The sequence below is a fragment of the Balaenoptera ricei genome, chromosome 1 (genome assembly GCF_028023285.1).
Source record: "Balaenoptera ricei isolate mBalRic1 chromosome 1, mBalRic1.hap2, whole genome shotgun sequence".
Lineage (NCBI taxonomy): Eukaryota > Metazoa > Chordata > Mammalia > Artiodactyla > Balaenopteridae > Balaenoptera > Balaenoptera ricei.
The window spans coordinates 41,985,437-42,562,152 of NC_082639.1; the positions used below are offsets into that span (position 1 = coordinate 41,985,437).

The following is a 576,716-nucleotide window of genomic DNA, read 5'->3' on the forward strand; positions in this document are numbered from 1 at the left end:
CCTTTAGAAATTAATTTGAGGGAGATTATACATCTTCACAATAAGGTATTTTTCCATCTAGGACCCAGAATGACTTTCACTTATTCACAACTTTTATGTCTCTTTGTAAATTTTGTCGTTTTGTTCCTATAGTTCTGTTCCTTAAGCATTCCTTGGCATTTCATGTGGCTATTGTGAATGGAATCTTTTCACTCATTACAATGTCTAACTGGTTATGACAGGAGCAGAAGAAAGTTATGGATTACAGTAGACTTATCTTGAAACCGGCCTCCTTTCTGACCCCTCCCCCTTTTAAATTAGTTCTCACAGTTTCCTGGAGCTGAGTTTGGAAGGACCTGGAATTGACCAGGCCGAGGAAGGGAGGGAGAGAGGCGCGATTCTGCCCAGACAAAACGGTGCAAAGGCCCAAGTGATTTGCAGGTCCTCCTGGGACTTTGGGGACGGTGTGTACACGCAGGGTGCTCTTCTTTGGACCTTCCTTCTCCTGACCTCCATCTCCCAAGAGGGCCTTTGGAAACTGCGATTCCGGGAATCAGCCCTGGGGCCGACCCGCCAACCAGACTCCCCGCCATCCAGACTCGAGACTCGGGAGCCACCGCTGCTGTGACCCGCTCTGGGCTTGCCTCCCGGCCACACTGGAATCAGACTGCCTGGAGGATGGCAGTGGCCAGGCTACCGCATTTGGGGGGAAGAAAATGCGAAGAGGAAGGGCATTAGGGCTCGGCTCTCGGGCCGAATCAGCCGGGTTTGAGTCCTGACCCCGCTTCAGAAGTGGAGGGACCATCTGTCAGCAGCCGCATGCTCCCAGCCTGTAATCCCCAGGTCACTGACCAAAATGGAGACATGAGAGAGGGGTGTGGCTTGGAGGGAGAGACCTAATCCATCCTCGCTGGCAGCCCCAGACTCCCCCCGCCCCCCGGGCCTATCTCCCTCAGATAAAAGAGCTCTCCTACTCTGACTTCCACCACCACTGCCCCACCTCCTATTCCCTCCACCCCTTCTTTTGCTCTGGGACCGCCCAGTCTTCTTCCATACTGTGTATGGTGGGTGAGTTCCAAGCTGCATGACTGGCTCAGGACCGGATACTGGTTGGCCTGGAGCCCAACATGTTCACTCTCTTTCCTGGCCAGGGCGGTGGCAGGGTTGGGGTCGGGAAGCTGGCTCACAAGTAGGCCCTTTTGCCCCAGTGGGTGGTTCAGACTCCAGGCTTGGGGTGGCAACGCGGTACAGACGCCCTCTCCAGGTTCCCAGGCCCAGGCCAGTCAGTTACCTGGGAAACTTCTACTGGCTCTTTAGCACCCAGCCCCTTGGTTGCCCCCTGTACTTGTCAGAGGCACAGGCTGACCCTGCAAGCTCTCCGAGTGCCTCTGCGTTGCCCCCTCTCCCAAGCCACGCAGTCACCCATCTTCATCTCCAATTCATACCGGAGGAAACTGAGAGAGGAAGTGACTTTCCCAGGGTCACACAGCTGGGGCAGGTGGGGGGGCACGAGAACTGTTCTTTGCATCTACAGAAGAGACTGGTTGGAGACTTGGAGGTGGAGTTGAGGCCACTTCCTTCACACCCATTTCTCTGAACTGATCCCCTGGGGATGGGTAGAGGAGGGGTGGAGGAAGGTGTTTGGAGCCTCTTTTCTTGGGGGTTTCTTCACTCCCTTCTGTGCACCTAGAACCCCCCTTCGCCCCTCAGGACTGACCACACTGTGCCCTCACTGCCGGGCAAGAGTCTGGCACCACCCTTCATGCATCCCCAGTACCTCTGGTCACAGGGCCTGGCTGAGCAGGGCTGCCAGTGTGGAAACAGACCTGGGCTGGAGTCCTACATTTGTCACATTTCCTCCTACCTAAGATGGGAGTAAAAACAATGCTTTCATGGGATCATTGTGAGGCTTCAGTAACACAATTGATGTAAAGTCCTCAGTGTCTGACACGTAGCAAACACTCAGGAATACTGGGTATTATTATTTGTTAGCAGTTGTTGTTTGAATGATTTCCTCTTTTTGCCTGCAGAGAGGAAAACCGTTCCTTTCTCGGTACCTTTTTGCCTCCATTAGAAGGAAGACTGGGGAGCTGGGAGCTGGTGACAGGAAATGCCTCTGCACTTGAACCATAATCTGAAAACTCCCTCCAAAATCAGAATTCTGATGGATTTGCATGGCTCAGAGATCTTCTGGCGGGCCCAGGGTATCTCCCTCCCTCCCCACTCCATCCACCACCTTCTCCAGGGGCTCCATTAACCAGAACATGTTTGTCACAAAGCACAAAGCACAAACTGTTACTGTGTCAGTAAGAAAGGAGCAGCCCAGCCCTGGGCCCACCCCCAGCCTCTGGAAGCATCCCCCACCCATCTCTTCTCCTCCACTATTTGGAACACACCCTGGCAACTGCTGGTTCTTAGTGGGGCTCCCCAAAGGCATGGGCTGGGCTCTGTGCCCCCGTGTCGCAGTACCACTTTTATTCCAGAGAACCTGTTCTTCTCTCTGTGTTCACGACCTCCCATAGCATATAAAAAACTTGTAAAATGCACCCCTTTTTTATATGAAGAAACTGAGGCATGTAGGCAACAGCTGTGCAAGCCAGTTCCCCACTGATGCTTGGTGTAGTTGAAGGCATGCCAGAAGGGAGGCCTTGGCCAAGTCACTTCACTGCTCTGGTCCTCCATTTCTTCATCTGTAGAATGAGAAAAGGTAGACCTGCTGGATTTGGAAATGCTCTGAAATGAGAAAAGGACTATGCAGACCCAGCTAGGAAGAAGACGATTCCCATGTGGGATGCTCCATCCAGCTGAGGCCTTGGCATCCACCTCTGGAAATAGAGCAAAGTTCCTGGCCTCCACACCTGGTTTCCCTTGCATGTGCTTCCACCCAACTCCCAAAACACAGAAAAATTTCAGTAAGACTCTCTTTGTTGCCAACTCCTCAGGAAAGTCCTATGCAAATGTTACCAGTGTGTGCTCAAGTAAGGCAATAACATTTCCAGGGGCCTGGAGACCCGAGCCCAGAGGGGCAGGCTCCAGTCTGATCTTGTAGGCTGCTTACCTTCTCTAACTCTGGGATCTGACTGTTGGGCTTGGGTGGCCCCATTCATTACAGAGCAGACTCTGGCCAGAGCTCCTAGATGGGCTTCACCCCTCCCCAGAAGCCCTCTGACTGACCAGACTAGGGGTCTCCTCTGGGTTCCCACAGCTCCTGGAACTCCTCTAGCATTGACCACACTGCCTTGAAGTTGGTGGACCCACCCCAGCCTGGGAGTTCTGGGCCAAGGGTAGAGGCTGAGAATCAATGTTTAACAAAAAGCCTAAATGATGAATGGATGGATGAGTCAAAACTGACCCAATCTCCATACGGAAAAGGGAACTTAAAAGTACTTAAATTAAATGCTGGTCTGATGAAAATGCATGGTGGAAAAAACATTTACCTTGGAGTTAGACAGGGTATGTTATATAGTAGCTATGAGATTTGGGGCAAGTGATTTAACCTCTCTAAGCCTCAGTTTATTAATGTAAGAGACAGGGATCGTATGTTCCACCTCAGAGGGCAGTTCTGTAGTTCGTTCATTCGTATAACATTTACTGTCTGTGCCCTGTGTCAGGCCCAGTGGGGACAGACCTGTCATGGTCTCCAGGGGAGACTTCTGTGCATATAATCACAGTAATGTCATAAGTGCTCTACTAGGGGTAAACACGGGGATTAGAAGGGGCCCTAACTTGTCCTGGGGATTCCATGAGGCTTCCTGGAGGAGAAGTAGTGGGGTGGAGTGATAACTGCCTGAATTCTGGAGCCAAACTGCCTGTGTTTGAATCTGCCCTCTTGGTTTACTAGCTGTATGACCTCTCTTGTGCCTCAGTTTGCTCACCAATAAAGCAGGGAGAGTAATAGTTCCTACTTCATGGGATTGTTGTGAGGAATAAATGAGTTCAGTAGACATGATATAGATGTTCACGCTCTTACCAACAGCCATTTATCAAGCACCTACACAGTGCCAGGCCCATGCTGAGGGATAAAACAAAAAATCAGGTTGACATGGACTCTACCCTCATGGAGTTTATACTTTAGGTAAAATCTGAATTGAGTATCAAAGTACAAATTGCCTCTTATCTAAGGAAAGTTTGGAAGAGCAGAGAGCAGAGGAAGGAACTCAGGGGCTGCTGACATTTCACAGGCAAGCAGAACAGGAAAACAACAGAGGGGACAGAGGGGGAACTTTCAGAGAGGTGGGAGGAAAACTAGCGAAGTGTGGCATCCTGGAAGGCAGAGGGGAGTGTGTGGGAATGTTTATTATACTCTATCATCTGTGGGCTAGAAGTTATAGCTACTGAAGCAGCTCAGGGAGGGAGCCTCACTGATGAGGGGAGACAGAGCCGGCATGAGGGTTGGGCTCAGATCCAGACTGGAAGGTCAGCTTCTCTCCCTACCTATCTCTGGGACAGTGACATAATTTCTCTGAGCCTCCGTTTTGCTAACTGTAAAATGAGGACATTAGCAGTAGTGACCTCACAGTGGTTCTGAGGCAGCTGTGGGAGAACAGGGCATAAAGCCCCCAGCACAGTGCAGGGCGTACCTGGGTGCTCAACACCAATTCCCTTACTCTTTGTCTCTCCTCACCAGCTCCAGCTGGTTTTGCTCCAGCTCCAAGTAATTAATTGCTTCAGTAACTACTGGGTGCACGACTGCTACGTGCCAGACCCTGGGCTGGCTAGGGGAATAAACAGATGACTACGACCTGGCTCTGCCCTCACAATGTTCCCAGGTAGGCTGGATGTTAGAGATGGAAGTGACCACCTTATTAGTACATGACCATCATTATTTCTTTGTTTGAATTCAGTTAATAGGCACAAATGTACTCTGTGCTTACTATGTACTAGTCATTTCACTAGGCCTTAAAGATATGAAGTGACTCAGACTCTTTGGGGAGCTCACAGTCTGGGGGTGGGGGAGGGAGGACATGTGAGCTGAGAGTTATAGTTCAGAGCGATCCAGTGCTTCAAGAAAGTCAATAGAGGGCTGAAGACTCACAGCACAGGCACCTAACCTGGAGAGTGTGCAGAGGGTGTGGCAATGGTCGGGGAAGCCATCTTGGAGGAAGTGAAGTCTGAACTGAAAGTGAAGGCTGGATGGATGGTGGTAGGAGTCTAATGGTGATGGAAGAGCACTCAGGGCAGAGGGAATAACGTGCAAGGACAGAGGTGATAGAAAGCTGATGCCTTCAGGAAACTGCAAGGTAGTTCGGTATGTGTGTTGAGGGCATGGCTGGAAATACAGACGGGGAGGGAGGTAGGGAACAGATGACAGGAGTTTTAAATCCAAGCCGAGTTTGGATTTTATTTGGAGGGCAATGGGAAGCCTTTGGGGGCATCGAAGCAGGGGTGTAGCGTGGTGAGGCAGGTGCTTCAGAAAGCTGTTTCTGACAGCTAGGTGGAGACTGGTCTAGAAGACAAGGGACTGGAGAAAGGGAGATCGGTTAGGATGTGGTTTTATAACCCAGGTGAGAAATGATAAAGGTCTGGAGGGAAGAAATGTCAGTGGGACAAAGGGTGAAGGAGTAGGGAGTGGAGTTTGGAGATGTCAGAGGCAGAAGCTATGGGAACCTTCTTAAATCACTGCATGTACTTAAAAATAAAAGGCATTGCTTAAATTCTGGCTCTTGACACACTGGGGAATGAGTCATTTTTGGAAAGCTGAGTTTTTTATAAAACTGACTTTTTATCCCTTTTAGCATCCTCCAACATTTAAAAGATGTTGTTATTGTAATTACTATTTGAAATGCCTTAGTTATGTCATAATTTCCTTGGAGGTAGCACTGCATCGTCATAAACACAGCAGGAGCTTTGGAGTCAAAGGTCTGGGTCCCAGACTCTGCTCTGCTCGTTACTAGCTGTGGAACTTGGGCAAGTCACTTCACCTCTTTGAGCCTGTTGCCTCTTCAAAATGGGGTCAAAAAAAAAAAAATGGGGTCAAGATCACCCACCCAGCAGGCTGTTGCGGGGTTACAGGAGGTAACATATGTAATGCTCTGAGCACAGTACAGGGCTTATCCTGAGTGCTCAGCAAGTTAGTCCTCCGCCCCCTTCCTCCTTCCCATGATGCCCCGGGCTGATCCTTACGGACACCAGTAACGCAGTGACACTTTGTGCAGGGCTCTTTGACCTTCCCTGAAGGGCCCTAGAGCAGTGCTCCTGGACTTCTTGTAACCGCTTTTCATGTTTTCTGTGTCCTCCCCCATAAACTTCCACTTCTCACTGCTGCCATCACCCATTCTCTTTTCCTTTTGTAATCCCATGAGTTTGCAGACCAGATAGTAGTTGTTCTAACTGCTTTACATGTTAGCTAACAGTTAAGTGTTAATTCAATGAATCGGCTACAACTTTATCAACCAGGTACTCTTATTATCCATTTTATAGCTAAAAAGTTGAGGCACAGGAAGGTGAGGTGACTTCCCAAGGGCACACTAGTAAGTGGAGGAGTGTCTTGAACCCAGGCAATAAGGCCCCAGAGGCTATTCTCTTAACCACACATTATGTCACCTCTCAAAACCGAGAACCACAACTAATAGTGTGCAAACTAAGAGTTAATGGACTGAAGACTGGAGAGCAAGTCTCTTTTTTGGTGTTTCCTTTCAGAGCACACTTTCAAAATGCAAGAGCTATATGGCCAGTTGGGCTTGTTAAGGGTTATCTTCCAAAGCAGATTATGTGAGACAAGGGAGAAGCACTAAATGTAGAGAGAGGTTCAAGGCAAGAAAGCCTAGTTGTTGCAACTCATCCTCTTTGTGGCTTTTAGACCAAAAAAAATGGCTTGATGAGAAGAAGAATGGACAAATTCAACTTCCCAAATGGTCTGATGTTGTTTGCATAATGTAAGTGGTGGCTATTAAATTTTGGCGGGTCAATTGAACCCACTGAGAATCTGAGAAATACAGACTCCCCTCCTAGAAAAGTACACATCTAACTTTTTGTATATAATTGTAGGGGATTCTAAGATCCATTCTTGGACATGAAACTTAGAGGTTCTTTATAGAATAGTTGTGGCCCTGAAAGTCAGAGCCTGGGGCTTGAGTTCTGATTCTTCTACTGACATTGTGTGACTTCAGGCAAGTACCTACCCTCTGAGTCTCATGTGCACATATGGAGTGATCATGCCTGCCCTGCTTCCCTCACTGCAGTGGACTGTGATGATGGGTGTGGAAGGTGTGGTAAACTGCAAGTGCTGTGTGAATGTTATCAGGACACTGAGGTTCAGAGAGGTTACTCACCTTAAGGTCACACAGCTATTAAGTGGCAGAACCAAGTTTCAAACTGAAAGACACTGAGGTCTCTGGAATATGTGTGTGTGTGTGTGTGTGTGTGTATGTGTGTGTGTTTGTGTGTGTAGATCTGCCTCCAAGAATTTAGAAGAGGATCAAATGGGCTAATGCACGTGGAAGGGTTACCTGGACTATAAAGTGCAATGCCCATGTGAGTTACTCCTAGACTGAATTCAGGATTCCATGTTCCATCTGCCTGTGGGGTCCAGGACTGGTTGGATGAAGGGCTGAGAGGGATGGTGGAAGTGTGCCAATCAGAGATGCTTGCTTATGACAATTAAGACCCCTTCTCACATCCAAATGAACAAATTTTATGCTTTTGGGGAAATCTGCCAGAGCTCTGCAACCTCTTTAAAACGCATCTCATTGACCAGCACACTCAACTCAGCATGTCTAGCTTTGGGAGTAGCAATTTTAATGCAACTGCAAACTTATTTTATGTTTTTAATGTCACCAATAAAATCCATAAAAGCCTGATTCCTATTCTCCTACACTGAAAAGGAAAGATTTCATAAAAGAACTCAGACTTCAGATGCTTGCAATTCAAAGACGAACACCTGTATGTCCCATAAAACTAGTGGTGCCAGAGCATGACAACATAGCAGACCAGAAAACTCCCCCAAACTGCACCTTCTGAGAGGTAGTGGGAAATTGGCAATACTTCCTTAAACCTTCAAACTGATGCTCCAAACATACAAGTGATAATCCAAGAAACACAGAGGAGTGAACTGGAATGGGGCAGGGATGACAGCAGCCCTGGAACTTCATTCCAGACAGCTGGGCATAAGAACACAGAGCACATATTCTGATTGACACACTTCTGTGTCTGGAGGCTGGGATGTAAAGCCCAAGGAAGTGTAAGGGTAGGAGGAAGAATTACAAAGGACTTTGCTATTTTTGTGGTGATAGTAAGTCACTTAATGCCTTTCTTGGATCCTAACTTTAGATAAGTCATTTTAATGTTGTATTTGTAAGAAAGGGCATAAAATTGCTCTGGCCTCCTGTTCTGGAGCTCAGTAGAACAGAATGGCATGAGTGAACAGTGATAATTAGCTGAGGCCTTTCCTAGCAAAGGGGCCCATAGGATAGGATTTCATGGGACTGAGCAAGAAGAACCTTCCAAGGCAGGGTTGAAAAAGGGTGTGTAAACTTCATACACATTCAAGTAGCATTTAATAACTTTTATGAAATTGGTTTCAGAGTAAAGTCTATATTATTGGAATGCAGAAGTGAAGATGATGGGGGGAACAATATGATGAAGTCAAACCCAAATTAGATGGAACAGGTTAAACATGAAAGTGAATTCAGAGTCACGTCCCTCCAATCCCCACCCACACATTGCTGCTGTTCCTGAGCATGGCCTGAGTTCAGGGTTGTGGCTTCTCCACGGCAGCTACAGAACACGGTCTCCCTGGAAAAAGAAAAGCTGGTGCCCTAGTGCATCTGTAGCATTGGAAATGACTGTCTCGTGGGGCCATGAGTTTAGGAAGGTGGGAGTGGAGCTGGACTGGAAGTGCTCAGGTTGAACTCCCCCACTTTGGCTCTCTTTTCCTTTCAGCCTCCCTGGAGAGACCCCTGGGGCCAGAGGAGGCCTGCGCCCAGGCAGGTGTAGCACTAGTCTGTTAGGAACACATTCTTTGAAGAGAGTGTTCAGGGGAGGTCCCTGGTTGTAGTGTCAGAGAGAAAACACAAGGTGGAATTTTCCTGGCCAAACCCACTTCTGGGCAGATGGAAAATGACCAGGCATATCTCAGGCTGTGGTTAGAGTCTTCTGAGAACCCCTTGGCTTGGGCCAGGGGGAAAAAACCCAGCGCTCAGACTCTTTTGGACAAGTACAAAATGTCAAATCAGGATCCCAAACCCTAGGATAGAGACCACAGGGGACACAAAAACAGATACGGAGCAACATTTCAAGACTGAAAAGAAGTCATTGGTGGTGAAGGTATAAACAGTGCTTCCACGAACTAAACTCCAAACCCCAAATCCATACATTAACAAGAATCCACATTTACTAAATCACCCCAAATTCTTATATGCAAGTTCAGGCAACACGTGTCTTCTGAGCTAAGCCCCTAAGTTTGCTCTCTTAAATATATGAAGTCAGAATTTTCAGCCGTAGAATGAGATCCCTTTCATTTGAGATGGGAGTCTACCATCTAATACAGAAACCTTAAAAGGATGAAATAGTGGAGCCGGTTCCTTATGACAGCTGGGCTCAGAGTCCATGGGGTGGCTGATCAGATTTTGGTGACAGTCCAGGTGCTTAAAGCACCAAGTGACAAGGTCCAAATGCGTGATGGAATAGAGGGAGCAGAGAGCAGGAGAGAGCTGTGTTCGCTGTACACGGATGGACCAGCAACCTGGGAGCTGGTATCCATGAGGTTCTAACTGCCCAAATGCAAATCTAACCGCAGCTTCCTGCAGCTGGGCCAGATACTGAAGTCCTGGTACTGGTCCTCTTCACACTATCTCAACATTCACATCACAAAGTTTAAACAGTTTCTTACACTGTAATGGAACAGCAAATACCTCCTGGATGGAACCTGGGGACCCAAGGCAGGAGCAGTAAATGAATATGTTGCATATATGTCAAATGCAGTCCTCAAACACAACCTTACGTCTTAGTAAAGAAGTCAGGAAGTACCAACAAAAATGATATGTTTTTTTCCTACAACAATGTTTAATCTCCATGCCAAGAAGTCCCATTTGACTTTTTCCCCCTGCCTCTTGAAATTAGGTGACAAAGTAGAAATTCAGTCATGAGAAGAAAAAGGCAGAGGTGTATGAGCCCTGGCTCAATGAGACACATCAAATACAGAGCAGCTTGGTGTCACAGGTCAGACAGAACTGTCCCAGACACTGTGGGGAAGATGGGCACTGGAGAGGTAAAAATCCTACTTCATGATCACTCACACTTCAACAGCGCATTAGTCACTGAAAGAGGGCGAGGTGAAGGGGGCAAGAGAGGCAGAGCTATATTTCTCTACAATGAGGGTTGGGAACATATACTCGTGGATGGGAAATGTTAAGTAGCTATGTTTATTATTACTTTTTTCCAGCAATCTTGCAAGAGGCAGAAGTGTGACACTGAACTGAGTGAGACGAGCGTGTAGGTGGGTTGGCGAGGAGCCCTTCTCTTGATGCAGGCCTCTGGCTTGTCAAGGAACGGCTGGTTCCACTGCTGGGCCATGTTTACTCTTTTGCTTCAAGGAAAAGGGTTTCTTGAGGGAACAACTTTACCTCCAATAATGATTTATTTGGGTCCAGCTGGGTTACCTAAAAAGAAAGAAAACACATACTCAAAAGACTGGAAGAAGCACTATTTTCTCTCATGGCATTCAGATCCTATCCTGCACATTGATTTTGAGCCTACTTTGCACAGGCACGAGCATTTTCACATCTATCTCATTTGATCCTCAAAATAACCTGTGAGGTAGGTGTTGTTACTCCCATTTTTTAGAAAAATCTTAATTTACATTTTTTTACTGCTTTTTTTTAAATAAGCTTTTAAATTTTTAATTAATTAATTAATTTATTTATGGCTGTGTTGGGTCTTCGTTGCTGCACGCCGGCTTTCTCTAGTTGTGGCAAGCGGGGGCTACTCTTTGTTGCAGGGTGCGGGCTTCTCATTGTGGTGGCTTCTCTTGTTGTGGAGCACGGGCTCTAGGTGTGCGGGCTTCAGTAGTTGTGGCATGCGGGCTCAGTAGTTGTGGCTCACGGGCTCTAGAGGACGGGCTCAGTAGTTGTGGCGCACGGGCTTAGTTGCTCCGCGGCACGTGGGGTCTTCTTGGACCAGGGCTTGAACCCGTGTCCCCTGCATTGGCAGGCGGATTCTTAACCACTGCGCCACCAGGGAAGTCCTGTTACTCTCATTTTATAACCGAGGAAACCAGTGCTCAGAGAGGTCAAGTCTCATAGTTTAGTGGAAGAACTAGCATTTGACCTCAGGGCAGGTGGAGGCCCACTGCTTCCTGCACAGCTCAGCTTGGCCAGCAGAACAGGAGGGCCTTAGGAAAGGGTACTGGTTTCCAAACAACTCACTGGCATTGCTGGGGACCCGTGCTTGGTTAACTCCTGACAGCGGAAAGGGCCTTTTCTGCTCGGTGGGAAAGAGCTAAGCTTTGGGGGCTGATCTTCATGCTAAACATACCTGTAGTAAACTAGAGAGTGCCCATCCCGCCGTGCCCAAAGATGAGTATCTCCCCTGCTGAGGAGAGGCTCCCTAGGGAGGCATATCACAGTCTCCTTGTTGGTGGTGGTGAAGATATTTAGTTCCAAAAAATGAGTCAAGGTCATAATATGACTTTATATTTTAGAAATAAAAAAATGATTATTTTATAATATGAACTATAGAGAATAAAGCTAGACAAAATCTTCTTGGCTCAGTTGGGATATGTTAATCATATAGGAACCCTACATTAGGTTTATGGCCTCCTAGGTCAGGGGCAAGGATGTGATGTGGAGGTTTTCTGAATCCGAGAGTGAGAGAAAAAAACCCAAAAATTTCCTAAAGGGAACATAAATTTTAAAAAGCTGAGAAATACTAGGACAATGGGCTTTGGAACCAGAAAGAGTCTGGTTTAAATCACAGCTGTGTTGGCTATTAGCTTTGTGGCTTTGGAGTTGGTATCAACCCTGTAGGACTGATGTGAGGATTAAGCGAGAAAAAATAAATAATTAGCACAGGGTCTGGCACAGAGCAGGTGTGCAATGAGGGCTGCCGTGTATGTGAGCAACTGTAAGGATGGACAACAGACACACAGATAAATGGACAGCTCCAAGTGTGCATGATGGGAGGCCGGGCAGTCTGCTCTGTCAGACACGTACAGGAGCTCTGGGCCCCTGGGCAGAGACTCTAGCACCTGAGACGGACAATCTTGTCCTCTGCTCAACTCAAGCCACACCTGATGAGATGGCTGCGCTGTCTTCTCCAGGCCGATGGGGAGGGGATGCCCTAGGGGCCTGAGTGTCACAGGCAGGCCGGCGAGCTGAAGGAGGAACACTATCTTTGACTGTATCCAGATGGAAACCTGGTATGCCCAGGAGGGTCATTAAGGAGATACATCTGCCTCCAGAAACCTCTGTGCTTATAAGGAACCCATAGCAAGGCTGCTCTACTGGTATCTCTTGGGCTCTGGGCAGATGGGCAGGCAAGGTGGTGGGGAGGGCCTAGCCTGCTGTCTGTCTTCCAATGCATCCGGGGGCAAGCTGTTGGCAAATGTTTACCCACTTCCCCAATTAACATACAACACTCTGCTGGCTTCTGTCAACAAACAGAGCTACCCTGCCTCTGCTTCTGACTCATTGGCATTTTCTGCCCAGCTGCTTCTGCTATTGTTCTTAATTAACATGCCAGAGCTCTTCCGGCATCTTCTACTTTGTTATTTGTGGTTCGTAAATATGATGTTTGCTGGGAGAAGCCAAAATCATAATACTTCCAGAGCTGTGCATACTGGCAAAAAGATATGCTAGGAAGCAAAAGAGGTTGGGAGGTTGGAGCCTTGGTGCCATGTTGTCAATATGCAAGGTTAGATGTTCAGAAAACACATCCAGTTTTCACTGTGTCTGAGAAAAGTTAAGTGATTTTCCCCAGTCACTTCAAGTGGGAGAGTTGGGACTTGAGAAGGAGAAAACTAGAATTTCTTGAACACCTATTACATGCCAGGCACTTTAAATATGTTATTTCATTTAATCCCTAAACAACCATGCAAGGTTGACAAAATTGAGGCTCAGCATGTTTGCCACTTGTTTAAGGTCACATAGTTAGTGAGGGTCTGTCTATACAGTATAATATTGATAGTAAAAAAGAGTGAAGCAACTAAGATTTAAACTCTAGCTCTGTTACTTACTACCTATATGACCTTGATGATGTAATACAACCTGAGAGCCTCAGTTTTCCCACCTGTAAGATGGGAATAATGAGTTTCTCTTTTATAGGTTGTGCTAGTTAAATGGAATGATGTTGATGAAGGCTCTGGTACAGAGACTGAACCAGTAAGTGCTCAGCTGGTAGCAGCCATTACTGGCTGGAGCGTTGACTTGGGTAGGGCCCTAGTCTGTCTAACTTCAGCTGGAGCTCTTTCCCCAAAGTCTCCGGGAGCCCAGGCCTGCACTAGGCTGTCTCTCTTATTTCCATCTTGCTCCTCAGCAGAAGGGCTCCCTTTTCCCTGATAGGGTAATGTCTCAGTATCTGGAGACCCCCTTCTATAGCTTCAGTGGGGCTGTGCCATCAATGGACTGCTTCACATTAAAGATGGTTTTGTTGGGGCTGTTCCCTCTGGTGCCCCATATCACAAGCAATTTTTTTCTTTGAAGGTCATTTCAGACAGAAATTTAAAGTTAACAAGGACAAATCTGTTTCCATTCTCATCTGCCTGGAGTGGACAGAGAGACTGTAGGGAACCTAGGGAGATGCAGGACACTATATTGTGAGTGGCCATATTGTGAAACGATCCTGCAGTGTTCTGGGCCCCATTCAGGAAGGATGGGGAGTGTGCCAGGAGGGACCTCCTGTTGGAGAGAAGCCTAAAAACCATGTTTTCTAAGACACATCTGAAAAATGGGATATGTCTTCCTGAGAGAGGGCACTGCTGCTATAGGGGCAGGGAGAGGGCTGTGTCAGCCCTCTTTGAATGTCTGAAGGGCTGGCAAGTAGGACAGGTAGACAGAGCAGATGTGTCCTCTGCAGTTCCAGTGGGTAGAGCTGAGACTGGTGAGGTAAAATTGTAGGGGAGCAGAACTCAGCTGGTCAGAAAAAACTTTTTCACAGAGCAGCAGCTGCTGGTTTGGCTATGACTTCTCTTTCTTTTACCTTTCTTCCTTCCCCTCCTGTCTTGTATTTTCTTTTTGTTCTTCATCATCATCATCATCATGGTAGCAACCATCAATTACAGTTGACCCATGAACAACCTGGGGGTTAGGGGCACCACCCCTCCAAGCAGTTGAAAATCACATATAACTTATAGTCAGCCCTCCATATATGCAGTTCCTCCATATTGGTGGTTCCTCTGTAGGCGGGGTTCCACATCCAAGATTCAACCAACTACGAATGGTGTAGTACTGTAGTATTTATTACTGAAAAAAATCCACATGTAAGCGGAGCTGCATAGTTCAAATCCATGTTGTTCAAGGGCCAGTCGTATTAGTGCCTCCCGTGTAGCTGGAACCATGCTAAGTACTTTATATAAAATACCTTAACTAGTCCTCAAAACAGCCAAACAAAGTATGTATTATTGCCATTTTAAAGTTGAAGATACCATGGGTTATCTTGCTCAAGGTTGCAGATAGAATAAGGTTTAAAACTCAAGTCCATCTGACTCCAAAGCTCATGATAACCAGAATGCTTCTGGCCTACATGTTGACAGGCTACCTTGGGAAAATAAAGGGGTAGGGAGGGGAGAGGTGAGGGCACTCTCTGCTGTCCCTAGAAGCATTCAAATAGGGGCTTATTTGTGGAAGAAGATCATGATGATAAAGCTAACATTTATTGAGCATTTAATTTGTACCAGGCATATTCCAAGCATTTAACATTTATAAAAGAATTTAATTTTCATAATAACCCTCTGACGTAGGTATAATTATTATTCCCATTTTATAGATGAGGAAACTGAGCCATGGAACAAATTAAAAACTTGCTCAAGGTCTCAAAGTTGTTAAGGGCAGAGACAGAATGTGAATCATAGCAATCTAGCTTTGGAATCCATATGTTTAACTACTGGACTATTTTGCCAGAGGTGCTGCTAAGAGTAGAGTCCACACAGAGAAAGAAGTTGGATGAAATGACCCTGAGGTTGTTTTCTAACCAAGCTTCTAGGACATAAGATCTTCACTTTAAGAATGGCAAAAGGTCAAGGGTCAAGGAAAAAATCCTGAAATGTTTATAACATACGAATACAGAAACGCAATCTGAGCTTATGTTCTGCCATTTACTTGGGATTTTTACTGAATTATTGACTTTCTAAATCAACAGAGAAACCCACCCTTTGGGACTCCCTGGGGGAAGAGGGGCATTCTCAGATAAGAGGTATGGCCTAACTTTGTCTATGTTAGAAAAGGAAAGTCAACCTTCTTGACATTTTATTCATTATACAATACTTAGGAAACCTAAGTATTTTAGCAAATTGGCTTTGTGAAACTTGTCTATGTTAACAAAAATGGGACATGTTCTTTGCCAAAGAGAGTTATTCTTTTCTAGGTCCCTTTTCTCAGCAGTTCGAACTTTTCATGTACATCGTACTTCTATTATTTCCCTGGGCTTCAGTTTTTTGTCTTTTGTTTTTTTCCCTGAAAAAGTATAACATTGCTGCTGAGAAAAATGTTAATCAATGTGACAGATTCTCATCCTTAGGCCACTCACTCTGAGTGAGTCCCAGAATGTTAGGGTGGGAAAGCTCCTTGAATCCCATATAGTCCAACCCCTTCATTTCACAAGTGGGCAACCTGAGGCTCAGAGAGGTCAAGTGACTTGGCCCTGATCACACAGTTGATAAGTTCAGTATTCTACCCATTTCTGACTTCTGTTTTGGGGTTCTTTCTAGTCACACTATTCTGCTTCTCACTTAAAAAAAAATACCTGAGCATAAATATAACACTACTACTAGGCTGGGAGCTACTTGAGGGCAGGAGCTGAGTAATACTAAAAATAACAGTAGCAGCAATATATGTATAGTACTTTATACTTTGTAAGATATTTACACAAACATTAAATCACAATCTTGTAGGGTCAGCATTATTATCAATCCTTTTTATTTTATTTAATTTTGCTAAGGTAAGCTTTTATTTTGAAATTGAATAAAGGAAAGTCTAGATCTAATATTTTCACATTTAGAAAAAATGCTAGGTTCAACAACTGATTTTGGAATTGAACATCTGCATGCAAAAAAATGAATCTAGATGTGCAGACCTTACAGCCTTCACAAAAATTAACTCGAAATGGATTGTAGACTTAAATGTAAAACACAAATCTATAAAATTTCTAGAAGATAACATAGGAGAAAATCTAGATGACCTTGGGTAAGGTGTTGGCTTTTTGGATACAACACCAAAGGCACAATTCATGAAAGAAATAATTGATAAGCTAAACTTCATTAAAATTAAAAACTTTGCCAAAGAAACTGTCAGGAGAGTGAGAAGACAAGACACAGACCAGGGGAAAATACTTGCAAAAGACACACCTGATAAAGAGCTATTATCCAAAATATACAAAGGGACTTCCCTGGTGGCGCACTGGATAAGAATCCGCCTGCCAATGCAGGGGACACGGGTTTGATCCCTGGTCCGGGAAGACCCCACATGCCTCGGAGCAACTAAGCCCGTGCGCCACCACTACTGAGCCTATGCTCTAGAGCTCGCGTGCCACAACTACTGAAGCCCGCACACCTAGAGCCCGTGCTCCACAACGAGAAGCTACTACAATGAGAAGCCTGCGCACCGCAACGAAGAGTAGTCCCTGCTCGCCACAACTAGAGAAAGCCTGCGTGCAGCAACGAAGACCCAACACAGCCAAAAATAAATAAATAAATAAATTTATTTTTAAAAAAGGAAAAAATATATATACATATACACAAAGAACTCTTAAAATTCAACAATAAGAAAATGAACAACCCAATTAAAAAATGGGCTGAAGACCTTAAAGACACCTCATTAAAGAGGATCTACAGATGGCAAATAAACATATGAAAAGATGCTCCTCCACATCATATGCCATCAGGGAAATGCAAATTAAAACAACAATGAGATACCACCACACACCTATTAGAATGGCCAAAATCCAGAACACTGACAACACCAAATGCTGACACTCATATATTGCTAGTGGGAATGCAAAATGGCATAGCCACTTTGGAAGACAGTTTGGTGGTTTCTTACCAAATTAACCATATTTTTACTACATAATTCAGTAATCGCACTCCTTGGTATTCACCCAAAGAAGCTGAAAACCTAAGGTCCACAACAAAACCTGCACACAGATGTTTAATAAGCACCTTTATACACAACTGCCAAAACTTGGAAGCAACCAAGATGTCCTGCAGTAGGTGAATGGATAAGTAAACTGGAACATCCAGACAACGAAATATTATTCAGTGCTAACAAGCTTTCAAGGTACTCTCACATATATTAGCTAAACCTTAGAGCTATCCTAAGAGATTGGACTAATTTATCCTCATTTCTGCAGATGAGAACACCAAAACTCAAATAGGGACATTACTTACACGTGGTCATACAGCTAGAAATTGGTGGAGCTCAGGTCTTCTCACTCAAATCCTGAGCTCCTTCTACTCTATGAGGCAGCACAAAGGCTGCATATGTAAATTCCCATATTATAGTAAAGCTGAATATATCTGCCCTTGGTTTTGTTCAAAATTAGCATTTACTTTAAACTTGGGAGAACAACTAATTTTTTGGTAAGCTATGAGTAACATATTTTGTTAGTTATTTTGTTATAAAACATGCATATTAAATATTACAAGTTTAAAAAATAATTGTTAATGTCATCAGTACCAAAAAAGTTACCATTTGTTTGGCATTTTATAAGTGCCAGGAACTATACTAGTTGTTCTATATATTACCTAATTAAATGGTCACAACAATCCTATGAGATAAGTACTGCTATTATTCTCATTTTATAGATGAATTCTCTGAGGTCAAAAATGGTTAAGGGACTTGCCCGAGTAGGTAGGTAGGAAAGATAATGCTGGAATTTGCACCCAGGTTTGTGAGCGTTTAGCCTGTATCTGATGCACTGCCCTTCACTGCCTCTTAACCTCTGATCCTACTTCTAAACAGGGGACAGTTAATGTGACTAAAGGCTTTCCCTTGGCCATAAAGAAAGCAGGCATTCTGCAGCTGTCCTGGCTCATGTCCCTGTTGTGGCACAAGCTTTGCTGTTCCCCACGGGAACATAGGCTATCTTTCGTTACTGTCAACTTGGTTCTAATAGCTAATTGTCCATTTTCTTTAAACACCTTTTGATGAGCTGGGAATCCTTAAAGAGGGCAGTTACACCTACAAAGTATCAGAGGGAGAACTTAAGAGCCAACCTGCTGGTCATGTGCTGATCAGGGTGTGAAAAGGCTTTGGTAACTGTAAAGTCTTTTGCGAACATAAGGGATTGATCATCATCATCCACAACACCAGTTGTAGCTCCTACTAACTTCTCCTCTACATTTGCTGCAGGTGGTAATGCAACCCCAAAAAGAACTTCCAATCTGGAAGGGTCCCATTATGGGATTACACTCTGGCTTATTTACATCCCAGCTTCTGGTGTAGTTTCTGGACCGATCTGCCTCATTGGATCACAGACAAGCAGTGGCACTGGGGTGAGGGTTTCCAGGAAACAGTGTCACATGCTATTCTTTCCATTATTAAAGTGCAGTAGAACAGCTAGGGTGCTAGAAAGTGAGGCTGGGTGGGTCTTCTGTGGCTGCAAAGCACAGGATGCCTCTACGACATTTTCTTTCCTTGACTTTTAATTTTTTTTAAATTTTTAAATTAATTTTATTAATTTTATTAATTAATTAATTTATTTATTGGCTGTGTTTGGTCTTCATTGCTGCACATAGGCTTTCTCTAGTTGTGGCGAGCGGGGGCTACTCTGCGGTGCGTGGGGTGTTTCTCATGGCGGTGGCTTCTCGTTGCGGAGCACAGGCTCTAGGTGCACGGGCTTCAGTAGTGTGGCTCTCAGGCTCTAGGGCGCAGGCTCAGTAGCTGTGGTGCATGGGCTTAGTTGCTCTGCGGCATGTGGGATCTTCCCGGACCAGGGATCGAACCCGTGTCCCCTGCATTGGCAGGAGGATTCTTAACCACTGCGCCACCAGGAAAATCCCTTTCCTTGACTTTTTTAGTTGGGAAGAAGGGAGAATGAAAGAAAAGTTAAAGGAAGAACAAAGGGAGAGAAAACTAAGGCATAGGCTGCCCTATCTGTTCCTTGTTTTATCATATTATAATAATGATAACAACAGTTAACATTTACTGGGGGGACTTCCCTGGTGGTCCAGTGGTAAAGAATCCGCCTTCCAATGCAGGGGACGTGGGTTTGATCCCTGGTCAGGGAAGTAAGATCCCACATGTCGCGGGGCAACTAAGCCTGTGGGCCACAACCACTGAGCTCGCATGCCTCAATGAGAGAGCCTGCGTGCTGCAAACTACAGAGCCCACGCGCCCTGGAGCCCATGAGCCACAACTAGAGAGAAGCCCATGTGCCACAACGAAGAGCCCGCATGCCTCAATGAAGATCCCGCGTGCCGCAACTAAGACCCTACGCAGCCAAAAAAATAAAGAAAAAAAAATTGTTACTTAAAAACAAAACAAAACCGGACTTCCCTGGTGGTGCAGTGGTTAAGAATCCGCCTGCCAATGCAGAGGACACGGGTTCAAGCCCTGGTCCGGGAAGATCCCACATGCCACGGAGCAACTAAGCCTGTGTGCCACAACTACTGAGCCTGTGCTCTAGAGCCCGCGAGCCACAACTACTGAGCCCACGTGCCACAACTACTGAAGTGCGCATACCTAGAGCCTGTGCTCCACAACAAGAGAAGCCACAGCAATGAGAAGCCTGAGCATCACAATGAAGAGTAGCCCCCGCTCCCACAACTACAGAAAGACCACGCGCAGCAACAAAGACCCAACTCAGCCAAAAATAAATAAATTAAAAAAAAAAAACCAAAACATTTATTAGGAGCTTTCTAGGTGCTAACTGTTCCAAGTATTTTATAAGTACTACACAACCCTATGAGGGAGGTACTATTACCTCCACTTTAAAAATGAGGAATAGAAGCTCAGAGAGATTATATAACCTGCCTAAGATTGCACAGGCAGGAAGTGACAGAGCAAGGATTTAAAACTAGGTCTGGCTCCAAAGTCTGTTTTCTTAACCACCACACTAGATACTTTTAGTACTGTAGTCATACACTAGACTATTTATTCTAAGTCTCTTGCTTGGAAAGACTATCCCTTCATGTAACTGAAGCATATACCTCCCCACAACAAAGTATATTACTACCTCGGGCATCTGGGGAAATTTCACTCATCTAGCTCCTCAGTTATCACAGACCTAGTGATTGTTAGAGCTGGAGGGGTCTTTAGAGGTCATCTCTGTAACAGATGCGGAAAGAAAAGCCCAGTGAGTGGAAAGAACTTACCCAATGTTTCTCAGCACTCATGGCAGATCTGGGACCAAATCTGGAGTCTTCATTCCCAGCCTGTGCCTTTAGATGGGCTGTTAAATGAGGATACCAATTCTAAAGTGTTGCTAATGTCACAATGGCCTCAAACTTGGCACATTGTCAGGGAGATCCTAGGCACCAAACAAAAAATGTGACGCTTTCCTTGCACTGGTATACCTGATGGTGGTTTTGGTCACTATACGAGTTTTTTTAAAAAGTGAAAGCAGGTTTATTGAGAGAGATACATATTCCAACGGCAGAATGCAGTCCACCTCATAAGGCAAGAGCAGCCTGGTCACTATACTATTAAACAATGTTAGTGGGGGAAGGCCCAGAGGGAACAGAGGGACTTCTATCAAGAAGGGTAGGGTGGGGCGGAAAGCCTCTTCAGTCTAGAAACACAAGAAGATCGAAGTCCTGTCCCTCTTGGGCTCTGGAAGACACAATTTCAAGTAACTAAGAGGAAGTCCTGCTTTACAGAGTGGTTTGCAAGCTCACTGTTTCTGAAAGCTTTATAAACAGGGTATAGGCAAATCATGAATGAGGATTCTGGAGTGTGGCAACAGAAATCTAGTGCAGATCAGCCCTAGTGGTGTGCCAGTTACAGGTGTACCACGATACTGGTCTCATCCCTCAAAGCAGCCAGAATCCTCAGGGCTGAGTTGCCTTTGACCCTGAGTAACCTGGTATGATTACCCCAATGACGCACACAAACATTTTCAGTGTGTGTGATGATCTGACACAGGCTGGGAAGCAATGATCGAGGGGACATGCCTCACTTTCAGAGGCTGGTATCATGGAAGGTAGCGGGCTCTTGTATAAAAGGCTCCGAGGACGCCTCTGTTAAAAGATTGGTCCACAACACTAACCACTGTGTTTGGAACAGGACACTAAGAGACAAATGAAAGGAGAGAAACCTGTTAACCGGTCAGGTTAGAACTGCTACTTCAGCCTAAAAACCCTCTGAGAAACCCTGATTATTGTTTGCCCCAGATCACCAGTAGACATGGATTAAATGCTAATTAGGGAGCCAGTAAGAAAAAGTTCTGGTGGATTTTGAATCTTGGCTCTGCAAGAATACTCCTGAGCAAGTGACTTAACCTCCAGAAGACCCAAATTTCTCATCTGTAATGACAACATCATTCAACACCCAATAAGCTCTAATACATCATTTCTCTCTGGGTCTCTCCTGCCACTTGAGAGAGAGTTGAACAAAGTATCTGAGCCTGCCTCTATCCTACTTAAAACTCTTACATGATTCCTTGCTACAACAGGATAATTCCTTTTTGCTTTGACCTCATTTCCCCCAATTTGTGAATGGGTGGTGTTTCTGGCTAGGCTCATAACACATCTGTAGTGGAAGACATGGCCAGAAAGACAGTTTGGAGATAGATTGTGAAGGGCTAAAATGCCTTATTATGTTTAGTTTAAACTTCTGGAAAAAACCTTTCTCCCTGGCTTCAGAGAGATCTGGAGTGGCATACTAGATGTACTCTTCAGGCAGAGTAGCTGGGGAGAAAGTAAGCATTTTGAATGCATTTTAATACTCAAGCAGGGCCATGCGAGCTGGTGCGTGCGTAACTCTGAACGCAAACACCGCTCAAGAGCTGGAGCTTTGAACAGGAGTTAAAAGAGTTGAGTCCCTAACGACATACAAAAGACTTGCTGGTGTGATTTATTCTGATGTATTTACTTATCCAATTACCAAAACAGCAGGAGATCATTAAATTTTCTAGTTACCAGATGCAGCACGTTCAATATCTTAAATGTTACCAAGGCTCTATCTGAGCTATTTTGATATTACATTTCACCCACCCAAAGCTTATGAAACTGGAAGGCAGGAATCATGAACAGAGCAGGTGTTTTCTTTGAAGGTTGGTCCAGTGGGCGCCTGTACTATGCCAAACTTATACCAGCTCCCAAACTCGTGGATTTAAGGAAAAGTACCGTGATGAGAAACAAAAGGATTTAGGAGAGAAGATGTTAAGAAAGTGGTACTTGAGGGTGGCTGGAGATATGCATTTTACCTGGCCAGAAATTTCTTCATGCTTGTTTCCTATCAGTTCAGTCCTGATGTCCACAGAAGGTCAGGCCTCAGAGTAGAGGAGGAGAGAAGGGAATAAGCACCCTCTGAGTGACCACACACCTGGCTCCTAACCCTAGGTCAGCATACTATTTCTGACCAACTGTGTGATCACGAAAAAGTCACCTTTCCTCCTCTGAGTTTCCTTGTTTGTTAAACAAGGATGTTGACATCTGATGCACCACCTTATGGGCCTGCAATGAGCATCACCACAGCCTGTCATCATGCAAACATCTCCTGGATAAGACTGAATAGCTTAAAGGCAGGACTGTTTCCTGTATCCCCAACATCCAGCAAAGAATCTGGTGCATTATATGCTCTCATAAGTGCTTGCTGAAAAAATGATCAAACCAGAGAATGTACATCATGGAACATCGAAAAATACAGAGCAAGCCTTTATTAACATTTTAGGAGTAAGTCACAAAATAGACATTTATTCTATTTTCTTTTGAAAAAAAAATCAAATAAGTAAAATCTGGGCCTAAACTTTTTGAAAGGGTGGTGGTGGCTTGGCCCCAACATTCTTTACTATTTTGATCTCTAAATACTATCTCCTCAAAGACCTTATGCTCCAGTTGACCAGAGCAGTTTGCTATTCCCCATTTATGTCTCGTGCTTCTCTTCTCTGAACCTTTGCTTATGTTGTTTCCACCATTGGACTGTCCTTTCCGCCCAGTCCTACCTGTTGAAAACTTACACATCCTTCAAAGCTCAGCTCAACTGCTACTTCTCCCGTGAAACCAGGCCTAAGTGACAGAGCATCTTCTCCGATTCACTGGGCCATGGCTCCTGTGACAAAGGGGCCGTACATGTTCACTGTGGTCTCTCCATCATATTCCTATTCCACTGCCCCGCATGTGGCCAATTCATATTTGCTTAACTAATACCTTTGCTTCCCCTTACGCTTCTCAGACAAGGTGGCTTAAAGGTCTGCTGGCAGACTCAAGGTCAGTGTTTAAACTGGAAAACAGGCACAGGCAATGCCAACCTTGTCCTTTGTTAAAATAGTACTCCTATACTTTGACCAGGCAAGGCAACCCATTTCTGGGGACCTACCCCAAAGGATCAGCTACAGTCTCATACTGAGCTATCTGTCTGTTCTGTCTCTCACGTTATTTTGCAATTGTCTATGAGTCTGTCTCTCCAGTTACATTGAATTCCGAGGGCATAAATGAGGTCTTACTGGCTATCTATCCCCAGGGCCTACTATACTGCTGGAAACAGTACGAATTCAACAAATGTTTGCTGAAAGACTGACTTACTGAATGACTGAATGAAGGCTCCCCACTCCTCCCTAAAGCCTCCACCGACCCAAAGTCAAAAGAAGCCATAGCCCCAGACCTCTTCCCGTAGCCTCACTCCTATGGCAGGCAGAGCCTGCCAGTGATACCATCAACAGGTCACCCAGGCAAGTCCTCTAGCTCTGGACTCTCTCTGGCCCTTACCTCAGTCAGCCCTGCTGCACCGACATAGGGACTGAAAATAAGTTTGCATCAGTTGCCCTTTCAGAAGGGACAGATTTTTCCCTGTCTATTTAAACTGCTGTTGGAATTGGATAATTAGAAGGATTTAAAAAATCTTTAATACTCTAAACAGAGAAAACTGGTTCTGAATTATTAAGCAACATTTTCAATGCATCTGAATAACCTTAAGTGACTTAACTGCCACCTGATCCTAAGCTCTGGCTCAGATAAATAAATGTGAAATATTGTCAAAGCCCCAGCTTATAGGAGCTGCCAGCTACAGTAAATAAAAGCTTAAGTCCCCATAAACTGCTTGGGACAGAGACATTCTCATATAAAAGGAGTGAAAGAAGATGATCTTAAATAAAGCCAGTAGGACGGGGAAGCCAATGGTTTTGTTTTAGTTTTCAGAAGAGAGTTGTCAATGGAGCAGGTATTATCTATATCCAGGTCATTTAATTATAGAATCACATAGTATCAGAGCTGACAGAAGATTAAGAAAGCACTTATCTTAATCTCTTCATATTTCAGATGAGGAAAACAGGACCCAGAGAAGTATGTACCTTCCTTGAGATCACACAACAAATGGATGGAAGAGTGAAAATTCTGTCCTAGGTTGCCTGGCTCCCAGCTTAGTCCCCTCTCCACTACATTCTTCTGAGAATGTCCTGCTGGAGATGTCAAAATAAGAGGCTGACAACTGGCTGTTAAGAAACACCTGAAATATCTTTTCCCATCCCCTCACTTTCAATCTATGTGCGTCCTTTGCCCTAAAGTGGGTCTCTTGTAGGCAGCATATTGTATGCTTTTGTTGGAGGTTCCTTAAAAAGCTAAAAATAGAGTTACCATATGACCCAGCAATCCCACTCCTGAGCATATACCTGGAAAAGACGAAAACTCTAATTCGAAAAGATACATGCACCCTAATGTTCATATAGCAGCACTATTTACAATAGCAAGACATGGAAGCAACCTAAGTGTCCACTGACAGATGAATGGATAAAGAAGGTGTGGTATACATATACAACGGACTATTAGTCATAAAAAAAGAATGAAATATTGCCATTTGCAGCAACATAGATGGACCTAGAGATTATCACACTAGGTGAAGTAAGATAGAGAGACAGTCACATATCATATGATATCACTTATCTGTGGAATCTAAAAAAATGATAAAAATGAACTTATTTACAAAACAGAAATAGACTCACAGACATAGAAAACAATCTTATTGTTACCAAAGGGGAAAGGGGGGCGGGAAGGACAAATCAGGAGTTTGGGACTAACAGATACATACTACTATATATAAAGTAGATAAACAAGAAGGACCTACTGTATAGCACAGGGAATTACATTCAATATCTTGTAATAATCTATAGTGGAAAAGAATCTGAAAAAGAATATATATATATTTATATAGATATATGGATGCCTTCCTCAACCATCAGGATACCATAAATTATATATGAGTTTCTGCCTGGTGAGATGAGAAATACCAAAACAGTAGATGCATGAATGGGTAGGAATATTTTATTTCTTCTCATTTATTTACTAGACAAATATTTCCTGAGTGTTTACTACAATATCAGAAACTGTGCTGGGTACTGGGATATAATAGTGAACACGGCACTATCTCTGCCCTCAAGGAGTGTAGAGTCTAGAGCAGGACGCGCAAGAAATTGGCCCACAGCAATTCAGAACAGTAAAGGGCTACGATATGGAAGAGGGCAGCAGGGGAGCACAAGGAAGGCAAACACCTAACTCGCCCTAGTGTGTCAATCAACTACATATTGCTCTTTCCTCCTTGTCTCATTCTAATATGCACAACTGTTTCCTACAATCTAATTAACCATTTTACTGACATACTTTCATATACAATAAACCAGTATTAGTCGCTTAGTTATGTGCCAGGCACTGTACTAGGGAACATTCAGATGAATTAGACATAATCCCAATTAACTTCAGACTTCATGTGAACAATTCTTTTTTTTGTTTAAAAAAATGTGTATCTTACCCTCATTTTGTGACTATGTAAACTTGGGTCAACCATTTCTGCTTTTGGTGCCTTCGGTTTTTCTATGCCTTGATCAAGTTACTTTCTTTCTCTGCATCTTGGCTTTCTCATCTATAAAATAAGGGTCTTTTCTAGTTCTCACAGTCTAAAATGCATGCATGGGGAAGGCCTGTTCACACAAGGCTCTTATAACCAGAGGACGGAAAGTGAAATAAATTTGGAAATATCAAAAGAATCTTCAGGTTTGGGATTCAGCCAAAGACATTAAACCTGAATCCTTGAGGTCCTGGTTCTGGGTGAAGAGCAGGGTGTGGTCTGGGTGAAGTAGGCAGGGGCTGGAGCTGGAGCTGGAACTGGCATTGCAGTGAGGCCTGGGGGATCTGGCATCATGATGCACATGCTACTGCACTGGAACTCCAGCACTGGCTTTGAAAATTACAAGGAGTGTCTAGAAAAGGTTAATCTGTGCATATACACATTTGCAGTTGTTTGTATTTAGAATGGGGTTATTATACAGACTTTAAGTGAGCAACACGTGTCTGCAGAAGCACCTGGAATACTGAGCACAGAACTAATGATTTTTTATTTATGGCCAGATGGAGCCAGATTGGATTGTATGTATACCCTTAAAAAGTTTATTTGATTTCTGATAGAGCAATTTCAAATGATATAGTGCTTTATAAGCACCTTATAAAATTAAGTTCTGGCGTAAAGTAAGTAATTTGGAAGGTTTAAATACATCAACATACCTATACACAATCCTAATAGTCACTCCATTTTATTTTCAGCATGGTGTAGGGAAAGAACCTGGGTTTTAGGAATCAAATACTGGTATTGATATTTATTGTGCAACCTTGAAAATTTAAGCTCTCTAAGCTTGTGTGTCCTCATCTGTAAAATGGGGGTGATATGCATCTTTCAGAAAACTAATATACTTGATTGTGCATATAATAGGAATAAAATAAATGACTTTAGTCATTGTTATAACCTCCCACTGTTCCAAGTACTTTGTAAATGAGTTAAAAAGGGGCAAAGGTAGATTTTATTAAGGCTCTGAATTCCACTCAGCTTCCATGAAATGCCTGCAATCACCTCAAACATATTTTAAAAACTCCTTTGTGTATTCCTTTGATCTGGTCAGGGGCATACAATGATGGGTTTTCTTATATAATATCACTGGTTCTCTCAATACCTTTGTGGGTTAGCAAGATCCTTTCCTCTCCTTACCATCAACTTCATCACGACGGCTTAGATATACCGAGCATTTACTGTATACTAGTGCTTTACAAGTATCACTTCATTTTTACAGCAGCCCTGTGAAGTAGGTACTATCATTATCCTTTTCTTATAGATGAGGAAATTGAGCTACATAGAGGCTAAGTAATTTGCCCAAGATTAAAAAGCTAGGAAATGCAGAGTTGAGGTTCAGCCTGGGACTCCAGAACTCAAGTCTTTTAACTACTGTCCTGTACTGTCTCTCTGTCCCTCATCTCCTTCAAATGTTCCTCATCTCCTTCAAATCTACTCGTTACTGCCAGGGGTCTTTTTTTGGTATAAAACTAGTCTCACAGTTTAAATCTCTTTATCCTCTTTAGAAAGCACCACCTAGACTTTCTCCTGGCACCTCAGACTTAACAAATCCAAAAGTGAACCTGCGTCTTCATCTGTCTTCTTGGATTTCTGCACATGGTAACTAGCATGTTCCTAGTAATTCAGGCTGGGAACCTCTAAGCACCTTTGACAACTCCTTCTTCCTACCCTACCCAGCACCCGGACATAGCTAGACAACCACCAGATCTCACTGATTCTTTCTTCTTCCTGATTCTGTGCCTCCTCTTCATCCTCATTGCTGTCATCTCAGTTCTGACTCCCATAAACCTGTTGTCTGGTCGACTTCAAGTCCTATCTGGTTTCCCTTTCCCAGGCTCTACTACTCTAATCCTTTCTGATAAAAATAATCAACAGGTTTGAGAAAAAAACAGAAATGTGGCATCAAAAGACCTAGCTGGAGCTATTGCTCTGCAACTTATTAGCTACCCAATTTGTTAGACATTTGACAGCTCTAAGTCTAAATTCCTTATCTTTAATACAAGGCTCAACATCTACCTTAACTAGTTCAAATTTCCACTAGAATTGGTTTTGTGAGGGCAAAAACTTTGTTTAGCCTATTCACTACTGTATCCCCAATGTCTTATGCATAAGCGGTACTCAAATATTCTTTGGATTAATGCAAAGAAAACTCTCCACTATTTTTCATCTCCTATCTCATTTTCCTCCATGCCCAACTTTATATCCTAAATTCAGTCATAGCAAACTGTGTGCAATCCCCAGTCAGTGGCCCCTAAGCATAGTGCTGAAGTGCTACCTAGTGTTCCTAAGTGTAAGAAGGCTGTGATGTGCCTTATGGAGACTGTGTGTGTGTTAGATAAGCTTCATTTAGGCATGAGTTGTAGTACTGTTGGCCATGAGTTCAATATTAATTAATCAACATTATATATTAAATAAACCGTCTTTAAACAGAAACACACATAAAACAAGGTTATGCATTGATTGATGAAAATGGAGGCTCATAGTAATTTAACCCTATATTTCCCCTGAGGCAATGATTATTTACTAATTTAGTGTTTGTGACACTTTCTACAACATAACTACTGCAAATCATAAAAACTGACTGTAACACTCAGTTCTAAAACCAATAGCTCCCCACAGCCTTCAGAATAAAATTGTAATTTCTTAGCTTCAGGTACATTGCTCACTACAATCTGCACCCCTGACACAGACGTTTTTGTTCAGCCAAATCTGTGTATGCTTCATGTTGTGCCTTGTTTGGTGATATGTGCCGCTTGCCTGGTAGGATGATCTCCTGCCTTATTTCCCCTACCAGACTTGGCCTTGTAGACCAAGGCCATGTTATAATTATCATCACATCCTCCACAGTGTGTGCCATCCACCCATCCTCCATCCACCCACAATTCAGGGAGCCCCTACTCTGTGATAGGCCTGTGTGTGCCCTGTGTCAGAAACAGGGGGTGCAAAGGCAAATAAGACAGTATAGCTACTGCCCTAACTGAGTTTACAAAGAGCAGGTCCTGGAGGACCCTGACATAAATGAAGTAAGTCTCCATGAGGAAATAAGCCTGTCTTTGACCCTAGGGAAAATATCATGAACTAATTCAGGAATGTTTCCAACTATGAAAGAAATCTGCTGTCTTGGTAAAACAGAATGCAGATATTAGACTCTAGATATTTCTACCTGAACACCCTCTCAACCTTTTGTTATTGGGCATGTAAGGTAGACTGATATCCTTCCTGGAAAAGCTGGTAGTTTCCAAACAGTTAACAGTGGATAAAGATTCCTTGTCTTCTTGAAACCAAAACACGAAAGAAAAAATAAGGATAGGAAAGATGGAGTGGGAGTGAAGAGAGAAATAATCACCATTACCATCATACCAATTACCATTATTAGATTCTTACTCTGTGTTAAATGCTATATATATTAAACATTTCACATTTATTCTTTCAGTTAATGCTCACAACAACCCTTTAAAGTAGATACTGTTACTCTCATTTTACCAAGAGATTAAGTAATCCCTCTAAGATCACTCAGTGAAAAGTGGATCTAGAATTCAAGGCCAGGTCCATTTGACTCCAGGCTCGTGTATGCTCTTGTTTCAGACTACAATGCCTCTGAAATGTGATTGAAAAGAAGAGGTACTGTTAAATAAATCATCCTTACAGTGTTGATTTATACTTGCTTATAAGACAAGCAAGGAAAAATAAATACCAACAACTCCCCCTTTATTTTAAGTAGCCAGTTTGTATAAAGTATTATATCTCTGTGGTGAGGGAAAGTAGCTGCAGCTTCAAGAACAACTGCAGGAGCCCTGAGCAGACCACTACAGATTTTGGGGCAAGTTTACATTGAATATGTTGGCACCCTAGAAAGTAGGAGATGGCCATCTCCAGGGACTGAGTTTCCCTCGGGTTCTCTTGAAAGTCTCCTCTGAAAATACAGGATTAACTGATGCCTGTTAGTATCCTGAAGCTACTTTTACCCTTCACTACAGGACTAAGTTCTGCTACAAGTGAAGATGAGAGGCAAAGTCAAATGCTTAGAAGCTTCCCAGTTTACAGAGTTCCACCTCCATATCCAGTAGTAAACCCCAGAAGTGAATCTGAGATGTGTCTATCATAAAAAATAAAACTATATGTGCACAGAAGAGGCCTGATGACTATTCTTTTGAAAGGCTTGCTTACAAGGCTGGCATCTGGGAACCTGGTTTTCAGGAGGATTTGCACTATTCCCAGAACTGATAATAGTGGTTCACTGTGCCTAAACTGCTTGTGCAAACAACATAGTTTATGCTGAACACCTGCTTTTTTTCTGGGACTCTGAGATTTTGGTACATACCAGGCAGAGGGTACCTACGTGATCAGCCCCCAATGAAACCCCTGGGCACTGAAGTCCCTAATAAGCTTCCTTGCTTGGCAACATTTCACATGTTGTCTCAAATCATTGCTGGGGGAATTAAGTTCATCCTGTGTAATTCCACTGGGAGAGGACCCTTCGAAGCTTTGCCTGGTTTCTCCTAGACAACCCATGTGCCTTTTCTCTTTGCTGATTTTGCTTTGTATCCTTTTGCTGTAATAAATCACAGCTGTGAGTATGACTACATGCTGAGTTTTGCTATGGAATCATGGAACTCTGGAGTGGTCTTGGGACCCCTGCCCCACAGATGGTGTCAGAAGTGGGATTCAAAAGTCTAACCCGGCTCATTGAAATATGGTGGAAGCACTGTTTTTTGGGGAGAAAAAAGGATGAAGAAGCAGGGAATGATGAACCTTTGGTGCCTGGGTGGATATAGAGTCATTTGTCCATGGTATGAAACAGCAGCTCAGCTGATGGTCTGTTGTAATAGGTAAAATTTACCTCATGGAATTTTAAAATGATAGATCCAATTCCAGGAGAGTTGGTTTATTGGCTCCCCTTACTGCTTTTGGTTGTACTGGCTGACGTGAGGGGAAAAAGGTGCAGCCTTGTAATGCCTTTGGTTTTTTTTCTCTTTTCCAGGTGGCAAGAGATTGGATGGGTCAAAAATGTTAAAAGTTTGTACTGTTCTCTCCTTTAAGTGGGAGGGAAAAAAATGTTAAATCAGTTCCCTGGACTGGAGCACAATTTTAGATAAACGAGCGGGAAAATTAAGGGAGAAAAATACTTCAGCCATTTCTTCAGTTGGCTGCTGTTACCCTTGCTGCAGCAGCCTAGTATGGCTCCCTTCCTGACTTCCCTTGCATTCCAGGAGGGATCTTCCCCCAGCAACTTTAATATCATCCTTGTAAATGCTAAATTTACTGTTGGAAGGTTAAGTAAATTTGCAATGAGGAAAAAAAGCGGGGATTAAAAAAATAATCGTTTTGTGGCTACTACATTTGGGTATATGGTAAAAATTGATATAAAACATTATATAGCACTAATTAATTTCATAAATGCTAAAGGAATCAGCTCAATTAGGGAAAGCCGCAAAGAAAGAGTGTTAGTAGAACACGATTGCCTTGCTTTTTGCTGCTGGTGAATGGGTTAGAATTTAAACTCTTTGAATAACAGAACAAGTCTCCAGAACTAATGATTTTTGCTTATTGGAGGCTCTGAAAAAAGGGAGACAACACAGACAAGAGAGGCAATCTCCAGATAGAGATACATGTAGGGAGTTTTAAAAAGCAGTTTTTAGTTTGATAATGGTACTTATAAAATCAGATGTCTGATCTTTAGAGGCTAATGATTTTCCAGCATACTGTGCATATTTTTGAGTAGGTAAATTTGGACAAGACCAAAACGGCTTAGGAAAGCCTGCTTGTCACTTGAACTTGTAACACAGCTGTCTGTCCCTATAGCATCTTGGCTTTGCTGCTGCTGAAGAAAAGATGTTGACTTCTATTGGAATCCTAACTCCACAAATCCTAATTGTCCAGACCTGACTCTAAACTAAAACCTGATATTGCCTGCTGTGAGTGGCTTCAGCATCAGAATGTACTGTGCTGAACTGCAATCAAGCATAGGCTCAATGAACAGGACTTTGACTCTGGGACCACTGTAGATTTAGGATACCTCTGGGTGGGGCCTGAAATTGTGAAAACATCATGGATGCTGTCTGTATCATCTGGGTCACATACAAATGCCAACAGGAAAGAGCTTGTTTTTTGATGGGACCATCTAAAATCAAGCTGCTGGGCTTCCCTGTTGGCACAGTGGTTAAGAATCTGCCTGCCAATGCAAAGGACATGGGTTCGAGCCCTGGTCCGGGAAGATCCCACATGCCGTGGAGCAACAAAGCCCGTGCGCCACAACTACTGAGCCTGAGCTCTAGAGCCCGCAAGCCACAACTACTGAGCCCACGTGCCACAACTACTGAAGCCTGCGCGCCTAGAGCCCGTGCAACAAGAGAAGCCACGACAATGAGAAGCCCGCGCACCGCAACGAAGAGTAGCCCCCTCTCGCCGCAACCAGAGAAAGCCCGCACACAGCAATGAAGACCCAACACAGCCAAAAATAAATAAATAAATAAATAAATTTTTAAAAATAAATAAATAAATAAATTTACTTTTAAAAATAAATAAATAAAATCAAGCCGCTGACGGGTTTATATTTGATGCAGAGACTGAATGCATTCCTGCAAGCTGGGGGAGGGCATATCACAAGGAGTGTGACCTCCTTGCCCACTCCTGACAGAATGGACTTTCGACTTCCTTTGGGGGATGTCTCACTGCTGATGACTTGTGTTCAACTTCCCAGAATAGTTGCAGGCAGTTTGCAACAGTGGACTAATAAATAGCTTGACTCTACTTCTTTCACCTTTCTCTGGGAGCACACACCTTAGAAAGACAGTCTGATTATTAAATACAACTGTTCTCAAAAAGGGATTGATCTTTTCTAGGCTGCTCACTGGATAAATGAACAGGACAAAAAGGGTGGGAGGTTATATAAAGTTGTTTTGAAAATTTTTCATAATTAAGGATTTTGTACTAACCAATTCCTAAACATGATGTGCCTTTCTGGTTAAGCTGTATAAAAATGATTTTCTATAAAAATCTTTGGCCCTGTTGCATATACAGTCCTTCCTGAGGAAAGGTCTGGATGAAAGTAGGGGATAATTATAAAAAAAAAAAAAAGTAAAATTATGACTGCTGAGACACAACGATTTTGTAACAAAGAAGAAAAAGCAAAACAAATCAAAACCCTGGCACCTGGTGGGGGAGGGGGGTGCAAGGGAGGAAGAAAGTGTTAAAATCTTCGCTTTTCAAAACTGTTCCTGGAAACGTTCCCCTCTTCCTGAAGGAAAACTCCCCATGCTGCCTTTCCAAGCTGCTTCAAGTGCTTTGAATTCAAACTGACTGCTGAGTCTACAATCACACATGACAGTGGTGACTATGAGACAGCAGGAGGTGGCCTCAGCTCCTTAACTTCCAAGCAGAACGCCTCCAGATGCCGTCTACATTCATGAGGTGAATGAACTGGTGTCATGGATAAGCAAAACTGAGACTGCCTTAGGCAGTCCCTCTGAAACCAAGGGCTGAACTAAATTGCTGACTGAGAACCCAATGGTGGGAGGTATCACAGTGGCCCTGACTAATGTATGTCCTGCTTGGGGTGCTCTAACACTTGTAAACTTTGTTTCCAGGGGTACCACGAATGCCCTCTGTAATTGTACTTCTGGTGTGTACCCTGATATCATGACACTGCCTCAGTATTGGAAGGCGGTCAGGTCAGCTTCACCTTGGCTAGAATTGTGCTGTACCTGAACCGATGCCTTGGGCAAAGTGAGAAAAAGGATTAATACAGAAACTCAAAGAGGAAGCCATCTGGCTTTCTAAGACAGACTTTAATGGTTAACGGAATTTGTTTTAACTGGCTGAGTCCAGGATCCCTAAAAAGCATAAATAACTGAGATCAATACTACAGGTTTTTCTCTCTCTGTGTGTAGCTTCCTACTGATCGTAATTTTTCTGTAAAGATGCCTCGGTCAAGAGCAAAAGGCATGATCTCTGCAGAAAAGAGTTAACATATAGCAGGCCTGACTGCTATTCTTTGAAAGGCTTGCTTACAAGATCAGCCTTTGGCTGGTGTCTGGGAACTTGGCTTTTAGGAGGGTTCCCACTATTCCTAGAACCGATAAGAGTAGCTCACTAACCTTAAATCGTTTGTGCAAACAATACAGTTATGCTGAACACCTGCTTTCCTTCTCGGATTCTGGAATTTGGTATGTACCAGGCAGAGGGTACTTATATAATCAGCCCCCAACTAAGCCCCTGGGCATTAAGTCCCTAAAAAGCTTCCTTGCTTGACAACATTTCACATGTGTTGTCCCAAACCACTGCTGGGGGAATTAAGCTCATCCTGTGTGACTCCACTAGGAGAGGACCCTCGGAAGCTTTGCCTGGTTTTCCCTAGACTTGGCCCTGTGTGCCTTTTCTCTTTGCTGATTTTGCTTTGTATTCTTTTGCTGTAATAAATCACAGCTGTGAATATGACTATGCTCAGTCCTGTGAGTCCTCCTAGAATATCACGGAACCTGGAGGTGGGTCTTGGGGACCCCCCGACACATTATATGAACAAGTTTCCCATTTAGGATAAACAGTATAGGCTCTGGAGGTTTAAATCACAATTACGTCAGTTACTATGTACGTGACCCTGGAAATGGTACTTACTGTCTCTTAGCCTCAGTTATCTTATTTGTAAAATGGGGCTACTATCTATGCTTTAGGGTTTGTATAAAGATTGGGAGAATATTTTCTAAAGTGTCTGGCACAGAGGGGCACGTTAATAATTATTATTATCCTTGTCTCACTGAAAGCTGGAAAAGGCTGTGAGAAGCAAAGAGATCACCAAATCAGGCAAAAAAATTTCAAAGAAAACTTTCACATCAGCAATCCACTCACTTTTGGAAGGCTTAGACCCAACTTGTCTTGAAACTAAGCAAAAAATTGTAGCAACACATTTTACTGAAAACCTCTGTGGTGTTTAGTCACATTTCCATCCAATCCCAACTAAGAGGATTCTGCTTTATGGAAACAGTGATGTGGAAGGAGGAGGAGAGAATACACTTCCTCACAGGGAAGTCTGACTGAAAGTGGGATGGTGTGGTTTCACCCTACACACAGTGCCCTGCCCAGGGGCATGAGCATGGTGAGCTGTGTTATTCCTTCCCAGCACAAGGTCTACACGTCTTAAAGCCTCACATATCCTGAGTACCTACTACGTGTCATATCCTCGCTCTCAAATCACCTCACTTAATTCTTACAACCACCCCATAGGTGGCTATTATTATCTGCCTTTTTACAGGTGAAGGAACCATTTTATAGAGACTATGTGACGCATCCAAGGTCCACCTGATAACTCGTTCTTTATACTATAGCATCATGCTCTCTCCCCCATCATGAATGCCAATGCTCAGAACACATTTTTCCTGCACTAAAGGAACTACAATAAATAGTGGACTTTCTTCCAAGGAAGGGTGTTTTATAATCCAAGTGACAAAGTGCAGGTCACCTCACATTAAGAATGAGGAATGTGTCTAAAAACTTATTTTTTAAAGGCAAGAGACAGGTCAAAAGCAGTGACTTCCTGGAGATGGATCAAAGAAACTCAGCATTACCAAATCAAATGGCATGGCCCTCTGCCATTTACCAAGTGTTTTCATTATCACTTTTGATCTTATCATCGTAATATATCTGTGAGGATGCTTGATATTATCCTCACTTGAAAGATGAAGTAATTGTAATATAGAAAATAGAAATCATTTACTCAGTGTAACTCAGAAAATGGATAGAAGTGCCAGCATTAGAATGAAGATTCATCTGACTCCAAGTATAGGGAGGGCAGGAAAAGCTATGGAACCATTTATCACAATACTTAGTCCAGGCGTTAGAGTTTACATACAACCATCTCCCTAATCTTCCCCTGCTTGGCTGCATTTTTATCAGTCTTATTTTAAGTACTGCAACATCCCCTGACTATTCTGGCTTCAGTCTTTTTCCATGTCAATTCATCTTTCCAAACTGCCAGTGAGATAGAACAGAAAAAGAATCAGCACCTTCATATTTAATTTCCAGCTCTGCCACTTCCTGGCTAGGTGACCTTGGTCAAAACACTTAGAGTTTCACTTTCTGTATCTTTAAAATGGAGATAATATTTGCTTGGTATAATAGATTCTTGACCTGGGTTTTAAATCTGGTTTTTTGTGCCTTTAATTTTTTCAATTATGGAGTAAGGATAATACCAATCTCATAGGATTGTTGTAAGGATTCAAGTAAATGATACCTGTCTAGTGCATAGCATAGCTGCCCAACACACAGTGGGAACTCACACAGTGGTAGGCAGCATTATTATTACTTCACAGGTTGTTTGTCTGCTTCATTCATTCATTCAACAGATATTTACTGATCATCGATTAAGTTCCAGGTACAGTTCTAGGTGCCAGCTATATAGCAGTGAATAAGTAAAGTTCCCACCTTCAAAAAGCTTTTATTCTAGTAGGGTGTAGATAATAAACAAGTAAAAATCTATTATTACCTATGTCAGATGGTGATCAGTTCAGTGGAGGAAAATAAAGCAGGGTAAGAGGCATACGGATTGCCAGTCTGGCAGGGTAGGGAAGGTGGCAACAGAGAAGAGGGAAGGAGGACTGTTCTTTTATATAGGTTGGTTAGAAAAGGCCTCAGTGGAAAGGCAATATTTGAGCAGAGACCTAAAGGAAGTAATGGCATGAGCAATATGGATATCTAGAGGAAGACAGTACAAGTACAAGGAGCCAAAGTGGGAAAACATTTCATGGTTTTTCATAAACAACAAGGATGCCAGGGTGACTGAAAAAGATTGAGCTGGGTCAGAGAAATGCCAGGGCGTCACATCAGGGAGGGCCTTTCAAAAACTCACAACTAGGTGGGGAGCCATTACAGGGTTTTGAGAAGAGAAATGACACGATCTGCTTTATATTAAAAAAAACACAAAACTATTGTTTTGTTTTGTTTTTTTAGAAAAAAAGACTGAAAGGGGGAGGGTGTGCAGGTGGAGGGAGGACACCATTACAATAATCTAGACAAGAAACCGTAGTGGCTTGGACTAGGGTTTAGTTGTGCAGGCAGTGAGAAGTAGATTCTGGATATACATTTTGAAGGTAAAACCAACAGAATTTGCTTATGAGCTGGATAGAAAAAGAGAGAAAGAGGAGTCAAGGATAAATCCAAGGATTCTGGCCTGAACAACAAGAATGAAGCTGTCATTTAACGAGGTGAGGATGACTACGAGAGGAGCAGATTTGGGGGAGGGTAGAAATCAGGAGTTCAGTTTTGACTATGTTTAATTTGAGATGCCAATCAGACATAAAATGGAGATGTTGAGTATGTATAAATGTCTGGAGTTCAGGAGAAAGCTTGGGCTGGAGATATACACTTCAGAGCTGCAACTGTATATATGGTAATTGAAGCCACAAGATGAATGAGATCCCCTAGATATTGAGGGTAGAAAGAGATCAGAGAATTGACATTTACTGAGCACCTACTATGTGCCAGGCAATGTGAATTTGTACATTATGGAGTAGTGTAGGGCTAACTGTTCTTATGTTGAAGATAACCATGATGACCATGTCATTCCCTTCCTCAACAAACTACATGGAATAAAGCCAAGCTCCCTTTCCTGGTATTCTAGGTTTTATACAATCCCCATTCAGCCTTTTCTCAGAACTTTATGATACAAACTCCATATTTCAATCAATCTGGTCTATGCCCCATTGTCTAGCCATGCCTTGAACTTTCCAACATTAGATTCTTTCTTCAAGCTGGCCCAAGGGCTGGAGAATGTTCTCCCCCATCAGCCCACCAGCAATCCTATCATCTCAAAATTTTGTTCATCTGCTACCTCCTTTACAAAGCTTTTCTTGGTCACCCAGGCCAGCTCTGACTTCTTTTGCCCTTTTGGTCTGACTACTCTTAGGACCCACTGCATGACCTGCACTATGAGGATTATTTATATGAGAGGCCAGAGTATTCTCAAAGGAAGGACTGTGCCTCATTCCTTAGTACTTAGCACAGTGCCTGGATAAACAGAGTATGAAATACAACCAAGTGTATACTTTACCTACATCTGGCTGTGACTTAGGAATAAAAATTACAAAGACAGTATAAAGAAATCAGAGATAATGCAATCTTTCCAAATGTATAGAACTGAGCTTCATTTACACATTGAAAGTATTTTTCTAGATGATAAACTACCTCACTAATTTATTCTTTACCTGGCTCAGGAGCGTGATGGCATAGGGATTAAGAGCACAGACTCCAGAGTCACACACACACAGGTTTGTATCTGGTTCTGATATATACTAGGACATTGGGCAAGTTTTGTGCCTGAGTTTCCCCCTCTCAGTGCGTACAGTATGAATACTGACCTTTAGAATAGTTTTTAGGATTAAATGAGATAATGCATACAGGACATAGTAAGCCCTCAATAAATACTATTAAAAATTTTTTTTTATCCTGCACACTTGGCTATTGGAGAATCATCATGATCATCATTACTCTTCATATTTGGACAGTATCTCACAGTTTACAAAGCACTCATATACACTGCCTTATTTGAGCCATGCTATGGTCCTGGGAGAAGCAGAATTTATTGCTTCTGTTTTATAGAGAAGAAAACTGGGATACAGAGAGAGGGTGCACCTTGTTGAAGGTTGCACAGCTAATAATCATGTGATTCCCAGTCCAAAGTTCCTTCCTCTATACCATTGTTTTCTCTCTATTCCCCTCTCTTCAATCATTCCAACGATAAAGTAGAGGCCCCAAAAAGCTATGAATTTTCAGATTGATTCTGCATGTAAGGCATTATTAAGGCACAGGATGCTTCATCTCATTACTTAAAAAAATGAAACTTACAATTTAGAATATAATAGATTTCTTTAAAAAAAATGAATAACCTGAAGAAATATAAACCACCCTTGCTAGAAACAATATTTTTTTCCTTTAATTAGACTGCTGTTACCCCAGATTAGAGTTTCATATATAGACTTATTTAAGAAGCAGCTATATTATTCTTTTAAATCCCTTGCTATTTCGTTTCTTTTGTAAATATTATGTAAACAGTTTACCAAATGACTTCAACCTACAAACTCAAGTGTCCTGTGGTCAAAATACTCCAGGACCATTTTTCCTCACAAAGTTACTTTTGGAAATAAAGCAATTGAGAAGCCTGGGCTGCAGTCCTGAGTGGTCATTAACTGAATGTGTGCTCTCAAGCAAGTCATTTCACCTCAGGCCCGCATATCTGTTGAATGGCACGACTACCACCTATCTTGCTACTTCCCAAAGCTGACAAGAAGAGGAGTGCGATAACTGTGAATGTATCTGCATCTTAGTAAGATCTCTTGGTTTCTTTCAGTCAAGAAGTTTATTGTGGCTAAATGGTGGGATGCATGTGGTAGAAAAGTAATGGAGGGAGTGAGAAGAACTGAGGGGTTGGGGATGGGGGAGGAGATGGTATGAGATTATGAAGGCTTTTGTATGCTTTGGTAAGTAGTTTACAGTTTTTTCCTGTAGGGCATTAGAACCACTAGAGGCTTTTAAGCAGGAGAGAGATGAGATATCATCAAACCTATGTTTCAGAAAAATAACTTGAGAGACAGTAGGAAGGACTGACAGGAGGTGGGGTAGGCAAGGTTGGAGTCAGCGAGATGAATTAGGATGCTGTAAGGTTTAATCTGGGCCATGAAGACTTGGGCAGTGGTGTGGGGGCAAGGAGAAGAAAAAAACAGATTTGAGAGAAGTTTAGAGTCAGAATTAATATTGTGACCAACTAGATACTAATTGCATTCCATTCCACAATCATAGTTCTTATTCTCTGAATCTCGACTATTTAGGGATACTGGAAAATCTCAAATAATTAGATATGGTGATATAGAATATCTGTGGGGAATGGAACAAGCTCAGCAGTAGTAACTTTAACATGTATTTCATTGATTACATGCTTCATCTTGCTTTATCTTGAAATCAAAGCTTTTAAGGTATAGGTAGTTCAATGGCATTAAAGTTTTTCCTTCTGGTTCTTCTTTTTTTTTTTTTAAATCAAACTCAGTCTAACATAAATTGGAAATCAGTTCCACTGCAATATTAGAGAAATTAACGTATGAAAGTCACTGAAGTACAGAATATTTTAAAATATTGGTGCTTGGAGCTGCAATTTATTGCATTTACTAGGTGGTCTCTAATGTTGATTTTTTAAGTTCTATTGTTCTTTGGCTCTAATTTTAAGGTGGAACTCTATAATCTATTAACAGAGTTTTAAAAGGAGCCAATGATCTTAAACAGTAACGGCCATAAGAAAACTTGGGTTTCAGGGTCAGCTCTGCTATTATAATTGACCATGTGACTTAAGGAAAGTGTATAATTTTACCATGCTTTGATTCTACCATCTGTAAAGTGACAGTTGGCTTTGATATCTCTGAGATTCTTTTCAAACATGAGATATTATGATTCCAAAGATACATTCTTTTGTCTGGTTTAGAGCATTTGGATATTTTAAATGGAAATATCCATCATTGCTCTTGTGGAAGAATTCACCGCTATCATGCTTTCTTTAGCTGTAAGCCTGTCCCACCTCTTCTGCCTCTCTCCACTTAGGACAATTATAGCAGATACTGTTTATTACATGGCAGGGACATAGTAGTTTACATTCACTTATTTAACTTTTATCACAACTCTCTGAGCTAGATATTATTCTCTTTTAAAGGTGAAGAAATAAAAGTTCAGCAGGGCCAAGTAAGTTGCCCAATGTCGTAAAACAAGTATGTGATGAGGTGAGATTCAGATACAGCTCTAAGTACCACTGAAACTTTTACTTTTAACTAAGCTATTCCGTTTCCATTCACCCAACAGCTCTCTGTGAAAGGCTCAGGTCAAATTCATTTCCTTTATAATGTCTTATCACTGCAGGCTGAAATTACCTATCCTTCCAACTGTTGGTATGATCTGTAATGCAATTTGCTTTACATGTGTGTTTTTACTAGAATGTGAACCCTTCAAGGTCAGTAACAATTCCTTTTATTTCTATATCATCAGTGTCTGGTATGGATGTGGGCCAAGCGGTTGCTCAGCAAATGTTTTACTCTATGAAAGAATGAATACAAGCATGACATGCAGATTAACCTATTTCTATTTCCTTATGGTGGCAAATAGGATATCCTTGTATTACCAATGAAGTCAAATTTTTTCCAGCAGTAGCTTCTGGATACAGACTGTAAGTTCGACAAGGGTAATAACTATGTCATTGTTTTTCAACACTGTGTTCCCAGTGCTGAGCTTAGTGCTTAGCTTGGTGCTTAGTGTAGCAAAGGTGGATGGGTGACTGAGGAAGGAATCTGTGTACCCTAAATTTGTAAGGCTTTCCTCCCAGTTCATTCAAAGAAACCTTTACTGAAGGTGTACTTTGTAAAAAACCCTGTTAGGAGTTTGTTTATACTCACTCTCCTGTTCCTCTTTGTTCTAGAATATAAAATTTCTGATAATGTATTTCTGCATGCATGTTTGTCTGTTTTGGGGGTTCACAGCTATAGATCTGGAGGAAGAGATGTTCTTGGGGCAAGAATGGGGGCTGTGTGATTATGTAAGTGACAAGGCACACAGGCCACCAGTCCTGAAGCTCACTGCCATCACCATCCATGTTTCCCAGTAGGCTGCACTCCTTTGATAAATAGAAAGACCTCACGTTCCAGTTGCAGGTGCAGCTTCTCTGAGTGAGGTGGATATGAGTATGGAAAAGAAGGAAAAGAGAGGAGGCAGGAAGGAGAAGAGTTGTGGGATTAAACAAACAAAGAAAAAAAAGGAGGGAAGAGTGGAAAGAAGGGGGAGAGGGTTAAAAGGGTGAAACAGAATTGGAAAGAAGATGGAGCGGTGGGAAAGAAAGGAGGAAAGAAAAGGGAAGAGGAAGGCTGGGAGATATTGACAACTTCACACTGAGTGGCGCCAGACAGTTGCAGGTCCAGAGGGCAATTTGGGGCTGGAGGGGCCCCTTACTCTGACTCCAAGAAAGGGTGAGTAGTAAGGGGGGGTCAGCTTTTAGACTCAATTACCTCACTGCCAGGGCAATGCCCAAGTAAGGCAAATGGGCCAATGATGTTCACATGGCTCTAATATACCCACCAGGTAGGGCTTAATGACGGCAGCTCTGAAATGAATACTACTTCCTCTCTTAGTAACTGTTATTAGCAAAATGGAAACCAACATAACAAAACTAACAAATAACACAGTGTTCTCAGTATCTTGACAATCAGCTTCTCCCAGGAAGGCCTGTGTCTGCTGCTATTTTGGTTGTCCCACAGCGCTCAGTTCAGTGGTATACCCAGCAGACATTTAGTAAATAGTTGGACAGTTGGGAAATCTTAACATGAAGTATTGTTTTGATTTGGGGGTGGGGACGCAGAAGAAAGTTTAACAGGTCCTTTGGTGAGAAACTAGTCTCTGCTTTGTGGAAAAAAGGCTAAAGACACAGTAAGACTCCTAGAGTTAAGTCTTATGTTATTTGTTATTAAAAAGGCAAGGTCTTAAGATGTGCTTTTTAACAGTCTTTAGTTTGGCTGTAATTTAAGATGACTTTTACAAATTAGATCCCTAATCCTTGCAGACACAGATGGCTGTCACAGAATAGCCTTGCAAAAACACTAGTCATTAGACTTGAAAGAGCATTCAGAGAAGGATGAAGGGCCATTAACTCTCATCCCACCCCTAGGTGTAGGAGGTCTAATGAGTCCTGGGTGGGCTCTCTGGGTTTAGGTCTGGGTCTGGAATCTGGGTGGGCCTATGGCACCGGTTCTCATTTGGAACAGCCTCTCTAGTTCACTCTGGAATCAGGGATTTAGGATCAGACGTGAGGTCTTTAACACTTGACAACAGTAACTTGAATACTTATGTGTGAGGCACCATGCTGGGAACTTCCGGGGAGATAGACATGAACATGATATGGACAGTCTCTGTAAATGATTACAGAACAATAGGACAAGTCCTATGAGAGAGGAATGTATAAACTGCAATGGGTACATAGGTGAGGAGCTTGGGAGATGGGGAGGGCTTCCCAAAGGAGATGACATTTGACTGGGCATTAAAAGACAAGCTCAGGAGATTGGTTCAAGATGGTGGTGTAGAAGGACATGCACTCACTCCTTCTTGCGAGAGCAGTGGAATCACAACTAACTGCTGAACAATCATCAACAGGAAGACACTGGAACTCACCAAAAAAGTTACCCCACATCCAAAGACAAAGGAGAAGCCCCAGTGAGATGGTAGGAGGGGTGCAATCACAATAAAATCAAATCCCATAACCGCTGTGTGGCGGACTCACAAACTGGAGAACACTTATACCACAGAAGTCCACCCACTAGTGTGAAGGTTCTGAGCCCCACGTCAGGCTTCCCAACCTGGGGGTCTGGCAACGGGAGGAGGAATTCCCAGAGAATCAGACTTTGAAGGCTAGCGGGATTTGATTGCATAACTTCGACAGGACTGGGGGAAACAGAGACTCCACTCTTGGAGGGCACACACAAAGTAGTGTGTGCACCAGGACCCAGAGGAAGGAGTAGTGACTCCACAGGAGACTGAACCGCACCTACCTGTTAGTGTTGGAGGGTCCCCTGCAGAGGCGGGGGTTGCCTGTGGTTCACCGCGGGGACAAGGACACTGGCAGCAGAAGTTCTGGGAAGTACTCCTTGGCGTGAGCCCTCCTGGAGTCCACCATTAGCCCCACCGAAGAGCTGGTAGACTCCAGTGCTGGGTCGCCTCAGGCCAAACAACCAACAGGGAGGGAACTCAGCCCCACCCATCAGCAGACAAGCGGATTAAAGTTTTACTGAGCTCTGCCCAACAGAGCAACACCCAGCTCTACCCACCACCAGTCCCTTCCATCAGGAAGCTTGCATAAGCCTCTTAGATAGCCTCATCCACCAGAGGGTAGACAGCAGAAGCAAGAACTATAATCCTCCAGCTTATGGAATGAAAACCAAATTCACAGAAAGATAGACAACATGAAAAGGCAGAGGACTATGTACCAAATGAAGAAACAAGATAAAACCCCAGAAAAGCAACTAAATGAAGTCGAGATAGGCAATCATCCAGAAAAAGAATTCAGAATAATGATAGTGAGGATGATCCAGAACCTCAGAAAAAGAATGGAGGCAAAGATAGAGAAGATGCAAGAAATGGGTAACAAAGACCTAGAAGAATTAAAGAAAAAACACCTAGAAGAATTAAAGAACAAACAAACAGAGATGAACAATACAATAACTGAAATGAAAAATACACTAGAAGGAATCAATAGCAGAATAACTGAGGCATAAGAACGGATAAGTGACCTGAAGACAGAATGGTGGAATTCACTGCCATGGAACAGAATAAAGAAAAAAGAATGAAAAGAAATGAAGACAGCCTACGAGACTTCTAGGACAACATTAAACGCACCAACATTCGCATCACAGGGGTCCCAGAAGGAGAAGAGAGAGAGAAAGGACCCGAGAAAATATGTGAAGAGATTATAGTCAAAAACTTCCCTAAGATGGGAAAGGAAATAGCCACCCAAGACCAGGAAGCACAGAGAATCCCAGGCAGGATAAACTCAAGGAGAAACATGCTGAGACACACAGTAATCAAACTGACAAAAATTAAAGACAGAAAAATCATTAAAAGTAACAAGGGAAAAATGACAAATAACATACAAGGGAAATCCCATAAAGTTAACAGCTGATTTCTCAGCAGAAACTCTACAAGCCAGAAGGGAGAGGCATGATGTATTTAAAGTGATGAAAGGGAAGAACCTACAACCAAGGTTACTCTACCCTGCAAGGATCTCATTTAGATTCGATGGAGAAATCAAAAACTTTACAGACAAGCAAAAGCTAAGAGAATTCAGCACCACCAAACCAGCTCTACAACAAATGCTAAAGGAACTTCTTTAAGTGGGAAGCACAAGAGAAGAAAAGGACCTACAAAAACAAACCCAAAACAATTAAGAAAATGGTAATAGGAACATACATATCTATAATTACCTTAAATGTGAATGGATTAAATGCTCCAACCAAAAGACACAGGCTCGCTGAATGGATACAAAAACAAGACCCGTATATATGCTGTCTACAAGAGACCCACTTCAGACCTAAGGGCACATACAGACTGAAAGTGAGGGGATGGAAAAAGATATTCCATATAAATGAAAATCGAAAGAAAGCTGGAGTAGCAATACTCATATCAGATAAAATAGACTTTAAAATAAAGAATGTTACAAGAGACAAGGAAGGACACTACATAATGATCAAGGGATCAACCCAAGAAGAAGATATAACAATTATAAATATATATGCACCCAACATATAAGCACCTCAATACATAAGGCAAATGTTAACAGCTCTAAAAGAGGAAATCGACAGTAATACAACAATAGTTGGGGACTTAAACACCTCACTTACACCAATGGACAGATCATCCAGACAGAAAATTAACAAGGAAACACAAGCTTTGAATGACACAACAGACCAGATAGATTTAATTGATATTTATAGGACATTCCATCCGAAAACAGATTACACTTTCTTCTCAAGTGCACACGGAACATTCTCCAGGATAGATCACATCTTGGGTCACAAATCAAGCCTTGCTAAATTTAAGAAAATTGAAATCACATCAAGTAGCTTTTTCGACCACAATGCTATGAGATTAGAAATAAATTACAGGGAAAAAAAATGTAAAAAACACAAACACATGGTGGCTAAACATAACATTACTAAATAACCAAGAGATTACTGAAGAAATCAAAGAGGAAATCAAAAAATACCTAGAGACAAATGACAATGAAAACACGACGATCCAAAACCTATGGGATGCAGCAAAAGCAGTTCTAAGAGGGAAGTTTATAGAGATACAATCCTACCTCAAGAAACAAGAAAAACCTCAAATAAACAATTTAACCTTACACCTAAAGGAACTAGAGAAAGAAGAACAAACAAAACCCAAAGTTGGTAGAAGGAAAGAAATCATAAAGATCAGAGCAGAAACAAATGAAATAGAAACAAAGAAAACAATACCAAAGATCAATCAAACTAAAAGCTGGTTCCTTGAGAAGACAAACAAAACTGAAAAACCTTTAGCCAGACTCATCAGGAAAAAGAGGGAGAGGACTCAAATCAATAAAATTAGAAATGAAAAAGGAGAAGTTACAACGGACACCACAGAAATACAAAGCATCATAAGAGACTACTACAAGCAACTCTATGCCAATAAAATGGACAACCTGGAAGAAATGGACAAATTCTTAGAGAGGTATATAACCTTCCAAGACTGAACCAGGAAGAAATAGAACATGTAAACTGACCAATCACAAGTAATGAAATTGAAACTGTGATTAAAAATCTTCCCACAAACGAAAGTCCAGGACCAGATGGCTTCACAGATGAATTCTACCAAACATTTAAAGAAGAGCTAACAAACATCTTTCTCAAACTCTTCCAAAAAAATTGCAGAGGAAGGAACACTCCCAAACTCATTCTATTAGGCCACTATCACCCTGATACCAAAACCAGACAAAGATACAACAAAAAAAGAAAATTACAGACCAGTATCACTGATGAATGTAGATGCAGAAATCCTCAACAAAATACTAGCAAACAGAATCCAACAACACATTAAAAGGATCATACACTATGATCAAGTGGGATTCATCCCAGGGATGCAAGGATTCTTTAATATACGCAAATCAATCAATGTGATACACCATATTAACAAATTGAAGAATAAAAGCCATAAGATCATCTGAATAGATGCAGAAAAAGCTTCTGACAAAATTCAACACCATTTATGATAAAAACTCTTGGGCTTCCCTGGTGGCGCAGTGGTTGAGAATCTGCCTGCCAATGCAGGGCACATGGGTTTGAGCCCTGGTCTGGGAAGATCCCACATGCCACGGAGCAACTGGACCCGTGAGCCACAATTACTGAGCCTGCGTGTCTGGAGCCTGTGCTCCGCAACAAGAGAGGCCGCGATGGTGAGAGGCCCGCGCACCGCGATGAAGAGTGGTCCCCACTTGCCGCAACTAGAGAAAGCCCTCGCACAGAAACGAAGACTCAACACAGTCATAAATAAATAAATAAATAAAAGAACGTGAATTTCAAAAAAAAAAAAAAAGAAGTGGTTACTTAAGAACCATTCCATTTAAAAAAAAAAAAAAAAAAAAAAAAAACTTTCCAGAAAGTGGGCACAGAAGGAAACTACCTCAACATAATAAAGGCCTTATACAACAAACCCACAGCAAACATCATTCTCAAGGGTGAAAAACTGGAAGCATTTCCTCGAAGATCAGGAACAAGACCAGGATATCCACTCTTGCCACTATTATTCAACATAGTCTTGGAAGTCCTAGCCACAGCATCAGAAGAAAAAGAAATAAAAGGAATGCAAATTGGAAAAGAAGAAGTAAAATTGTTTGCACATGACATGATACTATACATAGAGATAATCCTAAAGATGCCACCAGAAAACTACTAGAGCTAATCAATAAATTTGGTAAAGTTGCAGGATACAAAATTAATGCACAGAAATCTCTTGCATTCCTATACACTAACAATGAAAAATTAGAAAGAGAAATTAAGGAAACAATCCCATTTACCATTGCTAGAAAAAGAATAAAATACCTAGGAATAAACCTACCTAAGGAGGTAAAATAACTCTACTCAGAAAAGTATAAGACACTGATGAAAGAAATCAAAGATGACACAAACAGATGGAGAGATATACCATGTTCTTGGATTGGAAGAGTCAATACTGTGAAAATGACTATACTACCCAAAGCAATCTACAGATTCAATGCAATCCCTATCAAATTATGAATGGCATTTTTTACAGAAATGATTTTTTATGAACAAAAAAATCTTAAAATTTGTATGGAGACACAAAAGACCCTGAATAGCCAAAGCAAACTTGAGGGAAAACAACAGAGCTGGAGGAATCAGACTCCCTGACTTCAGACTGTATTACAAAGCTATAGTCATCGAGACAATATGGTACTGGCATGAAAACAGAAATACAGATCAATGGAACAGGATAGAAAGCCCAGAGATAAACCCACGCACCTATGGTCAACTAATCTATGACAAAGGAGGCAAGGATATACAATGGAGAAAAGACAGTCTCTTCAATAAGTATTGCTGGGAAAAGTGGACAGCTACATGTAAAGGAATGAAATTAGAACACTCCCTAACACCATACACAAAAATAAACTCAAAATGGATTAAAGACCTAAATGTAAGACTGGACACTATAAAACTCTTAGAGGGGGGTTTCTCTGGTGGTGCAGTGGTTAAGAATCCGCCCGCCAATGCAGGAGACACGGGTTCGAGCCCTGGTACAGGAAGATCCCACATGCCGTGGAGCAACTAAGCCCCTGCGGCACAACTACTGAAGCCCACGTGCCTAGAGCCAGTGCTCCCAACAAGAGAAGCCACCACAATGAGAAGCCTGCACACCACAACGAAGAGTAGCCCCTGCTCGCCGCAACCAGAGAATAGCCCACGTGCAGCAACGAAGACCCAATGCAGCCAAAAATAAAATAAGAAAAAAAACCAACAACAAAATACTCTTAGAGGAAAACATAGGAAGAACACACTTTGACATAATTCACAGCAAGATATTTTTTGACCCACCTCTTAGAGTAATGAAAATAAAAACAAAAATAAACAAATGGGACCTAATGAAACTTAAAAGCTTCTGCACAGCAAAGAAACCCATAAACAAGATGAAAAGACAACCCTCAGAATGGGCAAAAATATTTGCAAACGAAGCAACCAACAAGGGATTAATCTCCAAAATATACAAACAGCTCATGAAGCTCAATATCAAAAAATCAAACAGCACAATAAAAAAAATGGGCAGAAGACCTAAACAGACATTTCTCCAAAGAAGACATACAGATGGCCAAGAGGCACGTGAAAAGATGCTCAACATCACTAATTATTAGAGAAATGCAGATCAAAACTACAATGAAGTATCACCTCACACTGGTCAGAATGGCCATCATCAAAAAATCTACAGACAGGCTTCCCTGGTGGCGCGGTAGTTGAGAATCTGCCTGCTAATGCGGGGGACACGGGTTTGAGCCCCGGGCTGGGAAGATCCCACATGCCGCGGAGCAACTAGGCCCATGACCCACAACTACTGAGCCTGCGCGTCTGGAGCCTGTGCTCTGCAACAAGAGAGGCCACGATAGTGAGAGGCCCGTGCACCGCGATGAAGAGTGGCCCCCGCTTGCCACAACTAGAGAAAGCCCTCGCACAGAAACGAAGACCCAACACAGCCAAAAATAAATAAATAAATAAAATAAAAATTAAAAAAAAAATCTACAGACAATAAATGCTGGAGAGGGTGGGGAGAAAGGGAACCCTCTTGCACTGTTGGTAGGAATGTAAATTGATACAGCCTCTAGGGAGAACAGTATGGAGGGTCCTTAAAAAACTAAAAACAGAAGTACCATATGACCTAGCAATCCCACTACTGGGCATATACCCTGAGAAAACCATAATTCAAAAAGACACATGCACCCCAATGTTCACTGCAGCACTATTTACAATAGCCAGGACATGGAAGCAACCTAAGTGTTCATTGACAGAGGAATGGATAAAGAAGATGTGGTACATATATACAATGGAATACTACTCAGACATAAAAGGGAACGAAATTGAGTTATTTGTAGTGAGGTGGATGGACCTAGAGTCTGTCATACAGAGTAAAGTAAGTCAGAAAGAGAAAAACAAGTATCGTATATTAACGCATGCATGTGGAATCTAGAAAAACGGCATCGATGAACCTATTTGCAGGGCAGGAATAAAGACACAGATGTAGGGAACGGACGCTGGACACAGGGCGGGCGGGGGGGATGAACTGGGAGATTGGGATTGACATATGTGAACTGCCCTGTGTACAACAGGTAGCTAGTGGGAACCTGCTATACAGCACAGGGAGCCTGCTCGGTGCTTTGTGGTGACCTAGATGGATGGGGTGGGGATGGGGGCGGGAGGGAGGGAATACGTGTATACATGTAGCCCATTCACTTCATTGTACAACAGAAACTAACACAACATTGTAAAGCAACTATATACCCCAAATAAAAAAAAATAAAATGTATCTTAGAGATAAGCTAGTCTAAGCCCCTTTTCATATAAAGTAGGAACATAGAAAGTAGGAACTCCAGGAACGACTCCTTCTCCCTATTTATCCATTATTATAAAAAAAGTGATAATTCAGTAGTGCTTCGTTATCTCCAAAAATAGAAAAATCACTGTCTCACAACACAAAATATTCTTTTCTTAGAAAGTGGCCTTCTTACATTGGGCCAAATTTGCCTCCCAATAACTTTCAACTTAACTGGTCCCACTTTATCATTGAAGCTGCACAAAATCAGATCCCTGTTTTTCACGGCAGGCTTTCAAGTAGCTGAAGACAACAATCACATCTCCCATGGCTGTGCCTTCTCTAGAGGAAAATATTTCCCCAAATGATATGATTTCCACTTCCCTTCCCTTCCTACCAGCCCTGTCCTAGATAAGCTCCTGTTGCTTTTTTTTTTTGGCCACGCCATGCGGCATGCGGGATCTTAGTTCCCCAGCCAGGGATCGACCCTGTGCACCCTGAATTGGGAGCGTGGAGTCTTAACCACTGGACTGCCAGGGAACTCCCAAGCTCCTGTTTCTTCAGGCGACAGCACAGAGTTTCAGCATGGAGTCTAAGGACTACTCAGGGGTAGTTTACCTTCGTAAACAGTTGACTACGACTTGTTATTCTCTTGTTAGGATTATACCTCTAAAAATGCAGCTGGCTTTTTGTTGGGAGTCACAACAGATTATTAATGTATATTCAGCTTAATTCAACCACCATAACCTCTACTAAAGCATGATTCTTTCATCCCAAACTTGAGCAATTGGTTTTCTAAGCCTATGCAGGCATCTCTTTCTATGTCTATATATTTCTGTAAAATTTTTCTAGGTTCATTTTTGCCTATTATTTCACTATTTTAAGGCTTTCTTGAATCTTATTTTTCATAATCCATAAACCTGATAACGTCTTCATTTAAGTTGCCAATAAGTGTGATGAGTAATAAAGAATTAAATATAGAGCCTCTTGTTTCCCTCCAGGAAGAGGGCAGTCTCTTAGTCAACAGTTTCTGGACACATCCATTTAATCAGCAATGAATCTACCTGTCGATTTACATCTCTCTATTTTTCCCCAGAATACTATGAGAGACTATCAAAAGCCTTGCTGAAATACAGATACACAGTGAATATAGGTCACCCTCCCTGACTTCCCAGGCTAGTAAGAACTGTCAAATCACAAAATACTCTTGGTTTAGCATGACTTGTTCACGAACCTATAATCATTGACCCTGATCTGACTGTTAAGCTGTTAAGCACATAATTCTCAGATCTACCCTAAGGTATACAAAGATGAAACCTTGGGAAAGCCTGTATGAGTGCTGGAATAGGGGAAACAACTAGGAAGGAAAACCTAGTACCTAATTTCTTACCTAGGCTACTACGCACATGTCTGCTGGCCTGGGAAGCCATACCTTCTCCAAAGGCTGAGGAGAGAAAGGTGTGCAGAACAAAGAAGGACTCCCGAGTGTGTGGTCTTGTGGTAAGTTGTGCCATGGCACTTTTCTTGGACTACTTTGTCCAGCCCTAATGATGGGCTATCTCCCATCTGGACACACTTCCTGAGATAGGCATGGGAACTTACATCTCTCCTAGGAAAGGTACTCAGTAACTTGAATTCATCCCATGGAAATCCTTTGGAAGCTACAAAATCAAAGACGATCTGGAGCTTATTGCTGGCCAGGAAACGCCGCTCGAGGAACTCGCCACTGGGTGTCCGGATCCGCAGTTTGCTCACAGGCTCAGCATTTTCTTCCTTTGGCTCTGGAGGCAGGGCCTGCTCTAAGGAGAGTCTGATGGCCTAAAGAGGGCAAAAATCAGGTGTTAAACTGTTGATGGATGGAACTGTGGGGGGGTGGGGGAGGGAGAGACAAGAAAAAACCTGCTGCTTTCTAGAAACTCATCAAAAAGCTATTGCCCATTTATTAACTAAGCCTAATGCTTGGACAACAGAATTATGTGTTTTTCATTTTCTTAATATTAGCCCAATAAGCAATTAATTAAAATAAATCCCACCTTGATGACACATTAAATTGATAGGTAACTACACAGAAAAGAAAGGTAATTTATTTTTTACTGAAGGGCTCAGGTATTTGTGATTCCTTTCTAGGGTATGAATTAAGGCTGTGAGAAGCATTTGCAAAAGACGCATGCGCACGCGAACACACACACACACACACACACACACACAGATAGGGGGTGGAGAGAGAAAGAGAGAGGGAGAGAGAGATGGGGAGTGGGGAAAAGAGAGAGAGGGAGAGAGAGCGCGAGCGCGCGCGCGCAGAAGAGAGAGAGAACATACATTTCCCAAGTAGAAATGACTGAAGATTTTGTAGAATTCTGGATAATATATTAATAACAAAATGGAGGAAAGACTCTGTTTGGGGTGATGAAAATGTTTGGAAATAATGGTCGTAGTTGCAAGACTGTGAATGTAATTCATGCCACTTAACTGTACTTAAGAATGGTTAAAAAGGCAAATTTTTGTTACATATATTTTGCTACAATAAAAAAATGGAATGGAAAGAAATTAAAATATCAGGCTTATTGGGGGCAGGAGACTATGGTCCTAGTTCCAGCTTTGCCACTAAACTGCTGTGAGATTTGGCCAAGTCCACATTTCTGGACCTAGATGTTGCACAGACTCAAACAGGTGGGGTAAACTGTTGGGAGATCTCATGGCTAGAGTTGGGCTCTAGTTCTCAATCTAGTATTACGCTGTTTCACATTCAAGATATTCCAGTGGAAGGAGTTTAAAGATCTCTGATGTCCCTGCCTGTGGCAGAAATTCACTAAAACCTTTTTGTTCCTAGAACTGTGGCAGGTTCCTTAGACAAGTAAGCCTGGTATTAGCATGCTCAGCTTCACAGTTATATTGTGTTCCTGGTTACTTTCACATTTCTATGTTCCCAATTTTCATCAATAGGAAAAACAAAAATTTCCCCCAATTAACATGAGTGAGAGAAATTGGGATATATGTTCTCTAAAATCTCAACACAATTTTCAAAGTTGGTGTCACTCCCTTTGGAGAAAAAACAACAACAACAAAAACCCTATTAAACAACTCTTAGGTAAAAGGGGAAATATAATGAAAACTACAGAATATCTAGAAAACAATGACTGTTGAAATTTCATATTCATATTGGAATCTCTGGGATTCATTTAAAGCAGTGCTCAGAGGAAATTCATAGCCCTAAAATTCTTATATCATTCAAAACGAAAGAATAAAAATAAGTTAATTGGGTCTTCCCTGGTGGCGCAGTGGTTAAGAATCCGCCTGCCAATGAAGGAGACACGGGTTTGAGCCCTGGTCCGGGAAGATCCCACATGCCGCGAAGCAACTAAGCCCCTGCACCACAACTACTGAGCCTGCGCTCTAAAGCCCGAGCCACAACTACTGAGCCCGTGTGCCATAACTACTGAAGCCCGTGCACCTAGAGCTTGTGCTCCACAAGAGAAGCCACAGCAATGAGAAGCCTGTGCGCAGCAATGAAGACCCAGCGCAGCCAAAAATAAATAAATAAATAAATAAAAAATAAAAGTTAATTAAGAATTAGACTTAAAAAACTAGCAGAACAAAAAATACCAATAAAACAAATGGAAAGCAAGCTGAGAAGAAAATAATAAAACTAAAAGCATAAAGTAATGCATTAGAAAAAAAAAGAAAAACATAACCAGCTAACCAATAAATAGGCTGCTTCTCTGGAGAAAAATCAATAAACTTACAAACAAATAAAAAGAAACACAAAAATGGTAACTTACAGGGGGTGGGGGAAACAGGGTGGAAGAAGTGACGGCGTTTTCTGAATATGCTTTTTTATGTTTTTTACTTCTGATTCATGTAAATGTATTACCTGTTACGACTTCCCTGGTGGCGCAGTGGTTAAGAATCCGCCTGCCAATGCAGGGGACATGGGTTCGAGCCCTGGTCCAGGAAGATCCCACATGCTGCAGAGCAACTAAGCCTGTGCGCCACAACTACTGAGCCTGCGCTCTAGAGCCCATGTGCCACAACTACTGAAGCCTGCATGCCTAGAGACTGTGCTCCGCAACAAGAGAAGCCACCGCAGTGAGAAGCCCGCGCACCACAACTAGAGAAAGCCCGCGCACAGCAACGAAGACCCAACGCAGCCAAAAATAACTAAATAAAATATATTACCTGTTAAAATATATTTAAAACAACCAATAGCAGAACAAAGTTTGCTCAGACTCCATTATGTATGAGAAATTACTTTCTGTGTTATTCAGGATAATCTGGTTGGTTCTAGAGTACTGAAGTATTTTCAAAAGAGCATTAAAAATTTCTGCAGTGTACAGAGAAAGCTAGTCTTTTCTATGATACCGAGGTCATTTTCCTTCTGGAGGCACTGGATAATATCACCTACTTCATAGAGGATTATAAACATGGGAATTACATACACAATATATGTAAAGTTCCCAGTGTGGTATCTGAGACATAACAGGCTTTGGTTAATGGTTGCTTGGGGTTACACTGGCTAAACAGTCTTACACTCTCATTTTTTATATGGGGAAATTGATACCCAGAAATGGAGACAAAAAATATAGTTAAAAAATCAGAAGAACAGAAAGTTAAACCAGTTACTTTTATCTTTCTTTTGGATACTATGAGTGGAAGTTTATCTAATATTAGTGTTCTGGGTCAGCAATGAGTTTCAGCTAAATATTTTCAAATATTAAACTATTTTAGTAACACTGTCATACATTAATAACCCAATGAAGAGATGAACCTGTGTATATCAAAATTAAGTTCCAATTATGTCTATTATAGCGTTCACTATACTGTATTACTTATTTGTTTAATGTCTGGCTTTCCCACTAGCCTGCAAGCTCTGTAAGGATGTGGAAATATGTCTTAGTTTTAATTCCAAGTATAGGGAATAGTACAAAATAGATGCTCAATGTATATATTTGATAAGAAGAGGAGTAAACTAACATGTTAACTGAAATACTGCATGTAAAAGTGCTTAGTATGGTGATAAGCACATAGTAAGTGATCAGTAAATGCTAAAAGAATCTGAATATCACGGCTTCTATTTCTAGGAACCAAGAACTGAACATCCTGAGTTTCCTTTCTCTGAGGTTGACTCCCTCCAGCATCAACCGTTCAGATTAACTTTCCACATTATGTGTCCTGTAAGGGCTAGCTAACCAAGAATTGTTTGTAGGATAAACTACCTCTATGGATTAGTTACATACATTTTCTAAACTATTAATGGAATCATTTGACTATTTCTCTCTAACACTGGTGGTTCTTTAAAACCGTCTCTTTGAGATTAAACATTTTTCCTGATTATAAAAGTAATATATATTTATCACAAAAACCAGATTAAATAAGAAAACATTACAATTAATTTCTAGATTCACCACCAAGAGATAGCCACTGCCATCATTTGAGTGTTACACTCATTAATTTTTCTAACCATTTTTAAGTGAACAATTCAGTGGGATTAAGTACATTCACAATGTGTGTTACCATCACCACTATCTATTTCTAAAACTCTTCATCACCTCAGACTCTCTCCATTAATTTTCATGCATATTTTCATATAAATATATATTTTAAACTTTAAAAAAATTCTTCTGAATCAGCGATATACACAGCTTCATCTTTTGTCCAAAGTCATGTATTTTGTCGTTTTAAAGTTTTTACTGAAATATCCATGTAAAAGTGCACATCTTAAGTGTACAACTTGATAAATTTTCAGTAAGTGAACATACCTGTATAACTAGCACCCTGATCAAGCCTCTCAGGGCCCTTTTGCCCCCTTCTTGAGAATTACCTTGCTCAAAGTTAATCACTATCCTGACTTCTAACACTGCAGTTTAAAAAACTTTAATCTTTACATTAAATCTAATATATGGTTAGGAAACAGGCTTTGGGTATGACAGCCAGAGGTTCAAATCCTGGCCATTAGGCATATGACAGTCTTTATGAACTTCAGGTTCCTTATTTAACAGGGCTGATAATATCTTCCTTTGTATAAAATGCAGTCATGTATATAAAACACTTAGCAAGTGCTGACACATGGTCAGCACTACAATCAGTGAGAAGTGCCCAGCATTGAACTTCATGCTGTAACACTGTACTCAACAGATGACAGTCATTGTTGGTGTTGTTATCATTATCATTATTCCCTTTGCACCTACTTTAAATCAGAACTTAAGGTGATATTTCCTGGTTTCTCCTCCTGTTCTTCCTTTAATCCACCTATCTGCTTGCTTTCTATTTTGACATTTCCCTGCACAGTATAATAACAGATGCTACATTATTGTCTGAAATCAACCAATTGTACTATAGACAAATAAACAACAGTAGCTCATTACCCCATTCATTGTGCAGACAATGTCTGCTGCTCAGTGCACCCAGTCTCCAGGGCTTTTCCCCAGAAGGAAAACAGACCTTAGACATCCCTCACCAATGATACAATGTGGAAAACAATGAAGAGATATTAGGTAAGTCAGCAACCTTGGGATCTGAATACCCAAGTTTTACTGGTAAAAAAGAATAAAAATACATCAGTAGCTCAGTTTCAACTGGCTAAAACAAAGGCCTCATGTAAGTAAATACTGTGGTAAAACAATGACATAAATAACACCTACTCTTGAATAGCAGTCATAGTAAACACCATTGTTAAACTTCAATTTGGTTAGCTCAACAAATAGTTTTTTATTTCCATTATTTTAGGTTTGTAACAAAACAAGAAAACCTAGTATAAGTTGGAAATATGAACTGATCTTGGGCCTTTTTGTTTCACTAAAGCCAAATGAATAGTCAAGGCATTCACATCTCAGGGGTGAGAAATAAGGACTTTCGAAGTGAAATTAGGCAGTGAAGATAGATACCCAATTATATTTTTTAAACAGGAAGGATAAGATATACTTACACCAATCTTTTACAATAAGAATCAAAGACTGGTTTAATTTACACCCACACACGCATACATAAATACATGCACACGCACACTATCTTCTAGGCAGTTATGAGTACCCACCAAATAACAGTTTATAGCTGGCTGAAGCAGAGTGTGAAATAGGCTAAAGCCAACATTCATTAATTCCATGAATTCTTACTGAGCACCTCCTATGTGTCAGGCATTGTTCTAGATAATGGGAAAATAACAGTGAACAAAATAGATAAAATATTCTGCTTACGTGAGGCCTATATTTTAGTAGGGTGGGAGAAAAACGACAAATATACACACAGGAAAATACATAGTTTGTCACATAGTGATGAGCAGTATGGAGAAAAGTGGAGGGAGTATTGGTAGAGGGAGGGAGGGGTACAACTTTAAATACTGTAAACCTCAATACAAATACCGTAGGCCTCAGTGAGTAAGAGGCCTAAAGGAGAGAAGGAGTCACATTTACATCTGAGAGAAGTATTATAGGCAGAAGTCACAGTAAATGCTAAGCCCTGGTGTCTGGCTAGACGGAAGAATAGCAAGGCAGCCAATGTGGCTGGAACAGAATGATCGGGGGAAAGGGGTAGGAGTTGAAGTCAGAGAGGAAGCAAAGGAGAGGAGTGATTAGATCATATATGCCTTGAGTAGTCCACTTAATGGTTTTTTTCCCGTTTTAAAATTTAGGCATAATTTATATACAGTAAAACTCATCCTTTTAAATGTATAATTCTGTGATTTTGATAAATGCATACATTTGTCTAACCATCATCACCAGCCAAGACAAAGAACAGTTCTATCACCCCCCCCCCCCCAAATTCCCCTATCCCCAGGCAACCTCTGTTTTCTGTCCCTGGTTTTGCCTTTTCCAGAATGTTATATAAATTTAATTATAAATGTCATATAAATGGCTTCCTTCATTTAGTGTAATGCATTTGAGACTCATCCATGTTGTTGAATGTATATATATCAGTAGTTCACCCCTATTTATTGCTGATTGGTATTCCATTTTATACATATACTACAGTTTGATTACTCATCCTCCAGTTGAGGGACATTTGAGTTGTTTCCAGTTTGGGGTAACTACAAATAAAGCCACTATGAACATCTGAGTACAGACTTTTGTGTGAAAATACATTTCACTGTTACTTTCATTTCACTTGTATAAGAACCTCGGTGGACTGCTGGGTCATATGGTATGTGTATGTTTAACTTTTTAAGAAAGTTCCAAAGTGAATGTGCTATATCATTAATGATTCCCACCATTAATATATGAGAGTTCCAGTTGCTCTTCATCTTGGTCAGTACTTGGTATTGTCCATTTTTCTTTTAAAAAGCTACTCTAATTGGTGTGTATCTATTGTGGTTTTAATTTGCATTTCCCTAATGACTAATAATGTTGAACATCTTTTCATGTGCTTACTTGCCCCTGTGTATATCTTCTTTGGTGAAGTGTCTGTTCAAATATTTCACCCATTTTTAAACTAGGGTTGTTTTTTTATTATAGAGTTTTGAGAGTTCATTATATATTCTGGACATTAGATAGGTGATTTTCTCTCAGTCTGTGGCTTGTCTTTTCAATTTCTTAACAGTGTCTTTTGAACAGTAGAAGTTCTTAATTTTGATGAAGTCTAATTTAGATATTTGTTATTTTATGACTTGTGCTTTCGGTGTCAGAACTAAGAAATCTTTGCTTAACTCAAAACCATGAAGATTTTCTCCTATGTTTTCTTCTAGAACTTTAATAGTTTTAGATTTCACATTTAAGTTTATGACCCATTTTGAGTTAATTTTTGCACGTGATGCAAGATATGGATTGGAAGTGTTTTCACTGTTTTGTTTTCAATTTTGTTTTGCATACGGATATCCATTAGTTTGCAGCATCATTTGTTGAAAAGGCCATCCTTTCTCCATTGAATTGTCTTTGCACTTTTGTCAAAAATCAATTGACCATATATGTGTGGGTCTATTTCTGGACTCTTTGTTCTGTTTCATTGATATATAGGACAGTCCTTTTGGCAAATCCCATACTGTCTTGATAATATTGTCTTGAACTCTAGTAGTGTAAATACTCCAACTTTGTTCCTTTTATTTTCAAAATTGTTTTTTGGCTATTCCAGTTCTATTGCCTTTTCACATAAATTTTAGAATCAGTTTGTCAAGTTCTAAAAAAAAGAAAAAAAAAATCCTGCAAAGATTTTGATTTTCCTGCCAAGGAATCACTGTAAAGATTTTAGCTTTTATTTTATTCTTTTAAAAATATTTATTTATTTATTATTTTTGGCTGCCTTGGGTCTTAGTTGTGGCATGCGAGATCCTTCGTTGCAGCGTGTGGGCTCTTCAAATGTATAGACAGTATTTAAAGTCACGATAATAAATGAGATGATCAAAGGAGTATAATGGATCTTATATGGGAACAGTTGGTCTGACCCAATCCTGCAGCCATTCTTTGCTCCTGGCAACCAATCATCCATCTAGAGGGCAAGAATAGCTTACTAAAAATACAGCCTCACTGCTGGATTAAGTAAATCAAGGCAAATTATCATATTTTGTGAACTAAAATTCAGATATATGATTTTTGGGCTGCTTCTGGATATGAAGAACAGGCTGTAGGTAGTGATTTGGGTACTATGAAACTGAAATTTCTAGTCTATTTTAATGGTTCATGAGGCTAGCAGCAGAATACTCCAAGTTGGAACTACCTAAGAAACTGTGGATATATGCTCTCTATAATTATAATAAGGTGTATTTATATATTGGCACCTACCTTATTAAGTTGTTGCAGAGATTCAATAAGATAATGTCTGTAAAGTGCTCAGCACAGAGTTTAGGACCTATTAATTGCTCAACAGATAGTGACATGCTGATAGCAAAGATGATTATCATTATGGCCCAGCGTAGTGGTGTTATCGACGTGATAAGAAGCAACTTACATAAGATGAAAACACAGATTATAAAAAGCAGTTTTAGTTTAATAACCTATACATGGTACTGCCTTTATTCTTCCTGTGTGGGCTAATAGGTAGAAAGAATACTGGATAGGAGCTCTGGTTCTGCTTTTACCAGACAAATGTTAGGTAAGGATTTAAAAATAGGCTTTTTAATCCTGCTATGATCTTACTTTCTTCATCTGTAAGATGGTAATGATACTATCTCCCTTACCCATTTGTAGTATGGTTATGAAGATTAAATCAGAGACCTGAAGAGAAGTGCCAATGTTTCTAATTCCATGCTCTTCTGTTCTCTCATTTAATGGTCTTTAATATCACTCAGGATTTTCTACTTGAAGAGGCATCAAGATGTGAAAGGAACCAACTCTGGATAGATGGGCAAAAATGTAACTTTTAAGTTTTCTGTTTGAGGAAACCAGCAGCAAAAGGGAATAGTTTTGTGCCCATTCTCTCCTACCCATGATTCTTCAAAGTTTGGCCCTTTAGCCTTAGCTCTAATTATTAAGACTGTGTTCTAAATTTGTCCATTTACTGTTCCGAGGAAGCCCTGTGTCTTTCTCCCTTTGTTCATGATTACCTGGCCCATACCTTTCGCCATCCGTCCGGCCACCCATCTATTTATCGACCCATCCAAAATCTCTTCTACTTCATCTTTAACCACCAATGTCTTATCAATCCTCCAAAGCTTCCTCCCTCTGTGAAGCCTTCCTTGTTGCCTTCCTAGTCAGAAGTCATCTTCTTCCTCCAAACCCACTAGTTAATGGTTTTTACAATGTATGGTATCTTTTCCTATAGTTATTTTGTATCATCTACCACGGTGTATTGAACAGTGAGCTCCTTGAGGGCAGAGGCCGTCTCACACTAATTGTATAGTAGCCGCAGGACCCGATTTATTGATGTTTACATAGGCGATTAATAAATATTTGCTGAATATTGACTGATTAAAAGACTTGGGAGTCAAAAATCTTTGCTGAAACCTTCTCTACTTACCCCAAACTCAGTGGCAAAAAACAACATTCAGGAAGGATTTCTTAAAGGAATGTTCATACATTTCTTCAGTTGCTATAAAGTCCGTCCTTCAAACTGGACTATCAGAAAATTGTATTGCTTGGGCCTTTGGAGAGATGCTTTCACTAAATTGTGTTCTGGCCTTATGACTTTAAATTACAGAAAGTTGTAAGAAGCTGTTATACATGACTTGCTATTTCTATTACAGCTACTGGATATAGCTGAGGATAGTATTCACCATACTGTGCAGCTTCCTCTTGAAGGGGAACCACAGGAAACATCGCTCTAAGGTCTTTGCGCTTGAAAACTCTGGACACCTTTTGAGAGACTGTAACATCAGCTTTTATCTGATGTTACAGAGTCAAACTTGTAAACAATCATATTTTCCTTTGTTTTAGCTCAAGAGAGGCATATAACAAATTCTGTGGCAAATGTACAGAACCCAGTCACATGCATTTGGTGCCTGTGCTGGATTTGGTGCCTGTGCTGTCAACATACTAATCTTACCCTTGGCTTTATCTTCCTTTATTTGACCCTGTCCTGATTTCTATATCTTTTCTTTTGTTTCTTAATCCATTTGAATTGCATGTATTTATGTAAGTTACTTGAAACTCATTTTGGAAAAAATAAGTAGATACATAAATTTGCAAAATAGCAGAAATTTTTGTTGTCATTTCTTTGTTTTTCCTTCAGAATAGTCTTACAGACTTTCACCTTATCATGGCCAAGGACCAGATCAAAACACATTCCCAGATTTTACTGATTTTACTCCAATACTTACCACACAGCAAAAGGAAGGAATTTTCCTATAACCAAGGTGATTTAACTATTCAATATTTCATTTTTCTAAAGGATTTGAAATACTAGAGATAATAAAAATAATAAAACCACTCTTGTTTCTCAATGCAATTACATGGGTTAGGATTTCTGGTTAGAACGGGAGGCGGTGTTACTGTGAAAAGTCAGGTGACCTGGCTTCTAGTCCAGATTATATGTCCAACCAGTTTGGTGACCACAGGCAAACTGTATAATCTCTCTGGGTCTCAGTTTCTTCAGAGGTTGCACAATACCAGCTTTTCCCAAAGAGTCGTTTGTTATACACTAGTGTGCTGAAATATGTTAATTGGTGCTCCATGATAAAAAAGGACAAAAAAGTCTGGATAGGACTGAATTAAATTAAGATAAACAGAAGATAAATAGTTTCTCAGTGGTGGGATTTACAAGAGCATTTAATGTGACTCTCTGGGGGAGAGGACAGAGCACATAGCATGTGTTTCTGGGAGCACATCAATGGACAAATGCAAATAATGACTAGCTGCAAAGTATGACTTGTCCTTTCTCCCCCTGCCTTCCATCCTCGCACATGTTTACAGCTGGAACATACACACTGAGGTATGCTAAAAGATATTTATGGGGTTTTCTATGAGAGGACAAGTTTTATCTACATTTGGAAAGAGGGAAAATTTTAACCCAGGGTAAATAAGGTAAATCATCAGAAGAAAGTACATATGTTACCAAGCTCTAGATCCAGAACATGCAGTTATTTGTATACACTTGACATTTAGCAAGTATATGTTGAAGATATACTATTAAGAGAAAGAGAGAGAACATTTGTGAAATAGAGCATGAGAGAGTGAAAGTCCTAATTTTTAAAAATATATTTCTTGAAACAGCTTAAAAGTATAGTGACAAATCTCTCATCTAAACTTTTGTGAAACTCTGCATACATGATTCCTATAGTCACATACAATGGTATATGGCCTTGTTTGGGGATGGAATAAGCAAAAGAGCATGAGCTTGGTATGTAGGCATAAAGACCTAGGTGAGGATTTCAGCTGTTCCCATTTTTATGTGTGACTTCTCAATGAGCTTCAGTTTTCTCACTTGTAAAGAGAAATCCCTGGACTTCCCTGGTGGCACAATGGTTAAGAATCTGCCTGCCAATGCAGGGGACACAGGTTCGAGCACTGGTCCAGGAAGATCCCACATGCCACGGAGCAACTAAGCCCGTGCGCCACAACTACTGAGCCTGCGCTCTATAGCCCATGAGCCACAACTACTGAGCCTGCACACCTAGAGCCTGTGCTCCACAACAAGAGAAGCCACTGCAATGAGAAGCCCGCGCACTGCAATGAAGAGTAGCCCCTGCCTGCCGCAACTAGAGAAAGCCCATGCACAGCAACGAAGACCCAACACAGCCAAAAATAACTAAATAAAAATAATTAAAAAAAAAAAAGAGAAATCTCTTCCCTTGTAGCTTGTTTTAATGGTCAATGAGTAAGCATAGCTAAAGCAGGTAGCAGAGTAGTTGATACACAGAAGATGTTCAACAAAATATTTTCTACCTTCCATTACTGAGAGTCCTCAGCATGGACAGATACTAGAGTTTGTCAGGCATAGTATTTTGTACTTGTGTGATAGGCACTTGATAAGTGTTTGAACATGAATAAACTCTGATTTCCAAACAGTGTCTTGCACATCTGTCAAGACATCTCTCAAGACCTGGCTCAAATATCAGTTACTGCTGAGAAGGAAATGTGACAGATGTACTTTCTGGAAGAGAGATTTGAGAAGAGAAGGCATATTAAGAGCAGGCAAATGACACTGACAGGTCTTTTCCTGAAATGCTCTTCACCTCCACTGCCTTCAAATCCTGCTAGAAATCCTGGTGATCTGTGATTTGGTCATACTACTTACTAACTGCATTTTTAGAAGTATTAGTCAATTAAAAATTTCACAGGTTTAAGAATTTCATGGTGATGTTACCATATTTATAGAAATGAATGCTCATTGGGAATTCTTATTTTTTAGTGTCAGAATTGATTAGAAAAATGCATTTATTGTATTAATATCACTGATTAAGCTTCCAGTAACTATTATCTTCGATTTCTAGGTAACCCCAAATGTACTTGGTCATTGAAATGCAAAAAATAGGTATTTAAAACTAGGCAGACAGTAGATTAATATGATGTAAATGACATATATTTAATATAGTTTATAATTTATTTGTATTAAATAATAAATACAAGATGTTATATTAAATGCAGTTTTACACATCTCTCAAGACCTGGTTCAAATATCAGTTCTTCTGTAGTGTTGACTGATTCCAAAAGCTGTGAAAGGTTTTTATTTTGCCCCTGAACTCTAATTATTTTGCTTTTATTTCTCTTATGTTATTTAGCATGTTTTTCCTTGATTTGCTGTTACTTGTAGACATGTTGTATCTTCCCTACAAGATGTAATCTCTCCTTGCAGGCAGAAAATGTCTTACTATCCTTTGTTTCTCTTTCAGTGCTTAGCATAGTTCTTGCTCAAAAATCATTTGCTGATGCTGGAGAGGGTGTAGAGAAAAGGGAACTCTCCTACACTGTTGGTGGAAATGTAAATTGGTGCAGCCATTATGGAGAACAGTATGGAGGTTTCTTAAAAAACTAAAACTAGAACTACCATATGATCCAGCAATCCTACTCCTGGGCATATATCTGGAAAAGACGAAAACTCTAATTTGAAAAGATACATGCACCCCAATGCTCATAGCAGCACTATTTACAACAGCCAAGTCACGGAAGCTACCTAAGTGTCCATCAATAGATGAATGGATAAAAAATATGTGCTATATATATACAATGGAATATTACTCAGCCATAAAAAAGAATGAAATATTGCCATTTGCAGCAACATGGATAGACCTAAAGATGATCATACTAAGTGAAGTAAGTCAGACCAAGAAAGACAAATATTATGGTTACCAAAGGGGGTTAGAGGTGGGGAGGGATAAATTAGGAGTATGGGATTAACAGATATACCCTACTATGTATAAAATAAACAACAAGGATTTACTGTATAGCACAGGGAAGTATATTCGATGCCTTGTGAATACCTATAATGGAATAGAATTTGAAAAAGAATATCTATATATCTATATCTATATATCTATATCTATATCTTTATCTATATATATATATCTGAATCACTTTGCTGTACACCTAAAACTAGCACAACATTGTAAACCAACTATACTTTAATTAAAAAAATTTGTTGAATAAGTTACGAGGTGGCATCCTCTGACCAAGAGTGATGACTAATGGAGTTTTCATCAGCCCAAGTTAGGGCCCTCCAGGTCTTTCTATCACTTGTTAGATGGCTTCCTCTTTTTATAAGTGAATCTTGCCATTAATCCCATGTCTAGAAGAAAGTTCTAAAAGCCCTTTTTTGTGAGTCATCCTAGGAAGTCATTTGACACCCCTTCTCTTTTTTCCCACTGCACTTTAGGTAAATCTCTATAATAACTTTTACATATAGTATGTAATTCTGTTTTTACAAGACTATGAACTCCTGGAGTAGAGGACCCACATCTGTATCCCTACTTCCTAACAGATTTTGGGCACACACTAAGTAGTCAAAAAAATATTTGCCAAATGAGTGAATGAAAAAATTCTCTATATTGTCACAGACATGACGTGAACTCAGGGCGGAAAAAAATCAGCCAAGCTAAATGGATTTCTCACATATAGGGGCCCAGTGCAAGATGTTGCAGAAGTAACTCCCAGTGTCTTTTGGTGGGTAAAGTAAAGCCTGGGAAAAGGGGAGAAAATACAGTCTTTGTGTTTTTTGGGTGAGACAATATTTAGGAAGGATGGGAGTATTTGTCAGGCAAGGAAGGGGAGAGGAATTGAAAAGAATAGAAAACCATGAATCTAGTACAAGGTCAAATTTTCTAAGAGTTCAACACAACAGATCGGGAATGATTCTTCTAAAGAAAATTAGTCTTCCATACTAAAATGAATCTGGGAAAAGTGGAAAGAAGTAAGTTGTAGGAAATATTAACATCCTTAGAATCAAATGCAATGGAAATAGACCTAGCATTTGAACAACTTTTCTAAAAATTATGCTCTACCTCACGTTCCTCTTCTTGTTCTTTGCGAATCTGTTCCAAACGAAACTGTTCTGCCATCTCTCTCTCATGAGCTTCCCTCTGTTGATAAAAGAGAAAGGAATCCAACACAATAAACACTGGCCTCCTTTTTTAAAAAAAGAAAAGAAATAAAAAGAGAAAGAAAAAGAAAAGAAGAAAAGTTCATTTTCAGCATGGCCCAGAGGTACACTGTGGTAATGAAAGTGTTTCTCTCTGGAACAAAGATGGAAATAAAAGCAACAACAAAGCATATCTCTACGATCATGGTGGGTTCCTATTCAAACATTTAGGTAGCTCTGGGTAGTGTAGCATTCAAGATCCTTCAGACCTTTCTCTGGTCTTCCTTTCTGGTCTTTTCTGCCACCTCCCCTGTACCCAAATATCAAACTCTATTCACATCAGCCTCTATCTTGAACCCATGCTTTCTGGCCCCTTGCTGCTAGCATACATTATTTCCTCTCCTACCCCCCTTTCTCTATCCAGTTCAAATATACAGTCTCTTCTATGAAACCCTCCCTAGTACATTCCCATTTCTTGGCTCTCCAAAAAAGCTGGAAAAAACTTTCCACTGAAAATCCTGTTCATTGAACTCTCACAGAACTCAGTGCTTCCCTTACAACATTTAGGATCCTTGCCTAAGTGCTCCAGCTATCTGTGCTCTTGACTGAATCTACTCTGCAGCACAATGTGAGCCTTCTTTTGAAGGCAGAAAGAGTGGCTTATTCATTTTCCTTTCCTTCAGTGCCCAGTACAGGAGCAGGTGCTCAAGAAGCATTAAATAAGTCAGTGGTTCTCAACCCTGACTGCACATTAAAATCACCTGAAGAGCTTTTTAAACATTGCTAGATTTTACCATAGACTGATTAAAAACAAATGAAGTAAACATTAGGCCCATTTTTGCTTTCACTTTTCATGATTCTTAAAAAAATTTATCTTGTCAAAATGAACCATGCTTTAAGAACCAGAGATAGAATTATATTCTTTCTGTTAATTGAAACTAGCTTTCTCCACTGCAAACCCAACTCTCTTAGGTTTCAAAATGATTAAAGGGCTGGCATTTAAATAATGAAAGACTATTTAGGATTGAGTTCTTTATCCCAGAAGTCCCCTGACCAAACCTACCTTTGCTCTGTCAGCCTCAAGTGAAAGGCGATAGGCCTCGTCTTGTTCTCTCTTCACATTTTCTCTGGCTTCTCGTTCATCCTTAAAAGAAAGGAAAATATTCAAATGCATTTTACCACATTACTGTTTTTAAAGAAAAAAATAATAATCCCCTTGTCTTACTCCTGTGTAAATTTATTATAATTAAACAAGGCACTTTTAAAGTGTACAGTGTAAATAAGCTAACAAATAATTAAGTTGAGTAGCACAGTAGATAGTGAAAATAAGAATGTTTGAAGCCTAGGCTACCACTTACAAATTGTGTGACCTTGGGCAAGTTATTTAATCTCTTTAGGCCTCAGTTTCCTCAACTGTAAAAAAGAAATAACATTTGTCTCATAGGGTTGTGAGAATTCAACACAATGATATATAAACTATCTAGCAAAGTACCTGACATTTAGTTCATTTTCACTGATTAGTTCCCTTCTCCTTTACTCCTGATTTTTCTAAGATAAACTTGGAGATTATCAGCATTGGGACTAAGGGCTGGGAGAGAGTAAAGGACTAGGAAGTAATCTGGTCAGCACAGAAAGAGGTTGAAAGCAAAATACCCTGCTTAACTTTAGTCCACATCACACCACTAAAGCTTGGTTATCAAATAAGTATTTCCCCACAACATTCACACTCATGAAGTGTGGATAAAGTAAAAGTTATCTAAGTTGAAGATCTTTTAGAATATTTTTAGTGTCTGAAGTGATTATGCCATCTGCCTACATTTAAATTGTGACTTCATATAAAATTAAAAGTTAATTCAATAACCAGAATTTCTTATTTGTTAAATTCTGGAGTATAGCCAATATACATGTCCTTAAATTTAATAAATATCCACACCTGTTGACATTAGAGTATAGGTTCCTTTTCCGGTCATTTTGCACAATAGGCTGAATCATACATAAGTTACCGATATTTGACTGGTTTTGACCTATAAAAATGGAAATTTCATATGGTTTAACTTAATTCTTTCTTTTTGTCTCCTCAGTTCAATATATGCTTGCTCAGGCTGAGTATATACTCAGCACTGTCTTAGGTACTCCCTCTGATATCTATTCAAGCTGGCCTTCTCCCTGAAGCCTCATACTCCTTTTGGTTTCAATGATTCCATTAAGTCCACAATCTCTGGTATAAATAGTAGCATTTCATTGATTCCTAATCTTTCAAATAAAAAATTAGGAAAAATTACATGTTGCTGGCCTGAAGCTAACTGCTATACCATCTGTGATAAAAGAGTATGCCAGAGAAATTATATGTTGGGACAAAATATCAGGAACAATGTTTAACCTGAGAGACCACTTAGGCTGCAAAGTAGTCAGGACAATTTACGTGTCATGTAATATTACACATGACTAAAAACAGGTTTTAAAAACTCCTACTTGGAGACGTACTTAGCCATTAGTATTTTTATTTTAAAGAAACAGAAGCATATTCCTTTAAAAATATTTTCACTGATTCCAACTGGGTATTTCCTACTTTGGTCTATATACTACAGTTTTACTATAACCAGGTACAATCAGCCTAATAGGACATATTCTGTATGTTTTTGTTTATATTTGCATTTGCATTTACTATGTAAACACCTTAGCCCACTCAATATACAAGCTTGTACAGACTGGACACTTGATAGTTCATTTGGCCATGGCTGATCTATAGTTGATGTATAATGTCTTCATTATTTTATGTCACCAAGGAGAGGTAATGAGGACATTAGAAGACCTGTGTTCAACTCCTAGCCCTGCTAGTAGCAAGCTGTGTGTTCTTGGGTAAACACTGTCTCCCTTTTCAGTCATTTATTAAATTAAAGAATTGAATTTCTAAGGAATCTGTGCCTCTCTGAACAACCCTATCTTTCCAAATTTAGATATTCCTAATATTATCAGCAACCTATGGGAGTAATCTTATCTTTTTACATTTCAAGTAGGGAAATATTTAAGATGTTTAGGGTTTTAACTGTAACATACTTTCCTGACTCCACCTTTTCAAATTAGTTTGGATTTCTCTTGTAACATTCTGTCCTTTCCCTTTAAAACATTTATCACAGTTGTATCAATTATCATATGATTATTTATTTAATGTGAGAGTCCCCCATGACACTGTAAGCACCATAAAGGCAAGGACCTTGTCTATATTACATACCTCTGTATTCCAAGTGTTTCACACAATGCTTAGCTTTTGGGAGGTATTTACTAAGCATCTGTTGAATAAATGAACCATCTTTCCAGGCATAAAACATTTATTGTCTAGAGTAAAAATTAAGGAGGAAAATGATATAGCTCATTCATAAAGTGGCCCCATCTGAGTCAATGAAATTGACTGGTTAGGCAGAAATGACCCGTTATGACACTATGTACACACACAAAGGGACCTTCTAAAAGCTACCACAGCTGGAAGCCCTCTCTAAGCACAAATACAGTTTGTAATAAAAGCATTCTAAGTAAACAGCTCTGTTTTAAAACAGACTGTTGCAGATACGAAAGGCCATTAAATACAGGGATCCCTGCCACAAAATGTGGCACCTGTTGTGAGAGGACTTCTTGAACCAGCTAACTTCCTTCCTTCCCTCCCCACGTCTCTCTCTTTTATTTCTCTTCCCTCCTTTCCTTCTCACAAATATTCATTAAGCACCAATTTTACTTTAGGCATCACACTAGTAGTGGGGTTATAGAGGCAGGGCACAGTTTACTCGAGTAAGACATAGATAATCATGCTTGGACCACCTTCATCATTATTTTATGGAGTCTACTGATTTTATTGTGAAGAATTCAGTATTCAAGTTTTGCGTTACTTTCCTTTTGTTCCTTAAATAATGTCGCTGTCTCCATCTGGAAAACTTCTTGTTCTAATGGCTCTATCACTCAAAATCCTACCAGCTTTTCATATACTTTTATTTTTTAAAAATTTATTTATTTATTTATTTATTTTTGGCTGTGTTGGGTCTTCGTTTCTGTGCAAGGGCTTTCTCTAGTTGTGGCAAGCGGGGGCCACTCTTCATCGCGGAGCGCGGGCCTCTCACTATCGCGGCCTCTCTTGTTGCGGAGCACAGGCTCCAGACGCGCAGGCTCAGTAGTTGTGGGTCATGGGCCTAGTTGCTCCGCGGCATGTGGGATCTTCCCAGACCAGGGCTCGAACCCGTGTCCCCTGCATTGGCAGGCAGATTCTCAACCACTGCGCCACCAGGGAAGCCCTTCATATACTTTTAGAAATATAAGAGATCAACATGTCCAACAAAGCCAGTATACAAATGGAGAAACTGAAATCATATGAGGGTAAATAATTTACAAAAGACCATTAAGTCAGTGGCAGAACTGAGATGTGAATCCAGATCTCCGACATTTTCCTCTCCTCTCTCCTGGCAATCTAATTGCTCTTTCCCTTATCCACAGCTCTCCCTGACCGTCACAGACAGAAGTGTGGCTCAGGATGAATTTTCCTAAACTCATCATGGTCATAGCTTCTTGCGTGTTTGGTAGTTGCTTGTGAATGGCTATTATTTCTTCTTTTCTGTCTTGTAGTTTTTATAACTGCCTCTCCAACTGTCCTATTCACAGTCATTTCTAATTTGGGGATTTAGAGAACTTTGCTTAGCCTTTCCCTCATATTATTCTGTATAATTAGACTTTTAAGAAAATTCCAGGTGCTGTGGTTAACAGTGCATGTATAAATTTGTTCTCATAAACTGTAGATGTGCCTCTTGGAACTTCTCCTGTGTCCTACAAATACTGTCCTTGCAGAGGTTCCCCCTGCTGCATCTTAGAGGACACATCAAAGTGATTAGAAATACTTTGTTGATTGTGTGGAGGTAGAACAGCTGGATGATCAGGTTCAGGAATAGTTTTCAGGTGCTGCCTGGGCTATGGCTTGGGCTACTTGGTATGAAAACACTCCTTGTTATAGTACAGTGAGAAGCTGGATTGCTCAGAACGAAGTGATAACCTCCACTGGAGCCTTTCATCTGTAGCATACTTGTTACTGCTCCCATGCTGCTTTACGCTACACTCATCTGTATACTTGTCTCACTACTCCCTACCAGAGCTGTAAGTTCCCAAAGGGAAAGGACTCTATATTTCTTATAGCATCTAGGCCACCATCTTACATATGGTAAGCACTCAATACATATTCGGTAAATGAATGAGTGGAATTATCAGTGCTCAAGTTTTATACCTGAAGTTCTGGAACCCCTAAGTATCCTTCAGACTAATAATTTTTTATTTAAGTGCATTTTTCCTATTCTGAATAGTATAATGACTTGTTAAGAAGTGCTGGAATTAGTATTCAAACCTAGTCTTTCTCTCCCGAAAGCCTGTGCTTCTTTTCCACTGTGGCACTCTGGGTTGCTCAGTATAGTTTTACATCTCTGAAACAATGGCCATTGAATTAGATTTCTCTACAACCCATTAAAAATAATGTCCATTAAAAATAATGAAAACATCTTATGAGCTATCAAATGGTTCCTAAATGAGGAATTTAACCAGAAATGGGATTTAAGTGTAACTTGTTACTCCTCAGTAGCATTTAAAATGAGTAATCATCAGTTAATTCTCAAAGGGCTAATGCAAAGTTTCACATTATCAAATTGAAGCAAACTATAGTGGTTAGGCTTGTTTCAAATAATAACCAATTGCATACACAAATATACACATACATATATACATATGGTATTTTTTGTTCTTCTGAATGCCTGGGTTAGAATGCACACACTGTTCTTTGCCTTAATAAGCAGGACCTTGAAAACAGGGAAATGGTCCTGGTCTGTCGCTAAGGAGATATGGACCAAGATAATGTGAAATTCTTTCAATATAAATACTTAGATATCTCTAGATAAAATATAGCAAAAATGTTAAAAAGTATTACTCAGCATGTGAGAAAGAAAGAACAAAGAAAAATTCCTAGGTAACAGAAATAAAGAGGAAATTAAAAATCAGCACTGTAAATGGTGAGGTAATATGGAACCTGACAGGCAGATTATCCATCTTGGTAACCTAGAAGCCCAGTTGGAACCAGAAGATTTCATTTTGGATGCAAGCAAGGTAGGAAGCTGGAAAAGTTATCTGTGGGATAACTTTTGGCAACCTAATGTAAGTATAATTGGAGTCTGGAAATAGAGCGCAGGGAAGAGTGGGAGAAAAATTATTTTAAGAAATAATGGCTGGGGCTTTCCTGGTGGCGCAGTGGTTGAGAATCTGCCTGCCAATGCAGGGGACACGGGTTCAAGCCCTGGTCTGGGAAGATCCCACATGCCGCGGAGCAACTAGGCCCGTGAGCCACAACTACTGAGCCTGCGCGTCTGGAGCCTGTGCTCCGCAACGAGAGAGGCCACAACAGTGAGAGGCTCCCGCTCGCCACAACTAGAGAAAGCCCTCACACAGAAACGAAGACCCAACACAGCCAAAAATAAATAAATAAATTAATTAAAAAAAAAAAAAGAAAAGAAAAAATACAGCCATTTGCTTATGACTTAAAAAAAAAAAAAAAAGAAATAATGGCCAACAATTTTTTGAATTTGATGAAAGCTATAAAGCCACAGACCCAAGAATGTAAATGAACATCAGGCAAAATACACATGAAGAAAGCTACACCAAGGCACATCATAACCAAATTGCATAAAATTAATATTAAAATGAAAAATGTTAAAATCAATCAGACAAAAGAGAAGACATAATAGGTACAGGGAAACAAAATGAGAATGCAATCAGACTTCTCATCCAAAACAGTGCAAATGAGAAAGACAGTGGAGCAACCTCTTTAAAGCACTGAAAGAAAAAGCAAAAACAAAAAAAACAAAAAAACTTGTGAACTTAGAATTCTTTCTATACCCAGTAAAAATATCTTCAAAATTGAAGATGAAATAAAGACTTTTTCAAATATACAAAAGCTGAATTAACTACCAGCATGTGTACTACAGTAAAAGTTAAAGGAAGTCCTTTAAGGAGAAGGAAAATAATACCAGTCAGAAATCTGGATCTACCCAAAGGAATGAGGAGAACTGAAAATGGGAACTTCGTGGGTAAATTAATAGACATTTTTCCCCTTACTATTTAAATCTCTTTAAGAAACAATTGAGTGTATCTCAATGGCATTTTTTATAGAAATAAAAAATCCATTCTAAATTCATGGAAACTCAGGGACCATAAATAGTAAAAAAAAATCTTGAAAAAGGAGAACAAAGTTGGAGGACTCACATTTTCAAAACTTACTACAAAGTTACAGTAATCAAAACATTGTGGCACTGGCATAAGGATATATACCTAAACCAGTGCAATAGAACAGAGAGCCCAGAAATAAACTCTCATATATACAGTAAATTTATTTTCAACAAGGGTGCCAAGACCATTCAGTGGAGAAAGGGGAGTTTTTTCAACAAATGGTGCTGGGAAAGCTGGATATCCAGATGGAAAAGAACGAGGTTGGATCCTCACTTTACACCATATACAAAAACAGCAACTGAAAATGAATAAAAGATCTAAAATTAAAAAGTTAAAACTATAAAACTCTTAGAAGAAAACATAGGTAAAAATCTTCATGACTTTGGATTAGGCAATGATTTCTTTAGTATGATACAAAGCACAGGCATTAAAAAGTAAAAATAGATAAGTTAGGTTTCATCAAAATTAAAAAATTTTGTGTATCAAAGGACATAACCAAGAGAGTGAAAAGACAATCCACAGAATGGAAAATATTTGCAAAATCATATACTTGGTAAGAGTTTAATATCCAGAATTTCTACAACTCAACAACAACATAAAGAAAAAACAATCCAATCCAAAAATGAGAAAAGGCCTTGAATAGATGCTTCTCTAAAGAAGATATATAAATGGTCAATAAATACATGTTCATAGCAGCATTAATCACAATAGCCACAAGGTGGAAACAAGCCAAATACTCATCAATGGACGAACAGATAAACAAAATGTGGTATATACATACAATGGAATCCAGCCATAAGAAGGAACAAAGTTCTGATACATACTATAACACAGGTAAGCCTTAAAAGATATTATGCTAAGTAAAGAAGTCAGACACAAAAAGACAAATATTATATGTTTCCACTTACATGAGGTAGCCAGAATAGGCAGATTCAGAGAGACAGAAGGTACCTTAGAGGGGAGGGGGGAATGGAGACTTATTGCTTATTAGACCGGCTAGAATCTCCAGTCAGGTTCCGTGTTACTTCACCATTTACAGGGCTGATTTTTAATTTCCTCTTTATTTCTGGTACCTAGGAATTCTTCTTTGTTCTTTCTTTCTCACATGCTGAGTAATACTTTTAACATTTTTGCTATATTTTATCTACTATCTCTAAGTATTTATATTGAAAGAATTTCACATTATCTGGAATAGAAGTGATGTGAACAGGCATCCCTGCCTCTTTCCTGATCTTAGTAGGAAAACATTCAGTCTTTCACCAGTAAGCAAAATATTGGCTTGTAGGTTTTTAAATAGATGCCCTTTATCATGTTGTACTCTATTCCTATTTTACTGAAAGTTTCTATCAGGAATGGATTAACTTTTGTTTAATGATTTTTCTGCATCCATTGAGATGACTGAATGGTGAATCACAATGACTGATTTTCAAATCTAAGGCAAGAAAAAGAAATAAAAGACATCAAGAATGAAAAGGAAGAAGAAAAACTCTCTTTACTCAGATAAAATGATTAGGGATCTGGAAAATCCTATGGATTCTACCAAAAAACTATTAGAACTAATAGGTGATTTTGGTAAGGTTGCAGGATATAAAATTGATATACAATAAGCAACTGTATTTCTATACACTAACAAATAATCAGAACTTATAATTATTTTTAAATTTATTTATTTATTCATTTAATTTTGGCTGTGTTGGGTCTTCGTCTCTGCGCGAGGGGTTTCCCTAGTTGCGGCGAGCGGGGGCCACTCTTCATCGCGGTGCGCGGGCCTCTCACTATCGCGGCCTCTCTTGTTGCGGAGCACAGGCTTCAGACGCGCAGGCTCAGTAGTTGTGGCTCACGGGCCCAGCCGCTCCGTGGCATGTGGGATTCTCCCAGACCACGGCTCGAACCCATGTCCCCTGCATTGGCAGGCAGACTCCCAACCACCGCGCCACCAGGGAAGCCCTATAATTATTTTTAAAAGCTATTATTTACTTATTTGTTTATTTATTTATTGGCTGCGTCTGGTTGCAGCACGTGGGATCTTTGTGGAGGCATGTGGGATCTTTCATTGCAGCGCGGGCTCTCCATTGTGGTGCACGGGCTTCTCTCTAGTTGTGGTGTGTGTTTTCTCTTCTCTAGCTGTGGCACGCAGGCTCCAGGGCATGTGGGCTCTGTAGTTGTGGTGTGTGGGTTCCAGAGTGCGTGGGCTCTGTAGTTTGTGGCACGCAGGCTCTCTAGTTGAGGCGCATGAGCTCTGTAGTTGTGGTGTGTGGGCTTAGTTGCCCTGCAGCATGTGGGATCTTAGGTCCCTGACCAGGGATTGAACCAGCGTCCCCTGCACTGGAAGGCGGATTCTTTACCACTGGACCACCAGGGAAGTCCCAGAACTTATAATTTTTAAGATGCCAGTTATAATATAGCATAAAATATATGAAATACTTGGGAGTAAATTTGAAAAAAGATGTACACTGAAAATTTCTAAAACATTACCGAGAGAAATTAAAGACGACCTGAGAGAAATTAAAGAAGACCTAAATAAACATGACATATATCCTTTTCATAGATTAAAAGAGTCAATTTTTATATGTCGATTTTCTCTAAATTAGATTCAATGCAATTCTAATAAAAATACCAGCAGTATTATTTTTCTTAGAAATTCACAAACTGATTATAAAATTCACATGGAAATGGACAGGACCTAGAATAGCCAAAACAACTATGAAAAGAAGAACTTCAGAGGACTTACACTACTTGATCTCAAGATTCATTATAAAGCTAAAGTAATTGTATGTGGTATTAGTGTAAGACACAGAAAAGAACAATGGAATAGAATGAAGTCTAGATATATACCTACGCATATACAATCAGCTGATTTTTGACAAAGATGCAAAAGCAATTCAGCAAATAGTGCTGGAACTACTGAATATCCGTTATCTCCCTTTACCTCCCGGAAAAAAAACAAAACAAAACAAACCAAAAATACCTTCAATCCTACTTTATACTATACATAAAATTTAACTCAAATGGATCATAGACCTAAGCATAATATCTAAAGGTATAATGCTTTTAGAAGAAACATAGGAGAAAACAGTGACCTTGGGTTAGGTCAATATTTCTTAGATATGATGCAAAAACATAAAAAAGGAAAAAAATCTAACTTGGACTTCATCAAAATTAAATTCTTCTGCACTACTAAAGACAGCTGAAAATGATAATGAAAATTAAGTCAAAAACTGGACGAAAAATCTTTGCAAATTACTTATCAAATAAAGGATTTGTATCTAGACCGTATTAAAAAACTCTTAGATATAAAAACAATAGAGAACTCAATTTTAAAAATGGGCAAAAGATTTGAAAACACTTCATCAAAAAAGATATGGTGGGACTTCCCTGGTGGTCCAGTGGGTAAGACTCTGCACTCCCAATACAGGGGGCCTGGGTTTGATCCCTGGTGGGGGAACTAGATCCCACATGCATGCTGCAACTAAGAAGTCCGTAGACGGAACTAAGAAGTCTGCATGCCGCAACTAAGAGTCCGCATGCCGCAACTAGGACCAGGCGCAGCCAAAATAAATGAATAATAAATAAATAAATAAATATTTAAAATAAAAGATATGGATAGTAAGCACATGAAAAGATGCTTTATCTCATTAGTTATTAGGAAAATGCAAACTAAAACCACAATGAGGCACCACTATAAACCTATTAGAATGTCTAAAATTAAAAAAGACTAACCATACCAAGTGTTGACATACAAAGTGGAGCCACTGGCAGTCTTACACACTGCTGGTGGAAAAGTAAAATGGTACAACCACTTTGGAAAACATTTAGGCAGTTTCTTAAAAAATTAAGCATATACCTACCATATGATCCAGTCATTCCAGTCCTAGGTAGTTACCCAAGACACATGAGAGCATATGCCTATATAAAAACTTGTATATGAATGTTCATAGAAGCTTTATTTGTAATAGCCCCAAACTAGGAAATATTCTAATTATGTTCATGAATAAGTGAACAGATTTTTCAAAACGTGAAAAAATACAAACACTATTGAAAGCAGCAGTAGGGGCTTTGTCAAACCATTCCTTGTTCATAGCATAATATAACAATTCCCCTTCATAGGATTTCAGAGAATGAGCGTAGTAAGCCATTTACCAGGGACTTTTATGTAAATTTTAAGGTAATGATTAGTAGGTTTGGAGACCTGAGTTCTCTAATGAAGACCAAATCTCAGAGACTCAAAAGAAGAGGTATGCTCAGAAGTGAGTGATTTAGGTTCAGTTACTGAAGGCAACCAATACAAAGTGGGCTCCTCTCAAGACCCAAGACAGCACTGAAATAAATGCAGGGTTAAATGAGACCACCCAGCTTCACTCTCAAAACAGGGAAGACAGAGGAGATAAAGAGAAGATACAGTTTGGTGAGAACTGAAACTACCCATTCTTAGCTTTATCTGCTTCATTTTACTAAATGAAAATGATGATGATGGTGGTGGTCACACACAGGGCTGCATCAAAGTGCAGACTGACAATCTTTCCACTGAGGACTAGGGGGCACATCAGTATTTAGAATGAATCAAGTAAAATTTGCAGTATTCGTTTCAGTGACTGATGAGTACTAAGCTGAGGCAGTTCCCTTGCATGCACAAATTTTATAGTCATCATATTGCACAATGGATTGGAGACTAGACTTGTTCTATATGTTGGCATCCTGTTTTAGGATCCAGGATAGCTAACAATGAATGAAGCATTGGGGTCAGTTGGAATATTGCATTTCAGTATAGTGGAATATTCAAGCATTCTTGTGTGTGTGTGTGTATGCATGTGTGTGTGTGTGTGAGAGAGAGAGAGATAGAGATGAGCTAATCTGAAAGAACAATATTGAGTAATTTGAGCTATCTGCTGTATTTTCTTTAATTTGCTTTTAAAAAGGCACTTACGCAAAAAATTGTAATGCAAATGTTAAATTATTCTTAAAGGTAGCATTGCTAACATTGCTAGATGCTGGCTGCACAACATTGTGAATACACAGAATGTCACCGAATAATGCACATTGTAATAATTAACTGTATGCTATGTGAATTCTGCTTCTATTAAAAAAATATTACTAGAATCAAAAAAAATTTGCAAAATTGCTGTATGTCCACACAACAGAGTACTACTCAGCAATTAACAGGAATGAATTATTGATACATGCAACAGCATGGATTAACCTCAAAATAATTATGCTGAGTGAAAGAAGTCAGACTAAAGAGTATATACTGTATGATTCAATTTTTCATAAAACTTGAGAAAATGCAAATAAATCTGTAGTGACAGAAAGATCAGTGGGTGCATGGGACTTGAATGGTTGGGAGGTAGAGGCAGAAGGAAGGGATTACAAGGTTCATGAGGAAACTTTTGAGAGTGATGGATATGTTCACTATTCTGATTGTGGTAAAGATTTTATTAGTGTATATGTATGTCAAAACTGTTTAAAATTGGACAGTTTATATAGGTACAGTTTATACAATTATACTTCAACATAGCTTTAGAAAATAAGTGATTAATAATACTGAAAAAATTAATGCATGGATTAAACAGCAGCTTGGACACAGGTGAAGAGAGAATTAATAAAGTGGAAGTAATCTGAAGAAATTACTTAAACTGCAACATGGAGAGACACAGAGAAATAAGATATGATAGAGAAGTTAAGAGGACATAGAGGATATAATCAGAGTGCCTAATATGCATCTGCTAGGAACCCTGGAAGGGCATATAAAGAATGGGGCAATACTCAAAGAGATAATGTTTTCAAATTTTCCAGTATGGATGAAAGATAAGAATAAGCAGCCAAGGACCACTTCAAATGGTAACCTCTAGTTCTATAGAAACTACCAAACTGAATAAACAAATAAATTGTCTGAAGTCATCATAGTCAAACACAGCTTTGAATGCCACGTCACCTGAAGAAGACCAGCTCTTGATTCTGTGGATCCAGTGGTAAGACCTTGGATGACTGGGTTGTAATAACAGAAATAGTACTTAGAACCTTGCTAACAAAAGTGTGGTCCAAGAACAAGCAACACTGAAATCAACTGGAAGCTTGACATACATGTAGAATCTTAGGCTCCACCCGAGACTGACTGAATCAGAATATGTAGTTTAATAAATTCTCCAGGTGATTCCTATGCACATTTAATTTAGAAAAGCACTGCTTAAGAAGCTTTGCTTAGGGCTTCCCTGGTGGCACAGCGGTTGAGAATCTGCCTGCTAATGCAGGAGACACGGGTTTGAGCCCTGGTCTGGGAAGATCCCACATGCCGCCGAGCAGCTAGGCCCGTGAGCCACAATTGCTGAGCCTGCGCGTCTGGAGCCTGTGCTCCACAAGAGAGGCTGCGAGTGAGAGAGGCCCGCGCACCGCGATGAAGAGTGGCCCCGCTTGCCACAACTAGAGAAAGCCCTCGCACAGAAACGAAGACCCAACACAGCCATAAATAAAAAAAAAAAAAAAAAAAAAAAAAAGATAGCATCATGTAATGGCAATTCTATGAATCTGGGTTTAAAAAAAAAAAAAGAAGCTTTGCTTAAAAGTAATGTATATTGCTTAAGTGACAAGTGGTTGGGATGTTATTTTTGCCTGCAGGAAAGCCATAAATGGGGAAAGTTCATCCACTCTGCTGCAGAAAAATAGTTAAATACTAGGACCAGGACCTATCTTTTTACATGGAAAGTCAAGCTAAATGCTCTGGAGATTTTTTTGGTGTGTGTGTGTGTGTGTGTGTGTGTGTGTGTACGAATCCAACAGAGATGATGTAATGGTCTTTGATAAAATCTAAATACTACATTCTGTAGCCACTTCTCCAGTCAGGGTTCCTTCCTGAAGAGAGACAGATAAGACAGGAGGAGGCGGCTTACTTTCAATCACAGGTCAGCAAACTGTGGTCTTTGGGCCAAAGCTGGCCTGTAGCCTATTTTTGTAAATAAAGTCTTACCGGAATATAGCCATGCCTATTTGTTCATGAATTATCTATGGCTACTTCTGTGCTACAATGACATAGTTGAATAGTTGTGACAGAGAGTATATGGCTTCCAAAGTCGAAAATATTTACTATCTGACACTTCACAGAAAATGTCTGCTGACCCTTCAAAATTATTATAAATGTTGGTTTCAGCCTTTTTAATTTTTACCTTTTAGTAAGTAGAGAATAAAACCCCAATGAGATTTTAAAGTTCATAAGTCTAGGGGGAGCTTCAGTAAAAGGTCAGATGGAAAGAGTAACTGATTTGTTTATTACATACAAAAAAATCAGAAGCCATAAACTAGCTCTGACATCAGTATGAAAGGTTTAAAGTCAAAGGTCTCATGGCAGCATATTTCAAATTTTGCATGGGCTAACAATAAGAGGTCTTGAAAGGGAGTTCATATCATAGATAAAAATAATTTGATTAAATGTAAGAATGCAAGAGAATTACATACTTGGACAGGTTTCCAGGTATCTAGGAAATGTGGAGGAATGATTTCTAACTCTAGACACATGTGAACAAATCATCTGTCTTAGAGGCTTAGGTATAGAACTTTTTGTTCTGCACCACTTGGTGCCTTGGCTTAGTTTTAGGCAATGACTCTGTTGAACATCTACTATGAGTAATCACTGGGCCAGGTATTGTAGGAAAGACATATGTTAAACTAGTCCTACTTTAAAAAGTGTTTTAAATTTCATCTAAAAGAAAGGGACAAATGATTTGGGTGGGGCTATTTTTATGGAGATTTTGTAGTTATATCCTGCTGTTATCAAATTTCTATTGTTAAAAGCATAGTGTCAGGGCTTCCCTGGTGGCGCAGTGGTTGAGAATCTGCCTGCTAATGCAGGGGACACGGGTTCGAGCCCTGGTCTGGGAAGATCCCACATGCCGCGGAGCAACTGGGCCCGTGAGCCACAACTACTGAGCCTGCGCGTCTGGAGCCTGTGCTCCGCAACGGAGAGGCTGCGACAGTGAGAGGCCCGCGCACCGCGATGAAGAGTGGCCCCTGCTCGCCACAACTGGAGAAAGCCCTTGCACAGAAACGAAGACCCAACACAGCCAAAAATAAATAAATAAATAAATTTATTAAAAAAAAAAAAAAAAAAGCATAGTGTCAGACTTATTACCTTTCTAAAGTGAAAATCACATCATAACACTCCTCTTTCCTAACCTTCAATGATTTCCCCACACCTTCAGGATAAAGTCTAAATTTCCTAGCACAGGTGCCCTCAATTACTTTATCACCTTCATTACCCACGTCCCCCTTCCATATACGCTATGCTCTAGCCATACAAGCCCTCTCACAGCTCCCTGAACAGACCAGGCTTTGCATGCTTCTATGCCTTTGCATATCCTTTATCCTTTGCCTGGGAAATTCTTCATCACTCCTCTTTCGGCAAAATCACACTCATCTTTCAGGCTCAACTTAAGTGTCTAGGCATTCACAGGTACCTCACTCTGGGCTGAATGGCTTCACTTCTGTGTTCAATTCACACTGTATTATTTAATCATATATTTACATATTTCTCTCTCAGAGTAGACTGAGCACTGAGGGCAGGAATACTGTTCTATTAATTTCTGAATTTCCAGCATAAGTTAACACTACCAAGTTGGCACTTGATAGATAATAATAGCAGTTAACATTCAGTGAATGTTTCCTATATGCCAGGCATTCTTCTAATTACATTATTATCTTATATAATCCTCAGATATATTGAGGGAAGGAGGAAAGAAAAGAGGTGACTATACATAAAAGAAGAAAGAAAGGGAAAGGGAGCTAAGGTATCTGCTCCAGGAACTGTCATGGACCTCAAAAAAGGCCAAAAGCCTTTGCAAGCTAAATGCTCTTGTTTTACTTCCCTCTTGCTACCATTACCCTAATTTGGGTTCTGAGATTTATAACATAGCTAGAAGCCTTGAAAGAAATAATAATAGGCAGGACGGGAATAAGAAAATAGTTCTACTGAGGAAAATTATCCTCTTGTGTAGGGTGCTAGATTATTCCAGGACTATCTTCTTTCTGTAACATAATCTGCAAGGGTGACAAATTTCTTTTCAGGGGACTCTTCATGTGATGACTGGGCACAGTGCCTGGCACATAGTAGGTATTCTACAAATGTGGACTGAATTGAACGGGGAGGACAATTAACTGACTCTTCCTGAGTCACTAAAACAGATAAACCAATCCCTAGCAATTTTGTAGATTCAGTGATGTCAAAAAGAAAAAAGTAAAATAATTCAATTATTTGATCATTTAAAGCCAAGTTTTCAAAGCCTGCCTCTAAAGCTAAAATGATCATTTTATTTTCTAAGTGAATACCTGGTTGGTGTGAGAACAGAGGAAGCAGAGATTTTAGTTATTAAATTATTCTTAAGGGGCTAATTCATTAGGCACCAAAAAGATGTAAGACTGCCTCAATTTCTTCTTTAGTATTTGGGAGGCAAAAAGCATCCCCCCCCTTTTTTTTAAACCTCCACCTTATGGTCTAATTGGAACAGAATTGTAGTTCAGATATTTAAGATCTTATTTTTGAAAATTCTCAGGCCATAGGATATTCTGATAATCTTGTTTACAAAACATTTAAATAGTATCTCATATTTTAAAGTATCAGAATTAGACATTTCTCCAAAGAAGATACACAAATGGCCAACAAGCACACGAAAAGATGCTCAACAACATTAGTCATTATTAGGGAAATGTAAATCAAAACCACAAGGAAATACCACCTTATCCACTACGATGGCTATCATTTTTAAAAAGAGAGAAAAAATGAGTGTTGGCGAGGATGTGGAGAATCCTTGTAACCTGCAGGTTGGAATGTAAATGGTACAGACGCTGTGAAAACTGTTCGGTGGTTCCTCAGAAAGTTAAACAGAATTACCACATGACCCAGTGATTCACTTCTAGTTATATACCCAAAAGAACTGAAAACAGGGACTCAAAAAGATACCTGTACACAAATGTTCATTCCATCATTATTCACAACAGCCAAAAAGTGGAAACAGTCCAAATGCCCATTAACAGACAAATGGATAAACGAAATGTGATATATCCATACAATGGAATATTACTTAGTCATAAAAAGAATGAAGTAATGATATATGCTACAATGTGGAGGAACCTAAGTGAAAAAACCAGACACAAAAGTCACATATTGTATGACTGCATTTGTATGAAATATTGAGAATAGGCAAATCCACAGAGACAGAAAGCACAGTGGTTGCTAGAGGCTGGTGGGGGGACAGAGGGGGTTGGGGGAGTGACTGCTTAATGGGTTTGGGGGTGAAAAAAATATTTTGGAACTAGATAGAGGTAGTAGTTGCACAACACTGTGAATGTACAAAACACCACGGAATTGTAAAATGGTTCATTTTATGTTACCTGGATTTCGCCTAAAAATAAACCAAGTATCAAATTACAGAGCCAAGAACTAAATAAAAACAAAGCACTCTACAGTGTAAGAAGGGAGAAGAATACTTATACTTGAAGTATAAACGATGAGGGCACTGCTTGAAAAAATGTGTTAAATTGGCCTTCAAAAGAAGTACTGCCTGGTAGCATTGGCTCCATGGTGTACTGTGGCCAGGACATTCATCTTCCAGCCAAACAGCTTGGATTCTAGTCATTGTTCCATCCTGATGGCAAACCAGTACAGGGAAAAAGTACAGCTTCAAACACAAACAACTCAACTTGGTCTGAATTCTAGGTCTGCCGATTAATTTCTGTGCCCTTGGGCAACTTCCTTGAACTCTTTCAACACTGAACAATTTTATCTCCAAAACAGGAAAAATACCTCCTTGTTGGATTACTGGAAGGATGAAACGAAATGATGAATACGTATCACCTAGCACAATGGGCATTTGATAAACGTTACCCTAATAATCATCACCATCATCATCATCCTAGTAATGTTAATCCTCTTCCTTGTAATAACTAGATGTGTAACCTCAGGCCAAACAGTTTAACTTCTCTGAATTTCTTCCAAGGACTGCCTGGGGAGGGCCTGGGGCAAATCATCCCTCATTAACAGCATCATTTTTTGATAGGTAAATTGGCAGTGGTAGAGGAGGGTAAACAGGGGAAGGTTCAAGAATAATTATATGGACACGAGTCTCAGGTCTCTGAAGCATCTTCCCATTGTTCCATAGCTGACTGCTGTACCCTATCAAGTCTATGTACCAGGGTTCTGACAGATGTCCCAGGGCCCAAAAAGAACATTAGAGGTCCTAAGCAGAGATTATGCACCATATGTAATTTAGAAGAAAAGCAATATTAAAGTGTATTCAGAAGTCTGATAAAATTCTAATTTTTCTTAAGACTACTTTGATTTTTCTGAAATATTAAATTTCATAAAGGTATCTCTCTGTCTACATATATTTTTCCTATTTATTTGGTGAACCTACTTTGCTTATTTTATAAATGTTTGGTCTGCCTTTACGTAATCACATTCTAAGTTGCAGAGGAGGGAGGCTTTTTGGTATGAGGGCCCAGGACAAACCCTTAAGTTTGCTCTATTTTCGAGACACCTGGGCTGTGAGAATTAAATAGAAGAACACACGGTGGGATAGTGCTCTGAAATGGACTAAGGTTCCAGACTGAAAGGAATGATCATTTTGTTAATAGAATCAGGAATGACTTAGAAGGCCTCATCTTACTCTGTGGTAAGAAAGAATTCCTTGGCCTTAGGCCTAATTTATCACTGTGGTTTCCATGGCGTTAAAAGTTCTCACTTCTTTGTTAATTAAAGCTACCACTGGGCTTCCCTGGTGGCGCAGTGGTTAAGGATCTGCCTGCCAATGCAGGGGACGTGGGTTCGAGCCCTGGTCCCGGAAGATCCCACATGCCACGGAGCAACTAAGCCTGTGCGCCACAACTACTGAGCCTGAGCTCTAGAGACCGCGTGCCACAACTACTGAGCCTGCGCTCTAGAGCCCATGAGCCACAACTACTGAGCCTGCACACCTAGAGCCTGTGCTCCACAACAAGAGAAGCCACCGCAATGAGAAGCCTGCGCACCGCAACAAAGAGTAGCCCCCACTCGCCGCAACTAGAGAAATCTCGTGATCAGCAACGAAGACCCAACGTAGCCAAAAATAAATAAAGAAAAAATAAAGAAAAGAAAAATAAATTTTTAAAAAAGCTACCATTAACCAAGTATTTGCAAGAAAATGTAGTAAGTATTAATGAATATCCTCCAGCCTATATCTTTATCTAAGACTTTTAATCCTTTAAAGAATTATATTTCCAAGTTTACAAAGCACTTTCACACGTGATACTCACAATAATGAGGTTGGCCAGGAAGAGACTTTGATCCCCATTTAGAGATGAGGAAATTGCGACTGAGAAACTTCAAGTGATTTTTCCAGGGTCACTCAGCTTGTTAAAATGTAGGCCACCTGTTACCTCATTTAGAGCTCTTTCTGCCATTTCACCTTTCTTCAACCTATACACTTATTGTGTTTCTCCCTCTCTAAATTTTCTTCCTTCCAAACACTGCAAATATAGTCCTTAAATCAGTGTAGGGAATAGTTATGGAATGATTTTCTTGGGACTAAACTGTTTTCACCTGCTGAATAAACTGAATAGGAAAAACAGATACAGGTTTAGTTTATTTCATTACCAACGGACTCTCCACCTAGAAGAGCAAGATGGTATAGAACGAATAGGTACCTCCAGCTTTGTATTATCCTGTAGAGTTGTCATCATCTATTTACATGCCTATTTCTCTCTTCAGACCCTGAGCAAATTGAAGAGACTTTTCCTTGTTTATCTCTGTATCCCTAGTTCCAATCCCAAGCAGTGCCTGGTACTTCCTAGATCCTTAAAAACGGAACAATGAATGAGCATTTTGACTCCACCAGACATCTGCATTATAAGTTTATATTTGTTTAACTGATTTGCCTGTAAAATCATTAATGACCTGCTAGTGTTCAAAAATGGTGAAATAAGGATTATGGCAAACCTGGCACTTGATATTCTTTCAGGTTATATACCTGAAAGAATAGGTTTGATACCTGTTATATCAAGGACAGAGCCTAAATGTTAGACTAACTGGTTATTTTTAAAAATCTAGTTATCAAAAGTTTTAAACAGAGTAATTTCAAGGTATTTGTATCTTGTTATCTATCACAGTCCTACTGCAGGACTATGAAAACAGAGAGATGAATTCACATGTAGCAAGTAACTTCCAAGTCCTAACTAAGACTGTCTTGCTTTGCTAGAATGTAAGTCTCTGGAATTTCCGGTGGAGATGTTTAGAAAAGATTCTTTTTCATCTGGATAGAAGTGGTATGTGGGAGTGAGTTGAAAAGCTGGATTTAAGACTGGTTTGCTAATTTCTTTAGTGGCAGGATTTCAAATGATGAACTGTCGTCTCAGTGTCTGCTTTAGAGGGAGTGGGCCAACTTGTGAGAGAGTTTATGTTAAGCTAAACCTATCCAGAGAGAATCTACCTATCTGCCTGGTAACGTAGGAGGAAATCTGAACGTGTTTCAAGCATGATGTCTCAGTTCAGACCCTGGTCATCTCTTGCTTAGACAATGGCATTGGCCTTTTAGTAGGTCTCCTAACTTCCAGTCCCTTCCTATAAAATTCATTCATCCATTCATTCACTTACACATTTATAAAACATTTATGCTCACCTACTATATACGTTAAGCTTTATGTTAGGGAATGGAAACAATGATTAAGAGGTTTTGATGATGGCCATTCTGACTGGTGTGAGGTGACACCTCACTGTGGTTTTGATTTGCATTTCTCTAATGATTAGTGATGTTGAGCATCCTTTCATGTGTTTGTTGGCAATCTGTGTATCTTCTTTGGAGAAATGTCTATTTAGGTCTTCTGCCCATTTTTGGATTGGTTTGTTTGTTTTTTTGATATAGAGCTGCATGAGCTGTTTGTATATTTTGGAGATTAATCCTTTGTCAGTTGCTTCATCTGCAAATATTTTCTCCCATTCTGAGGGTTGTCTTTTTGTCTTGTTTATGGTTTCCTTTGCTGTGCAAAAGCTTTTAAGTTTCATTAGGTCCCATTTGTTTATTTTTGTTTTTATTTCCATTTCTCTAGGAGGTGGGTCAAAAAGGATCTTGCTGTGATTTATGTCATAGAGTATTCTGCCTATGTTTTCCACAACAAATGCTGGAGAGGGTGTGGAGAAAAGGGAACCCCCTCTTGCACTGTTGGTGGGAATGTAAATTAATATAGCCACTATGGAGAACAGTATGGAGGTTCCTTAAAAAACTAAAATTAGAACTACCATATGACCCAGCAATCCCACCACTGGGCATATACCCTGAGAAAACCGTAATTCAAAAAGATACATGGACTACAATGTTCACTGCAGCACTATTTACAATAGCCAGGACACAGAAGCAACCTAAGTGTCCGTCAATAGATGAATGGATAAAGAAGACGTGGTACATATATACAATGCATTATTACTCAGCCATAAAAAGAAAAGAAATTGAGTTATTTGTAGTGAGGTGGACGGACCTAGAGTCGGTCATACAGAGTGAAGTAAGTCAGAAAGAGAAAAACAAACACCGTATGCTAACACATATATATAGAATCTAAAAAAAAAAAAAAAAAAGGTTCTGATGAACCTAGGGGCAGAACAGGAATAAAGACACAGACGTAGAGAATGGACTTGAGGACAAGGGGAGGGGGAAGGGTAAGCTGGGATGAAGTGAGAGAGTAGCATTGACATATATACACTACCAAATGTAAAATAGATAGCTAGTGGGAAGCAGCTGCATAGCACAGGGAGATCAGCTCGGTGCTTTGTGACCACCTGGAGGGGGGTGGATAGGGAGGGTGGGAGGGAGGTGCAAGAGGGAGGAGATATGGGGATATATGTATGTGTATAGCTGATTCACTTTGTTATACAGCAGAAACTAACACAACATTGTAAAGCAATTATACTCCAATAAAGATGTTAAAAAAAAAAGATAAGTAAGATGTGGTTTCCTTCTCTCACTAGTTGTAGGAGATCGATGTATAAAATTGGAAAGGACGGCAATATGTATGAGGGCCTATTATGGGTTAGTTATTTTACAAGATGCTGTTTCTTTTCATCCTCACAAACTGCAATTATTACTTCCACTTCACTACGGGGAAACTGAGACTCGGACTGGCTACATAATTTGTCCATAGTGTGTAGCCTGTATGGGCCTGAATCAGCTTTTATACTTAGGTCTATCTGTTTCTAAAGCTTGTGTTCTTTCCACTAAACCAGTGGTTCTCAGACTTTAAGATACAAAGGAGTCACTTGTTAGATAGGAGACTTGTGAAGACACAGATTCTCTGGCCCAACTGCAGAGATTCTGATTCAGTAGGTCTAGCAATGGAAGCTCAAAAGTCTGTACTTTTAACAAATGTGTGCTCAATGGACCACACTTTGAAAAGCACTGTACCTCAAAAAGAAAAAATAACAGATAATTATAACATCAAAATAAGTACTATCATAAAGATATGAACAAAGTGATGAGCAAATAGCATAACCATCATAATTAGTTTCCTAAATTACAAATCTAATTATGTCAACTTCTTACTTAAAAGATGTGATGAATACTCACTGCCCACAGTCTAAAGTGCAAATTCTATAGCATAGCATAAAAGTACGGTGTGACCCTAATGCACATTTTTAGCCTTTTCTCTCCTCCTTTTCTTCTACCAATACCTCTTTCTTGCCTTGCTGAATTACTTCTCATTTCCCACATGTCCCAAGCCATTTCACATCTCCAAGCTTATCACACTTCCACTTTTTTTCAATGAACTTCTTCCTTAATCCAAATGATTATTTCCTACTCATTCTTCCAAACTCAGTTTATATGTTATTATTATAGAAAATATTTCGAAAGTACTTACTAGATGCCAAGTACCAATCTAAGCACTTTACATGTATCAACTGATTTAATCCTATCTGTAACTACTAATTGAGGAAACTGAGGCACAAAGAGATTAAGAGAGTTTTCTCAAGGTTATAGAGTTGTTAAGTGGCAGAGGTAGGGTTTGAATTCAGGCTATATGGCACCTTGAGCTCTTAACCACTAACTTATAGTTGCCTCTTATGAGACAGTGAGCTATTCTCAAGCAAGGACTCTCTTCCAGATAACCAGGGCCTAACTCAAACCATATTTCTCTTCATGTTCCTCTAGCCCACTCTCAGTTAATCTTCTGAACTAACTTCCTTCCATTCCACTTGTGTGAACTATCTCTCCCTAGTTTGAACCTAATTTTTCTCTAATTGCTTCACGTACTGAGGTTTCATTTTTAGAGATTAAGTGGCAAGCTCTCTGAGGGCAGAAACTGTCACCCAGTGTAGCTTGGCACATACATGTCAGGCACTGAAAGAATTATTGTTGGACTGAAAAGCAGAGCAAGCATTTTACCAGCTAAACTGTGGTCACTGGTTAAAGAGAAAGCACGTGAATGGGGAATGGGTAATTCCTCCAGAGTGGAATGAGGGAGTGAGTGGGCAGGTATTTCTTAGTTCCTTTCTTGACAGAAGAAAGTATACTTGCTTTGAGAAAGTATACTTGCTTTGAGAAGCAAGTATAAAAGGGCTCTTAAGCATATAAGGGATTGTTATCCATGGCTGGCTGGTCCTGACTTTCAAAGTGAAATTCTGGAGTTCGGACTCCTAGTAAATAGTAGTTAGATAGCTATAGCTATGCATTTAAATTGTTATTTGGATTTAAAAGCCTTATAGAAGCTATCACTTCCTTCCCAGATAAGAGATGTTCACAAATACTTTGGGTTGGTTGCAAAGCTGAATCTTTCTACTGCTTTGCATGAATAAACTAGTTCAGGACTATAAAGTGTATGTTCTTTGTCTTAGTCACACCTGCAATACATGCTGTGAATAAATTCCATAGGCTGTATTCTTTCACTATACACACACACACAACAAAATATTATTTAGCCATTAAAAATAAGAAAATCCCATCATTTGCAACAACATGAATGGAACTTGAGGGCATTATGCTAATGAAATAAGTCAGAAAGAGAAAGACAAATACTGTATGATCTCACTTATATACAGACTCTAGAACAACAAACAAACTCCAAGCTCATAGATACAGAGAACAGACTGTTGGTTGCTAGAGGCAGGGGGTGGGGAGTGCACAAACTGAGTGAGTAGAGTCAAAAGACATAAACTTCCAGTTGTAGAATAAATAGGTCATGGAGATACAATGTACAGCATGGCAACTAATAATGTAGTACATATGTGAAACTTGCTAAGAGAGTAAATCTTAAACATTCTCATCAGAAGAAAAAAAATTCTGCAACTATATATAATGATGGACGTTAACCAGACTTACTGCGGGGATCATTTTGTAATATATACAAACACTGAATAATTATATTGTATACCTGAAACTAATATAATATTGTATGTCAATTACACCTCAATGAAAAAAACAAAAAGGAAAATGTTATTTAAAAACAAAAAGCGAGAATTCACAATCATTTGAAAATACTTCCTCCCAACCCCCCCACACCTACTGGAGGTGCCATTACAAGGGAAATACTTAGTTTCAATTAAGAGAAAATAACAGTAAAAGGAGAAACAACAACAACAAAAGGTCTGACTCAAAAGTAATCTTGGGCAAATAACTTATATAGCTCTCAGTTTCCTCAACTGCAGAATGAAGTTAAGATGAAATATTCTCTAAAATTTCTTTCAGCTCAGCCTAGAGGAAAAGTAACAATAGATGATACTTATCTATATACTGCTTACTGAATACCGGGCACTAGTGCATGCTTTATATGTATTATCTTATTTAACCTTCAAAACATGCATATCAAGGGAATTCCCTGGCGGTCCAGTGGTTAAGACTCCGAGCTTCCACTGCAGGGAACACGGATTTGAACCCTGGTCAGGGAACTAAGATCCTGCAGGCCACGTGGCATGGCCAAAAACAAACAAACAAAACCACCACCAACAAAAACATGCATTTCAAGTAGGTACTATTATTACCCCCATTTTATACAAGAGGAAACTGGAAACTGTCTCAATACATCAGAGGCCCTGGAACATACATTTTAAACAAGCTACCCAGGTGAACTGTGATGCAAATAGCCACTGCATCACATTTTTGAGTACTGATACTCCAAAGGTTGCATTCCATATTGGTAAAGTTAGTGCAATCCCAACTGCTGTGTATAAAATAAGATTTTTTTTTCCCCAATTAGTATCTGACTTGGGAAAGTCATTTAATGCTCTGCCTTTGCCCGTAAAATGGGTATAATAACACCTGTCTTGAAGAATTTACAGTAGAAATGTAAATGGCCCAGTCCTATGCCAAAGAGCAGGGATTCAATACATGTTAGCTACTATCACAGGCATCCAAAAAAAGTTAATACAACTAAAAGACCAACAAAATTTCATTAAAGCCCATTTTATTTTTTTAAATTAAAAAAATTTTTTTTAATTGAAAATATAGTTGATTTACAATGTTGTGTAAATAAAGCCCATTTTAAAGTCAATTCTACAGACTGTTGATTTTCCTAGCTTTTAATCTTATTTTTTAATGTGAATATAAAGTAAAACGGATTATTTTTGATGTACATTTCTTTTTTTTTTTTTTTTTTTTTTTTTTGATAGGTAAGAAGTGGATTTATTTAGAGAGAAACACATTCCACAGACAGAGTGTGGGCCATCTCAGAAGGTGAGAAAGGCACCAGGGTATGGGGTTGTCAGTTTTTATAGGAGTGGGTAATTTCATAGGCTAATGAGTGGGAGGAGAATTATAGCTATTTTAGGAAGGGGTGGGGATTTCCAGGAATTGGGCCACTGCCCACTTTTATTTATTTATTTATTTATTTATGGCTGTGTTGGGTCTTCATTTCTGTGCGAGGGCTTTCTCCAGTTGCAGTAAGCGGGGGCCACTCTTCATCGCGGTGCGCGGGCCTCTCACTGTCGCGGCCTCTCTTGTTGCGGAGCACAGGCTCCAGACGCGCAGGCTCAGTAGTTGTGGCTCACGGGCCTAGCCGCTCCGCGGCATGTGGGATCTTCCCAGACCAGGGCTCGAACCCATGTCCCCTGCATTGGCAGGCGGATTCTTAACCACTGCGCCACCAGGGAAGCCCTGATGTACATTTCTATATCTTTAACACATGTATAGATTCATGTAACCACCACCAAAATAGGATACAGAACAGTTTCATCATCTCTAAAATATCCCTGATGCTATCACTTTGTTGTCATCCTCTCCTGAATCCTAACTCTCAGCAACAACTGATTGTTTCCCTGTCCCTAGTTTTATCTTTGCAAAAATATAAAATGGAACTATATAGTACATAACCTTTAGAAACTGACTTTTTTTTTAAACCAAGCGTAATGCCTTTGTAATTTATCCAAGTTGCTGTACATATCAATAATTTCTTACTTTTTGATGTCTGAGGATGTAACATGTATTTATTATATTTATTTATTTATAAAATAAATATATATTTATTTTATATTTATATATATTTAGTATATTTATTTATTCACTCACTGAAGGTGAAGTGAAGAACAATGAAGGATATTTTTGTTCCAGCTTTGGCAATTATGAATAGAGCTTTTAGGAACGTTCATGTACAGTTTTGGTGTTAACATAAATTTTCATTTTTCTAGATTTAATAAATACCTAGGAAAAAGATTGCTGGGTCATGTGTTAAGTGTATGTTTAACTTCCTAAGGAACTGTCAAAACTATTTTTCTGAATGGCTGAACCATTTTGTATTCCCAGGAGCAATGAATGAGAGTTACAGTTGTTCTTCATCAGACACCTTAGCGTTCTCTCTTCTAACTCACGGGTAATGAGCATCCCTAGTCCAAGTCCCCAAAGCTATGCAAAGCTGTGACGAGTATTTTAGCACACAAGCAGTAAATTGCTTCAATAAAACAATGTGCACAGGTGAGAATTCCAAAAGCAAATCCTCTATTAACATAGTTTTCGCGGGACTTCCTTGGTGGCCCAGTGGGTAAAAATCCACCTGCCAATGCAGGGGACATGCATACGAGCCCTGGTCCAGGAAGATCCCACATGCCGTGGAGAAACTAAGCCTGCAAACCACAACTACTGAGCCAGCGTGCCACAACTACCGAAGCCCCTGTGCCTAGAGCCCGTGCTCCGCAACAGAGAAGCCACCGCAATGAGAAGCCCATGCACCGCAACGAAGAGTAGCCCCCGCACAGCAACGAAGACCCAATGCAGCCAAAAATAAAAAAATAAATAAATTTATTAAAAGAATAAAAAAATAATAAAAATAGTTTCCGCTAATCTGAAATTTCTTTTTAACAGATTTATTTATTTTATTTTTGGCTGCGTCGGGTCTTTGTTGCTGCGCGTGGGCTTTTCTCTGGTTGTGGTGAGCGGGGGCTACTCTTCGCTGCAGTGTGTGGGCTCCTCATTGCGGTGGCTTCTCTTGTGAAGCATGGGCTCTAGGCACGTGGGCTTCAGTAGTTGTGGCACAGGGCTCAGTAGTTGTGGCTCACAGGCTCTAGAGTGCAGGCTCAGGAGTTGTGGCGCACGGGCTTAACTGTTCCGCGGGATGTGGGATCTTCCTGGACCAGGGCTCGAACCCGTGTCCCCCGCATTGGCAGGCGGATTCTTAACCACTGCACCACCAGGGAAGCCCAGAAATTTTTTTTTTAGGATATTTTCCTGTATATGTCCAGACATTAAAACACACACACGGATAGCCTCATCCACCAGAGGGCAGACAGCAAAAGCAAGAAGAACGACAATCCTCCAGCCTGTGGAACAAAAACCACATGCACAGAAAGATAAACAAGAGGAAAAGGCACAGGGCTATGTACCAGATGGAGGAACAAGATAAAACCCCAGAAAAACAACCAAATGAAGTGGAGATAGGCAACCTTCCAGAAAAAGAATTCAGAATAATGATAGTGAAGATGATCCAGGATCTCGGAAAAAGAACGGAGGCAAAGATCGAGAAGATGCAAGAAATGTTTAACAAAGACCTAGAAGAATTAAAGAAAAACAGAGATGAACAATACAATAACTGAAATGAAAACTACACTAGAAGGAATCAATAGCAGAATAACGCAGGCAGAAGAACGGATAAGTGACCTGGAAGACAGAATGATGGAATTCACTGCTGTGCAACAGAATAAAGAAAAAAGAATGAAAAGAAATGAAGACAGCCTAAGAGACCGCTGGGACAACATTAAACGTAACAACATTCGCATTATAGGGGTCCTAGAAGGAGAAGAGAGAGAGAAAGGACCTGAGAAAATATTTGAAGAGATTATAGTCGAAAACTTCCCTAACATGGGAAAGGAAAGAGCCACCCAACTCGAGGAAGCGCAGAGAGTCCCATACAGGATAAACCCAAGGAAAAACACGCAGAGACACATAGTAATCAAATTGGCAAAAATTAAAGATGAAGAAAAATTACTGAAAGCAGCAAGGGAAAAATGATAAATAACATACAAGGGAACTCCCATAAGGTTAACAGCAGATTTCTCAGCAGAAACTCTACAAGCCAGAAGGGAGTGGCATGCCATATTTAAAGTGATGAAAGGGAAGAACCTACAACCAAGATTACTCTACCCTGCAAGGATCTCACTCAGATTCGATGGAGAAATCAAAAGCTTTACAGACAAGCAAAAGTTAAGAGAATTCAGCACCACCAAACCAGCTCTACAACAAATGCTAAAGGAACTTCTCTAAATGGGAAACACAAGAAAGAAAAGGACCTACAAAACCAAACCCAAAACAATTAAGAAAATGGTCATAGGAACATACATATCGATAATTACCTTAAATGTCAATGGATTAAATGCTCCAACCAAAAGACACAGGCTCGCTGAATGGATACAAAAGCAAGACCCATATATATGCTGTCTACAAGAGACCCACTTCAGAGCTAGGGACACATACAGACTGAAAGTGAGGGGATGGAAAAAGATATTCCATGCAAATGGAAATCAAAAGAAAGCTGGAGTGGCAATACTCATATCAAATAAAATAGACTTTAAAATAAAGAATGTTACAAGAGACAAGGAAGGACACTACATACTGATCAAGGGATCAATTCACGAAGAAGATATAACAATTTTAAATATATATGCTCGCAACATAGGAGCACCTCAATACATAAGGCAACTGCTAACAGCTATAAAAGAGGAAATCAACAGTAACACAATAATAGTGGGGGACTTTAACACCTCACTTAGACCAATGGACAGATCATCCAGACAGAAAATTAACAAGGAAACACAAGCTTTAAATGACACAACAGACCAGATAGATTTAATTGATATTTATAGGACATTCCATCCAAAAACAGCAGATTACACTTTCTTCTCAAGTGCACATGGAACATTCTCCAGGATAGATTGCATCTTGGGTCAGAAATCAAGCCTCAGTAAAATTAAGAAAATTGAAAGCATATCAAGCATCTTTTCTGACCACAATGCTATGAAATTAGAAATCAACTACAGGGAAAAATCGTAAAAAAGACAAACACATGGAGGCTAAACAATATGTTACTGAATAACCAAGAGATCACTGAAGAAATCAAAGAGGAAATCAAAAAATACCTAGAGACAAATGACAATGAAAACACAATGATCCAAAACCTATGGGATGCAGCAAAAGCCGTTCTAAGAGGGAAGTTTATAGCAATACAAGCCTACCTCAAGAACCAAGAAAAATCTCAAATAAACAATCTAACCTTACACCTAAAGGAACTAGAGAAAGAAGAACAAACAAAACCCAAAGTTAGTAGAAGCAAAGAAATCATAAAGATCAGAGCAGAAATAAATGAAATAGAAACAAAGAAAACAATAGCAAAGATCAATAAAACCAAAAGCTGGTTCTTTGAGAAGATAAACCATTAGTCAGACTCATCAAGAAAAAGAGGGAGAGGACTCAAATCAATAAAATTAGAAATGAAAAAGGAGAAGTTACAACAGACAGTGCAGAAGTACAAAGCACCCTAAGAGACTACTACAAGCAACTCTATGCCAATTAAATGGACAACCTGGAGGAAATGGACAAATTTTTAGAAAGGTATAACCTTCCAAGGCTGAACCAGGAAGAAACAGAAAATATGAACAGACCAATCACAAGTAATGAAATTACTTGAATAATTTGAATAAAAATGAATAAAAATCTTCCAACAAACAAAAGTCCAGGACCAGATGGCTTCACAGGTGAATTCTATCAAACATTTAGAGAAGAGCTAACACCCATCCTTCTCAAACTCTTCCAAAAAAATTGCAGAGGAAGGAACACTCCCAAACCCATTCTATGAGGCCACCATCACCCTGATACCAAAACCAGACAAAGATACTACAAAAAAGGAAAATTACAGACCAATATCACTGATGAATATAGATGCAAGCATCCTCAACAAAATAGTAGCAAACAGAATCCAACAACACATTAAAAGGATCATACACCATGATCAAGTGGGATTTATCCCAGGGATGCAAGGATTCTTCAATATATGCAAGTCAATCAATGTGATACATCATATTAACAAAGTGAAGAAGAAAAACCATATGATCATCTCAATAGATGCAGAAAAAGTTTTTGACAAAATTCAACATCTATTTATGATAAAAACTCTCCAGAAAGTGGGCATAGAGGGAACCTACCTCAACATAATAAAGGCCTTATATGACAAACCCACAGTAAACATCATTCTCCATGGTGAAAAACTGAAAGTATTTCCTCTAAGATCAGGAACGAGACAAGGATGTCCACTCTCACCACTATTATTCAACATAGTTTTGGAAGTCCTAGCCATGGCAATCAGAGAAGAAAAAGAAATGAAAGGAATACAAATTGGAAAAGAAGAAGTAAAACTGTCACTGCTTGCAGATGACATGATACTATACATAGAGAATCCTAAAACTGCCCCCAGAAGACTACTAGAGCTAATCAATGAATTTGGTAAAGTTGCAGGATACAAAATTAATGCACAGAAATGTCTTACATTCCTATACACTAATGATGAAAAATCTGAAAGAGAAATTAAGGAAACACTCCCATTTACCACTGCAACAAAAAGAGTAAAATACCTAGGAATAAACCTACCTAGGGAGACAAAAGATCTGTATGCAGAAAACTGTAAGACACTGATGAAATAAATTAAAGATACCACCAGATGGAGAGATATACCATGTTTTTGGATTGGAAGAATCAACATTGTGAAAATGACTCTACTACCCCAAGCAATGTACAGATTCAATGCAATCGCTATGAAATTATCAATGCCATTTTTTACAGAACTAGAACAAAAAATCTTGAAATTTGTATGGAGACACAAAAGACCCCAAGTAGCCAAAACAGTGCAGAGGGAAAAAAATGGAGCTAGAGGAATCAGACACCCTGACTTCAGACTATACTACAAAGCTACAGTAATCAAGACAATATGGTGGTGGCACAAAAACAGAAATATAGATCAATGGAACAGGATAGAAAGCCCAAAGATAAACCCACATACGTATGGTCAACTAATCTATGACAAAGGAGGCAAGGATATACAATGGAGACAAGGCAGTCTCTTCAATAAGTAGTGCTGGGGAAACTGGACAGCTACATGTAAAAGAATGAAATTAGAACACTCCCTAACACCATACACAAAAATAAACTCAAAATGGATTAAAGACCTAAATGTAAGACCGGACACTATAAAACTCTTAGAGGAAAACATAGGAAGAACCCTCTTTGACATAAATCACAGCAAGATCTTTTTTGATCCACCTCCTACAGTAATGGAAATAAAAACAAAAATAAACAAATGGGACCTAATGAAACTTAAAAGCTTCTGCAAAGCAAAGGAAACTACAAACAAGACAAAAAGACAACCCTCAGGATGGGAGAAAATATTTGCAATGAATCAACGGACAAAGGATTAATCTCCAAAATATATAAACAGCTCATGAAGCTCAATATCAAAAAAACAAAAAACCCAATCCAAAAATGGGCAGAAGACCTAAGTAGACATTTCTCCAAAGAAGATATAAGATGGCCAAGAAGCACATGAGAAGCTGCTCAACATCACTAATTATTAGAGAAATGCAAGTCAAAACAACAATGAGGTATCACCTCACACCAGTTAGAATGTGCATCATCAGAAAATCTATAAACAACAAATGCTGAGAGTGTGTGGAGAAAAGGGAACCCTCTTGCACTGTTGGTGGGAATGTAAATTGATACAGCCACTATGGAGAACAGTATGGAGCATCCTTAAAAATCGAAAAATAGAATTACCATATGACCCAACAATCCCACTATTGGGCATATACCCAGAGAAAACCACAATTCAAAAAGACACATGCACCCCAATGTTCACTGCAGCACTATTTACAATAGTCAGGTCATGGAAACAACCTAAATGCCCATCGACAGACGAATGGATAAAGAAGATGTGGTACGTACATACAATGGAATATCACTCAGCCATAGAAAGGGACGAAATTGGGTCATTTGTAGAGACGTGGATGAATCTAGAGTCTGTCATACAGAGTGAAATAAGTCAGAAAGAGAACAACAAATATCGTATATTAACGCATGTATGTGGAACCTAGAAAAATGGTACAGATGAACCGGTTTGCAGGGCAGAAATTGAGACACAGATGTAGAGAACAAATGTATGGACACCAAGGGGGGAAAGCGGCAGGGGGGTGGTGGTGGTGCTGTGGTGAATTGGGAGATTGGGATTGACATGTATACAGTAATATGTATAAAATGGATTACTAATAGGAACCTGTTGTATAAAAAAATAAAATTCAAAACTCATACACACACACACACACACACACACACATACACAACCTCTAACAACAACAAAAATTTACAAGTGTGGAGTGTGGAGAATCATTTCTTCTTTGACTTGACTACCTTTAGTGTTCTTTATGGTAAAAATGGTCTGCAAAGAGGTAGATGAGTATAATAGGATACGGGAGGTATATATGGCTATCACTGAAGTGAAATATCTAATCTGCAATTAGAATCTTTCTGCCCAATTAACCAAGTAGTCCTCATTTAATTATAATGTGTGTCTCTTCTGGCTGATGATGTAGTCTTCCAAACTAGCCATCTATTAGAAAGTACCTTTTTTTCTTCTGGAAGACACTTCCCTACAAGTCTACCTGCTACAATGTTGCTTTTTAGAAAAGTTTCAACTTAAAAGAAATTTCCCTGATAGACAGATTTAACACCCTACATCTATCTCCATCTTGGAATTATATCATTATACTGAGATCCTTTTGTCTGCATGTCACTGAACATCTAAAGGACTGTGTCATCCTTCTACCTACTAGTGCTTAGCAGAAATGAGGGCATATAGCAGGTCCTTAATAAAAATGTGTTGATTTAGGGGCCAAAGAAATGAATTAATGGTGGTTTACTTGGTGAACATCTACATATCATGTTTTAATATTCAAATGTTTCCACCTCTAAGAATTCTTTGTGTCACCGCTGTACTTTGTACTTATGCCATTGCTGTGTTTTCATATTATATTGCAATTACTGTTTGGTGGCATGATAAGTAACTGAATAGGGTAACTGGAGTTAAGGTAAATTTGTAGCTGTAAGAATGGTGCCAAAGGATTCTCACGATCCCCCATGAGAGGCACAAAAATCAGAGAAAAGTAACTTCGAAAGGCAAAGGTGACTTGTTAAAAATTCTAATGATAGGCAATTTAATTTCGCTTCCTTCTATTCTTTCTATACAAACTCTCTGTTTTATCTAAACTGGACCAACATGACTTCAACTTTTTTACACTATTCCTTTGGTCATACTTTCTCCACATTGTAATGCTCTCTCCTCTTACCTCTGCACATGCAAACTCTTCTGTCCTTTCCAGTACCAGATCCAATCTTACCTCTTCAGAAAAGTCTCTTCTGACTATACAAAATCCACTCCTGAATTCTTCTAGGTCATATAACAAACTTCTATTTTTGTAAGGATGTGCTTTAGCTTTCAAACTATAGATTAAGTTCCTTAAAGAAAAATACTGTCCCTCACACTTTTCTTTTTTTTAAATCTCTCCAAAAACAACCAGAGGTAGGCCCTCAATCTGGTAGCATAAAAGTTCAAGGTAAAGGTAGAATGCACATGTACTTCCAGCTCCCAAATTCCTTCTCACTAACATAGCCATACATTTCTCAGTGGGAAAGAAAAATTCATCAAGAACATGACTGTCTCCAAAGATAGGGATTTAGGTAGCATTTAAGACATGAACAGTTTGTTCTGAATCTTTTTAAAGGATCTGCCTTAACAGAGTTTCAGTTAACATTTTCTTTAGGTGCCTGTCAGGTTATGACATTGGGAAAGTCTCAATAGCCACTTAAGAAGACTTTAGAAGTAGTAGAAGGCTTTAATTTTTATTTGGAGAACACTAAGATAGCTACTTTTAAAACAATGGTACATAAAAGAAAATACAACTAGATATACTTCCCCCAAAGCTAGCTAAGATTGTATAACTAGAAAAATAAACATACTTTGTTAGACTCTACTGCTACTAAAAACAAAAAGTGGACAGGTTGGGCCAGCTGTTTAAAAATGAGTGCCTTTACAGTAATAAATGTTGACAGCCCAAATAAAAAAAGAATGCATTACTGAGATATCATCAACTGTGGGCTGTCAGTACAAGGCAGCTCCACCCAGTCTAAGCTTGTCAAAAAGTGTTACTGTAATCCATGAAGAAGTCCCCACCTCGGGCAAAGGAAGGAAAAATGTGAAGGGCTGGCTCTGAACAGGTGTGTTGAATTGTAATGCCAATGTTGAGTCATAAATCTCTTTACATTAGCTTCACAAATGACAAATTATTAACTTCTACTCTGAGGTGTCAAGCATGAATGAACAGATCCATCAGCAGGTACTTTAAGAGCAACAAATGTAAATAAACAGGGTGTGGATATAATTTTTTAACAGTGAGCATTATTCCATGCTCAAGAGTAGACAGTTATGACAACCTTTTTTACTCTACTCAAGTGAATATGATATTTGGGAATCTGTGAGTGTCTGACCTACTCTTCAGGTCAGTCCACTGACTCTACCTAATCTTGATAAGAGCACTACTTCAGTTTATCCCATGAATCTTTAATGTAAATGTAACTCAGCTTTACAAGGGATGATGATGTATGAAAAGCACGTAAGTATGTATTCTGGTTTTGACACAGCTGTGTGACTTTGGGCAAATTATTTAACTTCTATAAGCCTCACTTTCCTCAATAAAACGGGGATAATAAGTATCCCATAAGATTACCATGAAAGCTAAAAGAGAGTATTTAGAGAAAGTAACTAGCATAGCGCTTGGCACTAGCAGACACTCAAACACATGCTTGTTCCGTTCTTTAAGGTACTTCAACTGACATCCTTGCTTTCCTAAGAGGTAGAAGTTTGGAATTTAATACAGAGTGATAAACTGCTCAGGATTAAAGCTCACGAAGGCAGAGCTGGAATCTTTTCCACTCTACGTCAGTCCCCAGTAGTGTCCATCAAGTTCTGAGCTCAAGAATAAACAAGATTGCCGGCCCACAGCAATCTCTCCATTCCCTGAACTCAAAAGTACCAAACATCCATGTGTATTGTGTTGTCCTTTAAAAAAAATTAGGATAGTAAGATATGCGTAGTATACAATTTACTATTTTAACTATACAACTTAGTGGCATTAATTACATTCACAATGTTGTGCAAACCATCCCCACTATCTATTTCCATAACTTTCTCATCACCCTAAACAGAAACTCTATTCCCATTAAGCAATAACTCCCCAACCCACTCCATACCTCCAGTCCCTGGGCTCTAATCTACTTTCTGTTCTTATGAATTTGCCTATTCAAGACATATTAGTGGAATCATACAATTTGGCCTTTTGTGTCTGGCAGTCTTCATTTCAAGGTCTACAAGGTTCATCCATGCTGCAGCATATATTAAATCTTTATTATGACTGAATAATAATCCATTGCATGCATATACCACCTTTTGTTCATCCATTCATCTGTTATTAGACATTTGCATTATTTCCACCTTTAGGCTATTGTGAATAATGCTGCAATGAACATTCGTGTACAAGTTCTGAGTCCCTGTTTTTGATTCCTAGAAATGGATTTCTGGGTAATGTGATAATTCTGTTTAACTTTCTGAAGAACTGCCAAACTGTTTCCCATGTACCATTTTACATTCTAACCAGCAATGTACAAGGGTTCTAATTTCTCCACATCCTTGTCAACACATGTTATTTTCCATTCTTTTAGATTACAGCCATCCTAGTGGATGTGAGATGGTATCTTATTGTGGTTTTGATTTGCATTTCTCTAATGATTAATGATGTTGAGCATCTTTTCTTGTGCTTGCTGGCCATTTGTGTATCGTCTTTGGAGAAATGTCTATTCAAGTCCTTTGCCCATTTTGAATTGTGCTGTTTGGCTTTTTGTTGTTGAGTTGTGGGAATTCTTTATATATTCTGGATATTAAACCCTATTATATATGATTTATAAGTATTTTCTTCTATTACATAGGTTGTCTTTTCACTCTCTTGATAGTGTTCTTTGATGCACAAAAGTTTTAAATTTTTATGAACTCCAAACTTATCTATTTTTTCTTTTGTTTTCTGTGCTTTTCATGTCATATTCAAGAAACCATTACCAAATCCAAAGTCATGGTGATTTCCCTCTATGTTTTATTCTAAGAGTTTTATAGTTTTAGCTCTTAAATTTAGGTCTTTGATCCATTTTGAGCTAATTTTTGTATATGCTGTTAGGTAAGGGTTCAACTTCATTCTTTTGCATTTAGGTATCCAGCTTTCCCAGAACCACTTGTTGAAGAGACTGTTCCTTCCCTATTCAATGGTCTTGGTGCCCTTGGTAAAAAACTTTTGACCATACATATGAGGGAATATTTCTGGGTTCTCTTTTCTATTCTGTTGGTCCATATATCTATCCTGATGCTAGTGCCACACTGTTCTGATACTGTAGGTTTGTAGTGAGTTTTGAAATCAAGATTGTTTCAGTGATTTGGGGTTTCCTGAAATTCTGTATGAATTTTAGAATGGGTTTTTCTATTTCTGCAAAAATCGCCTTTGGGATTTTGATAAGGATTGCACTGTATCTGTAGATCACTTTGGAAAGTGTTGTTAACTAAACAACATTAAGTCTTCCAATTCCATGATCAGGGGAGGTATTTCCATTTATCTAGGCCTTCTTAATTTCCTCCAGCGATATTTTTAGTTTTCAGAATACAGGGCATGGGCCTCTTTGGTTAAGTTTATTTCTAAGTATTTCATTATTCTTAATGTTATCGTAAATGGAATTCTTTTCTAAATTTCCTTTTCAGATTCTTCATTGTTAGTATAAATACAACTGATTTTTAATTTTATACCCTGCAACTTTGTCAGATTTGTTTATTAAATCTAACAGGGTGTGTGTGGAATCTTTAGGGTTTTCTGCATATAAGATCATGTCATCTGTGAACAGAGATAATATTACTTCTTTCCAATTTGAATGCCTCCTATTTATTTTTCTTGCCTAACTGCTCTATATAGAACTTCCACTACTGAATAGCAGTGGTGAAAGTAAACATAGTTGTTTTGTTCCTGATCTTAGGGGAAAAGCTTTCCAGTGTTTAACAATTGAGTATGAATATCAGCTGTGGTTTCTCAAATATGGCCTTTATTATGTTGAGGAAGTTCCCTTCTGTAACTATTTTTTTGTTTTTATCATGAAATGGTGTTCGATTTTGTCAAATACTTTTCCCTCATCAAATCAGTCTCATTAATACCAGATTTACAGATTATGTTGTATAATAGTATGAACACACAATATTTGTGGGCATATTCCCAGTTCAGTCTTCATGTTAATTTGTATACCTCATAATTCACTGGCAAAGAAACAGACTTTAATTCCTTTAAAATACTGAACTTAATGATACTGGCCCATGTGTAAACCAACAATTTTAGGGAAATTTCTAAGATCATAATTTTTAGATAACAAAAATAAACCATAATATTTAATTAATACTAGTAATAGTTTATTATCAGTTAAAAGGTAATTGATATTGTTTGCAATATTTCACCAAAGTTATTTATATCCAGTTTGATGACTCCTAGTTTCAGCTGTAGGGTAGCTTTCATATCCCATTTCTTTTCTTTATTTCTAATAACTTAGAAGATTCCAATTAGAGATTATTAAGAATATAATCTAATGCTTCTTGGCTTTTTCAGTTATATCTGAATATTTGGATCAAATAAGGACTCAAATTATAAAGACACTTCTCATACAGGGCTACTTTTTTTTTTTTTTGGCCACACAGAGCGACATGTGGGGTCTTAGTTCCTCAACCAGAGATCGAACCCACGCTCCCCTGCAGTGGAAGTGCAGAGTCTTAACCACTGGACCACCAGGAAAGTCCTCATACAGGGCTACTTTAAGCTATATCAGACTTAAGTCAATGAGTTTATCACACTCAAGAGACAAAGAGTTGACTGTTTAACCTTGGGAGACAGTGGTAAGTAGATTCCTAATTCATTTTTTGGGTGCTCTTACTCTAAAAAGTATTCCTTAAGGGATTGGAAACATCCTCTATTATATATAATCAATTTCTTTTACTGAGGAATGAAGAAGATTATCAAGTTTTTGGAAAGACTCAAACTCTTGATAATTAAAACCATGTGTACCACAGTTCATTTTTTCCTAAGAAATCTTGAAATTTTATTCTCAAAATTAAAAACTATGGTATTTTAGCCCCAAAAAACAGGTTTAGGATGCTCAAGAATATATTACTGAGATATAAAATTTGAACAAGGCCCTTGCATTTTTACCTTTATTATTAGAGTCATAAAAAGTTTTTATCACATGCCTCATTACAAAAACTTATGCTCATACCTTTCCCTTAGGGCAGAGGATTGCAAACTTTATTGTGCAGCAGAATCAACTGGGGGGCTTGTTAAAACAGATTACTGGGTCCCACCCTCATAATTCTGATTCAGCAGGTCTGGGGCTGGGGCCTGAAAAATTGCATTTCTAACAAGTTCCCAGGTGACACTCTGAGATCTGACTTAGATAACCAGTATACTTGTTTGAGAAGGAACGTCTTAGACTCCTTTTGCATTATTTAAACGGTTTACCAGAAAGATGTCTACTTGAAGCTGCCTAAGATATTAGCAATTTTCATTATTTTCTTCAATACCATATCAAGTTTGAGGGGAATATTAGTAATTACTAGCTATTCATTTCACTAAAGCAGTGTTTAGATTGACATTCAGGTGCAATCCTTTTCATCTGAATAGTCATAATCTTTCTTGCTGAACTTATAGTTTGTTTTTTTTTTTAAACCAGCTTGATTGAGATATAATTCATTCATATCACACAATGCACACGTTTAAGGTGTACAAGTCAATCAATGGTTTAAAGTGTACATGTCATAGATACATGCAACCATCACCATAGTCAAATTTAGAACATATTCATCACCTCAAAAAGGAACCACATAAACCTTTGGCTATCACCCTCCTATCTTCCAAAACCAGTTACTCCCCACACCCAACTGTAAGCAAGCACAATTCTACTTTCTGTTTCTATAGAGTTTCCTATTCTGGACTTATTATATGAGTCCAAAACCATATAATATGTGGTCTTCTGTGATGAGCTCATTCACTTAGCATAATGTTTTCAAAATTTATCTGATATTGTAGCATGTATCAGAATTTCATTCCTTTTTATGGCTGAATAATATTCCATTGTATGTATATACCATATTTTGCTAACTCATTCATCCCTTGGTGAATATTTGGGTTGTTTCTATTTTTTGGCTACAGTAATGCTGTTATAAACATTCATGTACAAATTTTTATATGGACATATCTTTTCACTCCTCTTAGGTATATAACTAGAAGTGAAACTGCTGGATCATATGGTAACTATGTTTAATCAATTGAGGAAGTGCCAGACTATTTTCCAAAGCAGTTTCACCATCTTATATTCCCACCAGCAGTCTATGAGGGTTCAAATTTCTCCATATCCTCACCAACATTTGTTATCTAACTTTTTGATTCTAGCCACTGTAGTTGGTGTGAAGTGGTATCTCACTGTGGTTTTGATTTGCATTTGCCTGATTACCAATGATATGGAACATCTTTTCATGTGCTTATTGGTCATTTGCTTATTTTCCTTGGAGAAATGTCTATTCAGATCCTTTGCACAATTTTTAATGGGAGTAATTTACCTTTTTATTATTGAGTTGTAAGCGGTCTTTATATATTCTAGATACAAGTCCCTTATCAAATATGTGATTTGCAAAGATTTTCTCCCAATCTGTGGGTTGTTTTTTCACTTTCTGGATGGTGTTCTTTGAAGTAATTTTGTCATCAATACTGATTCTACCTTATCTTTTAAAATCTAACTCAGAACTTGCAAAATAATCATTAAGTTAAAACTTCTCTGGTAATATACATTTCTCATTGATGAACAGAATGAAGAGATGATTCTACCTCATATATATATATATGTATAACAATATGCCAAGAACCGATTCTCACTTTGCACACAATAGTGGTTTTATCTAACTGAAAAGCAAGATAGTGAGCACAGTGTGGTCACTGCTCTTCCACAGACCATCCTATTGCCATTGCATGCCATCCAACAGTGCCATTTGATGAAGTACTTCCCTAGGAACTTATTCTCCTGTCTTGTTTGAGCTTTTTTTTTTTTATTGTTAACTTTGTAGTAGCTGGATTTACAAGTTTCTTGTCAGGAGTAATATCTGAATCCATTTTTACCTCAAAGAGTCCAATTTGTAAGCAATTTCTCCTGGTTTGGTTACTTCTCTGACTTAAGCAGTAAGATTAAAAAATTTTTTTAAACGGTAAGTATTTTCTCTTGTTCTGAAAAAATCTATTGATTTAACAGAGAGGTAGGTCATTGGGCTTTACTTACAAATGAAACAAAAACTTTGAAGACCTCATGCTTTTATGAAAAATTTTATAACAGAAACAGTGGCACTAAGGGTAAATAGATTGCTTTTACTATATAATCAATTTTCATATATTTAATTCTCAGTCAAAATTTTCTTTTATAGAAGCTAGTGTGACATCATCAAAATCAGAGTCAGCTGCCTTGGCATTTACTATACTAGCACTATAGTTCTCTGAATTATGTTTACACTGATGTTGAAGTAGTTCCAACTATCTGTACTGATTTACAGTATTTATTATAGTATTTTCATTACCATTTTTATGCTTCAATGAACCACATGTAAGCCACGATCAATTCTGGTGAACTAAGAATATAATATAACTAATTTAGCAAGGAAAAATGAATGTAAACTTAAGAGTAACACATGAATGACATGAAAGTTCAGAAGCCAAAACCAACTGCCCCAGTTAAATGAGTATTTGTCAAGACTAAACAACCAATGCAATCCTGTTGTACATGAGGAGTCTAATAAATTGTAAAAGTATGGTGAATGAAATAGGATTTGGAGGGATACCATAATTTATTTTACATTTCAAAATATGAAATAAACGTGAACAAAACTGATTATGTTGCTTGTTCATACTTAACTGCCTGGAATCCTTGATAGACAGCTGAGTACACCAGTAGTCTAGGAAACACACTGAAAAACACTGCCTTAGAGATTAGAACTATACCTGATATGTAGGAGGAACTTGAAGAATGACTACAATTATCTTATTTCTTACCTGTACTACCTGCCTCATAGCTTGCACTGGCAGAATGCAAGAGCCCTTCTGTGTTCCATGTCAAATTGCTTATATCACCCTAGCTGGGTGCTCCTGGGGCTTCATCAACTTGGAACTGCTGGGTTGTAAGCCCAAGGACCCTGTCTGTCTTGCTCACAGCTGTGTTACTGGTGCCCTACATCCGGTGCATAGAAAAAGACCAATAAATATTTATGAAATGAATATATACAAGCAAGATGAGTGAAAACATCATCTTCTGTGATCTGGGCCTAACTATGGAGAAAAATCATTGGATGAAGAACCCTTTTAAAACATTTAGGGACTTCCCTGGTGGTCCAGTGGGTAAGACTCCACGCTCCCAATGCAGGGGGCCCAGGTTCCATCCCTGGTTGGGGAGCTAGATCCCACATGCATGCCGCAACTAAGAGTCCGCATGCCACAACTAAACATGCCACAATGAAGAGCCCACGTGCCCCAAGTAAGACCCAGAGCAGCCAAAATAAATAAACGAATGAATGAACGAATAAATATTTTTTAGAAATTAAAAAAAACAATTTATGCACCCAACATAGGAGCATCTAAATATATAAAATGAATATTAACAGACCTAAAGGAAGAAATAGATAGCAACACAATAATAGTGAGGACTTTAATACACCCCTTTCATAATGGATGGATCATCTGGACAAGAAACCAATAAGGAAACACTGGAGTTAAACAACATGTTAGACAAGATGGAGCTAACAGACATATATAGAACACTCCATCCAAAAGCAACAGAATACACATTCATCCTAAGTGCACATGAAATGTTCTCCAGGATGGATTATATATTAGGCCACAAAACAAGTCTTAACAAATTTAAGAAGAATTAAATCATTTCAAGCATCTTTTCCAACCAAAGTAATGAAACTAGAAATCAACTACAAGGAGAAAACTGGAAAATTCACAAATATGTGAAGATTAAACAACATGCTAATGAACAACAAATGGGTCAAAGAAGAAATCAAAAGAGGAATCAAAAAAATACCTTGAGATAAATGAAAACAAATACAACATAACAAAACTTATGGGATGCAGCAAAAGCAGTTCTAAGAGGGAATTTCATAGCGACAAATGCCTACATCAAGAAAAAAGAAAGGTTGTTGGAGAACAACCTAACTATATCTCAGGGAACTAGAAAAAGAAGAACAAACAAGACCTAAAGTTAGTAGAGGGAAGAAAAATAACAAAAATCAGAGTGGAAAGAAATGAAAGAGAATAAAAAGACCACAGAAAAGATCAATGAAATAAGAACTGGTTTTTTGAAAAGATAAACAAAATTGACAAACCTTTAGACAGACTCACCAAGAAAAAAAGAGAGGAGTCAAAATCAGAGAGTATACATTACAACTGATACCACTGAAATACAAAGGATCATAAGAGACTACTATGAACAATTATACACCAACATATTAGATCACCTAGAAGAAATGGATAAATGTATAGACACATACATAATGTATAGACTAAATCATGAAGAAACAGGAAATCTGAACAGATCAATTTAAGGAGATTAAATTAGTAATCAAAAAATCTCTCAACAAACAAAAGTCCAGGACCAGATGGCTTCACAGGTGAATTCTACCAACATTTAAAGAATTATTATTTCCAATTCTTCTCAAACTCCTCCAAAATATAGAAGAGTAGGAAACACTGCCAAACTCATTTTATAAGGCCAGCATTACTCTGATACCAAAACTGGACAAGGGCACCACAGGAAAGGAAAATTACAGGCCAATATTCCTGATGAACATAGATGCAAAAATTCTCAACAAAATGTTTCCAAACTGAGTTCAATGACACATTAAAAGGATATTACATCATGATCAAGTGGGATTTATTCCAGGGATGCAAGAATGGATTAACATACGCAAATAACTCAATGTGATATATACCACATTAACAAAACAAAGGATAAAAAACATATGATCATCTCAATAGATGCAGAAAAAGCACCTGACAAAACTCAACATCCATTTGTGATAAAAACTCTCAACAAAGTGGGTATTGAGGGAATGTACCTCAACAAATTAAAGGCCATTTATGACAAGCTTACAGCTATCATCATACTCAACTCTGAAAAGCTAAAAGCTTTTCCTCTAAGATCAGGGACAAGACAAGGGTGTTCCTTTCTTTTCATTTTTATTCAATGTAGTATCAGAAGTCCTAGCCAGAGCAATCAGGCAAGAAAAAAAAAATAAAAGCCATCAAAATTAGAAAGGAAGAAGTAAAACTGTCACTATTTGCAGATGTCATATTATATACAGAAAACCCTAAAGGTGCCACCAAAAAACCGTTTTAGAACTAATAAATAAATTCAGTTAAGTTGCAGGATACAATATCAACATACAAAAATCTGTTATGTTTCTACATGTTAACAACAAACTATCAGAAAGAGAAATTAAGAAAACAATCCAATGTACGACTGCATCAAAAAGAATAAAATACCTAGGGATAAAAATGTTCGTACTACCCAAAGTAATCTACAGATTCAATGCAATCTCTATCAAAATTCCGAGGACATTTTTCACAAAAATAGAACAAAGAATCCTAAAATTTGTATAAAACCATAAAAGATTCTGAAGAGCCAAGCAATCTTAAGAAGAAGAAAAAAAAAAAGCCAACAACAAAGATGGAGGCATCAGCATCATGCTTCCTTGATTTCAAACTATATTACAAGGCTATAGTAGTCAAAACAGTATGGTATTGGCATAAAAACAGACACATAGATCAATGGAACAGAATAGAAAGGCCAGAAATAAATCCATGTATATATTGTCAATTATTTTACAACAAAGGAGCCATGAATATACAAGGGGGAAAGAACAGTCTCTTCCAAAAATGGTGTTGGGAAAACTGTACAGCCACATGCAAAAGAAAGAAACTTGGCCACTATCTTACACCATACACAAAAATTAGCTAAAATTGGATTCAAGACTTGAATTAAGATCTGAAAGCATAAAACTCCTAGAAGAAAACATAGGTAGTAAGCTCCTTATCATCAGTCTTGGCAACAATTTTTTGGATCTGACACCAAAAGCAAAGGCAGCAAAAGCAAAAATACATACAGAAGAGTACATCAAGTTAAAAGGCTTTTGCACAGCAAAGGGAACCATCAACAAAATGAAAAGGCAAGCTACCGAATGGGAGAAAATATTTGCAAATCATATATCTGATAAGGGATTAATATTCAATATATAAATAACTCATACAACTCAATAGCAAAAGAAACAATCTGATTAAAAAATGGGCAGGGGTTCTGAACAGACATTTTCCCAAAGAACACATACAGGTGGCCAACAGGTACATGGAAAGGTACTCAACATTACTAATTACTAATTACTAATCAGGAAAATGCAAATTAAAACCATGAGATATCACCTGACACCTGTTAGAATGGCTATTATCAAGAAGACAAAAAATAACAAGTGCTGACGAGGATGTGGAGAAAAGGGAACCTTTCTGCACTGTTGGTAGAAATGTAAATTGGTGCAGCCACTATGGAAAACAGTATAGAGCTTCTTCAGAAAAATTAAAAATAGAACTACCATATGATCCAGAAATTCCACTTCTGGGTACTTATCTGAAGGAAACAGAAACACTAACTTGAAAAGATATATGCACCTCCATGTTCACTGCAGTATGACTTATAACATCTCATACATATAAGCAACCTAAATGTCCATCAATGAATAAACGGATAAAGAAAATGTGGTGTGTGTGTGTGTGTATAATGGAATCTTATTCATTCATAGAAAAGAAGAAAGTCTTGCCATTTCTGACAACATGATGGACCGTTGAGAACATTATGCTAAGTGAAATAGTCAGAGAAAAATACCATATAATCTTACTTATATGTGGAATCTAAAAAAAAAAAAAATCAAGCTCATAGATAACAGAGAACAGATTGATGGTTGGCAGAGATCAGAGTGAGGGGGTTGGAGCGGCTGGTTGAGAGGCGGGTAAAATGGATGAAGTTAGTTGAAAGGTACAGACTTCCTGTTATAAAATAGTTAAGTCATGGGGGTGTAATGTACAGCATGGTGACTGCAGTTAATAATACTGTTTTGTATATTTGAAAGTTGCTAAGAGTAGATCTTAAAAATTCTCTTCACAAGAAAAAATTATAACTATGTGTGGTGATGGATGTTAACCAGACTTATTGTGGTGATCATTTTGTAATATATACAAATATCAGATCATTAATGTTGTACACCTGGAACTAATACAATGTTATATGTCAATGATATCTCAAAAAAAACCAGAACAACCACCCTTTTATGAGCAGAAAGCAACCACCTACAGAAAGCCGTCTATGGTATACTCAGCTATCCATTTAGTGCTCGAATCATTAACAGTTAACTCAATTAGCTCTTCTTCCTTAAAGTTACTTCTGGGTATTAGATCTTCTCTGACTTTTACACTTTCAGTGAAATTCTGATGTTTAAAAATACTGACTTTTGTTTTTGTTTTTAATCTCACATATAGATTTATATATAGCTATATCAGGGAAAACTCTCCTAACAAAACTATTGATACTATTCTTGCTAGCTTCAGGAAGTAGTCCAGATATATTTTTAAAGAAGCCTAATAGTGAAAGGTCCTTTTAAAGGTTGGTCTGTTGTATATGTTTTGCTTTAATTTTTGCAGAAAGATACTGTTTTTATTCTCTATCTTGTGATGACTTACTCCTGTTTTAAAGAAAACATCAACAGAAGCCAGAATCTGTATCCTGTTTATCACTGTTAGTTCCGGAAAGAGAATGGGTATGACAATGGTGAGATTTTAAACAGATGAAAGGAAAAGGAGTGCAGTGCTTCAAACAGTAAGATAAAGACAAAACTTAGGACAAAAAAGTTACACATTCCATGGGGCAAACACAAAAAGCCAACAATTTCCTTTGGCAACACAAAAAGCTGCCTTGAGCCAATAAACCTACCCTCCCTGTGCTGTGGCAGTACTGTTTTTAAGTCTCAAATCAGAATCCTTAAAGGGTAAGCCTAAAAAGGCCCCTCTGGCATACGTTGGCCATGTTCCACTAGTATATTCTTAGAATTACCAAAGAAATGAGAATGCTGTTCCTGACCTTGAAATCTGCCCTGATCTCCAACATTTGGGTTTTGACAATTACAGAGATATTGCTTAGATACAAATTATTAATCAGAGTGATTAAGCTGGAAAGGGGTAATTCTTGCACCTATGACAGAGGATTCTAAGTAAATTAGTGTTGAATGGATGAACGAACAAATGAATGAAACAACAAATAGATCAAGAGCTAAGTATAATAAACTCTTGATAATCAGAGGTTTTAAGATTATTCACGGCTAAAAAAACTAGTGCATATGAAAAAAACTGACTTCATTTACATGTTAGAAAGCATCTATTGTTTGGAACCAAGCTGTAATCAAAAACAGATGCTAAAATGTGGCCACTGTCATACAGTGATATTTGCTTTTCTCCTCATCCCTTCTTTGCCAATAGCCCCTCACTAGAGCAAAGCACCTCTCTGTCCCCAGGACCTAGCCCAGTGCTATATTCTTCATAGATGCTCAGTAAACACTTACAAAACCAAACTAATACCATTAATAAAAATGTCTATGAATAAATCTATATGGAGATAGTTCTGTCAAAACAGAGGCTCATACATAATTTATACTTCCTGGTTAGAGACAGAACAATTAGCGATATAAAGGTTAGTCCATTCTGAGACATTGAAGAATGACTCAGAGTATGAATATGCTTTGGGCTTGGTTTTATTTAATAAAAGCTTTATGTAATATAGGCATCTCTGGTTGCACTAATACAATGGTATCATTGAAGTGATGGACGTAACTGAACCAAAGATAAGTTTAAATAAATTCAGGCCTAGGAAGCCATCCTTCAAACGTGTTCACAATTTAATTTTAACTGTATGCTTAAGTCTTATTTGAAATTTTTTAAAAAGTAAAGCCAAATTCACAATTACAAGGGACAGTGTTTTCTTATCACTTACTCAGCAGACACCAAATCATGATCTATGCATAGTCTAAAAGAAGTTTTTAAACTTAGAAAAGCTTTCCTTAGGAACTCTACTTATGACCTGAAAGATAATTTTCATAAGACACTCTAAAAACAAAAACAAAGAGAAATCTTTTATCTCTTGCAGTTAAATTTCAATAAAAAATTTCAATTATACGGAGTCTTAGATTTTTCCTGTAACCCTCATATTAAATTTTGTGCTCAGTATTAAACGAATTAAAGTCAATTTCCTTACCAATGAATTATGAGGAACACAAATTAAAATGAAAGAATGAACTGGGAATATGCATGCAAATATTGTGCATTCATATTATTATACAGCATAATCTGTAAATCTAGTACTAATGAGACTCAAGATTTAAATGGCTGAAGAATGTGTTTAGTGAATTATTGTCAATCAACGCCTCTATTCCAGGATAAATGTAATCTTGTATTACAAATTCCTAACTAAGTACAGTACTTAGTTAGTACTTATAAAGTAACAGATAAACATCATTCTACCATATACCCGATTACCTTTCCCTCAGAGTAAATGAAACACTACTAAGAAAAATTACAAACAACATTTTTACAGCAATAAAAGGAACCTACTGAGTATTAAAACTCTAGGTATAGTGCTCAGAATTTTCATATTTGTTAATGTGGATACATCAGGTTTTATATCATTGTAATCAAGTATTATTTTTTGAAGTCACATTATTTCATGTAAATTCTTTCAAGTATTCATTTATTCAATCACTTAAACATTTTTTGAGTGCCTACGTTGTCCTAGGTACACTGTTAGAAGACAGAGTTACAAACATGAATACGATATAACCCTTGCTCTTAAACTCATAGTCTAGTAGAAGACAGAGACAAGTAAATAAAGTTAAATACAATAGTACAAGGTTAAATGGAAATTGTTTACGTGTTTCCCATTTGTAATAGCTAAACAGTATTATATTGAAAACACTCATTGTACGCGTAAACTTTTCATCATTGCTCAGAAATCAAACTCTCCTTTATTTGTTCTATGTAAATCTTTCTTTAAAAATTAAAAACAAAGAGAAAATTAAAAAGAATAATTTGATGGATATATGAACTTAGCATCTCAAATTAACAAATGATAAGATTTGTTTCATATTTTATCTTGAGACTGTTTTCCAAATCCAGAAATTTCTTCACTGATAAAGCACTAATAATTACTTGAGATTATTATAGATCCTACTAGCTGGGTGAACCTTGGGTATATTAACTTAAACTTTTTGATCCTCAGTTTTCTCATCTGAAAAGTAGAGATGACAATACCAATCTGTGTTGGATTATGTTCCATTTGCCCTCAGTATCCATGCTCTACCTAGTTTTTTGCCCAGGGAGGTTCTCTTGCCTGCCTTTCAGTTTCTAGTTGGGTTAGGTCAATAGGAGGTACTAGCAGGAGATCAGAGTATAAAAGGAAAGGTAAGCTATTCCTTAGTTTCTTCCTTAGCAGGTCACCAAGGGTTGGCTATATCTCTCTAAAAGAAGCAATCCTCTTCATATATCACCCTCTCCTAGGCCTTTAGGCCTAAGGGTAGTAATGGCTTCCTTTAGCCCTAGAATGTACTATCCATTGCTGACTCCCATAAACTCTGACCATATCTTTATAAATAGTTCCCTTATTAAACTCTTCTCAAATAACCCAGTTTGAAAGTGTCATCTGTTTCCAGCCAGAACTCTGACTCATATGCAACCTCAAGGGATTGTTCTGAGGATCACATGAGATGATAAATGTAAAGTGCTTTGCATAGTGCCTAGTACATTACAGATATTCAGTAAGTGTTGACTACTATTGTCATTATGAATATTGCTGTTATTATTATTCTATTTGAGGTTCCATGCTCATCTCATCTATACCATCTAAATATGTTCGGGAGACTGCTAAATTCAGAATTCTGGTGGTCTTTTTACTAATTCTCACAGTGCCTCAAAAATATGTTCAAGTGTAAAATGTGTTTATTGCTAATCAATCTCAATACTTAAAAAGAGTAAGAGGACCTTAAAAGTGAGTGAAAAACCCATATAGTAGATAGGATTTCCTGAACTGTAGTTTCTTCTGTAAACATGCTTCAGAATTTGTTTCCTGTAAATTGACCTCCTGCCATCAAATCTAGCAAAGTATAAATGTCCATAAAGTTAAACAAATTGTTGGGTCTTGGGTCATGAAAAGAATGGACTGAAAGGTAAATTCAGTGGCATAAAAATCCTTTGTTCATGTGGAAACACATCTTCATCAATGCTTTATTTATCCATCATGACATAGGCAAGCATCACCATTTGACAAATTATCTCATCAAAATCCTATTAAAGGTCTACTTAACCTTTCACCTTACCTCATCCTTTATATCTTCCTGTTGTTGGGCCGTGAAGATCTCCATTGCAGCCATGAGTCTCATCATTAACTCATCCACTGTTGTGTTACCTAGCAACACATGGAGATAGCCAAACTTCACATTAAGATCATTATAAAATGGAAAGTCATTCTAGAATTAATCAGTAAGGAGTAACTACAGTCTAAAAAAATTACAGACTGGCATGCTAATAAAAACTTTCATGTTTTCACTGAAAAGTTTCATATTTTCAGAAAGAGAGCAAAGCAGTATACTGGCAATTGAAATTTCACAATACTTAGATTTGAGGGAACAGTCTCTTACTTAATAAGAAGGACTTTCAGCACTACAAGAAGAATATCCAAGTCATGAGGCTCAAAGTATCTTCCAAGTTAGGAAAACATATCTACTTAATAATGCTAGCAACAACTACCATTTGTTTATATGCCAAACAAATTACATTAAGTGATTAGGTTTATAGATATAAAATCACATTTAATCTGTACAACAATTCTATGAAGGTGTTATTATGATTTTGATTGTAAAGAGAAGGAAAATGAGGCTTAGAGAGCTCAAGTAACCTGACTAACCAACGTCAAGTTGGTTAAGTTATAGGGCCAGGATTTGAAACCATATGAGTCTGACTCAGAAGCCTCTCTCTGTTGCCACCTTAGCATACTGTTTACTTAGAATTATCTCCTATCACTAAAAATTCTTTGGTGAAACAAGCAGTAATTCAATTTCTGAAAAAAAAAAAAAAATTTTTTTTTTTTTTTTTGCCCAATTGATATTTTTCCCTTTCAGCTGCTTTCAAATGACTATGCTATAATCTTTATGGAGAAGGTATTGTAATGTTTGATTTTCTTGAATGCTATTTTATTCCCTGTCCAAGTCTGTAACAAACATATAGCACATATATGCCATTTCCTGCATGCATTAAGTTCTGTTATGTACTTTGGATGCATCTACAAGAGAGAAGGAAACTCATGAAGATACATAAAGATATAGCAATTTTTCTCTTCTTTCAAACCTACAGGCAAAAGAACCTGTCTTCTCCAGGGCCTGAGAAGGTGTCTTCTTGTCCCATTAATGGAATGGCCACCAACGAGACAACAAATAGTAAGCATCCTTGCTTGTACTCTCCCAGAGTAGGGTTTGACTAACATAATCTTTCAATGGTCCTTTCCCAGTTTCCCTTATGACCACTGGCAACATGCGGTTAGGGAGCAGCTGTGGTCCTTAGCCAAAGAAATAACCTAATTTGGTCACATAAGCACTACTCTCTCAATAAATGAGCTAGAGAACAAGTATTATCTTGGTGTGATGTCATGTTACCAAGAAAGCAGAACTGGTTTTATAGTCAGAGTTCTAACCCTAGTCCTGCTACTTATAACTACATGATCTGGTACCTAGAAATTGCCTAGCACATGACAAGGGCTTAATAAATATTCACTTAGTAAACAAATGAATAAGAGAAGAGGGAGTGACTTTAGCTCTCTAACGATCAATTTCCTTATCTGCAAAATGAAGATAACACTACCTCTGTAGGGTTCTTAGAAGGATCAGAGATAATGTAAAGTGCCTGGTACATAGCACACACACAATCACTGATAGTTATTATTAACAGATATAACAAATGGCAAAAAGTTTAATAAGAGAACCTTTAACGTAGATTTTGTTACCAGGCAAATCTTTGGGTTTCCATTTCTTATTTGTAAACTGTAGTGACTAAGAGAGTATGGGGCATGAATACTTTGTGGAGGGTACTAGAATCATCAATGGGGAAATACTATAATTTTACAGGTGACTACACACTGGTCATTAATTTTCAGGCTTAAAGCCACCGCTTATCAACTATGCTTCAGCCCTAACTATACGGGCTCGCTGCCAAACTGTACTTGAAGGTATTTTATACCTAAGCCCTTAATGATCCAAGATGGAGAAAGGTTCCAGTTAATGCAGTGCAGAGAAAATTTATTTTGTATAGCCTATTGCAACAGAACCTCTTTATACTCTTAAAAACTACTGAGATCCCTGAAGAATTTTTATGTGGGTTATGGTTACCAACATTTACTGTGTTAGAAATTAAAACTGAAATTTCTAAAACATATTTATCAATTCATTTAAAAGTAACAATAATAAACCCATAATTTGTTAATATAAATATCACATTTATGAAAAATGACTACATGTTCCAAAAGAAAAAGTTCAGTGAGAAGAATGTAATTTTTTTTAACATTTTTGCAAATTTCTTTAATGTCTGGTTTAATAGAATGCAACTGGATTCTCATATCTATATCTACATTAAACCAGATATAATGTGTTGTCTTGGTTGAAATTTATCAAGCAATTATGGCCTCATACAGATATATAGTTGGAAAAAGGAGGAGTATTTTAATAGATAATTGTAGATATTTTTCTTTAATACACCCAAACTGACAAGTGGAATTTTTTTCAAGGTTAGGTATGTGAGGAATTTGAAACCGTTATCAATGAACTTATTGTACTTTGTTATATTAAAATCCACTGGTCTATTTTGCCCTTTGAATGGATCTTTCACTCATGCATGAGTTTATAACATTATGCATTGGTCATCTGGAAAATATTGGTTCACGGAGTCATGCATTTCTTCTGAATGTTGACACACCTAATTTTATGATATCAAAAAAATCACATTTATTATCATCACCATTGACGTCACCAGAAAAGTATTTAAGCTGTCAATCTTAAATGGAGGATATAACTTTTTGCTTAAAAACTCAAATTTTATCATTGGCAACAAATGTTGTTAGTTCTTTTTCTTGAAGTAACAGACTCACTTTGTTCATCCTGGAGAAATGTCCGCCCATTGCGTCACACAAACTATAAAAACGGTTAAAAATTAATAAAATAATAATTTAAAAAAATGCACATACATGGAGGTGAAAAATATGACTACCAGTACAGTTGTGTCATGGCCTTGCTTTGTGCTAAGATGCCAGCAGTTTTACACAGCACTGATTTTGTGCCACTTAGTACAAATGTCAACACAGTAAAAAAAAAAAGCAAAAAAAGAGTCTATCAAAAATAGACCTCGTATATATACACTACCAAATGTAAAATAGATAGCTAGTGGGAAGCAGCCGCATAGCACAGGGAGATCAGCTCGGTGCTTTGTGACCACCTAGAGGGGTGGGATGGGGAGGGTGGGAGGGAGGGAGATGCAAGAGGGAAGAGATATGGGAACATATTGTATATGTATAACTGATTCACTTTGTTATAAAGCAGAAGCTAACACACCATTGTAAGGCAATTATACTTCAATAAAGATGTTTAAAAAATAAATAAATAAAATAAAATAAAATAAAATAAAATTCACGAGGTAAAAAAAAAAAAAAAAAATAGACCTCGCAGATTCCCTGAAAGGATCTAGGGGACCTCCAGGGTCCATGGACCATGCTTTGAGAACCAATACCGACTGTAATATTGCTGGAAATATCACAGAAAACAGGAATGAAATATTATCTTAATTAATATGAAAACAGGAATGAAATATTATCTTCATTATCTATTTACTCTATGCATTTTGTTCCCGCAGGTCTTCTTTAACATTGTTTGTGAAAGTGAATGCTCTAGCTATAGAGTAAACATAAAATACCAGAGGTTTTGTTTTATTTGAGTTTTAAAGGCACTTGAATTTATACCCCTTCCTCCATTACATTATCTGCTACAGAACTTGTGACTTAAATAGGGGCAGAAATTAAGTATCTCAGACACAAGCTTTAGCTTGGAGCATTTGAAACATCCTTTTCCCTGTGGCATAGAAAAGGTACTGTTTTCAATTTAAGCTTTGCCATGAATAAAGGAATTTTTTATACTAATCCTTAGGATACATTAGTAACATAAAAAATATCACTCATTTTTTTGGTAAAGAATGTGTGCACTGTGATTAAATTGACAGGCATCCTATAGCTTCACACCTCAGGGTTGCATTCTAGACATGGATTCACACAAATGAGGAGAAACGACTGCCACTGTGAACTATTCAATTCACAATATCCAGTCACTGGTTTTTCCAGATAACTAAAGATAAGGATTTCCTTCAACCAATCAACATTACAGCAAGAAATATATGTGTGTGTGTGTGTGTGTGTGTATGAATGAAATATATTTGATGACTGATTATGGCTTAATTTCTAGTTTAGTAAATTCAGTGATTCTGAATATTTAACATGATTATCCTATGTCCCAAAGGCTGTGCAGTTTTATTAAGATGTTTCTGTTGGGTTTTCATGCAGCATATTTCATACTTCATAGCACCTATACTTTTTGAAGATATTCTTCTCCTGGGTGTTCTATATTTTAAAATGCAAAGACATTCACCAATACAGAGAATTACTTTCAGCTTTGATGGTAAATATTATAAGGTTATCACATACATAAGGAGACACTCTACTCCCCTTGTGACATGTACTTTACCTTGTATCACATTTAACACTTCATTAGATGATCGCTTTCCCATAATAATCAGAAAAAGTGGAAACTGATCTGTTTTTTGAGTCCGAATGGTTTGTGCAACAACGCTGCCAAAGTGTCTATTGCACATTGTCAGAAATCTAAAATGAGACAAAATCCAAAGTTAGTTTCATTTCAGAGTTTAATAAATTTACCACTATGCTAAGAAAAAATTTATTAAGTGTTTTATTAGTTATATTAAAATTAGACAGTCTGATATTAATATGTAAAATTTTACTGTATTAAGTTTTCAACTACATCATAAATGGTATAGAAATGATTATCCTATAGAAAAGCAGGCCACACACCCTATATTACCCTAAACTATGAGAAAAACAAACAAAATGAATTTTAAGAGGAAAGAATTTCTTAAAGAGGACAAATACCGTGGTAAAAGTTAAATTAACCGGCATCATCCTAGTCTAAACAGGATTTAGCAACATTTTCACAAGTCCTTAGAATCAAGAATTGTACTTTAGAATTGTGTTTTCTCCAGTAGTAGGAGGTCTTCTAGTTTCATACTTGGTATGGGATAAAAATAATAATTCTAAGCTTTTGACCAAAAAAAATGCTCAGAGATATTAGCATACTGAAGTCTAGCATTAGTATTCTTAACACGATCTGGAATAAATGAAAAAACTGATAAAGCTTTTCTCTTCTATTAGAGGACTGTTTGAAATTAGCATTTCTTTCAAGAGAAAAGGGTAGCTTATGATATGTTTTCAGATCTGATGGTAAAAAGTAAATGTCATAATAATAATGAATTATGAAAGACCAAATGCAAATATAGAATGCTTTAATAAGATCCAATTTAATAAAGTCTGTAAAAATAATGGACTTTTAATAACACAGGTCACAAAAGGCAAAACAGTGGAAATTCTGGGGACTAGCCACTGGTACTGGCTTATTAATTCTTAATTATGTTCATGAAAGGCAACTTAAATCGTGTGTTTTCTTATGCCTTATGATAATATTTTAGGTAACAACTCCTCTGAAATGTATGTTCTAGCTGATGAGCAAAGTCTTGTCATCACATGCATTAGAAGGTAAATCTATTTGAAAAGACAAATGGCATTAAAATGTCATGTGCTCAGATTCATTTGATATCCATATTCAAAACAGAATCAAACCTCTTAATTTTTAAAGCCAGTATATTTCTTGTCCATAGAAATTCATCCCAGAAGTTTAGGCTGAATCCTCCACAAAACCTGTGCAGTGACTACACACAGGGCCACTAGAACTGTTGGCAAGAGTGTCAAGACAAGTTAGCACCACTGCAATAAGTTCATTGGGAGGCAGGTTCATATATACACATTTAGAGCAGCAATAACCGGACTCCATGGCAATCTGAAATGACAAGGCCTTTAAAAAACCAATTGCTGGCCATGAAATATCAGTGCCCCCATGAAAATTCAGATCTTCACATTCTACAACTATTATGGATAAAAGGTGCTCAAGCAGCCTAAGTCTCCATACCAAATTTCACACCCATATAGCTTTAATTCATCAATGGAGACGTGTAGATCAGGAGACTAGAAAGTCAGGATCTCATTTTTCTTTCTGCTTCTTACTAAAATATTTGAAGTCAGTCTTGACCCTGATCTGATCATTGGCAACCTCTAAAATTAAAGATGTCAAAAAACAGTTGGAATGCCATTTCCTACAAAAGGGAGAAAATAAGTCCTTGTTGCTTTCACATCAATGGATTAAGTGGATATCACATAGTAGATGGCCATCACAGCACTAGCTTCACAAGTGATATTAAATACTAGCTAAACAGGAGACCCCCAAAAAAAGGAAGGAAGGAAAGAAGTCAGGAAGGAAGGAAGAAAAGAAGGGAGGCAAGCAGGCAGGTTGGCTTAGTGGTTTTAAGAATTTAATTTCAAGACAATTTTGTCTGGCAACTGTGTACATCCCAAATCCCCTTTTTGTGAAAACGAGCTAGAAGAGAAAATAATTATGAAAATGTAGGTATCTTATTTGGTTTAAATTAATATAAAACATAAATTTCAAAACTACATGAAACATATTCAAGGGAGGTACAGCTTTCAATATCACATTAACCATTAAGCCATTCAATTACTATAAAAAACACAGTGATCAGTTTTCTATCAGGTATTAGCAAATCATTCTAATATTTTAGAAGCAGTTGAGAAATATAAAGGGATCACACAGCCGGTTGATGTTTTCTAGTGGCCTTAACTAACAATCTGTTCTAATCGAAGAGAGACTTTTTAAAAAGTTTAATTAATCTGATTAATCTCCTATGATCATGTTTACTTTGAGATTTTCAAATTGCAATCATGGAGAGCCTGTAGGGCCAATGGACAGCCCCAAATTTAAAAATTCCTACTTGTCAGTTCCTCCCATTATAATTTACAAGAACTTCACAACACAAATATCAAATCTTTCTCATGGCTGGGAGGTTCTGCTTCTTCCTCTCAAGATCATTCACAACACAAAGTTACCATTCACAGCACACTACCAGCAGCAAAAATCCAGTTCAAAACATTAGAGCAAAATCAAACATGGGAAAAACAAGTTGTTTTAAGAGAACAAATGTGGTTCTCATATTTGTGGTATTTCTTCCTTTTGAAGATATAAAAGTGTGCCAGTGCATCTAGTGGCAGCATCAAACTTGTCAATCTAACTGCATATGGTGTTCATCAGAGTCAGGCGTCATGAAGGGAGAAATGGTTTCCACAGCAATTGCATTCCTGCAACTCAAAACCAAAGAGGGAAGCAATGGCAACCATTCTGTGGCAAGAAGAAATGGCTTTGTTTTTTTTATTATAAAAGATTTTAATAAATCAAACAACCTACTCATCATAGACCTACTTGAGAAGGGGGAATAACAAATTGCAAAATCAACCCCCAAAGCTAAAGCCTAAAGTAACAAATTTGAAAAGACAAAGAACAAATGCTCTCATTAAGGGGGTAAAATGAGGGAGGGAGGGGAAGAAGAAGGAAGGGTTGAGAAAATGAAGTAAAATGGTTAATCACAAGTCAGATATAATAAAGCAACTCACTGGTTCCTGGAGGGGTGGGTGGGTAGGTCGTGGTGGAGGTGGTGGGGATAGGGAACGGGAAGCCTCACACTCTGGCCTTGGTAAAGAAACAAAATATAGGGAATTCCCTGGAGGTACAATGGTTAGGATGCTGTGTTTCCACTGAAGGGGGTGTGGGTTCAATCCCTGGTAGGGGAACTAAGATTCTGCATGCCATGCGGCATGCCCAAAAGAAACGAAAAGAAAAAACATAATTAGTAGCTTATATTCACCAATTCTTGCTATTAGAAGGCTAAAATTGGAAAGATAAGATAAAGTGGTTTTAATCTAAAGTTTGGGGAGAAAAATAAACAGAACATCTGATGGCTAGCGTATATTAATCATTAGTAAAATTTTCAGTCTCTGAAGCAGAGATCATTTCTATCTTGCTAATGGAAACCAGGATTACTAATAAATCAGATATACGAAAAAGTAATCTCATTTTAATTCAAAACAGGATATAGTTTAGTTCTTTCAATCAAACTCATAATTACATAAGTCATTGACTTTTACTAAACTGTACTTCAACATAAAATACATACTAAAAGAAACACAGCAATTTAGGGGGAGGGTGATGAAATTCCACAAATACTTACTGCCTACCTACTGTATACCAGGTAATGTAAAGAGGCACGTTTGATAAAAAATGGAGGCTACAAAACTGCTAAGCCTCTGTGTGAGGCTTCCTGATTATGCATTTCAATGTGACTTCCGTAAGTTTAAAGGAGCCTCATATATAAAGTGGAAATAACACATCTTTAAAATACTTATATTCTTGTAAGTTACAAAAGTACTCAGAATTGTGCTTAGAATATGGTAGGCCCTTAAAATTGGTAGCTATTTAATCATTATTAAATGCATAATGATATTTAACATTTTTATCATAATTATTTTCAGGATTAAAATGGTAACTCATACCTATGGGCCAACACTGAAAGATTTTTTTTGCATAGTAAGACATAGCATGGAAGAATTGTTGACTAGACAAATACAGTCATTGGTTTTATTTTCATTCAGAGAATGAAAGGGCAGGTATTGATATTTGGGAAATAAGTAAGTACAATTACAAATGCTGCAATTTATGTTTAGTAATGTTAACTAATTTAAAACCAAGAATCAGTAGCACAATTCCTGGCTGCTTACCCTTGAATCATTAAACACATTAAATCGCTTTCTGATAATGTGTGAACCATTTCTCCAAAACGAAAGGTCATTGAGCAGAAGAAATTCACATTCAGCAGTACTATAGGACTTTTTCACATTCAGCAGTACTATAGGACTTTTCCAATATGGGTTGCCAAGTGTTTTTTGGTTGTTGTTGTTTGGTTTTTATACTACTTCTTTTGAAGTCACTTTGATTTAAGGAGGCTCTTCTCTTTAAAGAAAACCAAACTTGCAGTTTTTGCTATAGTAATAAGCCTCATTACTTATACATATTCATTCATGTGTTCAGGGTTTGTTAAAAAACATTTATGTACAACAGTAGAATAACCAGAACACAAAATAGAGAAAGGACCTTAGAGATCACACCTATCTAGCTAACACACAATTCTCCTTTCTTCTTCTCTTCCTTTTAATAGGGAAGTTAAAGCCAAGGTCCTTTAACGTGTGAAGTAAGATTTATCAAGGTGCTAGCATTGTCAAGCATACCAAAACCAGACAACGACTTTTGTCTCCTTCCACAACATCATTTCCACAAGTCTGCATGCCTATCCATTGTTCAGCTCATTCCCTGAGACAATCTTCAGCACCACTGGCATATGTGCCTTTGTCCTTTAAGGGTGGCTTTGATTTTTTGAAATAGTCCTAAGTCTTTGGTTCAAAATGAGTTAGGTAAACAAGCTGGAAGACACTGACTATAAAGGCAGTGATTTGCAAGCTTTAATGGCCTAGGAATCACCTATGGAGTTTATTCAAAAGGCAAGTTCCTCAGCCCCATCCCCTAGAGATTCTGATTCAACAGATGTGGGGTAAGGTCCAGGAAACTGCCTTTAAGCAGTTTCCTAATAAGCCTAATAAGCTCCCAACCCCATCCAAGGTGATTCTGATATAAGTGGTTAATGGAACACACTTTGAGAAATACTGCTTTTAGGATGCAGGACTGCTTTCCTTGAAAGGCTTTAAGCTCTCTCTGAAGGCAGCTTTTAAAGAAGTTGTCCCCTAAATGTTTTGGGCAATGGCATATTCACTGGACCAAGTGTCTAGTCTCCTGAGGTGATGACCACACTGGATAATTCTCACTTGCTTCATTTGTATAGGTGAGCTGCAATTCGATGTGAGACAAAATTACAGTCTGTGAGCTCCAGGTGATGGAGGAAAAACAAGGCGGGGAGGGCGGGCGGTTTGCAATATTAAATAGAGAAGTCAGGTCTCACTGAGAAGTTGATATTTGATCAAGGATTCAAAAGAGGTGAAGGAGGAAGTGGAACACATATCTCTAGGAAGAGAATTCCAGACAGAGAGAACAGCAAACACAAAGACCTTAAAGTTGGAGAGTATCTAGCATATTTGAAAGGTGACAAGAAGGTTAGTATAGCCGAAGCAGAGTAAAGCATAAAAGACAAAATTGATAATTTCGACTATTTTCACATGGTAACAAACACCATAACTAGGCCAAAAGATAAATGATGAACAGGGGAAAAAATTCTGAATTTCAAACCACAGAAAAAGAGCTAATTTCCCTAATATATAAAGAACTCTTAACAAACAATTAGGAAAAGATCCACAAATAATATATAAAGACAGCTTCAAGAAATGGAAACAGTAATGGCTCATAAACATGTGAAAAAATACTCAAAATAGCTCATAATGAGTAACTCCTAATTAAAGGTACACTAAGAAACCATTTTTCATCTGTCAGATTAGTAACGACAAAAAAATTTTGGTAACACCTTGCACTGGCAAGGTTACAGGGAAACAGGCACTACTGTACACTGTTAGTAGGAGTGAAATTGGTACCAACTCCTTTGTGGGCCATTTGCCAGTGTCTATTAAAATTAAATATGCACAAATTCTTAATCTAGCACTCCTACAACTGGGAATTTAGTCTATAGATATATTTTCAGATGGAAACATATGTGCATAGTTATTTACTGTAAGCTTGTAATAGCAGAATATTGGGCATAACCCAAATGTCAACCACTAGGATCTAGTTAAATAAATTATAGTACCTTATAGAATTCAAAGGAATACTATGTAGCCATAAAATAGAAAGGGTTCTTTATGAACTGATATGAACTATCTTTTAAGATATAATATTAGTGGGAAAAGCAGGGTGTTAAATAGTGTTTATCATTTGTGTAAAACTGGGGAAAAATAATTATATATTTGTTTGCTTACATATAAAATAATCTCTGGATGGACAAATAAGAAACTTAAAACATTACTTCTAGAAAAGGTAACTTAGAAACAAGGATAAGTAGGAGACTTTTCATTACATACCTTTCTAGAACTTTTGAGTTTTGATTAAAGTGAATGTATTGCCCAATAAATAAAGAAACAATTTGAAAGTAAGATAGTAACTCTCTTGTAAAAATAAAGAAAAATTGCATGCAATCCCAAACCTTTAACACAATGTTAATCACATTTGTCTATTTCTTATCAGTCTTTTGCTCAAATATATCTTTTCCTTTTTGTGGTAATCAGTGTTTAGTTGGATACAGTTTTTTAGCCTTCTATACGATAGTAATGAACCAGCATGTTAAATGGTTGAATAATATTCCATTGTGTAGATGTATACGCTGTTATATTCATAGCTATTCACCTACAGCTAGATTTTTCTTTCTAGTTTTTTTTATCATTATAAATAATACTTAGATAAATTCTTAAAGTATTTCCTTAGGGAAAAAAGCCTGTCTGTGAAGTGGAATTATAGGGTAAAAAGGTATAGAATCATTTAATGATTAGTGGTACATATTGCCAAATTGTTTTCTAAAAGGATAGTATAATGCCTCTCCGTGCAAATGCAAACATTGTATGCATGTTAGAGAACACAGCCAAACTAAAGGCAAATTTAAGAAAACACAGGATGAGACTTTGGGAAGATTTAATCTGAAAAGCATCTCTCACCTGTCTGTGGCTTAACACTACCCAGTAACAGTAAACTGCTAAATTGTCTTAATAGACTAGTAGTCAGAGTTAAAAAAAAAACCCACAAATATCTGCTTGTTGTCATCTATAAATCACTCAAGTGGAAAGGCTTTAAGGCAATGACAGTTTAATGACAGGGCTGTAACTAATCTATAGGGACTGATTTATACTAATGTTTTTGGAGGGACAATAATCATAAATAAATAGATAATTGGCTGCCTTCTCACCAAGAGTAAGAACATAAACATGTAAGTACCCCATTTTATTTTAAGTTGGGAGAGATAACAGAGAACATTGAACCCAATGTCTTATCAAATGGCAGAAATTCTTTCTCTAGCAATGTAAAGAGAAGATTCATTTTCCAGGGGCTATACAAGAGAGCAAATTTATGTTAAATGCCAGATAATATTTCTTCTGTGTTCTGCCTTTTACCAACTGATCAGTATTTATGAGGGCCTATGAAATATACAACAAGGTAAGACATGGTATGTGTCCTTAAGACACTAAGAATATTTAGGGTTATAGCCTCAAACAGGAAACATAATCTGATATATAACTGGGGGCTAGATTTAGTAGTTCAGATTAAGTGCTGGAAAAAATCAGAGAACGGAATGGGAGTTTAGAAATCAGGGAGAACTTTCTGTTCCAAGATAGCGCTCCTGGACTGCTATTAGGAGAATTATCTCTTATTCACCTCTGCATTCCTAGCACCTACTGCCAAACAGCATGTATTTGTTACATGAATGGGCCAGTTCATGCTTTAGTAACCTTTATCTCCACCATGACAACGTTGACCATACAACCTTCCTTTTCCTCTTCCAACTACTTTGCTGAAATCAGTTTAACTAGGACAGTTGGTGTGAATTATCATGGTCTCCCAGGCCTCTTTCACTATGCTTCTACCTTGATAGGTCACTTGGTCCCATTTCAAAATAGCAGGTATTGTCCACAAGTTCATACTCTAAGCTTCCCTCCTGACTTTTTAGCATACTGAAGTTTTTACATAATTTCATCTTGTCACCACTCACTGACTGAAAATGTGACTTAGAAGAGGTGTAAAGTATCCAAATATTAACATATTAGAGAAAGTAGGAATTACTGCAAGCAGCATAATATTGTGGGAAGAACAAAGACTTTGGAGTCAAATAAACCTGCTTTTGTCACTTACTAGTTGTTTCTTTGGATAACTTAATCTTTCCGAGCCTTAGTTTTCTCACATATAAAGTGAAGGTAATGATAACTACTTTTGGAATTGGTCTGCGGATTAATCAATACCTCTTCTTCCTTCCTTTTATATGCTTCAGAGTCAAAATTGGCTTTTCCTTTCTCTTCCCTTCCCCCCAAATTATGGGTATGGCAAAATGTTTCCTAAAATAAGTTTTAACAGCAAATCTCAGACTCTTATCACTGAACAAATGTATTATATTGCTGTATAACTTCTACAGAATCATCATAAGATTATTCCCTACTCTAAGGTAGAGATTGAAGATATATACATATATTTTCATGCTATGTTCTCTGATTGTTTTCCTCCTGCAAAATTTGGAGACTTTGTGATTTTATTATTATATAAAAATTGTTCGGCATTATCATACAAAAATTTTTCAGAGTTGGTTGGTTTCTCTTGAAACCCTGACATTTATACACAATTTCCTTATGTATTTGGAAAGAACTATTATTCTAATGGATAAAAGAAATGTGGGAGAGCATTAGTAGAAATCTTATACATAGGAGAAAAGTCTTTAAAAGATAAATGACCAACAGCACAGAGTATTAGCACTTCAGTCCCTCATCAAAGCTTTCAAGCAAGAATCGATTACAACCCAGCTCTTGACAAAGGCTCATCTGAGACAGCTGATGTCTGACAGAAAGAGCTGAATGAACAAGTTTACTATGTAGGCTTTTTCTCTAAGCTCTATACCTGTTATGAGTTAGATCATGAAAAAAAGGAATATCTAAGGGCCACATCACCTAAAGAACTACCTTTACTGAAAAACGATTTAACACGGAGCTCTCTGTTTTTACAGGGGAGTGATATAAGAAACATCTATTTAAAGTAATCTATTTTACACAAAACAACAGTAGAAAATAACTGTTTATTATATTTCCTAATGATTCTCAAATAAAAAATCATGCAATTAAATTCTTCCTTGAATTCAGTGCCAGGAAATTTTGAGATGAACTATTAGGCTTCCTTTTATCAGACAATGAGAATTTTAAATGGTAATCTGTAAACTCTAAGGCATAGTACCTGGCGCATAATAGAAACTCAATAAATATACATTGTATGGATAGATGAATGAATGAGGATATGCCTATCACATTTCCTTTTTCTCCTTTAGCTGCCAGAATTACAGAGTTGAATTCAGTGTTTATATACAAAACTTAGCTCGTGTTTATTGTTTTTTTAAATCAGGTGGAGTGATCATCTCCAGCAATGTTCAACTGCAAGGCACAGGCATAAGGAAGGTGAATAGTTGGGTTTAACAAATTGAGTGCAATGGAGGAAGACAGAGATGAGAGAGTTTAAAGTATTACAAGGAAGTGATAATGATGGACCTTGAAATTTAATTAGGACAAGGAAGGAAAGGAAGATTGGACACAGGAAAGGGTGGATGGAGTGAAGTGGTAGGGGTCAATAGATTGAAGGGCATGATAAGACAAAAAAAATTTCAGCACTGGTGACACTTGAGCAAGTGAGTGGAAAAGGAAGTGCTGGTCAGAGACAGATGTTTGAAATCCAAATATATAAGGTGATACAGTTTCTATTTATGACCACATCTAAGTGTGGTGAATAAAGAGAAGAAAAAAGTTTCTCTGGAGTTGGACAAGTCTGGGAACTGACAGAAGTATCAAGAATGATAACAGGAGTAGAGATGATAAGAAGTTCAGTTATTGTTTATGAGTGATAAAATTTGGGAGAGTTAATAGAATCCAAACTTCAAAAAATCTTGTCAATCAATTGCATTAGTAGAGAATGGCAGAGATCTGGTTTAATAACAACTCAGACCCAGCCCATTCTGGACCACCCCATACCTGAAATACTGCTAGGGGATTTTAGTTGACTCCTTCAGTTCAATAGGAGCCAATAATAAAATTACAGACTAGAATTGAGCATAGCACCAGACAAATTTCCCCTGAAGCATTATGCTCGATTCTGGGCCCCTTTAGAATGGACTAGGTCTAGACACCCTATCATACGAGGATCAATGGAAGAAATAAATATATCTTGGTTGGAAAGGCAAGAAAATTAAGGTAGACAAGATAGCTGTGGTTAAACTGATAAAGGACTATAATGAAGAAGAGAAGTTAGGCTTATTCCAGGTAATTCCAAGACCAGAACTAGAACCAAAAGGGAGAAAGTTGCAGAAACTCTCTATGGGAAGAAGCACTATAGCAAAAACCTTTCCCGGCTTTTAGAGCAGCTCAAAAATACACTATCTTTTGAAGCTTTCATTCCTCTGTCTCTAGCAGTATTCAGGTAGAGACTGTAGTAATATCAGACATAATACAGGGAAAAATGCCTGCATAGTTGCAAATTGGATGTTAACTAAGAATGCTTCTAACCCACAACTCTAAGATATGGTGAATTCCATGTTTATTTGTTACCTGAGCAAAAGATCCAAGTCTTATACTTCTCTTATATCTCCCACAGGGCTATTCACAGTTATTTAGTACAACTTTGTTGGTAATAATCCAGCTTGACAAGGTCATGGGACAAGAAGCATTATGTAGCAGAAAAGCACAGGTAGATCTGGGATTTATATCTGGCACAATCATTTGCAGGACCTTGGGTAAGTTACAGAACTTCTCTGAGCCAAAAATAGTTTCCTCACATGTGAAACTGGACTTTGCCATTTACCTTGCAGAACTGTGGTTAAATGGGGTAATGTATATAGAGTGAGGATTAAATGAGCTCATATATATATATATATATATATATATATATATATATATATATATAGTGTCTTGACACATAGCTGGGGCTTAATTAATGATTGCAGTTATGTGTGTGTTTTTTTAAAGCAGTAGTGGTAATCTTGATCTTAGCTATTGACACTCTAGAAGCTCCCATCACAAATAGCAAGAGCTTGAAGGACAGTTCTAAGGGTAAGGAAGATGCCTTTATTGGTGAAAGAGATGGAAAATGACTGTGGCTTCCTTAGCTATAGCCCACTAAGGTCACTCTGACTAGATCACAAGCTGGTAAGGGCAGTACGCTACAATCTACTTACAAACTTTACTAACATGCACTTTTAATCTTGCTTATATTGAAAACTATGTGTTCAAGTCATCAGAAAGTCACAGAATTTTAGAGATAAAAGTTCAAATAGGGTCACCCCTCCCTCATTTTCATAGAAGAAAAAAAAATCTAGATATGTTATACCACTTGCCTAATAACTCTTTGTTCTTCATAATCCCAGACTGACTCTTACCTCTTAACTGCCCTACATTTTATGACTGACATATGACTGTCTGCATATAAACAGTGAAGAAACAGTTGTATTGAAAATCACAATCTTTTAAGAATAGCAACTGACATGTTTAAATGTGAATAGGTATTGCTTTAGGAACTAATAAATAATACTTACATAGCTTTCGTAATGTCCAAATAATAAATTTTTGTTGCTGTGGTTGTTAATTAAGTAACTTATTTGGGAGCAGCTCAGAACCTCCAGTACCTTATTTGAAACTGGGACTGGGAAACATAATTTCTCATATTGAGATATAATAGTCATAGCATCTTTATTGTTCTTATAAACTTGCCTCATCCCTTCCTTAGTTGAGATCTGTAGAGAAGTATGTTAAAGAGGACTTTCCTGGTGCTGATCACATATCGAGGAAAGGAAAGATACACAGAAGGCAACAATTAAGGAGGATTTAAAAAATTGTTGCTGTGGCTACATACTGAGTCAGCCAACAGCAGATAAATTAACGGATGGATGGCTGTTTAAAAATCCCTATAGTTAACTCTTTATTTGTAAATAATATAAAACCGTCACTTTATTACTAGAATGCAATCAAATACAAAGATACAAACATATGCTGAAGGAAAGGATACAAAACCTATTCCCTAACAAATTACCCAAACATGTAAGAAATAGGATTTCACCTCACTCTCCAATTCCAGACTAACAGTTATTTCCTCTTTCAATTTTTGGTGGTGTATTTGGCAGACTCAATCATTAAGATTATTGGGCACTAAAACCTTTTTGCGCATCTATGTACACTAACAGGCAAATACTGGAAAAATGTCAGAGGAACCAGTTTCCATAGGTGGTTTTACATGACTGAACTAACATGTTTCTTTTACAGTTTTTCTCAGTATTTATGAAGGAGAGAAATGTGCTACCAATTTAAATGGCATAGGTGACATGATTAGTAAAAATTCTTCAGAAACAACCATGAATATAAAAATTATCAACACTGACAAAGCAATTAAGAAAACAAATAAATCTCTTTAGATCTTATCAATTTCAGATAAGAAGAAAAGCAAAAGACATGATGGGGTATATTACTTTAAAAAATATTTTATTTTGGAAATGTCTTATTTTTAGAATTTGTTTCATTAGATAACTCATGTTTTGTAATCTATATATATAAACTGGATCGAGTACCTCTGGCAGTCATATTCATTTGAATCTGTATACCCTAAAATACGAGAATAACTAGCTACTGGAAGTGAGTATTTGCACATAACTATACATGAGTACATTGCAGGGAGTCACAGAACAGGTAAGGGTTTGGCAACACAGCACAAAGGGGAGAAGTCTTGGTGTGAAGCTCAAACTTTATATATCTGGAAAAGGCAACGATTCTTTTAATTCTATCACTCTCAAAATCAAGATCCCTAGAATACTCAAAAGCACAGAGTGTTTAGGAGAAAGGCCAAGAAGAACGCCAAGAGAGTAACAAGAAAAGTCTAGTGCATGAGGAAAATCGGATTTGATAAAAACTTAAATGTTCTTTTGGACTATCTTGTCAACAGTATCACCTTGTATTGTTCTTTCCTAACAACGGTTTTCACGTAGACTGTGAAAACAGACAACTGCATCTGAGTTAAATATATATTTCCCGAATAGCATTAATTCGATTAATGTCAAGGAAATAAATTTTTTTTACACAAATACTTGATTCAGATACAATGCATGCACCACCAGGCAGTTATGATTGTAGTATTAGGTAGTAGTGTGGGAAGTATCCAAATCAGAGTTAAAAAAGCTTGTAAACTGGTAATTTAGAGTTATCTCAAAGAACACTTTTAAAAGGATAATTGTCTATTTTAAAAAGAGTAAAGAATGTATTATAAACAGTTTAGCCATCATCTATATACAGACTGGCTTCTTCTCAATTGTAAGAGGCCATCACCTTTTATCCTTTCCCTCTTTTCCTTCCTTTCAGTACTATTAGGAAACTATTCACAAGTGCACCCTTGGACAATGCTGAGCAGTAATTATGACTTGCTGACAAAGAGATATGAACAATTACTGAGCCCATTTTGAAACCCTACACTAATAAAGTCATTAGATGCCGCCCTTGCCATGATCCTTCTAAAAGCTTCTGAAGTTACAAGAACACACGGCATTGTTTGCAGGGACAATTGCTGCTGGCAGAACGCAAACCTTGAGTTAAACCATGCTGCAAATTGATCTTGACATTCTGTTAAGACCGCCACTAAAAATCAAAAGCAGAGGAGAAAAGGAGAAAATGAGTGGGTAGGATGTAATCATGGAACAGGAGGGGTTCCTCCTCACCTTCTCTCCTCCCTCTTCACAAAACAAACCAGGGAGAAAATGACAAACTCTCCTGGTGTTTTAGAACCTTTATTTTAAAGCATTAATTAAGCCTTGACCTGGGATGTTTAGGATGGCAATACATTTCCTTTACAAGTATGGGAAGGAAAACATGTCACAAAGGAAATAAAGAAGTTTGGGGAAAATTATATGGAAATCTGGCACGAAGGCTCTCTGGAAGTCTTAGTACTCTGACCACAACATGTCCATCTGTTTTATCAGCTACTTTTGCAGAATCCATATCTGCTCCTAAGGTAGCAGCTGGATATTAACACTCCTTGTGTCTCCCATGCAGACCCCACACCTGGGCTATATTTGCTGGATCAAATGGAAGTGTAGGGTTAGAGTAACATGGTCAGCTAGCTTCAGCCAGGCATGAACCAGTGAGTAGTTTGGAATTAAGGGTAAGCCACCGTGATGGAAAGTGCAGGCAAAGACAACCTACCGATAATAAGAGATTTAAGCCAATTAACTCTTGCCAAAGATTAAGTAATGTGGAAAACTATCACTTGGATATTAAGGCTAACAAGTACCTGTCAGCATAGCAGCAGAAGTCTACAGTGACCCGACAGACTGCACCCAAGTGCATTAAATTCAAAAGCTAATATTGATAGGCAATAGAATTCTGTCTGTGAACATTGGTACTAACTGTGTATGCAAAATTTAATACAAAGCTATGTATGTTACATGCAACCTGTGTAACTCAGGCACTGTCAGCAATTCCTAGGGAACACTGCTTAGAAATAGTGTGCAATGCCTGATTTAACACTGTGTAGCACGTACACTGATGTGCCACACACTTTCAACTCAGGAACTTACATATAAGCAACTCATTTTTCAGCGCTCATAGCCGGCTAATTACCCAGTTGGCACTATCCTAGTCAAATTCAATGTTTAAATTTTCTAGAATTAGATAATCTAAAACAATACCTATATTGGATGTACTAAGTAAGACATTTGCCATGTGGGCCTGTTCAGAACAAGTGATACCCATTAACCCACTTATTACTGGTTAGTATTGGTGGTTTATTGTGCTACATATGTTATATGGCTTTCCTTCATGAAGCAACTTCAGTCAAGAACCTGCAGTTCAGCACCAAGGGCACTCATGTGCCAATGTTCCCATTACCCAGTCCCAAACAGCTCTAATAGAGGTAAGCAAATCAATACTTATTGTGCTAGTGTTTTATATCGTTCTCTCTCTATTTAATTCTGATGGTGCCCAAATGGACCTTTGCCTACCTTCTTGGCACAGCTCATCATGAAGCCAGTCCAGTATTCCTATATATCCTATGGGCATATTTACTTTAATCAATGTCACCACCAGTGCAGAAGGCTCAGACTACCATCCCAAATGGCCCCATTTGAGAGGCCAATTACTTTAGAGATATCATAGAGACTTGGTGAGTCTGGGGAAGAAACTTTGGAACCAATGGATAAACTCATCTTGGTTGGAATTCAATCCTCTTTCCAGATGGTGGGTGCCTGGGGCACATGAGCATAGGCCACGATAGCCTGGGGTGCTATAGTGCCAGCAGAAGACGAGGTACCCAGTCTGGACATTTTTAGTTCATTCTGCAAGGAGAAGGCTTTTGAAGGCTTTTGCTTTATTATTCCTATTAATGGCTGTGGGGGGAAAATCGCCCAATTAGAGGGATATGGTAGCATTTCCAATGCTCTTTCTACTACCCAAGCTGGTCTCTCTTATCCATTATGTTTCAATAAGCCTATTAGAGATTATTGGTTTATTTATCAATATAACACTTATTTTTTAAAAGGCACTTTAATGCATTGAGATTATAGACATAGGTCCCTTGGGGAGCTGACAACCTAGCAGGGAGATAGACGATAAACATTCAGTATAATGAGTGCCATCAATACAAGTTAGTACAGTGATACTATGGGAGCATATAGAATGTGCATTTTTACCCGGACTGAGGCAAGGGAAGAATGGGAAGATGCAAGGCTTCCTACAAGTGATATGTGTTCTGAATTTTAAGAAATTATTCTTTCATAGACCAAGCATTCATTCACTACATTGTGCTAAAAATATTTTTCTGCTCCACTGTCTGCCTATAAGCATATGCCAGTACCAGGATGAATCATTAACAAAACAACTTCTTGGAATCGGTTCCATCCCCGTTGGTTGGCCTTAATCCTCAATTTGGTTCAGACCACACAGGATTACATTTTTTCTCTCTTCCACAATTCAGATAGCTAATTATGAGGTTTAAAATACCAATATCCTTTTATAAGAATAGCAAATACCTGCAACCCAACAAACTAGGAATGTTGCTAATATTAAAAATCTCTGAATAGAAAGAGTGAAATTCTACTATCACCTTCTTGTGTCATCTCTTTCAAGTCCTTCCCTGGCTCACTCAGGTAGAGTGACTCAGTATGAAGTTCATCTATACTCCCAAAGCACCTTGTACATATTTCATGTTACATATTAGCTCTTATGTCTGTCTTGCTTACTAGACCATGAGTGTTTTCAGCATTAGCACTGTGTCTTTTTCAACTTTTCATCCTCAGCGCATAGCACCAATCCTGGTTCATATTAAACATTCAGTAAATGTTTATTCAATGAATAAACATGGAGGAATATATACCTTTCTTAAGATATTTTAGCCACTTCCAGAAGTGATATGCAAGATCTCTTTGTTTACCATTATCTATCTGTTTTTAGCTTTTTCTTTACCGGCATATCCTACTGTTTCTATCAGGATCGTTGTTCAACTGGATATTTGGGAAATTATACCCTCTAGCACCTCTCAAGACTAACAAGGGCTTTCTGCCTACTGCTTTAAGAAAGAATGGCTCTGAAATGCAACTACACATGGCAGCCAGTAAGACTATAGAGAGTTTTCCAAGAAAGAAACCTTATTTAGATATACAATACTGAAATTATAAGCAACATTCTTAAGTGGAATTAGAAGAATACATTCATTTGCCAAATTTTTATTGTTTCTTTCTCCCAGAATTTTGTAAAGTGCCTTGTTTAATGAGACAAATAGAATAAGTCCTTCCAGAAGATCACAATTTAGTGATGGAGAAAACAGGCAAGTAATCACTACTGCTAAAGTTTGATGTCTCAGTTCACATTTGGAATGTTCCAAGATCAATCTAGAAGTTATTCTAATCCATTATACAGATATAGGTTGGTTAACTTAAGTACTCAACTTAGAAAGTTACTAGAATCATTTTGAAAGTGGGAAACCCAAATCATCAACACCACAGGGGTGTATACCAGTGACATTCTATAGTTCTTTTATATTCTAGTTTGTTAGTGAAATCAGGTATTCTGGTTTGTTAGCAAAATCAGGAAATTTGACTTATAACAGCAATTCACATTCATATTCTAGTAACTTTACCAAAGCATTCACTTAGTTCAATATCCTTCACTTGTCTTCTAGAAACAGGAGAGATTCACAGTAAATTATGGAGGACTAATGTTTCTGGAGGCTTAATCCAAGTATTTCTTAAGCAAAAATAAATTTGCTTGGCAAGTCCCTTCCTGTCTTGGGCATCAGTGTCTCCAGCTATCATACCAGAGGATAGTCTCAGAAAACCACTAAGGAAGCATCCAGGCTAAATAGCTTATAGGCTTAGGACTCTTGAAACTTATATGATTAGCCCGAACTAGGATAACTAGATATGGGACCAGACAAGAAATACACCAGGAATTTATTTCTAAACTTTAACATTTGTCATAAAGAAATCACAGTTGAAAGGAAACCCACAGCAACAACCTTATTTGTGATGTCTAGACATCTCTTCTGTTTTTCCACATATTAATTTGTCCCATTTTAACTACCTGGTAATAGCAAATGATGGCACAAAAACTTTTGTTATATAGACCACTGACCAATAAACATTAGTACAGCAGACTTCTATTGAATTGAGAGGGAAAGTTTTAGGTTTTGTTACTCATTGTTAATCACATCAAATGGATGATGCAATCAATTTTCATGGCAAACACTTTTGAATAAATGTGATAAAGATCCAAGAAACATCACAGAGATGGAAACTCAAATAATTGTATTTAGATTAATCTATGGTAGATGGTAAGAAAATTGTGGCTAAAGCTAAACTCTGGGGGGCAAGAAATCAGCCTAACTTATAATTTCGTATATCAAAAGGTAATCTACTTTGACTCTCTCTTAGGAATATGCCATTCCAGTGAATTTTCATCTTGTGTTTGTAAAATGTGAATTTTACCATAGGCCTTAACTGTAATAATGAGGAGGTGTACATGAACAGTAGCTACATAATTTTATTTATTACTTTATAGAGAGAAATGTAATACCTTAACTTTAAATATCAATAGTTTTTAATTTGTAATATGAATAGAACTTGACTTTGAATAAGGACGTCAAGTATCTTAAATCCCAGAAATTATGTTCTCTTTCTCCCCACTGCCCTGTTTCTTGTTGCTATAAATGTTTATTAAATTCCTAGATGTTTCTATTTTGCTTTTAATATCATTTCTTTTTGTTTTCATAACAGTAACCTAATAATGGGATGCCACATTTTTTAAAATGTAGATTGAAATATCCTATCATACTTCACAGTTGGTCTTGCAATTCACTGGGAAATAGCTCTAAAGCCTTAAACAAGGCCTTTATTTTGTGTTTTAAAAAAGTGTCATAAGGAGTTAATAGGACACAGCTGTACTGGTTCTTTCTAATAAGCAGCTTCTGTCGCTTTGGTCACCACAGGTGTCTCTATAACCTGCAAACTCTTATTACTAGTGTATCAAAGTTGTGCTACTTAACAGACTTCTTTAGTAAAACATAACAAAGCAATTACATGGCTGTTGATTGCCAGTCATAAAAAAAAACCCCTCAAACACTACTTTTCAAAAGAAACTACACTGCAATTTTTTGTCATTGTAAAATAAAAGGAACTAAGGAATTAAATGGAGGATAGAACAAAATAACAGCAGGTAGCCCGCTGAACTTAGCCACTACAGATGGTTTAGAAATAGTGTTTCCTTCTCCATCAAGTTGTGGATAAAAGGAAAGGAGGAGATTCCTTACTGCCAGTGAATGGCAAAAGATTTAGCCAAGTCTCCAGTCTATGTATTTTGCCTCATGAAAGCCCTTCGATGCTGCATTTTTATCTGTTTTTGGCACTGCTTTTCATCACCTTTAACTGAGTGTGAATAATAACCTGATTTAATTTAAACAAATACAGGTGCTAAAGGTTCTTTATTTATGTATAACAGGGAACATTTCCAAGGCAGAACGAAGTCATCCTATGAAATTTCCTAACCATTTACTTAAAGAAATGAAGTATTAGATGAAGAAATTGCTTCAACATTCTTTTGCTTCACATTTAAGAGAAGAATCATCTTTCTTTTCAGATTCAGATTACATAAAACAAAGTCTGAATGATGAGCAAAAATTCAGTGAGCCATAAAATAATAAAAAGACAAATCAGATGATTTCTAATTGTTCTACAGTCATTTAAATTAGGTAACTACAATAGGATTGCCTTGAAATGAATGAATTTAATCTCCCTGTTCATAAACCAGCAGTCTGTGATGATGATTGTGTTAACACACCCAAAGTAGCATCACAGGATGTTATGGCCACGTGTGTAATTAAACACGATGAAATATACTTCAGATGGCAAACTCAAATAGGCAAAATATGAATAATTATTCGTCACTTACAGATATTATGATTAACAAACTAAGTAAATTTATCCTGACAGCTAGGAAAGGGATTTTTTTTTTTCCCATTGAGAATATGGATGTAATGCTGGCTGTGTGCAAAAGAATGTGTGCAACAAAGCGATTACATCAATTAGCATATGCTAGAGTTAAGCTATTACCAACTCCACTGGACTGGTCCAGAATGTCCTGCCTTCATCACTGGAATTATTAAAAACTAAACTTACTAGTAGGATTATATATTAGATTTTCCTTGTCTTTTCTGAATATTATTAGAAACAGATTTGAATATTCAACAACATTATTAGAACATAAGAACATACAGTACATAGGAAGGTACTATATTATTATTATTGCAAAAAGACAAGAACAATGTATTTTGGTTTTGGTATTCAGGTTATTCTTGAATTTAAGAAATCTTTTATTAGTTAAGGTATTTTTTCACAATTGAAAATAACTGCATGTTAACTACAACAAATAGCTTTTATCTAATTAAATGTAATAACAGAAAATTTAATGCTGAGGATGAAAATGTTTATGATGATAAGAAACCAAATACAATGATGACTTTTAACAATAAAAAAGCCCAACTTATAACTTGTGAACAACAGTATTACCTTGCTCTGTTGGCATCCTTTGTCAGGTCCCAAGCCCAGGTTATAAAATTTTGACTCAGATAAGAGACGATAGATTCAGCACAAAGCATTTGTGAGCAGAACACGTTGGTTAATACACTTTCATCGTGGTGGAGGTAGACAGCAAGAAGCTTTCTCTGAAAAGGGGAGAAAAGACTGATGAATTAAAATATGCACTAATGCAAGATTTCTTGAATTCTGGAAAGGCACAGTCAGTCAATATAAACAACGATAAAAATTAAATGCTATTCCCTAAAAGAGTACCTGACACCTGGAGCTCCTAAAGCATCTACTAATGTGAATACATTTTGCTTCCTTACACTCTAAAAAGGCTAGGCTGATGATATTGTTTTACAGACTGCTGTCGCAGATTCCTGTTAACATGTGCAAGCCTATCTCAAGCACGAATTGCAATAGAATGGCATTTTCTTTAAATAAAATGGAATTACCATTCTTTGTATTTAACACATACTTTATATGTAAAGGGAAAATTAATTTTGAACTATTCAACTATACAGAGAAAAAAATACTGATTAAGATTGGATGCCAAAATCTCTCTTACACATTTTTTTGTTTTTAATCTGAGCACTAAATAGTCTCTTCTACTTGAAAGAAAAAGGTCTGAAATAAACTTGTTTTAGTTCCACAGGTAATTTCAAAGCCCTTAATGTGTTCCCGTGTCAAAGTCCTTACTTAAGAGCATGTGACATCTAATTGCCATTTGAAAGGATGATAGAAAAATGTTCACTTCACATGAATTCTTTCTAGTTTATATTTCAGAAAATGTCCAGTGGAGATTTTCATATGGAAAATTATTCTTTCCCTTTTGCCTGATAAAACTTGCTTTCAAGAAATGACATCTGCTCTCTTAAAAGTATCCTCTGTAATAGTTGGATAATCAATAAAATAACTGAAACTAAAAACTGAAATTGAGCAACATAATTTGCAAATGTCAGCTTTAACCACAACAATGATGATTAAAGAACCTAAATTGTCCTTAACTTTTTGGTGCTACCTTGTAGAAGAGCTGAGTTAAAGAACAGTCAGTTACCAGGACGTGGAAAGATAAAATTGTATGGTAAGGACAATATACACATCTAATCTGTGAAATTCTGGTGAAGGAAAATTTCAAGGAAGCTGTAAGAATGTGATGATGAAGAAATTTGCTGTGTGTAATTCTAAACAAAAGAAGGACATTTACAGAAAAAGGGCTCATGTTGATGAAAGTCTGATGCTTAGAATTATCCTGATAAATAATCCAAATAATAATCTTAATAATCCTAATCTTAATAATAATAATTAAAATATTTTCTTCAAAGAGGAATTTTGTACTAGATGAGGTAGCCACAGGTACTTTAATCCCCAGAATAAACCTGTAAAATAGTATTCTTAACTTCATTAGCCTATGAGGAAATTGAGCTTTAGAAACCTGACTTATCCTAAATTCTACAACTAGTAAGTAAGTAGTACATCTGGGATTGGAACCCAGATTGACTGACTCCAAGCCTAGTGTTCTTTCTTTGGATACTGTAGCAGGGAACCTAACTGCACTATAGCGAAGACCTGGAGAGCTTGTAGAATATTAAGGCACCAGATGCTCATATATCAGTGCTTCCGGGGGCCTCAGAGACAGCATGTAATGGGAATAAGGACAAAATGCTTCCATGTGTCCATTCATTCATTCATTCATTCAACAAGTATTGGTTAAAATAGTCTTCGTGTCAGGCCCAGCAGGAAGCAGTGGTGATTAAATGCTGAACAAGAAAGATTTAGGGTTTTTTCATCTATGTTGATATATGCAGATACCAGTAGCTGGTATCTAGGAAGTTTGTAATCAGATACATTGTTGGAGAGATACTTATCTAGAAAATTCCTACTCATCCATTAAGGCTCAAAGCAAATGCTTCTGGGAAGCCTTCCCTGATTAAGAGCTTCCTTTTCTGGGCCCCTATCTCTTCTATTTTAGTATTACAATTGTTTACCAGTTTCCCCTCTAGACAAAGTTTCTCAAGGGTGAGGACCGGGTCTCTTTCAGTCTTCTTTGTATCCCTAAGTTAGCACAGGTCTCAGCATGTTTGAGGAAAGAAACATGAATGCTGATATCAACCACAGCCCTCTGGCAAAAAACACACCAAATGGTAGCAGCAATGCCAAATCACTCTTAGTAAACAAATCTAGAAATCTGCTGCTTTAGGGAAAGGAACATGAACCTGGCAGCACTAACAAATTCAGAGCTCCTCTTCTTAGAAGCTCTCTGGCCCAACAGACAGGGGGATGTCAACCTCTAATTCTGCTTGATCGTATCTCAGCAACTACCTTTAATGAGACACTGGGAACAAGAGAGCTGTCCACTTTTGAATCAGCATATTTCTAACCAAACAATAGCAATGGCTAAATCTTTAAAATGCCTATTTCTCTCAAGAACACTGCAATGGAATATTTAGACTTTGGGAAAGAGATTAGCGATTTACATTGCTATCTCACTGATTTAATTTAAATGCTCTTCCAAACCAAACACACATGTGCTGAAGAGGCTACTAGGAAACCCAACATGGAGAGTTCCCTATACGTGCAGCTGACAGTGTTGACTGAAACTAAACTTGGAAATCCAGGGCACTAATGCACAATATCAAGCAATAAAACAGCATCTCTTTGGCAATATTTAATTTAAAAAAGAAGAAAGAGGCAGGCGAAGATCAGGCACTGTTTTGGAGGATCAACCATTCTGCATTTCAAAGCATTGGTCCCTGCAATATCCAGGTTACTGTGCTAGAATCTCGACTATTATATCGCAGTTGTGAGAGGGAGGGCAAAGATGTGTTTACTCAGTGATTAGGCCCTTAGAATAAGCCTCTAGCTCCTAGAGAGACCGCTCACCACTTATTCATTTGGGCCAATTCACAAAGCCTAGGAAGATTAAACATCCATGCTGAGAAGACAAGCGAATGCAGACGGTGAAAAAGAAATAAAAATTCTTTAAAAACTCTGAGATGACTTCATTATTTTTCCACAAGGAAACTTTAGGAAAGTGTTTAGTTAGAGAAAAACCCACATTGACCTCTCTCTAAACCCTTAATCTTTCCTTTGTGGTGGCATTGCTTTGTGGTAAGCGACTGGCTCGCCTCACCCCTCTTTTCACTAGAAGCTGAGAGAAAAAAGGCTCTGGAGAAACAGTTTTCGTTCTAGGGACACAAACCCCTGACACTGTTAAAACATGAGATGCCAGGAAAACACACTTAAAAAAAAATTCTCACTTTAAGCTCTAAACTGTGAGAAAGGAGATGATACAAAGAGTATCAGAAAAGGATCTTCAGGTTGGGGGTACTCCCAGAGTAGCTTTCAAAAGAGAAACTGAATAATCTTAAAATAATCTTTTCTCTCAAACACAATAAGCTTTCAACAAAAATTTTTCTTCTGCTATTATGACAGTAAAAATAAGCCAAATATAAAGCCTCAATAATATGCAAATGCTACTAAATTTGGGCAACATAAATCTCTGATTAAATTATAGGCACACCTAAATGAACCCCGGACTCAGATTTCTGATTACTTTATTGAGCTCAACTAAACACAGTCCAAAACAGTGAGAACTGGGTTCAGCATATCAGAAAACTGCTTTTGCGAAGAAAGGGCATCTAGTACATAGAAAAAGCATAGGAAAATGTTTTGTTTTCCATTACTATAACCATTTTTCCCTTTGGCCCATGAATAATTTACTTCAATAACATTTACAGAGTGCCTATGTGTTAGGCATCGAGAATACAAAGATGAATAAAACAAAGTTCCCTTGCTCTCTAAGAGCTGGGGGTGGGGAGGGGGTGGCATATGGAGAAAGCAAAGAGTTAATAGCAGTATCATATGAGAAGCAATAAGATTGGGGCATTAAAAAACCCTACATTTTATTTGTCCTTCCTAATTTGGCAGAGAGGTGTAAGTCTAGCTGACGACAAAGGCAAGCAGCCCAGCTATACTCTCCTCAGACTCCCTCTTTGTGATCTAGGTTTTGGTTAACAGTTAAAGGAAAGTCTCCAAGCATTAACGTAACAGAAAGCTCTGTGCTAAACCCAGTTTTGCCACTCACCAGCTGTGTGACTGTGGGGGTTAGATGGGTGTTGTAACAATTCTGGATAAAGTAGGTAAAGTGCCTATTTACAATGCCTGGGCCATAGTAGGTGCCAAGTAAAATGCAGCTATTAGGATCAAGATTCTGGAACTATCCATGCAAAATAAAGGATCTGAAAGCCATTTCAAGAGAAATGATAGCCATGAAAACGTATGAAAGATTATACAGCTCCTTCATTTCTCCTACTGGCCATAGTGTTTGGGATGCGTCATTGTGTCTGTGCCTTCAGGGCCTCACTAATCTTCACATTCAAACCCAGGAGCTAAGGTACTAAGTTGATGCTTAGGAAGTGCCAAGCTGACAGCAACCAGTGTGACTTGGCCTTGAGCTACAGTAGCTATTGTATTTAGACACTTAGCATCACAGAACCACAGAACATTAGAGCTGGAAGAAATGAGCTGGCTATGTCTCAAAATAAGCCAGGCACAGAGCAGACACTTAGAAAATATTTGCTGATGGACTGAAAAGGAAGTTGTCTAGTTTCATTTTAAGTACGAGAACATCCATAATCTGTGTGTTCAATGATTTTGAAGTTGATATGACAAACGATTTCTAGAAATGGTATTTCATAGTTTTTTCAGTATAAGAATTAAAATAAATTAAAAATAATTTCCTTTGTATAAATTGGGAGCTGATTTTATTTCTCCTCTTTCAGTTTCTCTTCTCCTTTTCTATCATCAATATCATCACCATAATAATCAGGATTATCGCTGTTCTTTTCTTTTAAGTTTGGGGGTGGTTTACTGATGCAAACAACTGATACACTGATACAACAATAAACACTCTTTTATATTTTACCTAGATTTATCAATTATTAACGTTTTGCCATATTTGCTCTATCATTCTTTTTATGCTTCTTTCCCTGAAACATTTAAAGTTGCAGATATCATGACACCTCCACCCTACTTTAGTGTTTGTCTCCTAAGAAATAAGAACATTCCCTTACATAACCATAATTTCTTTAATCACACCTAAGACATTTAATATTGTTCACAATATTTACAATTTAATGTTGCTACAATCATCTAATACAGAGTCCATATTCAAATTTCCCCAGTACCTCAAAATGTCCTTTGTAGCTGTCTTATTTATTGTTTTAAATCCAGGCTCTAAATAGGATCATCCTAGTACACTGCCCATTTCCACAATCCTGTTCCTGTATATGGATATTCATAGGTCCAGCCCAGCACCCAACCATGATGCAAGATAAGCACACCGTAAGAATACAGGCAGGGCAGCATGAAGCTACATTGTCTGGATTCAAATTCCTGCTTTGCCACCGCCCAGCTGTGCAACCTTGGGAAAGCTACTTCTCTTTTCTGTGCCTTGGGTGACACAGTTCTGGAAGTCCAACACTCTGTCTAGATGGGAGTGATGACATGACTGCTATAATACAGGTGGTCCTAGGGTCTAGGCATGAACAACAGATTGGCTGCTTCTTTATGAAGGTGATACTTGAGCTGAATTCTAAATTTAGGTGATAGTGAGGAAAAGAAGAGTGAAAAAGAGGAAAAGCAAAGAGAAAAGGTTGGGAAAGGCCCTGTGCTGTCAATGGCCTGATGTGTTCAAAGAACTCTAAGCTAGTAATTTTTGAAGAGTGAAGAACCAGAGTGCAGACGGATTTTGGAAAGAATTGTGACACTTTGCCTTTTTTGTCTCCCAAAGCTGAGTTTAGGGACCAACAGGTAGCAACCAACTAGAGAGGTTCCAAAAGGAAACAGCCAGCTACTGAAGATGAGGAGATGCCAGGATGGTATCTTCTTCTTCTCACTTCCTGAAGCAGATGTTGGAATGGCACTCTTGAGGACACAGATGTACTTGAGTCTCACAAAGGGAGAACTCTCATATGAAAGTCACAGGTTAAACAAGCAAACAAACCAAAAAGCCTAAAGCAAAATCAAATGCTCGTCATAAAATAAGCTGACAAATGTTCATTGGGTACAGAGCTTTATCAGTTTTCATTGTTCAAATGGTAATACTCAGGTTATAAAATACCTTTGAAGAAGATAAACATGTGTCTAAAGTTTCTATGAATAAGGAAATTGGAAGCTCAAGTGATTGGCTGTTATAGCAAACTGTTTTTACTTTCCTTTTCTGTGAAATATTTACTTATCCTGCTTGCCCATATTGGGTTGTTGTCTTCTTTTTATTGATTTTTAGAGTTCTTCATAAATGTATATGCTAGAGAAATTAAGTTTCCAATATCTCTAATAAAGATACTAGGCACTACTTAACATCAGAAATACTTCGATTTTCTTAATACAGTTATTTATAAACGATTGTAAATGACAAGGCAAATATAAAACCAATAGATTGTACTGAAATGCTTCACAGAGGAAAGAAAGGTCAGAACACATTACTGTAGGTCTATGACAAAAACAGTATTATTCTCTGTTTTGTTAGGTACTCCAAGAAGGGTGTGGGAGAAACAGGATACTAGAAGATACACATGTATAAAAAGGTATACAAAAGCTAACAGGCTGTGAAATGTAGGAGCCAAAAAGTCTGTAAACTACACTGTGTTATTATCATACTATGATTTTCTAATCATCACCTGACACTCCACAATTACATATACAGACGCACACAGTTGCTCAGTCTCTGCCACCAATTTCTCCCCTCCCAACCATCCTACAAACTGCCACCACACTACTTATTCCTCTGACAGTGTCACTCTCTTCTTCAGAACTTTCAAAAGCTAACCACTACCTAACAATAACAAAAGTCTTTAGCTGGCATTCAGGGACTTCCATGATGAAATCCCAATCTATTTCTCTATTTTAGCCCAATTTCCTGCTGCTCCTTTACATGCACCAATTATGCAGGCCCACTCATCTTCTCTAACATGTGCATCTGAATAACTTGGTTACTGTTAAGGTAAGGAGTCATTATTCCAAGGTGGGTTAATTGCCAAGATATTTTAATCTCCATTTCAGAGAAAATAAAAAGGAGGCTTACATAGCTAGTCAGTATCAGGGTCCAGTTTCAAATCCAAATCTGCCTGATTTATTCAATGTCCATCTACTATAAGCAAACAATCTTAAAGATGTTTCACATACATTTTGAAGACATCTTACTTATATTAATTGTTTGTTAACCCTGTGAGGTAGGTACTACAATACAAATTTTTTAAATGATGCTCAGAGGGATTGAGTAACCTAGTTTTAATAGCACACAGCAAGTAAATGGGGACTCAGAATTGAAATATAAGAATTCCAATTATTTCTCTTTCTACCATACCTTTTATCTTTAAGTGAAAATGTTTAAGATTAGATATGGAACAAACTTCTTGAATTTACAGATGGAATACTTAAGAGATCCAATTTAGCTTTTTATCCTTTAAAAATAGGTAATATGAATAACAAATACTTTCTAGGGACAGGGAGGGCTCTTTGAGAGAAATGATACAAATATGAATAAAGTCTACTAAAAAAAAACCAGCCTTGCTTTTGATATTTTAATAAATTTTACCTATATTGCTTTTCGAATATGGCTCTATGGTTCTCAAAAAACTGGCGAATAGCAGTAAATTGAGAAGAATGTTTTACACAGCAGCATATCTTAAAACTAACTTAATTATTAACTAATTAAAAAATAATTTTATTATAAACACTAAAGATTTTTACAATTTTAATTAGGTAGATCTGATTACTCAGTTGGAGAATTAGAGGCAAATTCTAAATATGATGCTAACTATATACTGTTTAGTGGAAATATCTAATTACAGAACAGTATATTTGGTACGGTTGCACTTATATAAAACTTAGCAACTTTTTTACTGATATTTATGTTTGGAGACTTTTTCAAAAAATCACATTTAAAAGTAAAAACATTTAATAGTGGTTATTTTCAGGTTTGGGATTATGAGGCAACACATTTTCTACTTTAAATGCATCTGTATTCTTTTCTTTTCAACAAGCATTTTATTTGTATAATGAAAACACATTTCAAAACATTATATTAGAGTCATAGTTCTTATCTCACACATGTGCAGGATGCCGTTCTAGCTGTCATAAAAAATTACTCTAAAGACACTGTCTGCCTTTAAGGAATTTAAATTGAAAAGACAACAAAGACAAGATGAACAGACTGGGCATATTTTCCAAAGCACAAATAGGTTTGTTTGCCTGATTTTTCTGGATGATGGAGTGCTAGAAACTCACCAACTGCAGTTGTGGCTTCCGATTTGTATAGAACTTATTATGCCTAACAAATATTGACCAGTGATGGTTATTTAGGTTTCTTTTAACCTGAGGAAGTAGAAATAGCACTACTTTAAAATGGGCTGATTTTTAAAAATGAATGTAATAAAACTTGATAATGAACAAGCACTGTTAAAAGCAAAGCATTCATCTTAGTGCTATAAATGCTCAAATGGGTTCTCAAAATTCCTTTGTGGAACTGTTCTTAGAGCTAGTTCATGAATAATCAGTTTTGTTATTTTATGAACATTTCTCAAATTTGTCCAAAACTGTTTAAGAAGCACCTTAGCCATGATGCTGGGTGCATTTATGAATAGATCTCATTTAATCCTCAAAACAACCACATAAAGTAGATATGTATTATCATCTTTTTTTTCCCTAGATTAGAAACAGGCTCATTACTTGTTTGGGAACAGAGTTACTAAGTGGGAAATCAAGACGTGAAGCACTGGTTTCCTTAATTTATGTGTAATATTTGGAAACAGCACTGGGTGTGAAGTGAAGATCTAAGGAGGTGTAACAGGATTACGGATATCAAAGCCCAGTCTTCCAAAGGGCTGCTGGGAAAGGAACAATCCTTCCCATGGCACATAAACCCTGGCACTGGGATTTTTATTGCTGTTGATTTTCAGTTACTACAAATGTCTAATCATTCTCTAGCGTACTTTTTGTTGTGAAGAGAACTCAGGGACAGCAGAACTGAGAGGTGGGGAGGCTCTAAGGAGAAAAAGAAACTTCTTTAAGGAAGTCCCAGGGAATCATGGTGTGGCCAGTGGTAACTCTTCTGCACAGAATTAAGGAAGCTAACCACTGGCTCTCACTTATCTGAAGATAAAATAAAAGCTTCATTCAACAAATATTTTTAAATGCCAGGTAATGCCAGGGCATCACAGTCCCCTCCATGCTCCTGTTGATGTTCCCAGCCTCATCATACCATGCAATCCAACTCTCTGTCTTGCACTTTTTTGCTCTCTGTCTTAATTTTTTTGGTTTTAATTCCCTCAATTGTAATCTTCTGGACTTTGCTTTTGACCTTCCTTCTGTTTAGAATTCTGTTATTTGCCTAAGTTTCATTTATCTTCTAAGATTCAGGTCAGAGATACCTCCTCAAGAAATCTCCCTGAATTCTAAGGCAGATGAAGAACCTTTCCTCTTTGCTTCTATAGCATGTTACACTATATGGATCTATTTATATTGTCTTATCTTCCCTATTAGACTGTGGACATGTCAAGGGCAGGAAACCTCTACATCCTAGGTCCTTAATAGGCATATGATACATATTCATGGCCTTCAACTCAGTGAACATCCCTAATAGTTAAGGGCAAGGGAGAAGATCATAAAACTGATCAACCCACTGTCAGAAGTCGAAACTATGTCACAATATACTTAAACACAAGAACTTAGAATACCTGTTTCACTGAAGTTGGAGCTCTGCTTTGAACAGTATTGTAAATTCCTCATGAAAAAGGCACAAAAGACTATGAGTACTCTCACCAAGTGCTCTCAAATGAAATCAGTCTGAAGCAGTTTTCATTAAGATGGATTGAATGTGGCATCGTGAGAAACACTTTATCAAATGTAGTGTTTTACTTAGTGATTAACTATATACCAGTTGATGAAGCTCCCCAAATCCTTTGTAATCCCACCACTCCAATAAACATTTAATGAGTATATAAGTTCAAAAAGCCTAGCAGAGGATTTAAACCTTCAATCTTGTTTTTATTTACTCTTGGAACTCAATTTCTCACTTCAAGTGAAGAATGCTGGTGCTCAAGGCTCATCTGTTGCCCTGGTAAAATTAATGTGCCTTCCACAGTTTAAATTAAACATGCGATGTTTAAGACGAAAGAAATTTAGTAACAATGGCAGAGTATCGGTCATTCTTGCCTTAAAATATGTGAACATCAGCAAACTGTTTTCTTCAAAATGATTCATTCAGAAGTTTTAAAAAAAATATTGAAAACGATTTGTTTTCGCTCTCAAATGTACAGTCTGAAAAGGAGAGATGAAGTTTGAGGATTGAATCCTGTAGTATAGCAGTTAGCACTGAAAAGCTTCTGGAAGTAAGGTGGTATAGTGTAAAACACACTTACATGTGTTGGAACACCTGCACTCTCATTTGGCCTCCACTACTTACCCTTGATTTGTCTTTGGTTAAGTCATGTAGCTTTTCTGAGCTTCCTCATCTCTACAATGAGAATATTGATATTATATATCCCCATCTCACCGGTTTGTTGTGGGGTTCAAATGAGATATGCATAGGAAGGAGCTTCATAAACCACAGAGCACAATATAAATCTAAAGTAGCAGTGCTATTTCTATACTTTCTATACAATCATCTCTAATTTTGAAAGGAGATGTATATAATTTGGTTGGTGACTATAATAAATGCCCCTGCTTAGATCTAATTTTGAATAATTTACCCACTCTGTGGATGAATTTTACTTAAGTTTAGGGCAATGTAATAAATGATACATAAACTGTTGTTGATCTTTAACTTGGAAAAGAGAAAAAAGGAAAGATAAAAGCCCTGGACAAGGGGAAAAAGATAAAGACAGTTTAGGAGTCCAAAGAGGTCAGTGGATTTGGGTATCAATCTAATATGAAACAAAACACATGAACCAATGATTTCCAGTTGTTAAAATATCAATACACTCATCAAAAGCAAACAATCAATTGTTTCATTAGAAATACCCAGAAGTTAATAAGAAAGAGTTTACGCTCCTCTGGGAACCATCAGTCTGAATAAGTCCAAATGCCAATTTACTATACAAAGACACTCAATAAAAAGTTCTTTCGTCTATTATATACTGTATATTTAAATAATGTATCATCACAAAGTTATAATGTTTATAGTAGCTTTTTAAATGTAATTTAAAAGATGTCTATGCTTATTTGGGAGCTATATTTAGGTTATAAAAGGCCCTCACATTTTCTGGTTACTTCTACTGCTTAGCAATCTTACTGGAAAAACAGAGACAAATTAACCCCAAATACATTCTTATCCAGGAATGAACTGAAAAATAGATTATTTTAAAGCTATAATTACTCTTTCAAACATATTTATGTTCAACAATAAGTGATTGTTTAAATATAATAACATTGCTGTACAATGAGAGACTTAATAACCATTAGAAATCCTGTTATAATAAAGTATTCAGCATTACTTACAAAGCATTCTTGCAACAACAACAACAAAAACAAAAAAAAATTGACCTGAATCTAACAAAGCTTTTAGACTTAATAGCCATTTCTCAGGAAATACAGAGATAGAGGAACAAGTTAAATCATATCACAAGGAAACAATCACACAAATCCAGAATCTGGAACAATCTGTAAGTCATCTAGCATGATTTCTTCACAAAGCAAATGTCATAAAAAGGGGTGGGTGGGGGAAAAAAGCAGGTGTCTGCTTAAAAGGGTTTAAGAAATCTAACAACCAAATGTAATTTGTGATCCTTGAGTGGATCACGATTTCCAAAAAAAGAGTCAACTGGTGAACTTTGAATATGCACTGGATACTAGATGACATTAGGAAATTATTGTTAGTATGTTACATGTGACAATGGTATTGTGATTCTGTAGGGGAATGTCATTATTTTTGGAAAGTGCATGCAGATGTTTTTAGGGGTAAAATATGATGTCTGTGATTCACTTTGAAATGGCTTAGCAAAAAATAATGAATATATAAGAGTATCCTAAGTGTTTTATGTAGTCTAATAATTTCAAAAGTTTAATTGCTAAAGCTCCATTAAAACTTCGGGATGCCCTGTATATAGAAGAAGCAAATATGGCAAAATTTTAGTAATTGTTAAATCTAGGTATAGGGGATTTAAGTGTTTATTGTACTACTCCTTTACTTTTTCTGTATTAAAAATTGTTTTAATAAAAGTTAAAATATTATAAAATATAATTAAGTAAATGATTATATAATATTAAAAGGTGAAGATAAGCTGTTTTAACAGGATTATAACATGATCAATTTTATATTAAATATGCATGTGTGCTCAACGGAATAAATAATAAATATATGGAAAGAACATATAATCTGTGTTAGAATATATTTTTTTAGCTTTTCAGTATCTTCCATAAACCTGTACTTATGGAAACTATAAACCTGTATTACCATAAATATATATTTCGTCAAAAATAAAATCCATTTAATATAGATTTAATAGTTAAAAAATAGATGTTTAAAATTGCCTTTACAATGGGCTATTCCACTATTCTTAGGGTAGAGAACAGTTTATGTTTCTTAATCTACTTCATTGAACTGTCAGTGATAGATCTAAGCTTGATCGCTAATTATTGTCTTGGAATTAAATTTTTAAAAACTGTTTAAAATGAATTTTTCTTTAGGTCAGAGTTTAACGTAAGTAGAAACTAGAAATTTCAGAGGCATCCTTGCACTCTATTCTCAAAATTCTTTGTCCTCTTTAATTCCAATAGCTTTCCCTCTAACTCCATCTACACCTTATTCCTTCCTTCCTCTCTCTTTCTTCCTTCATTCATTAAACATACAGAGTATTTACTATGTGTAGGGATGTAAGGTACACCGTCACTGCCAAAAAGAAAATCAAATCTCTTGAGAAGACATATATATAAAAGAGAGAGAATGGATAATTAAAAGCAATGTGTTATCATTGCAAAGTACTAAAGGGTGGGTGTGGAAGAGTAGGAGTCAACCAGGTAAAGAGCACGATGAAAGGCATTCCTGACAGTGGGGCAGCATGAAAAAAGAGTAAGATTATGGGGAAGTCCAAACGGTACACTACTGCTAGATTTATTAAGTGTAAGGCAGGAAATGGGAAGAGCTGAAGTTGTACAGATAGGCAGGAGCCAGATAACTGGGGTCTCGACTACAGTGTCAACATATAAATAGAGCAACCACACAGAATCTTCGTGCTCAAAATGTAACTTCTGATTTCTTATTACATACTTGGATCTACTTGATTTCAAGATCACAAGACCCTTTTCTATATTTAAGGAAAAATCTTTTTGTTGTCTAAAATGACCCTTAGGAAAAAATACTACAGTTGTAAGATATATACTATTAGATGGAATAATCATTTGGGGAAAAGACTGAAGGACAAATCATTTAGCAAGAAACTGTCAATCACATAACTGAAAAGAATACGAACACGTAGCCTGGTCCCTTCTAAGCATGTCCACCCCTTTCTCCCCCTAAAAAAAAAAACCCGTTTCAGAGCTTGACAAAGACTTCTGCAAAAGCCAGCAGTACCCTATCATACTACTGCCCCTCTGAAATGGGCATCTTGGTGATGATTAGGTTGGTAGATGAACCAGAAACAAAATCAAGTCTTCAATCTGAAAAAAACAGAAAACATCAAGCATTGCCTCAGGCCTGGTGGTAAACCTACGGGATATACTTTTTAATCAGAAAAGGTAAGATTCCACTTACATCTCGGGCTTTCACATAGAAGGCCTCTTGAAAAGCTGCTTCTAATGAGCCAATAAAAAATACAGGATGGCAGTCACCATATCTATAGGAAAAATTGTGTCTATTAATTAAAATACATTTCAAATTTACTTCAAATTTCACAAGTCTAACCAATGAGTTTTAAGTAAATGTTGGGGCTAATGTCTCTTAAGTATAGACAAAACATTAAAACATTTCTTTAAAGGCTTAGGAATGGGCTTCATTACTTTTTTGAACTCTTCTTGGCCTATACCGACATATCAGAAGACTGGAATTTTAAGTACATCTAGCAAATGGACTTAATGAGTGCTATGAAACCATGCCATTTACAAGTAGCAATTCCTGGTTACCCACTTCCCTAAGATTTTCCTAGTTACAATAGCCTTAACTTTCCATTTTAGTTCATTTATTCTGTAACACAGAGGGAAAAAATGGTTCCTTGCTAAGTTTCCAAATTACATTACATCAGAAAATAGAACTAAAGAGAAATACTGTTTACATGAAAATTTACGTTTAAATATTTAAATCTTTTCAAACACCTCTAGGCGAATCTCAAATGCATAGAAAATTTTATATTACACTATTAAAAGAAGAAATGCTAAATGATTCCAAAACAAAAATTAAAAGAAAAAATTCACTTATATCTAAAATTTTTAAATTATTTTTTTATTCAATATTACTTTTAAAAGATTTTGTTTGTCCTAGGATATACTAAAACTTAGTATCCTATAACCTAGTCCTTTTGGAAATATAGTCAAGATATTAAATTAGTAATCCATTTATTATGCTTCTATAAAGATATAGAGATAAGATAAATACATCTCTGAAGCGGCATAGTTTACTAGTTATCTGATTTGAATATACTGTATTCACTATTAGGACTATATATATTGATAAATGTATCCTTTGAATACTTTAAGGAGAAACTGAAAATAATCTCTGATTAAAGTTGCTTCAGAAAAATCACAGTAGCATTAAAAGAACATCAATTTTATATAGTTAATGTCCTAACCCTACCTTGAAGAAAACTCTGCTGTAAATTGTAATAAGGCATCTCCTTCATTTTCTGCGTTTTCTGGCACTAAAAAACAAACAAAAGAAAAAACAAAAACAAAAAACCAAAACAAATAGACACAAAAAACAAACCACATAACATCTAATCCCACATATAAGAAATATATTTAATCAATAAAGAGGAATTAAATTTTAGTTTCTGTGATACATCTGAGGAGACATTTTAACTCGACATACATTAGAAGATTTCATCAAACCTTAAAAAAGAACCTCAAAAAAATTTCAAGCTCATAAATTTCTGAAAATCAACTGATACAATCCTGCTAGGTGCTGAAAATATGTGCCAGTCATCAATTATGCTTGAAATGACATCTTGTGATTAAATTATATAAAAAGGTTCTCAAATTATTCTAAAGACCTTATTAATCAGGAAAATAGTCATTTTATGTAAATATCGCATCTATTTCTGCCCATGAATGTCCCCTAATTTCACAGAGTAAATGAGCCATTTATGGGCTTATTTTAATAGTCATTTTGTATAGCACCACTTATGATCCTATACTATGCATCTTGTCAGGTGCAAGTGAGGGAGATGGCACATTTAGTTTACTTCTTTCCTTCCAAAGATGGGTACCAGTGAATGGAAAAGTAATATAACTACTGATAAAACTGATATCTCCAATAAGATGTGTGGTGACAAGTACAGTCACAAAAAGTACAGCTATTTTGTTTATCAATTTCTGGGTTTAAAGTAAAGAGATAAACTCATAACTAATTATACATGTGAAACAAAAGTTACATTCCCTTGAGTTTTTAATGAATTTTACTAAAGTATTGGGAATGGTTGGGCTTAAGATCAAAATTCAAGAGGCTCTAGTTCTTATGAATAATGTCTACTTCTATATTTTCTCTCTCCAAACCTGAAAGTCAGTAAGAGATTTTGAAGTTCATTGTTCCTCATAAGTTTCTGCACTAGGAGGGAGAATTACAATGCTGGACCCAAAGAGCTATTAATACTCACTCATTGGAGATTTTCTCAAGGCAGATGACGCCATGCCGAATACTTCTCCATCATCCACCCCAAATTCGGAAGCATCTTCAAAGTCATCTCCATCACTATCACTAACCATATGAACATCGGTGCTTTGCTATTTAAGGAAAGTCCTATGATTAGTTTCATACTAACTTTAGGAAATCAAATTCCAAAATATAAATTATGTAATTACAATAGGACATTAGCATTATAAAAGTTTTATTAAATAAGAAGTTATTTGCTAGAGTGAAGCTTAATATTTCTCATTTTAAGGCTTACATATAATTTCTAATCTTGCTGTGATACCCCTAGACTAAAGGCTGGAGCCTGAGTGAAAAAGAAGAATGCTTACAAACTCAATGAAGACTGGGATTTTTATCTGTTTGACCCCCAGCCTATGGTATACAATTAGGTGCTCAATAAATATTCGTTCAATAAATGAAGAAACAGGTACAATCTAAGAGGTCAGAGATAAATAAGCTATACGAGTCTTTCAAAAAGCTCATGGTAATCTAAACTTTTGGGCAGAAGTCATGGTAGCATTTAAAAATTTGCCTCTTCCCTACTGCAATGGTTCTCAAATTTCTCATTAGTGAAATATGGTACACTATCCCCATGTGTTATTGGAAGATAACGTGAAATACACTATATACGAAAGCTCTTTGTAAACTGAAGGCCATTAAATATGAGATGTAATAATGATGCTTCAATTCAATAAACATTTACTGAGAATTTACTACATGCTGGGCACTAATAAATATGCTCTGTTTATTTTGTTTTCAGCAACGTCCGTTGAGATATAAGGTAGTACAATGAAAAACATCAGTTTCAAAATATGAACTTGGCTCCTGATCTCTAAGTTAGAATGGGATTTCAAAAATACTGAGATTTCAAACATTTGAACTGAGTTGTGAATACTGACAAATATTAATGTCTTGGATAAGAAGGGGGTCCCAGCAAGGTATCTGGCTAAGTGCCTATCTGTACCATGTTTAATAAATAAAGTCTACAAAGACCATTTAATAAATGAAATTTCTATCTTTCAAAATATGGTGCTATGTACCTAAATTATGAAAATGCATTAAAAGAAACTCAGAATCAAAGACTCATGAAACTTGGCTAGAGGGGATGTTAGAGTTCAGTCAGTCATAGAATCATAGATTTTAAAGCTGGAAGGGATTTTAAAGATCTCTCACTAACGGTTTTCAAATTTCTTTTCACAGAGTTACCTCCCTCCCCTAGCCCCAAGCAAAATATTATGTAAAATTATAGTGAATACATTAGATAAAAGTAAGGCCACTCTGGCTGATGCAGGGAGAGGGCAACAAAGAGCCTAATGCTCCTGGCCTTGGCCTTTTTTTCTTCACATCCCTTTCATAGCTGGGTTACCTCTGAAGGCTCTCAGGACACTACGGAACATTTTTTTTTTAAATTATTTATTTATTTATTTATTTATTTTTTTATTTATGGCTGTGTTGGGTCTCCGTTTCTGTGCGAGGGCTTTCTCTAGTTGCGGCAAGCGGGGGCCACTCTTCATCGCGGTGCGCGGGCCTCTCACTATCGCGGCCTCTCTTGTTGTGGAGCACAAGCTCCAGACGCGCAGGCTCAGCAATTGTGGTTCACGGGCCTAGTCGCTCTGCGGCATGTGGGATCTCCCCAGACCAGGGCTCGAACCCGTGTCCCCTGCATTGGCAGGCAGATTCTCAACCACTGTGCCACCAGGGAAGCCCCCAGAACAATTTTTAAAACTACTAATCTAGTGAGTCTAACAGCTCCAAATAAGGAAGGCAAGATATTTACTCCATATGACTCAGCAGGCTTAGCATTTCCTCCTTGGGCATAACCAAGCATTAATGCCCATAATTGTTAACATTTTCCCTCTTACCTTAAAGACAGTTTACCTAATGGTTTGAATAGAGAAGGAAATGTACATATACTTACTGGATGAATAAGAACGGTCCTTGCCCTAAGCATCTACCTGCTATTCTGACTATACCACTATTTCTCATAGAAGCCTTGGTTCTACTTGTACTCCTAATGCTACTTTAGTGTTTTGCTTTGTAGAGCCAAGACCACCTCTTGATTTCAGCAATTCAACAGCATAAAAATTCAAAACCCTTTCTCATTTCAAAACAGTGAAGGAGCTTCCCCTTCAAAATAACACATTTACTAGGACTGTAACTGTACTTGAATTCCATCTGTTTCAGGTAGGCAAATATCTGGAGCATGAACTTCCCTTGAATTCTTAAATGTGTAAAGGCTCAGGATCTAAAAGGCACACTACACATTCCTTTAGGGTACTTAGCCAGGTTTGCAGGCAAGTGGAAAGAAACAAAAGTCCAGTATGATAAACTTTCTCACATCTTCTGTCAGCTAGGCTATCATCTCAGCCTTCACTTCGTCTTGCCTAGTACTCACCCTCCCTTAAAGAGGCGTTAGGTTAAGAAGGAGGTTTGGAGGACACAGGGATGAAAAAGAAAGGAACTGTTCTATATATCATCTTTTTTTTCTTACTGCTTTTACCTTACTCCCCCACATCTATCCTCTTTCTTCTAATCCAGCTTTCAGTCAAATAATAGCCCCTTTCCATAATAAGAGGACTAGGACAGTGATTTTAATTTTGTGCCTATGCAACACATTATTTTGTCTTCACAAAGTACAGAATTCCCAACTCTCTTAAGATCCCAGAAAACAAAATCCTACAACAACAACATCTTCAAAGGGAGGTATCTAAAAAGCCGATTTTGTTGAAAAAAGTATATTTTGAATATGAATTATTGAAGTATCTGCAAGAATGAGCTACTTAATTATGTATAAGGAACTCCCAATCTCTTTCTTATCAGCCATCTAACAGGTTAGGAAAATCTTTTTCTAAAAAATGAGATAAACAATCTTTTTTCATTAAAGTTTGCTGATGAGAATAGATAATCTCTTGGTTCAGTCATGGTTGCTCTAAAGTTCTTTGAAACCAGAGAAGCTATTTATTCAAAATTTTTTAAAAAGGTAAAAAAAATTAGTGATTCTATTTTGGCTCTTTAATGCATTCATTTATTCCCTTTATCATTTACCATACATTCATAAACCCTACTAAATGCTACATTGCCTGGACTTGAGTGAAAGATATACAGTGTATGTTCTCTCAAGGAATACAATATAATATATATATAGATAATTATAATACCTAACAATAAGTGTTATGATAGGTAAGTTCAGAGGAGAGTACCTAAATTATTGGGAGTGGGAGGAATCAGGGCAAACTTCTTAGAAAAGATGATCACCGAACTGCTTGAGACAAAAATTTAGAACTCATACATGAATAAGACAAGCTTATAATTGAAGCTGATATTTCTTTCACCAACTACTTACTATGTCAAAGAACCAGGTTAAAAGCTTGGGATACAGAGAGAAAACATGGTTCCAAATTTCAAGAAATTCCCATTTTAAAGGAAGCTATATTTAGTTGCAAATATGTCTTTTCCAGTGTGTTAAGAGATACAATAAAAGTATAAGCAAAGACTATTGGAGAATAAAGGAAAGAGTGATTAGTTACTTTAGAAGACTGTGCAAGGCCCGATGCAAGTGCTAATATTTAACCCATATCTTTAAAAAAGATATCAATGTTGTGGAGTGTATGTAATGGAAGATTGGTGGGGAGGGAGTTGTACTCTAGGCAGAGAAAAAACACAAGCAAGAAACTGGACATTTAAAAAATCAATAAAGAATTCCAAAAAACAAACTGAATCATCAGCTCTATGTATGGAAGAGGAATGTGGACTGGCTATAAGGCCAGAAAGTTTTCATGAAACTAGATTGTAGTAGTCCTTAAATTGGTACACTAAGGTATTTGGACTTTACTCTGATGGCAATAGGGAAATCACTAAAGGTTTTTAGGCGGAGGACTGTTCAAGGGAACAATTCTGATGGGTGTGTGTGTGTGTGTGTGTGTGTGTGTGTATCTGCGTGTGCACGTGCATGCATGCGCGTGTGTTTGCGGTGGTTTGGCAGCATATGGCAGATTAGACTTGAAGACATGAGAAGGGATACTTATTTCAATGTTCCAAGCGAAAGGATTTGAGAGCCTATACTTTAGTAGTAGTGGGAATTCAATGAAGGGGACAGACTTAAAATATACTTCAGTAGAACTAATAGGAATTGTTGACCAATTAGATTTGAGGATGAAAAAAATGAAAGAGGCATATGAAACAAAAATTTCTAGTTTGGGTGACTGAGTGGTAGGGAAGGTCAGGTTTGGTGAGGAAGAATATTGAGGCCAGTTCTCAGATAGAATACATTTGAGGAAGCTGTAGGGCATCCAGGTAAAAACATCTAGTAGGCAACTGGAAAAAAAAAATCTTTTTAGGAGCTCAAGGAAGAGATCCAGAAAAGATTTAGATTTTGAAATAATCAGCAGATAAATAATAGTAGAGGCTACAGAAATGAATAAGATCATTCAGTTAAAAAATAAAGGAAGAACAGTGATAAGGATAAAAGTTAACAGAATATATATTTCAACTGGTGAAGAAAAAGAAACAGTAAAAGAGATGGAAAGATAACTGTCAAAGATTAGAAAGGCAATTAAGAGAAAGAATCTGAGAAGTAAGGTGTGAGAAAATCTCAGTGGAGACAAGCAATGTAAACAGATTCAGCAGGATGAGAATTAAGAAAGAGACAGTTATGGCACTGTGACAAAAAAACAAAACAAACACAACACAACAAAGAAACCTGGATTTATAATCAAAAGACCTAGTGTTGAATACTTTGCCATTTTCTGTATGACTTTGGGCAAGCATCATTGCATCACCACTGTAGAAGGTGACTTATATTGACCCACAGAGTTGGCTGTGAAAGTGAAAAAAGGTGGCATAGCATGGTATTTTATAAAAACTATTTTTTCCTGTCCCATACTTCTTTTTACTGAAGTATAGCTGATGTACAATATTATATGTTACAGGTGTACAACATAGTGGTTCACAACTTTTAAAGGTTATATTCTATTTATAGTTATTATAAAATATTGCCTATATTCCCTGTGTTGTATAATATATCCTTGTAGCTTATTTTATACATAGCAGTTTGTACCTCTTAATCCCCTACCTCTGTCTTGGCCCTCCCTTCCCCCTCCCCACTGGTAACCCCTAGCTTGTTCTCCATATCTGTGAGTCTGCTTCTTTTTTGCTATATTCACTAGTTTGTTGTATTTTTTAGATTCCACACATAAGTGATATCATATAGTATTTGTCTTTCTCTGTCTTATTCCATTTAGCATAATACCTTCCAAGGCTATCCATGCTACTGCAAATGGTAAAATTTCATTCCTTTTTATGGCTGAGTAGTATTCCATTGTGTGTGTGTGCGCGTGTGTGTGCGAGCGCGCGCGTGCGCGTGTGTGTATACACACACACACACACACCAGGGCCCCTGGGCTGGAGAGCTCATCGTGGGGCTCAGAACTTACTCCTATGGGAGAACCTCTGCAATGTAATTATTCTCCAGTTTGTGAGTCACCCACCTGGGACTATGGGACTTGACTATATCATGAGTCTGCCCCTCCTACCCATCTCATTGTAGTTTCTTCTTTATGTCTTTAGTTGGAGGAGATCTTTTCTGGTAGGTTCCAGTCTTCTTCATCGATGGTTATTCTGCAAATAGTTGTGATTCTGTTGTGCTTGTGAGAGGAGGTGAGCTCAGGGTCTTTCTACCCCGCCATCTTAGCCGATCTCCCAAAAACTATTATCTGCCACTAATAGTTAAATTCAATTTTAGTCACTCCGTAGAAAGAAGCCACGTTGTAGTGAGTTAAGTAAATAGACAATGAAGAAATAGAGTCAGCCAGTACAGATTACTCTAAGAAGCTTGGCTGTGAAAAAAAGAACAGATGAGCTAACGCTTGAAGGGGAGCTAAGTTTGAAGGAATATATATATATTTTTAGGATGAGAAGATCTGAACATATTCTTAAGATGAAGAGAAGGAACCAATAGAGAGGGAGAGGATAAAAATGCAAGAGAGAGTTCTTACCCCTCCCATGTTGTGGGAGAGGCTAGTGGGGGTAGGATCAAGATAATGCGCAGAACATAAACTCTAATAGCAAACACCTCAACTAACAAATTAGGGTAAAAAATTTGATGCTGACATAAAAATATCCTAATTTGAACAGTCAAAAAGGAAAGGATCATAAAAATCTTGATATATCAGATCAGTTGGGACAGTTTCAAAGAATAGCAGGTCCCTCTATGACTGGAATAAACAGTTTTTGTCTTGGGTTGACAATGAGCATTAATAAGGGTGAGGAGATGGGTTTTGGGGGAGACATGGTAAGTTCAGTTTTATACAGAGCTAATTATCCTTATCTCCTCCCTCTTTCTTCTCCCACAGATCCTATCAGTCACCAATCCTACTGATTTTCCCTCCAAAATATATCCTGAATCCATTTCCTTCTCTCTTTTTTTAACTAGTGATGTTCTAGTTGAAGGTCTCATTATCTTCTGCCTGTACTAGCACAATAGATTCATATCTGATTTCTCTGTCTCCAGTCTTGCTTCCTTTACATCTAGCCTCTGCACAGAAAAGTGCTTTTCTCTAAAATGTCCATTATGGAAAATAAAAAAATCATTCCCCACTTAAAAGCCTTCTGTGCCTGCCCAGAGTTCAAGTTCCCAACTTGACATATAAGACCTATTCATCATTGTCTCATCTTTTATCTTTCTTTGTCTCGCACTTTATTTTTTATTTTTTTTACAAAGTTCTTTTTTTTTTAAAGTTTTTATTGAATTTGTTGCAATATTGCTTCTGTTTTTTTTTTAATGTTTTGGTTTTTTGGCCCAAGGCATGTGGGATCTTAACTCCCTGACCAGGGACTGAACCTGCACCCCCTGCATTGGAAGGCGAAGTCTTAACCACTGGATCGCCAGGGAAGTCCCCTCCCACTTTATTTTGCATGAACAAACTGCACTCATGTCACCCCATATACTACATTATATCATGCTATTTCCTCTGAATGGAATACTATTTCCATGTTTCTTCATTTGTCTGACTGTGACTCATTCTTTTAATTCGATTTGGATGTCAACTGCTGTAGTTCCCTCCTCCCCCAGCTCCTTCTTCTTTTTAAAAAATATTCATTCACAGATATTTATTCTGTGGCTGGTATGTACCAGACACTTTATTTTATTTTATTTTGCTTTTTATAAATTTATTTCATTTATTTTATTTTTGGCTACATTGGGTCTTCGTTGCTGCATGCGGACTTTCTCTAGTCGTGGCGAGCGGGGGCTACTCTTCGTTGCGGTGCATGGGCTTCTCATTGTGGTGGCTTCTCTTGTTGTAGAGCATGGGCTCTAGGCATGTGGGCTTCAGTAGTTGTGGCTCGCAGGCTCTAGAGCACAGGCTCAGTAGTTGTGGCGCACGGGCTTAGTTGCTCCATGGCATGTGGGATCTTCCCGGGCCAGGGCTCGAACCCGTGTCCCCTGCATTGGCAGGCGGATTCTTAAACACTGCGCCACCAGGGAAGCCCCTCAGGCACTTTACTAGGTGTTAGGGCTACAGAGGTAGATGAGGCAGACAAGCCTTTTGCCTAAAAACATTCTTGAAGGTTATAGCACCCTTCCCCCATACATGTGCTCCCCTAGTATCTTATGCTTATCTCACTTTTCTCATTAGTTATATAATATGAAATTTTCAGTTTAGATTCATTTGACTAGCACATAGTAAGTATTCAACAGACATCCCTGTAACCAAAAATATAAATCAATAGTTTTAACATTAACTATATTTTAAATTCTTTTTTTGTTATTCTTGGAATACCCCTCCTGCTCCTCCACTATCTACTGAAGATTGGAAAACTCCTAAGGAACCTGGGTCCAGGGGGTCCCTATACTGTCCCACTCAAGCATCCGTGATGAGGCGAGATAGGTACCTAGCTAGGTACCCAGAAATATGGGAAGGTCATTGAAAGGGGGCTCAGGAGCAAGGGGAGGATGGGAAGAAAAGAGAAAATATTAAATTATCATAAGGAAAATGTATTTGCAGGGCTAGAAGGAGGATGTAAGAAACAAAATTCCCCCAGTTAAAGAACACATAACTACAATGCATAAAATTCAAAACCTGAATTTAACTGCTGGTCTCAAGTATCTTCTTCCTAACTCAAGGCTGAAGACAGTCAATAGCAAAATGGTAATTATCTTGAAAAACACAAAGTCATACAAGAGAAGGGTTAAAACCAGAAGAAAGAAGCAGAACCACTGGGTGGAAGCTACAAGGTCACAGCTTCCAATTTAATATAAGGTTGATATCAACAGACAGAGATGCTCAACAGTGGAACTGGTTGCCTCATGAGGACAGAACCCTGCCACTGGAGATAAAACACAGATACATTTTGAGTGAGCTCCTTTAGCACACAGACTGTGATCCTAATGTTTGGCATGTAGAAGACATTAAAAAAATGTTTAAATGAATGAGGGATGAATGGATGGGAGAGTGTAAATCAAATTAAAAAAATCCCTTCCAGTTTTATAATTCTATGACAACATAAAAACCAAGTCACAGCTTCTTTCCCATTTCTCACCAGTCCTCTGGAAGAAGTGGTATTTACAGTTAGCCAGGGAAGGAAAAATAATGGACTCATCCGAGATAATCAGATTTAAAGATATTCCCAAGGGTGGCTGTTTTAGTTTTGTAAAGCTCCCTAACCTTATTCTACCTTCTTCCGTAATTAACCTAAAGTGTATGCCAGCCTCAAAAACGCTAGTCCTCAATATATGGCATTGACTTCTTTCCACTGAAGGGATTGCCCATATAACACATATAATGGTGAGGGTGAAAAAAGGAAATAAAATGAAGTGAAACAGTTAACTGTCATCTCTCAGAGCATAGAATAATTAAGAATTTTGGGTGGAGCTAGTTGGCTCCCTTTTAATGTTAGCAGATTTATCCATTAAATAGTTGACGCATAACGTACTTTAGTCATTAAAAATATACTCAAGCACTAGAAGGAAATATTTCAATAAATTATTTCTGGCAACTTCTGCCAAGCAATGAAACCCTATCATTTTTCCTTTCATGAGGAATTAGTGAGATAAAGAGCTGGAAAAAACGGTGTGGGCTCTTTAAAGGAAGTTAACATTTTTAGAGTCTCAAGGAAACAGTACAGTAGTATTTGTAGTAGGGAGAAAACCTCCCTTCTTTGTGGATTTCCAAAAACCGAGTAGCAAACTATCATTTTCACAGGATGATCATAGACTAGAACTTCACTTATGCAGTCCTTTTTCTCTTTCACATATTTAAGCGATATAAGTACACATTCAGAGGATGGCTGCAGAAGTCCTGTGGCAGCTTCCATAATGAATGTCTAAAATATATAAGTTTAAGTAAATATTTTGCAACCATATTTTGCATAGAATGTTAAGTGGGAAAAAGTTTTACTGGACTAGCTCAAGCTTTTGAATACTTGGATCAGGTACTAGCCTAAAAAACACTGGTATAAATAAAGTTTTTTGTACTATTTATTTATGACCTCTGTTGCATGCACTTTTTAAGTCATGGTGATGATTTTTCCTAGTACAAAATAGCAGCTTAATAAATACTTTTAAAACAGATAAACTGTAATGTCCAGGCTCTCTTTCCCATTCCCTTGTAACCAAAGTCATGGTCGGACACAGTGCTATTGTAGCCAAGGAAAAGATACTGTCTTTTAATATAGTTCAGACCCACAAAGACACATGCAGGCACATCACATACACAAACATGTTCACTCTCCTTTTGCCCCTCTTTGTTTTTACAGCACCCTGTATGCACTGCCATCACTGCATTTATTACATTATGTCATTATTATTGGTTTACTAACCTATCACCTTTGACTGAGCACCTTGGTATAGGTACATTGTTATTCATCTTTGTTACCTAGTATTGAGGACAATGCCTGGCTCATAGAAGGTGCTCCAACTCAATGAGTTAAAGGACCTTCAGGATGAATCCTAATAAATGTACTCAACTATATGGTCAGCAGCAAAGAAAATTCCTTTGTTAACCTGACGGTTCTAAGTAAAAATTATGTCAACCAATCCACCCAAAATCTGTCTGTTTGGAACATGAAACTTACAGAACAAGAAGGAGCACATTAGCAATAATCTTGCATGGAAAGTTTCTGCCTTTAAGAATTTACTGAGACTTTATTCACGCTACATTAACTTTATCTATTCACTGCTGTGGCAGATAAAAAAGAACAGGAAGTGGGCATGTGAGTGGAGGATAGGCCTTCTGTTCAATGAAAAGCAAGCAAACAGGCTTACCTCTTCGGATTGCTCCCGGGTCTGTGCAGGTGAAGATCTTCTTCCCACTGTAAGTCGATGGCACGGATAAGAGAGCCCTGATTCAGCAAGACACATCTGCAAAAAGTAGAATCCATCATTTGTAAACAAAATGAACTCATATTTCACAAAAAGTTTTACTTTTCAGGTATTTTCTATTATTTCTGAAGCAAGATTAGAAAGTTCACTCTAGTAGCCTAGGCATTACATTCAAAGGAAGGCTTTGAAAATTTGTCCATATATGGATGTTACAACAGCAAGGCTATTTTTCAGTAGACAATAGACTGGAGCTCCAGGAAACTGTAACAAGCCTAAATAAAGCTAATCATATACACCTCCCCACCCCAGCATGTCTGTTACTTTTCTGATTAGTAGAATAACACCTCCATTTCCCAATTCCCAGGGCAGTACTTTATAAATCTATTTTGAAGGGTACTTGGAAGAGTGTTTGCAGAAGGCATTTAAAAAAAACAACACATTTCTATACATGGTAACATAAATGTCATTTATGCTCTAATCAATATTAATCCACAATTTCAGATCATTACAGCTGGTGAGTCTATAATATATGTAAAGCACCTAGCACAGTACCTGGCACACAGACATTGTTTTATTACCATTATGATCTAAAACACTAACCAAATTTAGCCAAAACAATGAAAGTAATATATATTTATTTCTACTGAATTTTATTTTGGGTCTGATATTAAATAACTATTTTGAGTTTTAAATTAAATTTAGGAAAATATGAATGCATGTCACTTTTGTCTGCATAAAAGAATTAAAACAATATTAATAGCCAAAAGACGGTATTTTTCTTTGGTGTTAGTAAAATGACACACATTTGATGTAATGATGATATACAGTGAAGTTCCTTTTATTATTATTAGAAATAAAATAGGGTATCCACTAGCACACTGAAAGCATTCCTTGTAACTTTGGGGGAGGTGTGAATTAAATTGATATATGAGGAAACCCAAATATCTGTAAATTCATAGGGACCAGACACAGTAGTGGGTCAGTCCTAACTACAATTCAAACGTGTTATAATTAGGCTAATTATCTGAAGACAAATACTGGAATGGAAAATGCAAATGTCACCTAAATATCCAGGTATTTTCAATCATGTGTGGTGTGTGCTGTCATATAGATTATACAGATAAAAATCGTGTGTTTTTTTATTGTTACCTTTCCTTTAGTCTCAGAGGTTTTTGTTTGTTTGCTTTTGCACCTAGATATTTTGGCATTGTACTTTACAAATGGTAGAAGGCCTGATTAATAAAATAAATAAATAAAAGCAAAACTGCAATGACTGTCATTTCTATTCAATCATATCCATCAAAATTATTGTCACAATTAGCTCAATTTATTTCCTTTCAGTACAAATAAAAGCAAAGCTAAGCTGGATAAGAAGCATAGGCAAAATTTCAAGACACGCTGCCTTCATTTTTTCATTTGAAAAAAGTTCTCCTCCCTCACTCTGAAATCCTCTGGTAATGAAATAGTAATGATGGTAAATGTCACTGACAATCAGAAGCCGTGTAGTGTAATGGAAAGAGAACTGGAAGAGCCAGAAAAACTCAATTTAAGTACCGCCTAGCTTTCTGATCTTGGAAAAGTCATTTCTCTGTTCTAAGCTAGAGTTCCGTCTTCTATTAATTGAGGTGAGTAATCCCTGCCCTAACTACCTCAATGGACTTTTGAAAGGGTTAAAAAGAATAAGATAAGAAAAGATGGCTTTGAAACTATACTGAAATAGGCAGAAGAGCTGTTATCACTCCAATGGTCATTATTTTTAGGACCTGGCGAAGAGGAATGGTGATTAACTTCCACTGTGACTACCTTTGCATACAGCCCAATCGTAAATTAAAAGAGGACATATTTTAGGAGGAGCTGGAGGAAGGCGCTCACTAAAAGTACATGGTACTACAAATGGGCTGTCTCTTTAATGGGCTTGTCTCCACAGTTATCAATATTAACCTTTCCCATAGCTACTAAAATTCCTGAAGATAAGAGGACAGTGGCCAGCACTTTCTCCTTAGTCTATAGCTGAACAAGTAGGCCTCACTCTACACTGAGGAAATTAAAGGGTCAAGAATTTCTATGTGCCCAGCATTGATTAAATATAAGGCATAGTGTCTGTTTTAAGGGAACAGATATACCAGTCGGGGAGACAAGAGATACACATAGGAACAGAGACAGAAAAAGGAATACAAATGAGTCAAGCTGGGATTATATCACAGTCTCAGTAGAGCTGGGGACCCCTTGGAAGGGACAATAGTTACTTAGAGAGTGATTTCAAGAAGTTAGAGCTACAGTAAAGGTTTGCTGGGACTCATGACCAAAGCTATAACAGATGTGAAGTCAGAAGGCGGATGTTCCAGGCTGGCTAAAGCACTCAACGACAATGGGCAAAATCGCTTAGAATTTCTGTACTTCAGTTTTCTTACTTAGAAAATGGTGTAATACAATTGATCTACTTCTCTCACAGAGCTGGTATGAAGATCCAGTAAGATAATGTATGTGAAATCAAATTGTTATGTAACTGTAAATAACCAATATTATTATCATTGTAGTATTTATTTTGCTAGAAATTAGAAAAAGAAATTTCTAGGTTTGTTTGACTAGAAATTTGCAGGTTTGTTTGACTTTATAGTTGAAAATTTACATTTAGATGTACATACATGATATTAGTTAATTAACCTCTATATAATGGTAATCTTTCAATCATAAGATTGCTTTAACCTACTTGCTCACCAACCTCTCCTAATCCTTAAGTATCCAGAAGATTATACCCCCAGGTGTGTGGCAAGTATGTAGAATTAAACAGTAAAATAAAGGAATCTTGACTTTATCCTATATTGAATTTTTGAACCCATTTTGAATCTCTGCATCTGCCATGATGGGAAGTCAAAGAATTAAGTCTAATACAGCCAGAAAAAAACTGAATAAAGAGTTGAAATAGATTTTGAAATGAGTCACAGTCCTTCACTGTACTAGGTTAAAGCAGTTTTTCCCTGGAAAGTAACACTTATACTCTTTCATTACCTACTTGAACTTGCATACTTAAACACATTGGTGGGGTGGAAAAATTTGTAAACTGGTAATCTCTAGGAACAGAAATACTCAATAAAGGCTTTCTATATAAAGAACAATGATCCCCATTTGAGCAAATACCATAAATTTAAGCTTGAAATTATACTGGAAATAAACACAGGTCTTGGCTATGTAATGAATAAGAATACAGATAGTATTTGTAACTGAAAAGTGGAGAGGACAAAAAAAACCCTGTAACTCTAGCGTAACACTGTAGAAGGTTCTATGAGGGCAAGAATGGGGCCTGTCTAGTTCTCGCCTAAGCTTATCATTAAGAAAATTGTTAACAATTCCTACAGTTGAGTGAAAAAAGAAAAATATCTCTGAGATTAAAATAAATGGCTCTAATGCACATGGAAATCAGATATGAGTATTATGAAACCTAAAAAATATAAATTGTAGGAGAGACACAGAATCAAAGAAATTCCATAAGACACTTATATACCTAAAATACCAAAATATAAGATTAGGTCTTATCTAAAATTCTTTCTCTGAAAAGTTTGCCTTATATTTGTGTTTACAAAGGTTCTCATATTACAGAGTGCTCCCTCAAATACTTTAATTTTAACTACAATAGACTGTTTGGGAAAAACAAATTAGCTTGAAATAACCCTTTCCCTCTCCTGTCAATGATGCTTCAGGTGCTTACAGAGCTCATCGGTCAGAATTGGTTAATAAAGGAGACAAGGATATTTAACACCAATTTCACGATTATTCTTAGAGGTATAATCTCACAACTGCAAGTGTTGGAAGTCCTTATAAATAAGCCTTTAAAAGATATTTTGAATAATGTCTTGGGAAGATGATGAATATACACCTATAAGACAGATGAAACTAAACAAATAAAAAACAAAAAAGCCATAGCTGCCCTAATGATACATAACAGAGATAGTATTAGACTAGTACTTCCTCACAGGGTTGGGATAAGCCTGAGCTAGTATGTGTAAAGCATTAAGAACAATGCCTAGCCCACAGTAGATGCTCCACGAACGCTCTTTTTGTTATTCTGTGAATGAGTACTTGTGGCTTGGGATAAAATGACCAGTGAGAACATAACACTGATTCAAAATAATGCTAAATTAATGAATTAATTTGACAAGTATATATTCTACTACATTAACACAAAAAGCTTATATATTTTAAACTGTTCAACAAACTCCTCTTTACAAAAATAAGAGATTTTACGGTATTTACATTTTAAAAATAAGACCACATTTTTAAGCATGATAGCCACAGTAGGCAAGAATTCAAGCTGATTCTTCTTGTCAGCTGATGACTGAAAGTGTAACAGGGAAGAACAAATGTGACTCCATATTGGATCTGTTTCTTTTACTTTAACCTCTGTATTCTAACTGCTTTTTCTACAAGTTAGGAATGTTGCCTATAGCCTGAAAATATACATGATAGCCCATTCTCAAGGCTCTGACCTTCAAAGGTATAAAACTTTTCCATTCATATACAGATAAAAAGCTGCAGAACAGAAAATAACATTTGTCTTGTTGGAGGTTTACAGGAACACTGTGACTGGACCTATCTATGTGGACAGCTGCAAGAACAAAGGATTCCGGCACTAAGAAGCTTGCAACAATCAACAACACCCCTCCCCTTTTAGTATAAAAGAAGCCTGGATTCTAACTCAGGTGAGATGGTTCTTTGGGACACTAGTACACCATCTTCTCGGTCTGCTGGCTTTCCAAATAAAGTCACTATTCCTTGCCTCAACAACTCGATTTATTGGCCTGTCATGTGGTGAGCAGTATGAGCTTGGACTCAGTACCATAAGGATGTAAAATTTGTTTTTAAATTAGACTTGAAGAGGGCTTCCCTGGTGGTGCAGTTGTTAAGAATCCGCCTGCCAATTCAGGGGACAGGGGTTCGAGCCCTGGCCTGGGAAGATCCCACATGCCGCAGAGCAACTAAGCCCATGCGCCACAACTACTGAGCCTGAGCTCTAGAGCCCGCAAGCCACAACTACTGAGCCCACATGCCACAACTACTGAAGCCTGCGTGCCTAGAGCCCGTGCTCCGCAACAAGAGAAGCCACCACAGTGAGAAGCCTGCGCACTCCAACAAAGAGTACCCTCCACTCGCCGCAACTAGAGAAAGCCTGCATGCAGCAACGAAGACCCAATGCAACCAAAAATAAATAAATAAATAGATAAATTTATTAAAAAAAAAAATTAAACTTGAAGAAAAATGACCAAAATCAAGTAAATCTGCAGTGTTAATAAATAACCTGAGGAAAATGCAGGCACTTAAAAAATTCTTGTGGATTGTTAAAAGCAACTCTTTCTATTTAATAACAGGAGACAGGTGAATGTAGCATGGACCTTTTGAATTAATAATACACATTTAAAGTTGATCTATATCTTTCCATGAATTGAGAGCTCATTTCTTTTTAGTGGGGAATAATATCCCGTTGTCTGGATGTACCAGTTTATTTCTCCACTCACCTACTGAAGGACATCTAGGTTGCTTCCAGGTTATGGCAATCATGAATAAAGCTTCTATAAACATCTGTGTATAGGTTTTTGTGTGGACATAAGTTTTCGACTCCCTTGGGTAAATACCAAGGAGCACAATTGCTAGATCATATGGTAAGAGTATATTTATTTTTGTAAGAAACTGCCAAACTGTCTTCTAAGTGGCTGTACCATTTTGCATTCTCACCAGCAACAAATGAGAATTCCTGTTGCTCTACATCCTCACCAGCATTTGGTGTTGTCAGTGTGCTGGATTTTGGCCATTCTAATAAGTGTGTAGTGGTATCTCATTGTTATTTTAATTTGCATTTCCTGATGACATGTGATGTAGCATCTTTTCCTATGGTTTTTTGTCATTTGTATATATTCTCTGGTGAGGTGTCTCCTAAGGTCTTTGGCCCATTTTTTAAACTGAGTTGTTTGCTTTCTTGATGAGTTTTAAGAGTCTTTTGTATATTTTGGATAACAGTCCCTTATCAAATGTATCTTTTGTAGATGTTTTCCCCCAGTTTGTGGCTTGTCTTCTAATTCTCTTGAAAGCAAGGACTTTTAAAGTCAGAGTGTCCTGAGTTCAAATTCACTTCTGCTAGTCACTGTTCTACTATTTACTCCAATCAATACTTTATATCTCAAAGCTCAGTTTCTTCATCTATAAAAATGGATAATATTACCTCTCCTAACAGGCTTTCTGTGAGAATGGCGTAAAGAATACATTTGCCACACAGTAGATATTCCAACAGTTAGTGAATACTCTTTTTTTTTTTTTAATTAATTAATTTATTTATTTATTTTTGGCTTTGTTGGGTCCTCGTTTCTGTGCGAGGGCTTTCTCCAGTTGCGGCGGCCGGGGGCCACTCTTCATCGCGGTGCGTGGGCTTCTCACCGCCGCGGCCTCTCCCGTTGCGGAGCACAGGCTCCAGACGCGCAGGCTCAGTAGTTGTGGCTCACGGGCTTAGTTGCTCCGTGGCACGTGGGATCCTCCCAGACCAGGGCTCGAACCTATGTCCCCCGCATTGTCAGGCAGACTCCCAACCACTGCGCCACCAGGGAAGCCCCAGTGAATACTCTTAAAATCTACCTGAAGTTTTTTTCTTTTCTTCTTATAGAAAGTATTTAGTATTTTCTTAGGAAGACATGAACTATGCCAATGATTCTCAAAGTGTGTTCTATAAACACAAGGTTCTTAAGAACCTTTTAGGGGTTCCACAAAGTCAAAATAATTTTCTAAATAAATACTTATATAGTATTTGACTTTTTCACTATTTTTTTACACTGATGGTAAAAAAGCAATGGTGGGCAAAACTGCTGGTGCCTTAGCACAAGCCGAAGTAGTGACACTATATTGTGTCAAAGTCTCCCGTGCCATTTACTCACTGTAAAAATGCCAATTTCACTTAAGAATGTCGCTGTTGAATGGGCAAAAATTATTACTTTTAATTAAACTTGACTCTTGAGAACATGCTTTTTAATATTCTATGTGACAACTGGGAAGTATGCATAAAGCACTCACACTGCACAGCAGAGAATTAAGGTTGTGCTGAGGGAAAAGCACTTGTATAATTGAGTTGTGTTCTGAATCAGCTACTTTTTCCATGGAACACTATTATTACTTAAATGACTGGCAGATGAACTATGGTTATTCAGATTTAGGTATGTGACAGGATTCTCCTCCAAAATGAATGAAGCAAGCTTGTTATTTCAAGGCACAAGTCTGAAAGTATTAATTGCCAATGACAAAATTTGAGTTTTCAAAATTAAAAATTAAAATTTTGGAAAACCATCAGCCACCATGGACTCAATAGCTCCCTAATGCTTAAAGACTTTTCTAATGAGATCGGTGGTGATATTAGCAGAAGTGATTTTTTGATATTATATAATGAAATCTTTCAACATTAGAAAATCTGTATAACTCAGAGGACCAATACTCTCCAAATAACAATGAATGCATGACCTTGTAAAATCAGGCATGGATAAAGGATCTACTCAAACTGCAAGACAGACCAAGGGATACTGCTGTAACAAAGTACAAAAAGTACATTGATATGGCTCCAGATTCCACATTGAAACCAGCCTTTAGAAAACTATCACTTGTCAGTTTAGTATCAAAGAAGAATATTCACAATTATCTGAAAAGACTATTAAAATACTCCTCCCTTTTCCAACTACAGATCTGTGTGAGGACAGAGTTTCTTCATATACGTCAACAAAAACAACATATCAGAACAGGCTGAATTCAGAAGATATGAGAATCCAACTGTCTTCAATTAAGCCGGACGTTAAGGAGATATGTAAAAGTGTAAAACATCACTCTACTCACTAATTTTATTTTTTGGAAAATACAATTACTTTCCATAAAAAAATGCTATTTATCTTAACATATATTTAATTTATTATTGTTATCTTAAACGTTTAATTTTTCTCAATATTAATTTTGAATATGACAAATGTCAGTAGATATAATCCACATAAACCAAAGCTCTTTGGCGTCTTGATGACTTTAAGAGTACAAAAGGATCCTGAGACCAAAAAGTTGTGAACTGCTGGAGTATGCAATGTGTACAGATGAAACCAATTTTCATAAATAATAATGGCAATTATTTGAAATAATTGAGAAGCCTCCAAAGCACATTCTTCTATGAAGTTTGAGAATCTTCTCAATGTTTCCTCTTACATAATTTCCTTATAAACAAATTAAAAGGAAATACCAAAACAATGTGCAAAAGACAACTCCTGTAAACCATCATAATTGATCACTGGCTATCTCTGACAAGTATTATTATTATTTTAGGCTTGGTCCTCAGGGTGTTTATTAGGCCTTTCTCAGTAATGCTTTCTCTAAACATATGGATTAGTTCTTAAAAGTATTTTTATTTTGTAGCCAAATTTTAGCCTTTTCCCAAATACACACTTGTAGCCTGTCTTTATTCCTCACTGTTAATGACACATTAAGACATTTAAAAAGTATTGAACAAGAATTTAGGAGACCAGGTTATGGGACCTTGAGCCAGTCATCAGGAGAATTAACATTGTCTTTTGTAAAATATGGGAGCAACCCACATGAATGACCTCTGAGATTCCTTCCAACTCTAATGGACTGTGATCTTAATAACTCACTAAGAAAATTCAGTTCAGTCCCCTGCAGGATCCTCACCCTGCATGTGACACACTTAGTAACACAAACTCACAGTTCTGAAAGTATAGCTTTACTATATGTATCTTTAAAAAATCAGTTTGTAAAATACAATTCCCTTGTGTTTCAAAAAGAACATTAATAAAAGAAAGTTTTTTTACAACCATGTTTTCAAGCTTGTCATCATCCTGACACCAGCATAATTAATTCCATCCAGGTTTGGGAATGCTACTGGGCACCAGCATTGAATACAATCAACACAGTATGAAGAATACATAGGGGCTTCCCTGGTGGCGCAGTGGTTAAGAATCTGCCTGCCAGTGCAGGGGACACGGGTTCGATCCCTGGTGTGCGAAGATCCCACATGCCGCGGAGCAACTAAGCCTGCGTGCCACAACTACTGAAGCCCGTGTGCTTAGAGCCCCTGCTCCACAACAAGAGAAGACACTGCAATGAAAAGCTCCCGCACTGCAACGAAGAGCAGCCCCCGCTCGCCACAACTAGAGAAAGCCTGCGCACAGCAACAAAGACCCAATGCAGCCAATAAATAAATAAATAAATAAATAGTAAAAAAAGAAATAATGTTTAAAAAAAAAGAATATATATATACATACCACATATACACACACACAATCACTAAGTATTGCTTTATTGAGGTATAACTGATCTACAATAACTAAACATATTTTGAAGAGTATCATTTGATAAGTTTTGAAATACGTATATTTACCGATGAAACCACTCAGTAGTTTTAAAAATATTTTTTAACTAATTGCTATTATTGAGAGTTTAATATGTATTGTTATTGTGCAAATTGCTTTATATGCATTACTCCACTTAGTTCTCACAATAACCCTGCCAGATAGGTATTATTATAATCCCCTTTTTAAAGATGAGGATACTAAGCCTTACATAGATTAAGAAGCTTGCCCAAGGTCATACAGGTACTCAGTAGGAAACCAAAATTAAACTTAGGCAGTCTTATCTCAGAGCCATTTAAAAAGAATTCAATCAAACAACTATTAAGGCCCTACTATATGTTGTCTTATGGTCTGATAAACAATAATTAGTTTCTTTGGCTTAATTAAAACAGCTACTCCTAGATACAATCAATTTGCCAGGTACTATATATTAAGTGCTTAACATATGTCTACCCTACATGATGATCCTACAAATTAAAGACAATCATGATTGTATAAATCATAAAACAGCCTTAGAGAGGTAGAATAATTTATGTAAGATCAAACAACCACTAAGTGGCAAAGCAGATTTTACTCCAAAGGCCATGGAGTTTTCAACTACATCATGTTTCTGAGCAACACAAAACCTTTTTACGGAGCCCCGAAGATGACTGCTGGATCACCCCTTTAAAATTTTCAGAAGCTCACTGCTTAGCTAGACAGGTTATTAAGGTAGTTTTAAGCAAAACTGAATCACGAGGCTGAAGTTTCATTTACTGCCAACCAGAGTGCAAATCAAAAAAGCTTATTTATTCACAATGCAAGCTTTTTTTTTTTTTTTTTTAAATCACTTATGTGCTAGAAAAGTCACAGAGCTTTTAATTTGTGGCAGGTTGAAGCAAGCTTATTAAGAATGTTAGTTACCAAGTGCACCTCCACTTGTCTGGACTAGCCCACTGTCACATTCTTGTAGCAGGGTTAAATAGCAGTTTAGTCACCTCATAAAAAAACACACTGTTAAAAAGGAAGTGACTAATAATAATCTGGAACCAATAGAATATCATAAGAGATGTATAAGTCAAGATCAATTATCTACAAAACTCCTGTGTAAATAGCTAAAAAACTGTGTCCTCTGTCTGGCCTTGCTGTGTTATAGTGCCCAATTGATTTGGCAAGTTGGTAAGGTTTAATGAAATAAACCAACAGTAACACATTCTGAGGGTTTTTGGTATGTACATAAACATGAATGTTATCATACAAGAAAGCAGAGTTGGAAGAAACAAGGACGGCTTCCTACAGATGGCTTCATTTTAGACTCGTAAGATACTAGAGTCAGAAGGGTCCTTAGAATTCATCAATTGTTGGCATCCCAGGTAGGAGACCACAGATCTTGAAGCCTTAACTGAGTTAAGCGCTGCTGCCATACCCTCCCTGTAAGCTTCCCCAGCTCCATTCCAAGCTAGCATTGAGAATCTCCAGAGGGAAATGTATCAGCAGCCTATTCTTAAAACTTATTCTATCAGGAGTCCTCAACAGATTCCAAATGAAAGGCAGTTTCTTCTCACAACATCTAGTCTAATGCTCGCATTTAACAGGGAGAGAAACTGAGATGTAGAGAGGTAAAATTGTTTGCCCCAAGTCACATATCTGCATAATGATAGCATAAACATATTCTCTTGACTCGTATCCTACATCTTTCTACTAAATAATGTTAACTGTGTTCTTCAGATGTTACAGTTAGTTGTAAAATAATAACTATCTTGATTTAATTACCTCAAATTTCTAAAAAAATTTTAGGAAATATATATGAAAATAATCAAAAATGCTTCTGACTTGTTCTTTGTTTCTTTCTTTTAATCTGCTGGGGAGCTTCAGAACAAGGAGAATCACCTGATGCTACTTTTCCACATTATGATTGCCCACCTTCATGCTTCTCTGCACTTGGTCCAACATTACCTTGAGTTCTTTCTACGAAAAAAAAAGGATGCTCAACACAAAAGTTTTTAAAAAAATCTTCTATTGCATCCTAGCCCTTAAAACCAGATTACACCACAGGGAGATAAAAAGTTGCCAATGCAACAGAATTAGATGTATTTTTATAAACAGATGTATTTTTATAAACTAAATATATAGATAATAACAGCATCCTTGAATCCTACTATTTATTGATTCTAATGAGTACACCTAGAAGAGCATCTGAAATACTTCAGAATACTAGAATACTACTGAAGAGCATTAAATTATGCAAGAAATACTGCCCTATTAGACCAGCCTGATGCTGCCTAGTGGCATAGTCTTTCCCACACCTATTTAGCAAAAATGGTCAGGTTTACTTGCATAAAGATAGTAGCACAGGCAAGCAGACAAGTTGTTATTTGCAAGGCAACTTTAAACTGAAGAAGCTATTTCAACTGAATCAAGAGTTCTGTTTTAAAGTCAACCATTTTGCACAGAGGCCAATTATCCATGTTGCGAATTAAAATGGTACTGGTTTCTCAATTTCTGTCTCTACTGCTTTATGTTATTTAATTGCTTATGAGCACCCTCTGGTGGAGGGCAGAAGAGAGAAAATAAGATATTAAATATATTGCTTCTAACCCACAAGACTGGTGAGGGGGAGAAAGTAATCTGAAACACGTGCAGATTTCTCTTGACTTTGCCCTTCTTCTCTATAATTACTTCATAATTTAAAGCTATTTGCTGAATAAGCTATACTAACCATATCGTTACTCAGAGTCTATAACTTAGTCATTCAATAAACATTTATTAAGTTTCTATTATATGCCAGGTACTTGGATGCAGATAACCTGGCCTAGGATCCTAGTTTTGATATTTAATGTCATTTCCCAGGTAAGTCGCTTGACCTCGTAAGATTTCGTCATATGAGAAATAAGAATAATATCTTGGTTGACAACATTAAAAGATGATAAATAAAAAGGTGCCTAGAATAGTGGACTTAGTTAATTTTGCAATTTGAAACACACACACACACACACACAACTTAATATTTGGCTCTTTGACAGAAGGAAGGACTATCATATAGGTGTTTCCAGATGCAATGCACAATTATTTGTCTTTTAAGAAATTTAAGCCTACTCACAGATATAGGGAACAAGCTAGTGGTTACCAATGGGGAGGGGGAGGGGTGATTTAGGGGTAGGGAAGTGAGAGATACAACCTATTGGGTGTAAGATAGGCTCAAGGATGTACTGTACAATGCATGGAATATAGCCACTATTTTGTTTTGTAATAACTGTGAATGGAAAGTAACCTTTAAAATTGTATAAAAATTAAAAAAAAATTTTTTTAAAGAATTTAAGCCTAGATGCCAATATTGGTATTGGTTAAGTGTTTATTGGTATAAGTTAAGTGTTTTATACCTTATGTTTTATACCTTATTGGTATAAGTTAAGTGTTTTACACCTTATGTCAACTACATTTAACTTAGTTAAATATGTATTCTGAAACATACACAGAGCAACCAAATACATTACTTAATCTTTTCCACACCAAAGACATCCAGATGTTGACCAATATTCAGTAAAATATTTTTTTCCTAGGTGAACAAAGTTTATTTAGATGTTTCTCATCTCTTCTCAAGAGCTTATTTGACATTCTTGTAAGTGTCACCCAGTGGAGAGTATGTTTATTTAGATATATTTTGGCTCTCAGTTTGTCTAAGAGCTCATCTCTGACATTCACTCTCTGCTTACGACTGGGATTTTTAAAAGTATATCTTATAAGTGATGTCCAAAAGTGGAACTTTCTACAAGTTTGCCATTTAACTCCTATGAGGTGAACTTAACCGAGACTGAGAGATAGGAAAACAGATTATTGGGGGTACAGAAAAGTCACTGCTGCAGTGATTTTAGGAGACCAGTTAAGCCTACTGAGAACTTTCAGCTTAAATACACTTAACAAGCCTATAAGCTACTTCTCTTCTGTCACCACCATTAGAGCAAAGCAAGTATTGTTCTTTTATGTCTTAAGGCTGCACGGTGCCTTTTTATGACTTTCTCCCATCAATGCTGCCTGTGATATGATTCCACGTGTTTAAAAATATTTGTGGCTAATATATGGAAAGAGCACTGTACATAGATAAAAGGATCTGGGTAAAAATCCTAAATCTGCCTCTTACTAAAGTGATTTCTGGACTTCCCTGGTGACAGAGTGGTTAAGAATCCGCCTGCCAATGCAGGGCACATGGGTTCGATCCCTGGTCTGGGAAGATCCCACATGCCACGGAGCAACTAAGCCCGTGCACCACAACTACTGAGACTGCACTCTAGAGCCCACAAGCCACAACTACTGAAGCCCGCGCGCCTACAGCCTGTGATCCGCGACGAGAGAAGCCACTGCAATGAGAAGCCCGCGCACCACAACGAAAAATAGCCCCTGCTCACCACAACTAGAGAAAACCCGCGCACAGCAACAAAGACCCAATGCAGCCAAAAATAAGTAAATTAAAAAAAATAAAGTGATCTCCAAATTCTTTTCTCTCACTCTGAACCAACTTTTCAAGGCTGTAACATGGCCTACCTTTCCAGCTGTTATCCTTCACTAATTTTTATACTGTATACAGGTTTGTTTGCTCATTGATCCAAAAATATGCCTTGCACTTGTCTACTCCCGGGCTTTTGCTCATGCCACTACTCTCGCCTGGGTTCCTCTCCCCATTCTTCTCCACCTGTCCACTTCCTAGGTTTGTTAGGATTATTTGAGAAAAGTAAGTAAAAGCACTTCTTTAAAACTCAGCTCAATCTCCTCATGAAAACCTTCTATAACCTCCCCAACCTCTAAATAGCTTCTGTTCTCTAAAACACCCAGTGTCTTTTGGTAGTCAGTCATACCTCGTGACACTTTGACAAATCTTCCACAAACAAACATCTTTCAGTCAGCTTGTTACTTGAGGAGTGTACCAGAATCACAGTGGGAGCTGGGTAAAAGGAGACAGTGGAGATTTTAGAGACAGAGGTCTTACACGGGTAGGTCAGGGCCTGGGTTGAAGGCACTGAAGCCTGGTTCAGGAATTGGACTCAACCGAGTGGAAAAGCCAAATATCTAGGGATCAAAACTCTGCCACTCTACATCGGTGGAAGTCTGCCCAGGGCACAGCCCTGTGTGATATTTCTGTCACTGGGGAAGAGGCAGTCCCAAGAAAGGCAGTGACACTGCTTCAGTGGGTATAATAGATCAGGAACCTGCTGTTCTAGAAGGTGAGGGAGTAAGGGAATATCCTACTGAATAAGGAAGGACTCTCATCCCCAAAACGTACCCTATGTCTCCTGAATCATTTGTACAGGTGACAAGGAAATTTCTAGAAAAAAGTGTGTCACTGTAAGGCAAATTCTTTGGTAATCAGGTGTCACTATATTTGCTTGGAGAGGTATATAAGCAGAGTGATTATGAACTTGACTCCAAAGCTACACGGCCAGTGTTTGAAATCCTAGCTCTGTATGACTCTGGATAACTCTCCTATCTTCTCAGTGCCTCAATTCCCTCCTCTGTAAAGTTTCTACGTCAAAATACTGTTGTGAGACAAACTAGTGAACATAACAAAAAAAGTAGACTCACAGATACAGAGAACCAGTGGTCACTCGTTGTGGGGGGTAGGGGGAGGAACAAACTATCAGGTGTAAGATGGGCTCAAGAATGTACTGTACAACATGGGGAATATAACCAGTATTTTGTAATAACTGTAAACGGAAAGAAACCATAACAAATTGTATAAAAATTAAAAAAAAACATTTTAAAAAGTTGTGAGGATTATCGTTTATATGTATATATTACATATATGTAGATAGATATAGGTAAAGATATATATAGATATTTGGTTGATGGTAAGGATTTTGCTATATAATTCTGAGGAAAAGACAAACAGATGGTACTAAATTTGTTTTAAGTAAAGTGCAAAATATACTATTCATTCGCTTAAATAATCGTTTCCGAGCATCTACTATGTGTCAAGAACTCAGCTGAGCGCCAAGGACACTGCCAACAGTGAACAGAGTTTCTACTTTGATGAAGTTAATAGCTTTCTAGGCTACAGGTTTGTGAATGAATTGAAGACCATGTTAGCTCTATTTTATTCTGCTATACCTAATCCTTGTTATCCCCTAAATGAGAATGCACTTGGCCTAGTTTGCTACAGTCCCATTATACAGAAAAGAAAAATGAAGCTCATATTTTCACACAAGATCTCAGAGCTAATAAACACAGCAGAGTCACGACTAACATATGTTGACTCCTAGCTTTTTTAAAAAATGACATCACCTCCACTTTAAATGTGAGCCAACCTGGCGATCTCGTTAAGCCTCTGATACATTGGGTGGAGGATAATGGTAAAGGTGAATTATGAAAAAATTTTAAAAGTCTCTAGATGTCATTAGGTCACCTGAAATCATAACTCTAGAAAGGCAATGAAAGAAAGACAGCAACTTACGCTGCAAAATCTCATCTGTTTCTTTGCACAGTTAGCTTCTATAGACTGGAAATTTATAAAGAAAAATCATACTATAACTTTTCTATAGCTTCTATAGACTGGATATTTATAAAGAAAAATCATACTATAACTTTCCTATACTTTTTTTTTTTAAGGACATTGTGATTTATTAGCACACCCATGATGGGGTACAGGAGTGGTAATACATGTGCCACAGATTTACCATCTCTGTTTTCTGGAAGAAGTTCTTTCAAACCAACCTCACAAATTTCAAGAGACACTTTCTTAATAAAACCCTCTGTGCAAAAGTTCTTAGAAACCCATTCTTCTGTCACCGTCAAGTATTACATTATATTTTATATATAGTAACTTTTATACACTTCTCTTTCATTTTTCAGTCCAACAAATTTTAGATGTGAATAAAACCTACAGAGAAAATCATTAATTGAAATCCAAAGAAACATCATTATGGAATATATAAGTTAGAAACAAGAAAGACTAAACAGGACCGGGAATCAAACTGGCAGGAGGAAAGCTTAAAACAATCATGGTTTAAAAAAAGAAGAAAGAAGATATGAAAGCAATCAAATAATAGTTATGACAAAGAAAATTATCCAGCATAATTTTCCAACTTCTGTTGCAAAGTCTCATCTGTTTCTCTGCACAGTTAGCTTCTGTAGACTGGAAATTTATAAAGAAAAATCACACTATAACTTTTCTATACTTCTTAGGTTAGGTAAACACAGTCATTATGTCATTTGAATTATTTTTTAAGTAAACTAAAGTCTACTTTAAAAATACCACTGTCAAAGAAAATGACAATGGATGGTGCTTGAAGAACAGATTGAAAAAGATTTATCAAATCTTCCCTGGGTCCTACTCCACTCAACAAGTATAGTGCTGATATACCTCTCCAAGTAAGCATATGCAGCAGTGTTGATATGATGACTTGCATTTCATTCAGCTCATTCATATATATTATTCTGTTTTATATGGGCAAGTCCAATATACTGAACACCTCTCAAAGTATATGAAAACCAAACTTTCAAGCTTTTTTTGTGCTAATTGTGAAAGTATCCTTTCCCAGAAGATAATTTTCTATAGACAATTTGAGATTTCACACCATAATGGCTTACCAAAACAGGAAGCATGAAAAAATAAGGTTGTTACCAAAACTACCACTAAAAAAAAAAAACCAAAAAGAAACCACGTGCTAACCTAAAAAACAAATGCATGTCTTCCAGAAATTTATATTTCATGATAATAATTATTGTTATTGTTTAATTAGGCTCCATGAAAATACCTCTTGAAAGGTATTCAGCAGTTTATGTTCAATGGGTGAAAAATCTATCTTGGGTCCAGTGTGTTCAGGTTATAAAAGCACCAGTGCTTATTTTATCTCCCCACAAAGTGTTGCTGAGATAATTACTGCTGACAGCTTTATTCAAGGTTCATTTCACTTTTTCTGCTATTTTTCTCTGGTTAGAAGTTCAACAGAGCCCATGGGAAGCCACACCCCTCACACCTGTTAGGCTTCTTCATGTTACAGAGGGCCAGTATGGACATGTCACTTCAAATTAGCATTGTACCAGGGCGCTAACTGTGACAATTACTTATCACAGGTTTAACTAAAAAAAAAAAAAAAAAAGTTTCTAATTCAACCACAAAAACAGTGTCACAGAATGTAATTTAAACCTGTAAAAGCAGGTTGCATAAAAAACATTCAGAGAGCAGCAGCAAAGGTTCCCAGGGTCGAGCTTTGTGCTATATCTGAATTATGCAGGAATGCTCTGCAACTGAACATTTCCTTTAAAACAAAACCAAACCAAAAAGGTAAACAAGGAAAAGCCAGCAATTATACTTTAACAGCAAGCAATGGTGATGAGTGGGCCTCTCTAAGTTTTCTTCATGTTTCTCTCCCAAGCCTGAATATTTTATTCATTTTGCTAATTCTTTTGTGTCACGTAACTAAATCAATATTGAAATTTCCAGCTAAAGCAAAGCAGCTACTTCTAGATTTACCAAAGGAAAGACAAAGCTCTAGAACTTGGCAGGAAAGAACACTCTCTCCAAATATTTGTTTTTTTTCCACTTGCAAACCAGAAAATTATCATTAGAGAGGGCAGACGTTAACTCAAAAAGAAAAAGGAAAAACCTCACACTTCTTAAATGTGTTTCAAGCTGGTTATTATAAGTCTCTCTGTTTCAAGTGCAAAACAATCTCAGAATTAGGCCACCTCTAAAAGACCTGGGATGGCTGGAGGTGGTTAACACGGACTGCTGTGAGGCTAATTGTGGATCCTGAGTTAATTACTCTCTCCTGACAGGGGATTTTAAAAATAAATAAAATGGTCATTTACTCAGTTTTTACTTCAATTTGGACTTAAGGAAACACCACATGATGATGGCTAAGCTCTGGACACTTCATTATTTTTTGCTGTTATTTAGATGAAGCAAATCTGGGAAATAAGTATGTCCACATCATAATCAATGCTAACGTGTGCTAACAAAACAACAGCGAATGGCTCTGTACTTGCCACAGCGCGTGCACGATTTGATTCACAAATGCCCGGTGTCTGTTACCTGGGCAGAGTTAAAAGGGATTCAGTGTTGCTTCTCACACACATACACGCACCCACACACGCATGCATGCACGCATATAAACATCAACAACCTGGCTGGAGAATGCAAGCCAAAGCTCGTGGAGACTTCTTTGAAAAAGAATCTGGAAGCATTAAACACTCATGAAAAGCAAAGGACAAAATAACGATGCTGAGCAGGAATTCAACAGAAGAAATCAGTTGTTAATTTTTAGGAAATCACATCTATTGGTGAATCCATAGTAATTTTGGTATGGCAACATAATTTCAATATCTTAACAGTTCCAGAAATTTAAAAACCATCATATACATGAATGATGCAGTAGAAGTACTGAATTTTTCTCAATCCGAAATACAGAAGGGGTATCTTATGCAGAAAAAAAAAAAAACACAAAAAACTCATATTTTTCTTCATTTTTCTAACATTTGGAAAGTCATTTATTAACAAAAGCATATGAAGTCAATGTAGGAAATATTGATCATAAGAACCCAAGATCTTATAAAAACAAGCCCTTTGCCTTATTCTATAATCACAACATATTCACAGAGAATCAAGACAAAATCTTTGGTTAGAAAGGTGTTTTTTACCTCAAGCTGGGTGCTCATTTTAAGTCTGATGAAGAGGTACTGTTAGTGGAAAAACCTCATTATTTCAGAGAGCTACTGTATTAATCAATGGTGGCTTCAGCTCATCATAATCACAGAACCTTCAAATCTACAAGGATACATCTCAAGCCTGTTTTGTACGTGTAAAGAGTACCAACCAGCCATTTGGCACATATCTAGTCAATAGTGGGATGCCATTTACCCCACAACACTGTGGAACTCTTTGGACAGCAAACATAGGAGCTCTGAATATTTTTCCAGCAGCATCTAATTCCTTGGCAAACTCAGGCAGTTATGCTAACAGCTTTGGTCTCGGCACATGGACATAATGCTGCTGGGCATCTTGGCATGGGTTTTCCTCCTGGGAAAAATAGAGTCTGAATTAACTACACAAAGTTAGGCACAGCAGCATAAGTGGGTGCTATCTAGAAACTAGAAAGAACTTCACCTTTCTAGTTAATCCATGCCTGGCCCATCCAAGCCACGTGATTTTTCTCCTTCTGTTCAACTCCTATACCCTTATTGTGAACCTCTAGAATTCTTGGTTTGTGGTCCTTTTAACTTTGCTTGTGTCTGTGTTTAGGTCCTAAAGTCCTTCAGGACACAGCTTGGATCTTATATTCTCATTTTTAGCTCCCACAGGGCTTAGTAGGTTGCTTTGATGGGCCAGCCACATAATAAATGTTTACTGCTTTAATTTAAATGGGTACTTTCCTAGACAAAATAAAATACAAAAGATACTTGTAATTTTCTAGAGGAATACATAATCTACCTGGGGAGGGGGTTGTGCCTGGAAATTATTCCAAAGTGAGGTAAGAAATACTAAAAACTATCATCAGAGTACTATTTTATTGACCTCTGGGTTTGAGTGAAAAGTATAAGGCTCAAAAGGATTCTGACATAAGATAGGTTAAATTTAATTCAGTAGTCACTGGTGACTTGAAACAACTAGTCAAAATAAGTAAAATACAGACCACTCAAATTCAACATCAATATAATTTGAACTTACACATTTTCATTTTTTGAAAGGCACATTAGTTTCATTTCATATTTAATGTTTCTCTATAATTATCTTTCCATTCTAATATATTTCATCTCTGTGTACTACACAAGAATTAGGGTAATTCAAATGTCATTTAAACTCTACTTTGTAAGACATGATGGCTCTCAAATTTATGAGGATGCATAATATAGCTAATAAAAATGTTTTCAGATTGGTAGAGAAACTATCCAGTAATGTATACTATACATCAAAATACTCTAACACATTTTAAATAATGTCTCATATAAAAATAATAGTATACCAGCATTATTTTACTATTATATTTTTTAGGACTCACACTCAGATAAATACAAGAACCAATAAGTAATCCCTCTATTATACATGTGTATATGTTTACTTACTGGTTCACTGGTTCTTGTACACAAACAAGCTGACACACACACACACCAAGAATAATATTTTGTATTAAAAAAAATAGGAAAATCCTCAAATTCAATAATCTTTCAAAAAATATTTGACACATGATAAAATAATGCTCCTTTCCTGAGTCAAGCATGTCTTCTGTGCGCAGATTCATACCTGTAGCACTTATTTATGTCAATGCCAAAAAAATTATTGTAAAATGAAACTGTGCTAAAGTGTTAATTCTCCAAAACAGGCAGTAATCATTTTTGTGTGCTAATTATAAGTCCTAATTTTCAAAAAACTAATCAACATGTAACTTTGAGCTAAATAAATTTACTGAAAAGCACTATAGTTAAAAAAAAAAAGAACCTTTAATGTGAGTATAACAAAACTAAAAAGTAAACATTTTTCTCCAGAGGCTAGGAATAAATCATTTTATACAAATTATTTTGAGCAACATATAGTAAAAATGTTAGAAATACTCCCTGAAAAACCAAACAAAACAAAATCTCTAGAGATTGCTCAGCAAAATGAAAGCAAGAAATGATCTGAGAATTAAGGAAAGTTTTATTTTTTAAAGAACACTAGTAAGGTTGTCATTCAGGAGTTTTTTATTATTTGAAATTTACCTACTTTTAGTTGATCCATTTCATTTGTTGAAGATTTATGTATTAGAATTGTATACAGTATTGGAAAAGTTTAGAGTTAAGGGAAACCTTGGAGTCGAGGGTAGGGAAGATGATGGAAAGGGAAAGGATTCCAATATTTACTGAGCAACTAGTATGCACTAGACACTTTAAATTCATCTCCCCACTCCCCATTAACATAAGGGCTCTATGAGGTAGGTATTATTAGCCCCGTCTATGAGGTAGGTATTATTAGCCCCTTCTTAGAAACAGAAGTCCTAAGAGGCTATATGCTCCTGATAGGGTTGAGATTTAATTTTAATTAAAGATGTTCTGATTCTAGAATCTATATCTGTTCACTCATATGAAAGAAACTAACTTTTATTCAGCAAAGCAATCCATATTCATGAACTCATTTAATCCTAAAACTGTTAATATTGCCACATGACAGATGAGGAAAACACAGGCTTAGCAAAATTAGTAAATATGTCTAAAGCTACTTTACGATCTATTATACATGGTCACATGCATATTTTCTAATATAACTCATTTGTCTGCTAAGAAAACCAACATTCAGAGGATTTATATGACTTTTCCAAAGTCAAAAAGGGGGCAAGTTACAGAGGGAAGACTATGAGGGAGGTCTACCGGTTTCTATACACCACGCTTTTTCCATTCTTTGTCATTCAAGATACACATTTCACCAAAACTTAATCCAAGAGCCTCCTAAATGATGTCATATAAACTCTTCTCCAGCAAAAAAGACATTCAAAGCTATGTGACAAGACCAAAATAATGTTACCCAAACTTGACCTTCTCCAATTTCCTAACACTAAAACCTTTACCCAGTTATGGCCTGGGAGAAAATAATACCATGCTGTAGCCAGTCTTTGGTGAAGTCTGCTAGGAAAGAAGGATAATGAAAGTATCTCCTTGCTTTGCTAACTCAGGAGGCATTCACCAAGGTTGGTTTCTTGGATCTTAATAATGAGTAGGCTGCCACTTTGGACACATACAGGAAGCTAAGGAACAAGTGGCAGTGATCAACTCTCTACTAGAGTTGGATATCTTTGGGGATACCATGAGGAGAGGGGAATTTGGCTCCCCTGGGGAGCCTTTGATAGTATCGCTGTGTATGTCTGGGAGCAGCGGTAGTCACAATTGGGCAAAACTGGGAGGTAGCCTACAGCTTCTTCTACACTCTATCCCTGTTCCCCAAATCCTCTTCTAGGATCTGGTTCTCTCCTTCATCATCCTCGACTTGGTAACTCCATACTGTACCCTAGGCTCCATACCCTAGGCTCATTAATATTATCTTCTCCTATACCATGACCCTGTTGCTCTTACCATCTCCCAACTGTACTGAATCTTGTCTGTGTTGAGTTTCATCTCCTCAGTGCCTCAAGTATCAACTAACTCAATAGAGGCACCAAGCTTGAACCAGCCCATATCAAGTAAAGAGCACTTGAAAACTTGGCTAGATTTATATTCATTCATTTTAACTGTGTCATTTGAGGGACAATGTTCCACTTTGAATGTCATTTGGAAACTTTCAGAATTTTTGGCTCAGGTTAAAAAATTTCTTACAGATCAAAGCACAAATGGCATTGCACTGGTATAGCCAACCAGAAAGGCCAGGTGGCTCCATGGTAGGCATTCTGGTAGACACGGCAGTCTAGTCCAGACTCCATGACTTTCTAACTTTCTAGTGTTCTTGCCAAAGTCCTTTACCTCTCTGACCCTCAGTTTCTTTACTTGTAAGAGAAAACAATAACCCTTCTGCCTGATTAAAAAGATTATGAAAGAACAATGAGTTAGTTCATGTGAAATGACTTTAAAAACTGAAAAACAGATGATTGATTTTATTCCTTCAACATTTGCTAGGCTCACCCTATGTACTATATAACATGAGCATTAGCATATCTTAAACTTTTTGTATGTGTTCACCTTGGTTACCTTATAAGACCTCAAAGTAAAACTCAAATGTCATATAGTAAGCAGATGTGCAATAAAAACATCAAACTGTTAAGTTGATCTTGATGACACAATAAGAACCCTAATGAGCTAAAGTCAAATGCACTGTAACTCCCCCCTCTATATAGCACCAGGATCCTGCAGCTGACCTCAGTCTTAATAACAATAATAGACGGAATCCACTATACAACATGAATTTGACCCTACGCATCTTCCCATACTTTAAAATCTGACCATTCCTCATTTCTCTTGGTCACTCTTCTCCTCTAATCACCCTGTCAGTAAATCTCAAGTATCTGCTATATGTCTATGGATAGAGAGATTAAAAAGAATAGTGTCCCTGCCTTTGAAGGGTTCACAATAAGTAGTGAAATGTATTTGCACATAAGAAGTGTAAATAACTAATTTTACCAATGTGGTTAAGTCCCTTAATATGTGCTTTGGGAAGAAATGTCTAACTTTGCCTGAGGACTTCAAGAGAAAATGTCACAAAGGCGTACCAGCTGAATCTTAAAAGGATGATATGATTAAGGAGTAGACCAAGAGGAGTACAAGCACCTTAGAAGAGAAGGAATATGATATCAGCAATGGCAAAATGGCAAGAAAGAAGGTAACACATCTAATAAACAAGTAGTTTAGTGTTGCTGGAGGGCAGGTAAGGTGGAAAAGGGTGAGGGAGACAGGTAGAAGGGAAAGCATAGGTCAGATCATGCAGAGTCATATATGCCCCATTAATGAGCTTAGATATCATCCTGTAAGCAATGGGAAACCATAGAGTGATTTGAACTAAGGGAGTAATATGATGCAAATGCATTTAATAAAGATAACTATACTGAAGAAGGGAGGATGGACTAAGGGAAGCAAGAGAGGAAGGTCTGGAACAGGGAAACCAAGAGAAAATGATGAGAGTCTGAACTATGGCAGGAATGATGGAATGACTGTGGAACCAGATCAACAAACCAAAAGAACGAGAACTGAAGCCACAATAATTTTTGCCATTTGTTTGCATAATCTTAGTATCACAGCAAAATTTAGTAATTTTAATCTTCAGTAGCAAGAATCTATCTGCTTGGGTATAGTAATACCAGTTCCTTACATTTCTTTAGTGAGCTGTATTTTAGGGTGTATTTCCACATATGTTATCTTATTTGAACCTTACAACAATGTTGAATAGCTGTAAGAATTGGAAACCAACGCTCAGAAAGGTTTATTCATTCAACGAATATTTACTGAGCACCTTCTATCAGAAAGCATTAGTTATGCGAAGGTGAACAAAAATAGACATCTGTCCTTATGGAACTTAAGTTTATGTGGTAAATAATTACTTAAATAAAATATAAAATCACAACTGTGTTAAACACGATGAAAAAACGGCTTCCACGGAGAAGTGACTGAGTTGGAAGAATGAGTAAGAAATATACAGAAGAGACTGGAGGGAAGATGACTGTTCCAGGTAGCGACAACAGCATTTGCAAAGGCCCAATGATGGGAATTAGGAGAACTGACAGAAGATCAGTGTAGCTAAAGAAAAACAAGCAGTGTAATATAAACAAACACTAAAGAAGTAAGCAGGAATCAGACTATACAGTGCCTGGTAGGTTATGTTAAGAATCTTGGTCCTTACTTGGGAAGATTTAAACAGGGACATTACTTGAGTAAATAGATATTTTTTAAAAAAAGGATTATCCTGATGTAGTATGAAGAGTGGATTGAAGGGGAGTGAGAGTGGATATGGGAGCCCAGTTTGGAGTCTCTTGCAACAGTCCAGATTCAAAAAGTTGTTAGCTTATATTAGGGTGATGGCAGTGGGGATGGACAGCAGACAATGAATGAGAGATATATAAGAGCTAATATTGACAGGAATTGATGATTTGGATACAGTCAGCAAGGGAGAGAGAGGTATCAAGAGTAGCTCCTATCTTGGCCTGTGGACTGGATAGGTGATGATGCTACTCATGGAATTAGGGAACTTCGGAAGCAAAGGTATGGCCAGGGAAGAACATGAATTCAACTTTGGATATGTTGAATTTAAGGTCCTTTGGGACCTCTAAGTGGAGAGGATAAGGCTCTTCTGGAGCTGACATGTCATGACTGGGTTAGAAATACAAATTTGTTAGTCACCATCACATGGGTGATAATTTAAACTGCAGGTGTGATGAGAATGCCAAGGAAGAATATACGAAGTAAGACAAAACGAGTAAATGGGGTTGAGCCCTAAGGAACTCCAATATTTAGTGACGGGGTAGAGAAGGATGAGCTTCCAAAGGAGACAGAAAAGGAAGGAGCACCACAAGGGAAGGGGAAAAACCAGGACAGTGTGGTATCCTGGGAGCCAAGGGAAGAGCATTTCAGGGAGGAGTTTTCAAGAGGGTCCAATGCTGCTGAAACGTATTTAAAATAGCCCAGCAGTAGAAACTACCCAAAGGCCCCATCAACAGTAGAAGAGATGAATAATGTGGAATATCCACATAAAGAAATGAGAATGAATGAACTATAACTACATATAAGAATATGGATCAATCACATAAACATAAGGTTGAAAAAAAAGGAAGGAAGGAGGGAAGAAAGGAAATAAGGAAAGAACTAGACAAAGAATATATACTATATGGTTCCATTTATGTTTGGAACATACTATATGTTCCATTTATGGTTTCATATGTTTAAAACAAGGCAAAACTAATCTTTGGTCTTATCTCCTAGATAAAGGGGACATGAGAGGGTTTCTGGATGCTGGAAATGTTCTCCTTCTTAGTCTGGATGCTGGTTACCCTAAGGGTATTTACTTTATGAGAATTCATCAAGTTGTACATTTATGATTTGTACACTTTTATGAGTAAATGTATTTCGATAGAAAGGTTTTTTTTTAATGCTGCTAAGAGGCCAAGTACAATGAGGTTTAGCAGTCATTGGTAACTGAAGAAAAGCTATTCTGGTGGAGAAACGGATTGAAGGCCAGAGTGGTGTGAGCTGAGGAATTAGTGGAAGAGAAAAAATAAAGATAGTAACTATAGATAACTCTTTTTAAATTTTGGCTGCAAAGAGGAAGACAAAGTAGCAGCTAAAGTCAGAGAAGATTTCTGTCTTTGTTTTTATTGCATGTATGTGTGTGTTTCTTTTAAGGTAAGAGGCTTTTCATGTTTAAATGTGGATAGAATATCTAGTTATTTTGAGATTAGTAAAAATACTAAAGAAGAGATTATTGATGATGATAATTGATAATTATTAATAGTTCTGAGAATACAGAAGGGGATGGGGTACAGAGCATAGGTAGAGGAATGATCTTACTCAGCTTAGACTAGAAACAAGGTTTTCTGACCCTCAAATCCAGTGCTCTTTTTCTACACACAGTTATCTGATTTGAAAGTGTGGGTTTGGGCTAGTGGCAATATCCTAATGTTCAGTGTAAAGGAGTTTCTAATTTTTAATCCTGTCTCTGTGGCCTTGGACAAGGTTTTAAATAACTAGCCACAGTATTTTCCATGTTTAAAATGAGGATAACATTTAATATCACTTCTGGAGTTTTATGATCAATTAGTAAACTGTCAGCTAATATTGCTTTAGAGATGAAAAAGACTGGAATGATGATACCTTCTTCTTCATGGATGTTAAAAGCTTATGAGTAATTAAACAACTGTCTCCAGACCAATGAAACTAAAAGAAAAATAAAGAGAATTGGCAGGCATGGTGCCTACTGTGGTTATGCTTCACAGTAAATTGTAGAAAGATCCAGTTTCCATTTCATGTTTCATGAAAGTAGAATTATGGCCACAATGAATGTGGCATGTTCATCCTTGAGTTGCTCCACAGTGAACATTACAGCATGGTGAAGAACAAAGATGATGGATAGGCTTTCACAGATGTCCTGTCACTGATCTTCCTCTGCTATTATGAGAGGCATAGGGTAAGGCCATGAACTCTATTCTACTTGGGTTCAAATACCATTGCCACATTATGAGGTCATATAAATATGCCTCAGGTTGCTCATGTGTAAAATGAGCAAACAAAAACCCTTACCTCATGGGGTTGTTAGGCAGATTAAGTGAGTTATACTATCAAACATATATTGCTAAGACTAGTGCCTTGTATATGATAAGTATTTTTTAAGCACCATCTAATTTTATCATTATTTGCAGAGACACAGGTCTAAGATGAGCTTAAGGCAAAGGGACCAATCTTATGGGGATAAGACAGATTAAGGAAAATATCTGAATGTTCATAATAGGTAAAACTGGGGAACTATGCTAGGGAAGAAAAAATAAGAACCTGGAGCTTAAGGTCCATAAGGAAATCCCTATGGTACAGTGCAAAGAGGTAGCCTTTAAAGTAAAACCTGGGACAGGATCCCCTTCCCACACTTGTTATCTGCGTGTTGTTGGGCAAGTTACTAAACCACCCTAAGCTTGAGTTCCTTCACGTGCAAATATGGGGATAATAACATCTACCTTTCAGGACTGATTAATGGGAAGACTAGAGATAAAACATATCAAGGTCCAACAGAGTGCCTAAAAGAAAGCAGATAAACACATATTATTCCTGTTATTCCTGTTGTTATTAAAACAACCAAAATAATAATTATAGAAGTAAAGAGAAATGGTTAAATTTCATCTAGATTTTATTTTTAATTCATAGGGTCAAGCCACAGAAGTATTTCATATTGTGATGTCACATTGCAAAAGGCTAATTTTCATTAAATTATTTTGACTTTACAGTTATCTGAAAATAGATATACATCAAAGGCAAAAACTATGATGAAATTTTTGAGTTTCTGAATTCAGAGGATAGGTTGTCGTGTTAGTAAAAAGGACCAATCCCCTTAATATAATAACCATTTTATAGCATGGCGTCGCCACAGTTTTTGAGAGACTACATGCCTTTTTCCTCTATCCTATAGGTTTCATTACTTTGGTTTGTTTGCTTGCTTGTTTTGTGTTTTGTTTTAGTAAAATTTATAAACTGATATTTATGAGTTCTAAAATACTGTGGGAATGATATGGTCTTAAAGACCTTCTCAGTGGATGACTAAATTTTGAGAGAGACTCCTAAGTGTATAACCACAGCACAGAAAAGCACACGATATAATAATACAACTCTTACAAATTTCTCCATATCAAAACAAATGACTGATGATTAAGTTAAACCATAAGAAGTAAGGAATGCAATGAACATCACAGGGTAACACAGTGTTAGTAAAGGTCTACTAAATATCATTTGAAAATGTCATATTTGTTTGTCACTAGTCTGAAGGTTTGTCTGACTACAAATATTTGAATTTTATGAGAGTGAGTTTACATCTGCTTGAAATGAGCCTAAAAGGTTAGGAAGTAACAAAAAGTAGATCTCCCGCTTTTCAATTGCACAGCTAATCCAAGATAACCAATTAGATTTTTTAGGCCATATTTCTCTTCTGAGCCCTCATTCATGTGCTATCCATATGCTCGTTCATCTAGCATGGTTCACCAGCAATTCTGAAACAAGGGAACACATCCATTCTTTTTCATCTCTTCTGAATCTCAAGTTACTTCTCTATTCAGCTAGTTCTACTTGCTTCCTGTTTAACTGCAAATTACATTTAAATTTTAGGGGTAAGATATTTAAGTGCTTCATAACTCCCTTCAGATTTGCATGGTTTAATTTGGGTTAGTGTTCCTCTTCTTCATGGTGTTCTTTTTTGGCGTCTTTTCAATAATATCAACTACGCAGACAGTGGTTTCTTGCTCTCAAACTTTCCTATAATTACCCATTGTCACTGGAGTTCTCCTTCTTGCAGAATAACGACTATTAACTCTCCTAGCTTTAAGAGTCTATGGGAAAAACATGGCTTCTTAAGACATTTATATTTTTTCCAGGTAAGATTCCATTTTCTCCAGTTGTTTCTTGAAATGTACCTCCCCCAATCCACCATGCTCCATCATAGTGTTTTCTTCAGAATTTGAGGTACTTTATACAAGCTATTTATAAAATACTCATTTTTAATTATTCCACTGCTGAGAATACTAAAAAGAAATTATAATAACCCTGACTAAGAATGCTTCCTAATAAAGCTACCTGCCTCTAAACAACAAAATGTTAAAGCAATAGTTTCAAATGAGAAAATGATATATAGAAATGAAAGATAACTTCTAAACTTTGAGATGGAACAGCTAGCATGGTTCACCAAGCAATTTAGAAGTCAGGTGCATTTACTTATTGAGCAAGTGACTAACTACATCATCACAATAGCTTAAAATGTCCAAATTAATTTGTTACGTATGGTTATGAAACATGCATTGGCTCTTTAAAGTTTTATTTGTAGTATCAGTCCTGTATTTTCTAACCCGTCATAATTAATTCACTCCCCTTGCACTTTGAAATCTCCACAATAATAAGAACTTTATCAGGCTGGTGTTGGTATGAAGTGGCACAGCAAACCGAAATCCCACCGGGAGCAGTCCACAGACTTCTCTTCTAAGCAGCAAAAAGCTGTTATCATTTTCTGAATTACAGGAACTATAAAAGGACACTCTACTCAAGCTGCTGCTGAATGTCACCTGAAAAGCAATCACAAAAGGGCTCTGTCTTGGCTTATCTCTGAGCTCTGTCACTACGGCAACCAGCAGGGAATAAGTATCTGTGGGTCTATGAATTTCAGAATCCCATAAAAGCCAGGGCTAAAAAGGCATGTGCAGCCTCTCAGAGATTGACTGCATTAATACATTAGCAAATACTGTGAAACACTGGATAAATGTCAGCAATTATGGAAAAAGCATCTAATAACGATATTCGTTGCCTGTCAAACCCCCGTGAGGTTTGATATGTAACTGCCACTCAAAGTTGTCTGTAATTTTATCTCTTTTATACATCTGAATCCACAGCATTCAAATTTGTACTTTGAAAGTAATAAACTGTAAAGCAGTTCATTCCATGTTGATCACAACTGTCAACAAACATACAATGAAAGAACAAAAAAGACTTTCTTTGGCTGTGGGAACAATCAGTACCAACAATCTCTTGTGGATGTTTATCAAAAAAACACCCTTATATATTCTACATGTAGAATATTAAACAAAGTCATGATGTGGGGGCAGCAATTGATTTGACTATTGATTAAGTCACCTGGAGCTCAAAAGGCTACTTATCATGCGTACATTTTCATTTTAAGCCTTCTCTTTGGGTTAGAAAATTCATAAGAATTTAGCCAATTAGACACAGTTGCAAACATCCCTTTTATTTGTACATCAAAAAATGCCATGGAATTTTTGTTAGCCAAAACAGGCTATCATGCTATCTTTACTACCTTTCTCAAATACAGAATTATGGGCAATTGATTATATCAAAAAATCCAAGGATCTAAAGCACAACTTAACAAGCTGGGAATACTACTCTTCATATTCATATTTCAGTTGCTCAAGAAAATGACTTATTAAGAAATCTTATCACATATGTTACAGCTGTTCAAATGCAATAGACAGCATGTTAACTTGAAAACACAAATGCCAGAGATTAAGCACTGCACATATGTATTATAAACAACCTTCCATTTCTCAGTTATAGAATAGGGTCGGGTACAAGAGTTCCAATAAGACCTTTCTCAGTTAACAGAGGAAAAGAGCTTGGTTTCTTGAAAAAGAGCAGGGGTGTCTCTGAAGAAAGCAATGATAGGTATTGCAATACTAGGCTAGCAGTTATTTATAGCAATTTAGTGCCAATCACTTGACTTTTTAGTGTTAAGTTTAATATAAATGCAAGAAACATATACTGAGTGTTTATTTTGTGCTGGGGCTATGCTAGGCACTTGAGACACAAAAATGAGTAAGACATGCTTACTACCCTCAAGGAGTTCATAGTCTCATAGAGGAAAGTGTATGTAAACAAGTTACCACAAGTACTCTTTCTAAGAGGTAGCTATTAGAAAAATGTGGTTTGAAGAAACTCTGAGGAAAATTTACAATAACAGATAGTAACTGTATTCCACTGTATACTATTTCTATCAAAAATTATTTATTTATAATCTATTACTTGGCTCAAATGAGATCATGTATATGAAATATGCTTTGTAAACTACAAATCACTATATGTCTCTTAATATACTCACCTACCACTATGTTAAGTAACTATGGGTACCAAAATAGAGTATTGCTGCTCATTCCCTGCCACCTTAATAATATGGCTACTATTCAAGAACACACACGCATATAGGCAAAAGTGCTACAGTAAAAATTTTAAATTCATTTATATTCAAAGACTCCTAAGTGCCAACTTAATAAAGGAAAATAAAGGCAAGGTTTGTTTCTCTGTTTCTGCCTCTTACTGAACAAGTAAAACTTCAAACCAGTATGAGTACCATTCTGGAAAAAATTAGACTGGATATTTTAAAATTGGAACTACCTTAAGCAACATGGAATACATAAGGACTAGCATGGCACAAGACATTGGCATCAGGGAGGGGGGCAGATTGAGAGCTGAATACTGGTTCTGCATTTCACCTTCTCATTTACCAGTTATGGTTTCAGATCAACATATTCATCCTAAACCGCTAGTTAAAATTAATTGAGGTCCAGTTACCTATAATAAAATGCACCCATTTTAAGTGTGCAGTTCAAGGAGTTTTGACATACACACACACACACACACACTCTTTTAACTACCACCACCACAATCAAAATTTCAAAAAGTTCTATCACTCCCCCAAATTCCCTTGTGTTATTATTTAGTTGTAAGACTTCTTTATATAACCTGGATAGAGGCCCTTTGTCAAATATATGTTTTGCAGATGTTTTCTCCTAGTCTATGGCTTGCTCCCTCCCTTTTTTTCTAAATGGAGTCTTCTGAAGAGCAAAAGTTGCAAATTGTGACGAAGTCCGATTTATCAGGTTTTTTTTTTTGCCTTTTATGGCAAGGCCTGTTAGTATCCTCTCTAAGAAATTTTTCATACTCTAAGGTTGTAGAAGATTTTCTCCTGTATTTTCTCCTACCAGTTTTACATCTGTAGCTTTTGCATTTAGGTCTATGATCCATTTTGAGATAATTTTTGTGTGTGGCATAAGGTAAAGGTTGAAGTTGTCCTTATTGATATCGAGTTGATTCATCACCATTTGTTTAAAAAAAAAAGACCATTCTCTCTCTCTGTTGCATTACTTTGGTATCTTGCACAAAATCAATTGACAACATGCATATAAATCTATATTTGAACGCTTTGTTTTATCCATTGATCTATATGTCTATCTTTGCACAAATACCACACTATCATGAATAATGCATTATATTTTGAAATCAGGCAGTGTAAGTCTTCCAACTTTGTTCTTTTTCAACATTGTTCTGGGAATTCTAGGTCCCTTACACTTCCATATAAATTTTAGAATTAACCTGTCAATTTCTACCCCAAAAGGGCTTACTAATTTTTTATTGGGATTGCAGTGTGAGAAGAACTACCACCTTAAAAATACTGTGTTCCAATCCATGACCATGATCTATTTCTCCATTTTTAAGGACTTTATTTTTTCATCAATTATTAGTAGTTTTCCAAAATGAAAAGCCAACCCACAGAATGGGAGAAAATACTTGCAAACGAAGCAACCAACAGATTAATTTCCAAAATATACAAACAGCTCATGCAGCTCAATATCAAAAAAACAAACAACCCAATCAAACAATCCAGTGGGTGGAAGATCTAAATAGACATTTCTCCAAAGAAGACATATGGATGTCCAAAAAGCACATGAAAAGATGTTCAACATCACTAATTATTAGAGAAATGCAAATCAAAACTACAATGAGGTATCACCTCACATTGGTCAGAATGGCCATCATCAAAAAATCTACCACAATAAATGTTGGAGAGGGTATGGAGAAAAGGGAACGCTCCTACACTGTTGGTAGGAATGAAAATTGGTACAGTCACTATGGAGAACTGTACAGAGGATCCTTAAAAGGCTAAAAATAGAGCTCCCATATGATCCTGCAATCCCACTCCTAGGCATATATCCAGAGAAAACCATAATTCAAAATGATACATGTACCCCAATGTTCATTGCAGCACTATTTACAACAGCCAGGATGTGGAAGCAACCTAACTGTCCATCAACAGAGGAATGGATAAAGAAGATGTGGTACATATATACAACTCAGCCATAAAAAAGAACGAAATAATGCCATTTGCAGCAACATGGACGGACCTAGAGATTGTCATATTGAGTGAAGTAAGCCAGACAGAGAAAAACAAATATCATATGCTATCGCTTATATGTGGAATCTAAAAAAAATGATACAAATGAACTTATTTACAGAACAGAAATAGAGTCAGATGTAGAAAACAAACTTATGGTTACCAAGGGGGAAAAGAAAGGAGGAGGGATAAATTGGGAGATGGGGATTGACATATACACACTACAATATATAAAATAAATAACTAATAAGGACCTACTGTATAGCACAGGTAACTCTTCTCAATACTCTGCAATGACCTATATGGGAAAATAATCTAAAAAAGAGTGGATATATGTATATGTATACCTGTTTCACTTTGCTGTACAGCAGAAACTAACACAACATTGTAAATCAACTATATTCCAATAAAAATTTAAAAAATAAAATCACTTTCCGCAAAAAAAAAAGTAGTTTTCAGTGTACAGATCTTACACATATTTTGTTAGATTTATCCTTAAATATTTCATGTTTTTGGATGGAATCATGAATGGTACAATTTTTAAACATTCCATTTTCAAATGTTCTTTGGTGCTATATAGTAACACCCCCCCCTTTTTTTTGTATGGCAATCTTGTAACCTGTGACCTTGGTAACTTCACTTGTCACTTTTAGTAGCTTTTTGTTGATTACATTGGATATAAAAAGAAACAAACTACTAAACATTTTTTATAAAAATAAAGGTAACTTATGTAAATTACAAAAAATTATAAAATATGTAATTTAATTTTGTTTTGGTCAGAGAGAATACTCTTAATTTCAATCCTCTTAAAATTTACTGAGACTTTATGGTCCAGGCTATGGTCTACCTTGGGGAATGTACCATATGCACTTGAAAAGAATGTGTATTCTGCCATTGTTGAATAAAGTGTCTATAAACTTCAAATAGGTCAAGTTGGTTAAGAGTGTTGCTCAAATCTATATACTTATCTGTCATTTTCCTGTAAATTGCTGAGACAGGAATGTGAAACCTTTATAATTGTGGATTTGTTTATTCTTTTGGTCCTGTCAGGTTTACTTCACATATTTTGAAACTGTTATTGGGTACATACACATTTAAGGTCGTTATGTCTTCTTGAGGAGCTGTCCTAAAATTCTTTTTTTTATAATTTTATTTATTTATCTATCTATCTATCTATCTATTTATTTATTTATTTATTATTTTTGGCTGCGTTGGGTCTTCGTTGCTGTGCGCGGGCTTTCTCTAGTTGCAGCGAGTGGGGGCTACTCTTCCTTGCGGTGCATGGGCTTCTCATTGCGGTGCATGGGCTCTAGGCGCACAGGCTTCAGTAGCTGTGGCATGTGGACTCAGTCGTTGTGGCTTGCGGGCTCTAGAGCACAGGCTCAGTAGTTGTGGCACAAGGGCTTAGTTGTTTCGCGGCATGTAGGATCTTCCCGGACCAGGGCTCAAACCCATGTCCGCTGCATTGGCAGGTGGATTCTTAACCACTGCGCCACCAGGGAAGCTCCTGTCCTAAATTTAATTATTATGAAATGTTTCTTTTTAGTCCTGGTAATATTCCTTGTTCTGTATTTTGTCTGATGTTAATATAGTTGTTACAGCTTCCTTACTTTTAGTGTTTGCCTGGTAAATTTTTCCCACTCATTATGTCTAACTTACCATTGTCATTATATTTAAAGTATATTTCTTATAGGCAGCATATAGTTGAGTCCTGCTGTTTAAAATTCATTTTGACAGTCTCTGCCCTTTAATGTGTAGACCATTTATATTTACTGTAATTATCAAAATGGTTGGATTTAAACCTACCACCTTGCTATTTGCTTTGTACATATTTCACCTTTTCATTGTTCCTTTTTTCATTTTTCCCTGCCTGATTTTTGAATATTTTTTTAGTATTCCATTACATCTCTTTTAATGGCTTATTATCTACACATTTTTGCGTGTTTTTTTTTTTAGTGGTTTCTCTAAGGTTTACAGTTTGCATTTTTAATATAATAGACTACCTTAAATTAATATGATACCATTTCATGTATAGGATAAGAACCCTACAACAGTATAATTCCATTCTGTCTTTTGTGCTATTGTCATGTATTTTAATTCTATATATGTTCAAAACTCCAGATTACTTGTTATTTTATCTTTAAACAGCTATCTTGTAAAGAAATTAAAAACATAAGGAAAAATGTCTTTTATATTTAACCACATTTTTACCATAACTAGCACTCTTCATTCTTCTGTATAGAGCCAAGTTTATTCTGATATCATTTTCCCTCTGCCTAAAGAACTTCAATATTTCTTGTAGTGCATATTTGCTGGGCCCAAATTCTCTCAGTTTTTGTTTGTCTGAAAAAGTCTTTATTTTTCCTTCAGTCTTGAAAGATTATTTTCACCTGATATAGAAGTCTAAGTTGTCATTTTCAAAAACCTTTCAGTAGTTTTAAAATGTCATTCTACTGTTTTTTGGCTTGCATTATTTCTGATGAGAAATCTAAAGAGTTTATGTTACTTCCCTTGTGTAATGTATATTTTTTTACTCTCTCTGCTTTGAAATTTTTCTTTTTATCACTTGTTTTCAGCAATTATGATACTCCTTAGTGTGGAATTTTTCTTTGTGCTTCCCCTTCATGGCATTCATTGAGCTTCCTGGATCTATAAGTTTTATAGTTTTCATCACATATGGACAAATTTCAGAAATTATTTTTTCAATTTTTTTGGTCTTTGACCTCCTTCCCCCCATCCTTTCTCTCCTTCTAAGACTCCAATTGCATGTTAGACTGCTTGATTTTGTCCCAGAGGTCACTGATATTTTTTTAATTTGTTCTTTTTTTTTCCTCTGTGCTTCAGTTTTGATAGTTTCTATTGCTATATCTTCAAGCTCACCGTTTTTGTTTTTGTTTTTGCAGTTTCTAATCTGCTGTTAAGTTCATCAGTAAAATGATCATTTCAGATATTATATTGTTTATCTATCTATCTTCTTTTATACATTCCATTCTCTCCTCATTAAGTTCATGTTTTCCTTTAAATTCTTGAGTCTATTCATAACATTTATAATAGCTTTAGTCCTTATCTGTCAATTTCATTATTTATGTAACTTCTATGTCTATTTCTTTTGACTGATTTCTCTCCTGGTTAGGGGTTAGATTTCCCTGCTTGTTTGTATATAAAGTAACTTTTAACTGGATGCTGGACTCTGTTCTTAGAGGCGGTTACCTATTAATCAGCTTATTCCTTTTGAAAGTTGTTTTTAAACTTGTGGAAGGGCAGTCCTAGAGTAGCCTTCACTCTAAGTCTTGTTTATCCACTCCACTAAGGCGTGACTCTCCTGTGGGTATCTCCTGAATGCTCCATGTATTCACTGAGGTGTCTCTACTATGGCTTGTGAGAACTCAAACTATTCCCAGTTCTGTGTGAGCTCTGAGAATTGTTTGCCTTACAGCTCCCAGTTAATTATTCTTTTTCCTGGCAGTAGTTCTTTGCCCAATATCCTGGAATTTCACTCTATGAATGCACAGATTGGTATTCAGCTAAAGACCAGGAGAACCCAGAAGTAGATTGGTATTCAGCTAAAGACCAGGAGAACCTTATATAGACTTCTGGAGCTTTTTCTCTGCTAGTACTCTGCCTTGCAAAGTCTAGCTGCCTTGACCTCCCTAAACTCTACTCTCTGTCTCTTCAAACACAATAAAATCACCAGATTCTGTTTTGGTTTCCTCTCCCTGCCCCGGGACCCAGAAACTGCCTCCAGGCAGGGCTCATTTGCTTCCTTCTTCACAGTCCTGAACTACCTGTTGTCTAATATCTGAAAACAGTTGTTTCACATATTTTATCCAGTCTTCTAGTTGTTTCCAGAGGGAAGAAAATTCCCATAGAAGTTACCCCTTCATGGGCAGAAGCAGTAGTCTTCATGTTTTGGATTTTAATAAACTGAAATCAAGATTAACAACATCAGATCTTAATGCTTGCAAATTTTCTGTTGAGGGCTCACTTTCATGTGTTCTCCCTCATATTTACCGAGTAAATATGTCCCTTGACTGCTTCATCCACCCTCTCGAACTTCTCATTCTCACTGTTCAGGGTATAGCCCATTTCACAACTTTCCATTCCTTTTAAACTTAAACTTTCTTCTACTGCATTCAAAGCTGTTCTTTCTGTCTGTTTAGTCTTTGCCTGTGTTATTTGTAAAAGACTCTATATGTTGACAAGGGCAGTGAACCCTCTGAAGCTACTGAGTCTCACCACCATTAGAAGAAGCAACATTATCCATGACCTTGCCAAATAAAGAAAAAGCCAGTGAAAATGTCCAAAGGTTGCCTGAATCTGTCTGACCTAGGACAGGCTAAGAAAGTAATTTAAATAGCATAAGATGACCCTGAAGCTACTCAAAGAATGCTTCTGATTCTGCATGCGTATGTGATATAAAGAAGGTGCTTGCTTACTCAAGGGAAAAGGAGCCAATGTTTGTTGAATGCCTACTAAATGCCAGATACTACACCAGGGGTTAGCAAACTTTTTCTGTTAAGGGCCAAATAGTAGATATTTTAGGCTTTGTGGGCCATGTGGTTTCGTTGCAACTAAACATCCCTGCCATTATAGTTATAGTGTAAAAGCAGCTGTATATAATACATAAGCAAATGGTGTGACTGTGCTCCAATAAAACATTATTTACAACCGTCTTGGTGCTGAATTTTTGGATCTGACTCTAAAAGCAAAAATAAACATGTGGGGCTATATCAAACTAAGAAGCTTCTGCTTAACAAAGGAAACCATCAACAAAATGAAAAGGCAACCTACTGAATGGGAGAAAATATTTGCAAATCATATATCCTATAAGGGACTTAACATCAAAAATATAGTAAGAACTCAAACAACTCAATAGCAAAAAAACAATCTGACTAAAAAAATGGGCAGAGGGTCCAAATAGACATTTTTCTAAAGAAGACCTACAGATGGCCAACAGGCACATGAAAAGCTGTTCAACATCATTAATCATCAGGGAAATGCAATTTAAAACTACAATGAGATATCACCTTAGATCCTGTTACAATGGCGATTATCAAAAAGGCAAGAAATAACAAGTGTTGGTAAGGATGTGGAGAAAAGGGAACCCTTGTGCACTGTTGATGGGGATGTACATTGGTACAGCCACTACAGAAAACAGTATGGAGGTTCTGCAAAAAATTAAAAACAGAACTACCATATGATCCAGCTATTCCACTTCTGGGTATTTATCCAAAGAAAACAAAAACACTATTCAAAAAAGACATAAGCATCCCTACATTCACTGCGGCATTATTTACAATAGCCAAAATATGGAAACAACCTAACTGCCCATAGATGGATGACTGGATAAAGAAGATGTGTGCGTGCGTGTGTGTGTGTGTGTGTGTGTGTGTGTGTCTAATACTACTAAGCCATAAAAAAGAAGGAAATCTTGCCATTTGTGACAATAGGAATGGACCTTAAGGGTATTATGCTAAGTGAAATAAATCAGATAGAGAAAGACAAATACTGTATGATTTCAGTTATATGTGGAATCTAAAAAAACAAGTGAACAAGCAAAACAAAACACATAGTTACAGAGAACAGACTGGTGGTTACCTGAGGGAAAGGAGTTTGGAGGGTGGGTGAAATGGGTGAAGGGGGTCAACTGTATGATAATGGATGGTAACTAGACTTATTGTGGTGATCACTTTGCAGTGTATACAAATATCAAATCATTATGTTGTACATCTGAACTAATATAATGTTATATACCAATGTTACCTCTATTAAAAAAAGTTTTACAGGACTTCCCTGATGGCCAATGGTTAAGAATCTGCCTTCCAACGCAGGGGATGTGAGTTCAAGCTCTGCTCGGGAAACTAAGATCCCACATGCCGTGGGGCAACTAAGCCTGCACACTCTAGAGCCTGCGCACCACAACTGGAGAGCCCGCACGCCACAACTACTGAGCCCGCGCACTCTGGAGTCCAAAACCCACAACTAGAGAGCCCGGGTGCCGCATCTACTGAGCCTGCGTGCCACAACTAGAGAGAAGCCCACACACTGCAAAGAAGAGCCAGCATACTGCAACTAAAGATGCGATGTGGCCAAATAAATAAATAATTTAAAAAAAAATTTTAAAAATATTTACAAAAACAGATGGAGAGTAGGGTTTGGGCTGAATTGCCAAACCCTGCATTATGTTATGTGCTTTACAAATTAGGTAAAACCATGTGGAAATGCTAATATTCAACCACTTTATCCTTTAAAAATAGAAATTTCATATGGTTCAAACTATTATGTTAATTCATTTAATCTTCACAATAGACTTTCAAGGGTATTAACATCATCTTCATTTTGCAGATGAGGAAAATGAAATTCATATGATAAGTAACTTATCCAAATGACAGCAATACTGGGATTTAATGAACTTGGATTGTCTGCTTGCTTGTTTCTCTCATACACACACACAATTAAACATATGCTGATACAAATTCGCTCAGTGTAGTGGCTCCCCCACTCCTAAATTTGTTATTCTACTTACCAATAAAGAAATATCGAGTTTTGATAATTTTTATTAGAAAGAAAATAAACCTGATTCTCAAATGAGTCACTCTCTTCTTTATCAAGTCACTAGAATCATACCAATTCATCATTTAGTTGTTTATTGTCATAGATGTCAACTTAATGGAGCTCTGAACAACTCAGATGAGTGAATGTATAAAACACTATGTTTAAAAAAAAAATACTACATTTGATCCTGCAGAGCATACAAAAATGAGGAAGAGACTTCTTACTCCCAATTTTTAGAATTTACAAAAGGGAGGAACACAAGTATACAAATTAAAATATAATTAGGTTTGTTTAATTTGTTTAACTTAAGGGACATTTGGTTCCTTTCTCTGGGAAGCCATTTTTTCTCCACCCCATCTGTTAGAGAAATTGGTTGTTTCCTCTTCTATGATCCCACTGCGTTTACATAAACTTCAATTGCCACTGTTTATATAACTGTCTCACACTATACTTTGCAAAAAACCTGAGGAATAGGACCTTATGCTTGCAACTTTAAGGGCCAGTGTGGTTACTGGCCTATAAGAGTTGTTACACAAATGTCAAGTGAATGAATAGACGGATGAAAGAAACAGTAATAGCCAAAGGTCAGCCATATATTAGACATCATCTAGTACAGACTACTTCAATCTTCAAAATAAATGTAGGAGTAACTATATTTGTAACTACTGACTCTTAGTTTTCACGAAATTCTGGGAGTATTATTTGTGTTTTATGGTTATAGAGACTGAGACCCAAAGGGTTTAATCAAGTTATTTGTGGTTAGTCAGGTAAGTAATGGAGCCAGGTGAGAGGAATAAGGAAGCAAAGAACAAAAATACGGAAAAATAAAAATAATTTAAATAGAAAAACAAATAGAAACTAATTTCTAAGATGGTTGAAGAAGGTGTCATGGGAAGAGGGATACAGGCAAAGTTTCCTAAGGAAAGGTCTTGAAGAAAAGAGATAATTGCTATAGGTATTCTAGGTAGAAGGAACAGTATGATTAAATAACAGAGTGGAGCACGAAGTATGTCTGAAGAACAGCAAAAGGAATATTTTGCTACAGTGGAGATACATGTGGTATCATACTCAATCATTTATTCAAGAAATATTTATTGAGAAATTACTCTGGGCCTGTATGGGAAAATAAACCTAGAGGGGAAGTTTCAGACTCAAGAATGAAGGTTTTAAATGACAGCATAAAAATCTGTACAGACATAACCACATATTGGGTTGCCATTGAAGATAAGGGAGGCTGAATGTGACTTGTTCTGCACTTTAGAAATATTAACCTTGCAGCAATGGATGGAATGACTATAGTGGAGGTTATGAGTTTACTTAGTAGGTAGGTAACTATAGTGTGGTAGGTATGTGGTAACAGGGAGAGTCTGTACTGGGACAGCAGCTCCTATAAAGTGGAGGGTGGGGATCTAGTATCAGGGGAATGTTTATAATTTGACACCTGCCAAACACAAATCGTCAGGGAGAAGTTACAGGAGAAAATGGTCTCCATCAGAAGGATCAAAGTAGATGACATTCCCTCATTCACGAATTCTTTTTAATTAAAAAAAAAAAGGAATAAGTCATGTGTATGATTTTTTATTTTTATTTCATAGAAAAGCCACTGTATAATGATTCTGTTTATAAATGATCTCATTTTCAATGTGAAAGTATTTAATATTTAGTAAGTAGCTTTCTGACTCCTAACACATGTCTAAAGACCTCTGGTCCTAAAATTCCTAATTTCTCAAATTCTGAATGAACATTCCTTAGCCAGTGATGGAACCACAGAAGACCATTAGTAATCTCAAAAGAAAAAAAGGGGGTGGGGCACAACAAAAAAGTATTAAAAACCGAAGGATTTTTCTTCCATTGTATAAGTATTATTAAAACCTGGAGTTTTAAAAACTACATATATTCAAATTGTCTGCATTATAATAAAGTGCCTTGACATAATTCACAGTGTTAAAATTATTTCTACTCTCTGGAAACCAAGAGTGTCCTTGTTAAAGTGTAAAAAGATTTCGTCTACCCGCAACTCCTTGTTCTCACAGCTGAACTGTCACAGCATGAAAACATTCCCCTACTGGTCAAGCTTTAGATACCTATTTCTCTGGTGAAAGAGTGCAAAAGGAACTGAAAGAGTTATTGACAATTCATACAGTATGCCACATCACATTAGAGTACAACTACAAGCAAAGAAAATATTTTAACTCTGAAGACAGATGGGGCAACAATGTTTTAAATGATTGTTAACTTCACTGATAGTACTGAAAATGTCAAGATTGTAGTCTATCAGGTCTGAAAGAGACTCAAGATTATACAAGAATCTACTTATAAGAAGTCTATTTCTTTGTCCTGTTTGCTAAGTCAAAGGTTAATGAGAAGTACATTGAAGAAAACACCTCCTGTGTTACTGCAAAGTATTTCTCATGCAACATAAAAACGTAAATGAACAAATATTTTAATCTAGTTCTTCATTAACTTCCTTTAAAATACAGCTTTATTGATGTATAATTTACATGCTATAAAATTTACTCTTTTTTGTGTGTATTCAATTCAATGATTTTTAGCAAATTTACAGAGTTGTGCAACCATCACTACAATCTAATTTTAGAACATTTCCACCATCCCAAACTATTAACTTTTTTTTTTTGCTTGCTCTTTTTATTTTTTAACATCTTTATTGGAATATAATTGCTTTACAATGTGGTGTTAGTTTCTGCTGTATAACAAAGTGAATCAGCTGTATGTATACAGATTTCCCCATATCCCCTCCCTCTTGCATCTCCCTCTCGCCCTCCCTATCCCACCCCTCTAGGTGGTCACAAAGCACTGAGCTGATCTCCCTGTGCTATGCGGCTGCTTCCCACTAGCTATCTATTTTACATTTGGTAGTGTATATATGTCCATGCCACTCTCTCACTTCGTCCCAGCTTACCCTTCCCCCCACCCCCGTGTCCTTAAGTCCATTCTCTGCGTCTGCATCTTTATTCCTGTCCTGCCCCTAGGTTCCTCAGAACCTTTTTTTTTTAAAAATTAGATTCCATATATATGTGTTAGCATACGGTATTTGTTTTTCTCTTTCTGACTGACTTCACTCTGTATGACAGACTCTAGGTCCATCCACCTCACTACAAATAACTCAATTTTGTTTCTTTTTATGGCTGAGTAATATTCCATTGTACATATGTGCCACACCTTCATCCATTCATCTGTCAATGGACACTTAGGTTGCTTCCATGTCCTGGTTATTGTAAATAGTGCTGCAATGAACATCGTGGTACATGACTCTTTTTGAATTATGGTTTTCTCAGGGTATATGCCCAGTAGTGGGATTGCTGGGTCATACGGTAGTTCTAATTTTAGTTTTTCAAGGAACCTTCATACTGTTCTCCACAGTGGCTGTATCATTTACATTCCCACCAACAGTGCAAGAGGGTTCCCTTTTCTCCACACCCTCTCCAGCATTCACTGCTTGCAGATTTTTTGATGATGGCAATTCTGACGGGTGTGAGGTGATACCTCATTGTAGTTTTGATTTGCATTTCTCTAACGATTAGTGATGTTGAGCATCCTTTCATGTGTCTGTTGGCAATCTGTACATCCTCTTTGGAGAAATGTCTATTTAGGTCTTCTGCCCATTTTTGCATTAGGTTGTTTTTTTTGATATTGAGCTGCATGAGCTGCTTGTATATTTTGGAGATTAATCCTTCGTCAGTTGCTTCGTTTGCAAATATTTTCTCCCATTCTGAGGGCTGTCTTTTCATCTTGTTTATGGTTTCCTTTGCTGTGCAAAAGCTTTTAAGTTTCATTAGGTCCCATTTGTTTATTTTTGTTTTTATTTCCATTTCTCTAGGAAGTGGGTCAAAAAGGATCTTGCTATGATTTATTTCAGTGTTCTGCCTATGTTTTCCTCTAAGAGTTTTATAGTGTCTGGCCTTACATTTAGGTCTTTAATCCAACTTGAGTTTATTTTTGTCTATGGTGTTAGGGAATGTTCTAATTTCATTCTTTTACATGGAGCTGTCCAGTTTTCCCAGCGCCACTTATTGTAACTTCTTGATCTAAGATATTTCTATCAATTTATGGAAGCCACTGGTATCTAAAGCTACTATATGTTCAAAGCCACACAAATTTCTGCAACTGAGCAGGGAAAGTACAAACTAACCTCACTTTTAATGACCTTTATAATCAATCCTCTACACTGGCACTGGGAAGAAAATGTTCAGGTGCTTTCTCTGAAAGTTAAACCATCCTAAATATTCAGTTATGGCACATAGTCTTGGAAAGAAATTAATTATATTTTTGTTGGTAACACATTTCAGGCTGTTTACACAGCTGACATTTCTCAGCTGTACCCAATTCATACCCTAAGCTGTGAGGACGCTCTTATTTTGTAGCAGATGCCTCCACTTGAGTGATTTAAATAAGTATAAAAACACCATCATTGCCTGCAACAATATAGATTACAAGCACCAGCTTTATGAGTTGTTATAGTCCTAATGAAAGAAAGGTTTCATGACATTTCTTTGGCTAGAAGCTCCTTAGAAGACTACAGTTATAAGCAATTTTTGCCAAAACTCAAGCACTGGAGTTAGTGGATCTGCTATGGCACCGATTAAAAGCAGCTTGGCCCTAAACATCTTTGTTGTATCAATCATGAAGCTCAAGGCAACATCCTGCCAATATGGCAACATATGCTCTGGGGAGGTATAGGCAGGCATCACTTGACAGGTTCTGGGACAAGGTGGAAATATGAAAAATGAGGCAGTAAGAATCAAGTTTCTTAATGGAGATTCCCTCTTGTGTCTGCTGTGACTTATAGTACCAGGTAGCATCACAGACTTCCATATGGTAAGTTTTAGATGCTTTCCATATTTTCCCATAGTAATAAAATTGCATAGAACTCTTTGGTAAAAAATTAAATAAAGATCATTAAAATGTGAGATCATTAAAATGTGAGACAGTGCCAACTCAAGTCAATGATTTAACAACTAAAATGTGTAAGGTACTATGTTACAGAAGAATTTATTGTATTTCACTGATTTTGCCTATCACTCTTGGAACTCGCTTCTGATAAGCCTATTTCAGCCTGGTTTCTACAGGTGTGGAGCCCAAGAGCAGCTGGCATTTCCAACCCTATTAAGACCCACATCTCTGGACCTTATTACCTTAAACCAGACAATTATTTTTGCTTCAAACTTTTTAACATAGAAATTTTCAAACATACCTAAAACTTGAGAGAATAGTATACAAAAATCAAATATACACGTTACCCACCTTCAACAATGATCAATAGACAGCTAATTTGGATTTATCTATATCCCCACTCACTCCCCCAACCCCAGAGGTTATTTTGAAGCAAATCTCAGGTACCGTTTCATTTACGTAAACCAGTCAATTCCTGCCTGTGATCTCTTTCTGAGTTATGTTAATATTAATTATAATACTGACTCTCATTTACTGAGTGTCTACTATGAGGCAAGTACTGTATATATATATTATCGTTAATCCTCATCACAATTCTTCAGATCAGTGAGGTAACTGAAACTCAGAGAATTTAAGTAACATGCTCAATCTTAATTATTTTCTTCTATTAAAGTTATTATTTATTGTAGCAGGTTATTAGACAATGCTAAGAACATTTCTGGTTTCCTCACGTCTTCTCGGGTAAACAGAAAGCTATCATTTATGTATGTTACTCTCTTAATTTTATAAAAATAAATGTATCACATTTTCTATCAGTCTAATGGGGAAAAAACAAACTAAAAACAACAACCACATCCTTACTAACTTAGCCATGGACAACCAACCAATAACTCTAATGATATACTATAATGTCAATATTAAAATCAGTTGTTTATAAATAAATGTAAATGCCTACACACAAGTAATTTTTTTCTGAAGTGTTCACTTAAAAAACAAATTTTGCTATCTTCTGATTATTTTTAAAGTTTCATAATCCATAAAACATTTTCCAAAGGCACAGTGTTTAGATTGTGGAATAATTAGACTCAAGTGGCATCTACATAAACAGATTGTTCAAAAATGTTTCTGTCTTCCACAAAGAATTCCTTTAGATTAAAGTATATGATGGTAGTGCTGAGAGAGGGGTAGTAATTATTATCCAGATAGAAATGTAATATTTACTAGAAAATAAGAAATGGTAATTAAACTCTTAGCAATAATCATTATTTGGGTATTTATTGTTAGAAGATGTTTACAGAGTCTTAACATCTTTTTAGCCCTATTTACTTTAAAAATAAGGCTTACTTCAAAATTCTTGAAACATTCTAATTTTTTACTTTAAAAGAAAAATGGGTATCTGGTTAGAACAACCAAGATTATGATAAAAGTAGCCAAAATGGCCTCCTCAGATGATAAAATTTACTCTCTTGGAAAAGAATAATCACTGGAAACAGGACAGAGATAGGAAACATTTCAAAATTTACAACAGGAAAATTATTATGAGTAGACATAATAATAGTTAAAAATTACAGACTAGGTCTTTTCTTCGAGTTTTTTATGGTAGTGAAAATTATGAGTGTGTTTAAGAATACAGTGCTATTAATATTAACTATAAAAAGTAACTTTTTAAAGTGCAGGTCTAACTATTGGAGATGCAGTTTTAAAATTAAATAAAATGATTAGATTGATTTTGAAGTATCTGTAATTTAGGGAAAAAATTTTTGTGTTTGGGACATTTCATTAGTAATATCTGAATATCTGTATTTTTTTAATCAAGGAAAAATTTAAGTCAAATCAAGCAGCATCAAGTTCCTGATATTGATGTTGTAACATTACCAAGAGAATGCTGATATACTTGGCTTATTGACACCAGTTCTGCAAGTGAACTCAAATTATTACAATTCGTCTTATCCTCAACATTATTTGATTTATAAAATTCTTCCAATGGATTCCAAACATTTGATTCTGCTTAATATCACTGCCAATTAGACTGAAAGTGGCAAAAGAGAGAGGAGGATATAAAACTGCCAACTCAGCTGTCACTTACGGAGTCATCTGTGGCAGAAGATGGCCAGCCCTCCCATAACTGATGGCGAACAGGGATACTCGTAAGGTCATACACATTTCTCTTTACCTATAAAAAGAAAGAGAATAATTAAAATAGGGTTTCCACATGACTTATGTTAGTTGCCAGTCAATTTACGTGATACACTGTGTTTCCTCTGTTTTCGAGACTCAAAACAAGAATTTGAAACTAGGAAAACACAAATCATAAAAATTTTATTAAAAAATCTAAACCAATTTTAAACCAAGGTTAGATGAAATAATAGTTCAAGCAACAACCCCCCACCCCACCCCACTGATTATTTTTATATTCCTGGATGGCTTCAAGTTTCTTTTCAGTCAAGAAACTTCAAGTACACAGTTCACGTAGGACAGACTACATGACCTAATTTATAATTATACATTTTAATAATCTATTTAATTTTAACAATGACTCAAGATATGCAATGGTTCAAATAAAAGATACATCCCTAGTTTCTAAGTGGGACAGAAAAGGGTGTTAGTTTTTTTTCCAAGGGGGTGGAAGGAAAAACCTGAAGTTTCCTTCATTGTTTTATGTACATTTCAAGGATATAACAACTTATTAATAAAGCAGCACAGGGTTATTTCTTTGAAATCATTCCAAATTAGAAACTATTTCAACAGAATATTTATTAGCTGAGAGCCATCCATTAATATGCTATTTAGGCCCTTCCCCAAAAGAAAATATAGTAATGATAGTTTTTATTTTAAATACTGGTAAAGTTAAAAAACTGTTTCTCTCAAAAGTAACATTATACCTTTTAACTTTATTTGTTTGTTTGTTTATTTTTGGCCACACCCACGCGGCTGGTGGGATCTTAGTTCCCCAACTAGGGATGGAGCCTGCGCCCACAGCAATGAAAGTGCGGAGTCTTAACCACTGGACTGCCAGGGAATTCCCAATACCTTTTAACTTTAAAAGGAGAAGAGGTAAGTGATTTATCAGAATAAAGTGTTGGAAGGTTAAACTCTTTATCCAGTAATTATCATATCTTTCTTTAGATTTTTTTTCTAAATAGATTACAAAAATTCTCTTTCATTCCATATTTACAAACAAAATAAATTATCAAATCGTAAGAATGAAGAGCTCATCCACCTTAGCTAACTCTTCAGGTTAGTTCTGGGGCTACCCTGCTGTAACAATGAAGCTAATTTTGAAATGCTGCACATAATAAGTTCTATAATGACTTCAATGTGGAAAACAAGCAGCATTCATTCACGTTTTTAAAATGCAGAAGCCTGAAGTATCGCGTTGTCCAATTACAGCATTTTGTATCACATTACTGTTTACTATACATAAACACATCTAAGTTACCATTCCAGTGAAAGAGAGAAATATATTCACTGGGGAAAGAAAGAAACAAAACAAAACCCAGAACTTAATCTATTTTTATCTCTAATGTACACCTGCGAAAAAAGACTTAGCAAATGAGAACTGAGGCGCTTGGGGGCATGGTTTGATCCCCACTCAATTCAAACAAACAGCTTTTTTTCACAGATTCTTAGCAATGGCCAGTCTACCATGCAGTATTTTGTTTATGGTCAGTCACATCAAGTTTGGAAATTTTCATTAGTCATTATCAACCCAACAATTTAACCAAATGCAATCTAACCTCTTACCACTTCCACTAGCTAGGACTATTCTGTCACGCTTAAACATTGGTGCTCTTGGGGGAAAGGTGTTCCATAAACACAAAGTATTATTATTATTGTTTATTAATAAAAGAAAGTGAGAGGACAAAAGAAGGGAGTATGAGGAAATTTTAGGTCTCAAGGCAAAAAATTCCTTTCTTAAAGTTAGTTTTAATTATGTTGTCTAGATAAGCCAAGGGTCAGCAGCTATTTTGAAGGTGGAGGGGAAGGCAGGACAAATATTTACATCTGTTGGAAAGGTGGCAAGGCTACCCTTGCACTGGAGAATATACACAAATACTATGAGTTGAGTATATAAACAAATAACTCTGCAGTGGGATTCTTTAAATTCCACCTTAATTCCAAAACACAACAACATGGTATTATGAAATAAACAGTATTTTTCTTCTTTCATTAACTCATCTGTAACTGCACTGAATGAATAACATTCCTTTGCTATTCTAAGCCTGAAAAGCATGTTCTGGCTATAGTGTTATGTTGGTATAAAGCACAACGCCAGACTGATGTGCTGAACAAAAGTGATCAAAGTTAGAGTAATGTTAGCCATTGCACAAGTATTTGGCTTCATTGTTCTCCCCAGAATGACATCTGTTAAGCAACTTGTCATAGAATAAACTGGTTAATGCAGAAAGAACTTGGCTGAGAGGGTACAACGTAAACCATATATGGCTAATGTTTGATTGTTCCAATGGAAAAGCTAAATTCACAGTGTTTCTGAAAGTAAGCCAAAAGAACCTCGTGTTAAACCATAATCACTAAACAACAACATAAGTGAAAACAAATAAGTTTTTCAAAAATAATTCCATGTTTATCAGTGCTGAAGCCATAGGCAGATTTTACCATTATATGGAAGAAAGACAAGTGATAAGACAGCAAAAGTACATAATGAATGATGGTCTTATTAATAGAGATTAAAAAATTCTACTGTCTTTATTGATGATCTTATTTAATTAAAATTTCAAGTGACAATTCTGTAGGGAAGAAAAAAATCAGAAATGTACACAAAGCAAAAGTAAAAATGATTCTTTTAAAAAATTAGTATTCTAGGAAAGCTGAATGACAAAATATAGCTAAGTATAAAATGAAGCAGATGAATTTATGGTCATCATGAATCAAATGAAGGACACAGTTTTCTCAGAGAGAGAAGGATGGAGGAACAGAGGAGGGAGAGAGGAAGGACTAAAGAAAGGGAAGGGGAGAAAAGGGGGGCCAGGCGAGGGGGAAGGTTGAGAGACTGATTGATTTGAGAGATTTAAGAGCACTTGAGAGAGGCAGAAAGAACACACATACAGGCTAGGATGCTGTAGCTGGCATGCCCAGCTGCAATTACTGTGCTACTTCTGATGGAGTTTCATCTTTAGAGATTTGTGTTAAATTCCAGTTAAGGACAAGTGGCACTTCACAGGGTAACATTTCCTAAGGGCCTTTTTGTCTTACATACTTTCTTTGATCAGCATTGGCTCAAGATTATGCTGAATCTTCATAATCTTTTCAATTCTTGTTATGCATTAAGCTCTAAATCTATGAGATTTTAGGCTGCTAAACTATGCAAATGTTTCAATTAGTTCTGAAAAAATTTAATAAATGCTTTGATTACCAGCTGAACATTAAAATTATGTTACAAACTATACTGTATATGGATTAAGTGTTCTAGATTGACAATAGATTTTCCAGAGCTTATTTTCCAGATTTTCTAAAAGGACAGTTTCACTTCTCCCCCATTGCTTCATATGAGACAGTTGTTTGTGACTAAGAAAAAAATATTTGAATCAGATTACCTTGAAATAGTACAGAATTAATGCAGTATTGATATATTTCCTTATATTTGTTTTCACTGTTAATAAAACAATGTAAGCAATGATCTCCACTTCAAACTTCATATTTCCTCATTGTGGAAATTTCAATGATAAACACAGCACTGGGAAAAAGATCATTTTTTTATGACCTGCTCAAAATAAAATTATGTAAGACATTCATCTCCCACAAAATTTTGAGTTCCATAAATTTTCAAACAGTTTTATATTTCAGTTAAATTTTATCAGAATTTCTTAGAAAAAAAATTCTTAGGAAGTTACTCTGCTAAAGGCCGAATTTTGAGGCTCAGATTAGCCTTAAATGAGCTGTCTGTAGCTATTCAAACTGAAAAATATAAAACGTGGTAGATAACTTTGTCAGCTGTATTTTATAGCTAAATGTTGTGAGCTAAATGTTGGTCACACTATTGAAAAACATTTTAGGGAATTTTAAATTTCATTCAGGTATTATCCAAGTGAAAGCAGATTCTGATTATTAGAAAAGCCACAAAGTTTGAGGTATTGTGGCATAATGAGAAGCAGAGAACTAGATTTCTAGTCCTAATTCTGCTGTTACTGCGGTGCAAGTTGGTGGAACCTGAGACCTAGTTTATTCAATATTCGAAAAGAATAAAACAAGATCACTACTGATTTTCAAAGCTCTAAAATTCTATGATTTTTTGAAAATATTGGCGTTAATCCCAGATACAGGAAAAGAAGAGCTAAGTATATTTAAGATAAACAAGTAAAGAGGGAAAGTTTAAAACCATTAAGACTAGAAAATGAAAGAAAAATAGTAAAGAGTGATTAATACAAGACATCAAAAAGGAAAATTGCAAATAATTTTGGTTAAGAAATACAGATATTATTACATTTATAAACATTTTAAGTGAATTTTTCTTCTTGGATAAAGAAAAGTCTTAGTTTTTGCTTTTAATTGCACTGAAAAGTCTAGATTTTGTTTTTTTTTTTAAAGAAAAGACTAAATAATACTCTTCTCCCAGGAGATCTCATTTAAAAATAAAACCTGTCATACTGGTTTTCCAAATAACTATTTCATCAACCAAACAGGCTATGGTTTTGCCAGAATACTACAAGCTAAGTGATACAGTTGTAAAGTTCTATTAATTTATTTCAACATCTTTAAAATTTTGAAATCTGGCCTATGACTTTTCACATATCAAATATTTTAATATGGCAAAAAATAGAAACCAAATATTTAATTGCCGTGGGCTTAGAACAGTTATCAATTTGTTAGCACTCTAGTTTCTTGATTTTCTGAATTAAGAATACTATGACAGATTACAACCCTTACAAAAAAGCACCCTGAAACTACATATATGTATCTCATTCTCTTATCAGTCTTAGAAGAAAGAGGCCTTTGGTCATATTAGAACCAGAGCTTATCCAAGTTTTAGAGTATCAAAATTTGAACTCCAAGTAATTCACAACATCAAATGATGCTCCAGTTAAGAGTTTGCTAAATAATAACTGCACTGAATAAATAAGTATTTGTGTGTGTGTGCGTTTTAAGTAAGACATACAGACTAGGCTTAGTTCCAGTTTCTTAGCAATCACTGGTGCTCTGAAAGGCTTATAATAGTTAAGAAACCAATCACTTCTGATACAGACTGGGTTTTGAACACATACTTCATATCTAAGGACTTTTCTTTTTCTTCTTTTTTAACATATTGTATACTCGTTGCAATTGCACATGGATTTGTTTTACTATGATGCAAGTTAAAACCCTCCTAAAAATCCTTCTTGAACAAAAACACTTGAAACCGGATGGTGCAAGGGGAATGAGAAGGTGGCATCAGTAATCAAATGTTAATTAGCAAGCTTTTTTTCCCCCCTTCCCTCAGGGCTGGCCTGTGTTGGAGAATTCAAATCAGAAATCAATGCTTCAAGTGTTTAACTATTACTTCTTCTCATTAACCATTTAAGAGACTGAGCAATTCTCTCCTCATAAAAACAGTAACTCGAGACATTTCTTTTTCTCAAATACCATCTTTGCAGAAAACAATGAGGATGTTGTTTGAAGAAAACTGTAAAATTGAAGTTGCTTTCAACCTGGCTTTAGGCTGCGTTCTGTTCTATTAAAACATTTTTTGGCTCTAACTGAATTCTTCATTCCAACAACTGTAACTAAGTTTTACTTTGTACCATACTTTAAAAACTTATTTCACCTCTTACTTGTCTGCAAAGAAATCTGACAACCGGCATCTTAAGAGATTACCAGGAATGATGCCAATAAAGTTAAGCAAATATGGAAAGTAGTTTGAATGCATATAGTTAGAAATGGATTTTAGCCATCCTGAGAAACTATCAAGGATAAGATTTAACACTTTCATTAGAAACATGGTTATATTCAGAATTTCCTATCCTAAAAGTTTGGTGTGGGTGAAAATGATATAAAAATTGCAATGTTAGATCATAAAGTAACTGAACTAATGGCCATAAATTTATTAAAATTAATTCATATCTTTAGTTAAAGGTTAAGCCTGGATTTTAAAAGAGAACTCTTAAAGAGTGAAGGAAACGTTTATAAATGAGCAAGGCTGAGTATGTTTCACAAATGGGAACAATTATTTTTTCTGCATCTGTGGTTCTCAAAGTGTGGTGCCTGGACAAGCAGTATTAGTATCACCTGGAAACTATTAGAAATGAAAATTCAGGGTACCCGTCCCAGGCCTAGTGCACTGGAAACGCTGGGACCCCACAGTATGTGTTCTAACAAGCTCTCTAGGTAATTCTTACCAAGTCAGTTTAAGAAGCATTGTGTGAGTTATAGGCTCTCCCAGATAGCCATGTCTTTCTAACTTACTGATTCAAAAGTTCTTTGAACTCTTGCCTAAGGTAGCTAGTCCTTTTGAGAATGAACATGATTAATAATGATTTGTTAGGGAAATTCTAGAAGTGCTGTAATTTTTTCGATGATAAAGTGATTATTTTTAGTCTAAGAAAGTAATGAAAGATAGCACTACTTCACTACAGATTCCATAGCACTGAAATAATTGATAAATAATAATCTTCATCATTGAAAATCTGTGTTAATCTTCAGTTTTTCTGCCTTAAGTTTAAGTGTGATTGCTTTCTGGCTATAATATATATTTGGTATTGCAGTAAAACTGCAAATCCACAATAAATCATCTATTGTCACACTAAATAAACTTGGAAGACACCTGTACCTATCAGCTGAATTGAGGAAATGTCCCTAAAGACCAGAGAACTGTTTGAAGCAAAGGAAAGACTAAACAGTTTTTGGTTTGTTTTTTTGGTCTCTCTCATAGGCTAGCTGAAACAAGACCCAAAGGAAAAACAGTGGGAGGTTAACCACTGTTAATCAATCAGTCAAGACCTTATCCTAGAAGGCAATATTTCCTCTCTATACTTTATGGAAACAGTGTAAGAGCAAAGTTTTTCCAACAATGGCCTAATAGATACCATAGAAGTGAATGTTTTTTATTGTCCACAATGAATCAAACATCAGTCACTCATTAAATGCTCTTAAAACTTCCCCTTTTAGAATCAGGTAAATTAATTTATAAGTCCTTCCACAAAGGAAAACACTAAGTCAAAAGTCGATCCTAGGGACTTCCCTGGTGGTACAGTGGTTAGGATTCTGTGTTCCCAATGCAGGGGGCCTGGGTTCAATCCCTGGTCAGGGAACCAGATCCTACATGCATGCCACAACTAAGACTTTGCATGCCACAACTAAGGAGCCCGTGAGCCACAACTAAGAAGCCCACCTGCCGCAACTAAGACCCAGAGCAACCAAATAAATATTTTTTAAAAAAGTAAAAAAAGTAAATCCTAGAAATAACTGGAACAATTATAAGAACATTTTTAAGGAGTTTTACTTTAAACTTAAACCATTTTATAAAGTTCAATTTTATGTACAACTTTAAAGATTGGTCACATAAACCAAGAAATACTTGTATACCAGAAGTACTTTGATTTTTAAGTCTGAATTTTAGTAGACAAACCATTTGTTATAATGTCAGAAGCGATATACAAGTTAATCTTAAGGACATAATCGTACATGTAAGCCAAATATTTAGCTACAAAGATATTCACTGCAGTCTTGTTTATTATCACACACACACACACACACACACACACAATTGGCACAAATTTAATATCCAGTAATAGGCTAAATCCAGTCTGCTGTCTGTTTCTGTAAATGAAGTTGTATTGGAACACCACTACCTCCATTTGTTTACATACTGTCTGTGGATGCTTTTGTACTACCAAGAGGGCACACTTGAATAGATGCAACAGAGATCACATGCCCTGCAATACCTAAAATATTTATTATCTAGCCCTTTGCAGAAGAAGTTTGCTGACCCCAATGGAGAAGAATATTTAATAACGTAAAAAGTTGTTAAATATTAAAGAAAAATCAAGTTACAAAATTATGCCCATTTCTGTTTATTAAGTTATACATATACATATATGTATATGTACATATGTATGTACACTATATATATGCACAGAAAAAAGATATAGAACAAATATTAAAATTTGTTCCCTCTGCATCATGGGATTATGAGTCACTTTTATTTTCTGTGTATCTATCTTTTCTAAGTGTCTATTACTTCTGCAATAAGAAAATTTTTAAAAAAGTTTTGTTTTCATTCAAAGTAAAGACATGTACTTGGAGCCAGAACAACCTGGTGTTCACTTCAGCTGTGCCACTAACTATCTGAGTGACCCTGAGTAAAGGAAAGGGAAAGGAAAGAGAAAGGCAACTGAACATTTATTGAGCATCTTCTATAGACCAGGAACTAGGTTTTATGTTAATATATCCTCACAATAAACTTTTACATGTATTATTATCTTCATTTTACAAATAAGGAAACTGAGGCTCAGAGACAATAAATAATTTGCCTAAGGTTACTCCAGTTAGTAAATGGTGAGATTTGGATTTAATTGAGTTCTACAAGACTCTAAAGTCTAGATTCTTTTATGACTATGACATATCTTCTCCGAGCCTGAATTTCCTCTTCTATAAAATAAAGGGTTATTATCCTTAAAATTTTTTTTCACCTGACACTTTTATAATTGTAATGGGTAAGAATTTTCCATAAGACTCATTATGCTTACTCTGAACGGTGAGCATTAACTGGTAACAAGTAAGAGTACGAGTGACCAACTATGGGTGAACCCTCTGTCAAGAGAGTAACTGAGCCTCTTCATACCTGTTGTGCTGTAACAGGCAATGAAGAGCAGTTACAGGCTGTCAGTTTTGTACTTTAAGTGCTGTAGAGGAAGGACAACTGCAAGAATAAATAGCAACTTGTTATTGTTTCAATGACTGAATGCTGCCTTCACAGTAAGAGGGTTCCTGGTGTCACACACAGCTGGGAAAGAAATAGTAAGATAAAAAATTTTCAAGGAAAATAAATCAAGGTAAAAGGAGAAGAATAGTTAAAACAGTAAATAAACTTTATCGTGTGAGGGTTAGCAAAGGCTCTTCCTTGTATAAACTTTTGCCCAATGCCGTCTGAGTCTCTACACAACACTAATGATAAGAGTTTTGTCTGGAATAAAAATATAGGAAGACATTCACACTATGGGCCTGCTGCTTCTACTTTGCCAATATACAGTAAATCAATTTGCCCCATCTTGTTATTCCAGCTTTCCCTCTCTCAACGGTTGGGCACTGTTGCCAACCCCTCTTCTGTGCTTTTGATTTGAACAAGTGAAACTCTGATCAGATATCTGTCTTATTTGCAACCTCTTTAAGTTCTAAAATAAAATTGCATCTATAAGGAAGACGATGTAGGGCAATGCCATTAATCTACTCTGCTAATTTGTTTTTCACAGAACTGTTATTTTCTTTTAAATTTTACACACACACACACAGACAAATTAAACTACTTGCCTTGCAAATGTCATTCACTTAGTTAATGCGTAAGTCAGGATAATAATGCAGATTTTAAAAATTCTTAATCCATTTCTTCTTTCCTCTTAAGAATTTTTTTCTTTCCCTTAAAGGACCATTGCTTCTATAGAAACTTCAAAATTTTTCAGATGCTGGCAGTCTTACTGTTTTTGGTGAAGACCCATCTTTATATTTTGATGAAGACTGTGTGTATCCTTCCCCACTCTGGTAGCACCACAATGATGCTCAGACATAATGTTTATGTTTGCTTTGCTGCTGTCTGTTGCCCATCCAGGCTTTTGCCTTTCTCTGAGATGCTGAAAAAAGTGGTGGGAACCATCAGCAATGGAACCTCAGTCTATAATCAGGTCTCTAATAATTTTATCTTTTCTTGTTAACAAAAAAATGCAAAAAACAAAGACAACAAAGGGACTTAGTGTGGGGGTCTGCCATGAATACTAAAGTGCCTGGGGGTGTGGCTCATCAAGTGAAAATAAACCATTCAAGTCACCCACATCAAGGAGAAAGTTTGGGAACAACTAGGCCAGTGTTTGCATTTGGGGCCCTGGAGTCAGGAGAGTTACATTTCCCTTCCCTCTGCTTAACCAAGGCACCAAAGACAACCTACTTAACCTCTCCTTTTGGAAATATTAAGTAGTCTCCAAAGAAGAGCCCTGAGAGATATTTAAAAGTGTGTCTGGTCAGGTTTTCTGCTTTTAACTTGCTACTTTCCAAGATCAGCTTAATTTTAGCATTACTCTCTCTGAGATGATAAATGTGGGTAGAAAGGCAGGAAGGATATCTTAAGAAAAGTAGCTGCCTTGGCCAAGAGCAAAGTTGTAATAAGAGGATAACCACCAAAATTACATACCTAGTTAATTTTAGGTGAATGAGGTAGAGCTGGAGACTGGTTCCAAATGACAATTTAATTAAACCTTTCAAAGTGAATTGACACCATGAACGAAAGTCTAATACTGTACACTCAACCCTAACTAAGGGCTGATCATGCCAATGCTCAGAAGCTCCACACAACTGGCTTTTAATTGAGGCAGTTAAAATCACACCCCAAAGGTTTCACTATTAGGACTGGCTCTGAAATGAAAATACAGCTGATTTATAAAGAAAATAACAGGAATACCTTAGTATCACCTCTTAATGTATTATTAAGATCAGAAAAAATTTTAATCACATGATTTATCAAATAAGCAGGCATTCTAAATAAACAGCCTGAAGTCTCCTGTTAAAAAAAATTACTCCTATTTATTCATTAACAAAGCTATTCCTTAGCTCATCCCTGCCATAACCTACTCTATTCAAAACCATATGGGAAAGGACATTAAAAAACCGCCACAAACCATGGACTTCTGGTATTAGTGCTACACACTGCATACCCCTATTCATTATTCTACCTCCCTTGTTTAATCTATCATTAAGATTCAGTGACCCTACACTAAATTTAAAGCAGATCCTTCCTTCCTCCCATGCCTAAATTCACATACTTTTCTAGTTGGGGATGCCCTCAAGTATTAACAACTCTACGGGGATTCTCTAATCTCAGCTCTGAACTATGTCATGCTATAGAACCAAGAAATTGCTGTTTTACATCTCTAACTATGAAGGCTTCCATAAAAAAGGTCCATATAATTTACTTAATAAGATAAAGGGGGGAAAAATCAGCATTTAATAAGTATTTTTTTCATTGTATATGGTAAAAAAGGCACATGGAGACATTATCATATGTTGTGTTGTCTTAAAAGTGAATAATACCTAAAGGCATTACTTCAACTGTATTCATCACAGAATTTAGAGTCTTAAATAATGATGAAAATGGCAGGTGTTGACTATCTTAATACATGGAAAATAGAAACATATTGTTTTAAATACATAGTTGATAAAACAACCATTCTGGGGAAAAGAGATTTCAAGAAGTTAAGCAAGGTAGTATTTCTAAGACATATTAAACTTCATTTTCAAATTACAAACAAAAAAATCTAATGTAAATGTGGCAAAATAAGGGATAAGGAATTGTGTATATGAGGCCTACCAGCTGCTAAAAGAACTTTCTGTGATGACAGAAATGTTCTATATCTGTGCTGTCCAATAGGGTGGCCACTAGTCCCATGTGGCTACTGAGTAATTAAAACACAGCTAGTGTGACTAAGAAAAATGATTTCAAACTTTATTTCACTTTAATCAATTTAAATTCAAATTGCCACATGTGGCTAGTAACCACCCTACTGGATAGTGGATTAAAATGAAGAAAGTAAAGAATATAGAGCAACACAAAAATATACCACTGATGTTTACTATACTATATATACATGCTATATATACTATGTATACTATATATACATACTATATACTTAAACATGCTTCAACTCATTCTTATTTCTTTATAGTCCTTGAGACACAAAGAAGAAATATTGTGCTAAATTAATTTTTCATACTTATTCTTTTATTGTTTTTAATAGGAACTATATGCATTAATTCCACATAATTAAAGGAATAATGATAGAATACACGTAATGATACCTTACTTGAAAAAAAAGAAAAAGAGCAATAATGAACTATAATATATTATAATAATTAAATATCCAAGACAGTAGAATATTCTTTAGTTAAAAATGTAAGCTTATAACTTACATAGCTGCCACATTATATGGGTCTAATTATTCATCAATTCATGCATTCATATATAAAATGGTTACCTGGGAATGACTACAATGATTTAGATGTTACTATAATAAATCATGTTTCCTGTACACCTGGCAGTTTTTTTTTTATTTAAGTGAGTGATGATTGAAAATTAATTCCTTCTTTTGGGCCAAGATCCCTAAAACATTCATAGAAGCAGAGCTGGAAAGACAGGTGTAAGGGATGCTACAGCCACTACCAGTCTCATACTCAGTCCCTTATTGATTCAATAAGTTCTTACTGAGCATCTATTACTCAAGTGACTACAATACAGCAAAGAAAGTTGTGAGTAGACAAAATACAGATTTCTACACTCCCTTAAGGAACCAAATCTAGTTGGGAAGAAAATGTGTGAATTGTTATTTACAACACACATACACTTGTTATAGGACTTTTATTTTAAAGGTAATGTAAAATTTTTATTTTAAAGGTAAAATGACTGAATAAATGAATGAAAAAATTACAGATAGGACTGAGTTAAGAATTAAATATAAAACTTTTGCCTCCTTACAAAAGCCATTTCATCTCTTTATTAGTGCTAAAAATTAGGGTGACAGTAAAATATATTTTAAAAGAAATACATAATGTACTGCTAACAAAGTGCTAGGAGAATTTCTCACTGGACTTATCAATATAAGCAGCTAATAAACCTGGTCTAAGTTTAACAAGTACATTCACTGAGTGTTAATAATTCATGAGCATTCATTCAGCTGTCCAGCCAGTCAACAAACATTTATTGAGTGTGTCTACTAGAGGAAGGCACTATTTCGTAGTAGTGACTAAAAAGACAAAGTCTCTGTCTTCATGGAGCTTACGTTCATTCTACATAGTAGGTGTATGGTGGGGGGAGGGGTGCGAAAAGAGACAAAAAAGAAATATGAATATATAAACAAGATAATTCAGAATTAGGTTAAGTTCTACTCCTCCCAGTCATTCTCTACTTTGGATGGGTTGAATCCTGAATGAGAAGGTACAAATCCCAGAAAGTGTGTTCCAGGCAAAGAAAACATGAAATGCAAAGGTTCTGTCAGATGCTTTACATACACGTATATATTCTTTAATTCTTATTACCAACTTCAATGCAGTTTTTATTCTTTATAGAAAATGCAACTGAGGGTCCAAATTCTCCAAGTATGTAGCAGAAGCAGGATTCAAAAAGAAACCTATGGGACCCTGAGGCACTTTCTCTTTTTTACTGTTTATGATACTTCCCCCCAAAACTAAAACTAGTTTTCCAGTAGACCATTACCCACCCCCAATCCTTACCAAAGAAATGTTACCCATACTTTTCACTTACTTGGCTAACCCCTCCTTCACAGACATGCATCAGTTCAACTAGACTAAATAATCATAAATACCAAATTACTGTCAGGTACAAATTAATAAAGTTTATTATACTAAGAGCTAACTCAAAGGAATATTTCAGAGTTCTGATCAAAGATACCTTGTCTTCAAACACAGTTGGGTGTTGTTTGTATGTTTTGCTTAAGTGAAAAGATATTGTCATGCATTCCAAAATAAATGGCAAGTGCATTTGATCGTATTTTATTTTTTTAAAATAAATTTATTTATCTTTTTATTTTTGGCTGTGTTGGGTCTTCGTTGCTGCGCAGGCTTTCTGTAGTTGTGGTGAGCGGGGGCTGTTCTTTGTTGCGGTGCGCAGGCTTCTCATTGCAGTGGCTTCTCTTGTTGCGGAGCACAGGCTCTAGGCGTGTGGGCTTCAGTAGCTGTGGCACGTGGGCTCAGTAGTGTGGCTCGCGGGCTCTAGAGCCCAGGCTCAGTAGTTGTGACGCACGGGCTTAGCTGCTCTGCGGCATGTGGGATCTTCCTGGACCTGGGCTCGAACCCGTGTCCCCTGCATTGGCAGGCGGATGGGATTCTTACCCACTGTGACAACAGGGAAGTCCCCATATTTTATTTTTTGTCATGTTTCACTGCATTATACTAGTAGTGAATAAATTTGAGGGTGTCTATTCTTGAAAATGTGGCAGCCTAGTAATCACATCCAATGAAAGCCAGTTATTTCAGAGCATCATTCTCTGACCACCCCCCAGCATAACCATTCCTTCCTCATGCTGTATATTGAAAAAGATGATGGGAATAGCTGTTGCTAAACTACAGCTAGACCCCTATCACCTTGGACACTTTAAAGTAAATCTGGTAAACCTTCTATACGTGCATGTTTATGGTTCATTCATTCATTCACTCATTCAACAAACATTTGTTGAGTACTTCCTAAGTTCCAAACCCTGTCACTAGAGCAAGCTTTCTCAGATGCAAGTGTCTAGAGCAGCCAGACAGGAAACATAAACGAGTGAAATGTGATGGGCAAACGGCATTCAGCCTTAGTTTTAAGGAGGCAATATTGGGGTGTTGGGGACTATGGCAAACCAGACAGCATGCCTCTCGAAGGAGGCAGCTGCTACTCCAGAACAGCTGATTGCTGCTATGGGGTTCAGTATTGCTAGAATTTTCTGATTCTTTGAGAAAAGCCAGAAGCCAGGAATCCTGCATTGTTTTGTTTTGTCTTGAAATGTGAAGCTTTTAAACATCTAAATGTTGGCAACCAATTCAAATTTAAAACACTCTGGGACAAAAACTCGTAGCCAGACAAAACAGTCTTGTAGTTGTCAGTGTGCAACCTCTGCAGGAGAGATACAAAGATAGATAGAGATAATATTCTTGCCTTCAAGAAAGTCGCAGCCCAGTGAGGGTCACACCCAGAAACAAATATTCGTGGTACAATGTGATAATTATAAGGATAAAGATATCAATAAAGTATTAGGAGGGTAGAGAAGAGACAATTATAACAGCTGCAACTACCATTTATTGAATGCCAGGGCACTGATCTACCCACTTTACATGTGTTACTACATTTCATACTCACATCAACCCTGTGTATACAGAAATGACTTTATTAAAGTGGCAGACCTGGATTTGAACTCTATCCTTTCCAACTTTAACAATCTGTGTTTTTTCTACCGTATCACACCAGTACCCACTGCACTAAACAAAAGTCTTCGTTTCTAAAGATCAACCATACGAACATGTGAAAATGAAACAAACTACTTTTTTACCCATTCCACCTCATTCCAGAAAAAAGGAGAAAAATTTCTTCTTTTCAATTTAATAATCACACTGGAAGATACTTATAAAACACATATTTAAGATGTGATTTTTAGACATTGACACTTGAGTTGTAATATATCTTTGCATCATGAAGTTTTGTTGAAAACACTGGGATCCTAGTGGTTAAAGAATTATATGTACTAAATGTGCAGTAAAATTTATGAATTTAATTAATTTATTTAGCAGACATTCAAATACACTTACAGGTACTAATCTAAGCACTTTGTAGATATTAACTATTTTCACAATTTTTCTTTTTTTTAAGATTTATTGATTATTTATTTATTTATTTTATTTATTTTTGGCTGCATCAGGTCTTAGTTGCAGCATGTGGGATCTTCATTGAGGCATGCGGGATCTTTCGTTGTGGCGCACAGGCTCCTCTCTAGTTGTGGCATGTGGGTTTTCTCTTCTCTAGTTGTGGCACGCAGGCTGGGTGGGTCGGCTCTGTAGTTGTGGTGCGCGGGCCCCAGGGCACATGGGCTCTGTAGTTCGCGGCACGCAGGCTCTCTAGTTGAGGTGCATGGGCTCAGTAGTTGTGGCATGTAGGCTTTAGTTCCCCCATGGCATGTGGAATCTCAGTTCCCTGACCAGGGATCGAACCCGCGTCCCCTGTATTGCAAGGCGGACTCTTTACCACTGGACCACCAGGGAAGTCCCCACAATTTTTCTTTTTTAAACCACTTTATTGAGGTATGATTAAAATATAAAAAGCTATACATATTTAATGTGTACAATTTGATGAGCTGAACCCATGAAACTATCACTACAATTTATGCCATAAATCCATCCATCACCTCCAAAAGTTTCCTCCTATCCTCTTCATTTATTATCATTACTATTACTTTTATTTTGTGATAAGAACACTTAACATAAGATTCACCCTCTTAGCAAATTTTTAAGTATACAATACAGTACTGTTAACTATAGACACTGTGTTTTACAGTAGATCTCTAGGAATTATTCATCTTGTATTACAAAAACTTTGTGCCCTTTCACTAATACCTTCCCATTTCCTTCTTCCCCCAACATCTGGCAACCACCATCCTACTTTCTGCTTCTATAAATCTGATTATCTTAGATTCCTCATATAAGCGGTATCTTGGAGTATTGTCCTTCTGCGTCCGTCTATTTCACTTAGCACAATGTCTTCCAGGTTCATCCATGTTGCTGCTAACGGCAGGATTTCCTTCTTTTTTAAGGATGAATAATATTCCATTATATTTATAAATCATATTTTCTTTATCCATTCATCCAGAGATAAGGCATCTGAGGCACAGAGAGGATATGTAACTTAACCACCATCAAATAACAATAAGTTCTGGAAGTAGTATTCTGATCCAGGCAGTCTGGCTCAGTAGTCCATACTTTTAACCACTATGCTATTCTGCCTCTCTATATTTTATTCCAATTATGATATACTAAAAAGAGCAATAAATTACACACTACAATATACAGTTGGTCTACAGTAAAACTAACAATGTGAATCAAGTGTGTCGGTGTCATTATAATTTAACTGTTACTATATGCATGTTAACTAATCATTTTTTAATTCAATAAATACTAAAATAATCTGGTTTGGAAACTACTATAATATCACTAAGCTAATGATACAGAAAAAAATGTTTAATTTCGAGTAATTAAGGAAATGCATATTAAAACAAAATACCATTTATACCTTTCAATTAGGAAACAACTAAAAATATTGACAATCTATTGTTTGGTAAGAATACAATGTAACATGCATGCTTAATACTGCTGGTGGGTGAAGAAGTAGGTAAAGATTTTTGAGGGGGGAATTTGGCAATATCTATCAAAATAAGTGAATGTAACCTTTAACCCAGACATTTCATTTCTAAGTAGCTATCTCAGAGAAATCCACCCAATTCACAAAGTAGGACGGTCATGTTTTATTTTTTAGACTCCTGAGTTCCTGAGTCATTTACCATGAAAGTATTATTCATGTACTTTTTTGAGTAATTAAAAAAAAAAACTATGATGGAAAAATTGTTGTTATACTTTTCAATGTCAACCTGAGTGTATGGGATACTTTCTTCACTTTATTTTACATTAATAAATTTTAAAAAGTATGAATTGTGAAGCAAATCTAGGCCACATATGTAAACTACAAAAGAAAAATAATTAATTTGTATTTTTTGGATAACTTAAGACTATTTGAGATAGCCACTATCCATTCAAAATTAACACTTGGCATCAGGCCCTTCCCCTGCTATAAGCAGCTTTAACCAACCCGTAACCCCCCACCTCACCCTTTAAGATATCTCAAAATACAGAATCTAAAAACTGCACAAAAATGGAATTTCTCCAATCTCTCATAAATCCAAATAGCATTAGCCTCATAGACAAGTGTATAGAGACTGAGTAACCAGGCAACTGTACACTATTAAAACCGCAATGTCATTTTTATTTAACTCATGGGTCAGGCAATGTCAAGCATATATCTAAGGGCAAGTTCATTAGTGTTTGACCACGGTACTAAAGGGAAACCTTTTTAACTCTAGCCTACACATTTCACAGAACTGACCGATTTTTATAAGTAAAACAGAAGGAAGAGGGCAAGAACTAGACAACCTGATAAAGTAAAATTAGTTGCTCTTTAAAAAACATTTTCCTATGCCAGAATCTTTATCTACCAAATACAATGAATGAACACAGGGTACATTGTTTTGTAGTTGCTAAATGTGGAAACAAAATTACATAGGGAAGCCAGTTCCAATTTTTTAAAAGGTGTAGTTATTAGGTTTTTAAATATCAACTTCATTCATTTATTCCTTTCATTCAACTAGCTATTAAATGCCACATGCTTTATACATTACCACATCCCTCAGTATCCCTATTAAATATATGGCATTATTTCCACTTTAAAGATGAGAAAAGGACTTGCCCAACTGATACACCTGCTTCTCCACACAGACATTTAATAGACAATGAAAATGTAACAGCCAAAACTAAATTATCATCACATTCAGTCCTCCCTATTTCAATAAATGACACTACCATTCACTCAGTTACTCAAGTCAAGATTTCAGGAATCATCTTTCATTTCCCCCTTAATCTCACCATCCATTCCCTCTTAATCCATAACCAAAACAAGACTATCATAATCTCTCAGCTGGACTATAACGAGAACCACCTCACTAGTCTAGGTGCTTTCACTTTTGCCTTCTGCAATCCACTCTACACACAGAGCAAAAAGAGCATTTTTAAAAAACAAAAACTAGGTCATATAATTTCTCTATTTAAAACCTCCAAAAGCATCCCACTGTTCTTAGAATGATTTGGCCACCACCTACTTCTCTAAATTAATAATTTATTATTATCCTATGACCCACCAAGTTATATGTTTAAAGATGAATATATGACCCAAGCTGAGTCATTTAAATCAGCAGCAAGAATTCTGCTGTAACCATGAGAAAGGCAAATTTCACTTAAGTTACTATACTGGCAGAATAAACTCAGAGCTTTATGTAGTAGCCACTATATCACTACTTGGGAAGCTACTGACTAAGAATAAAGATACTTCAGAAGAAAGTAGAAGCAAGAGATGGACATAGAGAACAGGTTATGCTGACTTGTAGTAGACTCATATCACTTCGTTTATTATTCAAACATTAACAACTTTCTATCTGTCAAGCACTATGCTGGGTAGACCCTGACAGGATCTGAAGATAAAAGAAACCTTTTTTTCTATGTATATCAAAAAAATAACGTTTCCTTAAAACACGGTTACTTTCATGCCTCCATGCTTTTTCCTCTTGTCCCTTGGAAAATTCTTACTCATTTTTTTTTTAACATCTTTATTGCAGTATAATTGCTTTACAATAGTGTGTTAGTTTCTGCTTTATAACAAAGTGAATCAGTTATACATATACATATGTCCCCATATCTCTTCCCTCTTGCATCTCCCTCCCTCCCACCCTCCCTATCCCACCCCTCTTGGTGGTCACAAAGCACCGAGCTGATCTCCCTGTGCTATGCGGCTGCTTCCCACTAGCTATCTGTTTTACATTTGGTAGCGTATACGTGTCCATGCCACTCTCTCACTTCGTCCCAGCTTACCCTTCCCCCTCCCCATGTCCTCAGCTCAATTCTCTATGTCTGCATCTTTATTCCTGCCGTGCCCCTAGGTTCATCAGAACCATTTTTTTTTTAGATTCCATATATATGTGTTAGCATACGGTATTTGTTTTTCTCTTTCTGACTTACTTCACTCTGTATGACAGTCTCTAGGTCCATCCACCTCACTACAAATAACTCAATTTCATTTCTTTTTATGGCTGAGTAATATTCCATTGTATATATGTGCCACATCTTCTCTATCCATTCATCTGTCGATGGACACTTAGATTGCTTCCATGTCCTGGCTATTGTAAATAGAGCTGCAATGAACATTGTGGTACATGACTCTTTTTGAATTATGGTTTTCTCAGGGTATATGCCCAGTAGTGGGATCGCTGGGTCGTATGGTAGTTCTATTTTTAGTTTTTTAAGGAACCTCCATACTGTTCTCCATAGTGGCTGTATCAATTTACATTCCCACCAACGGTGCAAATGGGTTTCCTTTTCTCCACACCCTCTCCAGCATTTACTGTTTGTAGATTTTTTGATGATGGCCATTCTGACCAGTGTGAGATGATATCTCATTGTAGTTTTGATTTGCATTTCTCTAATGATTAGTGATGTTGAACATCCTTTCATGTGTTTGCTGGCAATCTGTATATGTTCTTTGGAGAAATGTCTATTTAGGTCTTCTGCCCATTTTTGGATTGGGTTGTTTGTTTTTTTTTGATATTGAGCTACATGAGCTGCCTGTAAATTTTGGAGATTAATCCTTTGTCAGTTGCTTCACTTGCAAATATTTTCTCCCATTCTGAGGGCTGTCTTTTGGTCTTGTTTATGGTTTCCTTTGCTGTGCAAAAGCTTTTAAGTTTGATTAGGTCTCATTTGTTTATTTTTGTTTTTATTTCCATTTCTCTTGGAGGTGGGTAAAAAACGATCTTGCTGTGATTTTTGTCATAGAGTGTTCTGCCTATGTTTTCCTCTAAGAGTTTTATAGTGTCTGGCTTTACATTTAGATCTTTAATCCATCTTGAGTTTATTTTTGTGTATGGAGTTAGGGAGTGTTTTAATTTCATTCTTTTACATGTGGCTGTCCAGTTTTCCCAGCACCACTTATTGAAGAGGCTGTCTTTTCTCCACTGTATATTCTTGCCTCCTTTATCAAAGATAAGGTGACCATATGTGCATGCATTTATCTCTAGGCTTTCTATCCTGTTCCACTGATCTACATTTTTGTTTTTGTGCCAGTACCATACTGTCTTCATTACTGTAGCTTTGCAGTATAGTCTGAAGTCAGGGAGCCTGACTCCTCAAGCTCCGTTTTTCTTTCTCAAGATTGCTTTGGGTATTCGGGGTCTTTTGTGTTTCCATACAAATTGTGAAATTTTTTGTTCTAGTTTAGTGCAAAATGCCAGTGGTAGTTTGATAGGTATTGCATTGAATCTGTAGATTGCTTTGGGTAGTAGAGTCATTTTCACAATGTTGATTCTTCCAATCCAAAAACATGGTATATCTCTCCATCCGTTTGTATCATCTTTAATTTCTTTCATTAGTGTCTTATAATTTTCTGCATACAGGTCTTTTGTCTCCTTAGGTAGGTTTATTCCTAGATGTTTTATTCTTTTTGTTGCAATGGTAAATGGGAGTGTTTTCTTAATTTCTCTTTCAGATTTTTCATCATTAGTGTATAGGAATGCAAGAGATTTCTGTGCATTAATTTTGTATCCTGCTACTCTACCAAATTCATTGATTAGCTCTAGTAGTTTTCCGGTAGCATCTTTAGGATTCTCTATGTATAGTATCATGTCATCTGTAAACAGTGACAGCTTTACTTCTTCTTTTCCGATTTGGATTCCTTTTATTTCTTTTTCTTCTCTGAGTGTTGTGGCTAAAACTTCCAAAACTATGTTGAAAAATAGTGGTGAGTGGGCAACCTTGTCTTGTTCCTTATCTTAGTGGAAATGGTTTCAGTGTTTCACCATTGAGGACGATGTTGGCTGTGGGTTTGTCATATATGGCCTTTATTATGTTGAGGGTAAGTTCCTTCTATGCCTACTTTCTAGAGGATTTTTATCATAAATGGGTGTTGAATTTTGTTGAAAGCTTTCTCTGCATCTATTGAGATGATCATATGGTTTTTCTCATTCAATTTGTTAATATGGTGTATCACATTGATTAATTTGCCTATATTGAAGAATCCTTGCATTCCTGGAATAAACCCCACTTGATCATGGTGTATGATCCTTTTAATGTGCTGTTGGATTCTGTGTGCTAGTATTTTGTTGAGGATTTTTGCATCTATGTTCATCAGTGATATTGGCCTGTAGTTTTCTTTCTTTGTGACATCTTTGTCTAGTTTTGGTATCAGGGAGATGGTGGCCTCATAGAATGAGTTTGGGAGTGTTTCTCTCTCTGCTATATTTTGGAAGAGTTTGAGAAGGATAAGTGTTAGCTCTTCTCTAAATGTTTGATAGAATTCACCTGTGAAGCCACCTGTTCCTGGGCTTTTCTTTGTTGGAAGATTTTTAATCACAGTTTCAATTTCAGTGCTTGTGATTGGTCTGTTCATATTTTCTATTTCTTCCTGGTTCAGTCTTGGAAGGTTGTGCATTTCTAAGAATTTGTCCATTTCTTCCAGGTTGTCCATTTTATTGGCATAGAGTTGCTTGTAGTAATCTCTCATGATCCTTTGTATTTCTGCAGTGTCAGTGGTTACTTCTCCTTTTTCATTTCAAATTCTATTGATTTGAGTCTTCTCCCTTTTTTTCTTGATGAGTCTGCCTAATGGTTTTTCAATTTTGTTTATCTTCTCAAAGAACCAGCTTTTAGTTTTATTGATCTTTGCTATCGTTTCCTTCATTTCTTTTTCATTTATTTCCGATCTAATCTTTATGATTTCTTTCCTTCTGCTAACTCTGGGTTTTTTTTCTTCTTCTCTCTCTAATTGCTTTAGGTGTAACGTTAGGTTGTTTATTTGAGATGTTTCTTGTTTCTTAAGGTAGGACTGTATTGCTATAAACTTCCCTCTTAGAACTGCTTTTGCTGCATCCCATAGGTTTTGGGTTGTTGTGTTTTCATTGTCATTTGTTTCTAGGTATTTTTTGATTTCTTCTGTGATGTCTTTGTTATTAAGTAGTGTATTGTTTAGCCTCCATTTGTTTGTATTTTTTACAGATTTCTTCCTGTAATTGATATCTAGTCTCATAGCGTTGTGGTCGGAAAAGATACTTGATACGATTTCCATTTTCTTAAATTTCCCAAGGCTTGATTTGTGACCCAATATATGATCTATCCTGAAGAATGTTCCATGAGCACTTGAGAAGAAAGTGTATTCTGTTGTTTTTGGATGGAATGTTCTACAAATATCAGTTAAGTCCATCTTGTTTAATGTATCATTTAAAGCTTGTGTTTCCTTATTTATTTTCATTTTGGATTATCTGTCCATTGGTGAAAGTGGAGTGTTAAAGTCCCCTACTATGATTGTGTTACTCTCGATTTCCCCTTTTATGGCTGTTAGTATTTGCCTTATGTATTGAGGTGCTCCTATGTTCAGTGCATAAATTTAACAATTGTTATATCTTACTCATTTTTAAAAGTCCACCTCAGATACTGCTTCCTGAGAAGGCTTTCTTCAACCCTGTAGGTAAAGCTAATCCCAGTCTCTACAATCCTTCAACAGACTTCTGTTACAGCACTTATTAAATCATCTTTAATATGTATGGGTTTACCTTAGAAAGTCCACATGGAAATTATCCTTGTGTTATAGGCTGTTAGAATGGTGCTTAGCACATAGTTGGAGCACCAGGAATATTTGTTGAATATAAGAGTATACATAGGGACTTCCCTGGTGGTCCAGTGGGTAAGACTCCACGCTCCCAATGCAGGGGGCCTGGGTTCGATCCCTGGTCAGGGAACTAGATCCCACATGCATGCCACAACTAAGAATCTGCATGCCGCAAGTAAGAGTCCACATGCCACAACAAAGAAGCTTGCGTGCCGCAAGTAAAAAGATCCTGCGTGCCGCAACTAAGACCTGGCATAACCTAAATAAATACATTAATTAATTAATTAATTTTAAAAAATGTTTAAAAAATAAAATCAATGGCTATTAAAAAAGAGTACATATATATATACACATACATATGTATATTTGTGTGTGTGTGTGTGTGTATATATATATATATATATACACACACACACATATTTCTTTTTTTCTTTTTTTTTTTTTTTTTTTTTTTCTTTTTTTTTTTTTTTCTTTTTTTTTAGGTTCATTCCTAGGTATTTTATTCTTTTTGTTGCAATGGTAAATGGGAGTGTTTCCATAATTTCTCTTTCAGATTTTTCATCATTAGTGTATAGGAATGCAAGAGATTTCTGTGCATTAATTTTGTATCCTGCAACTTTACCATATTCATTAATTAGCTCTAGCAGTTTTCTGGTGGCAGTTTTAGGATTCTCTATGTATAGTATCATGTCATCCGCAAACAGTGACAGTTTTACTTCTTCTTTTCCAATTTGTATTCCTTTTATTTCTTTTTCTTCTCTGATTGCCGTGGCTAGGACTTCCAAAACTATGTTGAATAATAGTGGTGAGAGTGGACATCCTTGTCTCGTTCCTGATCTTAGAGGAAATGCTTTCAGTTTTTCACCATTGAGAATGATGTTTGCTGGGGGTTTGTCATATATGGCCTTTATTATGTTGAGGTAGGTTCCCTCTATGCCCACTTTCTGGAGAGTTTTTATCAGAAATGGGTGTTGAATTTTGTCAAAAGCTTTTTCTGCATCTATTGAGATGATCATATGGTTTTTATTCTTCAATTTGTTAATATGGTGTATCACATTGATTGATTTGCGTATATTGAAGAATCCTTGCATCCCTGGGATAAATCCCACTTGATCGTGGTGTATGATCCTTTTAATGTGTTGTTGGATTCTGTTTGCTAGTATTTTGTTGAGGATTTTTGCATCTATATTCATCAGTGATATTGGTCTGTAATTTTCTTTTTTTGTAGTGTCTTTGTCTGGTTTTGGTATCAGGGTGATGGTGGCCTCATAGAATGAGTTTGGGAGTGTTCCTTCCTCTGCAATTTTTTGGAAGAGTTTGAGAAGGATGGGTGTTAGCTCTTCTCTAAATGTTTGATAGAATTCACCTGTGAAGCCATCTGGTCCTGGACTTTTGTTTGTTGGAAGATTTTTAATCACAGTTTCAATTTCATTACTTGTGATTGGTCTGTTCATATTTTCTATTTCTTCCTGGTTCAGTCTTGGAAGGTTATACCTTTCTAAGAATTTGTCCATTTCTTCCAGGTTGTCCATTTTATTGGCATAAAGTTGCTTGTAGTAGTCTCTTAGGATGCTTTGTATTTCTGCAGTGTCTGTTGTAACTTCTCCTTTTTCATTTCTGATTTTATTGATTTGAGTCCTCTCCCTCTTTTTCTTGATGAGTCTGGCTAATGGTTTATCAATTTTGTTTATCTTCTCAAAGAACCAACTTTTAGTTTTATTGATCTTTGCTATTGTTTTCTTTGTTTCTATTTCATTTATTTCTGCTCTGATCTTTATGATTTCTTTCCTTCTGCTAACTTTGGGTTTTGTTTGTTCTTCTTTCTCTAGTTTCTTTAAGTGTAAGGTTAGATTGTTTACTTGAGCTTTTTCTTGTTTCTTTAGGTAGGCTTGTATAGCTATAAACTTCCCTCTTAGAACTGCTTTTGCTGCATCCCATAGGTTTTGGGTCGTCATGTTTTCATTGTCATTTGTCTCTAGGTATTTTTTGATTTCCTCTTTGATTTCTTCAGTGATCTCTTGGTTATTTAGTAACGTATTGTTTAGCCTCCATGTGTTTGTCCTTTTTACGTTTTTTTCCCTGTAATTCATTTCTAATCTCATAGCGTTGTGGTCAGAAAAGATGCTTGATATGATTTCAATTTTCTTAAATTTACTGAGGCTTGATTTGTGACCCAAGATGTGATCTATCTTGGAGAATGTTCCGTGCGCACTTGAGAAGAACGTGTAATCTGCTGTTTTTGGATGGAATGTCCGATATATATCAATTAAATCTATCTGGTCTATTGTGTCATTTAAAGCTTCTGTTTCCTTATTTATTTTCATTTTGGATGATCTGTCCATTGGTGTAAGTGAGGTGTTAAAGTCCCCCACTATTATTGTGTTACTGTCAATTTCCTCTTTTATAGCTGTTAGCAGTTGCCTTATGTATTGAGGTGCTCCTATGTTGGGTGCATATATATTTATAATTGTTATATCTTCTTCTTGGATTGATCCCTGGATCATTATGTAGTGTCCTTCCTTGTCTCTTGTAACATTCTTTAATTTAAAGTCTATTTTATCTGATATGAGTATAGCTACTCCAGCTTTCTTTTGATTTCCATTTGCATGGAATATCTTTTTCCATCCCCTCACTTTCAGTCTGTATGTGTCCCTAGGTCTAAAGTGGGTCTCTTGTAGACAGCATATATATGGGTCTTGTTTTTGTATCCATTCAGCCAGTCTATGTCTTTTGGTTGGGGCATTTAATCCATTCACGTTTAAGGTAATTATCGATATGTATGTTCCTATGACCATTTTCTTAATTGTTTTGGGTTTGTTTTTGTAGGTCCTTTTCTTCTCTTGTGTTTCCCACTTAGAGAAGTTCCTTTAGCATTTGTTGTAGAGCTGGTTTGGTGGTGCTGAATTCTCTTAGCTTTTGCTTGTCTGTAAAGCTTTTGATTTCTCCATCAAATCTAAATGAGATCCTTGCCGGGTAGAGTAATCTTGGTTGTAGGTTCTTCCCTTTCATCACTTTAAGTATATCATGCCACTCCCTTCTGGCTTGCAGAGTTTCTGCTGAGAAATCAGCTGTTAACCTTATGGGAGTTCCCTTGTATGTTATTTGTCGTTTTTCCCTTGCTGCTTTCAATAATTTTTCTTTGTCTTTAATTTTTGCCACTTTGATTACTATGTGTCTCGGCGTGTTTCTCCTTGGGTTTATCCTGTATGGGACTCTCTGCGCTTCCTGGACTTGGGTGGCTATTTCCTTTCCCATGTTAGGGAAGTTTTCGACTATAATCTCTTCAAATATTTTCTCTGGTCCTTTCTCTCTCTCTTCTCCTTCTGGGACCCCTATAATGCGAATGTTGTTGCGTTTAATGTTGTCCCAGAGGTCTCTTAGGCTGTCTTCATTTCTTTTCATTCTTTTTTCTTTAGTCTGTTCCGCAGCAGTGAATTCCATCATTCTGTCTTCCAGGTCACTTATCCGTTCTTCTGCCTCAGTTATTCTGCTATTGATTCCTTCTAGTGTAGTTTTCATTTCAGTTATTGTATTGGTCATCTCTGTTTGTTTGTTCTTTAATTCTTCTAGGTCTTTGTTAATCATTTCTTGCATCTTCTCAATCTTTGCCTCCATTCTTATTCCAAGGTCCTGGATCATCTTCACTATCATTATTCTGAATTCTTTTTCTGGAAGGTTGCCTATCTCCGCTTCATTTAGTTGTTTTTCTGGGGTTTTTTCTTGTTCCTTCATCTGGTACATAGCCCTCTGCCTTTTCATCTTCTCTATCTTTCTGTAACTGTGGTTTTTGGTCCACAGGCTGCAGGATTATAGTTTTTCTTGCTTCTGTTGTCTGCCCTCTGGTGGTTGAGGCTATCTAAGAGGCTTGATGGGAGGCTCTCCACACATATTTCTTTTACAAAGGTAGATCTTTATACAAATATCCCAAATTTAAGATACTACGTTATTAAGTATCAAAAGAAAGTCATTCTATCCCTATGAAAGATTAGTAAATGTATTACGGAGGTGGTACTTTTGAGCATGGACCTTAAAAACTTTCTAGATATGGACATGGAATGTAAAAGCAGTCAGAGCCGAAATAGTATGAATAAACAAAGGTACAAGAAGTTGCAGGAGTGTGTGTCTAAAGAATGCAGAGCAGCCCTGAGTGGTTAGAGCTTCTGGTGAACAAGGGAGAATAAAGGTGAAATTGTTTTTAGCTCATACGAACACTCAGACATGAAGAGACCAATTATTATTACACTGTAGATATTTAGGGGATAGAATCAAGCATCAAATTGGTGTTGAATTAGACTTCAACTTGCTACAGAACATTGTACTAGATAACAGTAGTATAGACAAATAAGTAAGATACACCCACTATCCTCCTGAAGCTTACAATGAAAAGAGAGTAATGGACACAACAATAAAAGAATTTCACACAATCCAGGCAATAATACACCTTAAAATAATGTAAAAGCATGTACTGAGGCTTATTATGTTTTAGTATTGTTAAGAGATTTAGATACACTAATATCTTTGTAACAAACCCCCGAGATATGTCATCATTTCAGAGATGAGGAAACTGAGGCAGGAAGAGGTTAAATAACTCTCAAGGTCAGAGAGTTTGTAAGTGGAGGATCTAGTACAAAGTTCTATATCAGTATAGGAGAGGAAGAGAGTGACTTTGACTGGGAATGTTTCTTAAAGGCAGTAAAATTGTGTTGTAGATATTGAACTAGGTGCTTGGGTTATGCCAGGGAATGGAACGACATGGTTTTACTCCCATGAAGCCTACAGTCTAAGAGAAAAGACAAGTAAGCAAATATATAGTTACAACTTATGATCGGTATATGAGAGAAGTAAACTAGGTTTAATAATGGAAACTAACAAAGCAGTGGAGACCTACTTAAATTGGGGGGACGGTGGCAGAGAAGGTCAGACGATATTTAAACCAAGACCTGAAGAATGAAGAGCCAATCATGCAAAGAGACAGAAGGGTAAGAGGCAGGCAAGATCCTTATGTGTTTAAGTAAAGGAGGCAATGTGATAATTCTCAGTAAATTATATTTTATTTCTATCAGTTGTATTTCAATTTAGTATTGCTGAAAACACATTTTTACTGATTAATAAAATCAAAACTCTATGCAATTAAAGTGTAAAGCACAGAGTAGGTAAACAGAAAATAAAAATCTTCCCACATGCATTTGCATGTCACAGATATTCTAAATGCAAACACCAAAAAACAGGTTTTGTCCATGCATTTAAGTAGAGTCTGAACCATACATCTTGGCAGTTAATACATCTAATAACAATATCACACAGACCAACAAATATATTCCATTTCTGATATACGACCTAAACAGGAATAAGTTCTAGAGCCTGGAACTTATACCTTTGCTTCAAAATAAGTAATATTTTGCCTTGAGATAATATCTAGCTAAAAAAAGGAAAATCATTTTCACTGTGATATATCTAGCACATTTAGTAGGTGCTCAAGAAATCAGTTTTGTTTCATACAGAATTAATTATGTTACAGAATTAGGGGGTCTTAAAAGATTAAAATAATGTTTTCCAAGTTGAGGAAATGTTAAGCTCTGATAGTGTATGACAGACTGGTAACAGCAATATCTAATTAATGCTTTGTAGAACTAGTGTTCAAGTGTTACTGACAGTTAGCTTTACCATTTTAATTATAATTTTTTAGTTTGTTCCCTGCTATACATTATTTAGATAAGATGCATTTTATCAAAAGGATACCTTTGAAGCAAAAGTTATAATGCTCTATCATATTATTAAGAAAACACTTTGAAAATCCAATACAGATTCTAAGAACTTTAAAGCTAAAAGTGACCTATGGGATCATCTAGTCAAGACAACTACTCAGTGCAGTGGTCTCCATAACAAAATTCTCTCACAAGTGATCAGAATTTTGAGAGAATTTCTATCCCTCTCCAAGATACTCAGATCAACTTAAAATACTTCTAATTTTCCCTATTTGCAAACGAAGCAACTGACAAAGGATTAATCTCCAAAATATACAGGCAGCTCATGCAGCTCAATATCAAAAAAACAAACAACCCAATCCAAAAATGGGCAGAAGACCTAAATAGACATTTCTCTAAAGAACATATACAGATTGCCAACAAACATATGAAAGGATGCTCAACATCACTAATCATTAGAGAAATGCAAATCAAAATTACAATGAGATATCATCTCACACTGGTCAGAATGGCCATCATCAAAAAATCTACAAACAATAAATGCTGGAGAGAGTGTGGAGAAAAGGAAACCCTTTTGCACTGTTGGTGGGAATGTAAATTGATACAGCCACTATGGAGAACAGTATGGAGGTTCCTTAAAAAACTAAAAATAGAACTACCATACGACCCAGCGATCCCACTACTGGGCATATACCCTGAGAAAACCATAATTCATAAAGAGTCATGTACCACAATGTTCACTGCAGCACTATTTACAATAGCCAGGGCATGGAAGCAATCTAAGTGTCCATCGACAGATGAATAGATAGAGAAGATATGGCACATATATACAATGGAATATTACTCAGCCATAAAAAGAAATGAAATTGAGTTATTTGTAGTGAGGTGGATGGACCTAGAGACTGTCATACAGAGTGAAGTTAAGTCAGAAAGAGAAAAACAAATACCGTATGCTAACACATATATATGGAATCTAAAAAAAAAAAAATGGTTCTGATGAACCTAGGGGCTCGGCAGGAATAAAGACGCAGACATAGAGAATGGACCTGAGGACATGGGGAGGGGGAAGGGTAAGCTGGGATGAAGTGAGAGAGTGGCATGGACATATATACACTACCAAATGTAAAACAGATAGCTAGTGGGAAGCAGCCACATAGCACAGGGAGATCAGCTCGGTGCTTTGTGTACACCTAGAGAGGTGGGATAGGGAGGGTGGGAGGGAGATGCAAGAGGGAGGAGATATGGGGATATATGTTTATGTATAGCTGATTCACTTTGTTATAAAGCAGAAACTAACACACCATTGTAAAGCAATTATATCCCAATAAAGATGTTAAAAAAAATAAAATACTTCTTATTTTCCCATTCTTATAGTTAGAACACTTAAGCACAGAATTTAAGCAAACTAATTATATGCAGAGTCTACAGAAAGCTATTCTGTAATCTGAACAGTTGCTTCTACAGATATAAATTGACCATATACTGCAGATCACAGACACTACATTAAGAATTCTAATTATTTTAACGAAATGCCTTTAAAAAGAAAACTCTTAGTTATATGCTTAATTTGTGGTGACCTTGACTTTGTCAGAAAGAAAGTAGTTAATTTTTTATGTTTTGATTCATTATAAATTTTAAATGTTTATTAGTCTCTGGATGTTTCAATAATATTCTCATATTCTCTCACTTGAAAAGAAATTCTAACACAGTATAAATTTTTAACCCAAACAAGAATCTCCCGTTTTTCTGAATAGCTTCTCTTAACTATTCCATAAAAATAGGTAAGGTTTTATTAAAATGTCATCACTCCATTATTATTATCTTTGAATCAAACATCTTTAGTATCTGTGGTACATTAATTCCATACAGCACAAAATTTCAATGTGCAACTGAGTAGCTGATGCTGAAAGATGTACCTCCAGAGATTGAGTGCACTTGCACCTAATTAGAACTGTTTGAAATTTTTCGCACTTTCAATAAAACCAACAAATATGCATGTTGTCTAATGTCATTTTCTGTCTGTCTCGATTTTAAACAACAAAATATTTAACCTATTGTGTAAAGTGAGAGCAGAACTTGAAAAATAAAAAATTATGTTGGTAAGTGATTAGCCTATTTACCTCCTTGATTACAAGAGTGAATCTGCTACATATTTAATACATACTGCTACCCTCATCAGCCCTTTTAAAAGCCAATTAAAGCACTATAAGTCACATAAAATATGGTGTATAGAACATGAAACTTACTGAGATCTTCAGAGAGTAAGTTGGTATATTTCTATTCTTTTAATAATTAGTGTTGAGATCTGAACATAGTGTTTATTTTCTTCAAATTTTAAAATAAATTAAAAATGGTTTCAAGTTTAGATGGTAATAGATAGCACATGGAATGGTCAGAAAGCTAGCATTATTTTTAAAAAACTTATATGCATCATCATTATGGAGGATGTTTTAGAAAAAATTAAAAAGTCAAATGACTGTTAACATCTTTAAATTTCATTTTATATGTTACGTTGATAAAATCAACAGGAAAATTAATAGAAAGAACAGTACAAGTTGTTTTAATATAGTAATTTTTAAAGTAATATTAAAGTCCTAAGACATTATATTTTCATTTGTTGGTATTTGTAACATCCATGACAAGAGAGAATTAATTGGTTAGTTACCTCTTATAATGTGAAAGAAAATCTTTCAGCTAATTTGAGATGGTTCACACTATTGGCTTCCAACTTGGAAATTAAAAGGTAAGTCAGTCAGTTAAGCAATAGATGCCAAAAACTTAGTAGGCAGCAAAGTCATAGCAGGAGTAGCTTAACAAGGTGATAATGGACAGAAATGCCATCCTTACTGTGCTATTGAAACATGTGTGTTTAATAGCCTTATTTTCCAACAGACACTTTTTTTGGTTCAAACTATGAAGCAGAAAGAAAACTGCAGTCCATGACAATGGGTCATTTCAGAACTTGGTCTCAAAAAATACATTAGATTCTAAAATTTAGTTTCTGGCAGCAGAAGTCAGACAGTAGAGGAATAAGGCAGTTGATATATTCAATCATTTATTTATTCATTAATTCAGCAAAGAGCTTTCCTACCACAGGCCAGGCACTGAGGCAATAGATGAATCTGAAGAGTTCACCATATACTGGGGGTAGAGACACACAACCAGTAGTGTGTTAATAAATTGGCTCTCCAAACAAAAACCTGTGATTTGAAATGTTTGCTGATTTCCATGGTGTAAATACTCTCACTGTGGCTGATTTCAAGCTAGCAACAGTTTATCAGGTTCACAAAATTCCTGAATAACTCAGTTAATTTCAACAAATGCCTTTTCTTCTTCTATTCTGAAATCATTCTGTTCGGTTCTATAGAGAGAGAATATAAAGATCAGAAGATGTAGTACAATCCCTCTCTTCTCAAAGAGCATATAGGCTGGACAATGGGCTAAGACAACTACACGTAGAGTGTATGAGGCACATATAACACTTTCTGGCATATGAGGACAAAATCAAGAGATAAGGACAGGTTACATTTATAATAGGACAGAGGATTTTAGGTTTCCTGGAGGATGTATCAGCTAAGTATGGTCTTCCTGAAACATACAGGGGTCTTTGAACGGCGTGAAGAGCAGGGGTCAAGCAGAAGGAAGAGAGTTAAAGGAACCTTTTTAAAAATGGTGGGGCGTGTTCAGAGACAAATAAGTAATATCATTTAGTAAAATCTAAGGTATGTGGAAAGAAGTGAGAATAACTCCTATAAAAAGTATTTTAGAGCTAATAAAGTTATATTCACCTATTTGTCTCACTTTCATTCTCACAATTAAATACCTGTCAGGCAAGTAATATGACCACTATGCTAACTTTAAAGATGAGGAAAGAGTCTATGTAGAGAGAAAAGGAGGGTGAAGTAGGTTACTCCTCAATATAGACCTCGTTAATGGATTAAAGATTTAGGAAATGGAATCACTGAAGGCACTACAAATCATACAATGGGAAAAAGCAATGATTTTATTGGGGACTCTTGGAGACCACTTACCTACAATCTGCATCAGTACTTCTATTTATATAGCAGGAAGAGTTACCATCAAGTCCCACATTCACATGCTCATCAAGACCACAGCTTTCAGGAGGTGCCATTTTCAACCTGCATAGCCATATGCAGCAGGCCTGACACTAGTACAGCTTATAAGAATCAAATGAACTAAGGCAGGGGGAGGGGAATTGAAAAGTATAAAACACTAACCCAGTGTGAAGCTTCCTCCTCTTTCCCCTCAATGAAGCTATCAACAACTTTAAGGTTAATAGCCAGAATATCACTGACTAGAAAAGTCTCTGTAGAAATTCATCCAAGAATTTGAAAAAGAACAGATACATGAATATGTATAACTGAATCACTTTGCTGTACACCTGAAACTAACAGAACATTGTTAATCAACTCTACTAAGAGTTAATCAACTCTCCAATATAAAATAAAAATTAAAACTAATTACACTACTGAAAAAAAGAAAAGAAATAAACACACAAATAAGTCCAAATAAAACTGGGGAAATCTGAATTGGAAAAAAAAAAAGAAATTCATCCAAATTACTGTGAAATAAAAACCATTCCAGTTTTTAATGAGCCTCTACTAGATTATAGATGATAGATAATAATTTCCCACAGAGAATATGTTTTTTAACAGACTAATAATTAATATCTTTATTCTTCATACAAAGTATTCATTCCATGCTCAAATATGCTTCAACAACAATACTGATGAAGAAGCACTATGCAAAATTAAATCACAGAAACTCGTATGATGATGTCATCAGTACCGTTTAATAGTACCTCTGTTCATGTCACCATCAAAAAAAAAAAAAAAAAAAAAATGGTATTAATCCACTTGGGATATTATTCCAGTCATGCAATAGACTTGCCATCAAGTAAAAACAAAGTAAGAATCTGTCCCCTTTTAAATATTTAACAGAAATGCTTATGAATTGTGATTCCATAAAACTCTCCAATGCTTAATAATATCAAACTCAAGAAAAATTCTCTCCAACATAACCAAGTCCGTTTTCTCTTGGTTTAACTTCAATAGAAAGGGGGGAAATCTAGTTACTTGTCTCAAAAAGAGTTCTTTAAATTCTTGGCAAACATTGGTAAATTGAAACTTGGTGTTCTTATATACTTTATCCTAGTGGCATCATCCCCAGTTCTTTAATCTTCCTTTTTGGTACAATTTTTCTATTTGTAGGTATAGCACTCTCATAAGCTCTCAGTTCTCCATATCCATTTTTTTGTTTGTTTGTTTAGCTTACATTTTTACTACTTTTAAGTGTACAATTCAGTGATTTTCAATATGTTCACAAACTTGTACAACCATCATCACTAATGAATTCCAGAATATTTTCATCATTCCAAAGGAAACTCCCCCCAAATGGATAAAGGATTTATATGGATATTTCTCCAAATAAAGATACACAATGGCCGATAAGCACATGAAATGATGCCTGCTCAGTATCACTAGCCATTAGGAAAATGAAAACCAAAACCAAAATAAAATACCATTTCACATTTACTAGGATGGCTATTATTAAAAAGACAGGAAATAACAAGTGTTGGTGAGGATCCTGGAATAACCTTGTGCATTGCTGGTAGGAATGTAAAATAGTGCAGCCACTGTGGAAAACAGTATGATAGTTTCTCAAAAATTTAACACAGAATTACCATATGATCCAAAAATTTCACTTGTGGGTAAATATCCAAGAGAACTGAAAGCCGGGGCTTGAATATTTGTCCACCCATGTTCACAGCAGCATTATTCATTATAGCTAAAAGGTGGAAACAACCCAAATGTCTCATCAGTGGATGAATGGATAAAACAAAATGTGGTACAAAAATATAATGGAATATCTTTCAACCTTAAAAAATTCTGACACATGCTATAACATAAATGAACCTTGAAGACATTATGGCTAAGTGAAATAAGCCAGTCACAAAAGGGCAAAGAGTATATAATTCCATTTATATGAGGTACCTAGAGTAGACAAATTCATAGAAACAGAAAGTAAATGGCGGCTGCCAGGGGCTACAGGGGAGAGAGGTACAGGGAGTTATTTTTAATGGGTATGGGATTTCAATTTGGGAAGATGAAAAAATTTCTGGAGATGGATAGTGGTGATGGTTGCACAACAATGTGAATGTACTTGATTCCACTGAATTATTTGCTCAAAAATGGTTAAAATGATAAATTTTATGTTTTGTAAATTTTACTAAAACCATGGAAAAATCATATATATGGCAAATTCAGATATTTTTTAGAAAGCCAAAAATATTTTAGAACTTGCTTAAGTAGTGAGAGATACGCACACAAAAACAAATGTGTACACAAATAAACATGAAGATTTAAACTGACTTTCCTAATTTATTAAACATTCTATGGGTACCCATATGAAGAGCACTGTGCTGCATTTAAATTACATTATATTTCTCATTATGAAAACTGCTGCATGTAAATAAATACACAATTATTTAAATATATCTAGTATTTTTAATGTATTGTGTTGCATACCTAGTGGTTTATTATTAATGAAATGTAAAAAACAAAAACAAACAACAAGACAAAGGAAAACAACAACCAAAAAAACTATACTCATTAGCAGCCATGACCCATTCCCCTTTACTACTCAGCCAGGTGCCCCTGGCAACCATGAATCTACTTAAAAAAATTTTTTTTAATAGGCTTTATTTTTTAGAGAAGCTTTAGGTTCACAACAAAATTGAGCAGAAGGTAGAGAGTTCCCATATACCCCTTGCCTCCACATAGCCTTCCCCATTATCAACATACTCTACCAGAGTAGTATATTTATTACAACTGATGAGCCTACACTGACATGTCATTATCACCCAAAGACCATATTTTACATTAGGGTTCTCTCTTGGTGCTGTACATTCTATGCGTTTGGACAAATTTATAATGACATGTATCCACCATTATAGTATTATACAGAGTAGTTTCAGCCCTACTAATCTACTTTTTGCCTCTATACATTTGCCTATTTGGGCATTTCATATAAATGTAATCACACAATATGAGGCCTTCCTTGTGTCTGGCTCTTTCATTTAGCAAAATTTTCTCAAGATTCGTCTATTTTTTAGCATGTGTTGGTACTTCATTCCTTTTTATGACTGAATAATATTCCATTTACGATGTACCATATTTTGTGTATCCATTCAACAGTTGATGGATATTTGGATTGTTACCATGTTTTGACTATTAAGAATAATACTGGTATACACAGGGAGATCAGCTCAGTGCTTCGTGACCACCTAGAGGGGTGGGACAGGGAGGGTGGGAGGGAGACGCAAGAGGGAGGGGATATGGGGATATACGTATACATATAGCTGATTCACTTTGTTATACAGCAGAAACTAACTCAACATTGTAAAGCAATTATACTTCAATAAAGATATTAAAAAAAAGAATAATACTGCTATAAATATTCATGTGTACATTTTTGTGTGGACATATGTTTTCAATTCTCTTGGTGTGTGTGTGTGTATCTATCTATCTATATATCTATCTATCTATCTATCTATCTAGGAGTGGAATTGCTAGGTCATATAGTATACTCAATGTTTAACTTTTTGAGGAACTGCCAAACTGTTTTCCAAAGCTACTGTATTATTTTACATACCCGCTTGTCTGAGGCTTCCAATTTCTCAACATCCTTGCCAACACTGTTATTGTCATCTTTTTTACTCTAGCCATCCTAGTGGTATGAAGTGGTATCTCATTTTGGTTTGGGTTTACAATTCCCTAATGACTAAAGATGTTGCGCAACTTTTCATGTGTTTAGTGACTGCATATCTTCTCTTGAGAAATGTCTATTCAAATCTTTTCCTCATTTTAATATTAGTTTATTTTTCTTTTTGAGTTGTAAGAATTCTTTATATATTCCAAATACAAGTCTCTTAACCAATATATGACTTGGAAATATTTTCTTCCATTCTGTGAGTTGTCTTTTCACTTTATTGATGTTGCTCTTTGAGGTACGAAAGTTTTTCATTTTGATGAAGTCCAATTTACCTACTTTTCCTTTTGTTATGTTTTGGTGTCATATCTAAGCAACCACTGCCTAACCCAAGGTCACAAATTTATTCCTATGTTTTCTTCTGAAAGTTTTATAGTTCTAGCTTTTACACTGAGGTCTTTGATCCAATTGAGTTAATTTTTATATATGATGTAAAGGAATAAGCCAATTTCCTTCTTCTGCATGTAGATATCCAGTTGTCCCAGAACCGTATTTTTAAAAGACTATTCTTTCCATGTTGAGTTGTCTTGGCAATCCTGCTGAAAGTCAATTGACCTTGAGGGTAAGGAGTTTATTTCTGGACTTCTAATTCTATTCTACTGATCTATATGTCTATCCTTATGGCAGTACCATAGCCTTGATATTCACATAGAATTTTAATTCACTTACCACAAGTGAAGTTGATGACATCAAATTAATAACACTTACTTTTACTGTATCTCAATATTTTAAAACTCTTCTTATATATTAGAAAGACTTGCTATGTTTGCACAATTCACTTTTAAAGTCCTGTTGCATCATATGTTTTTAAAAAGGTAAAAGTCTACTTTAAGATAAAAATAAAACTATTCAGAAAAAAATCTTAATTATAGAAGTTCAAACATCATGGCAACAGAGGCCTCTATTTCAACCTTAAACCTCTTAAATAACACCTTAATGAATAAAGGGATATTTACATTCCACAGTGACAAATATGCATATTTACATACACAGTTATTGCCTACTGACCAGTTTTCTCCTTTGCTCCCTCCCCCTCCCATACACAAGGTTGACTTGAAGCACATATGAAATTTTTAAATTCACACGTAATCACCAAATTTTAGAACCAGAAAAATTCTTGGAAATCATTTCCTATTTTTCATAGATGACCCAGACCCAGAGTAGTTAAATGAACTGCCCAAACTCATATAGGTAGAGAGCACAATATCAGATAATAGAATCTAGGTTTCCAAACTTCCTTTCAACCACTGGATGCTGACTCATGTAAATATTTGCTCATTCAACAATCATTTAAAAGGTGCTAGCCACTAGGCTTAGTGCTGTAAATATGAAGATTAAATGACTGAGATCCTGCCCTCAAGGAGCCTACCATGATAAGGAAAACAAACACAAAGCAAATAAAAGGACAGAAGTGCTGCAACAGACGTGCCTAATAGGTTCAATGGGACACAGGGACTTTATGCATATTTTAAGCTTCTAAGACACTTTATATTTTCACTAGCAAAAACTGAGCTTCTGCAGTTCTACACCTTGAAAAAGCCAAACAAATGAAAAAGAAATATCAGGCCACTCAAGGCTAGACAATCATATAGCTTGTTAGTGGCAGGGGGTTAGAACTCAGATTCCCTATACCATAGTGCAATAATCTTTCCACTACCACAAGCTAACTAATTGCCAATTGAGAAGTACTGTTAGTTTGATTAAAATCTGTAACACTGCCGCCCTAGATTCAGAAAACATTTTTTAAAAATCAGTTTTTACTGATTTAAAAAAAAATTTTTAAATCAATTTTTACAATCTCATTTAGAAGGGAAACTACAAAGAAGTTACCTGGCAGACACTACAAATTAAGGAAAACATAAATTTACCTTAAAGTAGGAGTTTTATTTTTTACTGTTGTGCAAACTACCTATTCTCAGCCTCATTTTTAACAAATGAGAATTTATGAAGCCAAATCAGAGAGATCCTCTCATAATAATCCCCTTGAGAAAGTACATATTCATGTCAACATTAATACTTGAAATGCTTGAAATATTCAGACATACTTGGATAACTTCACTTTTACAAATGCCTCTAAATTACAAATAATCTCACTGATTTATAGATTCTTCTTTTTTAGTTCAGTCATTCATTAAGCACACCTACTCTGTGACAAATTCAATGAAAGGCCTAGAAACAAAGAGATAAATTCAATACTTTTCCTATTCTTAAGGTGCTCTTAGTCTAACAGGAGAAATAAATCAGTAAACAGATAATTGCAAATGAGTGTGGTAAATGCTTTGACAGATACATGTTCACAGGGAGAGGAGGAGCTCAGCAAAGAGACACCTAACCTGAATAACCACAAATTTGACCACTCAGATTAAATAACCACCTGGCTCACAACTTTTGGCTTCAGATTACTTATGGCAGTTTCAACAAATCAGTTTCCCCTCTTCACAGGACAAAGACAGGCCATAAGTGAGGTTATTCCACAAAACAAAACAGAACCAAAAAACCCCACATCATAGTCTCTAGAGCCAGTTCCTGGAAATTCAGAGTAACTGTTGAGCAACAGAGGGTATGTGTATCAACAACAGAAATGACTGATTTGAAGGAGCAACATTCATTTAAATTTATGACATGTATTCATGTCAATATATCAATCACATTTACTTTAGAGTGATACTTCATACATTGCTCCATTCATTACATACAAAAATGGGTTACAATATTTGAAATTACAATTACCAGTAGAAACTAGGACTCCTAAGACATTTTACTGTATTTCTGAAATTTCTAATTCCAAGCAAAGTGATCCATGTGTATACCTGTTATCATCACAAAAATTTTTACCTGTAAGAAAACAGCAGCCTTTAAAAAACACCTTAAAGATTCTCTTGTTTACAATGTGAAGTATAAGGGAAACATCTCCTAATTCAACAGAAATGAACTGATATTTCACTGATATTCTATTATTATTAGATATTACAAGTATACCTCTTAGGTGAAAATATTTCACATTTTCAGCAGGCAAAGGCAGGGGTGTAAATGTAAAGTGCTTTTGATAACAGAACACCAAAAGGACTAGAAACAAATGGCAACCCGCATATTTTGAATTTTACATACATAATCTATAACTCTAATATTTGTTTTTGAAATGGAATTTTTATAAAATTATTAACAAGAGAATCAGGAATCTTACTAATTATCTCACAAGTTATTTAAATATAATGTTGATGAATTGTTTTCCCTTCATAATGATTATTGGATCTCTTCTATATTTACTTCAGTAACTATCATAATGTGATAACAATACAACCTACAAAAAAATTATGACAAGTATTAAATAAAATAGAAAAAAAAAGTCAGCAAGACAGAGGGAAAGAGGCTAAGAAAGTCAGTGTGTAAAACAAGATTTCAACTCATCTGAAATAAACTTGACATATAGAACTTTAACTTTCCTAAATACTTTAAGAGTTCCCATCACTGTACTAACACTGAGAACAGGCTTATCTCTATCAGAGAACAAAAAGAGATTTACATAAATGGATACAGACTGTAAATGTGACATATTCAGGAGGTACAGCAGGTATGTAAAAATTCAAGAGCTGCTTATCTTTAAAATCTACAAAATGGAAGGTTCAGTCCCTTTTATAATACGGTTTCTCTATTAGCTACCTGCTTTTCTTTTTTTTTTTTAAAAAAAATCCCTGCTCACAAAGCAAGGAAAATTTTATCAGTATCATTAAATATTCTCCTCATAGACAACTTGAAAGCAATTCAGATTATTTCAGTCAAATAGGAAGTCATGGTTCCTTGATCTCTAACAATGAAAGAGAAATTACACGTACAAGAGTCTTATTTAGAACATTTTCTTGTCCTCTCACTCCATAGTTTAATCTTGGACTTCATGTGGAGTATAACTTATGCTGCCCTCCCAAGATACATAAATAAAGTTTGTACTTTCTCAAATAGAGGTTATTTAATCCTAAATATCCCCTCACAAATATAAGTAAGCTTCATCTCCCTTTGTATGGTCTTTGTCTTGGAGAGAGAGAGAAAATATTCTCTTGGATGCCTACAGTCATTTCTATTCATTCCTAGGAGTTAACTAGGAGGTTCCTCTCTCACCTTCTTCTGAAATTGTTCCAATCACATTTATTTCTTCACTGTTTTTTTTCCCCCAAAGTCTCTAAATCAACCCCAACCAACATCTGGCTTTTATTCTTACGCCTTCAATTACTTCTAATTTGTGGGCATCTGACTTTTCTAGCATAAATTTCTAGCAAATTACTCCATAATCAATGTGTGTAATAGCTGTAGCTAAAAAGGAAAAGATTTCTTCCTTGTATTCATCCTCATGGATACCATACCTCTAGACACTGAAGACTACAACTCTGCTGGCACTTAAAAATTCTATTTTGCACTCTATGTGCAAATCTAATTTGTTTTCCACTGTCACTCATAGGACTTTCCCGGCATTATTCTTTTCCAAAGTACCTTCTTCCCTCTTGTTTCCTTCATCCTTTTCCATCTAGTGTCCATGTTCAGTATTATTTCTCCCCCTGCTCTCCCTCCACCCCCATGCATTAGCTGTAAAATAGATGTAAAGCTTGGTGTAAGTCCAAAAATTTTATGATCAAAATACATACTTAGCAAATTGTTTGGCTAAATCTTTCATGTATGATGAAAGATTATTACCACAATTCATTAGCAAATTATAGACTTTGAAATGCAGGCAGACAAATATTTGGCCCTGTATCAATCAATTTGGACCAGCTGGGTAGAAATTCACACAATCCTAGGAAACCCAGAAAGTGAGGTGCTCTTTCATTTTTCATTCACTTGAAACATTAAAGAAAAATTACCATTCTACAAAAATGTCCACTTTTCGAGATTTTAGCAGCAGCATTTTAGATTGAGTTTTATTTTCAGTCAATTACTACTTTAGTGACCAATAAACTGATCATTTTTCTTGCAACTGACTGCAGAAGAATAGTGCCTAATGTACACACAGGAACCTTGCTATCTGACCATTATACTCCAGTTTAAAAGCTAAATATTTAATAATGGTTCTATTGCCCTAAAAAGCAGGCAGGGGGCTACTTCTACATACACTAAATCAGCCTGGAAACTAATTTTGCAGTTATTCATGATAAATAATATCATTAACATTCTTCCTCTGAGCCTCTCTTGCCTAGTGAGGTGACCCTGTACAAAGATTCTGATTGATCCTATGTCTGTCTGTTTTGGTTAAGCTATCAGGCTGTATATGGGAACAGCTGCACTTTGGGAGCAACTTAAAACAAATTTCATCTTAGTGGCATCTAATCCAGTCCTTGGTACAAGACACATGGAAAAGTCAGTGTCAAAATTAAACAATGCCGGCTTTGCAATGAGCAGATGCTTTTGCCTTGCAGCTGTAAAAACCTTAAAACAATCCAGTACTCTACTGTCTGGTCACGCAATGACCACAAAGCAAGGAATACATTTTGTCATTTAGAGAAAATGTTTACTATAAGCTTTTAGTCTTTTTTCTTTAAAAAAAAAAATGTTTAAGAAAATAAGAAGAAGAATACATTGAGGGTAATAATAAGGTAATACAGCCCTAAATTGAGCAATAAAAAAATTTTAAGCATATTTGCCAAAATAAATATGTTTGAAAAAGAATAACTACTTGACTAAATAGTATTAGGCCATACACAAAACACATTAGACAACAGAAAAATTACCATACACATGTTTTAAGAGGTTATAGACAAATAATCTTTGGTATATAAGGATAAACATGTAAATATTTTCTATATGCAGGCCTTATCTTAATATACCTAGTCTTAGTCTAGTTTATGTTTATGAGCATTTTATATTCATTTACCTACCCATCCTTTGATTTACCTCCTTCTTTGTTTTTGCTTATGTTTTTGCTGGGGGAGGGTGGGGTGGGGAGAAAAATGGGGAGGTTATATAATTCTTATTTTATGGCTAGAGGATAGTTAAATGCTAAAACATTTCTCAGCTTAAGTAATGTGGTACTTATCAAGGTCTATAAAGAAACGGCAGCCTTTTCCAACCTTTGCCCTATAGAAGAGAACCTTGTCTCTGACATTCAGGAATCTAGGGGTTAATATTTTAATACTGAAATAAACTCTTCATGAGGAGAAACACTCCAACTACTGTGTGTGGGAAACCAAAGAACTAGCCCCACCTAAATAAATGACTGCATGGTCATGATCAATCCACTTCTGCTAATTGAGGTTCTGGCTTTAAAGATAGTTTTTTATGGTACCTACAAGAAAGAGAATCTAGTAGTCTTATCTTTATTTTAAATAGTCTACTGCAAAAAAATTTTTTCAGTAAGTTTTTCCTAATCAGATTTTTTTCTTGAAATCCCTTTTTCCCAGAGGATATCAATTCATTAACACCTCATTGCTTATAAATTTCATTGGATATTTTGTTAGTTGAAGGTCTGGGGATTCCCCTTATGTTCCGCCCCCCCCCCCCACCCCACAATGAATATTTCAATGAACAAGTCCCAAAGTAATGACCACATTAATAGGAAGTTAATTAAATTTAATTTAAATATCAAAGAAGGCATGTTATCCTATCCTCTTCATTAAAAGTCTTTGAGAAGTAAAACTTTAAATATTTTTGTGGTTGTCTTTGTATTTCTATATTTTATTTTCTAAAAATGTAATTAAAACATGTTGACATATAAAGCATATTGATGCATTATGCCAAAAATACAAATCTAGACATTCATTTTTTGTAAACTGTTTACAATTATCCTTAAGTCATATAATACTATTGGTATGATTTTGTTGTATTCTTTGTTAATGGTTATAATTGAAATAAAGTTGAATTACAGTGTCAATAATACGTGTCATCAAACAAAAGTAAACCATGGAACAAAAATATATCACAAGAGAGTTATACTTGAAAGTATAAAAACATACAAAATAACTGACATGTACTCCTAGATATGATCCCTTGTATTTTAACCCACATAAGCTTAGAATAAGAATTAATCATTTTACATAAGCTAAAAATAAGAATTAATCATTTCACAGTGTCAGTGTTCCAAATTATATACAAATGGCTTTAAGGATAAGAAATAATTATAAATTTACACAAACTGGATTTGCTTATACTTTCTTGTTATTTTTATAATAACTTTGGTTAATAATCAGAATTATGCTAACAAGAACTGTGCAAAAACATTTTGTTTGGAAGTGCATTTGAACTTGTTATTAATTACGCAATTCCAATTTACATTTAATGGACTTTAATACATTACATATTTTTATGGGAACATGTGGAGATCTGGAAAAATGGTTGGCTCGAATAAGTGGTTCTCTTTTAAGTTCATTTTATCCCTTTGGGTTCACTCAATAACAGCAATATATTTTTAAAGTATATATTTTACTGAAAAAATACATAAGTAAGTCACAAACCAAAAGCTAACAGATGTGTGACTTCTAATTAGTTATAATAATCTCTGCTTCGATGCCATTTAGAATGAGCCTTTCTTTTCTTTTGAAAACTAAAAAAGCTTTCCTTTGAATTTTAAACTGTCAGGGTGCTTCAAAGTCAGTGTACAAAATCTGCTTTGATTAAAATTTTAGACATCTACAGTGATAACTTTATGAAAGGAAAATATTAAATTATAATTATCCTAAACAGACACAGTCTTGTGAAACTAACCCTACATTCATGTTAAAACACAAAGAGTTGAATATAATGAATTTGATTCATCCTCGAACACAAAGCTTCACCACAGTAAACTCAGTCAACTGTTGCTCTTGCGCCTATATTCATGGTGCTTAAATAGCGCACTTTAAAACAAAAAAAACTCCAATTGGCTTTTCATATATCCACCCTCCCCAAAAATAACGCACTTGAAAAACTCAAATGATATGAAAGGCTTCAAGGCCTCTTTTCTCCCTTTCATACCCCTTTTTTTTATTTCTGTTTGCAGTAATCTGCCTTTCTCTTTCTCTTTCTCATTGCTACAGAGCAAGCGAGGAGGCTCAGAGCTTTGAAAAGGGGGCTCAATGTGTAATGGGTCTACTAGAATTAATTTACTTGCACCAAATCCATTGAGCACAGAGGTTTTTTTTTCCCCCTCTCTCTCTCTCCCTCTCACTCCTCAAATCATTTGGAGTCGAACGCAGCCCCCAGCCTTTGTAATTCTAGTAAAGCACTTAAAGTGCACAGTAGGTGTTCATGAGGACCATCTGGTCAAAAGCAAAACAAGCTGCTGATTTTGCCTTTGAATAGAATGAAGCAAGTGTGAATTAGTCTCTTCAATTAGCACTATTACAACCTGTCAAGTGCATATTGTAAAACAGGATTATTACAGTATTGGTCACCAGTGCAATTATTTACTCTCTGCCTTTTCTTGCATATAAAAATGTCTTATGTTTATTAGTTTCTGATAACTGAACATAATATCTCTTAACCCAGGCATTTTAAAACTACCGACACACAAATCACAGATTATGAAATACAGTCCGCCAAGAAGCTGTTAGGATACACATATCTTAAGTAACAAAGGTCTAAAGCACCGTCGACTCTTAACAAAATTTCATTGGTTCTACCTTCTTGAAATGTAGGTGAAGAAATACTTACAAGGCTAAAAAAAAAATGTCCAATAGAGATTATTCTAAAATACTTTCAGAGGGAAAGAAAGACTCGTCAGTTCCAAATAGCTGCATTGTAAATATTACTTAAATTTATTTCCTAAGGGGATAATTTATTAAGAATCACAGAAAACCCCAAAGTATATAAAATGATCATTACTGATTTATTCATTTGAAGTGGTATAACTTCAACAGATCTCAGTAACAAAGTGCAACTTGAAACATCATATACATGCAAAAGAAACTCATAGTCTCCTTTTCTGAAAGCTGAAAAAAGGCTCAAATTCATTGCCCAGTTGCTTAAGAAATTATCTCTCTTTCATTCTTCCTAAGATGTCATATGTGATTTCAAATTTTTAAAAATCAAACTATGATACACGCTAATTAAAATGGGTTCATTCTAATTGAGCTTATATATGCCATTCATCTTACAGTAAAAATACACCACATAAACTTTTAATTAAATAAGCACACAATTTAATTTACCCCATTGCATATGCACATTCTTATCTCTCTACTCTTCAGGTTCTGTGCCAGCAGCCCCCACCCTCTCCATACTGGAAAACAAACAAACCAAAAAATAAACAAACTATATGTAAAACATATACAGAAAGGGCATGTTAGTTAAGAAGTTTTAGTCAACCCATTACTAGAAAATTGCTCTTTAGTATAATCTGTAAAAGACTACAAATGTACTGTTAACAACGTCCAGCATTAAAGGAGAAGAGTTTGAAATATGTATTAGTCAAGCAAGTTGAGAAAGTAGCAAGAGAAAAATAGACACAAAAAACCCAACAGGAGTTTCAAATTTGCAGAATCAGAATTAGTCTCATGATTTCACAATTATTTAGCCAACATTATTTTTAAGGACCGGTATGATTTATTTAGTTCACTTCTTGTTGCTAATTCAAAACTAGTGCCTTCCCACTTAACAAATGCTAGTATTAGTAGTGAAATGTTTTACTATTTCATGCAAGATATATCTTTATAGGTTGTCGATTTTTCCCTTTAATTCCCATTGAGAACTAAATAAACATTAATAAGAACAGTGAGAATTCTAGGGTAAAGTGAAACTCAGAAAAGGATTTAAATAATTCCAATAGTGTTTCTTCATAGTGTTTCTCACTGTAAGAGATAAGGAATACTCCATGATTCCGTACCAAAAATACTTTGGTTTTTTATCAGTGTTATTCTGGGTCATGTGTGTATTCCTTAAGTTTGTATGACATCTATAAAGAAAAGTGGACATTTTGTCTAATAGGAGCTTTTGCAATAGTAAGATGGACAACAAAGAATGTTTCCAAGAAAAGTTGGCTTGATTTCAGGGACTTTATTTCCTTTTCCACACCTGGGTTTAGGATCTGAAGTAGGCAAATCAATCTTTTTTCCCCCTAATTTAACCAATCCCAAGTGCATTTGTAGCCACAGATCTTTAAAAATCAGAATTACTGAAATCTGTACAATTAACTGTTTAAAAATCTAAATTCTCAGTGTAGAAAATTCATTAAAATAAGGTAAGCTTGTTTAAATTTTCAGGGAAATTCACTAATTTAAAGTGTGTCAACTAGCTAATTAAGGATCCAAAAAGGTAGAAAGACAGATGTCACAAAGTTATTGTTACATTATTTGATAATTTTTATAAACTATTTTGTCATAATGGATAAAGGGAAAGGATTTTTATTCTTATGACTACTTGCAACCCTCCATTCTGACCTTTTTATACTATCATTGCCTTTTCCTCAAGTAGGAGGATAATGTAAGTGGAAGGATTTGTAAAGAGCTTAAAAAAAAATAACCTCAATATCTAACTAGCTTAAATTAAAGTCTAGAGCACCCAAAGGATATAAGTCATGCATTGTGAGGCAAGAGACCACAGAGACAGAATGAACAAACACTTGTACAACTATCGGTTTATCACCACTAACTTGCATGAACATATGGTCACTGAAGAGTTATTTAAAATTCAAACTGCAGCTAAGTTCTATTTTCTAAGTCAGTATTTTTAAAAATGTATTTTGTTAATTAAAAGTTGAAATTATAGTGCCTTTGTCAATCCTATTTCATTTAATAGAACTTTCCCTCTGGGGGAAAATATTACAAGAGCTTTCCTTTAAAAATGCAAGGCTTTCAAAAATTAAAAATACCAGAAAATGGTATTTTTTTTCCCACCTACAACAAAAATAATATACAACTACACTGGAAAATAAAATCAGTTTTTTTTTTTTTTAAATTTCTTCCTTTTCTCTTATATGTTGGTCGGAATTCATTCTTGAACCTATTAAACAACACTGTAAAAAGATTTCTGAAACTGGTGACAAAAATTAATTTACAAGTTAGGATATATGGTATCATTAAGCTTCCAAATTAATAGCAAAAATTCTAGCATTTATAAAATAACACTGCAAAATCATTTCAAGATTATATTTTTATTGTGTTGCAACCTGACTTTCAATCATGCAACAAAAAAATACATGTACTTAAGTGTCACTGTGGGTTGCATGGCTGTAGCATAAGAGCATCTTGTCCTACTTGAACCCCATTCCAGGTATTCCACAAGTTGAAGGAGAAAAGTCTTAGAATTAGGCCTACAAAGTGTGACCCCAAGCTTAGAGAGTATAATACACATTCCTTTTCTAAACTGTACAGAATAAAAGAGCTTATGTCTACCTGTCTGCCTACAGAAAAGCAACAGATATTAGAAACAACTGCATTTATTTTTTTCCTGGCAACTAGCATTTCAAAATATTATTTTAAATCAACTTTTAAAAGATAAAAAAAGGAAAAAAGAAGAAACCAAACTCTTGTTGAGAAATACATAAGAATATTTGTCTGCAAAAATATTTTCAGGACTCTTTTCATTTAGAAATGGTATAAAAAGATTTACTGTTTTCAAGTCCTTGAAGCTTAAAATATATTTGGTAATCTAAATAGCAGGACGCAGAGAACAGTTTCAGCCAACTGTGGCACACAATGGCACATTTACAGAATTTTAAATATTTCTTTTAATAATTGATGTAGTCATTTTGAATCATTCTGCATAGGATATCAGGTGTGAGCAGATTGCATTAACGCTGCTTAAACATTTCAACTTGTCAGTATGGCCAACTCGATTTCGGAAATATTTGCAGTATTTTCCCATCGAAACAGTAATAAAGGCAAAATAAATATATGCCACTACTTTATAATCACCGAACATTAATGAATATTTTATGTCTTTTTAAATCTCCCTGTTTAATTTAAAAGGGTGAAATTAAGTCTCCTCCCTGCAATATGCCAATTATCTGTAAATCAAACAATAACTTGGCTATTATGCTCCTTTTTGTTAATATAAGAGAAGCTAATTTAAAAACACTGAATGGCATTTTTAGACTATCAGTTTAATAGTCCTCTCTGCCCTCTTGTGGGAGAAAGTTGAAACACACTCAAACTATAGAATCTGGAAATGTTAGAACAAAAACGCAAAAAAACAAAAAAAGGTAAAATTCTGGCTATAATATTTCAATCAGAAAAAAAAAATAAGGCAGTCTATATGTACCCTTCATGCGATATACTAGTCTTCAACTTAAAAAAGGAAATCAACCACAGAATGAAATTTACCTATTATCTTTGCTGTTCTTGATTAAACTGGGGTTATTTATTTTGAAACTGAATTTCTTATTTAATTTTATTCAATATATAATTTAAATTTCATAATCATGAGGTTCCCAGAATAACTCTGCGATAGGACCAGAGTTAAACATTATTTTCAATATAAAAACGACAATGATTCTTCAAGGAATTAAAATTTTAAATTTAGAGAACAGAACATCCATTATAGAGATTAAAAATGAAATGGCAATTAATATATTTAAAATCCTGAAAAAAATCAAATAATTTAAACCTATGATTCAAATTAGGCGCCAAGAAAAATCTTAAAGATCTTAGTTACTAGTCAACAAACTATTCAAGTGATAAACAGAGAAAATCAACTTCAAGTAATGAGTTATTTACGCCAAATTCAGAAGTTGAAATTTATTGATAAAACATGAAAAAAGAAAAACCATTAACAGTTCAGCCATTACTGAAACAATTCATATACTTCCGGAAAATGATTAGGGTGAAAACAACTTGTTCTTTCAATATGACATTAGTAATTAGTTGAAGCAATGTAGTCCAAGAAAAAATTTATGAAATAATCTAAGATTAAACAAGATTAATTTTCTTTATAAAAACATGAGTGGACAATGACTGTTGTCTTCATAACTTACAAGGGGGTAATGTGACATAGTCATCATTTCACTGTCTCTAAACACAAGTCTTGCCATAGCCTTACACATTTCCCCCCCCAAAGGAGATAAATTACTAGCTTTTAGGTGGGTGGGGCCACAGACAAGAAGTTACCTCTTCTCTCTTGGGGGAGGTTCTTTTTGAAACAGTGGCCCTGGTTGGTCACATTGATGAAAATATTGACACTATAAATAGATTCTTCATAGATACTCTGAGCTAAATGACTGGGTTCCCTACAGCATCTCAGGAATACTGCCCAAGGCTGGAATTCAACTGCTTAAGAAAAGCCTCCTCAATTCCTTTTGGAAATAGGCAGGATACACTCTATAAATAATATATTTGAGAGCAACCTTTCAAATAAAGTATACGCATGTTTGAAAATGCATGCTGTCGATAATCTCCAAATTAATATTCTGAATAATTACTATAAAACTATGAAATATATAACAATGTGCTATTTTAAGCAGGGTTTTAAAAGTTGACTATTTTAAGAATTATCAAGAGCTTTCATTTACAACATCTTTCTAGGTCAAGTCATTTAATGTATCTACAGTAATCACTGATGCTCAAGTTAATTAAAATTAAAAACCCAATAATGAAACATAAAGAGAGTTTCCAACCAGAACACATAAGCCCTCTCTTTAACAGGGTCAACATTAGCTATAATGAGCTACCTTTATTCCTTAGCTGTGAGACATAACTCACCTCTTGAATGGTACTGCTTCCTGAGAAGTTCAGGTTGTACTCCCGCTGGACTTCTCGGTGGGTGATGATCAGCATGAAGTTTTGATTTAATGACTCCTGCAGGGCACTGAAAGGGCTGAAAGAAAAACAAGGAACTCTGAGATGAACAAGTTCTAGCTTGCTTTACGGTTAGCTGCAAAAACCCCAGGAGTACCATAACCTCCACACAGGCATGTCCAGGCCCAATGTTATCATCTTTTCAGCTCCTAAAGGCAAGAGAGCAAGCTGAGAACAACCAAGGGGAGCTAACCTGTTAACTCCTTCTCTACCAAGGTGTTTTTAAACTTCAGTTATAGATACTTTGCATACATAAGAATTTCGACAAGTCATGTGCTACTGTCTGCATATGTATTTTCTCCAAGAGAGGCAAATTTGTCAATTATATTAAATTCCAAATATGCTACTAAAATGTATAATCAAAAACTGTGGTTCAATTCCAAATGAAACAGCAGTTCTGGAAGAACAGAAATTTGAAACTATTGTTTATACTCATGAGTGTCATATAGGTATAGAAATACAGTTTCAGTAAAAATTGAGAAAATATTGAAATCTACAGAACTTTAATTGCTATACCGAAATTCCTTCAAAATAATTGTGCTTTCACTTACAAGTCAGAAATACCGAGAATTCAGAAATAGGAGAATTCAGAGCAATATTAAACTCTGTGCCAAAGTTCTAAAATGTAAGAAATGTGTCAGAAACATGAAGAATAAATGAATTTAGCCACATCAATTAAGAAAAATAAGCCATGGTTCTATTTGTTTATAACAATATTAAAAAGCACCATCGGCAATGAAAATAAAAATCTGTCACCATTATGTATGAACAATCTGTATTGCTAGTCTCAAGTGCAGTGCTAATCTCTCTTCCATGCTATGCTTTAGAAGCAAAAAAAACATACGGTTCTGGCCTTCATCACTCCTCCTTTGCCAATATGTAACTATGTGATAAATATACATTCAACATAAGATTAGAATTACGCAGTTAATCTGTGTGTCCCAGTGTCGCCCATCGAGTTCACAGGTAAATTACAGATTCAAAATACCTAGGAAACACCTATATACAGCATGAAATATTATTGATCAAAATCAAGGGAAATAATACCCCACTAAAGTAGAGTTTCTTTAGGCAGGGACCTTTGTCTTTGATCCTTACCACTTAAGCATAATGCCTGGCACACTGCAGATAAATATTTATTTAATAATGAATAAACTGTAAATTTTCAGAAGGCAAGAGTCTTACTCATCTTTGTATTTTACACAGCAATGTTGCCTTCTGGAAAACTACCATGGGAATTAAGATTTTGATTTTGATTCACTTATTTATCTACATTAACTGAATGCCTCGCATTATTCCAGATGCTAAGGAAACCAACCCAAATAATACACAGTTCCTGTCCATGAAAACCTTCACAATCTAATGAGGGTAGACAGACACGTAGAAAGCCATAGTATAATGTAATAGATACAACTGAGAAATTGAAAAAAAATACAATGAAAACCAAGAAGGAAGTGTTTAACTTTGCCTCAGTGAGAGGGGGAAAGGGTTAAGGGAAAGCTTCAGAGGAGAATAAAAATATAAATTGAAATATAAAGGATAAGTAGGACCTTAGAGTTTATTAATTGGAAGGGACTAAATTTTTGTTTTATTTGGGGAAGGGAGATGGGTGGCACTTTTTAGACTAGGAAATAATACATGGAAGAACACAGCATGTTCATTCACTCAGTTAACATATATTTGTTGAGCACATACCTATGTTTATGACACCGTCCCAGTTGCTAGGGACACAGTTATGAACAACAAAAAAAATGGTCCCTGCTTTCATGAAACTTATATTCTAGTAAAGGAAACAATACTCAAGTAAATGAATAAGTAACTTTAGAGAATGTTAAGTGCTATGAAGAAAATAAACAGGATTATAAAAGGTAGCAGAGGGGTGGGGGGGGAAGGAAATTATTTTCAACATAATAGTTGGGGAAGACATCTCTGAGGAAATGACATTTAAGTTGAGGCTAGTATAAGAAAGAGATAGCAGGAATCTGATCATGTAGGTCCTTGTAGACCACAGTAAAGAACTTGGTATTTATAGTAATTGCAAAGGAAAGCCATTGGAAGGTTTTACACTGGGAAATGGTTAAGATCTGACTTACACGTACATTTATACAACATTATTCTGTTTGCTCTGGCTACAGTGCGAAAAGAGTCAAGGCAGGGCTAGTCCCAGCAAGAAGTGATGGTGGCTTACGCTAACTATAGAGGCAGAGAGTGAAGGGTTGTCAGGTTCAGATGTATTTTAGAGGTAGAAGCCAGACAACTTACTGATGGAATGTGAGAGAAAAATATAACTCCAAGGTGGTCGGAGCAAATGGAGAGATGGAATTGCATTTAACAAGGAAACCTGGGTTAAGAACAGGTTAGGTAGAAAATTTGAGAGTGAAGTTATGTATATATCAAAGTTTAAGGTGCCTATTAGAGATCCAAAAAGAGATATCATGTACAGCTGTGTATAAGAGTTGAGGGTCAAGTAAGAGAGCTCGGATCAGGAGAGTCGACAGCACATACAGGAGCCTGCCCCGCCCCCCCCCCCCCCCCCCCGCTTATCTTCAGTTTCCGTTTCTGCAATTTCAGTTACCTGCAGTTAACCAAGGTCTGAAAACATTAAATGGAAAATTACAAAAATAAACAATTCATAAGTTTTAAATTGCAGGCTGTTCTGAGTAGAGTGATGAAATCTCACGCCCTCCTGATCCATCCTACCTGGGCCATGAATCATCCCTATGTCCAGAATACCCTGCCCCTTAGTCACTTAGCAGTTATCTTGGTTATCAGATAGACTATCATAGTGCTTGTATTCAAGCAACCCTTATTTTACTTAATGGCCCCAAAGCACAAGAGTAGTGACACTGGCAATTCGGATCTGCCAAAGAGGAGCCATAAAGTACTTCCTTTAAGTGAAAAGGTGAAAGTTAAAAAAAAATTGTATGCTGAGGTTGCTAAGATCAACTGTAAGAATGAATCTTCTACCAATGAAATTGTGAAGAAGGAAAAAGAAGTCTGTGCTAGTTTTGCTGTCTCACCTCTACATGCAAAAGTTATGGCTACAGTGCGTGATAAGTGCTTAAGATGGAAAAGGCATCATATTTGTCCAATAAGATATTTTGAGAGAAAGTCTGCATTCACATAACTTTTACTATAGCACATTGTCATAATTTTTCTATTATTAGTGATTGTTGTTCATCTCTTACTGTGCCTGTTATAAATTAAACTTTATCATAGGTATGTATGTACAGGCATACCTCATTATATTGCACTCTGCTTTATTTCGCTTCACAGACTGTGTGTTTTTTACAAGTTGAAGGTTTGTGGCAACCCCGCACTGAGCAAGACTATTGGCATCATTTTTCCAACAGCATTATTTTTTAATTAAGGTATGTACATTGTTTTTTTTTAGACATAATGCTATTGAACACTTAATAGGCTACAGTATAGTGCAAACGTAAGTTTACATGCACTGGGAAACCAAAAATTCATGTGACTCACTTTATTACAATATTTGCTTTATCACAGCGGTCTGGAATTGAATCCACGATATCTCTGGGGTGTGTGCCTGTATAGGGAAAAACATACTATACGTAGAATATGGTACTCTCTGTGGTTTCAGGCTTCCACTGGGGGCCTTGAAATGTATTCCCCATGGATAGGGGGACTATTACAGATAGTATATAGATTTTGTAGCCAAAAGAAATCACCTAGGCAAACAGGGCTCTCCTCCCAAATACTGCACAGCTTTCAGACTACCTCATGTCCTACCATTAGTATTATTATAGACTGTCTCTTCTCTGAATTCATGTATCATATCCCTTATTTAATACTTATTTATAGTGTTTTGTATGGTTTGCTTTGTTTCACGTGTGGAAGTCCTGAATTCAAGACTACAAGCCTTTTGAGAGTAAGTATCTTTATTATTCATCTGTATTTCCCTCGACACTTAGCATACTAAAAGGTGATTCAAGGCAATCCTATAAACACTTAAGGAATAGTTCTGCATATTTGGAACTCCATATAAAGAATTATTAATTCTCATTTTTTAAGCCTACCTTTGAAGTGCCACTTTACTCACAAAATTGTAGTTCAGAAAGGTTAAGTAATTTCCCAAGGTTATGCAGCTATAAAAAGATGGAACCCAGTTTTTAAACTATATTTGATTCTATGTTCTTCAGCATCCTATCTCCCAAATGGCTAGGCTGCTTTAGGGATACAAAGATGAGTAAGACCCTGCCTGCTAGGAGTTCACAATTCATTCATTCTTTCTATAATTATTTGATTCTTATTCGTAATAATACAGGAATCAAAGACATAATCATTGACCTCAAGACAGACTACTCTGAGAGTTAAAACAGATGTGAGGATTGTGGAGAAGAAAAAGAGTACTTTGAAGTACTATGAAGAAGAATGGATAGTAAGGGAGGGTGGGAGGGAGGGAGACGCAAGAGGGGAGAGATATGGGAACATATGTATATGTATAACTGATTCACTTTGCTATAAAGCAGAAACTAACACACCATTGTAAAGCAATTACACTCCAGTAAAGATGTTAAAAAAAATAAAAAATAAAAAAGAATGTATAGTAATTTGACAAGTATATAATAGAGGTGATTTCAGACATAGACTAGTTTGAACAGAGATGAGATTGGAGAATACAGGGAAGGGTGGAGAAAGCAATGAGGAAGAAGTATAAGGGGATGTAAAGAAGGGTTTCTGAAACAGGAAACTTGAAAAACGGTAAAGACCAACATTATGGGGGCTTCAAATGCTGGGCTAAGAAGCTCAGAATTCCAGAAGTCTTGATTATTATATAGATAGATCCTCCTTTATCTTTACATATGAATCTATACAAACGCTTAATACCTTTAGTGCTTGCCTTTATGCAGTTCCTTATATATGTTTCTTGATGTTGACTGGCAGACTTGTGCAATAAGTTTGTAGAAAGGTTTGCCAGGACCAGCAGTGACTGCCAAACTACGTTAGAAGAACACCAATTTAATCTAGTTCTGCAATTTCCCAGGAGCCCTGGGGAAAGGTAACTTTGGCAAGAAAAAATATTTATGGCTTTAAACTGCTTGGGAGTCACAGAGTCAGATTTGAACTCCTGCTCCACTCCCCACTAGTTGTTTGGCCTTTGTCTCCCACCCCCACAATAATAATTCTTTCAATACTATTTATTTTGTGTCTACCATATACAGGCCCTTATTTTAGGCACTTAACTACTCCGAAAATTCTGTTTCCTCTTCAGAAAAAAGAAAATAATCTTTACCTGATAAAACTCTGAATATTATATTTTACAAAGCCAAGTGGGAATTTTTATTACATGTAAGTTTTAAGGTGGTCTATTATTAAAAATAGAATACTTTAGAGGGGTACCCATACTACAAAATCTTACAATGACAGTAAAACATTAACCAAAGTGTCTATGGTGGTTTTGTGGCAGTTATTTTTCATGTTTTAGTTTCATTTCTCTGTAGGAGTTGATAGAGGGTAAAATCTTTTTATTTATTTATTTTATATTGGAGTATATTGATTAGCAATGTTGTGTTAGTTTCAGATGTACAGCAAAGTGATTCAGTTATACATAGACATGTATCTATTCTTTTTCAAATTTTCCCATTTAGGTTGTTACAGTAGGTCCTCGTTGGTTATCTATTTTAAATATAGCGGTGTGTACATGTCAATCCCAAACTCCCAATCTATCCCCCCTTCCCCTCCTGGTAACCAAAAGTTTGTTCTTTAAGTCTGTGAGTCTGTTTCTGTTTTGTAAATAAGTTCATTTGTATCATTCTTTTTTAGCTTCCACATATAAGCGATATCATATGATATTTGTCTTTCTCTGACTAATTTCACTTAGTATGATAATCTCCAGATAAAACCGTTCCTGATGCATGGAACATAACTGTACATTATGCCTAATGTTATCCAAGCTCACAGGGTTCTTTTTAACACAGATCTTGCTTGGGGTTGATATACCACATTCATGTTCCTTGTGAGAATGGTTTTTATTACCTGCAACCTCAGAATCCAGCCTGATTCATTCACTTAGCCATTAATAATAATGGCTAGCCTTTAATGAGTGTTACTATGCATCAGGCATTAAGGGCTTTGGGTCAACTTTATGAAGTTTATTATTATCATTTTCTTGTTACAGATGAGGAAACTGATGTTAAGTAACTTGCTTAATGTCACACACAAAATAAGTAGTGGTAACTCTTCTAAGGTCTAACTCTTATGATTTGTCCTCCAGATACTGGGGAAGAGGACCCAGTAAGATCTTATTTCTGCCTTCATTGAGTTTATAGAGGAATGCACAGACAAGCAAACCTACAATCCACATATGGTACCATTTGCTAAGAGCTCTAATACCACTTTTGCTAAGGTGGTATGGAAATACAGAGGAAGAATACCTAAATTAGACCAAGGAGGAGGCAAAGGCTGTAAAGGAATTTACTATGGTGATTTGCATAACTTTCAAAGATTTTATTGCTAAAATATTATCTATAGAAATTGATTCTAGCTGCTGCTTAGCAGAGTATGTTGAGCCCTTAGTTGCTGCATCTAGGAGCAATTTTCTCCACAGTAGTGTCTTCTAATAGTTGGTTAGGATAGTTAGCCACAGTTAATCCACCTTAAAGCAGTCTCTCTTTTACCTTCAAAATGCAAAGTCATTCATGCTACATCAACTTTGACCTTCAGAATAGCTGAGGGTAATTACCAAAGTAGGTGGATGAGAAATAATACAGAACAGTTTTTTGTTTCCCTTAATTGCATGTTTTCTCTTCAATAAGAGGGAGAAGGAAAGGTGTAAGCAAATGTAGAAATTTTTTAAAAGCAGTTGAATTTTAACTCAATGCAAGAAATGGTTTTAATAGAACATCTATTCTCTCCTTACCGGTTTTTAATTTTTCATTCTCTATTATGATTTTACTTTCAGTTTGAATATTTGTATTTACCAACAACGAGATGGTTGTTTCTACAAATAGACAACAGTCATTAAAACTTACCGTTGCTGTACCCTCAGATATAAACTGAAATTAATGTTTGAAATGTAATGAAAATCATATACATTGTCCCCAAGCTTTGAACTGGTGGTTATTTGCAAAAAACACAACACAGTGAATGTTAACATTTTAAAGCAATTAGTGGCAAAGTGCTAGACATTTTCACATATACCATCTCATAATTCTCCTAGCCAGTTTCTTAATTTTCAAGTTGGGGGAGGGACAGTGGGAGGCATGTGAGAGGGAACTACAAAAAGATAGATAGATAGATAGATAAACAGATAAATAGATAATCTACCTCCTTAAAAATTTCAGTAGTATAACTGAGCATTAATATCTAAGCCACCAACAAAATTCTAGAAATAGTTTCAGCAGAACATCCCTTCTCTACTTTCTTTTCTGTCCACAAGTCTTGGACATTCATTCTGCTAATGAATGTCCACCTATGCCTGGGGGGATCCCATTCCAATTTAACTATGAGCAATTATCAGGAACAGAGAAGTCATCTGTAAAATGTCTGTCTTCTAGTGAGTAACAACTTCATTTTAATTCACTGACTTAGTTTAATACATTTTATATTGCCATCCAGTTTTTTTTGGGGGGGGGGAAGGACAGTATGGGGAAAATTAGTGTACAGCAAATTTTAACACAGGCCCCAATAAATAAACCTGAAGTTACAGACATTTCTTTATACCTGAGAACATAAAAAGCCATAAATTATTGGCCTCCATATGTCAAGTACTGATGAAAGCAACACATTAATATATATAACAGCCTTTACTGTCTTGACTGCTTATTTCACATTGAGAGAGCACTTTAGTGATCCACTTACGCAGAAAGCACATGGATATTTTAATATGTATGACACAGTGATTTTTCAAGGTTAATTTAAGATTGCATTATGGTAGTGAAACGAACATTTGATCATCATGTAGCTATATACCTGTCATTAATTCCTGATTAAGAAGAGGAATGGCTTCCTCCTGACAAATAGCAGCAGGCCCTTAGGGTAGAACAGTAGAAGGCCGGGTGTCTTGCATCAAGGATAATAACAGTAATTTTAAGGATTTCTTCTTCAGCAATTCCTTGAATCAAGAATTCCCTCTTAAATCTTCAGTGGGCAGAAGATTTGGCCAGGCTAAATCAGAGCCTTCCTATTAAAACAGTAACAGTTCTAGGGGAAGCATTCATTGTTATAAAGTATAAATCCATCAAGATTAAACAACTAGACTAGGAAAAACAACACATTCAGACTTGGGTTTCAGGGCTGTTATGGACTGAATGTTTGTGTATCCTCTCAAATTCACATGCTGAAAGCCTAACCCTCAATGTGATGATATTTGGAGGTCGGGCCTTTGGAAGATGATTATGCTTATATGAAGTCATGAGGATGGGGCTCCCATGATGGGATTACTGTTCTTATAAGAAGAAGAGAGAACAGAGCTTGGGCTCTCCCTCTGTCAAGTGAGGACACTGTGAGAAGGCAGCCATCTGCAAGCCAGGAAAAGGGCTCTCACTAGGAACCAAATCTGTCAGCATCTTGATCTTGGACTTTATAGCCTCAAGAACTGTAAGAAATAAATGTCTGTTGTTCAAGCCACCCAGTCAAGGGTATTTTGTTATAGCAGCCTGAGCTGACTAACATAAGGGCTTTTAAGAGTTCTGAATTCACAGCACTCAAGTAAACAGATACCATCAATTCTGCACAGGCTTCTACTAAATGGCTATCTGTTTGTTAAATGGTATATACACATCCAAATTAAAATTCCACTCATTAAAATCCATTGTAGAAAACAGTAAGTGTTTGTCAAAACTCATATAACTGGGGAATACTTAAGAACCCATTTATTATATGTAAATTATATCTCCACAAAAAAATTATAAGCCATAAAAAGTATCTGAACAATTGGATAACTACTATTTTGGCAATTAAATGGGTCCCATATTTTCTTTTTTTAAATGTTAATTCTCCTAAGTTATTTACTTTTTTTTTTTAAATTTTATTTATTTATTTATTTATTTTTGGCCTGTTGGGTCTTCGTTTCTGTGCGAGGGCTTTCTCCAGTTGCGGCAAGCAGGGGCCACTCTTCATCGCGGTGCGCGGGCCTCTCACTACCGCGGCCTCTCTTGTTGCAGAGCACAGGCTCCAGATGCGCAGGCTCAGTAGTTGTGGCTCACGGGCCTAGTTGCTCCGCGGCATGTGGGATCTTCCCAAACCAGGGCTCGAACCCGTGTCCCCTGCATTGGCAGGCAGATTCTCAACCACTGCGCCACCAGGGAAGCCCGGGTCCCATATTTTTAACTTCAAAAATACAACACACTTTTTATCAATGTAAATGGAAACCATGGATATTTTGCCATTGCTACTTAATAATACTATATGACCACTGACATATACGGCTGTTGTCCGTGAAATTAAATTTCTCAAATCAATGTTGTATACGTAGTTGAGTAAAATATTAACATCAATACAGAGATAAAAAAAATCTCCTGTTTCATTCTTGCTCTGTGTGTGTGCTTTTTCTTTTCTTGCACTGGATATTTTAAACAAATATCAATGTAAAATAACACGTTTAGAAGGTTCATTTCCAATAATTTTATTTTTTAAATATGACCTGATATTGAAGCCAAAAAAGTAATTTTTTCAAATTATTGTGACTTTTTCTTATAAAAATATAAATAATAATCTTAGAATGTGCTATTGAATTTTTCATTAATAATTTACAATTTATATCTTTCTAAAAGGCCCTACAAAATTTTCTCTCCTTTGTCTCTTTGGGAATATTTTATTATCTACAATGATCTTTTTATCCTTTCAGATATATCAAGCTTTTAAATTAAAAAGCATGACACATGGCAATTTAAATTTCCATTCTAAACTTACAGAGTCATATGAGCTCTTGTCAACAAAAGACCAAATTTACTATAATTATGGATTATTTACACTAAAACAAAATAAGAAATCAATATGTAAATGTAATGTTTGTAGTAGCTAATGCAGCCAGCAATGACAGATTAGGTTCAAACAGCAATCAGTTTGAAAATCTGGCACATATGTAAATGAGCTAGGGACTTGATGTTTACATTTGACTGTATTTCATTCAGGATTTTTAAATTGTCTCAGGAACAGCACAAAAATAAAATGTTAATCTTTCCACTACAAATATAACTTGAGCCCTCATCATAACTGAAATTAGGTTTTGCTCCTGTCCAGCTAAACTAACATATGATACTAATAATTCTGAGCTGCAGATTACATCATTCTTAATTAACACTCTGCTACAGTTGTTAACATCCTCCAAGACACCATGTTATCATCACCACAAGTTCTGTAACAATCTTAAAACCACGTTTAACAAAGGTTGTCCTCTTACTCTGCAGCTACTTTTAATTGCTTTCTTTGCTGGCAATTAAATATGTCTAGATAAACAAACATTCGGTTTCACATAATTCTTAACAACATTTTCATGAAGATTTCAAAGTTCAGGTGTCCTTATGTCTATAATTACTGTTTATCAATATAGAGATCTACTGGATTCAGCAAAATGTACTAACCAAAGTATATAAAATTAATCAAAATGTGGTAATTAGCGGTGATAGTGATATATTGTGATCCATCAAGTAGTTCATAGTAAAACTGTCAAAACATAATTCTACTCATCCAGACAAACCACGAAGAAAAAAAATTTACAGATACAATGATTTTTGTTTCATGAATTAAGATACAATGATTTTTGTTTCATGAATTAGTGACCAAGTTTCCGACTGTCCATTAAATCAACCATAGAGAATACCTGCAGTTCTTTTTCGAAGTGTGATGTTAACAAGCTAATCTCAGTACTCACTGACCTATCAATAGGCAGTAAACTATATAAATGGGTTTGCTACATCAATCCAATTAGATGTGTTGTGATCTCCACCAATGCTTTAATTGGGGACAAGTTTCTTTCATCCAGAATGCATAACTATAGGGAAATGTCCTCTTCTTAAAAAAAGCCACTTTTCAAGTAGCCCCTTATTAAGAAACACTTACCAATCCAATACTTCCTAATTTTACTTTTACAAAATCTAATAATAATGCTCACAAGAATTAAAGTTGAATAGTAATCACAATAATGTACTTGAAACACTGATTATATTTATTCTTAAGAAATGATGAGTGATTTTAAGAATGATACATCGAATTGTTATCAAATACTGTACTACTTACAACACTGGTAAAACATTTTCACAGATGAATATCCTTTGTGAAAACAAACAAAAAAGAAGTTGTTTTGTAAAGCATTTTGGAAGAAAAAATTAACCAATCCTTTCAGAACATTTACTTGCATGTATAAAGTTTCCCCTTTCTGTACCTCAGTTCCCCTAGTCATAAAATGGGACTAGATTAGATGATTGCTTTAAATCCTTCCAAAGACGATACCCTAGAGCTTTCTTCTAAGTCAGAGCTCTCATGGATATGACTCTTGCATTAAGGGAGAACACCAAAAATTGAAATAGCAGGATATAGACTAAAATAAAAAGTGAAAAATATTATAAGGATTAACATCTGTGCAGAGATTGTGAGGTGCTGAGGAAATAGAAGTAGGATGAGAGCTATCTGAAAGCAACCTTAGAATGTCCTTGTAATAAGTGAACCCCACAACAGTTCCATGATACTGTTCAGTTACCTTTTTATTTGGGATAATGGGGGGTGAAGAAGTATCTTGAATGGCCTCAGTACAGGGTAGGAGAGATGGGAAAAAGAAAACAAAAAAGAAAAAAATAAACTGTTTGTATGAGTATCAATACACATACCACCCAGAGGGTGTCACCTCTTAGCTAAGACCGAGACTAGAAGCACAGCTGGATACCTATTACCACAGCTAGTTATAAGAAGCAGAGACAGAAGAGGAATAGTTCAGTTTTTCCCTTAATTATAGCAGGCTTAATGGATTTAGTGAAGTGCACATCCAACGTAGAAGGTTAGAAGAGACCTCAAGGATCATGAGAACAATGTTTCATTTGCTTTTCTTCAAGCTTCTGCCTCTGCTTACAGGGTGAATACTATTTCTGCCCATGCTGCTTCTCCTCACAAAGGAAGTGTTTTAACATTTGTAGCATTTTCTCCCCATTCTAAACCTGCTTCCTCCAGAGAAAAGAAGAGACTATTATAATTATTCACAAGGTCACCTTGTACTAGGTTAGGTTTCACAGAAGGCAGGGACGAGATCAGCAGCTTCCTCTTCCATTTCCTATGCCCTAATGCACTAAATTCCCTTCCACTTTTTATCCTCTGTGGTAAATACCCCTGGACAAGGTTTGCCATGAGCTCTCTAAGCTATGTTTCCTGCTGTGACCAGGTTGGTGAGGCAGGTCTACTGCATCAGTCCTTAAGGCTCTGAAGACCCAGTCATAACTCTTTTTATGGGTCACTTGAGCATGTGGGCCCTAAGATTTGGATCTGGAGTGAAAGGTAAAAGACCTCACTTAGGACTCAAGTCTAAGCCACATGATCCATTTGGTGCTTGTCTGGCTACTAAAGCAGTTTCTTTTTCCAGTCATGGAGCCTCTTTATTTTCTGGTAGCATCTAAGGCCCGGAGCAGAGGAGTGACCTGCCCAAAGTCAAACAGTGATTCTGTGGGAGAGCTGGGGCTAGAACTCAGATAGGGCTAGGACTCAGATATCTTGACTCACTACTCCTCAATTTCCTTCCACAGTATCCATCAGAAAATATAATACCCTACTCTCACCTAATTCAAGGCTACTGTCACCTGCTTTCCCACCAACGGTTTTCCAAGGACAAAAAAAAGGCCACATATTTTAACACCAGTGGTTTACTTAACTATCACAGGACTCCCAATTAGCACCCTGAATTTACTAATGCTTGCACAAATAGCAACTAATTCAAAGTCAGAATTAAAAGCAACTTCACAACTCAGAGGCCACACAAGAGGACCATATGCTAGACTGCATGACCAGAGCTCAACAATACCCTCACAGAACTCATCGAAATATTAATGGGAACCATCCTCCCAGTATAAAAAGGTCAAAGTTCAAAAGCAAGACTCAGGGCTTCCCTGGTGGCGCAGTGGTTGAGAATCTGCCTGCCAATGCAGGGGACACGGGTTCGAGCCCTGGCCTGGGAAGATCCCACATGCCGCGGAGCAACTAGGCCCGTGAGCCACAACTACTGAGCCTGCGCCGTCTGGAGCCTGTGCTCCGCAACAAGAGAGGCCGCGATAGTGAGAGGCCCGCGCACCGCGATGAAGAGTGGCCCCCGCTTGCAGCAACTAGAGAAAGCCCTCGCACGAAACGAAGACCCAACACAGCCAAAAATAAATAAATAAATAAATAATAATTAAAAAAAAAAAAAAGCAAGACTCAATTACTACTTGTAAAAGGGACAGCTACACATAAGGGATACCTTATTTTCTGTCACCCTGCCATAAAAATGAAGACAATCTATATAATTAAAATGGAGCTGGACATTTTTAGCACTTATTAGAATAAGACCAAAGCAAGCTGAAAAGACTGTCTTTTATTACCAAGACACCCATTCAGTCCTTTTCTAGCAAGGTGATCATTAGTAACACCAAATCCAAAAATACTAACTAAGCCTTCTCCATTTATATTTATACATGGCCTGAGGGCTTTGGCACTAGTTATTTCCCTTGCCTAGAATACTATTCATTCTGCTCTTCACTTTAATGGTTCCTCAATCATTCATGTCTCAGTTGAAACAGTACCTCTTCTGAGAGGCCTTTCCTGACCTTACAACTTACAGTAGTCACCCAATTACTTCTTATCATGTCACTCTATTTCAGTTTTCTGCAAAGCACTTGTTATCATCTGATAATTTTTCTGGTTTATCTTATTTGTAGTTTGTTGCCTGTCCCTCCACCCTACCCACATGTCTACACATATTATATTGTAAACTCCATGAAACCAGGTACCTTGTTGTCTCGTTTCTCATTGTATCCCTAACACCTAGAACAAGGACCTAACACATTGTAAGATGGTACTCAATCTATATCTAGTAAATGAGTGAATAACTGACATCCTGCATGAATAAATGAGATGGACTCTCCATTTATCTGAAAAACACTTTATGATGAGTTTGACAAATAGCAAAACAGCCAGTGGAGAGACTACACATGCATGGATAAAGAATTAAATCCCTCAATTTGTCATGAAGCTTTTCATATTCATCACAACAAATGTTTATTAAGGGCTCTACACAGATGGCGCTCTCATGAACTGAGGGAGATGCTCAGTAAGAGTGCTCTTGCTCTTCACAGCTCAGGATCTGGCTGGAGAGAGGACAGCCATATAAGAAATAATACGAGGGAAACTAAGACTCAGAGAAGAAAGATGCTGCCTGAGGCCACAAAACCAGGGTAGGACAGTTATAGGATAAACAGTGTCTCACTATAAAGCCAGAGCTCCTTCCGTTACTCCATACTTTGATGAGAAAAATGAAAAGGAACACTGGACAAAAAGGCTAAACTCAGGTCAAGGAGTGGAGTTGCCTAGTTCATTACATTTATGGGACACCTGTAAGATCTTTGGCTCCCCAAGTATCTTATATCTGTTCCGCATGATGCTTGATATCCCTACATTAGAACTTTACTTCTTACATTTGGTCTCTCTTAGGAGGCAAACATCCTTAGGCATGTAGCACTTCACAGTATTCATTCCACAAATAGTTCTAAGTACCTACTATGTTTCAGGCCCTCTTTTAGCTGCTGAGGATATAACAGTGAACAAAAAAAAAAGTCGCTGATTTCTTACAGCTTTACATTGTGATGAGGGACACAGACAACAAATATGAATATATTACTAATATTACTAATATAATGCATTGTTGTGATAATGTAAGATAAAGGGAGAATGTATAACAGAGGGGCTTTTTTAGCCAGGGGAATCAAGAAAAGCCTATCTGAGGATGTAACATTTGAGTAGAGGCCTGAATAAAGTAAAGGAGTAAGCCAAGTTGATAAGTGGTAGATCATTTCAGGCAGGGGAATAGCAAAGTGCAAATGTCCTGAAGTTGAAGCACACTTAGAATGTTTAAAGAAGAGCAGGGAGGCCAGTGTGGCTGGCAAGATACAAGCCAGAGATGAGAATGATAAAAGATGAAGTTAGAGAAAAAGTCAGGAACAAGATTATGTAAGTCCTATATATCTTAGTAAGGAACCTGGATTTTTATTCTAAGTGCAAAAATGCAAATGGAGGGGTTTGAGCAGGGGAGAGACATAATCAAGTTATGGTTTTTGGTTCATTTACATCTTAGACCATTTGAATGCTGGGAGAGGTGCCACTTGAAGGTAGTGGAATAAGGACAGGGGAAAGAAGAGGTCATTAAATGGTAAGGCTGAGAGAAGGCAAAGAAAAGTTTACCTACTCATTTTTATTATCTGTGGTTATAAGTGAGATTTACACACAGTTTTTTCTTACATTATCTTTTTCTAGTTTTGGTAACAAGATTACATGAACATTATAAAATAAGATAGTTAGCAGTCTCACTGGGAAGAGTTTGTGTAAACTTTCTTTATGGAAATCCTCTGGGGTGGGGGAGGGGGAAGAAGTGGCATGTGAAATTTTTGACTACAAATTCAATTTCTTTGATGGCTATCACTTTTTTCAGGTTACCTATTTCTTGTATTCATTTAGGTACTTGATAGTTTATGCAAAAGTCTCCATTTCAACTAAATTTCAGATTTTAATAAGCCATAAAGATATGCTTATTTTATTACTATTCATGCACATTTTTGTTTTAAAACAATTTATTAATTTCTTATGATTTGTATTAACTTATTTAATAATTATTTTATTAATCAAATAATCTCTTCTGAATCTGTAGTTAAGTCCCCTTTTTCATACCTAATATTTTTGTGCTTACCCTCGTTTTTTCTTGGCTTGATTTTTCAAGCAGTTATTACTTGTTGATTACTTCTATCATTAATTACTGCTTTTAAACCTTTCTTTCCTTCTATTTTCTTCAGACTTACTCTATTGTTATTTCTCTGTTTTCTTAAGTTGAACATACAATGCAATTGTTTTCTATCTTTCTTATCTTCTAATTAGTGGACTTAATATTACAAATTTCCCTCTAAGTACCACTTTTGCTATATTCAAAGTTTTAGTATATAGCACTCTTATTTATGTTCACTTCTGAACAGCTAGTGGTTGCTATTATGATTTCATTTTTACCCATAAATTTTTTTTTTTTTTTTTTTTTTTTTACCCATTAAGTTATTTTGAAGTAAATTATTTGTAGTATCCAATGTATGGAGAATCTCAGAGATACCTTTTTATTATTACTTCACTTCTAATTTTATTGCATAATGGCCAGAGAATGGGTCAGCATGATAGTGATTCTTTGATACTGGCTTTGTGTTCTAATATGTGGTCAATTTTCATAAGTATTCTATATGTGCTTAATTTGGTTATTCAAATAATATATAGCCTACAAAGATTTACTGCTTAATTCATTAGTTTCCATAAGACATCTGTATATAATTGTGGTTGAACTATTTTTCCTTGTAATTTTGTCAATTTTTGCTGATTTGTGCACACAAGTTTACAATTGTCATGTCTTCTTGGTAAACTGTCCCTCAATATTATTTGCCTTAAATTCAATTTTATGTGCTATTAATATTGCCACACTACATTTAAAAAATTAATATTTGGCTTAAATATCATTTCTTATACCCTTTCTCTTTTCTGTGTCATTTCTTTAAGAGATATTTCTCTGATAAACAACATATAGCTGACTATTCCTTTTTCTTCTAGAAGCATGCAGGTTATTTTTCTTCAGTGTTTATCCCCTTAAGTTATAACATTTATACCTAGGTTTATATTTTTCTAATATAGACTAATTTAATCAGTAGCTCTAGCTTTCTTCAAATAAGAACCTAAACAAGCTCTCAATAACTACTCTCTCTCTCTGCCATCACCTAACCACTACCCCTAATTCAGTTTACCCATCTGCAAAATGTGACAAAGAACACCCATCTATGATTTATTGTGAGGATTTAATCAGATAATATATATAAAGGGCTTGGCAAAAAGCCTGTCTTCATAAATGATAACTGTTGTGTCACTATCACTTACCAAATACTTTAACTTCATATTTAACATCCTTATTCTTGTAACTATTACCTATCTTCTACTGCAGTATTATCTATAATTTACACTTTTCAACAACTATTACTTAACAGCACTGAAATCCAGAATCCAGAAATGTTCTCCATTTGCTCCAATCTTCTATTCTTCTACCTTTTCTGTCTCTAAACCTGCCAGCTAACTTCAACACTTAACCCCTGGACTCCACCCTGCCTCCCTGCTATAGACTGAACTGCATCCCCCAACCCTAGAAAGCCTATATTGAAGCCCTAACCCCCAATATGGCTGTTTGCAAACAGTCTTTAGGAAGTAATTAAGATTAAATGAAGTCATAAGGGTGGGGCCCTAATCCAATAGGATTGGTGTCTTTATAAGAAGAGGAAGAGAGACAAGAGGACTCCAGTACTTGCTTGCTCCCTGCCTCCTCTACTTCCCTTCCCCAACTTCCTTTCCCTCCCTCCTTCCCCCCTACCCCCAACCCCCCATATGAGGACACAGTGAGAAGGCAGCTGTCTGCAAGCCAGGAAGAGAGCTCTCACTAGAAACCAAATCTCACAGGAACCCTGATTGGGCTTTTCAGCCTCAACAACTGTGAGAAATAAATGTCTATTGTTTGTCACCTAGTCTATGGTATTTTGTCATTGCAGCTTAAGTTAAGATACTCCCATACTCTTTTTGTCCACCAGCCCTTTTTGGTTTCACTTTTTCAATTTTTTCCTATTTGCTGTCTCTTCCTCCTCATAATTCTAATAATTCTTTAGTCTCTTGACCCTACTCCTCCCTCAACTTCTCTCTCCCTTCAGAGTTGAATTTTCTGAAAATAACAGTAACTCTAATCCCTCATTTCTCACTTATCCATTAAAATCTACTACAACCTGGTTCTTATTCTCATCTTCCTACCAAAAATGATCTTAATAAATGCATTAATTACTTATATACCAAACTGATGACCTTTTAAATAATTACCATACTACTTGGAATACACTGCAATATTTTGTACCATTGTACATTTGAGACAAAAAATATAGGCAGTAGTACATATTTTTCATGATTGTCTCAGTTCTAGACATGTGACTGAATTACATATGGGACACACACCAGTGAAAAGCTCCATTGGCAAGTAGGAAACAGGTGTTTATAAATAGAGACTTGTCATCTACATATGTTTTTGGAAATTGAAGTATTGAGAGAAGACGTCAGGGAGAATGTACAGTAAGAGGGACTGCTGAAAACAGAATTCTGGGAAACACCAACTTTTAGAGCAGATGAAGAAAAGAGGTGTCTACTGGATGAATCAACCTGAGTGGCACACAGAACACCAAAACAGTGTTGGAAATTTTCTTTAAAGAGATGAATTAAGGGGACTTCCCTGGTGGCACAGTGGTTAAGAATCCGCCTGCCAATGCAGGGGACACGGGTTCAAGCCCTGGTCCAGGAAGATCCCACATGCCATGGAGAAACTAAGCCCATGAGCCACAACTACTGAGCCTGCGTGCTTAGAGCCTGTGCTCCACAGCAAGAGAAGCCACCGCAATGAGAAGCCTGTGCGCCGCAACGAAGAGTAGCCCCTGCTCACTGCAACTAGAGAAAGCCTGCACCAGGAACAAAGACCCAGCACAGCCAAAAATAAATAAATAAATAAATTTTATATATATATATATATATATAAGCTTATATATACCTTAATAAATAGGTTATAAGCTCCCACAGGACAGAGCTTGTTTTCATCTAGTAGGTAATCAATAAATCTTTGATAGATTGAATCTTTCCTATAATAATATGAAACAGGTATAATTAACAGTCCCCATCCCTTCTGATTTTACTATGATTTACAGTATAATCTGAAGTTGTGCCATAGGGGTACTGCATCACCTTTGAATTAATTAGTGAAATCTGATTTATTTAAAAAGTTTTTAAATGCTTTTCAACTGTTATAAAGATTACGATTAAAGAGTTTGCTCTTAAATTCTCAAAAAGCCTGAAATTCTGTTTTCTGAAAAACATTACTTACTTTAAAATAATTCTAAATATAATTCAGTTATAGACACTTATATGGTAATTTTGCTGCTCTTAGCTTTTAAAAAAAAAATGTAAATACAAAATAAGACTCAATTAACAGGCACCCCCTAGTGGCAGTAAAATCAAGTTAAGAAAAAAAAATTTTATAAGACATGGTTTAAGATATAGCTCTCACCAAACCTTGAGAATAATATTGTTTGTCAGTAAACAATTTAAAAGCATGTTATTTTATATCTACATTTTACTAAATGACTAATAGTGTACGGTAACTAAAAGTTCATTCACACACCGAAATTTCATTAATATTCTTGAGAACTACAGTAAGTGAAATAATGTATATAAATGCCCTTCAACAAGTATATAATGACAAATTACAAGATATTTTTTAAAAAATCTCAGCTTCCAAAAAAGAAGGCATCTTTGGAATAAAGCTTTATATATTTCTGTCAAGAAACTGGAAGCTATAGTAGATGGAGGGTCATATGGAGATTTCAGTATCAGAAGTATTCACTGATGACCTTGAACAATCCACAAAACTCTTCTAAACACCACAATTTGCTAATTGATAAATTAGAGATATCAAAATCAGCCTGTAATCTTGTAGAGTTGTTATAAAAATCAAGTGAGGGTTGAATGAAAAAGATTACTATTGGTATTTACTAGCATAAATAATTGTAATAATCATGCTTTGTAATTTGTGATTTCACATATAATGTACCTCTCCTGCTTAATGAATTTTTACAACCACCCTGGCAACTAAAATCAATGCTTCCTATTTTATATATGAAAAATCTAAGACCCTAACCAAGCTGGGAGTGTAATCCAGGATTTTTCTCTCTAGGTCTTGTTATCTTTTATATGATGAGATAGATTATAATCATATTACTTTTCTGATTTGGTCATAATAAATTTTGTTTAGGAGTGATACTGTAATACCAGTGTTGTCTATAATACCAGTGTTGTCTAGTCCATTGAGAGAAGACTGATACTCTATAAAGAAAGAACCTAATATTTGCCATTGCATTGGAATTGGAATGGTGGAATCCAGCGACAGGACCTCGTCATAGTTCTGCACTGCAATTAACAGGCAGTTTATTATGCAGTTCCCCTTAGTCTTCCAACATCCACTGACTTGTGTCAGAGAAATAAAAGAATAAAACCAATTAAATATCAAACCAACCACCTAAATAAAATATACCTTTAAAAAAAATCCCAAATCTGAGGTGAAGAGAAGACAATTCAGGGAACAGGTCTAGGGTAGAAATATAAATTAGAGATATAAAATTAACAGTGCACACAGACGACACTTAAAAGCCATGACACTGAATTTAGTAATGTGGTCAGCAGCGACAATGGCAAGTCCACTAGCAGGTCCCTACTTAGACTGGGCTCAAGAGAAACGGGAGGAAAGGAATTCGAGACAACAAATATAGACAACTCTTTGGGGGAAGTTTTGTTATCAAAGGGACTAGAGAAGTGGAGTTACTGCTGGAAGGGGAGGTGGGATCAAGAGAAAAATGGAAGAAATAACATCACGTTTGAATGTTAATGGTAACACTCTACTAGAGGGAAAAACTGATGATGCAGGGAAGAATTAAAGTGAAGGAAGTCCTTGATTTAGGCCAGAGGGGATACAGAATGTAATCCAAAGCAAACATGGAGGTTTGGCGTTAGATAGGAGATTGGACATGCCATCTAGAGTAACAGGAGAAAAAGAAGAGTATGTGTATAAGACACAGGTAAGTAAACAGAGACCAAGTTGGAAGCTTGTGGAAATTCTCTTGTGATTGCCTTCATTTAATCAGTGAAACAAAATAGGAAATGAAGTCATCAGCTGAGGGTGAGAACAGGGGAGAGGTGTTTTAAAGGTCTGAGGAAAAGATAAGTGTAAAATAGCCATTTAGGAGAGTGTGGATAAACCAGGTAAATACGCTATCACTGCCTAGCAACATTGGGGGCTCTCTAAAGAATATGGTCGTGAATTTAAAGATACACCAATCAGCATGATTTTGTTTGTCTCTAGTCACATTTAGCTGTGAGGCACAGAATAGACAGAGTTGTATTTACCCAAGGTAAGAATTTTTGTCAAGCAAGATCCATGAAGCAAGAATTGAGGCTACATGCAAGAAAGTGATTATAATGAATGACCATGGGATATTGCCCACTCTAAGGAAGAAAGAGAGGACATGAAAGAGGTAATGATCACGAAAAGATGGCAGAAACAATGGATTGGAGGCCTGAATAAGGCTGAAGGATTGTTAGGGTTAGGATACTAAAGGAAGTGGGCTAGAAAGATGAGAGATGATTAGCAGAAAATGGAAGCTTGAAATTAGTATTTAAGAATTGTTTTAATTAAATGACAAGACCACAGGAAGATATGGCTGACGTAGGATGGGAAAAAAGATCATTGTAGAAAATAAGTTCAAGGAACTAAGAGGCCAAGGTGTTAGAAGAATCCTTCCTATTTTTCTCTACCAATTTCAGATCTCTTCTATTCATTTGCCAATTCTCAAATATAATACTAAGAATCAGAATTACCTTTTATTTTCTCCCTTTTAGATTATAAATTAGGTTGCAAATTACAATAAGATTTGTATGAATCCACCAATTATAACAAAATTTTACAAAAACAAATCAATTTGATTCATTATGGAGTTTAGTGCAGAGAATTTTTATGTCTCCCATATTTGATAATATGATGTGCTTTATAACTCAATACTAAATTACTTTTGGACTCTATTATATAGTTAAGATGTCAAAAATTATTTTTATTTGATAAAACACAAAATGAAAATCAGAAGTTAAAAATAATTATTACCATTAGCTTTTAAAATTCTGTATGGATTTTGTTTTTTTAAATTGTCTCTCATGAAATCAGAATTTAAGATATACATCACACACAAAAAAAGAAAAATAATCTCTAGTTTTATAGAAAGATATATTAACACACCTAAAAGAAACACACCTTGACTTTTTAGTTAGATTTTAATAAAATGTGCCCTAATATAACTTTTTCATCAGCAGGAAAGCTCTAATGCCCCTCCTCTCACAGCCAGATACACTGTGCTTTGTGTCTTTTATTTGGCTTTGAATTTATGTCTTTCTTGTTGTTCCAACACGAAAAAGCATTACTGTAAAACTTGCTAAAAATCCATAAAGCCAACTAGGGAAGACTACTTTAGTGCTATATAAAGTACTCATGTTCCAATAAACACTGTATTTCGGAAGCACTGTAGGCCCCTGCCTGCCTAGGGACTGAGGAAGTGGCAATCAAACTAAGGTCAGCCACATGGCAATGAAGAACATTTCCATTAGCCCAGGAAGACATTTTGATACATCTATTTAATCATGTTACTGGAAAGCAATAGATTATAACCAATGATGTCTCTTACCTACTTGTAATTATGTGGATTATATATTGGATGACAGTGATTACACTCTGTTAACTAACCTAAAAAATAATATCCTACATGACTAGATACAGAACCCATACCCATAATCTCATCTGGTATTTATATCAACATTACTATAAACACGAGGACTACAAGTACTGTTTGGCTGTTTGTAATAGTATGCAAATACAACTTTCCATTAATATATGATCTGAACATAGAAGATAAAGAGCAACCCAAGAAATCTTTAAATTCTTAGCCTAAAACAAACCTTTAACAGACTATCAGATACAATTATATTAGATTTAACTTTTTTTCGTTCAGTGATTTCTACTTTGGTAAAGTGAAATTTAATTTTCTTTTTGCTACTATCCACCTGTGATGGTATGATCTATAAGATATATACATTTGGTTTTCTTCCCCACTTAGAGCTCCTAAAATCTTTGGAAATTTTTAAGTGATAAGAGTGATAAAGGTGAAAAAAGAGAGGGCTCTTTTGTTATTCATAATGAGCCCCTTTCAACCACACCTGGGTTTGCTAAACAGATGATGTTTGGAAAACCCCTCTAGAGAGAAGCTGGTTGCCAGGGGAGCCAAGCTCATGATTAGAGGACTGGACCTTTTAGCCTGCACCCCCGCCTCCAGGAAGGAGAGAGGAGCTGGAGGTTGGGTTAATTACTAATAGCCAATGACTCAATTAATCATACGTCTGTGGTGAGCCTCCATAAAAAATCCTAGCTGGGGCTTCCCTGGTGGCGCAGTGGTTGAGAGTCTGCCTGCCGATGCAGGGGATGCGGGTTCGAGCCCTGGTCTGGGAGGATCCCACGTGCCACGGAGCAACTAGGCCCGTGAGCCACAGCTACTGAGCCTGAGCGTCTGGAGCCTGTGCTCCGCAACAAGAGAGGCCACGATAGTGAGAGGCCTGCGCACTGCGATGAAGAGTGGCCCCCGCTTGCCACAACTGGAGAAAGCCCTCGCACAGAAACGAAGACCCAACACAGCCAAGAATGAATAAATAAATAAATAAATAATAATTAAAAAAAAAAAAAATTCCTAGCTGAAGAGCTGTGGAGAGCTTCCAAGTTGGTAAACAAGAATGCATTCATGTCCTGGGAGGGTGGCACACCCCAAACATTACAGGCACTCATGTGCTCGAGACCATTCCAGATCTTATCCTATGTATCTCTTCATCTGGCTGTTCATTTATACTCTTTAAAATATGTTTTATAATAAATTGGTAATAGCCAGTAGAGCATTTTTCTGAGTTCTGTGAGCCATTCTCTCACAAATTACCGAACTCAGAAGGGAGGGGTGGGAACCTCCAATCTATAGCCAGTTGGTCAGAAGCACAGGTGACAACACAGACTTGCAACTGGGTCTGATATGGGGGCAGTCTTGTGGGACTGAGCCCTGAACCTGTGAGATCTAATGTTATCTCCAGGTAGGTAGTATCAGAATTTAGTTAAATTGTAGAACATCCAGCTGGGAATGAAGAACTGCCTCGTGGTGGTGGTGGTGGTGGGGACCCACACATCTGGTGGCCAGAGGTGTTCTGTGGGTAGGGTACTAAAGAAAAACAGAACTTTTTTCCTTCTACTACATTAATAATAAAGGTATTTGGTAGGTGGTGGGGAAAAATTGGACAATATTCGAAGTTTAGGAACACCAAGTTGCATTAAATAAAAAGAGAAAATGTGCAAAAAATGGTGAAAATCTAAGAACAACTTAAACATAGTTCTGGAAGGATACTGTACTCATAAAAATTATTACTCTATCAATACCTTAATCATTCACTTTCGATCAGGTTGCTTCATCAGGCAATAATGTAACATACAATTAAACATTAAAATCATCTGATCATTCTATAAATGTACTGAGTTTCACTGTGAATACTGAAAAAAGAATGAGACCCTCTATTCCAGATAGAGAGAAAATCTTAATAAAAATTTTATATCCGTGTTTTTCAAGCTGTATTCTGCAGAGCCCAAGAATCTTCCTCAAAGCTTTGCTTCTTTAGCCATGGGAGACACTGGAGTTCCAGTTACTCAATCTCTTCCCTCCAACTCCAGTTCTTCCCCTTCAAACAGAGAAGTGCCATTTTTGACTCTTTTTTACATAATAGAGTTTTGCTAAAGCTTTTCTTTGTAAAAAGATTCCATCACTAAAATCAAACAAATAAACTACCCAAACCAAACAGTTTGAAACTTTATATAGTTAATAGCTGTTGGTAAGTTAAAGCTTCAACAAGATTTTGATTTCATTTGATTTGATTTTGATATTTATATACAGTAAAGCAACTTAACAATCAAACTTTTTGTTTCAGATTCCCAGGAAAAGTAAACACCTTACCCAGCATGACTAGATGATGAAGGTGGTGGCAAATCTGGTGTAAGAACATAAAGACTGTTGTTTTTTGGCAAGTGTAGTGATTTTAAGACCGTCTGAAAAACAAAAAATAAAAACAAATAAAAAATAACTATTGATTGTGCATTTTTAATCTTTTCCTATAATTCTTAGAAAATTATCACTATTGTAGTTTGACTTTGCATCTTTTGACAATTTGACAATAGGATAATACAGAAGAACTATTGAATCCCAAAAAATCTGTCTCTCATAAATATCATAAGTTAGCATAAATATGAATATTAAAATAAAATACAAATTCTTTAGCTCATGAAACGATACAAATATATAAGAACACAGTTGAGAATCATTAATTTCTTCATTGAAGAAGCATATCCTTGCAACTAATATCCACTTCATTGAGGATCATTATAGCAAAAATTAGCAATGTAGGTGTTCAGAGATCATTAGACCTAGAAAAGATCATAGAGAGTACCTCAACCCAAAGACTTTATATATGAGGAGCTGCAGCCTAAGAGGTGAAATGACTTGGATGAGGTCTCTTGTAAGTGTTACCCAGGTCACTTAACTGTTAGGCCAGATATTTTTTTTTTGTTAAAGCACTTTGTCTGGGGTGAATAAACTACTCTTGGGCTACCTCTGACCTACTATCTTGATGACCACACAAAATTTCACCAAATTTATTTGCCAGAGAACTCCTACATACCTTTCAAACTCCCAACTTGATGGTAAATACCTGCTAATTCAAACTTTTTTGGACAGCAAGACACATTAAGAAACACATTTTACATCTTTACATCATAACCCAGGACAAAAATATTTACTCAACAGATATTTATTGAGCCACCAATTCTGTGCCAGGAATATTCTAAACACTGAAGATATAGCAGTGAACATGATAGTCTAAAACCCCTGATCTTCTGGAGCTTACATTTTAGTAGGAATAAACAAAGTAATCCATATAGTTGACTACTAGAAAGCGATAGTTATCTTGACTAAACATAAAGCAGAAAAGGGAGGGTGAAGAATATGAGGTTGGGGAATTATGTAATTTTAAACTTGGTTATCAGGGTGGTTCTCACTTGGAGAATGTGACATTTGAGTAAAAACTTGAAAGTGGTGAGGAAAGAAACCATGAACATGTATAGAAAAAGAATATGGCTGGCAAAGGCAATAGCCAGTGCAAAATGCTTACTGAACAACAAGGAGTCCAATGTAGCTGAAGCCAAATGAGTTCTGGTAGGAAATAGGTCAGAGAGGTTAACAGTGATGCTAGGAGATAGGTGAGAGGAAATGTGTTGAGACATTTAAGCTAATGTAAGGGCTTTGACTTTTTCTCTGAATGAGATCAGAAGCTATTGGAGTGACATTATCGGATTCATATTTTAAAAGGATCTCTTTGTCAGCTGTGTTGAAAATGGATGGGAAAAGGTTGACAAAGGAGGGCAGAAGCACAGAGGAGAGTAATAAAATATACTAAGATAAGGATGATAATGGCTTATGTCAGTGTGATTGTAATAGAAGTGATGCAAAATAGGTGAATTCTGGATATATTTTGAAGATCACACCAAAAGGATATCCTGACAGACTGGATATGAGTCAATAATGATCCTAAAGCTTTTAGACAACAAATGGAAGGATAAAGTTGCCATCAACTGAAATGGGAAGACTGCAAATGAAGACCTCCACTTTGGGCATGTAAGTTTGAAATGTGTATTAAACATTCAAGTGGAGAAGACAAGAAAGCAGTCAGATATATCCATCTGGAATTCAGGGAACAGGTCTAGGGTAGAAATATAAATTAGAGATATAAAATTGACAGTGCACACAGACGACACTTAAAAGCCATGACACTGAATTTAGTAATGTGGTCAGCAGCGACAATGGCAAGTCCACTAGCAGGTCCCTACTTAGACTGGGCTCAAGAGAAACGGGAGGAAAGGAATTCGAGACAACAAATATAGACAACTCTTTGGGGGAAGTTTTGTTATCAAAGGGACTAGAGAAGTGGAGTTACTGCTGGAAGGGGAGGTGGGATCAAGAGAAAAATGGAAGAAATAACATCACGTTTGAATGTTAATGGTAACACTCTACTAGAGGGAAAAACTGATGATGCAGGGAAGAATTAAAGTGAAGGAAGTCCTTGATTTAGGCCAGAGGGAATACAGAATGTAATCCAAAGCAAACATGGAGGTTTGGCGTTAGATAGGAGATTGGACATGCCATCTAGAGTAACAGGAGAAAAAGAAGAGTATGTGTATAAGACACAGGTAAGTAAACAGAGACCAAGTTGGAAGCTTGTGGAAATTCTCTTGTGATTGCCTTCATTTAATCAGTGAAACAAAATAGGAAATGAAGTCATCAGCTGAGGGTGAGAATAGGGGAGAGGTGTTTTAAAGGTCTGAGGAAAAGATAAGTGTAAAATAGCCATTTAGGAGAGTGTGGATAAACCAGGTAAATACGCTATCACTGCCTAGCAACATTAGGGGGCTCTCTAAAGAATATGGTCGTGAATTTAAAGATACACCAATCAGCATGATTTTGTTTGTCTCTAGTCACATTTAGCTGTGAGGCACAGAATAGACAGAGTTGTATTTACCCAAGGTAAGGATTTTTGTCAAGCAAGATCCATGAAGCAAGAATTGAGGCTGCATGCAAGAAAGTGATTATAATGAATGACCATGGGATATTGCCCACTCTAAGGAAGAAAGAGAGGACATGAAAGAGGTAATGATCACGAAAAGATGGCAGAAACAATGGATTGGAGGCCTGAATAAGGCTGAAGGATTGTTAGGGTTAGGATACTAAAGGAAGTGGGCCAGAAAGATGAGAGATGATTAGCAGAAAATGGAAGCTTGAAATTAGTATTTAAGAATTGTTTTAATTAAATGACAAGACCACAGGAAGATATGGCTGACATAGGACGGGAAAAGAAGTTCACTGTAGAAAATAAGTTCAAAGAACTAAGAGGCCAAGATGTTAGAAGAATCATTTACAAGGCTATATTACTAAGAATTAACACAGAGAGCACTTATAAACCAGAAACTAAAAATCATCAGAAAGTGAGGAAAGATGACTTCAATAAGTAGGTGATACAACTTTTTTTTACATGAAAGTCAAAGCTGAAGGTTTTTTAGAGAGGAAGGACTGGAAATGGAAATGAGGAACAATGAGAACACACGTTTTACCAGTTAGTCCAGTGGTATGATGGCTACTGGAGAAAAGCAATTAACACTGAGAAGCCTACAGAAAAACAATGTGATCAGAAAGGCAGATTTCCGTCAGAGGTAGATGGTGAAGAGAATGTGCAGGGAAGAGGTTGACAATAAGAGGAATTTGGTTAATGATGAATAGTTCCACAGGGCATAGCAAAAAGGTTTCAAGCACTGTAAAGGAAAAAGAATAGAGACAGATATGGGCTGTGCAGAGACTATGGAGGTTTGAGTGAGGAGTGAAGTGGGAATCTGAGACTCCTTGCAGTGACTTGCATAAACAGGAGGAAAAGGCATAATGAAATTGGTTCTGGTTGAATCAAAGCAAATAATAATGTCAGGGCTGAAAGTGTTGGAAAGAAAGGTGGAGTTGATATCTAGGAACCCCTTTTAACCCTGCAGATGGAAGTAGGGGCACCTGGGAAGGGCTGATCTTACCCAAGCATAGAACATAATGAACTCATTCTTGACCCCTCCATGAGAGGGCCCATCTTACTAAGGGCACAGGCTTCCTTCACAGGCTTTGGGACTTACTCTTGACTCATATTAGTTATTTCTTAAATAAAAAGAAATACTCGTTATTTGCAATACACTCTGACATCTTTTATCCTATTTCTTTATTTCTTTTAATACTGGCTATAACCCACTCAGTTAACTTCAAAACTCACTAATGGTTTGTGACCCATGGTTTGAAAATAAGACACTGTAGTAGGTAATTAATCATAACTTCACAATCATCCAGGAAGACCTGAAGTTCTGAATCTTTTTGTAAAATATACGCAAGTCCTTTTGAAATTGATCTATGTTACCTTTCAAGAGTTAACGTGCAAACAAAAAAAAAAACCACATGCATATACACACAGGAAAGTTATTTTTACCATTTTTCATCCTTCATTATTTTACTTTGAGGACTACTGATAACTGCTTGGTCTTACCACTTGACTATTATTGTCAGTTTGCCATGCCATCATCCAAAGATTTTCCGCTAAACCTTCCTTCTCAAACCACATATGGTATGATGAAATAAATGGATGCTTTCTTTAAGTCATTCAGTCATTCCACAAACATTTATTTGATGCCTGTTATACCAGGCATTGGATATCTAATGGTGAAAGCAACAGACATGGTCCCTCTACTTATGGTGTTGTGATGGGAAATGCTGGGATGGGAGCCATTTTATACAGAGGTCTGTTACAGAAAGTAACATTTTAAGCTGAGACTTGAAAGATGAAAAAGAGCCACCCATGTGAAGAATTGGGGGTAAAGCATTCCAGGCAGTTAAACAGCATCTGTCAGGTAAAGTTATAGAGAGCTTGAGCCTATTAGAAGAATTAAAAGGAGGTTTCTATGGCTGCAGCATGGAAAGAGAGGGTATGAAAGGCTGAAGATGAGGCTGTAGACATGAATAGAGGGTAAATAATACAATACCTTTTAAACCATGGTGAGTAGCTTGAATTTTATTCAAAGTGCAATAAAAAGTTATGTTTTACCAGGAGAGTGATATAATTTGATTTATATTTTTAAAAGCTCATTCTGGCTCCTGTGTTGAGAATGCATTGGGAGAACCCAAGAAAAAAAGCTGGAAAAACAATAATGAAGCTATTACATTGTTCCAGGCAAGATATGCTAATAGCCTGGGTTAGGCAGTGCAATAAAAATACTGAAAAGTGGCCACAGTTGAGATATATTTTGGAGATAGATGCTATAGGACTTACCAAAGGATTAGGTGCTTTTGAAATTTTTTAAAAATTTATTTTATTGCGGAATTCCCTGGCAGTCCAGTGGTTAGGAATCAGCTCTTTCACTGCCATGGCCCAGGTTCAATCCCTGGTCGGGGAACTAAGATCCCGCAAGCTGCACAGCACGGTCAATAAATTAATAAATTAATTAATATTTATTTTATTGAAGTATAATTGATTTACAATGTTGTGTTAGTTTCTGAGGATTAGGTGTTTTCCAAATGGGAAAAGATTAATGCCCACATTTTTGGATTTAGCAGTGGTGATATAGTTCTGCCATTTATAGGGGGAAGACTGGTGGAGAAATGGCATGGGAAGGAAAATCAAGAGTTCCATTTTAAACATGTTAAGTTAAAGATGCCAATAAGGTATGCAAGCATAAAAGTGAACTACCAATTTGGATATGTGAATTCATAGAAGTATAACCTGGAAATATAAATTTGGAAGCAATCAGAAAATTAATGGCATGGAAATAGCAGAAATCACCTAGGGAGAAGAGTACATAGAAATAAGTAACTGAAAATATTATTGATAACAAAGACTAAGTTCAAATACAGTCAGCCCTCCATATCCATGGGTTCCACACACAAGGATGGAAAATACTCGGAAAAAGAAAAATTCCAAAAGTTCCAAGAAGCAAAACTTGAATTTGATGCACATCAGCAACTATTTACATAGCACTTACATTGTATTAGGTATTATAAGTAATTTAGAGATGACTTAAAGTATACAGAGGACGTGTAGGTTATATGCAAGTAAAATGCCATTTTATGTAAGAGGCTTGAGCATTCATGGATTTTGGTATGGGGCGTGGTCCTGGAACCAATCTCCTATGGCTACTGAGAGACAGCTGTATTAGAACACACAGCTTTAAGAACATTTTCAACATGATTGCCTTTCTCTTCACAAACTACCGAAAATGCCATGTAAGGCTGATTCACATCCACAGGTCTCTCAATAAATGAACGCATAAATGATATAGCTATGTAAACTAATACATTTTGGTGTTTTACTTCTGCCAAAGTTGTTGATTTACTCAGTCAACACTTATTTTTATTTTTTAATCCACGTTTCAGTTAGAGCAGCCATAAAGCAGCAAGGATCAGTCAACTATGGCCTGTGTGACAAATTCGGCCTATTGCCTGCTTTTGGATGGCCTGTGAGTTGAGCATGGTTTTTACATTTTTAAATGTTTGAAAACAAATCAAAAGAAGAGTATTTCATGATATGTGAAATTATATAAAATGCAAATTTCTGTGTCCACAAATATTGATTTATTGGAACAGTCATGCTCACTCTTACACATATGGTCTGTAGTTATTTTCAGGCTATGACAGCAGAATTGAGTAGTTGCAACAGAGACTGTATGGCCTAAAAAGTCTAAAACATTAACTACCTGGCTCTGTACAGAAAAAGTTTGCTGACCCCTAATATAGCACATCACTAATTTGTACCTAATTTATAAATAACTTGCCAACCTGAAATTTCTATAAATAACTTACTGAAGTACTCAGAACATCTCCATATATCAAATAAACTCACATATAAGTATTTATAAGCACAATGTCTACCAGAAGCAATTGACAAAGAATTGAACCAAAAGATAAAGATTCTAAGTTTCTGCTGGGTACTGACGTATCAACTCAGTAACTACTGTGAAAAGATTTGATAATTATTTCTACCTCAAACACCTAAAACTCTGGAGTTAACTCATTTCTTTCCATCACTCCCTACTCTCTCTGTCAGAAAAAGAGTAAGTGTGTGAAATATTTTATGCCTAAGGCTGCTACTGGGTCCTTGAGAATAGCAACTACTACCTTAAAATTGCAACACTTTGTACAAATTCTTAAAATATAACTCATTCCATGCACCTGACCCTATCCAAGTAAACAAAGAAATATTCTTACCATTTAAATTTTCCAAGTTAAAAAGGTTTCTTATTATCTTCTTTGTTCCATAAACACTACTGGACATAAATGTATATACTGTGTATTACTTCTTTCAGGCCAATAAGTAATTGTTCAATAAATTATTATTCCAGGCTTTCCCGCTTAAGGTGGAAAATGAGCTGCCAACTGGAGCGGTGAGCAGCCTTGCTGAGCGTCAGAAGAGTGACCTACTAGAGCCAATCTGCAAGGACTGGAAAGGAAGGGCCAGATACAGCAACTTTTTCATGGCTATAAAAGGGAGAGCTTGACATGCCCACACCACTGGACCTCTAGAAACTTTCCTGAGCCGTGTGGCTGACAGGGTCTTCGTGCTCCGGCCAGGTGTCAGGCCTGAGCCTCTGAGGTGGGAGAGCTGGGTTCAGGACATTGGATCACCAGAGACCTCCCAAACCCACATAATATCAATCGGTGAGAGCTCTCCCAGAGGTCTCCATCTCAACGCTAAGACCAGGCTCCATTCAATGACCAGAAAGGTCCAGCGCTGGACACCCCATGCCAAACAACTAGCAAGACAGAAACATAACCCCACCCATTAGCAGAGAGCCTGCCTAAAAATAGTAATAAGTTCACAGACACCCCAAAACATACCACCGGACGTGGTCCTGTCCACCATAAAGACAAGACCCACCTCATCCACCAAACACAGGCACCAGTCCCCTCACCGAGGAAGCCTACACAAGCCACTGAACCAACTTACCCACTGGGGACAGACACCAAAAACAACGGGAACTATGAACCTGCAGCCTGCGAAAAGGAGACCCCAAACACAGTCAGTTAAGCAAAATGAGAAGACAGAGAAATACGCAGTAGATGAAGAAGCAAGGTAAAAACCCACCAGACCAAACAAATGAAGAGGAAATAGGCAGTCTACCTGAAATAGAAGTAAGAGTAATGATAGTAAAGATGATCCAAAATCTTGGAAATAGAACGCAGAAAATACAAGAAACGTTTAACATGGACCTAGAAGAACTAAAGAGCAAACAAACAATGATGAAGAGCACAATAAATGAAATTAAAAATTCTCTAAAAGGAATCAATAGCAGAATAACTGAGGCAGAAGAACAGATAAGTGACCTGGAAGATGAAATAGTGGGAATAACTACGACAGAGCAGAATAAAGAAAAAAGAATGAAAAGAATTGAGGACGGTCTCAGAGACCTCTGGGAAAACATTAAATGCACCAACATTCAAATTATAGGGGTCCCATAAAAAGAAGACAAAAAGAAAGGGGCTGAGAAAATATTTGAAGAGATTACAGTTGAAAACTTCCCTAATATGGGAAAGGAAATAGTCAATCAAGTGCAGGAAGCACAGAGGTTCCCACACAGGATAAATCCGAGGAGAAACACTCCAAGACATATATGAATAAAACTATCAAATATTAAATACAAAGAAAAAATATTAAAAGCAGCAGGGGAAAAGCAACAAATAACATATAAGGCAATCCCCATAAGGTTAACAGCTGATCTTTCAGCAGAAACTCTGCAAGCCAGAAGGGAGTGGCAGGACATATTTAAAGTAATGAAAGGGAAAAACCTGCAACCAAGATTGCTCCACCCAGCAAGGATCTCATTCAGATTTGATGGAGAAATTAAAACCTTTACAGACAAGTAAAAGCTAAGAGAATTCAACACCACCAAACCAGCTTTACAACAAATGCTAGAGGAACTTCTCTAGGCAGGAAACACAAGAGAAGGGAAAAACCTACAATAACAAACCCAAAACAGTTAAGAAAGTGGTGACAGGAACATACATACCGATAATTACCTTAAATGTAAATGGACTAAATGCTCCAACCAAAAGACACAGACTGGCTGAATGGATACAAACACAAGACCGTATATATGCTGTCTACAAGAGACCCACTTCAGACCTAGGGACACATACAGACTGAAAGTGAGGGGATACAAAAAGATATTCCATGCAAATGGAAATCAAAAGAAAGCTGGAGTAGCAATCCTAATATCAGACAAAATAGACTAGTCATTAAAAATAAAGACTATTACAAGAGACAAAGAAGAACACTACATAATGATCAAGGGCTCAATCCAAGAAGAAGATATAACAATTGTAAATACTTATGCACCCAACATAGGAGCACCTCAATACATAAGGCAAATGCTAACAGCCATAAAAGGGGAAATCAACAGAAACACAATCATAGTAGGGGACTTTAACAACCCACTTTCACCAATGAACAGATCATCCAAAATGAAAATAAATAAGGAAACACAAGCTTTAAACAAGATGGACTTAATTGATATTTATAGGACATTCCATCCAAAAACAACAGAATACACTTTCTTCTCAAGTGCTCATGGAACATTTTCCAGGATAGATCATATCTTGGGTCACAAATGAAGCCTTGGTAAATTTAAGAAAATTGAAATCATGTCAAGTATCTTTTCCAACCACAACGCTATGAGACTAGATATCAATTACAGGAAAACGACTGTAAAATACAAACACATGGAGGCTAAACAATATGCTACTAAATAATCAAGAGACCACTGAAAAAATCAAAGAGTAAATCAAAAAATACCTAGAAACAAATGACAATCAAAACATGACGATCCAAAACCTATGGGATGCAGCAAAAGCAGTTCTAAGAGGGAAGTTTATAGCAATACAATCCTACCTCAAGAAACAAGAAAAATCTCAAAATAAACAACCTAACCTTACACCTAAAGCAATTAGAGAAAGAAGAACAAAAAAAACCCCAAAGTTAGCAAAAGGAAAAAAATCATAAAGATCAGATCAGAAATAAATGAAAAAGAAATGAAGGAAACTATAGCAAAGATCAATAAAACTAAAAGTTGGTTCTTTGAGAAGATAAACAAAATTGATGAACCATTAGGCAGACTCATCAAGAAAAAAAGGGAAAAAGACTCAAATCAATAGAATTAGAAATGAAAAAGGAGAAGTAACAACTGACACTGCAGAAATACAAAGGATCATGAGAGATTACTACAAGCAACTCTATGCCCATAAAATGGAAAAGCTGGAAGAAATGGACAAATTCTTAGAAAAGCACAACCTTCCAAGACTGAACCAGGAAGAAACAGAAAATATAAACAGACCAATCACAAGCACTGAAATTGAAATTGTGATTAAAAACCTTCCAACAAACAAAAGCCCAGGCCCAGATGGCTTCACAGGCAAATTCTATCAAACATTTACAAAAGAGCTAACACTTATCTTTCTCAAACTCTTCCAAAATATAGCATAGGGAGGAACACTCCTAAACACATTCTACGAGGCCCCCACCACCCTGATACCAAAACCAGACAAAGATGTCACAAGAAAACTACAGACCAATATCACTGATGAACATAGATGCAAACATCCTCAACAAAATACTAGCAAACAGAATCGAACAGCACATTAAAAGGATCATACACCATGATCAAGTGGGGTTTATCCCAGGGATGTAAGTATTCTTCAATATATGTAAATCAATCAGTGTGACACACCATATTAACAAGTTGAAGGATGAAAACCATATGATCATCTCAATAGATGCAGAAAAAGCTTTTGACAAAATTCAACACCCAGTTATGGTAAAAAACCTCCAGAAAGCAGGCATAGAGGGAACTTAGCTCAACATAATAAAGGCCATATATGACAAACCCACAGCCAACACTGTCTTCAATGGTGAAAAACTGAAACCACTTCCACTAAGATCAGGAACAAGACAAGGTTGTCCACTCTTACCACTATTATTCAACATAGTTTTGGAAGTTTAAGCCACAGCAATCAGAGAAGATAAAGAAATAAAAGGAATCCAAATCGGAAAAAAAGAAGTAAAACTGTCACTGTTTGCAGATGACATGATACTATAGATAGAGAATCCTAATGATGCTACCAGAAACTACTAGAGCTAATCAATGAATTTGGTAAAGCAGCAGGATACAAAATTAATTCAAAGAAATCCCTTGCATTCCTATACACTAACGATGAAAATTCTGAAAGAGAAATTAAGGAAACACTCCCATTTACCAATGCAACAAAAAGAATAAAATACCTAGGAATAAACCTACCTAAGGAGACAAAAGACCTGTATTCAGAAGACTATAAGACACTGATGAAAGAAATTAAAGATGATACAAGCAGATGGAGAGATATACCATGTTCTTGGATTGGAAGAATCAACATTGTGAAAATGACTGTACTACCCAAAGCAATCTACAGATTCAATGCAATCCCTATCAAGCTACCAATGGCATTTTTCAGAGAACCAGAACAAAAAATTTCACAATTTGTATGGAAACACAGAAGACCCCGAACAGCCAAAGCAATCTTGAGAAAGAAAAATGGAGCTGGAGGAATCAGGCTCCTTTCCTTCAGACCAACTGCAAAGCTACAGTCATCAACACAGTATGGTACTGGCACAAGAACAGAAATATAGATCAATGGAACAGGATAGAAAGCCTAGAGATAGACCCACGCACATATGGTCACCTTATCTTTGATAGAGGAGGCAAGAATATACAATGGAGAAAAGACAGACTCTTCAATGAGTGGTGCTGGGAAAACTGGACAGCTACATGTAAAGGAATGAAATTAGAATACTCCCTAACACCGTATACAAAAATAAACTCAAAATGGATTGAAGACCTAAATGTAAGGCCGGACACTATAAAACTCTTAGAGGAAAACATAGGCAGAACACTCTATGACATAAATCACAGCAAGATCCTTTTTGACCCACCTCCTAGAGAAATGGAAATAAAAACAAAAATAAATAAATGGGACCTAATGAAACTTAAAAGCTTTTGCACAACAAAGGAAACCATAAACAAGACCAAAAGACAACCCTCAGAATGGGAGAAAATATTTCCAAATGAAGCAATTGACAAAGGATTAATCTCCAAAATTTACAAGCAGCTCAAAATCAAAAAAACAAACAACCCAATCCAAAAATGGGTAGAAGACTTAAATAGACATTTCTCCAAAGAAGATATACAGATTGCCAACAAACACATGAAAGGATGCTCAACATCACTAACAGTTAGAGAAATGCAAATCAAAACTACAATGAGGTATCACCTCACACCAATCAGAATGGTCATCATCAAAAAATCTACAAACAATAAATACTGGAGAGGGTGTGGAGAAAAGGGAACCCTCTTGCACTGTTGGTGGGAATGTAAATTGATACAGCCACTATGGAGAACAGTATGGAGGTTCCTTAAAAAACTAAAAATAGAACTACCATATGACCCAGCAATCCCACTACTGGGCATATATCCTGAGAAAATCATAATTCAAAAAGAGTCATGTACCACAATGTTCATTGCAGCACTATTTACAACAGCCTGGACATGGAAGCAACCTAAGTGTCCATTGACAGAGGAATGAATAAAGAATACATGGCACAGATATACAATGGAATATTACTCAGCCATAAAAAGAAATGAAATTGAGTTAGGTGGATGGACCTAGAGTCTGTCATACAGAGTGAAGTAAGTAAGTCAGAAAGAGAAAAACAAATACTGTATGCTAACACATATATACGGAATCAAAAAAAAAAAAAAAGTTCTAAAGAACCTAGGGGCAGGATGGGAATAAAGACGCAGACGTAGAGAATGGACTTGAGGATACAGGGAGGGGGAAGGGTAAGCTGGGACGAAGTGAGAGAGTGACGTAGATATATATACACTACCAAATGTAAAATAGATAGCTAGTGGGAAGCAGCTGCATAGCACAGGGAGATCAGCTCGGTTCTTTGTGAACACCTGGAGGGGTGGGAGAGGGAGGGTGGGAGGGAGACTCAAGAGAGAGGGGAAATGGGGATATATGTATATGTATAGCTGACTCACTTTGTTATACAGCAGATACTAATACACCATTGTAAAGCAATTATACTCTAATAAAGATGTTAAGAAAAAAATTATTATTCCAAGGCACTTACTGATATCATATGAGGTTTGAGAAAAAGGTAAAAGCTCTCAAAAAAGAATGTCAAATTAACCCCTATAAAATAGTTAGAAGTAGGAAAAACACGCCACTTACGTATCTAACTCACTTAAAACTGTTGTTGGTTTACTATGAAAATGTTTTAGCTTGCAAAAAACATTGTTTGCTGATACCTTAAACTCAGCTACTGTTACCAAACCTACATCTGTCATATGTAACATTAATAAAAAACAATTTTATACATCATTTAGTCAATAGCATAACTTAATTTTCTTTTATTTTTAGGCAGTTACTAAACTCACACTGTCTTCCACATCTCCAGTCTTCCAGCCTTTTAACAGCATTTTAGACACAGGTATCTGAAGTTCATTTTCTAGAATCTGTTTAATTTCTCCTGTACGAAAAAGAGGAGACCAGATATTACTAACAAAATAATGCAATACATATTTGTTCATATCCAGAGCTAGCATTAATATTAGGCATATGGTCCATAGTCAATGACATTTGTCTGATGAATGCATATGAAAAATTTCAGTAGTCCAAACTTCAAATCTTGATCATACAACATGCTGTCCCTTCACCATTATGATAAAAGATTATACAATTACTTAAGTACCTTTTTAAAAAGAAACAGATATCAGTGATTGGGGGTTTGAAAAGAAATAATCTATTTTAAACCAACTGATAATACCTATATGTGCTCAGCATATGGTAGGAGTAGTTGGTAAAGTACAAAACTTGAGGCATTATAGTATAGGGAAAGCAAATTGTGGAATGAAGACTAGGGCTGAAGTCTTATCTTGAAGAAATCAAACAACTTGCCTTTTTTTTTTTTTTTGCATCTATAAAATGGGGAATAATACTGCCTATCTTATCTACCTCTAGGGTTCAAGGGTGAAAGGAGATAACATCCATGAATGTAGCTGGAAAAAAAAATAAAGTCAATGTATATAATGTAGAAGACAATGTAAACTGTGTTAAAGAGAAAAGCAGCAGAATTTCAGAAAAGAAAAAAAATTATGTTGGATCAAATAGTCAGAGAAAGTTTTGTGAGACAGATGAGACTTAAATCCAGCTTGAAATACAGCTGGGTTTAAACCAAGCTTGAAGTATAGCCAGGTTGTGAAGGAGAGCCAAATCAAAGGCCAGGATATTCTATTCAGTGAAGACAAAGACCAAAAGGTAAAAAGGAAAAAATGAAAATGATGCTAATGAGAAACAGTGAGGAATCACAATTTTCCCAGTACTCCACAAATTACTTTTCAGGAATCGAGTCTACTTATAAATTAACCAGCTAATTTCTGGTACTACAGTATAATAAACAGATCATTAAATCAGAATGTACAAATATTTCATATATATGCTTTTATTAGGTTGGTTAGTCTATAATTATAGATTAACACATAATTCAATTTCATTTATAGTAAGTGATTGAACACTGCAGAAAATGATTATACTATACATTAAAAGTAATTCCATGCTGATAAAGGAACAGATGGTGGGTGAAGCTTACACTACACAAGTTCTATGGAAGCACAGCTGCCTAAGCAAGCAATGCTACAATCAAACCCTTCACAGCCTTAGTGGCATATTTTTACTTTCCTAAGGAAAATTCCTATCTAGGCACTTTGGATAGCGATTAAACATCATAAAACAGAATTCTGATTCAACCTTATATTTTAGAAGCACAAAATTTATCAACTTTGACCTTCAAAAATATCACTGCTGACAAAGGATTGTTCTGTTCATGGAAATGAGAGAAAGGTGAGCCATACTTCTTTTACCAAATACATATAAACACTGCCTTTTCATTTGTGACTAAGGTTGCTATTTCTAAAGCTGTACCTATCTGGAACTGGGCTTATGCGCTTACAAGCCTGCCCAGTGCTTTCCGCTTAGAAACCTATCTACACCTGACACTTCCTGCTTAAACTCTTGGAGACACCCTTAGCATTCATAACCTAAAGGAAAGGAAAAACTAAAAGAGATTTTAAGTTAAAGTCCCAGTTAGTCTTTGCAGCAAGCTTGGGTAACATATAAAACAAAAAGTCTTTTGTTCCACAGGTAGAAAAGAATAGAAAACAAACCCAGAGCCGTGACAGCAACCTGAGTTCCTCATATTCAAAAAATTCTTCTCTGTTGGTCTCAATTTCTTCTTCTCTAAAGTAGGAATAATAACTATAGTACCAATACTTCATTGGGTTGCTGTATTAAATGACATACGGAATGGAAAATACTTTGTGTTACTATGTGTCCAACACATAAAAGGGACTCAAAAAAGGTTGTCAGTTTTAAGTCATATTAATTAAGGTAATACACCCATAAGTGTCTAGCATAGTATCTGGCCAGTATAGGTTCTCAATAAATAGTTGTTGTTTCAAGAATATCCAAAATATTTTAGGGCAGTGAAGTGCTAGAATGCAGCAGGTTTCAGAGCCAGTTTTTATATCCAGGTCTGCCTGACTCCAAAGATCTTAACACAAGATGGCACTCCTGTATGTTACTTCGAAAACTGAGAAGATATGCAGATGTCATCAAGGAACAGTCCACTGACTGCAAACCATATATCTGATAAGGGTTTAATACCCAAAATATGTAAAGAACTCATATAATTCAGTAGCCCAAAAAACCCCAAATACTCCAATTAAAAATGGGCAAAGGACTTGATTAGACATCTTTCCAAAGAAGATATAAAAATGGCCAATAGGTACATGAAAAGATGCTCAACATCACTAGTCACTAGGGAAACGTAAACCAAAAAACCATAATGAGGTATCATCTCATACCTGTTAGAATGGCTACCGTCAAAAAGTAAGAGATAAATGGCAGCAAGGATATAGAGAAAAGAGAACCCTCGTGGGATTGTTTCCTTCTATTCTTACTTCGCTGCGAGTTTAATTATTTAAAAACAAAAAACACGAAATTTTAAATATTGTTGTTAAATACTGTCAAATGCTTTTTCCTCCATCTATTAAAATGATCAAATGAATTTTTTCACTCATTGTACTAATATGGTGAACTACAATAATGGATTATATACAAATTGTTAAACAAGCCTTATATTCCTGGGTAAAGCCCACCTGATCATGAGTTATATTATATATATATGTATATATTTTATTATATTTAATGAATTCAATTTACAAATATTTGTAAAGGATTTCTACCTCTCTGGTTGTAAGAAATAGTCTGTAATAGTTTCCTTTTCCTGTAATGTCTTTGTCTGGTTTTAGTATCAGGGTTAATGCTGGTTTCATAAAATGAATTAGACAATATTTCATCTTTCTCTATTTGTGAATGACTGCTAACATTTCTTCCTTAAATATTAGACAAACTTTACCAGTGAAGCCATCTGGGCTTGGGTTTTCTTGGGGAAAGGTTTTGATTGTCAACTATCAATAACTTTATATATTAGATGTAGAGTTATTCAGATTTTAAATTTTTGCTTCTGTCAGCTGTAGTAACTTACACCTTTAAAAAGAGTTTTTCTACCTTTTTAATGTTTCATGTAACCTTTAAATTTACTGGCCTAAATTTGCTCTTAATGTTGTCTTATAATCCATTCAATGTCTGTAGGTACCTTTCATTTTCAATATGATTAACTTGTGTTTTCTCTCTTGTTCTTATTCACATTAGCAAGAGAACTATCAATTTTATTGATCTCAAAAAACAGCTTTAGGTTTTGTTCATTTTGTTCATTTTCTCTACTGTTTATCCATTTTCTGCTTTATTGATTTCTGTGTGCATGTATGATTTTTTTCCTTCCATACTTACTTAGGGTTTGATTTGTTCTTTTCAAAAAAATTTCTTAACAGCTTTATTATGATTGATACAAAATACTGCACATATTTAAAATCTACAATTTGTAAGTTTTGACAAATATACCAGTGAAACCACCATCATAATCAAGATTATGAATTTATTCATCACCCCCTAAAACTTTTCTTATGCCCCTTGTTAATTCCTCCACACATCCCCTACCATATCCTCAGGGAACCAGTGATTTGATTTGTGACTATGAATTAGCTTGAATTATATAGAATTTTAGATAAAAGGAATTTCAGAATGTTCTTTTAAAATCTGGCTTCTTTCACTCAACATAGTCTGAGGTTCTTCCACATTGTTACACGTAATGATAATCCCTTTCTTATTACTAAGTAGTATTCCATTGTATAGATATACAACAATTTGTTTATCCATCTACTGGTTTATGGACATGTTGTGTTTTCCACAGTTTGAGGCTATTACAAATAAGCTGCAATGAACAGTAACATACATGTCTTTGATGGACATATGATTTCATTTCTCTTGGGTAAATACCTAAGAGAGGGATGGCCAGTGTATTTTTAACTTTGTAGGAAACAGCCAAACTCTTTTCCAAACTGGTTTCTACTGTGATGTCTTCAAGTTCACTAATCTTTTCTTCTTGAATATCTAATCTTCTGTTAATCCCATCTCAGACATCATGGTCTTAACCTCTAGACATTTGATTTGGGTTATTCTTACTTTTTCAATTACTTATGATTTTAAATCTTTCCTCTCTCTTTTTGAACATAAGTAATATAGCTATAATAACTGTTTTAATGTCCTTAATCTGTTAATTCCAACATCTATGTCAATTCTGGGTTGTTTTTGGTTAATTGATTTCTCTTCTCATTATGGGCCGGCTTTTCTCCTTGGTATGCTTGGCAATTTTTTACTGGATACGAGACATTGTGAATTTTACCTTGATGGGTGCTGAATGTTTTTTATTCCTATAAATATACTGAGCTTTGTTCTGGGAGGCAGTTAAGTTACCTGGAAACAGTTCAGAGCTTTTGGGTCTCTGCTTTTAAGATGTTGGTACCACCTGTGCAGTATTTAGTCTACAGCTAATCTTGACACTACTGAGGCAAGAGCCTTCTGAGTACAGTTGATCCTTGAACAACACAGGTTTGAACTGTGGGGGTCCACTTATACATAGATTTTTTTCAATAGTAAATACTACAGTACTATACAATTCACAGTTGGTTGAATCAGTGAATGAAGAACTGCAGGTACAGAGGAATGGAGTACATGGAGGGCTGACTATAAGTTATATGTGGATTTTAAGCTGTGCAAAAGGTTGGTGCCTCTAACCCCAGTGTTGTTCATGGTCAACTGTATTCTATCCAAAGAATGAGTTCAACGGTCAACTGTACTCTATCCTCTATGAATTATGAGGTTTTCCAACCTAGCTAGTGAAGGTAAATCTGGTTCCTGCAAGCAGAAGGGTGGGCTGGGGTGGGGTAGGGACACTTTTCCTATTTCTTAGCTGGAAGCTTTGATCATTGCCTTTGGAACTACCTTCTTTTGTAATTAAGCATGTGAACCATAAACTTCCGTCTCAATACCACTTTGTCAGCATCAAACAAACATTGATACACCACGTTTCCATCACAATTCAGTTCAAAATATTTTCTAATTTCCTTTGTGATTTCTTCTTTGACTATGGTTTACTTAGAAATATGTTGTTTAATTTCCAAATATATCAGGATTTTCCAGATTCCTTTGATTTCTATTTTAATTCCACTGTTGTCAGAGAATATACCTCACGTGATTTTTAAGTCACTTTAAGTCACTTTCTGTGACTTGTTTAATGGTTGAGCATATTTTCTACCTTAATGAATGTTGCAAGTGCATGAGAAAAGAATATGTATTTTCCAATGGTTATGAGAAGCATTTTATACATTTCAAGTACGTCGAACTGGTTGATATTCTGTTCATATTTTCTGTCTGTTGTTCTGAACATTACTATAAGAAAGGAGTGTTATCTCCAATTATAATTGTGGATTTGTTCTTTTCTCATTGCAGTTCTATTGATTAGTTTTGTTTCACATACTTTCAAGCTTTTGTTATTATATACACACACATTTAGGATACTTATGTCTTTGTGATTAATTGACATTTTCATCATTATGAAATGTCCCCATTTATCCCTCATAATATTCTTTGTCCAGAAGTTTACTTCATTTAATATTAGCATGATAACATAATGTTGTTAATATAACATATATGTTGATTACTATTTTCTTATATGTATATTTGAATCTTATGCTTTATACTTAAAGTGGGTTTCTTGTACATATATAATTGGTTGTCCTTTGTTATCCAGTCTCACAATCTCTACCTTTCTCATAAGGATGTGAGATTATTTATATTTATTGTAATTATCTATAGTCTTATTTGTTTCCTATTTGTCCTATCTGATTTTTTTTCTTTTATCATCTTTTTCTACCTTCATTTGCATTTATTGAATAGTTTTAGGTATTCCACTTCATTTCAAACCTTGACTTAATAACCATTATGTGTGTTTCATTTTTTTAGTGATTACTCTAGGGTTTAGAATATGCATACTTAACTTCACAGAGTCCACCTTCAAGTAACACAGGACTTGTCTTACAACAGCATACTTCCTTTCCCCTTTCCTATTCTTTACGTTGTTTTCATACATTTATCTCTACATAATTTATAAAACCCACAATACACTGCTCTTACTTTTACTTTATAATGTCATTTATCTCTTAAAGAAATTAAAAAGAAAGAAACAATTTTGTATTTACCCAAATTTTTACCATTTCTGGTACTTCTCATTTCTTTGTGTTAATCTAATTTCCCATCTGGTATAATTTTCTTTCAGCCTGAGGAACTTCCTTTAATATTCCTTGTAGTTTTTGTTTGTGTGAAAAAAAATCTTTATTTAGTCTTCATTTCTGAAAGATATTTTTGTTGGATATAGCATTCCAGGTTGACATTTTATTCCTTCGGCACTTAGAAGTATCACCAAATTGTTTCCTGGCTTGCATTGCTTCTGATAAGAAGTCTGTAGTCATTATTTTTAAATCTTTTTTTCCCTATATGGAATGTGTCTTTGTCTCTTCACCTCTGGCTACTTTAAATTTTCTTCTACTACTGATTTTCAGCAGTTTTAATATGATGTGGTTTCCTTTGAGTTACTCCTACTTGGAGTTACTAAGCTTCTTAGATCTGTAAGTTTACAGTTTTCATCAAATTGGGGTTGTTTTCTCTTATTATTTCTCTAAAATTTCCCCCTTTCTATTAGCCCCTCTGTTTGGGGGATGCTAATCACGCATATATTAGGCTGCTTTTTATTTCATGACAGGTTACTTAAGCTCCATCCTTTGCCCTCTCTCCTGTATTTTTGCTGTGTGTACTTCACTTTACACTGTTTTTATTGCCATGTCTTGAAATTCATTGATCTTTTCTTTAATAGCATCTACCTGTTAAATCCTTCAGGGTAAATATTTTATTGCAGATCTTAAATTTTAGCTCTAGAATTTTCCTTTGTTTTTTTTCAATTCTTTCTTCAAGTTCTTGATTTCTTTTAAATCCTTAAGCATATTTATAACAGCTGTTTTAAAATTCTCCTAATTCCATTATTTTTGCCATTTATGAATATGTTTTTATTTTCTAATTTTTCTTCAGGCTATGGGTCACATTTTGCTACTTCTCATGTCTACTAGTTTTTGACTGAATGCCAGACATTATGAAAATTACATTAATGAGTGTCTGCATTTAATGGTTTGCCCCTAAGGAGTGTAGAAGTTTATTTTGACAGGTCCTTACATTTCATGCATATAGGTTGATCCTTTTGAGACATCTTTATGACATTACTTTGGTGCATCTAAAGCAGTGATTCTCAAAAGTATAGTTCAGAAATTTGGGGGATTCCTTGAGACTGTACAAAAGTAATGATCACTAGGTTCAAACGCATTATCCCAATTCTATCACTAAGTGACTATTAATTACTGAGCCAGTTTATAGGCCCTCTCTGGGCCTTAAATTCCACATTAATTTTTTTTTAAAAGCTAAGAATACATTTCATATTAATGCCGCTTTGTTCCCTTTTTTTTTTTTAATGAAAAAATATCAACACAACGTGGCACCAAAAAGTAAGAACTGCCCCCAAAGAAAAATGAGACTCAGTCTACCAGTAGACACAAGAAAATCAAACCTGTCACCTAGAAAAAACAAAATGAGAAATAATATATCACGTGGATTTTTCTCAAGCACAATTCTCAAAAGCGAATTTCTTCCTCCTTTGTTCAAATCACATTTTCTGTAATGTCAGAAATCTTGTACTGCCTCCATTCATTTCCTTATTTTAAACATTATAAGCCACCAACCCCTACAAACACTTGTTTCAACTGTGAAACTATTCTTTTGAGAAAAATCAGATTAAGATTCTATAGCAGAAGCAACAACATTAGACTTTCAGGGCTAGAAAGGACCCAGCTCAGAGGCTGTTTAAAATCATTCTGGGATATGACTTACCCAAGAACAAGTAGTAAGTTAATGGCAAAGACTACAAGGCAATGTTCCATTGCTTTTCCCTCTATACCTTTCCATCTCAGATGTTCAAAGATGCAGCCCTTGTATATCTTGCTGCTTAAACATATAAATTTAAACAAAAAGATCATTTCCGTAACACCTATAATTATCAACAAGAATCATAAATATGTGCATATGTAGGCAGTCTGAGACAAAAGGATTCCAGAAAATGCTACTCATTTTTAGGTTATTTACAGTGTGTCAATGGGTCCTACAGGATTTGAGATTATACCCAACAATGCATACAAAACACTCTATCAGATTGCTATAAAGGCTGATGTTTAATTGTGCCTGTAAGAGTAAAAGACAGAAGTCTTTTTTTCCTAAATATTAATGTTCCCCTTAACACAGAAAGAAACCTAATGATTATAACTAACATATAAGGGAAGTATTTAAAATAATTTTACAAGGAGCAAAAGTTCCAGTCATTTATGAAGCATAATGATCAGTAAAGATTATCAAACACTTTTCATTAGAAACTTTGTTTTCTGTTTACCTCTTTGCTTCTTGTATTGTACCTTTACCCAAATAAAGACACTCTGTGCTCACTATCCATATAGCAGAATTGTTTTAGTTCAGTGGATAACAGACTGGGCTAAAAGTCAAAAGACAGTGACTGGCTGTTCTGGAGTCTGCTACTAACTACCATGGCAGGGCAGCCTCCCTGAGTTTTAAGTTTACATACCTGTAAAATAAAGCATTCAGACTAAATGTCCTCTAAGGGCTCTTGCAATTCTAAAACCTCACGTTCACATTGTACCCAATATGTGTACGGCACTAAATTAAGCACTTTGGAAAATACAGAAACTGAATAATATGTCAGAATGGGAAGGGCTTCCTAACCACAAGCATAGAAAGAAAAACTGTGAAGGAAAAGTCCAATACTGTAAAAATAATAAAACTTCCGTATCTCGAAAAGCACAATAAAATGAAAATGTAAATGGGGAAAATATTTGCTAAACAAGTAATGGATGAAAGGATAATCTCATTAATGTACAAAAAATTCTTATAAATTTAAAAAAATTTTAAAAGAAAGTCACAATAGAAACATATAAACTTACATACAAAAGAGCCAATATACCTAGTGTATTAACTGAGTAGTAAAAGAAAACTGAACTGAAAACATAAGATACCATTTATTTCTAAACTGACAAAGCTTTTCTTTCTTTTCTTTTTTATTGTAACAAAAGATACATACCATAAAAATGTGCCACTTTAAAGTGTACGGTGCAGTGACACTAAGTACATTCCACATTGTGCAACCACCACCATTATCCATCTACAGAACTTTTCATCAGCCCACAGTGCAACTCTGTATCCATTAAATAACTCCCCATTCCCACCTCCCCCCCAGCCCCTGGTAACCACTATATACTTGCTGGAATCTGACTATTATAGGTATCTCTTATAAGAGGAATAATACATATTTGTCCTTGTTGCATCTGGCTTATGAAACATTTAGCATAGTGTCTTCAACATTCATCCATGTTGTAGTATATAGCAGAATTCCATTCCTTTTTAAAGCTGAACAATATTCTACTGTATGTACATACCACATTTTGCTTATCCATTCAACAGTCGATGGTCACTTGGGTTGCTTCTACTTTTTGTTCTGTTTTTCTGTAGAAGTTCCTGCTTTCAATTATTTGGGGTATATACTCAAAAGTGAAATTGATGGATTATATGGTGATTCTATGTTTAATTTTTTAAAGAACTGCCATACTCCTTCCCCAGCAGCTGCACCATTTTACATTCCTACCAGCAATGCACAAGGGTTCCAATTTCTTCATATCCTTGCCAACACTTGTTACTTTTTGTTTGGTTGGTTGTTTTTTAGAACAGTCATGCTAAGGGGTATGAAGTGGTATCTCATTGTGGTTTTGATTTGCATTTTGCTGACGATTCATGTTGTTCAGCATCTTTCCATGTGTTTACTGGTCACCTGTATATCTTCTCTGGAGAAGTAACTATTCAAGTCCTTTGCCCATTTAAAAAAATCTTTTTATTAAGATATCATTAACATATAACCATTGTGTAAGTTTAATGTATACATGTGTTGATTTGATAAATTTATATATTGAAATATGATTACCACTGTAGCATTAGCTAACACCTCTATCATATCACATTATTATCATTTCTTTTTTGTAGCGGGAACAATTTTAATTGGGTTGTTTTTTGTTGTTGTTGAATTGTATGAGTTCTTTATATATTCCGGATATTAGTCCCTTATCAGATATATGATTCAAAAATATTTTCTACCATTCTGTAGGTTGCTTTTTCATTCTATGGATAGCGTCCTGTGATGCACAACTTTTGAATTCTGATGAGGCCTGATTCACTTACTTTTTCTTTTGTTCCTGTATTTTGGTGTCATATACAATAAATCACTGCCAAACCCAATGTCATGAAGCTTTGCCCTTATATTTTCTTCTAAGAGTTTTATAGTCTGAGCTCTTATGTTGAGGTCTTTGTTGGTTTTGTTTTTTTAATATCACAAACTACTGGCAAGACTATAAATTAGTATACTGTTGATGGCAATTTAAAATAAGACTTCTCTAAAGAGTAATTTGGTAGAATATATCTAAAACTTTTAAAATGTGCATCCCCTCTCATGAAGAATTGCACCTCTAGGCATCTCTATGTAGAAAAATAATCACTGAGGTTCAACAAACTTCACTGCAGTATGCTATAGTGAGAGATCAGGAATGGAGGGGAGCTCAAAATAACCAGCAAAAGGAAAATGGTACAATAAATCATAGTACAGGCTTTAAAAACTGTGTGCTTCAAGAGTATTTTAAAATATGGAAAATGATGATGATATAATACTACAAGTAAAAAAAAGCAGATTCTAAAGCATCAAATATAGTCTATCTCAATTTTGTAAAACATAGATTTATATAACAGACATAGAATGAAACTGGAAGTAAATGCAGCAAAACGTTAACTGCAGTTAAAAGTAGAATTACTGGTAATTTTTACTTTTTTCACACTTTTGTCCGTTTCATGAATTTTCTACAACAAACAATGGAGCAGGAATGTGGTTGGAAATGAATTATTCAAAAACAGAGGAAGGCAATTTCTATCCTAGGACTCAAGAAAGAAAGAGTGAACAAAGCAACTAATACCTGTTGAAAGTCTTTCTTCTAAGTGCCAGATTTCAACCATATATATTGAGGAACTTGTTACTCATTGATTTTAAGCAAGAAAATCTAGCAGTAGAGCGAAGAATTGAATGGGAAACAGAAAAGAGGAAACCTATTAGCAGAGGGTATTAAAACAGCAAGATAAGAAAAAGTGAAGGAAGGTATAAACTGCTTATGTTGAAAATGGAAAAGGTGATGCACAAGACAGTAATCTGTGAAAAAGACTCTTCAGCAATGTTTCTTAAGACATAGTTCTTCAATTTCATCAGAATCACCTGTACTATTTGTTTTCAAAAATGCAGATTTGTGGGCTCTACCCCATTACAGAATTCGAATCTAAATCTATAGGATTTGGCCCAGGACTTATACATTTAATCAACTCCCCATTCCCTCCCCAAGGTGATTTTTATGCATATAAAATTAGAAACACTCCTATGGAGTTTAATAAATGGTAGAACCTGAGGATGAGAGGGATGGAGGAATAGAAGAAATGGCTTAGCTATCAAGCATGTTGGTACCAGCTAGATGTTGCTGTGGACTCTCCATAATCCACAGCTTTGCCACAGAACTACTGCTTCATACTAGTTTACCTTAATAATCACTTCTGCCTAAAGGTGGTGGCTTTCTGTCATACTACCCAACTGCTTAATTTGTCCTTTGGGGACTGTATTTTTTTAACCCCTGAAGCTGCTTACCGTAAGAGCTTAACAAACATTTTAATGTCAAGCCTATCCTTAAACGACTAGAAGAGCATCTGGCACATAGTAGGCATACAGTGAAATCAGAATTAGGTACTTACAAGGGAAGGAAAGCAGTAGGGCTAAAAAGGTAGGATAAGACCAGATAAGAAAGGGTATATGTGCTAGGGTAATGCACTTGAACTTATCCTAAAAGAGGCAGTTTGATGAGATGGTATCTGACAAATGTATACTCCTGTAAAACCACCACCACAATCAAAATAACACTACCATCTCCACGAAATATTCCCCCATGTTCCCCTTTGCGGTTAATCCTCTCCCCTATCCCTAACTCCTGATCTGATTTCTTTCACTAGTTTTGCCTTTCCAGAAAGTTATATAAATGGAATCATAAAGATTCCTTTTTGTGTCTGGCTTCTTTTACTTAGCATAATATTTGAGACTTATCCATGTTGTTACCTGCCATCAGTAGTTTATTCCTCTTTATTGCTAAGTAGTATTCCATTGCATGGTTGTACCACCAGTTGTTTACTCATCAGCTGATGGACAATTGAGGTGTTTCCTGTTTGGGGCCATTATGAATAAAGCTGCAATGAACATTTCATGTACAAATCTTTGTGGGGAAATATTTTCATTTCCCTTGAGTAACTACCTAAAAATATAATCACTTGGTCATTCGGTAAGTACGTGTTTTAATTTAAAAGATTCTACCAAACTTTAAAACATTTGAAAAACTAAGTACCCTTGCGCACTCTTACCAGCAATACATGAAAGTTCCAGTTGCTGTGCATCCATGCCACCCCCTGGCATTCAGTCTTTTCAATTTTAGCCATTCTAATAGGTGTGTGGTTGTTTCTCATTATGATTTTAGTTTGCATTTTCCTAATAATGGTACTGGAAATTTTTTCTCAAGAATATTTTCTACCTCTCCAATAAAAATTTTTAAAACAAGATTATTTTCTACCTGTTTTCTTTGATAAAATGTCTGTTAGAATTCTTTGCCCATTTTTCATTTGGTTGTCTTCTTAGGATTGAGTTTTGAGAGTTCTTTAGATATTCTGGGTATAAACCCTTTATAAGGTATGTGTTTTGCAAATATTTTCTCCCAAACTTCAGCTCGTCTTTTCAATTTTTTAAGAATGTCTTTCAAAGATCAGAGTGTAAAATTTTGATGAAGTTCAATATTTCAATTTTTCTTTTAGGTTTGTGCTTTTTGTGTCCTGTGTGGTGGTGGGGGGGGGGGCTGCGGGGGGACTTTGCCTAGCCCAAAGTCACAGTGATCTTCTTTTATAAATTTTACAGTTTGAGCTCTTACGTTTAGGTTTGTGCACTATTTGGGGTTAATTTTTGTATGTGGTAAAAGGGTAAGGTGGTGGTGGTGCTACTGCTGCTGCTCTTTTTTGGCATCTGGATGTCCAAATAGCACCAGCTCCATTTGCTGAAAAGACTGTCTTGTCTCACTAAATTGAATTAACTGGTAAAGTTGTAAAAAACTGATTAACCAGGTATATGTGGGTCTATTTGTCTATCTTTGTTGCCAATACTATGTCGTCATGATTACTGTCTTAAAATGAGTCTCAAAATTAGGTGGTATAAAGTCATACAAGTTTGTTCTTTTTCAAAAATTGTTTTGACTATTCTATACCATTTGCATTTCAATATAAATATTAGAATCAACTTGTCAATATCTATTTTTCTAAAGCTGGAGTTTTTATTGGAATTCCACTGATTCTATAGATCAATGTGAGGAAAAATGACATTTTAACAATACCGAGTCTTCCAATTCATGAATGCAACATATCTCTTGATTTAGTTAGGTTTTTAATTTCTCAGGAATGTTTTGTAGTTTTCAGTGTAAGGCCTTGCATATATTTTGCTATATTTATCCCTAAGCCTTTTTAAAAATAATATTGTAAACAGGCTTTTTTTAAATGTTAGTTTCCAACTGTTTGTTGCTAGTATAAAGAAATACAATTGATCTTTTATATACTGACTTCGTATTTTGTGACCATGCTAAATTCAATTATTAGTTCTAGTAACTTTTTTGTAGATTATTTAGGGCTGTTTACATAGATTATTATGTCATTTTTGGATAAAGATAGTTTTAATTCTTCCTTTTCAATCAGTATTTTATTTCTTTTTCTTTCTTGCCTTCTTGCATTACCTAGGACTTCCAGTAGAATGTTAAATAGAAGTGGTAGGAGTGAACTTCCTTGCCTTGTTCTTATTCTTAGGGTGAAAGCATTCAATCTTTTATCGTTAAGTATTATGCTAAGTATAGGATTTTATAAATGCCCCTTATAAGGCTGAAGAGTCTACTTTTTATTCCTAATTTTGAAGAGTCTCTTTCAAATGGATATTGAATTTTGTTAAATGCTTTTTCTGTATCTGTTAAGATGATCATATGGTTTTTCTTTTTTAGTCTGTTGATAAGGTACATGAAATTTTTTTCAATCACAAGAATGACATGATTTTCTTTGTATTCTTGATAGATCACTTTTCATAGGTTGCAATATATTTTTAATGTATTGGTTATGTCTATATCCTTTACTAAGTTCTATGAAGACAAATATCATGCCTGTTTTCTTCTCCATCCTATATCTAGGATCAAATATGATACCTAGATCACAGTAGAAAATACATATTGAGTAAATAAACAAATGTGTAAAAATGCAAGGAAAACAGCCATTGCTATTAAGAATCAGCTAGAATGGAGAAAGACCAGAGGTAGAGAAAATAACGAGACTATATGAATGAGGATTGGTATTTCCACAACACAACAGTTCAAGGGCAAAGTATCTAACCTGATTAGGAAAAACAAAAAAACAGACAAACAAAAATTTCAAAGTGTCTACATGCCCAAGAAATCTGGAGAAATTTAGGCTGATATCAGCAGTCTACATCAGGGTTTGAATTATTATGACCAAGGTAGGAAATGAAGGCCAGGCAATTTGTTCTATGTCTCCTGGGTTATCACATACACTTGAATTAACCTAAATTTTTATATTTTTATGTTTCCTTAGTCCTCTCCAAACTAGAATCTATTTCCCAAGCTTATAAAGGAGTTTCCAAACCAAATCTTTTTGTGGAACAGTCTAATATCCTGTAATAGCATAAATGCCTAAAAGGGGAGAGACGGTGGGGAGAGGTATGAAGAAGAGAGGATAAGCTCAAAAGTAGAACAATCCTAAAATATCAAGATGCACTAAATTTTGTTTGTTTGTTTGTTTTTATTGACGTATATTTGATTTACAATGTTGTGTTAGTTTCTGGTGTACAGCAAAGTGATTCAGTTATATATATACATATTCTTTTTTATATTCTTCTCCATTATGGTTTATTACAGGATATTGAATGTAGTTCTCTGTGCTATACAGTAGGACCTTGCTGTTTATCTATTTTATATATAGTAGTTTGTATCTGCTAATCCCAAACTCGTAATTTATCCCTCCCCCACCCCCTTTCCCCTTTGGTAGCCATAAGTTTGTTTTCTATGTCTGTGAGTCTGTTTCTGCTTCGTAAATAAGTTCATTTGTGTCATATTTTAGATTCCACATATAAGTGATATCATATCTGTCTTTGACTTACTTCACTCAGTATGATAATCTCTAGGTCCATCCATATTGCTGCACATGGCATTATTTCTTTTTTTTTATGGTGAGTAGTATTCCATTGTGTATATATACCACATCTTCTTTATCCATTCAAGTTACACTAAGTTTTTACAAGAGACTGTTGGGTTGATAGAAGAGGTAATAACTGTCAACGCCATACATTAAGGGCATCTTCCTGTTGCTTTCTCTTCTCCAGACTTTAGCAGACTAAGATGGCAAACAAGCTGGCCTTAGAAAGGTGAGTAGAATGGTCTGAACTAATCAGAAATTCAAGCTGTATAGGAATTGGAGCTGTAGGAAAGGAAGTCCTCATCAAGAAAACATCACAAACTAAAAGAAAAGGAAAGGGGACAGGAGAAGATACCATAGGAGAAGATACCATTTAACCCTAAAAGTTTAAGTATTAGATCAGTGTTCATCCCATTATCCAATAAATGCACTCAACAAATATTTAATTAACACCTACTATTACCAAGCACCAAGCACAATAAAGATAAGAAGAAATTATGTCCATCTTTAAGGAGCTCACGGTCTAACAGAAAGATAACTTGTTAAGAAACTACAGAACAACTGCTATACAAAGATATATAAAGGATAGAAAGAGAGCACAGGCAAGAACCAATCACAATCTCTCTGTGAGACGCTGAAACATCATGAAAAGGTGGTTCCAAAAAATAATTAGGTTACGCTACTAGAAATGACATACCTCAATCAAGGAAGAGGTCAGATCAACTGTGCTCTCTCTCTCAACCCAAGGTGTACACAAATATGAGTATCACATTGTATATGTAGCACTGGCATCCTAAAATGAATCATGGCTCTAAAGTGTGAAAATATCTGAAAGTGATGCCTCAGAAGAAATGACTGTAACAACAACTAGCATCTATAGAATGTACTTTTTCCAGTTATTTTGAAATATAATTGTTATATAACATTATATTGGTTCCAAGGTATACAACATAATGATTTGGTATATGTATGAATTGCAAAATGATTACTACAATAAGCTTAGTTAACAAGCACCTCCTTACAATTCTTTCCTTGCTATGAGAACTTTTAAGATCTACTCTCTTAGCAAGTTTAAAATACACAATACAAAGTTGCTAACTATAGTCACAATGCTATACATTATATCCCCATAAAGTATGCATTTTAATTTCAACACAGCTCTGTGCAATGGCTGAATAACTGAAGATGTTTAGCCTGAAGAAATGGGGAAAAACGGAACTGTCTTTTAATATCTGGATAATTGTCAAGAGAGAAAATATATTACTTTGTATATTCTGTCTCTGAAAGTAGAGTGAGGTCAAAAGAATGGAATTCACAGGTGGCAACTCAAAACAAGAAAAAATTAATACATTTAACGATACCTCTGTTTTGCATGTGGTTGAGGTACAGTGTTTTTATTTATAAAATTTTAGTCAGAGTTGCTGAACAATGGAATTACTGCCTTAAAATTAATGAGCATCCCACTGCTAAAAGAATTTAAGCACACACTAGATAACCCTAAGACAAAAATGTGGAAAAGACTGCTTACTTCGTGGTCAGCTCGATTAGTTTTTACAGCTCCCTCCATATCGATTAATCTCCATGAACCAATGAACTCACTTACTTACTCTCTTATCTCAGTTCTCACATCTATAATATAGGGATACAGGTTCTGGCTATGTCAAGGTAATGTGAAAATAAGTAAGTCAATGAGTATAAAAGAGCAGAGGCAGGGACTGCGGTAGGCTCAGGAGAGGGAACTGTAGCATGAATCTGTCACTGATATAGAAAAGGAGAAGTTCTACTGAAGTGGACTTTCCAGCTAACTGAAGACCACAACCCGAACTTTATGCTCATGACTGCATATTCCTCCAGACACACCATTATGATTCCTTCCTCTGTGCTTTTCCTTGCCTAGAATAAACTTCCCCACACTTTGTCTACATGACATACTTTAACTCGTATTTCATAGCCTGGTCCCTCTCTGAAATCTTTCCTCACCAACCTCACAACTGAATTTATTCCCTTCCCATACTCCCAAGTCACCAACTAAAATTGAATTGCTTCCTTTTCAATATTCTCATAGCACTCTGCATGTATTTTCATAATAGACGTTATTTTATTGGAAAGATCATGAATTCTAGATTCATTTAAGACTGAATTTGTGGTTCAGGAATTCTCTGAGCCTCTGTTTATTCATCTTCGAAAGGCGGATAATAACAGCTGCCTCACAGTGTTGTGGTAAGCGTCGTACGGAACGAAGGAGAGTGAGCATAGTGGCTGGTGTATGGGAGGTAATGTGTATTATATGTATGTGTGTGTGTGAATGAATGAATGAATAAGTGTCCGTTATTTCCATGTCTTCTTCCTCCCTCTATCTAGATAGACCACGGAGTCTTCTGGGATAAGGAATGTCTTATTTACACATAGCCCAAGAACTTAGCATAATATTAAGCCCAAAGTAATCAAAAAACATCTATAATAAAATGACCTATTCTGATTGCACAAAAGTCTTTTGGAATTTACTTCCTAATTTTCAGCAGTAATTGCTAAATATGTGACCTTGGGAAAGTACAGTGTTATTTACTATTACAGGCCTACCTCATTTTATTGCACTTTGTAGATATTGCATTTCTTACAAATTGAAGATTTGTGGCAACCAGAAAGTCTACTGGAGCCATTTTTCCAATAACATTTCCTAATTTCATTCCTCTGTGCCACATTTTGGTAAGTCTCACAAAATTTCAATCTCCATTATTATTACAGCTGTTATGGTGATCCGTGATCAAGTGATTTTTGATGTTACTATTGCAATTGTTTGGGGGCACCATGAACATTGCCCATATAAGACAAGAAACTTGATGTTGTGTGTACTGTGACTGCTCCACCATCTGTCCATTCCCCTGTCTCTCCCTTTCCTTAGGCCTCCCTAATCCCTGAGACACAACAGTATGGAAATTAGGACAATTAATAACCTTACAATGGCCTCTAAGTGTTCAAGTGAAAGGAAGAGTCATGTCTCTCACTTTAAAATCAAAAGCTGAAAATGATTAAGCATAGTGCGGAAAGCATGTCAAACGCCAAGACAGGCCAAAAGCTAGGCCTCTCGCACCAAACATTATCCAAGTTGTGAATGCAAAGGAAAAGTTCTCGAAGAAAATTAAAAGTGCTACTCCGGTGAATACCCAAATGATAAGACAGTGGCCATTTGGTGACACGTAGTAAGTTTTAGAGCTCTGCAGAGATCAAACTAACCACAGCATTCCCTTAAGCCAAAGCCTAATTCAGAGCAAGGTCCTACCTCAATTCTATGAAGGCTGAGAGAAGTGAGGAAGCTACAAAAGTATGCAGCTAAGGAAAGAAGCCGTCTCCACGACAAAAAAATGCAAGGTGAAGCAGCAAGTGCTGAGGTAGAAGCTATGGGAAGTCAGCCAGAAGATCTAGTTAAGATAATTAATGAAGGTAAATACAGTATACAACAGATTCTCATATAGATAAAATAGCCTTATATTAGAAGAAGATGCCATCTAGGATTTTCATAGTTAGAGAGGAGACGTCAATGCCTGACTACAAAGCTTCAAAGGACAGGCTGACTCTCTTGTTAGGGGCTAATGCAGCTAGCAAGTTTAAGCTGAAGCCAATATTCATTTACCATTCTGAAAATCCTAGGGCCCTTAAGAATTACAGTAAATCTACTCTGCCTGTGCTCTATAAATGGAACAACAAAGCCTGGATGACAGCACATCTGACAACAACATGATTTGCTGAATATTTTAAGCCCACTGTTGAAACCTACTGCTCAGAAAAAAAAGATTCCTTCCAAACTACTACTGCTCACTGACACTGCACCTGGTCATCCAAGAGCTCTGATGGAGATGTACAAAGAGATTCATGTTGTTTTAATGCCTGCTAACACAACATCTATCTGCAGCCCATGGATCAAGGAGTCACTTCAACTTTCAAGTCTTATTATTTAAGAAATACATTTCATATGGCTATAGCTGCCATAGATAGTGATTCCTCTGATGGATCTGAGCAAAGTAAATTGAAAGCTTCTGGAAAGGATTCACTATTCTATATGCCATTAAGAAAAGTCATGATTCATGGGAAGAGGTCAAAATACCAACGTTAACAAAAGTCTGAAGTGGATTCCAACCCTCATGGATGACTTTGAGGAGTTCAAGACTTCAGTGGAGGAAGTAACTGCCGATGTGGTGCCAACAGCAAGAGAACTAGAATCAGAAGTAGAGCCTGAAGATGTGAATGAATTGCTGTGATCTCACAATTAAACTTGAACAGATGAGGAGTTGCTTCTAATGGATGAGCAAAGAGAGTGGTTTCTTGGGATAAAATCTGCTACTAGTAAAGATGCTGTGAAGATTGCTGAAATGACAACAAAGGATTTAGAATATTACATAAACTTAGTTGATAAAGCAGTGGCAGGGTTTGAGAGGATTGACTCCAATTTTGAAAGAAGCTGACTGTGGGTAAAATGCTATCAAACAGCATCACCCACTACAGAGAGCTCATGTGTGAAAGGAAGAGTCAACTGATGTGACAAACCATTGTCTTATTTTAAGAAACTGCCGCAGGCACCCCAGCCCTCAGCAACCACCACCCTCCTAATCAGTCAAGCAGTCATCAACACTGAGGCAAGATCCTCAACCAGCAAAAAGATTATGACTCGTTGAAGGCTCAGATGATGGTTAGCATTTTTTAGCAATAAAATATTTTTTAATTAAGGCATTTGCATTATTTTCTTAGACATAATGCCACTGCACATTTAATATAGCTGCACATTTTAAAAGTTGTATAGTGTAAACAACTTTTGTACACACCGGGAAACCGAAAAATTCATGTAACTTGCTTTATTGTAATAGTCACTTTATCGCAGTGGACTTGGAACCGAACCCACAGTATCTCCAAGGTATGCTTGTGTGTGTATGTCCAAGCCATTACTATGTATGTTTATTCCTTTAAAAAGGAAAAAAGCTATTTTATAATCTTTCAAAGGAAGATGGTGGGGTATTATCAGAGGAAGAGGAGACTGAAAGATGAATGGAAGAAACTAAAGGTGTTAGAAAACATAAGTCTATGCTTCTGATAGTCGTTGCCTTGCTTTGCAGACAACAAAAGTGACATAAGGAATAAAAGTAATCAAGTGAACATTACTTTTAAATAAAGTAAAGACATTTTATAAAATGGCAACCTTAAACCACATACCAAACTGACAATAGCAGGAAGTTAAGAATCAGAGAAAGGGAAGGTACTCATTTTGTTCCTTATATACGTCTCCATTTGAAAAATGTTTACTGAAAGTGCAGTACTTAAAAATGTGAAACTAAATCAAAAAAAAACATTGCTAATGCATATATAAAAATAAACCATGCACAGTAAGACCACACAGTCTGAGATGATGCTTATTTATATTTTAAAATGACTTTATATGATGTATGTAAGTCAAATCATTATACTGCACACTTAAACTTATACAGTGCTCTACATCAATTATATCTCAACAAAACTTGAAAAAATGATTTTATAAATAATTTGGGGAGTACATAATTGTTGGCATGGTGACAACAGATATTAGTTCGCAGACGGACCAAAGAATAATGCTACTAATGCACAACATTTGCTACCTTTTCTCCCCAAAGTACAAGCTATGATCAGTTCTCTTGTTATTTCATGCTAACACCATCTATGTGAGGCAAATAAGATTGCTACTCTTTTTTTCTTTAATACGCACTAACAATAGCCAAAACCAGAAAACACTTACATAGTGCTTATTATTCATAAAGGGTGGCTAAGGCATAGAGGAATTAAGGCCTGTGCTAAAAATTACATTCTTTATCTGAGTTGCAGAGTCAAGTCCGGAATCCAAGTTTATATATTCAAGACAAAAACTGGTTGTAAATACCCCAAATTATTTTTTCAGCCTCAAAATGCACTTGCTAAATGTTTTCACTCTTTTGATACTCAATCGGATTCTCTTAAACTAAAATGGTATCCACCATAATAAAAGTAGCTTTAAGAAAGTAGATTAAAAACAACAACATATATACAATGGAATATTACTCAGCCATAAAAAGGAACGAAATTGGGTCATTTGTAGAGACGTGGATGGTCTAGAGACTGTCATACAGAGTGAAGTAAGTCAGAAAGAGAAAAACAAATATCGTATATTAACGCATATATGTGGAACCTAGAAAAATGGTACAGATGAACCAGTTTGCAGGGCAGAAATAGAGACACAGATGTAGAGAACAAACGTATGGACACCAAGGGGGGAAAGTGGCGGGGGTGGTGGTGGTAGTGGTGTGATGAACTGGGAGATTGGGATTGACATGTATACACTGATGTGTATAAAATGGATAACTAATAAGAACCTGCTGTATAAAAAAATAAAATAAAATAAAAATAAAAACAACAACAAAAAAAGGCAAATGGTTTAACTAACAACGGACCTACTTTTCTGCTACATTCTAGAAATGGAACTAAGGCTATGCTGAACAGGCTCAGCAAAAGTAGGTTTGCTGACAGCACTGATTCAACAAACTTTATTGAACAAATACCTGTATGTTAGGTTAAATCCATTGCTAGATCTTAAACATAATAATACACAATAATTCCTACCCTAACGATGACACTACTTCACACTAGATAGTATTTTATAGAAGAACTTATGCTTTAAAATAATTCCCTAGGGGCTTGCCTGGTGGCGCAGTGGTTAAGAATCCACCTGCTAATGCAGGGAACATGGGCTTAAGCCCTGGTCCGGGAAGATCCCACATGCCGCAGAGCAACTAAGCCCATGCGCCACAGCTACTGAGCCTGCACTCTAGAGACCACGAGCCACAACTACTGAGCCCATGCGCCACATCTACTGAAGCCCATGCACCCTAGAGCCCATGCTCCACAATAAGAGAAGCCACCGCAATGAGAAGCCCGTGCACGGCAACCAAGAGTAGCCCCCACTCGCCACAACTAGAGAAAGCCAGCGCGCAGCAATGAAGACCAACACAACCAAAAATAAATAAATAAAAGAAATAAATTTATTTTAAAAATAAATAAATGAATAATAAAATAATTCTCTAAATTTATTTAAGATAAGAAAATCCAGAAGGATTTTGTAATAAAATGAAACTGCAGTAATAAATAGGACACTAAAAACATTAACAGACCAATACAATTACTACTATGTGTCACTCTGATATAAACTTCTTGGCTGCTCCTAGGCTTACTTTTATACTATGTTGAGTCTCCCTGGTAATAGCATGGGAAGTGGCATTATCTTATTTAGCATCTCTTTGCCTTTTAATATTTATATGTATACAGAAAAATTAGTATTTATCCAATTCCTTAATAAGTAACAGAATATAAAAAATAAGGAACCAATGAAGGATATGAGGAAATTTATATTCTAGAAAGATCACTATAGGGAAACTATGTAAAACTAGAGGAAGAAAGAAACTGAAAAATGGAAATAGAGGGAGGAATTATTTTAATAACTTATGAAAGAAATTCATTCTTGAACTGTAATGGAGGGGATCCAAATAAAGGAGGAATTCAAGTGATACTGTGATAAAACTAACAGAACTTAATCAAAAGCAGTGAAAGAAATGAAAGAAGAAAAAACTTCCAACAATCCCAAATATCCCTGAGTATGCCTTCCACAGTGATGCATATCAACAAACCAACAATGAACAAAGAAAAGGTGCATGATGTGATGTGTGACTAGCACATAATTCATAATAAGAGAACAACTATAAACCAGAACAAATAAAAAATTGGAACAGTTTAGAGAAGCAGGAGAAAGATACATATCATACAATAATATCTGGTTTACAATTCATTTGGAATCAAATTTTATTTACAAAACGTATGTAACTATTTAAATTGTATTTGTTTTCAAACAGAATAACACAAATGCTTCTACTCTACCATACTTAGGCACAAGTCTGCTTTTACAGTGAATTAAAAGGCCAAGAGTTTACAAAATGTGATCCCTAGAAATTCTATCATGTATTTCTATAACAAAGCTTTGAAATAGTTCATATTCTCCAAACTAAGACAGACTTAAAGTGTAATATTAAGATGTATAATCCAGAAGCCAGCATTTTGATCACCATCTTTGAAATGAGCAGCGGATTTCACTCCAACTGAGTGAACCAATGAAAAAGTGGTTCAAGTGATTAAAATATCCATGAACTTTCACTATATGCCAAATATTCCATCAACAAAAAGAATCAATTTGAAAGAGACACTGTTATCTACTCAGTCACATGCTATACAATAGCAGTTAAATTTTATTTAATATAGGACTGCCTTCTAGTTTTCTTAAAACAGATAAAAATCTGAAATAATACTATATAGCATGGGGAATTATACCTAATATCTTGTAATAACCTATAATGGAATATAATCTGCAAAAATACTGAATCACTATGCTGTACACCTGGAATTAACACAATACTGTAAATCAACTATAATTCAATTTTTTTAAAAACTCAGAAAAAAGAGCTACGAGAGAGAAAGATATTATATAATGACAAAAGAGTCAACTCACCAGGAAGATGTACCAATTATAAGCATATATGTACCCAACAACAAAGAACCCAATATGTAAAGCAAACAGCGGAAGAACAGAGGGGAGAAATATACAACAACACAATAATAGTAGGGGATTTCAATACCGGATAAAACTTCCACAGAGAATATCAATAAGGACTTGAACAACACTGTAGACGAAATGGAACTAACAGACATGTACAAAACATAACACCCAACAGCACCAGAATACACATTCTTCTCAAGCACACATGGAACATGCTCCAGGACAGATAATAAATTTAAGAAGAAAAGGGTAAAGGAAAAGTGCTATTGATTTTTAGTTTCATTATATTGTGGCTGGAAAACATACTTGGTATGATTTCAATCTTCTTAAATCTGTTGTTTGTAACCTAAAATGTAATCTATCCTGGAAAATTCACAAATATATAGAAATCAAACAACTTTTGCTTGAACAACCAATGGGCCAAAGAAAAAATCAAAAGAGAATTAGAAAATATCATGAGACAAATGAAAATAAAACACAAAATACCAAAACTTATGGGATGCAGGGAAAGCAGTGCTAAGAGGAAAGTTTATAGCAGTAGAGGCCTACATTAAAAAAGTAGAAAGATCTCAAATAAACAACTTAACTTTACACTTCAAGTAACTAGAAAAAGAGGAACAAACTAAGCCCAAAGTTAGTAGAAGTGAGGAAGTTAGTCTTCAATAAAGACTAGAGCAGAAATAAATGAAAAGAGAATAGGAAAACAACAGACAAAATCAATCTAAGAGCTGATGTTTGAAACAATCAACAAAACTGATGAATTTTCAGCCTAAGCCAAGAAAAAATGAGAGAAGACTCAAATAAAATCAGAAATGAAAAAGGAGATATTACAACTGATGCCACAAAAATATAAAAAGAATCACAAGACTACTATAAACAGTTATATGCCAACAAATGGGATAACTTAGAAGAAATGGGTAAATTCCTAGAAACATATAATCTACCAAGACTGAATCATAAAGAAAAAGAAAATCTGAACACACTTATAACTAAGTAAGGAGACTGAATCAATAATCAAAAACCTCCCAATAAAAAAAGACCAGCACCAGATGGCTTCATTGGAGAATTCTACCAAACATTTAAAGAAAAGTTAGCATCAATCTTTCTCGAAATCTTCCCAAATTTGAAGGTGTAGAACACTTCCATACTCATTTTATGAGGCCAACATTACCCTGTTGCCAAAGCCAGGAAAAAAACACTATAAGAAGAAGAACAACAACAACAAAAACCAACAGGCTAATATTCCTGATGAATATAGATACAAAAATCCTCAGCAAAATACTTAAAAACTGAATTTGACAGCACATTAAAAGGATCATACACCAAGTGGAATTTATCCATGGGATGCAAGCATGGTTCAACATATGCAAATCAATCAATGTGATATACCATATTAACAGAATGAAGGGGAAAATATCACATGGTCATCTCAATAGATACAGAAAAAACATCTGACAAAATACCATTTCATGACAAAAACACTCAACTAGGAACAAAAGGAAATTACCTTAATACAATAAAGGCCATATATGAAAAGATCACAGCTAACATCTTACTCAATAGTGAAAACGAAAAACTTTTCCTCTAAAGATTGTGAACAATACAAGGATGCCCACTCTTGCCAATTCTTTTCAGCACAGTATTGGAAATCCTAGCCAGAGCAATTCGGCAACAAAAACAAATGAAAGGCATCCAAATCAGGAAAAAAGAAGTAAAATTATCTCTCTTTGCAGATATGTCTTATATGTAGAGAACCCTGAAGATTACACACACACACACACACACACACACACACACACACAAACCGTATTAGAACTAATAAATGAATTCAGCAAAGTTGCAGAATACAAAATAGTTATGTTTCTATATAGTAACAACAAATAATCCAAAAGGGAAACTAAGAAAACAATCCCATTTATAACAGCATCAGAAGAATAAAATACATAGGAATAAACTTAACCAAGAAGGCAAAAGACCTGTTCAATGAAAACTATAAAACACTGCTGAAAGACATTAACAGATGACACAAATAAATGTAAAGACATCACATGTTCATGGATTGAGAGACTTAATATTGTTAAAATGTCCATACTACCCAAAGAGACATACAGATTCAGTGTGATCCCTATCAAAATCCCAATGGCATTTTTTGTAGAAGTAGAAAAAACAATACCAAAATTCATATGGAACCCAAAGGACGCTGAATAGCTAAAATAATCTTGAGAAAGAAGAATGAAGCTCGAGGCCTCACACTTACTGACTTCAAAACATTTTACAAAGTAATCAAAACAGTATGGTACTGGTGTAAAGATGGAAATATAGACCAATGGAACAGAACAGAGAGCCCAGAAATAAACCCACACATATAGGTCAAATGATCTTTGACAAGGGTGCCAAGTCTACATGATGGAGAAAGGTAGACAAATGGTACGGTAGCAAATGGTACAGGCATAACTGGATATACACATGCAAAAGAATGAAATTAGACTTTTATCTTACATCATACCCAAAAACTAACTCAAAATGGATTACAGATCTCAAACTATAAATCTCCTAGAAGAAACATACAGAAAAACCTCCATAACATTTATCTTGGTAGTGGTTTCTTGGATATGACACCAGAAACATAGACAACAAATGTAAAAATAGACTAGTGGGACTACATTAAACTAAAAAGCTTTTGTGCAGCAAAAGAAACAACAGAGTGAAAAGGCAACCTACAGAATGGGAGAAAATATTTGCACACCACATATCTGTTAAGGGGTTATATGCAAAACAAATAAAGAAATTCACAATTCAATAGCAAAAAGTTAAATAACCCAATTTTAAAATGGGCAAAGGACTTGATTAGACATTTCTCCAAAGAAGACATACAAATGACCAAAAGGTATATGAAAAGATGCTCAGTATCACCAATCATCATGAAATGCAAACCAAAACCACGAGATATCAACTCATACATGTTAAGATGGCCATTATAAAAACAAAAACAAAATAACAGAAAATAACAAGTGTTGGTAAGGATGTGAAAAAATTGGAACCCTTGTACACTATTGCTGGAAATGTAAAATGTGCAGCTACTATGAAAAAGAGTACGGAAGCTCCTCAAAAATTAAAAATAGAGCTAACATATGATCGAGCAATCTCACTTTTGGGTATTAATCCAAAAGAACTGACCTAAATGTCCATCAACAGAGGAATGGATAAAGCTGTGGTACCTATATACAAGGGAATATTACTCAGCCATAAAAAAGAATGAAATAATGCCAGTTGCAGAACATGGTTGGACCTAGGGATTATTATACTAAGTGAAGTAAGTCAGAGAAAGAAAGGCAAATATCATATGATATCATTCATATGTGGAATCTAATTTAAAAAAAGAAAGAAAAGAAACAAATGAACTTATTTTCAAAACAGAAATGGACTTACAGATATCGAAAACAAACTTATGGTTACCAAAGGGGAAGCACAGGGGGTTGGGAGGGATAAATCAGAAGCCTGGGATGAACACACACATACACTACTATATATAAGATAGATAACCAACAAGGACCTACTGTATAGCACAGGGAACTCTATTCAATATTCTGTGATAACCTATATGAGACAAGAATCTAAAAAAGCATGAATATATGTACATGTATAACTGAATCACTTTGCTGTACACCTGAAACTTACACAACATTGTAAATCAACTATACTGCAATAAAATAAAATAAAACAAAGCAACAAAACAACACACACACACACACACACACACACACACACACCAAAAATAAGAATTGAAAGCAGTGTCTCAAGAGATATTTGCAATCCCATGTTCACTGCAGCATTATTCACAATAGCCAAGAGGTGGAAACAACCTAAATGTCCATCAACAGATGAACGGATAAAGAAAATGTGGTATATACATACAATGGAATATTATTCAGCTTTTAAAAAGAAAGGAAATCCTGTAATATGCTACAACATGGATGAGCCTTTCACTCATCATATGAAGTGAAATAAGCCAGAAAGACAAATGTTGCATGATTCCACTTATATAAGGTATTTAAAGTAGTCAAACTCATAGACGCAGAAAGCAGAATAATGACTGCCAGGGGGCTTGCGGGAGGGGAAAATGGGAAGTTGCTGTTCAGTGGATATAGAATTTCACTTAAGATGAGAAAGTTCTAGAGATCTGCTGTACAACAATGTACCCATAGTTAATAAAACTATACTGTATATATCTCATTTTTAAAATAAAAAGGAATGTATAGGAGAATATTTGGGGGCATGGGGATGGGCACAGGGAGAAGGGACTAGACTAGGGGAGGAATCCAGGCAAAAAAAGAAACAAGTACAAAGGCCCTGAGCTAATAACCTATTCAAGGAACTGAAAGAGGTCCGTTACAACTCAGGCATGGTGAGTAAGAAGGTAATGGATGAAAACTAGAAATGCAGTAGGGTCTGGTCGAGCAGGACTTACAGGTCATGTTAAAAGATTTGAATTTTATCCCCAAAACAATGGAAAGTTTCTAAATGGTTTTAAGTAAGGGAATAACAATCTGATTCATGTTTGGGAATGATCACTCTTTTAACAGACTTGCTTTTCTCTGTAATGCAGCGGTCCCCAACCTTTTGGGCACCAGGGACTGGTTTCGTGGAAGACAGTTTTTCCACGGACCGGGGCGGGTGGATGGTTTCAGGATGATTCAAGCGCATTACATTTATTGTGCACTTTATTCCTATTATTATTACACTGTAATATATAATGAAATAATTACACAACTCACCATAATGCAGAATCAGTGGGAGCCCTGAGCTTGTTTTCCTGCAACTAGATGGTCCCATCTGGGGGTGACGGGAGACAGTGACACCCGAAGTGTGTTGCTTATGTCCAGTCTACTCCGTAATCTCATTTTGGTTGCGGTCACTGCAGAAAACCCTGCTTCACAAAGATAGGATGTTGGAAATGGAAGCAGCCTTTTCAGTGCTTTTGTGGCAATCTCAGGATATTCCGCCTTGACTTTCATCCAGAACGTATGGAGATTTGAGGTTGTCTCAAACATATTTTTAAGGCCACCGTCATTTGCGATCTCAAGCAGTTGATCCTCTTCTAGCACGGACAAATTCGATTCACCTGGCTTATTCACAGATGGGTCACAGATCCATTCCTTCCCAGTTCAGTCTTCTGTGGTTGGGAAGTAATGCTCAAACTCTTTTGAAAGCTGAGATAGCTGATCACGCACCAGCTGGGAGAAAGACGGCCCTGGCTCAGTCTCTTTCAAAATCTCTGCTAATGTTTGAAACGTGTCAAAAATCCCAATGTTCACTTGTTGCCCCCATAATTCCAGTTTGGCTTTGAATGCAGCCACTTTATCTGCCGACTTGAACACAGTTGTCGTTCTCCCCTGAAGTGACAGATTGAGTTCGTTGAGCAGGCTGAATATGTCACACAAGTAAGCAAGTTTTGTGACCCATTCTGTGGCACTGAAATGTGCTGTCAGTGGTGACCATCTTTCTAAAAGAAATCTCTGGAGTGGTTCTCATAACTCAAAAACTCTGGCCAGTGATCTACCTTTAGAAAGCCATCTCACTTCCGTGTATAAGAGAAGACGTGTGTACTCTGCATCCTCCTCCTCACAGAGCTGCGTGAACAGATGTAAGTTTAAGGGCATGTACTTTAATGTGGTTGATAATTTTAATCACATCCTGCAAAACACTGTTAAGTTCAGGTGACATTTTTCAGCTAGCCAGCATTTCTCTACGGATGATACAGTGCGTAGACTTACATTTGAGAAACGACCTCTTTGACCCGAGTTGAGAAACCAGAAAGCCGCCCAGTCATGGCAGCTGCTCCATCCATGCATATACTGACACAAAATGACCAATTCAGTTTTCTTGATATGTAATCATTCAACGACTTGAATAGTTCTGCAGCTGTAGTGTTGGCTGGCAACAAAAGTGCACATAACATATCCTCATGCACATCCTCCTGAAAAATATATCGCATAAAAACAAGCACTGCTGCCTTGTTGTCAACATCGGTGGACTCGTCAACCAGGATTGCGTACCACGGTGACTCATTAATCCTCTAACAATTGTGTCTCAATATCCTCTGCTATTTCATCAATTCATCTAGTTATGGTGCTAGCTGAAAAAGGAACATGTGCCACCTTCTGAACTGCAGCCTCTCCTAAAAGTTCACAACAAATGTCCTTAGCAGCAGGCAGGATCAACTCTTCACCAATAGTAAAAGGCTTCTTAGCTTTAGCAATGCGGTTAGCCACTAAGAATGATGCTCTCAGTGCAGACACATTTGATGAAGTGGTGACCTTCAATAATTGCTTCTGTTCTTGTGTTCACATTTTTTTCTTTTGAAAAACTCCAAAGGCTTGTCTTTTAATGCAGGGTGCTTGGTCTCCATGTGGCAAAGCAGTTTTGAAGGTTTCACAGCTGCACTGGATAACCGGTTGCCACATACTATACAAAGCGTGGTTGGAGAATGTCAATCACCTGTTGCAATGAACCTGTAATTTAAGTAGGACTCTTGGTATTTTCTTCTAAATGCAGTTTTCTTTTTGTTGGCAGCCTTAGACTCTTCTGCTGTCTCATCATTGGGTCTTTCCCCCTTTTCAAAGAAGCTCTCCAGCGACGTTTGTTTTTTACTCATTTTGGCTAGGGTTAGCTTGTGGACTTACCAAAACTGTGACTGAGACAAGTGTGCAGAGTGGGAAAGAGGCGCGGATAGAAGTGGTAAATAAAATAATGGGTGGGCCAGGAGTGGACTAAAATAAGTGTCGGATTCTGACTTAAAGCCTGCCACCAGATGCAGCTATACAATTGAAGTACATCAACTCACTTGCCACTATAGTTAAAGCCTGCCACCACATCCAGCTTAATTGTCACTTGCCACTCACTAATAGGGTTTTGATATGTCTGCAAGCAACTGATTTATTATGGTCTCTGTGCAGTCAAACCTCTCTGCTAATGATAATCTGTATCTGCAGCTGCTCCCCAGCGCTAGTATCACCGCCTCAGCTCCACCTCAGATCATCAGGCATTCGATTCTCATAAGGAGCGTGCAACCTAGATCCCTCGCATGTGTCATTCACACTAGGGTCTGCACTCCTGTGAGAATCTAATGCCACTGCTGATCTGACAGGAGGTGGAGCTCAGGCAGTAATGTGAGCAATGGGGAGCGGCTATAAATACAGATGAAGCTTTGCTCGCTTGCCCGCCGCTCACCTCCTGCTGTGCAGCCCAGTTCCTAACAGGCCACAGACTGGTACCTCAATTAATAAAATTAGGAAAGGATCTCCCCAAAAAGGAACAAAGGCAAAATTTCAGAAATATCTAAAATTTAGATTTAAGGCAAAACCGTATTAAAATAGAAATTAATACAATTTCTAGTTCTACAACAAACATGGATCAAATATAATGTGAATCAAACATGAAATCAACATAGTTTCTCCACAGAATTTTGGTAAAGTTTGTCTGAAAATGGCAGGCATACACTATGAGTCTCCTTTGAGAGAACAGTACTGAAGCATTTATTTAGCTGGCAGGGAGAAGAAGTGATGGAAATGTCTTATTTCTTATTTCTCATTAATCATAGTATTAAAAATGAAGGAGCTTCAGCTATAAAGTCTGATATCAATATACTTAATAATTCTGGTACTTTTTAAAGCTCTGAGATGTTTGATTTGTATCTGCCCTAAAACAGCTTCATATACCATTCTGCATATGTGGAACCATAAAAAATTATTCTTACCTCAATCTGAAGACAGTATTTAAAATTAGAACACAATAATCTGTATGAAACAATAACAATTTGGTTTTTTTTTCCTTCTTGTCAGCAGTCAACTCAAGAGAAAAGAATATAAACTGAATGTTTACCTAATGAATTATTTGTGGAGGCTATATGGTAGGAAAAACCTTACCAACGGTACAGCTGTCTTCAAGCACCACGTCGACATTTCTGTCTCTGTACTCAACCCTGAAGTCCAGCATCCGAGGTTGCCTTTCTACAATTTGCCTAGATGGCATTACAGGTCGAAATGCTGAAGAGGAAGAGGGAGCAGGAGCAGGAGCTGGAGCTGGGTGACTTGCTGGATCAAATGCAGGTCCTGATATAGGCTCACCCCCATAGTCACTGAAATATTGACATAAAAGAAGGATTATCATCAACCAAATAACTACAGATTACCACTAAGGACCCACTCCATACAGTAAGTCCCCTACATACAAACCTTCAAGTTGCGAACTTTCAAAGATGCGAAAGTATTATGAACCTATTACAGCACAATACTATATGGCCGATTGTGTTAGTTGGGTACCTAGGCTAACTTTGTTGAACTTACGAACAAACTGGACTTACGAAAGCACTCTTGAAACAGAATTCATTTGTATAGAGGGGACTTAACGGTACTTGGCTTGTGCTGTTCTTCATATCAAATTTACCTACCTGTGCATCACGGACTAAGTAAGTTCTAATTCTTCCACAAAATCTCTCCCAATGACTGAAAGCCACATTACTCTCCCTCCCATCCTTGCCTTTCTATGTCTGTTAGCAGTATCACACACATCTCATTTAATTAGATTTTTGCCTTATGCTGTTATGATGTTGATAAAACATCATTTTAAACTCTGTGAATTACTAAGTGTCTTCTTAACCCACTCTCATTTACTTACTGAATCATTAATTGATTCATTAACTCTACTTTCCACAAAAACTATTCTGAAACTTTACCATCCTTAAACCTCCATTCTCCCTCTCACTCCTCAGTCTTAAAATATATTTTTCCTACTTTGCAGAGAAAACAGATGCCATCAAGAAGAAATTCCCTTACCTTTCTAACATCAAATCCACAAACTAACCTGCATATGCACTCTCTTTCTCTAAATAGAGAAGACATCGTTCTATCTACGCATCTACTCATTAGCTTTACATTATGGATTATCCCTTTCCCTTCCATTATCTTCAACATCTCCTTCTCTTCTGGATTCTTCTCAGAAACATTTAAACATGGTTGAATCTCTCCCTTCTTAAAGAATAAAAATGAAATCGTGGCTCTGTCCACTTAATAGCTGTCTCATTTGTAAAACAGGAAAATTAATTATATTTGTAAGGATTAGATCAAATAATGTGTATGAAAAGCTTAGCACAATGCCTAGTACTTAGTAAGATCTCAAACCTCAAACCCAGTATAGCCAAAGTTTAAACCATTAATGTTTCCCCAAGCCTGATTTTCCCATTTATTCCTCATATTAGCTACCCAAGCTAGAAACCTCTGGCATTATCCTTGCCCTCTTTTACTCTCTCAACTCCCACATCTAACTAGTCCTTTCAGTTTTACTTCCTAAATATCTTTTAGATAAGTCATCTACCTTTCCCCTCCGAAGCTGCCACCCTAGTCCAAGCCACAGTCACCTCTTACATGGATTAATGCAATAGCCTAACTAATCTCTCCATACATACCCTTACCCCCCTGCATTTCATCCCATACCACCACTAGAGTGAAATTAAAGACAAATGTCTTCATATCATTTTCTTCTATATTCCCCTTTGCTCTTCATATAAATGGTCAAAGTGGCGTACAAGGCCCTATAGGATCTGAATCCTATCTACCTTCCCATCTTCATCTTGTGCTATGCTATCTCCATCTCTCTATGCTAATAGCCAGAACAGCCTTTTGTTTTTTGTCTTACCTTGATCCTTCCTATTTCATGAGGTAACATAAAAACTATTCCTTCTAAGAATATTCTTTCCTTCCCATCCCATCCCCAAATTCCATCTTTCTTCTAGCTAATTATATTCATCTTTCATATCTCAGATTGAGTATTTTTCAACTCAGAGCATGTTTTACTACCTCAGACTAGTTCTAACATCTCACCACTATCAATAATTATGAAGCTCACATTTGTGTTTTTAATGGCTGTATCATCTGCTGAGTTCAAGATTTTATACAGAGAAGATATACAAATATTTGACAAACTAATGAGTAGAGGAATAATTATGAAGAATTTGGATTTTTTTTTTCTCTGACTTAAGTTATCATATATATATTCTCATTGTTTTTCCCCCCTCAGTAGGAAAAGTAGGGAGGGAGGAAACATAAGAAATGCTCCCATTAAATATCATTATTGTATAATTTTTCTCCACCACCAGAACTACAAGCTCAGTTCTAAAATATCTTTCTTCTCACCCTGAATTTAAAGAAAAATAATGTGTTGGGGGCCCGAATAGGAACAACAACAAAAATGACCAAAAACTTGCCAAGTTAAGCATTGTTTATACAATTAAGAAGGAGAGACTATTTACATTTACTTCACACTGTTGCTTTGATCAGTGTTTATCACATTATAGATTACATAATTGATTGAGTTGTGGTAAGTCTTTTAAAGAACACAATCAGAATAAGATTAAGAATAGAAAAGAATAGGATAGAAATTATCAGTATCTTTCACTTAATAGTTAGGACCAAGTATTATTTCATAAAACTTTTGATTCTGGGACATATTTGTAATATGTGTATTTTAGATTCCAAATATTTCTCATTGTAGGTCTTGTCAAAAAAGTTTGAAAGTGACTAGCTTAATCTCACCAGAGTTCAGACACTCTAACCACTGATCCAAAGACAAAAACCTATCCATTCTCCCAGTTGTCAGAGTCAAGGAAAGCAATGTGGGAAGGAAAACATGAGAACAGAGAAAATGTCCAAAGCAGTAAGAATGTCACTGTTTGGAAGCCAAAGTGAGCTTCTAGGCATCTATGAACAGAATCTGTGCAATAATACTTCACATATCTAAATGTTGTCACAACTTCTCAGAACCTAAGAAAAACAGCTAATTAGCAGTTTGGTCACTGACATTGCTTTTCTTAACTCCAAATTCATCCTTCTATAGTCTATTCTGTAATGCAGGGGCTAGGATTCTGCAAAATTATATTTTTCCTTTGGCATATGGTTTCCTGATAGACCTTTGTCAAATAGAGGATACTAGGTAGAGATTAGTAGTTAGGAGGAGGGGAGGAAAGACTTCCTTCTTCCTGTTTGCATGCATTTCAATCAGCATCACCCTACAGCTTTCAGTCTCCTGCTTTTTTCAGCACTCTTATAACCAGCTTCTTGTCATTCCCTCTGAGATACCACTAATGGCTGGACAGTATACATTCCACAGAGGTCTGATCCTCAGCTTCAAAGAGCTCCTCTGAGTTTCAAAGTTCTGTTAATCCGTTTGTTCCCTAGACCTTCAAGCAGTAACTTCCTGAAGCAGTTATTATATCTAGGCTTCAGTTTTACTTTTTTGCTCTTTTAGTCTTCCACACCTGTGTAACCAATCCTACATTAAATTCCCTCTGTTAAAAATACCCTAGTGTGGTTTCATTTTCTTGATAATGGAGGTGTCCCAGGAAACAAAGGATTCAGGAACTGGCTGGCTTGATTATGGCCTTGACCTTCAATGCACTGCTGAGCTCCTTGCCAATGGAAAATGGGATACTAGTGATCCAAGCCATGCACTGGCATAATGATTAATTATCATTATTGAAACAAGTGCCTAAGGGAACCAAATGACTATCTGACCTGACCATTATGGTGGCCATAATGACAACAAGGACTGTGAGCAGGCTGCCCTGACTCTAAAGGAGAGCTTACAGAAGAAAATGACACACTTGGGGGTTTTAAATTTCAGTTCAATTCATGATAAGAAAGTTACAGAGTTTCTGAATGGCACTTTAAAAAGAGTTTCTTATTTCTTGTAACCACAGGTATGATCTTCCTAAGAATTGGACTCAAAATTTAATTTTGCAGCTTGCATACTTGCAGTGAAAGTTGAATATACATACTTCCTAAGTCTCTTTTGTGAAAGTTAAGGCCCTGTTGTGGAAGGAGTGAGAACCTAACATGTGAAATGGGGATACCTGAGTGGCTTCAGATGCATGTCGGAACCTTGAAGCCCTGGAGTCTCTCTGAGCCTCTTCTGTAAGCAGAAACAGCTCCTCCTCCCATGTCTGAGAAGATCAGCCTCTTGCTTAGAAACTATGAATACTCTTACCTGAGACAGTTGCCTTGAAGGGGGATGTCTATTCTCAAAACCTACCTCCACCATTCCTTATTACCTCTAAAATCAGATGTAGGCATGTTCCAAGAAAATAAGTACGATGTCTTAACTGAGAAAAGACAGCTTATATCCAAAAGTAATTATAATATTTTGATAAATTATATCAGCAAAAACCTAGGGAATAGTTGTGGAAATGAATTTTAAGTGAGTTTGACCAAAAGAGTTTGAATAGGGCCAAATATAATATATTTGCTTAAGCAGTTGTAAGTACTTCTAATAGTTTCCTTGTCGACTGAATGAAACTTAAATCCCAAAGGAGTCTACATTTAATGAGGAGGAAATGCCCAAACTTTCCTGGCAAAATGTAGAAGAAATCCAGATGCTTAGAAAAATATGAATGCTAAAGTGGATTAACCATGTACAGCCTGAATATATACACATCCTCCTACTACATAATCCATGAGGTCCCAGAGAACACTGCACTAAAGCACTGAAAAATACATGAGTGAGGGATTCTACATCCTTGAAAAACTCTGTAGTGGCTGTCTTCTGTGGGTTGGGAATAACATGGGGAGATGACACCACTGAAAAAGACTCCCTAATAGGCATGATGAGATCCCAGAATGCATAGGTCAAATGGCAGGGTTTAACAAGAAAAAGGAGGGAGCAATGATGTTAACGGACAGCATGGACAAAATGTGGCAATCAGAAGATTTCAACCTGCAGAGACCTTTAGTAGTGCTTTATTGAACATGGTACTTCTAAGAAACAAAATGAAAAGTCAGTTGACTAAAATATTACTTGACCTATAAACAACAGAAACCTAGATCTGGTAGCCTAGATCCTAACTTCCATAACTATAATGAAGGGTCACAGTCACTCCCAGTTTCCAAACACAGACATAAAGTCCTTGGTCCCCCAAAGACAATGCAACAGAGCCACATATGTGTATTGTAAATTTTCCTCTAAGAATTCCCCTAAGAGACCTGTAGCCATTTACTAGGGGTTTGTGTACTGAAAAAAGGAAAATATCTAGCTCTTTAGGGGATTACTAGATGCTAACTCTAATACTAATTCCTGGGGATACAAAAATGGAAGTTATGGTGGTAAATGAGGTTTTGGCCTAAATCCAATCGTACAGTGTTCATTCAATCTATTCAACTTACCCTGTAGTTTTTTCCCCAGATCCCGATAGATAGCTCATATTGACTGCCTAATTCATGGAATTAGGGTTATTATGTAGGAGGAGACAACAGGAAGCAACTAAACTTGCATAGACTTTTTTTTTCCCCTCTATTTTAATTTGCAAGCACCATGACAAGCATTTTGCTTCCTCTCAGCAGGGTAAACAATATACCTTCACTATATTTTCCTCAAGATTATAACAACTCTCTTGCTCTTTGGCATAATAATCTAGCCTGGACACATCTTGATAACCCAGGTATTCCACAAAACATTATAGTGATGACAATGTAGATTGGTCCTGAAGAGCAAAAGTAGCAAGTACTTGGATGCTCTGGTAAGATACATGCATGCTAGATAGAGATCAGGAGACACACACCACGAAAATGCAGGGGCCTTCACCTTGGTGAAGTTTTGGGGTCCAGGGGTCAGAAGCATATTATGGTACATGGCTGGCTGCTGCACCTTGTACTTCTCATCAATGCATAAGACATATCTAAGCTAACTGAGAAGGAAAAAAATTTGGACTGGGAAAGGAAAAAATGGTTATGTATAATATGCTGGTACCAACCAAAAACAGACTGCTGAAATATTACAATCCCAATCAAAGATATCCCTGAGAGACAGTAGTGAAAGAAAAACCTCCCAGTGGGGAGAACTTAGGGTTGTAACACAGGTTGACCACTTCATTTAGAAGGAGAAATAACTTGAGATACAAATCTACATTGAATCACGGGCAATAGTTAATGTGTTGCCCAGCTGACCAGAACTTGGAAAGAATAAAAAGAAAATTGGTTGACACAGAAGTCTGGGGAAGAGGATTGGAAATGGATCGTTTAGAATGAACACAAAATGTGAATATATGTCATGGGGTGACTGCCATCTATAAGCTATCCACTTAAAAAAATAAAAAAGGCTCTCAATATGGATAAGATGACATTGTTCTGTTGATGTCAGTTAGCTTATTCCCTTACCACCCCAGGACTACTCAATGCATTAATGTACAATGTGGCCATGCCAACAGAGATAGAGGTTAGGCATAGGCACAACAGCATCAACTTACCCTCACCAAGTCTGAATCTGGCTAGGGAAACTACTGAGTGCCTAAACTGCAAACAACAGAGGCCAATATGGAGCCCTCAATACGGCCCCACTCCTCAGGGGTCTGGTAATGGATCATTTCTATAATGGAGGGGGCAGTGATCTGTTCTTACCTAAAAAGACACTTTTCTGAATATGAAATTGACTCCCCTGACAGCGATGCTTCTGCCAGCACCACCATTCATGGATTTAGGGAATGCCTTATTGATCTATGGCTTCCCACACAACACTGGTTCTAACCAAGGAACTCATTTCACAGTAAGAGAAGTGCAGCACTGGTATCACTGGTGTATACCATTACCCAGAAGCAGCTAGCTTGACTGAACAGTGTAATGGTGAAGATAGTTATGCTGCAGGTTGGGAGAGAATATCCTCAAAGCTTGGGGCTCTACCTTAAAGGATGTGGTATATTCTTTATATCAATGACCAAAACACAGTGATATATCTCATATTGCCAGAAAAAAAAATGAGTATGGGAATTAAGTGGTGGTAAGGGTTCCCCTTATTATGCCTAATAACTTACCAAATTTTTGTTTCCTGCAACTTTGGGCTCTGATGGTTCAGAGATCACAGGATGCAATGTTTCCACAGTACTTCCACTGTATTAGAATTTGAGAATGCCACTTGGCCATTTTATACTCCTCATGCTACTGAATCAACTAGCAAAGGAGGAGGTACTAGCTGGTCTTGATTACCAAGGAAAAAAATCAGGTTGTTGCTATGCAATGGACTATTTTCTAGGGTATGTCCAAAATTAAGAGTTAATGGGAAGCTACAACCAATTTTTTAAAAAGGGTAAGTCCACTGAGGATTCTAACTCTTCAAGAATGAATGTTTGAGATGTCCCACGAAGTAGAGAACCTTGACTATCTGAGGCACTGGCAGAGGGAATATAGAATAAATAGTGGAAGAAACTGGTAAATATCAACCATGGCTTTATGATCAGTAACAGAAACAAGGACAGTAACAGCACACGTGTACGCACACAGACACAGACAAAATTCTCTTCTTACAGTTTACACACTGATCCTATCAACGTTACCCTAGCAGTAACAACACCGTAACTATGACACCCACTTTGTTTCAGCATCAACCACTGAAGTTAGCTTCTATTTTCTTTCAATACTTTGAAACAAGCCTCTGCATCCTGTCAGAAATACCAGTATCAGCTGAGCAGGACTTCTTTCTCATGTGTCTGGGGCCAAGTTCCTAGGGCCCTTCCTCTGAGCTCCAAAATTCTGCTAACTTCAACCTCTCCCAAGCTCTTTCCTGTTTTCCTCCAGTACCAGGAGTGACCTTGTGCCCTCTGATGGTCAATAGGGGCCTCTCCTGGACAGGTCTGTCCTAGAGCAGGCTTCCTGGAGTGGGTGCCATGGATCTGCCCCATACAGTCCCGGCTCTGCACACCCTTCTCAGCTTTAAGTCTCCTCTTGCCCTAGGCTCCCTTCCTCATCGACCAGCAGAACCCACCTCCATGTGGGCCTGATGGTCCAGTTGTTTCCTGCAGTCATTATTGTTCTTTCAACCTACTATATATCTGTGTAACTCATTCCCTATATGAAATCCCCTCTTTTTTAAAAGAGGTGCTAGTGTGGTGCTTTTTTTCCCTTTACCAAACCCTAACTCTAGAAGATAGTTTAATATTTCTAATCAGAGCACACTCTTTGGTATGTTTCTCAGCCACAAAGAGGATTTTTTTTAAGTTATCTCTTGAAATTTTTCTTATTAGCTATAATTACTCTATTTCAAGATCAACAAAAATAATGAATTTACATTAGTTTCTTTTACTAGAAATCAAAAAACAAAAAGAGAGAGAGAGAGAGAGGAAAAGAGATTACCAGTTAATGAATTATCTTGTCAGTTGTGACTAATGTTCAGTGATATCCAAAGAGTGTGCAAAGGCATCCAAAACTGTTGACTCAAAAAAAACTGTTTTTAAGATTTTTCATCTATGAAGACTACCATCCTATAATTTGACCTTCTCACTATTCTTTTCAAGTTAATCAATAATTTAAAAGAAAGAAAAAAAACAAAAAGACACTGGGTGGTAAGGGAAACTCTATGGAGAAATCTATTTTAGATCTAAACTTCAACTAAAGGAGTGTTTTTATCCTTGCTCAACTTTCCTCTACAAACCACACAGATCCTTGGAAGACAGTGAACAAAGCAAAGTAAACAGAAACTCTGCACTTATTTCAATTTTTAAAAGTCCATCCCATGGTAAAACCTCTAGGTGCAAAAAAAATGTGTCTTAAAGATAAATTTGTCTCTAGAAAAAGATCAGATTTTTTAAATGGGTATCAGAAAAGACAATAAATAAAGACTAACTGGCCAAAATGGGCATTTTCTAAATCAGAAAACCTCAGCACTTATATATTCTGAAAGCTATTATAATAATGCTCAAGATTTGAAAACAAAGCTGTCTTCGCTAGGTTTCCTCAATGAATTAAACAATAGACAAAGAAATATACAGTATATCTGTCTGGATCATAAAATAAATGAGTTGATAAATACCACCCACTTAGTCAATGAGTAAAATTACACTATTAATTCATAAAATTTTTATAAAACATAGCATCTACTCTCTACTAATACAAGTAATTCATTAGTGCTCCTTTCTAACAATAGCTTTCTCCAAAAATAATTTTTTAAAAGGCTCTGGACAATATCCTGAATAAATAAAATATTACAACAAGATGTAGTAAATATACATGTACATACTTGATGTTTGCTTATGACTAAATGAATGGTTTAGATTATGACTGCATATTTTTACACTTTATAAATATGCTGTATTAGCAATGTATTGTCTAGTGAAATAAGCCTTGGAAGATGAGATGGAAGACTTGCTTACTGACTCATCAACATCATGCTGTATCATCTGAGCCAAGTCACTTCATGCCTTATTTTCTCTACCTGTAAAATGCCTTTACTTGCTTACAACTAAGATAATAACTGTTAAAACAAAGCTGTGGAAGAAAGATGTTATATACGTGTATTAAATTTCAACTTCTTTACCCAAAGGAAAAAATCTTAAAAGTTGTGACATGCCTGGGTTACTGACCTTGAAAAGGACAGAGTGATATAAAAGAAAGAGCATGGTTTTTAAAATGAGAAAATCCAGACTTCACCAACTACTATATTTGTGGCCTTCAGTGAATCTATAAATTCTCTAATTTTGAATTTCCTCATCTATGAAATATGAGCATGTATTTCTTAAGGGTTTTAATGGGCATTAATAAAGAAAATTATATCAAATACCTAGCACAGTGCCTTAAGTATTTAAAAAAGTTAGTTTCTCTGCCTTGAACTTATGGGTACGTTAAAAAAACAAATTCCCACTTCTGAATTCACATAAACATCTGATTTCAAGAAAAGCTATAAAGCGCAGAGATTAGGTTCTTCTCCCTCCAAAAACAGTTCATATTAAAAAAAACCAAAACTCTTTTTGGTAGCTCTTTTCTCTGCTAAGGTATAAACTGACAAATTAAGAGTTAGTTGTTTTCACATACTATAATCAACTTACTACAAATATCAAACACACAAAACAAAGATCCTTTCAAACTGCCTACATATACCATTCCTAGCATTGTGTCTTCCACTTTCAGTGTTAAATCTATGAGAAAGTACAAAGAGTCCTCTTTCCTTTCCTCTGGTCAGTAGACATACAAGAGTAATTTTCAGTTCTGTCAAATTCACGGTGATTTCAAAACTAAAGAACAAAGTTAGGAAGGCAATAGTTGAAAACTATTACTTTCTTTTGTGGACATATGATTCATTCCTTAACAAGCAAACAAAACAAAAACCCACTCTGATGAAAGTTAAACCCCAAATATTATAGTAACCTTATTAGAAATCAATTCAGTACTGAATCTCTAGCTATAAAATATATTAACCAAAAAGTATCTTCTGTGACAGGAGAGATGGGATGTTTCCAGGGATGAGAGAATTTCTACAGTTCACCCATAGCAAATACTATTAATTGTAAGATATATCCAATATGTACTCAGAACCTAGCAGCTGAATCCACAAGGGTTTAGCAAGCAAAAATTTTGGCACAAAAAGTGGAATAACATTTACTCAAGAATAAAACTGGAGCCATATTTAGCAGTCTAAAACCTTCTAAACCAAGGAAAAAAATAATCTTGAAGGAAGTTTCTGTAATCATCTGGTTTGCTTTCTAGACAAGGGCTTCAATAGAACTGAATGCTTCTGAACCAAAAAAAAAAACACCGAACAAACCAACACAGAAAAATTTGGTACAGACTCTGGAAATCAGCCACACTTACTCTGGATGAAACTGACAGTTTTCAGAAAAAAAAAAAAGGTGGAGAATAGGTCTGTTTATCATTGCTTTCACCTAAAAACCATTAATCACGAAGGGTGGTATAGGTACCAAACAGAATTTTTCTTCCTTTCTAAATATACACAGTTTCCTATAAAGTACAGCACATTTTGCAGTTCATGGTAAATTTTTTGATGTTTTTGCAACAGCACTTTTCTTCCTCTCCAAAACAACCTCATTCGTAGTCTGCTGTTTCTGTTTGCCTCATCTGCACTTAGCAGATCATGCTTCAGTGACTTAGAAATCCCAGCCACCAAAATTCAAGCCAAAGTTTGAACTGCGGCGGGTGGGGGGCGGGGGGGGGGCATATCAAGTAATTAAACCACACTTGTAAGGGAGAATGGTTTTACCTCCTATGACTTTATAATGTGCTCTTTTAATCCAGAACCAGTCTCCAATTTTGAGAAAAGTTATGAATTTATTTTTAACTTAAGGAATTATTTTGTAACTACTATAGTTCTCTTGGCATCATCTTCCAATTTTACCTTCTGGCAGTGACACAAAACCACGAAGACTATTCCACATGTTAACACTGGATACTTCAGGTAAAACAGCCCAGTGCTCTGGGAAGTTTCATTATTAAGGACTTACTCAAATTGTTGCAAATTAACATAAATTTAATTTAGAAACCAAAGGGAGAAAAAAAAAGAATTAGTAAGGTTGAAGATAAAGCCTGTATAGTTAGATGATAACCATGCTCTGGAGTTACTGAGACATGTCTCATTTTCTCACTACTAACAGTTTAAAGGATTCAGTTCCTTCCATCTTATGAATTAGAAGATGACCTTGAAAAGTTTCCTTAAAAATAAAATCACATTTAAAAGTGGTATCACCCAATCTGAAATAACATTAGACAGACATTGGAGACTTTAGGGAATTAATATGACTAATAAAAATGTCTGAAAGAAGAATAACTGTATTAATGAACTTATACATCAAAGATCATCACAAAGTGCTCTATCAAAAAGTGAAACCAAAAAAATTAACAACTGTCTCTTTTTTGCTTTGCTAAATTCTCATTTTACTACTAAGTACCTTACAACATACCTTCTCAGAATGCCATTTTCCTGGGGTATTACACCATTGATAGCTGCCTGCAAACAAAAAACAGAGAAGACATTTAAAGAAACAGAAAAATGCTCAGGGGTGGAGTGGAGTGGGGTGGAAAACACTGTAAAGCAAAATAAGTATACTTTGAAAATTTAAACAAAATAATAAGTGTTTCCTTAGTGATAAAAAATATTCTCCATTAAATGTTTTTCTCCCTCTCTATAATAAAACTGTGTTTTAGATAATCTAAAAAACATGTATTTGGCATCTAATATCCCCAAATCTTGAGTCATAAAAAGCTTAATTCCACAGTCCTCATTCAAGCAAAACACCCACAAAACCAATGTTTAAGGGTGTTAGAACAAGTAAAATCAGTACCTTAAAGTAATCTTTTAACATTATTTCCTTCCTCAGATTGAGAGGAGCAAGATATAAAATCACAAACGAAAAATGCCAATAAGAATTTTAAAATTAGCTCAGGAATTAAATTCATTGTGTTGTGTTACAATCATTATTCTTAAAGAGAAGAATATTTAGAAGGAAAAAATGTATCAAAAGGTCTTTAATAAACACACCACAATTATATCAGGTTACAAAAGGAACAGGAGCATCCCTGGGGGAGTCTCCTTATATAAAACATTCCTGAAATTCGTCTCCAAGCTAACAAGTCACCAATTACCTAGAACATAGGTAAACACATGTGCCATGATTTGGACATTTTTGAAGGCTACTAAGCAAACAGGCTGTTACATCCTGGATTGTGGGTACGTCATTACAGGGTAACAGAGAAGATTCTCTGGAGGAAAAAAATGACTCTTCCAACTTTGCCTTTGCATCATAACAACTTCTTCCCTCCCCTTTCCCATCCACATCCACATCCACATCAAAATGGGAGGAGGGGGGAAGCTAACACTTGGATGTTTTATCAGCTGTATGGAGAGCAACTGCAAAAAGTTTGTGTATTTTGTGAAACATTAACTTAAATATTTGCCAGAGGTAGGTTAAGTTTACAAAGTTATACTGTTGAATGGAAACAACGTAGAGTGTAAGACACTTGCTATGAATTTTGCAAGTTTTAACGCTCCACTGGCAAAAATCAAAGAAATCCACAGATTATTAAAGACAGTGGATACCATAGAACCCTGACAACTCTGGAGGCTCAGAAATCCTCAGAGTCAAGGAAATGCTAAAATCAGTTTTCAAAGCCACAAATTCAATAGAAGCATCCCTGCCTGGTGCCAGGTCAATTATCCCTTTTCTGTTGACAGCAATGGTTCCACATACAAATATCTTCTTTGTTAAAAAATAGAAAATGGTCAAAGAATATTCTATGATGTTGGAAAAGAAACGAAATACCAGAGCTTGGAAAGATTTTGTTCAAATTTTCACTAGGGAATGCCAAGGTATAATGGAAAGAACACTAAGAATTTATAAAGTCCAAAATTTGAATCTAGATTCTCCCATTTATTACTTTGATGACCTTAGTATATATTCTATACTCATTGAACCTCCCTGAGCCTCAGTTTCCTCATCTGTATGAGTAAATACTACATTTTCAGCCAAAATGGCCCTGCCTTTTTGTTCCTTAAAGGCATCAAGTTTTTTGTTTATTTCTTAGGGCCTTTTAAGATACTATACCTGCAGGGAATGCCCTTTTCCCTATTCTTTGTCTGGCTGAATCTCAATCATCATAATTGATGTTTTTGTTAGATATACTTTTTCCAAAAATTCTTCTCCAATCAACACCCCCCCCATAGGTTTACTCTCACAAAGAACCCTGTACTTTTTCTTCATAGCAATTGATAATTACTTATTTGGTGATTATTTGTTTTATGTCTGTCTTTCTCACTAGACTGTAGGCTCCATGATGGAAGAGATGATATCAATTTTGTTCACCACTTTAGTCCCGCTGCCTGGCACAATGCCAGCACATAAAAGGCACTCAATAATCATTTGCTAAATGAATGATGCTAGAGGAGTACAAAGAAAAGCAGCACAGTGGAGACTTGCTTAAGGCTCACAGAAAGCTTCCTGAATGAAATAATGTCTCAACTAAGACTGAAGGGTAAATGAAAAGTAGCAAGATGGGGAAGGGGGCAATACTATTCAGAAGGTACCATGACACACCTCCACTTTCTTTTTAAAATATTTATTTATTTATTTAGGCTGTGTCATGTCTTAGTTGCGGCATGCGGACTCTTAGTTGTGGACTCCTTAGTTGTAGCACATGCACTCTTAGTTGCAGCATGCATGCGGGATCTAGTTCCCCGACCAGGGATCGAACCCGGGCCCCCCACACTGGGAGCGCATAGTCTTATCCACTGGACCACCAGGGAACTCCCCACGCCTTTACTTTCAACCCTTTTCCTCTTCTAAGATCTTATATTATTTTAAATAATGTATTTGTTTTTGGATAGAATGTTAATCCCTGACCTCAACCTTATGTACATAATAAACTCTGTACATAAATAAGTAAAATGTAATTCAGAATGAAGATACAATAAAAGTATGATTTGCTAAAGAAATATAGGATAGGGAGAGTGCTTTTTGACTGTGAGGATTAAGGAAAGTTTCAGAAAAGGGACAGCATTTGATATGGACACTGAATAATGGGTAGATGTAGAAGCAAAGGAAAATTTCAGATGAATTCGACTTTGAACAATGTTAACTTTGAGGTAATAGTAGGATATCATTTGTTGACTTCACAAATATGTATTGCAGTTGACCCTTGAACTACACAGGTTTGAACCGCACACAGGTCCACTAATACTCGGTTTGTTGTTGTTGTTTTCAATAAATACATACGACAGTACTACACAATCCACAGTTAGCTAAATCCGAGGATGCAGAACCACTCTGAGACTTGAGGTTGAGCATCTGTGGATTTTGGTATCCCTAGGGGCACCTGGAAGAGATCCCTCACGGATACCGAGGAATGACTGTAATTGCCAACTATGTACCAGATTTACTAATGCACATAACATAGCATGTCTTCTAGCATGGAAAAAAATCCATTCAACAATTAATTTTACTATGAGAAGTTCAGGTAATATCCAAAAGGAGACAAAAAAGTAATCTTAAAAATCAGAGCTAGATTAAGTAAAACACCTGCTTATTTGAAGCCCTAGAAATACTTTGATTCCCTCCCTCCTTTATTCTCTGGTGAAGAGAAGTGAGACAAAGAAACTTGGGGAATTCATAAATGTAAAAAAAAAAGAGAAGAGAAAGCTAAAAACAAAACAAAACAATAAAAATGGAAGGGTTAGATAGGAGGGGAAGGACCAGGAATATGTCATAGAGAGGCAATGAAGGTACTATAAGGAGGGATTAGAGAAAATAAAAAATGTGAAAACAGTCTAATATAATGAGGCCTAAGAAGAGACTGTTAGACATATTTGAAAACAGTTTTAGTAAAAACTATATCATAAAAGGCTAAGAAATACAAGGGAAATAAGAAAGTAAGTAAAACTGATTCTTGAAACAATATGAAAAGTATAAAGATAGGACCTGCAAGAAGAATGGCTAAGATAAGTTTTTGTTTGCCTTTTTTTTCTTTTAAAGAATAGTGACTTCTTGAGTTCAAAGAGAATTCATGGAAAGGGAAACAATAAAGACTCAAGAAATAAAGGGTAAACTTAAAAGTTTGGTTCAACAAACTTACCAAAGGCCTATTCATTGCCAGGCACCATGTTAGACTTTGGGTATGCCTGGGTACCTGATCCAGGGCTCAGGAGAGCACAGATAGAGGGGATACCTTTAGAAAAGAGATTAGATTTAGAAAAACCTAGATTATAGACTAGAAATGATACTGATCACATAAGAACCACGTATCATTTGCTAAATGTAAATAATCCCATTGCTAATTTGTTTTTGTTTTTTTTGTTTTTCTTTTTTGGCTAGCAAGATATTATATCTCTCATTCTATAAACAGGAATATAATAATAGGGAATGATTAAATATTTGGCCAAAGAAACAGAGAATAAACACAATATTTCTATTTCTGGGACCGACTCAAACACACTACAGTGGATCTTCAGCAGACTGCAACATATATAAAAAACAGCATCTTGCCTTGATCTACTTTATGGTAGTATGAAAATCCATTTTGGTATAACTATTATTGCTTTTATGCTAATTATGTCCATGACATTTTTAATCAGTTAATTTACCACAATTAGAATCCCAGCCTCTAAGTTCTCTTTAGCAAAACTTGACAACACCCTCTGAATCGTCATTTCTCAGAGTCCACTGGAAGACATGTGAGGTATGTTTAAAGTATAGTGGAAGTCAAGGTCAGAGGTGGCTGTAAGAAATATTCTTATCTTCAGCCTTAACAGAAGGAGAAAACCATGACACTCACGGTGGGCTTTAGACCTTTTGGGGGAAGGGAAATGGCAAATTGGTAGATTATAAAACTACAGCATCCTAAATAAATAAATAAATAAATAAATTTTGAAAACTACAGCATCTAATACAAATCATCCCCTACACATATAGAAATCTTGGCTTTGGTCTTTTCATATTTTTAAACAAATGACCCCTGAAGAAAATGCCAATGAGATTTCTTGAGAGGGGAGGGAGATGAGACAGGGATGTACAGACAGCGTCCAAAAACTTCAATGATAACTTCTGAGTAAAGAAGTTGTAGTAACAATAAAGGTAGCTAACATTATATAGTTTTTACTAGGTGCTATGTATTCTCTAGGTGCTTAACTCATATTAAATCATTTAACTCTCATATTACCCCCTCATTTTATAAATGAGGACACCAAGAAAACACAGTGGGAAATCATGACAACACTGGGTAGGCAAAAGATGAAAGAAAAAAAATGATGAATTTCAAAATGTGCTCTTTGAAAGACACCTCTAAGAAAATGAAAAGGTAAGTCATGGACTGGGAAAAGTATTTGTTATGTATAAACGTCCAAGAAGGGATTTATATTCAGAATATAAAAAGAATTCTTATAACTCAATAAGATGACAAACAAGTCAGTAAGAAAATGGGCAAAAGATCTGAACAGAAACTTCTCAAAAAAAGATATATGAATAGCCAATAAGCATATAAAAAGCTGTTCACATTAAATAGTCATCAGAGAAATGCAAATTAAAACCATGATAAGAGACCACCACATGCCTATTAAAATGGCTAAAATTAAATAGGATGATACAAGTTTTGGCAATAACATTGAACAACAGGAAGTCTCATATATTGTACAATCACTTTCAAAACTGTTTTATATATAAAGGTAAACATATAACCTAGCAATATTACTTTTAAGTATTTATCTAAAAGAAATAAAAACATACTTCCCAAAGACTTGTATACTAATATTCATTGCAGCTTTAATCACAATACCCAATAACTAGAAGCAGCCCAAATGCCCAACAACAGGTAAGTGTTGTTTTGGGTGTACCACAGTGTCTGGGTGCAATGGAACACTACTCAGCAATAAAAAGGAACATACTACAGATACATTCAACTACATGGGTACATCTCAAAAACATTATGCTAAATGAATGAAGTCAGACATGAGAAAATACTGTATGATTTCGGGTATGTGAAACTCTAGGAAAGACCATTTTAATCTCTAGTTAAAGAAGGCAGATAAAGGATTCCTTAGGATCGGTGGCGAATGATACACAAGGGACAATAGGGAAATTTAGGGATAATGACTGTGGTGGTGGTAGTAATGTAGGTACTTACATCTGTCGAAACTCATCAAATTGTACACTTAAAATGGGTTCATTTTATTATCCATAAAGTTAATTTTTAAAAAGAGAACCACAAAGAAATCTGCTTCAAACACACTAAAATGGCTGAAATTAAAAAGACTAACACCACCAAATGATGGTGAGGATTTGGAGGACTAGAACTCTCACACATTGCTGATGGGAATGTAAAATGGCACAACTACACTGGAAACAGTTTGACAGTTTTATATAAAGTTAAACAAACACTTAACATACAGTACCACAATTCCACTCTTAGGAATTTACCCAAGAGAAATAAAAACATATGTCCACCAAAAACTAGTATACAAATATTCATAGCCACTTTATTCATAACACCAAAAACACTAGATACAACCAAAATATCCATCAACCAATGAATAAACAAGACTGTGGCATATTCACACAAAGGACTGTTATTCAATAATAAAAATGAATTTCTGATACATGCAACAATATGGATGAACCTCAAACATTATGTTGAGTAAACAATGCCAGACACAAAAGATTGCATAGTATATGATTCCATTTATATGAAGTTTTAGAACAGACTAAACTACCAAAATGTGGCAATATAAATCAGATCAATGATTGCCTGGAGCAGCGTTGAGGGTTACTGACAGGAAAAGAGAACAAATTTTCTAATATGATGGAAATCTTGAAGGGAGGGGGACTGGATACACAATGTATACATACACAATGTATACATTTATCAAAACTCATAGAGTTGTATACAACTAAAATCTGTATACGTATATAAATTAGTCATTGACAAAGTTGATTTAACAAAAGAACATTAAAACTCCGGTTCAATTCAGTTTCATGAAACACTAGAAAAATGCAATCTCAGATGCATATATTGTCCCATTAGCTATTATTGTGCCCCATCTGTGGTTTGTACCAGCCCATCATCACTTCCCTCTTTCCTTTTGATACAGATCATGTGTTTCTTTTGGAGAACTACTACTCCTGCCTCATCCCATGTGATACTGAAAATATATTAATCATGGTGACTCAATCTAGACCAATCAGGCTCTCCTGGGAATGTGGCTCTTGAACGAGTGACTAACTAGTTGAAGATGTGTCCTGACAATGGTGCTCAGTGATAAGTTTCTGACAGAGCAACTCGGTTTACTGGTTTTCCTAAGACTTGGTTTGGTTGTTCAAGCTTTCTTTCAAATGCATGAGCTTCTCAGCAACCTTCCAATAAACCCTGCTTCCTATCCTCCCTCCCAAATTCTACTTTGTATTCAAAGACTGATAAACCGAGATTAGATGAGGTTATATGACAAACTCAATACAATACACGTTAAGTTACTAACAGACCACCATTTTTCCAGTCTTCAACAATTATGTCATAGCATTATCATTAGCTTAATTCTTATAGCAGTCTCCTCAGCTGGTCAATCTCTAAATTAATTACTGATTGCAAATCAGTGAAACTAAACACAATACATTTCAAATACAAGAATTTATAAACAAGTAGAAAAAGAAAACCTGTTAAATTTTAAAATTTATGAAAATAGAAATGACAAATACATTTTCATTATATATAATCATATATATATATATATATTATTACCAGATAGACTAGTATAGGCAACTCTGCATGTTCCACATGTTTAGAAAGCCTGTGAACTAGAATAATTATGATTATAATATTAACATTGTTTCTATCTCTTGAAAATATTTAAAGTATAGAAAAATGTTTTCTAAATTAGTGCACTTTTTGTTTAATTTGAAATCATTACTCTATGGTATGTCAAATTTCAAGTATTTACAAAATATCTAAATAATAGGTGTCAAACCCACAAAGTACCAGTATTTTAGCATTTACAACTCCGATCTTGCCATCAAGTGAATTCTTCCAACACAACCCAGGCTTTCTCTTCTCCATAATCAAGGCAGTGTTTTAGACACTGGAGGGAATACAAGGATGACAAGACACATTCCTCCCAGGTTGAGCAGTTACAGAAACAATTTCAATCCAGCATGAGAAACAGTATGGGATCACAAAGCAAGGAATGCCTACTGTGGACTAGTAGAGCTCAAGACCCAGACTTGAATCATTTTCTCCAAGAAAATTTAACTGACTCACACCACCTTTTTCTCAATGACTTTTCATTGTGTTGTACTTACACAGCAATCATTCATCTTATTCATGCATTCAAATACTGCATTCATTCATTCATTCTACCATTATAACCCATTCAACAAATATTTAATTACTAACCTGGAACTATTCTAAGTACTGAGGAAAAAACAGTTGTGAATAAGACAGAATCATCCTCCTCTCATGTTTTTGCCATAAATTGGGCCAATGAGAAATTCTGAAAGAGACCATCATCCTACAGCTGTGAATTGGGGAATTTTCACCTTTGACCTTGTATGGGGAGAAAACGCTCCATAGTCTACTACAACTCTACTTCATTTCTGACACCATATGTGTGGGTTTTCCACACATCAAGCAATTCTGTAACTCCAGGTAAGTGTCCTTGTAACTTAATTCTGACACTATCTTCCTAGAGACAGAATCAGATCCCACAAGTTAAGGGCTCAGTCCCACAAGACAGTTCCTACTTCAGATGCTAATCGCAAGTTCAGGTTGCCACCTGTGCTTCTGACCAACCAGCTATAAATCGGAGATTTCCACAACCTTCTCCCCAATTCGATTAATTTGCTAGACTGGCTCACAGAACTCAGGAAAACATTTTACTTACTAGATTACCAGCTTATTATAAAAGGATAAAACTCAAGAACAGCCAGATGCAAGAGATGAATAGGGCGAGGTATGTGGGAAGGGGCACGGAGCTTCATGCTCTCTCCAGGCATGCCACCCTCCTATGTGTTCACCAGCCCAGAAGCTCCCCCAACCTGTACTACTGGTATTTTTACAAATGCTTCAACATGTAGGCATGATCGATCATTAACTCAATCTCCAGCCCACTCCCCTTCCTAGAGGATAGGAGGTGGAACTGAAATTTCCAAGCTTCTAATCATGGCTTGGTCTTTCTGGTGACTGGCCCCTTTCCTGAAGTTATTCACAAGCCCAAGAGTCTCCTCATTAAAACAAAAGACACACCTATCACCCAGGAAGTTCCAAGGGATCTGGGAGCTCTTTGTCAGGAACCAGGGTCAAAGACCAAATATTAAAACAAAAAATGCTACTCTTATCACTTAGGAAATTACAAGGGTTTTAGAAGCTCTGTGCCAGGAACCAGGACAGACCAATATAAATCTCTATTATTTCACAAACCTCATTAGTATGATGTTAATGAAGTGAGCTATGAGAAAGAGATCTATTTTGGGATGAAAATTTCCCCAGCTACAGATGTGACTGGGCAAAGAAACAATAGATTTTAAGTGTCCACACTAAAGAAAGACCATGAGATTACGGCTGGAAGCCAATGAGGCCTCAAAAAGATGCTTAATACCATTTCCCCCTCTTTCTTTCTGGGCAGAAAGGAAAATCATTTTTCAAAAATAATTATTTAATTTTTCATATCTGTAACAGACCATTTCCAACAATCTACTATATTTAAATTCTTCTAAATGTACCTTCAAATTCCTATTTTCCAAATATATTAATCACTATGATATTCTTCTCTAAATTTTTCTCAAGTACTCCACTGTATGACTCCAAAACTGATGACTCTTTCCTCCATTTATTATGGACTTCAATAGAGAAATATATAAGATACTCTAAAGGCAAAAAAGTGGAAGTAATGTGAATGTTCGGAGAAAAGCTGGGAAGAAAGGATGATATTTGAATCAAGTATTAAAACAAGGCTCTTCTAGGGAAAAGAAATTTGACTGAGAGCATTCAGGAAGAGATTTTTTTTTTTTTTTTAAGTGCAATGTATGAATCTACTTAGTCTACCCAGGAAGCTAAAAGTAGTTCTGTGTGGCTTCAGCAATGGTTTGCATCAGGAAGCAGTGAGAGGCCGGCTGGAAAAATAAGCAAGAGTTAGATTATGAGAGGCAGGATAAAGGCATTAAAAGTTTTACTTAACCTGAAGATAATGGGGAGGCAACTGCTGCAACTCAAATTTGCCATTTAGGAAAATCATTTGGGTAGCACTGCGAGGTGTGAATTGAAAAGGAAAAAAATGCTGGAAATGATGTCCAGGCTTCTGACTTGGGTGACTGCTCCTGCTCCAGTCCTCTCAATCATTAAAAATGGCATGCAATTCTAATGATTCCATTGCTCAAGTCAAAAATCATGTAGTCATCCTCAATTCTTTTCTTTCTCACATACTCCACATCCAATCTATGAGGAATTCTTTATTCTATGTCCAAAATGTAGAATCTCACCAACCTTCTCTGCTTCCACCCTGATCTAAATCATCATCTTTCCTCTGGAGTAGTATTCCAATAGTCTCCAAACATCCTTGCCCCACACACTTGCTGCCTATTCACATAGCAGCCAGCATGATGCTTATAAATGTCAAGCCAAATAAGACCCTTTTCCTACTCAAAATACTCTTATGCCTTCCCTTATCATCAGAATTGAAGTCAAAGTCCTTATTCTGACCTTACAAGACTACATATTCTGGCTCCAGCTCTCTCTCTCTCTCTCTCTCTCTCGCTCTCTGACATCATCTTCTACTAACCCCGCTGAGTTGTTCTGGTTTCCTTACAATTTCCTGCACAAGCCAAGCATGCTCCCACATTAAACTCCTTAACTTATTCTTCCCTTTGTCTGGAATGCTATTCCTTTAGATATCCACATACCTCACTCCCTCACTTCAGTCAGGTTTCTACTCAACGGTCATCTCAGAGAGGCTTTCCTTAACCCTACTGTCTCCTTGTTTGTTATCTGTCTTCCCTGACCAGAATATAAGCTCCAGATAACTTTATTTTGTTCACTGATGTGCCCTCATCATGAACAAAAGGGCCTAGTACCTAGGTAGTGTGAGTTAATATACACTGAATACACAAGTGAATAAATGAAAATGCCATAGAACATGAGCAAAGGAACAGGCTGGTGAGGATAGGGAGGTTTGAGCCTTCCAGTTTTAGGCATGTTGATTTTAAAGTACACATGGGACATTCACACAGAGATGTCCAATAGATTGTTAAGAATCTTAAAATGCGTGAGTTCAAGATACAGAGTTTGGAGTCATGAGTCATTCACTTTAAACATATTTGTGGAAAAACAGAACTACCAAATGATCCAGTGATCTCACTTCTAGTTATATATCTAAAATAATTGAAATCAGGGTCTCAAAAAAGATATTTGTATACTCACGTTCATAGCAACATTATTCACAATAACTAAGAGGTAGAAGCAACCCAAATGTCCAGCAATGGTAATGGATTAAAAAAAAAGTGGTACATACAAACAATGGAATATTATACAGCCTTAAAAAGGAAGGAAATATTGTCATGGGCTACTGTATGGATAAATTGTGAGAACATTGTGCTAAGTGAAATAAGCCAGCCAAAAAATAACAAATACTGTATGATTCCACTTACATAAGGTACCTAGAGTAATCAAATTCATGGAAACTGAAAGTACATAGAATGGTGGTTACCAAGAGCTGGGGGGCAGAGGGGGGCTTATAGTTTAATGGGTACAAAGTTTCAGTTTTGCACAATGAAAAAGTTCTAGAGATCTGTTTCTCAACAATGTGTATATATTTAATGCTATTGAACTGCATACTTAAAAGTGGTTAAGATGGTATATTTTATGTGTCTTATATCTCAATATTGTTTTTTAAAAGTATTTGCAAAAGTCTTAGGAGTGGATTCAGTTTACCCAAAATGAGAGGTAGTGTGAACAAAGAAAAGCCTTCACTGATGGAACCTTTGGAATGCCAACATTTAAGTAGCATGTAGGAAAAATCAGAGAAAATATTAAACAGAAGTATCAGAGAAGTAGAAGGAGATATATATGGGCACCTGAGCTCCGATACAAACCTCAGTTACAGTTACATATATGCATCAACCAAATTGTTAATACTGAAATGTTGGCCTTAGAGAATCCACCAGGTATGGTAATTTATTGCCATTAATAGAAAACAGATAAAAGGCAGATGGCATGCAAATGCTAATTTTTATATATTCATTTTATTTTATTTTATTTTTATTTTTATTTTATTTAGTTATATAATTTTTGGCCATGCGGCATGTGGGATCTCCCAGACCAGGGATCGAACCTGGGCCCCCTGCATTGGAAGTGCGGAGTCCTAACCACTGGACCACCAGGGAAGTCCCTATATATTCATTTTATATCTTTGTTTTTAAGCAAAGAAAAAAACTACAGTAACAATTCATATTCAGTATTTAGTTACTATAATTTAACTAGGTCAATTAAGGGAATTTCTATGTTCTGTAGTTTAAGTCTGTTTTCAAATCCTGGTTCTATCATATATTTATTACCTGTGTGACTTTCGTCATGTTAACTTGACTACTCTAAGATTTAGTTTCCCATCTATGAAGTGGAGGTAATAATACCAACTTATTTCATATGGCTGTTATAAGGATTAAATGAGATAATACAAGAAAAGTACTCTGCAAATGTTAGCCACCATAATTATCCATCCCCATTACATGGTGTTTTTGTTTTAATCAGTTTTGTTATGTGCTGTACATCGGTGGTGCATAAATATCTGCCTCATGCTGGGCTAGAAATCCAGATATATAAAGTCCTGCTCCCAATTATCCAAATTCAGATGGTCTGAAATGAGGCCCAGAAATCTTCCTCCCCAACACACAAACTCCTCAAGTGATTCTGATGCACAACGAGGTTTGGGAACAACTATAGAGAGTTTATAGCACACATTTTAGAGACCCATATAAAGTCTGTTAGTCTGCCATTACGTACAGAATCTATTATTTCCCCCTGAACCTTTTATTATTTTGGAAGTTACTTAATGTCTAAAGGCATAGGTTCTTCATAAACTCACTCACATGTTATTAAATATGCTAAAAGTGAGGGGTCTTGAGCCAGAAAGCCGTATATCCCAGCCCCATCATTTACTAGTTGCGTAATCTTTAGAAAGTCACTTAACGTCTCTCTGCCTCAGTTCTCTCATCAGTAAAATGCGGGGTGATAACAGTACTTGCACATTGGGTTTTTATGAAACTTGTTAACATATATAAAATGCTTAAATGGTGTCCGATACATAGTAACATACCCAATAAAGGTGGGCTGCTTTTATTGTAACTGTTGTCATACTGAGAACTACCCTTGTTTGAAATCACAAATAGTTTTTAATCACAAAATTTTGAAGGCAAGGAAAGGACACTACTTAAAAATAGAAAATTTTCCACTCATAACACTTACCAATTGTAGACAACTTATTTCTGGAGATGTTTCCTCTCTCTCTTCACTATTTAAATAATGGTCTACCATCATCAACATACTCTAACAATTACAGATAAGATGATCAGACTAAAGTAGAAGCGAGTAGTTTAATATCCCTACAACTAACCCTAAACTCAAATTTCTTTTTATTAATCTTGCTGTTTACTTTTGCAATAGAAAAGAATTCCAATTGGCAATCCTGTAACAGGTCCTAAGAGCAAATATTTGGTTTTAATAAGTTCTAATTTGATTTTTTTTTTCAGGGGAAGAAAACAGAAAGCAAAACAATTTAAGAAATATAACCATTTCACAATTTGTTTTTAGTCCAGTGCAAAAAAAGTTCACTGAATCTTTCCAAGCACATATCACTATCAAAATAGCCCAACATGCAGAATCAAGACTGGTGCAAACCAAATTAAAGACAAAGGAATACGAGGAAGATCCTAAGACTACTAATGGTACCCGAGAGACTCACCTTTGTCAAATAAATATCTACAGATGAAAAAACAAATAGCAAACTGGGAGAACCACATAGCTAAGATCAAAACGAACTGACAACCAAGATCTCATTTACTAAAACCAAAATGCAAGAAAGGTAGTTTCTGGTACAGTCACTTACTTTCTTTCCCTGGATTCTTTACTCTTCCTTAGGCAAGTGGATGGTACTTAGACTCTGGTCAGCATCACATAAAGGCCTACACAACCTCTCTCTCTTCCACCTATTATAAAATAACTGCCTTCTGCTCTATCCAATAGCTGGGGGAAGAGGAAGGGAGAAATCCACTAATCTGCCTTTTCTAGATTCAACTGGCAAGCTAAAACACAAAAGAAACAGAAATGTCTGAAGGTTAGCAGTTTGAAGGCTTTATGGAGGTAGACATCCTGCAGTATTCAAGGGAAGACTTTTAGTTGGTTGAGCAAAGCCAACAAACCAGATATGCTTTATATTATAAGCAGCAACATAAGGAAAACACTCTACCTGGTTACCAGCAGTCCTGAATACAGCCACCTCTATTTTGAGACTGATGTTCATCTAAAAATCAATTTAATTCAGGAAAGTAGATTGCAGTTACTCTGTGCAAAGAATTGTGCTAGATATTGTAGATAACAAACGGGCAAGACAGCCCAAACCTTGGGAAACCAGGAGGAGAAATAACAATACAGCATTAAGAAGAATATATAAAGTGTCACTGGCTTAATAAATGGCAACTCCATTCTTCCAGGTGGTCCAACCAAAAACCTCAGAGTTATCCTTGACTCTCTCTCTCTCACTATTCCCTCCTTCCCCACTCATTAACAAATTCTGATTGCTGAAATGTTAAAACACATTCAGATTCTGATCACATTTCACTGCTATCACTCTGGTGCCAAGTCTCCACCTTCTCTCTCCTCCATTATTGTAACAGCCTCCTAATTGATTTCCTGGCTTTGCCCTTGCTCACCTTCAGTGTATTCTTATTTAATAGTGAAGTTATTAGATCATGTCAATGCTCTACTCAAAATCTTCCACTGATATTTTCTCTAGTATAAAAAGACAACATCCTTAAGATTCCTTATTCCCTCCCTCACTCCCCTAATCTTTCTAACTTCTCCTCCTCCTCCTTTCCTGAGCCATACTTGTCTCCCTGATGTTCCTGGAAAAATGTCAGGCCTGATTTCTCACGTAAGGATTTTTGTGGTCACTATTACACCTGCCTGAAACGTTCTTGCCCCCAGATACATGGCTCACTTGCTAATTCCCTTCCTCCAAGTCTTTATTCAACTGTCACCTGTCCACCTTTTCTAAAAAATTGCAGATCACCACCCAACAAACTTCATATCCTTCTTCCCTGTTTTATTTTTTTTCCTTAGCATTATCATTTTCTGATACATTATATAATGTTACTTACTTATATTATTTACTGTCTGTCCCCCATTATGAAAATATAAGTTCCATCACGGCAGGGATTCTTATCTGTTTTGGTTAACTGTTATTTTCCTAGTACTGAGAAGACAACTTTGCATATAGTAAATGCTCAATAAATATTTTCCGGTGAATTTCTGAGTGAAAGTGTTAAGTGAATAAATCTGCATTATTAGATGTCTTTTGGGACATTAAGAGGAATGAAGAGGAAAGGGAGCACCTGACATGTGCAAGGCATTATGTAAAGTAATTACACATCATTACCTATCTCATTTAATCCTCACTCTATGAAGCAAGCATGCTAACAGATGAGGAAAATGACATTTTGAAAAATTAAGAGATTCATCCAAAATCACACACAGTAGCATTCAAACTCAGGCCTCTCTGAGTCCAAAAAGTCCTGCTCCTTTCATCATAAAGCAAGTTGGGGTCTATTTCTTGACAACAACATAGAGGAAAGGGTGTACTTTGAGTATCAGATCAACACAATACAAATCTCTATAATACACTAGCAATACTAATATTTACTATAGTTCCTTGGGTCACTAAGTCTATTTTAGGAACTGAGAAATCAACTCACCTCTGATCTGTGTCTATGTGGAGGAAGGGAAGGTGACAGCTGAGTTGGAGGGTGAAGTGGGGCGGCAGGGGGGTGGGGCTGACTACTACCACCAATATGATTATTCCTAGAAATCTCTGAATTCCTGAGGCTATAGAACATCTTCTAGACTAGTGCTACCCAACAGAACTTTCTGCAGTGATGGAAATACTCTGTATCAGCACTGTATGATACTGTAGCCACTAGCCCTACACAGCTACTGATCACTTGAAGTATGGCCAGTGTGACCAAGGAATTGAATTATTATTTAATAATTAACATAATTATTAAATTATTCGTTTAAACTTAAATACCTACGTGGGGTTAGTACCTTCTGTATTGAACAGCATTGTACTAGACTCTCCATTCCACTTCAACCACCTCCTTCACCTTACTCACTAGCTCACTTGTAATACTTTGATCAATGTTAGATGATGACACTGAATATAGGGCAAAATTCTTTTCCCAAAACTATCCCAAAGAAAAGAGGAAACTGCCCTATAGTTGAGTCTTTACATTATTTTACTTTTGAAGAACAAAAAACTGTTTAGAAAAGACATAGAGCCTAAAACAACTTCAGACAATACTAGTTTTGGACACTGAAAACAGGTTACCAAATGGAATCAGTTAAAAAGAATGGCAGAAATTCAACAGATTTCATATTTATTTAGCAGGGGGGAGGGGGCGGGTGGGTATTAGCTCACAATTAAAAATTTAGATGTCATTATAAATAAGCCCATTAAAGATTACTTGAAAGGGTTTCATTGTAAAGCTCATGAATAGCAAATGAGTTCTTGTGGTTTGAGATTAAAATTCCCAGAAAAAGTACCATATCCAGATTTTTTAAGTGCTCTATCTCAAATCACTTAAGCAAAAATTAAGATCACGTGCTCTGGAAAACTGAGAGACTATTTCCAGTAATGAGGAAGACACGAACATTTAAAATGCATGTGAAAGGTTTGAATAACGTTTCACTAAATGAGTATTTTTAAAAAGCAATATTTCTAAAGTAATAGTTTTTATTATCTAACTTAAAATATGTATGTATAACTTAACAAGCTAAACTTAATGACTATTTCATATACAAGCTTTAAAAAGTTTATATATTCAGGCTAACCAAAATATTTTTATTGGGACTTTCCTGGTGGCACAGTGGTTAAGAATCTGCCTGCCAAATACAGGGGACACGGGTTCGAGCCCTGGTCCCAGAAAATCCCACATACTGCAGAGCAACTAAGCCCATGAGCCACAACTACTGAGCCCGCTTGCTGCAACTACTGAAGCCCATGCACCTGGAGCCCATGCTCCGCAACAAGAGAAGCCACCGCAATGAGAAGCCCGCACACCACGATGAAGAGTAGCCCCTGCTCGCTGCAACTAGAGAAAGCCCACGTGCAGCAACGAAGACCCAACACTGCCATAAATAAATAAATAAATTTATTTAAAAATATTTTTATTATCTTATCATTGGGAAAATGAGAATCATCTCATATTCAGACATATACAATAAACCCTCATTATTTATTTTAAAAGAAGCTAAGCTCATCCACTTCAGTCAACAGTCATGAGGCCCAATGCAAGTCTCTATCCCATACCCTGGGCATTCTCAATCATTCTCACACTCTCTCAATTTTTATTGCCAAAATCTATTTGAAGACAGTTATTTTATGAGCCGTTCACTTAGCACATATTATATTTTGCCTTATAATGTTAATCCTTTTCCTCCCAGCTATGTGTTTTGTGTCCTCAATTAGAGTCTAAGCTCCCATAGGCAAGAACAATGTATTACTTCTTTGCATTCATCATAGCACTTAGAGCTGATTGATTTTCTAGAAGATAGGAAAGCTGTGTATCCAGTGCTCCAAATATACTAAAGAATGACCAAACAAAATTGTCTTCAATCTATTATACAACAGATCTGCAGGACAATTACCTCAAGCTCAGTAAATCTAACCAATTTGTACAAGACAAGTACTACTAAAATCCAGGGTCTTTCCAATCCCAATTCCTAATTGTTGATCCTCTACTGACTGATTACCATCTTATTTGCACACTTTAAATATTAGTACTGAGAAATCAAAGTGCTAAAGGAGTACAAATCATTAAGTTGGTTATATTTTTTCCTTTTTTAGTCCTATAAACTAACAAGTAAGCTCCCTTCGTAACTTTATGTAACTGAAAGTAATATGCAACTTAATGCTCTGCTTACTTCCACCTAGATGAAAAACTCTTCTCCACACCACTACTCTCTCCCCCTAGCCCCCTTCCACTGGTACTACAGGAAGGGATAGAAGGCAAGAGAAACAGGAAGGTGGAGGAGGGATAATAACAGTTAGTGGCAGCAGAGATTGTACATGTGACTACGGCACATAATTTCATGGTAATGTGTCCACTTTGGGAATGTCTTGGGTAGCAATGGTCAGACAACAGCCCAGACATTTTCATTCAGGAAATAATCAGTATTAACAAAAGATAAGGGCTTATAAATAACCAGTGAAGGGAAAAGGCTCCAGGCTGATGAGAATCAAAAGTTCACTAAATCCAAATCTCTTCTTCATTGCTTAATATCAATAAGGGACAGGAATAAAAGAAATTTATACAGAGAATGCAGGATAGTAATTAATCCCAATTCCAGATTTAGAGACCTAAATTCAGATAACAGGTCTATTGTTGACTGTACGTATCATCTTAGGCAAGTCATTTGCCCTCCAAATATGCAAAATGAAAGACATTCTAAGAATAATACTTATTTCCTAGGGCTGTTGTGAAAATTAATGAGAAAGAAGGATACAAACTACTTAGGACAGGACCTGATATATGGAAAGTACTCAATATGCTTATTTTTTATTTGAAGTAGGAGAGGGTGAGCTTTTCCATTTGGTTTTATAGCTCTGGGCAAGGTATTATGTCAGGTAATAAGAGTGTTGAATTGGAAATCAAGAGATGGGTTCATGTCATGGCTTTCTCAATAACTTGATCTTTGACCTTGGCCAATTTCTTTCTCTCTATGAGTCTTTATGTTACCAAATCTGTAAAAACAAAGGGGTTGGGCTAAATGATCTTGTGTTAATCAGAGTTCTCCAGAGAAAGAGAATTAATAGGATGGAGAGAGAGGGGTAGATAGGAAGAAAGAAATTAATTTTAAGGAACTGGCTCATGCAATTATGGAGGCTGGCAAGTCTAAAATCTGCAGGGTGGACCAGCAGGCTGGAGACCTAGGGAAAAGCCAGTGTTGCAGTTCAAGTATGAAGGCCATCTACTACAGACTTCCCCTTGCTCCGGAGAGGCTTTCAACTGATTGGATGAGGCCCATCAACATTATAGAGAGCAATCTGCTTTACTATGTTCACCAATTTAAATATAAATCTCAACCAAAAACATTCTCACAGAAACAACCAGAATAATGTTTGATCAAATATCTAGGCACTGTGGCCCAGCCAAGTTGACACATAATATTAACGATCACAGATCTCTAGGGTCCTTTCCAGACCTAAGAGTCCATAACCTTTGACCTTTGCACCTGTGAAGGTGCTTACTTCATAAAGTCTACTGATATATCCCTATGGGATTCTTCAGGGAAATTAACCACCACAACAATAAATAAACATATATATATATGTATATCAATAAAGTTAAATCCACTTAAATTAACAGGATAATAGGACAGGAACTGAAGCTGGACTAGATGTAAAATCTCCAATGACTCTTTGTAGGTTTTTAAAACTAGCCACAAATTCTTGGATAATACTCCCTTCAAAAAGTGGGCTCTTAAATCTACATAGGCTTGTGACTGCTCTGACCAACAAAGTACAGCAGTAGTACACTACGTGACTTCTCAAACTAGGTAATAAAAGGCTACAGAGCTTCTACAGTTTCCTTAAAAGTTCACTCTTGGGAAACTCCCTTTCAGAACGTAGCCTCAAGCTGTGAGAAAAGTGCAAACCACATGGAGATGTCATGAAGAGACGATTCAGTTTACTGTCCTAGCTGAGCTCAGCCTTGTAGTCATCCCAGCACAGGTTCCAGACACATGAGTGATGAAACCATCTTGGAAGCAGTCTAGCCCCAGATATTCCAGCTCCCAACCATATGAGTCACACTAAACCATTTGACTCATCCCAGCTGAAGCTCTGGACATCATGGAGCAGACATGCTATTCCTAACATAATCTTTTTAAATTTCTGATCCATGGGATCTGTGAACATAATAAGGTGCTTATTTTATGCCACTAAGTTTTGGGGTAGTTTATTATACAGCAACAGTAACTGGAATGCTTTTTCATATCCAGGACTCAATTTCAAATTGGATTCAATTTGACAAGCACATTGCTAGGAACTTTCCATATGTAATTTTGTTTAATCTTAATAACCTTGTGAAATAATTATGATTACCTGAGGATCAAAGCAGTTAATTTAACCAATTAGCCATGCTCTTACAGTAAATATTAGAATGGAGCTGTAAATCAGGTCTTTAGGCACCATGTCTAATATTAGAGCGCCACCATGTTCTCACAGTCATTTCTAAAAGCCACTATTTTATCAAGCCCTTTCCTTAAAGCCATTTTTCATAGGGATCTGTAATAAGTATCAAGAGGGGATCATTTTGATAAGTATGACACTGATAGAGGAAGTAGGGGTAAGGTACTGAGATGGATATGTGAATAAGAGAAACAGAACCTCAAAAAGTAGGGATTTGGACTTACAGCAACTGCAGACTGAATGACACAATAAACCAACACCCTTCATCTCCGGGGTATTCTCTTTAGTGTTCTAACCAGATGTTGAGAGAAGCTCATAAAAACTGCAAACTTGGCTGGAGGTGAGGCAGGGCTCTGTATCAAGCTCCCCAGGTGATTTTTAGTTCACTTAAGTTTAAGAATCACTGATTACCAAACTAACTTGACGAATGCCAAGAATCAGTGATATTCTCTTGGTTTCAAATTTCAACAGGGAAATCTACATTTTCCCTGACATGATTTAATGGCTTACCTAAGAAGTCCTCAAAACAAAATAATACCAAGTATTGGAGCTTAAGGGGTAAAAGTGATGTTTATTTGATTTCCACAAATTAATCATATGGTATATTTTTGCAAGGTTGGAACTATTACACTTGGTTGGGATGGGGTTGCAGTGGTTTAAAAATATTTTTTAAATAAATCCTAGTAATTAGAACTCTGAAAATCAATAGATCTAGCCAAATAGACTGAGCTAAGGCAAATGCTGTCTCTTCCCAACTAAATAAATAACTATTTTATATACATAAAATATAGCAAAATTATTCAACATCTGAAAACATACTGGCCATACAGAATAAATAGCTGCAATTAATAATCCTGAATTGATTTAATTGTAATAACCCAAGATTTTTCGTAATCAATAAGAGTGTAGAGTACAATTCTCTATAGGAATGTGGAATTGCTATAAATGATTCCATGAAACATTCAAATACAACTTGTACAGGCCTTAAGAATTTCTGTGATGTTTGTTGAACTACAATCCATACAAAACACCAAGACAAATAATTTTGTTTCATACACAATCTATCCTTTTAACAATACAAAAAGATGACAAAATATATAAACACACCTTATCTGCCAACTGGTACACAGACGTTAGTCACAACAGCAACACAGCACACCTGAACATTTAACCACAGTCTGAAAATACAAATAACATAAACTGCAAAATGACCAATTATGCTCCTTGAGCATGCTGAAAAAAGTAGCCACCATCTCCCCTATCTTTGGCACGTATTAAAAGATAAAAAATTCAGTCAGCTTTTCCTCTAGTTCTTTTTTTAAATTACGCTAACAATTTTATGACTTCTCAAGTCTCACATCAAAGCACTGAGATAGCAAAAATCACTTGATTAACATTTGATCTCAAACCCTCTCTAGAGGACCTCCTGCCACATTTTCTGTCTACTTTCTCACATGGTGCCATCTTAACACTGGGCATGACGAGAGATAGAAAGCAAATTCTATCGTAGTAGCACAGAGGACTGTGCTCAATATTCTGTAATAACCTAAATGGGAAAAGACTTTGAAAAAGAATAGACACATGAATATGTATAAATGAATCACTTTGCTGTACACCTGAAACTAACACAACACTGTAAATCAATTATGCTCCAACATAAAATTTAAAAAATTTTAAAATGTTAATAGTAGAATCTAGGTGGCAGGTATGTAGGTGTTCACTGTAAAATTCTTTTAAATTTTCTGTATGTTCAAACATTTTCATAATAAAATGTTGAAAAATTAAAAAAACAGAAAGCAAATTAAGGTTTAGCAAAAGACACTCCCTTGATTACCTACTGTTGTACACAAGAAGAAAAAAAGAGAAGGGATAATTGAAGCACCTCTAGTATACTCTCTTGCTATCTGAAAATGGGTTTTCTACCCACAGCACTATTTTCTCTTACATTTGCAGCCATCTTCATTTCTTTTTATGTACTTCTATCGTTCTCCTACCTCTCAGATCCTTAATAAGGCCCTTAATGGCACCACATACGTCGGATAACTGCCCCTTTTCCTGTTTCAGGACAACTCTCTTCCTGGAATAAACATAAGAGTTACTTATACAAAAGACTTTTTTCTAAGAATTAGCACATTACTCTACTGCCCCAATCATTTCCGGGATTGTAAATTTGTAAAGTTTCTAGCAATAGTGAAAGAAAAAAGCATATTAGCAACTATGAAAACTAGAAGATTGTCAAACTTCTCTAATGAAACATGTTTCCTTCAGCCATTGGCAACAAAAATAGATTCCAGAAAGGTGGGGTGGTTTGCTCCAAGCCTATTATTAGTGACTAAACTCATATCACATCTACCACAGTAAACTTATTTATCAGATATCCAAATATAAAGACAGAAAAAAGAAGCAGACAACAGAGTGTATTGTTGTAGACTGTTTTTGTATAGATATTTAAGAACTGTGTATCTCTTTCATATGAAAAGGTTTTTTTTAATTTTTTGGGGGAAAAAAAGAACTTCAGATAATAAAGCACTCTACCAATAATGCCTGAAGACGGAGTTTTAATAAACACTCATCTTAATCACAGCATGTAAAAGAAAAGATATGAGAGGAAATGAGAGACAAAGAATTGAAAGTAGAGTCTTAAAAAAGATATTTGTACACCCATGTTTATAGCAGCATTCTTCATAATAGCCAAGAGGTGGAAGCAACCCAAATGACTATTGATGAATAAATAAAGAAAATTTGTTATAAACCTACAATGAATGGAATATTATTCAGCCTTAACAAGAAAGGAAATCCTGTCACAGGCTACAACCTGGAGACCATTATGCTAACTGAAATAAGCCAGTCACAAAAAGACAAATACTGTATGATGCCACTATATGAGGTAACTAAAGTAGTCAAATTCACAGAAACAGAAAGTAGAATGGTAGTTACCAAGGGTTGGGTGTAGGGGTGAATAGAGAACTTATTGTTTAAACAATATAAAGTTTCAGTTTTGCAAGGCAAAAAAGTTCTGGAGATCTGTTTCACAACAATGTGAATATGTTTAACACTATTCAACTGTACACTTTTAAATGGTTAGGATGGTAAATTTCATATTGTGTCTTTTTTTTAACCACAATTTAAAAATACACACACACACAAAAAGATTCCTGTAAAGGAAAGAAAGGATAAAGAAATAGAAGGGAGGAAAGATTAAAATAAACATTCTCCGAGAGTAGCTTCCTTTTTGAAATGCCAGTAATATATAAACTTAAAAATTACTTATATTGGCAGATTCTTATGTTGGTTAATTGATAGTCTACTGTTTTTAGTAGAGGCTGCTTATCAAAAGCAGGTGAAAACAATTAGTAATGTACTCATTACAGACCAATTTACTGTAAAGGTTAATAGCTCCTCATTTTGATAAGATCACTAATAATCCTTCTGTGATTTGTGATGTTCCTCAGCACTGTATTAAAATTTCTCTCATACCAAAAAAAACAGTACAACAGTAATGGTCTCTGTCCTCATGAAGCTTGGAATTCCTAAAAACTTATAAATAATAAACAAGAAAATAAACATATAAATAAATATTTCATCAGTCAGTGTCCAGTACGGAAAAGGAACCAATACCAGATAGATCAATAGGGGGACTTCAATAAGCAAAACTTCTTTCAAGAGTGTTGGAAAAATTAAAAAGGTTGAAAACACTACATTAAGTGAAAGAAGCCAGACACAAAAGTCTACATGTTATATAATTCTTTTTGTATGATATATCTACAACAGGCAAATTCACAAAGACAGAAAGCAGGTTAAAGGCTACTAGAGGATAAGGGAAGGTGGACTAGGAAATGGGGAGGAATTACTTAATGGATACAGAGTGTTTTATGGGGTGATGAAAAAGTTTTGAAACTAAAGAGAGCTGACAGTTGCACAACACTGGCAATACACTAAAGGCCACCGAATTGCACTTTTAAATAGTTAATCATATGTTATGTGAATTTCACTTCAATTTTTTCTAAAGCTTATGTGAGGCAACCTAGCAATAAGCAAGAACAAGAAGTCCCTACTACCCCAACTAGGGTGGAGAAACCAAGGAAAGGAGTATATTAACAGAGTCCATTAAGCCAAGGCTACCTAACAGGAATGGGGATCATGAAGGAGAGGCTGTCCAGCATGAGATGGCACTCTGAAAAGAGCTGGAGGCACAAAAGAAATGGAATCACTGGAGACTCTACAGAAACAGGGAGAGAAGGAGAGAAGAGCCTAGTTTCTCACTCTCCAATCTCTTGACACTGCCTGTCGTTGGATGATAGCTGAAAGCCAGACAGCAAGAGAGCTTGGGGAATGGAGCTTATGTAAGTCAGCCCTGTAACTTAGAATGGAGAAGGAGACAGAAAACTGGCAAATGATGAGCACAACCATACACTGAACTAAGCACTACAGAGGAGAAGCACTGTCAGGCAGCAAAAGAATGTTGAATGAGACATCCTTCCCCAAGCAATATTTCTCTACCTCTGGGATAAAGTGGTGGAAAAACCAGTCCTGGAAAATTGCCTATGTAACCCAGGCTTTGGGGTTACTCTTCCACACAACAGGAAGAGAGCCCTTGGCTATGTTTTTAAAGGCTCTTGGGTTCTCTGAAAAACTAAGAAAGGCTTCAGCTTCATATCACTGGAAGCACTGCAACCAAACAACAGAGTTAGCCTATCCTTTGCTGCTTTATAGCCTGGCATCAACTTTTCCTCCTTACTGATGTAACTTCGATCTGGCATCCTCTTCCAGTACAGTCCTGTCTCATCCACATTAAAAACCTGCTCACGTAAATACACGCTTTCATCAATAATTTCTCGAAGCGTTTCAGGAAATTCCCGGGCAGCTACCGTATCTGTATGTTTTACGTTGTGAAGGTAGCTCTAGCCTTGAACCGTTGAAACCAGCCATGACTTGCATTAAAAGATGCGCCCTCTGATTCTTTGCCATGTTTCTTCTTCAAGTCTTCATAAACGTTTTTAGCTTTCTCTTGAATCAGTATTAAGCTGAGTGGGACTCGATGCTGATGCTGATCCTGCATCCACACACTGAGAAGCTTCTCCATCTCCCCCCTCACTTTTCCACACTTCTTCGATATTATTGTTGACATCATAGGCACAGCAGACTTCACATGTTCTATGATCTTGTCCTCGTTCTTTAGAATCGTGCTGATGGTTGAATGAGTCATGTTATAAGAACAAGCGACATGTACCATCTTTTCGTCTCACTCCACTGCCTCAATTATTTTCTCTTTTGTTTCCATCGTTATCGCTTGGCACTTCTTAGTAGTACCAGCTACATCACATCACCACTGCTTTTACGCTTGCATCCAGACGTCCTGGGCTTGAAATAAAGATACTGTACTACTGTACTCTATACAGTAAAGTACACAAAAGCACAACCACTTGTAGAGGATGCATGCACGTGACAATGTACACCAGACACATGAACTAATAACTTAAGTGACTGGACATGTGAACAGACATTCACATCTTTGAAAGTTCGCAACTTGAAGGTTCCTATATAGGGGACTTACTGTAACTGAAATTAAGAGCTTTGTAGATGGGTTTAACATCAGAATAGACACAACTAAAGAGATAATTAGTGAATAAAAGGTAAATCAGAAGAAAATACCCAAATGAAGCATGGAGAGACAAAAGAATGGAATAATAGAATAATGAGTAAAAGAGACATATGGGACACACAAAAGGTATAACACATATGTAATTGGATTTCAGACCTAGAAGAGAAAGAGAATGGGACAGAACCTTTATTTAAAGAGACAGTACTAATATTTCCTAAAATTGATGGACATCAAGACACATATTAAAGAAACCCTATGAACTCTAGGCAAGATAAATAATAAGAAAGCCACACCTAGGCATATTAGTTAAATTGCTAAAAACAAAGACAAGAAACTCTTAAAAGATACTAAAAAGAGTATTTGCCTTCCAGGAACAAAACTAAATCTAACAGTTGCTTTTTTTCCAGAAACAATGGAAGACAAAAGAAAACAAAATGTTTTCAAAGTAATGAAAAATAGATAAACTTTCCAATCCAGAATTCTATATCCAGCAAAAAATGCTCTTCAAAAATGAAGTTAGTTCAATATATGCAAATCAATCAATGTGATACACCATATTAACAAATTGAAGAATAAAAACCATATGATCATCTCAATAGATGCAGAAAAAGCTTTTGACAAAATTCAACACCCATTTCTGATAAAAACTCTCCAGAAAGTGGGCATAGAGGGAACCTACCTCAACATAATAAAGGCCATATATGACAAACCCACAGCAAACATCTTTCTCAATGGTGAAAAACTGAAAGCATTTCCTCTAAGATCAGGAACGAGACAAGGATGTCCACTCTCACCACTATTATTCAACATAGTTCTGGAAGTCCTAGCCACGGCAATCAGAGAAGAAAAAGAAATAAAAGGAATACAAATTGGAAAAGAAGAAGTAAAACTGTCACTGTTTGCGGATGACATGATACTATACATAGAGAATCCTAAAACTGCCACCAGAAAACTGCTAGAGCTAATTAATGAATATGGTAAAGTTGCAGGATACAAAATTAATGCACAGAAATCTCTTGCATTCCTATACACTAATGATGAAAAATCTGAAAGAGAAATTATGGAAATGCTCCCATTTACCATTGCAACAAAAAGAATAAAATACCTAGGAATAAACCTACCTAGGGAGACAAAAGACCTGTATGCAGAAAACTATAAGACACTGATGAAAGAAATTAAAGATGATACCAACAGATGGAGAGATATACCATGTTCTTGGATTGGAAGAATCAACATTGTGAAAATGAGTATACTACCCAAAGCAATCTACAGATTCAATGCAATCCCTATCAAATTACCAATGGCATTTTTTACGGAGCTAGAACAAATCATCTTAAAATTTGTATGGAGACACAAAAGACCCCGAATAGCCAAAGCGGTCTTGAGGGAAAAAAATGGAGCTGGAGGAATCAGACTCCCTGACTTCAGACTATACTACAAAGCTACAGTAATCAAGACAATATGGTACTGGCACAAAAACAGAAACATAGATCAATGGAACAAGATAGAAAGCCCAGAGATTAACCCACGCACCTATGGTCAACTAATCTGTGACAAAGGAGGCAAAGATATACAATGGAGAAAAGACAGTCTCTTCAATAAGTGGTGCTGGGAAAACTGGACAGCTACATGTAAAAGAATGAAATTAGAATACTCCCTAACACCATACACAAAAATAAACTCAAAATGGATTAGAGACCTAAATATAAGACTGGACACTATAAAACTCTTAGAGGAAAACATAGGAAGAACACTCTTTGACATAAATCACAGCAAGATCTTTTTTGATCCACCTCCTAGAGTAATGGAAATAAAAACAAAAATAAACAAGTGGGACCTAATGAAACTTCAAAGCTTTTGCACAGCAAAGGAAACCATAAACAAGACGAAAAGACAACCCTCAGAATGGGAGAAAATATTTGCAAATGAATCAACGGACAAAGGATTAATCTCCGAAATATATAAACAGCTCATTCAGCTCAATATCAAAGAAACAAACACCCCAATCCAAAAATGGGCAGAAGACCTAAATAGACATTTCTCCAAAGAAGACATACAGATGGCCAAGAGGCACATGAAAAGCTGCTCAACATCACTAATTACTAGACCAATGCAAATCAAAACTACAATGAGGTATCACCTCACACCAGTTAGAATGGGCATCATCAGAAAATCTACAAACAATAAATGCTGGAGAGGGTGTGGAGAAAAGGGAACCCTCTTGCACTGTTGGTGGGACTGTAAATTGATACAGCCACTATGGAGAACGGTATGGAGGTTCCTTACAAAACTAAAAATAGAATTACCATATGACCCAGCAATCCCACTACTGGGCATATACCCAGAGAAAATCATAATTCAAAAAGACACATGCACCCCAGTGTTCATTGCAGCACTATCTACAATAGCCAGGTCACGGAAGCAACCTAAATGCCCATCAACAGACGAATGGATAAAGAAGTTGTGGTACATATATACAATGGAATATTACTCAGCCATAAAAAGGAATGAAATTGAGTCATTTGTTGAGACGTGGATGGATCTAGAGACTGTCATACAGAGTGAAGTAACTCAGAAAGAGAAAAACAAATATCGTATATTAATGCATGTATGTGGAACCTAGAAAAATGGTACAGATGAGCCAGTTTGCAGGGCAGAAGTTGAGACACAGATGTAGAGAATGGACATATGGACACCAAGGGGGGAAAACTGCGGTGGGGTGGGGATGGTGGTGTGCTGAATTGGGCGATTGGGATTGACATGTATACACTGATGTGTATAAAATTGATGCCTAATAAGAACCTGCAGTATAAAAAAACAAACAAAACAACTAATACTAAACTTTCATTGGGTTATTTGTATGGAAATATGTTAATATAAATGTTTCAGACATTACAAAAAAAAAAATGAAGTTAGAAAAAAATAAGACGATAAATACATCTCTGAAAACATTTAATTTTTTGTTAACAGACCCATAATAAAGCAAAAACTAAAAGATGTTCTTCAAGTAGAAGAAAATGGTACCAGATAGAAGGAAGGAAATGCAGAAAGAAATAAAAAGCAACAGAAAGAGTAATTAGAATGTAAATCTAAATGCATATTACAGGATAAAACAATAATAATAATGTCTTATAAGACTTTAAATGTACATAGAATTAAAGTATATAATGAAATACATAAAACATAAGAAGCAATAAATGGATGCTGTGTTGTTCTAATGCCCTTGCTTTTTCTGGAAAGAGGTAAAACTCTTCATTTATATTAGGTTTTAAAAAATCAGGGGTACAATGTTGAACCTCTATCATAATCAGGTTAAAAAGAAGAGAATATATAATAAATAAGAATTTAATATCCTTATAGGATACAAGGTCAATATATAAAAATTAATCTCTTTCCTATATACCAGCAATGAACAATTCAAATTTGAAATTAAAAACATAATATCATTTATATTAGCACCCTCAAAATGAAATATTTAGGTCTAAATCTAACAAAATTCCAAGCATAGATAGCTTCACTGATAAATTCTACCAAACATTTAAGGGAAAAAACACCAATCTTACACAAATTCTTCCAGAAAAAGAGAGGCAACATTTCTGAACTTACTTGTGAGTAGTGTTGCCTGATAAAATACAGTACATGAAATTAAATTTGAATTTCAGATAAAAAATAAATATTTTTAGTGTAAGTATTCATGGGATTTTTATTTGCTATATCTGGCGGGCCTTTACGAAGCCAGATAATGTTAATGTGTTTTGATATCAAAACACATTAACATTACAAGAAAAAAAGATCATATACCAGTTTCCCTCTTGAGCACAGACATAAAATTCCTAAAACATTAGCACAGTACATCCAGAAGTAAACGAAAAGGAATAATATATAACATTCAAATATTAATCAATGTAATGCACGTTAACAGAATAAAAAAGACAATTTCTATGGCTATTTCAACCTATGAAGAAGAAGTAGTTAATAAACCTCAATATCAATTATAATCACTAAAAGATAATTTATTTAAAAGAGTAGGAAAAAATTTCCTTAGCCTCATAAAGGGTAGCTACAGAAAACCTATAAGTAACATCACTTTTAGTTTAAACACTGAAACCTCTACCTGTATGAATGGGAATGATTCAAGGATGCCCACTAGCATCACACCTTTCAACAGTGTGCAAGAGATCTGAACCAGAACAATACACAAGAAAACGAAATTCAGAATACTGAAAAACAATGAATAAAAATTTTAAAACATAGCATTTACATCACAATCACAGAGGTTTAAGTACCTAGAGACTATATAATGAAAAATGTAAAAGACAACAACAAAAAGAACCAGAAAAAAGTACTGAGACATTAAAGACAAGTTCAATAAATAGAATGATATTCTATGTTCATAGATTTGAAGACTTTATGCTGTATAAACATTAATTCTCTCCAGATTAATCTTTAAATTCAATATAATCTCAACTATAATCGTGGCACAATTCTTTGTGGAAACTGATAACCTGATTGTAAATATATATCCAAGAACAGCCAAAACAACCTTGAAAACAACAAAGTTCGAGAACCTACACTACCAGATTATCAAGATTTTTTTTTAATTTACAGTAAATAAAGGAGTAGTAATGAAGCAAGGAGAGACAAACAGACGAGTGGAACAGAATAGAGAGTTCAGAAACAGATCTACACATACATATAGGAGTACTTGATTTATGACAAAAATGGCACTGCTGAGAAGTAGGGAAAGAACAGTATTTTTAATAAATGATTGCAAGTCAAGTGGATAACCATGAGAAAAATAAAACAAAACAAACAAACAAACAAAAAAACTTGAGCCTATCTCATACCACACATAAAAATCAACTCCAGATGAATTACAACTCTAAATGTAAAAGGCAAAAATAAGCTTCTAAAAGAAAACATCTATAAGAACATTTTCATTAATTTAGGATAGGCAGAGATTTCTTTTAAAAAACAGGACCCAAAAAGCAAATTCAGTAAAGGAAAAGATTAATAAACAGAGCTATATTAAAATTAGTCATTCCTGCTCATTAAGGACCCCATTAAAAGAGCAAAAAGGCAAGCCACAGAATGGAAGACCTTTACAACACATATAACAAAGAACTTCTAACCAGAAAATATGCACAACTCTTGCAAACCAAGAGGAAAAGGACACAATCCAATAAAAAAATAAATAGGTTTGAATGGGTACTCAGAAGAGAACATACCCAAATGGCCATCAGTAATTAGGGAAGTATAAATTAAAACCACAATCAAATGCCCTTATATGCCTAAGAGAATGGACAAAAATAAAAACACTCGTAAGACCATGTACTGGCAAGTATGTAGAACAACTGGAACTTTCATACTCTGCCAACTGTAACAAAATTGGTGCAAACACTTAAGAGGTAATGTGATACAATCATAATGTGGAGGGGAGTGGGATATGGAGGGGCATTCCTTCAAGGAGCTATATTCTAACATGAAGGTGAAAAATGGAACCAGGCCAGTCAGAAGGGTGGGGCAGAATATACAAAAAAAGGTCTTATCCTTAACCACTTGTTCAATAAAGTCTCACAACTTGTCTTCCACAGTGTTACCTACTATGAAATGCCAACATCGTGTGCTGTACACCAGGGGTCCCCAGCCCCTGGGTGGCGGACCGATACTGGGCTGCAGACCAATACCGGGCTGTGGCCTGTTAGGAACCAGGCCGCACAACAGGAGGTGAGCGGAGGGTTAGCAAGGGAAGCTTCATCTGCCACTCCCCATCGCTTGCATTACTGCCTGAACCATCCCCCACCACCCCCGGCAGGGTCCGTGGAAAAACTGTCTTCCACAAAACCGGTCCCTGGTGCCAAAAAGGTTAGGGACCGCTGCTCTACACCATAAACTGATTCACCCTCAGCTAAGCAGCCTCTCATTAGAGCCTAACCTCAACAGTGCTGACACCCATCTGTTGCCTTCCTCAACACATTCCAAAAGTGGAAAATAGGCATGTGTGCCAGGGTAGGTAGGAAACTGAGACTGCTGCTCAGGATTAAAGGCAGTCAAAGGAAACGATCCTTCCCAAAAGTCCATGCCTCTTTCAGAGCATTTTGTACTACTTAGTGGAAACATCAGGAAACCAAGAAACTACCCACACACCCTTCTCTTTTTCCCTATTCCACTTGTTTCTTCTAAACCTGGGCAGCTATATTGCATCCTGTAACTGAGCTGCCAATTATTGACAAACCAAGGGCCAGCATTTCAGTTGTTTAAACCTCATGAGCCAAACTGCTTTTGCAAGTGACTAAAATAAGAAAAAAAAAATCATTCTAAATGAAAAAGCATTATTAGTAGCTTGAAAGGAATTGTGAGGTTACAAAAGTTAATGACAGTTTGGTCATTAGAATCTGGCATGCACACACCACCCAAACCTTGGTGCTTCACTATGTCCCTTTTGGGGTCAAGTAGGCTGACAGATGATACCTGCATCCACATCACAGAGATCTAGATTAAACACAACCTGTTTACCCTCCCCTCATGATCCCAAGGGTGTCATTTAAAACCCAGAGACACTTTTTTTTAAAAAGGTTGTTCTTATAAATTTGATCATTAGATCAATTCAGAACTGCCCCTTCAGCAACCATTTTTTATAAAACATTTCCAAGTTTTACCATCCTACATTTTATAATCTGAATAGAATTTGTTACTAGTTTATCACAAGCTATTCTATACTGTGACTTTGTCCAGGGCTCAAAGTCTTGTTTACCAACTCCAATGGCAACCCCAATGGCTTCTCATCTCACTTTAAAATAAAAAATAAATACAACTAAAACGTTACTGAAGAAAATAAAAAGAAAATTTGAAGAAATGCGAAGCTACCCCTGAATGGAAAGACTACTTGCAGTGATGCCAATTCCTCCCAAGTTACCTTACAGGAATAAAGAAATTCCAACAATAATACCAATATTTTCTTTTTGTAACCTAAACAAAATAATTCTAAAACCAATCTAGAAGAAAAAATCTGTTGAAAACAAGCAAAACATTTTTATAAGAGAACTATAATGAAAATACATTTGTCCATCATATGTAAGTATACATTATAAAGCTACCTTAAGGAAAACCACTTGAAGCTAGTTCAAGAACAGATTTTAAAAATTAAAGGGACCACCATATGATCCAGCAATCCCACTCCTGGGCATATATCTGGAGAAAACCATAATTTGAAGATGCATGTACCCCAGTGTTCACTGCAGCACTATTTACAATAGCCAAGACGTGGAAGCAACCTATATGTCCATTGACAGATGAGTGGATAAAGAAGATGTGGTACGTATACACAATGGAATATTATTCAGCCATAAAAAATAATGCAATAATGCCATTTGCAGCAACATGAATGGATCTTGAGATTATCATACTAAGTGCAGTCAGTCAGAGAAAGATAAATATCATATGACATCACTTATATGTGGAATCTAAAAAAAAAAAAATGATACAAATGAACTTCTGTATAAAACAGAGAGAGGCTCACAGATGTAGAAAACAAATTTATGATTACCAAAGGGGAAACATGGTGGGGAGAGATAAACTATGAGTTTGGGATTAACATATACACACTACTATATATAAAATAGATAATCAACAAGGACCTACTGTAGAGCACAGGGAACTCTACTCAATATTCTGTAATAACCTATATAGGAAAAGAATCTGAAAAAGAATGGATATATGTATATGTATAACTGGATCACTTAGCTGTGCACCTGAAACTAACACAACACTGTAAATCAACTATACTCCAATATAAAATAAAAATTAAATTAAAAAAAAAATAAAGGAACTTCTCTTCATTAGAGGAAGCATGCCATTGCCAAGAAGAGTTCACACAGGCAGAGGACAGAGCAAGCTCAGATCTGGTCCTGCCTCTGAACAGAGGGAGGACAGCCACTGCTGGTGCACATGGAGGCAGTGGTTTAGCAGCGACCTGGGGCTCTGATAAGCATGCCAGGACCACCCCAGCACCTGCCCCAGTCAATGCAGGGTACTCACTCTGGCCCCTCTTGCTCTGGCACTGCTCCCCACTATGGCAAAAGTGTTGTTGCTAAAGGAGGTATGTGCACTTAGAAGAAGCAGAGGCTGGTGGTAGCTGCCAGCAAACCCCAAGGGAAGACATGACCATGCTCACTTCAGATCCAGTTCTCCTACCAAAGCCACTCAGCACACACAGATGCATAGGGACACTCCCACACAAGGACACACTTTCAAGACTGGGATAGGTAACTGTGTCATTTAATTTCATAGAGACAGAGAAAGTTAAATAAAATGAGAAGACACAAGTTTGTTTCAAATCAAAGAAGAAAAAACCCTGAGAAAACCTGTAAAGAAACAAAGATAAATAAAGTACCAGACAAACAGTTCAATGCATAGGTGAAAAGAATGCTAACTGAACTTGGGAAAAGAACAGATGAACACAGTTAGAATTTTAACAAGGAACTAGAAAATATAAAAAAGAACCAATCAGAGCTGAAGAATACAATAACTGAAATGAAAAACACACTAGAAGGAAATAACAGCAGGCTAGGTGATACAGAACACATAAGCAATCTGGAAGACAGAATAATGGGAATCACCCAATCAGAACAGCAAAAAAGAAAAACAATTTTTAAAAAATGAGGATAGCTTAAGGAGCCACTGGGACAACATCAAGTGTTCTAACATTTGCATTATAGAGGTCCCAGAAGGATAAGGGAGAGAAAAAAGAAGTAGAAAATATATTTGATGAAATTATGGCTGAAAATTTCCTGAAGTTGAAGAGGGAAACAGATTTCCAAGTACACGAATCACAGAGCGTTCCAAACAAAATGAATGCAAAGAGATCCACACCAAGACATTTCATAATTAAAATGGCAAAAGTTAGAGACAGAGAATTTTAAACGCAGCAAGAGAAAAAGAATCACATACAAGGGAACCCCATAAGGCTGATTTTTCTGCACAAAATGTATAGGCCAGAAGGGAGTGGCATGATATATTTAAAGGGCTGATGGGGGAAAACCTACAACCTAGGATATTCTACCCAGCAAGATTATTACTCAGAATTGTAGAGATAAAGAACGTCTCAGACAAGCAAAAACTAAAAGAATTAATCAACAGTAAACTGAACCTACATGAAGTATTAAAGGGTCTTCTCTAAGTGGAAAAGAAGGCTACAACAAGAAGTAAGGCATTATAGGAATGTAAAAATCCCACTAGTAAAGGCAAATATATAGTAAAGGCTGTGTCTCAACCACTTAAATAACCTAGCATGAAGATGAAAACACAAAAATTATTTAAAAAAAAAAACACTGTAACTACAATAAACAGTTAAAGGAAAAACATGAAGATGTAAAAAACACAAAACATGGGGGGAAGGGGAGTAAAAAACGTAGATCTTTCAGAACATGTTTAAACTCAAATGACTATCAGTTTCACTTTAAACGTTAATAGACTTAATGCTCCAATCAAGAGACACAGGGTGGAAAACTGGATTAAAAAAAACAATATACTGTTTACAAGAGACTCACTTCAGAGCTAAGGACACATACACACTGAAAGTAAGGGGATGGAAAAAGGTATTTCATACAAATGGAAACAGTAAGAAAGCTGGGGTAGCAATACTCATAACAGACAAAGTAGACTATAAAACAGTCTATAACAAAATACAAAGAAAGGTATTATATAATGATAAAAAGGTCAATACAAGAATAGAATAGAATATTCATTAACATATATGCACCTATTATACAAGTACCTAACTATATAAAACAAATACTAAGAAAAAAGGGGAGAAACTGACATTAATGCAATAATAGTACGGGACTTTAAAACCCCACTTACATCACTGGACAGATCACCCACATAGAAAATCAATAACAGTGGTCTTAAATGACACATTAAACCAGTTGAACTTAATATCCAAAATCAGCAGAATACACATTCTTTTGAAATGCACATGGAACGCTCTCCAGAATAGATGACATGCACAAACCAAGTCTCAACAAATTTAAGAGGACAGAAATTATATCAAGCATTTTTTTCCAACCACAACAGGATGAAACTAGAAATCAATTACAGGAGGAAAAAATGGGAAAAACACTAACACGTGGAAACTAAACATGCTACTAAGAAACCAATGGGTCAATGAAGAAATCAAAAAGGAAATTAGAAAATACCTCAGGACAAATGAAAATAAAAACAAAACTTTATAAAACTTATGGGACACAGCAAAAGCAGTTCTCAGATGTAAGTTTATAGCAATAAAGGCCTACCTCAAGAAAACAGAAAAGTCTCAAATAAACAACCCTACGTACCATTTAAAGGAATTTTAAAAAGAACAAACAAAGCCAAAAATCAATAGAAGGAAGGACATAATAAAGATCAGAGAAGAGTTAAATAAAATAGAGACAAAAAAATGGAAAAGATCCATGAAACCAAGAGCTGTTTTTTTCGTTTTTTTTTTTTGAAAAGATAAAACTTCTGAGCTTTTAGTCAGGTTCATTGAGAAAAAGACAGACAAGACCCAAATAAAATAAGAAATGAAAGAGGACAAATTACAACCGCTATCCCAGAGATACAAAATATCATAAGAGAATACAGAAACAGTTATATGCCAACAAATTAGACAACAAGAAGAAATGGATAAATTTCTAGAAACATATAATCTTCCAACACTGAATCAGGAAGAAAAAGACATTCTGAACAGACTGATCACTAGTAGTGCAATTGAATTAGTAATCAAAAAACTCAGAGCAAACAAAAGTCCAAGACTGATGGCTTCACAAGGGAAATCTAACAAACATATAAAGAAGAACTAATATCTATCCTTCTCAAACTATTCAAAAAAATTGAAGAGAAAGGAACACTCCTAAATTCATTCTATGAGGCCACCAGCACCCTGATACCAAAACCAGACAAAGACACTACAAAAAAAGAAAAATTACAGGCCAATATCTCTGATTAATATAGGTGCAAAAATCCTCAACAAAAATATTAGCAACCAAATTCAACAATATATAAAGAGAATCATACACCATGATCAAGTAGGATTTATTCTAGGGATGCAAGGATGGTTCTATATCCATAAATGAATCAACATGATACACCACATTAACAAGAGGGAGGATAAAAATCACATGATAATCTCAACAGATGCAGAAAAGGCATTTGACAAAATTCAACATCCATTCATGGTAAAAACTCTCATCAAAGTTGGTATACAGGGAGCATATCTCAACATAATAAAGGCCATACATGACAAAACACACAGCTAACATTACATTTTCACAACAGTGCAAAGCTGAAAGCATTTCCTCTAAGATCAGGAATAAGATAAGGATGTCCACTCTTGCTACTTCTATTTAACATAGTATTGGGAGCCCTAGCCACAGCAATCAGATAAGATAAAGAAATAAAACATATCAAAATCAGAAGAGAAGTGAAAGTGCCCCTATTTGCAGACGACATCATACTACACATACAAAATCTAAAGGCTCCACCAAAAAAAGTTTTAGAACTAATAAATGAATTAAGTAAAGCTGCAGGATACAAGAATAATGTACAGAAATCTGTTGCTTTTCTAAACACTACTAACAAACTATCACAAAGAGAAATCAAGAAAACAATCCCATTTAAAACCCCTTCAAAAGTAATAAGATACCTAGGAATAAACTTTAACCAAAGAGGTGAAAAACCCATACTCTGAAAACAATAAAACACTGATGAAGGAAACTGAAGATGATACAAAGAAGTGGAAAGATATCCCACGTTCATGGATTAGAAAAATTAATATTTTTAAAAAGTCCATACTACCCAAAGCAATCTACAAATTTAATGCAATCCCTATCAAAATACCCACGACATTTTTCACACAACCAGAAAAAATAATCCTAAAATTTATATGGAACCACAAAAGACCCCAAATAACCTAAGCAATCTTAAGAAAAAAGAACAAAGCCGGAGGTATTATGCTCCCTGACTTCAGGCTATACTACAAAGCTATAGTCATCCAAACAGTATGGTATTGGTATGAAAACAGACACATAGATCAATGGAACAGAATAGAGAGCCTAGAAATATACCCATAAACATATGGTCAACTAATCTATGACAAAGGAGGCAAAGATATACAATGGAGAAAAGACAGTCTCTTCAATAAGTGGTGCTGGGAAAACTGGACAGCTACAAGTAAAAGAATCAAATTAGAACATTTTCCCACATCAAATATATAAAAATAAATTCAAAATGGATTAAAGACCTAAATGTAGACTAAAAAATCATAAAAACTTCTAGAAGAAAACAGAGGCAGATACTCTCTGACATAAGCCATATCAATATTTTTTTGGGTTAGTCCTCAGGCAAAGAAAAAAAAAAGCAAAAATAAACAAATGGTACCTAATTAAACTTAAAAGCTTTTGCACAGCAAAGGAAACCATCAACAAAACAAAGAGACAACCCACTGAATGGGAGAAAATATTTGCAAATGATATGACCCATAAGGGGTTAATATCCAAAATATATAAACAGCTCATACAACTCTACATCATGAAAAACAAATAATCTGATTAGAAAATGTGCAGAAGACCTGAATAGACAATTTTTCCAAAGAAGACATATGTAAATGGCCAAAAGGGACATGAAAAGATACTCAACGTCATTAATCATCAGGGAAATGCAAATCAAAATTCCAGTGAGATATCACCTCACTCTTGTCAGAATCGCTATCATCAAAAATACCACAAATAACAAATGTTGGCGAGGGTGTGGAATAAAGGGAACCCTAGTATACTGTTGGTGGGAATGTAAACTGGTACGGCCATTACAGAAAACAATATGGAGACTCCTCAAAAAACTAAAACAGAACTACCATATATCTAGCAATTCTACTCCTGAATACATATCTGAAGAAAATGAAAACACTAATTCAAAAAGATATACGCACCCCAATGTTCACAGCAGCATTTTTTACAATAGCCAAGATATGGATGCAAACTAAGTGTCCATCAACAAATGAATGGATAAAGAAGATGTGGATATATAATATATACAATGGAACATTACTCAGACATAAAAAATAATGAAATTTTGCCATTTGCAATAACGTGGATGAACCTGCAGGGTATTATGCTTAGTGAAATAAGTCAAACAGAGAAAGATAAATACTGTATGTTATCACTTATATGTGGAATCTAAAAAAATAAAACAAACGAATATATATGACAAAACAGAAACAGACTGGCAGATATAGAGAACAAACCAGTGGTTACCAGTGGGAAGAGGAATGGGGGAAGGGGAGGGACAAGTTAGGATTAAGGAATTAAGAGGTACAAACTGCCATGTATAAAATATATAAGATACAAGGATATACTCTACAGCACAGGAAATATAGCCAATATTTTATAATAATTTTAAATGGAATATAATCTATAAAAATATTAACTCACTATGTTGTACACTTGAAACCAATACAATATTGTAAATGAACTATACTTTAATAAAAAAAAAGATAACACACTTGCTCATCAGACTGGCAAATATATATCAATATATTTACATACATATATATTTTAAATATGTATCTACTTACACACACACACACACACACACACACACACACACACGAAAATATGGTGTTGCTAAAGACATAATGAAAAGGATTTCTTTTATATTATTGGTGGGATTGTAAATAATGCAGCTTCTCTGGAGATAAATTTGATATAGTATCAAAACCATTAAAAGGGGTTGGGGGGGCAGAGTCGAGATGGCAGAGTGGGAGGAGGCAGAGTTCGCGTCTCCCCAAAACTAGGGCACCTACCAGACACTGGTGGGGGACCTCGACACCCAAGAAGACGGGAGGAACCCCCAAGCGACCGGGTAGGACATGGGGGGGAAAGAGGGGGGAGGAGAAGTGGAGGCTGGATGGAACCGGCACCGCTGAGGGGTGGCTGCGTGAAGGGAGGGGTACCCATGCCTGGAGGGACCCTCGGGGTATTGGAGGTTTGGGGGGAGTGCGGCTCGTATTTCCCCTGCCCATTCAGGCCCCGGGAATTCTGACAGGGTCTCAGGCTGGGTCCTCCGCTTTCTGGGGTCCCCTCTGGCCACGTTGGTCCTAGGGGCGTGTTGGGGGGAGAAGAAGGAGGTGGACAGGGAGGGCCCCTCCACGATCAGAGGATGGGGGGTTATGAGCCTAGTGTTTCCCCTGCCCAACTGGGCCCCAGGGAGCCTGCTGGGCTCCTGGACCTGGTCCTCCACCCTCCAAGGCCCCCTCTGGCCACGTGGGTCCTAGGGGTGTAGGAGGGAGGAAGGAGGGGGCAAGAGGAGGAGAGGTGGATGGGAGGGGGACCCGCTGGGACTAGACAATCAGGGAAAGCACGGCGGGTGTTTCCCCTGTGGACTCGAGCCCCAGGGAGCCTACTGGGCTCCTGGGCCTGGTCTTCCATCCTCGGGAGCCCCTTTAAAGCCACATGGGTCCTAGGAGCATGGGGTGGGGGGGAGGAAGAGAGGCAAATGGAGAGGGCCCTACAGGAATGGAGGATTGGGGGGAACACACCTAGCATTTCCCCCACCCATCTCGGGCCCAGGGAGCCTGCTGGGTCTGGTCCCAGCCTGGTCCTCTGTCCTCTGAGGCCAGAGGCATTCCTGGGCCCCTCCGGCTACACTGAGCCTAAGCCCCGCCCCCGATGCCCCAGGGACTTCTCGGGTTGCATGGGTCCTAAACCTAGACCCCACCCACGGCCTAAACCCCACTCTTGCCTAAGCCTCTCCCCACCACCACCAAGGCCTTTTCTAGCTTGCTTTTTTTCTACTTTTTGCTATTGCGGTTCTGTTTTACCTTCCGGTTGTTGTTCATCTATATTTCTTTTTTTCTAATAAATCTGGTAGTTTTCTAACCTCATTTTATTTTTTACTCTTTGTTATGGTTCTGGTCCTTTTTTTTTTTTTTTTTTTTTTGCTGCCCCGTTCGGCTTGCGGGATCTTGGTTCACAAGCCACGGTTCAGGCCTGAGCTCCTGTGATGAGAGCTCCAAGTCCGAACCACTGGACTAACAGAGAGCCTCAGACCCCAGAGAATATTAATCGGAGTGAGGTCTCCCAGAGGTCCTCATCTCAGCACCAAGACATGGCTCTACCGAACAGCTTACAACTCCAGTGCTAGAAGCCTCAGGCCAAACAAACAGTAAGAAAGGAACACAATCCCACCCATCAAAAAACAAAAAATGAGACGACAAAAAAATATGTTACAGGTGAAGGAGCAAGGTAAAAACCTACAAGACCAAATAAATGAAGAGGAAATAGGCAAACTACCTGAAAAAGAATTCACAGTAATGATACTAAAGATGATCCAGAATACTGGAAATAATACGGAGGCACAGACCGAGAAAATACAAGTAATGTTTTACAAAGATCTAGAAGAACTGCAACAAACAAAGATGAACAACACAATAACTGAAATGAAAAATATACTAGACGGAATCAATAATAGAATAACTGAGGCAGAAGAACAAATAAGTGACCTGGAAGACAGAATGGTGGAAATAACTGTTGAGGAGCAGAATAAAGAAAAAAGAATGAAAAGAACTGAAGACAATCTCAGAGACCCTGGGACAACTCTAAATGCAACAACATTCAAATTCTAGAGGTCCCAGAAGAAGAAGAGAAAAAGAAAGGGTCTGAGAAAATATTCGAAAAGATTATAGTCAAAAACTTCCCTAGAGAGGGAGGGAAACGCAAGAGGGAAGAGATATGGGGATATATGTATATGGATAGCTGATTCACTTTGTTATGAGGCAGAAACTAACACACCATTGTAAAGCAATTAGACTCCAATAAACATGTTAAAACAAACAAACAAACAAACAAAAAACTTCCCTAACATGGGAAAGGAAATAGCCACCCAAGTCCAAGAAGCAAAGAGAGTCCCATACAGGATAAACCCTAGGAGAAAAACACAAGACACATATTAATCAAAGTAACAAAAATTAAATTCAAAGAAAAAATATTAAAAGTAGCAAGGGAAAACCAACAAATAACATACAAGGGAATCCTCATAAGGTTATAAGCTGATTTTCAGCAGAAACTCTGCAGGCCAGAAGGGATTGCAGGATATACTTAAAGTGATGAAAGAGAAAAACCTACAACCAAGATTACTCTACCTGGCAAGGATTTCATTCAATTCGAAGGAGAAATCAAAAGCTTTACAAACAAGCAAAAGCTAAGAGAACTCAGCACCACCAAACAAGCTTTACAACAAATGCTAAAGGAACTTCTCTAGGCAGGAAACACAAGAGAAGAGAAAGACCCAGAAAAAAAATCCAAATCAATTAAGAAAATGGTAATAGGAACATACATATAAACAATTACCTTAAATCTAAATGGATTAAATGCTCCAACCAGAAGACACAGACTGGCTGAATGGAGACAAAAACAAGACCCACATATATGCTGTCTACAAGAGACCCATTTCAGACCTAGGGACACACACAGAATGAACGTGAAGGCATGGAAAAAGATATTCCAAGTAAATGGAAATCAAAAGAAAGCTGCAGTAGCAATACTCGTATCAGATAAAATAGACTGTAAAATAAAGAATGTTACAAGAGACAAGGAAGAACACTACATAATGATCAACAGATCAATCCAAGAAGAAGATATAACGATTATAAATATTTATGCACCCAACATAGGAGCACCTCAATATATAAGGCAACTGCGAACAGCTCTAAAAGAGGAAATTGACAGTGACACAATAATAGTAGGGGACGTTAACACCTCACTTACACCAATGGACAGATCATCCAGACAGAAAATTAATAAGGAAACACAAGCTTTAAATGACATAATAGACCAGATAGATCTGATTGATATTTATAGGACATTCCATCCGAAAACAGCAGATTACACTTTCTTCTCAAGTGCACACGGAACATTCTCCAGGATAGATCACATCTTGGGTCACAAATCAAGCCTCGGAAAACTTAAGAAAACTGAAATCATATCAAGCATCTTCTCTGACCATAACACTATGAGATTAGAAATAAATTACAGGAAAAAAACTGTAAAAAACACAAATACATGGAGGCTAAATAGTGCAATACTAAATAACCAAGCGATCACTAAAGAAATCAAAGAGGAAATTAAAAAATACAGAGGAACAAATGACAACAAATACATGATGACCCAAAACCTATGGGACGCAGCAAAAGTAGTTCTAAGAGGGCAGTTTATAGCAATTCAATCTCACTTCAAGAAACAAGAAAAATCTCAAATAAACAATTTAACCTTACACCTAAAGCAACTAGAGAAAGAACTAAGAAAACCCAAAGTCAGTAGAAAGAAAGACACCATAAAGATCAGAGCAGAAATGAATGAAATAGAAATGAGGAAAACAATAGCAAAGATCAATAAAACTAAAAGGTGGTTCCTTGAGAAGATAAACAAAATTGATAAACCTTTAGCCAGACTCATCAAGAAAAAAAGGGAGAGGATGCAAATCAATAAAATTAGAAATGAAAAAGGACAAATCACAACTGACACCACAGAAACACAAAGGATTAGAAGAGACTACTACAAACAACTCTATGCCAATAAAATGGACAACCTGGAAGAAATGCACAAATTCTTAGAAATGCACAGCCTTCTGAGACTGAACCAGGAAGAAACAGAAAATATGAACAGACCAATCACAAGCACTGAAATTGAAACTGTGATTAAAAATCTTCCAACAAACAAAAGCCCAGGACCACCAGATGGCTTCACAGGCGAATTCTATCAAACATTTAGAAAGGAGCTAACACCTATCCTTCTCAAACTCTTCCAAAATATAGCAGAGGGAGAAACACTCCCAAACTCATTCAACGAGACCACCATCACTCTGATACCAAAACCAGACAAAGATGTCACAAAGAAAGAAAACTACAGGCCAATATCACTGATGAACATAGATGCAAAAATCCTCAACAAAATACTAGCAAACAGAATCCAACAGCACATTAAAAGGATCATACACTATGATCAAGTGGGGTTTATCCCAGGAATGCAAGGATTCTTCAATATATGCAAATCAATCAATGTGATACACCATATTAACAAATTGAAGGAGAAAAACCATATATGATCATCTCAATAGATGCAGAGAAGGCTTTCAACAAAATTCAACACCCATTTATGATAAAAACCCTGCAGAAAGTAGGCATAGAGGGAACTTTCCTCAACATAATAAAGGCCATATATGACAATCCCACAGCCAACATCGTCCTCAATGGTGAAAAACTGAAACCATTTCCATTAAGATCAGGAACAAGACACGGTTGCCCACTCTCACCACAATTATTCAACATAGTTTTGGAAGTTTTAGCCACAACAACCAGAGAAGGAAAAGAAATAAAAGGAATCCAAATCGGAAAAGAAGAAGTAAAGCTGTCACTGTTTGCAGATATGATACTATACATAGAGAATCCTAAAGATGCTACCAGAAAACTACTAGAGCTAATCAATGAATTTGGTAAAGTAGCAGGATACAAAATTAATGCACAGAAATCTCTTGCATTCCTATACACTAATGATGAAAAATCTGAAAGTGAAATTAAGAAAACACTCCCATTTACCATTGCAACAAAAAGAATAAAATATCTAGGAATAAACCTACCTAAGGAGACAAAAGACCTGTATGCAGAAAATTATAAGACACTGATGAAAGAAATTAAAGATGATACAAATAGATGGAGAGATATACCATGTTCTTGGATTGGAAGAATCAACATTGTGAAAATGACTCTACTACCCAAAGCAATCTACAAATTCAATACAATCCCTATCAAACTACCACTGGCATTTTTCACAGAGCTAGAACAAAAAATTTCACAATTTGTATGGAAACACAAAAGACCCCAAATAGCCAAAGCAATCTTGAGAAAGATAAACAGAGCTGGAGGAATCAGGCTCCCTGACTTCAGACTATACTACAAAGCTACAGTAATCAAGACAGTACGGTACTGGCACAGAAACAGAAATATAGATCAATGGAACAGGATAGAAAGCCCAGAGATAAACCCACGCACATATGGTCACCTTATCTTTGATAAAGGAGGCAAGAATATTCAGTGGAGAAAAGACAGCCTCTTCAATAAGTGGTGCTGGGAAAACTGGACAGCTACATGTAAAAGTATGAAATTAGAACACTCCCTAACACCATACACAAAAATAGACTCAAAATGGATTAAAGACCTAAATGTAAGGCCAGACACCATCAAACTCTTAGAGGAAAACATAGGCAGAACACTCTATGACATAAATCACAGCAAGATCCTCTTTGACCCACCTCCTAGAGAAATGAAAATAAAAACAAAAATAAACAAATGGGACCTAATGAAACTTAAAAGCTTTTGCACACCAAAGGAAACCATAAATAAGATGAAAAGACAACCCTCAGAATGGGAGAAAATATTTGGAAATGAAGCAACGGACAAAGGATTAACCTCCAAAATATACAGGCAGCTCATGGCACTCAATATTAAAAAAACAAACAACCCAATCAAAAAATGGGCAGAAGATCTAAATAGACACTTCAGCAAAGAAGACATACAGATGGCCAAGAGGCACATGAAAAGATGCTCAACATCACTAATTATTAGAGAAATGCAAATCAAAACTACAGTGAGGTATCACTTCACACTGGTCAGAATGGCCATCATCAAAAAATCTACAAACAGTAAATGCTGGAGAGGGTGTGGAGAAAAGGGAATCCTCTTGCACTGTTGGTGGGAATGTACATTGATACAGCCGCTGTGGAGAACAGTATGACGGTTCCTTAAAAAACTAAAAACAGAACTACCATATGGCCCAGCAATCCCACTACTGGGCATATACCCTGAGAAAAGCATAATTCAAAAGGACACATGTACCCCAATGTTCATTGGAGCACTATTTACAGTAGACAGGACATGGAAACAACCTAAATGTCCAACGACAGATGAATGCATAAAGAAGATGTGGTACATATATACAATGGACTATTACTCAGCCATAAAAAGGAATGAAACTGGGTCATTTGTAGAGATGTGGATGGACCAAGAGTCTGTCATACAGAGTGAAGTAAGCCAGAAAGACAAAAGCAAATATTGTATATTAACACATATATGTGTAATGTAGAAAAATGGTACAGATGAACCTATTTGCAGGGCAGGAATAGAGACACAGATGCAGGGAACGGACATGTGGACACACTGGGGGAAGGGGGGGTGGGACGAATTGGGAGATTAGGATTGACATATATACACTACCATGCTTAAAATAGATAGCTAGTGGGAACATGCTATAAAGCACAGGAAGCTCAGCTCAGTGCTCTGTGATGACCTAGATGGGTAGGATGGGGGGTGGGGTGGGAGGGAGGTCCAAGAGGTAGGGGATATAGGTATACATATAGCTGATTCACTTCGTTGTACAGCAGAAACTAACACAGCATTGTAAAGCAATTATACTCCAATAAAATAAATAAATAAATATAAAAATAAAAATAAATAAAAAGCGTTAGGGAGGGAGATACCTTTAAACCAACAAATCTATCATTAGGTATTCAGTTTAAGGAAATAATTAGGAATTTTTTACATGATTTTTCTACATAGATATTCTCTTTGGTGTTTATATTGTAAAAAATTAGAACAAACCAAGTGAACAATAACTGGAAGCTGGTTAAAATCTATGTTTCATGATAGGATGTGGTGGGGCCACTGAAAATCACGCTTTATGAAAAATATTTCATGACATCTAAAAAGAAATATTAAAAATAATTTATAAAAGAATCATTTGGGGGAGAGACTTATTTAAGCCAAATTATTAGCAGTATTTATTTATAACTGGGTAGAGAGAAAGCTACTCTATATTTTCTAAATTTCATAAAAATGAATCCATATGACTTTTATAATTGTAAAAGGGGTTAAGTTTGAAATACATAATTACATTTGAAATATATTTTCAGCCTAAAATGTAAAAGTAGCAAGCAGTTTCCTCTGCCATTTTTAATTTGGGAAGATATCTAAAGGAAATTTTTAAAAATTATGTCAGGATAGTATCTGCTGCAATAATAGACAATACCCCAATTTTGATGGTTTAACAAATAAAAGTTTATTTCTCACCCATGCAAAATCTGCTGAAAGTATGGGCAACTCTCCAGGATATCTGTCTTCCATACAGTAACTCAGTCATTCAGGCTACTCCAGAATTGCTGCACCACCATGTTAAAAGAGTTTCCATCAATGGCCACAGCTTAGAAGGAAGCAAAAAAGAAGGGAAGGAGGAAAGAGTAGAAGAAAGCGGGTGGGAGGGGTGGGAATGTCCCCATATAACTTCAAAAGGGCTAGAAAAATCTTTTCTGTTTTCCCAGGAAGGAGTCATATAAAAAGAGATTTGGAGAAATTTATTGTAGTAATATCTTTGCCACAATGTTCATAGGATTACTGCAATCCAGGAACAAGAAGTCAGTGTTGTTAGAAAACAGAAGTTTTATTATTTGTTCTTATTCCTCCATATGCATTCTATGATTCGATGACACCTTAGAACCTATGGTTTCCTAAGCCGCTCTCTTTCAACCTACAGTGCCTTGTTTATACCTGATATTACCTCTATCTCAGCAACCTCCTTGTCTTCCTTCAAGATTCAAATGTCACCTCTTTTGTTAAATCTTTCCTGACTCTCCTCTTACTTCCTCCCTCCTAGGTCCCTCCACAGCAAATACAGAATGAATACAAAGATGTATTAGGCATCTGGTATAAGCCTCTATTACCCAGCTTCTCATATGGCACTACATATACTGGGGTCTGTATCTGCCTTCCAACTACATGGGAGCTCTTTAAGAGCAAAGAATCTAACTAGTCCCTCTTTCTCTGAACCTACTCCTGGTACAGTGTTAGGGTTCATTAAATGTTTGGTAAGCAAATAAATCAGTACGGTCAAAAGGAAACAACGCCTCTACCAAAAAGTTCTCAAATTGCCAGCACTTTACTGTAGTGGGTTGAATAGTGTGCTAAAAAAATTTCATTTCTACCTATAACCTAAAAATGTGACCTTACTTGGAAATAGGGTATTTGCAAATGCAATTTGGTTAAGGATTAAAATAATCCTGGAATAGGATGCGCCCCAATCCAATGAGAGTATTTTTATCAGAGACAAAAAAGAACACAGATAAGAAGGTCATGTGAAAATGGAGGCAGAGATTGGAGTTATGCTGCCACAAGCCAAAGAACACCAGGAGCCATCAGAAGCTAGAATAGGCAAGAAAGGATTCCCCCCCTAGATCCTTCAGAGGGAGTGTGGCCCTGACAACACCTTGACTTTGAGTTTCAGCCCTCCAGAACTGTGAGTGAGTAAATTCCTCTTGCGTTAAGACACTAAGTTTGTGGTAATTTGTTAAGGCAGCCCTAGGAAACTAATATACTTGCTATCAGAAACATGAATGTGCAGTGTGACAGGAAAAATATGAAGGATGAAACTGGGAAAAACAACACATTTCCTCTCAAGATATTTGCAAATCCAGTGGAACCATTTTACAGCTTTTAGAGTAGCAGAGACATTAGCAACAGCTACCTCAACAGTTGTTACCATGGTCCTATACTGCCACAGAACCCAGCAGTAGTGATAGGAACAGAGTGATCAATCACTCATGGTACTTCTCAGAGTTAGTATCAATTTTGATACCAGAAGAGATTTGTGGATTTCTTGACTGGAGTAATAAGAGCCAGCAGCATCCTTACAGTATAGTAGAGATGTCTTCTAAAGCTTTCTGCTGAACAAGTATGAGAGCTCAACAAATATTAAATTTAAGTGTGCAACTGCAATAATACTAACAAGGAGACCTTCTCCACAGCGTATGTTCCATGAGGAAAATCTCAAAACCAAAACTTCATAGCCTTTGAACTCAATGAGCATGCTCAGAGAGTTGTTTCTTTCTTTTTTTTTTTTAATTAGTTTTCCCTTTTTTTCCTGTCTTTATGCTGCCTCTGACTAATAACCCTCTCTCTGTGTTCTTAAGGAACTAATTCTTCAGGTGGGAAAAAAATACATTTTCTGTATAAATCTGGAAATGACTATGTCTCTGGTTATGAAGTTCCATTTCTTATTCTCTTTTGAAGCTAAGGCTGAAATTAGAAAGAAATTTAAGCTATTTACTCCCCTAGTTATATTTCCCTCAAAATAGAAAATCTAGTTTCCTATAGAAGTCAACACAGGCTTTGAATCTTGGAATCCATTTGGGGCTGGGCGGGGGTGGTGGTGGAAGATAACTCACCTTAAAAAACTAAAAATAGGGCTTCCCTGGTGGCGCAGTGGTTGAGAGTCTGCCTGCCAATGCAGGGGACACGGGTTCGGGCCCTGGTCTGGGAGGATCCCGCGTGCCGCGGAGCGGCTGGGCCCGTGTGCCACAAGTGCTGAGCCTGCGCGTCTGGAGCCTGTGCTCCACAGCGAGAGAGGCCGCGACGGTGAGAGGCCCGCGCACCGCGATGAAGAGTGGCCCCCGCTTGCCGCAACTAGAGAAAGCCCTCGCACAGAAACGAAGACCCAACACAGCCAAAAATAAATAGAAAAAAAAAATTAAAAATAAATAAATAAATAAATAAATAAAAATGCAATAAAATTTAAAAAAAAAAAAAAAAAAAAAAAAAAAAAACTAAAAATAGAACTACCATATGACCCAGCAATCCCACTCCTGGGCATATACCCAGAGAAAACCATAACTCAAAAAGACACATGCACACCAATGTTCACTGCAGCACTATTTACAATAGCCAGGTCATGGAAGCAACCTAAATGTCCATCAACAGAGGAATGGATAAAGAAGATGTAGTACATATATACAATGGAATATTACTCAGCCATAAAAAGGAACGAAACTAGGTCATTTGTAGAGACATGGATGGACCAAGAGACTGTCATACAGAGTGAAGTAAGTCAGAAAGAGAAAAACAAATATCATATATTAACGCTTATATGTGGAATCTGAAAAAACTGGTATAGACGATCTTATTTACAAAGCAGAAATAGAGACACAGACGTAGAGAACAAATGTATGGATACCAAGGGGGAAAGGGAGAGGTGTGGTGAATGGGGAGATTGGGATTGACGTATATACACTATTGACACTACGTATAAAATAGATAACTAATGAGAACCTACTGCATAGCAAAGGGAACTCTACTCAATGTTCTGTGACAACCTAAATGAGAAGGAAATCCAAAAAGATGGGATTATGTATACGTATAGCTGATTCACTTTGCTGTACAGTATAAACTAACACAATATTGTAAAGCAACTATACTCCAATACAAACTATTAAAAAAAAAGTGGAGGAAAAAATAAGCCAACACACGCTTCGAATCTTGGAACCCATTTGGGAGTAGGGGGGACGGAAGACAACACTTTACTCCGCGCTTACCATTTCAAATTGTAACGCTTCCCTCATAATTATTTCTCTTTCGCCCAATACTGATCCTATCCCAAATGCTCATCAAACCTCATTAACTGGTCTCTCAGAATCTATGCAGTCTATCTCCTTCTAATTCACCCTACACATTCTGTCAAAGTGGAACTCTTACAACACTACTGTCATTGTGTCACATCTCTGCTCAAAAACCTCCCAGATGAAATTATAAAATCAGAGTCACTGGGAAAGATGGATGTTGGGGGGGGGGGGCGGGGGGGAGAAGGGCAGAAAACATTTAATTCAAACTGTCATTAACTGGATGAGGTAACTGAGGCCTAGAAAATTAACAGTGACTTGCCTAAGAGAGTGTATCAAATACCAGAAGTCAGGTTCCCCAATATACCATTCCAATACCAGGGATGAATAAAATAAATATAAAAGTCACAACAACTCTGTGAAAATCCAATTTATGCCAGCTTCCCTAAGGAAAGGTATTTTTACAGTGTTACTATTAGATGGCAATCCATTAACATTTACTGACCCTAAAGAGTTCAGAGTTGTATAGCAAAAGGCATGAAAACAAATAGTTAAAACGAAGTTCTATAACAGAAATACGCATAGGGCAAAGAAAAAGCACCTAATTTAGCTAGTGAAGCTTTTGTGAAGACTTCCAGTAGGAACTTACACTTTAGAATCTTGAGTAGTAAGTGTAACAGATAATGTGGCAGAGAGTGAAAGAACTAGGGTAATAACAAATATGAGGGCATGCAGACATGATAGACTATAGCAGCTGCAATTCAGTTTTTCATTGTGGCTGGAGAGTAGGGTAGATGTGAGGAAGCACAGATGAGGAAAGAGAAGCAGGTAGGGACTATGTCATATGAAGTGCTTTGTTTGCTGTTTTCATGCTATCAATGAAAAGAAGCAATATGACTAGATTTGCTTTTGAAAAAGATCACTCTTCAACAGCTTGGAGGCTTAACTAAAGGAAATGTGGTTGACAGCAGAAAGACTGATTAAGTAGGCTCTTTCAGCAATCCAAACTGAGACAAACAATGGTAGTATCACTGAGAGTAAGAGAAAAGTTAAGAAAAATTTGCTTAGGAACACTGGAGAGAATGAAGACTTTAGAAACTGGAAGACCTAAGTTCAAATCTCAGTCACTCCTTACAATTTAAGTCCAATCACTTAACTTCTTTGAGCCTATTTCCTAATTTCTACAATAGAACTGCAAAACTGGAGACACTGTCTAACCACAGGGGTTGCTGAGAGGATTTAATAAGATTTATGAAAATCAGCAAATAGGGTATTGAATAGGTATGTGAAAAATACTAGTTCTCTTTCCCCGTTTCTTCTCCCCCTGAAGCCAATTAGATAAAAGGACAGGAATTGTAGGATGATACCCAGGTGCCTGGCAGATTCATCTGGGTAGATCAAAGCACCACTAACTACAGAAAACAAAGAGAAAGGAATAAGTTGGTGGCACTTTGCATTTAAGATATCTGTGGGACATCCAGGTGGCTAATGAGTGATTAGAAAGAGAAAGGGCCCCAAAGGCTTAGGAGAGATGTCTGGGCATGAAGGTAGTTGCCTACGACCTTAGGCATGGTTCTCTAAACCTCACAGTAGTCATATGTAAAATGAAGAAAACATCATCTATCTTACCTATTCCACAAAACGGGAATACAGTGTATACAATCCTTTACCCATGTTCTTTATAGAGTTACCATATGATCCAGCAATCCCACTCCTGGGCATATATCCAGAGAAAACTCTAATTCGAAAAGATACGTGCACCCCAATGTTCATAGCAGCACTATTTACAATAGCCAAGACATGGAAGCAACCTAAATGTCCATCAACAGAGGAATGGATAAAGAAGATGTGCTATATATACAACGGAATATTACTCAGCCATAAAAAAGAATGAAATAATGCCATTTGCAACAACATGGATGAACCTAGAGATTATCATACTAAGTGAAGTAAGTCAGACAGAAAAAGACAAATATATATCACTTATATGTGGAATCTAAAAAAGTGATACAAATGAATTTAGTTACAAAACAGAAATAGACTCACAGACATAGAAACAAACATAGTTACCAAAGGGGATAATGGGGTGAGGGGGATAAATTAAGATTTGGGGATTAACATACACACACCATTATATATAAAACAGGTAAACAACAAGGACCTATATATACAAAGAATATATAAAGAATTCCTGTAATTAATAAGAAAAACAATGCAAATATAATGCACAAAAGATCTGAATAGACACTTCACCAAAAATATAAATGACCTATAAACAATGGAATTTTTCCTGTGGAATCTTTCTGTGACAATGGAAATGTTCTATGTATCGACTGGAGGTATTAGTTACACAGGTGTACAGAATTGTCAAAATTCATCTTACTACATACTTAAGATCTGTGCATTTCACTTATAAAAATTATAACTACTAAAAATATTCCATAATGCCTAGTGTTAGCAAAGATAAACTTTGTTATCTATAAATTGATACATTTCTCAAGTGCAATCAGGCAATTCATGTCAAATTTGAGCAATTTCACTTCTAGGAATATAACACAAGGAAACTGTCAGACAAGTAAATAGGAAGGTATTTAGTGCACGAATGTTTTGTTTATAATAAATAGAGAAAACTTAGGAAGAGCCTAAATGTATGTCAATAGAGGATTAATTATATAAATTATGGTACATCCTACAATGGAATACTACTCAGTTGATAGAAAATTATAACATGGGTTATTAAGGTAAGACTGGTCCTGGCACTACATATTACTGAAACTGAAAGTCTCTCAGGACCCAGTCACTGGGTACATGGGTGTCATACTTTGTCAAAAATATTTAGCTAACAGTGGACATGAACTATGAGAATGGTACATCTTAACTATAGCATTACCATGGCCAAAAGGTATGGAGCAGCAATGGCTCTACTGCGGAAGAACAAGATCTAAAGGAATAAGGTTCAGCAACAACATGCCAGTAAGTGAAAAAGACCAGTGGTGATATATTAAATCCTGAATTCTCCTGAAGATATATATAAAATTTTGTCTTTTACTTTTAAGTACTTTTCTGTCATCCATAAGTTACAAAATATTTTAAGATATTTGTGACCCAAAACAGTTTAAGAACTGATACATAGATATGCATGCTTACACATAAACATAGGAGGGAAAAAAAGACTAGAAAAAATATACCAAAATGTCAAACAAAATTGTAGTGTAAGATCATTAGTGACTTTCTCCTTTGTTGCTCTTACATAGTTTTCAATTTTTTCAATATCTATGTACTGTTCATGTATTTAAACACAAATATTTATATTGTAAAAATATAATTAATAGTAGTAAACTCAAAAGAAACAGACTAAACCTAGCTATGTTTTTCATTTGTTTCTTTGCCTTTAAGGTTTTATTAAAAAGGAAGATAAGGGTAAGAACTCTAGGCCTTTGGCTAGCAAAGGGGAAAAAAAGAGAAAACGATATGAAGTTACTTGAAAAGCTACATTTTGAATTAGCCAATCAATTAATATGAGACGGAAATACACGGAGGGAATGAAAGGCCAGATAGTAAAAGATTTTTAAAAAGAAGTAATTAAGGCAAAAAGAAAAACCCAGATATGAGGCATAAAATTTTAAAGAGATCAATCAAAAGCATGGCTTAAATAAATTAATGATTCCAAAACTTCACTTTGACCATTTATTTCTGTTTCCTTTCCATCAAACCTTCATACCAGTTGCTAAGCAATATCTGGCTAAGTGCTGGACTATTATACTTTCTGACTAACTAGGAATGCTGGATCATTACATTTCCAGACTAAGTAAGAGATTTGGACTCTATTACATTTCCTGACTGACTAGGAATGCAAGGGCCTCATTATACTTTCTAACTTCCTTGGAATTCTGGACTACATTTCACTTATTGACCAAAAATATAAGACCCTGTTATATTTTGTCTAAGTATATTGAGTTTTGTTACCCTAAATAAGATTGCTGGGTCCAGACACACTAACACACTATAAGCCTCATTACACTAAGAGTACTTAACTTAACCATTTCACACTGACTGACCAGAACCAATACTTTCTTTCTGTTGTGGATTTTGAACCCTCAGATCAATGCAGTCCAAAAGGTGAAAGACAGGTAGGTACAAAAAGAGCTGAGGGTCTGAGTAGTGATTTCTTCAGAACAGTAATGAGTTCTTTCATTGTTTCTTCATTGACAGGTATTATAAAACTTGTCATCTGAAGTCTACTGTAAGAGAACACTACTTTGTAATCCAAACCAATATTATTTTCTATCATTCTTAAGCACGTGTTTAAATGTTTAATGTATTAATGAGAAAATCATTTTTGGATTATGAGTTATCAAATTGAAATATTCTTGATACACATAAAATTCTCATCTATAGAGTCCTACAAAATCGGGTCCCTATCTCTTGTTCTGAGTTCTCTTAGCATTCTCTCCCCTTTGCTCGCTATAGCCACATTAGAGTTCCGTCTCTTCCTCAAACACTTGTTGGCTCTCACCTCAAGGTGTTTACATTTGTTCTTCCCTCTGTCTCTGCAATGCTTTTTCCTCAGATCTTTACATGGCTGGCTCCTCATTCCCAGGTGTCAACTAACATGCTACCCCATAAAATAACCTTACCTGAATCCACAATATAAAATAACCCTCTCTATGTCTTCAGTCCAGTTTGGTTTTCTTCATGGTATTATTTTCTAAAATCATATTGTGTGTTTATAAATTTATTTGCAGATAATATGGCTCCCACCCAAGACTGTAAGTTCCAATAAGAGTATGGACCTTGCTGATCTTGTTCACTGCTGTATTCCCAGTGCCTAGGAAAGTGCTGGCACATAGTAAGGACTCAATATATTTAAATTAATCAGTTAATAAGTGAAGGAGATAACTCATTTTGGAATTATATATTAGCTTCCTAGAACACATCATGGCAGGTGGTGGGAGTAGAGATGCAAGGTCAGTTACCTTTGTCTAAAACCAAAACCTAAAATTGCTTTTTGAACTTCAAAGCTAGTGAACACACTTGATTTTTAAGACACTTTGAAACAAATGTGGTTGCAAGGGAAAATATACGTCCATGGTAGGTATTCAGAAGCAATTATGTCACTTTTTCCTACTAAATCTGGACATGACCTCATAAACCTTAATGCACTTCTTTAGACAGACACTATCAACTGCCTTTGCACACAGTGAAAAAAAAGAAAAATCAACAGAATTGGCTTACATGTTAAAACCATTTGCCAACTCCAGTATAGCGGAATCTGAATCTACAGTCAGAAGACCTGGACAAAGTTTTGGCCCTCCAGCATTGTCAATATAATGACAGAAGCTAAAATTTTGGTCAAAAAAAGGCAGATACACAAGATCTGAAAAACAGTGTAAAGGTGTCAGAATCAATGAATTGATGATTGATCATCAATCAATGATCCTAGTGTGCTTGAAGGATTTTACAAGTCTGGTTATTAAAGGGTATGAGATGGGGGTGGGAAAGAGGGATGTTTGAAATTAAGATTACAAACGATGGGGCAGTGATTGGTAATGAAAAGGTTAAGAAAAAGATTATAACGAGAAGGTGCCTAAGGCAGGATAAATGTTTGACAGGCTGGGAGGAAGGAAAGCTTTGAAGTACCAAGGAATGGCACTGCAAACAAAGGATTTAATAAGAAAAAAGGTACAGATATATAAAATTTGGTGGGACTTGCAGGTAACTTAAGTCAACAATGGCTGCCTATCTATCATGCAATATTTCTTTCTGTGTCATTTATCAATTTATTGACTCAGGTCTGAATGCACATTTCAATTATGTTCTGGGACAGGGAAGGGAAGGAAAGGGAAGGGAACAATTCCTTTTAAAATGAGCACAATCATGGGACTTCCCTGGTGGCGCAGTGGTTAAGAATCCACCTGCCAGTGCAGGGGACACGGGTTCGAACCCTGGTCTGGGAAGATCCCACATATCGCGGAGCAACTAAGCCCGTGCACCACAACTACTGAAGCCCACGCACCTAGAGCCTGTGCTCCTCAACAAGAGAAGCCACCGCAATGAGGACCCCGCGTACCATAACGAAGAGTAGCCCCCACTCTCCACAACTAGAGAAAGCCCGCGGGCAGCGACGAAGACCCAACGCAGCCAAAAATAAATAAGTAAATAAAACAAAATGAGCACAATCTTAAATTTTCTCAGTAGAGGGCACTAGAAGGATACTGCAGAGGGAACAGGCTCTTCTGCAGTTTCTGGCTGCAGCATAGGAGCTAGCAGTGTGGGAGTGAGGACACCCAATGGAGCTCTGTCCCTGTCATGGGCCCAGAACATGGTCTTTCTGCAACCTTGCAGTCTTGGCCTAGTGATAATCTTTTCATGGCCCTTTCAACATAGAAACCAGTGTTCAAAGGTCTCCTGCCCACCCACCAGTACCTTGACTCCCTCTACAAGCCCCTGTGCACAGCCTGCCTGTGGTCAGAGGGTTCACACCATGCTGCCACTCCTTCTGCAAGTCTCCCACCCCCCACATGCAGCGTGCCTGTGCCCAGAGGATCCCCAACTCCATACAAGCCCACTGCACACTCACACTACTGATTGCTGATTTGCTCCTCCATCTGCACACCAGAGGGTGCCAATTACTTGCGCAGTGATTCAAACCATTTCTGACTTGGCCATACAGTGAACTTCTCTTCTACTGAGTGAGCTGAACCACTTCTCCAACAAGGTCTGAATCCCTTCAAAGTATATCCTTCCTTGGGTACTCTCCCTTAGCCCTACAGTACAATATAGAGTTTCCTCATATCTTATCCTTACTCGTTTATCATAGTTAATAATTCATTATATTAAACTTCACCTGTTTAACCAACTTTGTGATTTTATATATCCTGATTGAACTCAGACTGTTACACCATCCATAACAATACTATTCAACAAGGGAAAAATAAAGCTAAACAAAGAGAATATTGAAACTTCAAAATAACTGTGAATAAAAAGAGAAAAATTACCAAATCCTAGCGCATAATCTCTCATATTCCTGGTCCTACCCCTACCCCACAAAGACAGATACAGAAGAAATGAGGGGAAGACAGAAGAGGGAAGCTAGAGAAGGAGATTAAAATTGCTCTAAAACTACTGCCTATGAGCCTAAGCCCAATCTGTCTGAAAACACTAAAAAGTGTATAAACAGATCAGAGCAAAGATTACAAGGAAAGGACTTCAAATAAAGCACAACTTAAAGGGATAGACATAACCTAAAGGGCAGGTTAAGAAACACATAGCTTCTGCAAAGAGAAAAAAAAGCAAAAAGAAAGTGAAAAGCTCCCTATGGCAATCGAGTGGTAAAAGGGAAAAGAGGCAAAAGAGAATCATAATACCAAAGCACTTGTTACTCCTCACCACCCCTCCCCACCAGCCCCCCACACACCAAAACAAACCAACCAAAAAACTGACTAAAGTATCTGAATTTTGCTAAACCGACAGAAGAGGGCGCCATTAAATAAAAACCTTGTAAATCACACCATTACCATAAAAATGTGTGTGCACACACACACAAACCAACATATATATATAAGAGGTATTGCAAAAAAAATCAGAAAATGAAATTTCACACATATCTACTACCGAAAATTCCCTCCCACAAAACAACTATGAAGCAGGAAAAATCTGTCAATCAATGCTTCAAACAGTATATTTAAATATACTTAAATAAGCATTTGAGAATATGAAAAATCACCTTGAATCAGAAAATTCAAAAATTATGAACAACAACAACAATAACAAAAAGGCAGGGAAAAATGAAAGAAAGTTGATGTTACCCAGGAAAGAAAGAAAGAAAATTCTCTCAAAAATGAAGAGGAAATCACAAGATGCCCAAGGGAAAACAGATGCCGACAAAATTTAATGCAAGGCATTGAAGAAAGGCAAGAAACCAACCAAGAGAATGAAAATAACATAATGATAAAAGTAAAAAGAATCAGAGAGAAAGTAGTGGAGTGGAAGAGAGATAAAGTAATAATATTCATATTGTCAAGTCCCTGAAAAAGAAAAACAAAGCAATGGAACTGACCTAAAATTTAAAACTATAATCTAAGAAAACTTTCCAGAAATACAAAAAGACAAGAATCTATATATTGAATAGCTCACTGGATGCCTCAGAAAAATTAACCCAGAATGACTCTGAGACATATTCTACTAAAACTAAGTTTCAAAAATAAAGATAAACTCCTCAAGGCCTCCAGGCAAAGATCAATAACTTACAAAGGCAAAAGAATAAGAGTAGCATCAGAGTTTCCAAACCAATACATATAACAAAGCAATAATGAAGCAGTATTTTTTTAAAAACACAATTAAAGAAAGTATGAACCAAAGATTTTTATATGCAGCAGAGCTGTCCTTCAAATATCAGGGTGATAGAAAAACAGTTGTCAGTATACAAGAACTTAAGGAATTGTGCATCAATCAGCCCTTCTTGATAAATCTAGAGAAAGAGCTTTATCCAACTGATGACTAAGAAAGCTTAAGTAAAAGGATCGATGATGAGTATTTTTTAAATATATAAATATACACCACTAAAACAAAGGTGGGATGCAGGGTGAAAGACAAATAGATAAATTTTAATGTTCTGAAAAAGTATAAGTAATGCAATTTTTAAGTAAAAGAAGGAGGAGGGAAAGGAAAATAGAATAAGCACATTGATTGCTATATACTTAAAAGGTAGGCTTAGAGAGTACAGTACTTGAAAATTGATAAATCATGTAGTATTTCATAGCATAGCAAGTACAACAAAGCATGCATAAATACAAAATATTATGACAGCACTGACCGAACACATCAGTCATATTAGTGAATATGAATGGACTTAACTATTAAAAGAAAAACATTTTCAATTTGGCTCATGAAACAAGACTCAACTTATGCTACATACAAGATACATACCTAAAACAAAGTAATGACTAAAAATAAAATTAAAATTAAAATATCAGGCTATTGGAAACAAAGAGAGTAGGAGTAGCCTACTGATATTACACAAAACAGAACTGAAGCCCAAAGAACTAAATGTGATAAAGGTCACTTTTTACTGCTTAAAGCCACACTTCACAATAAAGGTATAACTCTTATGAATATGTATGCATGAAATAACACAGCAATCAACTTCATGAAGGAAAAACCATAGGAGATTTAAAAAGAAAAAGAAATATACTAAATAATGAGACTAAATACACTATTCTCAATACAAGACAGATCAAACAGACAAAAGATAAGAAAGAAGGTAGAAGATCTTACGGACATACATATTGAACTCTACATTTGATAACAGAGAACACACCTCTTCTCAAAAGCCAAAGATACATACACAAAAATCAATCACATGTGAGGTCATAAAGAAACATAACTGCCACAAAATTGAAACATTATAAACAATACTCTCTAAATGCAACACAAAGGAACTAGAAGTTACTAACAAAACAAGAAAATAGAAAGGACCCTGCATCTGAAAATTTTAAAACCATCTATTAAACCTTTGTTGGGAAAGAAGTACAAAGTGAAATTACAGTAGGTTTTTCAAGATAATGACAATGAATTATTAGAGAACTGGAAAGCATACTGCTTCCAACCTTATAATGAAAGAGCAAGAGCACAAGTACATGATTTTTCTGAAACCCATTAAAATGCTAAGATCACAGGGCAAACAACCGGCCCAAAATCTAAGACAGGTGTACGCAGAGAGAGGCAAAATGTGAGCACTGGCTTACTAAAGTGAAAGTTACACTAGGGTGGCTGACAAATTGGTAGAGGCTAACAATGCACTGGTGAGAAAGTTAAGGCAAGTACAGGGAAGGGATCTGCAAGTTCTTGCAGGCTTTTACTCCATGAACACCACAAAGTGCTCACAGAAAAAAAACAATTGGCAAAGTCCCAAGAAAGTCCCTACTAGGGTATAGAACAAAGAGAATCAGCAGACACTGTGGGAGGTGCACAAAACTGCCAGGACCCTTGCATCTCCCTCACAAAACAAAAGTCTTAGTCTGAAGGGAGAAGGGCAACAAACATTATCACCTTGGGGCACATGTGATATCCACTGCGGCCAGAAGGAGGAAAGGGGGGAAAATCCTCTGTCCCAGTAAGAGGAGCAGGAAAACATGCTGGGCTCAGAATTATAGCTGGAGAGAGACATGAGCTTTGTGAAGGCCACAAACCCAAGGCCCAAGGACTCAATGCCTGCAGAAGACTCAAGTATTATCAGAAACAGAGAATGCCCCCCACCTCAGTCCCCATGGCCAGAATAGCAAGCAGAGTAACAAGCAACTTGCAAGAGATACACTCTCTCTGAAGCATAGCTCGGAGAGAAAACCAAAAGCTAAGGAGTGAGCATTAAAAAAAAAAAAAAACCTCGGAATTCCCTGGTGGTCCAGTGGTTAGGACTCTGCACTCTCACTGCCAAGAACCCGGGTTCAATCCCTGGTTGGGAAACTAAGATTCCACAAGCCACGCAGCCAAAAAAAAAAAAAAAAAAAAAAAAAAAAATCTACCAAACCACTTGACACCCTAAACACCATGTATCAGGAGAGGAATTTGAAGGCTTTAGTATATTGAACAAAGCCATAGGACAAATAAGTCTCAAGCACAACCCAGCTCAAAATTAGATCAACTCAAACACCTGCACTAAAGTCTTAGCATTCAGAAAGGCATGCATGTCAATTTCCACACATAAAAATATTTACCTTAGTCTCTACTATTCTACATGAAATGTCCAGCTTTCAACAAAAATTGCAAAGCATACCAAAAGGCCAGGTAAAGCACATTTGCAAGTGACAAGCAATCATCAGAAACAGACTTAGGTAGGATACTAAAAACTGACAGGGAATTTTAAATGACTGTGATTAAAATATTAAATGCTCTAATGGGGAAAATGGACAACAGATAAGGCCAGATGGGTAATTTCAGCAGAGAGAGAGAGAGAGAGAGAGAGAGAGAGAGAGAGAGAGAGAGAGACTATGTTAGGGAAAAAAAAAAAAGAACTACAGTAACAGAGATGAAGAATGTCTTCAATAAGCTTATCAGTAAAACTGACACAGGGAAAGAATCAGTGAACTTGAAGACAGGGGTCTATAGAAACTACTCAAACTGAAACACATTAAAAAAAAAAAAAGGTGGGGAAAAAACAGAACAGAGCATTCAAGAGCTGTAGACAAAACCAAACTTTTTAATATATGAAACACAGAAGGAGAAGAGAGAAAGAGAAGGAAAAAATAATAACCAACAATTTTCAAAACCAACTAAAGAGAGCTGGTGGTTGCACAACACTGTGAATACACAATGGTATTTATATGCAATGGAATAAAATTCCATGGAATACACAGTGGTATTTATACCACTGGACTATATACTTTAAAATGGTTAGCTATATGTACATGAATTTAGTCCCAATTAAAAAGAAAAAAGAATGTTCAAAGTCACAGATCTAAGAACATCTAAGAACATTTAAGCTACACACACACATACACATACACACACCTGGGTAGATCATAGCCAAACCGCTGAAAAACAAACACAAAGAGAAAATCTTGAAGACAGCCAGAGGGGAGGAAAAAGACATTACATACAGAGGAATAACTATGAAAATAGCAACAGACTTCTCTCCAGAGACCATGCAAACTAGAAGATAACAGCATGACATCTTTAAAGTGCTGGAGGAAAAAAAAAAATGTCAATCCGGAATTCCATATCCATTGAAAGCATCTTTCAAAAATGAAGACACAATAAAAACTTTCTCAGACAAACAAAAACTTGTGAGAATATACTGCCAGCAAACCTACTCTACAAGAAATATTAAAGGAAGTAGTTAAGGCAGAAGGAATATGATACCAGACAAAAACTTAAACCTACACAAAGAAATAAAACAAATGACAGTAAAATAAAATGAATATAATGATTTCATCTTATACTTTATTGCTCTAAAAAGATAACTATCTGAAGAAAAATAGTAGCAACATGTGTTTTACAGCATATGGGAAACTAAAATACATGACAACAATAGTACAAAACATGGGTGAGAAGAATTGGAAATACAATGCTGTAGGGCCATCACACTACATATGAAGCAGTATATTATTACTTAAATATAGATTCGGATGGTTGAAAAAGTATATTTTAAAACCTAGGACAACTACAAAAAAAAATTTCAAAAGAGGTATAATGATAAATCAATAGAGGACAAAAAATTAGTGAGCAAAAGTTTAATGAAAAACAGGATATTTGGGGACTTCCCTGGTGGTGCAGTGGCTAAGAATCTGCCTGCCAATGCAGGGGACACAGGTTCGAGCCCTGGTCCGGGAAGGTCCCACATGCCACAGAGCAGCTAAGCCCATGCACCACAACTACTGAGCCTGCACTCCAGAGCCCGCAAGCCACAACTACTGAGCCCTTGTGCCACAATTACTGAAGCCCGCATGCCTAGAGCCCGTGCTCTGCAACAAGAAAAGCCACCGCAATGAGAAGCCCGTGCACCGCAACAAAGAGCAGCCCCCGCTCACCACAACTAGAGAAAGCCTGCACGCAGCAACGAACACCCAACGCTGCCAAAAATTAATTAATTTAAAAAAAAACAGGATATTTGTGTTGTCTCAATGTATCTCCTCACAAGATATTTACTAATGACAAAGGTGGAGAAACCTGGGAGACATCATCTTAACCAAGTGTCAAAGTTAACATCACGAATAATAAGACATTTTTTAATATAAATTTATTCATTCATTCATTCATTCATTCATTCAATTATGGCTGTGTTGGGTCTTCATTGCTGCACGCAGGCTTTCTCTAGTTGCGGTTAGTGGGGGCTACTCTTCCCTGTGGTGCACAGGCTTCTCATTGCAGTGGCTTCTCTTGTTGCGGAGCACAGGCTCTAGGCGTGTGAGCTTCAGCAGTTGTGGCTCACGGGCTCTACAGCACAGGCTCAGTAGTTGTGGTGCACGGGCTTAGCTGCTCCGTGGCATGTGGGATCTTCCCGGACGAGTACTCAAACCTGTGTCCCCTGCATTGGCAGGCAGATTCTTAACCACTGCGCCACCAGGGAAGCCCAAGACATCTTAACATCACGTACCTCTTGTTACACTGAGAAAGGCACAAAATTACATCTGTGGTAGTCTTGCCAAGAACGTATAAGCTCAGTCTATCATGAGAAAACATCATATAAATCTAAACTCAGGAATATGCTACACAATACCTGAAGTGTTGTGGTCTCCAAAAGTGTCATGGTCATGAAACAAAGAACAGCTGAGGAATAAAATCACAGACTGGGGACTCCCCCAGTGGCGCAGTGGTTAAGAATCCGCCTGACAATGCAGGGGACATGGGTTTGATCCCTGGTCCAGGAAGATCCCAAATGCCACAGAGCAACTAAGCCTGTGTGCCACAACTACTGAGCCTGTGTTCCAGAACTACTGAAACCCGCGCGCCTAGAGCCTGTGCTCCGCGACAAGAGAAGCCACCACAATGAGAAGCAAGCACACTGCAGCAAAGAGTAGCCCCCACTCACAGCAACTAGAGAAAGCCCGTACACAACAACAAAGACCCAATGCAGCCAAAAATAAATAAATAAAATATAAATTTTTAAAAAAAATTTTTAAAAATCACAGATTGGAGGAGGCTAGGGAGACATGAAAACTAAATGCATTGTGGATCTCAGATCAGATTTTGAACCAAAAAAAGTACATTAATAGAATATCTAGTGATATGCAAATAAGGTCTGTTGTTTAGTTAATAGTATTGTACCAATAGTACAACAGTACTATTATAATAGTATTATACCAAAATTACCAATAGTACTATACCAATTATACTGTAATTATGCAAGATGTTAACATTAGAAGTTTGATGAAGTGTATCAAGAACCCTGCATTATTTTGCAACTCTTCTGTAAATCCCTAGCATTTTTAGACATTCTCATATTCTACACACACTGTTAGCAGTCATTATACATTTTTAAAAATTCATCCTCTATACATTAAATCAATTACTAAGAAAAAAAATCCCAAAATTCAAGCCTGGAATTTGTGAGAGTGCTATTAGACTTGCGGTGTACAGGCTATATCTCAATTTTGACATTAAGAAAAAAATAATAAACTTCCTGGTTTAAAAATTAAAAAGTCAAAATGCCAACACGTAGGTAATAATGTGGCAATAAACAAGGACTAAGATATTCTCAAAGACCTCTTCTACATAGCTACTAGTCAAGGATTTATTAAAGGTATCATGTAATACATTTTCCCAGCTACATCTATGAAAGTGTATGCTTATCCATATAACTTCCTTACACACCCTAGCTGGATGTGTAAATTTTAATTCTTTAAACAATTATTTCACATTCTCTTTCAGTGTGTGTGTGTGCATGTGCCACACATGAAGCATGTGTTGGGGTGAAGGGAAGGGGAATAATACAGTAAAAGCGAAGTGTTATAAGAGTAGTACCACAACAAGGGATACGAAGCTTCAGAGACAGGTGTCCCTACTGAGAGAAGAGGCTGTTAGGGAATAGAGGGGATTAGACTTCAGGTGAGCCTTAAAGGAAGGATAACATCTAGATGGTCAGCAAGCAAAAGGGGAAAAAATTCATGGGAGATCTAGAAGCAAAAGCTTGGCAGTAGGAATATATATGGCACGTTATAGGCTAGTTTGGCTGTATTAAGTCATACAGGCTCCAGAGTTATGGAAACTCACTCATAATGAAGAGGCAGTATTAAATGGTAGAGGGCTTTCAACATTAAGCTAAGAAAGATGGCCCAAATTCTGTAACAGAGGAATTCAAAGAACAACTCCACTGTTCAGTTTCCTGTAACTAAAATGGATACAGACAGAGCATAGTTAATCTCAGAGTGCCTTGGTATGTGAAGAACTATGAAACTATGTTTATCACTATTTACCATGAAGAGAGATTTTAAACTTGGCTATGATTTTTTTAAAGACATAGAGCAAGTCTGTGTTTGAGAGAAATCCATCCACAAGAAAGAATTAGATGAGGACCCCAAAATATATAATTAAAAAATTCCTAAAACATCAAGTTAAAAAAAACCTAAACCAAACAACAAAACACAAAAATAGATTATTAAAAGAGAATGAAGGTGTTAAGAGTAGATCTTAAGCATACTCACCTAGAAAAAAAATTTTTAATAAGAAAAATAAATAAGAGGGAATGAAGAAAATGAGAACCTCGGGATATATAGGAAGGAAATATAAATCTTCTTATGTGAACATTTTAAGTACCATTTTACTTAAAGATAGAAATACAACTAATTTTTTTTAAAAATTATATTACCATTAAGTAGCAAATTATTAAAAATTGTTAGTATAAATATAAAGTTGTAAAAGTAGGAATTTTAAATGCCATATTATTTTTTCTTTTCCAAGCACACACTGGTTTATGTCAGCTGATCCTTGAAACCAGCAGGAAGAACTGCAAGTCATCACATCTACAGGTGTAACCACTAAACCACTGATTTTGCTGCAATGGTATTTTGTTTAAACCACTTCCAGGAATAGAAATAAATTAGTTAAATATCATATCAAGGCAACTTGTTGAAAAAAACCCCATTTTTAAAATCAAGTTAACTAGTAGGTTAGCAAGCTTTATAAAATATCAAGATCAAACTATATCTGCTTAAACTGAACAATTTTAAAAACAAAACCACTGAAATTTTTATTTTCTTTTAAATGTTCAAATCATAAGTAGCATATACTACTTCTTTCAGAATTAGCGTAAAGCCTTCAGCTTAGTTTCATAGCAGTAAGGGGACTCCTTACTACATATTTCATTTAAAGAGTTTAACTGTGCTCTGAAGCACAGGTTAGATAAGTAGTACTAGAAATCAATAAACATTAGCCACATTTCCAAATTTCATTTAACAATGGGCATATCACTTCCTGCTAGGGGATTAACACACCACATTCCTACTAGGTCTTAAAGCCTCTGAACTATTATCTACCATAGGTTTTATAAAAGAGGAGATGTTTGGTTCATGCAATAAAGTAATTCTAGAACTAGATTATATTCAAAGGAAAAGTAACAACATATGAAGCAAAAACCAATGAAAAAATAAGCAGAAAGTCAAGTTGCAGTCCGGGAAAAAATGTGGACCTCAAAGAGTTTTGATTTGATAATGTGAACTACTAACTGTAAGTTTAGTAAACTGAGAACTTCATATTGGTAAAAACTTAAGTTTTCCTTTGAAAGGGAGAAAACAATTCTTTCATACCCACTTAATTATACATTAAGTAACAGCATTCTTTTATCACACTTAGTTTTCTCCTGAGAGGCAGAACTGATGAAAAATTTCAAATAGGTTGGATATGATGAGCTTTCTTTAGAGTAGAATGGTACAACCAGAAATAAACAGGAGAGAAAAAAAATTTTTTTGAGATGCCAAGAAAAAAATTGCAAAGAAAAGGGTTTATTTGTGAATAATATTTCTCAAAAAGCTACAACGGGAAGAAACCATCTAAATTTTATCCATGAGATAATGAAATCAGCCCAATCCTATTCCTTGCGTATCTGGGCCTCCCTCTTTCCTCAAATCTTATGTTTGCCAGATAAGGAACACTGATAGCAGGAAGAGTCATGAGTCTTAATAGCAAAGATTTTTCAAATATCCAAATAATGGAAATGGAAAATAGATTCAAAAGTAAGTATGCTAATAATAAAATCAGTAAAATATTTTATTAAGCAACTACCATGTGCCAAGACAAAATTAATAAGAAACGTAATTCCTTTCCTCTAGAATCTTAGAATCTATTTGAAAGCAAAGCATAAACATATTTAAAGTACCATTGTGTAACTATAGCAAAAGCTCTTTCACTTGACAATGTGAAATTAGTTGTGAGTGGCAGAAAGAAAAGTATAGGAATTCAGAAAAGAATAACACACTGGGTATAGAAAATTTAATAACCTTAAACTACAATTTTAAAGCTATTAAAATTTTTATGGAGAGACCTGGGCTCAAAATCACAGTTTTACCCCTTATCAGCTGAGTGAGCATGAACAATTTACTTAAATCACTGGGCCTCAGTTTCTCATTTGTAAAATAAAGATAATACCTACCTAACCACCTTTTGGGACTGCTGTGAAGATTAAATGAAATAATGTAGGTAAATCATTTGACATGATAACTAGCACAAAGTAGACCCTCAATAAAAGGAGAGATGGTAGAGGAGGACGGATGATGGCCAAACTACAAACTGAGAAACTGAAAACTTCTGTAGAATTTTAAGGGGCTTACAGTCCCTTGAAAACAAGGGAAACAAAGAAGACTATAGCAAAAGAGGAGAAATTGATAGGATGAGATACTCCTTCACAGTAACATCTCTTTTGTCATAGCAAAGATCTGTGCAAATATAAGCCAGTGTCTAATGGCCACTGATGAAGGGCAGCACTCAATATCTGGCTGCTTTCTGACAACAGAGACTCATTATGTCACTGGTTAGACTAGTTCATTCATAAAACTGCAGGTGTTCATAACACTGTATAAAGTATTGATAGCAAAACAATGCACATTCGAGGAACTCTATAGCCACATCCTGAGTAAGGTAGTAGAAGAAATTGTTCTAAGGCATTTTAGGGTAAGTATTAAAACACATTTCTTCAAAAGTGAAAACTGGTGGAATGGAAATGTCTCAGAGCACCTCAATGAATCTCAAAATGAGACAGATTATGTGCATAATTTTCCTTGGGTTTGACTCTTCAGAGTTACTGACTTTATTATAAGCTTCTATTAATACAAAATTATCTTTGAAGACTAGAAATTCAGTAACAATACAAAATTGGATAGGCTTATTTGTTTCATTTTTGCCCCAAGTTGGGACATGCAGTTAAAGATAAATACAAGCTCTCTGAATAGAGTCTTTCTTCAGCAGAGCAGCTATGTCACCTCAGGCAGCGGAGCAGAAATTGAGTGCAAAGTTCAAAAATCATTTCCTAAGAGCATAGAGTACTTAAAATGTAGTATGGCTAGGTTAATGTTTACTTGTACTTTATTTCACTTAGCACTGGGTTATCAAGTGTACGTCAAATAGCCTTCCCTGGATCTCCTAGAGCTTACTGGAAATTTTAATTTATTGAAGGAGTTTCATATATACAAACCTTCCCTGAAACAATTAGCACAGCATCTTGTCTGGCCATTATCTATGTCATAAAGTTGTTCAAAGGATTAATCAAAATGGTATACATACAAGTGTTTCAAACTTATAAAATCCCATTAAAATGTTTACTTGTATTACTATTCATAATTGACTGCTTTTGTAGAATATTAAAAGAAATTAGGACATAAATAGATTCTTCATAAATATTTCATGTATCAGGGATCTTGAGTATAAACTAGCCCAAACCCCTTATTTTATTTGACATTCAGAGAGAAGTAACTTAGCCTAGGCCATACTCAATAAAATAATGACAAGAGTTTTGAAAAGCCAGGGCTCTTGATTCAAGATGAATGCAATGGGTTCACCACTAGAGTTAGCTGCCTCACACTTTGATTACTCAAAATTAACATGAGCTGTACAGATTTCTATTCTCCACTGGCCCAAATTCTTCTATACTGAAAACAGAAAATAAGCAGTGGGTCAATTCTGGAGCCCAGATTTATAATTTACAATATATAGTGATGATGTAGCATGCTTCCATGTAAGAAGGCAATCCTTTGGTAAAAGATTCTAATTGATTGTTAATAATTCCCCCTCAGGTACTCATCTTTCTGGATGTATACTGAAAATACTTGTCTGCAATGAAGGAATCAACTGCAATGATATTAATCTTCTCCTAACTACAAATGCAGGACAATGTGAAAAATGAAAGTCTGAAAAAGATGGAGGTATGGGGACGATTCATGTCAAGTAAATCAGTATCCCAAGATGCTTACCAATAGTATTAAAGTTCATGTTATTTTCTTTTCAGAATTTAGCATTTATAACCCAAACTGCAGTTTCCCCAAAATAAGTAGTCAATTGTAGGGTACTTAAAACATAGGGTTTGGAAGCACTGCTCTGTGGATAGCTATATAACAAAAATAATGTACAGTATCAGGGAAAGACTAATGACTAAAGTTGCTGGGACTGGGCTATATTTTCATATAGAACACTTTTTTATCTGTGTGTCTAAATCCATAAAATAGCAAAAATATTTGTAATCATTACTTTTTCAGGAAGTTATTCCTATTTCTGAGTATAATATACATGTATAAGAGACCACCTGTCTTATCAATTTTTCAGTACACTTCTCAAAGTCAGACACCATATAGTGTTAACATGTTTTTAAGCTTTCACTGTATCTAGCATAAATCTGGGTATACTGTAAGCATTCAGTACCGACAGAATGAGTTTTCTGTTATTGGACTTTTTTTAATTCATCACAATTCCAGATTGTGATGCCTAACTCACATTCCTCTACACATCTCTAGCAAAATATGCACAAAAACATGGCAGAAGTCTAACTGATATGTACAGAAAATTTAAAATACAGACATGTCCTAAGTTAAAAACTCACACTATGCAAACTGTTCCACAAGGCCCATAAAATACAAAGCAGTGATAATTATAATTTACAAACACAAAATATAATGCACAGGCAAAATATAAAAAACACCATATAAAAAGTTCCATGATCCTAATGAAAGTTTGAACTAGTAATGGGTTATTCAAAATACTTGCTTTATTTTTTAAAAACCACAATGTAAAGTGAGTGCTGTATAAGAACAAGGGAAATCAGAAATTTTATAAAGCAAGATACTTACACAGCACAGCAAATGTTTACTGTGGATAAAAGTGCATTATTTACAAGAAAAGCCAGCTAGGACATATATTTCAAAAGAAAGCCGAAGTTTAAGACTGTGAAAAATAGCCTGATGCTTTTATTTGGACCCAACACAGGATAAGATTGCATTTCTGCAGAAATACAGCACCAGTGTTTTTAGCTCAAGTGCTATTTTAATATTTTTCCAAAATCAAATAACTCAGAAACAGTTGGAGAATACTTGTACCATTCAATTATTTAACACTATCTGGGAAAAAATTCTCTTCTTGCAATACTCTAGATAGATTATTGTACTGAGAAAATATCCAGAACCAATAAATGTTTAACCTTCAAAACTAATGAACATGGACCAATAGAAAGCAGGTAAGGAAAGAACTTACATCCATCCCCCAAAGATGGTAATTCTCACTTCAGAGACTTGTAGTCCATTACTCCTAGTCTACAACCTCCCTTTACTCCAGCCCATATATCTCTCATCAGCACCATGCAAGAGTGGCTTGGTGGGATTTTTAACCTCAACCAATAATCTGCATCAGCCTCTCCAAGAGATACCCTAAGAATATACATACTAAATAAAGCAATGCTCTTGCTATTGCAAAAGAAGTTTCAAGACAAGAAACCTGGTGATAGCATTCCAAATAAGTTGCTGTCCCTTCCCCCACACAGAAATCAGGAATATGTCACTATACTGTGCTTTGTTAAGAGAATAACACAGTGATAAAAGGATGGATTTGAAGTCAGGCCATACAAATATTTGTAAATTTTGACAAGTGCCAGAACACGAAAAAATAAGATAGCACTGGTTTAATGAAAGAGGCAATCTTAAAAATTTATATAGTTGGTAGAAATTTAAATTAGTGCAACTATCCTGGAAGGCAATATAACTATAAGTATCCAAAAACCTAAAAATATGTACACAGTTTGACTCAGAAACTCAATTATTAATTGAATTTCTTCTATGTCTTCTAGGAAAACAATAGGTTAAGTAAGCAAGGATGAATGTACAAGAATGTCCTCTAATGTGTAGAACTCCAAAATACCACAAAAATTCTAAATGTCTAACAGCATAGGACTGAATGGTAAAATTATTATGCCACAACCATACCATGAAGTACCATCCAAACACTAAGCATTAAAAAGAATGATGAACAATCACATTTACTTGGATAGAAAGACATTCATGATAGGTTGTTAAGTGAAAAGGGCAGATTACAAAACGGTAGGAATAGAACAATCTAATTTGTATTTTTTTTTTAATTTTAATCATATAATTAAGAGAAAACATTCTGGAATAATATACCCAAAAATTTTAAACAATAAGTATCTCTAAGTGATGGAATTAAGGGTGATTACTAATTTATTCTTTGTAAATTTATACATTTTCTCATTTTTCTATAATGAGTTATTACTTTTACAAGCTGTAAATTTTTTTTATATTTTGAATTTAAAAATTAATAGTGGTAAATCTACACAAAACAAATAGCTTATTAACAGTTGATTATGTAAATCCATGTATGGACTTGAATATACCTACACAACTAATCTCAGCTCTATAATTATACACCTTGAGTTTTGACTTTCAAAAATTAGCACTTCTTCAAAATTCTAATTTAGAATTTTTTCGGATTTCAAAGGTATGGAGAGACCTCTGTGTCATCCTAACACAACCAATACTGTTCCTGTACTGCTGTACAATTTATTTTTAGTTTGCTTTGCAATTGTAAATAAATTACAGTTTTGTCAATGTGCAGTGCTGTGCTGTTCTGGGCCTTGCCTTTTGAGTTACTGCCCACCCCCCTTAAAAAAAACTAAACCACTTCTATAATAAATTGCCTGAAGTTCATAAGGAAAGCCACAGCAGAATGCCACTTCTTTAACAGCGTTAGAAAGGAGTAATCATCAGTGAGACTCCCCACCCCCACCCCAAGAAGTGAAGGAGAAACATCAAGTAGAGTTATTCAGACATTCAAACAAGTCTGATTTTTCTCTCCTTCCAATCTCCACCACAATACTACAGGGGAAGACAAACCTTAATATACAGTCAGAGAAGAGAAGTTTGAAAATAACTTAAATTACCTAAGATTTCATAATAATTTATTAATCTAATACTAAACTAAATAGGAACTTCATATTAAAAATACGACATTTAGATTTTATTCATTCAGATTAGAATTATAGACGGATTATGTATGGTATGCTGAACTACCTATAAGGAATGTTAAAGACATTCAAAAATACATAAAATTTCATTACCTGTCGTATAAAGAAAAAAGTACTTGAAATAAGTCAGACAGCGAAAGACAAATACTGCATGATCTCACTTACATGTGTAATCTAAAAAGAAAACCAAATCATAAGAACAGAGTAAACTGGTAGTTGGCAGGTGTGGGTGGAGAATGAGTAAAGGTGGTCAAACGGTACAAACTTCCAGTTATAAGATGAATAAGTTCTGGGGATCCAATGTACAGCATAGTAACTATAGTTAAACAATACCGTATTATATACTTGAAAGTTGCTAAAAGAGTAATCTTAAAAGTTCCCACCAAAAAAAAAAAGAACTATGTGAGGTGATGAATGTGCTAACTAACCTTTCTGTGGCTATTACTTTGCAATATATATGTATATCAAATCATCACGTTGTACACCTTAAACTTACACAATCTTATATGTCAAGCACATCTCAATAAAGCTGAAAAAAGGAAAAAAGAAAGTACTTACCACTAAGTCCCAATTATTTTGTTCAAGCAATGTAATAGCTTCATCAATGTTTTCAATGCCAGTACATGCCTAAAAACAAAGTAAGTAAGAATTTTAGATAGGATTTTGGGAATGGAGAGGTTAATTAGTGTTAAAAAAAAATAAACAGCATAATGTGTTATTTAAGTTTGAATAGGTATATGAATAAAGCCAATACACTAAATGCCTAAAACTTCTAAGCATTTTACACAGACAGTTTAAAAATTGTTAATTACAACATAAATTTACATTATACTGAAATAAAAGACAATAAAGTAATAAAATATGTTTAAATGTTGAGCCCTGGAGCCCAGGATGATCTCTATATCTCTAACTGCCCAGAACAACTTTATTAAAGAGCTTCTGATGGACAGCCATGTGTTAAAAATGAACTTCAATCCGTACTTTGTACTTTATACAAAAATTAACTCAAAATAATAACAGATGAAAACCCCGCTGCAGCCATTGCCACAACCACAATGCTGAAGTGCAAGAAGCAGAGTCAGCAGCAGCCCCCACTGCCAGAACAGGAAGAGACTGGAGAGGGATGAAAGTCCCATCAGACCACCCAGCCTCCTGGGCCCTCCCATCATGACCAATGGAAACCCTGGTGACCCCAAATCAGCCCTTCACAGAGGTCCTCCAGGGTCAAGGGGACCAATGATTCCACCACTGCTGAGTCTCCCACCTCCTCCCTGGAGCAGAAGCCGAATTCGAGGAGGGCTGAGCTCCAAATCTGGCTCATATGGTCATAGTTGGTGGAGGGGCTAATGCTAAACTTCCTTTTCCTGGACCAGGCCATGGGGATCCCTCCAGGAAGGCTTTCACAAAGAGCGGAGAAATCCTCAAAGCCTCAAGAGCTGGTCTCTTATCAAGAATACCTGCCCGTCCAAGGATGGACCCCAGGTTATGGAAGACAGATTCAACCACCTCGTCTGCCGGCACTTTGCCAAAAAGGTCCACTGTCCATATGAGGACTGAGTTCTGTGCCTTCTGCCACGCAGAGTCCATGGACCTCCTCTGTGAGACTGTGCCTTCCCATCCAGGCTTGAAGGAGCCCTCTGTGATCCAGTGGCCATATACTTCCTTGTGGCCCTGTGATGGCTACTGTGGGGCTGTCCCAACTACCACCCTCAGTCAGTGACACCTATCCCCATGGCCACCTCGCCCATGTGGGGTCCAAAGTTGTGTTTCATCACTGGTGCACGATGTGCACTCTTTCTTCTGATCCAGTCTCCAGAGCCTCATCTTCAGGACCCCATCTTTGCTCCATTCAACTGCCTCCTGGATCCCCTTCCCCCTCGCCAATGGACGGCTGAACAGGAAACCTCTTTAGTGCTGTTTCTTGTTCATCTGTCCACTGAGCCCCCACTGTTGCCCTTGATTCCTGAGAGCCGTAGAGCAGTTTCCTACCATTCTCTTCTTCTAGCTGCTTGTTTTAAGTCCATTATATGTCACAACCCCTACCCCCAATGTTGTCACCTGCTCTGTGAAACTCATCAGGTTGTCTGACTTGGGGTCAATTTTAAATGACTGGTACAGAGTTACTCCCTAAAAGGCTACACTTCCTGTTTTGGGGTTTCGTAATTTGTGTGTCAATAGCATGATCACCACTGCTATGGTCTGTGGTCAGTGCAGTTTGTGAAACTGTACGTCCCCTCATAGCCTTTCTCAGTGTCCACGGCATTTTTGTGACTTCCAACAGTTGAGTACATTCTTCTGCTAAATTGAGCGAGGCCATTGGTACCCTCTAGACTTTCCCCACCTCCCAACATGGGAGAATTATGAAACTTTCCACAAGACTGCCCTCCCTGGCCCTCCCCATTCTTCTTCTAATGTCAGTTTCTCTGGGTTTGACACAGGCCCAAGAGATGTCCTCTAAAGCCTCTGAGGGGCCTACCCTATCTCCTCTCCAGCCCGTTTTACTTAGACTACATCACTGTGAGGCCACCAGCCCTTTTGTTTGAACTCTGTGAATCTCCACTTGGCCTACCTTTGGATAGAACCTGGGCAGTACTCTTGCCCACTTCCAACCTTCTTCTCCTACATCCCTGGCACTGGTTGTTTTCTATGAAAATGGCAGTGAACGGGTTCAGATTTGAACCTGGCCCTGAGGAAATAGGTCAGGAGTTGTGCGGGCAAGAGGGAGGGACGAGAGCCATTGGAGAAGTGAGAATGAATTATTTTCTTAAATTTTTTTATATTAGTTACAAACGCAGTGGAAAATAAATACATACATACCTAAATAAATAAATAAATAACCTAAAGTAAAACCCCAAACTGCAAAGCCTCTAGATCTGTGCTGTCAGATATGGTAGCTACTAGACAGATATTGCTAATGAGCCCTTGAAATGTGGCTCAACTGAGTTAAGATGTGTTGCATTAAATACACACCAGTGTAGGACTTAGTACAAAAACAAAAATGTAAAGTGTCTCAATAATTTTTCTAGTGAATAAATGTTGAAACGATCATTTAAAATATATTAGCTTAAATAAAACACAAATGTTTAAGTTAATTTCATCTGTTTCTTTTACATTTTATGCTTCTTAATGTGGATACTAAAAAACTTTTAATTACATATATGACTCATTCAATTTCTAATGCCATTCTAGAAAAAAACATAGAAGGAAATTTTTGTGACATTTAGATTCAACAGCAAAAGTACAATCCAAAAAATCGATAAAGTGGACTTTATTAAGAACTACTACTCAGAAATTTCCTGGCAGTTCAGTGATTAGGACTCAACACTTTCACTGCCAAGGGCCCAGGTTCGATCCCTGGTCAGGAAACTAGGATCCCACAAGCTGCGTGGTGAGGCCAAAAAAGAATAAATAAAGAGAAGCTTTTTAAAAAAAGAACTACTGCTCTTCCAAAGACACTGTTAAGAGAATGAAAAGGCAAGCCACACGCTGGGAGAAAATATCTGCAAAACACATGTAACAGAGGACTAATAATCAGAATATAAGAATTTTAAATTCTCAAAAAACTCAGTTTAGATAAATTGTAAGTAGCAAAAGATTTTAGCAGAAACTTCACCAAAGACGATATACATATGAGAATAAGGACATGAAAAAACACTCAACATCATTAGTCATTAGGGAAATGCAGAAAAACAGAGAGATACCATTTCCATATGTTAGAGTGACAAAAGCCCAAAATACAAACAATATCAAGTGATGGTAAGGATGCAGAAAAACTGGAACTCTCATATACTGTTGGGGAGGAACCAAAATGATATAGCCGCTCTGGAAAACAGTGCTAACAGATGATCAGTTTCTTAGAAAGTTATGACACAGTAATCCCACTCCTAGGTACTTATCTAAAAGAAATAAAAACTTATGTTCACATGAAAATTATACATGAATGTTTATAACAGCTTTATTTATAATCGCTGAAAACAGACCACACCCCAAATGGCCTTCAACTGTACATTCATACAATAGAAAACTACTCAGCAACAAAAATGAACAAATTACTAACAACACAAAACAATGTGGATAAACCTCAAATGCTAAGTAAAAGCGTGACTCAAAAGGCTACACATTGTATGATTCCATTTATATGGCACTCTAAAAAAGGCAAAGTTAAAAGAACAGGAGACATATTAATGATTACTAGGGTTATCAGGTGGGAACAGGGGTTGACTACAAACACCAAGAGGGAATTTTGCAGGGTAAAGGAACAGTTTGAACTCTGAATAACATAAAAAAGCAACAAAAGGCAACCAAGTAAGACATTTAAAAATGCAATCTTCAACTTAAGCTACATGAAAAGACAAGGATAAACCAAAGGCTCCAAAGTACTAACAAAAGCTACTAAGAACAGTTAAGGTAGGGCAGAAGTTACACAGAAGGAAGCAGAAAGAAAAACTACAGGGAGTGCAGAGCAAGCCTAACAGCAGCAATTATCAGAAAGCACAAGCAAAAGTACACCTCCTTCAATGCCATCACCATCTGTCTTCAAAAAACACACAAAACACAGTGGAGGACGTAGTTCCAAGAGCCCATCCCTCCACAGAAACATGAAAAAATTGAGCAAAAACTGTCAGAATCAAATTTGCCAAAACTCTGGAAAACAGTCAAAGCTATACGTCAACCAAGCAAATGATGAAACAAGAAAAAGGTGACTTATTATAAAAACAGTATGAAAACCCTGAGGCATTTTTATTTCCCCTTCTTCATTCTTGGCTCCAGAGCAGTCTTGAATGCACTAGCCTACATTCCAATGGTTGGACCCTGGACCCTGACTCCAGAGGGAGCCGAGAAGACTTTGTTCTCAAAGAATGTTTGTCTCTTGTGACCTATCGGGCTACCTGAAGGACTGACTGAAGGCACTCTCCTTTGTTTCATCAACTTGGATCTCACTTAAGACAGAAAAGTAGCTATCAGGGGGCAATTCTTCAAAAACACTTTAAGGCTGGGGCTTCCCTGTTGGCACAATGGTTAAGAATCTGCCTGGGGACATGGGTTCGATCCCTGGTCCGGGAAGATGCCACATGCCGCGGAGCAACTAAGCCCATGCACCACAACTACTGAGCCTGGGCTATAGAGCCCGCAAACCATAACCACTGAACCCACACGCCACAACTACTGGAGCCTGAGCACCCTAGAGCCCGCGTGCCGCAACTACTGAGCCCACGTGCTGCAACTACTGAAGCCTGTGCACTCTAGGGCCTGCGTGCCACAACTACTGAATGTGCATACCACAACTACTGAGCCTGTGTGCTGCAACTACTGAAGCCTGCGTGTCCAGAGCCTGTGCTCCGCAACAAGAGAAGCCACTGCAATGAGAAGCCCATGCACCATGATGAAGAGTAGTCCCCACTCACCACAACTAGAGAAAGCCCACACACAGCAACAAAGACCCAAAGCAGCCAAAAATAAATAAACTTAAAAAAAAAAAAACACTTTAAGGCAAATGAAAAATCCACTGCCACCTGCGACAAAATCTTACAGTTGAGTCAAACGACAGACACGTCCAAAACCTGGAGGAAAAGCTGCAAAGTGAGTTTCTTTGGGAAATTAGGGCACTCAAAAACATTTGGGCAATTTAGAAGGGCAGGCACATGTCCGAGGCAGGACACCTACTCAGAGAAAACTACTGGCTCATCTCTACGCTCAGCAAAAGCAGGAAGTTTAAACAGCCTAGCTGAGTGTTAGAGTGCCCCAACACAGAGCCAGTCTGCAAGGGCTAGGAAAGGATTTTCTTCCTTCTCTTCTTTTTCTTTCTTCTTATTTTCTTTTTTACTCTACATGTTCAAGAAATCTCTCTCACAACATTAGCAGACCACAACTAAAGAAAAAGAGATTTCAGATACTGTTACATACTAAATGTTTATGTTCCCCCACCCCCCTCAAATTTATATGTTGAAGCCCTAAGGCCCAGCGTGATGATACACTGACATGAGCCTTTGGGAGGTAATTAGGTTTAGATGAGGTCACAAAGGTGTGTAACAGCGAAGAGCCAATTTTGACTCCATGTTGTATCTGTTTCTTTGACTTTAACCTTTGCCTTTCATTGATTTTGTTATTATAATCATACATGATGGCCTGCCTCAGGGAACCCTGCGCCTCTGCCTGAATGTTAAACTAAAGTGCATCTGTTTAGCTCAGAGGGAGACAATCTGACCCTGCCCACCTGTGAATGGCTGCAGAAAAGAAGAAATTAACACATCCCCTCCTATTCTGCAAGATAAATGGCCTTTTTACTTTACTTCCTCACCTCCTCTCCCTCTCTGTTCTATAAAAGAAACTGGCATCTAGACCCCAATAAGATGGTTAGTTTGAGACATTATTCTGCCACCTTCTCGGTCTGCCGGCTTTCCGAATAAAGTCGCTATTCCTTGTCTCAACACCTCGTCTCCCGATTTATTAGCCTGTCATGTGGCGAGCAGAGTGAACTTGCACTCGGTGGAGCCCTCAGGATGGAATTAGTGCCCCTTATAAGAAGAGACAAAGAGAGGCTGCTCTTGCTCTCTCATCTCTTTCTCAATGCCATGTGAGAACAAAGAGATAAGTGGCCATCTGCAAGTCAGGAAGAGAGTTCTCACCAGAATCCAACCATGCTTGCACCCTGATCTCAGACTTCCAGCCTTCAGAACTGTGAACAAATAGATTTATGTTCTTTGGTATTTTGTTATGGTAGCCTGAGCAGATTAAGACAGAAACCACTCATGACGAAAAAAATTTACAAAAATAGTTTAGAAAAGTCACTAAACAAACAGAAAATAACAACCCATAGAGAGCACCAAAAACAAACCATGAGTAATGGGGAAGAATCTGATTTCCAGAGTTATCACACTGTAATATTTTAAATGTCCACTTTTCAAAAACAAATTGTGAGGCATTCAGGGAAACAAAAAATATGGTCCATTCAAAGGAGAAATTAGTAGAAACTGTCTGTGATGGAAGAACAGACATCAGACTTACTAGACAAAGACTTTCAATCACTATCTTAAATATGCTCAAAGAGCTCAAAGAAACCATGGAAAAAGAACTAATGAAAACCAGAAGGATGACATATCAACAAATAGAGAATATCAATAAAGAGATAAAGATTATTTTACAAAACAACAGAAAAAATCTAGAACTGAATAGTACAATAACTGAAATGAAAAATTAGCTACAGGATTTTAAGAGCAACTTTAGGCAGGCAGAAGAAAGATCAGAGAACTTGAGGATAGGTCAACTAAAATTATCCAGTCTCAGAAGCATGAAGAAAAATGAACAGAGCCTAAGAGATATATGGGACCCCACCAAGTGTACCAACATAATGCATAACAGGGAGTCTCAGAAGGAAAAGAAGGAGCAGAAAAAATAATTGAAGAAATAATAGCTGAAAACTTCCCAAATTTGATAAAAGACAAGAAACTACATATTCAAGAAGTTCAATAGGTTCCAAGAAGGATAAATACAAAGACACCCATACCAAAACACATTATGATAAGCTATCAAAAGCCAAAGAGAATCTTGAAAATAGCAAAAGAAAAGTATTTCATGTACAAAGAATCCTCAATAAGATTAAAAGCTAATTTATCATCAGAAACTATAAAGGCCAGAGGGGATAACATATTTAAAATGAAAAACAAAAACTGTAAACAAACAAAAAAAAAACTGTCCTTCAAAACTGAAACAAGGCAGAGGGAGAGTGAGAAAATGGTGCCGACCAGCCTCCTCAGTCTCTGAAGACCATTACAGTTGGCCCCTAAATGGGTTTAAAATTAGAAGCCTGTCCCTCAGGCTTTTAAGATAAGCAGATAGGCCTCTTTCATGTAAAGACTAGACAGGCTTCAGTTTGCTGCTGGTGCACTGGTCCCTATGGGGTTAGCCACAATAAATCTGTATAAGCTATTTAACACATTACTTACTGGTGGATTTTTGCAGAAACTAACAACCGTGGCCGTAATACGTCTCTGGTCAAAAATGTGTTAAGAACAGTCTCGGGGTTCTCTATAGCTTTGAGCATCTCATGGACGCAAATCTCATTGGCTTTCAAAGCTAGATGTTTTGAGGTTCCATCTCTCAGGTGGAAGTCTTAAATGGTTGGGCGCCAAATGTGGGATCCAAACCCTTCACATGCCAAGGAGAATTGTTCATTTCCTCCTGGTTGTGTGTTGCTATGACAGAGGTGGGTTTTATGGCAAGATTGTGTCTCAGCCTCTCTTAACCTTTTTGATGTGGATTTTTATTTCATTTCCCAATATGTAGGAGTCACTCAACTAGTTTCTGGATTTCTTTCAGAGGGAACTGTTCTGTATGTAGCTGTAAATTTGGTGTGTCCACAGGCAGAGGTGAGTTCAGGACCCTTCCACGTCACCATCTAGAACCAGCAGTCTACATACCAATTCTAATCTTCATAAAATAGGTAAATATTGCACAAAGGTAAAAACTCCATCTACAGTTCTGTCTTAGTATTGAGGCCTCTGTCCTAGGTATTCCCCCTAGTTTGGAGCTTGGTTGTCAGAGAGCAACTCTTTTTAATATTTTTTAAGGGTTTTTTTGGGTTTTTTTAATTGAAGTATAGTTGATTTACAATATCATGTTAGTTTCAGGTGTACAGCAGTGATTCAGACAGATAGATTCCTTTTCAGATTCTTATAGGTTATTACAAAATATTGAGTATAGCTCCCTATGCTATACACTAGGTCCTTGTTGGTTACGTACTTTACATATATTAGTGTGTATATGTTAATGCCAACCTCCTAATTTATCCCTCCCCCAACCCCATTTCCCCTTTAGTAACCATAAGTTTGTTTTCTATGTCTATGAAGACTGCTTAAATATTTAAAGCATTTTCCCAACCTTGGAGCATTTCCAGAGTCCTTATTCTTTCTCCCTACCACAATGCCTCTTACAAAGAACACTTATAAGCTAACTTTCAAAACAAAAAAGCCCTTAATTGGTAAGTTTCATACATTGCTGGTGGAATTGTAAAACGGTAAACCACTTTGAATAACTGCTGGACACTTCCTTAAACAGTTAATATATTACCTTATGACCCAGCAATTCCACTCCTACATATTTATTCAAGAGAAATAAAAATCTTCCTAGAATGGGCTTCCCTGGTGGCGCAGTGGTTGAGAATCTGCCTGCCAATGCAGGGGACACGGGTTCGAGCCCTGGTCTGGGAGGATCCCACATGCCGCGGAGCAACTAGGCCCGTGAGCCACAGCTACTGAGCCTGCGTGTCTGGAGCCTGTGCTCCGCAACAAGAGAGGCCGCGATAGTGAGAGGCCCGCGCACCGCGATGAAGAATGGCCCCCGCTTGCCGCAACTAGAGGAATCCCTCGCACAGAGACGAAGACCCAACACAGCCAAAAATTAATTAATTAATTTAAAAAAAAAATCTTCCTAGAATGAAATGTGCACAAAAAGATTTGTGTAAGAATGCTTATATCGGCTTTATCCATGATAGTCAAAAAGTAACCAACAACCCAAATATCCATTAACAAATGAATAGATAAATGAACTGTGAGGTATTTGTACAATATAATACTACTCAGGAATGAATTTCTGATACATGTATCAACACAGATAAATCTCAAAAATATTGAGTGCAAGTAGTAAATACAAAAAAGTATATGCTACATGATTCCATATACATGATATTCAAAACAGGAAACACTAATCTATGGTGACAGAAATAAGGACAATAATTGCTTCTGGAGGTGAAGAACTAATGGGACAGAGACATGAAGAAACTTTTTAGAGTAATAGGTGTGTTCTATATCTTAACTAGAGTTATGGCTTCATGAGTATACTTTTGTTGAAGTTTATCAAACTGTACTCTTAAGATCTATGTATTTTGTGTGCTAAAGGTATAACTCAACAACAACAAAAAAAGATATTGGGGAAAAAATTTAATGAGTGATAGGTCTCCCCAACCCCATCTCACTCCATGCCTTCATTTATTCACTCAACAAATATTTATTGAGCATCAACTACGTTCTAGGCACTGCTTTAGGGCTGGGGATACAGTGAATAAATATAGAAAACCCTGCTTTCATTACACATACATTGTTATGGGGGGATACAGACAATAAACAAGATAAATAGTTTAAATACATACATATATATAAGATTGTAATAAATTGAGCATTAAAGCAAGGGCGATAGGCAACATTGGGAAAGGAATGAAATTTCTGATAGGTTGGCCAGTGAAGACCAACACTAGGAAGATAACTTTGGGGCTTATATCTATGACTTGATTCTGTAACTGGAGCATAACTGGATATGGCATTATAGTTCTGAGCCTAAGCCTTTAGAGGTATCATAAGTTTCTGTTTGTCCTCTTACATCTGTGTCATCACCACAGATGTTAACCCAGACAATCACTGGGTTATCTGGAGTCCCTTAAGAGGATCTTAGAATGAGTATGTATGGAACAAATCTGAGCCCAACTAGCTCAGGAGCCAAGTTCAACTAGATCTGTAACTTGAAGCAGAGCCACACTGACAAAAAGCCTAGATCAGTCAACTCATGGCAAGTGCCTGAATGAAAATAAATAATTGTTGTTTTAAATTACTGGGCTATAGTGTGGTTTGCTGCTCAGCAGTAGCATTAGTGTGGAGTAAAATACTATGTCTGAGATTTACAGTTTAAAAAATACTCTAGCAGTACTATACAATTAAAAAAATTGTTCTATATATTACAAAGAAGAGACCTCCAGAATATATCCTTGAGTGGAAAAAAAAAAAAGTTACAGAAAAGTTTGTGTAATATGCTATCATTTATTTAAGATTAACAAGAATATGAAAATATAACACATTCAATTCTACTTTTTTACAATGAGAAAATAAAGCCAATGTTTTTAATGTTAAAAAGTGGGGGAATGGGCAAAAGGAAAAATAAATAAAGCTAGACTGCTTTGAATATATGTTGATTTATAGATTTCACTATTATCATGTAAATATTTTACATTATTATTCAACAACAAAAAAGGATTCTCAAAGATAGAATAACTAGATTTACTCTCCTGTCTGAAACAAATTTAAAAATCAGACAAAATATGGACAAAAGAATTCAAGTCAACTCACAGTGATCCAAATAAATTAAACTTTGGCAGTTACTTCTGATAATCTAGGTTCTCCTCCCTACTATTTTCCAATGAAACTTGGGCATTTATCAGACTGTATTATAATTATTTGTTTAAAAATCTCTCTTTTATCTTCCCTACTAGATTCTGATATCCTGAAATGTACGAACCATGTCTTAGTAATCTTTTTATCCTAAGTGCACAGCCAAATAATATCTGTTCATATCTAATGCATTTTCAAACTAGCCCCACCATTTGCTCAAGTTATTTCCTATGTTTAAAGCGTCATTAATGTCTTTTCTACCACTCAAGACACCTCATTCTGTAAAGTCTTCCCTTCCCTAAGCACCTCCAGCCTCTATAACCTGAAAGAATTACTTACCTGTGTCTTTTTAGGACTTTGCGTATCTCAAAGTCCCTGAGATATATATACAACCATATATATTATAATAAATAGCAGACTACATCCTAATCATTTACTTATTGTCTCCTCAAAGATTTGAACAGTGTCTTACTCATTTTTGTAGCTTCATCATCTATAACTATGTCTAGTATAATTGGTGATAATAAATGCCTTTCAAAGGAATTAAATAATGCATTTTTAGTATATGCATGAATTAAATCACTGTGCATGCACTAACAAAAATTCTAGTTTCTAAACAAAAAAGTTGGAATATTTGGATGTCTAATACAAATTGCAATAAATAGAGAAGTCTCGGTATAACGGGATTTAAAGGGAGGAGGGGAACAGAATAGGAAGGACTCCATTTGCTAACCAACCATGTTAGTTATATGGTAATATACCCCTGGAGACAAACCCAGTAGCAGCAACAGATACTACCAGAGTTTAATTTTCCCTGGCTTCCTAGAACAGGGACTGACTAAGGAATAGTCTCTACTCCATTCTTTGTAGTCTCTTACTGCCTTTGTTTCCAGTTTGCTCTCTCAAAAGAGTGTAGATATAGGTTACTTCCTCTAAGTTCCTCTTCTGGCATCTCACAGAACTAGCTGTATAAATAAAACCTGTATAAAAACTCTGTGTACTCTGGTGCCCCATGTCAGTATACTAGAATCATTCTGTAGACACTGGTAGACACTGTATTCTACACTATCACACACTTGCAGGGAAAAAAGATGATGCAGTAAAAGTGATCTCTGAAGTAAGACACGAACCCCCTGGTTTTCCACCTTTCCAGCCAATGGTCCTTTGTGGGACCAGATCCTGGAACCAATTTCAGTAGGATCCTTGAAGAAATCAAATATTCTCTGTCAACCAACTCCATTTCCACATTTGGTCTTTTCTATTCTTCCTTAGTTACCTTTCCTCCTGGGATAAGTCTTTTAAATTGTCACTGACTTAGTATAGGAAACAATATAAAACTGTGAGAATAATTTTTCAGATTCTTAATTTTAGCACTTTCCATCTACTGAATTTCTTTTTCAATATATATAATTCTATTGCAGGCTCAGCTTTTGCTGCCATTGTATGAAACTGAGTTCTATATTATTGCATGCAACTATTTATATAGTTAGTTTTTAAACATCTAGTTTGCATTAATTTAAATCAGGCACTAGTATCACGTTTCTGTACATATTTTCCTTACTTGAGCATTTCCCATCCCCCATTTTGAGAAAATTAATATCATTGCACATTTTCTTTAAAAAAAACAAATTCTGTTTAAGTATGGCAGTCCTACGGGGGGGAAGGGGAAGCTGGGACAAAGTGAGAGAGAGTAGCACTGACATATATACACTACCCAGTGTAAAATGGATGGCTAGTGGGAAGCTGCTGCATAGCACAGGGAGATCAGCTCGATGCGCTGTGACGACCTAGAGGGGTGGGATAAGGAGGGTGGGAGGGAGGCTCAAGAGGGAGGGGATATGGGGATATATGTATGCATATAGCTGATTCACTCTGTTGTACAGCAGAAACTAACACAACATTGTAAAGCAATTATACTCCAATAAAGATATTAAAAAAAAAAAAAAGCATGGTAGTTCTCAAAAAATTAAACACACAAATACCATTTGATCCAGCAATTCTAATTCTGGGCATATACCAAAGAATTGAAAGCAGGGACCCGAATAGATCTTCGTACACTCATGTCCAAATCAGGATTATTCACAACAGCCAAAACATGAAAGCAACCTAAGTGTCCACTGATGAATGAATGGATAAACAAAATGGGGTATATACATATGACAGAATATTATTCAGCCTTAAATAGGAAGGAAATTCTAACACATGCTACAATATGGATGAACTCTGAAGACATACTAAGTAAAATAAGCCAGACACAAAAGGACAGATATTCTATGATTCCACTTATAAGAGATAACTAGAGTAGTGAAATTCATAAACACAGAAAGTAAAATGGTTGTCGCCACATGCTGGGGAGATGAGGGAATGGGGAGTTATTGTTTAATGGGTACAGAGTTTCAGTTTGGGAAGATGAAAAAGTTCTGGGGATGGATGGTAGTGATGGTTACACAGCAATATGAATGTACTTTTTGCACAGAACTGTAAACTTAAAAATGATTAAAATGATAAATTTTATGTTATGTATATTTTATTACAATTTTTAAAATCCTGTTTAATTAAGACAAGCCCTTAGCAATGCTTAGTTGTGCTTAGAGTTTCCTACCAATCTCATCGAAGCCAAGTGTTCAAACATCTCCTAGTGGTTTTCATTTTGGGGTTTACCATAACAAGTACAGAAACCTTCCCACTTACATTACAAATGGTCCTAATAATATTCGGTTTATATTTCAGTTTTCCCTATTTTGAGCAAAGATGAACAACCAGTTTCCAAATACCTACTGATACTAATATACTCACCACCCAACTTAAAAATAACATCATTTTCAGCATCTCTGAAGCCTTCCCAGTGCTACTTCCTAATTGCCTTCCCTTCTCCACTAGTTTAACTACTATCCTGAGTTTTACCTTTATTTTGTCTTGTTTTTCTTAAAGAAAAATCTCCTTCCATGAATGGGTAAAACAACTATGAAACTTATACTTGACTTATAATACTGAGAAAATTCAAAGCATATTATTCACTTATTCATTTTATGTATTAAGCACCTACTCTATTCCAGGCTTAAGAAGCTCATAGTTTGTTACGAGAAACAAACAGTAGTGATGAGAGGAAGGAAGAGGTAGAGAAGAAGACAGGAAGTCAAACGAGTAGATAAAGGAAGGGAAAGAGCATTCATGTTAGGAAACTGAAAATAATTTACTTTTATTAAAGCATAAATTATATCATAGAAAATTTTTTAAGTTAAGAATTTTGGGGGGAAAAATGAAAGAAAAGAGTGATAGCTAACATTCTCCATATTTTGAGAAAATTCAGATATATCCAAGGATAATACTCAAAAGCAGAGCACTTAGACAACCAAAGCATAACACAGAGCAGACAATTACTGTCAGTGCTGCAATGGTAAGAACAATATGATTTCAAGAAGGCCACCAACTTCAGAAAGATAGACAGAAGGGCTTGAGCAGCACCAAGACAAGTCACTATCACAGACAACAAAAGAGGCAGCATTGTGGACTAGAGTGTTATTTACAGTACAGTCCTCGTCCTTCCTGTATCAGGTTTACCTGGGATGCTTATTAAAAATACAGAGTTTTAGACTGTGCCTCAGACGACTGAATCAGACTTCTTGGAAGTAGGGCTCTAGAACATATGTTTTACTAAGCAATCCAGGTGATTCTTTCATAGACTAAAGTTTGAGAACCACCAGTACAGTGGGAAAAGAGCCTTGCCTACCTCTTAAGCCCCAGCTAGATATTTTCAAGTAAACCATTTTGTTTAACTCAGTACAGAAACTTTGTTGGTTGTTTAAAAGAACTACTGAATTACACTATTTTAATTTTTACCAAGCATGGTTGTGTTGTTATTTTTCTTTCTTAACATCATTAGTATGGTTTTAACAACCTACATAGTTGCTTCCATTGGCAATGTGACTAGGAAAAATAAATTATGTCTCTACAATTTCCCAAAATAAGCTGCCATATGATTCTACACTGCTGCAATCTACTCACAAGTTTGTGAATGCTTATAAATGCCAAACAGTGCCACAATGCAGGTGCACACACATTCTGTCAAACAGTAGTTTGATATCAGAAAATAATATGAGTTACTGACCCAAGTTTCAGTTTCTTAAACAACTTTTCTTTAAAAGTTTTTCATAAAACTTTAAGTTTTTCTTTAAAAAAAGAAAGAAAAAAAAAAACTTGAAATGTAGAAGCCACACCAGAATTTAATTCTGATTAGCTATGCTTCATACAAACATTTCCTTCATGTAAGTCATGCATGCATTCAATTCACAGAAATGAACCAGGCACTGTTACTAAGTTGGGGGACTTAAGCCGTGAAAAATGTTAAAGATTTTGACACTGCATTTGTTAAGGCACATCTAAAAACACTTATGAATATGCTTTTATCACCTACTATAGCACTTAGCACACAGTATTGTAATTGCCTGTTTATGTGCCTCTATCACCCACTAAACTGTAAATGCTATAAGTGAAGAGATCACTGACTATCATGGTCAGTGTTGTAACCCCATTCATAGCAAATTGCCTGGCACATAAGTAGATCACTCAATTAATACTTATTGAAAGGATGAATAGATGGGTGATTTTTATACAAATACATTTCTTACACACTTTTCAAGTGTTTTAGACACATTAATTCATAACTGTCTCATCATCCTTACAAGATAAAGTATCACTGATGAGAAAACTTAAGCTTAAAGAGATCAATCCGCATACCCGAGCTGCTCATCTACTTGGTGGCCAAACTAGAATCTGAATCTAGAGCCAGAAAACCAAAGCACCCAATCTTTCCACTACAACCCTGAAAATTTCATCAAGGTGTTAACATCAAAAAAGGAAGAGTATCTGTAGCACAGTCTTAGGAAGTCTTGGGTTGTTCCCCAGTTTCATCAAGAAGAGCAAATTGTCGCTTCTTTTTCCTCTTCCAGGGACAGTATCTAGAGGCATTCAGGATGGTCCAGTGTTTGACATACCATTGTAGGCTGTCCTATAATACAGCCTCTAACAAAACCAAGCTGTCCCAAACCCCTGGTAATAGAATTGTTTACTTTATACCAAGAAGGTTGGAAAAGCACCAAAATCTGCATGTGGCGTGTGCCCAGGCTGACTTCGAGGAGTTCTTACTATGAGACCTAAAGTTCTTAAAGGCTGTCTAAAACGAAAAAACATGTCAGCCGGGACTAACACAACATTGTAAAACAACTATACCCCAATAAAATAAAATTAAATTAAATTAAATTTTAAAAAGTGAAACTTTTTGAGTAATAAAAAATCAAAGGGGGGAAAACCGCAGTGGGGTGGGGATGGTGGTGTGCTGAATTGGGCGATTGGGATTGACATGTATACACTGATGTGTATAAAACTGATGACTAATAAGAACCTGCAGTATAAAAAACAAACAAAAAAAACAACTAATACTAAACTTTCTTTGGGTTATTTGTATGGAAATATGTTAATATAAATGTTTCAGACATTACATGAAATTTCTAAAAATCTTATATGTTCTGGTATAATGTTATAAGTCATAATTCTAGTTATTACTTTAAAATGTATATCTCAGAAATAACTAAATTTCCTTGTCAATTGCATTATTATGAACTTTCATCAAATCTTTAACCGTGGTCATTTTTAAGTCTTTTGTCATTTACAGACAGTTCTGGGTGTACTCTGATGCTTTTGCAAAAATGTTCCTATAAAAGGGTTTCATCTTCAAGGAATTCATGGAAAAGACTCTGACAAGTACAGGTTTCTGGTAACTGACTATACTGCTGAACTGAATGAATAAGCATTTTCAGAACTCTAATGGAAAACTGATGAATTCATAAAAGTGCTAACAAAAGATCAAGATGAAAAAAAAATTAATTACATGGGACTGAGTGAACTGATGAGGATGATTATAATTTTTGTGACTTTCTGTTTGAATAAAAAAAAAAAAAATCCCACAAGGACTCAGAGGCAAAAAATATACAAATCAATTTTCACTGCAAAGTAAAGGAGCTGTTACAGTGAAGGATTACTGGACTGAATGTCAATATTATGACACAGTAAGAGTGTGTTTCGTGTTTGGTAATTGCAATCATTGTTGCTTTTGTTGTGGTCATCCATTTACAATGCTTGGTGCCAGTTTATTTATCTCTTGTAAAACTAAAATACAGTGTGTGTGAAAAAAAAAAAAGAAAGAACAACCATCAAAAAAAAAAAGCAAAAAGCAAAAAAAAAGAAGAGCAAACTGTCAGTAACAGGAGATAAGTATCAATCAAACTAATCATATTAACATACACCTTAAGTAAATTTCTAACAGAAGGGTACCAATAATATAGGAAAAGAAGAACCAGGAAGTAAGAATTTGTCCATTACTGACCAAAAAAGCTACTATAAAGATATCTTAAAGATAGTAATCATGGAACTGATGGTCTGAATATCCAAACACTAGAAATGGAACAGGAATAATTCCCTAGACTTACCATGGCCTGGGTAAACCATCCCCCAAAACAATCCAATTATTCTGTTCTGCTTCATGCTTACCAGTCTATGCTCTGATGACCAAACTGGTTTCTCAGGCATCCTAATACCAGGAAGAGGATGTTCTGAATAATAACTAAAGGTACTGTGGTCAATGTATTGCACTGGCCAAAAAGTTTATTTGGTTTTTTCCGTAAGATGGCTCCAGCAGCGCTTAGTTGTCTTTAACTTCATTTGAAACAATTTTGTTACACTGTATTGTGACAGCTGTCATATCAGCATGCAATTAAAAAAAAAACTTATCAAGAGACTTGCCTGGTGGTCCAGTGTTTGAGACTCTGTGCTTCCAATGGAGCGGGCGGGTGCAGGTTAGATCCCTGGATGGGGAACTAAGATCCCACATGCCGCGTGGTGTGGCCAAAAACAACAAACAACAACAACAACAAAAAAAACTCAGAGTCTTGCTTAAAAAAAAAATAATTGGGACTTCCCTGGTGGCACAGTGGTTAAGAATCCGCCTGCCAATACAGGGGACACAGGTTCGAGCGCTGGTCCAGGAAGATCCCACATGCCACAGAGCAACTAAGCCCATGCACCACAACTGCTGAGCTTGTGTGCCACAACTACTGAAGTCTGCGCGCCTAGAGCCCATGCTCAAGAACAAGAGAAGCCATCACAATGAGAAGCCCAGGCACAGCGACAAAGACCCAACGCAACCAAAAAATTAATTAATTAATTAATTTTTAAAAATCTAGTTTAAAAAAAATCAAAATTGGTGAATTTTTGTGTAGCCATTTTAATACTGAAGATGAAGGAAAAAAGCACATTTTCAGCATATTATGCTTTATTATTTCAAGAAAGGTACAAATGCAACTGAAACGCAAAAAAAAAGATTTGTGCAGTGTATGGAGAAGGTGCTATGACTGATCGAACATGTCAAAAGTGGTTTGCGAAGTGTCGTGCTGGAGATTTCTCGCTGGACAATGCTCCACGGTTGGGTAGACCAGTTGAAGTTGACAGTGATCAAATCGAAACAATAATCGAAAACAATCAATGTTATACCACGCGGGAGATAGCCAACATACTCTAAATATCCAAATCAAGCACTGAAAATCGTTTGCACCAGCTTGGTTATATTAATCGCTTTGATGTTTGGGTTCCACATAAGTTAAGTGAAAAAAAACCTTCTTGACCATATTTCCGCATGCGATTCTCTACTGAAACGTAATGAAAACGTTCCATTTTTAAAACAAATTGTGACAGGCGATAGAAAGTAGATACTGTACAATAATGTGGAATGGAAGAGATCATGGGGAAAGCAAAATGAACCACCACCAACCATACTGATGTTGATGTTGTGTATATGGGAGCACTGGAAGGGAGTCCTCTATTGTGAGCTCCTTCTGGAAAACCAAACGATTAATTCCAATAAGTACTGCTCCCAATTAAACCAACTGAAAGCAGCACTCAACCAAAAGCGTCCGGAATTAGTTAACAGAAGATGCATAATCTTCCATCAGGATAACGCAAGACCTCATGTTTCTTTGATGACCAGGTAAAAACTGTTATAGCTTGGCTGGGAAGTTCTGATTCATCCGCCGTATTCACCAGACATTGCACCTTCGGATTTCCATTGATTTCGGTCTTTAAAGGAAAAAATTTCAATTCCCTGAAAGACTGTAAAAGGCTCCTGGAACAGTTCTTTGCTCAAAAAGATAAAACGTTTTGGTAAGATGGAATTATGAAGCTGCCTGAAAAAATGGCAGAAGGTAGTGGAAAACAACGGTGAATACGTTGCTCAATAAAAGTTCTTGGTGAAAATGAAAAATGTGTCTTTTATTTTTACTTTAAAAACCGAAGGAACATTTTGGCCAGCCCAATGAAAGTGTCTATCCTGTTGTAAATTAATATTCTAGTTAACAAATCAGTCTCCTGTGAATCTGTTATTTTGAATCAATTTTCTAGAGCATTATCACTGATGGATAATAAATAAAAATTAAATATATAAATCTGCAAAGCATAGAACCAGACCATGGATTCCTTATAAGTCAGCCAACTTCTCTCATTATTTGAGCTACATTTTACAGAAATTCAGAACCTAGCATAATCAACTATGATTCAATCTTAGCTGTCTTTTTCTCCGTTCACTTTCAACTACACCAAACAGGGAATTTTGCTTATGATGCCACAGGCATATAAATAAGTGTACAAAATTATACAGGCCAATAAAAACCATTTTTTAATATAAGCTAAATTTCCCCCTAAATAAGTATATGATAAAAAACAGAGTGAATCAATGCTACTCTCTAGTGTCCAGCATCAATTCTTCTTCAGACTTAGACTATTGGGAAACTGCTTTTCCAAAACTACTGTAATTAGAGTTTCAAAACAAAAAAATCTGAGTGATTTACTTAGCATTTAATCACATTCCATTTTGAAATGTGAAAGAGAAAAAGCCAAAAGATGACTTGGATTCTAAGCCTTAATCACTCATATAAGAAGCCCTTGAAAAACACGGTTCTTTCTTTTCTATTCTCTTATGATTCTCTGTAACAATCACTTTGTATTTAATTCTACTCTGCCTTATACTATTATTTGCCTCATAATGTTATTAATGAAATTTGGGAGTCCTCAAACATAATGCCAGTTTTCTGGTAAGTAACATTTACTAAACTCTAGGCATCTACAGGTTAAAAAGCTAAAAACCTAAGTTAAAAAAAACCTCTAAAGAAAAGAGCATAATTTTTGGCGGTCTTACCAGACAAAAATTATACTTCAGAAACAGCAGGCGGGCAAGATCTCAGACAAGATCTCAGACAACACACCAGGCTCTAAGGTAAAATAAAAAGGCGAGACACAGACTGGGATAAAATATTCATAATACATGTATCTGATGATCCTCAAAAGCATCAGGTTGAAAAAAAGAGTCAGACTTAAAAGACTGCATGCTATGTGATTTTGTTTGTATGAAGTTCAATAACAGGCAAAACTAATCTACGGTGATAGAAACCTGTGGCTTCCTATGAGGCATAGGGATTGACTGGAAGAGGCCTTGGGGGAACCTTTCTAGAGCAAGGAAAATATTCTATATCTTTATTAGGATAATGGAATACTACTCAGCAATAAAAACTACATATACTCATACATGGATGAAACACAAAAGCATTATGTTGAAGGAAAGAAGCAAGATGCAAAAGACTGTATGACTTCATTTATATGAAGAACAAAAAAGGGCAAAACTAATTTACCATGATAGAAATGAGAACAGTGGTTTCCTATAAGGCATGGGGACTAACTAGAATAGAACATGAGGAAAACTTCCTGGAACAATGGAATATTATGTATCTTTATTAGGGTGATGGTTAGAGGGGTATATACAGTTATTAAAACTCATCAAATTGTCCACGTAAAATGAGTGCATTTCACTGAATATGCATTTCAAATAAATTAAAATTTTTTTAGTTATAAACAGCAAAATAAATTTTACTTATCAAAAGACAAAAGCAGAGTAATAAAATTATGAAGTAGCAGAGACTTAATTTCCCTAACGATTTTCTTTAATACTCTTTGCCAAAATGTTTTACACACCCAACACAGTTAAGTTTACCACTGCATCTAACTCCTTAATAAAAACTTAATATATAAATAATTAAACGGCAAAATAAAGAAATTTTCAGATAAACAAAGGCTGAGAGAATTTCTCACCAACAAATCTTTCTTGGTACAAGAAATAGTTAAATTTTTTACGCTGAAGGGAAATGATACCAGATGGAACTTTTACGCAAAGAGTGCCAAAAATGGTAAATATATGGGTAAATATAAAACATTTTTTTCTCATTTCTTGTATTCTTTAAAAGACAATTAACTCTTTAAAGCAAAAACAATAGCAATGAATTGTGATGTTCATAACATATACAGAAGTAAAAATATAAGAATAAAACAAAGGCTGGGAAGGGATAAATTGACGTGAATTCCTATTATAAAGTTCTCTCATTATACATGAAGTCGTATAATATAATTCAAGTCTGACTGTGCTAAGAAAGCTATGTATGCTGTAACAAGAAGGGGAAAAACAAAGAGATGTAGGAGGTATGGCCAAGATGATATCAGCTGATCTCAGACTTACCTAAGTTGAAAACTACATTTCTGAAAATTTCTTCCCTCAGTGGTTTCAGGTCAGAAATAGCCATAAGAAAAATGTGTGCAAGATTTAGAAGGCAGAAGAGAAGGAGCAGACAAACTACCCTCAAAACATCTAGGTATGGCCCAAGGTGCTATTGTAACTCATACACATTGTCACTGATCCACTGGCTCACCTCACTAACATGGAGCAGAGAGAAGGTCTACAATTTCTCCAGATCTGGACTAATTTTCTTCATGGACATAGATGCAAAAATCCTTAACAAAACCAAATCCAGGAACATATAAAAAGGATAACACATCATGACTAAGTGGGGTTTCTTCCATCAATGCAAAGGTGGTTTGGTGGCGCAGTGGTTGGGAGTCTGCCTGCCAATGCAGGGGACACGGGTTCGAGCCCTGGTCTGGGAGGATCCCACATGCCGCGGAGCAACTGGGCCCGTGGGCCACAACTGCTGAGCCTGCGCGTCTGGAGCCTGTGCTCCGCAACAGGAGGGGCCGCGATGGTGAGAGGCCCGCGCACCGCGATGAAGAGTGGCCCCCGCTTGCCGCAACTGGAGAGGGCCCTCGCACAGAGGCGAAGACCCAACACAGCCAAAAATAAATAAATAAAAAATAAAGAATTTAAAAAAAAAAAGATCTCTTTTAAAAAAAAAACATGAAAGAAACAAAGATATCTTTTATCACAAACAAATAACTATACATAGAAAATCCTCTGCATTCTTTAAAAAGAAAAAGCTTCCAGGGTGACAGGTAAATTTTTAAGGTCACAGGATACAAAATATATGACAAAAACCTACCATATCCTCAAAAACTTAAACACAGAACTACCGTTTTACCCAGCAATTCCACTTCCGGGTATATACCAAAAAGAATTTAAAGCAGGGACTTAAAGAGATATTTGTAGATTCATGTGCATAGCAGCATTGTTCACAACAGTCAAAAGGTGGAATCAACTCAAATGTCCATTGACCAATGAATGGATAAACAAAATGTGGTATATACATACAACAGAATATTATTCAGTCTTAAAAAGGAAGGAAATTCTGACACATGCTGTAACAGGGATGAATCATGAGGTCATTATGTCAGAATAAGCCAGACACAAAAGGACAAATATTGTATGATTCTACTTATATGAGGAACCTAGAAAAGTCAAATCCACAGAGACAGAAAGTAGCATGGTGGTTGCCAGGGGCTGGAGGGAGAGGGGAATGTATAGTTAATATTTAATCGGTATGGCATTTAGTTTTGGAAGATCAAAAAATTCTGGATAGATGGTAGTGGCGGTGCACAACAATGAGAGTGTACTTAATGCCACTGAATTGTACACTTAAAAATGGTTAAAAAGGTAAATTTTATGTTACGCATATTTTACCACACAAAAAGAAAGTCTACATATGGTTTCACACAATATAGTGTTTTTTTCAGGCAAAACTAATATATATATAATGTTAGATTCAAAGCATTGGGTTTACTTAGAGCGTGGGTGGGGCGGGGTACTGACTAGAAGGAGGCTTCTGTAGTTCTACTTACATAGTTTTCTTACCCTGAATGTCGTTTTCATGGATGCATTCATTTTGTACAAGTTCATGAAACTATATTCTTATGATCTGTGTTCTTTGCTATATGAATATTATACCACAACAAAGTTTTGGTTTTCTGTTTGCTTTAATGACAGATAAATCGTGATTTTGCTGAGTTGAAGACTGGATCATGCTTCACAGCTAGACAGGTTTCAGGAGCACATACCTGTCTAGTAAGTGAGTCCGATTAAGAGTCCAACATCTACACTAAAGTGAATATTTATTGCATGCTACTTGTCTTTGGCACATAGAGTACAATTCTTCTCAAGTGGTGAAAATATTGTTTCCGTTCCAAAAATAGTCTAAAATGAAAGTCAAGTTCTATTAATGACAGAGGTAAATAGAAAATGAAGAGGTCTAACAAAGTAATATGAAAGTCTGTAATTATATAGAGAAAAGAATGTCAAGGATACATACATGTGTTTAAAAGATTTTTCTACATGTTAAAGCATTCCCAAGGCTCAGTTGCTTACAGTCTCAGTTGGATTAAGTCTTTAGAATAAAAATATTATGCACTGGGCTTCCCTGGTGGCGCAGTGATTAAGAATCCGCCTGCCAAGGCAGGGGACACGGGTTTGAGCCCTGGTCCGGGAAGATCCCACATGCCGCGGAGCAACTAAGCCGGTGCACCACAGCTACTGAGTCTGCGCTCTAGAGCCCGTGAGCCACAGCTACTGAGCCCACGTGCCACAACTACTGAAGCCCGCGTGCCTAGAGCCCGTGCTCCGCAACAAGAGAAGCCACGCAATGAGAAGCCCATGCAGCGCAACGAAGAGTAGTCCCCGCTCGCTGCAACTAAAGAAAGCCCGTGCGCAGCAAACACCCAACGCAGCCAAAAATAAAATTAATTAATTTTTAAATATATATATATATATATTATGCATTAGAAAAAACCCGTTTGGACAGGTGTTCTAATATTAAAAGCTGTGAAAGGCAAGCAAATTGATTAAGCTTTTATTTTTACTTTGATCAAAACAAGTAATGCTTTACACAATTAGGAAATTATACTCTCAGTAATACTCTCACATACATACAAAAATATCTAATGTGATTTTGGAATTAAAACAAATTAAGTTATTTCACAATTCATGTAATTTATATGCAGAATATTAGAAAGGGTGTGCTCAAAAAGTGCTACTAAGTTCTGGCTTGAATAATAATATACAAATTTTATCTTGGACATTACACAATGATACTTGAGCATGAATTCTGTGTGTTTTAGGAGTGTATGTGGACTAAACATTTTACTGAGTTGATAAAGTTGTATGGATTAACATCCTTCCAAAAAGGGAAAAAATATGGTTCACCTTTTAGAAACAAAAACAAGAGAATAGACTTATTTTAAGAGCTTACATTCTCCTTTATATCCACAAGAGGGAGCAAACACTTAATATATCTTTATGAGAACTGCATTACACCACTATTTTTTATGTAAGACTTTTAGGAACAATAATCAGAAAAAATAATAAAACTACCAAAAAGTATTTAATTGAGTGTCTACCACATGCCAGCAGTGTCTGGAAATAACAGTGGGTAAAAGATATAGTCCTGCTCTCAGGCTTCACAGCATTTCAGGCAACAAAGTACATCTAGAGGTTTGTAAAATTCTTTAAAAACACAAACAAATCATACTTAGCTTTTTATAGCATTACCGTAAACTAAAGTTTATAAGTATTCAGTCCGACCAGACACTACAAATGTGATGAAAAAGATTAAACAAGTATCAGTAATGCACAGTCTACAACTTTAAGAGGCAAATAATAGGGCTTCCCTGGTGGCGCAGTGGTTGAGAATCTGCCTGCCAATGCAGGGGACACGGGTTCGAGCCCTGGTCTGGGAAGATCCCACATGCCGCGGAGCAACTGGGCCCGTGAGCCACAACTACTGAGCCTGCGCGTCTGGAGCCTGTGCTCTGCAACAAGAGAGGCTGCGATAGTGAGAGGCCCGCGCACCGCAATGAAGAGTGGCCCCCACTTGCCGCAACTAGAGAAAGCCCTCGCACAGAAATGAAGACCCAACACAGCCAAAAATAAATATAAAAATAAATAAATAAATAAATAAATAAATAAAATTTAAAAAAAAAAAAAAAAAAAAGAGGCAAATAATATACATTATGCAATTTATCATATGAAGAATTCACAGTAGGCTACAAAATGCCAATATCTTTCCCATGTGGACTTCAATGATCTAAACTACTTTGTCTTTTCATTTAGCTTAATCAAAATGAAGAAAATCAACACTGACTTAGGGGAATTTGGGGCTGCATTTAAAGTATTTCAGGAAACGGCATCTTTGAAATGTACTGATTAGTAGTAAAATCATAATGCCAACACTGAAAAGTCTCAATCACAACCTATTAATAACATTTGAATACAACTATTTTTATATGACTTAAAGAAGAATGGGTTCCAAAAGGGCATGATTAAATAGGTAGGTAATCCGGGAGAGATCTTCCAATTAGGTGTGTCTATACAGAAGCAAAATATATGGATACACTCCTTTTCAGGAGGGTATATTGGCAAGAAACAATGTATAGTGAAAAAAAATCAAGTCTGAATCAAGGCAGAACTGGCTTTAAATCCACATTTTGCCACTTACTAGCCCTGTGACTTTAGGAAAGTTACTTACCTCTCTGAACCTCAGTATCCTCACCCATTCAATGGGAGTAACAGTCATCTTGCAAGGCTACTACAAGGACTGATGATAATGCAGGTAAAGTGCCTAACATAACTCAAATATTAATTGCAATTTATAGATGAGAAATCAAAAGAAGACCATATGATTTACCCAAGATTAAAAAGCAGAAAAATAGTAGGCCAGAACTTCCTTATTTCTAGTAATATTCCTTATCTTAAAGTCTACTTGGACTGACAGTAACACATTATTGACCAGGGGATTTTTGCAGAAACTAATGTCTGTGGCCGTAATACGTCTCCAGTCAAAAATGTGTTAATTAATCACACCAACTTTGGTATAATTAGTGTCTATATAACACAGCTTTTTTCATCCTTTTATTTCCAACCTAACTGGGTCTTTATATTTCAAATGCCCCTCTTATAAACAATACAGATCAGTTTTTCTTTTTTATCCAATCTGACAGTCTCTACCTTCTGATCACTGTTTAGTCTATTTATATTTAATGTAATTATTAATATGGCTGAGTTTAAGTCTAACATCTTTTTTGTTTGTAATCTGTCCCAATTCTCTTGTTTAGTTATTCTTCCTTACCAGCATTCTTTAAGGTTGAGCCTATTTTCAGTATTCCATTTTATCTCCTCTATTAACTTTTTAACTATATAGTTCTTCTATTTATTATTCTATTTGGTTGTTCTAAAAATTATGATATGTATCCATAACTTCTCAGTCTACCTTGAGTTAATATTATTACTACATCCCATATAATGTAAGAACCTTACAGGAGAGTTCAGTTACTTCTTTTCTTTCAGCTTCTTGTCATAGAGCTGACCCTTGAACAACATGAGGGTCAGGGTGCCAACCCTCCACGCAGTTGAAAATCTGTGTATAACTTCACAGTGGATTCAACCAACCATGGATCACATAGTACTGTAGTACAAATTTATTGAAAAAAAATCCATGTATAAGTGGACTAAGTGGACCCATGCAGTTCAAACAGACATTGTTCAAGGGTCAACTGTATTTTTTTTTTAATTTATTTATTTTGGCTGCATCGGGTCTTAGTTGCAGGCACATGGAAGTTTGCTGAGGCATGCGGGATCTTTTCGTTGTGGCATGTGAGCTCTTCACTGCAGCACTTGGGCTTCTCTCTAGCTGAGGTGTGGGAGCTCAGTGGTTGTGGCGCACGGACTTAGTTGCCCCATGGCATGTGGGATCTTAGTTCCCCAACCAGGGATCGAACCCATATCCCCTTCATTGGAAGGCAGATTCTTTACCACTGGACCACCAGGGAAGTCCTGGGCCAACTGTATTTTAACTTCTACATAAAACATAAAACTCCACAATGTAATGTTGTTGTTTCTGTATTACTTGTTTTTTAAAGAAAATATGCAAAGAGAAATACAATTTTTTTATATTTAGCCACATACAGGAATACTTCATTTTATTGTGCTTCACATATATTGTTTGTTTTTTGTTTTTTTTTTTCACAAATTAAGCAAGTCTATTGGTGCCATTTTTCCAACAGCATTTGCTCACTTTATCTCTGTGTCACACTTTGGTAATCCTTGCAATATTTCAAACCCTCCAACAGCAAAAAGATTACAACTCACTGAAGGCTCAGATGATCGTTAGCATTTTTTAGCAATAAGGTATTTTTTTAATTAAGGTATGTATGTTGCTTCTGTAGGCATAATGCTATTTCACACTTAACAGACTACAGCATAGTATTACATAACTTTTATATGCACTGGGAAACCAAGAAATTCATGTGACTCACTTTACTGTGATATTCACTTCACTGTGGTGGTCTGGAACAAACTCATAATATCTCCGAGATATGCCTGTATATACAATTTTCAGTTCTCTTCACTCTTCCATAGATCCACATCCATCTGGTATTGTTTCTCTTCAGCCTAAAGAACTTCCATCAGCATTTCTTATAAAGTGCAGGTCTGCTGGCAACAAATTCTCTCGGGTTTTATTTTCTGAAAATGTATTCACTTTCACTTTTGAAAGATAATTTTGCTAGATATAAAATTCTATTTTGATCATTTTTTTCAGTATTTAAAGATATCATTCCACTGTCCTCTGTATTTCATTGTTTCTGATGAGAAGTTAACTAACATTCTTGTCATTGTTCTCTTCATGGAATGTCTTTTTTTTCCTCTGAATATTTTTAAGACTTTTCTCTTTATCTTTGGTTTTCAGGAGTTTGACTTTTATGTGCCTATGTGTCTTTGTATTAATCCTCCTTGGTGTCTGTTCCTCGAGCTTCTTGAATCTGTAAATTTATGTCTTGCACCAAGAACCATCAAAGATACTAAGGGATTTTTTTTTTCAATACAAGGAATGCTAGAAGCACTTCAAAAGAGGAGAAAAATAGAAAAATTAAGACAACTATTACTTTGCTATCAATTCATAACAAATTTTAGAACAAATTCTTGAAGAGATGCTGGCCAATAGATCCTTAGAAGGAGAACTGATACCATTATGAATAAATGATGCCCATTTTTTAACAGATGATTTGACTTGCATGTCAGGAATGTAACATATATTTCCTAAATCTGGATTTCAATAAGGCAAGTGACAAAATTTCTCTGACTTATTCTTAAAGATTAAATACAGAAATAAAGATGAATGTTACCAGTCATACAGAATCACTGCAGCATGAATGCCTTCATCTAATTTCAACTTGACTTGCTTCAGTTCAATAAACACTGGTAGACTGACATTTGGCAGGTACTGTGTTAGGTACTAGCAATACAGAAGTGAATATGATACAATTCCAAATCTCAGGACACTCAGAGTATTAACTAACAGACTGATGTTCATTTACATATACGAACGACACAAAGCTAAAGTAGCTAATATTCTGATGATAAAACCAGGATCCAAAAACTCAATCATATCCTTCTCATCATACTTCATCTTATTTCAATAAGCTCAAAACTAGTTAAGTTCAATATAATACTCAGTGAGAATACACTATGTGCCAGAAAGTGTGCTAAGCATTAGGAATACTAAAATGAATAAGATCTAGTTCCTGGCTGTAAAGAACTCACAGATTAGTAAGAAAGACAAACAGATATGTAAAAAGTAATGTGACAGCTGCAATAGCAGATGTATGTATAAGAATGAGAAATACAGAGGAGGGAGAAGTAAGTAACTGTCAGGGAAGACTTCACAGGAGATAACGCCTATGCAGAAGTCTAAGGGACAAACAGAAGACTAAGAGGCAAGCAACTGAGAGAACTGGCAAAGGCAAAGAGACATGAAATGATGAAGTTCACAAAAATTACAAGCATCAAAGTATCATTATAGTACAAGGTATTGGGAAAGGTATAGGCTACCTTGGGCCAAATCACAGTGAGCTCTGTTAACCAAGCCAATTAACCTGACTTTCACCCTTTATAAGCAATCGAATATAGGTTCAACAGAAGTCAGGAATGAGGCTGCTGCTTTGAAAGTCAATAGCACATATAAAATGGACAGTTAAAACCAAAGAAAAGATGATTATCCAAAGAGACCATATGTAACAGGATAGGATGGAATGGAAAAGAGAACAAGGATAGACCCTTAAGGTACACTAATACTTAAGAGAAATATGGGGGGAATAGAGAGAGAAATACAGAGCATTCAGAATAGGACATAGAATCAATAAAGGGTATTTTTAAACTAAGAGAAACTTGGCAAGTCTTTAAATTGGAAATAGGTTGAGAAACGGGAACCAGTAGAAAGGGAGATTCAGAAGCCAAAGGAAATGTAAGGAAAAACTGATATGGAGCAGATTCCTAGACAGATGATTAAGAGCAGGTAGAGGGATGGAAGTTAACAAACATAAAGATCTCCACTTAGTTTGAAAAATTCAAATGATTAAATTTAAAAGGAAGGAGATATACCTTATCTACTCATACAGAATTTTAAGTTACTATCCACTGAACATGTGTCAAAAATTTAAGGTAACTGCATTAACAGTAATATAATGTGCAAAATTAGGGGAGAGGCATTCTACTCTACTCCAAATCTCTCTTGGAATATTGTGTTAACTCCAAAGCTCCTCCTCTGAAGTGTGCCATTAATAAGTAAACACATCCAGAGGAAAGCAACCAAGTGATAAGTGGTAGAAAGAACTGGAAAATTAGGGATCAGATAATAAGCATTAACAGTAACATAGTTGCCTTCATGTGGTGGGAAAATAAATTCTGTACAGCTCTAGAGTAAATCAGTAAATTACAAACAATGAAACTTTTATCAGCTATCTTAGCTGCCTTATGAACGTAGTGATCTCCCAATTACCAAGTATAACGCCTGGCACAGAGCAGGTATTCAATTTTGTCAAGTGAGTGAAAATATTCATGAAGACAGTCTCAGATAATATATATTTCTAGGTATTCTTCATACCCTCACATCATATCCTCACATAACAATATGCGATGTGTAATAAGAATTAAACACTCTATTCATTAATCAAGCACTATCACTAATACTACCAAAACTCCATGATATTCTCATCTCTTTTATCTCACTTATCTGACCACAGTAACAACCAGAAGAGAGGTATTTCTGAGGAAATGCCTTGTTGGGCAAGTTCAGAGCATCCTATCTGGGATAAGTGAGAAGAGCAACCTAAATACATGACTCTATAGTTTCATACTTTCCTCATGGGTAACAAACAGCAGCTGCAACTGTGAGATGTGCCCTGGCCAGCAGAGAATTCCTTGCAGCTATCTTCACGAAGTCTCCTAAAAACTCAGGAGGACTGCTATGGAACTGAGTCCTAGGACCAGCTATGTATGTTATCACTGCCCTTTAATCAAAGGATGACTCTATATCCATGTTAAGTCAGCATACCTTCAGGATCCATCCCCTGGAAATGCCAAGGCTCTGCTATAATCAGTCCACCTCTCTCTCTCTCTCTCTCTCTCTCTCTCACACACACACATGCACCCATATACAATGCATACACTGAAAAAAGAGTAAAGAAATAAAAATCCTCTAGTAGACATGCCAGGAAAGTATGTGGTTGTTTCTTGGCATATTAATATTTTTATCTTGGCAAATTAAATTACTCCTGGATTATGGGTAGGGTTTATGATCCAACAAAATCTTTAATCTTAACAATAAAACATACTTCATTTTGTCATAATCTACATTTTAACTTTACATACTCTTCATGCCTGTTTAAGTGGGAAGACTAATAGCTTATGCAGTATTTCTCTGTGCTTAAAATAAAGCCATATTAAACATGTTTTATGAGGCCAGCCAAATGTCCCTACTACCCTGATAGCAAAACCGGGCAAGGACACCACATACACACACAAAAAAAATTACAGGCCAATATCACTGATGAACACAGATGCAGAAATCCTTAACAAAATATTAGCAAACCAAATTCAACAATATATAAAAAGGATTATACACCATGACGAAGTGGGATTTATTCCAGAGATGCAAGGATGGTTCGATATCTGCCAATTAATCGATGTACACACCACATTAATATAACAAAGGGGAAAAAATCGTATGATCACCTCAACAGATGCAGAAAAAGAATCTGATAAAATTCAACTTCCATTTATGATAAAAATTCTCAACAAAGTGCGTATACAGGGAATGTACCTCAAGTGAAAAGCTGTCAGGAACAAGACAAAGATGCCCACTATTGCCACTTTTATTTAACACAGTATTGGAAGTCCTAGCCACACAGTAATTTGGCAAGAAAAAGAAATAAAAGGAATCCAAACTGGAAAGGAAGAAGTAAGACTGTCATTATTTGCAGGTGACATGATATTATATAGAGGAAACCCTAAGGGCTCCACCAAAAAACTGCTAGAACTAATAAATGAATTCAGTAGCCACAGGATACAAAATTAATGTATAGAAATCTGTTGCATTTCTATACACTAACAATGAACTATCGTAAAGAGAAATTAAGAAAACAATCCCATTTACAACTTCCTCCAGAATAACAAAATGCCTAAGAAAAAATGTAACCAAGGGAGGTGAAAGACCTGTATACTAAGATAATGATGAAAGAAATTAAAGAGAACACAAATAAACGAAATGATATTCCATGCTCATGGACTGGAAGAATATTGTTAAAATATCCATACTACCCAAAACAATCTACAGATTCAATGTAATACCTGTCAAAATTACAATGGCATATTTTACAGAACTAGAACAAATAATTCTAAAATTTGTACAGAACACAAAAGATCCTGAATAGCCAAAACCTTGAGAAAGAAGAACGAAGCTGGAGGTATCATGCTCCTTGATTTCAAACTATATTACAAGCTATATAGTATGGTACTGGCACAAAACAGATACAGAGACCAATGGAACAGAACTGAGAACCCAGAAATAAACCCACACATATATGGCCAATTAATTTATAACAAAGAAGCAAAGAACATACAATGGAGAATGGATAGTTCCTTCAATAAATGGTGCTGGGAAAACTGGACAGCCACATGCAAAAGAATGAAACTAGACCACTATCTACACTATACATAAAAATTAACTCAAAATGAGTAAACACTTGGATGTAAGACCTGAAACCATAAAATTCCTAGGAGAAAACATAGGTGATAACTCATTGACCTTAGTCTTAGCGATGTCTTTGTGGATCTGAGTCCAAAGGCAAGGGAAATGAAAGCAAAAATAAACAAATGGGACTATAGCAAGCTAAAAAGCTTCTGCACAGCAAAGGAAACCATCAAAACAAAATGGCAACCTACTGAATGGGAGAAGATATATGCGAATTATATCTGATAAGAGGTTAATGTCCAAAACATATAAAGAACTCATACAACTCAACAACAAAAAAAACCAAACAACCCAATTAAGAACTGGAGGGACTCCCCTGGTGGTCCAGTGGTTAAGAACCCACCTCCCAGTGCAGGGGACGTGGGTTCGATCCCTGGTCAGGGAACTAAGATTCCACGTGCCTCAGGGCAACTAAGCCCACGCGCTCTAGAGCCCGCGTGCCGCAACTACTGAGCACACACACCCTGGAGCCCGTGTGCCACAAGTAGAGAGAAGCCCACGCACTGCAACGAAGAGCTCGTGGGCCGCAACAAAGATCCCACGTGCCGCAACTAAAACCCAATGCAGCCAAATAACTAAATATTTAAGAACTGGGCAGAGGATCTAAAAAGACATTTTTCCAAAGAAGACATAGAGATGGCCAACCCACACATGAAAAGGTGCTCAACATCTCTAATTATCAGGCAAATACAAATCAAAACTACAATGAGATATCACCCCACAACTGTTAAAATGGCTTTTATCAAAAAGATAAGAAATACGAAGTGTTGGACAGGATGTGTAGAAAAGGGAACCCTCATACACTGTTGGTGGTACTGTAAACTGGTGCAGCCACTGTGTAAAACAGTATGGAGATTCCTCAGAAAATTAAGACTAGATCTACCATACGATCCAGCTGTCCCACTTCTGGGTATTTATCCAAAGAACACAAAAACACTAATTTGAAAAGATACATGCACCTCTGTGTTCACTGCAGCATTATCTACAATAGGCAAGATATGGAAACAACCTAAGTTTCCATCAATGAATGAATGGACCAAGATGTGGTGTGTGTGTGTGTGTGTGTGTGTGTGTGTGTGTGTATAAAACACACAATGGAATACTACTCAGCCATAAAATGAATCTTGCCATTTGTGACAGCATGGATGGACCTTGAGGATATTATGTTAAGTAAACCAGAAGGAAAAACACAAATACCATATGATTTCACTCATATGTGGAATATAAAACAAAACAAATGAACAAACAAAACAAAAACAATCTCATACATATAACGAACAGATCAGTGGTTACCAGAGGGGAAGGGAGCTGGAGGTGGGTGAAACGGGTGAAGGAGGTCAAGTATATGGTGATGAACGGTAACTAGACTTTTGGGGGTGATCACTTTGTAGTGCATAAAGATGCCAAATTTTAATGTTGTACACCTGAAGCTTATATAATAAAAAAAAAGCCATATTTAAACATTATCATCACATGCTGTTCTATTGGGACAATAAAGGCAGAATGAAGAGTAAAAAGTCATTGCAAAAAACAGATTGCATCAATACACACAGAAAATGACACATCATCTAACTGGCCTTTTCTTTTTGCTTAATACATTTTTTATACATTTTTGGGTTTCTGATTTTGTTTAAATATTGCTTAAAAAAAAGAAAGAAGCTGTTAGCACCTCTTTGCCAAAATAACACTTGTCTTCAGTTATTCAAATTTAGCACACGAAGTTCATTCCTTACAAGTTTCTTTTATCTTAGTTAGAAAATTGATTATTTTTATGAAACCATTATTCCAAGACTTCACTAAGGCTTTTAACGAAGAAAATTTAACTAGTAAACTACTTTAAGTTTTAAAATGTAGACAAAAGTATAGACAAAAATTTACCAACTATATTGGTAAAATGCTAGGATTACATAACATTACTGTGATTGCTGTTATAACTTCCTTGTAATAGTCTCATCCCCACTCCTCTAATCCTATAGTCCATTAGAACATGAAGATATTATCCTAAAGCTTACAATCCCTCCAAGTCACTTATCTTTAGGCAGAACATCTTTTTTACTTTTTATTATGAAAAAGTTCAAGCATATACAAGAGTAGAGGTAACAGTAAAATGAACAGCCATGAACACAATACCCTCTTCAACAATTACCAAGTCGTAGCCATTTTTGTTTCACTCCCCATTAACCCACCCCCAAAGCCCTCCCAGATTGTTCTGAAGTAAATTCCAGATATCATATCATTTCATCCATAAGGATTTCAGGATATATCTCTAAAGGATAAGGACATTTTTTTAACATAACCCAATGCATTATCAGACTTAAAAACCCTAAGTATTTAATTTCATCAAATATTCAGTGAGCCCTGGGAAAATATCTCTTACTACATTATCCCATAATAATCATTAAGTAATGTTTTCCTTTTCTTAAATACAATGCAGTGTAAAACAAGGTTCGTGTGTATCAACTTGGGATCAGCTTGCCTTAACCGGAATCAATTCTATTACTTTTGCCACTATGTCATTACAGTATCCAAGGATGTGAAACCCGCAGATAACGAGAGCCCACTGTATTCACTGTACTACGCCATTTTACATAAGGGACTTGAGCATCCTCAGATTTTGGTATCTTCAGAGACTCCTGGAACCAACCCCTCATGGATACTGAGGGACAACTATACTTTAGTTTCAAGTCCCACTACTAGGACCTTAGGAAAATATCCAAACTGACAGCACTCCCCAAAATAATGCATATTTACTTAGCATAAATATAGATACACAATACTTTACAGATACTGATAAATGTAAAAGTGAAGTAAAAAAACACCAGTGACAGGATAATCTCTTGCTGAAGTACTAAGTAATCCCAATAGAAACCACTGCCACATACAACTTCAAGATAAGAAGTCAATGAATTCCAGTTTTTTCTTTGATCCCTCTATTAGCCTCAGTAAATCCAGGGACACCAGAAAAACTTTATCGTTCTTCTTTTTTGTGTTTCACAAAGCTACAATAGGATGAAGGAATCAAAAAATAACCAGATGCATCTTTGATTTGTTTTGTTAAAAAGGAACCTTGTAAAGTGCACTCCTTATTAATTTTTTCCACTACTGTAGTCAGAATGATAGAGGAAGGAAAGCATGTTCCCTCATGGGAGGAGGGGAAGAGATGACCCAAAAAGCAGGCTACATCTTTATAATTTCTTTGAAATTTCATTTTCTATTTAAAATTCATGCAAATTTTATATCTACTTCATGATAATTGTTTTTAATTTTTGAAAAACATATTTCTTTTTAAGTTATTCTAGTAAATTGACAAGAAGATGTGCATATTTATTCTGTAGCTTTGATTACTCCTTAGCATACCCATTTGAGAAATGTGGATATATAAGATCATGGACTTGACTTTGGAGTAAAGCAGACCTGAGTTCCAAACCCAGCCTTGTTATGACTACTTGTCATTAGATAATTACTTAACCTCTTTACACCTCTACTCTTTCATCTTTAAAATGGGAATACAACAAGAGCTATCACAGATTAGGTCCAAATTCAATCTGTAAAATGAGGGATCATCAACCTTTCACAGTGGTAAGAACTGTGAAAGATCAAATATTTCACCATACTTACTTGCAAGCTAACAATGCAGCTTGTTACAATTTCATGGATGCTGGATGAAGACTCAAGACATCTAGGTCAAGGACAAAGTACTTTATTAATCAGGGCAAGAGCAGCAGCCAGAGTGTCAGCATTTTCTAGCACTGGTTCCCAAGTCCCATTTCCCACAGGGTGACAGAGTGCTCCAGGTGACACCTGCACATGCAGTAGATCTGCATTACAAGAGAGGAACCCTGAGCTTAAGGAACATGAATCTTTTATAATGCACAGTAAGCATGCCGGACTCTTTGCTTTGGAGGATCAAAGTATCTTTATCTTCCAGGCTGTAAGCAAACTTGCCCTTTGGTCTGGAAGGAGACATTATCTAGGCTGGTAACAGTCCAACACCCTTGAAAAGATAATCTGGAACAATCAATGTCTCTGTTCATAAGATGTGCAGAAATAGAAGAGACACACAGAGAACTATCTCCCAAAAATATCTACCCCTCACTCCTAACCGTCTTCACCACTGAACACTCTGGCTTCTCATAAGCATGCCACTCCAACAGCCACTCTGATTAATCTGACAGAGACTAGGACTAAATCCATTTAATTTGTCTCGTACAGCATTTAATTAAGGCGACTATCAACAGCCAACAGGATGAGGCCAACCTTCAGAATTTATTTCATCCATGTTTCTCAGGCTTCCACACCCAAATAAGATGAAGAAATCTGATAAGTCATGAGGGTTTACCTCAGAAAAGAGAGGCCGACAGCATTCTCCCTAAGTTTCCGTATTAACCTTTCCACTTGGTCAAAAGCATTAATCCAGGAACAACAGAATGAATTAACAATTATACAAACTCTGCCCTGGCCCAGAAGGAAGAAGTGTAGGGCAATTTTATCAACCATAACAACTTTGGTCAGTGACTTGAGGCTGACCTGAATGCTTTCCAGGGCCACTTCAGCTAAAAAGTTAGGAACAAATTTTGAAATACCTATTCTAATTGAATGACTTCCCTCAGAGAGATAACTGTCCACAGGGTGCACATAAATAACAAATCAGAAATCACTCTGGGGGGCTTCCCTGGTGGCACAGTGGTTGAGAATCTGCCTACTAATTCAGGGGACACGGGTTCGAGCCCTGGTCTGGGAAGATCCCACATGCCACGGAGCAGCTGGGCCCGTGAGCCACAATTGCTGAGCCTGTGCGTCTGGAGCCTGTGCTCCGCAACGAGAGAGGCCGCGATAGTGAGAGGCCCGCGCACCGCGATGAAGAGTGGCCCCCGCTTGCCGCAACTAGAGAAAGCCCTCGCACGAAACGAAGACCCAACACAGCTATAAATAAATAAATAAATAAATAGATAGATAGATAGATAGATAGAGTAGCTATTAATTTAAAAAAAAAAAAAGGAAATAACTCTGGGAAGCTTCCCCAAGAAACCAAGGATAGGCTCTCATTTTGGAGAGATCTCCGCAGTCATGTGAAGGCTACAAGATCTACTGGTGGTGTTTACTTAACCATTCAAAAGGTGCAAGAGTCCATATTTTTAGGAGGGAGGCAAATTAATCCCTGGTTTCCACATATGAAATACAGTCCTCAGGGCAGACACAGTGCACCTAGATACAGTGGGTTGTTTACAATTGTTGGGTCCTTCCAAGTGGGACCTATATCAGTCTGGGAGGCACTGTCAACTTGTGTCCCAACATGGCCTCCCATCCAAGTGGTGGTCCTTAGGGTTCCCAGTTCAATTCCAACAATTGAGCCTAGTCCTTGTTTTTGAAAGGGATTAATGAAGGCAGTTAATCCAAACTGTCCCATTTGTGCAGGCCACCAGTAATCTGCCCCACAGGATCTCTGAGTGAAGGCTATGGTATGGGGGTGGGGTAGGCATCAGGAAGTGTTGACAGGTGTTTTGCATGAAGGTAAAAAAGCTGGGGGCCAACCCCTGGTATTTCCAATAGACCTGTCAGTAAGGTTAAGAGGAATGACAATCAAATAGCTATCACAGCCCTCTAATGGGGTTTGGCAGACTCAGCAGTCGATTGAATTTAATGTGCCTGCAACAGCTTGGAAGAGCTGTACCAGGCATTTTCCTTCATAAGGCAGGCTTCAAGTTTGGTTCAGAAAAACAAAGAACATTAATGTCTTTCCTTTCCCCAAACTTTCTGGGGTCTAAGGTGATCCCTCCCCAGGAGTCAAGATTGTTGCTTTGCCTCCACTGCCACAAAATCATATGTCCCCTACCAGTAGCTATAATTTCATCTTCTTTCCAATCATCTCCTACTTACACGCAGGCCTTTTATCTGGAAATGTCAGGTGCAAGATGGTCAAGGGAATTTTCATAAAATGTACAGAAACCCATTTATGGCCCCTACTGATCCACATAAGCCACCATAGGGAGGCTCAGCAAGCAGTGTACTCAACCAAGTGGTCATTATCCTTATGATCTAGGACCATGTCAACCCAACAAGAAAACCCAGGTAGCTGAACCAGAATTCAGTTTGAATCCCCTACACCACCTTTTGGCAAGCTGCCACATAGAAGGTGTATCAACAGGCTGGCATTGAGTTGCTGCTAGGAGAAATAAAGAAGCATCATGCCCAGAAACGGTCAGGGTGGAATCGTGAATTTTCAAAATAGAGCTATATAACCTCCCACTCCTTCCATTCTGATCATTACCCAGGAAGTAGCCAAGATGAAATGATCCCTTTCTGGAGACAGCTGCATTCAATGACCAAACTGACTTACTGAGGAGGAAGTTATTCCAGCAGTCAACATTCGTCCACATACCAAATGCCTGTGAATGGTAGAGGGCATGAAACGCCCCTCAAATATCTTGACTATCAGCTCACTATTGCAATAAAAATGGTGCAATAAAAAGTGCACCATTGCCAGACTGCAAATGGTCCAGAAAGCTGGAAAGCATAACACAATTAGTTTCAAGGGCCAAAATGGTGTAGCCAGTCAGCTAACTGTACTAACAACAACAACAACACAACCAGAAAAAGTGTTAACAGCAGTGAGGCACCACTGATACCTCAGAGAGGGAGGTCAAAGGTCCAACTTATTTAATCTACCAAAACAGGCAGAGGCCACATCCCATGTAATGTAGCTTCTCTCATTATGTGACAAACAGATCAACTTTTGGCAGGAGTCACAAGTCACCCTCTGCATCAGAAATATAGAGTCTTTTACTTTACACACACTTTATGATAGTTGATATGCTGTCACATCTGATACAATGATGGATCCTGGCAACAATGATGGCTCTGGGCAGTGCAGGCTCAATCAGAAGCTTGATTCCAGGGGGCTTCATCAGAGAAAAGGCCCTTACTGTGGGCATCTACATGAGTGATCCAGACAGTTTGATCAGCAGCTATAATTTGTTTCAATAGTTCACAGCTTCAAAGAAAGCAGTCTTTAATCTGCCAGTCTATAGTTTCCAAGTGGCAGACCAAATAGCTAGGCCATTGGCAACAGGCCAAGGGTCAGCAGAAATACAAGTTCATGAAGTAGAGTACAGGCCAGACCTATAAGAACAGCCTTGAGTTCTGTCCACTGAACACAGCAATTACAGTCATTACCAGTCTGCATAGCTGGTGCAAAGGCTGAACAGCCACAAAAGATGAGCAGACATAATCAGTTTCAGCTTGGCTGAACCACTGGTGAACCAGGACAAGGTTTAGGGAAACCTCAATAAATTGAGGACCTCATTGAGTCAGTGGCTTTGCTTCAGACAGTGAAGTTGGGAATAAAGCTTCCTCCAAAGGAGGTGCTGAGCCACAAGACATTCTGTACCCCCATCCTCTTATCTCTCAGACAAACCAGTGAAAGTTCTAACAACTTTGCTTTCTGCCACCAGCAACTGCAAATTACACACATCTGTAAATGTCTGAAGGAGGCAGAGCCTTCTGCCCAGCCAGGACAAATCTTAGTGCTAGCTGTTACATTGTTACATTACAATGTTACATTACATTCAGAGGAGTCTGAACCTCAGTTTGATTGACAGATTGGTGAAAAAAATTCCCTCTATCAGAGAGGATATTTGAGGGTTGTTGAGAGTTAGCCTGAACCAGAGGAATGTTCAGGCAGCTGTCTTTGAACCTACTTCCTGGTACTCAGTCTGCAACCACCTCCTTAATTCCTCCTCATTAACAGGCAAGAAAGTAGAGAACCACTTAACAATTTTGTCAACATGTTCACTACCAATTCCCATGGACGTCCCTCAAATTATTAACCAGCCCATAATGCTCTCACCCTTCCTCTTCCAGAAACCTATGTGTCTGTCAACATCCCATCCTTGTTGCCAGAACTGTTAAGAGCAGAGAAGGATCTGAGATTTTTACCCTACTTGCAAACTAAGAGCCTGCCAGTTTCATGGATGCTGGCAGAAGAGCTAGACTCCTGGGTTGGAGACAATGAACTTTATGACTCATGGCAATACTTGTAGTCAGAATATCAGAATTTTCTTGCACAGTTTCCCAGTCCCATTTCCCACAGGGTGACACAAAGTAGGCCAAGTGATACCTGCACACACAGTGGATTGTGTTACAGAAGATGAACCTAGAGCCTAGAGAACCCAAATTTTTTAAAATAGACATTATGCATGCCTGCCCTTTGCTCCAGAGAGAGACATTACCTCTGTCTTCCAAGGCTGCTCACTATACAAATATCCTTGAAAACATAGTCAGAAACAAAAAGTCAGTGCCTGTGCTCACAAGACATTACAGAAACCACGGAGAACTGTATCTCTGGATCCTAATACAGGGTCACTGCAGAATTTAGATGTTAAGAACCCAGCACAGGGACTTCCCTGGCGGTCCGGTGGTTAAGTCTTCTGCGCTTCCACTGTAGGGGGCACAGGTTCGATCCCTGGTCGGGGAACTAAGATCCTGCATGCCTTGCGGCCAAAAAAAAAGAAAATTTCTTGAACTGAATAAAATTGAGAATACAACATACCAACTTAAAAAAAAAAAAAAAAAGAACCTAGCACAATATCTGGCACATACAAATCAATCAAAAGCTATACGCTATTATTATTATTCCTTCCTCATTAAACCTAAAATAAAAATGCTCAATTGTGTCTCCATCTCACTTTAACTAGATGCCAAAGAATATCACTAAAATTGGCTTAAAAAAAAAAAAAAAGTTCAACCACTACTTTTCCCTTGGGAGAAAGAGAATGGGGAGCCAGGAGGGCACAAGAGACAAAACTTTCCTCTCACCAACACTTTTCAACTTCAGTCATTAAACCAGGTGAACTGCAGAGGGAAAAAAAAACAGGTGACTGGAACCTAACTCTACTGCCATTAAGGTACACATAACCTGCAAACTTTTCCACTTTTCTTCACCACAACTTGACATCTCATTCTTTCTATCTCAATTATTCCTCTATAACCACAAGTAAGTATAAAGACAGGTACAATTATTCTGTTAATTTTGCTTCTTGCAATTATCTCAAACTTACCTAAAAGTCAATGACTAATGATTTAACATGGTAAGCAATTTTGATTTGAAATTAGAATTTCTGCCTTAAAAAACAGTTTGAGAGTGAAAACATAATCAGGAAGAATGGCTAACACATAGCAATTTAGTAACAGCATTCAAATTTTACAAAGTTCATGGCCTCAGGCCGTATATTTTGTCACATTAACTTACTGAGCCCTCTATAAAAGCTAAAACAGAGTGTGGGTGTTTTGTACTTCTCTATAAATGGGTCACCTTGAAGTTATAACCCTCAATTTAATAAACTAGTCTAATTTGTATTCTCTCAGTGACAGATTTTCTTATTCAAAACCATATGTCAGAAAATGGCAGATGCTTAAAAATACATAATTTACAATTCTACTCCATTTACTTGTACCACAACAGCCAATATTCATAATATTTCTTCAAAAAATATTCACTGAGCACCTCTTAATAGATACTATAGGAACAGTGGTTAAGACCCAAGCAGCTGTTCACTCAAAGGGCTGATAGTAGGGAAAAGAAACATGTTAAGTGATTATTGACAATCTGATATAAGACTCAAAAGAGAAATTTTTGAGAATTTCAGAAATATTTCAGAATTTTTTGAGAAATTCTCTTATTTCTGATATAAGAGAAATATGTACAAGATACATAAGAGAAATGATTAACACTAACTGGGCACAGAGTCCTGATGTTTTATAAACAAAAGGTAGGCAATAATTTTGAACAATAAATAGAAGTTTTCCAAAGGGACACGAAAACTAAGGGTTCAAACATATGGAGTCATGAAACAGCATGTTTTATTATGAGCATCAAGTATATACTGAAAAACTCAAATTTTCCTAAGTCATAAAAAATGGAAGAGTACTTAAGATCACAAAATCAAACAATCACAGGAATGGATGTAACCTCAAAAATCATCTAGATCAGTTTTTCTCAAGTGTAGTCCTTGGATCCAACAACATCAGCACAACCTGGGAACCTGGTAGAAATGCAAATTTGCAGGCCCCACCCAAGATCCATTGAATCAAAAACTCTGGGCTCCGGTAACCTGTGATTTAACAAGCCCTCCCACTTATTCTTATGCAAGCTAAAGTTTGAGAACCACTGATTTAGATCAAGGGTTTTCAGAATTATTGAAATTCTTGGGCAGATAATTCTTCATTGTCACGGGATGTCTACTGCATTATACAATGTTTAGCAGAACCCCTGGCCTCTACCCACTAAATGCTAGTAGCACCCCGCAGTTGTGATAGCCAAAAATGTCTCTAGAAATTGCCTAATGTTCTCTGGGGAACAGAAATCATCCAAAGTTGAAAAATGAAAACCACTTATCTAGACCAGGGATCAGTAAACTTTCCTATATGGGGCAGGGTAAATATATTGGGCTTTGCAGGTCATGCAATCAACTATTCAACTCTGCTAATGAAGGCAAAAGTGGCCAGAGACAGTATGTAAATGAACATGCAAGACTGCCTTCCAATAAGACTTGCTGACAAAAAATTTGGTGATTTGGCCCTCAGGATGTAGTTTGCTGACCCTTAAGCTAGATAAATTACCTGAATTATAACTGAATGCCCTCAACCCCACTGCTGCCAAGTGATTATCCAGACTCTGTTTGAACACCTAATCTAGTCTAATCTTCTGTGTTCAAGTAGATATGGCTCTAAGCAGATCTACATTTTATAGACTGAACAACTGAAACCCAGAAAGGATAAATGACTTGCTCAGAAAACCACAGCCAAAACAAAAAAACAAAGCAAAAAACGAGAGCTCTAGTCTGCCTAAGTGCAATGTTCTAACTGCCTCCTACAGAGAAGTGACCATGTATACCTGTGAGGCATTCAAATGTTCTAACACTTTGCAGTTACTAAAACCTAGAAAGAAAAGTATTGATTTCATGGGGTGGGTGGGGGACGGGGGACGTAGATAACTTTATCTTAAAAGCTCAAATAGTAAATATTTTAAGCTTGTGGGCCATGAAGTCTCTGTCTCAACTACTCACCTCTGTCACTGCAGCAAGAGAACAGTCATAGACAATAAGTAAACGAGTGTGTCAATAAATCTTTATGTATAAAAACAGGCAACCAGCTTACAGGCTACAGTTTCCTGACCCCTGAACTACAGAGTCCATAAAACCTGTCTGGCAGACAACAGGCATCAACCGAACCATGCTCAACAAATCTGAAGTCTCTCCATTCCATGGCTTCTGATCACCTGTGAGCTTAGAAGCACGGCACTGAACTGGAATGAATGGCAGTTTAGGAATGATCAGTCCCTCCCTTCCTCCCTTCCTCCGTCCCACTTTCCCTCCCTCCTTTCCTTCCTGCTGGTTATGTCTGCTATATGCCAGGCACTGTTAATTTATTTTCTATATAAGTTTTATCAATTTGGACAAATTTCTAAGTAGTGGGTCTTGTTTTCCTCTAGACGTCCAAGCTATTTGACAAATTAAGCTAGAAAATGAACACTCTTATGTACACCTGGATAAAATCTTTGTTTCAAACCAGTTCATGACCGTGGAAAAGTCACTTCCTTTTTTGGGGTCTCAACGTCCACGAAAGGAAAAATGAGAAGCTAGAAATAGATGATCTCTGAAGTCCCCTGCAGAGAACAAGTGCGTACTTTAAAACTGTCAACAATGAAAATAACAGCTAAAATTTATTAAACACTTTCTATATCAGACACCTGTCCTAATCACTTTACATTAACCCTTTTTTCATATGGGAAAACTGAAGCAAAGTGGTGTGAAGTAACTGGTCAAAAATCACAAGATGAGTGAATGGCAGAGCTGTGATTTAAATCTAAGTAATCTGACATCAAAGCCCATGCTCTTAACCACTAACTACTAAACTTTAATCTACATGCCAAAACCTTATTTTCCCAATGACCAACAATCCAGACACAAAACAATATGATTTGTCCCTCTAAAAATGAAGGAGACAGTGAAGAAAGGAAAGAAAGAACAGTAACAAGACTACTTTCTGCCATAGTACTCAATCTCCTACCCAAGGTAACCTCCCAGGAAATAAAGATGATGTTCCATGAATACTTAGTTTGGCCCCTGATCCACAACATCACCAAGGATACCTATCTGTTTGGATCAATACCATTTCTACTCGCAGTCTGGTATCCTCTTTTGTAGAAAATATCTCTTTGCGTCAAACTAAAAAAGAAAGAAGAGGGATTCACAGCTTCATTTAGAAGGAAAAAATGTAATGTAATGAAAGGGTAGAAATTACCTACAAGTAACTTACCAGCAGTGTCAAGGAAGAGTCCATGCTTCAAAGAGGAGTTGATAGGCAAATGAAAACTTACTACATCCCATAGTGATAGTCCAATATACGTAAATGTACAAAGCAATTTAGACAGCAAAGGTATTACTAGCTGGAAAGACCAGGAGTAGAAAACAAAGCCACAATTGTGTCATCCAGGATATACAACTGAAAGTAACATCAAAATCAGTGCCAAACTAGAGAAGAAATAAAGGTACTCTTAATATGTGACCAATGCAACTAGATTCAGAAAGAATACTTTTTTAGCAAGGCAGATAAGTTTTGTTTATCATAAAGTCTGAAAGAAAATATTACTACTAGTGAAAGTTGTTTTTGCTTCACTTGAGTAGAGCTATGATCTATGTATCTATATTATCAGTAACAAAGAAACATAAATAGAAAAACATGAGACCCACATGTGACACTAATCCAAATGGGTACACCACTCATTTTGTTCTCAAATAAAAATTATAAGTAAAAAAAAGTATCTTAGGGCTTCCCTGGTGGTACAGTGGTTGAGAATCTGCCTGCTAATGCAGGGGACACGGGTTCGAGCCCTGGTCTGGGAAGATCCCACATGCCACAGAGCAGCTAGGCCCGTGAGCCACAATTACTGAGCCTGCGCGTCTGGAGCCTGTGCTCCGTAGCGGGAGAGGCCGCGAAAGTGAGAGGCCCGCGCACCGCGATGAAGACTGGCCCCCGCTTGCCGCAACTGGAGAAAGCCCTCGCACAGAAACGAAGACCCAACACAGCCATAAATAAAATAAATAAATTAATTAATTAATTAATTAATTTTTTTTAAAAAAAAGTATCTTAGAGGAAAAAGAATTTACCATGGCATTAACTGAAAGGTTAAAGGGGTGGGGGAGGGAGAAGACTCATGTTTTTGTTCATCTAGACCCAAAGTAAGAAGTAACTAATTACTGAAATTATTAAATAGCAACTGCAACTTTGTTTGGATAACTGTTTTCACATCTGTAAGCAAATCGAATACAGTCTCAAAAGTTTGTTTGATCAAATGATTTTTGCTCTATACCTCAACCTTAAAAAAAACTTAATGAATTATACAATTACAAAAAGAAAAAGATTTGGAACTTGCACCTGAATGCATCTGTTATAAAAAAACTTTAAGGAAAAAGAAGAAAAAAAAACCTCTCTTGATTCATCAGTGCCTGCCTGTTTTTTAAACCCAGGAAATTCCTTTACACCCCCTCCTGGTTCTGGTCAGCCAGAACTGTAGGTGTACTAGTCTAGTCATTCCTTTACCAGTAATATACTATGCTAACACTATTTACATTTATAGCTGATTTTTGTTGGACTATTCTAAGGTCTAAACTCATTTGTTCAGAGTGGAATTTACAAATTAATTAAACACTACGCTGTCATTCTCTCCATTCAAAATTTTGGTGGTGCAGCCACTATGGAAAACAGTATGGTGGTTCCTAAAAAAATTAAAAATAGAAATACCATATGATTCAGCAATTCTACTTCTGGGTATATACCCCAAAGAACTGAAAACAGGGACTTAAAGAGATATTTGTACATCCATGTACAGCATTAATGATTCACGATAGCCAAAACGTAGGGAAAAAGTGTCCATCGTCAGATGAACAGATCAACAAAATATGGTACATAGAGAAAATCAAATATTATTCAGCCTTAAAAAGGAAGGAAATTCTGACACATGCTACAAAATTGGGGCCATTATTCTAAGTGAAATAAGCCAGTCACAAAAGAACACATACTGTATGATTCCACCTATTAGAGGTACCTAGAGCATTCACATTCACAGAAAGAATGGTGGTTGCCAGGGGCTGGGGAGAAGGAAGAATGGGAAGTTATTGTTTAATGGGTAGAGAGTTACAGTTTTGCAAGATAAAAAGAGTTCTGAAGATGGTTGGTGGTGATGGTTGCACAACAATGTGAATGTACTTAATGTCACTGAACTGGACACTTATTGATAAAAATGGTTAAGATGGCACATTTTATGTTACCGTGTATTTCACCACAATCTAAATTTTTTTTCTATTGGTAGCTGTTCTCACTTGGGGGAAAAAATCTTTTAGAGGACAATTTGGAATATATTTGCTTGGTGATTAGTTCACTCACCTACAAAGCCCCAAATCTATCCCATTAAGTCTGAGCTGAAATCTTCCATCTACTACTTACCTCATTTAAAGAAACCAGGCAATTTATTTTTTAAATTATAGCTCAAGACTTGGAATGTAGATGCTTGGATGATACTGGCTTCTTCTATAACTGGGCAAATCAATTTCCCTACCCAAAAGTGAACATAGTAAAATTATGTTCTATTTACCTCATATGATTGTTAGCCACTCCGCCACTGATTTCAACAGAAGTCCTTTGTTTATTGAGTTGAAATAGTTAGAGAACACAAAATCCTTCTCAAAAACTTTCCCATATTTAGACATTGTGTTCTCCAGCAATAATCAAAATCTTAAACTTATTTATTTTTAAAATCTAGTCACATTTAAAAATCATGTCCCTTTCTACAAGAGCAGCACTGAGCTCTCAAAACTATTATTAATTTTCACAATCATATGAAGTAAACAGAACATAATTTTACTATGCTCACTTTTGGCTGGGGAAATTGATTTGCCCAGTTATAGAAGAAGCCAGTATCATCCAAGCATCTACATTCCAAGTCTTGAGCTATAATTTTCAAAATAAATTGCCTGGTTTCTGATAACTGGATAAATGCTAATTTTTTTAAGTTATTTTTATTTTATATTGGAGTATAGTTGATTTACAATGTTGTGTTAGTTTCAGGTGTACAGCAAAGTGAAGAATAATCCATTTTAAAACCAAGTCCACAAGAGTAAACTCATCTGGAATCATCATTTGTAAGAGGAATACAAGGTTCCTAAAATACACAAAAGGCTAATGTGCTTGTGCATAGTTTTCTAAATAACTTTTATTCTACCAGTAATGTTCTCCTGCCTATTTGACAATATGCAATTAACTCTCACCATTTGGAAAACAAATGTTCTCTGCAGATGCCGTAAGCTTTTTCCATTTTGTAAACAATTGTTCGCAGCATTGCCATTGGTTTGAAGAAAAAAACTTATTAGGGGCTTCCCTGGTGGCGCAGTGGTTGAGAGTCTGCCTGCCAATGCAGGGGACACGGGTTCGAGTCCTGGTCTGGGAGGATCTCACATGCCGCGGAGCGCTGGGCCCGTGAGCCACAATTACTGAGCCTGCGCGTCTGGAGCCTGTGCTCCGCAACGGGAGAGGCCGCGATAATGAGAGGCCCGCGCACCGCGATGAAGAGTGGCCCCCTCTTGCCGCAACTAGAGAAAGCCCTCGCGCAGAAGCGAAGACCCGGCACAGCCATAAATAAATACATAAATAAATAAATAAACCCAAAAGTTAAAAAAAAAACAAAACTTATTAGAATGTTTTCATGCAATCAAAATAAAATCCCAAATGCTTGTCAGAAAATCTTACTTTGCCTCTGAATGCAGGAATCCTAAATTTCCAGACTGGCCGATAAAACTAAGCATAATAATTGTCACAAATAGGAACTTCCCTAGCAGCCCAGTGGTTAAGACTCCGCGCTTCCACTGCAGGGGGCACAGGCTGGATCCCTGGTAGGGGATCTAAGATCCCATATGACATGCAGCGTGGCCAAAAAATAATAATAATAATAATTGTCACAAATAATAAGACAGCAAACAGCTACAAGTTATCAGAGGAAATCAAAAGTTTGGTAAATCAAAACAAAGTTACAGTTACCTTAAAGCTTTTAATGAGGTAAACTATACTTTTTGTTGCCTAAAGCCATTCCTATCAGAGCAGAACAATTTTATAAAAGGATAAAATCATTCCTAGACAAATAGAGTCTTTTATCTCACAATTACATTCCACATTAGATAAAAGACTGACTTGGAGAATGAAAACAAAGGTGAAAGAATTCGGCAGAAAATCTCAGGCCAATCCTAATCCTACAAAGCACCAAAATCTTGTGGTCAACTTTTATTTTCAGAACTTCTTTCTGTTTGAGTTTGAAAGTTACAGTATAATCAAATGCAGATTTATGCATATTCTTAATGTAGCAGATATGACTTGAATAATTAAACGAGCAAACTCTGGAAATGGCCATCAGAATATTTAGTTGTAAAAATAAGTAACTTTAAAAATTAGAGAAAGAAGAAAAGCCCAACAAAATATCAGTAAGGAAAAATATTGCCTACTATGCTAGCATTAGACCATGTGCAATGATGGCAGTGTTAGAGGAAAACGTCTGCCTATACAGAACTATAGCTTCTAAGTTAATGCCAAAATAAATGATTAAAAATATCTCACTACAATATTTTCTTCCAACATCAAAAGGCAAAAGTGGTGTTTACAGGGTATTAGTTCTAACTCCAAGTCTTTCATGAAGCATACAGCTCTACTTTCAAAGGGCCTCCCTAAAATACTTATATGCCAGTGTCACTACAGTTGAGTCAGTAAGAAATAATCTTTGCTCATCCTTAAAATTTCTCCTGGAGAAAGGACACCAACCAAGTAGTTCAAATCTGTAGAGGAAGGGAATCCACAAATATGAATTGGTAATTTATTAAGCGTGTGAACTCATTGCAAAGATACTTTGATATATACACTCTATTTGCCTCCTCCTCTTCCTACACCCCAAAGACTCCAATAAGGCATCAAAGTCTCAAATGTTTATTTCTCCCTCAAAACCAGCACAATGCCCCGCTACCCTCACCACCTCCTCACCATCATTCTTTTTTACTCTCCCCTTAATACACCACACCCACACTCCATACAGCACACTCTCCTCACAAACCCAAAACTCCTCACCTAAAGCACCTCATACTTAAAAGCCCCACACTTATCCTCAAATTCTACACATTACCCATATAATACAGGAAACAATACACAATCCACACACAAAACAACCCGACATAACACCCACTCACCCGACAAATGCCATTCAAGCCGTACATAAGCCATTCTACACACCCCCAACATAACACAGTCCCCCACAGTTCACAACACACAACACACACACACACCCCAAGCCAAGTACCGTATAAAAACTCAAACCACACAGCACTGCAGTGCTCAAACAAACGCTGGGAAGAGGCCACCCTTTGGGCACCGGGAACCCACGAGGTTGGAGGTGAGAGGGTAACTGGGCCCGATACTTCACCTGAAAATCTGCCAGGATCATCTCTCGGTCCATGTTGGACGCCATGGCGGCCGCCGAGTTCCGCGGCTCCGGGAGCGAAGCGCGCACCCGGGAGAGAGACTGCGCCTCCTGCGGCCGCCGCCGCCGCCGCCGCCGCCGCCGGGCGCCGAGGGGCTGGCGGGCGAGCCGGCGGGCGGGCCGGCGGGCCGGCGGGCGGGGCAGCGCGGGAGGCTAGGCGCTCATGCACACGGTAACCTTCAGGCGCCTGGGCCGCTTGCCTGCGCCCCGCGGAGCCCGAGCCGCAGCCGCCCCGACAGGGAGGTTGGTAAGGATGTGGGTTCGGTCTTACTGCCGCCGGCCTGGATGAGGGCTGGTTGCGACAGAGCGCAGCCGGCTCCCTTCAACGGCGACAACACCGGCGGGGGCGGGGAAAGCGAGCGAAAAAGCAGGCGGGCGAACGCCACGGCCGCCTCCGCCTCCTCCGCTTCCTCCCTGGCCACCGCCTCCGCCCCTGGTTGGCCAGCGCCGAGGCTGTCGCACATTTTGCCTGTCATCGAGGTCGCAAAGCGCCGCTTTGCGGCTGCCACGTGACTGCCCTCCTGTCAGGCGCTGGGCGCGCGACTACCGGGCGGAGATCCGCGCGCCGCCGGCGGGGACGCCAACCTGCAACTGCGGCAGCTTGGAGTCCCGCAACAGGTTATTCTGGTTTGAATTAAGCAAAGGCCTCGGGGTACCGCCTCCCCATGGTTGGGGCGGGGATCAGATTCTGCTCCTTACGTGGTTATATAGTAACACACATACACGTCAAGCCTCACAAACCAACTCAGCACACCGTCACATCCCGTCTAACAAACATTTCATAAATGTACATTTTCTCTGTTTCACCAAAATACAACTTCACATACAGTCTTTTATGCTCAAGCTGTCAAAGCCCACTTGCACACTGTCACACTCGATCCCAAGCCCTGACGCTTGCATCCTCAGACATTCAGTAACAAGGAATGGCAAGCAACCAGATTCCCACGGTAGTCATGGGGCAGACATGGAAGCTGAGAAAGGTGACAATATCGATCCCGAGAAAAAGATGATCAGGCTTCAAGCCAAGAATAGTCGAAGACTATGTACAGTGAAGTGTGATAGTTTATAAATGTCATTCCCGCTGGAAGAAGAGTGACAGTAGAGTATGTTCAACTTTTAATTGGGAAAATATCATCTTCTGGACTGAAATAGAGCACGTACTTGCAGTGGAAAGTATGTAAAATCCTGAAAGGGTGAAGTAAGTTTGCTGATTTTGTGCTGTAGAGTTAAAATAGAAACTAGTGAAATCACCATATAGAATCTTTGTATTCCCTGAACACAAAGAGCACTATGGCGTTCTAAAGATCTAGGTTTATTCTGCTTTTTTTTCTTTAGACGAAAACAGTCTGGCCTACAACTCTCGTGTAATAGTCTGTATTTAGACCGGAAAGAGGTAGATAAGGAACAGAACCCTCCATAGTCACATGAATTGAAGGGTTTCTTGGTTAATTGCCACCCCCAAGGAAGTAATTCCAAAATATAGCACGAATATGAATTATGAGGTGAAACATAGTACCAGCAATTTAAGTGTGGCAATTCACTTGCCCCATTCATATATGTCATTCTCAGCACAAGGCAGGTGGATGATTGTCTCTAGTTACATGGCCAGGATTAATGCAGCCCTGCAAAGTTGAGATTTTTCTCTGTGATGACATGTGTGTATATCTCAGAGCCCATTCAAATCCAGTACTGCTCCCCTTCTCCCTCCCTCCTCTCCATCTGGAAATTAAAAGAATGTGGTAATACAGAAAGAGGGGAAGAATACACTAGACATTCAGGCATATGGTTTCTAGCACTGCTTTCCCAACTAATTAGCTGGGGGAACTTCGATGGGTCACTTAGACTCTCTGACTTCAGCTTCTGACATGATTATTTCAGGTGATGAGAAAACAATTATGAAAATGCATGGAAGCATAAAATATTTTTACAAAACAAGCATAGATTTCATAGCATTACTAGGCTTGAGTTCTAGTTCTGCCGCTTGACAAAAACAAACAGACAAAAAACTTACCTGAGTCTCAATTTCTTTACTTCTGAAATGGGGCTTATAAAACTTATTTCACAGAGTGATTGTGATTATTGAGTGATATAATGCTTGTGAAAACTTTTCAAACCCTTAAACCATATTAGTTGCTATTACTTTGTATACCAGTTCCTAAGTGCTTTTCTCAGGATCACCTCTTTCATAATATTTAAGCCAACAAGGATTCTTCTAATCACTGCTGTACTATCTTTACAACACAGTTTAATACTCTGATAAATTCTGTAATTTTTTTCTCTAATTGTTTCATCTCTGCATGTTTTAATCTCTCCTCAAAGGTTGAAAGTTCTTTGAGATTATCAGCCATTTCATTCCATGTGTTTTTATATTCACCATAGTTCATAAATAGCAAAGTCTTGGGTACATAACAACCAATGCCTTTGAATTTATTTTTATTGGATGTCTAGTATGTATAGGTACTTCACACACCTTATCTCATTTAATTTTTACAACAACCATTTTACAGAATACGAAACTGCTCTGATAGGCTAAGAATGTGCCCAAAGTCATGCTATACAGGGACAGACCTAGTATTCAAGGCTAGGTCAAAACTAGTGCTCTTTCCACTCACCCTGTTGCCTCCCTGCATTTTACCATCCATAGTGTATAATTCCTGAAGAGACTGATTCTTCCCTATGACGTAACTATTCATGGTTGGATACCCAGAATCCAGAGTAACTTTCCACTACAGAGAAAGGAATGAAAGAAAAATAAATACTGAATTAAGAGAAAATTCGGGACTTCCCTGGCAGTCCAGTGGTTAAGAATCTGCCTTCCAGTGCAGGGGACGCAGGTTTGATCCCTGGTCGGGGAGCTAAGTAAGATCCCACATGCCTTGTGGCCAAAAAACCAAAACATAAAACAGAAGCAGTATTTTAACAAATTCAATAATGACTTTAAAAGTGGTCCACATCAAAAAAATCTTTAAAAAAAAAAAGAGAAAATTCATTTCCCCAGAATTCCTTCCTTAAAGGAAACAATTTCATTCCAGTGTCAAAAACTGAGAGAATAAAAATATAGAGATTCTCTGTCCATAAGCATGAGCAAAGAAAAATAATCTTAATCTATACATTCTCGTAGCTGTTTTACTGCATTAAGTCACGGAGCTCAGTCTAATTCAAATATAGATCTTTTCCTAGAATCTCCATGTTCTTTGATCTTACTTACCATTCTTCTTTTAAAAGGAATTTTATTTCATATTTTTTCAAATATATATAATAAAGTTTACTTCTAGTTATTTTGCTAAATTTTTATTTGAAATAATTTTAGATTTATATAATAGTTGCAAACATAGTACAGAATGCTCCTGTTTACCTTTTTCCAGCTTCCTCTGTTACCATCTTGCATGACCACGGTACTGATATCAAAACTAAGAAATTAACACTGGCATTAATACTATTAATTATGTTCTAGAGACTCTATTTGGATTTTTATATTAATGTACTTTTTCTGTTCCAGGGTCCAAACCAGAATACCACATTACATTTAGTGGTCATGTTTCCTTAGCCTCTTCCAATCTGTGACCATTGCTCGGTCTTGACTTTTGAAGACTAATGGTCAGGAACTTTAATGGTCTCTCAGTTTGGGTTTGTCTAATGTTTTCTCAGAATTATGCTGAGTTTATGGATTCAGGGGAAGGATACCACAAAGGTGATGTGTCCTCATCACATCATATCAGGGACACATGACATCAACATGACTCATTATTGGGGGTGTTAACCTTGATCCTTTAAGTTAATCAAGCTTTTTAACAATGCTACTCAATTACAATGTAATTCCTGAGAAGATTAATGCTACTACAGTTAGATCCACACTTAAGTAATCCAAAATGTATTTCATATAATGATTTAATGTTCGTTAGGACACTAGTGCCTGATCCTGGACTCTTTTTTTTTTTTTTTTTTTAGCTTATGGTTACAATTTATTACAGGAAAAGGGGAAAGGATACAGGCCAAAACCAGCCAATGGAAGAAGCACATAGGGAAAAGTCTGAGAGAGTTCCAAACCCAAAGCTTCCAGTGAACTGGACTCTTAAGTAATGGAAAAGGCCTAACATTTGGGGATGAATTCTGAGTTCAAGTCCTATATCCACTACTTATTGGCCTTAGTCACATTCTCTATAAGCCTCAATTCCTTCACCTGAAAAATGGGGATAGTTATCATATTTACCTCCCAGAGTTGTAAAGATTAAATAATGTGTGCATGATGTTATAACCAGGAAACACTATATAAATATTAATTGTTGCTATTATGTTTAAACTTTTGAGTTGCTTACTGGGCATTTTTTTTTCTTACTTTACAAAAAGACTTTCATAAGTGGTGTGAGCCATATGAAAAAGCCTGCTGAATTTCAGAAATAAAATGCCAAAGCCACAATAATGAAATGATAAAAAGGCCCCTTGAGGGTACCTGTCTGTTTTCTACCTCTCTTGGATCTATAAATGTAACAAAAGGAAGACTTTGGGACTATGTAAAGAAATTGTAAATACCATATACACATATCCGTAAGTTAATCATTCAGAAACTATGCATACTTAAGTCAATGAGGGAAAAAGCACAAAATAATTTGTAGTATTTCTATAAATCCTTTAAAATGAGTATGAACTGCTGAAAAAATTTCCATGACTGTTAGTATTTTATATCCAACTAAAAGGCTCTATTTCAGCGTTTGAGAGATATGTCATTACTGGGTTAAAAGACAAACTACTACTTTCAATTTAACAGATGCTTAACTGTTAATCTTTTTGTACACCATGTTAGAATGTAAGCTTATTGAGGGCAGAGATACTCATCTTTGACTTCAGTGAACTAGCCCTCAATATGAGATTTTCATTGGAGGTCTTTTGTAGTGCTTACTTACGCTTTCTGAACTAAGATTGTAATCTCTATGCTGCCAGTTCTGGGTTATACAATAAGCAAACGAAGTATATGCTTTAGGACACTAGCTAAGCCAGAGTAAAAAACAAACAAACTTTCTTAAAGAATTTAATATTTCAGCAAAAGCATTGAAGTAGTCAACATGGGAAAAATCAGAACTTTGTTGGACTCCTTTACACTTATTTTTTGGCTTTGTATTATTTTTATTTACATATGAGGTGAGTTGGTGGGACATCAAAATCTTTTCAGTGCTTAGGAGCTCCAAGACTATTAATCCAGCTCTGTATGCATGTTAAATTACCGTAAGTTTTATTTATCGTTATTCAGCAAAAAGAATTTTATTTCATGAAAATGATAACACATGTATACCTATACTTTACATGAGTACAATATTCTTCCTTATTACAATGTCTTCTCTTAGCAAGAAACCATAATAAATGCTAGAAAGCAACTCTCATAAGTTGGACTAATGCCAGTTATCTCTTAACAGCCAACAGTGCTACTATATCATCACACCCTCCAGCTGTACTGAAAGATTACATACTAATTTCCCAGAATAATCAAAAGTAAATTATATTATTTATGGTATTTACTGGTATATATGGAATCCTAAATGTTCTATTTGAAATGTCTGAATATATGTAAGAAACGAGAGGAATTAATTTCTTGTGTTGTAGTTTATGTTTGATTCACATTTCACGTTTAGTTATCTAAGAAAAGAGCTCTGGTTATTTTCCTCTCAACAATTCAGTTAAAGGAAACACTGCAGGATTCTTCGCAGTTTCAACTCTCCCTCTACCTACCAGGCAATCTGATGCTAGATGATTATCCAAATGTTGTTGGTGTGTTTCGTTGCTAATACTCCCAGTGTACTTCAAGGAGCTGGGTATAGATGTTGCTTGAGGACATGCTTGCTAGAGGTCGGTAATAATTAGACCACCTGTCATTTTTTGCTTGGTTTCATTTTGACCGCTGGGTGCATCATGCAACCGTGTTGGATATTTTTAAGTGCAAAAAATATAGAAAACAGTAATTAATTAATCTTACATAGCTAAAAGAGGAAGTTAAAAGTACAGACAACTGGTGTCTCAGATGATTGAAATAAACGATTAGGAAGATACTATTCCTTTACATTTAGACACCCCCTCCCCCCCCAAAACAAGTCCCATGTAAGTAGTCAGAGAGAGAACTTTGACAAGAAAGAAATGGCCTTGTTAGAAAATCCTTCCCAAAACTATTTTTTTTTTTTGCTTTAAAGTTAATTGCTTTTCTCCCTTTCCCCAAAGAAATGGAGTATTTCAGTTGCAAGTCCCTGTAACATTAAGGCTTCAGAGTTCGTCGTGATTTCTTACCTATACCATGCCTTTAGTTTTCGTAAAAATCAGTCTATAAAAGACTTTTGATTTTTCTGAGCACTGGTTTTGCTGTCAGTCAGGTCTCTCCCTCCACCCCCGCGGCCACCTCTGCCCACCGCGGCCCTGGGCGTTGAGCTAGCAGGTGCGAGGCCGAAGCTCTGCACTGAGAAAAGGAGGCCGAGTTTACACAGCGCGCGCCCCAGAGGAAGAGGCGGCAGCCGTAGGCCTGGCCGCCCGAACTTCGAGAGCCTAGCGGGGGAGCGCGGAGGCGGGCCGGGCTGCCCGGCCAGGGCCGGGGAAAGACTCGCTTCGCGCCAGCCTCCTCTCCGGCTTCCAGCAGTCAGCGCCGCCGAGCCTCCAAGGCCCTGCGGCTCTCCGCAGCCTTAATTAACAAGCCTCTTTCCTCCACCTCCGCCCCCGCCGGCCTCGGGGCAGCCCGGGGTTTCACATCGCAGACTCCATTCCGCCCGCCAGCCGGAGGAGGCCGAACCCGGCTCCGCGGGTCCGAAAAAGCCGCTCCGGCTCGGGCCTGGCCGCTGGGCTGGCGGGTGGGAGCCAGCGCAGGAGACTGAGGGAGGAAAGCGGAGAGAGAGGAGGCGGGAGAAAGGGCGCGGGGCGGGGGGCGGGGCGAGCCCGGCAGAGTGCTTGAGCGCCACCAGGGCGGAGGGCGGGGCGTGGGCGGTGCCCAGCCTTCCCGCTCCCGCGGCGCAGCAACTCCGCCGAGCCTCCTTAAAACTCTGCCGTTAAAATGGGGGCGGGTTTTTCAACTCAAAAAGCGCTCAATTTTTTTCTTTTCAAAAAAAGCTGATGAGGTCGGAAAAAAGGGAGAAGAAACCGGCACCGTCTCTGCAGCGGCAACAGAAGCAGCAATTGTTTGAGCGAAAAAAGAAGCGAGGGAGGGAGGGAAGGAAAAGACCAGAAAGGGGCACGACGCACAAGTGTCTGTAGGGGTGAAGGGAGCGGGGACCGGCGATTTGGGGGGGACCAGCTACAAAAGAAACTGTCACTGGGAGCGCTGCGGCTCGGGAGGAAGCGGTGCTACCCAGCTCGGCTCCAGGGCACAGCTGGCTGGCGGCCGCTGCCCTATCGGCTGCACAGGCTGGGGGCACAGGCCAGGGGACCGCGAGAGGTTGGCGAAGTGGCACCCGGCGCCGAAGCCGCTGGGCTCTCGCCAAGAGCGGCGGGACTGGCTGCGCCCTGGAATTGTGGCGACTCCCGATACTCAGAGCTTGGCCTGAGACTTCCCAGGACCCTCCCGATCTCCGGAGGCCCTCAGAAAACCGGGAAAGGAAGGAAAAGAGGCGGCGGCAGCTCAATGAGCTTCTACATTAGGAAGTCTGAACTGGCTCGGTCGTAGGCGGGAAGTTACCGGTGGGCTGCCCTGTGCAGCCGCGATGCTGCAGCGCGCTGCTTCAGCAGCCCGGGCCCCATAGACACTTCCCGCATCGCTCTCCCCCTTCCTCACCCTGCTGGGAGTCCCAGGACCCGGTGGGGCCGGCATGACCGGCTTGCCGGGGGCCCGCCGCGCGCCCGGCAGCCTCCGGAGACGCGCGCCGAGCCTGGCTCCCACGGCCTCTGAGGCTCGGTGGGGCTGCGGTAGCCCGGCGAGCGGGCTCCGGAGCCCTCCCGCGCGGCGTTAGCCCGCAGCTCGGCCTGAACGCGAATTAAGGCTCCTCCGGAGAATCCAAGGCCACCGAGGAGTCGTTACGACCTGTAACTTGAGGGCCACGGAACTGCTACTCTCATTTGCTTTTGGCGATCATCTTTAACCCCCGGAGCACCTCAGCATCCAGCCACCGCGGCGCTCTCCCTGCAGCGGAGCACTCAGGACTACCCCTTCGGCGAGACGGATGGAGACCGAGCCCCTTCGAGGACCTGCCCCTGCGGTACTGGCTCGCGCGGCTCAAGTCACCACTGTGAACAAGGGTGGGTTGATGCCTTTTCTTCCCCCCCAAAATGTCTCTTTTTTCGCGGTATTTTCTGCCCTGATCTAGTGCCTTAAATCTCCGCACACATTCCTCACGGAGATCTGTAGTGTAGGTACGTGCCGGCTCTGCCTATATTTTACGTCCAGAGTAATTTACCAGAAATATACGTGTGCCTGTATATCTCTCAGTTTAATCACCAGAATTCTTCATAGGGGTTAAGCTAAAAAGCGAGGAGCGGAGCCCCTCTCCAATGGCTCAGTTTTGCTGAATAATCACGTGTGAATCGAGGGGCGGGCTTTTGGCAGGCAGATCTTACTAGTATTTACTACCAAGCTCTACTCCAGATTAACCATCCCAGTCCTTCTGTCAGTCTCCGATGCCATCATGCAGCCTGGTTAGGAGCGAAGGAAAGGGGAAAAAGAAAAACAACTAATTCATCTTTTCCCGATCGTCAGGACCCTAAAGAATGGCCGAGCCTTGGGGGAACGAGTTGGCGTCCGCAGCTGCCAGGGGGGACCTAGAGCAACTTACTAGTTTGTTGCAAAATAATGTAAACGTCAATGCACAAAATGGATTTGGAAGGACTGCGCTGCAGGTTGGTATCCAGAGAGGTGGGGAAAACAGGTCAACAATGTTGCCTACGTGACCCGGGTTTCTAGAATAATAGCTTTTAAGCTTTCAGGGGTACAAAATTTAACTGTTTTAAAAACTAGTTGGTTGCCATATTTTATATCTTTAAGTGGATCCAACTCCCCAAAATGACGTACTTTGAACAAACTCGTCAAATCCAATAACATCCTCGATATCAAGTGGGTTCCAGGTTTGGTCTTAATTTTTGGAATGTTTTTGTGACGGTGGGGATTCTGTAGCAGTCGTAGCAGCGCCGAGTTTTTTGGTTTTTCTTTTTTTTAGACAGCTCTGTAAACACGTTATTATGATTATTATTTGAAGTAAATACACTGCTATTAGTGGTTTCCGTACTTTGCTCCAATAATTGACTTTAACGTTAATTTTCTTGACTACTGGCAAGGGTGTTTTTTCTTCAAATGCTTCAGGTTTTGACCAACGACCTTTCCTCATTTGGAATGGGTGGCCTGGGCACGGGCACAGGATGTACATTTCACAGTTAATGTAATACCATCCACCCATTCAGGATCGAGGAGGAATAAAAAGTTGAATTTTCTAATCAGAGCTCAGTTTATAGTGTTTTTGTCTCTGCGGTCATACCGTGGTATGTTCTAATTTTTAGTAATTAGATTTACAAGTAACAAATGAAACACGTCCAGCTGCCAAGTATTGTACCTGATAATTTTTTTTCCTCCTCTGAACGTTATCATGTAACTTAGTTGAAAGGCTTAGAAACAGAAAAATGGCAAAGTAGTCTCAAACAGTTGCTTTATCTGAGTTCTGATGGTATTCTTATAAGCTATGCGTATTCGAAATGCAACACTTAAAGCTGTTTTTGAAAATCCACTGGGGAGAGGGTTTTTAGAGTGCTCTGTTTTAATTGCAAGAATTAGAAATTTAAGTGGCAGGAGATTTACTATTGACAGATGAAGTCCATACAGCCTGTATATTTTAAATCAGAATACACTGACCTTGCAAAATTTTCAGTATTAAGGAAGCTTATAGATACTAAATTATTTATCTTGTTATTTCAGGTGGATTAAGTGGGGAAAGGTTTTTTTTTTCTTTTTCCACCTAGTAGTTTTTAACAGGTTTTGTGATGATAGCAATGCCACAAATTTAATATATTGAAAAGTTTCCTATTGAGCATTCAAAATATTATATAAATATCACAAAGAATGAGCCACTTAACCCTGTAAGAATAGGATCTTGCAGGACTTTTGACGAGCAGGAAGACTGGGAGATTAATACTGCAAAAAAAAGTTTTGACAAACATTTTTAATACAACTCTGCAGTCTCGTTTATATTAAACATACTTATCAAGATATTAACACCCACTTATTGTGGCTTAGTCCTAGTACATATAATGAAACACACACAAACAGGAGTCTCAAGGCTTATTTTCAGTATGTATAATCCTGACTCTGAAGTTGTGTCATAACTCAAGAAAGAACTTTCTTTCAAAACAATTTCCAGCATTACTATTATTTTTGGCGAAATATGGCAAATTTTCTCCTACAGTTATGTTTATTAACCCAATTACAAAAGCTTTTTCCCCCTTCCTAGTGTAAGCTTCTCAATCAGGATAATATCAAAGGCCTTAATCGTACATTTGCTTTACAAAGATCCAAGGTGTCTCTCTCTTATTTTTCCCAGTTCAGGTCCTTAGATGTGACTAAATATTTAGAGGCAGTTGTGGTAAAAATTAGATTGTGTTAATTTTTAATAACCAAAAAGTATTTCATTGAAGTTCTTGAAAAATAAATTATGTATCATTTTTAACCACTGCCCCAAAGGAAGGGCTAAAAGTCAGCAGGGTTTTATCAACAGGGAAGCTTAACATCTTGGCCATCTATAGCGTTTGCATTTATAAAATATTATTCATTCTAAATATATTTCATCATGTTACTTAATTTGTGATTTTTTAAAACAAACATTCTAAAGAGAGAGATCAGCTTTGTATGTATTTTCCAGTGTATATTTAATTTCACAAACATTTGAGTGTCTACTGTGTAATGTATTATAAATTTAGGTTATTATGAATATACCTAAATATAAATTAAAAATTAAAATGCTGAAATATTCTTGCATGTTAATGAGACTATATTTTTCACAATGAAATTATATGTATTGTACAACTGAATGCTGCTCCACAAAATATTTTATAACTATGAGAGCCTAATAGTGATTTCTTATTAGCGTGAAATATATTCAAACACCAGTAGATAAGTCTTTGTCATGTGAATTATTTGTATGTTGATAGCAAATTTTAATACCAAATTCTGGCTTTTAAAATACTGGCAGTTTACAAATAGCTATTCCTAAATGCCTGATAATAACTGCAAAAGGAAATAAGATGGTATCACCAGTTGATTAATAAATGGGCTGAAACCACAAGACAAAGCTGTCTGTGTCCCAAAATACACATTAAATATCTTATTTTCTCTTCTTTTGCTCACTTGAAAATTAGGAGGCTAGTTAGAACTTTAGGAAACAGTAAGTAATATAGTAGGATGACTGTTTCATTCTTTTCAAGAACAGTTTCCATACAGTCATTTCCTATCTAATACAAGACATATCATGAACTTAGTTTTAGATAAATACATTGGCAATGTAGAACACTGTTGCTTTTTTAACACGTTAATAATCAGTAACATTTTAAAATTTCAAGTGAAGGATTCTAAGCACTAAACACACCTAGTAACCCATATGAAATAATTGCAAAGAAAAACAAACTATTTTAAAAAATACTTGGAAACTTGGGGCTGTATCTATTTGGAGAGAACTTGTGAAAATTAATAATTTAAGAAAATACCAGGTTTGGATTTTTAAGAGATCATTTTCACACTTATAAAATCAGACTAGATGGAGTCTGATGTGTGGAAACACTTCTTTGAGGATTTAAAGAAGCTCACTCTCCTTATTTCTTTTCAGCTATTTAGAAAATAAAATTTACCCACATTTTATTTTACAGAATTAACACCCCAGGCACATTTTATGAGCATGAACAAGCAAACAGAAGGAGACTTACTTAAATCTCAAGTTCCATTTCTTTTATTTTAATAAATTCATGAAATTACACAAATCTTTATGGGAAATAGAGAACCAAGTTGTCAGTGATTTTATATAAGTCGGACTCATTCTATTTTATTAATCAATTTATCCTACTTTTGGGCCCGTTTAAGATATTCCATCATAGAAGCTCAATTTTTAGAAGTTTTATTCTACTTTTACCTAATAGTACTCATTTCCTGCAACTGAGCCCTTCAAACCCGATCATATGGGTCTTCCCCAAGCACTCCTTCATCAAAAATAGTTACATACATAAAAAGAGATGGATATTTTAAAATATTCTTGTAGTAGGAGCACTTGAAGGACTCTACCGTTTTTTCTTCTTTTCTAGGTTATGAAACTTGGAAATCCCGAGATTGCCAGGAGACTACTACTTAGAGGTGCTAATCCCGATTTGAAAGACCGAACTGGTTTCGCTGTCATTCACGATGCAGCCAGAGCAGGTTTCCTGGACACTTTACAGACTTTGCTGGAGTTTCAAGCTGATGTTAACATCGAGGATAATGAAGGGAACCTGCCCTTGCACTTGGCTGCCAAAGAAGGCCACCTCCCCGTGGTGGAGTTCCTTGTGAAGCACACGGCCTGCAAAGTGGGGCATCGGAACCATCAGGGGGACACCGCCTGCGACTTGGCCAGGCTCTACCGGAGAAACGAGGTCGTTAGCCTGATGGAGGGAAACCGGGCGGAGGGAGCTGCGAATCTGCAATGAATGTGGGGAGGGCTCTCCCACACTGCCTTCTATTTTGTCAGTTAATTGATTGGCTGTCCTATTTTAATATCATTTGTTAAAATTCAGTTTTGTCATATTTTAAACAGCTAGTTAAATCTTCTGAAACTGCTAAGTGGAAATCTTACTACAGGTTTATGAATATATTTAAGCAACATCTTTTTCACCTGCAAAACCCTGAGTTCTAACATGTAATTGCAAATAGCTTTGGCTTTCATCTGAATATTTTATCTTTCCCTGACTTTTCTCCTTGCTTCTCCCTTTGCCAGTCTCAATACCCAACTTGAAGACTTTGTTTTAAAAATGGTTTGTCCTGATGCTTCTTTTGCCTGATTAAAACACTTTTTCAAAACAGGACAGTGTTTTCTGTGGTTTCCACTCCTCTTATAATCCGCACATAATTTGCCTCTTGCTAAGGAGAACTACTCTAAAAGATCATGGTGTTTTAAGTCTTGACATTAGAAAAAGAAGTAGACTAATTGAAAAACTAGACATATTCTATTGACGATTCAGTTATTCTTTTCTTTCTCTCCTCATGCTTCCCCTCAAAGATTTTACTTGGTGCCTGGTATGTCTGCTTTAAAACAGAATAAGGACAACATGTTTTGGAAATAAACCTGAAATTATTTCAGTGTGAATTTATCCTTATATATTCGATCTTCCCTTTCTCTCAAAGTTAAATAGTTGAAAAACAGGTTTCAGAAGTAGCGATCTGAAAGCAAATATATGTTAGCTCTAAAAGGCACTTTAAAAAGAAAATGCCATCTAAAAGTGCTTCCCATTAGTTGATTTTTTAAAAATCACAAAATGAAACAATTGGTTAAATAATACGTTTCCCAAAGTTATACCATAAGTATGCTAAGTGTAACACTGGCTTTTTCTCCCTGAAATATCAGAAGTGTAAAATTACAAAATGTTTAAATATTAAAATATGCTGCAAATGACAATATTTAGGGGATAAAAAGCTAGCAAGAACATACATATATTACATATAAGGGTCATAACTTATTTAGGGGCTACAGGATAATAAATATAGACACTTTTACAATAAATAAATAGGCCACTCCTACACATAGCACTTGATTCCCATGAAACTTTTTGGTAAAGGCATATAAAATCTTAAGAATATGTTTAGCTAAAAATAAAAAATTTTGAATGATATGGAAATATCAAATTTCCAAGAGAATTTTCCAGCATCTACTACTTACTCTGTTATTTTAAAGATTTCACCAAAGGATTTCAATGCAGTTTCCATTTATAAATTTATAAATACTTTATTCATCATCTCCCACAAGAACAAAGATGTTTTATGTAAAAGTTCCCTCCTTCTGCTTTATAAGCTCCCTGCCCTCACTCCAAAAAGAACAAAATACCTCAAGGTTTATTGAAGGACATGGTTCTGATGCCTGCCCTAACAAGGATTGGAAGGTGGCAGGCAAGTGGTTTTCAATAATTTATTTTCCATGATAGTATAAAAGAATATAGAGGAAAAAAATCCGAGGAAAAAAAATCCTTTTCATTTGGCATTTTAAGTTCACCTTCCCTATGTCAAGTGCAACAAGACTTCAACTTCTGCCACCTCAAACCACAAGTTACTGAGTAAATTTATTTTTGACAGCAACATGAAATTAAATGTAAAACATTTATTTTAAAGTTTAGAAAAAAGTAGAAATTGAGATGATTTTGAAGGAAAAAGGTGTAATTTGCATTTAAAAACTAGAATCAATACACAAAATACACTGCTTGAGTAAGCTGAATATTTTCTAAACACAAGACTATTACTAAAAAAAATAAAAACAACACTTCTTACAAGTTGCAACTGTAAAGATGGACGTTTCTTAGTTTAAAGTCGAGTTTAATGGACTTTTCAGTATCCATCAAGTATAAGCATTAAAATTGCTGTTTAGATATTTCAAATATAGGATGTTTATTAAAGTTAAAGAGAGGTACTTCTGCCGTTGCTTTATTCTCAGGTGGTCGGAGCACGAAAAGAGGAGAGGGAGCTCTGTCCCTCTTCACCAGCCTAAAACTTGCCTAGGCATTAAAACATCGCCACATTTCTTTGGCTCTTCGCAGGAAATAGCTTTGCTAATCTAAGTATTTTAGAAATGAGTTGTGTGGTCTCCTCTAGGAAATATGAAAAGCCATTATTCAATCTCTCAAAAACCTCGACAATATTCAGTAAGACAAATATACCGAAATGTATAGAATGGAAGGAACAGTACTGAAGAGTTTAACGGGGTCTAGTTTACAGCGAGCTGAGACGGGGAAGGATCTGAACTTTTTCAGATGCATTGTAGAAAGGCAAGTGCTAATTAATGGAATGACCAGAGCCCCAGGGGACGACGCCATAGAAAGAATGGAGGATAGTAAGCAGAGATGCGCTCTTAAATTCAGTTATTCACTGCGCCCGCATCCACGTCGGGAAACTCAAGGCTTAGCCTTTGCCCAGTAAGCTGAACCCCCGGCTTACACCTGGGGAAAAGCAGGGCCGGGGGTGGGTGCGGGGGGGAAACACCAACAGGACCTCAGTCCACGTTCTGGTCTCCAAGCCACTAAGCAACTGCATTTTACCATATTTCGGTAGTGAATCAATAGTTTTCTGATAAACAATGTGCATCTCCTAATGGTGTGATGAGCTCCTACACACACACCACGCTGGGTGACTAATAAATGGATAAAATAATTCTGTCCCAGGAAAGGCATTTTAATTGGTAATATTATAAATGTCCTTGATCGCGTTGATCAAACAAACGTTGTGGAATCCGTGGCCCCGGATTGGTTTCGAAATCTCAGTTCCCAAAAAGGTGCTTTCGGCTTTTGCCGGGGGTAGAAGTAATAGTCCAGAAGCGCTGGAAGAGTACAGCGCAGGAGCGAGAAAGGGTCGTGCTCGCAGCCTTCCTGACTACCCTAAGCTACCTTCATCAAAAGGCGGGGGAGGGGGGGTTGGAGGGGGAAAGTCCGTCTCTTCGTCCCTCGCGACTGCTTTGATTTTACACCACAATTCCAATTCCAAAAAAACAGATCCACGTAGGGACCTAATGAGAGGCTGGAGACAATCTTCCAGCCAGAGACCCGGGGTAAAGCTTTGCGCACAGTCCACCCAAGCCCTCTATGGAGAGGCTGCGAAGTCATCCTTTCTGTCCCTTCGAAATTCTCCAGACTCCAACCGCAGCTCCCGGCTCCCTAGTGAGGAAGCTGGAGCCCAGAGCTCCCTCAGGGCGCGCAGAAAAGCCCGGGGTGGGGGTGGGGGAGTTTCAAAACCGTTAGCTCGCGTTGTGTGTTTTTTTTTTTTCCCCTCCCTCGCTAAGGTTTCTTTTCTTTTCTCTTCCTGTCCAAATATTTCAAATTTCCGCGCCTTAAATAACAGTCTCCTTTTATTTAGTTAGTTTCCTCGGCAGGTTTGGCCGCCCGCTTGTCTCTGCCCCCCAGCGGGCCCGGGGCGCCTCGGACGCCTCGGTGCTGCCTGCAGCCCCTGCGCGCTGCCCCCGGCCCAGCCAGCGCGGCCCAGAGCGCGCCCGCCGGAGCCACAGCCCCCTCTTGCCGCGACCTCGCTTGACCCGACTCTCCCGGCACCCAGAGCCAACTAAGGCCGCCCCCCGCCCGGACGCTTGTCTGCTCCCAGCTCGACTTCCCTCCCCGGACTTTGGAGTCTCTTCTACTTTGGGGTTTGGAACCCGGTCGCCCTGGAGCGGCGGAAGGGCCGCGGCGATAGGAAAGCAGCAGAGGAGGCCAGTGGCCGGAGCCTGCCCCAGCCCCCACCCCGCGGGTAACCTTGGAGGCGCCCTCGGAGTGAGTGTGTGCGCTGCTGCGCCAGCCGGCTGGGGCAAGCGGGCGCACGGCGCAGCAGGCAGGAGGCGGGAGCGGGGGCGGGGAGGGGGAGCGGGCCCCGGTGCCTCACTGCAGCCGCCGCGGCACCCTGGGTGCTACGGGCTGCCGGGGCGGCCAGGGTTCCCCGGCCCTGGCCCTCAGGCAGCGGTCCCCGAGGAGGCGGCGGCCATCCCACTGGATGGTTCCGGCGACCTGTGCCTGAGGACTGGGGCCCGAGGGCGACGTGGGAGCAGGGGCAAGCGGGCCGGTGAGTGCCTAGCTCTCTGCAGAGGTGAGCTGGCGGCGGGACCGGGCGCGGCGGCTGGAGCAACTCCATGCCCAAAGCCAATGCCAGCACTCCCCCTCCCCCCGTGACAGCTGAGGACAGCCGGGCTCCGAGCCTCGCGTCCAACAGCGAGGAGGCAAATGCCTCTCAGGCTTCTCACCCGCTTCGACTGCTCGGAAAGTCCTATGGTGTTGCCTTTCCCCCACAAATTACTAGACGTCCAGAACTGAAAATGCACGTTCATTCGGAAAGACCCTTAGCTTGAAACACTCAGAATTGCAGGCCCGTCGGGACTTTGGGTGGGGCTGGGACGCGCAAAACACCTAGAAGTGGTCGTGTTTTTTGAACCCGGAATAGATCCGACAATCGAGTATGGCTCTTCAGCAGTGCCTGAAAAGAATAAAAACTCCCCAGATCTGGATATTCACTTGGCAAATCAAGGTTCCAGTGAAATGTTTTGCCATCTGCTATAGAAACATTGTGCGAGCTTCAGGTGTTAGGATGTGGGTTTGGAATTTTCTGTGCTGTCTTTAATCCTGAAAGACATTAAATAACAGCATGGTAACACACCCGGCAAGTGAGCAGAGGTTATCCTTGCCACCACAGCACCTGCAAAAGCACAAGTGGAACTCCTTCCTGAGTTCTAAAATGGCTTCTGGACCGTCCAGAGGTACCAGCACATACGAGGAGGGGGACGGGGGACTGGAGGAGTTTGTACATTTTTTAAAACTACACAGATATTATTAGACTTAGAGTGTTCCACCTCACCTCTCCTTTCTCCCAGTCCCCATTGGTCAAGGAAGAATTTTAGTGTAGGCCTATTCAATAATTCTACATTCAGCCTTTTTCTCTTCCCTCCTCCCTCCCCTCCCCCCAAAAAACCAGTCAGCCAAAAACATCAGCTCTTTTGGGGAGGAAGTAAAAAAACCACCAATCCTTATCCAAACTACCCGTCATTTCTTTTGAGCATAAAGAAGAAATCCTACATATAACCTATACTATGAAAGAAGAAATAATTTACCAGGACCTCAAATGCATTCAGTTGGTATAATTAAAGTGATATTAATTAGCTTTTAACATTAAAATAATGGGACAGTTTCTGGAACTGATAGGTGAAAAGCTAAAAAAAACTCCATTGAAATGTTTGGAGACGGAAGCTTCTGCTCTTCTTTATATTTCATCAGTACAGTAGTTACTTGGAAAAAAACCTCATACTTTATCTTGACCATATAAAGCAGTATCATGCTGACTAATTTTATTTTAGTTATATGCCTTAGTTTTTCAGATTAGTTACAAGAATAGTGAAAGTTCACATATAAAGCAAAACTGACAACATCTTTTAATGTTAAAATTTTAATTTAGAAATGCAACTAAATTATCACAATTATATTAAAGTACAGTCCACTCCCTTGTTTCTTCTAAGTGTACAGTTTGCACAACTTGCTGGTAAAGAAATCTGTCCTGAGTTTAAAATGTATGCCTTGGAAACATGATTTCCTAAAGTAAAAAATAACTCACTGTCCTTTAGGAATAATTATTCTATAATTTGGCTATTCTGTGTATAGCTAATGTAACAGTATCTTCTTTTACATTTTGGATCTATTGTAAAAGCCATTTGGGCCCAAATTGTTCTTGTTCCAAAATTTTCTCCTTCAGATATTTTTACTAAGAAGTGACTGTCCTCAGTGATGCAGCAGCATTCTGCTGCCCATTCTGCTAATTCAAGAACTTGAGACCAGACTTATACACGCCATTTAAAAAGAAACATTCATTTCTTCTTTTGTCCAAGTTCAGAACAGACGTGAATGAATGTTAACATTTGAAAGGCCTAGAATAATTAATTTGCAAATCAGTTATTATAGTTGATGATTCAAGATGAAATTTTTAAAGCCTTATGTATCAGAAGAAAAAGTGGGATCAAATTATTAAGTTAAGCAGCATTTGATGATGATTAATAGTACAATATTCTCTACCTCAATATTCAAATAAGCAATAGTGTGTATTGTGGTATGATTTTTAACTGTGAAAGACAATATTATGTAATACTCATCATGGTATATAAAAGGAATTGAAGTCCAGAATATCTTTTTTCAATATTAAGTAAAATATAATTAAAACAGATTAGCTAAAAAAAAAAAAAAACAAACAAAAACTACACTATCACCTATATTTTTGGCTGTTCCCATCTTTCTTTCTTTCTTTTTTTTCTACTTCTTTTACTTTTTTGTCTCTACATTATAGGTGATGAACAAAAATAGCATGTAGAAAAAGGTTTCCAATCCTCCTTTATTCCTGCTGCCTCAGCCATCTACTTCTCCCTTCACAAACATTACTTCAACTTTAAAAACCATGTTTTGTGATGCTAAAAAGTAATTATTCCCATTAATTAAAATGTATCATAGGCCTATAAGTGAAAAAGCATTGTCTGTATTTTATTTAAAATAAAGTGAAAAAAGTGTGGACATTAGGTTGTAGCAAGTGTGTATTTATGTTTTGAATGTCAGTATCTTAAAACACATTTAATATTTTGACATAACATATGCTAAGATTAACAGTTTAGAATCAAGATCTAAAAAATATTAAATTTAATTTCTGGTCTTTCTTTGCAAAATAATTTAATATATTTTAATTTGCCATAGTAAGATAAGGCTAATTGTTTTAACTAATAAAAAGTGAAAATGTTGATACTTGTAGGAAAATATGAAGAGAGGACTATGATATCAAATCCAAAGCAATGTTTTTTTTAAAATAAATTACTCCTACTGGTAAATTATATACTCTAATTGTAGTGATTATTATTTTATAATTAAATTTTGCACTTGGCACATGGACCAAAGTTCTCTATGTTTATCTATAAGCATATAGTTGGTTATGCAGGTAATCCAAATAATACTTTGTGGTCCTGTTCTATATGAGTATTTTTATGTATATATATGTATATTTAGATATTTCTTACTAACGTTCAGTACTGAATAAATAGATATTTTGAAGAAATACTACCAGTTCACTTCATATTGCTATTTTTAAGATGTTAAATTATGATCTGCTAAAGAAATATAGGCTGATAATTTTTTAGATATAGGTAAGATCCAGGGAAGGATAGAAATTAAAATCTTAGAACTGAAAACATTGATGCAGGTCCTAGTTCCACCTAGGTTATTGTTTCAAATTTTTATCATGAGGCAAATATACATGAAACCACTTAACATCCACAATTAATGTAATCAAATTTGAAATATTAGAAACAGAATTGTGATAGTGCTAAGAGGAAGAACGGACATTTCAAGTTTTAGATAGCCATGTCTGTGGGTTAATTTAATATCAATTACATGATGGGCAGTTTGCTAAATAATCCAAAAGCAAGGACAAAACAAGACCAGTAAAAGATATTTGCCCAATAATTCAAAAGCAGGGCAAACAAGACCAAAAAAAAATTTTTTTTCCCATTATACCACCATAGGAAATATAAACAAATTAATGTGCTTGGTATGGATAATTTTTCAGTTTCCAGTGAAGTGTGCTACTTTTTCACTTGGATAATGCTTTTGAAACACAGCTAGAAAATAACCACTTATTATTTATGGTCATATTTTAAAATTACACATAGGTTTTACTTAAATACAAAATATATATATTCTGTCCAAAAATAGCAAGTTCAACACCATTCTGAAAGAGTGAGTGGATACAGCTGGACATCTGGACTAGACTGAGGGGCTGTTTAATTTGCAGCCCGAGTAGGGCCACAAGGGAGAGAGTACCGAACTGTCTGAATGCTGGCTAATTTGCTTAAGAGTAGTCAAAATGGCTCTGAGGTAGTATAAATTGCCTACAGTTGTTTAAATACACCATGTACCTAATGGAAAAGCAAATAACTTTATACAAAGACAGTTAAAAGAAGGAATATATATATTTTTTGCATCCAGAGGGACATCACAAATGTCATGGGGAAATATTAATGTAGCAATATAAAAGAGAACTGTACATAATAACATCAGCTGAAGATAAATGATTGCTTTCATTTCTTTAAAAAGGCTTATTTATTATGTTTTAAATATTTAAAATGCACAGTTCTTCAAACATATGACTAATATCTGTAAAATATACAACACATACTAATTTATTAATATTCTAATTTTTAAATTTTTCTCAAAAAAGTAATCCAAAATACCTATTGAAAGATCATGCACCATACCCTAAAATCAGCAAATAAAGTTTGAGGCTTAGCAATATAAAAGAATTGTAAAGATCAGTGCTTTCTAAGGAAAATGTTCTGTCTTGAATTATCAAGATAAAGATCTGGGGATTTTCAGCAGCACATTTTGTCTTCTATGAACTAAATATGATTATATTTAGGATCAACATAAGATTTATTTAACATTTCTACAGTAAAGTAATATTTTATATCATCATTTTGAGTTTAAATATATAGGATTTAAACAACAGAACTCTGTATAGACATTGTGAGGTTTCTCCTTACTTAGCAATAGGACAGACTAAAGAGAAATCATATCAAAACATAAAATTCAGATATAAGATTCAAGTTAAAGAACAACAATGATATTAAATCAACCAACAGAAGAATTGTCTCACATGAAAATCTTCCATTAATTTGGGGAAAAGGAGTGATAGGAAAAAATATTTAAATCCTTTTCCATTAGATTAAAAGATTACTGGTTTCTTATTCAATATTGTTGGAAATAAAATCCTAAATATTTAGGAAAGGGATATGAACATGCTAAAAAGCAAGTGAGTCTCTTGCTTTAGGAAGAGTTTAGGAAGTGTGATAGTAATTGATCTGAGAGGATTCTCCAAAGATATTTTAATATAGGTGTGAATATGTCAGCATATAAAAAGTACTAAATATATTGAATTTTGTCATCATCTAGTAGGCTGTTAAATCGTGTACACAAAGAAAATAGGAGATACTTTAGTAATTGTCTCTTCTTTTTGGTACTTCTTAATTTATACATATATTAATTCAACTTACATTTCAGTAAAAGGAGAGAGAAAAGAAACACAAAATCAAGCAAGTTAATAAATCAATATCTATTATTTAGTCTCTATATTACCTAACTTAATATTCATAACCCCCTCAGACATTGGGCTTTATTCTCCCATTTTTACAAATAGGAAACTCAGATTTAATGATGTTGAGTAAATTGCCCATGTCACAGGCTGGTAATTTATAGCATAAGGATACAAACTCACTTCTTTTATTACTTCATTATAGCCAGATGGAAAGATCTTTCAGAGAAATTACCACAAATCAGTCAACTCAATAATCACATATTAAGCACCCATCATTATAGTTGCTTAATAGGTTTACAATTTGGGGACTAATTATATCCAAAGCTTTCCACATCTGCAAAATGGGGGTAATAATACCTAATTTGTCATGTTATTGTAAATAATAAATGAAGTATGTGTAAATTTCCTGGTACTCAGCAAGCCTTTAATAAATGGGAACTATTATTATGGGGACTCTAAAGTAACAGAAAATCCATTCTTGACCCCAAGGAGCTTAAAAACTATTTGGGTAGATAAAGTTTACATGTGGCATACATATAACAACTGGAAAGCAAGCAAGGTATAAGCAAGTGCATGGTAGTATGTGATATAGATTGCACCAAAAGAGCAAACTTATTACCAAACATCTTATTAGACTTAAGATATTGATTTGAATATCCTATAGTGGAAAATTTCCTTTATTGAGAAGAAAAAGGAAAAGCCACCTCAAAATAATTGACTTCTTCTAGCATGTACTCTCTGAAGGTGTCTATATCCAACAAATATAGCAGGTGAACAATGGAAAGTGACTGCATGGACAGAAAATATAAAAAACATACATACAAAGGTATTTTGAAAGGTATCTTTCATTATTTTCGAATAAGTGACTATGATATTCTGACTCAAATGGGAATAGAAAAATACCTAGGAGTTTCATAATCATTACATAATGGGATCCATAATAAGTAGTAGAGGATAGTGAGTGAATGGCTTCAGGGCCAAATAAACTCTATTTCTAACTCTGGTACTTACTATGTACCTCACCTTGGAACAGGCACTTAACCTTTCTAATCCTCATTTCCTCATTTGTAAAATGGGTATAATAATAATTACTTCACATGGTTGTAATAATTAGGAATAATATTTATTAATAAGTCATTTAATACTTTAACATAGAAAACTTGGAAGGCTATAAAACAACAGGTTTCCTGAGATTTAGATTTAGTTATATTAATAAGAAAGAAAAGAAAATCCCTCTTAGGTGAACATAACCTTGAGTAACACAGACATTTGTGGATTAAGAATAAAAACTTTGGATTTAGACTTAAAGTCATCACTCCAAGCACCTATGCATGTGACCAATATACAAGTACATTCAGTTTAATAACCACACTTATTAAAAACCCATTATATGTGAGGTATTTTTCCATATGCTGAGTATATGAAGGTAAGACATCATCTCAGCCCTCAAGGAACTAGTGAGAGAAACAAAATACCTTATATGGAGTATAATAGGATATTAGGCATAATGAAGGTACAAAATAAATAATAAATTAGATTTGGAAAGTAATAAGTACCTTTGAGAAACCAAACTCCATTTTCAGAAAGTTAACTCTAGAAGAGTCAAGTAGACTTTCATTTCCAACAAAATGAAGACTAGATTTCCTTTAAAATCTTCCCAAAACAAAACAGATAAACTGATGGATAAAAATTTTTTTAAACATATTTTGGAATTCAGAGTTGCACTGGTAAGAAGGTATGGGAAATTTACAGAGACCAAAAATGAGGGAAAGTGAGTTCTGATGCCAGGTGCTCTGGGGGGCATCCACTGATCTCTAGGGTGTTACTTTGCTGGGGCTGCTATAACAGAGTATCAAAAACTGAGTAGCTTAAACAACAGAAATTTATTGTCTCACACTTTAAAGGCTAGAAGTCTGAAATCAGGTTAGTTTATTCTGAGGGCTGAGAAAAAATCTATTCCATTCCTTTCTCTTAACTTCTTGTAGCCTCAGGCATAACTTGGCTAGTAGATGCTGTTCTCCCTGTGTTTTTGCATTGTCTTTCCTCTTTGTGTGTCTGCCTCTGTGTCCAAATTTCCCCTTTTTATAAGAATACCAGCCATAATGAATTAGGGCCCACCCTAATAATCTCATCTTAACCTGATCATCTGCTAAGACTCTATTTCCAAACCAGAACACATTCACAGGTACTGGAGATTAGGACTTCGACATCTTTTAGGGGGGCAAAATTCAACCAGTAACACCTGGTAACCTAAAGTTTTAGTTTTAAGGAGACTCAAGGAGAGGATAAAAGACAATGCTTAGGGCAATTGTGAGGTGGAAAGACTGACAGAAGGCCCCATTATAAAGCTAGATGCCCCAAAGGGTAATACACTCAAGGAAAACTCAAAGTAAACGTCAAAATATTTTGCCCATTTTTATTGTTTGTTTGTTTGTTTTTACTTTCTTATTATTGAGTTTTGAGAGTGCTTTGTGTATTCTGGATACAAGTCTTTTATCAGATATGTGTTTTGTAAATATTGTCTGCTAATCTGTGGCCTGTCTTTTCATTTAACCATGTCTTTTGAAGAGAAGTTTTTAATTTAATGTAGCACAGTTTATCAGTTTTTTTCTTTTCTGGTTCATGCTTTGTGCGATCCAAGAAATCTTTGCCTAAACCAGGGAAATAAAGTTTTTCTCTTAAAAGTTTCATAGTTTCAGAATTTACATTTAGATCTGTGATCTATTTTAAGTTTTTGTATATGGTATGAGGAAAGGGTTAAAGTTTTTTCTTGCATATGTATATCCAGTTATTCCAGGATCATTTGTTGAAAATACTACCCATAACCACTGAATTACCTTGATGTCTTTGTGGAAAAATCAATTGACCATCTATATGTAGGTCTAATTCTGACTTTCTATTCTGTACCATTGATCTATATGTCCATCATTATACAAATATTATAGTCTTGATTATTATAGCTTTATAATAAGTCTCAAAATCAAGTAGTGTGAGTTCTGCAACTGTTCTTTTTCAAATTTAATTTTGATATTCCAGGCCCTTTGATTTCTACATACATTTTCAAATTTTAGATTTAACATGTCAAATTCTCAAAAAATGATTAGGATTATGTTGAATCTATAGATCGATTTGGGGAAAATTGATATCTCAACAATTTTGAGTCTTTTGACCATGAATATCTCACTACTAATTTAGGTTTAAACATTCTTTCATTAATATTTTGCCACTTTTAGTATACAGTTTTTATACATTTTACCAGACTTGCTCCTAAGTATTTCACATTTTTTATGCTATTTACATTTCAATTTGCAGTTTTTCATTGCAAGCATATAGAAATACAATGACTTTTGTATACTAACATTATATCCTGTAATCTTGCTAAACTCACTAATTATTCTAGTTTCTTTTTTTTGTAGATACTTTTTAATTTTCAACATAGATAACCATGTGTCTGTAAATAAAGACAGGTTAATTTTTTTTTTCCTGTCCAATCTGTATGCCTTTTATTTCTTTTTCTTGCCTTGCTGCAAGGCTATGACCTCCAAAACAATGTTGAATAGGAGTGGAAAGAGTGCACATTCTTGCTTTATTCCTGATCTTAGAGGGAAAGCACTCAGTCTTTCACCATGATGCTAGCTCTAGATTTTTCACAGATGCTTTTTTACCAGTTTAAGGAAGTTTCCTTCTATTCTTAGTTTGCTTACAAAAAATCATAAATGAATGTGGAATTTGTCAAATTTTTCCTGCTTTTATTGAGATGATTGTGGTTTTTTTAGCCTGTTTAAAAGGTGAATTACACTGATTTTCAAATATTGAATCAACCTTGCATTCCTAGGAGAAATCTCACTTGGTTTTGACGTATTTTACTTCTTACATATTGCTGGTTTTGATTTACTAATATTTTGTTAAATATTTTTATGTTTCTGTTCATGAATGTTATTGGCTTATAGCTTTGTTTCCTCTTGACATCTTGAAATAGATAGAATATTTGTGTCCCCCACCTCCATAAATTCATATGTTGAAACCTAATGCTCAATGTGATGGTAGTAGGAGATGGAGCCTGTGGGAAGTGTTTAGATCATGAGGGTAGACCCCTTATGAACAGGATTACTGTTCTTTTAAAAGAGACACCCCCAGAGCTCCCTAGTCCCTTTCACCTGTGAACTAGAAAGCAGGCCTTCACCAGACATTGAATCTGCTAGAGCCGTGGTCTTGGACTTCCCAGCCTCCAGAACCCTGAGAAATTTCTGTTGTTGGGAATTCCCCGGCGGTCAAGTGGTTAGGGGACTTTCACTCCCAAGTCAGGTTCAATCCCTGGTCAGGGAACTAAGATTCCACAAGCAGTGCCACGCAGCCAAAAAGCAAACAAAAACCAACAACAACAACAACAAATTTCTGTTGTTAATAAACCACCCAGTCTATGGTATTTTGTTATAGCAGCCTGAAGAGATAAGACATATCTTTCTCTGGTTTTGGTACTACGGTAATGCTGACCTCATAAAATGAGTTGGGAAGCACTCCCTCTTATTCTATATTATGAAAGAATTTATATAGAATTGGTATTATAACTTCCTTAAATATCTGGTAGAATTCACTGATGAAGCCCTCTGGGCCTGGAGTCCTCTTCATGACAAAGTTTTTATCTACAAATTCAAAATTTAAAATAGATACAGGGCTATTCAGGTAATCTGTTATTTAGTAAACTTTGTTACTTTGTGTTTTTCAAGGAATTTGTCCATTTTATTTTTGTTGTTAAATTTGTTGAAAATACGTTGGTCATAATACTGCCTTATTTTTTATGTCTGTAGTATAGGCAGTTACACCCTCTCACATCCCTAATGTTGGCAATTAATATCTTCTCTCTCTTTCATTCATTTATTTTGATCAGTTGAAGATATCATCGTACTGAACTTTTCAAAGAACCAGCTTTTGACTTCATTGATTTTCTTTATTGTTTTTCTGCTTTCGGTTTCAGATTTCTGCTCTTACCTTTATTATTTTCTTCTTTCTGCTTGCTTTCAGTTTAATTTTCTCTTATTTTCTTTTTTTATTTGAAGTTTAGTTGACTTACAGTATTGTGTTAGTTTCAGGTGGCAGCACAGTGATTTAGTATTTTTACAGATTATACCACATGATAGGTTATATTAAGATAATGGGTATAATTCCCTGCGCTATACAGTATAGCCTTGTTGCTTACCTATTTTATGTATGGTAGTTTATATCTGTTAGTCCCATACTCCTAATCTGTCCCTTCCCCGTTCTCTCTCCCCTTTTGGTAACCAGAAGTTTGTTTTCTATATCTGTGAGTCTGTTTCTGTTTTGCATATACATTCATTTGTATTATTTTTTTAGATTCCACATATAAGTGATATCATACAGTATTTGTCTTTCTCTGTCTAATTTATTTCACTAAACATAATATTCTCTAGGTCCATCCACATTGCTGCAAATGGCAGTATTTAATTCTTTTTTATGGCTGAGTAATATTCCATTTTATATATATACTGTATTTTCTTAAACCAATCATCTGTTGATGAGTGCTTGGGTTGCTTCCATGTCTTGGGTATTGTAAATAGTGCTGCTATGAACATAGGGATGTATGTATCTTTTCAAATTTGCATTTTAATTTTTTCCTGATATATATCCAGGAGTAGAATTGCTGGGTCATATGGTAGTTCTATTTTTAGTTTTTTAAGGAACCTCCATACTGTTTTCCATAGTGGTTGCACCAATTGACATTCCCACCAACAGTATACAAGCATTCCCTTTTCTCTACATCCTCTCCAACATTTGTTATTTGTAGACTTTTTGATGATAGACATTCTGACCAGTGTGATGTGACACCTCACTATAGTTTTGATTTGCATTTCTCTAATAATTAGCAATGTTGAGCGTCTTTTCATGCACCTGCTAACCATCTGTATGTCTTCTTTGGAAAAATGTCTATTCAGGTCTTCTGCCCATTTTTTGATTGGGTTGTTTGTTTTTTTGATATTGAGTTATATGAGCTGTTTGTATATTTTGGATATTAACCCCTTGTTGGTCACATCATTTGCATTATTTGCTCTTGTTTTCATAAAGTGGAAGATTAGATTATTGATTTGAGATATTTCTTATTTTCTGAAAGAAACAGTTGTTTCTCAAATTTCCCTGCATCCAAGAAATTCTGATATGCTCTGTTTTCATTTTCAGTCAATTAAAAATGTTCCTAATTTCCCCTGTGACTTTCTCTTTGATCCATGGGCTATTTCCACTATGGCCAGAAAATATACTTTGTATTGTTTCAGTTGAGATCAAATACATAGGTCATATCAACAAATGTAAGTGGGCTTGATTCACCTATTAAAAGAAAAAGATTTTCCGATTTCAGTACAAAAGTCAATCTATGCTTTATTTAAGATACATACCTAAAGTTAAGTGAACCAGAAAGCCTAAACATAAAGGGATGGGCAAATATACACCAGGCAAATACAAATAGTAAGAAAGTTTATGATCCTAACATCAGACAAAGGAGAATTCATGCCAAAAACATTAAATGAGACAAAGAAGGAAACTTTAATAATTACTAAAGACTACAATGCACAACGAAGTTTAAAAAGTTATGAATTATATGAACCAAATAAGACAGCAACTTCATAAATAACTTACTGCCAGCTGCAAGGCGGGGTGGGTCTCTGCAGTTCTGGCGGTGGTTTCACTAGCCCTGTTCTCTACCAGCCCCACCTACTGTGTGTGTGTGGGAGCGTTTTAAATGTAAAACCCCTTCCAGCGTTGTAGAGGCCATGTCTGTGCTGGTCTTACTGACATACAATTATCACAAATAAATACTTTCATAGTAAGAAGAACAGAAAAAAGAACTTACCATCACAAATAAGTACCTATAAGAGGTGCAAGGAGAAATAGACAAAAATGAACTAACATATGATTCTTAATCCAACACATGTCAATTTTAATAAAAGAAGTAAAAATTTAAAAGTCCTAAACAACATAAAAAATATGGTAGCCCTAATGCATATATCAAACTTTACACTCTGATAATAGAAAATATACCTGCTTCTCAAGTGCACATGAAGCATTTATGAAAATTAGTCATATAGTGAGCAAAAAAAAAAAAAAAAAACAAAACTCAACAAATACTATAAAGTAGATATATTACAAACAAGATTCTCTTGTTCCAATTTAAGAAAACTAAAAATCAATAGTAAAATATTTTCTAAAAAAAGCTTCTTCCAAGTACATATATTATAACTCTCTAGCAAACAACTCTTGGCTGAAAAGGAAAATACAAATGAAAATCCCAGAATTTCTCAAAAAATATCAATAATATCTAGATGTCAGAATCTCAGTCACATAATTAAAGTAGTGGTCAGAGGAAAACATCCTTAAACACTTATATCAATAAAAATGAATATATTTACATGAATTAATTTTTCAACTCAAGTACCTAGAAAAAGAAACTAAATCAAATGAAATCAGAGGGAGGACATAATAAATGTAAAAGCAAATATTACTGAGGTAGAACACAGAGAAACTATATAATAAATAAATTAAATTTTCTGTTTCTTTGGAGAAAGTCAATAAAATAGAAAACCCACTAGCTTACCTAATCATGTAGGAGAAAGCACACATATACAAAGTAAGAAATGACAAATGGGAAATAAACATTGATATAGAGAGTATCAAAACAAAAAATGAAAAACTATTTTGCACAATTCTATGCAAACATATTTGAGTGTAGTTAAAAATACATAATTGCTAGTAAAATAAAATTTACTCACATTGACCTCAATGTAGACAAAAAGCTTAAATAGGCCAATTTCCATAGAAAAAAAAAGAGAAAATTACCAAAGAAGTATCTCCCAAAAAAGTATCAAGTCATATGTCTGACAGGCAAATTCTTCCAACCTCTCAAACACAAATAATGACAAGCTTACTTAAATTATTCCAGAACATAATAAAAGAAGGAAAATTTTTAAATGTTAAACTTGATAAAGATAGGAGCAAAGAAAAATACTGTGGTAGGTTGAGTTATAAGACCAATTACTCACTGCTCCCTGTATCTATATCCTTTGCCAGGTAAATTTGCTATTCATCTCACAAGAGGCAGACTGTACTTTCCAGCCCCTTGTATTTTGGCTGTCATAAGATTTGTGACTAATAGGCTAATAGGATTATATGAGTTAGCTTTTGCTAGTTAACCAACCACCCAAAAACTTAGTGGCTTAAAACAATTAGATTTATTATTTAACATGGTTCTGTGGATTGACTACAGGGTTCTTCTCATCTGGGCCAGTCACATAAGGCTGGAGAGTCTAGGATGGTCTTTAAACATCTGAAAAGATGTTCAACTTCATTCAAAATTAGATAAATGCAAAGTAAAAGTATAATTCTCGCTGATAAATTTGGTAGAAAAAATTTTAATTTGGTAAAAATTGTACAGTGCATTCTGTTGGTGAGGCTATGGGGAAACAGGCACTCTATTCATTGCTGGTGGGAATAAAATAATGGTACAAATTCTATGAAGTGAATTTGGCAACACGTAACAAAAGTACATATATGTTTGTGTTTTAACCCTAGAATCTTAATTGTAGGAATTTAACCTGAAACTACACCTTCAAAATAGGAAGAATATATGTAAAGTATTTCATTATGTGTAAGTGTTTGTAATAGCATTACAAACAAACATTATTTGTAATAGCAAAATATTGTTACTATTCTAAATGTTCATCCACAAGAGGCTAAACTGTAGCACATTTACACAATAGAGAATTATGCAGCCATTTGAAAGTTAGTAAGAGTCGTATAAACTTATTTGGAGTGATGAATGGATAAACAAAATATGATATATTCATAAAATGGAATATTTTCAGACATAAAAAGGAATGAAGTACTGATACATGGTACAACATGGATGAACCTTGAAAACATTATGCTAAGTGAAAGGACCCAGACATAAAAGACTACGTATTGTATGATTCCATTCATATAATATGTCCAGAATAGGCTATATACACAGAAAGTAGACTAATTCTTGTCAGGGGCTATTGGAGGGGGGAAATAGGGAATGATATCACAGGGTACAAAGTTCCTTTTAGGAGTGATAAAAATGTTCTTGGGCTTCCCTGGTGGCGCAGTGGTTGAGAATCTGCCTGCTAATGCAGGGACACGGGTTCGAGCCCTGGTCTGGGAAGATCCCACATGCCGCGGAGCAACTAGGCCCGTGAGCCACAATTACTGAGCCTGCGCGTTTGGAGCCTGTGCTCCACAACAAGAGAGGCCGCGATAGTGAGAGGCCCGCGCACCGCGATGAAGAGTGGCCCCCGCTCTCCGCAACTGGAGAAAGCCCTCACACAGAAACGAAGACCCAACACAGCCAAAAATAAAAAATATAAATTAAAAAAAAAAAAAATGTTCTTGAACTAAATAGTGGTGATTGCTACACAACTTGCAAATATGCCAAAATCACTGAATTGTTCACTTTATTAAAAGGGTGAATTTTATGGTATATGAATTATATATAAAATCTTCTTTGAAAAGAGAAAGAGGGAGGCAAAACAAAAACCAAACAACAAAATACACCAAACCCAGACATGTGTCTACTGCCCTTTACTTGATATAAAGATGATGATGAGTCCAAGTAGGACATGTTCTTTAGGTAGCTCCTTCTTGGAGTGCTAAGAAGAGGCCATTTCCTTATTTATTTCCCTCCATGAGAATGGGGAAATGTATTTTTTTTGGTCACCTTACTATCCCCAATTCCTACCATGGTGCCTAGCATATGGTAGACACCCAGTAAATATGTGTTGAATGAAAAAGGAAAGTAGAATGAAGGGGAGAATTAAGAAATGCTATTTTGTAACCACCAGTGTAATAATACTTAGTTAGAAATCATTGTATGAAAGTTTGCTGGGTAACAAGATACTTATGAAACCGAGCAGGACCCTGTGAGGCTCCTGGGCATGGAAGCCTTTCCATGTCCCCTGTTTCTTATAGGGAATAGGCTCCAGCCTTCATGACCTTCCTTGAATTCCAAAGGGCATACTCGAACAGTTGCTAATCAAGGAATGGAGGGGATGCGGAGACAAGGGAGGAGTAGCCAAGAAACAATGGTACAAACTTGGGGCAGGGTCCTGGTTCCACCTCAAGGGATACATATAACAATATCTTTGAGCTCTTTACAGAACTAAAACCCCCAACAAATGGAAGATGCTAGCATTCTTCATTCCAGAGAAGACCATGTGAGGTCAGATTAAAGGAACCAGAGAAGCTCATCAAGAGACTACCTGAGACCAGATTAAAGGAGTGCAGGCCCTGCACACACCCTAATCCTTATCAGCAACCCCACCCTTGAACTATTGCTATAAAACTCCTCACCAAATCCTCCTAGGTGTGGGACACACAGTTTTTCAGGGGAGGAGTCTGCTGTGTCCCCCTTTGCCTGGCAAAGCAATAAAGCTATTCTTCTCTACTTCACCCAAAACTCTGTCTCCAAGGTTCAATTCGGCACCGGTGCACAGAGGCCGACTTTTCAGCATCATTTACATGAACTTAAAGTATCACCCTTAAGATTACTTATTAATCCTAAAGGGGAAAACATATTATTACAATGGAGAGATCTTTTGAACATCACTTTAATCAAGTGATCAAACTTAGCATGAGTGTAATGGAATGAATTGACATTAAGTACCTCCTGATATGATACAGTGGGAAGAACACAATTTTACTCATGAAATTTCTTGCCAAGAATGTTTAGCCTGAGTCTAATTTTGAAAGCAATCAGACAAAAACAGATTGTGAGATATTCTATGAGACAATTGGCTAGACCCTTTAAAAATATCAATATTATCAAAGAAAAAAGCAGACAGGACTGTTACAGATTAAAAGTGATTAAAGAGATGACACATGCAGCAACAATGCATGGTCTTAACTTGGATCCTTGATTGAATAAAAGACAACTTTAAAGGACATTTTTGGACAACTAGGAAAATTTTAATGTGGACTGTATAATGGACAAGATTAACATATCAATGTTACATTTCCTGGGTGAGATAATGGCATTGTGACTAGGAGAATATCTTTGTTAGAGGATACCAAAAGCTGGTTCTTTGAAAAGGTTAAAAATATTTATAAACCTTTTAGCTAGGTTGATCAAGAAATAGCAAATACAAAAATTAATCACTACGGATTTTTAAAGGATAAAAGAAAAATTATGAACAAATTTATCTTAATAAATTCAACAACCTGAAAGAAAAAGACACATTTCTTCTTGAAGAAAACAGATAAATAAATTAACAAAATTGAATCAAGAAGAAATAAAAATTTGATGAGTTGAATAGCCTTTTAGCTATTAAAGAAATTGAATTCTTAGTTTAAAACATTTATTCAGGGACTTCCCTGGTGGTCCAGTAGTTAAGAATCCATCTTGCAAGGCAGGGGACACTGGTTCGATCCCCACTTGGGGAATTAAGATCCCACATGCTGTGGGGCAACTAAGCCCGTGTGCCACACAAGTAGAGAGCCTGTGTGCAGCAACTACAGAGCCCACACGCTCTGGAGCCTGCATGCCACAACTAGAGAGAGAGAAGCCCGTGCACCACAACTAGAGAGAAGCCTATGCACTGCAACGAAGAGCCCGCACACTGCAACGAAAGATCCCGTGTGATGCAACTAAGACCCAACACTGCCAAAAGAAATTTTAAAAAAATTTATGCAAGGGAAACTCCTGGCACAAATGACCTCACTGCTTTGACTTCATCAAACTATTAAGGAAGAACCAAGGCTAACCTTACACAAACTCTTTCAGAAAATAGAGGAAGTAGAAATACTTTACAATTCATTTTATGACATCAGCATTACCCTGATACCAAAACTGGGTATCAGAAGAAAATAAAACTATAGAATATCTCTCATAAACATGGATAAAACACTTCTTAACAAAATATTAGCAGGTAGAATTCAGCAATATATAATATAGCTTGAGGAAGTAAAGTTTAGCCCAGAAATACAAGGTTGGTTCAACATTCAAAGGTCAATCAATTTAATTCACTGTGTTAGCAGAATTCAGGAGAAAACTCATATAATCATCTCAATAGATGTAGAAAAAGCATTTGCAGAACTCAATATCCATGCATGATAAAAAGTAAAAAATAGTAATAAAATGGGACTTCTTTAACCTCAACAGGTCAGCTATGCAAAAATTACAACTAACCTCATATTTAATTATTAGTCTGAATGTTTTCCCCCATCAGATCAAGAACACGGCAAGGATGCACTCTCTCACTGCTTCTATTCAATGTTGTATTGGTTATCCTAACAAGTGAAATAGGTAAGAAAAAGAAATAAAAGGCACAGACATTAGCAAAGTAGTTACTTATTAATAACACAAATTACTTACTGATAAACTTAACAAAATGTGTGCACAAGCTATACATTTAAAACCACAAATATTGCCAATAAAATTTAAAAATAAATGGAGAGATATAATAGGCTCATGGATTGGAAAACTCAATACCACTAAGTTGTTAATCTTCTCAAACTGATTAATGCATTCAACAGACTTACATTCAAATGCCTAGAGGATACTTTTTGTTAGAAATTGGCAACCTGATTCTACAATTTGTATGAAAATGCAAAGTTCCTAGAAGAATCAAAATAATTTTGAAGAGAAAAATAAAGTTGGAGGACTAACTCTACCTGATTTCAAGATGTACCATAAAACTTCACAAATATTTTACACAGCACAGGAAACCATAAACAGAACAAAAAGATAACATACAGACTAGGAGAAAATATCTGCAAATGATGCAACCAACAAGGGCTTAATTTCCAAAATATTCAAACAGCTCATACAACTCAATAACAAAAAACATACAATCCAATGAAAAAATGAGCAGAAGACTTAAATAGACATTTCTTCAAAGAAGGCATACAGATGGCCAATAGGCACATGAAAAGATGCTCAACATCACTAATTATTAGAGAAATACAAATCAAAACTACAATGAGGTACCACCTCACACTGGTCAGAATGACCATCATCAAAAAGTCTACAAATAACAAATGCTGGAGAGGGTGTGGAGAAAAGGAAATCCTCATATACTGTTTGTGGGAATGTAAATTGGTGCAGCCACTATGGAGAACAGTTGGAGGTTACCCAAAAAACTAAAAATAGGTACTTGGTTAAGTCTCCATGTTTCCATGGCAGGGGGCACGGGTTCGATCCCTGGTTGGGGAACTAAGATGCCACATGCCACGTGGCGTGGCCAAAAAAAAAGAAATAAAGAAAGAAACAACTAAAAATAAAGTTGCCATATGATCCAGCAATCCCACTCTTGGGCATATATCTGGACAAAACTATAATCTGAAAACATACATGCACCCCTATGTTCATAGCAGCACTATTTACAATAGCCAAGACATGGAAACAACCTAAATGTCCATCGACAGATGAATGGATAAAGAGGATGTGATATATATATAATGGAATATTATTCAACCATAAAAAAGAATGAAATAATGCCATTTGCAGCTACATGGATGGACCTAGAGATTATCATACTAAGGGAAGTAAGTCAGAAAGAGAAAAACAAATATCATATGATATCACTTATATGTGGAATCTAAAATATGACACAAATGAACATATCTATGAAACAGAAACAGACTCACAGACATAGGGAACAGATTTATGGTTGCCAAGGGGAAAGGTGGGGGTGGTTTGATTGGGAGCTTGGAACTAGCAGATGCAAACTATTATATATAGAATAGATAAAAAACAAAGTCCTATTGTATAGCAAAGGGAACTATATTCAATATCCTGTAATAAGCCATAATGGAAAAGAATATGAAAAGGAATATATGTATATATGTATAACTGAATCACTTTTCTGTGCACCAAAAACTAACACAACGTTGTAAATCAACTATACTTTAATTAAAAAACAACCATAATGGAAAATAATTTTTTAAAAAACTTCAGAAATAAAAGATATACAAATTGGAAAGGAAGAAGTAAAATTATCGCTGTCTGCAGATGATATGATATTATATGTAGATAACACTAAAAATTCTACACACACACACACTTTAGAGCTAATAAATCAGTTCAACAGAGTAGCAAAGTTGCAGGATACAAAATTAACATACAAAAACCAGTTGCATTTTCATACACTATCAATGAACAATTCAAAAAGGAAATCAAAATAATAATTCCACTTACAATAGCATCAAAAAAGAATAAGATACTTAGGAATCAATTTAACTGGTCTTATACATTGAAAAGCAGAAAACACCACTGAAAGGAATTTAAAAAGAAAGGAATTAAAGAAGGCATAAATAAATGGAAAGACACCCTATATTCATAGGTTGGAAGACTTAATATTGTTAAGATGACAATACTACCCAGAGTAATGTACCAATTCGATGCAATCCCTATCAAAATCCCAACTACATTTTTTTTTTCAGAAATAGAAAAACTCATTCTAAAATCCATATGGAATCTCAGGGGACTCCAAATAGCCCAAACAACCTTGAAAAATAAGAATGAAGCTGGAAGACTCACACTTCCTTATTTTAAAACTTACTACAAAGCTACTGTAATCAAAACAGTGTGGTACTGGCATGAGGATGGACATAAAAACCAATGGAATAGAATAAAGAGTCCCCCCAACCGGCAAAAAAAAAAAAAAAAAAAAAGAGCCCAGAACTCTATTCTCACATATATGGTCAAATGATTTCAATAATGCTGCCAAGATCGTTAAATGAAAGAACAGTTTTTTCAACAAATTTTACTAGGAAAACTGTATATCCACATGCAAAAGAATTAATTTGGAGCATTACCCTACACCACATACAAAAATTAACTCAAAATGAATCAAAGACCCAAATGTAAGAGCTAAAACCATAAAACTCCTAAAATAAAACATAGAGCGAAAGCTTCATGACATTGGTTTTGGCAGTGATTTATTTGATACAACATCAAAAGCACAGGCAATAAAAGGAAAAATAAATCGAACTTCATCAAAATTAAAAACTTTTGTGAACCAAAGGACTCTTATCAAGAGAATGAAGACACAACCCACAGAGGAGAAAATATTTCCAAATCATATATCCAGAATTAATTGATAAGGGATTAATATTCAGAATATATAAAGAACTCCTACAACTCAACAACAACAACAACAAATCCAATTTAAAAATGGGCATAAGGGACCTACCTGGTGGTCTAATGGTTAAGAATCTCCCTTCCAGTGCAGGGGACATGGGTTCAATCCCTGGTTGGGGAACTAAGATCCTACATGCTGCGGGACAACTAAGCCCATGCACTTTAGAGCCCGCATGCCACAATTACTGAGCATGCATACTCTGGAGTCTGCGCACCACAACTAGAGAGCCCACGTGCCATAACAAAAGATCCTACATGCCGCAACAAAGATCCCATGTGCTGCAACTAAGACCCAATGTAGCCAAATAAATAAATAAATAATTTTAAAAATAAAAAATAAAAATGGGCATAGGACTCAAATAGACATTTCTCCAAAGAAGAAATACAAATGGCCAATAAGCACATGAAATGATGCTCAACATCACTGATCATTAGGGAAATGCAAATCAAAACCATGATGAAACGTCACTTCGCACCCATTAGGATGGCTATTATTTTTTTTTAAAAAAGGAAAATGACTAGTGTTGGTGAGGACATGGACAAATTGGAACTTTCATGCATTGTCGGTGGGAATGTAAAATGGTGCAGGTGCTGTGGAAAACAGTTTTCATGGTTCCTCAAAAAGTTAAACAGAGAATTACCAGATGACCCAGCAATTCTACTACCAGGTATACACCCAAAAGAATTAAAAGCAGAGACTCAAACAGATACTTGTACCATGTTCACAGTAGCATTGTTTACACTAGCCAGAAGCCACAACCCTTGTCCATCAACAGTTAAATGGATAAATAGAATGTGGTATATACATACAACAGAATATTATTCAGCCTTAAAAAGGAAAGAAATTCTAATACATGCTACAACAAGAATGAACCTCAAAAACAATATAAGTGAAGTCATCCAGGCACAAAATGATAAATATTGTGTGATTCCACTTATATGAGGTACTTAGCATAGGCAAGTTCATAGAGACAGAAAGTGGAATAGTGGTTACTAGGGGCTGGAGGGAGAAGGGGATGCGGAATTATTGTTTAATAGGTACAGAGTTACTGGAAATGGATAGTGGTGATAGCTGCACAACATTGTGACTGTAACTTAATTCCACTAAATTGTACTTATAAAAATATTTAAATGGTAATTTTTGTTGTATATATTTTACAATAAAAGAACAATTAAAAAATTCACTAATCAAAAAATTGTGACCTTGGTGTAAGGACAGATATATAAGTCAATGAATCAGAATCGAATCTGCAGAAATACTCCTATGCAATTATGGCCAAATGATTTTCAACATACCAAGATAATTCAAAGGAGTAAGTTTAATATTTCTAACAAATGATATTTAAATGGGAAAAATTAATCTTGACCCTTATAGCATACACAAAAGCTCAAAATGGATTTTAGGGAAATATATGCAAATCATATATTTGATAATGGACTTGTATCCAGAATATATAAAGAATTTTTACAACTCAGTAATAAAAAGACAAATGACCTAATTTAAAAATGGGCATAAGTATTTTAATAGATATTTCTCTAAAGAAGATATGCTAATGGTTAGTAAGCACATGAAAAGATGCTCAATATCATTAGCAAATCAAAGTCACAGGGAGATACCACTTCACATACAGTAGGATGCTACAATCTAAAAGACTATGGTAAGTGTTGACAAGGATGTGGAGAAATTGAAATCCCCATTCACTGCTGGTAAGAATGTTAAATAGTAGAGCCACTTTAGAAAACAGTTTGGCAGTTCCTCAAATTGTTAAACATAGAGTTACCATATGATCCAGAAACTCTGCTTGCAGTGTGTGTGTATATATATATATATATATATATATATATATATATATATATATATATATGTCAAAGAAAAGTGAAAACATATGTTCACAAAAATTATGTACACAAATGTTCGTAGTAGCATTATTCATAATAGCCGAAATAGTGGATACAACTCACATGTTCATTAACCAACGAGTGAATAAACAAAATATGGTATATCCTTACAATAAGCAGAAGTTTTAAATTTTGATGAAGCCCTTTTATTATTTTTTTCTGTCATGGTTTTCAGGGTCCTCTCTGCAAAAACTTTGCTTAATTCATGATCATGAAGACTTTCTCTTTTTTCTTCTTCTAATAGATTTAGCTCTTATATTTAAATCTGTTATCCAATATATCAGTGGTTGACAGATGGGTATTGAAGTCTCCAGCTATAATTGTGGATTTGTCCTTTCAGTTCTATCAGTTTTTACTTCACATGTTTTTCAGATCTGTTGTTTGGTGCATATGTATTTAGGATTATTGTGTCTTCTTGGTGGATTGATCATTATATAATGCATTTATCTGTCTCTGGTAATTGTCTTTGCTCTAAACTGTACTTTATCGATATTAATATAGCCATTGCTACTCTCTTTTAATTAATGTTTGTATGATGTCTCTTTCTCCATTCTTTTACTGTCAACCTGCCTAGAGTATTATATTTGAAGTTTCTTTTAGACAGCAATATAGTTGGGTTTTGTTTTTAAATTCACTCTGCCAATCTCTGTCTACTAATTGGGTTTTTTAAAAAATATAAATCTATTTATTTATTTTTGGCTGCATTGGGTCTTTGTTGCTGCGTACAGGCTTTCTCTAGTTGCAGTGAGCAGGGGCTACTCTTTGTTGCAGTGTGCAGGCTTCTCATTGCGGTAGCTTCTCTTGTTGCAGAGCATGGGCTCTAGGCATGTGAGCTTCAGTAGTTGTGGCTCATGGGCTTAGTTGCTCCAAGGCATGTGGGATCTTCCTGGACCAGAGCTCGAACCATGTCCCCTGCATTGGCAGGCAGACTCTTAACCTCTGCACAGGCAGGGAAGTCCCTACTAATTGGTATTTAGGCCATTTACACTTAAGGTAATTGTTGATCTGTTAAGTTGCCATTTATTTTTTATCTTCTGTTTGTTCTCTCTGTTTTTCATTTTTCTGTTTTTCTTTCCTGCCTTCCTTTGTGTTATTTGAAATTTTTAGAATTCCATTTTGATTTATCTATAGTAGTTGGGTTTTTTTTTTGACAGATGTGAAAAGTTTTCATTTTCTGCATAGAACATTATTTGTGGATTCTATCAAGCAATCTCTATACTATACCCTACTAGGAGAGCAAGTCTCTTTTAGAGGATACATACCCTCACGCAGCACGCCTGGGAAAGAGCCAATCTTTGGTTCTCACTTCTTTTTCCTTTTCTCTCTTCCTCTTCCCCCTCATGCACTCAGAAGAGCCCCTTCCTTAAACCCTAACTCCTTTTGTAAGCAGTCTTTGAAACCAACGACTTCAAGCGTGTTTTGTCCTCTTTATAAAATTGCTAGCATTTGCTGGGACTTCTCTGTTTCTTCATAGAGAGTCCTCCAGTTTTTTCCCAGATGGCTCTTTTTATTAATTGTTTCGTGTTAGGGGCAAGTCAGTTCGCTGGGGATAGGAAAATGCTGAAAAACACAGCAAATAAGACGCAAGCTAAATAAGCTGCAATTGCTATCCAAAACCTCGGATCTTTCAGCAGTGCCTTATCAAAGCAGCTGAACACGGTATAACCAATGGACATTCCAGCAAATCCACCTGCAATGTGAGCTGCAAAAGACACCGGGAACCCATTTGCAGGGACAAAGAACCTTCTGTAGAGAGCAAATCCCATGTCCGACACAATTATAAGGACAATGATGAGTAGTCTGATAATTCCAAAGGCAGGAATCATTTCTTGAAAATTCACTAGAACATTCATAAGATAGCCTCCCATCAGAGCATAGTCTCCTCCTGAGCACCCACAAGAGATTTGAGTGGGTCAAAGATGGAGCTGGCAAGAGATCCTCAGTGATGCTGATGGAGATGATGAACACAGGGGTGGGAGGCAGTTAGCTCCTTTCAGGTATGTTCTTTGCACCGGTTCAGGAAGCATCCATTTTGAGACAATCCTGTGGACCTTTTTAGGCTTGAAGGGATCTTTACCTGCCCTGTCCTCTCTCATTGTCTCCTCTTCCAGCATTTCTTTCATCTCTCTATCCCTATTCAGATTCACATCCTCCCCCATCTCCAAATTATGAGCAGCAGCCATTGTCCTGGGTCCACCCTCCACACTGCTTTAGAAGGAGCCCATGCAAGTAGAAGTCTGAAGCTTAAGCTTTATTAGTTTCACAAGTAATCCAGCCAAAACAATCCTGCTAGTGTTGCAGGGTCTCCCTCAGAAGCGGGGGGGCAGCTGGGTCTCACCGCGAGGACAAGGACACCGGCAGCAGAAGCTCTGGGAAGCACTGCCCGGTGTGAGTCCTCCCAGAGTCCGCCCCCAGCCCCACCAAAGAGCCCGGGCAGGCTCCAGTGCCGGGTCGCCTCAGCTATCTATAGTAGTTTTGACTGCGTCTCTTTGTACAGTTTTTTTAGGGATTGCTCTAGGTATACCTCATGCATATGTAACTTATCATGGTCTACTTGATGTCATCTTATGAGCTGAGGGGAGTACTTTCCTTTGTGTTTCTTTACACTCCCCTTTTTATAATATAATTGTTTAAAATATTTCCTCTACAGATATTTATAACCACATCAGTGTAACAATTTTTGTTTCAGCTGTCAAACATGTTTTAGAAACCTCAAAAAAGAAGGAAAATTTATTCTATTTAACCATATATTGCTTACTATATTGCTTCATCCTTTCTGATGCTCCGAGGTTGTTTCTTTTAGTTTCTTCCATTCTGTTTAGAGAATTTCCTTTAACGATTCTTTTAGTGTAGGTCTGCTGATAGCAATTTTTTAGCTTTCCTACTTCTGAGAATGTCTTGATTTTCCCTTCATTTCTTAAGGCCATTTTTGCTGGATATAGGATTTTGGATTCAGAATTCTTATCTTTGGCATTTGAAAAGTGTTGTACCACTTCTTTCTGGCCTCCGTGGCTTTTCATGAGAAATCCATTGTCATTTGAATTGTTTTTCTCTGATAGGTAAGGTGTTGTTTCTCTCTTTCCTTGCTTTCAAGATTTTTAATATGTCTTTAGTTTTCAAAATTTTAACTATGATGTGTTTTGGTTTGGATTTCTTTAGGTTTACTCAGATACTTGAATATGTAGGTTTATGTTTTTTGCCGCATTTGGTAAGTTTTAAGCAATTATTTCTTCAAGTATTTTTTCAGCTATGTCTTCTTTCTCTTTTCTTTCTGGGACTCTAATGACATAAATATTAGATCTTTTGTTATAGTCCCACATATTCCTGAGGCTCTGTTCATTTTTTTAAGTCTATTTTCTCTTTGTTGTTCAGACTGAGTAATTTCTATTGTTCTATCTTGCAGTTCACTGAGTCTTTCCTCTGATCCCTCTTCTGCCATTGAACCCATCCATTGAGTTTTTTTTTTTTTAAACATCTTTATTGGAGTATAATTGCTTTACAATGGTGTGTTAGTTTCTGCTGTATAACAAAGTGAATCAGCTATACATATACATATATCCCCATATCCCCTCCATTTTGCGTCTCCCTCCCACCCTCCCTATCCCACCCCTCTAGGTGGTCACAAAGCACCGAGCTGATCTCCCTGTGCTATGCATCTGCTTCCCACTAGCTATCTATTTTACATTTGGTAGTGTATATATGTCAATGCCACTCTCTCACTTCATCCCAGCTTACTCTTCCCCCTCCCCATGTCCTCAAGTCCATTCTCTATGTCTGCGTCTTTATTCCTGTCCTTCTCCTAGGTTCTTCAGAAACATTTTTTTTTTTTTTAGATTCCATATATATGTGTTAGCATATGGTGTTTGTTTTTCTCTTTCTGACTTACTTCACTCAGTATGACAGACTCTAGGTCCATCCACCTCACTACAAATAACTCAATTTTGTTTCTATTTATGGCTGAGTAATATTCCATTGTATATATGTGCCACATCTTCTCTATCCATTCATCTGTTGATGGACCCTTAAGATGCTTCCATGTCCTGGCTATTGTAAATAGAGCTGCAATGAACATTGTGGTACATGACTCTTTTTGAATTATGGTTTTCTAAGGGTATATGTCCAGTAGTGGGATGGCTGGGTCATATGGTAGTTCTATTTTTAGTTTTTTAAGGAACCTCCATACTGTTCTCCATGGTGGCAATTTAAGTCCTTTTGAGAATGCCATCCATTTAGTGCAAGGACTTTGATTAATATCAACGATTTCAGCATGGATTCTGAATGAAGGTTGATGTTAGAAATATTCAGATTCCGGTTAACTGTTGACTTGTTTGCATAAATGCTTTGAAGGGCTAGCTGCTTATCTTCTAGAGCACCATTCTTGTCTCCTCCTTTATTCTCCATCTCAACATTGTTATTATTTCCATAATAACTTTTATCTAAAATTTAATTTTTTTTTACTTGCTTATTTACAATCTTCTCTGGTAAACTGTAAGTTACATAGGGCAGAAACCATGTTTATTTTTCCACCATTGTATTGCTTGTGACTGGCATATAGCAGATGTTTAATAAACATTTGCTCATCCACTTATTTAACAAACATTAATTGAGGACCTATTATGTGCCAGGCCCTATTTTGAATTCTGAAAACAGAAAAAATAAATGAAGTTCTTTCTCTTATGAAATGAATAAATAATTGTGTTCCAAATATCGATCTATGGGATATTAATAGCCCTTACATGAAAAAAGCAGTTTATGGACAAATAAATTTAGGAAGCAGTTACTCAAAAGTTGAAGTAATTTTTTTGTTGCAGGTTTTATCACTTACTTTAATAAGCAAACATGAACTTGCAAAAGGAGATTGATAAATATTCACTGTTTCTTAAGCTCTTCTATCACAGAGCTCCCTTTTCAATGAGCAGTCAAAGATAAAGATTTTAAAGTGGCCATAACTTGGGGGGGGCATAGTTTTTGTTTTAAATTTTTAAGTGGGGCAGGAAAATTTGACTAGAGGTACAATTACCCTATCTAATCCACTCCTATTTATTATCCTTTAATCAACTGATTTAAAATGTACAACACAAAATGACCTTTATAATTTAAGAGCAAATCATGCCTCTTTTAGAAGATATAAAATTTAAATAGTCTTTCAGGTGATTTATGGAGTGGTGTATAATTAATAACAAATTTTCAATATAATAGTTTGCTCCTCAAAGAGGTACACACAACATTGAAACAATCCATGTTTAATTCAGGGCCATGCCAACAGAGCCTTAATCCACTTTACCATTTCACAGGATGGCCTACTAAAAAACCAAGTACCTTCTCATTTCCATCTCTTAAATGTTCTTTTTCTTCCAGAAGAAGTCCTAGTTCCACCTCTTAATCCCTGTGTCTTTGAAAAAAAAATGTGTCATCTCTGAACCTCAGTTTCCTCAACTATAAAATGAGATAATAATTGCTATTCTCACAGGAATAAATAAGATCAAATATATATAGATTTCCTCTTATTAACTAGAATGATGAATGTGGTAATGGATTCAAGTTGAAGACATCAGTAAGAATGCATGTTTGATTAATATAGATACGGATGGGTAAATATAGCCTGGATCATCTTGTGGCACCAGAAAGTAAGGAATTGTTCAAAACACACACACACACATTAGTGGGACATGTCAATGGGGCACAGGAGCCAACCGAAAGAACTCCCAATGGCCAGAGCTGGAACAATTTGAGCATTGTCCAATTAAAGCAGCATCTGATTATAACCAAAAGTATAATATAAATATTCGTGAGTCCATATTGATATAAATAAATGACTGAATAAATTCATAAATGGGGGCGAACAGATAAATCTCCCATGCAGAAGAATTCCAAACAAATTATGTAGCTACTCCAACTTAAAGGAAGGGGAGATAAGTTCCCACTCCCTGAGTGTGGGCTGCACACAGAAAATTTCTTCCAAAGAATACAATATGGAAAGGGGAGAAGAAAGAAGAGTCTTACAGTGGAGAAGCCTGACAAACACTCCTTCAGTCAGGGGAGCAAAGTCAACATCAACAGTCATAAGTCATGTTGGTGGTATGTAACCTTGATATGATATAATAAAAATGGCACTTTACATTTGTAATCTTCCTCCAAAAACCCTGTAACTCATACCATTACACACCTATGAGAGTGGTCAAAATCCAGAACTCGGACTACACCAAATTCTGGCAAGGATGTGGATCAACAGGGACTCTCATTCATTGCTGGTGTGAATGCAAAATGGTACAACCACCTTGGAAGTTTGGCAGTTTCTTACAAAACTAAATATACTCTTACTATGTGGGGTTTTTTTTTTTCTTTTTTTTCGCTACTTTTTTTTTCTGTCTTTTTAGCTGCCCTGCGGGGTATGTGGAGTCTTAGTTTCCTGACCAGCGATCGAACCCACACCCCCTGCAGTGGAACAGCAGAGTCTTAACCACTGGACAGCCAGGGAAGTCCTACTCTTACTATTTGATCCAGCAACTGTATTGCTTGGTATTTACCCCAAAAGTTGAAAACTTATGTTCACACAAAAAGCTGAACACGGATGTTTACAGCACCTTTATTCATAAATGCCGAAACTTGAAAGCAACCAAGATATCCTTTACTAGGTGAATGGATAAATAAAGTGTGGTACACCCAGACAAGGGAATATTATTCACTGCTAAAAAGGAATGTGCTATCAAGCCATGAAAAGACATGGAGGAATCTTAAATGCATGTTACTAAGTGAAAGAAGCTGATCTGAAAAGGCTACATATTGTATGATTCCAACTGTGTGACATACTGGAAAAGCCAAAACTATGGAAACAGTAAAAAGATAAGTGGTTTCCGGGGGTTGGGTGTTTGGAGAGATGAATAGACAGAGCACAGAGGATTTTTAGGACAGTGAAAATACTCTGTATGACACTAAAATGATGGATGTATATTATTATATATTTGTCCAAACCCACAGAATGTGCAACATCAAGAGTTAACCATAAGGTAAACTATGGGTTTTGGGTGGTTGTGACGTGTTGGTGTAGGTTTATCAATTGCCACAAATGTACCACTCAGGTGAGGGATGTTGACAACGGGGGAGACTATGCATGTGTAAGGGGCAAGGAGTATGTGAGAAATCTCTGTCCTTTCCTCTCAGTTCTTCTGTGAATCTAAAACTGCTCTAAAGAAACAAAATTTTTTCTAAAAATTAACAAAATAAACCATAACTAATCTAATCATGTGAAAACCATTAGACAAATTCCAATAAGGGAACAACCTTACAATATACCTGACCAGTACTCCTCAACATTGTCAAGGCTTTCAAAGAAAGCAAAGAAAGTCTGAGAAAATGTCACAGCCAAGAGGAGCCTAAGGAGATAAGACAAGTAACTTGGGATCCTGGGTGGGATCCTGGAACAGAATAAGGATATTAGGTAAAAACTAAGAAAATATGAATAAACTGTGGACTTTAGTTAAAAATAATACAACCATTGGTTCATTAATTATAACAATGTATCATACTAATAACATAAAATGTTTATAATAGGGGAAACTGTGCATAAGGAGGTAAATGGGAACTCTCTATACTATCTGTTCAATTTTTCTGTAAATCTAAAACTGTTCTAAATGATAAAGTCTATTACTAAAAAAGAAAAGGCCTCTCATGATGCTTGGTATGTGAAAGGTGCCCAATAAGTGCTCTGTGTAATCACTGTTATCATCATTGTAATTAATAATAATGTAGCTGATGCTTCCAGTTTGCACTAGTTTATGGTCACAAATACAATCTTATTTATGATAATCATCCTTGTTTTGATAGAAGCCGTTTATAGCATAGAGGGGAAGCATTTGAGCTTTACAGAAAAGCAGACTGAGATTAAAAGCTTGGCTCTGAAATTTTATATTCTTTACATTCTTTATTATTTACTTTGCCTCTCTAATATATTTGCTACTTACTTTGCCTTCCTCATTTTTAAGATGGTGCTGAAAATAGCACCTACAATCATTGTCAGAATGAAATGAGGCAATGTAAATATTCATTCATTCATTCACTCATTCCACTAATTTATACTGAGTGCCTACTATGAGGAAAACCAAGAAAGAACAGGGTTTTGGGGGAAAGAGAGGCAGGGAATAGCAGAAGTTCAGTTTTGGATTTGTTCAGCTTGAGATGCTTATTTGAGATATACAATGGAAAAATCAAATAAATGGTTATATATAAGTGTCTTAAACACAGAAAAGAGGTTAAAGCTGGATATGAAATTTAGCCTTACAGTTTTGGGACTGAATAAATTGACTTGAGTAACACTCCAACACTTCGTGCTCAAGTACAAGAAGAATCTGCAAAAAAAAAAAAAAAAAAAAAAAAAAAAAAAAGCCTGAGCAGGAGGAACCAGAGAAGTAGGGGGAAAAATCAGGATACAGTGATGTCAAAAGATTAAAAAAAAAAGTTCAAGAAGAAAAGTGTTGAATACTGCAGAGAGGTCAAGTAAAATGAGGAAAGAGAACTATTCATTGCAGTTGGTAATACTAAGGTTGTTGATAACATTGACAAGAGTAGTTTCAGTGAAGCGATAAGGGCAGAAGCTGGAATGAAGTGGGAAGAAGAATAAATGGGAGGCGAGGAAGAATGGACAGTAGGTTTGACAACTTAGAGAATTTTGCTGTGAAAGGGAGGAAAGAAATGAGGCGGTGACTGAAGGTGAATTTAGTGTCAAGGGAGGGTTTTTAAAGATGGAATACTAGAGCATGTTTGTAGCATTGGAATGATCCCATGAAAAGAAAGAAATTTCGCATATACCTAGGTACTCAAAATGGCTTTTTGTTGTTTTATTTTTTATTTTTATTATTATAGGATCTCTAATCTCTCACCTCCAAAATCTCACCCAGTTACGTCTGGAAGTCTGAGAGTATCTCATGTAAGATCATGAATAGTCCTTCTGCTACCACCTGTCATGTCATACTCTCCTGCCAAACTCCCTTCAGTGAAATCTCCTGACCTCCAACTGCCCATGAAATTATTTAATGATGCCTCTTCACTGACACTAGTCCTGAGGCTCATCCTGAATATTTTGATGTCTATTTCAAAGGCACTGCTTCCTGATGCTCCCAAGGCTGCTAGTACCAATATGTTAAAATCCTTTAGCTGCCAAAATACTGTTGGATTTCTTAGAGTTTCAATGGGCAATATTTAGGGCAGAAGAGAAGAGAATGCTCCTCTTCCACACTTTATAAACCTGGGAACGAAGCAGTGCTGATTGTGACCCAAATTCTCCCGGAGTATTTTCTAAAAATAGCCTGTTCCATATCTTGTTAGAGTACCCAAGGGCTTCAAACCTAAGTCCATTAGTTGGACCCATTCTCTAAGACAAACTCCATGTTGTATTCCCAATTTCTCTTTTCACCCCACTGCTTTTAGGACTTCTTTCCCCAAACTTCATGCAAAACAATTCATGCAAACTCCTAGTTGGCCTAATACACTGGTCTTTTAAGTCTAAATCTCAGAAATAAGGATATAGTTTAGGATAAAGTTTAAAACCTATCTAGAATTAGTGGTGTACCAAGGATGGGACAGTGGGAGTAGTTTGCTCTGAATGAAGGCAATAAGGAGGTGAACTAAATGTAGAGAATTAAAAACAATAACTAAAAACTGACTAAAGGTAGATCTGCCTTTTATTATCATCATATATCAGCACTTCTAAACCATATCAATGATAAAATATCCTGTCCCCCAAATCTTTTGTTAGTCTAAGTTCTAAATAATTGTGTTTTAATAATATATACATAAACTTCCAATTAGCACATTTTTTGTATTCTTCTTTTTTTTTTTTTGGTTGTTTCTATTTTTTTATTTATTTTTACAGTAGGTCCTTGTTGGTTATCTATTTTAAATACAGCAGTGTGTACACATCAATCCCAAACTCCCAATCTACCCCTCCCCCCAATTAGCACATTTTAAAATCATTTAAACATTGTATTCTACGTGGAAGTTAACTTGGAATCAGCTTCAAACACACTCGGACTCAGCTACACATTTGTTTTTAGAGTAAGTTCATAATGGTTCAGAATTGCTTGAGTTCACTACATATGTTGTTCTTGTCTCCAACCCCTGTGCTACTACATATTTCTGCATTTAGACAGTAAATTTGATATAAATAATAAGACAGAGATTGTAAAGATGAAGAAAGGAAATTGATTTCTTCAATTCTGTCATTTTACATCATTATATGGAGTTTTTATTTGTGTTTACTATTTCAAATTTAAATGCAGAAACATTTGAAAGCTGCTAAAATCAATCCTGAAGAAGCAAAGATGTATAGTTTCAAAAATTTATTGTAAAATGGGATTTTTGTTAATCTCTGCCAAGCTTATCCTTTTTGTTTAAGCCTTTTCCTAACTTGTTGTAGATATGTTGCTTCACTTGAAAGAAACTTTTCTAAATTAAAGTCAATAAAAAGATTTCTTCAATCAGTGAGTAAAAATAGATTGACAAATCTTTATACATTCTCTACTGAATATGAGTATATGAAGAAGATCAATTTTGATGAAGTCATGGGCAAATATGCAGACATTAAGGCTTAAAAACAAAATGTTATTCATTATTGCAAAATGTATTACAAAACATTATGTAAGTATAAGTTTCTTTCCCCTTTAAAACTAAATTAATTAGGGACTTCCCTGGTGGCTCAGTGGTTAAGAATCTGCCTGCCAATGCAGGGGACATGGGTTTGAGCCCTGGTCCAGGAAGATCCCACATGCCACGGAGCAACTAAGCCTGTGTGCCACAACTACTGAAGCCTGTGCACCTAGAGCCCGTGCTCTGCAACAAGAGAAGACACTGCAATGAGAAACCTGCGCACCACAACAAAGAGTAGCCCCCGCTCACCGCAACTAGAGAAAGCCCGCCTGCAGCAATGAAGACCCAACGCAGCCAAAAATAAATAAGTTAATTAATTAATTAAAAAAAAAATGAAAAAGTATTAATCTTTTATTTTTCTTTTTCTGTGCTATAATATTTACTTTTTTATTTTTATTTTTTGTTTTCAATAAAAGAAGATTTTCAATCCATGCATATATGGTCAATTAATTTATAAAAATGGATCCAAGGATATACAATGCGAAAAGGACAGTCTCTTCAATAAATGGTGTTGAGAAAACTGGACAGCCACATGCAAAAGAATGAAACTAGACCACTGCTTTATATCATACACAAAAATCAACTAAAAATGGATTAAAGACTTGAACATAATACCTGAAACCATAAAACTCCTAGAAGAAAACATAGGCAGTGAACTCCTTGACATCTGTCTTGGCAATGATTTTTTTGGATCTGATACCAAAAGCAAAGGCAACAAAAGCAAAAATAAACAAGTGGGACTACATCAAACAAAAAAGCTTCTACACAGCAAATGAAACCATCGGCAAAAAGAAAAGGCAACCTATGGAATGGGAGAAAATATTTGCAAATCGTATATCTGATAAGGAGTTAATATCCAAAACATATAAAGAACTCATGCAACTCAACAGCAAAAAATCAACAATCCAAATAAAATATGGACAGAGGATTTGAATAGACATTTTTCCAAAGAAGACATACAGATGGCCAACAGGTACATGAAAATGTGCTCAACATCTCTAATCATCAGGGAAATGCAAATCAAAACCACAGTGAGATATCACCTCACTCCTGTTAGAATGGCTACTATAAAAAAGACAAGAAATAACAAGTACTGGTGAGGATGTGGAGAAAAGGGAATCCTGTGCACTTTTGTTGGGAATGTAAACTGGTGCAGCCACTATGGAAAACAGTATGGAGGTTCCTCAAAATATTAAAAATAGAACTACCATATGATTCAGCAATTCCACTTGTGGGTATTTATCTGAAGGAAACAAAAATGCTAATCTAAAAAGATTATATGCACCCTATGTTTATTGCAGCATTATTTACAATAGCCATAATATGGAAACAACCCTAGTGTCCACTGATGGATGACTGGATAAAGAAAATGTGATATATATACACAATGGAATATTATTCAGTCATAAAAAGGAAATCTTGCCAATTGCAACAACATATATAGACCTTGAGGGCATTATGCTGACTGAAATAAGTCAGACAGAGAAAGACAAATACCATATGGTCTCACTTATATGTGGAATCTAAACAAACAAACAAATCCACAAAAAAATGAACTCATAGATACAGAGAACAGATTGGTGATTGCCATAAGCAGGGGATGGAGGGTATGAAAAATAGGCGAAAGTGGTCAAAAGGTAACTTTAAACTTCCAGTTATAAAATAAATAAGTCATGGGGACGTAAGGTACAGCATGGTGACTATAGTTAATACTGTATTGTATATTAGAAAGTTGCTAAGAGAGTAGATCTTAAAAGTTCTCATCACAAGAAAAAAAATTTTTTAACTATATGTGGTGATGGATGTTAATGAGACTTATTGTGCTAATCATTTCACAATATATACAAATATTGAATCATGTTATATACCTGATACTAATATAATGTTAGATGTCAATTTATATCTCAATAAGAAAGAAGATTTTCACTGTTTGCCTTTTTTTTCTGGCCATTATGATTATTCATTTTATTTTCTGATTTTCACTAAAAATAATTTTGTCATCTAGAGGAGGAATATGTTAGCAAAATGATCCAATTCTGGTGTCAAATACACAAAGTACCCCACTTCCTATAGTAATAACAATTTAATATTTTAAGAGTGAGGTTAGGAATATTTTACCTTCTTGAACACTCCATGTCTCTAAATTTGAGGCACTTTATTTTTTATATTTTGTTCTGAGTCATTCACTAATTCGTACGTCTTACAAAATTGTCTTATCTCCCCAAATAAACTATAAATTCCATGAGGGCAGTTCGTGTAATAGGAAGTCAACAAATATAAATGTAATAAATATTCTCACTGCATCCTAACTAGACCAAAAACTGAATTTGATTTTGAGAAGGAAAGAAGTTAAGCACTGAAATACAATGATTCTAAATTTAGCTGTTCTTGTTCTGAGGCAACTCCATTCTTAATTTAAAATAGTAATTATTATAGCAATGGCACTCTCCCCTTTTGTAGCAGATATCTCTGGTACCACCCATATCACATATTCAGAACGTATCTCTGATTTTAGCTATATCTGTGTTACATCGTTCCAGTTCACTTCATATTGCCAGTGTCCTACTCAAATAAGTCTGCATTCTATCTTTAGGCCTTCTCCAGACACCATGGAAGCTTGCTCAGCGCATTTGGCAAGCACAGTACAGATGAGTGGGGAATTTAACCTCTATCTGGGGCAACTCTCAATTGATAAGGTGTGGGGTTTGTGGATAAATGCTCAAGTCTCTTTAAAGTGGATTACAAAAAAACTCAATAACACAACCTTATATTTGATTTCCTCTTTCGCTATTTCACTCTACTCACTCCTTCCTTTCTGGTTCCTGGGGTTACCTCCTAAATAAACTACCTGCCTCCCAAATAAACTACCTGCATCCAAGACTGTGTCTCTGACTCTGCTTTCAGAGAAACACAAATTGAAAATACTATCAACCACTATATTCCAGTAACATTAGGGATTTTGTAGTTCTGTGAAGAGGGCAAGGTGTTTCTTCCTTCGGGGCTTTTGTATATGCTATTCCTTCTATTTGTTATGCTTTGTTATCTCATCAGTCAGGTTATCAACTTAAATGTCATTTCATAAGGGAAAACCTTCCTGACTCCTTAGAGCAGGTTGGATGGCCCCTTGTTTAATGACCTTATATCAACCAGTACTTTTGTTTAATGGCACTTATGTAGTTGAATATTTATTTGGATAATTTTGTGTTTAAAGTTGGTTTCCTGAATTAGGCCATAAGCTCCTCGAGGATAGGAATGATGCCTGTTCACAGTAATATGCTCAACAACTAGTAAAAGTCTGGCATCCCGTGGGTAGTCAATAAATATGTACTTGGTGCCTATCATTTTTTCAGCACTTTTCTAGACTCTAGGGATACAGTAAAGAACAAATCAGATGAAACTTCTACCCTCATAGATCTTACATTCTAGTAGAGAGAATGAAGACAAAACACAAAATATACAAATAAAATATGTGGTATGCTATAAGATGGCAAGTTCTATTAGCAAAATAAAATAGCAAAGGGAAAAAGAGTGTTGAAGGTGTTGCAATTTTAAATAGGGTGATTATGGAAGGTCTCAATGAGGTGAAATTTAAGAAAACACCTAAAAATATGAACCAATATTAATATATGGGTTAAGGCAAAGGGAAAAATAAGTGCAAAGACCCTCAGGCAGGAGGATGTCTGTCATGGGCATATTCAAAGAAAAGCAATGGGACTTCCCTGGTGGCACAGTGGTTAAGAATCTGCCTACCAATGCAGGGGACACAGGTTAGAGCTCTCATCCAGGAAGATGTCACATGCCATGGAGCAACTAAGCCCGTGCACCCCAACTACTGATCCTGCACTCTAGAGCCCACGAGCCACAGCTACTGAAGTCCACGCGCCGAGAGCCTGTGCTCTGCCACAAGAGAAGCCACCGCAATGAGAAGCCCGTGCACCGCAACGAAGAGTAGCCGCCGCTTGCCACAACTAGAGAAAGCCTGCATGCAGCAATGAAGACCCAATGCAGCCAAAAATAAATTAATTAATTAATTTTAAAAAAAGAAAAGAAAAGCAATGAAGCTAGTATGGTAGGATTAGTAGAGTGAGTGAGGAGAAAATAGGAAGAGATGACAACAGAAGGGAGATAGTAAAACAGATAATGGATAGCCTTGGAGAGTATTGTTAGGACTCTTACTTTTACCCTAACTGAGACAAGAAGAAGCCATTGGAGTTTTGAGGAGGAAAGTAATATGATCTGACTTCTATTTTAACACTATGACTGTGTCTGCTATGCTGAGAAGGATGACAAAGACAAGGACAGAAACAGAGAGACCAGTTAGGATGCCATTGTAATAATCTGGGCAGGAGATTAAGGTAACTTGGACCAGGATGGTAGCAGTGGAAGTAGTGATAAATAATCAGATTCTAGATATGTTTTAAAGAGAGAGCCAGTAGGATTTGCCTCCAAGGTTTTAGGTTTGAACAAATAGAACTGAGATTGGAAAGACTGTAGTAGAAGCAGGTTTGGGGGTAAGATATAAAATATGAGATGCCTATCATATATCCAGATGGAGATGATGGGTAGGAGTTGGATATACATGAGTCTGGAGTTCAGGGGAGAAAACCTGGCTGGAGATATAAATTTGGAGGTTGGCAGCATATACATGTTATTTAAAAGATATTAGATTGGATGAGATGCCTGAAAGTATAAGGTTAGAGAGAAAAATAGAGGAAGTAAAATGTTTCTGCACTGAGACCTTCCAATATTTGAGGTCAGGGAAATGAACAGGAATCAGCAAAAGAGAAGGAGAAGGAATAGTCAGAGAGAAACCAGGAGAGTGTATTGGGAGTTGTGGAAGTTCTGTTCTGATTGCTTCAAATTTTTCAGTAAAATAGGAAGTAAAATTATTACATGAGAAGTGCAAAAGGGGGAGGAGTAGTTGGAGATCTGAGGAAACAGGAGGTATGAATAGTTTTCTAGGAGAATAGAAGAGCAAAAACTTTTCTACTACCCATACTAGAATAATATAGTATGATTTCTGAATAGCATTGAGGGTCCCTTGAGATTAGTGATTATGAATTTAAAGTGAGAGCAGTCAGTATAAGTTATGTGTTTTTCTCCAGTCACATTTAGTGATGTGAGTGTAGTCAAAGGGTAAAAAGAGAGTTGAATTTAACCAGTTTTGCCAAGGGAATATGAGTGAGAGAGAAGCAAGTGGGTTGAAGAAAATAATTATAATCATTGGCTATGGAGTTTAAATTAGGTAAGAATGGTTTGAGGTCATAAGTGGGATGAAGGACAATTAAAAGGTCATAGGAACAATAGGTTATAATTCTCAGGGGGCTTTGAGAATTACCGGAATTAGGATCCCAGAAGGAGTGAGTAGAAAGACAGATGATGGTTGGAGAGTAGAATGCTTGAAACCAGCCTTATAGGAAGTTTATAGTTATAGGAAGGACAAGGTCTAAGGTGTCATTATGGTAGTGAGTGACAGAGCTAGGTTGGAAAGAAGTCAGGTAATGACATGTACATAGTCCAATGGAGATTATACTCAGAGGTAAGAGGGATGACATAAGGGACCTGGGCTCTTTGTAGTGATTGATATAATGACTGATATAAACAGGGACAAGTGGCATCACAAGATTACTTCTGATGGTCCCAAAGAAGATGTTTGTGGTAAAATAGTATTGCAAGAGAGAGTAACTCTTCCCAAAAGCTGAGAGTTTTGTGCCACACCTTGAATTCTGCTGGAGGCACTGAGGAATTCAGAGGGTCCCTGAATAACAAAATTTAACATTTATTGAATGTCAAGGCACTAAACTCAGAATCACTGTAAGAAAATCTTGTGGCCAACTTACTGAAGTCTGGCTTCAATCCTTACCACTGTACTAGAAGGGTGCCAGTGAACCTGATTAGGTCTTCTTTAGAGGGACTCCATACAAAAGGACTGCTTTGAGGGTGAGGTGACCTCAACAGATGGGTGGACTGCCAGAAACTAAGGTTCAGGGAAGTTGTAATCAATAAGATGAAAGAGACATTGAGTATTATAGAGAGATTCCCCAGGAATTGGAAAGAAGTGTCCATGAAAAAGCCCACAAAAGCACTCTATGAAAGATAGAGCCAATGATTCTGTAACTGCCATAAAGAAGACCCTGAAGGAAGATTATAACTATATTAGTTAAGTGAGATTTTTCTGCCTCTTACCTGTCCTCTCTCTCCCTTGTTCCAGTCTGGATATAGTCTAGTGAATGGGGGAGAAGGAGTGAAAGTGCAAAGTGGTAAAGTAGAAGTCAATTATGTTACTCTTTCCATCACAGGATTTTACATTTGATAGAGGTCAAGCTGGGTAAAGGAGTTTAAATTGTATGAGAGTTTGAAGTAGGAGAGTTTGGACATTTTTTTAGTTTCAAAAAAGAGACTTCATTTATTTGACCGGGGGATTTTTTAAAAAATTACTGCAAAGTGACCTGCAAAGCCATGGGACCTCCTGAGGTATCATCCCGGGATGGAGAAGAAAAAGTTGAGAGAGCAGTCTTGAAGGAATCAGTGGGAAAGAAAAAAGTTACTTTTTGTTAGCACTGTACCAGGTTCAGCTTGTTTAGTAAAAAGGTTACCATTATATTACAAGGTAGAAAATGGTAAATATCATAGTAAAGGAAGGGGAAAAGTTCTCTGAGAGTTGAGTGAAAAAAATAAATAAATGAAAAGAATCCAGGAAGTCAAATAGAAGAGGCAGCATTTTAACAGGACCTGAAAATAACATTGGATACTTCAGAGTAGATAGAATTTACAGGTGAGAAGGAAAGGCTACTAACTAACAGGCTGTATTAACCTGGGTTCCCTAGAAAACAAATTGTGAGGCAAAGCTGAAGCGCTAATGTAAGAGTGAGGAAAAGGGCAGTGAGGTAGGGGAAAGTTGGTAGAAAATATAATGTGGTATATTACTAAACTGGTCATTACTTCTCAAAGTTACACAACCAGAAACTTACCCAAACAGGACATCTCCAGGCAGGTATTACAGAAACACCACGCCTTAGAAAAATCTATTGAAAAAGAATGAAGAGAGAATTTACTGGCTGGCCACTCCTGTGTCCTCTCCCCCATTGTCAAAGTTTGCCCCTCACAGAGTTAATTACCCTATACTTTCCAGTTCCTTGGCCTCTCCTGTACTTTTTGTATAAGCAAGATATCATACTCTGTGCCATAATCCTTCATCTGAGTCTGGAATTTGTGGCGGGAGTCAGAGACTTCAAGATTCAGTTGTGAAACCACTTGGATCATTGGAGTCTGTAGAACTGGTCATGGAGGCAGTAGCTGGGGCTGAGCAAGCAGCTGAGGGCCAGGAAGACTAGTGAAAAATCTGAGGCAATGCATAAAAAACATCAAATATACTCCCCAGTCCATAACCATGGCCTAGACAGTCCCACTTTTGTGGTCCACAGGAATCTTAATTTCAACATTTCTAAAATATTTTCAAACCTTTTTTATTATGATATATTACATATCCACAGAAAAGGAAAAAAAAGCCACAGAGGAAGGGAATATATTTGCAACACATAAAACTCACAAAGGGCTCATTATAGAAAAAAAATATAAAAATCTCCTTCAAACCATCAAAAAGTAGACAACCTAGTAGAAAAAACAGGTAAAAGACTTATGTACTTCACAAAAAAGGGAAATCCAATGCCCATAAATACATGAAAACAGCTCAATTTAATTAGTAATCAGGAAAATTCACTTTAAATGAAAAAGATAATTCCACTTGTAGATAGGATATAGTGGGAAGGATAGACCAATGTTCTGCTGCAACAACTACAAAAAAAATGGATAAATTACAAAAATCATATTTTAAAATACATCGATGTTCATTTAGATGAATTAAAATTTCAGAAGGCAGAGCCCTCTCCAGGTAAGCTGACAATAGCCAACTGTTTTCTTTCCTCATTGTACTTGCTAATTCCAGGCACAGACTGAAGAATTGGGCTTGGCCTAGTCAGAGGGACTCTCTTGGGAGAAAAAGAAACAGAAAGCCATTTGACAGCTGGCATAATGGATTGGAATTTAGAGGTACCCCAAATGTGCAACCAGTTTATCATATGGGATTTTTTGACAGAGTGAATCAGGAAGCTGGTGGGCCTGGTCCAGGGAGGCAGAGTAAAATTTCATGGTGCTTAGGAGACAAAGAGTCTTGCTAAAGTGAATGGGCCTGCAACAAACACAACGGATATCCCTCTCAAGAAATTTGCTAGATTTTAAACATGCATGTGAAGAGAAACAAAAGAATTTAGTTCAAAACTACAAAGTTTTCAAAGAAATTTCATAAGAAATTTCAGGACTGAGGAGACAGAAACACTTGGCTTTCAATCAACAACCTGGGAAGGTCACACTTGAGGATGGGGTTAAATTGAAAAGGTAGAGTAAAATCTTTTGTGGTTTCAGGATGTCCAAACTTCTGGATGAATCTCCAATGGTGTTTCAGGCTTCTCCCACAGTAGGTCAGTACTGAAGACCTACCTAGCTTTCAACTGAAAGCTCAAAAGGGCCACCTCAGAGGTGGATTGAGTTTCATTAAAACTGAAACTCAGCTCCAACCTAGCTCAATCCAGATTGTACTGAGGTAATCTTCACCTTATTCCATTTATTTAGCAGAGAAAAGAGTGAACTATCTCTGGAAAAAAATAACATCACCAGTATTCTCTATGGTCTATTAACACAATGTCTGCATATAATTAAAAATTACAATACATATAAAGAGAAAAAAAGAGACACCAATAATCAAGATAGCAAACAGAGTCAGAACCAGAAATGATCCACATGTTGAAATTAGCAGACAAGGAGTTTAAAATCATTATTACAAATATGTTTTTAAAACTTAAAGACGAGGTTTTTAAAAAGTGGGTGAAAATGTGGAGAACTTCGAGTGAGTTAAAATTCATAAAAAGGATCATCAAATGGATAATCCAGAAATGAAAAATACAATAACTGAAATAATGAACTCATTAAATGCATTTAAAAGCAGACTAGAAAGACTAGTGAACTCAAAAACAGGCCCAATGAAAATATCTATACTGAAGCACAGAAAGAAAAAACAGTGAGAAAAACAGAAGAGAAATAAAAGACGTATATACACAGTCAAGTAGTCTAACACACATATAATTGGAGTCATGAATGGAGAAGAGAAAAAAATGGGGCTGAAGCAATATTTGAAGAGATAATGATCAGGACTTTCCAAAATTGATAAAAAGATAGCAATACACAGATTCAAGAGCTTCAGGGTAGATGCAAAGATAACCATTCCCAGATACAATTTAGTAAAATTGCTGAAATCAGAGGAAGGAAACTTAAAATCTTAAAAGCATCCAGAGAAAAGGAAGCATTCCCTTTAAAAGAGCAACAATAAGATTTCTAATTGACTTTCAGCAGAAGGTGAAAATATCATGGAATGGCAATAATTAAATTGCTAAAAGAAAATAACTCCCAACCTAGAATTCTGTACCCAGCAAAAATATTCTTCAAAATGAAGTAAAATAAAGACAGAAAGCAAACTAAATGAATTTGTTGCCAGGAGACTCACACAACAATAAATCCTAAAAGATCTTCAGGCTGAAGGAAAATTATCCCAGAAGAAATACAGAGCTGCAGAATGGAGTGAAGTGTAAATATATGGGCTAGTGCAAAAGCATACAGATTTTTTTCAAAAGACAACACTAACAATAGTATTGTCTTGTGGGGTGTATTACATATATAGAAATAAAATACATGATAACAATGCCACATGGGGAAGATGGGAGATAGATGGAGTTAAACTATTGTAAGATTCTTCTATTGTGGTAGAAGTTTTGATTTACTTTTGACTGTATTTATTGACTTACCTACTAATGATTATAAGTCAAGGATAAATACAGAGGTCTCTAGAGTATTGTCCATTTGGTAGCTACTAGCCATATGTTGCTATTAAGTATTTGATGTGGCCAGTTAAAGTTGAGATGTATTATAGGAGTAAAACACAGATTTGGAAGACATAGTATGAAAAAAGAATGTAGAATATTTCTAAAAATTTTTATATTGATTACATTATGAAATGATAATACCTTGGGTATATTTTGTTAAATAAAAACATTCTTTAAAGTAATTTCACTTCTCTCTGTTTGCTTTGTTAATGTGGCTACTAGAAAATTTTAAATTACATCTGTGGCTTGTACTATATTTCTATTGGACAGCACTAATCTAGAACAGTGGTTCTCAACCAGGGTTGATTTGGCCACCCCAGGGAACATTTGGTAATGTCTTGAAATTTTTTGGATGTCACGACCTTGTTGGGGGAAAGGTGCTGCCACTGGATACAGGTTAGGGATGTTGCTGAATATCATTTAATGCACAAGACAGCCTCCACAACAAAGAATTATCTTGTCCAAAATGTCAATAGTGCTGAGATTGGGGAAACCCTGTTCCAAAGTGATCCTTAATACAATAGTATCATAAAATGTGTAACTAAAAATTCACTGGTCCAAAGGAAGAAGAAGATGATGATGACTACCATAGGAAAGGAGAAGTAAGAAAACAAAGACTGGATGAGACAAATAGGAAACAAAAAATACAATAGCTTTAAATCTAAATATATCAGTACTTAAATGTATAGGGACATTCTGATTAAAAGACAAATATTGTCAGAATGACTGAAAAAACAGCACCCAAATATATACTGTTTATAGGAGACATGCTGTAAAGATAAGAACAGATAAAGGTTGAAAATAAACCCTAGCCAAAAGAAAACTATCACAGCTATATTAATGTGAGAAAAAGTAAACTTTAAGGCAAGATGTATTGCTAGATATAGAGGGAGACATTTGATAATGTTTATAGTATTGATTCAAAGGAACACACAACAATCCTAAATATAAGCACCTAAAAACATAACTTCAAAATATATAAAGGAAAGAAAAAAGAAGGAAGGAAGAAAGAGAACAAAATCGGAACGGTCTTATATCTGTTGAAGAAATTGTGCTCAAAATTAAAACTCTTTCCACAAAGAAAGTTCTAGGCATATATGGCTTCATTGATAAATTATTCCTAACATTTAACAAAAGAAATAATACCAATATTAACAAACTCTTTCAGACTATAGTGGAAGAGTAAATACTCACCAACTTGTTTTATGTTGCCAGCTTGAAGGTAACCCTGCCTTGTCAGATGATTGTTAGCATTTTTTAAACAATAAAGTATTTTTAAATTAAGGTATCCATGTAGGTTTTTTTTAGACATAATGCTCTTTCACACTTAATAGATTACACTATAGTATAAACATAACTTTTATATGTACTGGGAAACCAAAAAATTTGTGTGACTTGCTTTATTGAGATATTTGCTTATTGTGGTAGTTTGAAACCAAACCTGCAATATTTCCAATGTATGTCTGTATTATACTAGAGGTTCTAGCCAGTGCTAAAAAAAAAATTTAATGTATGAAGATTGGAAAGGAAATAAAAGTTGCATTATTTGCAGATAATATGATTATATATATAGAAAACCCAAGAAAATCTACAAAAATAACTGAATTTAGCAAGGTAGTTAGATACAAGGTTAATATATAAAAATTAATTGTATTTCTATATGCTAGCTACAAATAATGGAAAGTGAAATTTATGAAGTTATACCATTGACAATAACGTGAAAAAACTCAATTCCTAGGAATAAATCTAACAAAAGTTGTGAAAGACCTCTACACTGAAAAGTCCAAAACACTGCTTACAGAAATTAAAAAAAGACCTTCATAAAAAGAGAGATAATCCATGTTCATGAAGAAAAAAACCTTACTATTATTAAGATGTCAATTCCCCACAGTTTTATCTATATATTAAATTCAGCCCCAATCAAAATCCCAGAAGGCCTCAATTTTGTAGTAATTGACAAACTGATTCTAAAATTCATATGGAAAAGCAAAGGACTTGGGATAGCCAAGATAATCCTGAATAAGAACAACAAGATTTGAAGACTCACTATAAAGGTAAAGTAATTACTACACTTTGGTATTGGCAAAAGAATAGATATTTGTGTCTCCCCAAAATTTATATGTTGAAATCTGAACCCCCAATGTGATATTATTAGAAGGTAGGGCCCTTGGGGTAGTTAGATCTTGAGGATGGAGCCTTCAGGGATGGGATTACTGCCCTTATTAAAAGAGACAGAAGAGCTTGCTCCCTCTCTCTCTGCTCTCCACCATGTGAGGATACAATGAGAAGACAGCCAACTGCAAACTAGGAAGTGGGCTCTCACCAGACACTGGATCTGTAGGCATGTTGATCCTGAACTTCCCAGCCTCCAGAACTGTGAGAAACAAATATTTGTCTTTTAAGCCACGCAGTCAATGGTAATTTGTTATGGCAGTCTGAACTAAGACAATAGACATACAGACCAATATTGGTACAGAGTAGAGAGTTCAGAAATAGAGTCACATATATACAGTCACCTGATTTACAATGAAGGTGTAACTGCAGTTAAGTGGGGTGAGATTTTTTAAACAATGATGCTAGATAAAGTGGATATCTGAGAAACAATGAAACTTTAACCCCTAATTCCTACCATCCATAAGAATTAGTTGAGATGAATCGTGAATCTAAATGTGAAGGCTAAAACAATTAAGTTTATAGAGGAAAACATAGGATAATATCTTTATGACCTTGTGATAGGCAAAGATTTAAACAGGACACAAAGAAACACTAACTCTAAAATTTCTAAAATAAAAAATAATAAGTTGAACTTCGTTAAAAACTTCAGTTCATCAAAAACACTGAAAAAGAAGGTTACAGTCCAGAGAAGATATTCACAAGAAATACATCCAACTAAGTACTTGTATCCTGAGTTTACAAAAAGCTCCTACAAATAAGATAGAGGGAAAAAATAATTTTAACTTAAAAATTGACAAAAGAATTGAGCAAGTATTTCTAAAAGAAGATATCCAAATGGTCAATAAGGATCAATATCATTATTGTCACAGAAATGCAATTGAAAACTACAATGAAATATCACTTTGCATTCACCAGAATAGCTAGTAATGAAAAAAGACTAAGGAATTCCCTTGAAGTCCAGTGGTTAGGGCCCCATGCTTCCTTTGCAAGGGGCATGGGTTTGATCCTTGGTTGGGATTCCCACAAGCTGTGTGGGTGCAGCCAAAAAAAAAAAGAAAGAAAGAAAGAAAGAAAGAAAAAGAAGAAAAGAGAGAACACGACTAAAAATAATCAGGTACTGGGGCTTCCCTGGTGGCACAGTGGTTAAGAATCCTCCTGCCAATGCAGGGCACATGGGTTCGATCCCTGGTCTGGGAAGATCCCACATGCTGCGGAGCAACTAAGCCCATGTGCCACAACTACTGAAGCCTGCACGCCTAGAGCCTGTGCTCCACAACAAGAGAAGCCACCACGATGAGAAGCTCGCACACCACAACAAAGGCCCAACGCAGCCAAAAAAATAAATTTATAAAAAATAATAATAATAATCAGGTACTGACGAAGATGTGGATCAACTTACTCATACATTGCTAGTGAGCATGTACATTTACACCACTTTAGAAAAGCTTCTTGGCATTATCTACTAAACCTAGACATTCAATTTCACTCCAAGAGAATCCTCCCAAAAGAATAGAATGCATACATCTATCAAAGAATGCAAGCAACATATCAACATATGCAAAGAATGTTTATAGTACTTCCATTTTATTGTAGCAAAAAACTGGAAACAATGTAAATGTTAGTGAGTTAGTAGAATGGATAAGCAACTGTGATAAAATCATACAAGAGACTACACAGCAATGAGAAAATAAACCTAGTACTACATGCATTAACATGGGTGAATCTCACAAATGTTATGTTGAGTGAAAGAAGAGAGTCTAAAAAGAGTACAAGAACAGGCAAAACTAATTCATGGTAATATAAATTAGGATACTCATTACTTGGGTGAGGGGTGGTTATAGAAAGAGAAGGGGCGGGAGAGAACCTGGAATGCTGGAAATGATTTATATCTTAATCTGGGTGATAGTTAAAAAGGTGTTTATACATTAAAATTTTGTAGAGTTGTACACAATGCATTTTGCTATATGTATGTTATAGCTTAATGAAAATGGTAGTATGGCTACCATTAAAAAGCCTGACCATGTGTCATATTCAGAATAAAGTTTTAAGTTATAGGATTTTATTGAAGATCCTTCTTGACCTGGACCTTGCCTTTCCAGAAATATTTCTTCATTCTACCAATAGGCTCCTGTTTACTTGCCATGCCTAAATATTCAGTGTTTTTTTTTTTTATTATAATATACCACACACTCTTGAAACTCCTTTGCGAATGCTGTTTTCTGCCTGAAATATCCTTTTTATCTTCTTGTCCTGCCCCAAGTTTTCCCTAATAATTTACACAAAATTTTAAGTCTTAATTCAATCAGTATCTCATCCAAAAAACCTTCCCAAGCCATCTCAGGCACAATTAGGTACCTCTTTGCTATGTTCTTTTGGTACAGTACCATAGCATTTTCAAACAAACTGTATTTAAAATCTCACTAAATTGTAAAGTCCTTGAAAACAAACTTTTGGTTTTTTAAAAAAATTATTAATACATAGTATAGAGTCTGACATAAATTAGGCACAATAAAAGTTTTTGTAGTGATTGAACAAGAGAACAATGAAGGAAAATGCTTGTAGGCTACAGTATTGAGTTTATTCTACATGTTTAGTAGTAGAATTTGGGGCTTATTTATGGTCCACAGGCTCAAATGACACAACTCCATAATTTCTGACTTGAACACTACAAGGATGGCACTAAATTTACTTCCTTCAAGGAGACATTAAAACATAGAAAGTTGTTCATATTCCGAGAAACAATTTTAGTAGCTAAGTGATTTGAGTAGTGGACAGATGATTTTCCCCAAGACAGGCCCAGCAATCAGTAGATCTACAATCCTTCCTTAAGAGTAACCATGAGAGGGGGACTTCCCTGGTGGTCCAGCGGGTAAGACTCCGTGCTCTCAATGCACGGGGCCTGTTTCAATCCCTAGTTGGGGAACTAGATCCCACATGCATGCTGAAACTAAGAAGTCCGCATGCAACTAAGTCCGCATGCCGCAATGAAGACCCGGTGCAGCCTAAACAAATAAATTTTTTTTTTTTTTTAAAAAGAGTAACCATGAGAGAAATAAAAATGGGCAAATCAGGCTACCATAGCTCATTCTTACGCTCATTCATCAGGAATACAATGACATTAAACATTAGAAAGTATAGAAACGACTGTCTTCATAGCATTTTTAAAGTTATCGTATTTAAAATTTTGAAAATAACCATCTTCATTTAATCATTAACAAACAGTATATTCCTAAAACATCACAGAATTATACAGGATTAATTGTCTTGTACCAAAATGATGGGCATTCAGTTGACAATCTGTGCAGGTATACCTAAAATTCAGCTTAGCAGTATTAATGCAGTGCAAAACACTCTTTATCTTTAAATCAACAAAAGATGTTTTCAGTATCACACCAAAGCTTACTGGAAACCATGTTTTTGGTCTCTGTATTCATTTTTTAAGTAATTTCTAAATTGTAAAACATTAATTTAGCAAAAGTATAGTCAAATGTATTTTCACGACATGGTATTGCATTTATTTCACTGTAAACCTTTTTCTTTTTAAATTAGAAATTGAAGCTAAAATTCTCAAAAGATATAAATTGGCTGCCAACCTCTCAAATAACAATGTAACATCACATATCAAAATCTATAAAGTTGTATATTTTAATTTATATTTGAGATTGCCTCATCCATTACATTCATATTGGTTTCGATAGTGATCTGATGTAAATTTTTTACCAGAAAATTCCTAGAACATGTTATAAAATATGGTACAGTTTAGTCTAAATAACTTATGATTTAATAGCAGGAAATCCTGTTGCTAAATTTGTTAATATTCATCTACTTCTAATAGGATTTTAACGGTAACTTGCTCTTATAAACATAAGGTCAAAAGTATTATTTGGGAATGTGTATGCAAAACCAAGTTTGGAAGAAAATGTACCACAGTAAACTTTTAACAGAAATGCAGTTTAAGGATTTAGAAATTTATCATTTTAATGACACTAGAAATAAGCATTTCTCTTAAAAAGCCACCTGTAACACATTAAGGATAAATCATAGTTTCTCAAGTGCTGTTTTGGGACCTTTATGTTGCAATTCCAGATGCATAAGTTAAGTTGATTAAGCAAGGGTATTGCTGTATTTGGGATGAGCAAAAAGAAAGTGATGAAAGGCAGGCCTTAAAATAAGTTAGGCGAGAAACACTTTGGAATTTAAACTTGATATAGAGTAAATGTGGGGGAAAATAATATAGCATAAAGTAAGTAAGCTTTTAATGTAAATATAAACATCTACATAGCAGAGGACCATTGGTTTACTGATCTTATTAGACTTATTATTTTTAAATTGTAACTTGAAAAGATTCCCTCTTATTTAAAAATATAACAAAACAGGACCAAAAGGTCTAAATCAGAAGAAAAACTGTATTTAACATGTAAATGTACCATATAAAATACAGAGTTCAGTCTTAACCCTAGAGCCTCTTAAAACTTTCACTAAAAATCCTCATTATTTTTTAACACTTTTATAATACTTACAAAGTACCAGTTATTATTCTAAACACTTTACAAATATGAAATCATTAAATCCTTATAATAATCTCGTGAGGTAAGTACTACTATTCTCATCTTACAAACGAGGAAACACATTGCTTTTGGCTGGGTAAAACCTCCAACACACTGAAGTTAAGCAACTTGCTCAAGGTCACAAAGCTAGTGAATGGTGGAACCAGAGCTAAAGTCAGACAATTGCTCCAAAGACTATGTATAATCTTATCCACTATATGCTATGCCGCTTCCTCAGTGCCTAATATGAAGTCTTTAGAAGATTAACTGGCATCAGAAAATAATAGTGTATTTTGAAATTTTTTAATTCAATGAAATGTCAAAAAATACAAAGGCTAAGTGTATTAACTACTTTCTACTAAAACTCCACATAAATACTTGAATTCCTGATGAAGTTCTTCAACAAATCTCTATTATCATAGAGATTTTACCTAAATACCTCCAGCGACAGGGAACCCATACTGAGATAGACAATTTTATTTTCAGAAATTAAATTTTTCTTGAAATGTTTCTCCTTCAAGCTTTTATTCTTTATATATCTTATCTTCTGAAGTCACATAAAATTAATCTTTAGTACTGCTGCTCTTCAAATATGTGAAAAAACTGATTATATTCTAATTTCCCCTGACCCAAGCTAAACATTCCATTTCCTTCAAAATTTCTTCACATATAAAGTGGAGTTTCCTCTCATTTCTACTTTTTCTCCTTTGGACATGCTCCAATCGGTCTTGTATCATTTAAAGTGCAGCATTCCCAAACCGAATTCCATATTCAGGAAGTATTTGGGGGCTTCCCTGGTGGCACAGTGGTTAAGAATCCGCCTGCCAGTGCAGGGGACACGGGTTTGAGCCCTGGTCCGGGAAGATCCCACATGCCGCGGAGCAACTAAGCCCGTGCGCCACAACAACTGAGCCTGTGCGCTACAGCCCGTGAGCCACAACTGCTGAGCCTGTGTGCCACAACTACTGAAGCCCGCATGCCTAGAGCCCGTGCCCTGCAACAAGAGAAGCCACGACAATGAGAAGCCCACGCACCGCAAGGAAGAGTAGCCCCTGGTCGCCACAACTAGAGAAAGCCCACACGCAGCAATGAAGACCCAACACAGCCAAAAATAAATAAATAAATAAATTTATTAAAAAAATAAAAATTGAAAGAAAAGCATCCACCTGCCAATGCAGGGGACATGGGTTAGAGCCCTGGTCTGGGAAGATCCCACATGCCGTGGAGCAATTAAGCCCGTGTGCCACAGCTACTGAGCCTGCGCTCTAGAACCTGCAAGCCACAACTACTGAGCCCACGTGCTACAATTACTGAAGCCCGCGCACCTAGAGCCCATGCTCCACAACAAGAGGAGCCACAGCAATGAGAAGCCCGCGCACCACAACGAAGAGTAGCCTTGGCTCGCCGCAACTAGAGAAAGCCTGCACAGCAATGAAGACCCAATGCAGCCAAAAAAAAAAAAGTAGTATTTTGGCCATAACAGAGTAGCAACATTACCTTTCATTGTAAATACTGTTTATGTAGATGAATATTGACTTTTTTAGAAGCAAAAATTTACAGACTTTACACCAAGTTCATCATAAAATAAAGCCTCTAAGATTTTTTTTCACATCTGCTGCAGCTGACAAACATAATTTACTCGTGCAATTGATTTTTGGACATAAATTCAAAATAATTTAACTTTATGAAATGTATCCTATTGGAGATCAGTCTGTCATTCCAGTCTGTTGAGATCTTTTAAAATCTCGATTACCTTTTTAAACTAATGAGCTATCTCTTCTCATTTTTCTCTATCAAACTTGATTGGGACACTATCAATGTTTATTCAACATAGTCATTTATATACCAAACTTGAAAGAAACAAGCCCTACTACCAGCTTTTTAGAAACTTATTTATTAAATAAACTGTTCATTTTATAACAGTTTTAGATATACTGGATTATAACAATGATAGTACAGAGAGATATATCCCACTCCTAGTTTCCCCTATTATTAACATCTTAAATTGTTAGTATGGTACATTTGTCACAATTAATGAGACAATATTGATACATTATTATTAAGTAAAGGCCATAGTTTACTCAGATTTCCTGCATTTTCCCCTAATGTCCTCTTTCTGATCCAGGATTTCATTCAGGATACCACATTATATTCAGTTGTCATGTCTCCTTAGGCTCCTCTTGGTTGTGATAGCTTCTCAGAATTTGCTTGTTTTTTATGACCTTGACAATTTTGAAGAGTACTGCCAGGTATTTTGTGGAATTTGTCTGATGTTTTTCTCATGAATAGACTGAGGTTATGGGTTTTGGGGAGGAAGACCACACAGGTAAAGTGCCATGCTCATCATATCATATCCAATATGACTACTATCAATACTATCAATATGACTACTATCAATACTATCAATATGACTCATCACTGTTGATGCCAGCATTGGTCACTTGGCTTGAGATGTTTGTCAGGATTCTCCACTGTAAAATCACTCTCTCCTTTTAAAAAAATCACTTTCCATAATTTATTCTTTGGAAGAAAGTCACTATGTGCAGCCTACACTTATGAAGTGGGGATTTATGCTTCATCTCTTTAAAGGTGAATTATCTACATAAATTATTTGGAATTCTTCTTCATGAGATAACTGTCTATTCTCCCCCCATGTATTCATTTATTCGAACATTTATTTATATCAGTATGGGCTTATAGATATTTATTTTAGGCTTTGGGTTATAATCCAATGCTACTTCATTAATTTTGTTATTCAAATTGTTTCAGCTATTGGGAACTCTTTCAGGTAGCTACTGCATCCTTTTGATATACCCCCATTATTCTGGGTGTTTATTTGTTTGAGTATTTTCTTACTTTCCAGCACTACTTTCTTACTTTCTGGTTCATGTTGTAAATTTCTTGCCTCAGTAATAGAATTAGCCATTTCTCTAGGGCCTACCACTAATTTTTTAAAAATTTAATTTATTTAATTTATTTATATTTGGTTGTGTTGGGTCTTCGTTGCTGTGCGTGGGCTTTCTCTAGTTGCAGCCAGTGGGGGCTACTCCTCGTTGCTGTGCGCGTGCTTCTCATTGCGGTGGCTTCTCTTGTTGCGGAGCATGGGCTCTAGATGCACAGGCTTCAGTAGTTGTGGCATGTGGGCTCAGTAGTTGTGGTATGCAGGCTCTAGAGTACAGCCTCAGTAGTTGTGGCGCACAGGCTTAGTGGCTCCATGGCATGTGGGATCTTCCCGGACCAGGGCTTGAACCCGTGTCCCCTGCATTGGCAGACAAATTCTTAACCACTGTGCCACCAGGGAAGCCCCCTACCACTAACTTTTAATGACCAAAGACTGCCTCTAGTTTAAAACACACCTATGATTCTTATTATTGTCTTTAATAAATATTCATTTTTAATAAACACTCATTTTATTGCTTAATTATCAAGTCAACATGTCTATGTTATCCACTATCTATTGTCAAAAGAGATTAGGTGCAGAGTGTTAGATGAATTACAGACACAACGTATAATGGTTTCCTTCTTCTAATAAAGGTCAATTAATTCTTTCTAATGACATTATCCAAAGAAAAGAACAGGTTCTTCTTATTGAACACAGGCTATGTGCAAGTATGACTGAAAAAGATTAAAGAACAAAGTATCACAACATGAATATGAGTAATTAATTAAAGCTGTTAAAAATGTACATAAAATCTCAGCATCCAGAGGGTAGGATAATATGTGGCAAACAATCTGTAATTATTCCTCTTTACACTGGATAGATACTTACTAGACCATTGTGAGCTAACAATACGTTCTATAACCTCAGAAAAACAGGGCTTTTAGAGATAGTAATGAAAATGATGAAAGGGTTGAGAAATAGGAATTACTAATAAAGGTTAAAGAACACTATATTACTCTGGAGAAAAGAAACATACAGGGTTATTTAATTGTGCTCTTGAAGATTAAGACAATCCTCTTTCTCTAGTTGCTTTAGGTGTAAGGATAGGTTGTTTATTTGTGATTTTTCTTGTTTCTTGAGGAAAGATTGTATTGCTATAAAATTCCCTCTTAGAGCTGCTATTGCCATGTCCCATAGGTTTTGGATCTTCGTGCTTTCATTTTCATTTGTCTCTAGGTATTTTTTTGATTTCCTCTTTGATTTATTCAGTGATCCATTGGTTGTTTATTAGTATATTGTTTAGTCTCCATGTGTTTGTGTTTTTTTACAGTTTTTTTCTTGTAGTTGATTTCTAATCTCATAGAGTTCTGACCAGAAAAGATGCTCGATATGATTTCTATTTTCTTAAATTTACCAAGACTTGATTTGTGGCCCAAGATGTGATCTATCCTGGAGAATGTTCCATGTGCACTTGGAAGAAGAAAGTATATTCTGCTGTTTTATGGGTGGAGTGCTCTATAAATATCAATTAAGTCTCTCTGGTCTAATGTGTCATTTAAGGCCCGTGTTTGCATATTTTTCTGTCTGGATGAACTGTCCATTGATAAAAATGGGGTGTTAAAGTTCCCCACTATTATTGTATTACTGTCAATTTCTCCTTTTATGGTTGTTGGTATATGTCTTATTGGGGTGCTCCTATGTGGGGGTGCATATATATTTACAATTGTTACATCTTCTTGGATTGATCCCTTGATCATTATGTAGTGTTCTTCTTTGTCTCTTGTAACAGTCTTTATTTTAAATTCTATTTTGTCTGATATGAGTATTGCTACTCCAGCTTTCTTTTGATTTCCATTTGCATGGAATATCTTTTTCCATCCCCTCACTTTCAGTCTGTGTGTGTCCCTAGGTCTGAAGTGGGTCTTTTGTTGACAGCATATATACGGGTCTTGTTTTTGTATCCATTCAGCCAGTCTATGTCTTTTGGTTGGAGCATTTAATCCATTTACATTTAAGGTAATTATCGATATGTATTTTCTTAATTGTCTTGGATTTGTTTTTGTAGGTCTTTTTTCTTCCCTTCGTCTTTTGTTCTCTTCTCTTGTGATTTGATGACTAATTTAAGTGTTGTGTTTGGATTCCTTTTTCTTTTTTGTGTGTGTATCTATTGTAGATTTTCAGTTTGCAGTTACCATGAGGATTTCATATAGCAGTCTATATATAAACAAGATTTTTTTAAGTTGCTGGTCTTTTAATTTCAAATGCATTTCCAGTATCCTGCATTTGTGCTCTCTTCTCACGATTGCTGGTTTTGATGTCATATTTGTGTGCAGATGATTTCCTACCTTTATTTTATGTTTGCCTATACTGGTGAGCTTTTCCATTCATAATTTTCTTGTTTCTAGCCTTTTCTTTTCCACATAGAGAAGTTCCTTTACCATTTGTTGAAAGCTGATCTGGTGGGGCGGAATTCTCTTAGTTTTTGCTTGTCTGTAAAGATTTTGATTTCTCTGTCAAATCTGAATGAGAGCCTTGCTGGGTAGAGTATTCTTGGTTGTATGTTTTCCCCTTTCATCACTTTAAATATATCATGCCACTCCCTTCTGGCCTGCAGAGTTTCTGCTGAGAAGTCAGCTGATAACTTTATGGGAGTTCCCTTGTATGTTATTTGTTGTGTTTCTCTTATTGCTTTTAATATTTTTTCTTTGTCTTTCATTTTTGTCAGTTTGATTACTATGTGTCTCAGCATGTTCCTCCTTAGGTTTATCCTGCCTGGGACTCTCTGTGCTTCCTGGACTTGGGTGACTGTTTCCTTTCCCATGTTAAGGAAGTTTTCAGCTATTATCTCTTCAAATATTTCCTCAGGTCCTTTCTCTCTCTCTTCTCCTTCTGGGACCCCTATAATGCGAATATTGGTGCATTTCACATTGCCCCAGAGTTCTCTTAGACTGTCTTCATTTCTTTCCATTCTTTTTTCTTTATTCTGTTTCGTGGCAGTGATTTCCACCATTCTGTCTTCCAGGTCACTTATCCGTTCTTCTGCCTCAGTTATTCTGCTACTGATTCCTTCTAGTGTGGTTTTCATTTCAGTTATTGTATTGCTCATCTCTGTTTGTTTGTTCTTTAATTCTTCTAGGTCTTTGTTAAACATTTCTTGCATCTTCTCGATCTTTGCCTCTATTGTTTTTCCGAGGTCCTGGATTATCTTCACTATCATTACTCTGAATTCTTTTTCTGGTAGATTTCCTATCTCCACTTCACTTAGTTGTTCTTCTGGGGTTTTATTTTGTTCTTTCATCTGGGATATATTCCTCTGCCATATCATCTTGTCAAACTTTCTGTGATTGCAGTTTCCATTCTGCAAACTGCAGGGTTGTAGTTCTTGCTTCTGTTGTCTGCCCTCTGGTGGGTCAGGCTGTCTAAGAGGCTTGTGCAGGCTTCCTGATGGAAGGGCCTGGTTCCTGCCTGCTGGTGGGTGGAGCTGGGTCTTGTGCCTCTGGTGGGCAGGGCTGTGCTCAGGAAGACTTTAAGCAGCCTGTCTGACAATGGGTGGGGCTCTGTTGGTTGTTTGGCCTCAGGCATCCCTGCTCTGGGGCCTACAGGTTGTTGGGTGGGGCTAGGTCTTGGGAGGGCAATGGTGGCCTCCAGGAGGGCTTCTGCCAAAGAGTACTCACAAGAGCTGCCACTGCCAGTGTGTTTTTCCCCCACGGTGAGCCATAACCACCCCCCACCTCCCCAGGAGACCCTTCAATACTAGGAGTTAGGTCTGGCCCAGTATCTAATGAGGTCACTGCTTTTTTTCCCTCGGTCCTGGTGCATACCAGACCTGTGTGCACCCTCCAAGAGTGGAGTTTCTGTTTCTCCCAGTGCTGTGGAATTCCTGTGATCAAACTCCTCTGGCCTTCAAAGCCAGATTTTCTGAGGGCTTCTCCTCCCATTGCCAGACCCCCATGCTGGGAAGCCTGACATGAGGCTCAGGATTTTCACTCCTGTGGGAGAACTTCTGTGGTATAATTATTTTACAGTTTGTGGGTTGCCCACCTGGCGGGTATGGGATTTGATTTTATCGTGATTGCACCCCTCCTACCATCTCGTTGTCTCTTCGTGGTTTCTTCTTTGTCTTTGGATGTAGGTTATCTTTTTTGGTAGGTTCCAGTGGTTTTTTGTTTGTTTTTTGTAAATCGTTGCTCAGAAGTTGTGATTTCAGTGTTTTTGTAAGAAGGGGTGAGCTCATTTCCTTCTACTTTGCCATCATGCCAGCAAGTCCTCTAAGATACTCCTTTTGGTGCCTGAAAGCAATTTAGACATTACTGAAAACAATAAAATCATTTGACATAGTGCATTTAAAAAATTTTTATTTTATATTGGAGTATAGTTGATTTACAATGTTGTGTTAGTTTCAGGCATACAGCAAAGTGATTTAGTTATACATATTCATATATCTATTCTTTTTCAGATTCTTTTCCCATATAGGTTATTACAGAGTATTGTTCCCTGTGCTACACAGTAGGTCCTTGTTGATTACCTATGTTATATATCGTAGTGCATGTATGTTAATCCCAACCTCTTAATTTATCCCTCCCCACTACCTTTTCCCTTTGGTAACCATAAGTTTGTTTTCTAAGTCTGTGAGTCTGTTTTGGTTTTGTAAATAAGTTCATTTGTATCATTTTTTTAGATTCCACATATAAATGATATCATATTTGTCTTTCTCTGTCTGACTTACTTCACTTAGTATGGTAATCTCTAGGTCCATCCATGTTGCTGCAAATGGCATTATTTTATTCTTTTTTATGGCTGAACAATATTCCATTGTATATATGTACCATATCTTTGTCCATTCCTCTGTCAATGGACATTTAGGTGGCTTTTGTGTCTTGGCTATTGTAAATAGTGCAGCAATGAACTTTGGGGGTGCATGTATCTTTTCAAATTATGGTTTTCTACAGATATACACCCAGGAGTGGGATTGCTGGATCAAATGATAGATTTATTTTTAGTTTTTAAAGGAACATTTATACCATTCTCCTTAGTGGCTGTACCAATATACATCCCCACCAATGGTAGGAGGGTTACCTTTTCTCCACACAATATGGTGCGTTTTTGAGGAGAGCAGAGGATACTTTTTTGCGATTCCAACCCATGAGTCTCTCTAGAAATCAAATTCAGGATGCAATTAATTTAATTACTTGGAAGCTGGGGCCAAAAATAAAACAAATGTAAAAACAACTTATTGTTGGTAACATGCCCCTCTAATAGTATGTAAAGGACTAAAACATCTGCTTATAGATAATTTTAGTCAATTGTTTTATTCCAAGTTTAAATATATACTACACAGATATCATAGCTTTGAAAGTTTTGGTGAAAGAACATGAAGGTTTGTGATAGTCATAGCTAAAGCATAGAGACAAAAGTACAAAATAAAAGGTACTAATTTGGAAAGGAAGAGGCAAAAGTATTATTATTTGCAGATGATATGATAAAAAATTTAAAGAATGTAAGAGAATAGACTGAAGATTTTTAGAAACATGAACAACTTTACTAAGTTAGTTGGTTACAAAATAAATATGCAAAATTACAAAGTTTCACTATATATGATAATAAAACCATTATGATGACAACCATCACAAAAAAAATGTTTTTTAAAAAAATAAACCCAAAGAATTTCTAGTTATGAACTTGATAAGAAACGTAAGAATTATGTTGAAAAGCATAAGCCTGATGGATATAAAAGACACTAATTCAATGGAAAAAATATCTTACCTAAGCATAGAAAAATGCTATTTATCCTTTTATTAATTTGTACATTTAATATACTCACAATCAAAATTAATTTTTTTGGAATGAAATACATCATTCAATTCTTCTGAAAAAATTAATACATGAAAGGTCTGTTTCCAGCAAAATGTTGGATTATACACTCTAAAGAGTTTTCCTATTACATTATAATGGCATCCTGGATAAAATACAACAAGTATTTTTTTAAAAGCTTTGCTGGGCATTCAATAAAGTGAAAGAAATTTCCAAGAGCCAAAATAAAGACACAGTAATATGAAATGTGAATTGTGAGAGGTTAGGAGGTTCCATTGGAGTTAAATGCCAATGACAACACTAATATTGGGAGGCAAAATATGGACCCTGCCCCAAAGTAAAAGAGCTGAACTTGAGACTCCAATAATTAACTAGAGTTCATGAATGGGGTAAAGTGGTCCTATATTTATAGCATCCCTGGTTATTATTAGAAACAAGCATAATAACACGCTTTCCTCTTTGGAAATTCTAATTTAGACTTTCATGATTCTGTGTATTGAATTCAATAAATTATATGAACTCAAAATACCAAATACACAAGGAAAAAGTTACCGTGAGTAAGAGTCAGCAAAATGACAACAAATTTAGATCTTCAGGAATTTTATATATTAGAAGATCTGATAAAGAATATAAAATAAGGAAATTATTGATATGATATTTTTAAAATGTCAATAAACAAGAGACAATCAAAATGATTGGGCAAATTTGAAAGTAAATAAAACTTCTAGAAATGAAAAATAAAAGAAATTTAAAAAAATTAGTTGATGAGTTAAGCGACAGACTAGCTACAGAAAAATGTAGACAATAGACATGAAATAATAGAAAGGAAGATGGATATAAGGCAATTTCCAAGAATGAGTCACAAAGAGTAAAAAGGAAAATAGGAGAAGAATTTAAGAACTAAAATATGTCTAAGGAGATTCCAAAAAAGAATGGAGGAGATGTAACATTTAAAGAGATTACAGCTTGGAATTTTCCAGAATTAATAAAATACATGATTATCCAAATATAAGAACAATAACATGTATCACACAGGATAAGCAAAAACAAAAACAAAAAAATCCACTCCTAGATATATTATTGAGAAACTTGGAAAAAAACAACATAGATAAAAAAGATAAATCTTAAAAGTAGCCAGAAAAAAAAAGGACAGGTCACTTATAAAGGAGTAATACATAGGGCCAGAAAGAAGACCTCTCAGAAGCAATCATGGAAGAGAAGAAATGGAATAATATCTTCAAAGTGCTTAGAAAAAAATAACCTTCTAAAGTAGTATAGCAAAATTTTATTTCAAGAATAATGGTTTTCTTTAAAACATACTTTTAGATTGGCAACATTTATAAGAGTTACCTACCAAGAAACCTAAACTAAAAATCTTCTAGAGGGTTCATTTTAGAAATAGGAAAAATGACCCCAGCAGGGTAGTCTACAATACATAAAGAAATAGTGAATATATATAAACATGTAGAGAAATCTAAACGAAAAGTGCCTGATAGCAACAGTAACAACAATGTTTATTTCGTGGTGTGTAGTAGAATTCAGAGGGAAAGACTTCTAGCTGTAGCAGAATGAAAAGTTTGACAAATGTTTTCACCACAAAACAACTTAAAACTGGACAAAGTTGCAAAAAACAAAAACAAAACAATCTTCACAGACCAGAGGGAATCAACAAAGTGAGAAATGTTTGTGAAAACCTGCTGAATAGTAGGGAGAATGTGGAATTCCAGCATGGGGCTGCTTGCATTCTCACACAAACAGGAAAATATGACCCATTCTCAGGAAAAGTGCAGCCTACAAAAACTGATTTTAGGTGTGTTATAATGTTGCATTTAGCACTAAATGATTTCAAAGTAGTTATGAGTTCAAAGAATTAAAGGGACCCTCATTTAAAGATTAAAGGAAAATAGAATGACAATTACTAAACAAATAGGGAATATCAATATAAGCAGGAATTATTTAAAAGAAGCAAATGGTAATTTTAGAATTGAAAAGTAAAATAATCAAATGAAAAGTTCATCTTGTTCAGCTGCATATTTAAGTGCCGAAAAAAAAAAATCAGTGAACATCAGCTAGATCCATGGAAATAATACAAATTGAAGAACACAGAGTAAAACATTGAATAAAGATTAACAGGGCCTCAGAGACCTGTGGAACAATATCAAGTGTACCAACATACATATAGTGGAAGGCTCAGAGGAGAAGAGAGGGAGAAAGGGGCAGAACAATTATTTGAAAAATAATGGCTGAAACCTTCGCAAATTTGATTAAAAGAAGAAAACATTGATTCAGACTTTCAAGAAGCTCGAAAAGCTAGAGGTACTAAGAGAAAATCTTGAAAGTAGCAAGAGAAAAAAGATTCATCAAGTACGGGCACACTTAAGCAAGATTGTGGGTTCAGTTCCAGACCACCACAATAAAGTAAGTCACACAATTTTTTTGGTTCCCATTCCACATAAAAGTTATGTTTATACTATGCCGTAGTTTATTAAGTGTGCAACAGCATTATGTTTAAAACAACAATGCACCTACCTTAATTTAAAAATAGGTTATCACTAAAAAATGCCAACCATCATCTGAGCCTTCAGCGAGTTGTAATCTTTTTGCTGGCAGAGGGTCTTGCTTTGATGCTGATGGCCGCTGACTGATCAAGGAAGTGGTTGCTGAAAGTTGGGATGCCTGTGGCAATTTCTTAAAGTAAGACAACAATGAAGTTTCCTGTATATATTGACTCTTGTTTTCACAGACAATTTCTCTGTAGAATGCAATGCTATTTGACAACGTTTTATCCACAGTAGAACTTCTTACAAAATTGAGGTCAGTCCTCTCAAACCCTGCTGCTGATTTGTCAACTAAGTTTATACAATATCCTAAATCGATTGTTGAAATGACAACTCCTTGGCCACAAGCCAAGGAGTGAGGGCAGCTTGGAGAAGACAGAAAAGGCAAGGGACAGATTCTCCCTTGGAACCTGCAGAAGGAATGCAGCTCTGCCCATACCTTGACTTTTACCCATTTCAGACTTCTGACCAGGACTGTGAGATAACAAATTTCTGTTGTCTTAAACCATTAAGTTGGTGGCAATTTGTTAGGAAATTGCCTAACAAATTGGTGATAGAAAACTCATATAGGCAGAGCACCCTGCTCCCTTGGGGGTTAATTCCAGGCAGCTTTGCTAAATTAGTGTTGAGAGAACAGTAAGTGCTACGAGCTCAAGGAAGAGGGATCCCTGAGGGCCAGGGTGTAAGAGCCTGAAGAACTTGGCTGGAAAAATGAATGGATGCAACCAGAGATGAAGCTCAGAAGGGAAGGTGTGACAGTTGGAGGCACTTGTGGCAGGGTTAGCCAGAGGTGGGGGATGGATGAGTTGACCTCTGCCTGCCTGGGGAGTAAGTTCTCCAGGGTGGAGCTAGCACAAATGCAAAAGAACATCAAGGGAGGAGAGATTTCCTAGCAGGGTTCATCTTTGCCTTTTCTTTGTATCTTTGTAGCATCTCTTCTCCTATGTCAACTCCACAGGAAAGAGAACTTTCTTGGCAATTTATGCTAAATAAACAAACACGCCAGATTTCTCAAGCCAGGCTACCAGCTCCCAGCATATACAGCCAGCAGCTCAGCTAAAGGGAAGCCGTCCTCATCCACTTCTTCTCATCCAGGGATATCTGTGGGTGAAATAGTATCTTCACCTCCTGCCTTCATGATGACCATCAGAGTAATGAAGTGTCAACTATGAAAAGGATGCACAACTTCAGACTCATCTTCTCATGTTCTCAGTAGCTATGACACCACATTATTATTGCCACAAAGTTAGGGAGGGCTCAAACCGCTACATCTCGTGGAGTTTTGGTCCTAGTAGCCCAGTAGGATTCTTGAACCACTATCTCAGGAGCTGGGGTTCTAATTTTATAGATAGAAAGTTAAGATTCTACTTTTTTATTGGAGTGTAATTGATCCACAATGCTGTGTTAGTTTCCGCCGCACAATGAAGTGAATCGGCCATATGTACACATATATCCCCTCCCTCTTGGACATTCCCCCCCCCATCCCACCCATATAGGTCAAGATAGAGCACCGAGCTGAGCTCCTTGTGCTATACAGGAGGTTCCCACTAGCTACCTATTTTACACATGATAGTGTATTTATGTCAAAACTAATCTTCCTATTTATCCCACCCTCTCCTTCCCCCGCTGTTTCCACCTGTCCATTCTCTACATCTGTGCCTCTATTCCTGCCCTGCAAATAGGTTCATCTGTACCATTTTTCTAGATTCCATGCATATGCGTTAATATACGATATTTGTTTTTCCCTTTCTGACACACTTCATTCTGTATGATAGACCCTTGGTCCATTCACATTTCTACAAATGACCCAACTTCATTCCTTTTTATGGCTGAGTAATATTCCATTGTATATATGTACCACATCTTCTTTATCTATTCATCTGTTGATGGACATTTAGGTTGTTTCCATGTCCTGGCTATTGTAAATAGTGCTCCAATGAACATTGGGGTACATGTGTCCTTTTGAATTATGGTTTTCTCAGGGTATATGCCCAGTAATGGGATTGCTGGGTCATATGCTAGCTCTATTTTTAGTTTTAAAAGGAACCTCCATACTGTTCTCCATAGTGGCTGTATCAGTTTATATTCCCACCAACAGTGCAAGAGGGTTCCCTTTTCTCCACACCCTCTCCAGCATTTACTGTATGTAGATTTTTTTGATGATGGTCATTCTGACCGGTGTGAGGTGATACCTCATTGTAGTTTTGATTTGCATTTCTCTAATGATTAGTGATGTTGACCATCTTTTCATGTGCCTCGTGGCATCTGTATACCTCCTTTGGAGAAATGTCTATTTAGGTCTTCTGCCCATTTTTGGATTGGGTTGTTTGTTTTTTTGGTATTGAGCTGCATGAGCTGTTTGTATATTTTGGAGATTAATCCTTTGTCAGTTGCTTCATTTGCAAACGTTTTCTCCCATTCTGAGGGTTGACTTTTTGTCTTGTTTATGGTTTCCTTTGCTGTGAAAAGGCTTTTTAAGTTTCATTAGGTCCCAATTGCTTATTTTTGTTTTCATTTGCATTACTCTAGGAGGTGGGTCAAAGACGATCTTGCTGTGAATTACGTCAAAGAGTGTTTTTCTATGTTTTGCTCTAAGAGTTTTATAGTGTCTGGCTTTACATTTAGGTCTTTAATCCATTTTGAGTTTATTTTTGTGTATGGTGTTAGGGAGTGTTCTAATTTCATTCTTTTACATGTAGCTGTCAGTTTTCCCAGCACCACTTATTGAAGAGGCTGTCTTTTCTCCATTGTATAGTCTTGCCTTCTTTGTCATAGATTAGGTAACTATAGGTGCATGGGTTTATCTCTGGGCTTTCTATCCTGTACCATTGATCTATATTTCTGTTTTTGTGGCAGTATCATACCATTTTGATTACTGTAGCTTTGTAGTATAGTCTGAAGTCAGGGAGCCTGATTCCTCCAGCTCTGTTTCTCTTTCTCAAGATTTCTTTGGCAATTTAGGGTCTTTTGTGTTTCCATACAAATCGTAAACATTTTTGTTCTAATTCTATGAAAAATGCATTGGTAATTTGATAGGGATTGCATTGAATCTGTAGATTGCTTTGGATAGTATAGTAATTTTCACAATATTGATTCTTTCAGTCCAAGAACATGGTATACTTCTCCTTCTGTTTGTTTCAACTTTGATTTTTTTCATCAGTGTTCTATAGTTTTCTGAGTAGAGGTCTTTTACCTCCTTAGGTAGATTTATTCCTAGGTATTTTATTCTTTTTGTTGCAATGGTAAATGTGATTGTTTGCTTAATTTCTCTTTCTGATCTTTCATTGTTAGTGTATAGGAATGCAAGAGATTTCTATGCATTAATTTTCTATCCCGCAACTTTACCAAATTCATTGATTAGTTCTAATAGTTTTCTGGTGGCATCTTTAGGATTTTCTATGTATAGTATAATGTCATCTGCAAACAATGACAGTTTTACTTCTTCTTTTCCAATTTGTAGTCATTTTAGTTCTTTTGCTTCTCTGATTGCTGTGGCTAGGACTTCCAAAACTATGTTGAATAAGAGTGGCGAGAGTAAACATCCTTGTCTTGTTCCTGATCTTCGAGGAAGTGCTTTCATTTTTTCATCACTGAGAATGATGTTTGCTGTGGGTTTGTCATATATGGCCTTTATTATGTTGAGGTAGATTCCCTCTATGCCCACTTTCTGGAGAGTTTTTATCATAAATCGGTGTTGAATTTTGTCAAAAGCTTTTTCTGCATCTATTGAGATGATCATATAGTTTTTATTCTTTAATTTGTTAATATGATGTATCACATTGATTGATTTGCATATATTGAAGAATCCTTGCATCCCTGGGATAAATCCCACTTGAGCATGGTGTATGATCCTTTGAATGTGTTGTTGGATTCTGTTTGCTAGTACTTCATTGAGGATTTTTGTGTCTATGTTCATTAGTGATATTGGTCTGTAATTTTCTTTGTCTGATTTTGGTATTGGGGTGATGGTGGCCTTGTAGAACGAGTTTAGGAGTGTTCCTCCCTCTACAGTTTTTTGGAAGAGTTTGAGAAGGATAGGTGTTAGCTCTTCTTTAAATGTTTGATAGAATTCACCTGTGAAGCCAACCGGTCCTGCACTTTTATTTGTTGGAAGATCTTTAATTACAGTTCAATTTCATTACTTGTTATAGGTCTGTTTATATTTTCTAATTCTTCCTGGTTCAGTCTTGTAAAGTTGTACCTTTCCAAGAATTTGTCCATTTCTTCCAGGTTGTCCATTTTATTGGCATATAGTTGCTTGTAGTAGTCTCTTATGATCTTTTGTATTTCCGCATTATGAGTTGTAATCTCTCCTTTTTTATTTCTAGTTTTATTGATTTGCATCCTCTCCCTTTTTAAAAAATTTATTTATTTATTATTTTAGGATACATTGTGTCTTCATTGCTGTGCACAGGTCTTCTCTAGTTGTGTTGAGCGGGGCCTATTCTTCATTGCAGTGTGCGGGCTTCTCACTGCAGTGGCTTCTCTTGATGTGGAGCATGGGCTCTAGGTGCATGGGCTTCAGTAGTTATGGCATGAGGGCTCAGTAGTTGTGGCTTGAGGGCTCTAGATCGCAGGCTCAGCAATTGTGGTGCACAAGCTTAGTTGCTCTGTGGCATGTGGGATCTTCCTGGACCAGGGCTCGAACCCATGTCCCCTGAATTGGCAGCCAGATTCTTAACCACTGCACCACCAGAGAAGTCTCTCCTCTCCCTTTTTTTCTTGACAAGTCTGGCTAAAGGTTTATCAATTTTGTTTATCTTCTCAAAGAACCAGCTTTTAGTTTTATTGATCTTTGTTATCATTTCCTTCATTTCTTTTCCCTTTATTTCTTATCTGATCTTTATGATTTCTTTCCTTCTACTAACTTTGGGGTTTCTTAGTTCTTCTTCCTCTGGTTGCTTTCGGTGTAAGGTTAGATTGTTTATTTGAGATTTTTCTTGTTTCCTGAGGTGAGATTGAATTGCTATAACCTTCCCCCTTTGAACTGCTTTTGCTGCATCCCATAGGTTTTGGATCATCGTGTTTTTGCTCTCATTTGTTTCTATGTATTTTTAAATTTCCTTTTTGATTTCTTCGGTGATCTCTTGGCTATTTAGTAATGCAGTGTTTAGCCTCCATGTATTTGGTTTTTTTTTTACAGTTTTCTTCCTGTAATTGATTTCTAATCTCATAGCGTTTTGGTCAGAAAAGATACTTGATATGATTCCAGTTTTCTTAAACTTACCAAGGCTTGATTTGTGACCCAAGATGTGATCTATACTGCAGAATGTTCCATGTGCACTTGAGAAGAAAGTGTACTCTGCCACTTTCAAGTGGAATGTCCTATAAATAGCAGTTAAATCTATTGTGTCATTTAAAGCTTGTGTTTCCTTATTTATTTTCTTTCTTTATGATCTTTCCATTGGTGTAAGTGGGGTGTTCAAGTTCCCCACTATTATTGTGTTACTGTCGATTTCCCCTTTTATGGCTGTTAGCATTTGCCTTATGTATTGAGGTGCTCCTATGTTGGGTGCATAAATATTTACAATTATTACATCTTCTTTTGGATTGATCCCTTAATTATTACATAGTGTCCTTCCTTATCTCTTGTAACAGTCTTTATTTTAAAGTCTATTTTATCTAATATGAGTATTGCTACTCCAGCTTTCTTGTGATTTCCATTTGCGTGGAATACCTTTTTCCATCCCCTCACTTTCAGTCTGTATGTGTCCCTAGGTCTGAAGTGAGGGACACATAGGCAGCATATATATGGGTCTTGTTTATGTATCCATTCAGCCAGTCTATGTCTTTTGGTTGGATCATTTAGTCCATTTACATTCAAGGTAATTGTCAATATGTATGTTCCTATTACCATTTTCTCAATTGTATTGTGTTTTTGTGGGTCTTTTTCTTCTCTTGTATTTCTTGCCTAGGGAAGTTCCTTTAGCATTTGTTGTAAAGCTAGTTTGGTGGTGGTGAATTCTCTTAGCTTTTGCTTTTCTGTAAACCTTTTGATTTCTCCATCGAATCTGAATGAGATCCTTTTTGGGAAAAGTAATCTTGGTTATAGGCTTTTCCCTTTCATCACTTTAAATATATCCTGCCACTCCCTTCTGGCCTTCAGAGTTTCTGCTGAAAAATCAGCTGATAACCTTATGGGGATTCCCTTGTATGTTATTGGTTGCTTTTCCTTTGCTGCTTTTAATATTTGTTCTTTGAATTTAATTTTTGTTAGTTTGATTAATATGTGTCTTGGTGTGTTTCTCCTAGGGCTTATCCTGTATGGGACTCTTTGCGTTTCCTTGCCTTGGGTGGCTATTTCCTTTCCCATGTTAGGGAAGTTTTCAACTATAATCTCTTCAAATATTTTCTCAGACACTTTCTCTTTCTCTTCTTCTTCTGGGACCCTTATAATTGAAATGTTTGTACATTTAGTGTTGTCCCAGAGGTCTCTGAGACTGTCCTCAATTCTTTTCATTCTTTCTTCTTTATTCTGCTCCTCAGCAGTTATTTCCACCATTCTATCTTACAGCTCACTTATTCATTCTTCTGCCTCAGTTATTCTGATATTGATTCCTTCTAGTGTATTTTTCATTTCAGTTATTGTGTTGTTCATCACTGTTTGCTTGTTCTTTAGTTCTTCTAGGTCTTTGTTAAATGTTTCTTATGTTTTCTCCATCCATGTCTCCATTCTATTTCTGAGAGTTTGGATCATCTTTACTATCATTACTCTGAATTCTTTTTCAGGTAGGTTGCTTATTTTCTATTCATTTATTTCACCTTGTAGGTTTTTACCTTGCTCCTTCTTCTGTGACATTTTTTTGTCATCTAATTTCTTTGATGGATGGGGGATTGTGTTCCTCTCTTACTGGTTGTTTGGCCTGAGGCATCCAGCACTGGAGCTTGCTGGCAGTTGGGTAGAGCTGGGTCTTGGTGCCAAGATGAGGACCTCCAGGAGACCTCACTCTGATCAATATTCCCTGGGGTCTGAGGTTCTCAGTTAGTCTAGTGGTTTGGACTTTGTGCACCCACCACAGGAGCTCAGGCCCAACTGCCAGCCTGGGAACCAAGATTCTGCAAGCCATGTGGTGCAGCAATAGAAAAAAAAAGGGAGCAGTACAATCACAGGAATAAAAAATAAAAGAAAATTAGAAAAATAAAAATTCTATTAGAAAAAATAAAAATATAAGTGAAACAAAAACAACAAGGTCAAACAGAACCACAACAGAAAGAAAACGGGGTGGGGTGGGGGGAACAAACCAAAAGGAGCAGAACAATAACAAAGATTAAAAAATAAAATAAAATTAGAAAAATAAAAAATTTATTAGAAAAAAAATATATAAATGAAACAACAACAAGTTAAATAGAACCACAACCTCAAAAAAAAAAAAAAAAAAGAAAGAAAGAAAGGCCAGAAAATGCTTTGGCTGTGGGGGTGGAGCTTAGGCAGGGTGTGGGGCTTAGGTGGCGAGGGTGCTTAGGGTGGGGGCAGAGCCTAGGCTCAGGGCCTGTGTAGCCGGAAAAGTCAGCATGGCTAGAAGGGGCCTCTGAGTGCAGAGTTCGGAGGTAAGGCCCTGGGTGGGGATGCAAGCGTGGGATTTGGGGGTCTTGGAGGGCAAAGGATCTGGCCCGGGACCTCAGCTGGCTCCCTGGGGTCCAAGTGGGTGGGGGAAATGATGGCCGTGTTCCCTTCTGATCCTCCAATCTCCCGAGGATCTCTCTCCATCCCTGTTGCTCCCCTCACCATGGGTGAGCCCCTCTGTGTATGGAAACCCCTCCCATCCCCCAGCCTCCCCTCAACAGTGCCAGTCCCATCCTGGCTCCACTTCTCCTTCCCCCTCCCTCCCCCCATGTCCTGCTCAGTCGCTCAGGGGTTCCTCCTTTCCTCTTAGGTGTCCGTGGTTCCCCATCTGTGCCTGGTAGGTGCCCTAGTTGTGAGGAGATATGACCTCCGTGTCCTCCTACTTAACCATCTTAACTCTGCCCCTCAGTTATCCATTTTACATATAGCAGTGCGTACACGTCAATCCCAAACTCCCTAACTATCCCTTCCCCCCTGGTAACCATAAGTTCATTCTCTAAGTCTCTGAGTCTGTTTCTGTTTTGTAAATAAGTTCATTTGCATCTTTTCTTTTTAGATTCCACACATAAGCAATATCATATGATACTTCTCTTTCTCTGTCTGACTTACTTCAGTCAGTATGACAATCTCTAGGTCTGTCCATGTTACTGCAAATGGCATTATTTCATTCTTTTTAATGGCCGAGAAATAGTCCATTGTATATATGTACCACATCTTCTTTATCCATTCCTCTGTCAATGGACATTTAGGTTGCTTCCATGTCTTGGCTATTGTAAACTGTACTGCAATGAACATTGGGGTGCATGTATCCTTTTGGACCATGTTTTTCTCCATATATATGCCCAGGAGTGGTATTGCAGGATCATATGGTAGCTCTATTTTTTGCTTTTTAAGGAACCTCCATACTGTTCTTCATAGTGGCTGTACCAATTTACATTCCCACCAACAGTGTAGGATGGTTCCCTTTTATCCACACCCTCTCCAGCATTCACTGTTTGTGGATTTTTTGATGATAGCCATTTTGACTGGCATGAGGTAATATTTCATTGTAGTTTTGATTTGTATTTCTCTAATAATTAGCAGTGTTGAACATCTTTTCTTGTGCCTCTTGGCCATCTGTGTGTCTTCTTTGGAGAAATGTCTATTTAGGTCTTCTGCCCATTTTTTGATTGGGTTGTTTGTTTTGATGATATTAAGCCAGAAATGCCACAGATTTTTGTATATTATACTTGTATCTTTCTACCTTGCTGAATTCATTTATTAGTTGTAATAGTTTTTGTGGGGAGACTTTAGGGTTCACTCTACAGAGTATCATGTCATCTGCAAACAGTGACAGTTTTACCTCTTCCTTTCCAATTTGGATACACTTTATTTCTTTTTCTTGTCTGATTGCTGTGGCTAGGACTTTCAATAATGTGTTGAATAGAAGTGATGAGAGTGGGCATTCTTGTCTTTTTCCTGAATTTAGTGGGAAGGTTTTCACCTTTTCACTTTTGAGCATTATGTTGGCTGTGGGTTTGTCATAAATGGCTTTTATTATGTTGAGATATGTTTTCTCTATACCCACTTTGGTGAGAGTTTTTATCATGAATGGATGGTGAATTTTGTCAAATGCTTTTTCTTCATGTATTGAGATGGTCATGTGGTTTTGTCTTTCCTTTTGTTAATTTGGTGTATCACACTGATTGAATTTTTTTTTAATATTCTTTTTTTAAAATTAATTAATTAATTAATTAATTATTTAGTTTGGCTGTGTTGTGTCTTTGTTTCTGTGCAAGGGCTTTCTCTAGTTGTGGTGAGCGGGGGTCACTCTTCATCGCGGTGCGTGGGCCTCAGTGTCACGGCCTCTCTTGTTGTGGAGCACAGGCTCCAGATGCGCAGGCTCAGTAGTTGTGGCTCACGGGCTCAGTTGCTCTGCGGCATGTGGGATCTTCCCGGACCAGGGCTCGAACCCGTGTCCTCTGCATTGGCAGGCAGATTCTCCACCACTGCGCCACCAGGGAAGCCCCACACTGATTGATTTTTATATGTTGAACCATCCGTGGGACCCTGGAATGAGTCTAACTTGATCATGGTGTATGATCCTTTTTATGTATTGTTGGATCGGTTTGCTAATATTTTTTTGAGGATTTTTGCATCTATATTCATCAAAGATATTGGCCTGTAATTTCCTTTTTTTGTAGTGTCTTTGTATGGTTTTGGTATCAGGGTGATGGTGGCGTAATAAAATGAATTTGGGAGTGAACTGTCTTCTTCAACCTTTTAGAATAGTTTGAGAAAGATAGGTATAAGTTCTTCTTTGTATGTTTGGTAGAATTCCCCAGTGAAGCTGTTCAGTCCTGGACTTTTGTTTGCAGGGAGTTTTTTTTTTTTTCTTATTACAGTTTCTATTTCACTTCTAGTGATTTGTCTGTTCAAATTATCTTTCTTCTTGATTCAACTTTGATTGGCTGTATATTTCTAGAAACTTGTACATTTTTTTCTATGTTGTCCAATTTGTTGGCATATAACTGTTCATAGTATTCTCTTATGACTTTCTGTATTTCTGTGGTATTGGTTGTATACTTCCCTTCCCAACCTTTCATCTAACCTCCCTTCCCTATCTCCCCTCTCCAAATGCCTGTGTCAAAGAGTAGAATTTTTTGAAAGTATCAGAGAATAGAATATAGAAAAAGAGAGAACATGAATTATTTTTATGAGGCAAGGATAACCTTGACAGAGCATCCAAACAAGGATAGTACAAGAAACTTGCAAGCAGATTTCATTTATGAAAAAATGTCTGTAAAAATCTTAAATATTAGCTAACTGAATCCAACAGTGTATTTTTAAAATACGATATGATATAATGGAACTTAGTAATGTAAAAAAACATTACTGAAATTAGTCACGTTAATGGACTATGGTAGATATTTTGGATAGTTCGCTGAACCTCAATTTCTCTCTTTATGTATTTGTAAAGGTTGGAAAGCTGTAAAAACTACATTTCCCAGACTCCTTTGCAGCTAGGTTTCTGGTTATGAGTCAGGTTCTACCAATAGAATATACCCAAAAGAGATTTACAAGGTGAAAGTGAGATAGATGCCATTTAGCTGGAGTTCTGGTCTGTTGCTGCTAGAAAGCAAGTTTTGTAAATGTGCAGCCCTCTGAAAAAGCATTCCAGTGTCCATTACTCTGTGAGTAAAGAAACAGTAGTCATGGCAATGTCTCTGCATCTGAATTTATACTTGGTAATCTCTAGTTTGCTGTCTTAGACACGCATTCTTTGCCTTGTTGGGTGCAAGAGACCACTGTGGCAGCAGCTTCTTAAAGCATAGATGCTGTGGCCTCAGTGGTAGTTGTCCCCTAGTGTATCACTTCAGACTTACTCTGACAGTAGTCCCAGATTGCTTATTCAAGAAGCCACTCCTTTAACTCTCCAAAGATTTTGTAAGCACCTAAGTCCCTGTATTAAATTCCTTCCTGCTTGAAATATCTAGTCTTCTTTCTCCTATCTGGAGCAAACCCAGATTGATAGAGTATTTGGTATCAGTAATGGATGATGCTTTAAACAAAATTACTCAAATGTGCAGCATCTGCATTTGCTTAGTAGATGGAAAGGAAACAACTGCATGCTGGAAATTTAATTATTTTCATATACTGTGGAAAGACATTTGGTAAAATTGTTGTCTCTGATACCTTGGAAGTAAAATTGTGTACTAACAGAACCTGGAGCTCTAGATGAATAAGTTACAAAATACTAGCTTATAGTGTGTATTCCTTGATGCTTACAGCAAGATATTACAAGAAAGAAATCTCTTCAGACAAGAATTGGCCAATTTTCAAGCATAGATGAAAAACAATTCAGTTCTCTTAAGGGAGATCCTCCCTGCCTGTGGACTACAATCTAGGATGACTCATACCCAGCAGGGTTGGAAAACTCCAGCTACTTATATTCCTCCAAACATGAGTATTTGGCTCCAGATTTTTCTTAAGCTTCTTCCATTAATACTTCTCTTCCACAAAATGGCAGTTAGAGCAACTGCAAAGATTAGATTAAGGGTGAAGTCTTCCCACCCAAGTCTGTTATTAACTTAATTGGACTCAAAATAACTGCCATTAAATGAGGAAGGGATAGATCTTGCCCAGACCACCCCCCCAAAAAAAGTAAATAAGTTAGTCTCAAGAAAACAACTTACACTGTGATTATTAGCACATGTCTGGAAGTATATCAGAAACCTACTAAATATTTTAGGAAATTGTGTTGCCAAAGAAACAATAATCCTAGTTTATAGAAACCAGTGATTATGTCTGGGTGTGGATATCTTTGAGTTTATCCTAAACTGGAGTTTGTTTAGCTTTTCTTAGGTGTTGATTAATGTTTTTCACCAAATTTAGGAAATCTTTGGCCAAAATTTCTTCAAGTATTTTTTTCTGCTCCTTTCTCTCTCTCCTTGCCTTCTTGGACTACCCTTATGCATTATGCATTATACATATACACCAGTATGCATATGAGAATGCATAATTGAGATTATCCAGTCTAAGGAACAGAAAGAAAAAAGAATGAACAAAAATGAACAGAGTCTCAGAGACGTGTGGAATACTATCAGGCATATCAACATATGCATAATTGAAGTCCCACAAGAAAAAGCAAGAGAGAAAGAGCATAAGGAATATTTGAAGAAATAATGCCCCAAATCATCCCAAACTTGATGAAAAACATTAATCTACACATCCACACAGCAGAATAGATTCCAGGTAGAATAAACTCAAAGAGATCTACACCCAGGCACTTCAAAATCAAACTGTTGAAAGACAAAGAGAATCTTGAAAGCAGCAAGGGAGATGTAACTCATCAGGTAAAAATATCCTAAATAAGATAAACAGCTAATTTCTAATCAGATATCATGGAAGCCAGAAGTCATGAGGCAACATATTCAAAGCACTCAAAAAAAAAAAAAGAATGTCAAACAAAAATTCTATATCCTGTGAAACCATTCTTCAAAATTGAAGGAGAACTTAAGACACTCCCAGATAAACAAAAACTGAGAGAATTCATCACTAGCAGACCTGTACTACAAGCAATACTAAAAGGAGTCCTTCAGGCTAAAAACTACACTGTGATACCATTTCTCACCTACCAGATTCGCCAAACCTCACAAGCTTTTCAACACACTGTATTGGTGAGGCTTTGAGGAAAGAAGCACTTTCATACATTGCTGATGAGAATGAAAAATAATGCATTCTCTATAGAGGTGAATATGGCAATATCTAACAAGTTACATATATGTATATCTTCTATAATTTGACCAGCAACCCCATGTGTAAAAATTTACTCTTAAAATACATCTCCAAAAATATGAAAATACATATGCCCTAGGCTATTTATTGCTCCATTATTTGTAATTACAGAATACTGAAAAAACTTAAATGCTCATACATAGGAGATTGGTTAAATAAATTATAGTGTATTCACACAATAGAGTATGAGGAAGATGTGTTTAAACTGAAAGGCAAGGATTTTCAGGATGTACTATAAAGTGAAAAAAGCAAACTGTAAGAAGAGCAAATATAATATGCTATCTTTTATGAAAGAAATAAGGGGAAATGAGAGAATATATATATATCTTCTGATTTGTACCCAAAAAAAGAAGCATATGAAAAACAAACAAATAACCAATTTAATTGACAATGTAACAAATGTAATGTAATGGGACAAGCTGACATCATCATTATATAGTATATGACTAAAATGAATAACCTGAATTTAATTGTGAGGAAACATAAAAAAAACTTAAGGATATTCTGCAAAACAACTAGCCTATACTCTTCAAAAATATCAATATCATGAAAGACAAAGAAAATTTGAAAAACCGTTCTATATTAAAGGAGACTAAATGGACATAGCAAGAAAATGCCATGTGTAATCCTGGACTGGATCCTGAATCATAGGGAAAATGCAAAATGACATTGCTGAGATAACTGCCAAAAATTGAATATGGACCCTACATTAGATAATACTAATGTATCAGTGTAAAATTTCCCAAATTTTGTAATTGTTAATTGGATATATAATCATATATTTTCTTCTACTTAGGAAAAACACACAGAAGTATTTAGGGGCATTATGTTTATAACTCCCACTCTCGAATAACTCAAGAAATTATATATATACAAATACATATGTATTTATGATCTAGCAATTCCACTTTGGGCATATAACCAAAAGAATTGAAAGCAGGGTCTTGAAGAGTTATTTGTACACCCATGTTCATAGCATTGTTATTCACATTAGCTAAAATATGGAAGCAACCCAAGTGTCCATCAATTGATAAATGGATAAACAAAATGTGGTACATACATACAGTGGAATATTAATCAGCCTTAAAAAGTAAAAAATTTCTGAAATTTGCTACAACATGGATGAACCTTGAGAACATCATGCTAATTGAAATGTTAGTCACAAAAAGATAAACATTGTATTATTATACTTATATGGGATACTTAGAGTAGTGAAAATTACAGAGACAGAAGGAATGGTGGTTTCCAGGTGCTGGGAGGAGGGTAGAATGGGGAGTTATTGTTTAATAGGTATAGTGTTTCAATCTTACAAGATGAAGAGAGCTATGGAGATGGAGAGCTCCCCATCTCCATAGCTCCATCTCCATAGCATGTGATGGTTGCACAACATTATGAATTATTTAATACCCCTGAACTATACACCTAAAAATGGTTAAGATAGGTAAATTTTATGTCAAGTGCATTTTACCACAACAGAAAGTTGAAAAATGCATATATGTGTGTATGTAGAGAGAGTGAAAGAAAAGAGTGATAATTTAAAAACTAGCAAAACAGTAAAAATTAGTGAATTTGATGGAAGGATATGCAAAACTTTGTACTATTCTTGCTACTCTTTTTTAGGCTTGAAAGTATTTCAAAATAAGTTTTTAAAAAAGATAACAGGGACTTCCCTGGTGGCCCAGTGGGTAAGATGCCGTGCTCCCAATGCAGGGGGTCCGGGTTTGATCCCTGGTCAGGGAACTAGATCCCTCATTCATGCCACAACTAAGAGTCCACATTCCTCAACTAAGAAGCCTGCATGCTGCAACTAAGAAGCCGTCAGCCAAAAGAAAGGAAGGAAGGAAGGAAGGAAGGAAGGAAGGAAGAAAGAAAGAGTGAAAAGAAAGGGAAGAGGTTAATTAAAAAAAAAAGATATCGATTACTCATACTCATCAAATGTTTTTTTTTTAACCAGTGTCTGCATTAGATGAATGTATGATTTGATGATGAATAATGAGAACTGACTATTGGAAGACAGGAGGAAAGAGGCAGTAATTGAAGGGTTGCAAAATTCAGAATAAGTCCAAAAGAAAACAAGATTTCTGAATAGTTACATCACCAAAACAGAATTTATGAAAGGCAATTCTTAAGCAACAGATTATGTTGGAAGTAGGCTACTAGATTAAAATCTGGGAGAGTATATAAGTTTTTAAAATAAGTAATTAAGGTTCTTTTTATAGGTTTTTGGATAAGTAATTCAGAAATCAGGTAGAAAATATATTAGACCTATTAAACAGATAAAGGAATGGCAAAATCTTGTGATGGATAAGTCATGTAAAATAACTAGGGAAATCAAAGAAGACTTCAAGTTTCAAGCAGAGCTAACTAATAATAATTGCACACCATAATGGAAAAATGCAAAGAGATAAGAGTTCAGTGATAATTTTTTAAAATAATGACTTCTACGTGTTTGTAGGAAATCCAATCATAGTATTTTCATAAAATTTTCACTTCACTTTTTCCCATTTCCTAGCTTCCCTCTTGAGCTGCTTTCTTAAATTTCACTGTATTCCTGCTGTATAACTGCCCATTTTGGCAAAGTCTCCCCACCCACTCATCAAATTCTCCCTTAGGATTTCCTTCAAAATACATCCTTAAAATGATTATATTAGATATTTAATCAACAAAATCATTATTACTACAGCTATGGTGAACTCAAATTGGAAGAGCCTTAAATATTGTTAACAATTATAGGGACTTCCCTGGTGGTGGGTGGTTAAGACTCCACCTGCCAATGCAGGGGACATGGGTTCAAGCCCTGGTCCGGGAAGATCCCACATGCCGCGGAGCAACTAAGCTTGTGCATCACAACTACTGAGCCTGCGCTCTAGAGCCCTCAAGCCACAATCACTGAGCCCACGCACCACAACTACTGAGCTCATGCGCCGCAACTACTGAAGCCCACGTGCTCTAGGGCCCATGTGCCGCAACTACTGAGCCCGTGTGCTGCAACTACTGAAGCCTGCATGCCTAGAGCCCATACTCTGCAACAAAAGAAGCCACCACAATGAGAAGCCCGTGCATTGCAACTAAGAGTAGCCTGCACTCGCCACAGCTAGAGGAAGCCCGCTCGCAGCAATGAAGACCCAACGCAGCCAAAAAAACAAAAAAACAAAAAACAATTATATATGGTTAACTATAATTAATAGTTAATTGTTATAAACTATATGAGTTTCCATCAACTGTGCAAACACGCTTTATTTTTTAATAATTTTTTTCTGCAGTTTTGGTGATTTTTGTTGTTTAAGACTGTTTTAGTCTGCTCAAGCTGTCTTAACAAAGTACCGTAGACTGAGTAGCTTAAACAACAGACATTTATTTTATCACAGTTCTAGAGGCTTGAAGTCCAAAATCAGGGTGTTAGTATAATCAGTTTCTGGTGAGAATTATTCCTGGCTTACAGAAGGCCACCTTCTGGCTGTGTCCTTACATGGTGGAGAGAGAGAACAAGCTCTCTGGTGTCTCTTCTTATAAGGGCATTTATCCCATCATGAGGGCCCCCATTACGATCTCATCAAAACCTAATTACCTCCCTAAAGCTCCATCGTCAAATACCGTCACACTGTGGGGTTAAACCTTCAACATATGAATTCTGGGGGGACACAGTTCACAGCGAAGACCTAGCCTATATATAAGATTAACTGATGCTAATTAATTGGACACCATTTGGATATTATTCTTAATTTTGGCAGTAAAGATGGAACAAGGGATCATTAAAAACATATCCATTAATTTGTAAAATATAAAAGGTCTAATTTATGTCTCTTTTAGCAACTTTGAATAACATTTCATTGTTTAATATTCCCTTTGAAGAAATATATGTTTAGAAAGAATAAACATTTTAATACTAAAATATAATAATTTGAACATGTGAAATGTATAAATGAGTATTATTATGGAGAACAAATGAATATTTGGTGGTAATTTTTTCATATACAATGGTGTGTCAAACACTTTTCTCCCTTCCTATTTTCAAATTCCCATGTTAACATGTTAACCACGGCACCATCTTGTGGATATTTATCAAATAGCTGAGCTGTGCAAACATTTATTTGAAGGTATTGAAAATGAAAGTATTCATGAAAAAAATGAAAGTTTTAAACTGAAGTTTAGGTTAATGAAGTAAAATATCGTCAAGTAATCTTCCTCAGTCTCTTTCAAAGTGCTTCAAGTATATAAATAAACTCTTGAATCAACTCCAGCATTGTTACTTTTTCTTTTTAAAGCATTTTCTTCATTAAATGTTTATATAAAATTTCAAACTGGCCAGTTGGTTCTAAATACACCAAATAGATTATATTTTAGTGTGTATGGTATGTGTATGTATGTTTATATATATAAATATAAATGTTGTGTATGCTACTAAAATTTTATTTTGATTTAAGATCAGGATCTTTTAAAATATGGGAACTGATACAGAGTAGATTTTTAAAAACGAAAAAATGTTCTGTAAATTTAAGTTTAATCACTCACTGGCTATGAACCACTTATTTTAAAATTTATTTTTCTGAGGTAGAATGAAAATACTGGTAATTGTCAAATATTAGAGGAGACATACCAAAACGCATCAAGCTCTGACAATATCAAATCAAAAAGTATATATTATTTTCATAGGAAGGATTTAAATATTTATTGACTAATAGGAAATTATACTACATATGGTGGTAGTTTAATTAGAAAAGTCTTAATCATGAAATGTTTTAATGACTTCTTCAGAGAGTATACAGAAAAATCATTGGTGTAATTAATGTGATTTTTCAAAAAGATTACTGAAAGTGTTTTTCTGTAATATTTTCTTTTTAAGGTTCGGAATTTAGAGTTCACAATTACATTTAATGGTAGATCTCACTATAGGCTAGGCATTTAGGTACATTATCTAATACAATCCTTCCAACTATCTTTTGAGTTGGTCCTATTATTTCTACTTTGCACATAGGGAAAATCAAGACTGAGCAATTATATAAGTCACCAAGGTCACACAGCTAATAAGAAGTCAAAATTTTAACCTAAGTCTTAAAAGCCCGAATTCTTGTCACAACACAACCCTGCTTCTTAGAAATTCAGATAAATACCAGAGATTTTAATCAAGATATTAAAATGGAATTTAAAAATATGTTTACTGAAAGTCCAAAGGTATGCCAAATTAAAACTGTTAAATTTTTTTTCAAATTTTTAGTGGAGTATAGTTGATTTACAATGTTGTGTTAAAAAACTTTAATTTTTTTATATGCAATTTTTAATGCACTAAGTTTAAGATTATTGTAGTTTGAGACAAAATTCTTCCAATTATATAATACTGTAAAAGTATAGGAATGCAAGGTATATTAATCCTAGATAGCTATAACTAAGAATAGAACATAAATAGAAAGCAAATTTCCTTAATGGTAACTCTCTTAAGCATTAATATCCTCTTTTTTAAAATAAATTTATTTATTTATTTGTTTATTTTTGGCTGTGTTGGGTTTTTGTTGCTGCACGTGGGCTTTCTCTAGTTGCGGCGAGTGGGGGCTACTCTTTGTTGCGGTGCACAGGCTTCTCATTGTGGTGGCTTCTCTTGTTGCGGAGCACGGGTTTCAGTAGTTGTGGCTTTTGGGCTCTAGAGCACAGGCTCGGTAGTTGTGGCTCACGGGCTTAGTTGCTCCGTGGCATGTGGGATCTTCCTGGACCAGGGCTCGAACCCATGTACCCTGCATTGGCAGGTGGATTCTTAACCACTGCTCCACCAGGGAAGCCCAAGCATTAATATCCTCTTAATCATTATTTTCTTTTATTAAATGCTATAGCTTAAAACTCTTTACAAGTCTTTTAAAATTAAAAAAAAATTATGGTAGGGACACAATATGAGATCTACCCTGTTAACAAATTTTTAAGTGCATAATACAGTATTGTTAACTATAGGCACAATGTTGGACAATAGATCTCTAGAATGTATTCATCTTGTGTAACTGAAGCTTGATACCCGTTGAACAACAATTTCCCATTTCCCCTCCCTTCTGTCCCTGGTAACCACCTTTGTACTCTCTGTTTCTATGAGTTTTACTATTTTAGATAGCTCATAAAAGTGGAATCATTCTGTATTTGTCCTTCTGTGACTGGCTTATTTCACTTGCATAATGCCCTCCAGGTTTATCCATGTTGTTTCAGGATTCTCTTCCTGTTCTAAGGTTGAATAATATTCCATTGTATGTATATAACACATTTTCTTTATCCATTCATGTGTTCATGGACATTTAGGTTTTTTCCACATCTTGACTATTGTGAATAGTGCTGTAATGAACACTGGAGTGTTCGTCTGAGATCCAGATTTCAATTCTCTTTGATATATACCCAGAAGTAGCATTGCTAGATCATATAGTAATTCTATTTTTATTTTTTTGAGGAATCTCCATACTGTTTTGCACAGTGATTGCACCAGTTTACATTACCACCAACAGTATATAAGCGTTCCAATTTCTTGATGATAGCCAACCTAACAAGTGTGAGGTGATATATCATTGTGATACTGATTTGCATTTTCCTGATGATTAGTAATATTAAGCACCTTTCCATATACCTGTTGGCCATTTGTATGTCTTCTCTGGAGAAATATCTATTCAAGTCTTTGCCCATTTAAGAAATATGTTATTTGTGTTTTTTTGCTGTGATGTTGTAAAAGCTCCTTGTATATTTTAGATATGAATCTCCTACCAGATATATGGTTTGCAAATATTTTATATTCTGTAGGTTGCCTTGTCACTCTGTAGATTGTTTTTTGGGTTGTTTGTTTGTTTGTTTGTTTTTGTTTGCTTTTGCTGTGCAGAAGCTTTTTAGTTTTATGTAGTCCCACTTGGCTTTTTTCATTTTTGTTGCTTGTGCTTTCTGGTGTTATATCCATATCAGTATCATATATCAATCATTGCCAAGCTCACTGTTATAAAGCTTTTCTCCTATGCTTTCTTCTAGGAGTTTTACATTTCCAGGTCTGAACATTTAAGTCATTAATCCATTTCGAGTTGATTTTTGAATATGGTATAAGAGTTCAATTTTGTTCTTTTGCATGTGTACATCTAGTTTTCCCAACATTATTTGTTGATGAGACTGTTCTTTTCCCATTGTATGTTCTTGGCTCCCTTGTCAAAGATCAATTCATCCTATATCCATGGGTTTATTTCTAGACTCTATTATGTTCCATTGTTCCATATATATGTCTGTTATTATGCCAGTCATACTGTTTTAATTACTATTGCTTTGTAATATATTTTAACATCTAGAAGAGTGATGCTCCAGCTTTGTTCTTTTTCCTCAAGATTACTTTGGCAATTGGGGTCTTTTGTGGTTCCATATGAATTTCAGGATTGTTTTTTCTATTTTTTAGAAAACTGTCTTTGGGATTTTGATAGAGATTGCATCAAATCTGCAGATTGCTTTGGGTAATATGAACATTTTAACAATATCAAGTCTTCCAATCCATAAACATGGGAAGTGTTTCCATTCATTTGTGTCTTCTTTAATTTCTTTCTTCAATGATTTATAGTTTCTATAGTGCAAATCTTTAATCTTTGGTCAAGTTTATTCCTATGTATTTTATTCTTTCTGACACTATTGTAAATGAGATTGTTTTCTTAATTTCCATTTCAGGTAATTTGTTCCTAGTGTATAGAAGTACAACCAGTATTTGTATGTTGATTTTGTACCCTGTAACTTTATTGTATTCATTTATTAGTTCTAATAGTTTTTTTTTTTTTTGTAGAGTCCTTAGGATTTTCTATACATTAGATCATGTCATTTGCAAATAGAAATAACTTTACTTTTTCCTTTCTGATGTGGGTGCCTTTTATTTCTTTCTCTTGCTTAATTTTTCAGGCTATGACTTCCAGGATTATGTTGAATAGAAGTGGAGAGAGTGGACATCCTTGCATTGTTCCTGATCTTAGAGGAAAGGCTTTTAGTTTTTCACTGTTGAGTATGATGTTAGCTATGGGATTTTCATATTTGTCCTTTACTATGTTGAATTAAATGCCTTCTGTACCTACTTTGTGGAGAGCTTTTACCATGAAAAGGTGTTAAATTTTGTCAAATGCTTCTTCTGCCTTTATTGAGATGATCATGTGATTTTTATTCTTCAATCTGTTAATTTGGTGAATCACATTAACTCATTTGCATATGGTGAACCATCCTTACACCTCAGGGATAAATCCCCTTGGTCATGATGTATGATCCTTTTAATGAGCTAGTGTTTTTTGTTGGTTTGTTTTCAGAATTTTTACATCTACATTCATTAGGGATATCGGTCTGTAGTTTTCTTGTAGTACTTGTCTGACTTGGGTATCAGAGTAATGTTGGCTTCATAAAATGAGATTGGAAGTGGTCCCTCTTCCTCAATTTTTGGAAAGTTTAAGAAGGACTGGTGTTAATTATTAAATGTTGGGACTTCCCTGGTGGCGCAGTGGTTAGGAATCTGTCTGCCAATGCAGGGGACACGGGTTTGATCCCTGTTTCTGGGAAGATTCCCATATGCTGCAGAGCAACTAAGCCCACGAGCCACAACTACTGAGCCCACGTGCCACAACTACTGAAGCCCGTGCACCTAGAGCCCGTGCTCTGCAACAAGAGAAGCCACCAGAGTGAGAAGCCCATGCACCGCATCAAAGAGTAGCCTCCACTCGTGCAACTAGAGAAAGCCCATGCACAGCAATGAAGACCCAACACAACCAAAAATAAAATAAACAAATGAATAAATTTTAAAAATTATTAAATGTTTGGTATACTTCACTGGTGAAGCCATCTGGTTCTGGGCTTTTCTTTGTTGAGAGATTTTTTTTTTTATTAGTGATGAAACCTCCTTATTTGATATTGGTCTGTTCAACTTTTCTAAACCTTAATGATTCTGTCTTGGTGGATTAGTTGTTTCTAGGAACTTAGCCTTTGCTTTTAAATTATCCAATTTGATTGCACACAATTGTTCATAATAGTTTCTTATGAACTTTTAAATTTCTGTGGCATCAGTTGTAATGTCTACTCTTTCATTTCTGATTTTATTTATTTTAGTTTTCTCTCTTTTTTTTCTTAGTTTAGCCAAGGGTTTGTCAATTTTTAAAATCTTTTTTAAAAACCAACTGTTTTTTAAAAATTATTATTATTTTTTTGCCACGCTGTGCGTCTTGCAGGATCTATGTCAATTATGTCAGTCCTCTGTGTGAGGTGAAGTAGAAACCAACCCCTTGGGTGGTGCACTGAAAGACTGGTAACTTTGGGGGCATGCTCCACTCTTTCCCTTCCGTTCTGGGAGAGAAGCCTCAGTTACATGCCTTTTTCCAGTCTTGCAGAGCCATGCCAGCTGCAAAAAATGCTGTCCGTTCCTTAAGCTACCTGAGACATCTGGACTACACCAGTTCTTTCCGCGCTCCATGTGAAATGAGACTAAAGCTGGTCGCTCTGGGAGTCCACTGGAAGGCCAGGGATGTTGGAAGTTTGCCCTACTTTTTCTCTGTCCCCCCAAAAAAGAGGAGTCAAAATCTCTCTTTGTGCTTTGTTGTGATACAGGTAAAGAAAAATTGCTCTGTTTAACCTGTCTCAGTGCAGCTGATCTCAGCCTTGTGCTTGTCTGAAGTACCGTAACTTCTTAACTGAATTATATACTGCTCATAAGCTTATTTTGTTACTTATGTTATTGTTAAATCTATGCATCTGTGAGGAAACAAGGACTAGGACTTCCTATTTTGCCATCTAGCTGATGTCATTCCAACATGTCTTTTAGACATAAATTCTCTGACTCATCCATTATGAAGATAAATGTACTAGAGTTTTGATAGAAATTGTTCAATTTTGTTCTGTGTTACATAAATAGTTAGGTCACTGCAGCCATCATATATAAGTAGAATAATTGTTCTTTACAAATCTTCCCAATTCTTTTTTGGAATTTCTTTTTCAAAATAATCTAAATTAAATGACAGAAGTATTTTCTGGTCTACAATATCATTCAAAAAACATTCTGAAATTCATTTTTTTCCCTTAAAAAGTCTCCAAGCAACAGACAGCTCACAGAAATAAAATATAAGTACTTCAAACACATTATTAAAAAATCATCCTCATAATAAGAAAAATAAATTAGAACTACACTGTGATAGTTTCCTTATAGTGACAAAAAAGTTTAATATATACAATATTTGTGAGGATGTGGAAAAATAGAGGCATTCTCATACATTGTTTTAATTGAGCATTTTATATGATTCCATTTTCTCTCTCTCTCTTTTTTTTTTTTTTTTTTTTTTTTTGCCACACTGCCCAGCTTGGGGAATCTTATTTCCCCAACCAGGGATTGAACCTAGGCCCTCGGCAGTGAGAGCCTGGAGTCTTAACCGCTGGACTGCCAGGGAATTCCCTCAATTTTCTCTTTCTTAGCACATCAGTTATACTTAAAAATGTGCTTTTCATGGTTACTTTAGAATTTGGAATACACATTAACATCTAAGTCCACTTTCAAACAACTCTGTAACATTTCATGGGTAGTGTGAGTACCGTAGCACAACAAAATAACCCTAATTCCTCCCTCCCATCCTTTGTATCATTTTGTTAGTAATTGTACTTATATATAAGTATACACACATAATTAAACATATTGTTGGTATTATTTTGAACAAAATGTTATCTATTAGATCAATTAAGAATAAGAAAAATAAACATTTTAAATTATTCCTTATTCTTTCTCTGATGATCTCCCTTTCTTAATGTAGATCTGAGTTTCTGCTCTATATGATTTTCCTTCTTCCTAAAGAACTTCTTTTAACATTTCTTGCAAGGCAGATCTACTAGCAACAAATTTTCTCAATTTTTGTTTGTCTAAGAAAGTCTTTATTTCTCCTTCATTTTTGAAGGATAATTATGCAGGGTACAGAATTCTAAGTACTTTTTCTTTTCTCTTAACGCTTCATATATCTCTCTCCGCTCTCTTCTTGCTTGCATGGTTTCTGAGGAGAAGTTGAATGTAATTTATCTTTGTCCTTTTATAGGTAAAGTTTCCCTCCCCCCCCGACCCTGCCTCTGGTTTCTTTCAGGATTTCTTCTTTATCTTTGATTTTCTATAATTTGAAAAAATATGCTTAGGTGTAGTTCCTTGGCATTCATCCTGCTTGATGTTGTCTGAGTTCCTGGATCTGTGATTTGGTGCCTGACATTAATTTGGGGAAGATCTTAGTCATTATTATCTTATATATATCTTCTGTTCCTTTCTCTTTCTTCTCCTTCTAGTATTCTCATTACACATACATTATAGCTTCTGTACTTGTCCCACAGTCCTTGAATATTCCCGGTTTTTTGCAGGCTTTTTTCCCTTTTCTTTTTAGTTTTGGAAGTTTCTATTGATATATCCTCAAGCTCAGAGATTATCTCCTTGGTCATGTCTAGTCCACTAATAAGCCCATCAAAGGCATTCCTCATTTCTGTTATAGTATTTTCGATCTTTAGCATTTATTTTTGGTTCTTTCTTAGGATTTTCATCTCTCTGCTTACGTTGCATATCTGTGCTTGCATGCTGTCTACTTTATCAGTTAGAACCCTTAGCATGTTTTAAAAAATGTTTTATTGGAGTATAGTTGATTTACATAGAGCCCTTAGAATATTAATCACTGTTGTTTTAAATTACCATTCTGATAATTCCAAAGTCCCTGCCATATCTCATTCTGATTCTTGCTCTGTGCCTTCAAAGTGTGTTTTTTGTCTTTTAGTATACCGTATAATTTTTTTTCTTGATAGCCAGACATGATACGTTAGGTAAAAGGAACTGCTGTAAAGAGAACTTTAGTAATGTGCTAGTAAGGTGTCAGGGGAGGGGAAACATTCTATAGTCCTGTGGTTAGGTCTCGGTCTTTTAGTGAGCCTATGCCATTGGACTGTGAATTTCACAAGTGTATCTCATTTTTTTTTCCCTCTTGGGTGAGGCAGAATGGCTAGAGGGAGCTGGAGTTGAGCATTCTCCTTCCCCCAGGAGAGTTAGGCTCTGATAATATCGCAGCAGATTAGGCTCTGATTAACCAGTTTTCCCTGATATCAGTTTTTGTCAAGAAGAACAGAATGATCTGGCATATTTCACACTTGTTCCTTTTCCCCTCCTCCTGCTGGAAACGTGAAGGGATTTTTTTTTCTCCGATATTTGCTGTGGAAACTTGGTGGAACTCTAGGAGAGAAATACAACAACATTGTAGGTTCTCCCTTATGACTTTGTCCCCTGGAGTTTTTAACTCTCAGACTTGCCCGCATTGAGCCTCCAGCAATTCATCAATTACAGTTCAGGTTCTCCTACCCTGACACTGGTTTCTGGTTCATTTTCTGCTCAGGCAGGAGTCTCTGTTCTGGAACGCTGTGACTCCCTGTATTCAACTGTCTCTCTCTCTAATCTTGGGGGCAGTGGTTTGCCTTGTGTCTTCCCCTCTCTTACAGATCCAAAATGAGTTTTTTACTTTTCAATCTGTTCAGTTTTTTACTTATTGTTGGGATGGAGTGGTGACTTCCAAGCTCCCTACATGTGAAACTGGAAACCAGAAGTCCTCATATATTATTGATGGAAGTGTCAATATATAGTGGTATTTCCATGGAAGACAGTTTGGCAAAATCTATCAAAATTACAAATGAACATATCCTTTAACCCAACAATTTTACGTATGAATTTATTCCATAGATTTATTCATATATATATATATATATATATGAAATGATATATATAAAAGGTTATTCATTGCAACAGAGTTTGTATTAGCAAGAGGTTGGAAGCAACTTGATATTCATCAACTGAGAGCTAGTTATCTTCATATATTCATGGGATGGAAAACTAAGCAGCCATACATATGAAACTGCTAACACTATTTGCTCGAGGAGAAGGGAACCACAACAGAAGGTAGATATTTCATTATTCACCCACTTGTATCTTTTGAGTGTTGAACCACCTGAATTTACAAGCTCTTAAAAATAAATAACTGAGTTAACCCCCTGCTCCCCAAGCCCTCTGCACCTGCCTGCTCTGGTTCCCCAAGGACTTAGACCCGAGATGGGCATGTCTAGGGTGACATATACTCACCCTGGAGATCCAACTACATGATACAGATGATCTCTGCAGCACAGTGGCACCCTGGCCCCTGGCCTCCCTATGCCCCAACTCCTTTAAGGTCAGCCTTTCCAAGCTCTGGGTGCTTCAGTGTCCTAGATGGGGTCAGATTTGCAGCCTACAATTTGAAAATGCTAATTTAAGTCTAACGTGGACCCAGGGTGGGGCAGTGACTTGTCCAAGGTCACACAACCAGTAAAGTCCCAGAAATGTATCACCTGCTTCCCAGACTGTTGTCCTTTCTTCTGCCCTTCATTAAACACTTTGGACCTTTGGGAATAAATGAATGAATGAATCTCTAAATGTTGGAGTACTCCAACACTCAGTTCTTAGACCACATTTTTTTCATAACTCAAGCCTAGACCTCTCTCTTGAACTCCAGACCTGTTTATCTAATTGCCTACTTCGCATCTTCATTTGGATGCTTAATAGCATCTCAAAATTAATGTATTAAAAACTAGCCTTGATATTCACCCCGTGAAATAAAAGTCATATTTTATGGCAAGACAAGAAAAATTTAAACATAAAAAAATTTTTTTCTGCCATTTGGCTTCCTCTTTTCCCTCTATTGTGCATTGTGTATCTGCATTATATCAATGCACGGACCAGATCTTCCCCATCAGCAGAAATACCTGCTTGACCATAAAGAACAATATTCTCCTAGCACCAAGGAGACAACTCCTAAAGAGATAACATTCCCTCTTAATCTTGTAACGGGCTATGATGACCCATAACCCGCTACTCGCTAGATTGTGTAACCCATCAATAATACGGCGTTTAACGTACAGCCCTGTGTCTCAAAAACTTATATAACTGCTTTGACCTCTAACCAGCAGAACAGTTTTCGGAGATTTCTGAGAGGCTGTTCCCAGGGTTCTAATCCTCAATTCAGCTCGAATAAAGTCTTCCATTTCTTTTTAGATCAACTGATTAATTGTTTCATCAAAAAATCCACAAACCAACTCCTCCTGGCAATTCCATAATTGCTATTTTTTTAAACTTTTTTTAAAAATTAAATTTATTTATGTATTTATTTATTTTTGGCTGTGTTGGGTCTTCGTTTCTGTGCGAGGGCTTTCTCCAGTTGCGGTGAACGGGGGCCACTCTTCATCGCGGTGCGCGCGCCTCTCACTGTCGAGGCCTCTCCCGTTGCGGAGCACAGGCTCCAGACGCGCAGGCTCAGTAGTTGTGGCTCACGGGCCTAGCCGCTCTGCAGCATGTGGGATCTTCCCGGACCGGGGCACGAACCCGTGTCCCCTGCATTGGCAGGCGGATTCCTAACCACTGCGCCACCAGGGAAGCCCCCATAATAGCATTTATACAGATAAAATATTTGGTGTCATCTTCTGACTCCTTTCTCTTATATCTCATATTCAGTTAGATAGCAAATTATATTGACTCCATCATTAAAATATATCCAGACTGTTATCATTTTTACAATCCCCATTGTTACCACCCTGGTCCAAACTGCCATCATCTCTTATCTCAGCTATTTTAATATCCTCCCTTAAGTGATCTCTTTGCTTCTGCTCTTCTTCCTCAACCCACTTCCTACCTCCCAGTATCTATTCTCAATACACCAGCAGAGTAATCCTATTAATCTGCATATAGCCAGATAATGTCACTTCTCTCTTTAAAACACTCCAATGAATTTCCATCTCACTCATAGTAAAACCTAAGTCCCTACTATGACCTAGATGGCCTTCATTATCTAGATCTCCCCCTCTTTACTACTCTAACATTATATTCAACAATTCTACCTTTTCCTCACTCCACCCCAGCCACACTGCCCTCCTTGTTGTTCCTTGACATGTCAAAGATGCTTCAGTCTTCAGGGCCATTTGCATCTGCTTTTCCTTCTTCCTGAAATACAGTTCCCCAAGAAGTAACATAGTTACTTCCCTCACTTTCTTTAGGCCTTGACTCGAAAGCTACCTCCTCAGTGTGGTCTTTCCTGGCCAACCTATCAACATTTTCAGCTCTTTCCCAATGCCTTCATATCCTCTTCCCTGCTTTAATTCTTATCACTATCTTGAATATATGGTATATCTAAAGATAAATATATGTATTTATCTTGTTATTGTCTGTTCCCCCATTACAATGCATGTATACTGAGAGAAGGGTTTTTGATATTTTATTCACTGTATCCCTAGCATCTAGAACAGTGTTGAATAACTTTATTGTTTATTTATTGTTGAATAGATAAATGAAGGCATGAAGTGAAATAAGGTTGGGAAGAACAACTACTCATTAGTTTTTCCCCCAGTTCTTTTCTTGTTGAGGTATACTTTTATAAAATAAAATACACAGATCGTAAGAGGATAGTTTGATGAGTTAATAAGTGTATACTCATGAAGCCATAACTCCAGTCAAGATATAGAACACTTCTATAACCCTAAAAAGTTTCCTCATGTTTCCTCCCTGTCAGTTCTCCCACCTCCAGAAGCAACTACTGCTCTCATTTCTATCAACGAAGATTAGTTTTGTCTAGTTTTGAACATCATGTAAACAGAATTTCCTACTTGTAGTAACATAATGTCTAGGAGATCTATCCACATTCATGCATGTGTCAGTAATTCATCCCTTTTTACTATCAACTAGTATTTCATGTTACAAATATACCACAATTAATTAATTAATTAGTTGATGGATATTTGGATTTTTGGCTATTTCTTTGGCTATCATGAATAAGGCTGATATTAATATTCTTGTACAAATCTTTTTGTGGACATTTCATTTTATGAAAATTTTCATTTCTCTTGAGTAAATACTTAGGAGTGGAATTGCTGAGTCATAAGGTAATGTATTAATTATTTAAGAAAGTGACAGTTTTACAAAATGGTTTACCATTCTAGAATTCACTAAGCAATGCATGAAACTTGCCAGTGAAGCTTCTTTTTGTTTTGTTTTGTTTTCATAGTTTTATAATGTTCTCAGTAAGAAGCAATGTGGCAAGAAGAAAGAATGAGGACTCTGGAATTAGTCCAAGTTTGGAAATTTTTTAAAATATTAGAGCAATCTTGCTGTCTGTTTGAAAATCAGGGTCCAAAATATATTAATTATATATATATAATTATAAAAATATATTATATAGTTATTATTTATATATTATATAATATATATGTTTTTATATTGAAATAAATATTAATTATACATAATATGCAACATATATCATTATATATTAATATAATACATGTTATTATAGTTAATATGATATACATATATTTAGAGAGAATATAGATATATGTATAAAGTTTAGATATATGAACTTTATAATATATAGATATATATACAAATAAAGATAAAAGCCTCAGTACTGAGGACAGACTGTAGATGGAGTTTCTTCCTATGTCAAATACCTAACTATTTTATGAAGATTAGAATTAGTATGCATAGTTTCTAGAAATGTTTCTGGTGATACAGGTTCATCAATAAAGGTATTGGATGAATGAATACAAATTTATTCCAGTCTAGTTCAGAGTTATACTGCATAACCTGATGTGTAAGACTGGTTGTTAGCCAGAAAATTCAGACAGCACAAAGAGCTACTTCAGAGAGGTCATTTATTTGCTAGTAAGTTGAAGGAAAATGGATTATTAATTTTTTTCCTTTCAATCACTGAAACTAATAATTTAACTAAATAATTAATATTCAAGGTTAGGATTCTTTCAAAATATTAATTGGAATCACAAGTAACTAACATTAAAATTGTAGACTCAAGAAAAAATATAGAATTCTATTATATTCATTATTTTCCTATTAGCAATCATCTAAAGAATTTTATTTTGATCCTTGCTCAGTGTGGTGAGAACAATTTTCTTAGCAGCTCAGGAGCTGATGTGGTGTGTTTTCACTTCGTGTGCCAGGAGACTCAAAGACTTGGAAAGAGATAGTTTAAAGACAAAAAAGAATTTTATTTTGATATTTGAGAGAGTTACTCTCATTCTGCCAATGAGTCAAGTTAGATTAAATGAGATGAAGTTTCATATCAAAGTTAGGATATCTTAGCTGCTAGTAGCAGGACAACATTTAGTTTAGTGTGTGGCCTATCAGAAATACTTAACTAACACTTGTTGAACTGGGAATAGCACCAATTCTTCTGACTTGTAGTTTGGCACTCTTTCTACTATATCACACCATCCCCCATAATTCCCAAATTTGCAAAGAAACTGTTAGATTTTCAGAAAAAAAACCTCAAACATTTTAGGACTAACAATTAAACAATGATTACTTTTTATGTAATTTCAGTTCTTTTCTTAGAAACTTAATTTCAAATACAATAAAAGTCAATGATAATGAGGCCCACAATAAGATAAATTTGAATATAATACAATTGGGATTTGGCTCCAGTCTTCTCCCAGCCCCTGTTCTCAAACATGGATAAGCTAAAAAAATATATATATATATATTTTGGCAGTGCTGTGTGGCATGTGGGATCTCAGTTCCCCTACCAGGGATTGAACCTGGGCCGAGGCAGTGAAAGCCTGGAATCATAACCACTAGGCTGGCAGGGAAATTAAAATTCTTATCGTTGTATATGTGTGGGAGGGAGGGTGGTAGAGGGGTATAGGAAGGGAATATGGACCGAAGGCAGAAGCCATAAAAGGAAAAAGCAGTCAATATCATTAGAGAGATCAGTAGGGGAGAGTGTGGGTCTCCAAAGCCCCATATTCTCCTGGCCTTATCTCCCCAGATCAGTGTAAATTCTCGGTGTCAACTAAAGAGGAGATTCCTGGAATCACTGCAGCTGTACAGAAGTTCCAAATAAACACAGAACCCATAATTATTTCTGTCAATATTTCAGCCAGAATAAACAACTGCCAGTACCACACCAGTATCTGGATGGATTTGAATGGTGTAAACAGACCTGTATCTATGGGACATTAGCTGCACAAACCTACCTCTATTTCATTTCAGAAGTCTCACTATATTATGACCCTGTATTTTATGCAATTAAAAAATTTGAAACCTACTAGTTTCACATCAAAATAGGGTTTTGCCATACTCAAAATAGTCCTATTATAGGACTGTCCAGAAAGTTTATCACTTGTCCTTTGGTTACACATGTGGTAATTTTTTTCCTTCTGACACACTCATCCAAGTAACAGGAGAATACCAAAAAGAGCTCCATTGACAAGTGACACCGCTGTCTCCTAATTTGAAA

The 576,716-nt window shown here is 36.7% G+C and overlaps 2 protein-coding genes, 1 non-coding gene and 1 pseudogene across 4 annotated transcripts; 2 read left to right on the plus strand and 2 right to left on the minus strand.

The window, feature by feature from the left end:
• Positions 1 to 10,324: 10,324 nt before the first annotated feature.
• On the minus strand, positions 10,325 to 468,661 carry FAF1 (Fas associated factor 1). Its single transcript, XM_059922257.1, has 19 exons — positions 468,183 to 468,661; positions 418,681 to 418,749; positions 346,089 to 346,135; positions 334,294 to 334,505; positions 302,238 to 302,329; positions 289,102 to 289,193; positions 264,143 to 264,257; positions 213,994 to 214,080; positions 167,238 to 167,333; positions 156,942 to 157,068; positions 155,924 to 155,987; positions 154,889 to 154,970; positions 141,124 to 141,278; positions 120,861 to 120,997; positions 116,406 to 116,494; positions 67,156 to 67,236; positions 66,016 to 66,093; positions 51,825 to 52,040; positions 10,325 to 10,577 (listed from the first exon to the last, which is right to left on the minus strand). The coding sequence occupies exons 1-19, from the start codon at positions 468,225 to 468,227 to the stop codon at positions 10,494 to 10,496; spliced, it is 1,968 nt and encodes a 655-aa protein (XP_059778240.1). The 5' UTR covers positions 468,228 to 468,661; the 3' UTR covers positions 10,325 to 10,493.
• On the minus strand, positions 357,962 to 358,034 carry TRNAG-UCC (transfer RNA glycine (anticodon UCC)). Its single transcript has one exon. It is a non-coding gene; the product is annotated as a tRNA-Gly (tRNA).
• Positions 418,833 to 419,679, plus strand: LOC132347094 (proline-rich protein 3-like; annotated as a pseudogene).
• A 6,577-nt stretch (positions 468,662 to 475,238) lies between the features above and the next one.
• Positions 475,239 to 481,322, plus strand: CDKN2C (cyclin dependent kinase inhibitor 2C). 2 transcript variants are annotated; one of them, XM_059898453.1, is made up of 3 exons: positions 475,239 to 476,438; positions 476,896 to 477,035; positions 480,471 to 481,322. In XM_059898453.1, the coding sequence occupies exons 2-3, from the start codon at positions 476,907 to 476,909 to the stop codon at positions 480,846 to 480,848; spliced, it is 507 nt and encodes a 168-aa protein (XP_059754436.1). In that variant the 5' UTR covers positions 475,239 to 476,438; positions 476,896 to 476,906; the 3' UTR covers positions 480,849 to 481,322. The 2 variants fall into 2 exon arrangements, with proteins under 2 accessions (XP_059754436.1, XP_059754427.1); XM_059898444.1 differs by lacking the exon at positions 475,239 to 476,438 and having other exon boundaries at positions 476,785 to 477,035.
• The last annotated feature ends 95,394 nt before the right edge of the window (positions 481,323 to 576,716 follow it).

Bases quoted from the DNA above. Each gene is read 5' to 3' on its own strand.
- FAF1 (XM_059922257.1), bottom strand. From the start codon at position 468,227: ATGGCGTCCAACATGGACCGAGAGATGATCCTGGCAGATTTTCAG. The intron at 289,194-302,237 runs GTGAGTTTAGTA...TTTGTTTTTCAG, and splicing joins CTGGAGATGTGGAAGACAGT to ACGGTCTTAAAATCACTACA. The intron at 67,237-116,405 runs GTAAGGTGAAAG...CTTTCTTTTAAG, and splicing joins AGGAAGATATAAAGGATGAG to GATGAACGAGAAGCCAGAGA.
- CDKN2C (XM_059898453.1), top strand. From the start codon at position 476,907: ATGGCCGAGCCTTGGGGGAACGAGTTGGCGTCCGCAGCTGCCAGGGGG. The intron at 477,036-480,470 runs GTTGGTATCCAG...CTTCTTTTCTAG, and splicing joins TTGGAAGGACTGCGCTGCAG to GTTATGAAACTTGGAAATCC.